General features: G+C 38.8%; 2 protein-coding genes and 1 long non-coding RNA gene across 26 annotated transcripts; 2 read left to right on the top strand and 1 right to left on the bottom strand.

Moving 5' to 3' along the window:
• Positions 1 to 46,997: 46,997 nt before the first annotated feature.
• On the top strand, positions 46,998 to 224,831 carry P3H2 (prolyl 3-hydroxylase 2). Of its 2 annotated transcripts, none has more exons than XM_086319406.1 (15): positions 46,998 to 47,635; positions 178,073 to 178,225; positions 180,421 to 180,610; positions 190,713 to 190,844; positions 192,648 to 192,790; positions 193,643 to 193,732; positions 195,569 to 195,609; positions 197,922 to 198,016; positions 204,536 to 204,663; positions 205,454 to 205,549; positions 206,113 to 206,263; positions 207,144 to 207,261; positions 208,435 to 208,510; positions 215,916 to 216,056; positions 223,762 to 224,831. In XM_086319406.1, exons 1-15 carry the CDS (start codon positions 47,162 to 47,164, stop codon positions 223,852 to 223,854), a joined length of 2,121 nt encoding a protein of 706 aa, XP_086175532.1. In that variant the 5' UTR covers positions 46,998 to 47,161; the 3' UTR covers positions 223,855 to 224,831. The 2 variants fall into 2 exon arrangements, with proteins under 2 accessions (XP_086175532.1, XP_086175538.1); XM_086319412.1 differs by lacking the exon at positions 46,998 to 47,635 and adding an exon at positions 88,985 to 91,070.
• A 1,262-nt stretch (positions 224,832 to 226,093) lies between these two features.
• On the top strand, positions 226,094 to 230,275 carry LOC147379738 (uncharacterized). Its single transcript, XR_015133927.1, has 2 exons — positions 226,094 to 226,177; positions 230,147 to 230,275. It is a non-coding gene; the product is annotated as an uncharacterized LOC147379738 (long non-coding RNA).
• A 72,472-nt stretch (positions 230,276 to 302,747) lies between these two features.
• TP63 (tumor protein p63) lies at positions 302,748 to 574,673 on the bottom strand. 23 transcript variants are annotated; one of them, XM_086319245.1, is made up of 16 exons: positions 476,486 to 482,097; positions 471,160 to 471,365; positions 470,911 to 470,994; positions 466,647 to 466,775; positions 465,892 to 466,024; positions 394,191 to 394,445; positions 335,562 to 335,748; positions 333,058 to 333,173; positions 331,750 to 331,859; positions 330,976 to 331,112; positions 329,030 to 329,112; positions 326,429 to 326,565; positions 313,071 to 313,228; positions 310,573 to 310,717; positions 308,881 to 308,974; positions 302,748 to 305,943 (listed from the first exon to the last, which is right to left on the bottom strand). In XM_086319245.1, exons 4-16 carry the CDS (start codon positions 466,718 to 466,720, stop codon positions 305,647 to 305,649), a joined length of 1,926 nt encoding a protein of 641 aa, XP_086175371.1. In that variant the 5' UTR covers positions 466,721 to 466,775; positions 470,911 to 470,994; positions 471,160 to 471,365; positions 476,486 to 482,097; the 3' UTR covers positions 302,748 to 305,646. The 23 variants fall into 23 exon arrangements, with proteins under 23 accessions (XP_086175371.1, XP_086175428.1, XP_086175417.1 ...); XM_086319302.1 differs by lacking the exons at positions 470,911 to 470,994; positions 471,160 to 471,365; positions 476,486 to 482,097 and adding exons at positions 466,180 to 466,255; positions 574,554 to 574,578; XM_086319291.1 differs by lacking the exons at positions 470,911 to 470,994; positions 471,160 to 471,365; positions 476,486 to 482,097 and adding exons at positions 466,180 to 466,255; positions 574,252 to 574,423.
• Positions 574,674 to 576,716: the final 2,043 nt, after the last annotated feature.

Genomic DNA, 576,716 nt, shown 5'->3' with positions numbered 1-576,716 from the left:
CAAACTTAGCAAACTGCCCTATATATAGTAAGCCATAAGTAAACTCTTTCCAAATAAAATTTTAGTGATGCCAGTGAGGAAAGCAAAATAAAAATGATCACCTTCATTCCACAGAACAGAAGTGATTGAAATATGAGACACAAAGAGGTCTGCCCTAGGTCACCAAGCTAGGCAATATCAAATCTAATAATGATATTTTTTCCCTTCAAAATATCATCTTCTAATCAAAATGGAATAATAGAATCCTTAAACACAATAACAATAAAGAACCAGTGGTTCAAAATTTAAACAGCAGCAATGCATGAACTGTTCTGGATTTCTAATCCCAGAGCAAAAAATTTTTTAATTGATTTATTTATTTTAATTAGAGTCTAATTACTTTGCAATATTGTGGTGGTTTTTGCCATACACTGACATGAATCAGCCATGGGTGTACATATGCCCCCTATCCCGAATCCCCCTCCTACCTCCTTCCCCATCTCATCCCTCTGGGTTGTCCCAGTGCACCAGCTCTTTCATGCATCTAACTTGGACTGGTCATCTATTTCACATATGGTAATATACATGTTTCAATGCAAGATTTCACTTGCTTTTAATTACATCAGAGAAAATGTTATATTCTCCCTGATCTTATGGTAAGGGACAGGGTAGTAAATACTTAGTTTAAAAAACTCAGGACTTGTGGCTTCAAAGAAGTTACAGATTGGTGAAAAGTTTCACAGATTAAGAAATTTTTTAAGTTTTGCAGGTCAGTTATAATGCATTTATTACCATATTCAAGTACATTTTAGTTGGAAATTCCTTTGGGCAGTGGTGCAAAGTAGGTTAATATAATATTTTTCCTTCTTCTCAAATAAAAACAGATAAGCACAGAGGTTATAAGTAACTGAGGAGCAGAGTCTTATGTCTTCAGCCCTCTCCTTGGTTCATTGAACTGAATAATGAGACAAAGAGCTGTTTTATGGCTACTTCTCCTCTTCAATTCAGTATCCTTGGCAGATCCTAGGTCTGTGAGATGGAACATATGTATTCAAAAACATCCAAGGAACGTTCAGAGCAGAACTGGTGGTCTCATCGTATTCCTTTGCAGAACAGACTTCCAACTTTCAAAAAAACTTCACTATGAGATAAACGCCTCCTCATTGCTCTCTCAACTACTGCTGTTTGCTCTCTAAATCCCTCATCTTAAGTTCCTTGTCTCAGTGAACTCATACCCACCCACTGTCCCAAGATCCAACTTAAGCACCATCTTTAGACTTGTTTCTCCATCCTACATCCAGTCAAGCCTGTTGCTTCTTGGCACTTAATCTCTTGCAGCCATCCTTCCTTCCATCCTTACTGTGACTTGGTTCGGGTTGCTATACTTCTACTGGACCTCCCTGCATCCAGTCTTGTCCCAATCCAATCAGTCATACGCAATCCAGCCAGGCTATCCTCCTAAAGCAGAAAGTAAACTGGTTATTTTGATGCTTGAAATGTTTTCAGGTCTTTTTTACTGACCTTTGTCTCCTCATTCCCTCACTCTAATTCCTTTCACCCCTTCTCAAGGATTAAGTGCAAACACCTTAAAATGCCTTAGGAGGCATTCACAATTTGGTCCGTGTCACACAACTCTGATCTCTCCTCACCTTTTTTAGTAGTCTATGTTCCACCCAGACTGAGCAACTTACAGTCACATGAAGGCACTTTGCTGCTTTTCTGCACAGTTGTATGGCCAAAGTAAATGCAATTTCCTCGTTTGGAACATCCTTTTACCCTATTCTCCACTTTATTGTTTCTTCTTGCACATTCAGCCTGAATAGCTCCCACTTGTGCTTCTGACCTCAGTCAACACACTAGTACCTTCAGGAAGCTTCCCAAACCCTGGAAGTTGAGTTAAGGCTTATGTGCTGGGCTGGTTGACCACTGATGTTTACTCCTAATTAACACATATGGTATTGTTTTAAAACTGCATATTTGTTGAATATTTCCCCCATTATAGTTAGCAATTTGCATGCAAAGACAGTGCCTTTTAATTATTTATGCAATTCCATAATAATTAGCATAATTACACATAGTAGACCTTCAGTAAATAAATAAATGTGTGCTAATTTGCTTCAGTCACGTCTGATTCTTTGCGACCCTTTGGTCTGTAGCCCACCAGACTCCTCTGTCCATGGGGATTCTCCAGGCAAGAATACTGGAGTGGGTTGACATGCCCTCCTCAGAGGATCTTCCTGACCCAGCAATTGAATGCTCATCTATTTTGGCTCCTGCATTGCAGGCAGATTCTTTACCACTGAGCCATGGGCTGCTGCTGCTAAGTCGATTCAGTGGTGTCCGACTCTGTGCGACCCCATAGATGGCAGCCCACCAGGATCCTCTATCCCTGGGATTCTCCAGGAAAGAACACTGAAGTAGGTTGCCATTTTCTTCTCCAAGGCATCCATCCATGCATGCTAAGCCACTTCAGTTGTGTCCAACTCTGTGCGACTCCATAGATGGCAGCCCACCAGGCTCTGCTGTTCACAGGATTTGGCAAAACTAATACAATTTGTAAAGTTTAAAAATAAAATAAAATTTAAAAAAAATACAAAAAAAAAAAAAGAATACTGGAGTGGTTTGCCACTTCCTTCTCCATGAGCCATGGGGGGAAGCCTTAAATAAAAAAAAAAAAAATAAACCTAATTAGTGAATAAATGACTGATAGCATGGAGGTCTCTGTAAATTCAACTTGTGATATCAAGGTGGTTTAACATATTAACACTTCCCTAGCCCTTGTCCAATACACACCTGTTTTGTAGTATAGGGGAGTTTGATCACATTATATAACCCTTGCAAGTGTTTATTTTTGCTATTGGGAATAGAGCTAAAGACTACAGTGGATCTTTGATAAGCAAAGTAGCTTAAAAAATCTTGATATTTGTCTCAAGCTTGCCAATTCTCAGGCTTTATTCTGGCTTTAACTTTAGATTTTAATCAACTAGTGGAATCCCTGGCCAAAATGTTCTGGCACTAGTTGAATAACTACAGTTTTATCAAATGAAAAATGAGTCAGAGTCTATAAATTAGCTTCTGGTAAAATCACTGCAGATGGTGACTGCAGCCATGAAATTAAAAGATGCTTACTCCTTGGAAGAAACGTTATGACCAACCTAGATAGCATATTCAAAAGCAGAGACATTACTTTGCCAACAAAGGTCCGTCTAGTCAAGGCTATGGTTTTTCCAGTGGTCATGTATGGATGTGAGAGTTGGACTGTGAAGAAAGCTGAGCACTGAAGAATCGATGCCTTTGAACTGTGGTGTTGGAGAAGACTCTTGAGAGTCCCTTGGACTGCAAGGAGATCCAACCAGTCCATTTTGAAGGACATCAGCCCTGGGATTTCTTTGGAAGGAATGATGCTAAAGCTGAAACTCCAGTACTTTGGCCACCTCATGCGAAGAGTTGACTCACTGGAAAAGACTCTGATGCTGGGAGGGATTGGGAGCAGGAGGAGAAGGGGACAACAGAGGATGAGATGGCTGGATGGCATCACTGACTCGATGGATGTGAGTCTGTGTGAACTCCAGGAGTTGGTGATGGGCAGGGAGGCCTGGCATGCTGCGGTTCATGGGGTCGCAAAGAGTCAGACACGACTGAGCGACTGAACTGAACTGAATGGTTTAGTGGGTTTGCTGCTCAAACTTTATTATGCATAAGAATTCTGGAGAGATCTGGTATTTGTGTTGTTGTTGTTGTTCAGTCACTAAGTTATGTTCGACCCTTGGTGACCCTATGTATGCAGCATACTTGACTTCTCTGTTCTCCACTATCTCCAGGAATTTGCTCAAACTCATGTCCATTGAGTCGGTGATGCCATCTAATCATCTCATCCTCTGTCACCCGCTTCTCTTCGTGCCTTCAATCTTTCCTGGCATCAGAGTCTTTTCTAATGAGTTGTCTTTTAGCATCAGGTAGCCAAAGTATTGAACCTGAAACTTCAGCATCAGTCCTTTCAATAAATATTCAGGGTCGATTTCCTTTAGGATTGACTGTTTTTATCTCCTTGCTCTCTAAGGAGCTCTCAAGATTCTTCTCCAGCACCAAAATCTGAAAGCATCAATTCTGTAGCTCCCACCTTCAAAGCTGCTTTGGACATGTCTCAAGAATTTGCATTTCTTGTAGGTTCCCAGCGGAAGTTAATACTGGGACTCACTGATGCCTGGCACTAGTGGAGCATCAAACAAGTTTTATTCATTGAGAGCTTGCAATATGAAAGACACAATAGGTGGGGAAAGATCCACCAAAAGTGTATCCAATCAATTCCACAAATACTTACTGAGTACCTAATGCGCTACCAAGTGCTGGTTGACACCCTGGAATTCAGACATAAATATGATGCTATTTCTGCTCTCCAAGGGCTCCTAGTATAGTGACAGAAAACTTACATTGTATTCTAAGTGAGATTGCAATACATACTATGGATTTACACATAAGTAGTTCATCTCCACTAGAACACAGACTAATACATGTGCTGGGCAAAAATAGGGAAGAAAGTTTCAAACCAGAGCATGAAGGGCTTTGAATCTCATCTTAAGGAATCTGCATGCTTTTGCTGGCTATAGAAAGACAAAATGTTTTAAAAAGGGAATGATATTAATCTTTTCTTGGAATACTGATAGCAACTTATGATAACAATTTATATGGTTGTGTGGAAGCACCAGCTTCCCTGGTGGCTCAGAAGGCAAAGAATCTGCCTGCAATGTGGGAAACCTGGGTTCGATCCCTGGGCCAAGAAGATCCCCTGGAGAAGGGAATGGCAACCCATTCTGTGCATTTTATTTTTTCAATCTTATTTTACAAATTCCTGTTCTATAAATAATAGGGTAGTAGATAGAGAAACTTAAGGCACTTTGCCATTTGGTAATTAAATGAAGGGCAGAAGATTTCAAAAAGTACAGGTACCCAAACCCACAACAAACTAAAACTATGAACTCGATGTCTAGTGTATCCAGTGGTCAGAGACTTTGTACTGCTGCCTGAATTTCCAAATAATTTTAATAAGTTTAGAAAAAAAATTTTCTGAAATGAGCGGCCAGGGCAGCAGCAGCACCACATGGGCCTGTGCTGGTGCTCTATTATTCTTGCCTGGAGAACCCCATAGACAGAGGAGACTGTCAGGCTACAGTTGATGGGGTCACACAGAGTCTGACACAACTGAGTGACTAACACTTTCACGTTCACAGAGGGACTGAGAATGGAGACAAAGACACTAGTGAGGAGGTGGTTACAATAACTCCAACAAAATTTAATGAGAGGATAAAGTGGGGAGTTGCAGTAAAATTTTAATACAAATATATAGCCCCCTTGAGGCACAGCAATAGAACTCCTGCAGCTTTCTAACTCCTTAAGAATATTAAGGCATCATAAAGGCCTTCTCAGAGAAGGCAAAGGCAACCCACTCCAGTACTCTTGCCTGGAAAATCGCATGGATGGAGGAGCCTGGTAGGCTGCAGTCCATGGGGTCGCTAGGAGTCGAACACAACTGAGCGGCTTCACTTTCGCTTTTCACTTTCATGCATTGGAGAAGGAAATGGCAACCCGCTCCAGTGTTCTTGCCTGGAAAATCCCAGGGACAGTGGAGCCTGATGGGCTGCCCTCTATGGGGTCGCACAGAGTCAGACACGACTGAAGCGACTTAGCAGCAGCAGTAAAGGCCTTCTACATCAATTTGTTGGCTCTTTCTCTTGTTGAAATAAAGAGAAACAACAAGTCTATTTTGCTTATTAATGTATTCCCAGAACATAATAAAGTTCCTGGCACATATCATTGCTAAATAAATATGTATTGATTGATTGCCAAGCTGGAAAAAGTCCTGTACATCATCTCAACTTGTCCCTTCATTATTTGTTCACAAATAGTGATACCAAGCTTCCCTGGTGGCTCAAATGGTAAAGAATCTACCTGCAATGCAGGAAACCAGGATTCAATCCCTGGGTCCAGAAGATCCCCTGGAGAAGGAAATGGCAACCCACTCCAGTATTCTTGCCTGGAGAATCCCATGGACAGAGGAGCCTAGTGGGCCACACAGTCGATGGGGTCTCAAGGAGTCAGACACCAAGGTCAAAAAAGAGGAGTAGGCTAACATCTGGTTACCAGTCAAACTAGGATTAGAACCCACATGTCTTGACTTCCAATCCAGTTTTTCAACATCACATCAAGCCCCAACCAGGCTTCTATTAAAATCAATATTGTGTTAGGGGTAATGAGCTACTTCTATGACCTCACTCTTCTCTGTGTTTGTGCCACAGGCTGTGGCCTGGCAGACAGCAGCTATTTAAGTCATCTCCTTCCAGCCAATGGCTAAGATAATAAAATGTGTTTTTCTTCAACATATATCCCACTTCAAGGAGTTTGTTTTTCTCTATTTTGTATTTCACTGCAAGTTACCACCATTTAATTCCATAAGCCTTTCAAATGAAGAAAGTGCTATAACTGCTGAAAGGAATTAAATCCTCAAACCACATCTTCAGTTAAAAGATGTATCACATGGAAAATGCACCAGAGTCTCCTGACCAAACCTTGTAAAATGTCTCTATTGTGAATGTTCCTGGTCATGTCTCCAATAAAGCCCCAAATAAATGCATTGCATTGGTCTTAGAATGTGTATTCTGGAGAGTACTGGAATTCTGAAAGGGAAATTGGCCAGGTCTCTACTGGAGAAGCAATGGCACCCCACTCCAGTACTCTTGCTTGGAAAATCCCATGGATGGAGGAGTCTGGTGGGCTGCAGTCCATGGGGTCGCTAAGAGTCCGGCACGACTGAGGGACTTCACTTTCACTTTTCACTTTTCTGCATTGGAGAAGGAAATGGCAACCCACTCCAGTGTTCTTGCCTGGAGAATCCCAGGGACGGGGGGGCCTGGTGGGCTGCCGTCTATGGGGTCACACAGAGTCGGACACGACTGAAGTGACTTAGCAGCAGCTACTATTTATACTTCTCCGTCTATGCAATGCCTTCAGGTTATATATTTTTCAGTCACTTAGAGCTTTTGTGTCTAAGGTAAGAAAAAGGCTATATCATAACTCCCAAATCATAAATGTTGATCGTTATTCAAGGGTATATAGCCTCAAATTCACTTTAACTCTCTGAGTTAATTTACTCATGTGTTAAAGGAAACTTGCAAGCCAAGTCATTTTGACTGGATACCAGAGAGCATGAATTTTACATTATAGAGTACGTTTTATGAGTTTAGTCATGTTCCCCCCAAAAGATGTGTTAAAGTCTAATCCTTAGTACTTTAGAATGTAACCTTTTACATGGAAAAAGTCTTTATAGAGGTAATCAAATTAAGGTGAGGCTATTAGGGTGGGCCTTAGTACAATGTGACTAATGCCCTATGAATTTCTGTTGTTTTAAGCCACACAGTTTTTGTTACTTTGTATGGCAGCTGCTGCTGCTGCTAAGTCACTTCAGGCGTGTCCGACTCTGTGTGACCCCATAGACGGCAGCCCACCAGGCTCCCCCGTCCCTGGGATTCTCCAGGCAAGAACACTGGAGTGGGTTGCCATTTCCTTCTCCAATGCAGAAAAGTGAAAAGTGAAAGTGAAGTCGCTCAGTCGTGTTCGACTCTTAGCGACCCCATGGACTGCAGCCCACCAGGCTCCTCCATCCATGGGATTTTCCAGGCAAGAGTATGGAGTGGGGTGCCACTGCCTTCTCCTGTATGGCAGCTAGGAAAGGATATTTGTGCTGGATACTTTTGTATTCTTATTATGATCTTCCATCTTTGTTCTGGAATGATGTTAAATTACTTGGAAACAGTTTGACCTATTTGAATCTTCCTTTTAAGCTTTTCTAAGGTCCCTCTAGTCAAGGCTATGGTTTTTCCTGTGGTCATGTATGGATGTGAGAGTTGGACTGTGAAGAAGGCTGAGTGCCGAAGAATTGATGCTTTTGAACTGTGGTGTTGGAGAAGACTCTTGAGAGTCCCTTGGACTGCAAGGAGATCCAACCAGTCCATTCTGAAGGAGATCAGCCCTGGGATTTCCCTGGAAGGAATGATGCTAAAGCTGAAACTTCAATACTTTAGCCACCTCATGCGAAGAGTTGACTCACTGGAAAAGACTCTGATGCTGGGAGGGATTGGGGGCAGGAGGAGAAGGGGACAACAGAGGATGAGATGGCTGGATGGCATCACTGACTCGATGGATGTGAGTCTGTGTGAACTCCAGGAGTTGGTGATGGGCAGGGAGGCCTGGCATGCTGCGGTTCATGGGGTCGAAAAGAGTCGGACACGACTGAGTGACTGAACTAACTAACTAAGATTGTAAAAAGTAGTATCATGGCATCCGGTCCCATCACCTCATGGCGAACAGATGGGGAAAAAGTGGAAATAATGACCGATTTTATTTTTTTGGACTCCAAAATCACTGCAGATGGTGCACATAGACACAAAATTAAAGGACACTTGGTTCTTTGAGGAGAAGCTATTACAAACCCAAACAGTATTAGAAAGCAGAGCTATCACTTTACCAACAAAGGTACGTATAGTCAAAGCTTTGGTTTTTCCAGTAGTCATGTGCAGATGTGAGAGTCAGAATATAAAGAAGGCTGAGTCCCGAAGAACTGACCCTTTTGAATTGCGGTATACAGTATTCCAGGGAAGCAAGAATAAACCTGACTCATCCTTGATTAAACCAGGGACTGCATCACTCTAACAGTCAATATCATTCCACTAAGGAAAAAATAAGTTACAAAAGTCCTATACTGAAATTACCATTCATATCATTAATATACCAGCCAATTGATAAATTAGAAACTGACTGAATATTTATACCAAATATAATTTTATGAACACATACTAAAATGTCTCTGATATTATTAACTTCTTAATTATTCTCATTGAACAATAAGTAACACAAAAATAAAGCTTAAGAACTAGGAGGTGTTTCTGGGTGTCTAAGAGGGACCACATTTTTAACATGCAAAATTTTATGTGGACTTTTTTTTATATATTTTATCTTCTTCCGTGACACTTATAGAAACTATCAAGGTCAGTTAGGTAGTCTATTACCCAGGGAGAATTTAATTAAGAAGGCAAAAATAATGGTCACCTGTTTGAATATCAGTGTGTATCCAGAAAAAATTAAAAAAAAAAAGAAATGCATAAATCACATGGACTTGTTATGCTTTAAACTTCTGGGTAAAGTCAAATGTTAAAATTGTTATATTCAATTTAATCACTTAACAAAAATAATACTCTTAAGCTTTAAAATAAAAATATAAAAGTTACATACAAGTTTTTTAGCCTTTCTTATCTATGAAGGAAATGTTGAAGAACTCAACTCTTAATTGTTCTAGAATTTATATAAAAGTGAAACATTTTTTAAATCCATTTGAATTCTGGTGGTGACTTGCGCAAGTGTTTGAATTGCACAGACTTCTAAGATCTCCTTAAGTTCTGCATTAAGAGTTTACTAGTGAAGGTAGCACAAATTACCAAAGGCATTGGCTTACACATGGAAGGTCGTGGCAACAGATCCTGTCTCTGGCACCATCTGGCCCTATAATCTCATGTAAGTCAGTTCTCCCCCAAGAATCTCAGGGAAGTTATCTATAAAATGAAAGAGAGAACTGTATTAGTGCAGGACCCTCAGACTAGTGCCAATTCTTAAAATGTTAGTTACTGCTCTGAGTACAGAAATTGAAAGCAAATATTTAAAGACATTCAATCACATTCTGACAGTCTTTTGAAACCTGATAAAACTGATCAGGTTTCTTTTGGAATGGTGATAAAATATAAGGCCCATATTTTGCTTATCATTTTTTCTACCAATTAATTTTGTTTTTCTAAAAGTATCGGTATTTGACAGATGGGTGGTGGAGTGAAAGAACCAAGCATCTGGTCCTTTTCACAGAAACAGAGAATCAAATGATCCCCAAAGTACCTTTTTGTTCTAGTAAACTCTACCACTGTATGATTCTAAGAAGGTAACATTAGGAAAACAGCAACAGTCTAACTTTCACTTCCCTCTAAACTAAGCAACTTATAAAAGCACAAGAAAACATAGGTTTTGCCAAAGTTTACATGGCGTGTGCCAACCAATTGTGATTATGCAAGGGTGCCTGGGCTAGTTATGTAGTAGCTAATTTGGGCTTGTCGGGACAAAAGCAGAAAAGGAATTGTAAGGCTGGCTTTGGTACAAAGCAATGAATAGAACATGTACCATGTTTCCAGTTGTTTCAGGAGAAAACATTTTTTAATTCTAGTTCAGGAAGCAATGCAAAATTTCCAAAGGAATTTAACTAAAACTTGGTAGTGTTTAATATGCAAATAGTGGAAAAATGCTTTTAACTAAATGTGACACCAAGATGCTCACATGCTTTAGCATTTAAAATAAACATATAAATATTTATACATTTATGGTGTCTGCTCTGAAATCTATATAAAATAATCTTATGACTATAAATAGAGTTTTGACTTATAATTGGCATAGGTATTATTTAACAAGAAAAAAAATCACCAAACAGAAATTTGAAGACAAATTCTAGCTCCATTTCTTCCAATTATACTTTACCATTTACCTCTCCAGGACACAGGGAAAATACATGTTCAACAAGAAAATTAAACAGATAAATCTAAAATGCCTCCATTTCTAATGATCTGTCTTCAAAAAGATGTTATTTTCTGCCTCTAAAAGAGAACATTTTATCCTCATTTTTTATTAGGCATTAACAACAAATTGACCTATAAACCATTAGAAAACCAGAAACTACTTAATATAACAATAAAAGTCCAATTTTTATTACTATTTCTTTCTCAACTTTGAAACCTGAAATAAAAATATCCACAATTAGTCCATTTTTTGTTGTTAAGGATGAAAATAATAACCATTGCTCACAGATTGCACGCTCTTTCTAATAGTAGAAATGGGTTATTTCTACTATGCTTTCTCACCTCTCTCCTTTTTGGTATCAATAATTTTGTAGTGACTCAAACATGGAGTAAAATTGGAGCAAAACCATCTAAGCTCAAAAAGAGGATTTGTCCCTATCATGATCTGTTAAGCAAGATACTTAATACCACTGGATAAAAGTTCTGGATCTTGGTATAAGAGGTGTTGGAGTGTGTTTCTTCTAACATTATGATTAGTATTATTACTCTCTGAATGATGACATTCTCTTCAGGAAAGTCTGAACAGGACTAGTATCACAATCCTCAAATGTCAAAATTAAGAAAGCAGTACCATTCCTTCATTTTATGTAGGATTGTCCTAAGACGCAGGAGATGCAGATTTGATCTTTGAGTTGGGAAGATCCCTGGAGGAGGAAATGATAACCCACTTCAGTATTTTTGGAATACTGGGAAATCCCATGGACAGAAGGACCTGGTGGGCACACACCATGGGGTCACAAAGAGTCAGACACAATTGAGCAACAGATCATGCACAGCCATCATATTTTTATATTGAAATGAATTAAGAGGTCTTTCAATACATTTTTAAATTAGTCAATATCTGTGGACTGTCTACATTAGAATTTTTCTGTGAAATATTTAGATTCCTTATGATCTCCCTCCCTAATTTTATAGACTGTTATTCAGTAGAATCAAGAAGTAGGGTCTAGAAATCTGTATTTTTGAGAAGTTACCCATACCACATTTTCTTTTTCCATTTAGTAATCTAAATGTCCACTGAAAGGTGAATGGAAGAAGAGATGTGGCATATACAATGGAATATTACTCAACTACTTGTAAAAAGAATGAAATGTTGCCATTTGCAGTGACATGGATGGACCAAGAGATTATCATTCTAAGTGAAATAAATCAGGAAGAGTGACACAAATATATGATATCACTTATATATGGAACCTAAAAAATGATACAAACAAACTTATTTGCAAAACAGAAATAGACTCACAGACACAGACAACATACTTTTGGTTACAAGGGGAAAGGGAGTGGGAAAAGAATGATTTGGGAATTTGGAATTAACAGATATACACTACTGTACATAAAGTAGAGGGCTTCCCTGGTGGCTCAGTCAGTAAAGAATCTGCCTGTAATGCAGGAGACCTGGGTTTGATGTCTGGGTTGGGAAGATCCCCTGGAGAAAGAAATGGCAACCCACTCCAGTATTCTTGTCTGGAAAATCTCATGGACAGAAGAGCCTGGAGGGCTACAGTCCATGGGGTCGCAAAGAGTCAAACATGACTGAGCATCTGAGCAATAGCATATAAAATAGATAAGCAAGAAGAACCTACTGTAGTTTTCTATAGCATCAGAAACTATTTTCAGGGCTTCCCTTGTGGCTCAGCTGGTAAAGAATCCACCTACAATGCCGGAGACCTGGGTTCAGTCCCTGGGTTTGGAACATCCCCTGAAGAAGGGAACAGCTACCCACTCCAGTATTCTGGCCTGGAGAATTCAATGGACTGTATAGTCCATGGGGTCACAGAGAGTTGGACATGACTGAATGACTTACAGGAAACTTTTCAGTGTCTTGTATAATGTATAATGAAAAATGGGCTTTCCTGGTGGCTCAGTGGTAAACAAATTGCCAGCCAAGAAGGAGACTTGGACTCAATCCCTGAATCCTGGGTCAGGAAGATTCCCTGGAGAAGGGAATGACAACCCACTCCAGTATTCTTGCCAGGAAAATCCCATGGACAGCCTGGAGCCTGGCAGGCTACAGTCCGTGGGATCATAAAAGAGTTGGACATGGCTTAGAAACTAAGCAAATAATGAAAAACAAAATGAAAATATATATTTATAACTGAATCACTTTGCTATACCTCTGAAATACTGTAAATCAACTATACTTCAACTTTAGGAAAAAAAAAAGTTTATCTAAATTATGCTGAGATCACTAGTTTGTGAAACCTCTAATCTAGTTTAACTGTTTATCTGAAGATTGAATTCCCTGTGTGACTCGTTCACCAATGGACACTTGGTATGAAGTCAGGTCTTTCAGTTCAGTTCAGTCACTCAGTCGTGTCCAACTCTTTGCGACCCCATGAATTGCACACGCCAGGCCTCCCTGTCCATCACCATCTCCCGGAGTTCACTCAAACTCACGTCCATCGAGTCCATGATGTCATCCAGCCATCTCATCCTCTGTCATCCCCTTCTCCTCCTGCCCCCAATCCCTCCCAGCATCAGGGTCTTTTCCAATGGGTCAACTCTTTGCATCAGGTGGCTAAAATACTGGAGTTTCAGCTTTAGCATCAGTCCTTCCAAAGAACACCCAGGACTGATCTCCTTTAGAATGGACTGGTTGGATCACCTTGCAGTCCAACAGACTCTCAAGAGTCTTCTCCAACACCACAGTTCAAAAGCATCAATTCTTCAGCGCTCAGCTTTCTTCACAGTCCAACTCTCACATCCATACATGACCACTGGAAAAACCATAGCCTTGACTAGACGGACCTTTGTTGACAAAGTAATGTCTCTGCTTTTGAATATGCTATCTAGGTTGGTCAGGTCTTTACCTCTGTTAAACACCTCCTCTGACAGAGAATGCTTTTCTAAATATCACTGGCCTATTACAGAATAGCTACTCAGCAAATGGGTGATAAATGATTGAATATACCAATAAGGAAAGAAGATTTGCTGGAATGGATTGAAACTATCTCAAACCAGACTACCATCTTTGGGTTTGGACTGTTCTTTGAGTGTTAGGGGATATTTTTTTGTTTGCTTGTTTTGTTCTCTTCATAATTTTCACCCATTATTCCTAACCCATGCTGTAAATACTTTAAAAATAAATGATGTAAAGTTTTTTTTTTTTATGTATGCTTTCATATTCATTATCTTGCTAAAACATCATAAACAAATATCCACATTTTACAGATCATAAAATGGAGACTGCTTCAATGGATTCAAATATACTACCCAAATCATACATAATCAGAGATTAGTAGGTAATCACATCATTAGCACAGCTAAAACTAGAAGACTTCCGTTCTCTCCACTAATATTTCATTAGAACTAATGTAGATGTAGTGTTTACTACACTGAGCGGTTTTCTAAGGTTTTTACTTGCTAATACTCCATGAATCTTCACAATAACCCATGAAGTAGAGGCATATTTTTATTTCTCTTTTTACCTGTAAGGACACAAAGATAGAATGAAGTTTTAAATTAACTTTCCAAATATCACCCAACTAGTAAGTGACCAACCTTACGTTATCAGTGTCTTAGCATACTATATTGTCTCCCAAAATGCATATCTGTGTAAAGATAAGGATGTGTTGAGAAGACAGCCAACTAAACTATAGATGTTAATAAAATAAAGAATTATATTAGCATGTGTTAAAATCTTTTTCTTAGCTGCTTTCAGGTCTCTTAGCACTATTTTGCCATTCTCCATCCCTTGATATTCTGGCCAAGGGCAATTAATGTATTAAGATTCTTTTGTCAAATTTTGACTACATGAGACATTGGACATATAGTCCTAATTAATAAAGATATAACTGCCACTTTGCTTTCTAGAAGTCAGGAATATATTGCATCAGTTATATCTGATGATTAAAAAACTACCCCCAATCACAGTGGCTTAAAACAATGATGATTTATTATTTTTCATGATTCTATAGATTGAATGGGTGCTTATTCTGTCCATCTCATCTGGTCTCATTTATGAGGCTATGTGCAGCTGGCAGGATGGTTGGAGCGTAGACTTAGCAGTGATATTGACAAAGCTTGGCCTCTTTCTCCACATGGTCATTCCTCTTGGATTTCTTCATAGCATAGTAAAGGATTTTAAGACATGAACCCCAGTGCATGAGCCCTTTTCAAAATCTCTCCATTGTTGTAGCTGGTGTTTTCTCACTGATCGAAGAGAGGAACATGGAGCCCAAAATAAATATGGAAGAGTGCAACACAAGAATACACATACCCGGAGGCAATGTTCTTGGGAACCTATTATTGTAATCAGTTCAGTTCAGTTTCTCAGCGTGTCCGACTCTTTGTGACCCCATGGACTGCAGCACGCCAGGCCTCCCTGTCCATCACCAACTCCCAGAGTTTACTCAAACTCATGTCCATTGAATCAGTGATGCCATCCAACCATCTCATCCTCTGTCATCCCCTTCTCTTCCTGCCCTCAATCTTTCCCAGCATCAGGGTCTTTTAAAATGAGTCAGCTCTTCGCATCAGGTGGCCAAAGTACTGGAGTTTCAGTTTCAGCATCCGCCCTTTCAATGAATATTCAGGACTGATTTCCTTTAGGATGGACTGGTTGGATCACCTTGCAGCCCAAGGGACTCTCAAAAGTCTTCTGCAACACCACAGTTTAAAAGCATCAGTTCTTCAGTGCTCAGCCGTCTTTACAGTCCAACTCTCACATCCATACATGACCACTGGAAAAACCACAGCTTTGACTAGGTGGACCTTTGTTGGCAAAGTAATGTCTTTGCTTTTTAATATGCTGTCTAGGTTGGTCATAACTTTTCTTCCAAGGAGCAAATGTCTTAATTTCATGGCTGCAGTCACCACCTGCAGTGATTCTGGAGCCCAAAATATAGTCTGTCACTGTTTCCATTGTTACCCCATCTATTTGCCATGAAGTGATGGGACCAGATGCCATGATCTTAGTTTTCTGAATGTTGAGTTTTAAGCCAGCTTTTTCACTCTCCTCTTTTACTTTCATCAAGAGGCTCATTAGTTCTTCACTTTCCATCATCAGGGTGGTGTCATCTGCATATCTGAGGTTCTTGATATTTCTTCTAGCAATTTTGATTCCAGCTTTATGCTTCATCCAGTCCAGCATTCCCAGTAAAATATCTGTCCCTCTCACATGCAGATCACACTCAACCATACCAAGATCCTCAAATATCATCCAGTCGTATTAGACTCAAAGTGCTGAATCTTGTGAATTGCATTATTTTCGGATATAGATGAAGCTTAACTGTAGTGGAAAAAGCTCCAGTCTAGGGAGTTATTTTTTAAAAAGGAAGTTATCCAACAATAAAATTACAAAACCAAAACAATTATAGACACTCTCTACCAAAATGAGGATAAGCAGGGAGTGACAGAGTAATTCAGGTGTGTGTGTGTGTGTGTGTCCTTAGTCATGTCTGAGACCCTCTGGACTAGAGCCCACCAGGCTCCTCTGTCCATGGGATTCTCCAGACAAGAATACTGGAGTGGGCTGCCATTTCCTCTTCCAGGGGATCTTCCTGACTCAGGGATTCCACCTGTATCTCCTGTGTCTCCTGCATTGCAGGCAAATTCTTTACCTGCTGAGCCATTATTGGCTCTAAGCAATTCTGAAATATAGCTAGCAAACAATCTCTGAACTCCCTACTCTAAGAGCAGGGAATATTTTTGAACTAAATTCCTCAACCTTTAATTCAACATCTCTAGTCCAATTAGAGTTCTTCTTTAATCCAATGTTTTTCAGATTTTTTTAAATTAAAATGTAGTTGATTTACAATGTGTGTTAGTTTCTGGTGTACAACAAAGTGATATATATATATATATATATATATATATATATATATATACACACACACATCACAGAATATACTATATATGTGTTATGTATGTGTATATATATATATATATATATATATATAGAAAGAGAGAGAGAGAGTACATACATATATATGCTTTTTCATATGCAATCCAGTGTTTTTGTCTTTCTCATTTCTGCCTCTAAGATGTCTTTCCTTTTCATAAAAAAATGGCCTGTGTTTGTAGCTGACAATTTTTCTCAACCTACTGCCTTCCCGTAGATATTTAGGAGTCCAAAGGTATATTTTTTTTAACCTTTTGGACTCTCTTAGTCTCCTTTAATCAAAGTTGGTGGTGTTTTTCTTAGCACATCTCTTTTAAACTTTATACATTTCCCTTGAAATTGATTAGATGTCACTGCCTACCCCAATAGTCACATCCACAATTTTTTTTAGAAAAGTCTCTCTATTTTTATATACTTGCAAAGCTACTGTGGGTTAGTACCCTTCATAAACTTAGAATATCTTTGTCTAATTGAGAAGATATTGAAAACCAAAAGTAGAAGTATTTTAAAAAGGAACATTAACGCTGGTAACGCTGTTCTTAAAGTAAATAATGTAAAGACAGGACTGATCATTGAATTTGGTTAATGGGCCTGTTGGTGGCCTTGACAAGTAGTTTCAGTGCAGCAGAGGAATGGGTTCTTGATGAGAGTGTGTTGAGGAGCAGATGAGAGGAGGCTAGGGCAGCAGGTACAGGTTAATTTCCGAGGAGCAAAAAACATGGGATCTATAAAGATCTGTTCTCTTAAGATAAAACATATTACAGCAGGTTTATGTTGATAGGAATATTTTGGCAGAAAGTGTAAAATTTACAATGTATGAGTAACATCCTTGAGAAGTTAAGAAGAAATAGGGTTTGGCATGCAAGAAAATGCCTATTTTAACATGATGAACAGGGATAGTTCATCATTTTAACAGAAAGGATGGCACAAAATACAGATTATACTGCAGTTCAGCTTTAGTTTGCTGAAGGGAGAATGTCACATCTCTATTTTGAGGGATTTTTTGTTTTTCAGGTGAATATGATAAAGTTACATGCATCAGTAAGGAGGTAAGACAGAGAAGGTGTAAACTGTCTAAAGAGAGAATGGCGTATTGACTCACACAGTATAGTTGGATTGCTCAACAGCCCTGAGGTCACATCTGAGGTTTGTGCTGTAAATAAATCTAAAGGGAGCTATAAGTTACAGCCTATGTACCTGCTTTTCTCCAGCTACTTTTGACTACTCAGGTGCCAACACAGAGTAATCAAAAAGTTGGCTTCTACCAAGAAAGACCAAAGCAAAGAGAGGTATAAAGAAGTCCCAGTTCAGTTCAGTTCAGTCACTCAGTCATGTCTGACTCACTGCGACTCCATGGACTACAGCATGCCAGGCTTCCCTGTCCATCACCAACCCCTGGAGCTTGCTCAAACTCATGTCCACCAAATCGGTGACACCATCTAACCATCTCATCCTCTGTCATGCCTTTCTCCTTCTGCCTTCAAACTGTCTCAGCATTATGATCTTTTCAAATGAGTCAGTTCTTCGCATCAGGTGGCCAAAGTATTGGAGCTTCAGTTTCAGCATCAGTCTTTCCAATGAATATTCAGGACTGATTTCCTTTAGAATTGACTGGTTGGATCTTCTTGCAGTCCAAGGGACTCTCAAGAGTCTTCTCCAACACCACAGTTCAAATGCATCAATTCTTCCGTGCTCAGCTTTCTTTATAGTCCAACTCTCACATCCATACATGACTACTGGAAAAACCATAGCTTTGACTAGATGGACTTTTGTTGGCAAAGTAATGTCTCTGCTTTTTAATATGCTGTCTAGGTTGGTCATAGCTTTTCTTCCAAGGAGCAAGTGTCTTTTAATTTCATGGCTACAGTCACCATCTGCAGTGATTTTGGAGCCAAAGAAAAGAAAGTCTGTCACTGTTTCCATTGTTTCCCCATTTATTTGCCATGGAGTAATGGCACCAGATGCCATATTCTTCTTTTTTTGAATGTTGGGTTTTAAGCCATCTTTTCCACTCTCCTCTTTCACTTTCATCAAGAGGTTCTTTAGTTCCTTGTCACTTTCTGCCATAACAGGGATGTCATCTGCATACCTGAGGTTATTGATATTTCTCCCGGCAATCTTGATTGCAGCCTATGCTTCATCCAGCCCAGCATTTCCCATGGTGCACTCTGAATATAATTTAAATAAGCAGGGTGACAATATACAGGGTGACAATATGCTCCTTTCCCAGTTTGGAACCAGTCCATTGTTTCATGTCCGCTTCTACCTATTGCTTCTTGTCTTGCAAACAAATTTCTCAGGAGGTGGGTAAGGTGGTCTGGTATTCCCATCTCTTGAAGAATTTTCCACAGTTTGTTGTGATCCACACAGTCAAAGTCTTTGGCATAGTCAATAAAACAGAAGTAGATGTTTTTCCAAAACTCTTTTGCTTTTTCTACGATCCAGCAGATGCTGGCAAGTTGGTCTCTGTTTCCTCTGCTTTTTCTAAATCCAGCTTGAACATCTGTAAGTTCTCATTCACATATTATTGAAACCTTGCTTGGAAAATTTTGAGCGTGACTTTGCTAGCGTGTGAGATGAGTGCAGTTGTGCAGAAGTTTGAGCATTCTTTGGCATTGCCTTCCTTTGGGATTGTAATGAAAACTGACCTTTTCCAGCCCTGTGGCCACTGCTGAGTTTTCCAAATTTGCTGGCACATTGAGTGCACCACTTTAACAGCATCATCTTTTAGGTCCCAGAGAAATACAATACGTTGCTTGTGAGGTCTGAGAACAATAGACAGTGCTGAAGCCAGTTGAGATGATCAGAATATGAATAAGTAAAATTGCCATCCCATCTCCCATATTTTTCACAATCTTGTTAAGGCAGCTTAATGTGCCCTGATGCACAGTGAGGTCAAGCAAACCGAAACATTGAAGTTTAGAGCAGGGAACGTTTCATTGCAGGGCCAAGCAAGGAAATTCTGGCCTTAAAAACCCCAAGCTCTCTGAAGGGTTTCAGCAAAGCACTGTAACAAAACAAAACCTTTTTATTTTGTATTGTGATATAGCCAATTAACAATGTTATGATACTTTTGGGTGAACAGTGAAGAGACTCAGCCATACAGATACATGTACTCATGGAGGCCTGGGGCTATGTGCTCACAGTCATCAAGTAGTTAACAGTTAACATCTTCCATTTGATGGTGGGGGTTCACATCTGTAAAACAACTCAGGAAGTGTGCATCAGATGCTGTTATGTGGGTACTTGAGGGAGAAACTAAAGCAGAGGACATGCTGGAAGCCCTTTTCCCCACCCCATAATGTCCCATGACATCCTCCTTGGTTACATTCTCATTGCTATAAGCTATTTATAATAAGGTTATTTTAATCTTAAAATGAAACTGAAAGAAAATGACCTACAAAAAAGCAATTTTAAAATTCAAGATTGCTACTACAAAGCAATAGCATTTTTTATTTTTTTTAGTTACACTCAGTAGAGTACTAACTTGAACTAATCCCTGCTGAACACCCTCTTGGCTCCAAGATTTCTTAAGTGAATCTTCTCCTCCAAAGGACCATTGTAACAATTTTTCTATGCGGTCACTGTGTTTCTGATTTTAATTAAAAATAAATTGGAGATCCTGGGAGGTAAATCATTTCCCTAAAGTTTAACAGTTAATGAAAGAACTTTATCAAAGCTTTTTCTACACTGCCTTCCATGCCCTAAGTCCAGCACTGAATCTTGATGAGACTAAGAAGATTGTTTTTGAAATGATCTTTAGATCACCTGTTTCAAATTCCTTCTTTATATGGCATACTTTGAATTCACTAATAAAACTCTGAGGTGTAAGGTGGGTAAGGACTTCAACCTCATCATAAGAAAAAGACTCTGCTTGGATCAGATATAAGAAATAAAACCATAAAAATAGTCTGATGTGGAGCCAAGCAGGTAACTCATCCTCAAAGGAGTTCTTCAGGAAGCCTGAAAAGGTCAGAGTATACACCCACACACTCATGGGAGAGTCATCTGGTGCTGAGTTCTGAGATCCTTTGGGATCAGCTGAATTACACCCATCTTCATCTGGTTGGGCCCTGAACTACTCACTGCTCTATGCCAAACCCTCTATGGATCAGGAACCACATTTGGATCATCATTTCCCTCAAAGGCTAGAAGGCACCAGGAATGTTTTTGAGACATGTCAGAAACATTCCATTCCCTTCACTTTTATTAGTGGAAGGGATTTGAAGAAAGACACTGAACGAGCGAGTCAAGCCAAGCTTCTGAGTAATACGTTATCGTATTCCCAGACCAAGACACAATTAGTTCAGAGAAATGAAATTTCCTTTCAGATGAGGGGGTCTGGAACCCAGAGAGGTAAAGCAATCTTATAAATAACTCACAGGATGATAGGGTTTCACTAAGGGAAAAAAGGCCTCTGACATACAGAACTGTATACTTTTGAAGGTGTGTGGAGAGCAGGGTGGGGGCTAAAGAAAAAACCGTCTCAGCCAGAATGTCACTTCAATAACAACTACCAATATCACTCAAACAAGTGCTCTCAGGGTCATTAATGGTTTATTGCAAATTCTCAGTTTTCCTGTGAAGGAGCCAATCTGTGTTACTATTCCAGCCAAGGGGACCCACCTTTTGGCAGGTTGACTGGAATTTTAAGAGTGCAGTTACAAAGGGCTCCTGTTTACAGTGGAACCATTCAAGAAAGCTGGTTTTGCCTCGAAAAACATATTTATTTTTTCTTTATAATGAGAAATAGTCAACAGAACGCTTTCTCCACTGGGTGAAGAGCAACTTTGTGCTCTACTTTTCTAGTTATTTTGAGCCTCAATATTGGCTTCTCTCTTGGGTGCCATGAGTAGGCTAATCCTTCCAGCTCTGACCCTTAGTTCACCTCTGATGACCCAAGGCTAAATTTGTAGTGACTGACATGGAAGAGACTCCATCTAAACATGGTCCAACATCTAGTAATACTTGATGGATAATATTCTTATATTCTTCCCTCTAGATTAACATCAATTCAACTTATTTTCTATATCACCAGCAGCATTATTTTGCCGAAATGCTCCCTTGGACCCCTGACTTCTTAATACGGCATTCTAGGCTCTTTACCGTGTTTGTCACTCAGTTGTGTCTGACTCTTTGTGACCACACAGACCATAGCCTGCCAGGCTCCTCTGTCCATGTAATTCTCCAGGTAAGAATACTGGAGTGGATAGCCATTCCCTTCTCCAGGGGATCTTCCTGACTCAGGCATTGAACCGGAGTCTCCTGAATCGCAAGCAGATTGTTTACAGTCTGAGCTACCAGGGGAGCCCAGGCTCTTTACTAACTAGCTCCAATTTCTAGGTCCATTTTCTTCCATTTCCCTCTACAATCTATATGACCCAATCACACAATATTAAGTATTGTTACTAAAAGTATCTTAGTGTTGTATCTCTTTGCGTGTTTATTTATGCTCTTTTTTATGAACCCCATTTCTTTCTGTGCCTGCCGTAAAAAATTACTTTTCGTAGGCACCAATCTAAAATATTCTATCCACATTGTAGTTTTTTTTTTTACTTCTGTTCTTTAACAAAAGTTAATATCTTCTTTATATGTCTTTCCATAAATGTTTATACTTACCTTTATAATTATGCGTGTGTGCTTTCTTTGTACCTGTCTTTAGATATTGTTAAGTGTCTTGGAAGCATGGACTGAATCTCATTCTCCTTACATCCTCAGTTCCCTATGTGGTATGACATAGTTGTGCTTCCATAATCTTGTCAAACTAGTTGCCTTATTAATATCATTATTTAATAGTATGGCTACTTTCCTTCCCTTCCAATTTTCCTGGTTTATGAGTAATTGACTCATAGATCTGATGCCATCGGATTCCTCCCTGAGAACAATGACTCTCTGAGGTTTTCTTTACTCACTTGTCTTTTGTCTCACTGAGGAAAACACTGAAAGGTTGTCTCTTCCAACTTTCTGCTATGAACCTACTATACCGTGCTAACTGTGGCTGGTATCATATATAGTCTTTACAATTTTACCTTTGTCAAGTAGTCTGAGATCAAAATACCTCCAGCAACCATCCCCTACTGAATCCTTTTTCTTCTCTGTTGCTGCATGACTGGATTCTTTCTGCTGCTCTCCCTAGTGCCTCATTTCTATCCTGCTTTGTTTATCCTTCTCCAGCAAGAGTACCATGGAACACTGGTTTAAACCCATTCTCTGTCCTAACAGACCCCAGCCTTTCTCCCACTTGTCCATTTTCCTTTAATGTTTCCCACTGCCTTTTTCTGACCATAATCTAGCACTACCACAGTGATTAGCTGATTCATCATCTTTTCAACATCTGTTCTTTGGTGCCTCTGGGCCACACTCCAGGAACAAAACAAGATTCCCTCTGCTGCCTCCACCCATTTCTAGTCATCAACAGCAACCATGGCACCTGGGGTATCCAGCCTACACAGGCTCTTGACACACTCATGTCCTGGCAGTTCAAACCCCTATGACTTCCAGGGGTGTTGGTCTTTTAACACCTGGATAAAAAATGTAAGTGGCGTGTACAAACCATGGTTCAACTCAGATCAGACACTCCCTAGAAATGATAAATACCTCTTAGCAGACAAGTTTCCAGTTACCTGCCACACCCACTGCCCGTAGAAGGATCAGTCTCATATTTTACATGTCCTGGCATCCTCCTCCCCTCTTCCCTCACCACCACTGATGGACAGCTGAACAAACCAACAAAACCACTGGGTGACCAGATATATCTGACTTATGTGGCCTGGCTTCAAAAGATGTTCTGGGTCATTGGTTTACTACACACCTGAATGTTAGAGTCATTTGGGAAATTTTTTTTAAAAATTACCAATGTCCAAGAATCTCTCCTGAAGATAAACATTTAAATATCCCAATGTGGATTGATTTGTGTGTTTTAATTCCCTCCCTTCTCCAAGTGATTATAATAATAGCCAGCATTGAGAATTGAGAACAGAAAACTATTGAAAATACACAGGTTACTGTCTAAATTAACATGAGTTCAGGAAACTCTGGTCCAAAAGGATGAAGTTCCAAGTGACTTTCATGTTTGTTTCAATAACTACCTTCCAAATCCATTTATCCCAACAACTAACTGCTCAACTACTCTGACTCTATCTTAGAACAATAGGTAACTTCTGTAGATTCATCAGAAGACTATTCAGCACCCTTAGAAACTCTTACTTCTTTGTGTCCATCAACCCTAAACTGTATGTCACAAACTTTTCAATCTACCTTAAACTACACCTTCAAATCCTCATCTGTATCCTGAGATTGAAGGCAAAAGAAGAAGGGGGCGGCAGAGGATAAAATGGTTGGATGGAATCACCAACCCACAGACTCTGGGAGACAGTGAAAAACAGGGATTCCTGGCATGCTGCAATCCATGGGGCTGCAAAGAATCAAACGCAACTTAGTGACTGAACAACAACAACAAACTCTACTTTCCTTTATCAAGATGCTACTTTGGTGGTCATTGGGTTATCTTGCTGGTATTTTCAGAGAGTTGAGACTAATCTGGGATAATAACTGTCTCTTTAATCTGAGACACAGAGATTGTTGCGAACAGTAGATAGGTGATAGACCTAAGTAGTCATAATGTATAGCCAAGAATAATGATCATACTGAACTATGTGCAAGATGAATATATCAAGGGAGCTGGATAATAAATGAGGAAAAGGAGCAAACATATTTAGAGAGAAAAAGCAGTGAGAAAAATGGTGTGGCCGCTGAGAGATAGTCTCCCTATTACTTGGCATTCTACTGTCTGAGAGGTCTAAGTTTAGTACTTTATTTCTTCACTTGAACATCTGGGAAGCTACCTATGTTTGGATTTTTATGTATTTACTTATTTTGCTGCCTTATCAGGAATCCACAGTTGTCACCTCTTGATGTATCAAGAAGGAAATGAATCACTCTTTTGCCCTCACAGATGGCAAAGAGTAGCAGTTGTGTTTCTAATGATTTGACCCCATGCATTCAATGAGGGTATAAAATGTATTTTGTATTGCTAGGTCTTAAGGCTCCATCTGACTGGCCGTTAAACTTTTTCTGATTAGTATTAAGCCCATGCAGGACAAGAAACTGAAGGAGAATTTCTCAAAGAGAAAGTCCAAAGAGGAAGGATTATGAAAACAGAAAGGGGATGAAGATGCTTCATGGGCTCCATCCTTTGGAGTAGTCTATAGGTGGTCTGTGGCTTCTACATCAGCAGGACCTGAGGACCATCTACGTGCTCAGAGCTGTTTTCCATAGAAGTAACTCTGTACCTTGGCCAGCTAACGATTTCTTAGGAAGAGCTGCTCTAGTGTAAAGAGAAATATCATCCTTTCTGTACTTCTGATTTAAACATCTAGTCAACACTGTGAGTTCATTAAATGTCTTCCCTGAGCTTCAAGTTTTCATATACCAAGTAAGTGTGCTTAAACCTGCTCAGTTATGGGGTAAGTCTCTCTGAGCTGGACTGAATATATTAATATGTCCCAAGTTGGGAACAGAGGAAAGTTGAACCCGCTTCACTCTGGCCCTCCCTGCAGAGTACTGCCCACTCATCCCTCCTCTGTTTGAACTAGTTTCTGTTCCTTGGAATCAAAATCTATTTTTAAGGCAATAATTTTATTGTTTTAGGGTATGTGGGTATTTCCAGAGCACTTGAACAAAAATTGACCTTAATCTTTAAAATAACTCTGGGATATAAACGTATTCATCTCCAATTTACCAATAATAAACAAATGCCCACTTTATAAGTAAAGCTGAGCTTGAATAACTTGTCCAAAATCAAATAGCAAAGCAAAGGCAGAATGATTCTAATTCATTTCCCATATCTCATATTACTATCCAGGCCTTTAAAGGGAATTACCAGGACTTACTAGGACTGAAGTAGGCAGGATAACAATTCCATAAGAAGACATATTTAAAGTTTCAACATAGCTTACAAAGTAGTTATCCGTGCTACAGAGAGGAATTCATGGAGAATTACAAGTTAATATAACTTTATTTTTTATGGCTGAAAACATTCCCAAGTTTCAGATCTGATGGAACCAAATAGGAACATTTTGGCTTGAAGAGGAAAAACACATAAAAAAGCAAAACTCTTCTTCACTATTATTTTCTCTTAATGATTGCTAATGTTTTTAGCAGCTGCCTTGTACCATTGAAGAAAGTATCCATTTGAAAAATATTGAAAAAATAAATTCTTTTAGAATATCAAAGAAATCAATTTTATTTGTTTGAGTGACTTTCAGTCCCAAATAACCTTATAACATTTTAAGGAATTAATTTAATACTAAAATTTGTTTATGAATCAAAATAAAAAAGATGTAATTGTACTAGATTTAACTCTATTTATTGTAGTCTCATCTTTAGTCATTCCAAGTATAAAGCAATTATAATTATTATTTATAATTTTATCATAACTTTATCATAACTTTCAGTGTTAACACTCAATAGTTTCATCATCTAGCTTCTTTGATCTATTTGAGTATCCATGTTGTTTTTTTGAAGTTTAAAGAATATTGACTAGCTGGAATTATCCAAAAGCAATAGGGATCAATGGCTATCTCCATTTCTTAGACTGATATTCCTTTCAACAAATCATCGCGTAGGATGATTATCAACTTTGTGCTTTCCTTCCTGAACACAACCTTGTATCATTAAACATTCAGTAAGATCCAATGCTTCCTTAGTCTGTTTTTGTTATAAATTCTTAGGGCTTTAATAGGAAAATATTGGCACTGTCATGTGTAAACTGTGCATATTTCTGTGCTTTTTTAGAGCTTTCAGAGACTTGTTTGCTATTCAGGTTTTATTCGTTCATCTACCTCAGCAAAGCTGATGATCTACTGACAATATTAAGCAAATGGATCTATTTATTTTTGAGTGTCTAGCCATCTTATATGTCATGTTCACTTGTGCATCCATCAGACATGCTTGGGAAACAAAAATAAATCAAAATCCCTGGCTTAAAAGAGTAAAGAGCAAAACATATATATAAACACCTATTTATAGGAATGTGGTACGTGAATTTGAAAACAGAAAGAGACAGATGCACCTAAGTTGTTCTGGGAACACCGAAGAAGGCACGTAACACTGACAATAAATCAGGAAAAACTTGTTAGGAAAATGGCAACTGAGTTAAATTCTTCTGCTTTGTCTTTTTTATTTTTTGAGGTACAATTGATATATAACATTATATTAGTTTCAGGCATACAACACCATTCAATATCTGTGTATGTTTTAAAACGATCACCATTCATTAGATCTAGTTAATATCCACCATGATATACAATTTCTTCCTGTTATGAGAACTTTTAAGATCTACTCTCTTAGTAACTTTAAATATGCAAAAGATTATTATTGATTATAGTTACCATGCTGTATTTTGCATCCTTATGACATTCAATTTATAACTGAAAGTTTCAAAGTTAAATAATAGCATTACAAAGTTCTTATGACAAGCCAGACATGTTTTAAAACCTTACATGTATTAACTCATTTAATAATCACAACAATCCTATGAATTAAATACTACTACTATCTCATACGTCATTTACACTTCATTTTAAATGAGGCGGAAATTGCAGAGTGATTCAATGATTAGCCTGTGTCCCTTGTTCAGATGATGCAGGAAATTAGAATGAGATTTTCCCTCTTCATTTTGACTAAGGGGCCAATAATATAAATATTGGTTACCAAAGTATAAAGCAAACCCCTTCTTATCAACACGTTTTTTACCTGAAATGATACTGGAGCCATGAAATCTCTCAGACAGATCAAGAATAAAAAAATTTAAAAGGACTGGAAGAGAAAGTGTGATGAGGGGATTTGCAGAGACTTTTCTTTGGAAACATCCTGTTATGTTCTAAATCTTCACCCCACCCATTTGGGGGGAGGGACACGGTTAACATTTTACCCCAAGCTTTAGGAGGTTATACCTGAAAGAACTTTGAAATGTGTCCTCAAAAACTGGGCAGTACAAAACACTGTGCCTGCCTCTTTCCTGAGAAAACTTTATCAAGCTGCTAACAAGGAATTCTAAAGGACAAAGTAGTTCAGGTTTGGTGGGGAGAGTCCCCAAAGGGCTTCTGCATTGGGATCCATTACTAAGGGCTTTGGGATGCTTGAATATTTCAAAGGTTCAAGTAAAGATCATATGAGAGAATGCCAGTAAAGGGTCTTCTTGGTCCTCTCCAAAAGGGTTGCCTGGAATGGCAAGAAGACCTCAAGGAAGAGACTGAACGTGTAACCTAGATAACCAGGTGCTGAAGAAAGAATTGCGAATACTAGCCACCTGGATTAGAGTTATCCAGAAAAAAGTAAATGAGAGATCTAGCAAAGGACGTCCACAGAACTCATGAAAACTTAACCAGGAAAAGATTTGGCTCTTATCATTCACCCTATGAATGACAGAAACCCCAGTAAGAAAAGTGCTATCCTTGCTCTTCCCTTCTTTTCCTGCTGACATTCTGGTAGAAGGAAATCTGTAAATAGCTGGTGACAAAAAAGGAAGCAGGAAGGGAAGAGAAAGCAGAAGGAACTTACCATGCTCAGCCCAGCCCCTTCCCCACTGAAGGTCTTCAGCCTGAAATAGATCTAGACTTGGCCAGGGATCAACTAGCTGCTTTGTCAAGAAACAGAAATTTTGTTCAGAAATTTGTCCAGTATCTTGGATAGAACATTATAATATCTAAATTCAGACTCTCTTTATGCCCTGGTGGCTCAGTGGTAAAGAATCAGCCTGCCAATTCGAGACACCGTTTTCATCCCTGAGAAGACTGGGAAGTTGGGAATATTCCCTAGAGAAGGAAATGGCTTCCACTCTAGTATTCTTGCCTGCTGCTGCTAGGTTAATTCAATCATGTCCGACTCTGTGTGACCCCATAGACGGCAGCCCACCAGGCTCCGCCATCCCTGGGATTCTCCAGGCAAGAACACTGGAGTGGGTGCCATTTCCTTCTCCAATGCATGAAAGTGAAAAGTGAAAGTGAAGTCGTTCAGTCGTGTCTGACCCTCAGCGACCCCATGGACTGCAGCCTACCAGGCTCCTTCGTCCATGGGATTTTCCAGGCAAGAGTACTGGAGTGGGGTGCCGTTGCCTTGCCTGGGAAATCCCATAAACAGAGGAGCCTGGCAGGCTACAGTCCATGGGGTAGAAAAAGAGTCGGACACGACTTAGTGACTTAAGAACAACAAAGACCAGAACTGAAATCATGAGACCTGTGGATCTGTTATGCAGGGCCTGGGAAGACTTACTTCCATTGATTAAAATGTAAATGACAGTGAAAAAAATACATGCAGCAACATATTTATGTCATGAATTCAATATATGACTTATACTAATAAAAGTTGAAGTCATTGTTTCCTGCTTTTAGTCCCTGAAAAAGAGACAAATCTCCAGATATTCTCTAGGGCAACATGACTTGTAACTAGTAGTAAGTTTCTATGTTTATGTAAGTCTGGCTTTTCTATCTAAAGTTGCTTTTTGTTGGAGAAGAAATTCTGAACACTGGACTAAGGTTAGAACAATTCCAGTAAAGCCTCTTGTCATACATCTTGGTAACTCAGTAAATATCTGTAAAGTGGGATGAAAACTTTTGTCTTGTATAACTTATAAGATTATTTTGAAGAGCAAATGATAATAAAATTTGTTTAGTTTACACAAATGGCAAGTGTGTGTGTATGTGTGTAATAAGGATAGAACTTATAATACTGAAATAAGAATAAGGGGCAAAACAATACGTTCAGTATAAAATTGTATAAAATTTAAAATAACCCTGAAACACACACAAAGATTATATATTGTTCATGGAGCGATGTATATATGTACATATGTGTACATACATTCAGGAAACATTTTGTCTAGAGAATTTTTATTCTTATTTATAAAAATGGCAAATGTTAATAGTTATTAACACCAGATTGTGAAAACTCAGAAATTTATGTCATTTTTTCTGCTTTTTTGCATTTATGAAGTCTTCTTTTTATAAACTCCAGAATCACAGAAATGCACATAAAGAGCACATTAGAAAACATACATGAAAATGCTTGACAAACTCTAAGAAGCTATAGAAACAGAAGGTGACGTTGTAAACATTATAACATTTAATCTTAAGGTTTTAACCATGTCTGAGGCTTTTTGACATTCCATTACAATAAATGACAAATAATACCAAATACTTTGAAATATATGCTTGAGTCAATAATTGCTGAATGAAAAGTATTTTCTTTTAGTTTCAAAGGCTAATATATGGCTTGTGATTTAATCAAGTCAGGAAGTCAGCCATGAAAATATTACTGAAGACATCTAAGGTGCAACTCTATTTTTAAAATTCTGAGATTAAGTAATTGAAAGACTCTAAAAATTTAAAATTAAATGACAATCACTTATTTCTGCTTGCAGTTGTCATATGTTATTCGTGGAGGATTTATAAAATATAAGTGTGAAGTTTTAAAAACATTGAAACAACCCATAATTCTACTTTTTTAGAGTTAATAATTTCCTTCAAATATGTTTTTTAAATAAATATACAGTTGGTACTATTATTTCATGCAAACTTTTGTGTCTTGTTCTTACATCAACTCTTATACCTGTCATCCAATTTGCTTGAATGTATGTTTTTAGTATGGTATTCAGCATATGTTGGCACCACTGTTTATCTCACATTCTCCTATTAATGAACTTAAAGGTTATTTTCAATTTTTTAATATTAGATATAACACTAATGGATATCCTTACTTATAAATATTTTTGCATATTACTGAACTAGTTTTATTTAGAATAAATTCCTAAGTGTATTAAGACATTAGCCAAACTGCTGAAAAATGGTTCCTCTTCCCAAAATTAACACAACTCCTTATCCTTAGAGTCATATATGCTCTGGAATTCAGAAATCTTAGGATTTTAGGAAGATAGTATGATTAGGTTTCATCCTTCTTTGTGTGTATATGTGTGCTCTGTGTTTGCTCAGATGCTCAGTCATGTCCAACTCTTTGCTGCCTCATGGACTATAGCCCATGAGGCTCCTCTGTCCTTGGAATTTTCCAGGCAAAAATACTGGAGGGGGTTGCCATTTCCTACTCCAAGGGATCTTCCCAACCCAGGGATCGTACCCACGTCTCTTGTGTTTCCTGCATTGGCAGGCAGATTCTTTACCACTGGGCCACCTCAGAAGCCCAATATTCTTCTTCAGGTATAGAGAAACTTCAATGCAATACACTAATATTCCTTAAACAAAATGTGTTAATACTCTTGCTAAGTAGAATAAATTAAAATTTTCAGAAACCTTCTATCAGCTCAAGTCTGGTTTTGCCAAATAAACAAGAGATGAAAACCCTTTGAATTTTAGAAGTTCACAGATCCAGAAGAATTTATAATCCTTCCCAGAGTGAATGAGAAGAATAATTCATAGAATTTTCAGTCACTATTATTTAAACATGTCACCAATTTGATGACTGAAAATAGAGTATTTCAAAAAGTTTAACATTTTTTCAAATGCTATTTGTTTTTTCTTTCTTTTGGTTTCTTAGGATGTCTTTTGCTCTTTAACATTTGAAATATTCAGCTTATTATTTATAATAATTCTTTATATTTAAGACAAAAATCCTCTGTGTATAATTTACTTTGAAAAATTTCAGAATAAATCATTTATAATTTTCATATTAAAATGTTATTAAATCTATTAATCTTTTACTTTGTAACTTACTAGTTTTCATGTTTCAGAAATTCCTCCCTCACAGATCAAACATTGACTTTTATTTTTTTCCTATTTCCTTATGACTATAGATTTTATATTTAACTTTGATTCTGCTGGAATTTTATTTGCTATATGTTGAATAAAAGAGAGGAATTTTGTTTTCCTGTTTTTTCCATTAAAAACAGAGCCTTTTCAGAGGATTTTTGGAATTTAATCTTGGATTGTTACTGTGTATGTAAAACATAGACCTTGGGTGCTTTGATTTTTAATCAGTTTTCTGGAAAAAGAATGTTTAATAACAAAATTTAGATACACAGATGTAAAATATTTGCAGATGTAAAGTTCTCACAATTTGATATCCTTTACAAATATTTGCTTATTTTATCAGTTCAAATTATACATTATGTTTTACATGGATGTAATTCAACTCATAATACAAAATCCAACTTCATCCAAAATTTCAAAGTCAATGTTTGTTGACTATTTGTTCCTTCCAACCCTTACCATCAGTTCAGTTCAGTTCAGTCGCTTAGTCCTGTCCGACTCTTTGCGACCCCATGAACCACAGCATGCCAGGCCTCCCTGTCCATCACCAACTCCCAGAGTCCACCCAAATCCATGTCCATTGAGACGGTGATGCCATTCAACCATCTCATCCTCTGTCATCCCCTTCTCCTCCTGCCCCCAGTCCCTCCCAGCATCAGGGTCTTTTCCAATGAGTCAGCTCTTCACATCAGGTGGCCAAAGTATTGGAGTTTCAGTTTCAACATCAGTCCTTCCAATGAATACCCAGGACCCATCTCCTTTAAGATGGACTGGTTGGATCTCCTTGCAGTCCAAGGGACTCTCAAGAGTCTTCTCCAACACAGTTGGAGTTCAAAAGCATCAATTCTTCAGCACTCAGCTTTCTTTATAGTCCAACTCTCACATCCATACATGACCATTGGAAAAACCTAGCCTTGACTAGATGGAACTTTGTTGGCAAAGCAATGTCTCTGCTTTTTAATATGCTGCCTAGATTGGTCATAACTTTTCTTCCAAGGAGTAAGCGTCTTTTTATTTCATGGCTGCAGTCACCATCTGCAGTGATTTTGAAGCCCAAAATAACTGAAGGATGGGGAGAATTCTAAAACAGAGCAAGTAACATGTTGAAACAATATGAGGTGTGAAATATTGGAGTACATTTAAGAAAATGAAAGGTGTCCAGTATAGATAGAGTAGAAATTAGGAAGAAATTTGCAAGAAATAAGACTGAATTTGGCATTGGCTAGATCATGTATTACCTTGCAGAAAAATTAAAGATTTTGCATTTTACCTCAACTACAATGGGAAAACATTGAAGAATATTAAAATGGGGAATGACAAAATTACATTTACATGAATTTAATAGATCATTTTATTGTTGTATGGAGAATAAATTGAAGAACAATTAGAAAGCTGGGATACCAGAAGATAAGGGCTGTTTTCATTTACCAAGTGACAATTTATGGTGATTACTCTAGAGTGGTGGCCTGGATTGGAGACAAAGGGAATGAATTAGAGATGTATTTTAAAATTTTAATGAATAAATATATTTTTTAATTTAAGTGATTAGCTATTGAGTATGAGGAAAAATAAATCTCAAGAATAATTTTTAGAATTTTTGGTTTGAACAACTAGATGGATATTGGTAAATTTAATGATATGAAGACCAGAAAAGAACAAATGAAATTGAGGGGAAAAGCTTGATAAAGGCATACTTTCTCTTACATAGTGTTCCCAGAGAAAATAGGCTGGATTTACCTAGTGGCTTTGTCTTTGTTTTTGAGAGTTTATCTGACTTGCCTTTTGGATGTAAAATTATTTTTTAGAGTCCATCCCTGATGCTTTGTTGAACTTTCATTGTGTCTCAATCAATCTTCAGACAATAGATACGCTGGATTCAGATTCAGAGCTGCTGACTTCAGGGTGCTTTGTTTGTTTTCTTGGGCATCTTGACTTGTAGCCTAGAAGCAAATAATACTCTCTTCCACAGAAATATGAGCATATCACAAATACAATGGAAAATAAAAGCAAAAACAATTTATTTCCAATTTATGAAGTCTTGTGCAAATGAACAATGTTGATGTTTTCAACTTTGGACCCTTGAGAAGTTATGTATGTTTTCTTTGTCCTCAGGAATGTCTTCTTGTCAGATCCTGCCTGGTCTTTTATGAGGTTATGTTGCTTGAAAATGTGATATCTTTGAAATAAGAGTTTTTCAAACCACAGTATCTTTTTTTCTAATGCATTACATGCAAATAAAATCTAAGAACTCTGGCTGAAGTGGGAGCAGAGGTTTCAAAAGGTTTCAGGCACTCTAAGTACCTCTATGCATCCCACAGATTGCAGTCTAACAATCTAAGCAAATTAGCAACTGGATGGATTACTCAGTCATGTCAGACTCTTTGTGGTCCTGTGGACTGTAGCTGACCAGGCTCCTCTGCCCATGGAATTTACCAGGTAAGAATACTGGAATGGGATGCCTACTCCAGGGGATCTCCCTGACCAAGGGATCAAACCAGTCTCTTGTGTCTCCTGCATTGGCAGGTGGATTCTTTACCACTAACGCACCTGAGAAACCCAAGCAAATTAGAAAGAAAGAGTTCAAACCTCAATCCTGACTAGGTCTCTCTACCAAGCAAAGGCTTTATCTTCAAAAGTGTATTTCCAGGCTAGATTAGCCATCAGCGATTATATGCTTGTGTGTTAACTTTCCAATCTAGGCCTGGCAGCCTTCAGTTGAATCTGGGATCTTAAAAGCACTAACTAATCTCAAAAGCTTCTCTCATTCCAGAACATAGTGTGAGTTTTAACTATGCCAGATTGTCTCTGTGAAGACTGATGCTCATGATAACCTCTTCAATTTTCTGCTTTGAATGGTAGGTCAGTGTGTGGTCGTGGCAGGAAAGGAAGGTAGTGGGAGTTTTGGACAAGCTTGCTGGAGGAGTCTGGTGATTTGGCTCACCACCATCAGATAGCTAGTTACCCAGCTTCATTTGCTGACTTAGTTCCAGACTCACTGTGGGATTGAAAATGATGGAAATCCTCAGGTCCTGATCTGCTCAGTATCAGGAACATTTGAAAAATTTTGATTTATACTCATGGAAAAAGAATCAAGATTATGAATAAATATATAATTTGGCTTCATTGATCTGTTCTTAAAATGTCAGATGAGAGACCCTCTTAAGATTAATGCCACTTGTGGAAAAATTAATAAATGAAAAAAAATTTTATCTCTGATTTTTAATGTCTCTAAGTCTTTTCAGAAAGCCTTCAACAATTATGTCATAATCTTCCAAGGAAAGGGTTATAAGTTTTGCTGATTAAAATGGGATGCTGAGGATAAGCTGCTGTTTTCATCTGTTCTTTTCTGCTCTTGTGAAATAATACAGAAGCAGATCTCTAGAGAATTTCCAATTTTGTCTGATAGAATCTGAGGTCTGGCAGTCTTTCAGATGTTCAGTGTGGAAGTCAGTCTTGTTTTCTTGTGGGTATATCAGGAATGATGTGGGGAACAAAAATAGAAGAATAGGACATTCAACAGTAACTCTTTCATATATCCCAACATTTGAGACTCATTTTGGTTAAGTTTAACTCTCAACATGCAACAATACCTTCAGAAAGTTAAGTATATTACTTTAATAAAATTATTTCTCTCCTGGCTAAAGTTTCTAATGAGACATGGAATGAAGTTTGGAAGAAGAGGAGGGATGGATTGCTTTGGAGTATTCAGTCTCTGGATATGGGCGAGTATATTGCCTCTGGTTTGCTAAAAGTAGTCTTAGCAGCTGAGTGAGATTTTGAATTTCCCTTGCTTTGCAATATGACCCAAAACCTTTGAATAGGAAATGCCCAGGAGACCAGATCAGGTGATGAGACAGAATCTATCATTTTAAGTGTAGAGAAGGATTTTGAAAATGATCAAGTATGACAAAAATTAAGATGATGCTATTTTTTAAAAAGTAATATTATTATACATGAAATAATTATTCATGAGTCAAAAGGAAAGTCTCTGACCCATTGGAAGGTTGGCTTCAGTCACTGCAATATTTTTAATGAGAGTATTCTTTCAAAGTACTCTTGACTCCAGAAAACATCCAAGTGTCACTTGAAGTTGGTTCTGGAAAGTAAGTTAAGGAAGACCCTTTTTTTTTGGTAAAGATTCAGTTTTGAGTATAAAATAATATGCAAAATTTCTCTACAAATCCTTCCCAGAACATTGGTATCATAAATGGAATCAGCATATGATACGACATCTGGAGTGTCTATGTTGAAGGCTATCAACACATTTGTTTAATGAATAAAAATATGATCATACTTAGCATGGTAGAATCCAAGGTCTAGCAGTCTTTGAGATGCAGAATGTCAAGTTAGGGTCCCCTATTTTCCTGTAGGTACTTAGTACTGAAGTGGGGGAAAATGGAGATTTTACTTAATCTACATTATTTATTTATTTCTTAAATGTACTTTATTTAATTTACAACATTGAAACAAAGAGGAAAAAGTTATCTAAAAAGTTTTTAAGCATACGCACACACACACACACATATATATATCATATGTATAAATGTCTGTATTTCACAGTGTCTGAAAATTTATGATAAAAAATTTGAAAGTTGTTTGGAGATAATTATGTTAAAGTGATAATTAAGATAAATTTAAGTTAAATTGTAAACACAAACTGTCCCTTCCTCCAAAAGCAAATTGACTCAAGTAAAAATACTACTTACATTCTGACCTCTTCCAAGGGTAAGGTGACAAGAGGATTGGACTCAGTAGGAGACGAGTTAAGATATTGGTTTGGTCAATTATTTATCAAGTTTTTTTTTTTCAATTGAGTCACTTTATATTAAATTTGGGTCTTAATCTTCTCCATTTTTCAACTGAGATGGGAGAATAGGGTAGCTGTACCTCTACTCATTATTTTCTCTAATCCTGGATTATCTTCATGATTCTTTCTTGGGGTTAGAAGCAGGAAGACAGCCAAGAATACATATGCTGGATAGACTGAAGCTGGAGATTCCCCAGGGAGTAGGGACATATGGATCAGTTCTTCAGTGCCTGGAATTGTTACTCTGCTATGGGCTTCCCTAGTGACTCAGAAGGTAAAGAATCTGCCTGCAATGAGGAAGACCAGGATTTGATCTCTGGGTCAGGAAGATCATCTTCCTCGATGATGACAACCCACTCCAGTATTCTTTCTGGAGAATCCCATGGACAGAGGAACCTGGAGGGCTACAGTCCATAGGTCACAAAGAGTTGGACATGACTAAGCAACTAACACTTACTTACTTATGCGTTGCCTCAAAACAGTAACTCCAGTTTCCTGCCCTACTGGCTAAGGCTGGCTGATATTTCAAGGCAAAACCAAAAACCTCTGAGTAAGATGAGACTTTTAATGATCCCAGAGAGAGGTTGGAAATTTGCTTGGGAATCAGAGTTTAGCTTTATCCCAGAGATAAATGTAGGAAGAAAGGAAGCAATTCTTTGGAAAACCACTAAGAATGTGATAATATTACACTTTTACAATGAAAGAATCAGAAATTACTTAGAGCTGGAATGCAACTCAGAAGTCCGGTTCCACAAATTCTTTTAGTGACTGGAGGTAAAGGAGATCCAGGAAGGAATGTCTTGCCTACAGTATCACAGCTGAGCCAGAGTCAGATCCAGGGCATTCAGACTTTCTGTCCAGGGTTATACTATGCACGTGTTTCTTTGGAAACACATTCATTTAATTCACTCCTTCAAATAATATTTTCTAGAACACAGTGTTAAGATCTTGTAAATCTCTTTCTTCCCCAAAGGATAAGAGGATGATGTTCATTAGGGATTTCTAAAACAAATTTCCATTTGGATAATCTACACAAGGTCAGGTCCTGCTAATGAAAGGCAATTTGGAATAGAATCAGTAGGAGTGTACTGGTTAACCAGGGCAGCATGGTTAAAGAAACCACAGGCAGGCACTCAGCCAGGCTGCAGAGGAGGCACAGGTGGCCAGGTAATCGAGAAGCTGGAGTCTATTTTCAGGGGAGCCAAAATGAGTCTTAAAGTCAGAATCTAAAGTATTCCAATACAGTGAGTGACAAGTTCTCCAGCAGAGCCACATTGGTGAGTTTTATGGCAAGTTCTGCCAATGTTTTTGTTCGAATATATTCTTTAAAATCAATGTGATATGCAAAATAATCTATTTTAAAAAAGCTTATATTTTGGTATTTTAGCTTTGCTAATTTTATTTTGACAACTAAGTTTTACTGAACAGTTTGAAAAATTCTGCAGAGGATACCTTTCTTTATTCAATAGAAAAACAAACTTTTTTCTTTTTCCTACCAGGTTATATACTATATGTTGCCTCTTCTCTGAATTTTCCTTTTATTCTATAGTTGGTATTAAATCATATAAATTGTCGATCTTTGTGTCTGCAAATCAAATTCTGGTAAAATATGGGGCACTGATATTTTATATATATATATTCAAAATAAAAAATTATATGTTACATTATTTTATTACCTTCAAAGCAATTTATCTTAGTTTTGCCACAGACAAAGCTGTTAATGAGATACTAAACTTTCTGGGCTAGGATGGGGAAGGATGATACATCTCCTTGAGACTTGGAGAGACCTCATCCTGCAGCCCACTCCAGCATTCTTTCCCGGAAAATCCCATAGACAAAGGAGCCTGGTAGGCTACAGTCCATGGGGTCGCAAAGAGTCAGACACGACTGAGCAACTTCACTTCATCCTGCAGCAGTTTGGGAAGCCTGCTAGTACCTATCAGACACTGGAGAACAGAACAGGGGAGAAGGCTCAGCAGACCTGACAGAGGCTCATCTAGATGTTATCTGGAGAAACAGGGATGCCATCATGCAGAGTAAAAGAGGCTGGATGATTTGTGATGTGGACATTGTTGGAGATGGTCCAAAAAGAGGAAAATGGTGATATGTGTGGGCAAAGCAGACACTGTGACAGAGACAAGCATCCACTCTGGAATTCAGGAGATCTTAGTAGCTGAGAATTTGAGTGAAAGTGGCAGTGTTGTTTCCAACTCTTTGTGAACCATGGACTGTTGCCCAGCAAGTTTCTCTGTCATGGGATTTCCAAGGCAAGAATACCCGAGTGGGTTGTGATTGCCTTCTCAATGGGCTCTTCCTGAGCAGGGATTGATCCAGGGTTTCCTGCATTGGCAGGCAGATTCTTTACCATCTGAGCCACCAGGGAAGGCAACTGAGGTTTTATTGACAAATATTTGACTTTTTAATTTCCCTGTTATCCTACCAGAAGCTAGTTTGGAGGTTACCGGAAAGGCTAAAGAAGTTATCTAGAACAAAACCTCTATCACCAGGTACTTAAAAAAAAAAAAAATCCTCTAGAGACCCTAACAGGAGAAGGAAAAGAGCTTCAGGAAAGTGGGCTCTGGACTCATTCAAGTTGGGACTCCCTAACTTATTTGGTCTGTCAACTTTTCACTTTTTCTACCAAAATTTCTATATTTGCAAAGTTTATATAATCATGTTGTTTAGTTACTCAGTCATGTCTAACTGTTTAGGACCCCGTGGATTGTGCACACCAGGCTTCCCTGTTCTTCACCATCTCCCAGAGCTTGCTCAAACTCATGCCAACCAAATTAGTGATGCCATACACCCATCTCGTCCTCTGTCATCCCCTTCTCCTCCTGCCTCCAACCTTTCACAGCCTCAGGGTCTTTTCTAATGAGTCAGCTCTTCTTATCAGGTGGCCAAAGTATTGGAGCTTCAGATTCAGCATCAGTCCTTCCAATGACTATTCAGGACTGATTTCCTTTAGGATTAACCGGTTTGATCTCCTTGCAGTCCAAAGGACTCTCAAGAGTCTTCTCCAGTACCTCAGGTCAAAAGCATCAATTCTTTGGTGCTCAGCTTTCTTTATAGTCCAACTTTCACATCCATACATGACTACTGGAAAAACCATAGCTTTGACTAGACAGACCTTTGTTGGCAAAATAATGTCTCTGCTTTTTAATATGCTGTCTAGGTTGGTCATAGCTTTTCTTCCAAGGAGCAAGTGTCTTCATTTCATGGTTGCAGTCACCATCTTCAGTGATTTTGGAGACCAAGAAAATAGAATCTGTCATTGTTTCTATTGTTTCTTCATTTATTTGCCATGAAATGATGAAACTGGATGCCATGATCTTAGTTTTTTTAATGTTGAGCTTTAAACCAACTTTTTCACTCTCCTCTTTCACCTGCATCAAGAGGATCTTTAGATCCTCTTTGCTTTCTTCTATAAGGGTAGTGTCATCTGCATATCTGAAGTTATTGATATTTCTCCTGAAAATCTTGATTCCAGCTTGTGCTTCATCCAGCCTGGCATTTCACATAATGTACTCTGCATATAAGTTAAGTAAGCAGGGTGGCAATATACAGCCTTGACAAACTCCTTTCCCAATTTGGAACCAGTCCATTGTTTTATGTCCAGTTCCAACTGTTATGTAATTATATATCCTTAATTTTCCCCTAAATCCCAACTCCAAAGAACAAATAAAATCACAAAATGTCTCCAGCTAATTAAATGTCTTCAATTAGCATTAGCTGAACCTGAACAAAGATGAAAGTTTAATGCTTTGAGGGAATTTAATGTAAATTCCCTACCAAAGAAGTGATAGCTTTATGTCAATATTTCTTCCTGTGTTTTCTACATTTAGCTTTCCATCTAGATCCTGAGGCAAAATGTGGAAACTTCAACAGGATGTTTTTGCTGGAAAGGAATATGTTTCATTTTGAAGTGGTCTTCTCTATCCTTTCCCCATGAAGCTGAGACCAAAGAGATGAGAATATCTGCAACTCTGCTGTAGCCAGGACAGGTTCCGGTGTCAGCTTGGAAACCAGTCACAAGTAGAGTAAATCGGACATGGATGGAAGGTTGGACAATAGATCAGAAACACTTTGGTGGACCAGGCTTAGCAATAACAGAATCAGCAAGCAGCAGAGTGAAAGTCAACCAGTTGGCCCAAAGTAAAGCAGTGAACTTCAGGAGTGGCTATAAGAAGAGACAGAGGGAGCCACAGCAGACAGATAAAGCTCACTTCTAAGGACACTGTCAGCAAGAACTAGGCATTGGTCCAAGCAGCTTAATGGCATTGGTTGGTTTAGTCACTAAGTCGTGTGTGTCTGACTCTTGTGACCCCATGGACTGTATAGCCCATCAGACTCCTCTGCCCATGGGATTCTCCAGGCAAGAATACTGGAGAGGGTTGCTATTTCTTTCTCCAGGGTTAATGGCATTGGTGATGTCCAAAAGCTGGGAATAGGGGGATTGTTTTAAAAAACAGTCTCACAGCAAGCAGGGATCCATTTCAGAGGAAGTAGGGTGATAATTATTCTATTTAAATAAGTAAAGTGTTGGAAGGGATTCCCTATTCTCTTTGTCTTGAGAAAATCTCTAGAAGAATGTTTCAGAAGTTGCCCAGCTTGGCCTGAGCATAGGCAGGTAAGTGATTTGAGGGCTTTAGGTGGCAGAAGGAATAGAAAGGCCATTTACATGTGTTCTCAATCATGTCTGACACTTTGCAACCCCATGGACTGTAGCCCTGAAAGCTCTTATGTCCATGAGATTTTTCATGTAAGAATGGGTCTTGGGTTGGGTTGGAGTGGGTTGCCATTTCCTCCTTCAGGAGATCTTCCAGACTCAGGGATCAAACCTGCATCTCCTGTATCTCCTGCATTGGCAAGTGGATTCTTTACCACAGAGCCACCCGGAAAGTACAGAAAGGCCATTTACTCATATTAAAACTCATGTTCTCCAAACTGCTTTTCAGTAACAAAGGTAATATTGGGGAATTTAAGTTTCCATTTCTGAATCTACTCAAATGGTTTAGAAATTGTAGTTGGAAAAAAAAAAGAGAAGTTATTAGTTATCAACCCAGATATCTTGTAACAGAAGAAGACAAGGATATTAGTTTCTAAACCAGATTTCAAGGGCAGAGTAGACCGGTAGAAGAACTGTGAAACTGTATTTGCCAGGGGAGAAAACCTCCTCTAATTATTGCAGCAGAGCTGAGCCTGAAATATGGGATCTCACATGGAGAATTCAAGAATGGAGAAGGGAAAGGGATCTCAAAGATGGCATGAGAGTGATTTCAGAATAGGTCTTCCCTGCTAGCTCAGACAGTAAAGAATCTGCCTGCAATGCAGGAGACCTGGGTTCAGTCCCTGGGTCAGGAAGATCCCTGAAACAGGGAATGGCTACTCACTCCAGTATTATTGCCTAGAGAATTCCATGGGCAGGTGAGCCTGGTGGGCTACAGTCCACAGGGTCATAAAGTATCAGACATGACTAAGCGACAAACACACACATACAATCTCAGAATGATAGACCACTCATATGCAGAGTCATCTCTCCCAGAATTTCCTATTAGTAAGGTTTTTCTTTGCATCTATGCACAGTTATCTGACATCTCTAATCTAAGAATAGATTAAACCTGTTTATTCTCATCATTATGACTGTGTTGACTTCAGTAATATTCAGCTTCTGTCCAATACATATGGTTTTACACACATATACACACCTTGTCCACACTTATTCTTCAGAAAAATTTTATGAGTCTGTGAGTCTAGCTGAGTGAGGAACATAAAACAAAGTTGGTAACTAAATAAAAAATGTGGTATATATAAATTTAACCAAAGCAGAATTTTTAGAGGAGCTATGAAAATATTTTAGGTAGGCCTAGAAAGAGGTAGTGTAGTGTGGTGGGAGAAACACTAAATAAGCTTTGGTCCTTGCCCTGTAACTTGCAAACTAACCTTTGGTAAGTCATGCTTCTTTTATAAGCCTCAACTTTCTCATTGGTGAAACTACAATATGAATTAATGCCTTACTCAAAGAGACCCTGGCAAGTTAAGTGACTAAATGTTTGTGAAAAGAACTGGCATGATGCCCAGCCCACTGGATTAGGGAAGGCCCACCAATTCTCAATTTCAATCTATATTGTGTTTTTAGCTCAAGATTTATGGGGAATAATAATTATTATTTATTTCACTATTTTTTCTTGTTCAACTAAAATGTGAGTCTCCTGAGAAATGAAGTTGGAATGCCTCCATGACAAGAGTGTGGAAACAGGCTATTCGCAAGTGCTATATTTGATTTGGAATTTTAGATCTCAGTCAGGAATTAAGGTAAGCACAGGGACAGAGCTATTAAGGAAATTGGAAAGAACAGACAATCCTGGAATGTGGCTGCTCCTGTTTGATTTTAAATGTAAGTTAAATATTAATTTTTTCAAAAAAAAAATCCCTCTTCCTGCAGGGAAGCCTGATTTTCTCTTTCTCTCTTATGTTGACAGATTATTGGTGGCTTGCCTTTCACACTAATTTATTTGGAGGAAAAAAAATTTCAGATGATGCTATTTGAATAAGAGGGGAAAAAAAATCTTCCAAACAGTTCCCTTGTGGCCAGAATCAACAGCAGCTGAACAGGCCCAGGTTGTTGCACAGTGAGAATTATCCCTTTCATTTCAAGAGAATCAAAGATGTTTGGGGTAAGCAAGATCTCTGGTTACACATGATCAAAATAACCGAGTATTAGATTTGCTTTTGTGTCTATTGAGTCTACTGCTAAAGTCTGAGCATACTTTTTATTGCTCCACAAAGATTCTGTGTCTATTGAGTCTACTGCTCAATTGCTATTGTCTATTGTCTAGTGTCTATTGCTCCATAAAGATTTTGTGTCTATTGAGTCAAGTGTCTATTGAGTCTACTGCTAAAGTCTGAGCATACTTTTTATTGCTCCATAAAGATTTTGTAGGAAAGTGAAAAATTAGCTTTGGAAAAAAAGAAAGTACCTGATTTGGGGAAAATAAGAAGCATTTGAAGACCTTCCCTTTGCTGAATTCTTCCTGCTGGAGGTTCCCAAATGCAAGGGGTGCGATGATGTCGTTGACTTATAAACAGAAGTCAAAAGGAAATTCAATCTTCTGTCAAGACTTATTCCAAAGATAATAAAAAAAGACAATGATTGAATCCCTCTTAGAACTTTTGGATGGATTCTCTTGTGCTTTGATTGTTCTCTGAGTTTGTAAGGAATGGGGAACAAAAGCAAACTTGCAGGCTCTCAGTTCATACCCACCTTAGCAGCAGTTTCAACATCTATATTTCCAATGGCTCCTTTTCTCAAGTCATTTGTTTTCTTTCTCTTAAAACAAAGCTACTATCAAACAGTGCTCCATGATATTCTGCATACTAGTTTTATGCTTTGGTATATCAAATTAAGCACGCTAGTCTGACACTGCCTATCTATGTGACCTGTGGGCCTAAGTTTCCTCATTTGTAAAGTAAGGGAATTGAATAATACTTGCAGTGCTCAAACCGTGTTCTATCCAAGGGTTTCTCAACTTGTACACTATGAATACTTTACACTGGATAATTCTTTCTTGTGGGAGGCTATCTTGTTCAGCAAAGCATAGTTAACATCACCCCTGGCCTCTACCCATTAGATGCCTGTAGTACAACTGTACTCTCCCCTGGTTGTGAAAACCAACAGTACCTCTAGACATTGTCAAATGGGGTGAAAAAGTCATTAATTAAAAGAGTGGTTCTCAAACTTTGGTGGGTATCAGAACCTCTGGGAAATTTGGTAAAAACATAATGGCCCAGACTTGATTATATTGCAAAGATAGGGCCTCTGTATTTTGTTTTTTAATTAGCTTTTACACATACAGCAAAGTTTGAGTACCACTGTTCATGAGGAATTGTATTGATGAAGTGATTCTCAAAGTATGATTCTTGCACCAAAAGTCTCAGCATCACCAAGCAACTTGTTAGAAATGCACATTCAAGATTTGATGAAACAGGAGCTCTGAGATGGTACCCAGTTGTCTAAGAAGTTGCCTAGGTAAAGAAGAAGTGCATTCTTGGCATACTCAGAAAGACATTAAGGAATGTTAGAGGCCCAGGGAGGACTTTTTTTTCTCAGCACAAATTTGATACCATTAGGCAAAGCATTGGCTGGAATCAAATTCTTCACCTTGAATGAATTTTATTACCATATGTTTACGTACTTCTGTTCTGACTGAGTCTTAAAAGTTAGATCAGATTTCCTTCATGGAGAGGGGAGATCTGAGTGATGGCTCATCTTAGATTCATGAATCCTCTATGGCACCTGGTGCCCTGATCCACAGACTTACACTTTGGGTTATGACTTTGACTCCAGACCAGTGGTCTGGTTTCATATTAGAATCACTGAGAGAACTTTTAAAATATCTTAATGATCAAGCCATACCCCAGGCCAATTAAATCAGAAGCTCTCAGAATCAGACTCAGATATTGGTATTTTTGCCTTCTCAGATGATTCCATGTATATGAAAAATTGAGATGTCTAACACTTTCTATAAAATCGGATAGGGTTTGTACCAAGGAAGATAAGATAATAGTTTTACTGACTTAAAACTCCCTCTGTTTGCCACACAACTAGCCAATAAATCAGAGATCAGGTGTTGAGGCATGGAATAATGACTTTATTCAGAAAGTTAGTAGACTGAGAAGATGGCAGACTAATGTCTGAAAATTACCATCTTATTGTGGTCTAGATGCTAGGTTCTTTTGTAGAACAGAGGTGGGGTAGGGGAGGTGAGGAAGAAAAGCAAAAAGGCCATTAATGTTGCAAATATTTCCTGGAATGGCCAGCCTCAGGGAGAGTATGTTTTAATTTCTTCCTTCCTGTAGCCATCCACAGGTGGACAGGGTCTTGAACAAAGGCATTCTGATTTACCGTTTAAGCAGGGGGCAGGGTTCTCCAAGGCAAGCCATTATGTATGGACAGTATCATTTTAGTGGACAAAAACAATAGGGAAAGAAAGGTTAAAGTAAAAGAAACACATACAACATGGAGTCAGATTTTGTTTTTCCTTATAACAATAAAACATGAAGAAGGTTTGATAGCACACGTCACTTTGGGGATCAATAGAAAGTTTAGTAAGGCTACAACCAATAAGCTTTCAATCTTTGCAGGCTCTGTGTTTCTATAGCGCTTTGAATCTAGTCTAACATGTGCCATCTAGTCTAGCATTCTACCTTATATTATAACCCTTCCCCCAAAATACCTACTTTGAGAGTATTTATACAAAGATGTAAATTTAAATGGCATGTATTAAATGATGTGTACATGTTACAGAATGTAGAGATAATCTATAGTAAAGCATCCTGGTGCTTTGCCTTCAGTCCCATAGCAGGATTTCCTAGCCATTGTGCTTCAAAACCTTCCACAAGTTGGTTAATAACTCTGGACTCCAAAGATTTTATCTGAAAAGAGAGACAATCCTTAGAGCAAACGTCTGGGCATATGACCCAAGTTCAAATCCTGGAATACTGAACATCCGAAGTATTCAGTACATACTCAGCTCCAAAGTGGAGATTCCCCATCAGTGGAATAAGCCTCACACCAGTGACGTTTGGGGGAGGAAAGTAGTAAGAGCAAGATTCTTTGGGGTCCCTTGGAATTACAGAGCCAAGACTGTTTATGGCCAAAGTGGTCAAACCCAACAAAATGAGTGAAGGAATTAGCATGAAACTCTGGCAGCCTTCAGGGCATGGTGGTGATCCCACATAAAAGCCTTCTTTGGGGACTTCATAACAACTATGTGATAAGTGTTCTTTCCTGTTGCCCTTCTCTCTCATTCACCATCCCAGTGCCCAGGGAGACTCCAATGAAACTGCTACAAGTACTAGGAGACCACAGGAATGCTTCCAGGAGGCAGACTGGAGTCAAGGGTCCAGTGCATAAGCTCTCAGGAATCCTTGTAAGAGTGTGAAGCCAAAGAACAGGAATGAAGGGAACACCTTGGCTCAGGAGGTATTTTTAAGGGAAGAGAAACAGAGGAACAGGAAAGCCTCCAGCTAGTCCTTTGGAGTTTGGCAGCCATTCTGACAGCTCTCCCATTCCTAGGCTGATGCTCACTGCTTAAGTCCTAGGGGTACTGGATTTATTAAATTGCCTCTTTGTTCAGCTCTTGCAAAAATAATTTATATCTTAAAACCATTGGACATATTGGGATATTTGTCTGTCCTAGAAGAAGAGGAAACTAGACTCGAGTGCACAAGTTTACAGGGTTGGTAACCTGACGGAGGCAGGATGTAAGTATAACCATTCCAACAATTCTCTGGGTCCTGTAATGCCCTCCTCTACACAGAGAAGTGGGCTGTTCATTGTCCTTTTGTCCCTATTCCCGGCCCTAATGCATGGACGCACATCCATACAAAGTGGGTTGAGAAGCAAGGGTGGGACCTTCCCTAAGAGAATGAGCAGTAAGCTTTGATTCTAAAGGCCCAGGGTTGACTCCTTCCTTTGCCTTTCACAGTTCTGTGAACGTGGACTAAGCACTTTCCTCCTCAAGCCTCCCAAAGGGGCCAAGTGGCCCTCCAGGGCTTTCCTACAGTCTGAGCTGGAGCTTCAGTACTTCACACGAAGGTGGAGGACAAACAGCGAAATCACAAATTACAAACAATGAGAGCTCTAAGGTCACTAATCTGGCTTTTCTTCCTCTCTAAGAAAAGGGAGTCATCATGTCCATTCTGCAACCTCGAAGGTAACCCATACATCAGGCGCGCCTCCCCGGCCCCTCCTTGGCTGGCCCCCAGTGGCGCTGGCTCTCTGGCTGACACCAGGGTGTCTGCCTCTGGCCTCCAGGAGGCTGCGGCCCGAGCCTGCTGGGCGCGCGCTGAGCGCCGGCGAGCGGCTTGCGGAGGCTCGGGCAGCAGGAGGAGCGTGTGAGCTGTGGGCGTCCCTTTAAGAGCGGCCGTCCGAGCCGGCCTCCGCCTCTCAGTCCGCCGAGCGCCGCCGGTCACCTGAGGCTCGCAGGGCAGCCGGCTGGCGGCGGGGCCGGCCATCGCGCTAGAGGAGCCGGGAGACGCGACCCGGACGCCAGGTGCCAGGAGCCGATTGCGAGCGTGGCCGGCTGGCGCCCGTCCGCCACGGAGGATGCGGGAGTGCATCTGGGCGCCGCTGCCGCTGCTGCTACCCTGGCTACTGCTGCCGCCGCCGCTGTGGTGCGGCCCCCCGGACAGCCGGCACCCAGAGCGGGAGCCCGAGCCCGGGCCTTTGCAGCCCTTCGACCTGCTCTACGCCAGCGGCGTGGCCGCCTACTACAGCGGGGACTACGAGCTGGCTGTGCGCGACCTGGAAGCGGCTCTGCGCAGCCACCGGCGCCTGCGGGAGATCCGCGCGCGCTGCGCCCGCCACTGCGCCGCCCGCCGCCCGCTCGCGCCCCCCGGCGCTGGCCCGGGAGCCGAGCTGCCCTTCTTCCGCGCGCTGCTCGAGCGGGCGCGCTGCTACCGCAGCTGCCAGAGCCAGCGCCTAGGGGGCCCCGCGTCCCGCCACCGCGCCAGCGAGGATGTGCGCAGCGACTTCCAGCGCAGAGTGCCCTACAACTACCTGCAGCGGGCCTACATCAAGGTACCCAGAGCGCACACCTCACGCCCTCCCGCGCCTCAGAGATGTCTCGAGCCCTCCCGCGGCTCCAGTCTTCCTGGCCGTCGCGCGGCTCCTTAGCGGGTCAGACTGGGTCTCCTTGAACGGTTCTGTCTGTATGTGAATCTAGATATCTGGTGGCCCGAGCTGAGCTCTGTAACCAAGACTAGATGAATCTGGGCAAGCCATTAGCTCTTAAGGCATCCTCTTCTCTCTCAAAAAGAGGACTGCACTGATAAAATGTACCCATTCAGCACTAATGTCTGAACGATGGCAGAACCGGATCTAGTGTAAGATCTCCTCTCGCTTCGTTTCTTGGTCTAGCTTCAGCTCGTTCCATCTCAGCTCCCTCATCCCTCATACAGGCTAGTGTGCACCTTTTCTTTGACGTTTAACACGGAGTGTTCCCAGAACAGCTGAGTTAAAGGTAGACTTGCTCTGAATCCCATTCCTTTTTCTCCCTGCACCTACCCAAAAAGGGAAGATCAAAGGTTAAAGAGGAGTTATGCGTGTAAGGGGTGGCTCTGGGCGAGGTAGTCTCACTTAAAATACCCAAAGTGCTGACTCTTTGTCCTTTGATAGACCACTTCTATTTCTGGAAGTTAGCATTGCACTGAGTTGTTCACCATCAGATGCCCCTTCCTTCTGGTTTTATTTATGTGTATTCAACTTGCCTGAAGTTAGTGACGGGAGGTAAACAGTGTACTGACATTTCCCCCACAGTCACGATTTTGAAGATCCATGTGGATGCTTCAGCAGAGACAATTTAGCCTGTGTTTCTCCCACTCTCTCTTACCTATGTTTCTCTGAACTTATACTTTCTCCCCCTTTTTGTCTTTCTTTGTCCCTTTGTCAATGTCTCTTCTCCAGCTGTTGAAGTGGCAGCTTTGGGGGTTGGTTAGTCATGCCAGCCACTGGACTGGGCTGCATTTCTGGGATGGTGACAGTACACACAAGGTGCAGATATGATGTCTTTTGCAGCTCATCCCACAAGGTCTTTGCAGATTTGCAGTTGTTGGTGGAGATCAGGAAATTATAACCGTAACTCACTCTTAACTCACAGTGCCCTGGCTAAAGTGTTGGATTTAGTATTTTGGGCAAGCAATAAGGAGAAAGCCGGAATTCTTTTCAGCATATGTCTTCCACTGGCTTGTGCATCCTTAAGGATTTGCTGAGACATGTATTAATTATAAATCTGCTTTCTCTTAAATGATTATCACAGTTTTGGGTAGTCTTAGAGAAATCAGTCAGTAGTAGGCAGATAGGGGCCTGTGAGTACCCAACAGCTGAAGGTACACTCGGCTGGTTCCCAGAGCAGAGTGTGGGTGGTCCAGATTGGTCCCTGTCTTCCCAGGAGTCTCAGATGTGAGGTTGGCAGTCCCTCTGATTGTTCTGTCACACATCTTGGGTACATTTTCCTTTTTCAGGTCTGGGAAAGGAATGTGTATTTATTTTCACTCCTATAAAAATAAATAACCGTGAGGTAATTCTCAGAATGTGAGTGTCTTTGGTTCTGTAATTACCCTTACTTCACTGCTAATGTTAACATTTATCATGCTCCTGCTTCCATCTCCTGTTGAAAGTCAAAGAAGATGAAGCCATAGGTTTAACATGCCTCCGTTTTTTGCAGTACATTGATTACAGGAGTTAGTTGCTCATGGGTAGTTCTGTGGGTAAACTACCTGGTGTGGTTTGATGAACCAGTGAAGTTGAAGTCCCTTAAAAAATATGTGAGTTCATGTGCTAATTTCTGTTTTACCACCAATGTTTCTGAGAGCAGAACACATCTTGCATCTTCCTGTTCATTTCTACTCCAATAGGCACAGTTTCTTGGGTCTACAGAATCGATGATCTCTTAAGGAGGTCTTCTGACCCCTTTGGAAATTCACTTTTGGTGAATTGGAGTCATCAAGACTATGAACATCAAATAAGGTGTTCCCTCCACACAAGAAATCCACACTTGTAGCCTTTGCTTGGCTTCTTGGAAATTTGACTCATAAACACATACACACACAATCTTCTGAGCACAAACCAAAATTCTGAAAATAACAGAGTACCGTTGGGCTCTGACAGGTTTGAATTCTAAAGTGTTCATTCCCTGATGGCAGATGGATTCCCTGAGTATGCCTGCATATGATCACGGTACCTTGTGTTGCTGACTTACTTTGGACATCAGTGATGCGCTCTGTACTTGAAAAGGATAATCCTGGGCCAGATGGAATTCAGTGAGGACTTTGTAACTAAGATTTGAGATCGTGAATCCTGTGATACAGTTAGAGCTAGTAGACTTTCTAGAGATAAGGAAATGTATTTGTTCTCAGCTAGGGGTTTGCAAACTCTGGGAGCTCTCCAGAGACGCTGTTGCTCCCCCAAATTCCAGTTAGTGAGCAACTAATGGAAGCGGATTCTCTATGCTAGAGTATTGGAAGGGAGAGATTGAGAATTGTGAAATCTAGGGCCTGTTGATATCAATTTCTCTCATCATAATGAGGAAAGGAGAATCCAGATAGGAAAGGGGGCTTACCCAGTGTCACGTGTGATTTGCCTTGATGAATTGAGTATAGGACTGGGAGTCAGAGGTCTGGGCTCTGCCAACAACTGATCATGCCTGTGCACACCCACTGCCCCCTGGGATAACCTCGGATCCCACAGAATGCTGAGTCCCCGGGCTATCCATTTGCCAGATTTGGACAGCTCCAGGAATGAGTCAGTCCTTGTGCTGTGGGGTAACAGACATTCGTTGTATTTATCTTCAGGGCTGTTCTGTAGAATCTTCCTTAAGTCTTGGCATGCTGGTAATTCCTCTGAGGTGAGGTGGTAGTTCTACTTAGATCCCAAGCACGCTTTTTTGTTTAAAGGCAGGGCAAGACTCTTTAGACTTTCAAATTCTATTATTTCAGATTGTATCATGTAACTCATAATTCACAGCCTAAAATCTAAGATAAAGCTTTGATCAGAATAGTCTCTGCTTGGAATCCTCCACAGGTTTCCCTTTGCTACTGTATAGAGCCCACAGTGTTTACTGCAGCCTATCTGACCTTTAATTTTACCGGCTCAGTTTCTCCCCCACTCTGCCATCCTTCAGCCAGAGGGAGCAATGGATGCTTAATCTTTTGTGTCTGACACTTTTGCACATCTGGGTTTGTTTATTCTTTTTTGAGAGGCGTAGAGGCTCTGGAATGGGATCAATCTGAGACTGAACTTTAGTTCTTCAATCTCCAGCTCTGTGACTGAAAAATTCACACAAACTTTCTAAGCTTTAGTTTCCCCATCTTGTAGATAATAGAAATAATAGAACCTAACTGGTTGGTTTAGGTTTAAGAGAGGATTTACATAAGGCACCCAGAACAGGGCCTATGTCTATTTCCAGAAACACTGGAAATGTGTCTCTTATTATTAGTTATAATAATAGTATGTTTAATTATAATAGTAGCAGACTTAGTTGTAGTGGTGGTAGAGTAGTTATAATAAGAGTAGTAGATTTTCCCACCTCCTTCTCTGTGTGTTCAAATGGTAACTATATAAGCATGAGCATATGTGCTAAGTTGCTTCTGCTGCTGCTGCTGCTGCTGCTAAGTCACTTCAGTCGTGTCTGACTCTGCGCGACCCCATAGACAGCAGCCCACCAGGCTCCCCCATCCCTGGGATTCTCCAGGCAAGAACACTGGAGTGGGTTGCCATTTCCTTCTCCAGTGCATGCAAGTGAAAAGTGAAAGTGAAGTCGCTCAGTCGTGTCCGACTCTTAGCGACCCCGTAGACTGCAGCCCACCAGGCTCCTCCATCCATGGGATTTTCCAGGCAAGAGTACTGGAGTGGGGTGCCATTGCCTTCTCTGTAAGTTGCTTCAGTTGTGTCCAACTCTTTGTGACTCTATAGACTATAGTCCTGAAGGCTCCTCTGTCCATGGGATTCTCCAAGCAAGAATACTAGAGTGGGTTGCCGTGCCCTCCTCCAGGGGATCTTCCTGACCCAGGAATCCAATCTGCATCTCTTAGATCTCCTGAATTGGCAGGTGGGTTCTTTACCACTAGTAACATGTGGGAAGCACAAATGTACCTATTTCTGTGACATCCTCTTTTCTTCAATCGGCAGCCGCCAACAGTCCATTATTTCTCCCTCCTCTGAATATCTGCAGTAAAGAATATGATCCTCTCATATCATGTTTCATTTTTAACATTATTTTGGAGAAATTCATGTATTTGTTATCACTTATGTGAGCTCCTGGAGATCACAGAATGGTCATAGTCACTTTTGTACCTCCTAACGAAGGAGTTTCCATATCTGGAAGATCAGTAGATAGATAATTATTGTGAATCACCTGGGCATTAAAAATATAATTTAAAATTGGAGATTTAGGTTCATTAGGTCTGAGTTACGGAGAAGGCAATGGCATCCCACTCCAGTACTCTTGCCTGGAAAATCCCATGGACAGAGGAGCCTGGTGGGCTGCAGTCCTTGGAGTTGCTAGAGTCGGACGTGACTGAGTGACTTCCCTTTCACTTTTCATTTTCATGCATTGGAGAAGGAAATGGCAACCCACTCCAATGTTCTTGCCTGGAGAACTCCAGGGACGGGGGAGCCAGGTGTCGCACAGAGTCAGACACGACTGAAGCAACTTAGCAGCAGCAGCAGCAGCAGCAGGTCTGAGTTCAGTCTTAGCATCTATATCCCCACTACCCCAACCAAATACCTAAAACAGGGGGTGGTAGCAGTAAATGCTCAGCTTATGTTTTTGAGTGAATGATAGCTTGGTTGCTTGTGTACAAAATATTGTTGAGAAAGATTGTTGCATGGTGATAGGAAGTCTTCTCGTATTAGTTATCAGATTTCGTGGCTGGTCAGTTGGGGAAGAAAGTTACAGAACTGTAGACTGCTTGACTTTTCACTCTTTTCCATTTGCAAGTTCTGGCTAATGTTGCAAACTTCCTTTCCCTCCCTCTCCATCTTTTCTCTAATTTAATCCTTATTTTCTAAAACTATGCTTCAGAAAATTCTTGACACGCTGTGCCTGCTTTATGTACATTTGTGGAATTTAAATAAACGTAAGAGAGATCCTTTTCTTTTTGCCTTATCTGTGTACTTTACAATCAGGAATACTTTGACAGTATCTGTTTTTCTTTCAGTGTTCCCAGCCATTTAGTAAAAGGGGAAAAAAAAAAAAAAGATATCCAGTGCTGTTTATTTTTATTTTTTTATTTTTACTTAAAACAAGCTTGTCCTTCCATGTTTTGTTTCTAAACTGGAACTGTGTGCCATTTGACATTTGTTTTTCTTCTTAAGATTAGAGGCGGGGGTGGGGGGGAAATGCAATTAAGTTAGGCAATTCTATCTCCCTCCTACAGTCATCTCCCCCAAATTCCTTTTTCTTGACCATAATTTATTTTATTAGTGTTTTCTAAAAAAGAAAAAAAAAGCAAGCTCAAAGATTTTCCTCACTCTTTTTCTGCTTTATCCATTTCTTTCTCCTTCTAGATGAATGCCTTAAGAAAAATGAGTTTGAAACCTAGATCACATGATATGTGCTGGATATATCTTATTTTAGTTCAGAATAAAAGCTTTTCCCAAGTGTCATATTAAAATCTCTTTTTAACCCATCTGTAGACTACATACATTTTGTCCACAAATTATTTCAAATAGGGAGTTGAATTTATGTCTTCTGGAAATAGTTGTTTTGAAATTTCCTAGTGGTTATTTCCTCAAGGGATGTGGCTTTTTTTCTTTCTTCTTATTACAGTTTTTTTTTCCAGGCTTGATTTATCAAAATCCACTAGTCATCATCTTTCTGTCCCACTAGTTAGGAAAGAAACCTGGGAACTTTTTGGTTTAGCCAGCTCTTAGGTCCTCCTTAGCTAAGGAGATGGAATATCAATTGTTTCCTGCTCCGAGGCTGACTTTATGAAGGCCCAGTCAGCTCTTTATCAATCACTCATTGTGACTGGCAAATGGTAGCTTAAAATTCAGTTAAATGAAGGGAGCAATTGCTAACAGGTTTTCTCCTATTTTAGTCTGGTAAAAACTTTTCCCAAATCTCAAACCTATAAAGGGATTTCTTTATAGGTTTGAATAAAAGGAAGTAATAAACGACTTGTCTCTCTTCACAGATTCCATCTCTGAGACTCAAATGTATTCTGTCATGAATATCATTTGCTCAGTGATAAACTCCAAAGGGATAGGTGTGTGAAATTCTTTTGGGAATGTTTGATAAAATGTCAGCTTGCTTTGTGAATGGAATTTAAAAATTTTTGAAAGGTGGATGGATTCATCTAAAATGAAAATTCTTTTGATTTGGTGTAATAATGATTCTTTTGTAGTACTAAGGACTTGAGTAAAGATCTTAGAGAACTAGAAGGGACTCCAAGGGAATATCTTGTTCAACTCTCTATCTCTTCAAGTTAAATAGTTGGTTTGGGACAGTGAAGTAAGGGTGAGAGAGGGAAAAATACATATTTTGCCTAAGAAATGTGGTCTTGTAAGAATGAGGAGTGATAATTATTAAAAGCATTAAAATACTACAACCGGAAGGACCCTCAGAAATCATAAAGTCTGTCCTTGTTACTTGGTAGCTGATGGCCTCAAAGGTTCCGTAATGAATCTAGGAGGATCAGCAAGTGGAGCTGGCTCAGATGTCCACTGCTGTTCTGGGCTTCCCAGGTGACGCTAGTGGTAAAGAACCTGCCTGCCAATGCAGGAGATGTAAGAGACGCTGGTTTGATTCCTGGGTCAGGAAGATCCTCTGGAGAAGGAAATGACAACCCATTCCATGGACAGAGGAGAATGGTGGGCAAAGAATTGGACAAGACTGAAATGACTTAGGATGCATGCACAGTGCTCGGAAGGGGCATGGTTACCTCCAGAGGGGCAGTCTGGTAAGTCAGTGGTGCCACTGAGACCTGCAGTGGACCTGGTGCCTCCAGAGATGGAGCAGACACAAGGCCCAGCTTCCTGGACTGCCCCACCCACCCTGCATTTTCATTTACATGAGAGGTAGGCCACTTAGCCAAGAGTCACAGTCGTCTGGTGGAAAATTTTGCATTTCTCATTAGGAAAAAGATAATTTCTCCTGTCTTTTTTTCCATTCAGCTTTTCTCCTATAATTCTTTTTCTGTTCTTTTATTCATCCTTCCTTTCCTGCTGACTGACTTCCTAGCTATGTAATTTCCATGAGGGCTGGCCTTCATTTGCCAAGTGTCCTAAACACATTTAAAAAAAAAGAGCTGGAGTCAGCCTTCTGTGTGATATGTTTCAGTGCTGTGTGTATGATTCGGGGGGTTTAGTACTGAGGAGAGCTGCCGGCTATGATCAGAAGCCGATTTCACTTAACTACACCCCTCTCTGCTTTACTTTCTTTCTACATCTCTCTCTCTTCTTTCCCATTCCTTGTCCTGTTGATCTCCATAGTGAAATTACATCTGCCAAGGAGCAGGTTGAGGAAATCAATCAAGGGAAGAGAGAAGCAAGTAGCAGTCCAGGTAATGTCAGGGTTCTGGTTCTAATAAAATGAAGCCCAGAGAGCCTCTTATTTAATTTGATACATAGACATAGGCATCTACTTCTATGAAATTCTTTTTATGTCCTTTTCACCCATACGATCTGTGCAAGAGTTGGGTATATGTTGGGAAAGATATTCATTTCCCTCTCCTCTTGGGTCCGCATCTTTCTGCAACTGCTTCCTGCCACATTCATAGAACATATGTGCTCCCACTCTTTCATTTTAGAGAAGAGAAAATAAACTCTGGAAAAGAATCAAGTTGTCCACAGGTATCCAGAAATTTAATGGAAGAACCAGGATTAGAATCTAAGAACCCTGATTCCTACCTCTGTGACATTGCTGATGACCACTATTTATGAGACACACACTGAATACCTGAACTTGCCAAGGTTAATATCATATGCATAGCATGCCACTTACATTATTTCCCAAATGAGATATACCTTGAAAATAAAAGCTACCTATGAATGTTATTCCTTGCACTACTGTTCTGCCCACTTCTGGGAAAAGCTCAGAAACAGGATCCTGGATTAATACTGTTCTCCAATAAACCTAATGAAAAGGAATGAGCAAAGAATCTTCTTTGGAAGGGAAATTAAGATATAAGAGCCAGAAAGAGGGAGATCCAAGATGTCAGATTTTCCAGAAGTTCAGGGCTATCAAAATGATTCTGCTGGAATTCATTATCTACAAATAATAGATTCAGCTTTTCTGCAAGCAATGAGACACTGCTGAAGATTACAGTGTAATTATATTGGAACTCTGGAAAAGGAATGGAGAAAAGCAAAAGACATGATAAAATAAATAAATCTGAAACAAAACAGAGGAACTGTTAACAAACCCTGAATCACAGTAAAGCTAATTGAGCCAGTTTTGATTTATTCTTTCTGCTTGAATGCTAAATTTCTAGTTTTCACTTTGCCAAGATCAATAGGCTTGCATGAAGAAATCAACACATAATTAGGACACCAGACACAGTGGATTACCTTAAAGCCAGATTTGGCTGGTTTCAAAAATGATCTCAAATTATAGTATCAAAAACTAATCCAGAAAGCCATAAAAATTATTTCCCCACTGAAGTAAAAATTATTTCTTAGTAATATTTTTCAGGCTGAATCCAGGATCAACAATCACCATTTGATTGTAGCCCAAGGCATTTAGAAATGCTACTAGGGAAGGAGATTTTCACAGTCATTGTTTCTATAGGATGACCAAGGTCTCAGTCACACAATGAAGTTTGCAGGTTTTTGGATCAGTAGGTATTTAAGTTTGAGTTCCTCAGCCTTGGCTTACTGATATTTGGGATGATTGATTTTTGTCATGATAGGTTGTCCTTTGCATTTTAGGATGGCATCATCCCTGACTTTTACCTACCAGACAGCAGTCGCAACACACTTCATATTGCTTCTAAGCTGTGACAACCAAAAATGTCTCTGTACATTGCAACATGTCTCTCAGAGTCAAAATCGCCCTATTTTGAGAACCACTGACTTAAACCTGTAGCCATATTTAGGATATCTGGATGTTAAGATTAGACAAGTACAAATCAAGTGTTTGACAACATATGCTAGATGGCACTGGGCCCACTGATGAATCATATTTATGAAAAAGTTTGGCTTTAGCTTAATACCTTTTATGAGGGGAATTCCAATCGAAATAGAATCTCTTTCTCCAAGATGCAAATCACTTGGCTTATATTCCTTAGCTGGTCTTCCCTCATGGCTAGGCTAGTTCAAGTTGCAGGAAAGACCAGAGTGACTAACTTCTCTCTACTTATTATTGAAATATGACAGCATAGGTTACTTTAGCAATACAAACTAACACCTTTTAATCGTGAACTCCAAACTCCAGAATTAATGTATTTTTTATTCAACTTGGAAAGTACTCAAACTCATTTAAAAGTAATCCACTGCAACTCTTAGTTTTCTTGGGGTTAGTTTTTTATCACATATGCTCTTAGAAAACAGCTTGACTCAAACCCAAAATGCCACCTTATAGGATACTGGAAAGTGGGAGAAATGAGAGGGGATCAGAAGAAAAAGGAATGATTGTGAGATTGAGAGAGAGAGAGAAGCTCAGAGGGCATCTCAGTCCTTTTGAGCTGGTATAACAGAAGACCATATGCTGGTGATTTATAAACAAGTTATTAATTATCTATTAATTCTTAGAGTTCTGGAAACTGGGAGTACATGGTACCTGCATGTACTAGATAATACATTATCTATTAATTCTTAGAGTTCTGGAAACTGAGAGTACATGGTACCTGCATGTACTAGATAATACATTATCTATTAATTCTTAGAGTTCTGGAAACTGGGAAACATGGTACCTGCAGTTTCAGTGTCTGGTGAGAGTCATACTCTGCTATAACCTCTCACCTTGCAGGGTAATTTCTGGACCTCTTTTATGAAGGCATGAATTCATTTCTTCATGACCTAATCAGCTCCAAATGCTCACCTTGTAATACCTTGGGAACTAGGTTTCAACATAGGAATGTTGGGGAACACAAACATTCATACCATAGAGAGGGAAATGCAGAAATAGATGGAGAAAGATGGAGTGATGATAGCAAAAATTAATAAAGGAAGGCAAGAACAGTAAGTTAAAGTCTGAGAGGGCCCCGTATGTGAAAGGAGTTTACATGAAACAAACATGCATGTTGCATTCTCTGAAATCCATGTCTCTGTAGTAAAACCAATCATTCAGAAGCAGATCTTGGTCGTTCTTCACCCAGAGGCCCCATACTAGGTTGAGGCATTTCTGTCATGATAAGGCCCAGGGTAACAGGGCCACTCAGTTTCTGTGTGGAACAGAACAGGGAGGGATGTCTTTGGGGAGATTTTACATGACCTGTACTCAATGTTTACCAAATGTTAAGGGAAAATGCCATTTTTCCATTTCAGGTTTCTTTGAAATCCTAGATGGAGCTAAATGTTCTCCTTTTCGTAATAAGATCACTGATTAAATGGCTAAATGGTATATCTAAGATCCCCCAGCTGGTAAGTAAAGAGTCAGAATCTGAATCCAAGTTTTTCTGTGACAAAACTCAAGTTCTCATTCACTTCTCACAACTTTGGTTTTGACGTGAAACAGGCCTATATTCATTGGACGGACTGATGCTGATGCTGAAACTCCAATACTTTGGCCACTTGATGAGAATAACTGACTCATTTGAAAAGACTCTGATGCTGGGGAAGATTGAAGGCGGGAGGAGAAGGGGATGACAGAGGATGAGATAGTTGGATGGCATCACCGACTCAATGGACATGAGTTTGAGTAAACTCCGGGAGTTAGTGATGGACAGGGAAACCTGGCGTGCTCCAGTCCATGGGGTCGCAAAGAGTCAAACAAGACTGAGTGACTGAACTGAACTGAACTGAGGCTTGTATTGAAAAGAGTCCTCCCTTTTATTATATGACACTGGAAAAGTTCACATGTGTACATATGAGTTCCTTATTTGGAAAATGGGGATACCTACTTCCCTGGCTTCTTGTGAGAAGTTAATTTAAAAAAGAAAAAAATATTTTGAGTTCATTTAGGTCAGCACTGACACAGAAGTACAACTGATCCTTGAACAGCATGGTTTGAACTATGAGGATACTATGGCATTGCATGATCACCAGTTGTTGATTCTGCAGATTCAGAACCATGGATAAAGAGGACCAACTGTAAATTATATGCAGATTTAAAAAAAAATTATTGGAATGTAGTTGCTTTAAAATGTTGTGTTAGTTTCTACTGTCCAGAAAAGTGAATCAACTATAGGTGTACATATATCCCCTCTATTTTGGATTTCCTTTCCACTTAGGTCACCACAGATCATTGAGTGGAGCTCTGTAAAGTAGGTTTTCATTAGTTTATAAGCAGGTTTAGACCACACAGAGGTTGGAGCCTCTATCCCTCCATATTTTTCAAGGGTCAACTTATTTCCTTGCCTCATAGCTGCTGTGCAGAGAGGAAATTTGTAAGGAAATATGAAAGGTGAAAGAAGACTTAGGCATTATGATAAATTAAAACAATAAGTACAGTACAGTACTTAGAGTAGGTAGAGAAAACTTGATTACACACAAAACACAAATTTGACCTGCTCAGTTAGAGCTCCTAACTTCAAGTTCAATGCCCTAGACATTTGAGTGTAAGCTTACTGGCCTCCTTTCAGCATCAGACTAAAACAAAAGTTCTTCTTATTGATATGTTGAGATTGTTTTTTGCTGCTTTGAGAAAAGCCCTTTTGCTCTCTCCCCATTTCCTTCTCCATCCCCCAGATTTTACAATTTCCACAAGATTGTGGTCCCTTCTTTGTATTTGTCAAAAATGGACTCTGTTCAAACACATTCCAAACCTTTGCTGTTTTCTATTAACAGATAAAATCTCTTCCCACAGACCAACACACCCTGGGAATTTTAAACTGCTTTAAGCCTTTTCACCACCCTGATCTAGAGTACTCCTGGGAGATGGCCTAGGTTTGGGAATCAACAAACATCTCTTCATCATAGACACCAGAAATAAGACTGCTTCTTGTATGACAGGCAAATGGGAGAGTAGCTCAGATAAAATAGAGGGAAGTATGAGTTCAGAAATCAGGTGGTTTAGGCTGTGTCCCCAGGGCTGTCACTAATGCCTTTAGGTCTCTATTTGGACAAGGGCAGAATTGGACCAGATGGCTTATAGAACTCTTCTACCTCTCTCAGCCTGAAAGTGAAAGTTGCTCAGTCATGTCTGACTCTTTGCAACCGCATGGACCATACAGTCCATGGAATTCTCCAGGCCAGATTGCTGGAGTGGGTAGCCTTTCCCTTCTCCAGGGGATCTTCCCAACCCAGGGATCAAACCATTGTTGAATACTTTTATGGACTGCTGCAGTGAGCCAAACAATCTATCTATGGATAAGAAAAATGATGAGATAGTGTAATGGAATACAAAGTGGTAGAATGGAAGTTTGAAAGATCAAAAGACAGGAGATACTTTCAGTGTGCCTGATGCTAGTCCTCATCTTTGGACAATCATTTTAAAATAAAATTTGAAGAAGGACTTGCTAATATTTAATTTGGTGGAATTTTAAGAAGTAAAGACAAACTAGGGCATGAGCAGGAAGGACTAAAAGATATAAATAAAAGACTCAGAACTGTTTTATGAGAAACAGTTGGAATAGGGATGAGTAGACTAAACAAAAAAAGAGGCTTTGAAAAGATCATTATCTGAGACAACTGTTCTGGATCTTTATGGCACTTAGGAATTGAGCAAATTGAGCAAGTAGGACCAAGTAACAAAAGTTATGAAAAACGGGATCTCAGCTCAAATATATAGGGAGGTTGCATTTAAGGTTCATACATTAAAATGATGTTGAAATAAGATTTTTTTTTCAACACACACCATTTAATTGTATTTCTATTTTTAAAATAGTTTACACATTTATAAATGTTACTTTCATTTATGGTTATTGGAAAATATTGACTATATTCCTTGTACAATACATCCTTGAGCCTATAGGATAGATAAGATTTAGTATATTTTCCAATCCAGAGTTAATAAGACTCTATGATCTTATTAATGAAAATTTGTCTTATATCCACAGATGGTGTATCATTAAAGTTTTTTTTCATTGGAAAAACTGTGCAGCTTTCTATCCTGCTTCTTAATTCTGGCTAATGTACTCTTAGACCTGGGTCACCAGCACACTCCCTGTAAATAACTTAGGATAAAGGGAAAGAGGAAAAAAACCAAAAAACAGTGCCATGGCCTCAAAACACACTTGGAAACACACACATGGAATATTTAGCGGTAACTGCATCCATATGTATGATCTGCATCAGTCGTCTGATTTCTGGCTCAAGTATTGCTGTGATAACATCTGAAAAGGATTTAGTTGCACCTCCATAGGACCAAGGACAGTTTTAGGGTAAATGGGCGACAACTGATCAGAGCATCCATGCTTAGAAATTGAAAGTGGGTGCACCTCTCTTAGCAAGTACAATATACTCCGAAAACCCAGTTTCATTCACAGAGCCTTGGAGCTGCTACTCTAATTTGCTTTGTTTGTGTGCTATCCAGAGGCTAAACTGAAAAGCTGGCCATAGTTCACACTGTAGTTCAGTTATCAAACCTTTTGCCAATGTCAAGTCTGTTCAGTTTCACATATGAGTTGCTAGGGGGTCTGCCCAGAATATTACGTTTCAGAATATTTAAAGAATATTAAATGTTCCTAAATAATATTTAAGAAATTCCTTTATCTGGCTCCCTCTCCTCTGAAATTACTTTCTTACTTTTTAATTGGGGGACGGGCGGCAGCAGGGCCTGATACTCTTGGGGAGGAGGGGAGTGAAAGTCCAGGTTGCCTACATTAGGAGCTGACCAATGTCAGGGGTCTGCAAGATTTTTCCCCTGGTATTTGGCTGGAGTTCCGAGGGTATCATCACAGATGTTCCTTTTCCATTGTCGTAAATATTCTGTTCCTTTAACTAAAAGGAACATGCTTTGGGGGATACTTTTTGTGTCTGCTCGCATTGGTATGTCCAAGTTACAGGCTTCTGCAGTCCAATCTAGGATGCATCAGTTCAGTTCAGTTCAGTTGCTCAGTCGTGTCTGACTCTTTGCGACCCATGGACTGCAGCACACCAGGCTTCCCTGTCCATCACCTACTCCTGGAGTTTGCTCAAACTCATGTCCATTGAGTTGGTGATGCCATCCAACCATCTCATCCTCTGTCATCCCCTTCTCCTCCTGCCCTCGACCTTTCCCAGCATCAGAGTCTTTTCAAATGAGTCAGTTCTTTGCATCAGGTGGCCGAAAGTATTGGAGTTTCAGCTTCAGCTTCAGTCCTTCCACTGAATATTCAGGACTGATTTTCATTAGGATTGACTGGTTTGCTCTCCGTGCAGTCCATGGTACTCTCAACAGTCTTCTCCAACACCACAATTCAAAAGCATCAATTCTTTGGTGCTCAGCTTTCTTTATAGTTTAACTCACCTCAAACATGGCTACTGGAAAAACCATAGCTTTGACTAGACGGACCTTTGTTGGCAAAGTAATGTCTCTGCTTTTTAATATGCTGTCTAGGTTGGTTATAGCTTTTCTTCCAAGGGGTACGTAGGAGACAAAAGGAAAAACCAGGAAATTTATCACTATGTTCAAAGGCCAGGTCCTTAGCCTGCACACCTCTTCAGGCCATCTTTCAGAGTCTTCCTGTGTTTTTGGTCTAGAGGTTTTTGGTGTGCTCAAGAGAAAGTCTAGGGAGAAATGAGTTTATTTCACTTTGTTCAGATTTATAAGTCTTCATGAAGATTCTTTTAAGTCATCTTTAAATTATAGTGATGATGATAAATACAATTTAAGTGGGCTTGATTTCAAAAAACTCAAAGTAATCTGTGTTATCAATGCTTTACCACAAGAAAACTACAGAAAAGTCTTTCTAACAAAACTCTAGTCAGATTCACCACCACTTCCACCACAACTGGATTTATGTTAATGAGGTGAAGTTTGGAAAGCACCTAAGGAGGGGAGGGGAGCTAGTTGCAGGGTAATAAACCTTGATTGAATGGTTGGAACTATCATTCCTGCCCACTGATTGCCAGAGAGGAGAGGGGGACGAGAGGTCGAGTCACTTACCAATGGTCAATGAGGTAATCAATCATGAGTATAATGAAACCTCCATAAAACCCCCAAAAAATGGGATCTGGAGGGCTCCTGGGTTGGTGAACAAGGAGAGATGCTGGGGGAGTAGGGCATTTGAAGAGGGTTTAGAAGTTCTGTGCTCCTTCTCCATACATTTCCCTCTGCCTCTTATCCACTTGGTTGTTCCTGAGTTATATCCTTTTATAGTAAACCAGTGATCTAGTGAGTAAAAACAAAAAATATCTCACCACCACTGAATCATTCCTAAGTAGATCGACTACTCTGTGTTATGGTTCATGTCAAGTTGTTAAGAGTCTTTCCTGCTTTGGCTTTAAAGGTGTAAAATATCCCAGCCCTTTGGCTAAGCTATCACCTGCCTGCCTTTTTACTTATTTATAGATCTGTAGAGGAGACCCCTCTGGTATACTAGATTTAACACTTCATAAATAAATAAATATGCAATCAGTTCATTTTCCCAACAGGATATTCAATAAAAATTTATTTATCATGTTACATGTGGGAGACTAGTTTATTTAGGATTTAGAATAAGAAAAGAATGCTCCTAAGAAGCATTCTACGACAGTAGATGAGATGGTTGAATGGCATCACGGACTCAATGAACATGAGTTTGGGCAGGCTCTGGAAGTTGGTAGTGGACAGGGAGGCGTGGAGTGCTGCATGCAGTTCATGGGGTTACAAAGAGTCGGACATGACTGAGCGGCTGAACTGAACTGAGGAAACAGTTCTCTCTCTCTTTTTTTCTCAGTGTTCCAAAATCCATATGACATTCCCATAATGTGGCTCAGTTGGTAAAGAATCTGTCTGCAATGTGGGAGATGTGGGTTCGATCCCTGGGTTGGGAAGATCCCCTGGAGGAGGGCATGGCAACCCACATCAGTATTTTTGCCTGGAGAATCCCATGGACAGAAGAGCCTGGTGGGCTACAGTCTATGGGGTTGCAAACAGCTGGACACGACTGAGCGACTCAGCCCAGCACATGTTCTAGATTACTATGTGTAAGTCTTTGATCTCAACATTCAAACATGGCTAACAACACTGATTTTTTTTTGCGCTTGGTGGGAACTTGACACTTGTGTGTTGAAATTGAACTGTCAACTCTCCTACAGCATGAATTTTTTGTTTAATACTCCTTGTGATTAGGCATTTGAAACTACCATTCTGTGCACTTGGTCATAATTTTTAAAGTTGGCTCTTTCATGGGGGTGCCAACTTTATAAGTCAATTTATGATTATGAACATGAGTTTAGGTGGGTACACTGGAGACAGTGTTAGAATAAGGAGCTAGGAAACTGTGGCTCTAATTATAACTGTAGCACTAACTCTCTATTGTGATGATGAATTTTCCTTTCCTGGACTTCAGTTTCTCCACTTATAAATGAAATGTTTGGAATGTATAATCTTGAAAGTCTCTACTAACTTTAATATATTTTAATGTGTGGCTGAATATTTCCTCTGATAAAACAGGTCATTAAAAGTTAGTAAACTGTGAATTTCAGTGATTAAACTGTTTGCACCTCAGTTACTACTAGTATCTTATCCTCAGTTTTAAAAATTTTGATGTTATACACTAAAATGGTAACCTCAGGCAATATAAAATACTGACTCTTTTGGAGAGGAAAGCCAAATAGGCAAGCTTTTGCAATCAAAGAAATGTCTTTTTTTTTAAAGAAGTATCAGTGTCCTGAAGAATATTTTGATCTCATCACTCAATTCAATAACTATTTCTCTCTTCTCTGTATTCAGTGTTAAAAAAAGCATATTTTCTACACAGTTCTACAGACTTCCTTCTAAAAATTTATAAGCTAATAGTTAAGATTCAGTTTTATTCAACATTTTCATTATTTCCTGTAATGACAAGGACAATGACAATGTCAAGATGAGAATATAAAATGTTAATACCAATTGTTCTTTATGAATAAAGCACTTTGAATATCAAAATTTAGGCAAGACCTCTTATTTGAAATGAACCTGTTTTTTGCTGCATAAAAAAATTGGTGCTCTGTCATCCATTTTGATTTCAACATGTCTTGTTCTAACCCACCCATGTTCTGATTCACAATATGAGTTAAACCAGAACATTGAAGTCTTTTCCATGATGCACAGGCTTTTAGTGATAAATAAACAAGCTACTCTCACTTTTGTCCTTGCATATGTATCAGTTGACCAGATAAGATTCTTCTCTAATGGATTATCCAACTACACAACAAATTATAGTTATAGCAAAACATATAGTAATAATTGTCCTTCCATAGGGTATTATTATATTGTTATGTGCCATTTTGCAGTCATTTGAAAATGAAATTTTGCAGAAGCTCATTCTTCTTTGTTTCTAGTCATAATATGTTTTATAAATTTTAGCCCTTTTTTGGGTATAAACTTCTTGGTAGTATTATTTAGTGTAATTATTTTTGCTACAAAGAGCATAGCTTTGCAACATGTATTTTTAATCAGTAATATTATTTTTAGTTCTGGTATTTATTACTGTTTTTATCTCTACTATCAGGCTTTAGTGAATCACTAAAGAACCATTATTATTTTTTTTTTTTGGTAAAATGGTTCTATATCAAAATATAGCAATGATAATAGAATGGCAAATTTAATAATGATAAACAATCTATAAATGTTATAAAATAAGAAGGATTAAATGCACCTTGATAACTGAATAGTAGCTGATAGGAAACTCCCAGAATGGTGCAGCAAAGAGCTTGTATGACCTTAAGAATGTCATGATTATGAAAACCATAATGGTACCTGTGGCTTATTCATGTTGATGTGTGGCAGAAACCAACATAATACTGTAAAGCAATTATGCTCCAATTTTTTTTTAAAAAAAGAGAGATTTCTGTGAAAATTGTAGTTAAACTTACATTTTCAGTTAGTTAAATATGCCTTAACAAAATCATTTTTAAGTCTGAAACTGTTGGTGGTCCATGTAATAAGCCATGGACAATGGATATATTTTAAGTAATACTGGCCTAGAAAGTAAATAAGATGATGTTTTGTGACCTTCAGCAAGTTACTTAAAGCCTCTGTCTTTAAAACAAGGTTAAGTCCATAGAGATGTGAAGATTTTTGAGAGGATACCCATCAGGCCCCTAAAACAGCACCTGGCTCATAGTGTAAGCATTTAGTACATAATAATTGTTGCTGATGTTATATTATTATCATTACTCTTTTTCTAATGGGTTGCCCATCATCTATTATTCTGTATCACATATTTCTTATATAACCTTAGAGTTGTGACAGTTCTAATTTTCAGACGTCATCCTCTTAATTTTTAATTTAGTAGTGTGAGGTTAACTCTATCCTTCCTGCCCGCATGCTAAGTCACTTCAGTTTTGTCCAACTCTTTGCGACCCTATGAACTGTAGCCAGCCAGTCTCCTCTGTCCATGGGATTCACTGGCAAGAATACTGGAGTGGGTTGCCATGCCTTCTTCCAGAGGAATCTTCCCAACCCAAGAATTAAACCCACGTCTCCTGAATCTGCTGCACTGGCAGGCATATTCTTTATCATTGGAGCCACCTGGGAAGCCCTGACTCTACCCTAATGCTCTTTAAATCCTAAATGGTATACACTCTGATTACAAAACATAGACTGATTCCACAGATCCCTGAAAAGGTCTTTAATTTCTTTGAGGCCATTTCCCTTTCCCTGGAATGGGGGCTACTACTAATATTTACTCTATTTATGCAACAGGTTTACTGTAAGAATCAAGGAAGTAATTTTGAAAATTTTCAAGTGCTGTACAAATGTAGTGTAAAAGCAAGTAATTTATTCATTTAAGACATGAATTCTTTAGTAAATTGTTTTATGTCATAAAATTACTATTACTATAACAGTAAAACTTTCTCTTTTATTTTTTACCACACTAGGCTTCTCATTTTTCCTTGAACTGTGGCAACATCCATACTAGCCATGAAGTTTAATAATGTGACCTAAAAGTATTTTTCCAAATGCTTTTGAGCTTGCATAAATCAAATATGGGCTGTGTAGACTTAAGAGAGCATATGTAGAGGTTTCTTTTTGTTCTTGAAATTTTTAAGATCTCTGACTTCCTTTAATACATTCCAGACCCATGCATGCCTTTATCCCTGGGGGGTGGGGAATAAGGGAGTGGAAGTTGTTGCTTGAAACAACACTTGGAGCAGGAATTGTTTGATAAGGCCAATGGTTAGAATATTTGCAGCTTCTTGTTTTGAATTCCTATGATAACACCAGCTCCCAAAGATGATCTGGTGATTTGTGGGAAAACTAGAGGCAATCAAAATTGGGCCTTCAAATGAGACTTTCTAGATGTGATACAGGGCTTCCCTGGTGGCTTAGGTGGTAAAGAATCTGCCTGCAATGAGGGAGACTCGGGTTCCTTGAGTTGGGAAGATCCCCTGGAGAAGGGCATGGCAATCCATTTCAGTATTCTTGGCTGGAGAATTCCATGAAAGGAGCCTGGTGGGCTACAGTCCATGGTGTCACAAAGAGTCAGACACGACTGAGTGACTGACATCGCACACAGATGTGATTCAGGAGGTAGAAGGAAATGAAGGAATGTGACTGTGTGAGAGGTAGGAGTTGGCTCCATGGTGTAGTAACTGGGATCTCAATAGCTTTTAGTTTTCAATAACTGGAAAAATCATAGGGTTGAAGTTATATCAGTGTTATGCCTTCTTACGGTTTAAAAAAATTTTTTTAATAACTTGTTTGTTTTATCTGTCTCTTTATTGACTGCTTTATTGAATGGCTTTATAAGAAGCCAGTGGCTTCCCTGGTGGCTCAGTCGGTAAAGCGTCTGCCTGCAATGCAGGAGACCTGGGTTTGATTCCTGGGCCGGGAAGATCCCCTGGAGAAGGAAATGGCAATCCACTCCAGCACTCTTGCCTGGAAAATCCCATGGACGGAGGAGCCTGATAGGCTACAGTCCATGGGGTCGCAAAGAGTCAGACACGACTGAGCGACTTCACTTTCTTTCTTTTTCTTTCTTTATAAGAAGCCAACATCATTATTTCTGACATTCAAACACATGGGAAAAAATCAGTGTTGGAAAAATCAGAGCAATTTCTTCAAGTCATGCAGCGTATCAGTGACAGAGTCAGCATATGCAGAACATACCCCTGCATTCAGCTTCCTGAACTGGGCTCTCTTTGTTTTCACATGGTGAAAATGACAATAGAAATGAAGAAAATCAATCACCTATCATCCTCAAAAATTGATGAAGTTCATTCATACACACATCCTCACTTCATCATGCCAACCCTGTGAGAAGGAAAGCTGAGGTTCCCTGGTTTGTCCAGTCAGACACTGAGAGAATGTCCAGGTTTTCCAGCCCCAAGGCCAGTGTTCTTACCAACATGTCACAGCTGTTCTCTTTTCAGATTTGAAGAGTACTTTGTAACCACAGAGCTATCAATTCTAGTAAGTTTCCATTTCAAGGTCCTCATGATGCAGCTCATCTGTTTCTTTATCTTCTCTAATATGTGGTGTTTCCAAGCTAAAAAGATTCTTATTCGGTCATTTGGCCTTGTCTTTGATATATGGTAGCTTCTGGCCTTGTTGGGTGTCTGTGCTCACTGATCTATGACAACATGGGAGGGGCTGGGTGTGAGAATACTGTTTCCAGCCAACAGCTAGCACAGTGGCACAGCTGAATGTGGGATCATCCCAAAGCTTTTCCCATCTGAGGTAGAATACACATCCCCCTCTTCCTTCCTTGAGCCATCTGGGTAATAGTCTCAATTGTCTGTTTCACATAAAAGAAGTTAACAGTTGTATGGTCCTCGATTATGTTTGTCCGGTTCTTGGGGTATGTTTGGATTTCATTTGTAAACATACTACTTGTGCTCTGTGTAAACACTGATACACAATGTGGATTCCATTCTCTGATCAGCTAAAGGTCAACACAATTTTCAGAGTCTAAGATGGTACACTAAAAGAGATGCTTTACAATTATACTTGGTTTTGTTGTTTTCATTTTGATTTTGCCTTTCATGATGCATTTACTTGTCTTTCCCTTGAGTTGTAATAAGTTAGATTTACAACTTGTTTTTGAGTTTTCATCTAAGTTGATGTATCTTCATAGATTTAGCTCTCTCTTTTTCTTACTTACTTTGTGGCCCAAGAGAAATTTCCACTTAAATCCCTGCTCTTAAAGTCTTGGATGGGATTAGTGGTTCTTTCTCACTGGGAATTATAAGCAAAATATTGAACACTGTATCATTCTGAGGAGTTTCTTTATGTTTCATAGACTTTGGACTTAAGGTTCAAGTCAGTTTTAAACCCCTGTGTGTGTGTAGCTTTGTAACTTTGGGCAAGTTACTTAATGTCTTTAAGAATAACTTTTATCATCTGGAAAATGAGCATGATAATAAGCCTCAGTTTTCCTGTCTGTAAGATGAACAGCTCCTAGAAGTATTATGACAATTAAGTGAGCCAATTCATATAAAATGCTTAGATATGCCTAACAAGTTATTGGAGAAGGCAATGGCACCCCACTCCAGTACTCTTGCCTGGAGAATCCCATGGATAGAGGAGCCTGGTAGGCTGCAGTCTATGGGGTCGCTGGGAGTCGGACACGACTGAGCAACTTCACTTTCACTTTTCACTTTCATGCATTGGAAAAGGAAATGGCAACCCACTCCAGTGTTCTTGCCTGGAGAATCCCAGGGACGGGGGAGCCTGGTGGACTGCCATCTATGGGGTCGGACAGAGTCGGACATGACTGAAGTGACTTAGCAGCAGTAGCAACAAGTTATTAGCATAAAACACATGCTAACTTTTCTGGTAGAATTAATAGATCATACTTTGGGAAATACTAAGTCTATCCTTTTAGTAAGTTTTCAAATTTGTAGTATTGATTTAGTTTGGCTTGGCTATGGCAGAATTGTCTTGATTTACCAAATAATTGTAGGTGATCAGTCAGGAAATTTGGATAATTGTCCTGGTCATTCCCTTTCTAGCTGCATGATTTTTTAGTCAGGAAATTTGGATAATTGTCCTGGTCATTCCCTTTCTAGCTGCATGATTTTGGACAAATAATTTTATATCTTTAATCTGAGGTTTCTATTATGATAAAGAAAAGTGGCATACTTGTTCATCTTTGTAGAATTATTAGGGAGATATTTCTTTCTTGTATTAGCTGTATAAGAACTTTGTATATTTCAAAGTACTATGCATATGTGTCTTCTTATTATCCCAGTTTTATCATTTCTGCTTTTGGGCTGGGCAGAGCGGAATGTCAAATGAATCTAGTGCCTTACTGTTGTTGCTATGTTGTACTCAAGCACAACCAAACTGTTATATCAGGTCTGTTGACCTTGAGTCAGCCTTTCCAAGGCCACCATTGTCCCAGTTTTTCTGGCACTGTGCCTGAGTTCCATGGAAATTGTGGGGAAAATGTGAATCAGTGGGCTGTTTTACTTGGCTGCTAAATTTGGTTCACTATTTCATACATTTGGACAGATCTGTATTGAATGGTTCTTGTTGCTACCAGCAACCAGGGTCATAGAATTGAAGGACATCAGACATGCAAGAGAAATGAAAAATAACTTCCCAAAGTAATGCTTTCTGCAAGAATCCCAAAGCTAGGACTGTAGTGCTGAAGAAAGCTAAATAGGAAACGTAGCTCATGGCTTGAGATTTCCTGCTTGTAACTCAAAACGGATGTGGATATAGATGTGAGGATGTGGTCCAAGGTTTTGTTTTCCTGGGTGGAAGAAATAGCATTAGATTGCTGTTTAGTGTTTATTGCAATGTATATAGCCTCACAGGTGCAGGCAATAGAATAGAGATTAATTTGCCAGATCAGCACATTCCCAAATCTGGTTAAACAGTATATCGGGTCATTAGTCATTGCTCCATATCAATGTTTGTGAAATTCTCAGAATTAAGTCACGTTACCTTGGTTTATGCTGCACAGTGCTATTTTTCTTCTTGGAAGCAGAGGTGATAATAGGGAAAGGATATGCATTTCTCATCATATGAAAGGAAACCCAAATAACTTCAATGGAATCTTTCAGTGAACAATATAAACTTATAGTATTTAATCTTCAATTTTCATGGAAGTTTTATTAAAGATTCATGTGGTAAGTTTTGCAAGACTTAAAAACAAGCCACTGACTTTTCAGTTATTTCTAATGTATCCACTGCTAATCTGGCAGCAATGATAATATTTAACTAAAATAAGACAAAGGAAACAAACAGTCCTTGTACAGTCACTTACTTGATCCCCACATCCTGTCACATTTTTACCAGTGCCATCTACTGGTCTCCCTCTTGCCATTCTGGTACCTTTCCTGATGGTTTCAGCTTCTTGTTTGTCAATTTATCACTGCCCTTACTTTCATCAACTACCAACCTTGGTGAATTCAGCCATCACAAGGGCATTGCTTTGAGTGTTTTCCTTTAATCTTCTCAAATATCTTTAGTTGATTTTGCCCTTACCAGCTCTCTAGTATTTCAGAACTTACCTTCTTTATTTCTCTACTTACCTTTCTGTCCAAACCAACCCTATGGACAGCTACTCTAAGTATTTCCTTGGATAGGGGCCTATGGGCATTTGCAATGTAGTAAGATTGCAGTCACTCTTTTTCATAATTTTCCATCTTGTCAAGCTTTATAGGGCTCAGCTGCTATTCACTAGACTTCCCCAGTGGCTCAGCAGTAAAGAATCTGCCTGCAATGCTGGAGATGCTGGAAACAGGGGTTCGATCCCTGGGTCAGGAAGATCCCTTGGCTTCTCCAATGACTGAAATGACAACCCATTCCAGTGTTCTTGCCTAGAGAATCCCATGAACAGAGAAGCCTGGCAGGCTACAGTCCATAGGGTCACAAAGAGTCAGACACAACTGAGCATGCACACATGCACCACTATTTGCTGAATGCTGAAGATACTTCACACGGCCACGCCTTTAAGGTCTACCACTTCCTGTCACTGTGTACGCACAGCTAGGGTTTTAATATTGTCTGCAGGTTTTCTGCTGGTGTTGTTCAATATTTTTTCTTAGAGTTGATGTCCAGAATTATTTATAGTCCCCAAATATGTAATCCTTTATTCTAGGAGTAACTTTGTCTCCCACGTTATAAAGGCAAGCCTTAATAATGGGCAGTATTTAAAGTGATGTGTTGGGGAAAAAAAGGGAGGGCATGTCTTAATGAGACATTAAGAAAATGAAATTAATAGGCATTTGTATTGCTTTTGTTGATAGGAAGGAAAAGGAAAAAGAGAGAGACCAGAACTGACCCAGAGATTTGGAGACTGGGGTTTGTGATTCCAGGAACATAAACAAATATATACGAAAGAAAGTACAATAGGGAGAGAGAATATGAATTTCCCTTGCCACTTCTGTTCCTCTTTGCTCTTGTAAAAAGTCTAATTATTTGTGCTTAATCACCTTTCATAAAATAGAATAATTTATTGCTTCAAATAAATGAGCTTCCAAAATAAAAGGGCACATACCAGAGACAAAAAAAGAGTTCAGGCCCTGGCTTCCAGAAAGAATAATCCTCTTAATAAATCAAGTTTAAGCTCTGTAATGTCAGATAACTAAAGCAGCATTCTGTCTTTGGAAACATGCCCTACGTCCTTTGCCCTTCCTCTTATTTTTAAAAATAGCCATGTTGGTGAGATGCAGCTCTTAATGGGAATATTTTCTAGACTTTTTATGTCTTTCTGAAGCACCAGCTATTTTGCTGAGCCAACTCTTTCCTCAGAGGGTTTTGCTTTTTAGCACGTTGAAGATTGACAGAGTTAGTGCCAAGTGACACATGGCATAGGGTTGTTTTTTAGTAGCAAGTTGTCCTGAATATCTATCTACATGGCCCTTGTGTATTATTTCAGCAGACACACATTTCCTCTTTGATAGAAATATAGTCTGACAATGACCTACTGGGAAATGTGGCTTCACATCCTTGATTACACATAAAGCTCAGATCAGCTTCTTTCTTCATTTTCTATAATGTTCTTTTTAAAATTCCAGCCTCTTTGTCTCCTGCCTTCCCTACTTCATAGAGAATGTCAAAACACAAGAAAAAAATACTGAGTTTCCAGCATCCTTTTCCTCTCATAATGTCAAGATGCCTTTTTACTCTGCCAGGTCTATGGATTCTTAAAAACTTCATCATACTTTTCAGTTATCCAAGTTGTCTATTTGTTCGAGGTTTGTCTTCTGCCCTATTGCCTTAAACTTTTATAGATGGCATTAAAAATTATCTATCATAAACATATGTAATAGTGCCAAATATTCATTTACAGACATCGAGGTATTTCTTTTCTTCACCTAAGTTGTCAGTGGTGCTGCATGCTTGTAACAACCCTCTCTTTCCTTGAACTGGGAAGCAGCCTGGGACAGCTTATGGTATGATTTCATTCATTGTGATTTAGGGAGAAGCATGAAATTGAGAGTTTATATTAATTAAATTTAGTAACCATTAAATCAGGGTAATGAATGTGTTCACTTTGTGTTTCCATGTGGCAAAAAATGTGACTCTTAGAAACTCTTCCATCAATCTGGATGCTTTACCTCAGACCAGAAGGCACTTAGCAAACTTAAGCTTGATGTTATCCCTTGACAAACATTACCTAGAAGGTAAAGTTGTGTCTTCAAGTGAGAGTTAATAAGAAAATCAACACACATAATTTTTGGATTACCTACTTTATGATTTACTTGTGGCTGATAGTCCTTCTCATTTGTACAATAAAAAATTAAATTAGTATTTAATTCATTTATAGAACAAACATCATAAACTAAATATAACAGAATGACTGTTTAAAAGACAGACTCTGTCTTAGAGGTTTTAGTTATAAAACTTTTAGAGGTTTATAGTTCTAGGAGGGGCACACAGACATATAAGTCACAATTAAAATTAGTATGTGAGAAGGACTCATCAGGGATGGAAAATTCTGGGTGGGTCAAGGAAAATTTCTCTGGGAAGTTGACATTGAAGTTATGCCTTTCAAATGAGTGAGACATCCTCCTACAGAGGAAACAAGATCCAAATAAGAGGAGGATCCTGTATAAAGACTTGGAGATGTTTAAATGCCCAATGAGGAATTCTACTGGGCATACAATACAGTCCCTTTTCTAAAGTATTAGTTGGTAAAGATTTTTCAAGTCTATAATATGCTCAGTGAGAACTGCAAAATGAGATCTATACAATTTTTGTTTGTTTACCAGATTAATATTTTGTTTTCAGTAAACATTTAACTCAACATGGTTAGTGTCTATGATCTGGAAGACCCCAGAAAGAAAAGCAAAAGGAAACAAGTGATGTCCTCTAAAGAAATGACCAATTATTTGAGGACATAGCCATGTTTATTTAGGTAAGAAGCATATGTGACCTGATGCATAATGAGAAATGAAAAGGTGCTTTTGGGGCAGGAAGGAGGGAGCAGTTGTGAAGTCTTACCCACCAGGCCCTCCCTGATGATCTACCTACAGAGAGTCATTGACTTCACATTCTTTCCACTTTATGGCACAGACACCAGACCACAAGTCCTTTACCTCATCAACCACTGAGACTGTGCCAGGCCCGGAACGCCTTCCCCACAAAGGCCCCCATTCATCATTTCTTCACCCTGTGACTGAAATGCGATGTGGAAGCAGGCAATCGTAGAGCTAAATACAGGATCGAAAACCAAAATTGCACTAGGGTGGTAGCTTTGTGGTTTCCAAGTCTCTTTTAACAGACCTCACAACTTGGACACCCTTCTAGACCTGCCCAGATTATGATGAGTCCATGGAGCTAGGAAGCCCCAGCATGACAACCAAGCGCTTGTCTCCCAGTTTCTGACATGTTTTCCTTTAAATGTCTCAAAGGCCTCCCTGGCTTATTCCTGTAAAAGGTAATCCATGCACTGACAAGATACAGAAAGAGGAGAGATACAGGATGGGATCTCAGGTAGGCATTTGTGACACCCGAGTCAGTAGAGAGTATCTTTCTGGTTCTGCTGCTGGCTAGGAGGACCAGGGTGGAGAGAGAAGGTCACAAGGAAGGAGAGATTAAGCAGTTCTTGATAATCTGTCTTCAGGACATGGGGTCCCATCCTATACTCCTTTTGTTTCAAAGGGCTACTTGGGCATTTTTAATTAAATTCAACACCTCATTCACTCAGTTGAAAGTTTCCCTGGTCATTATCTGTGGATGGTGGTGCCAGGGATCCTAGGAGATAAAGAACTAAGCTTGCGGTATGATTGTGGAGCCCCCAACATCTGCCTGGGGATACTAGGGGTTATGGGGAAGACTTCTAACAAAATTAGGTCTAGTTTTTCTTTTGCCTCTGGCTCTCATACACTCTGAATGCTCAGGACAGTGTATGTGCAGGGGAGCTGGAGGGTGGATATAGGCGAGTCAAGTATTGCACATTCTGTGGGTGGAAGGAAGTTCATTACTGAATATCCCCAAGTATTACGGTGACTATTTTCTTGGCAGTCATATATATAAAAATGCTACTTAAGATTTTTCATTTTAATAAAAATCTCATTAATCAAAAAATACATGTAGCTTTTTTTAAATTTATTTATTTTAATTGGAGGCTAATTACAATATTGTATTGGTTTTGCCATACATCACCATGAATCCACCATGGATGTACATGTATTCCCCATCCTGAACCCCCCTCCCACTTCCTTCCCCATACCATCCCTCTGAGTCATCCCAGTGCACTAGCCCCAAGCATCCTGTATCCTGCATCAAACCTGGACTGGTAATTCGTTTCTTATATGATATTATACATGTTTCAGTGCCATTCTCCCAAATCATCCCACCCTCTCCCTCTCCCACAGAGTCCAAAATACTGTTCTATACATCTATGTTTCTTTTGCTGTCTCGCATACAGGGTTATCATTACCATGTTTCTAAATTCCGTATATATGCATTAGTATACTATATTGGTGTTTTTCTTTCTGGCTTACTTCACTCTGTATAATAGGCTCCAGTTTCATCCACCTCATTAGAACTGATTCAAATGTATTCTTTTTAATGGCTGAGTAATACTCCATTGTGTATATGTACCACAGCTTTTTTACCACAATGAGGTACCATTTCACACCAGTCAGAATGGCTGCAATCTAAAAGTCTACAAGCAATAAATGCCGGAGAAGGTGTGGAGAAAAGGGAACCCTCTTACACTGTTGGTGGGAATGCAAACTAGTACAGCCACTATGGAGAACAGTGTGAAGATTCCTTAAAAAACTGGAAATAGAACTGCCTTATGACCCAGCAATCCCACTGCTGGGCATACACACCAAGGAAACCAGAATTGAAAGAGATACATGTAGTTTTTTATTTTTATTTTTTTAAAGTGAGAAGATATCCAAGCAGAGATCTTTCTTTAGATCAGTCCTTGGTATTCTTAAAAGTCCATAGCTTTTACTCAAGAGAGAAAAAACAATTTCCCTTTATCTTTCTTTACATCTGGCCTCATATGTTGTGTTAATGTTCACCCTGATATTGCAGTTATCAAGTAAAGATAACTTCTCAAGAAGGGTATGATATTAGTCACACATTTTATCCTTCTATCTCCAAATCTGACTCATTTTGTTGACAGTCCAGCCATAGGACAGACCCACATGTTTTCTTTACCATCAGCAATGTAGAAAGAAACACAGATTTAGTTTCCAGATGAACAAAGAAGTATGAAACTTTTGAGCTTAGTGAATATTCTGTCTTCTCTCCCTTCTACCCAAGACATCTCGGAAGTTTCTAATGTGGTCCAGTACAGTTACGTCACTCATTATTGCCAAGGGATTTTACCCCACAGCATGATTATCGAGATACAATACAAGGTATATTCATATTCTAAGAAAATAACATTTTTGTGATTCCAAAAACGTTTAAAGGAGATATTCGTTTTAAGGACCTAAGAAAGAACTCCTTTAAAAAGGCTTTAACAGGTATGCTTATCAACAACTGAGCCTTTAGATCTATTGAACTGAAGATTATTTCCATGTGTTCCAGATGGAATTTTATGCTTGGTCTCTGTTAAATTTACCTTGACTGAAGTCAAGTTGAAAATCTGGCCTGTAAGTTTTGATAAGAAAATCTTTAACAATGTATGTTGAGTCAGAAGGCAATCACTTCAAGAATTTGTTAAAAACTTGGACCAATGCATTTATTTCTAAAATGTATTTGTTGGTGAAATATGATCAGGCATCTTTCAGATTTGTTGTCTGTGACACTATAGGATAGTCAACCTTCCCTTTAATTTATAGTAATCCAGATAGTTTTTGTCTCTCTCTTCTTTCTTCCACTTGCCTGGCTTTTCCTTCCCACTAATTTTCTATCCAAGAATCATCGTCAGAAACAAAACTAACAAAAACCCACAAGAATTGGGAGCATTATGGAATTTGATAGATATGAATTTGGAATTGCTCATCAATTCTTCATCAAATATTGAGATCCTGCAGTGTACCAAGATATTTAATTTATATTGTAGGAGAAGGAAATGGCAACCCACTCCAGTGTTTTTGCCTGGAGAATCCCAGGGACGGGGGAGCCTGGTGGGCTGCCATCTATGGGGTTGCACAGAGTCGGACACGACTGAAGTGACTTAGCAGCAGCAGCAACAGCAGCAGCAGCAGCAGCAGCAGAGCAGTGTGGATTGACAAGACATTGACCATTCCCTAAAGAGTCTTATGTTACAGCAGGTGATACAGACATTTAAAGAGCAGTGATAGAATTTGAAAATTATTTTCATAGAGAGGTACATGCAGAGTGTTGCAGAATATGCATAGAAAGGAATTTATCCTACCTGGTGGTATTTTTAAGACTGCAACCTCATAAGAAGAGGTGACCTTAACTGGGTCTGGATAGGTGGGTAAGAGTTTGCAGGGTTCAGATTAGAGTCAATAGCATGGATTATCTTATAGAGGATACAGATTTACTTACTATTCAGAAAGAAGTTAAAACTTATATTCCATAACAAATCTAACCTTCCTCATAAACTTCTATCCTGCTGAGTAGTGGACCAGGGACTGGGTTATGGAGAAGAACTTAACTTGCCAGTTAATTTCATTCCCTTATGGTCTTGTCTGTTTTAAGTTATTCAGTCTTTCAGGGAAAATACTCAGTCTTTCAGATTTTCCCTTTCTTCCCCATGCTCCTTTCCAACGTAATATAACTTTTTTTTCTGGGTATTTGAAAGGATTTAATGTGACTCCTTGGTAGTAGAGATTTCTCCAGATCCTCATGGAGTCCTTTGGCTTTGGTCCCTGGACTGGTGTTCATTGAGGTACAGTTGGTCCCACTTGATCTTTTGGGGAGAAGAGTCCAGATTTATGATCTCCTTAGTCCTAATCTTTTATGAAATTTTACACACTGTAACCTTATTGCATGACTTCAGGCTTCTGCACAACCAGCACTGTACCAATTCTGAAGTTTCTCGTATGCAAGCTAAAGCACTAGAGCCCCTTCAGACTATGTGCAGGCTGAGAAAACCAGGAGGGCTGCTGCAGGGTGGGAGGTAGAAGGAAAAGCTGGGCATCTGGGCATCAGCAGTGTTCCTAGGGCATACCCAAGGAAGCCAATGCCTCTTGCTATGGTACTTACGTTCTTTCATAAAAATCTGGTTCTTTCTCTAGAAATTCCTCTCTGAGCTGCTGCTGCTAAATCACTTCAGTTGTGTCTGACTCTGTGCGACCCTGTAGATGGCTGCCCACCAGGCTCCGCGGTACCTGGGATTCTCCAGGCAAGAACACTGGAATGGGTTGCCATTTCCTTCTCCAATGCATGAAAGTGAAGAGTGAAAGTGAAGTCACTCAGTCGTGTCCGACTCTTCATGACCTCATGGACTGCAGCCTACCAGGCTCCTCTGTCCATGGGATTTTCCAGGCAAGCGTACTGGAGTGGGTTGGCATTGCCTTCTATGCCTCTCTGAGCTATCCATCCTCATTTCTCATCCAGGGAGATACTATCCAGTGACACCAATTAGAGGACTCTGTGAAAAATAAGAGGAAACAGTGGGGCCAAGATATATTAGGAAGATTAAACAGATTTAGTTTGAATTTGGGAGATGAGTAGCTGAAGAAGACAGCAGCATTTGTTGCTTGGGTGATGATGCAGCTAGTGATGCCATCAGTCAAATAAATAGTATAATGCATTTGGAAGTAAATTCAGTGAGGCTAATTTTGGTAATTGTCTTAGCAGTAATAGAGAACAGGCTTAAGTCTTTTCAATATGTTTTGCTGTACTCAATAGAATATGCTCATCTCTCTTTGCCTGTCCAGGGAGAACTTACAAATCAAAACCATTGCATGTTATTAATTTTGTAAAATTACTGGGAACATGTCGAAGTGTGGATTTTTCAATTTAAGGTGAGGAGGAAGTTTTCAACAATGTAAAAATACACCACATTTTAATAATCCATGTTAATGAATGGGGTGGAACTTTAACAAACATACTAAATATGCCAATTAAAAAGTCAGTTCTATACATAACCAGTAGTATTTTCTCCCTCTGGATTTTCTAATCTATTTCAAATAAAAGTTTAAAAGTAGTTGTTCGAACAACTGACAGGAAAATACGTAGCTCCAATAAGAGTAACAATTCTGAAGAGTCTTTCATTTACAAGAAGCATGTTTAACCTATTAGATTATGCAGAGCTGCACATGATTAGATAATTTGTGCAGGCATTTGTGTAGCAATTGGGAAGTCAGTCACTTTCCTGTGGTGGCAACACATCTCCATTGAAAGGCTTATAAGGAGGATGTGGCAAAGTACTCCAGTATTCTTGCCTGGAGGATCCCATGGACAGAGGAGCCTGGTAGACTACAGTTTATGGGGTTTCAAAGAGTTGGACACGAATGAAGCGACTTAGCACGCACGCACACACGCACATATCTAAGATCTGTAGTATCTCAAGGGGTTAGCTATATGTAAGTTATGTCTGCATCTACAAAGATAGGTATATCATCATTTTGGCCCTCTTTGTTACACTTCAGTTCAGTTCAGTCACTCAGTCATGTCCGACTCTTTGCGACCCCATGAATCGCAGCATGCCAGGCTTCCCTGTCCATCACCAACTCCTGGAGTTTACCCAAACTCATGTCCATCGAGTCGGTGATGCCTCCAAATATCTCATCCTCTGTCGTCCCCTTCTCCTCCTGCCCCCAATCCCTCCCAGCATCAGAGTCTTTTCCAATGAGTCAGCTCTTCCCATCAAGTGGCCAAAGTATTGGAGTTTCAGCTTCAGCATCAGTCCTTCCAATGAACACCCAGGACTGATCTCCGTTAGGATGGACTGGTTGGATCTCCTTGCAGTCCAAGGGACTCTCAAGAGTCTTCTCCAACACCACAGTTCAAAAGCATAAATTCTTCAGTGCTCAGCTTTCTTCACAGTTCAACTCTCACATCCATACATGACCACTGGAAAAACCATAGCTTTGACTAGACAGACCTTTGTTGACAAAATAATGTCTCTGCTTTTGAATATGCTATCTAGGTTGGTCATAACTTTCCTACCAAGGAGTAAGCGTCTTTTAATTTCATGGCTGCAATCACCATCTACAGTGATTTTGGAGCTCCCCCCAAAAAAGTCTGACACTGTTTCCACTGTTTCCCCATCTATTTCCCATGAAGTGATGGGACCAGATGCCATGATCTTAGTTTTCTGAATTGGTTGCACTTAAAACCGTGAATAAAAACAGCAAACATCACAAATCGCTGCATCCTTAGACAATGCTGTACAGCAGAAGGATCACTGTGTTCTAGCACCTTCTCTTCCTCTTATTTCATGTGACTCTGAAAAAAATCTCAATTCTTTCCTGAACCTCAGTTTTTATTTCCATGAAATGACAGAGTTTCACCAGGAGCAAGCAAAAGAATAATTTATATCCAAGTTCTTTAAGCCCCAAATAGAATTCTTTAAGCCAGGTGTACATGTGCTCTCTAATTCAACATTTGGGATTAACATAATTCTAATTTTTTTCTCCAAAGTCTGTATATCTGATTTTTAAAAAAAATCTAAATAAAAATCTGTGAGATAGATATTAAGTCTCTTCTATGACTGTGGTTCAATCATGAACTCCTTATTACCAAATTCAGACTGAAATTGAAGAAAGTAGGGAAAACCACTAGACCATTCAGGTATGACCTCAATCAAATCCCCTACAATTATACAGTGGAAGTGAGAAATAGATTTAAGAGACTAGATCTAATAGAGTGCCTGATGAAATATGGATGGAGGTCTGTGACACTGTACAGGAGACAAGGATCAAGACTATCCCCAAGAAAAAGAAATGCAAAAAAGTAAAATGACTGTCTAAGGAAGCCTCACAAATAGCTGTGAAAAGAAGAGAAGCGAAAAGCAATGGAGAAATGGAAAGATATACCCATTTAAATGCTGAGTTCCAAAGAACAGCAAGGAGAGATAAGAAAGCCTTCCTCAGTGATCAATGAAAAGAAATAGAGGAAAACAATAAAATGGGAAAGACTAGGGATCTCTTCAAGAATATTAGAGATCCCAAGGGAACATTTCATGCAAAGATGGCTCAATAAAGGACAGAAATGGTATGGACCTAACAGAAGCAGAAGATATTAAGAAGAGGTGGTAAGAATACACAGAAGAACTGTACAAAAAAGATCTTCATGACCCAGATAATCATGATGGTGTGATCAATCACCTAGAGCCAGACATCCTGGAATGTGAAGTCAAGTGGGCCTTAGAAAGCATCACTACGAACAAAGCTAGTAGAGGTGATGGAATTCCAGTTGAGCTATTTCAAATCCTAAAAGATGATGCTGTGAAAGTGCTGCACTCAATATGCCAGCAAATTTGGAAAACTCAGCAGTGGCCACAGGACTGGAAAAGGTGTTTTCATTCCAATCCCAAGGAAAGGCAATGCCAAAGAATGTTCAAACCACTGCACAATTGCACTCATCTCACACGCTAGTAAAGTAATGCTCAAAATTCTCCAAGCCAGGCTTCAGCAATACGTGAACCGTGAACTTCCAGATGTTCAAGTTAGTTTTAGAAAAGTTAAAGGAACCAGAGATCAAATTGCCAACATCTGGTGGATCATCGAAAAAGCAAGAGAGTTCCGGAAAAACATCTATTTCTGCTTTATTGACTATGCCAAAGCTTTTGACTGTGTGGATCACAATAAACTGCGGAAAATTCTTCAAGAGATGGGAATAGCAGACCACCTGACCTGCCTCTTGAGAAACCTATATACAGGTCAGGAAGCAACAGTTAGAACTGGACATGGAACAATGGACTGGTTCCAAATCGGAAAAGGAGTACATCAAGGCTGTATATTATCACCCTGCTTATTTAACTTATATGTAGAGTACATCATGAGAAATGCTGGGCTGGATTAAGCACAAGCTGGAATCAAGATTGCTAGGAGAAATATTAATAACCTCAGATATGCAGATGACACCACCCTTATGGCAGAAAGTGAAGAAGAACTAAAGAGCCTCTTGATGAAAGTGAAGAAGGAAAAGTTGGCTTAAAGCTCAGCATTCAGAAAACTAAGATTATGGCATCTGGTCGCATCACTTCATGGCAAATAGATGGGGAAACAGTGGAAATAGTGGCAGACTTCATTTTTCTGGACTCCAAAATCACTGCAGATAGTGATTGCATCCATGAAATTAAAAGATGCTTACTCCTTTGAAGAAAAGCTATGACTAACCTAGACAGCATATTAAAAGCAGAGACATTACTTTGCCAACAAAGGTCTGTCTCATCAAGGCTATGATTTTTCCAGTAGTCATGTCTGAATGTGAGAGTTGGACTATAAAGAAAGCTGAGTGCCGAATAATTGATGCTTTTGAATTGTGGTGTTGGAGAAGATTCTTGAGAGTCCCTTGGACTGCAAGAAGATCCAACCAGTCCATCCTCAAAGAGATCAGTCCTGGGTGTTCATTGGAAGGACTGATGTTGAAGCTGAAACTCCAATACTTTGGCCACCTGATGCGAAGAGCTGACTCATTTGAAAAGACCCTGATGCTGGGAAAGATTGAGGGCAAGAGGGAAAGCAGACGACAGAGGATGAGATGTTTGGATGGCATCACCGACTCGATGGACATGGGTTTGGGTGGATGGACAGGGAGGCCTGGCGTGCTGTGGTTCATGGGGTCGCAAAGAGTCAGACACGACTGAGCGACTGAACTGAACTGAACTGAGGACTGAGGAGACTATGGCTCAGAAAGTTCAAGGAAATTGCAACCCACTCCTGCCTTCTTGAATGAAAGCCCCAGGGACAGCGGACCCTGGCGGACTACAGTCTATGGGGTTGCAAGAATCAGACATATATTAAGGACTAAACCACAACCACAATCAGGACTGAGGAGACTATGGCTCAAAAAGTTCAGTTAACAATAGATTGGAAATGGGTTATGTATGACCACAAAGCTTGTGCATTTTGTTTCATCAAAGGAAGAATAAAGGGGTGGGGGGAAAAGGCAATTTATAATATTGACATTTTTATGTATAAATTTTTTAACATTTAATGAAGTTTTACAACTGCAAAGCCATTGGTTATAATAACATGTTTACTTTTAGCATTCACAATATTCCTTTATTCAACTGGTGTTTGGCTTTTATAGTCTTCACAGTTGAGTTTCTCACCCTTTCTAAAATGCTTTTAGAACTTGTATGTAAATAACATGACCTAACTATAGGTGTGTCTTCTGGCCAAGCGATGGGGAAAATTAAGACAACTTTCTGATAGATACAAAATAATGCTATTTATGTTTTAGATGATGGAAAGATGTTGTTTTAAATCATGGCAGAGTTTGGTTAAAAAATCCTCAAATTAATTGTTACCCACATTCCCATTGTTGGTAGAGACCTCTTATTTATGAACTCTTTCCATTCTGAACTTCATTAGCTACAAACACATTGAGGAGGTTTTGCTGTAGGATAAAGGAGGTGACTGGTGAGAAATTATTCAGGACTTCTAACTATACATACACACAGCATGCGCAGAATACACAATCAGCTCATTTGAGTTCTGAGCTTTTCATGGGTTAACTCAAACCCTGACTCTGCCTTTTTACTACTGTTTGACACAAAGTAAATCACTGAGGGATCACACCACTCTGCAAATTATCTTCTCGCTAAGTACTCAAGTTGATTTGACAGATAACTTTTGCATAGGTAATATGTTTTCAGAATAATGAGCATGGAACACATTACAAGGCTTTTAATCTATCAACTGTTACTATAATAAAGACATCCAAATTCCCATTTTTAAATTCCAAACACGTCTGTGGTTTTTGTTTATTTATCAAGTTTAAATAAGCTAGTTACTCTGTTGGAACACAAATACAAGCCCAGTGGGAGCCACAAGGCATGATTGTCCTGTATGGACCCAGGGTTGATCTTGAGTGCAGTTGGCAAAGTGGAAAACAATGTTTGCCGTTAATCTGAAATGTTCCTGAAAGGCTGTGTGTGATTTGAGGATGGATTTGGTCTCTATGGGTGCCTCGGGAATTTTTATACACAGTTGATTTTAGAAAGTACTTTTATTTAGAGCTGCTTTTATGCCAGTGATGGGGCAGACCACACCACAATTACACATTTTAGAAGGGAGGATCCTTTGATGACAGATGTAATTTCTACCCCCTCATTTTTCCCCAGTTGAAAGATTAACATTTAAAAACCCTTTGAAAATGGCTTGGTCCTTTTTTCACATGTGAATTTTTTTTTTTTTTTGAGTCTTGAAAAAATTTATACAGGCTATAGTTTTTAGTGAAAAAGAACACATCAGAGAGTTGATTTCTTTTCCTTATCCAAAATAGAAAGGGTGTGGGTTTTCTCCCTTTGATGTGGATACATGAGGCACACCTCTTCCCCAGCACTTTTGATGACTTTAATATTTCCTACTGTTCAGACTTCGACAAGAGCCTCCCACCTTTTCTCCCTGTCTTTCCTTAAAATACATAAGAGGTTTTGCATTTCTTAGGCCAAATGTGATCTTGGATAAATGCTGAAGAAGGAAGACTGCAAATTATTTTCATAATTTGGTTTTCAAGACTTCAGAAAATCAATTTTATCATAAGATAAATAAGAGGAAATCCTAGACACCCTTATCATAAGAGGAAATCCTAGACACCCTTATTAGCTGCTCAGATTTGATGATCTTAGGCAGATGCAGGTAAGTTCCATGATTTTCTGCATTATGGGTTTCTAGTTATACATATATTTTCACCCACTTAAAATTGGCATATTGTGTTCTTTAACCAAAATATGATTGCAATAGAATTTCAATTTTCATCAAATAATGTATTTGTATTAGTTTCTTATGGAAAGTTATTCTCGATTTACCCTTATGATGAATGGTTTGTTGTTGTTGTTAGTCTCTTCTGTCTTCCACTATCTCCTGGGGGAGTTTGCTCCAATTCATGTGCACTGAGTCAGTGATGCTATCTAACCATCTCATCCTCTGTTTGTCCCCTTCTTCTTTTGCCTTCAATCTTTCCCAGCATCAGGGTCTTTTCAAATGAGTTGGCTCTTCGCATCAGGTGGCCAAAGTATTGGAGCTTCAGCTTCAGCATCAGTCCCTCCAATGAATACTCAAGGTTGATTTCCTTTAGGATTGACTGGTTTGATCTCCTTGCTGTCCAAGGGACTCTCAGGAGTCTTCTCTAGCACCACAGTTTGAAAGCGTTAGTTCTTTGGCGCTCAGCCTTCTTTATGGTCCAGCTCTCACATCCATATACGATTACTGGAAAAGTAATAGCTTTGACTATATGGACTTTTGTTGGGAGAGTGTTGTCTCCACTTTTTAATATGCTGTCTAGGTTTGCCATGGCTTTCCTTATGGATGGTAGTAGTGGTAATTAATCCTTCCTGAGCATTTACTCTATGCAAAGCACTCTGCTAAGCACGTCCCCTTCAGAAACTCACTCATTTCCCATAAGTCTAGAGGTAGGCATTCTTTTTTTTTATAGCTGAGGAAACAGACTGCCTTCTGCACATTCATACAATTAGGAAAGACAAATTCAGGACTGGCATCTGAGGGTCCTCTCACAGCAAGGCCTGTGTTTTAGTCATGAATTTGTTTAGCCTCTTAAGCTGAGTGTCTTGAGTCTCATGCCTCAGACTGCCATAGTAATTCAGAACATTTTTAACTCCATGAATTATAATTTTGTTAGACTGAATGGCTAGTTATTTTCACATTCTTCCTACTGGAACACTCCTATCATTGATTGTTTGAATCCCTTCAGTTTTTCTGCATTTCATATTATAACCTTGTTTTTGTTCTAAGATAGTCTTGCGTTAAAGTAAATTGATCATTTTAAGATTTTGAGGAAAATGATACAATGCGACATGATAATATCTAGGGCAGACATAGAAACAGTGCTGACAGCTGTATCACTTTGCTTCTGTCCCAGACTAGAATGATGGGCTTAGAAACAATTTCTTGTTCTTATCAGCCTAAAAAGCAAAATATGGTTAAAGTAGATGATAGTGTACTCTAGGAATCAGACTTGCTTTCCTGAAAAAATGTGAAGGGCCTTTCCCCTTTTCAAATCACTCTTTTTCTTTCCGCTTATTTTCAATTTCAGTTTTGTGAACATATAATATACTAATATACAACTCAATGTAGGAAGTCCTTCTATTATAATCATTTATTTTGGAGTCAATGGTAACATGAAACTATATTTTTATATATTATATACTAAAGTAAGAATAATAAATCAGGTAAGAAAACCTCAAAGACTTTTTTTAAATGTATAATACCATATTCTGATAATTTCTATAATCCAGTGGAAAAGATATGTATGCTTTTCTTATTACACGGGAAACTCAGAAACTGAGGCATGGGAGTACCATCTTTCTGCTGGGTATCACTGTACGCGTTAGATTGTCTACCTGGGTATGAATGCCAGCTGTCCACATAAACATAGTAATCTAAACCTTGCACTTCTTTTGAAGTAAATTATTGTCTGTAAAAGAATGAAACAGAATGCTTCTTTTTTTTTAAGAGGTTCTAGAAGATGTCTGTGAATCCAGCAGGACATTATTCTAATTTTGTTCTCTCATATTTCTTCATCACAGACACTGCCTGGATTAGTGGGTTTTTGAATGATTTTTCCCTCAAGTTTTATTCCCACCCATAGTGGGGGTTATAAAAAACATGCAAATTTAATTCTCTGACAGGTTTGTCATTAAGATAATCTGGAAACAATGGGATAAAGACTGAGACTTTTGAGTGTCATGATAATGACACCCAAGGTCCTTCACATAATCCCAGGAAACCAGGAAATAAGGTGTCATGAATTGTGGGAATATATCTAAAGGAATGCTGCCGGATCATATCCTAACAAAAAACCAATTTAAATTAAAATTTATTTATTGCTCACTTGTGCTTACATGTATTAACTTTATTGTCACAATAATCTTTTATTGTAGGTGCTGTTATGTCCCCACTTTACAAAGTGGATGATTGAGGCACAGAGAAGTTACGTTGCTGTCCAGAGTCACACAGCTAGTGAATGACTGAGCTCAGACTGAGGCATGGTGGGCATCTGGGCTCCAGAGCCCACACCTCCAACCACTGTGCATATGGCCTTCATTCAAACAGTCCTCTTGCCCTCCTGCACCTTCTATTGAAGAGTCCAAGAGAGCTGTTTAACCATCCTTGCACAACTGAATTAAGAATATTCAGGCATATAGGTTGCCTTTATTGCTGCTTCCCTGAAAGTGCAAAATCTTAGTTGCAGGAAGTAAGTGATAATCTTAGAAAGAATAAATAAAAAACAAATGACAAAAAAAAAAAAAAAATGACAAGTCTATGTACAATCAGACCTGAGAGAACTGAACCTGGGTTTCCTTCCCTATGAAATTAGGGGTGAAGACAGTTAATGGTTGACATTGCTCTCTATAGCCCTTCCCAGTCTGTGGACACGTATACCAATTGGTCTTAGTATAGACTCTCCTGTCTCATGGGGCTGTTATTGCTTGCCGGTTTCCTTTGCTAGATTATAAAGTTTCTAGTATATAATTTCCTGCAATCACTTGAGCAGGTAGTGAGGAGTGATGGTTGAATTAGATAGTAGTACAAGTTGAAACAACAGCAGCTCTCATTTATTGGGATACTGTTGTTGTTCAGTGGCTAAGCCATATCTGACTCTAACTAGGATCTTATTAAATGCCAAATGATTGAACAGCAGTAATCATATTAGTTTGAATCAAATTCATTGTAAATGTAAGCAAAACTGCTAAAATGAGGAGTTTCGTAGCCCTGACTACTGAGTTCTTCCATCTCTCAGTTCAGTCACTCAGTCATGTCCGACTCTTTGCAACCCCATGAACTGCAGCATGCCAGGCCTCCCTGTCCATCACCAACTCCCTGAGTCCACCCAAACCCATGTCCATTGAGTCAGTGATGCCATCTAACCATCTCATCCTTTGTCGTCCCCTTCTCCTCCTGCCTTCAATCTTTCCCAGCATTAGGGTCTTTTCAAATAAGTCAGCTCTTCACATCAGGTGGCCAAAGTATTAGAGTTTCAGCTTCAACTTCAGTCCTTCCAATGAACACCCAGGACTGATATCCTTTAGGATGGACTGGTTGGATCTCCTTGCAGTCCAAGGGATTCTCAAGAGTATTCTCCAATGCCACAGTTCAAATGCATCAATTCTTCTGTGCTCAGCTTTCTTTATAGTCCAACTCTCACATCCATACATGACCACTGGAAAAACCATAGCCTTGAATAGATGGACCTTTGTTAGCAAAGTAACGTCTCTGCTTTTTAATATGCTGTCTAGGTTGGTCATAGCTTTTATTCCAAGAAGCAAGTATCTTTTAATTTCATGGCTGCAATCACCATCTACAGTGATTTTGGAGCCCAGAAAAATAAAGTCTGACATTGTTTCCACTGTTTCCCCATCTATTTCCTATAAAGTGATGGGACCAGATGCCATGATCTTAGTTTTCTGAATGTTGAGCTTTAAGCCAACTTTTTCACTCTCCTCCTTCATTTTCATCATGAGGCTCTTTAGTTCTTCTTTGCTTTCTGCCATAAGGGTGGTATCATCTGCATATCTGAGGTTATTGACGTTTCTCCCAGCAATCTTGATTCCAGCTTGTGCTTCTTCCAGCCCAGCGTTTCTCATGATGTACTCTGCATTCAAGTTAAGTAAGTAGGGTGATAATATACAGCCTTGACGTACTCCTTTCCAGATTTGGAACCAGTCTGTTGTTTCATGTCCAGTTCTAACTGTTGCTTCCTGACCTGCATACAGGTTTCTCAAGAGGCAGATCAGGTGGTCTGCTATTCCCATCTCTTGAAGAATTTTCCATAGTTTATTGTGATCCACACAGTCAAAGGCTTTGGCATAGTCAATAAAGCAGAAATAGATGTTTTCCATCTCTCAATGTTTATCAAAAGGTTACCAAATACTGGACTCTATTCTAAGCAATGAAGATGTAATGGTAATTCAAGAAAAAAGCAGACAAGCAAATCTTGATCCCTGGATTTATGAAGTTTACAGTCTAGGGACATTGAAGGATGACCATGTTCCTCTTCCCCTTAAGTATTCTCCCTCCCACCGCCCCTCACCTGTCTCTAAACTCCAGTTTTACTATCTTGTCTCTTGAGGAAGGGGATGTAGAGAGTTCAGAGTAGCTACTGTACCTCTATTTTCTCTTGAGCTATGTTGGATGCAATTGGAAGGGCCCTCTATTGATTCACCTTGGGTCCATTGGATTTTTGAACCATCTGAAAACTGCTACATTTAGCAACATTTTCCTTTTTCCTGGTCTCATATTCTCATCAGTTCCAGTCACTACTCTCTGGGAGGCTCTGATTAAATGTGGTATTTGGATAATGAAGAGACTGTAAATTCTGGTCATGTCATGATAGGAACTTTGATCCTAAGTGAATAATGACTAGTTTTCACAGCCTTGCTCCTTTGTTTCTCTTCCTAAATATGTATCTAAAGGATACTTCCTCTCCTTGTTGTTAAAATTAATTTGGTTAATGTAATAACCAAATTATTACAACTATAACCAAGGCTATATGATGTGCATATAGCCTTTATTATTTCAAAACCCTTTGTTGTTCATTGTAACTTTTGATTCTCACAAAAACTCCGTGAGATGGATATTTATCATCCTTGTTTTACATAATGAGGTAATTAAAGAGGTGAAGAGGATTCCTGAATTTACCACTAGTTAAGGAGCATCCTGGGCTTCCCAGGTGGCTCAGCAGTAAAGAATCCACCAGACAATGCAGGAGACGGGTTCCATTCCTAGGCTGGGAAAAAACAGCAACCCACTCCAGCATTCTTATCTGGGAAAATCCCATGGATGGGGTGGACTACAGTCCATGGGGTTCCAAAAGTCGGACACAACTTAGAAATTAAACAGCAACAGAGAGCATTCTGTGTTTTTGTACTAGACAATATTACCATTCAAGTAGGAAATGGCAACCCACTCCAGTATTCTTGCCTAGGAAATCCCATGGACAGAGGAGCCTGGCAGGCTATATTCCATGGGGTCACAAAGAGTCAAATATGACTGAGTGACTAACTAAGCACAATACTGCCATTACTCAGAATACATAGCAACAGCCACTGTCTTTGCTGGTGTGTGTGTGTGTGTGTATTTGAGTGAGAGAGAGAAAAAGAGATTAGAGAAAAGAGGAAAAGGAGATCTAGTTAGGGGAGAAAAAAAATTCAATTTCAACAGATGTTCCAGATCTGAATCCAGACCTCAGATCTTTTTAATGGCATAAAGGTTTTTGGTTTGTCTGGACAGAGAATGAGAATAAAACCTTGAAAAAGAGCCAATTGCTACAGATGACTAGGCAGAGAAAATGTCCAGTGTTGCTAGGAGACCAGTTCTGCCGTCAGGCTCAGGAATGAGAATACACTGGATGGAGGGCATTGGGCTGGAATTTGTGTTTGACATAAACTATTGAATCACGCATGCCAGTGAGGCTGAGTCAGAACCAACCAGAGCTAAAAGCGGTCAAGAAAGTTTTCCTACTTTCTTTTTTTATTTTTTCTCTTTTTTTAATAAAAAAAATAGTTTTTTTAGGTATAAACCCCTAATTAAAGATTCAGTGGTAAATATGGGATACTTAGACATTTTTAGTACCACGCTGAGCCAGAGAGTTATAAACTGTTTTAAACCATAATTCAGAATGAGAAACACTTTCTCTGAAAATAGTAAGCTAAAAGGGACTTTTAACTTGCTTGTTTTCAGAGTTCCTTTGAGGTAGTTGAAGTTATTGGTCAAATGAATCATCATTACTGAGTTAAGGTCAAGATTCTTTGTACTGTTTGTAAGAGAAGACAGCATGGTGTGTTCTTACCTGGACTCAAAAAACCTTTTTATTCATCTCTGTACTCATGTAAGTAGTCGTTACAGTCATGCATGCCATCTTTTCTCTGTGGGTTTCCTTTTACTCAGATCACTGAGGCCAGGTTTGTGGATTACAGTATCTTCTGAAACGTTTAGCTTTATTTCATTCCAGGACCACAGACAGATGTCACCAACCTGATCAATTACATTCATCCTATGTGGATCACAAGGTAAACTTGGAGATGATATGGGTCACTAAGCAAGTCCTGTCACTCTGCTGGAGCCATAATAATAGCTGCTTCATCTTTGCATGATTAAGTTAGCACTTCAATGTATTTAAGGACTGCTCAGCATTTCATTTCCTAGAGCCAAGAACAGCTTCAGGGGATGTTCTGGCTTTTGCTGGTTTTTGGTAAAACACATTCTCTCACTTGTCAAGATTGCAGGAAGCAGGGAGCTCTTGGCTCTCAAAATCCAGAGTGTACGCCTGCCAAAGCATATAAGTCTCTCAAAATTAAGGATATTTCTCTTTAATTGTTTCAGTTTTAACATATATGTAATCTCACACCCTAAAATAGCTGGAAGCCGCCAATGCTGGCAGTGAAGGTTGAGCCCAGGAAGAAATGAACCCAAAGTTGTCCAAGAAATATGAACTGAATAGATGAAATAAAATCTGCTTAATCCCCTTTGAATATTTTGCAGAGCAACAGTTTATGTTACCATGAGCAGTATAAGACAGAGCTGTGTTTAAATTTCCCTAGAGGATTTTCTTTGAAAGGTTTCTGATACATCTTCAGAAGAAATACTTTCGTTTGGAGAAGTTTAAGGATGAACCATTCCAAAGTAGAGATTCATCATATTGCTGCTCTACTGTAAAATTTTCAGTGATTCCTATGGCGTGTATAGTATCTGAATTAGTCTGGAATTCAAGGCTTTTAGGATCTGAGCCGTCTTATCTTTCAGGCTAATCTTCCACTAATCCTAAGTCTCCCAGGTACCAACCCAAACTCTTTCCTGCTCATCTTTTGCTTGGTACCTCTCTCTCTCATCTTACATGTGTGGATTCTATCGTCTTTTCAAGCCCCTTCTACAGTGCTCTATCTTTCAGGAAGCTTTCTCTGACCTGTGAAGTTTGGGAGAATGTTTTCCCATCTCAGAAATCTCACAAGGCTTTATCTCTGAGTGCATTTATTCTTTTCAACCTTATAGATCAGTTGTTTCATGGTCCAGTTTTCTCTTCATTACTAGGCTCTTAACTCCTGGAGAACAGAGTCCCTTTCTGTTTTACTTCCAGGTTGGTCAAAGTATGCTAATTATATGCTGATAGGTGATGGAGTAGATAAATGGATTATATGCTAATAAGTGATGGAGAGGATGAGTGAGATCTGGAGGAAGTGCTGTTTGTATGCTAATAAGTGATGCAGTGGATGAGTGAGATCTGGAGGAAGTGCTGTTTGTCACGTGACCTCATGCAGGGTGAAGGGAGAGCAGCAGTGTACAAAGTGAGAGGACAAATCCATTCTAACAAAAAGGAGAGGTTTCACAAGGAAGTGATTGTAGGCAGAGCTGTCTTAATTGTCCAAGGGTTTAATTCTTTGCAAATGTTCCTCTCTCTATTGTACTTTCAGATCTTTTCTTTCTTAATTATAGTTTTGTAATTTATCAAAGAACTGTGAAGAACTGACTCATTTGAAAAGACCCTGATGCTGGGAAAGATTGAAGGCAGAAGGAGAAGGGGATGACAGAGGGTGAGATGGTTTGATGGCATCCCCGACTTGATGGACATGAGTTTAAGTAAGCTCTGGGGGTTGGTGGTGGACAGGGAAGCTTGGTGTGCTGCAGTCCATGGGGTCACAAAGAGTCAGACGTGACTGAGCGACTGAACTGACCTGAATTTATCAAAGGGAACTAAGAGGATGCATGAGAAAGTGAAAGAAAAAGGCATGGAACAATAAAAAGTTACAGTAAGTCCCCTGCATATGAACCTTCAAGTTGAAAACTTTCAAAGATGTGACCATGCACTTGCATGTCCAGTCACGTAAGTTATTTCATATGTCTGGTGTATATTGTCACCTGTGTGCATCCTGTACAAGTAGTTATGCTTTTCTGTGCTTTACTATATAGTACTATAGAGAGTACAGATATACAGTATCTTTACTTCAAGCCCAGGATTCTGGAAGCAAGCATAAAAACAGCAGTGATGTGGCTGGTACTACTGTACTTTTCAAGGTACTGTACTATAAGATTTAAAGTGTTTTCTTTATTTTTTCTGTTGATTTTTTATGTATTATTTGTGTGAGAAGGATTGTACATCTATTACAGTACAGTACTATATAGCTGATGGTGTTAGATACCTAGGCTAACTTTGTTGGACATAGGAACAATTGAACTTAACAAATGTGCCCTCCGAATAGAATTTATTCATATGTAGGGGATTCACTGATTGGCTACAGAGGCAATAGGTTGCCCTTTCCTTGTGGACACGCCCTCTCTGTCTTTATCTTTCCCCTTGTGACTGTAATGAGATGGGGTTGGTTCCATAATATTCATACACAATACAGCTTTTGTAAACATGGAAATTATGTTGTGTTTAAAAATCTTAGGAGATTGCTTTCTCTTTACAGAGATGTCTTTACTGTGGGATTATAAATTTAGAATTATAGTTTCTAGATTTACTTTCAGACTCACTGGAATAAACGTGATCTTAAATGGTTCAATGACACTTTACTAATGAATGAGTTGAAACTATACAAGAGTGAGTAATTTAGTTAGAGTTGTATAGCTTTTAAAATAAAGACTCAAGAGTAAAATCCAATCTTAAATCATAGGATAAATATCCTGTTTTTTGTTGGTCTGGGGATATTTTTTAATCTAATGATAAATTGTTGACTGAGTGATCTGAGTCAAAAAAACGAACTGCCCTCAAAGGATTCTTAGTAAGTCCTCTTTATCGTTTTAAAAATTCAGGCAAAGTCCTGATTCACCAAACAGTCTTATTTGTAGCTCATTTGAGGTATGGCCTTAGTTCCAAAGGAGCAAAAGTCTTTGGCTGCACTTGAACTGTCTGTTTCCATTATCTATTGCAAGCATCTCTTCCTTTAGTTCTTGATTATGGGGCATCCATACCCCACTGCACCACTGGGTTTGGAAAAAGCTTACCATCAGCCAAGCCATAGAAATTCTGGCCCTGCTGTTTGCACTTGTCCTGCTTTCTTTGACCACACTGTAATTTCTGGGCGCACAACTGTCATCATCTTTCGATCATGCCCACCAAAGCTGTGATGACAGCCACAGTCCCCAGGCCACGTGACAGGATGCATTCTAGGCTTTAGTGGTCGATGATCTTCTCAACTGTCTACACTCAAGCATACCTGTAGCTGATTTTCTCAGACTATGCCTGAAAGTTGAAAGGAGGCAGATGGTTTGTGGTTCATTGTGAGGAGTAAGGTGTTATCGGGGCTGTTTAAACAGGGGAATGCTTCCCAAGCCATTGCAGCATTTCTTATCTGTAGCTCTGAGGAGGTGGGGTGAGGGGCTAGACTCAGTGACCTTTCAGGTTTCCTGCCAACTCGGCTGTGAGTCTTTAGGAGCAAGCCAGGGGTCAATGGCTGGATTCGCTTTTAATGTTTTTCACTGAAGTATGACATATATAAAATTGCACAGATTGTAAGTCACACACTGTACATCTGTTTAATGCAGACTATTTATCATCGTTTGCAATCTATTCAAAATTCCAAATTAGATATGTCTGTTTCATTATTGCCAAATTCTGACAATCAACATTTTTACAGGATTGATTATATGCTACTGTTTATATCATCTTTTTGTATAGCATTTGATTTTGTTTTTGTTATTTGCAGTGATATAAATGCAGTTTAAGTATAGTATAGGAAGGTAGTATCTATGATATGAAACTGTTAAAATAGCAGTTTAAAAATAATATTTATTCTTAAGTGATTTAAGAATAATGTTTATTTTTCTGGAATAATATATGTTCATTGTAGTTAATTTGAAAAGTATAAGTATAAAATAAAGTATAAGTATAAAATAAAATCCAAGTAATCAATACTTACTCAACTTTATCACCTAAGCCTAACCATTCATAACACTTAAATGTATACCATTTCAGATACACACACACCACATGTTCATGTATATTTAAACAAATTTGAATCATACTAGGCATATTATTATCTAACATTTATCAATTAAAAATACGAAATAAATCTCTTAAAATTTTAAATGGCTATAATGTAGCTATTATATGAATATACTATAATTTATTTAACAAATACTTGCTTAGTTATTTGAACTGTGTTCAGTTTTATACTCCCATACATATTACACGATGCTCATTATTTAATTTAAATTTTCATTTCTCATCATTTTTTTAAAAAATACATTCCTAGGAGTAGATTTGCTGGATCAAATAGTATACATGCCTTAAGACATTTGATATATATTGCCAATTGCCCTTGAGAAAGTTGGTATCACTTAATACTCTAAATATCAGAGGCTGAGTATTTGTTTCCTAAAACCACTGCCAACTTTCTAAATTACACTTAAATAAAGGAAACTATGACAATTTGATGGATAAAAAAAATTCATTTTGTCTTCATATGCATTGTTGATTATCAATATAAATCATCTGTAAAGTACATTTGTTAACCATTGCTTATGTCTTTTGTCCATTACACTTAGGCATCGTTTATTTCTCGTATCACTATACAGGATTTATGTTATGACTAAGGAGATAGTAATTTTACACATATTCTTCTGTTTGTCTTTGTTTCTTGAATTATCACTCAAACTCAGACTTGAGATCAGAACATTTACCAAGAGCTAATTTGAAATAAATCTTAAAGAATAGAAAAATAAATCCCCTTTAAATCAGCCTCAAAAGACTGTTTTACATTTGCAATTTTTTCTTTATGATTTCAACAAGTGTGCCTAGAAAGACCCATGAATAGTACAAGAAGATAGTGACTCTGATCTTTTCTGGAATGGAAAGTAGTGAAATAGTCCAACAGTACTTTTAAAATCCTCATTGGAATAATTTGAGTAGTAATTATCCTATTTTTAACCTTTCTAATAAAAATTGATAGTGGCTATCAACCAATATTTGCTCATTGATTATGCAATGCAGGATTATTTAGTAATAACAGAAGTTAGAATGGATTTATGTATCTTCAGAACTGTGAGCATATTGAGCTGATTTCCTGGGAAAAACTTAGTGAATATTTTATTTCAATGTTTTGTCTAGGCGACAGATTCCTTTTAGGAACTGGTATTGAAAAGCCTTTTTACTGTAGTTTGTAATAGAAGATTTCAAAATTAGTGTAAGCCTTTTAAAGGAAATTTATTTCGGCATTTAGCTGGTCAACATTTGGTTACTGTATAAAACAAATCATGACAGCTAAAGCCAAGGTCTTGGAACATTGCTTAGTTCATCAGTTTCAGTGCAAAGATGTTATCCAGGAATATGTTGAGATTTACTGAGGAAATTAGGTACTTAGATTTGATGTATCTCTTGGAGGCTAGTGGGGAAAAAAATGTTTCAGAACCTAGAATTAGAGCCAAGTTATTTTACTTTCTAAAATTTCTCTAATAAATTATTTTTCTTAATTTTATTTATTCTGCATTTAAATCATTGAAAAAAGATCTTGAGAAGTCTCTGTGTAATATGATTAAGCTTAAAGACTAACCTTTTGACTCAGTTAACAGAAGTGAATGAAGTGATGGCAACACATAACATGATACTTGAAACTGTAGAGAAGTCTGGTATTTGAAGCGGTTTTGAGGTAATGGAAATTACCACTTCAGGCAGACGATTTGTTTTTACTAAAGATAAGTTTTGAGAGGCCAGACTGTGAATATGACTTGTTAGAAATAAGAATGTTTAACGTGGGAGGGATAAATGGCTATATATATATATATATGTAGTCAAGATTTATTTTCCTGTCAGCTCTCGCCTCCTTGCTATGAGTACTCACTCCTTTAATGGGGTGCTCTTGATTACAGCTCTTGATAAGCAGGAGAAGAAAAGGAGAGAGAGCAGGACTAAGCAAAGTTCCCAATACTCTTTCAGAGGATGCATCGATTTTTGTAACTAGAAACACACTGGACATTCCTCAATGTCCTTAATGTTCTTTGTCCCAGTGCCCTTAACATCCTTTGGGTTAATTCCTCAATTAACTTGAGTGCAAGACAAGATTGAATCAAGATTCTTTTTAGAACCCCTTCTACATCTACTGATGTATTATGACTTCAAGAGAATGAGATAGAGATCATGTGATGAGAACAGTTTCATCTTGTCAAAGTCAAGTCCATGGGTCCACCGGCTTCTGTAGGTAGATAGACACTTCTTCTTTCCTTCCTATCTCTTCTTTTTCTTTAAAGTTTTTTTTTTTTTTTTTGATGTGGACCATTTTTAAAGTCTTTATTAAGTTTGTTACAATATTGCTTCTGTTTTATGTTTTGGTTTTTATACGAAGCATGTGGGATCTTAGTTCCCCAACCAGGGACTGACGAACCTGTACCCCCTGCACCAGAAGGCACAGTCTTAACCCCTGGACCAGCAGTGAAGCCCCTCCCTCCAATCTCAATGCTAATGCTAATGATACCAACAACATGAAAGGGAATAAAATCAATCTCTATGCAAAATCACAAAATGCTATCGAGATTTTTGACTAGTACCCTAGACCTAGCCTATTTCCCCTAGCCTTCCAAAGGATTTCATGCGTTCAATTATTCTTTTTTCTCTCTTATATCTTCAGTTTCTCTATAACCATTGGATGACTGCCATCAGCTCACAAACCTACCTTAATTCACCCATCTTAAAACAAAGAAACCACCTTTGACCTCACTTTCCCTCCATTATCACAACTTTAAAAACTTATCTGGACTTTTCTGTCTCTACTTCCTCTCACCTATTTCAGTGCTGATGCTAGATTTCCATCTATGCCATGCACTGTAATGGCATTCATAAACATCCCCAGTGGTCTACACTTTCTTAGAACTGATGGTCAGTTATCCGAATTAACTTTCTTGACCTCTCAGCTATTATTTCACTCACATGACGTTGTATCTCTAGGGAAACTCTCCTTTCCCTAGCCTTCCTTTCCTTCACTCTTGCTAGATTTCCTTCTATTTAACTGTTTTCTATCTCCTTTGCTGGATCTTCTCTTTTACTTTGCCTCTGAATTTTTGAGTGCTTGGACATTTCAGTCTTTGAAAAGAATGGCTATAATTTTAAAACATAGGAAGGACTGGGAAAGGAAGAAATATGACCATGCCATAAATTTTATAGGAAATTTTCTTTGGCTGGATCTTAGGGGAGGAGAAGAGGAGACTTATTTATAGAAAAGTTTAAAATGTCCCATAAAATATGTTTTATCTACTTTGAGACTAGGAAAAGATTTCTAGGGACTCTGAACCCTCAGAGTGTTTTAACCCTGAAATCAATGAAAAGTAAAGTATGCTCACCTGGTGAGGTCACCGAGCTAATTAAGCCCTGCACTAAAGGTAGCAATTTTGTTTTATTGGGAACCAAAGTCTTAGCAATGTTCCAGAAAAGAAACCAAAAGTGTTTCATAGACTTTCTTATTCTTCTTGGTGTACTATCTACAAAGGGTACAACTCTCTGGTCTGCAGCCAAACCACATGGAGGCCATTGTTCCTTAATTCCCTGAATAGTTACTGAGCTTCTACTCCATGGAAAGCACTGATGGGTGAGGCTGTCTTGGACGAATATGCCAGAGAATATAATTTTTGTTGAACTAATTAAATTGTCACCTATGAAAATATTGACCTCATTAATATGAAGCATTTTTTCCCCATGGTTTCTCAGGATACCACTGGGGATGGAATGGTATATGTAGCAGAACTTTAGAGAGTTATAATAGGAGATTATATCTGGTCTCTGGGAAAAAAAAATTGCAACTTCTTTTTAAAAAATAAAAGTCTTAAAATTATACTTATTTTGTTTTTGGATGTAAAAGAATCAACATATAGGGGAACTGAAAATTATTGCCAAAGAAAAAAACTGCATTATATAGATCAGCAAATGTCAGTCTTTCCACTGAGCCAAACAGGTGACCCTTCTTAGTGATAAGCCTTCTTACTCAGAAGTTGCAACTTTGACTATTATAAAACTGGCTCTCTGCTCCTTTTTCATCCTCCAGGAATATTGCACTGGTAGATTGATGAAAGGGTAGTTTTTCAAAGTAGACTAATCTACTATACAGTTTAACTTTATGTGTCTTTGCCAAGTTCTTAGAAATATTTTTTAAAAATAGGAAATTGTCCAGTTTTTATACCAGTTAGGGTTTAAAGTCCAGTTTACCAAATCTGGCATTTTTAATACCCAGTAACTAGGGAAGCCTGGCATGCTGCAGCCCATGGGTCACAGAGAGTCAGACATGACTGAGTGACTGAACTGAACTGAACTGAACTAGGTAATAACTTCCCACCAACATCTATGTGTGTTCAGCAGGGTGAGCTTCCCTTGTGTGGCCAGACCAATGGGGGACTTTTAGTGACCAGTTAGGTTGAGGTATCTGGAGTCTTGACAGCATCAGAGGATGAAACAAGGTTAACTTGCTTACTTTCTTCCATCCTTGTTATTTAATGTTGCTTTTAGTTTTAATTGGCTATTGAAATTTAACAGGTTACTTTCCTTCTCAAGGTCCTTTAGAAATGTTTGCTGATGATAAATCTTTAAAGTTCTGAGAAAGGATGCTTTAAATATTTCTAAAATTATTTATGTTTTTGTAAATACTTAAAAAATAACTTTTTGTTGGACACTTATGGGTGAGAAGGATCGTAAGTATATGCTTAATAGGTAAATGGGTCAGCACCATAGGTGAATTAATATTAAATATCAGAGAGTAACCTCATGAGAGAACCACTAAGTATCAAAAGAAAAGCCCTAGAGAAATGGAGCTGACACCATATGGTGGAAAGGACACTGAAGATTTGTCACTGGGAGTTGTTGTCACTAATTATTTCCTTTTCTTTTGTGTGTGGGAGGGGAAAAATAACTAAAAGGGATATGAGAATCACAGAAGGATTTGTCTCTTTGTTTTTGTGGAAGAAACATGGAAGTTAAGTTTCTAGACTGTGGAAAAAGGCCTCACAGTTATTTATATTTCTCCTTCCTTCTTCTCTTCCTTCCCCTTTCTCCTCATTTACTATTTATTCAATAAATAGTTCTTGAAAGCCATTCATTCTACTAGTTAAAAAGATGGGTCAGATTCACTTTGTGTGTACAAAGACCTAAGAATCTGGTAATTATAGCTAAATGTCAAGATAAACCACTTGTGAACATTCTGGAGAGAATTATTGTTCAGCTAGTGACTTTCAGAGAAAGCTTTGCCCAGAGAATGGCATTTGAACTGTATCTTGAAAGGTAGGAGGGGAAGGCATTCTAGGTGGGAGGATCAATGTGAGAAAAAGCCCGGATGAGTGGCTCTCTGGCATTTTTGTTTTTGTTTTCTATGAGTTCTGAATAGGCAAGGCTGGAGATGTAGGTTGGAGCCAGATTGCCCATGAGTTTGAATGACCCATTCAGAAATCTTTAATGTAGATGGTGAGTCTTTAATGATTTTAAGTAGAGGAATGTCACTCTCAGATTTGTTTCATTAAATTGTACAGACAATAGATTGTGAGAGGACAGACTTATGTATGACTGAATTAAATACCAGTATTAAATACCAGCTCTTGCAGTAGCCCAGAAAGATTTTCTCATATCATGGTGACAAAGGCAGATATGATGACCAAATATTTCTGGGCTGTTATATATAAAATTAAGGAAATGGTAAAATATATCAAACAATATTTCTCCTTGAATGCTATGTCAATGAAGGATTTGGCTAGAAAGAGAGAGGGAAAGAAAGAGAGAAACTTCAGTTAGACTTCCATAAGAGCAGGTACAGGGAAAAAAACAAAAAACAAATAAACCTCTGCAATCTTTATTAATATAACCTCTGGCTTTTGTAAAAGATAAACTCATAAATCTCAAGACTTAAAATAATAAAAGTTTAGTTCTCATAAAATATCCAGCTAGTTGTAGGGGGTGGTAGGGAATACTATACCATCTTCAACTTCAAAATGGCTTCCAAGGTCATCTTGGATAATTGGCATTGGTCAGCCGGTTGGTAGGCAAGGGAAGAGAGAGTGCAGGATTACCAGGATTACATGGAAGGTTTTGGGGAATCAAACCTGGAATGACATATCTCTTGCATACTTTCCCCACTGTCTAATTCAGTCTTGTGGCCACAATTAATGCAAAAGGGCTGGAAAATATGCTCTAGCTTTGTGCTGAAGATGAAAGGAAAGCAGATTTAGTTAGTGAAAAGCCAGACATTGAAATACTAGCAATGTCTGCACTAATCCTGGGAGAGATTGGATTCTTCCGAAGAGATCATGCTTTCCTAGAGACCCTGGACATCTTGCTTTCTGTAGCAAGGAATCTTTAGGCAGGGAGTCCTCCAATCAGGGTGAGCCAGCCTACACCCCAACTCTATGCAAAAGCAGCTTTGACCTTGAAGATGAAATTAGGTGAACAGCCCCTGAAGTCTCCTGTTTGAATCTAATATGCTGCATTGCATTTTGAATTTGTTCTTATCTTCCCTGGTGGCTCAGACGGTAAAGCATCTGCCTACAATGCTGGAGACCTTGGTTCAATCCCTGGGTCGGGAAGATCTCCTGGAGAAGGAAATGGCAACCCACTCCAGTAGTCTTGCCTGGAAAATCCCATGGACAGAGAAACCTGGTTAGGCTATAGTCCATGGGGTCGCAAAGAGTTGAACACGACTGAGCGACTTCATTCACTCACTCACTTCTGTATCCAAAGGCTTTGTGTGTACCTGAAGCTTGCCTGGCATAAAACAGGAAGGCCTACCTGTGCTCCTCCAATAGGTCTTCCTGTTATTTCCTCTGCCAGGAACATGCTCAAGACGCCATGTTCGTTTAGAGATTTACAAAATTATACAGAATGGCTCGAATTTCATCTTTTTAAAATGTGAGCATCTCTGACTTTTAACATATACAAATTTAGACCATTGAATCATCTCAGTAAAACCCAGAGCTTTGCCGTTTTTCTCTGCATCTATTCCTGGTGCCTATCAGTGTGCTTTGCACATCCTGATTCTCAGTAAACTTAGGTTAAAACAATAAAAGCATATGTGAACACACAAAGACTGGACAGGTATATGAGATGTTGTTTGTATTTACATCAAGTTACAAAATGTGCCCCTGCTTGAATCTGTTAGTTCTACTCTCAGTATTCAGATCATTTGGCCATTCAGCATTGCCCTGTTTCCCCACTCACTCCACAGAGAGGATCAGAAACAAAATGACCTAATTTTGACCTGGAATTCTGTTGTTGGGAGTGTTTATGCTAAAATTATTTCAGTTTATTTTTTATTCAGCATTGAGTTAAATTTAACTATTTGGATACATAGCTAATTATAAACAATGTCATGACTAACTCATCACAAAGAAAAGAATGGAAGCTCCTCAATTTCTTTCCTTGCAGAAAATAGTTAAGAAATGAAATGTTTCCTTTAAGACCTCTGCGTCTCTCTTCCCACTTACTTCCCTGTAGATCCCGAGTGACAGCTTTAGTTCCAGAGGCAGCTTGGAGAGTCTCTGCTGGTCACCACAGGCTTCACTTACTCCAAGAATAATATTACCTACGATCAAAACAACCATGACAATGAGGAGGAGGAGACTTGGACACACTCACACATCACTGAACACCAGGGGTGGAAATTTTACCAAAGCACTATCATCTGAATTTCTGACAAAGCACATACCTGGTATTTAATAGAACATAAAACATTCAAACAGAGCCTTTCAAACCAAAAAATGCAAAACAGAAGTCTTGGAAGCAACTGCAGACATGACTTTTAAAAATAACTTTTTTTTCTTTTAACCAAACAATGTCTGGTGGAGTTGTCCTATTTTTTAAAAAAAACGTTAGCACTGCAGTCTGTCCTTAGTGTAATATCCAAATGCATTGACCAGCATGAGAGTTTAGCAAAATATCTTTGTCCCAAGAACATTTTCTTTTGCCTTTGGCATCCTGGGAACTAGAATTCTGAGCTTGGGCTTGAAAATAATGAATTCTGAGTCTCTCCAGGGCAGAATGACTGTTTACCTTTCAATAACTCACAGCTCATGCTATCTGACTAACTAGAAGCAACCTGCCCTTTATCGGTAGCTGCATTCCACACATGGCACATTTTTCATAGATTATGAAGCAATTTGTAAAGGTAGAACTTTTAACTTTGAAGTAAAACATCTCGGAAGCCATTTATCAGAGAATGGTTTGGACCCAGTATACTGGCTTAATAGAAACATAGCTTGACATAACTTCTTTTAATACATGAAGATCTGTGGTAATGGAAGCTTTGAACTAAACACAAATAGAATTGTCCCATAAGATTTGTACATGGCTCCCAGTTACTGCCTACCTCCCAATTACCACCTGCCTCCACACTCGTATCTTTTCTCCCAGTGTTGGTATTATACCACTTTAGTATTCTGTATTCTCTTCTCACAAGTTCATTATATCAGGAACTTGCTCCCTACTGAAATCCCTGGGGATGGTTAGGGCAGAAAGTAGGGTTCGTAGATATAAGAGATATTTGTATTTTGAGGAAAAAGTTACTCACTTTGAAGCAAGATATTATTTTACAAATGATCAATCCAGGGCACAAAGAGCTTAAGAAACTTAAGATACTTGCCCAAGTTAGTAAATAGAAGAGCTAGGATTCCAACATAGGTATGGTAGCTTTGCTTTTAAGATGCAATGCTCACACATGAAAATAATGCCAGAATTATTATAATCAGTAAGTATTCACTGGACACCTATAAAGCCTATGATAAGTATAGTTTTTCAACATTCAGTGATGGAAAGGTGGATAATGGATAATGCATTGCCCATGGGGTTTCAGTTATCAGAGCTGTTCTTGAAAATAAGAAATAATTTTATTCACTTACTTAACTTGAATTTGTTAAATGGGGCTAGTCCTTGCAAAACACACTGAGATTAGAGAGTTAAATAGAACGATATGTGCATCCAACTTTCCAGTAGGAAGGAGTGTGATATACCATGTACATCTCTCTACAGTACAGGACACAGGGTTGAAAAGTGCCAAAAGACAGTAAATGTAAATAGCTATGAAATTCACAAGGAAATATAAGATTGAAGGAAGTAGGAATGTACTACTCTCTTTGAGAGTAGTAGGGATGTACTCTCTTTGAGAACAAAGAGATTGTATTCTGTTGAATTTTGAAGGGTGGATAGCATTTGAACAGTTTTGATGTAGGGTGTGTAAGGAATGAAAGACCAGGAAGGTGGACAGGTATTTTACTTGCTTTTTCTTATGTAATTCTCATAACCACAGGTAGTTATTGTTTTCTCTATTTTACCAAGGGGAAAATCGAAGCCTAGACAGACTAAGGAACTTGCCCAAGGTCAGCAGGAAGTATACTGGGATTGGAATCCAAACTTGCATGGATCCTAACATATGTTTTTTTCATTCCATAATACTCTATTTCTTCTGAAGACAATGAGGAACCCTTAAGATTTCCTAAGAGAGGAATACATAAGTATATTTACTCTTTAGGCATCAGTTTGCTTAATGAGTAGAAAGGAGGCAAGACTGAGAAATACTGGTAGCCTTAAGCAGGATATTGATAAAATAACAGAAATAAGAAACAGCCTGTAGGACATTGTGGAGTTGAAATCTGCAAGGCTTGCAATTGTTTAGCTATAGTAGGAGGCAAGGTAAACACAGATTGAGTGACCTGTCTCTATCTCTGGGTTTTGTGGTTAAACTCCATTCCCATCATCCTGCTGCTAGTCTTTGTAATTCCCGATCTTTCCTTGAGCCTTTGGTCTCACTTCTACCTTATCACCTGAAAGATGATGCTGTGAAAGTGCTTCACTCAATATGCCAGCAAATTTGGACAACTCAGCAGTGGCCACAGGACTGGAAAAGGTCAGTTTTCATTCCAATCCCAAAGAAAGGAAATGCCAAAGAATGTTCAAACCACTGCACAATTGCACTCATCTCACATGCTAGTAAAGTAATGCTCAAAATTCTCCAAGCCAGGCTTCAGCAATATGTGAACTGTGAACTTCCTGATGTTCAAGCTGGTTTTAGAAAAAGCAGAGGAAACAGAGATCAAATTGCCAACATCTGCTGAATCATGGAAAAAGCAAGAGAGTTCCAGAAAAACATCTATTTCTGCCTTATTGACTATGCCAAAGCCTTTGATTGTGTGGATCACAATAAACTGTGGAACATTCTGAAAGAGATGGGAATACCAGAACACCTGATCTGCCTCTTGAGAAATTTGTATGCAGGTCAGGAAGCAACAGTTAGAACTGGACATGGAACACAGACTGATTCCAAATAGGAAAAGGAGTACATCAAGGTTGTATATTGTCACCCTGTTTATTTAACTTATATGCAGAGTACATCATGAGAAACGCTGGACTGGAAAAAACACAAGCTGGAATCAAGATTGCCAGGAGAAATATCAATAGCCGCAGATATGCAGATGACACCACTCTTATGGCAGAAAGCGAAGAGGAACTCAAAAGCCTCTTGATGAAAGTGAAAGTGGAGAGTGAAAAAGTTGGCTTAAAGCGAAACATTCAGAAAACAAAGATCATGGCATCTGGTCCCATCACTTCATGGGAAATAGATGAGGAAACAGTGGAAACAGTGTCAGACTTTATTTTTGGGGGCTCCAAGATCACTGCAGATGGTGACTGCAGCCATGAAATTAAAAGACGTTTACTCCTTGGAAGGAAAGTTATGACCAACCTAGATAGCATATTCAAAAGCACAGACGTTACTTTGCCAACGAAGGTTTGTCTAGTCAAGGCTATGGTTTTCCCTGTGGTCATGTATGGATGTGAGAGTTGGACTGTGAAGAAGGCTGAGTGCAGAAGAATTGATGCTTTTGAACTGTGGTGTTGGAGAAGACTCCTGAGAGTCCCTTGGACTGAAAGGAGATCCAACCAGTCCATTCTGAGGGAGATCAGCCCTGGGATTTCTTTGGAAGGAATGATGCTAAAGCTGAAACTCCAATACTTTGGCCACCTCATGAAAAGAGTTGACTCATTGGAAAAGACTCTGATGCTTGGAGGGAGTGGGGGCAGGAGGAGAAGGGGATGACAGAGGATGAGATGGCTGGATGGCATCACTGACTCGATGGACGTGAGTCTGAGTGAACTCCTGGAGTTGGTGATGGACAGGGAGGCCTGGCGTGTTGCAATTCATGGGGTTGCAAAGAGTCGGACACGACTGAGTGACTGACTGAACTGAACTACCTTATCAACAGAGTTTTTAATAAAAAACATCCATACATCTAGCAGTAAGTAAAATCTACCCATAAACTGTTGACATCAACCTTTTAATGGAATCTGTGTTCTTATGGAACATCAGTTTTCCCTCAGTTGAGATTAGGACATGATGCATTCCCAAACACAGCGTACTTTGTGAATGCTGTCCTGAGGCTGAGGGAAAAATAAACTGGAGAAGGAATTATCAGGCCATTGTGTGGAAAGAAAAAAAGAAAGCAAGGGAGGAAGATGTTTTAGTTTTGTTTTGATTCCGGCTCAATCTCACATATAAATGACTGTAAATGCTCTATGGTCAGAAACAGCAGCACTGGCTGTGCTGAGAACCCCACCATCAGTAATGAATGTTACTAATGGCTCTTGGTGTTCAGTTCAGTTCAGTTCAGTTCAGTCACTCAGTCGTGTCCAACTCTTTGCGACCCCATGAATCACAACACGCCAGGCCTCCCTGTCCATCACAAACTCCCGGAGTTCACTCAGACTCATGTCCATCGAGTCAGAGATGCCATCCAGGCATCTCATCCTCTGTCGTCCCCTTCTCCTCCTGCCCCCAATCCCTCCCAGCATCAGAGTCTTTTCCAATGAGGCAACTCTTTGCATGAGGTGGCCAAAGTACTGGAGTTTCAGCTTCAGCATCATTCCTTCCAAAGAAATCCCAGGGATGATCTCCTTTAGGATGGACTGGTTGGATCTCCCTGCAGTCCAAGGGACTCTCAAGAGTCTTCTCCAACACCACAGTTCAAAAGCATCAATTCTTCGGCACTCAGCCTTCTTCACAGTCCAACTCTCACATCCATGCGTGACCACTGGAAAAACCATAGCTCTTGGTGTTATATAAGGGTAATCAAACTAGAGCAAACTGTGCAGTCATTCCTTCCATCCCACCCTCTTTCTACATTTCTAGCACGTTAATGTGTGGATTTTGGCTTACAATCCACTCTTATTTCTCTGAAGTTTTATAATCGGATTCACCAATTTATGAGATAGACGAGCAAAATATACTTTGATGTGAAATCTTTGCTTTGCCCTTGGAGGTATACTTCATCTTAGGAAGTAGAGATCATTGTCTAAATTAGGCTATTGAGACTAAGATGCAGTATATCATTTAGTTACTTAAAAACAGAGAAATGATGATGTGACCAAAAGCACAAACAATTACTAAAAAAAAAAAAAGTTGGAATTAGAGCAAGTAAGAGGGAAATACTTCCATGAGTCAATGACTGTTTAAAATATACAGGAATTTTTTCTTATTTGGCATTGACGTTCCCTCCAATTCCTACAAAATTAGTATGTGAGCTTGAATAGATTTTGTGTTCACTTGTAACTTTCAGAAACTTGGCAGCTTTGACTGTTGAATGAGTTACAATTTAGATATGAACTTCTTTAAAATCTTAAGCCTAATTTAAAAATAGATACCTAGATTAGGTTTTAGCCATATGCTTTATTAGTAGTGACAGATACTGTATTTTTCTAACTGCTACCACTTTCCCTTAACTTCCACCCATTTTAGGAACTTCTAAAGAAGTGAATTTCAGTAAATTTGGTGCTTCCTTCTAAAAGCTACTTGAATACAAACATTTCCAGCTATTTGTTACAAAACTAGGTATTTCTTAGGCATTTGATTATATTTAAGCAAAATGTTTTCATCAAAATGTTTGAAATGCTCAAATTACATATAAAGCCTATGTAAAAAAAAAAAAAAATCTTGATTTTGGCTAAAACCTTCATATCTCAGCAGTCCAAGATTATTTCTTGAAATTTCTTCATTAAATTGCAGTTGGTAAAAACTTATCTTTTCTCTCACAAATGGAACCATAACTCAGGGTTAAGTATGGTTTCTCATAGTTACGGTTTCTCAGTGTAGTTTAGAATCATGATGGTACTCCTTGGCCTTACAAAAACTCAGCTTATGAGAAGAAACCCTCACTTCCACAGTATGAAAAATAATATGTCAGTTAGACTTATGAACATATGTGTGCTGTGAGGAGAGCATGGTTAGGCTTCTTGCGGGATACAAAAGCAAGTTCAAGAATTTATTTGGCCTGGTCCGTTAGTTGACATCAGTTGTTGTTTTATTTTTTCCCCCACATCCTAAAAAGTTCCCAGAACCAGGAGGTCTGCTTTAGCGGGTGGTATCCAGAGCTTTTGGAGGGTGTGGGTGGCAGATCCAGTGGAGGCAAATTGTCCTGGGAGTCAAATAGAGCAGTGAAATGAGGGTATGATGGTGAAGAGGAAATTGTCATTTTTTTCCCCCAGTTCTGACAGTTCATAGCTTTCTCCTTCCTTTGGTCTTTGCTTCTTTCAAGATGCCATTATAGCTGGAGATGCAGGGAGGGAAGGACCTCAATGATGGAAACTAGTGACCTTTTCAATTTTTCATTCTCCAGTGTTGAATGACAATCATGCACTTTTGACATGGCCTCGTGCAGCTGGACTTGGAGTCCCTTACTCATGGAGACAGTCTCTCTGTGATATATTTCCCAAACACATCCTGAGCACCCACAGTGTTGCTACAGTTTAGTCACTAAGTCATGTCTGACTCTTTGCAACCCTATGAACTGTAGCCCGCCAGGCTCCTCTGTACCTGCAGTGTACACCAGCTTTATATAATGGAAAGTGCAAGATCTGCTCAAAGAACATACAAACACATGTGAAGACAAGTCATTATGTGGCACTGACTGATGGATAATAGAGGCATGCCAACAGGTCTCTGGAAGCACAGGGTAGGAAGTCACTGCAGCCTCACCGACTGCCATGAAGCAGATGCTTGTCTTCTCTGCTCTAGCTTTGTCCAAGGGAGGTCCTGGGTACCAGGAGGCAATCCCAGAAAATGGTTATTAAAGAGGAACTTCCATCACTGGATGTGTCTTGTTGATAGTTAATGATAATGTCCTCCTTCCGCAATCCATTAAACTATCAGCAGAGGAAAAAGGAAGCCACAGTGTGTCACTACAGAGACTCTCCAACAGAAGCCAATTGATGTCACCCTGCATGAAATCTGGCCTTTGTTTGGTTAGTTTCCATTCTGTGTGTGCCTTCTCTGATCTTTTCCCGACGTCCTTTCATTATCTGGAATGGAATGCTGTGACCCTTTGCAACAGAGTTAAAATAACAGCAGTAGCTCAAATGAAGATTGAATTTGCTGACCTTTTTACATCGTCCCTGTAACTTGCTGTCTATCAGCAAAGCAGGAGGCCCCTTCTCCCTCCAGCTTCCAGCATGTGGTTGAACCTGTCAAGACAATACATCACTTTTAAGCTGATATAAACATGTCATCCTTTCCATTCCTGGTCATTCCCCTTCTTGCCCTCACTCGCACTCTGTTACCAAGTTTTTTCCAGCATTCTTGGGATCATTTACTCCTCATTCCATCTTCAGAACTTTGACCCTGGTTGAAACTACAGGAGTCTGTCTCTTGCAGTTCATGTAGATCCCAGCAGATTTTGCCTTAGTTCAGGCATACTTTTACCTCCTGAAGGGTCATCAGGACCTATTATCTTAACTGTGAAATTAAAAAGAATTGACTCATAAGATATTTGATAAGTGCTGCTGAACTGTACACAGGAAAGTATAGCATATCTTCATATTATTGGAAAAGGACTAGGTCTTCAACAAGACAGTTAAAAGATATGGACTAAAATCTCTTATGTACAAGGCCCTGTGCTGGCCCCCCTAGGGTACATGTTAAGAATAAGCACTCTCAAGTTATATTCGGTCAGGGGCTAATGATGTGATCTTGAGAATTTCCATGCTCTCCCTTGTACTCTTTTATTTGGGGGAGGGGTGCTCAGAGGATAGCTTTTCATCCCCCTTTTGATCTGCCCTACCCACTCTGGTATTCTTGCCTGGAGAATCCCAGGGACAGAAGAGCCTGGTGGGCTGCTGTCTATGGGGTCGTACAGAGTCGGACACGACTGAAGCGACTTAGCAGCAGCAGCAACTGTTTCTCTATCTCAATTATCCCCATTTTTCGCAGCCAGATCTCACATTGTTTTCTTATTTCTGACTATTGTAGGTTGAAGGTCAACTGTGCATTAGTGCTGGAAATGATGGAGAAAGAGAAGGGAAGAGGGGAGAGGATCTTGTAATGGTGATCCACCCCCCATTTTCCATATGCTTTGAAAATAGATTTGTCCCTATCCTTTCATCTTTCTTTCCACTCCCATGTTTTTATGGAAAGATGCTCTTGATAGCCAAGGGTTTTTGTTTTTCTGGAATGCAGATGAACTTGAAAGATAAAGTGTTAGTTGCCCAGTCACATCTGACTCTGCGACCTCATGGACTGTGTAGCCCACCAGGCTCCTCTGTCCATGGAATTCTCCAGGCAAGAATACAGGAGTGGATTGCCAGTCTCTTTTCCAGGGGATCTTCTTGACCTAGGTCTTCTGCACTGCAGACAGAGCCACCAGGAAAATCTATAGATGAATTTAGATTATACTTAAAACAAAGACCTCATCCCACACCATCTCTATTTGCCCACCCTTTAGCAAGTTTGATTGACTTTTGTCTCCTACAGGAGGATCTGTGAGGTTTGGAAGCCTCTTTCTTCCTTTTTCACATCCACATCATTAACCTAGGTTGACACCTATGGGAAACCTTCAAAGGACCAAGTGCTTGCTTCAGGTGGGGGAGTGATGCAAGATTCTGTTCCCAGGGGACAAGAGAAGGAACTGCCCTGATGTAGAGAGGTCTCAGGAGAGGGTTGTGAGGGAGCAAAGAGTTCATCCAGGGCCTGACTGGGAACCAGAACTGGTAGGTTTCAACTTATTCCTAACCCTGAAAACCCGTGCTTCTTAAACCTTCATGTATGTACAAGTCACTTAGGCTATTTCATTAAAATGTGATTTATATTCAGTAGCATTTCTGAAAAGTTTCCACGTGATATTTTTGCTTCTGCTCTGGGGATCACACCCGAGATGCAAGACTCTAAGTTACTCATCACTATGTAAAAGGCAGCTGGATAAGAAGATATTTAAAGTCAGACCTTTCAGGTGTCTCAGAATTGATTTATAAGTAGTTCTGAATTCCATCTCTTTCTGCTCTACATCACTGTCTGTTTCCCTCTATCCCTTCTCCCTTGTCTGAAGGTTGGCAGCAGCTTCATGGGTTCTCTCCATTATAAATGAACTCAGGTCACCCTGGAATGAGGTCACATTTTCCAAAGATGTGTTTCTAGCCTGTGGTGAAGGCAGAGAGCCTGTCTGGGATGTTGAGGCCTGGGAAGGGTAGCCCGTGTAAGACAGAGTAGTGTCTGGGCAGAGCATAGATTTAAGGACATTCCCCAGGCAGAGGAAGTGGGGAGGCCTGAGTGGCTGCATGTGCTTTTCTAATCCAGCCTCCTGGACTCATGAAATAAGACCGTGCTGGCGTGTTTAAGGCATCCAGTAGCCTGCAGCTAGGAAAATGTCTCTGCCATTTCTGTTAGTGCCTAGAAACTTAATTATGGTCCAAGACTCTTAAAGAGGCAAGAATTAGCCCTGATTTTCACCCATACCCTCCAGAAATAATGTTTTCTATAGATATGGCCTTTCAGAGTATGATATTATGATTTGTAAGAAATATATATTTGGTCATTCAGATGACCAAAATAGTTGGTGCTTGTCCAGGGATCCTGCCTCACAGCTTCAAAAACGCTTGAAATTTCCCAGGGAAAGGGTGATGAAGATGCCTTGCTTTATGTTAATGGGTTAACTCTTGAAAGCTCTTAGGTCACCTAAGGATGGGAGGTGGCTGCTTGAAGAACCAATCAGGTGATTAGAGCATTGGAACTTTCAGGCCCAGCTTACACTCCTCCAGGATGGGGAGAGGGCCTGGAGACTGAGCTCAGCTGCCAATGGCCAATGACTAATTAATCATGCTTTTGTACCAAAACCTCCCTAAAAGTCCCAAAGGACAAACCCCCAAGATCTTTTGGGTGAACACAGGAAGATGCAGAGAGGGTGGCATAACTGAAGAGGGCAAGCCCTGTGCCTCTTCCCACATACCTTGCCCGGGACCTCTCTTTCATCAGCTACTCTTGAGTTATTTTCTTTTATAATTAACCAGTTATCTAGTGAGTAAAATGGTTTTCCTGAGTTCTGTGAGCTGCTCCAGCAAGTTAATCAAATCTAATGAGGGTATTATAAAAACCTCTGATTTATAGCCCAATCCAAGACACCAATTCTATGGCTCAGGGTCCCATCCTTATGACTTTATTCAACCTTATTACCTTATTAAAAGCCCTATCTCCAAATGTAGCCACACTGGTGTTAGGGCATCAGCATATGAACAGGGAAGGGAGAGAGGAACACAAGCATCCTTACAAAACCACTAAGCATACAAATAACACCTAATTGCAAAGTATGATACATGCCAAGAATACGAAAGATATAGGCTATTTTTAGAGTTGTATTACCTGGAATTACTTTATAAATATTACTTTTATCATTCATCAAAGATATCAGTAAAGCCAGAAGGATAAAATTGAGAATGATATTGTATTCTATATTCTCTTTTTGAAAACCAGAGTCTATTTTATTCATACTTGCTTCAATGCCCACACAATAATCTTTGACTTCCCTCAAGAGAATGTGATAGTTTTGTGAAATATAAATATTACCATTGCCCTTACTCTTGAAATGTAATTAGCAGATGCCTTACATATCTAAGTACTGGGCCTTTTGGTATTTGGTGAAACTAGAGAAAGAGAAAAGTAACACTTTGTATCTGGCAAGACTTTCTATCCTAGAATTTTGCTTACATTTTAACATCTAAAGGTACTTGTTATAAGAACTGAAAAACATTTTGTTACATATGGTTGTTATTCAAGTAAAGGAGAATAATTAAAAACATATTAATGTGAATTTCAATTTTGTAGAACTTAGATTTATAAAAAATTAAATGTAACATCACTGGCAGAAGAATCAACTTGAAACTATCTAGTTTAATCCAAACTAAAACAAACTTGGATAAGTAAGAAGGAGACTACTAAACATGAGGCCATATATTATGCACACCTTGTTATTATTTCTAACTCAAAAATGCCCTATTAAAGCTTGTTTATAGGCACAGAGGTCAGTGTTCTTGTTACCATGTGATACCTGTGTTGAAGGATTGTGTTCAGTTGTAGGCTAATCATTTAAGAATATTATAAAAGGAGAGTTATTCAAAGTAGAGAACAAGATGGTAAGGGGCATGCAACTCTATAATGTGAAGAGGGGGGAATGTTAAGATTAGTTTCCATAGTTCCCGTCCCCCGATAACAGTGAATGGGGTAGGGCGATTATGGCAGTAACCGATTGTGTCTTCATATGACTGATAGCCAGGCAGGTAAAATCCATGTGAGGCCACAAAACTTGGATTCATAGGTGAGAGTTTCAGGATCATAGAAGTTGCATAGAAAGCAACTTGTGTGCAAGATCATAGAACAAGGACTCTCCATAGATGATCAGGCTGCCCTGAGAAAGGGAGTGAGAGAGTTGACTTCTTTGTAGGAATCCAGTCAAAGTTTGATAACTGAATAAAGGTATCAGCATGATAAAGATGTTGTCAAACAGCTGAACTGCCAGACTGGTTCTGAGATTCTATAATCTTCTCCCTGCATTCCCCTAAAGATAAGACACCCTAAAGATAAGACAAAGCTGAATATCCTTTCTGAGATGAGCTCTCAGGTCAGACTAAGTAGCAAGTGATAACTTTACTAGCTCCTCAGAGACCAGGCCAGTCCACTGCAGATTATTCAAAATGCAGGTTCCTCGGACTATGATTTTCTTTTGAACACTATAATTATATAAGCCAGATACTGTCATTGCCTAAATTGCTTCATTTATTTGTTGTTTAGTTGCTTAGTTGTATCTGACTTTTTGCGACATCATGGACTGTAGCATGCCAGGCCTAACTGTCCTTCACTATCTCCCAGAGTTTGCTCAAACTCATGTCCATTGAGTCAGTGCTGCCATCCAACCTTCTCATCCTCTGCCACCCCCTTCTCCTCATGTCTTCAATCTTTCCCAGTATCAGTGTCTTTTCTAATGAGTTGACTCTTTACATCTAGTGTCCAAAGTATTAGAGCTTCAGCATCAGTCTTTCCAATGAATATTCACAGTTGATTTCCTTTAGGATCGACTGCTTTGATCTCCTTGCTGTCCAAAGGACTCTCAAGAACTTCTCTAGCACCACAATTCAAAAGCATCAATTCTTCGGCACTCAGCCTTCTTTATGGTCCAACTCTCACATCCATACATGACTACTGGAAAAACCATAGCTTTGACCATACAGACCTTTGTCAGCAAAATGATGTCTCTGCTTTTTAATACGCTATCTAGGTTTGTCATTGCTTTTCTTCTAAAGAGCAAACATCTTTTAATGTAATTATACTTTTGGAAACTGAAGTGCGGAATGGGTGTCGGGGGCTCTGATTAGGCATTATTTCAGTGACTTCATTGTTTAGCTAATGACCTTTAATTGTAATTCTCTGTAGTGATTAAGAACATAGTATAATAAGAGTCTAGTTATAAGCCTCCACATAGTCAACTAAGGTACCATGGAAATTCGATGGAGAAAGAATAATGTTTTTCAGCAAAGGGTGATGGAAAAATGGATTGCCATATACAAAAAAAAAAAAAAATGAACCTCAATCCTTATCTCACACTACATACAAAAATTAATTCTAATGGATTATAAACTTACATATAAGAATTAAAATATAAAACTTATAAAGAAAGCATAGGAGAAGAATCCTGGTAACTTTGAATTTGGTTATTATTTCTTTAATTGGGAGTAGAATTCACACGCGGAAAGAAAAATAAAGAACTTTGACCCCACTGAAATTTTAAAGTATTGCTCTTCAGAAGACACTGTAATAAAAATGAAAAGACAGACATGGCCCAAGGAAAATTATTTGCGTAATATGTATCTGACAAAGGATATGTATCTAGAATATGTAAAGAACCCTTTCAACTCAATAATAAGATAATCCAATTTAAAAATATTTGACCAGACACTTCAACAAAGATGATATAAAGATGGCAAATAAGTACTTGAAAAGATACTAAAAATCACTAGAGAAACTAAAAACCTGTACCTGAATGTTTTTAGCAGCTTTATTTGTATTGTTAGTAATTGGAAGAAGATGTCTACCAACAAGAATTTGACAAAATAAATTGTGGTATTGCCATCCAATGGGATACTGCTTAACAATAAAAAGGAATAATTGATAATAATTTCACATACTGATATGTGCAATACCATACTTGAATCTCAAACTGCTGAATGAAAGAAACCAGTTAAAAAATTATATGTTGCATAAATCCTTTTACATAAAATTCTATTGGATAGAAAATTAGATAGAAATTTCTATTAGAAAGCATATCAATAGTTGCCTTAGAATGTACAAAGGAAAAAAAGATGGATTACAAACAGACACAAAGAAACTTGTAGGGGCAATGGATATACTCATTATCTTGATTATGATGCGCCTTCATGGTGAATACATATGTTAAAATTTATCAAGCTGTGTTCTTTAATATTGCAATTTGTTGGTCACCAATTATACATCAGTAAAGATTATATATATGCATGTTTATGCACTCACACATATAAACACACACATATGCATACTCACATGCATAAACTTCCTTTACACCTGTGTACACACAACCACGTGTTCTTAGTCAAATTAATAAGTTCTCTGCTTTCAGTTTATATTTGTGTAACATGGTGATATGATATCATCTCCCTCAAGGAGAACAACAATGCTAGGCACAGAGCAAGAACTCAATAAATGCTAAATAAAACTATTTCCCGGTAGTAATACTTCACCTCTTTTTTGAACCTTTCTGATTTATTTTGCCTTTTTTTTTTTTTTTTTTTTTGAGAATGTCAGTTACCAGGAGCAAAACTGTGTTCCCTCAAGAACTATTTTCTACAGGATTTTTTGTTTGTTTTGGTTTGGTATTTTGTGTGTGTGTGTGTGTAAGATCTGACTTTTGTGGAAGCATGAATAGAACAAATCGTGAAGAAGCCTTGTAAGATGGCATTTCCAGGCTTGAGAGGGAAAACCTCGTGCTCAGAAGCGTCCCACCCTCCTCCACAGCTGAAATGCCTTCCTTGGCTGAATTGCCTCCCTCAGCATTTTTGTTTTGAACGCCCTTTCTTGAGGGATCCTAACCCAGCTGCAAGAATTCACTGTGGGCTGAAACCTGGCAGATTAAATCCTCGGGAGAAAAAGTAATTTGAAAGTAATGTTTGTTCTTAAAATGACAAACATGTATTGCAGATATTTATTATTTTAAATGTTGCAATGAAATCGTTGGGGATTTTAAAGATGAGAGACTTTGTAAGGACTGACAATTCAACAAGACTCTTGAATTTGCCAAATGACAGTTTTCCTTTGCTTATTTTAATTTTTCAAAAGAAAGTAGACCAAGCTATATAACTTTTCAAATTCATCTCTTCTTTAGGTAAAATCTTATTATTGTAGCTACTGAATATCCAGGATATATATCCCTTTGGGTGTTTGGTTTTTTAGCAGGACAGAAGACTGAGCAAATTATTTATCCCTTTCACATAAAAGTGCATTTTTTGAGCAAAGAGTGAAATGACATTATTTATTTTGATGCTCTAAAAGTCTGTGTCACCTCTTTTCCCATTCCCATTTTTTATAAAGAAAAAACAAAAATGAAAGCAAAAGCCTTTCTGTGTACTGGTTGCTTATCATCATGACTATGGTGATAGTTTTCTTCATTTGCTTCCTCATTCTCCTGTCATTCAAAGTGACCTGTCATCTGTTGACAACACACTTTCTTCAAATCCTAACCTGGACTTACATCAACTACAATTAACATTGTCCTATTCCATTCCATAACATTCACAATGTATCAAATTATGTGATGGTACTGTTAAAGATGCCATACATGGTGAATTAATAAGAATTGCATTATCTACAGCTATGAGACTGGCTACTTGGGTTTGCAGACCAGGAAATTGTTACAGATCAATATCTTAATTTCAAAAGGCATTTTATCTCAAACAGTGCCTCTTATGATATTCTAATATTCATGACTATCTAGAGAAATGTTTTCTGATTGATATCATGTGGTTTTGTAATGGCTTGGAAGGATTTATATGGTGTCAGATAATGAAGAAGTATTAAACTGGAAAGAGGACTTTGGTAGAAAATACCAGGATCTGCCTGTCAATGAAGGAGATGCAGGAGATACGGGTTTTATCCCTGGGTCAGGAAGATCCCCTGGAGGAGGAATGGAAACCCACTCCAGTATTCTTGCCGGGAAAATCCCATGGACAGAGGAGCCTGATAGGCTACAGCCCATGGGGTTTCAGAGTCACACAACTGAGCACGCATGCACCAGGATACTACACCCCATTCTCATAAATGATAAAATGTGCATGAGACTGAGGTAAGATGACTGAGAAAAGAGAACCAATTTATTATACAGAAGAGTTTCTGTGATGAAGGGCAAATGAAATTTAGCAGACTTGTGTTCTCCCAACATTTCTCAAAAAATCAATACATACATTCACACACTGTCATGAAATTTATGAGGACTCAAAAACTTTGGTAAATTAATAGGAATCAGTAAGACATGTCCACCAGACAAAAACTAACGAGATCTAAGACTTCATCTATTGAAGCATATCTAAATTTGTGTTCATTTCTGGGTGCCTTCTCTTAAAGAAGACATTCAAATAGGATTAGAGCATGTAGTTTAACACATTTAAGACCTAGAGGTTGTTTTTTTTTTCCCCTGCACAATGAAAGTCTGTGTGGGAATATAATTGTTGCCTAAGATATATCACTAGAAAAAGGGATTACATTATGCCTGCTTTTGGCTTTCAAAATACAAAAATAAGAGCCGTGGTGGAAGTTATAGGGAAGTAAATTATGGTTCAATGTTAGTGAGATTATGTTTGATTTAGATATTTTGTAGGACACAAGGGACTTTTTTGGAAAGTAGCAATTCACTCAGGAAAAATTCAACCAGAGCCTGGACAGACACCTTAGGTTAACTGAGATTAGTATTTCTTACAACATGTCCTGAAGATCACTACCCTCACAGGATAATCCACAAAACTCTGGGTCAACTCTGTTTGAGAGAATATACAGGATATTGCTCTCTTGAATATTCACAGTGTGCATCAGCATAGTAGAAGCTCTGCAAGTCCCTCACTAAAGAAATCTCTGTAACTGTGTAACCTAGCATTTCCCAAACTTACTTAAATCCTAAAAACAAGGTTACATTTTGTGGAACAAGTGTGCTTCAGAATACGTATTGGGAAATGTATTATTATAGGAGCAGACCTAATGACTTTAATTCCATGAAAGGATTCTCTCCATATTTGTTAACATATTCACATGTTAACTAACACTTGTATTTATGTGTGTATGTGTGTGCATTTCTTCTGCTTGTGTATCAGAGAGTGAGTTTTTTATAAAAATTTTTAGGCTTTGATTTATTCTTTTTTATTCAAAGATAGTTGCTATGTAATATTATATAAGTAACAGGTATACACTATAATGATTCACAGTTTTTAAATGTTACATTCAATTTATAGTTAAAAAATATTGGCTGTATTCCCTGTGTTGTACAATATACCTTTGTAACTTATTTTATGCATACTAGTTTTCACTTCCGAGTCCCCTACTCTTCTACTGCACCCCCAAGTAGTAACCACTAGTTTGTTCTCTATATCTGTGAGTTTCCTTCTTTTTTGTTATATTCTCTGGTGGTGGTGGTTTAGTGGCTAAATCGTGTCCGACTCTTGCAACCCTATGGACTATAAAGCCTGCCAGGCTCCTCTGTCCATGGGATTCTCCAGGCAAGAATACTGGAGTGGGTTGCCATTACACCATTACATTCTCTAGTTTGTTGTATTTTCTAGATTCCACATATAAATGATATTCTACAGTATTTGTCTTTCTCTGGCTTATTTTACTTGGCATAATGCCCTCAGAGAGGAGTTTTAAGTTATGCTTGTAACTGACAAAATTGAAACATAGTTGTCTCGATGGTTGATAAATTGATAGCATGATGAATAAATGATACTTTTAGGATCCCAACTGCCTTGAGAAAACTACAATTCTCCACTTTCCCTTGGAGAAGTCATGAAAGCCAGTTATAGTAACCACACATCATCAACTACTCATCAAGAGAAAAGTAAGCCTGCAACCCCAGAACTATTTTTTTTTTAATTCTATCCTTCCCTCCCTTGCCTGTTTAGGCAAAAAGCCAATTTCTGGAGCATGGTAAGGAAGGGCAGGAGTAGATGTGAGAGAATACAGGGTTGAACCACAACTTAAACATCTGGTTTTATTTATGTGCAAGCACCATGCACAGAGCTTAATTAATGTGACTGAAAATAACCACATGTCTGCAGAAATATTGGGTAGACCTTATGTATGTGTATTTCTCTTTTCTAAACACTGAGCCTGTGCTCTTTATGGCACTGTCAAGATTTAGTTATGAGCATGAGTTATCAACATGTAGAGCAGTTTCTTTGCCTTTTCTTTTTTCTGACTTTCTGGGTTTTCCCCCCTGTAGTTTTCTTCCTAGAAAACTACTACTTTGGCAAGGGTTGAACACTGAGTCACGGACGTGCCCTTACTCACGTCTTCTGTAATTTGAAGCCAAAATGTGAACCAAATTCTAATACTGCTGTTTAGTTCTTGAAATGCTATTTGGCACATATGCACACACCTGCAAAGCTATTTTTTTTTAAAACTATTATTTTGTTCCTCTGGAAGATTCTAGGACTTGGAGTATATGTGGATAAGAAAGAGCAAGAAGAATCCCTTCCCTGTGTCTTACAGGACTTTTTTAAACTTGTGAATGATGTGATACTGATCAAGAAGAAACAGTGCTTCTAAAACATATTGCAGTTGATCTCCAGCTGTTGTCCCTATAGTGCAATCAGACATTAAGTCTTCAAATAGGATAAGCTGCTTCAGGAGAATATGTGTATGAATATTTTATATAAATATTACATAAAGTACAGTTAGCCAAAGAAATGGAAAATAATAGCTTTCAAATAGGTCAAAGGTATAATATCAAGCTTATGTTTTCTGTACTTTCTCTGTCTCTCACTCTCTCTTTTTAAAGTAGTTATTAACGTCAGAGTCCATCAGTAACCTAAGTCAAAAAGATCTCTTAAAAACTGATGCAAAATCTGGAGCCATTATTTTCAAACCGCTTTTCTTAAAAGTAGTATGTCATTTTTCAAATGAAAATTCTTGAATGGTTTTTATTTTTTAAAAGAAGAAAAATCAACCTACCTGACTTCAGGCTCTACTACAAAGCCACAGTTATCAAGACAGTATGGTACTGGCACAAAGACAGAAATATTGATCAATGGAATAAAATAGAAAGCCCAGAGATAAATCCACGCACATATGGACACCTTATCTTTGACAAAGGAGGCAAGAATATACAATGGATTAAAGACAATCTCTTTAACAAGTGGTGCTGGGAAATCTGGTCAACCACTTGTAAAAGAATGAAACTGGACCACTTTCTAACACCATACACAAAAATAAACTCAAAATGGATTAAAGATCTAAACGTAAGACCAGAAACTATAAAACTCCTAGAGGAGAACATAGGCAAAACACTCTCCGACATACATCACAGCAGGATCCTCTATGACCCACCTCCCAGAATATTGGAAATAAAAGCAAAAATAAACAAATGGGACCTAATTAAACTTAAAAGTTTCTGCACATCAAAGGAAACTATTAGCAAGGTGAAAAGACAGCCTTCAGAATGGGAGAAAATAATAGCAAATGAAGCAACCGACAAACAACTAATCTCAAAAATATGCAAGCAACTCCTACAGCTCAACTCCAGAAAAATAAACGACCCAATCAAAAAATGGGCCAAAGAACTAAATAGACATTTCTCCAAAGAAGACATACAGATGGCTAACAAACACATGAAAAGATGCTCAACATCACTCATTATCAGAGAAATACAAATCAAAACCACTATGAGGTACCATTTCACACCAGTCAGAATGGCTGCGATCCAAAAGTCTACAAATAATAAATGCTGGAGAGGGTGTGGAGAAAAGGGAACCCTCTTACACTGTTGGTGGGAATGCAAACTAGTACAGTCACTATGGAGAACAGTGTGGAGATTCCTTAAAAAACTGGAAATAGAACTGCCTTATGATCCAGCAACCCCACTGCTGGGCATACACACTGAGGAAACCAGAAGGGAAAGAGACACGTGTACCCCAATGTTCATCGCAGCACTGTTTATAATAGCCAGGACATGGAAGCAACCTAGATGTCCACCAGCAGATGAATGGATAAGAAAGCAGTGGTACATATACACAATGGAGTATTACTCAGCCATTAAAAAGAATACATTTGAATCAGTTCTAATGAGGTGAATGAAACTGGAGCCTATTATACAGAGTGAAGTAAGCCAGAAGGAAAAACATAAATACAGTATACTAACGCATATATATGGAATTTAGAAAGATGGTAACAATAACCCGGTGTACGAGACAGCAAAAGAGACACTGATGTATAGAACAGCCTTATGGACTCTGTGGGAGAGGGAGAGGGTGGGAAGATTTGGGAGAATGGCAATGAAACATGTAAAATATCATGTAGGAAACGAGTTGCCAGTCCAGGTTCGATGCACGATGCTGGATGCTTGGGGCTGGTGCACTGGGACGGCCCAGAGGGATGGTATGGGGAGGGAGGAGGGAGGAGGGTTCGGGATGGGGAACACATGTATACCTGTGGCAGATTCATTTTGATATTTGGCAAAACTAATACAATTATGTAAAGTTTAAAAATAAAATAAAATTAGAAAAAAATAAATAAATAAAAGTCTTTAAAAAAAAAATGACGATCTGAACAATGAATGAAGAGAGTTTTAGTGGTAAAACTGTGTCTCTTCTGTGTCTTACAGTCCTTGAGATACCTCCAAGAACTTGGTGTGACCACCACTGTTCTAGAATAAGGGAAATCAGAAGTCTCATATGCATCAGTTCAGTTCAGTTCATTTGTTCAGTCGTGTCTGACTCTTTGCGACCCCATGAACTGCAGCACGCCATCAGGACAGATAAAATAAGCTCTCTGTGATTAAGTATAAGGCAAATCTAGATCGATAGCCAAAAAAATTACCTCTTTTTTTTTAAAGATAATATGGCTTAGCTTATATTTTGTTTTTCTTGGTATTACTGCATCCTGAACCAGGGGAACATAAAGACACATTCTTAGGTCAGATGTCCCAAGCCAGCTCTGTGTCTCAGGATCCATCTCAAGCTTTTTAAAACACAAGTTTGGGGCTCACAGACCTAGAAGGTCTGAATTGGTAGACATTTAATATTTTGCATCCAAAATATTAAAATAAATAAATTTAAAAAACCTACCTAGGTGAGTCTTTTGTGCCCCCCAGCTTTAGGAACTACTGCTGCTCTAGGTTCCTTTTTCTTCCTCCCCACAAAAGGATAGAATCATAGTGTCATTCGGTTTTCAGGCTAAAGCAGTTAGTGGTTTCAATTGCCAGCGTGATACTGATTGTTGTTGTTTAGTCGCTTAATTGTGTCTGACTGTTTTGCGACCCCATGGGCTGTAGCCCACTGGGCTCCTCTGTCCATGGGTTTTCCCAGGCAAGAATACTAGAGTGGGTTGCCATTTCCTTCTCCAGGGGATCTTCCTGACACAGAGATCAAACCTGTGTCTCCTGTAGTGGCAGGAGGATTCTTTACCACTGAGCCATCTGGGAAGTCCATGAGTTCATCTGTCCAGAACTAAGGAATTTTGAATTTGGCTCCATTATACAAGTTGACTGTTAACTGTTTTCTTCATCTTCCACATAGATAAATCCATTTTGTGTGGTCATACAAGTGAAGGAACTATGCTTATCCCTTCCCCTTTGATATTTGGCATAGATTTTATTTTACTTCAAAGTAAGTGTGACATAGGATCAGTCAGGTTCAATAGAACAAGATATATTTTAAGAGATTTACTGCAAGGTAATGGCTTGCACAATTTGGGAGCTGGCAGGTAAGTATGAAATCTACAGGACAGGCCATCAGGAAGAGCAAACGTGAACTCTTGGTCATGAGCTGAAGCTGCTACTTATAGAAGAGAGTTCTTTTTCTTTAGGGAAGAAGAAATTTTATTTTTTAAGGCCTTTCAACTGATTGAATCAGGCCCACTCAGAATATCAAGGATAATCTCCTTCACTTAAGTAAACTGATTATGGACATCAGTCACATCTACAAAACATCTTAACAGCAACATCTAGGTTAATGTTTGATCGGGGATGGTAGCCTATCTAATTTGACACATGAAACTGACCATCACACTTCTGTTGTTAGTTTTCATTCTATCTCTGTGTGTCCCTTTCTTTCTGCTGTAATTGGAACTAGGATTTATGAAAGAATCTGGGGGCAGGGGGATGGGCAAGAATAAAATCTAGTAAATAGGAAGGCAAGTTAATGGAAAAAAGAATATTTTTGTTTATTGTTTTTTTCAGATGCCTTTTCTTTCAATGACAGCCCTATTTTTCCTTGCTTAGGGAAAAACAAGTATAATGATCTTAGTTTTTAGGGAGCTCAGTCTAAGTATAACTTGCATTAATTTTCCTATCATTTAGCAATAAATCTGAGCTCCTTATTCTGGCCTGCAATGCCTTAGATGATCTGGACTTTGCTTTCTTATCCAGCCTGTGAGTTTCCAGACAAAGCATCATTTTCTTTTTTCTTTTTTCTCAAAGAAACCAAAGGACTTCTTCTAAGACCCTTTGCACTCTTCTCTTTGCCTTGAATACCTTTCTCCACATCTTCTCTTTCCTGGTCTCGCTATTGTGGTCTCAGCTCAGATATTACCTCCTCAGAGAGGTCTTCCTGGCCAACTTAGTTTAAGGGGTCCCCTCATCCACTTTACCCCACTATTCAATTTTATTGTATATCTTTCCAGGTATCACTCCTTCTGTATAATTTTGATCCTTCCTTCTAACACTGTATTTTCCTCTTATATACATTTTTATGGTCAGCTGCCTTATAATAAATATTATTTTTGGAAGTTTTATGTGTATACACTCTGTTGATAAATGTGTACTTTTGCGGAATTAATCAAGTGTCCCTGGTGAGGTGTCTCATGCTCCAGTCCTGAGTGGAATATAATATATCAACCTATAGAATCCTCACTGGGACCACAGGGAGGCAGATGTCAGGAGGGTGTACTGTATGTGATGTGTTCTGGGAAGTATTGTGACAGCTGTAAGGGAACTGAGAGCCAAGGGAATGTGCCTTGGCTGAAATTTTCTGTATCATTCCACCATGCTGACTCCTTTGTACTGTAAAATTTCTCCCATTTGGCATCTGGTTCAGCCGAAACTAATATGTAATGTGTTGGGATTATGAAGTGTCGTGAGAAGATGGTGACTATCTAGGGAATAGCTTCTGCTTCTCACTTGTGCTGAACAATGGGCTGATGATTTTCAAACTATCTGGAAAATGAAGTTGGACACCTTTCATTCCCTTTTTGGGCTTTTATTTTGCTTTCATTTTAAAAACATTAGTTTGACCCTGGATATATTTTAACAGATGTGCAATATGCTAAAAGTAAAATAAAAAGTAAACAGCTTTCTTTTCTATTTTAAACTTATTTGCAAAGTATTTATTCTTACCTGGGAAAGACTGTAAAGCAAGATATTTCTGTTGTTTTGATTTTTCCCTGGAATTCATCCAGATAATATTCCAAAACTTCTATTTTAGTAACAAAGACTTGATTTTAAGATAGATTTTCTGGATTTTTTTTTTTTTTTTTACTCTATGTGTGTGTTCAAAAAAAGCATCATCTTATGAGCAGATTATAAATGCACAATTTGAATATCATAGTCAGCACATATTTATGAAATATGTTGTACTTTATTTTCTCTACCACTTATATTGTTCACTGGTAGGAAGAACATGAATTTATATAGATTATCAGGATATCATAGGAGCAGTAATGATAATGGATGAGTGATTATGTCCACAGTAAGAAAACTAAAAACTAAACTAAAAACTAAGTTCATGGCATCTGGTCCCATCACTTCGTGGCAAATAGATGGGGAAACAATGGGAACAGTGAGAGACTTTATTTTAGGATGCTCCAAATCGCTGCAGATGGTGAATGCAGCCGTGAAATTAAAAGATGCTTGCTCCTTGGAAGAAAAGCTATAACAGACCTAGACAGCATATTAAAAAGCAGAGACATTATTTTGCCAACAAAGGTCCATCTAGTCAAAACTATGATTTTTCTAGTAGTAATGTATGGATGTGAGAGTTGGACTATAAAGAAAGCTGAGCGCCAAAGAATTGATGCTTTTGAACTTTGGTGTTGGAGAAGACTCTTGAAAGTCCCTTGAACAGCAAGGAGATCCAACCAGGCAATCCTAAAGGAAATCAGTCTGAAATATTTATTGGAAGGACTGATGCTGAAGCTGAAACTCCAATACTTTGTCCACCTCATGCAAAGAACTGACTCATTGGAAGAGACCCTAATGCTGGGAAAGATTGAAGGAGGAAGGAGAAGGGGATGACAGAGGATGAAATGGTTGGATGGCATCATCAACTCAATGGACATGAATTTGAGCAAGCTCCAGGAGTTGGTGATGAGCGGGGAAGCCTGGTGTGCTGCAGTCCCTGGGGTCACAAAGAGTCGGACATGGCTGAGCAACTGAACTGAATTGAACTGAAGAATTTATGAATTGGAAATGGACTACATAGAATTTTACCAGCTCCTACTCGGGTGGTCATAAAAGGATATACAACAGGATAGAAAGTAGTTACTAAGCAAAATAGAACTCAAAAGAGAAAATTATATTTTTAATAATTATCAGAAAAGAATACTTGTGATTTATGATTGCTCTTCAGCAAATGTGAGTGTTTTAGTTTTAGAAGGAGTAAGTTTCCCCAAATGTCATTTGCTTTTATGAAGTCACAATTGCAAGAATGAAATTTTCTGTTTGTATCTCAATGCACTAAAGACCACCTACATTGCCAGTAGTATTTGAATTATGAAATAACTAGATTGACTGAATTATTTCCTAGAAAATTTCACCAATATAGATAAAGGCAGGAGACTCATATTTATTTACATATGCTAACTATTTAAGAGGTTAACCTTGACCCATAGTCAGTAGCATTGCTAATATTTATAAATTACAAAAGGAATGTCTTCTCCAGCTATAAACCTAAAATGGTGAATGAGAGGAATGTTGCTTATGGAGGTCCAACTAGCAACATGTCATTTATACAAATTTTTGGACTACCTTTGGGCAGGATGAAAAACTGTCATCAAATGACTAACCATCTTGTAGTTAGATGGGCTTCTGAATTGGTTTCGTGTCATCAGTAGCGTGTTTTGTCCTACATTGTACATAAAACACGTTGTAATAGTTGCCAATGAAAATAAGACAGTATATTCATTTAGGTCTAAGAAATGGGAAAATCTAAGAGCTGTGTTCAATATTCAGTGTGAATATAAGGAAGAAATAAGATGGGACTTCTTAGCAATGGCTGGAGAAGTCAAATCAGAACAAATGGGAGGATTTTATAAAGTCATGGTTCAGCATGGTCCAATGTATTATAATTATATATTCTCTTATAATCTATTATAATAACCCAATTAGCTTCTCATCCCTGAAAGACCTCACACAGAGCCCGGACAGTCCAGTGATGTTGTGGATATAAACATACAGGAGGAAATTGATTAGAGTATTTATAAAGCTCCAAATTCATTTTAAAAAATCATGCCTCCCTCAGGCACTACCAATTACTAAGGATTTACTAAATGAAAAATATTGTCCTAGAAACTAGGAAGAGAAAATAAACACAAGTCATATCCTAGTTAAACTTCAGACAAGCAAGTAAGAATCATAGAGGCTCAGTACTTTTACCAGTAGTTTATAAAACTGAGATTCAAATTCTTTTTGGATTCCAAGATTTAGTGTTTTAATTTTTCCCCCTTTTCCATCAAAAATGAACTTGCTGACTTGGCAGTTAAATTCATTAGATTTCCTTATCTTCTCTTCCTGCAGTTGTAAAAAACTATAAAGGAGACTGTGAATACAGTAGACAGAATATTTTACTGAGGGTCTGAAAACCTGAAAGTTAGCTCTGATTCTGCTGTTGACCCTTAAGACCTTGAACAAATCTTTCTTCCTCACCCTATTTGCTCCTGACCTGCAGTGTCCCCTAGAGAAAAATCAAAGAGGATGGCCTCTGTGCTTCCTTGCTGCCCTGACACTGTCACTCTGTGACATCAGCATCCTCCACCCAACCCTGGGAGACATTGCTGAGGATGTGTGGAGCTTTCAGTTGAGAATTGATTATCATTATTCTCATTATCATTTCTAATCATGATCTATACAGTCAATATCACGAACAGTATAAGGGCTTGATAGAGGTATACTATTTTCCCAATAAAGATCTTACAAGCTGCCTTTGTTGTTTCCACCAGTATAAGGTACTAGTTCAAGAATGAAAAGTTGCTGAAAGCTGTGAATTACCTGTAGCAAATCAGGACTGTTTCTACTGATCACCCTGTGGCCTCAGCATCTCCATTTGTCTGTGGAACCCCGCATGGCCTTCTGGATGTTAGAGACACTGGCTCCTTAATTTTGATTTGTTGCTCCAATTCTTAGCAGGTGAGAACTGCCTACATTTCCTTGAAGGCATATAATAAGCCTCAGATGAGATCTTATTAAGTTAACTAGAAATGTGGTAAATGTAAGACTCCATCTTCAGACACACACACATATTTCCATTTCTGTTCTTTTATAATAGTGCTATTGTAAAAGTGATTTTGGAATTCTGTTTCATTCATTTCCAAGCACTTTCTTATATTTACTCTCTCACAAGCCTTCACTAAAAGGCTATATATCTGGCTCTGTTCAGTTACTGGAGATTATTTTACGTAAAAAATACAGTGACCTTTCTGATGATTCCATGTCAAATGAAAATCGCTACCTACCTTCATTTTCAATAGAGTCATCAGCTTCATTTCCTACTTGGGCTTTCTACCAAACTATTTTTTTTTCTTTTTTTCTTAATTTCTGTGAAAAGCAAACATAAGATTTCATCAGTTTCCTCCAGAATGTGGAGCTCTGGGGACAAATTTTCACTGCCTCTTGTTACTAAGAACAGTCAGCATTCTGGAATCACACATACCCTTAAAAGGTAACAATAACTATGCCAATGTAAAATAGGAAACATTCCTTTAAATCCAGGCCAAAAGTTTTAATGTAGGAACTGGGAATTATGTGAAATAGAAAATATGGTATTATAGTTTTGTTTATAAGTTTTTCTGAAGGAAGATGTTATATTAATTTTTAAAATCATTCCTTACAAATACAATAATCTCTTATATTACTATTTAGCTTTAGCATTTGTAACATTCTTTGATATACTTTGTTGTATCCCACAATACTCCTGTGAGATAGATGGACACACATACTCCTACACACACACACACACATTATGACATTTGTAGAGTGTCCTGACAAGAATTCAAAGTAAACAAGTGAAAAAAAAGTTTGCAACCATGTCATCTGTCTCCTGACACTGTACTCTTTCTGCTCTCTTTATTGCAATTTTATAGATACTTGCAACATACTTTATGGACTGGATTGGTTTTTTAAAAATCAGCAAATATCCAGTGAGCCCCAGTCCCCAACACAGTATAGAATCTGAGATTCCTATTCATTGTCTGCTAGGTCAGTTACACATCAGAGGACTCTACTCCAGATAGGTCTTCAACAAAATAAATATCTTTCTTCCTCCCACTCTCTGCACTGCTTCAACCACTGCATTGGGAAATTTGGGGCCAGTTTATGGTATTTAAAAGCAGTTAATTGCCAGATGACATTGAGGCAATTACAGACTTTAACATTAACATATTTCCCTTTGAGGAATGTGTTTTGTGTTATGTGATTCTAAACTGTAAAAAAAAAAAAACAAAAAAAACTAGGTAAGCAAAACAAAGTAATTACTTTCTTTTGTTGAGAAATTTCAAAAAGTTGAACTTCCTGTGATCATGAAGTCTAAAGTATTACTTTCCACTTAACAATTCAAAATTGTCCTTATGGCCAATAAAGGCAGATTGTCTCTCTCTGTCCTTGGGGACATATAAAGCCATATAAAAGCAATTGAGAGAAATTACTTCATTTAAGTTTTAAAATGTTAATAGAAGGTAAACAGTGACCAGACCAGATGCTGAGCTATTGACCCAGGTCTTTGGGACCTTTCAGGTTGCAGAGTAGCTATTACTTCCTTTAAGTATTTGCAAGTCAGGCATGGAAACTTTTAAGCAGGCTTTGACAAAAACACTGTTTTCATTCCGTAATTGCACTGAGTTGAAGCCAGCTGTGAGCTTCTCAGGACCCTTTATTGGACTGAGATTTTAAACATTTTGCTGAGTAGGCAGTAAAGTTTTCTTGTCTTTATTCCCACCCTCTTGGTGAAAATGCACTCTTAATAAGGTTAAAGGAAACAGGATATGAAAATAAAAAATGAAGAACTTGTGTAGAATGCAGATTTTAGTGCTTCCCTAAAGGTTACACGAGTCACCAAATGGAGCTTTTCAAATGTCTCTTACATAGGAGCTATGGAGTAGATGCTCAATAAGTATTTGTTGAATGGATTGCATGTTGGTTAACTCATTTTTTGCATATAGTATGATAGATATAATTTCAATCTATCTGCAAGGCCAGTAGCTTTTCAGACAATAATTCAGTTTGCTGTGAGTTGAGGCCACTTTGTATAAAACCAACAAACTAAAAGATGTGCATGTCTTAAGTTAAAACCTTCACCACACTTCAAACATGCTACTTTGCATGATATCAAAATTATATGCATTAAATTTTTGCAAACTGTCAAACACTATACTGATGTACAGAAGCACTCATATTAAAATGGAATATGTGCTTTCACTTAACTGTCAGTTGCCATTTAACTACAACCGGCAATAGTGTTTGAAGGGCTTGCAGGAGTCTTATTATTAGTGGAAAACTCAGCCATCATACGTCCCATAAAATTTTCCTTCCTTGTAGTGCTCAATTGTTAAAAAAATTAAAGAAAGATATAATGAAGCATATTGAGTCTAAAGTTTATTCTTCAAACTTTTAACCTCTGTCTTGTCCATAAAATATGAATTATTATGGCATATGGTTCTATTCAGGATATGATAATACTGTATGTACTTTAGGAAGGAAACTATAAGGTGTATTTCTGGCTTGCCTTGAGGAAGAAATAAATGGCTTATGCAGTCACTTCCATCTCTGGTTTTGATGATTAGTGCACCTTAGAGGAACAACTTTCTTTAGGCTACAATGCCAGTTGCTATCCTTATTTCATCCCTGGAATTTTAAATGGAAATTGAACTGAAAAATAGTTAGCTTTTATTTTAGATAGCTGTTTTCTTTGACTCTTGCTTGTGTCTTTTACATTTTTTTTTCCCACTCTGGAGTGAGTTTTTCCTGTGTATATCTAGGTTTTAATCTAGAATATGGGAGATGATTGAGATAATACAGAGCTGTGCCTGAAGTTTGGAGGTAAAGTGGATACTCAGGAGGCAGAGAGACCTCAGCAGGTCAAGTGCTGAAAGGGTCTCACCTTGTGTGTCTTCCCTTGTTACTCACTCATGGTCTCCCAGAGGCTTGGGACAATCAGGATTCCATGCCAGTGTCAGTCTTGACTTGCTGTGTCACTGGGTGCAGCAGATGAGGATTTTGTGAAACCATTTGAGCGTGTTTTGCATTTTTATGAGATGGTTAGTCAGGTACGGTTGCAAGAAGAGAAAAGAAAGAGGTTTAGGAAAACAAAACTTATCATATTCACAGCTTGGAGAGAGAGAGAGAGGCATTGCACACCATGAGGTAGTCATGTAGTGGGAACATTGAGGGACCAGTGCAACCAAGCAGCTGGGGGAACTAAGTGAGAGAGAGGACCCAAGTGAGAGAGAGGACCCATAGGCAACTGCTTTTATTGGGGTCGCAAAGAGTCAGACACGGCTGAGCGACTGAACTGAACTGAACTGAACTGAAGGTAGAATACATAAAAGGTACTAGAGGATTTTCTGAGTGTGTTGAATGTCACCAGATCATAGTCAGGAGAGGGAAGGAAAGGGTGCTTGTGGTAGAGGTCAGACTTATCACATTTGTGTACTTAGCTCCCTGGGTAGAAGTTCACAGCCTCTATTTATTCATTGCAGTGGGAATAATCCATCGCCCCCCCCCCTTTTTTAATCATTATTTCATTTAACAAACGTTGAATGTCTGCTGCAATATATGACAGCCCAAGGAAAGAAAAAACAACCAAAAAAGAACTAGTCACAACCTCCGTAGTTAAATTGTTTATGATTTGATTTATGAAAATGTTTTTTCATAGAATCATCAACATTCATACTTCCAATGACTACTGTGTGTCAGTAATTTAAAATAACCTTGAAAAGCATGCTGATTAATAACTATAAGAGGAAAGCAGTGTCGTGCAAATGGAATGCATAGGTTTGAAAGACTGAGGGATTGAGACTGAGGGAAAAGGATTGATAGTAAAAAATAATCCATTCGCTAAAATCTCAAATCATAGTATTTTATTATTTTCTGCAGATTTTTTCCAGAGCAGAATAATATTCCCTCAGAGTCCATATTTTCATCGAGACTTAGGGGGTCTATGAGATCCACTTGTATTATATGCAAAATCCACATGTGTATATATGAGAACAATTATGTAAATTTTTCTAAAGTTTACACTGATGGTGGTGATTTAGTTGCTAAGTCATGTCCCACTCTTGCAATTCCGTGGACTGTAGCCCAACAGGATCCTCTGTCCATGAGATTTCCAAGGCAAGAATACTGGAGGGGGTTGCCATTTCCCTCTCCGGGGGGGCTCTTCCTGACCCAGAGATCAAACCCTGATCTCCTGCATTGCAGATAGGTCTTTACTGACTGAGCTACACTAGATCCTAATTGCTTAGTTAGTATTACAATAATGTTAAGAATCACTAATGCATATTTGACTTATTGTTTCTCCTCTTAGGGAAGACAGTGTGCTTTGTGAAAGGATCCTAAAATTGGAGTGAAAAGGCATAAATTATAGTACTTAATGCTTTCCTTTCTATTTGTGTGACTTCAGACAAATTACTCTACTACAGTATCATTATTTTTAAGTGGGCAGATAATCCTTTCCCTTCTGAGAGTCAAATGAGATGGGTTATGTGACTGACCAGAATAAATAATAATAATAGATATGTGTTATAGAGATGGTTACTATTGTCTTAAGTTACTTGGGCTTCTGCATCTGCTAATCCATGATACATTTTTTTTTTAGTTAAAAATTATATTGTGTTATCAAGTCAACAAATCCTTCCTATCTTGCCATTTTGTCAACCTAGTTTTTCAAAGAATGATTCTCCAGTTTATAGGTTTTCCATGTTTTTGGAGGCCTTTGTTTTTAAATGAATCAACATAACTATCTAATATACCATGGCCACTGCCTGGTCTGTATTATAGTTGGGGCAGGAGCAGGGGACCATGTGCTAGGGCAGAGCTGGGAATATCACTGGCCTGTGTCAGGTTCTGCAAAGGGAAACTGGAAGAACTTACTTTGTTTTCTTTGAATAAAGGTTAATGGTAGGTTAAGTGAATGAGATTGAGGAAGAAGTGGAAAGAATGGAGATGCATGTGTTTTGAGATTAGATTAGGAGTGGAATTCCCTGCCTTGTCTCCTCCATGCAATCCTAAATTCTCATATTCTTTTTGAGACTCAATGTTACTATTTTAAAAATGGAGATAAAAAGAATGATCTCACAAGATTATAGTAAGCATGATGTAATTATAACTATAGATTGCAGCTTGTCAACTATAAAGTGATATACTAGTTTAATTGTTGTTAATCATTAAGGAAATAATCATTTCAGCACATTTCGAAAATGAGAAATTACTGGATCACTCTCTTGGAATTTGTTCTGATGGGATTTAACTAGTGTTTTATTTATTTAAATATATACATATATAGCAGAGAAGGCAATGGCACCCCACTCCAGTACTCTTGGCTGGAAAATCCCATGGACGGAGGAGCCTGGTGGGCTGCAGTCCATGGGGTCACAAACAGTCGGACACGACTGAGTGACTTCACTTTCACTTTTCACTTTCATGCATTGGAGAAGGAAATGGCAACCCACTCCAGTGTTCTTGCCTGGAGAATCCCAGGGACGGGGGAGCCTGGTGGGCTGCTGTCTATGGGGTTGCACAGAGTCGGACACGACTGAAGTTACTTAGCAGCAGCATACATATATAGACACGCTCATATATATATATATATATATATAGTTTGTGTATGCTCATTGTTTAGTATTTGATCGGGGACACATGAGATGAGTGGAATGCATCATTAGTAGAGAGCAAACTTCTCAAAATGAGACTAGCAAACAAAAGTGAGAAAGAATTTGAAAAAGGGAAAGTTATATGACAAAAAGAAACTGCCACTTCATATTAGAGAGGTAAGAAAGAGGTAGTAGGGATAGCTAGGACTTTCAGAAGTAAATTTTATTCTGAATATGGAAAAATGGGAAGCCAAATGATGCAAAAGCAAAACAATAGAGTCAGCGATTGTAATTGAATAAAATTATTAGTAGAAGATACTCATCCAACTGGTAGGTAGGTAGTTTCTAGGGACTCTTCCACTTCAGTGTACCATCTATGACTTAAACTTAGTTAACAATTGGGCATGTAGTCTGCTTATACCTCTTGTTACCAGCCCTAACTCCAAATCTCACTTATAATTAGTCATATATGTTAAGGGGAAAGAGCCCAACAAGACATTCCTACATGAGATCTGGGTTTGCTTCAAATCCCTCAATCCCCTCAAGCTCAAGAGATGGTTCTTGGTCATTTGCTTTTGTTTAAATGAGAATAACTTTTTTTTTTAATTTTATTTTATTTTTTAACTTTACAATATTGTGTTGGTTTTGCCAAAAAAAAAAAAAAAATTCACTGAGCTCTACACTTAAAAAAAAAAGAGAGAGAATAACTTTGAATTATCAATAGTACAACACCTCCACCTTTGGTACTTTTAGTGAAAATTAAGGCAAAGGTCCTGTAAGCAGTATCAGCAAAATAGCAGAAGTAAAAGGGAAACCCATAGGATCCTTGATGGGCGACAGGAAATTAATTTATAGATCATAGCTGATGGACCAAAAGGAAATGTCAAAGAGGATGTCTCCCAAAATGGAATCAAGAGTTCAAAATAGAGAATAAAATTTTAAGGAATTTAAGACCCTGTAATCTTCACTGAATTAAAACTTTTTATATCTCTTTAGTGAGCTTTATAGTCATATAAAATGTGATAATGTTAATAGTCTGTTACATCAATAAATTCACACAGTTCCCAGATACAATGGTATGGGTGGGGTGTCGATTCTATTACTCACTTTCTTTATAATGTACCAGAGAAGTTAAAATGTGCTTTTAACATCGTGCAACAAGTAGCGGAAAAGTTAAAGTTCAAATGTTGGTCTTTTGGTGCCAAGTGCTTTTTTTGGCCAACTCTTTCTAATGGCAAAGGAAGCAAATTAGAAACAAAAGGACCAGGAGAAGGAGGGGGATTAGAGGGGAAAGAGGAGGAGGAGAAGAAAGAGAAGAAGGAGGAGGAGGAGAGAAGAAGAGGAAGAAGGAAAAGGTTGAGGAGGATGAGGAGAGGAAATATTCCGTAAAATATTTCAAATATATTTTTAATATTCATATAGTAAAATTTACTCCTGGTATGCAGTTCTATTAATTTTGATAATTGATAGATAATTTCATAGAGTCAAGTAACCACTGCCACCAAAATGAAGATACAGAGATTCCGTCATCCCCCCAAATTTCTTCATGCTGCCGTTTTACAGTTGGTCCCTCTCTTGTCCCCAGTTCCTGACTACTATGTATCTCTTTGTTCCTCAAGTTTCAACAATTCTGTGCATGTGTGTGCTCAGTTGTGTCTGGCTCTTTGCAACCCTATGGACTGGAGCCTGTCACACTTCTCCTCTGTCGATGGAATTTTCCATGCAAGACTACTGGAGTGAGTTGCCATTCTATCCTCCAGGAGGTCTTCCCAACCCAGGGTTTGAACCCACGTTTCCTGTGACTCTGGCATTGGCAGGCTGATTCTTGACCACTGAGTCAGCTGGAAAGTCCTCTGCAATATCTATAAGTGAAATCAAAGCCTCATTTATAGACATTCTTGAAGTTTTGAGTCTACTTTTTTGTTTTCAAAAATATTTTGAATGATTGGAATTACCTGGAATATTTGTGAATATTTCCCCATATTTGTATTTGTATCAGAAACTCCCATCCTGTAGAAACTGCTGAATTCCCATGTTCATTGTGAAAGGTGATGTCCAATTTCTGAGGTAAATCATTGTTCAAATTATACCACTTAAATGCTGGACCTAATATGTCTAGAGGTAAAATCACCATGGAGAATAGAAATCTGGCTGTCACTATTTTTGAGCATCTCCATCATTACTAAGTCAAACTTTTGATTGATATTCTGAGGAACAGTTATTGATATGTGATTAGGTATATCAGCCTCCTCTTTAATTAGCCCTCTGCACAACATTATTATATACTGCTGCTGCTGCTAAGTCGCTTCAGTTGTATCTGACTCTGTGCGACCCCATAGATGGCAGCCCACCAGGCTCCCCCGTCCCTGGGATTCTCCAGGCAAGAACACTGGAGTGGGTTGCCATTTCCTTCTCCAGTGCATGAAAGTGAAAGTGAAAGTGAAGTCTCGAAGTCGTGTCAGACTCTTGGAGACCCAATGGACTGCAGCCTACCAGGCTCCTCCATCCATGGGATTTTCCAGCCAAGAGTACTGGAGTGGGGTGCCATTGCCTTCTCGTTTCTGCATAATTCGGAGTCTTATGTTGCCATTTGATAGGAAACAACATTAAATCTTTTTAGAACATCATATTCAGTTTGAATACTACTTTAAAAAGTATTTCATAACATGAATATGAAATTGTAGGGAAAACTATGTTAGGAAATTAAATATATATCCAAAAGCAGAAAATATGAGCTTCCCTGGTTGCCAAGGGAACTGTTGTATGCAAATTTCTGTTTATTGAATGTTTTACTATGAAAATAACAAAACTGTTGAAAGGGGGAAATCTTCTTCTTTAGTGATAGGATGTGAATTTTACTCCCTTCTGCTTGGGAAAAGAAACATAAACATGGGATTTCAGGCTAGACAGGCTCCTGTACTCTTTTGTAAACTTCTTAAACCATAGGGTTTAATTCTTGTTTGTAATTCTTTGTTTCTTATGCAATTGAGCTATTTTTTCTCTGAGAAAAACTTTGTAGTTTATTTTTACTGGTAACACACAACACTTCTTATTTTGCTTTCTTCCTTCCCCTTTAGTCACACAATGATTTAATTTTTAACTTTGTGTTTTGAAATAATATATTAGAATTATAGAAAGTTTGCAAAAATAGGACAGACATCTTGCAAAAATGAGATGCCATTTACCCGGTTGTTCTTATTAACTACTAAAACCATGGTATATTCAGTGATCAAAACCAGGAAATTAACATGTGATGCCATACTATGAAGTAAACTACAGAACTTATTCCAGTTTCATCAATATTCACAGTACTGTCACTATTTTGCTCCATGACTCAGTCCAAGATCCCACATTGTATCAGTTGTATGTCTGCTTAGTCTCCACGTGTGTGTGATGGTGTCTCAGTCAATATTTGTCTTTCATGATCTTGGAACCTATAGTGAGTACTGATCAATTATTGAAGTTGAACTTTAAAAGTTTGTTATTGATCTTAACTGAAAATTTAAATGTTTGTTCAGTTGATTTCAGTTGTTCTGTCATATCTGACTATACGACCCCATGGATGCAGCATGCCAGGCTTCCCTGTCCATCACCAACTCCCGGAGCTTGCTCAAACTCATGTCCATTGAGTTGGTGATGTCATCCAACCATACCACCCTCTGTTGTCCCCTTCTCCTCTTGCCTTCACTCTTTCCCAGCATCAGGGTCTTTGCAAATGAGTCAGTTCTTCGCATCAGGTGGCCATTTCAGCTTCAGCATCAGTCTTTCCAATGAATATTCAGGGTTGATTTCCTTTAGGATTGACTGGTTTGATCTCCTTGCAATCCAAGTGACTTTCAAGAGTCTTTTCCAAATTCACAGTTCAAAAGCAACAATTCTTTGGCACTCTGCTTTCTGTATGGTCCACCTTTCACATCCATATGTACTACTGAAAAAACCATAGCTTTGACTAGATGGACTTTTGTAGGCAAAGTAATGTCTCTGCTTTTTAATATGCTGTCTAGGTTTGTCATAGCTTTTCTTCCAAGGAGCAAGTGTCTTTTAACTTCATGGCTGCAGTCACCTTCTGTAGTGATTTTGGAGCCCCAAAATAAAATAAATAAATAAACATTTGTTACCAGCCTGAATTTGTTTCTTTGTTAGTTGTGTGTATGTATTCAGTTGCTCAATTGTTTCCAACTCTTTGTGATCCTATGAATTGTGACCCGCCAGGCTCCTCTGTTGGAGAAGGCAATGGCACCCCACTCCAGTACTCTTGCCTGGAAAAATCCCATGGATGGAGGAGCCTGGTGGGCTGCAGTCCATGGGGTTGCTAAGAGTCGGACACAACTTCACTTTCACTTTCACTTTCATGCATTGGAGAAGGAAATGGCAACACAGTGTTCTTGCCTGGAGAATCCCAGGGATGGGGGAGTCTGGTGGGCTGCCATCTATGGGGTCACACAGAGTAGGACATGACTGAAGCGACTTAGCAGCAGCAGCAGCAGTAGGCTCCTCTGTCCATGGACCTTTTCAGGCAAGAATACTGTAGCAGGTTGGTATTTCTTTCTCCAGGGGATCTTCCTGACTCAGAGATCAAACCCAGATCTCCTGCATCTCCTGAATTGGCAAGCTCCTTCTTTACACTATACTACCTGTAAGCCCCTTTTTGAGTTCAGTTCAATTCACTTCAGTCGCTCAGTCACGTCCGACTCTTTGTGACCCCATGAACCACAGCATGCCAGGCCTCCCTGTCCATCACCAACTGCCGGAGTCTACCCATGTCCATTGAATCAGTGATGCCATCCAACCATCTCATCCTCTGTCATCCCCTTCTCCTCCTGCCCCCAATCTTTCCCAGCATCAGGGTCTTTTCAAATGAGTCAGCTCTTCGCATCAGGGGGCCAAGGTATTGGAGTTTCAGCTTCAATATCAGTTCTTCCAATGAGTATTAAGGACTGATCTCCTTTAGGATGGACTGGCTGGATCTCCTGGCAGTCCAAGGGACTCTCAAGAGTCTTCTCCAACACCACAGTTCAAAAGCATCAATTCTTCGGTGCTCAGCTTTCTTTATAGTCCAACTCTCAAATCCAGACATGACTACTGAGAAAACCATAGGTTTGACTAGACAGACCTTTGTTGGCAAACTCTCTGCTTTTTAATATGCTGTCTAGGTTGGTCATAACTTTCCTTCCAAGAGTAAGCATCTTTTAATTTCATGGCTGTGATCACCATCCACAGTGATTTTGGAGTCCAAAAAAACATAAAATTAGCCACTGTTTCCCCATCTATTTGCCATGAAGTGATGGGACCGGATGCCATGATAATCTTAGTTTTCTGAATGTTGAGCTTTAAGCCAACTTTTTCACTCTCCTCTTTCACTTTCATCAAGAGGCTCTTTAGTTCTTCTTCACTTTCTGCCATAAGGGTGGTGTCATCTGCCTATCTGAGGTTATTGATATTCCTCCTGGCAATCTTGATTCCAGACTGTGCTTCATCCAGCCCAGCGTTTCTCATGATGTACTCTTGATATAAGTTAAATAAGCAGGGTGACAATATACAGCCTTGACGTACTCCTTTTCCTATTTGGAACCAGTCTGTTGTTCCATGTCCAGTTCTAACTGTTGCTTCCTGACCTGCATACCGATTTCTCAAGAGGCAGGTCAGGTGGTCTGGTATTCCCATCTCCTTCAGAATTTTCCACAGTTCATTGTGATCCACACTCAAAGGCTTTGGCATAGTCAATATAGCAGAAATCGATGTTTTTCTGAAATTCTCTTGCTTTTTTGATGATCCACCAGATGTTGGCAATTTGATCTCTGGTTACTCTGCCTTTCCTAACACCAGCTTGAACATCTGGAAGTTAAAGGTTCACGTATTGCTGAAGCCTGGCTTGGAGAATTTTGAGCATTACTTTACTAGCGTGTGAGATGAGTGTAATTGTATGGTAGTTTGAGCATTCTTTGGCATTCCCTTTCTTTGGGATTGGAATGAAAACTGACCTTTTCCAGTCCTGTGGCCAATGCTGAGTTTTCCAAATTTTTTGACATATTGAGTGCAGCACCTTCACAGCATCACCTTTTAGGATTTGAAATAGCTCAACTGGAATTCCATCACCTCCACTAGCTTTGTTCATAGTGATGCTTCCTAAGGCCCACTTGACTTCACATTCCAGGATGTCTGGCTCTAGGTGAATGATCACACCATTGTGATTATCTGGGTCATGAAGTTCTTTTTTGTACAGTTCTCCTGTGTATTCTTGCCACCTCTTCTTAATATCTTCTGCTTCTGTTAGGTCCCTCCCAATTCTGTGCTTTATTGAGCCCATCTTTGCATGAAATATTCCCTTGTTATCTCTAATTTTCTTGAAGAGATCTCTAGTCTTTCCCATTCTCTTGTTTCCCTCTATTTCTTTGCATTGATTGTTGAGGAAGGCTTTCTTTATCTCTCCTTGCTATTCTTTGGAACTCTACATTCAAATGCATATATCGTTCCTTTTTTCCTTTGCTTTTGCTTTTTGAGTTACCTGCTCATATTTATTAGTTTTAGTGATTTTTGGCTTAAATGTTACAACAACTCCAGATATATATATATTAAGATTTTAACATTTGTTTTAAAATATTTCTCCCACAATAATTATTTTATTATATATACATTAGGGTTTATTTTGGTTTTATTTTTCTATTTTATATACATTCACATTGAAACCTTTTTACTTGTGATATGTTTTATCATTTAGATAAGAAATTGTTATCTGAAAATCAGAAATAGCTACAAGTATTTTATTCTAGTTTTATAGTTTGTTTTATGGTATTAATATTTAATTGACTTCAAGTTTACTGTGTATTCTATCACTTCTAAACATAATAAAATCATCCTTACATATGTATAAGAAATATTCACATGTATCTTTATTCTAAATTTTTAAAATATATAATTTGTAATGCATTGTAATGCCTGTAACTCTACTTCATCTGCAGTTTATTATTTAGTTTGATATCAGGCTAAGATCAAAATGATGTTTTCTAAATAACAACCAATTTTTCTAATATCATTAACTGAATTCATGTACTGTTCTCATTAATTGATATTGCCTCATTTTTACTGTAGTAATTTCCTTTATATTCTAAGATCCATTCTTGGACTATTTAATTTGTTCTATTGATTTCTGTCCAGTTGTCTCTCACTACTGGATTGTTTTCATAATTGTGAATCTTTCATAGCAAGTTTAGCCTCATTAGTTTGGATTTTCAAAATATTATCTCTTTGATATTTTCAGTTTTTTAAGTGAACATTAGAATCATTTGGTCAAGCTCTAAACAAATCTTTGTTTTTCTAATTTTTAGATCTTTTGTACCTGTTAATAAAATTTTATAGTTTTCTTCATATAGCTGTAATATATAACTTATAAAGGTAATCATTTTAAAGGCTTGCATATTCAATGTGTAGATGCTATAGTTTTACCTTTATATATTTAAATTGTTTACTAAATATAGGAAAATGAAATATCTTTATATGATCAATTTTTATACAATTATTTCATTGAACTCATTAAATCTAACAGTTTAGCAGTTTCATTTTCCTCAAATAGTGATACGTTTTGTCACTTTCATTTTTATAATTGTTGTCATATCTTGACTTATTGATCAAATTTCCATAACAGAGTTAATAGCACTGTGCTAACAATTCTCTAATATTTATCATTAAATATGATTTTGAGTCCAAAATTAGTTGAATGCAAGACACAGATCAGATACTTTAATTGAAAAAAAAAAAGGAAAGTCATTAACTTCCTGTAGTCTATTGGCATTTCTAGAGGATTATCATTTGTGAGGGACTAACCACAATCTTGGAGAAGGAAATGGCAACCCACTCCAGTATTCTTGCCTGGAGAATCCCATGGACAGGGGAGCCTGGTGGCCTACAGTTCATGGGGTCACAAAGAGTCGGATACGACTGAGCGACTACACTTAACCACAATCTGACATGTGAATATATAGCTCTCACGAAGTGAAGTTGTACACTTGGGGCTATTAAAGAATAATTATGGATAACAGTCTGTAGTTTTGTTTTTTTTTTTTAATTCCTGGATTTCTTTGAGTTCCTAAAATGTTCTTAACAATTATCAGCAGGAAATTAAATTAGAGGTCCACCTCTAATAGGGCTTCCCTAGTAGCTCAGCTGGTAAAGAATCTGCCTGCAATGCAGGAGACCCCAGTTCACTTCCTCAGTTGGTAAGATCCACTGGAGAAGGGATAGGCTACCCACTCCAGTATTCTTGGGCTTCCCTGGTGGCTCAGATGATAAAGAATCTGGCTGCAATGTGGGAAACCTGAGTTCGATCCCTAGACTGGGAAGACCCCCTGGAGAAGGGAACAGCTACCCACTCCAGTATTCTGGCCTGGAGAATTCCATGGACTATACAGTCCATGGAATCACAAAGAGTCAGACACGACTGAATGACTTTCACTTTCTACTTCTAGTATTCTGGAGGAAAGCTTGCCAACCCACTCCAGTATTCTTGCCTGAAGACTCCACATGGACAGAGGAGTCTGGCAGGCTACAGTCCATAGGGTCACAAAGAGTGGGACAGGACTGAATCAACTTAGCCCACTTCATGGTGAATTGAATCAGTCCCAGCTGTTGGCATCACCAGCTTCTTCCATTCTGTTATTGAGAGCTCCATTAAATCAGATAGTATATGTGAGATGCCAGCAAGATGCTAAATTCTCCATAGACACTCAGTAAATATTATCTACCTTCACTCTAGTCCTTGCTGCTGCTGCTGCTAAGTTGCTTCAGTCGTGTCCAACTCTGTGCCACCCCATAGATGGCAGCCCACCAGGCTCCCCTGTCCCTGGGATTCTCCAGGCAAGAACATCAGAGTGGGTAGCCATTTCCTTCTCCAATGCATGAAAGTGAAAAGTGAAAGGGAAGTTGCTCAGTCGTGTCCGACTCTTCATGACCCCATGGACTGCAGCCTACCAGGCTCCTCCATCCATGGGATTTTCCAGGCAAGAGTACTGGAGTGGGGTGCCATTGCCTTCTCCGAGGCCAGCTTTCTAGGAGTTGGCAAAAGCCTAAAAAAAAATAAAAAAGACCTGTTAGTGACATTGTGAGTAGGTGGTAATTTCAGAATTTCTACCTCTATCTTGGCTTCTGGAGATTTCTCCCTTGTCTTCCTCACTCTCCTCTCCCTAGACTTGCTTAGCACAGGTGCTGACACATCATTGTTTTCTTTTCTTATAATCTCAGAGATATGTTTGGATTTTTAAAAAATGGACTTTGTAGTAAACTAAGAGAAAATTATTCAGTTCAGTTCAGTTCAGTCACTCAGTCGTGTCCAACTCTTTGTGACTCCATGAACTGTGGCACGCCAGGCCTCCCTGTCCATCACCAACTCCTACAGTTTACTCAAACTCATGTCCATCGGTGATGCCATCCAACCATCTCATCCTCTGTTGTCCCCTTCTCCTCCTGCCTTCAATCTTCCCCAGCATCAGAGTCTTTTCAAATGAGCCATTTCATCTTTCCCAGAATCAGGTGGCCAAAGTATTGGAGTTTCAGCTTCAACATCAGTCCTTCCAATGAGTATTAAGGACTGATCTCCTTTAGGATGGACTGGTTGGATCTCCTTGCAGTCCAAGGGACTCTCAAGAGTCTTCTCCAACACCACAATTCAAAAGCATCAATTCTTGTCACTCAGCTTTCTTTATAGTCCAACTCTTACATCCATAAATGACTACTGGAAAAACCATTGCCTTGATTAAATAAAAGCAGAAATGATAATATCATAATAGAACACGGGGTCTCCATTCTAAGAATCATAGAGTTTCAATTAATTCTAGGAGCATTCACTGCATACCAAACCCAGTGTAGAGCACTACAAAGATTAAGCCAAGATATCTGTGGTCAAACAAACTCTTAGTCTGATCTGTGGCTAATGATCTGGATAAGAGCGTCTCAGCATGGAAACTTCTTGCAAAGAACATCCTGTTCAAGTGTGCCAACTGAAGAGATGGGGGATTTCTGGACTCCAGGGCTTGGCCAGCAAGCTCTTTAAACATGTATGTCTGTTCCTCCCAATCCTGACTTTAACCCCGGCTTTGTGCTCTGGGAAAGTAGGACTGAAAGGAATCATTTTTGGGTATCCTGCATGAGAATGGCTTTCCTAGTCTCTTACCAAATATGGCAGTTATTCCTTTCAGGAAAGGACTAACATTTATTATTTGTCTCTTATTAGGCATGAGTTTCAAATCATGAAAATTGTGGGGATGATCAGTCACTCTTCTGGAAATCAAGGGAACTTGTTGACATGAGTAGGAGAGTCACATCTAATGAAAAGCCAAGGAATGGAGTATAGAGGCCTCAGGCAGCAATATAGGCAAACAAGGTGGCAGAAACCTGGTCTTAAAGCTGTATTCTGTGATAACAGGGAGGAGGGTGGTTGCTCAGACCTGGGACAGAGGACCTCCTGTGAGTAAAACACATGTACCAGCATCCAGAGGATTTCCCAGACGGTACTGGTAGTAAAGAACCCACCTGCAGATTCAATCCCTGGGTCAGGATGATGCCCTCAGGGAGGAAATAGTAACCCACCCCAGTATTCATGCCTGGGGAATCCCCCGGACCTTGGAGCCTGTCAGGCTCAGAGTCGGACATGACTAAAGCAACTTAGCACACATGGATGCACTGGCATTTGGAGACAGGCAAGACAGCTACATGAAATCCTGAGCAGGGAATGACTGGAAATTAAGTGTATGAGCCCACTACTCATGTAAGAGTCAGTAATATTAACAGTATCTTCTTTATTTAGAGAACTACTTAATTTTATCTTACAGAAAATACAACACATATTTACAATGCAGGTTAACTAATGACCTCCTTCTTTATAATCTGTTGTTTTATTATATGATAAAAATTTCTCACAGTGAATTCTTTTATTTTAGACTTTTCGGGTACCCAGATAGTCAGTCTCTTCCATTAGCTATTTTACATAGGGCTTGAATTAGCTGGCTATGATATGCTTTCCTGACTGCTCTTATGGATAGAACACAGAGGTATAATACCACAAGGCAAATTTATATCATCTGTACCTCATAGCAAGATATTACCTATTTGGGCATTTCTCTCTCCGTAGCTAGGTGGCACATGGAATTAATTAAGCATCATAGTTTAAAACCACATGCCTCAGAGCCAAACTTCCTGGATTGGAAATATGTTCTCTGTTATTTCTAGCTCTGTTAGCTTGGGCAATTTCCTTTAACTTTCAGTGCCTCAGTTTCCCTGCATTTAAATGAGAATGACAGCAGTACCCACTTCATGATGTGGATTAAATGAGTTAATTTAATAACTTATATAATAACCTAAAAGGGCTTGGCTTTTAGAAAGTCTAATGTTTTAAATAAAATTTAGAGGTTCTCTCCTAGCCTAAATTTTTAATGTTATACTTTTATATACCCAGTAAATTTTCATTGAGCTTATAATCAGGGCCATGAATTCCACTGATTGAAAAACCATATTGCGATGTTAGAAGTCATATCTATATGATAGGTTGTTTACAAAACTCGGCTCATTTCAGTTTAATTGTTATAACAATACTATGAGGAGCTATAAGAATTCTCAAGAATATAATTTTTAAGTAAATAAGCTAACAAAAAGGAAGTCAAGGAATAGATGGATGGATGAATGGATGGGTGGCTGGATGGCCAGTGGCTAGACAGGTGGATAAGTATTTGTCGGTATGAATATTACAAATTTGTACAATTTAAGATTTAAATATAGACTTCATTTTTTAAAACTGGCTGAGAAAGGGTTTACATGATCTAGGAATAAAATATTTGCAGAGAAAAGAAAGCTACTTTTTAAAAAAAGGAAATTATGAACGAAAAAAATGTGTTTGTTTTGGACTTAGGTATTTTAACAGTGCTGACAATCTCAAAAAAGGAAGACTTTAAAAACAAAGTGATACAGGCCAATTGAATTTCACTTTTCCAGGCTCAAGAAATGCCAAAAAATAAACAGAGACAGAAGCAAATTATTATTGCCTTAGTAAGCCACAATGATGGCATAAGAAAAGGAACCACGTTTGTACTTTCTAATATGTTTACTTCAGCAGATTAAAACATTTATATAACTGGTGTGAAATTTCTGAAATAGCCCAAATGTTTTTTGTTGTTATATTGATTTTTCAATCCAAATTATTTATTATTTGGAAACATTTCATGTTGGGTTTTCTGTAAGCATGGGTTTCCAAATGTCTGTAGTATTTGGGCATTATTAAGACTAAACATCTGGAAGACTCAAGTAGTATAAGTATAATCAGTTAGGGTCTTGGGGATGCAGTTTTCCCAAGTGACTTTAGGAAAATAATTCCCATTTTCTGGGTCTCAGTTTCTTTTTATAAAATTGTGGGATTTGTACTGAAATATGCCTCAAAGTTTCTTGCAACTCCAGAACTAGCCAGTTTTCACTACAGCATTTTAACTGGGACTCTGTAGACATTGCTTCCTTTTGTTTTACATTTTTGACTGAGTCTACTCCTCCTTGGAAAAATGACTCCTTAGGAAGCCTTCTGAAAGGCCAGTTAGGCTTCAGGCATTTCAGTGGGCTTTAAATACTCAAAATGTGTCTATGGCAGCTGCCCAAGTAGGCCTTGCACAGGAAAAATCACCCCACCCCTGGATGGGCTTCACACTAGAGACCCACACTTAACTGTGACCCTATTTAACTTTGCTGTGTAGCTGGGACTGATCAGACATAGGAGGCTTTCATGAAAGGGGAAAGCTTTGACTTTTAAGATGAGACCTGGAGGTCAGGTCTGTTCAGCCATAAAAACGATGCTAATGAGGGAAAGTTCTTGAAGGACTCATTGTAGCTTCTTTGAAGTTACTGCTGATACTATGTTTGGGGATCCAGTAAGCTGCTTCAATTAAAAAAAAAAAAGAAGGAAAATATGATTGGATTAAGATGGAAAAGAAGCATCTTGGCTCTTGGGAAAATTCTTCTAGTGTTTCCCAAAGGGAATATTTTACTTGATTTTACTTTTTCCTAAATCTCTTTGACTTTTACTTCACTCATACAACCCACTTGTATGGCTGATGTTGTGTCCAGTACCACGGAGACATCTGATACAGGTTTCTTGAATCACTACCTTTGTTTGTACCAGAAACCTCCAGGCTTTCTGGAGGTAGTGGCCCCTACAGCTAATGGAAGAAACTTTGGAATCCCACTTTATTACAGAAGTAGACCAACTGTGAACCTTTCTAATAAAAGTGCTCAGGCTTGTGCTGCTTCCTGCTGCCAGTAATCATGACTACTAACAGAAGTGTGTCTATTGCACAAGTCGTTATAAATTTCATTCTCATCATTATCATTAACATCCACTGAATGCCTATCCAATAACAAGGAAATATGACAAGTTTTTGTTATCAGAATGAAGAGAAGACATACTTAAATAGAAATAATTGCAACAACATCAATTATGTTTGTTTGTATATACATTAATGTGTGGGATTTGGAGTAGAGTCACATAGATTTTCTATTTGTTCCTTACAGCAGCTCCTCAAAGTAGACCATCTAGAAATCATCATTGCTCTTTCATTAATGAGGTTATTGAAACTAAGGAGGGAAATGTGGTGCCTTGGGTAAGGTTCTGTAAATGTAAGACAGACCCACCTCATCTGTCTGCTTACTATTGCAAAGTGTCGACCTAACAATAGCCTTGACCCTAGAACAACACATGTTGGAACCACATGGGTCCACTTATATCCACGTTGGTTTCAGTAGTTGAATCCAAGATGCTAACCTGGGGGTATGGGGGAACTGCTTGGAGGGCTGAATATAAACCTATATGGATTTTTTTACTTCATGGAGGATGGGGCCCGTGCATCGTTCAAGGGTTAGCTGAAGTGGGAATGACCGTGAGCATCCTGCCATCTATGGTAAAGGAATATTCTCATGTAAGACTAAATCAATAAATCACTGAACAAATACCACTGAGTGTTTTGACCATTCCTCAGTTCTGGAAACTAAGCTTAACCTCCCCAAGCATTCTGAATATGAAACTCTGATATTGTACTTCTGGATTAGAAAGAAATACCTTGTATTTTGGCATAAAAATAGATGTCTATTCTAGGGGGAAATGTGGTTAAAAGTAATATTGGTGTCATTAATCTCCATTGCCTCAGAGGAGTCTGTGTTCACAGACACTGGGAGGGCCAGTTCCCCATGGGGGTTTCCTCCTCTGTTTGTTTAACTAACCTTTCCTTAAATGTCAGGTCAAAGAAGTGAGTGTACTGAATCTTCCCAGTTATTGAATGAATGGCAGTTCTCTTGGCTTTTTCAAGGGAGCCCTTGGTCAAACTAAGTTTAAAGTTCCTTTGTGTTCTAAGTCTCCAGTGTATATTTTGGATAGGGATGGGTTGTACAGAATCTAATGATTTCTTCCTGCATTAGTTACAGTGGCATTATGAACTCTGCATCTATTTCCATAATAATCTCACCTATTACCATATAAAGAGCTTGCAGACATCTGTATTAGAGGGAAAGAGAAACATTTACTCTGCTCTAAATTATTGAACAACTTAAAGAGAGGAATGTAACAATCGAAGTATTAACATCTGAAAATATGTCCACAACCACTTACAATTCATTTTCTCCTTATGCTTATGGGCTTCCCAAGTGGCTCAGTGGTAAAGACCGGACCTGCCAAGCAGGAGATACAGATTCAATTCCTGGGTTGGGAAGATACCCCTGCAGAAGGAAATGGCAACCCGCTCCATATTGTTGCTGGGAAAATCCCATGGACAGAGGAGCCTGGAGGGCTACAGCTCATGGGATTGCAAAGAGCTGGACACAACTTAGCAACTACACAACAACAACAAACCTTATGCTTATAGTTTAAACACAAACTATCAGTGTGAAGTTGTGGAGTTAGAATGACCTGAAAATTTAAGTCTTGTTTTTCTCATCTGTAAAATGAGATTATTACCACCCACGTTATAGAGACTTATGGACTGTAGCCCACTCCGTCCATGGAATTTTCCAGGCAAGAATACTGGAGTGGGTTGCTATTTTCTTCTCCAGGGGATCTTCCCAATCCAGGGATCAAACTCAATTCTCCTGCACTGCAGGCAGACTCTTTACCCACTGAGCCACCAGGGAATCCCGACATAGTGATGTTAAGAAGACCAAATATGATAATATATTTTAAGTGTTCAGCACAACAGTATAACGCATGGTAACTATTACTATTGTTATTACTGTTACTATTATCATTGTTACTTTGCAGAAATATGCATCTGTGTACAAGTGAGACTGAACTGGTGAGAAATGTGAATAATTAGCAAAACAGACAGCAGTGGCTAAGAAAATAAATTAAATGTCCTCTTATTAGAAATGATCACAACTGAGTAGAATAACACTTCCTTATAAAGTTTCATATAATTCTTAAACAGTTGATTGTAAAAGCAGACTAATAAGAGGATAATAAGAGAATAACTTCATAAAAAGACTATAAAATTGACCACTGTGTCTTCACTTATCTGACAATTCATGGGATAGATAAGCCAAACACATTCATTTTCACTGACTTGTTCAAATCACTTATACTTGAATTAATATGTATGTGTATATGGGTATATGGGTCTATGGCATCAGAGAGTTTTCTCTGGCATTAACTTTCTGCCCACTTGGATCAATTTTCGCCATTCCAGTATTCTGAAAAGTTTGGCTTTAATCACAAAGACAAGATCAAGTCGAAGATCAACCTTTCAGAAAATAGAGACTGTGGAGAGTTATAGTGTTCATCTGTTTGCTTGTGAATCCACAAACAAAGCTTGACTCCTGTTCCAAGACTAACAGGAGCTGTAGCATCAACAGCACTCAACATCTCATACCACATGTATAATGTATTGTGGCTTAGGGTTGTGGCTTGATAGCAAACATAACTGTGTACTGCTGGCAGTGAATGTGCTAAGGAGAAATCCAGAGGAGAATTTCTTTTTAAATTCATTTGACATTAACCAAGCTGTCTTTGGGACTTGTTTTGGTTATTGTCAGGAATTAGACATATTTACCATGCTGTTAACTGGCTCCATAGAATCAACAAAACTTTCCCATCCCATGTGCGTGCTATTTGCCCTCTGGAAATAATATCTCCTTTTGAAATGTTTTTTTGAGATGATTCCCAAACTTGGTAACTGGAGAACCAACAGTAATTTTTTTTCTTTCTTTCTTTCCTGAGACAGCAGCTGAGGTGGCTTAAATTTGTATTTGTAAGTAGAATTTCACTGCACTGCTTAAGTCATGGCTGTCTGATTTATGAAGGAAAAATAAATGGCATTGCCATATGATATACTGCTTCCGTGAACAAAATTGTTTAGGATATGGGAGACTATTGACTGACAGGACAGCTGGAAAGGACTGAGGACCAAATGCAATGGAACACAGAAGGAAAAGATGGAGCAGGTCCCGTGATAAAGTGCTGCCACCTATCTGGCTTCAGATCTAAGATAGCATACTAGTAGCCACTGGTGAAATATGCTTAAGGGAACCACATTTTTTGCTGAAAAGACTCATTGATTTTGTACACATATTTGAAGGGCTACCTTAAGACCTATTTGAAATGACTGTGGCTAGTGGATTGAAGACCAGCTGGTAGAAATTTTAAGAGAGATACTGGTCAGCATAAGAGAGGACACTGGAATAGCCAGAGCTGTCCAAAGCTGAAATAGGCTGCTTTGGAAGGTTGTGAATTTCCTGTCACTGGGGGTATTCAAGTAGAAGTCATATGATCATTGATAGAACTTTGCAGAGGATTAAGCACCAGAAGAGAGGGTAGAGCTTTGGCCAAATGACTCTTAAGATCTTTTCAATTGCAATGAGATTGAATGGAAAAAAGCAGTGGGAGTATAGTAAATTTATATTAGATTTGTAACTTAGGAACTTGTCATTCTTTCCACAAATCACATTCCAGATTAAAAAATGAGGTAAACAGAATAAAGATTAAAAATTACTATTATTCTCATTAAACACACCAGACAATTAGATTATGATTCATCACATACCAAAATCAGCAAATGAAAAGGAAATCCCACCAGTGATCTCTGTTGTGAGTTTCTTCTCCTGCAGAGATAGAGTGAATGATGATTGAGCAAGAGGACTGGGAGACGGAATAGCAAACTAAAGAGAAATGCATTTACTAGAAACCCACCAGCATGCCTGAACTCCAAGGGGAAATACTCATTCAAGAAGCAGAATGCAAATACTCCTTCTCCTCCCACCACAAACATATACACAAACTCCTCTATCCAGATTTTCCTAACTATTTACTTCCAGTGGACCATTCATCTCCAGTGCTATCCTTGGGGAAGAATCTAAGGCCAGGCAAGAATATAGCAATTATGATTTTTCCAAAGTGGTTCTTCAAAGGTGCTGAACCCTAGCTAGTTCTGGGAACACCCTTAAAAGGTTCAAGTAGTGAGGGCCCCAACTTGCCTTTTGTAGGGAGCCCAGGGTGAGTGCAATGATGCTGAACTAAACCAGATCCTAATATGCCAGTTTGGAAAAGACCAGAAATGCTGAACCCATTCTCAAGTAGATATTTTAGCTTAAGGAAGTTCGAGGTTGGTCAAAAGGGGATGAGAATGGTAGACAAAGAGAATTCATGCCAGATTCCTAGATAAATTGTATTTCTAGTAGAATACAGTCTTATTGCCATGAAAGGAAGAGCCTGGGATGAGAATGAATTGTTCTTCAGGAATGTATGGATGTGAGAGTTGGACTATAAAGAAAGCTGAGTGCTGAAGAATTGACGCTTTTGAACTGTAGTGTTGAAGAAGAGTCTGCAACTCTTCTGCAACACTTGGACTGCAAGAAGATCCAGCCAGGTAATCCTAAAAGAAATCGGTCCTGAATATTCATTGAAAGGACTGGTGCTGAAGCTGAAACTGCAATACTTTGGCCACATGATACAAGAATTGACTCATTGGAAAAGACCCTGATGCTGGGAAAGATTGAAGGTGGGAGGAGAAGGGGGTGACAGAGGATGAGATGGTTGGATGACATCACCAACACAATAGGAATGAGTTTGACCAGGCTCTGGGAGTTGGTGATGGACAGGGAAGTCTGACATGCTGCAGTCCATGGGGTCACAAAGAACTGGACACGACTGAGTGACTGAAATGAACTGAACGGAGTGTAGGGAGGTAGGGTGAGCCAAAGGGTCTTTGGGTAAAGCTTGTATATACTGAAACACTCTTAAGTTTTTCACAGTTAATTCCTAAAATGGATTAAGTTGATTTTGCTATTTATGCCTTTCATTCTTGAAATTTATATCATCTTTTTACTTAAAGGTAGCAAGCTAGAAGTCATCTTAAAGATCATCTGGCCCCATTAATTTTACAGGTGAAGTTGCAGATTCAGAGGTATTGATTGGCTTACTTAAGGTTACTCAACAAGTTGGCAGCAGAACCAGAACTAGAATTCAAGTCTCCTGTGTCCTGGTCTCACACTTTGTTCTGAGTATCTCCTTCCTCTTTCCTCTGCAAAGAACTTTCTGCAGTTGAAGACATTAGCTTGAGAGCATGATGCTGGCTATTGGGAACAGTGATTTAGATCAGAATTATAAAGATGATTTCCATGCTAAGACCAAGGCATTGGAAAAGTCATAAGACACCATGAATGGCATAGAAGACAGTGAACCCCTCATTTTGACCTAAGCCACAGAGGATGTTCTGAGCTCAGGGTTGATGTCTACATTTGTTCATTCATTCAAGTACATTCACAATGAAAATCTCCCCTTCAGCCTAATTTCTCACTCTGCCCATCATCAACCTCAGCTGCAGCCAATTAAGGACTTCTCTGTCAATACATAGCATGCTTTTTCAGTTATAGTTACTTCTCTTAGAACACATGTTTCTATCCATTTTCACCTGTCAAACCCTGTCCATCTGTCAAAGTTGATCCCAAGCCTTCCTTCCTTCATATAGTCTTACTTCTCTTTCCCCAGTGATGTGCTTCCTCACATAACCATACCTTTTGATCCTCTGTCTAATTTTTTATCAGAAAGAATAAAAATTATTTTATTTCCTAAAATAATGCAACTGGAAAACAAAATTATATTAAAAACTAAAATTGGAAAATGTAATTTTGGTGACAAGAAAATTCAAGAAATTCTCCAATTTCATGTAGACCTGAAATAAGTATTCATTAATTCATTCATTTATTGTTTTGGTTTAACAAACCTTTGCTAAGTGCCTACATCTCAATCCAAATCACATCTTCTCCTCAAAGACCAGCACATATTATATTCTTCATGTTCAGTTCAGTTCAGTCACTCAGTCATGTCAGACTCTTTGCAACCCCATGGCCTGCAGCACGCCAGACTTCCCTGTCCATCACCAACTTCTGGAGCTTACTCAAACTCATGTTCATCGAGTCAGTGATGCCATCCAACCATCTCATCCTCTGTCGTCCTCTTCTCCTTCCACCTTCAATCTATCCCAGCATCAGGGTCTTTTCCAATGAGTCAGTTCTTTGCATCAGGTGGCCAAAGTATTGGAGTTTCAGCTTCAGCACAAGTCCTTCCAATGAATATTCAGGACTGATTTCTTTTAGGACTGACTGGTTGGATCTCTTTGCAGTCCAAGGGACTCTCAAGAGTCTTCTCCAACACCACAGTTCAAAAGCATCAATTCTTCAGCACTCAGCTTTCTTTGTAGTCCAAACTCTCATATCCGTACATGACGACTGGAAAAACCATAGCTTTGACTAGACGGGACCTTTGTTGGCAAAGTAATGTCTCTGCTTATTATGCTGTCTAGGTTGGTCATAACTTTTCTCCGTGTATCTCTCCCTAATTCTTCACCTTTCAGTAATCAGTGTTCCTCATATATCAGCTATTTATTGTCTAAATTTTGCCACCAAAATCTTTTCTCCATTGTAGACAGTAAATTCCCAAAGAAGTATTTTTACTGAGGACAAATACAAATAAAAAATAAATATTTTTTTCCTGTTAAAAAAATTGGATCGAATCCAATTTGCTGATACTTAAACCAAACCAAATTCCTGGTCTCAGTGTAATATTTCATATGCAAAAATGAGGAAATGATTATTTAATTGACTCTTAATTTTCTCTTCTCATCAAGGATTTTGAACCCATCACCATTTGGCAGTCAGGATCATTCCATTTACCCTCCAGTTCTGGAAAAAGTATTTGAAAACCCAGCAGGCTGCAAAGGCAGGGTTGTTAAAGTAATCATTTCCCTAAAGGATGTCAGAAGTCCTAAGAGAAAGTATTTACAAGGAAAATCTGTTTTCTGTTGGAATTTGTAGGTTTTATTTGTCTATTTTTCTCTTCTCTTTTCACCCTTTCCCCAACCCCTAGGGCAAGAAGACAGACCTGCTTGTCTTTTCAGCGATGAATTTGTCATTGGGTAGCTGACTGAAGTCTATGCCTATTTGAGTAAATGTCTTTCAGTTAGTTTGCTAACAGATCCTTATCATTACCATTAGCTTGCTTTATTTTTTTTTTTAATTGTTTAAGAATGACTTGCTAGTTCCCATTGAACCAAACTCCTTTCAGAAAAGAGCTGTCAGGATAGTGCTATAATTTTTAATCAGCTTCCATAATTTGAAAAATTGATGATATAATAAATGCCACATATTTTAAGTGTTCTTTCTGCGTTCCGACATCATTCTCTTCTGCACATGACTATCTGATTATTGTCTGTCTACTATTTTACCTCTGATGATGCTATCATCTCTCACTCTCTTGTTATTGATATATATTGAGAGATACACTCACACCTCATATGCCTGCCATGTGTAATTGCTGACTAGTATACAGTGACACACTAAGCAAAACTCTTCACTGTATGATGAGTGGACAAATTCATGAACAGCCTTTCGTCCAGTTACTAAAAGCCCAAGATGTGCCAAGGACGTTAATCCCTAGCAATGTAATAGCCAATCAGAGCTACAGAGAGACACAGCTTTTTGTAAGTTGAGTATACCTTCAAATTAAAAGAGAGACTATTGTTCTATATTTTTACAATGCATTAATTTTTTTAACTTGCAAAATCTCATAATCTTCTTTTGTCTACTAGTAAACAACATCTTCAGAACTCTGCCCCTCAGAGAACCAATGGAGAATGCCCAGGCACATCAATGGATGATTGCAACACTTTGAGGGAAGCACTATGAGGGGAATTCAGGAGTCTGTCCAGGCATGTGAGATTTGGTTATTCGTGCAGACACAGCAGAGGAAATGATGTTTAAGCAAACCATTAAAGATGAGTAAGAAAAAATTAGGACGCAAATTGGGAGAATTTTTTGAAAGAAAGGGACATAGAAACTCAGAGAGAAGAGTGTAAATGGAACTGAGACAAATTCAACAGGGCTGTAGTTGTGAAAGAAACAGACAATAGTGAGAAGTGAATCTCGGCAGGTAGACCAGGGCCATTTAGGCAGGAGCTTGTGAGATACTTACGGAATATGAATTTATCCTTAGACCGGGGCGGGGTGGGGGATCCTCTGAAAATTTTGACCAGGAAGAGATAAGATCAGATTTGCATTTTAGAAACATCATTCTGGCTTCAATGCAGTAAATAGATTAAGGGTAACAGGAGGTTACAAGAAGTTCCCCACACTGTGGGCCTTTGTACGTTTAAATACGATGCCCTTTATGCATACACACACAGACAGATTCTTAGAATTTCATTTGTCTTACTAAAATTCTAGAAATCAAAATGGCCTGGCATATTGATTTCCTGATAAATTCATGATAAACCTTGACTTTTGCTTACTTTCCCACTTGACTTCCATCCTATTTCTTCCTAACACACCTATACCATAACACATAACACACCTATACCATATATTTGTGTTTGAAAATTAGAAAACAAGATAAACAATAGTGATTAATTATTAAGTCCTAAGTTCCCTGACTCCAGTTGAACACAGCTACTATTAGCATTTGATGTATGAAATTTTTTTATGAACTGATAAAAAAAATCCACTGATAACATCAGTGGATTCCTACTATACATAGTTTATATAGTCTGCTTTTTTTCTTTCACATGTATCATGAGCATCTTTGCATGGCTCATTAGTCTCAGTGTAATATTCTATGAGATAATTATGCTATGATTTAGTCTATTCCTATTGTTATAAACTTCACTTTTAATTTAATCAGATCAGAGTTAGTGTGGAGTCTCAGAAATTCTGCTTAACAAAATTGGGATGATATTTCCCAGGCAGCTTTCTCTGTCTAGTTCCCTGGGATTATGCATTTTCAGCATTTTGCAGGAACTTTACCAGCTAGTTAAAATAATAACCAGGGAAGTATCTTCCCTTTGGGAGCTTTTGCATTAGGAAAACTTTGTGCTTATAATAAAGTGAAAGGGATGCTTAGAGGAAGAGTTTTGATCAAATTTATTTTCAGAATAAAACAAACTGAGAGGTTTAAGTACCATAAATTAAAACAGCTGTGCAATTCCAGAATGCCTAGAAAAGAAGATTCATTTGCCTTGAATATTTTGGTCTTATCCTGAGAAATTATAAAGGAAACAGCTATTTTAATTTTCATTTGGAACTCTATTTTTTTTCTTAACTTTGTTTCCCATTCTCTTTTAAAGTCAAAACTGGCCTACCAACATAATTCATGATATTTTTATGGAAAGAACCCTGAATTAAAAGATATAATACCCTAATTTAGTTGCTAGCATTGTGATTGATCAGCTTATCACTTGGGAAGATACAACAGTGAGATGAAGGGCCAGAGTTCTGGTGTAAGACAGCACTGGGTTTAAAATCAGATTCAGCTACTTATGGTTTTTAGTTTTCTCAATTGTAAATAAAGTTATTGATTCCTCCCTCACTGTTATTTTCACTTTTAGAATGTAATATATTACTTTGCTAAGACTGACATAACAAAACACCACAGACTGGGTAGCTTAAACCGCAGACATTCATTTTCTTACAGTTCTGTAGTCTAGAAGTTGTCTGCAGGATTGGCTTCTTTGGAGGCCTCTCTGCTTGGCTTGCAGGTAGTCGCCTTTCCCTGTGTCCTCACATGGCCTTTCTTCTGTGCGCTGGTGCCCCTGATACCTCTCTCCATGTCCTCATCTTCTTATAAAGGTATCAGTCAGATTGGATGAGGGCCTATCCTAAAGTCCTCATTTTAACTTACTGCTGCTGCTGCTGCTGCTAAGTCGCTTCAGTCATGTCCGACTCTGTGAAACCCCATGGACTGCAGCCTACCAGGCTTCTCTGTCCCTGGGATTCTCCAGGCAAGAACACTGGAGTGGGTTGCCATTTCCTTCTCCAATGCATGAAAGTGAAAAGTGAAGGTGAAGCTTCTCAGTCGTGTCTGACTTTTAGCGACCCCGTGGACTGCAGCCTACCAGGCTCCTCCATCCATGGGATTTTCCAGCCAAGAGTACTGGAGTGGGGTGCCATTAACTTAGTTACCTCTTTAAAGGCCTTGTCTCCAAATACAGTCACATTCTTAGGTCCTAGGGTGAGAAGTCACCTAAATTCACATATGAATGTGATAATATGTAAATACAAATATTCACATACAGATATGATGATATATATGACATTTATTTCATGTTTCTGGCATATTATATGCTCAATAATAGTAGCAACTAAATATTTAACCTCTCTGAGATATTTTTGTCATTGTGGAAATCGGGACGTTCACATCTGCTCCGTCTACATATGATAATGACTTGAGATTAGTTATGTTAAATTTTTCATAAAATAAGTGGTAGGGCACTGTTGTTGATCTTAAGTATACACACACACATACTTTCTTCCCTTTAAGGAAGTGAACATTTGCTCTGAGCTTCCTGGCTCAGAGGTTAAAGCATCTGCCTGCAATGTGGGAGACCCGGGTTTGATCCCTGGGTTGGGAAGATCCCCTGGAGAAGGAAATGGCAACCCACTCCAGTACTCTTGCCTGGAGAATCCCATGGATGGAGAAGCCTGGTAGGCTACAGTCCATGGGGTTGCAAAGAGTCAGATACAACTGAGTGACTTCACTCTTTCACTCACTCTTTTCCACTAGAACTGGGAGTAGGAAGAGTAGGATTTAGGGATCCATTTTGCTCATAGGTCTCAGCATCCTCACTTCCTGAACAGGAAAGCATAAGGTTAATCATTGCAATTCATATGCCCTTTTTTATAAGACTTCATCTGATCATGTGGGGATGAAGCAAAGATCGATGAAAATGTAACAGAATCTCTCTGCCTCACTGTCTCTAAGGAAAGGCAAGGGAGGATTCCTTTAGTGCCTTGTGGGAGTGTTTTCAAATGAAAAGAATGAACACTGCTTATTTTATTTTGGAGTAGGACCACATGTTCTTCTGAGTAGAAAGAGCAGAGATGGCAACTCCTAAGTGAAAGGCTGTATTCATTTAAATAATTTGGCTTAGATTCCTTTCTGATTGAAAATTGGACTTGCCATGGAGTCTTTAAAAGGCTTTATGCTTTGAAAACCTTAAATTGGCTTTAGATTAACAGAAAGTTGGTCTTTCAGTAATGGGAAATGCAGCGATTTAGCACTCTATTGGCATGCTTGACCAGTTGTAACTTTCAGAGTGTGATTATGTGACCTGATTCCATAATAATCAGGATCCAAGGCCAAATCAAGACCTATTTGGAGGGGGAGGGGTGACCTGGCACCTGGAGCTCAGTGGATTGATCTTAGCTGCTTATCTCACCACAGACTGTCCTAGTATACCCCAGTAACCTAGGCTCACTCCTTTCCAATGAGATGGAGATGTTTCGGGAAGTGAGTTTCAAAAGATTTCAGTCACTCTATTTGCTCTCAAAGTTTCAAGTGCTCCTCTGAGTATGACAAAATATGTGACTAACTTCAAACCCATACCATGCTGGCCTCAGCCTAATTTTTAAGTATTCTCATGTATTCTAAACCGCACTGTCAACACTTGTACTCCCAATGAACTAATCCTTATACATGGAGAATACTTTTTATTGGTGTCTCCCCAGTGATGAAATGTCCTTCCTGGTGCCTCTATTGAGATTCCATTCACCTTTCAGGGTCTGTTACAAATGCCATATTCGTAATAGTATCTCCATGAAGAATTATAGTATATGTTTTGATTTCTCTTATAGTGCCGCACTCAACCCTGAGTTATAGGTGTTTGTCAGATTTCCTACTCTACCTGCCAGTGTGCATGTGTGCTAAATCACTTCAGCCATGTCCACCACTTTGTGACCCTATGGACTATAGCCCACCAGGCTTCACTGTCCATCTTCTTCCCTTCGCTCAGTCGTGTCCAACTCTTAGTGACCCCATGGACAGTAGCCTACCAGGCTCCGCCGTCCATGGGATTTTCCAGGCAAGAATACTGGAATGGGCTGCCATTTCCTTCTCCAGGGGATCTTCCCAACCCAGGGATTGAACCTGGGTCTCCTGCATTGCAGACAGACGCTTTACCATCTGAGCTACCAGGGAAGCCCAATCACTGTCCGTAGGATTTTCCAAACAAAAATACTGGAGTGGGTTGCCATGCCCTCCTCCAGGAGATCTTACTGATCCATGGATGGAACCTGCTTCTCTTAAGTCTCCTGCCTTGTCAGGTGGATTCTTTACCACTAGTGCCACTTGGGAAGCCCCCTACCCCCAGATTAGCTACTAAAAAAGCAGTAATTATCTCAATTTTCCTCTACCATCTGCACCCACCCAATACCCAGCTTAGGACCTCATTAAATGTTGGTCGGGTTTAACCAAACGACAAAGTAAAGTAGCCTGAACCTCAGTATCCTTAAAAGTGTATGCGTGTTCTCAGCCATTCAGTTGTCTCTGACTCTTTGCAACCCCATGGACTGTAGCCCACAAGGCGCCTCTGTCCATGGAATTTTCCCTGAAAGAATTCTGGAGTAGGTTGCCATGACCTCCTAAGGAGATCTTCCCAAGCCAGGGATCGAACCTGAGTCTGAATCTCTTGTATCTCCTGCACTGGCAAGTTCTTTACTACTAGTGCCACCTGGGAAGCCCTTCCCTAGAAGTACAAAGCTTATATTGTCCCATGCAAATGAAGTGGGAACATTGAACTCCATATGTGGAAGTTCATAATGGCAATTTTTTCTTAGTACAAAGGGAACGTGCAGCTGCTAAACTCTGCCACAAAGTAACATTTTGAGGGGAAAGAAGCCAATGTAAACCCACAGTATGTACAAAATCAAAATCAGAAACCCTGAGTTTTTTTTAACCACTGAGTATAATTTTATAGTTTATTTGATATGATTTTTCTAGGCTGTAGTTCAATTCAAACAAGTTCTTCATTTGAACCCAATCCTACAGTTCTCTACTATACTCATTAGCAGCCACTTGGCAGCTTTAGTTTGGCTTACTCTGGGTGGCATGGAGAAAAACATTCTTTTATGTCTTTTGGAGGGATACTTTTTAGGTGAACTTTTTTATATGTCCTTGTCTAAAATGGTACATTCTTTATCTTCCTGCTGAACATGGAGGATTGACCACTTAGTCTTACATGAAATGAAGTTTACTAGAAACACCATTAACTGTGGAATCAGAAGAGCATGTTGTAAGATCTAACACTTCTATTAGGATTCCTGTGACCCTGAAAACAATTTTTCAGTAGATCTTTTAGTTATCTTAATCATGTAAGTATGATAGAGGAGGAAGTCTTACACCAAATGATGTCTAAGGATCATTTCAGTCTTTGCATTTGTGATTCTGGGCTCACTTACATTTAAGGCCATTCTTTCATCAAAAGTAATGGAGTTTACCCAAAATGTGGGTTGCTATATACATACCAACGAAGTAGAGTCTCAGAAAATTGATTGGTAGTCCGTTGAGTCACTGAAACAGGAAGGTGGCTTTCTGGCTAATATATAATATATATATATATATATATATATATATATATATATATATATTCCATTCATAGAAATGAACAATCACAGTAGCATATTAAAGATTTGAAAAGTCTTCCTCTATTTAAATGTTTACCCTTTAATACAGTTTATAAGGCAATTAACTACAAAAACTTTTTGTTTTAAATGTCTCATGACCATCCAGGAAAGTACACTTTTTAGCAAGATAAAGGTTAACTACAAACTCAATGACATTTTTTCCCTGTGCTTGTGGATTGCTCTGAGTTACTTGTAATAATTGATCATGGCTTCATCCCAAAAAGTCTTTTCTTACTTTCTCTAACCATAGACTCCAAGTGCGCCTCAAGTGAAGGCCTTGCCCAGTCCTCCGCGGATCAGTTCTCCAGTCTAGATTTTTCACTGCTAAAGAGCTGTCTTCTTTTGCATGCCTCCCATTATACCAAACACAACCTAGTTTGAAATGAAATGATTATTTTCTTCAACCCACAGTAAAATTTTGGAATCACCTAAAAGCTGATTTCTACTGCTGTTTCGATCATTTTCCAAAATTGACTGCCTTTGAAATTTTAAGGATGTTCTTAATTTTTACATTTCCTTTGACTAATGCAGTTGACAGAATTGGATTCCTGCAATATTAACATGTTAAATCTTTAATTACCAACCTGATGGCATTTGAAGATGAGGGCTTTAGGAGGTAATTAGGTTTAGATGAGGTCATGAGAGTGGGGCACTCAGGATAGGAGTGCCTTTGTAAGAACAGACACCAGAAAGCTTGCTCAGTACTTGTGGGGACAAAAGGAGAAGGTGACCATCTGCAAACCAAGAAGAGAGTTTCCACCAAAACCTGGCCTTGCTTGCATTCTGATCTCAGAGATCCAGACTCCAGAAATATGAGAACATAAATATCTTTTGTTTAAGCCACCCATTCAATGTATTTCATTACGACAGCTCAAGCCAAGACAATCAACTTGCTTCTTCTTTTTATAAGAAAAATATTACGATGTTTCCCAGGAATTTTATCGTTTCTCCAGTTTCTCTTTACTCCTAGATTATCCTACAAAAACCAGGCTAACTTTTCTACAAGAGGAAGGCTATCAAGTTGGTGATATAGCACCATTCTTATACTCTTCTTCCTGATGAGAAATGAAATGTATTTCTGACTTCTGATTTCCAGGTCTGCATGTAAGGAGCTTGGATGTTGCCGTATCATCCTAGCAACAAGTTAAGGCTAAACAGACAGTAAAATCAACAATTATACTAGGATCCATAAAAGAGGTTGAGACTACAGAGCAAACCAACTGCTTCCAAGATTGGAAAGATAAAGTGATGAATACAGGTTGGCTTGGCTTATGAAGCAGAGACCCGTGAGCAGAAACCTTTCAGGGAATCAGTGCAGAGGTAGGAAAACCTGAACTGTAGTCAACAAATTGCATTTGGCTCAGTGTGGACAATTCTGAGAGTTAAAAACTTCGGGTTGGTGGAGGCAGCCATAGAGGGGCACACTCAATATTGTGAGATTTACCTCTAGGAACTCAACTGGGTTCTAACTAGGTATTAAAGAAAAATCTGCTCATGTTTCCTGCAGGGGACAAGAAACCATTCTGAAGTATACTAGAGAAACTTCGTTCTTCTTAACAAGGCTCATCCTCAGGAAAAACTAACCAGTGCCTAACTTGCTTTAGTGTTATCAGAGACTAAGCGACCTAGGGGAAGGGACCTGCAACTTTAGTGACTTTACTTATTAGTTCTAATTTTTTTTTTCAGGAGGAGTAGAGTCTTTGGGACTTCCTATATATAGTATCATGTCATCTTCAAATAGTGACAGTTTTACTTTTTCCTTTACAACTTGGATGCCATTTATTTCTTTTTATTTTTAATTGCTGTAGCAAGGACTTCCAATATTATCTTGAATAAAAGTGATGAGAGTGGCAATCCTTGTCTTTTTACTGATCTTAGAGGAAAAGTTTTCAGCTTTTTCAGGGTTGAGTATGATGTTAGCTGTGAATTTGTCATAAATAGCCTTTATTATGTTGATATATGTTTCCTCTATGAGGGGTTTGTTGAGAATTCCTGTCATAAATGGATGCTGAATTTTGTCAAAAACTCTTTCTGCATCTGTTGAGGTAATCATATGACTTTTATTCTTCATTTTGTTAATGTGGTGCATCACAATGATTGATTTATGAATGTTAAATCATTCTTATATCGCTGGAATAAATCCCACTTGATTCATAGTAAATAATTCTTGTGTGTGCATGGGTGCATGCTCAGTTGTGCCCAGTTCTTTCCACCCCCATGGATTGTAGCTGACAAAGCTTCTCTTTCCATGGAATTTTCCAGAATACTGGAGCAGGTTGCCATTTCCTACTCCTAAAGATCTTCATGATCCAGGGATTGAACCTGAGTCTCTTGCATTGGCAGGCACATTCTTTACACTGTGCCACTGGGGAAGCCCCATGTAATTCTTTTAATACACTGCTAAATTTTGTTTACTAATATTTTGTTGTGGATTTTTGCATCTATATCCCCCAGGGATAGTAGATGACAATTTTCTTCTTTTGTAATGTCTTTGTCTGGTTTTGGTTTTAGGGTAATGCTGTCCTCATAAAATAAATTTGGAAATATTTCTTCCTCTTCATTTTTTTTTTTTTTTAGACGGGTAAGTATTAATTCCTCTTTAACTGTTTGGTATAATTCACTTGTGAAGTCATCTGGACCTGGACTTTTATTTTGGGCGAGCTTTTAAAACTACTGTTTCTATTGCATTACTAGGAAATCAGTCTATTCAGATTTTTTTATTTATTCACAATTCAGTTTTGGATAGTTGTGTGACTCTACATACAGTGGAAGTTTCTTCTAAGTTATACAGTGTGTGGTGAAATGATTATCTGTAGTATTCTCTTATGATCCTTTGAATTTCTATGGCAATCAATGTAATTTCTCCTCTTTTATTTCTAACTTTATTTCTTTAAACTTTTTCTCTTTTCTTCTTTTCTTCTTGATGAGTCTCACTAAGGATTTGTCAATTATGCTTTATCTTTTCAAAGAAACAAATCTTAGTTTCTCTGATCTTTTTTGTTTTTTAGTCTATTTATTTCTGCTCTGATCTTTATAATATCATTTCTACTAAATTTGGGCTTTGCTTATTCTTCTTTTTTCTAATTCCTTTAAGTATATATTTAGATTGTTTATTTGAGATTTTTCTTCTTGAGAGAGGCCTGTATCACTGCAAACTTTCCTCACTGTACTGCTTTTGCTGCATCTTGTGGATTTTGGACAGTTGTGGTTCCATTTTCATTTGTCTCAAGGTATTTTTTTTTAATTTCCTTTTTGATTTATCCATCAACTTATTTTGTGCTTAGTAGCATGCTGTTAAGTTTCCATGTGTTTATTTTTTTCAATTTTTTCTTGTCATTAATTTCTGATTTTATATATTTTCTATCAAAATATGAAGGACAATTTTACAAAACCAGAGCAAACCCTCCTAAAATTTGTATGGAATCACAGAAGACCCCAAAAAGCCAAGGAAATCTTGAAAAATGTATAAAACATAACACAGCCAAAGCTGGATGTATCACGTGCTCAAATTTGAAACTATGCTACAAAGCTATGGTAATCAAAACAGTATGGTACTGGCACAAAAACAGATATGTAGATCAATAGGACAGAGTAAAGAGCCCAGAAATAGACCCATATAAATATATCTACTGATCTTTGACAAAGGAGTGAAGGCAATACCATGCAGCAAAGGTAGTCTTTTAAAAAAATTATGTCCTTCCCAAAAATTAACTCAAAATTGATTATAGATCTAAATGTATAATGCACAAATATAAAACTTCTAGAAGATAATACAAATGACTTTGGATATGGAAGTAGCTTTTTGGATACAATACCAAAGGCACCATCCATTAAAGAAATAAGTGATAAGCTGGACTTCATTCAAATTTAAAACTTCTATTCTGCAAAAGACAGTGGGAAGATAATTAGAACACAAGCAACAGACAAGGAAAAATATTGGCAAACGGCACATTTGACATAAAAAATTCTTACCCAAAATATGCAAAGAACTCTTAAAGCTCAAAAATAAGAAAACCAACATCCTAATTTAAAAATGAATAAAGACCTTAACAGAACCTTACCAATAAAGATATACAAATAATAAATAAGCATATGAAAAAAAATTTTCTACAGCATATTTCATCAGGGAATTGCAAATCCAAGGAAAAAGGAATTGCTAATATGCTTTTATTAGACCAATATCCAGAACACTGACATCAAATGCTGGCAAGAAGGTGGAGCAATAAGAACTTTCATTCATTGCTGATGGGAATACAAAATGGTGAGGTCACTCCAGAACATGGCTTGGTAGTTTCTTACAAACCTAAACTGCTCTTACTACACTGTCCAGCAATCTCATTCCTTGGTATTTCTCCAAAGGAGTTGAAAATTTGTTTTTGCACAGTAATCTGCACCCAGATGTTTGTAGCAGCTTTATTGGTAATTTGCAAAACCTAGAAGAAGCTATGACATACTTTAGTAGGTTAATAACTAAAGGAACTGTGGTACATCCAGATACTAATGCTAAAAATGCTAAAAAGAAATGAGCTATGAAGTCTTGAAAAGACAGAGAAACCTCAAATGCATATTACTAAATGAAAGAAGCCAATCTGAAAAGACACACTACTGTGATTATAATTATATAACATTCTGGGAAAGGCAAAACTTTGGTGACAATAAAAAGATCAATGGTTGCCAGGGGTTAGGGTGGGGAGGGATGAATAGCTGGAGAACAGAGGATTTTTAGGAAATAAAAATGCTCTATATAATACCCTAATGATATATACTTGTCTCTATTCATTTCTCTAAATCCATAGAATATACACTACCAAGAGTGATTGCTGTGGTCTTCAGGTGATTATGGTGTGTTGATATAGGTTCCTCAGTTGTAACAAATATACCACTATAGTTAGGGATGCTGATAATAGGAGAGGCTATGTTTGTTTGGTGGCATAGGGGATATTGGAAATCTCTGTTTTTTTGTTTTTTCTTCTTCTAAATCTTGCTCTGAACTTAAAAGAGCTCCAAAAAACAAAATCTTAAGAAAAAATTTTTTGTAGTTACCTCAAATATTGTAATTGTTATTTTCCAAATTCTTTTTGAAATGAAGCAGGGGAGATTTTCATGACCACACTCACATACATGCACACATAGATACATCTGAGTCTCTTTTTCCAAGAATAAAAAATCAAAGCACTTTAGTGTTCAAAGAGCACCAAATTCCATCCCTGTTCAACCTTGTTTTCCATTACTCTGCAATCTAGACATTTTGCATGAGCCAGTTCAGTCAAATTACTATTCTATAAGAATATTTGAGCCATCCCTATTTCTTTCAGCTCATCCTATTCTGCATCTGAGATATATACATGTTTCCTATTCTTCAAGACCAAGTCTCAATCCCACTTTCTCAATGATGTCTTTCCTGTACATTATAGGTTACTGTGGTTTCAAATTTCTTTCAATTTCTATAGTACTGTGTTGAGTGTAACTTACTCTCCCCTCTAATCACATAGAGTCTTAATTCTTGAGATTAATAATATGTGTGTCTCTTTGTCCTGTTGAGCTGTATTTAACAAATGATTGAGGACAATATTATAAACAATTTATATCCTCAGAGAACACCTATCATAGTTCTTTCTGTGGAAGAGGTGATCAGCAAACACTTTTTACATGGGCCAGATATGCATGAACCCACCTCTACTTTGAAATTACAGGATTAAAATCCGAAGTATGTGTTTGTGAATGTTTTAAGAAAAGATACAGATTCTAACTATAGTTTTGCTCCTGATTTTCTTTGCAAATGTTTTATCCACCCATTAAATGAAGCAATGGTACTATATGATTTAAAGGGCCTTTCTAGCCCTGGTTATCTATGGTTAATAGAAGTTAGTTCTCAGAAGACCAAAGCAGCTGCTACCAAAGTAACAGAAAATGAATGCTACCTGATATGTTTAATAAGTAAGCAAATTCTCTACAAGCTTTAGCCTCCTCAGAAATTCAAATTGACTGGAACTTCTTTCCAGTATAGTCTATTGACTGAGGTATGGAGGAAATGTCTGGGTTTATAGTTAACCTGTGCGTATGCAGGAATACTTAATTTACAGTATAGCCTAAGGTTATTGCTGTGGCTGAATGTTTCACAAAGTGCAGGAATGATGCCAGAGGGGCTTATGAAACATTGAAAGAACTCGTATCATCAAAACCACCTCTTTAGTAAGACCCTGTGGGCTGTCAGGTTAAGAGTCCCCATTAGTCTGCCTGATGGGTTAAAACCCTGAAAGGACCTTAGACTCTTTTAGAAGTCCCCTCCAAGAGTGGTCTTTGGAGTGACTCTCCGTTTGATTTGCAGCCATGGTGCTTTCTTCCATATGAGCTGAAACGAAGGCTTTGAAATACTTTTTGAAGTAAGTCTCTCCACCCTTAAAAGAGTAAGAAAAAGTTTGTATTTCATAGAGGAACATGGCATTTTTATACCAAAAAGGTGCACGTGTGAAAGTGTTTGCTTTGCTTGTTTGCTTTTCTTACATTTCTCACAGTGGACTGGTTTGGGTAGGAAGTTAAATTTTGTTTCATAAACGCAAAATGGAAGGGAGACCAAAATGAAAAGATGTTAGAAACTGTCACAACATGGGACTTCCCTCGCGGCCCAATGATTAAGAGTTCACTTTCCAATGCAGAGGGTGCTGGTTCAGTCCCTGGCGGGGCAGCTAATAACCCACATGCCTCCCAGCCAAAAAACTGAAGCATAAAATAGAGGCGATATTGTAACAAATTCAACGAAAGACTAAAAATGATCCACCTCAATAAAGAAAGAGAAATTGCAATGACTGAATTTTTCTGTTTACTCACTAAACTCTAAAGCCCCTCCTCAAGTCATCAGTTCTGGCAAGCTATCTCTTAGTGCTATCCTAGTACTGTTACAATTTTTATTGAGGCAAAGTCCAGTATGTTACTTCCTTTCCTTGGCACATACTCTTCCATCTGTGGTCCACTTAGGATACCCGAGTCCTTACAAGAGAAACAGAACATAAACGCAAACTTTGAGTCTCAGTCCTTGGTTGTCCCATTCCTTCTCACCTATGACAAGCATTTTATACCCGTCACTTTTTTATTTCACGAATCCATGCAACTAACATACATAAAAGTTTGGAAAAGCTTTTCTATTCTCAAGAAATAAAAAATCAGTGTCAAATCTATTTTAAGCTTTCACTGCTGATTTTTAAAGGATACCCTTGAAGCAGAGAGCCCGAATTTAGTTTATTTGCATTTGCAATCATTTGTCAGTCATTTGACAGATAAATTAAAAAGATTGCACCTTTGTACAGTTTGGAGTGAAAAAAAATGTGATCTGGCTGCTGATGACTACAGAGACATAACTCTGGTTGTAAGCAATTAGGCTGTTGGCTCGAGCAAAGTGATGGCTAGCTAGAACTTTCTTAATGGGTCACTAGGGATAGGCAGCATTCATCTCCATTTATCATAATGAAAACCAGGCAGAAGTTAAGCATGCGTGAACAGTTAGAACAACAAACTTTGTTTTTATACCATCGAGTTCATTAAGGGCCACTCAGTCTGTGCCAGCACTATTTCCCGGTGAAGCTATAGCTCATTGTTTTATTATAATGTGTTCTTGTAAATAATACTCAACCACTTTTGTACTGGACCTAAGGTGAGGTAGGGGTGCATCTTCCACATTTTTCAAGAATTTCACAAGAAGAATTGATTATACACTTGATAAATGATCATTTTTATTATTTTAATTTTTATCAGTAGTATTGTAAATTGTGTTGCAAACTATAAAATAGTATACAAGGTTAAATTCTTATTAACAATCTCACAAACAAAATGGTGCTCACATGATATGGGAGTCACAAAGGAGAGTGCAGTTCTGAGCTCACAAAGAGAAATATTAGATTTTTATTTATTTATTTATTTTTCAAAATCAGACATGAGTAAGATTCTTTACATGGCAGTAATGACTACTACAATAGACATGTGACATTGGCAAAACTGGAGTTGAACATGAGTGACAGCCACCTTCCAAAGACATTTTCAAAGAGGATTAAAGCTGTGTCTCCAAAAACAGTAGCAGGAAGCAAATGTCAGAGAGGTCTTGGCCCAAACTTACTTTTCGGTAACCATTAGTCATTCTCTGACACCTCAAGGGAGACTTCTGGACAATACCACAGAGGTTGAGACGCTTTCTCAGTAGTGCAGTCTTACCCTGTCCTAATGTTTGAAACCAAAAATAACAGTGGCATACCAGTAAACCACACATCAATTTCATCTGATACATGGTAAGTAGGGCTTGTCCACATTGCATCCCTGAGATAGTCCTCTCTCCTCACCCAGCAGCCAGCCAAGTCTTGGCCGCTGTCTTGTTAGGAACTTAGACAATACACAGACAGCTTGAGAGATTTGGTCCAAATTAAGCACACACATATTTTTTGGCTAATGCTTTGAGTTCCCTGTGTGTGTGTGTGTGTTTTCCTCAAAAAGTCAAGGACTTTTTGTTTTAAATAGTCTCTAATATGAAATAACATGTTTAAAAGTTTTGCTTCTTTACTTTAGTGTTTTCCTTACCCTAAAAGATGGTTTTTATTTAGATAAGAAATCTTCTAGCATGCTTAACTAATAGATTTGTTGTTCCACAGAGCTCGTTTGATGGTGGCGAGTTACTATCTGTGTTTAACATTAAATTGTAAACATAAGATTAAAACTGCACCAGAGTGTTTAGAAAAAACAGAAGTCTATTAATCAGGCTCAGGACAATAAATAAGGGTATAAGCTGTTTGGCAAAAGAAAGTGCTTTAAAAAACGTATGTTTCCTTTCCAACTTACTCCTCAAGAGAAAACGTTACTCTTTAAATGTGTCATTTCTCATCTAATCCTTACCAAACAGCATTTTGAAAGCTACAAATATTTACTCATAACCATGACTACACTTTAGACTAACATTCCATAAACGCAGATAAGTTCCCTTTCTATATTAACATGAACACCTAATTTGTGAATTAATATATGTTCTTTAAAGCTAAAAAATTCTATATGTTCTACCTTGACAAGTAGGAAAGAATTTAATTACTAGAAATTTCCTTTGCTGTGGGGCATTATCTTTTGAGTAAATTATACCTTTTCTGTGTCCAAAAGAACTTGAAGTTACCTTGCTAAATCAATTATGTCTATAATGAGATTTTTGAAATGGGGAAAAAAAACAAAAACAAACTTAAAGAAAATAATGAAAATATACTAGCTTCAGTTTGATATACTAGAACACAGCATAATACAGTTAATGCAAATGAGAATAAAATTTAGTTCTGAGCTTCCTAGTAGTCAAGCCAACAAGGACAACACAGACTGTCACGTAGTCCTCAATGTCTGCTAAAATTAATTTTATGAATTAGGAAAATCAAACAATTATCTAGCATAGCTGAATTATGAAAATAGCTCAATATATGGGGCTTTTTACAAGTTAAATTAGCAACATAAAGGACAGTAACCTCACCAGAAGTTGTGGAATAAGAATGTAAAGTTATTCTTCATATAGCTGTTTTGGACTCTGAAAATCTGACTCCATTATATGGAAATGTTGGGGAATTTCCTAAGTTAGAATTTTCATTGAAAAGCCTGGTCTTTACATTTGGAACACTGTAATTTGTAGGATTTAGTTTAATTCAGTGGTTTGAACAAACTGCTTTCAATTTTTTTTCAAAATTTGGTGGGTCTTTAATGGTCTTCTTTTAATATGTTCTTCAATTATGTAAAATTTACTTATTTACTGATGTGGTTTTTAAAGGAAAATTAACTTTGGGCTAGCAAAAATTTGAGGTAAATTCGGAGACATTAACAAGAGCTGAAACAGCTATGAAAAGATTGGGTGTCACTATTATTAAAAAAAAATCTTCCTGCTTCATAAAAGAAAGATGGAAGTTTTTAGCCCATAAATTTTTAGTGTTTTGCATGATATGTTGTAATCTGGTGACTTCCCTTCCTTCCAGCTAGTGTGATTATACTGCTAATCAAAGCTTAAAAATTCCACTATGGCTTAGAAATGGGATGTCTTCACTGTCTATTTACATGTTTGGTAGTAGGTAAGAAACTTCACATGGGGTTAAAAATTCTCTTAAGTTACTATTGTGGAATTTTAAGCAAAGAGCCAAGATAAAAAGATATTTTAATAGCATTGCATCAAACTGTAATGCATGGTATCGGATGAATTCCCAGTTAGGGTGATAAAAATAGAGAAAGAATTCCCTTCTTTATTGAAAATGTTGCTTGAATACAAGAATTGAAATTACTTATTTCAGGCTTGATGTTTTACCCTGACTGTATAAAAAGGCTTCAGAAGATCCAACATTATCTTAAATACTCTGTTTCAAAAGTATACAGTGTTCTCAACGTGTTTTAATGCGTTTTAGAATCAATCCCTTTCCTTTCTTGCACATGTCTTACAAGCTGTTCTAAACTCATATTCAAAATGCTTGAGCTTCATATTTATGCTAATTCAGAAGCAAAGGAATTTGTGCATCTTCCCTAAAATAAGTTTGAAATTTTTAGAATTGTTTCATTTTGGGCTATGCATCTGCTTTCTGAATTGAGAAACATTGCTATGTCAAGAATGGGCAAAAATGGAAAGGAGGAGAAAGGAATGGAAGAGGGATAGGTGGAAAAGGAGGAGGGAGGTAGCAAACCTGTGCTGTCCTATTTTTATTTTGTTATGTAAAAGCATTACCTCTGCTCTGCATTACTGAAATGTTCTCCTGCCTGCTACCCAAGATCTTTCTCCATGTAGCAGTCTGAATTATCATTTGAAAATATGAATTAGGTATTACTTAAAATTCCTTAATGGTTTCCTCTTGCACTTAGTTTTGTTGTTGTTCAGTCACTCACTTGTGTCCAACTCCTTGTGACACCATGGACTGCAGAGCACCAGGCTCCACATCCTTCACTGTCTCTAGCAATTTGCTCAAACTCATGTCCTTTGAGTTGATGATACCATTTTCAAACTCTTTACCATAGCCTACCAGATATCTGTTCTCTGACTTCTCAAGTCACTCTCCCTAGTCTCCACTCTGCTTTGGAAACATGTCAAGAATTTTTCCATTTCAGGGCTCTTGCCCTTGACTTTCTTTTGCCTAAATCACTCTTCTACCTCTTCTGCTCATGACTGGCTTTTCAGCATTTAAGTATCAGCTCAAAAATCCCATTGTAGAGTCCTTCCTTGACTAATTCATCTAACGGAGTCCTATCCCAACCCAATCAGCTTGTACTGGACTATCTGTTCATTCATTTCCTCATAGCACTTAATGCAATCTACACTTACTTTCATTAATGATTTATTTATTTAAGGCTTGTCCCCTTGGATGAGACCATAAGCACCTGGAAATGGGGGTTTTGTCTATTTTGGCTGTGTAGTTAGTCTCATTGACTTTCACAGTGCCTGGCATTTAGTGCAAATATTTGCTGAATAAGTGAATGAGTGAAATAAAGAACTTGGTATGCCTGGAGTTCTGGGTCTATCTGTGTTTTCTTGAATAAGAGGAAAGGAAATTATAAAATTTCTAGGAATTTTTCTAGAAATTTCCTGGGAAAAGTTGCATAGTGGTGAATAGGAATAGAAAGATAGAGCAGGGCCCAAATCCTGCAGTGTCTTGATAGCCATGGAACATAGTTTCTGAAATTACCTTGGTGGTCACTGGATAGCTATTGAAGGTTTTTAAGTAGTCAATGTATATTTTTGAAATACTACTTTATTATTTGTTGTGAAAAACCATTTTTGAGTCAGTAGAGTCTGATTCCAACACAATGGACATGAGTTTGAGCGAACTCTCAGAGATAGTGAAGAACAGGGAATCCTGGTGTGCTGCAGTCCACGAGGTCACAAGAATCAGACACAACTTAGTGACTGAACAACAGCAAGAGTCTGATTCACTCAGCATTGGAAGAGTAACTTCCGAACATCAGCAGGGTGTTGATTTAATTAGTTTTTTTCCATGCAGCATGGCTGGCAGGAGAAAATGTTTGCCTTAGCTCTGCATAGCCTGAGATGAAATGGCTCAGTGCTTCTCAAAGGCATTTCTTAACAGTATTTCTCATATCACGGTAGAGCAGCAAACTCCCTTAAACTTGTCATGCCATCTTGTTGAATCATCCTCCTTTCTCCAGCTGTTCATTATTTTACAGTTTATATTTCTAATGCATGGAGTTACCCTCACATTAGAGTTACTCTCTCCTGTGGGTATATTTCAATTTGTTCTTAAAGGAAATCCAATTTGAAGCCTTTAAAGGCAGTTAGCTTCTTATTTATTTCAGTGGAATAGTTGGTAGGATCTTCCTTAGCTGAAACCTAATACTTATAAGACCCTATAATAATCTCCATCTAACAGTTCAGCTGTATATGTAGCATACACATGTTCACCTGGACTTTTCGTACTGTGTTAGGTGTGTGTATCTAATTTCTAAAAAGGTGTACACAGATATCAGGCTTCCAGTTAAAATAATGGCTTGTTTTATAGTCTCTGGCAGACAATGCTAGTTTCCTGAACTGGTTCACAATAATTTAAAAGCCAGTTTTATGGATTAAACTTAAGTCATAGAATCTTCTTTATATTTATATTGGAGAACATGGGGTTGTGTTTAATAATGGGCTATAAATAGGGAAAGCACCAAATAAGCAAAAAAAACTAATGTGGTCAAATTTAAGAGAAGGAACCAATTTGTCAGTGTTGGCTGACCATTTTTAAGAGCTACTGAATCACATTCATCAGTGATAATCAGTATTGGAAGCTCTCAGTGTGAATAATAACTTCAGAGATTTTGCTATTAAGCTTCCATCTTTTTAGTCCATTATAGCTTGTGAAGCATACTCATATGTAATATGCCTTTTGATGTGTGTGTAAATTTGCTTCTTAGAACTTGTTTTTATCTTTACTTGGATATATCATAGACATTATCTGTTTATAAAGTAGATGGAAAAAAAGATAAATAAGTCCTGTGGTCCCTATCCTCAGAGAGCTTTACTGGGAGTAACAAGTATAGGCAGCTAAGTGCCATGTACGGCAGAGTCTGATCAGTGTCAGTAGAGGAATAAGGGTAAGATGATAAGCAGTGCTTGACTATAGCTTTAGGGTTGAGAAAAAATCTCTTCGAGAAGCCAGGATTTAAACTTGCCTTTATAGGATATGTTAGATTTCAATAAGAAAAAAACAAAAACAAAAAGATCTCAAGCTCAGGGTACAGTCTGAGCAAAACATGAAGGTAGGAAGGTGAAAAATATATAGAACTTTATCTATGTTCATTCAATGTTAATGGCTGCTGTTATAAAACTAGAGTGTGTCAATGCTAACCTGTTATGTTCATAACTTATAGTCGACTCTTAACTAGAGGCCATTTTCACCGACCACCGGTACCTTATTATATCCTCATAAATTACATTCTTATGGCAGTTTCAGACTATGCATACTCAGCATTAATGAGGATATATTTACATCCTTGAAATTAATAGATCATATATAAATTGTATCCTGTTATTTATTTTTTCAAGGTTTTAGTGATTCCTGAAGCACTATCAATAAATCCTTCCAAAATCCTATGTAGTATCAATAAATTCTTCCAAAAGCCTATGTAGTAGGTGGTGTCATGGGGGTTTCTTAATGTAGAACCAAGACACAGATGTTTAAATGACTTTTTCCAGGTTCATTTGTTCAGTCAGTGTAAATATATACCCAATTTAGAACCTATTCCTCTTCCTCTGTATCTATATATTTGGCATTATGTAGAGTCCATATAATTCATATTTGTCTGTGTTGGTATATGAGGAATTAAGGAAATTTTAATTAACGAAGAAACAAGAAATCCTAAATTAGTGATTTTTGACAGCAAAAATAATTTCTGAAACCCCTAAAGTGAGAACAAGAGTAAAGGTGGCAGGCAAAACTGGTATCAGGGAAGACTGAATGAAGGGAAGAGCAGTAGCTAAGACTATGCAAATTAAAAAGGGAAGGCTTTACTATTATTGGACAAAGATAAGGATGTCAGATCTTAAAATACAACAGTTTGTGTTTTCTATAGTGATGGATAAGATTTTTTATATACCATGAAATAGCTCAGGATTTCTTACAGATACTTGAGGGCCAGACTGTCAAAAGCCAACTCAGTTGAATATTTTATGCCTCCCATGATTCCACATTTACTTGTTCAGTAACAGTGAATTTCATTTCTCAAAACAACACAAGAGAAGACTCTACACATGGACATCACCAGATGGTCAACACCAAAATCAGATTGATTATATTATTTGTAGCCAAAGATGGAGAAGCTCTATACGGTCAGCACAAACAAGACCAGGAGCTGACTGTAGCTCAGATCATGAACTCCTTATTTCCAAATTCAGACTGAAATTGAAGAAAGTGGGGAAAACCACTAGAACATTCAGGTATGACCTAAATCAAATCCCTTATGACTATACAGTGGAAGTGAGAAATAGATTTAAGGGATTAGATCTGATAGACAAAGTGCCTATGAACTATGGATGGAAGTTCGTGATATTGTACAGGAGACAGGAATCAAGACCATCCCCAAGAAAAAGAAATGCAAAAAAGCAAAATGGCTGTCTGAGGAGGCCTTACAAATAGCTGAGAAAAGAAGAGAAGTGAAAAGCAAAGGAGAAAAGGAAAGATATAAGCATCTGAATGCAGAGTTCCAAAGAATAGCAAGGAGAGATAAGAAAGCCTTCCTCAGTGATCAATGCGAAGAAATAAAGGAAAACAGCAGAATGGAAAAGACTAGAGATCTCTTCAAGAAAATTAGAGATACAAAGGGAATATTTCATGCAAAGATGGTCTCAGTAAAGGACAGAAATGGTATGGACCTAACAGCAGCTGAAGATGTTAAGAAGAGGTGGCAAGAATACACAGAAGAACTGTACCAAAAAATCTTCATGACCCAGATAATCACAGTGGTGTGATCACTCACCTAGAGCCAGACATCCTGGAATGTGAAGTCAAGTGGGCCTTAGGAAACATCACCATGAACAAAGCTAGTAGAGGTGATGGAATTCCATTTGAGCTATTTCAAATCCTGAAAGATGATGCTGTGAAAATGCTGCACTCAATATGTCAGCAAATTTGGAAAACTCGGCAGTGGCCATAGGCCTGGAAAAAGTCAGTTTTCATTCCAATCCCAAAGAAAGGCAATGACAAAGAATGCTCAAACTACTGCACAATTGCACTCATCTCACATGCTAGTAAAGTAATGCTCCAAATTCTCCAAGCCAGGCTTCAGCAATACGTGAACCTTTAACTTCCAGATGTTCAAGCTGGTTTTAGAAAAGGCAGAGGAACCAGAGATCAAATTGCCAACATCTGCTGGATCATCGAACAATCAAGAGAGTTCCAGAAAACATCTATTTCTGCTTTATTGACTATTCCAAACCCTTTGACTGTGTGGACTACAACAAACTGTGGAAAATTCTGAAAGAGATGGGAATACCAGACCACCTGACCTGCCTCTTGAGAAACCTGTATGCAGGTCAGAAAGCAATAGTTAGAACTGGACATGTAACAACAGACTGGTTCCAACTAGGAAAAAGAGTACATCAAGGCTGTATATTGTCACCCTGCTTACTTAACTTATATTCAGAGTACATCATGAGAAACACTGGACTGAAAGAAACACAAGCTGGAATAAAGATTGCTAGGAGAAATATCAATAACCTCAGATATGCAGATGACACCACCCTTATGGCAGAAAGTGAAGAAGAACTAAAGAGCCTCTCAATGAAAGTGAAAGAGGAGAGTGAAAAAGTTGGCTTAAAGCTCAACTTTCAGAAAACGAAGATCATGGCATCTGGTCCCATCACTTCATTGCAAATAGATGGGGAAACAGTGGAAACAGTGGCTGACTTTATTTTTTGGGGCTCCAAAATCACTGCAGATGGTGATTGCAGCCATGAAATTAAAAGAGGCTTACTCCTTGGAAGGAAAGTTATGACCAACCTAGATAGCATATTCAAAAGCAGAGACATTACTTTGCCAACAAAGGTCCATCTAGTCAAAGCTATGGTTTTTCCAGTGATCAAGTATGGATGTGAGAGTTGGACTATAAAGAAAGCTAAACACTGAAGAATTGATGCTTTTGAACTGTGGTGTTGGAATGGACTCTTGAGAGCCCCTTTTACTGCAAGAAGATCCAACCAGTCTATCCTAAAGGAGATCAGTGCTGGGTGTTGATGATCAGCAACATCGGTGCTGATGTTGAAGCTAAAACTCCAATAATTTGGCCAACTGATGAGAAGAGCTGACTCTTTTGAAAAGACCCTATGCTGGGAAAGATTGAGGGCAGGAGGAGAAGGGGACAACAGAGGATGAGATGGTTGGATGGCATCACCAACTCAATGGACATGGGTTTGGGTGGCATCTGGGAGTTGGTGATGGATGGGGAGGCCTGATGTACTGAGGTTCATGGGGTCACACAGAGTCAGACATGACTGAGTGACTGAAATGAACTGACACTTCAAAATAGACCTAATGTAATTTATATTTCATTGTGAAAGTGACTAGTGCTAGTGTGACTATTCACTTTTCTGAATTGAGGTCAGACTCTGTCTATAGATATTCTCCATGGAGAAAACAGGGCAAAATGTATTAAATCAAACAAATTTAATTTCATTTTGTTTAAAAAAGTACACCATTGCATGTTACATGGGGAACAGCATATTAAGTGGTTTAAGAGGAGATTTATAGTGTCTTTGTATTTTATTGAAAATCCTTCTTTTTGTACTGATGAGAATCCAAGTGTAAGTTTGGAATCAATTTCTTAATCAAAGAAATATAGTAGTACATTTTCTGTACTATATTTAGTATCTTGTATGGATTGGAAGAATTATTTTAAAATCTGTGTTCTTCATATTCTAAAGCCTTTATAGCAAACTTGGTGTAGTGGAATGTATCCCCAATATCATGTTTCAGAAAGTCACGGTTTATTCCTCTATTGTAAGGATTAAAGCCAAAAGGAACACAAAGAAAATTAGATAAAAAAGACAAAAATATTGAAAATGTGAATCAGACATGGCACAGCATTGGCAGTTTTTAATTTTGATCAATCGAAAAACAAACGGAAGCATGTCGATTCAATTTGCCAGGAAACACAGATGGCTTCGAAATGAGGGAGAAGAGAACAAACTTAGAACAAAGCACGTTTATCCGTTTTCACCATAGCCAAAATACCCATACCCACATATCATTTTAGGAGCGCTTGTTTATTAACCTCCTGCCCTTTAGTGTGGAGGCTGGGTGGAGGGAATGAACCCAGCCCTGGCACTTTCAGTCTGTGACCCTTGGACTGGTACTCAATGTGGTTTAGAAATATTTGCCTTCATTTGGTCCTTTTTTTCTCCCCCTCTTTATAGCTTAACCAGATGGAAAAGGCAGTGGCAGCAGCACACACATTTTTCATGGCCAACCCCGAGCACATGGAAATGCAGCAGAACATCGAGAATTACAGAACGATGGCGGGAGTTGAAGACCTCCAGTTGGTAGACCGGGAGGCCAAACCACACCTGGTAAGCTTTGGGGATCCTGCACTAACCATGAGAAGCTAAGTGCTACCAAGGTTCAATGGATTCAGAGCAAATTCCTATGAGTGGATATCTCACACTGATTCTCAATTTCCAATACAGTTTCATTTTTGTACTTTAAGATGAAACATTGTAGTGCAGGGCTAAAAATATTGAGAGAGAAATTAAAATTAACTTAGAAAAGCAGTATGATATGGTGAAAAGTAAGACATGACATAAATATTTGTAGCCCTTTGTGAGCCTCAGCCTTCCCCTGTACCCCCATGCCTCCCACCTTCAGCACTTTAATTTTACCCACTGGAGTTGAAACCCATGTGAATTGCTCAAAGTCACCCCATGATTTCCCAGCAACCAATTCAGTGGTTTTTCCAGGGTACTCATACATTTCAATTTTTTGTTTTTTTAAAGCTACATAAAGCTGAAGCTGAAGCAGGAAGCTGAAGCTCCAATACTTTTGTCACCTGATGCAAAGAGCCAACTCACTGGGAAAGATCCTGATGCTGGGAAAGATTGAGGTCAGGAAGAGAAGGGGATGACAGAGGATGAGGTGATTGGATGGCATCACTGACTCAGTGGACATGAGTTTGAGCAAACTCTGGGAGATAATGATCAGGGAAGTCTGGTGTGTTGCAGTCCAGGGACTACAAAGGGTCGGACACAACTTAAGGATGGAAAAACAACAACAAAGTTACATAATTATTCCTTCCCAAGAGGCTCAGTGGCAGAGAATCTGCCTGTCAATGCAGGAGATGCAGGAGACATGGGTTCAATTCCTGGGTTGGGAAGATCCCCCAAGGACATTTCTTGTCCCCCAAGAAATGACAACCCTGTCTAGTAGTCTTGCCTGGAAAATTCCATAGACAAGCTTGAAGGGCTACAGTCCATAGGGTCACAAGGAGTCTGACAGAACTGAGCGACCGAGCATCATTTCAGTTCAGTCACTCAGTCATGTCAGACTCTTTGCGACCACATGGACTGCAGCACGCCAAGCTTCCCTATCCACCACCAACTCCTGGAGCCTGCTCAAACTCATGTCCATCGAGTCAGTGATACGATCTAACCATCTCATCCTCTGTTGCCCCCTTCTCCTCTTGCCTTTAGTCTTTCACAGCATTAAGGTCTTTTCCAGTGAGTCAGTTCTTCGCATCAGCTGGCCAAAGTATTGGAGCTTTAGTTTCAGCATCAGTCCTTCCAATGAATATTCAGGACTGATTTTCTTGAGGATTGACTGGGTTGATCTCCCTGCAGTCCAAGAGACTCTGAAGACTCTTCTCCAACACCACATTTCAAAAGCATCAGTTCTTCAGCACTCAGCCTTCTTACATCCATTTATGACTACTGGAAAAATCATAGCTTTGACCATCTGAACCTTTGTTGGAAAAGTAATGTCTCTGCTTTTTAAAATGCTCTATAGATTTGTCATAGCTGCTCTTCCAAGGAGCAAGCATCTTTTAATTTCATGGCTGCAGTCACTATCTGCAATGATATTTGAACCCCAAGAAAACAAAGTCTGTCACCATTTCCATTGTTTCCCCATCCATTTGCCATGAAGTGATGGGACCAGATGCCATGATCTTCGTTTTTTGAATGTTGGGTTTTAAGCCAGCTTTTTCACTCTCCTCTTTCACTTTCATCAAGAGGCTCCTCAGCACCTCTTTGCTTTCTGCCATGCAAAGACAGAGCATGCATGCATACAATTATTCCTTTAAATAAAATCACTATTCTCAAAGTATGACCTTCAAGGGACTGAAGAAAAGGCTAAGAGAGGAAGATTTTAGATGGAAGTCTTTTTTCTTCTTTTTTAAAAAATTGAACCAGGCTTGGAAATGAGCATCTCATCCATCCACATAAGTCTTCCTGCACTTGGTTGCATAGCCCTACCTACATTCAAACAGGTTAGAAATCAAAGTCTTGAGTGATCTCAGGAAGGAAATGAAATTGATTGATGCTGCAGCATAGGCTTACTCAGTCAATCCCTTCTCATTTATGAGTTGAAGCCAGCGACTGAAGTGAACTGAACCGAAGCCAGGGCAGTTACCCTTTATCTCCCAGTGAGACCCTTTATCTTTCACAGTGAAAGAATCCCCTGCCCCACTTCCTAAGTGATCTAGAATCTTCCTGCATCTTGCTATTCAAGTTCTTCTTGGGTGGTCTTAAAAATTTTTTCTGTTTCTTTCTAGGAGAGTTACAGTGCAGGAGTCAAACACTATGAGGCCGATGACTTTGAACTAGCTATCAAGTACTTTGAACAAGCTTTAAGAGAATATTTCAATGAAGACATGGAGTGCAGAGCCCTGTGTGAGGGTCCTCAGAGATTTGAGGAATATGAATACTTAGGGTACAAAGCTGGTCTCTATGAAGCCATTGCAGGTAAAGATTATTTTTTCTTTGATTTTCTGATTGTAGAAAAAACTAGATGCCAAACTGTTCCAACAATGTAGAAGTATGTATTGTAAAAATTAAATAGTGTAAAAAGATTCTCATGTACATATCATATCGTGTCTCCCATGAATTATTTTCCCTAGTTTAAATTTTGGTGACTGTGCTCCCAAGATTTTTCATGTGCATACTTAAATATCTATGTGTTTATTATAATTATTATTTAATTTTTATTAAAATGAGTCAATATTATAGATACTGCTTTTAAGTATATGTCTTGTTTTTGTTTTACTTACGCTTAACAACATATTGTGGATTTCTTCTCATGTAAGTACATGTAGATCTACCTTACTGCATTATATGGGGAAAGCATAATTTATTTGACCAGTCTTTTACTGATGAATATTAAGAAAGTTGCAATTTTTCATTACGTTTACCCATGTAGTAGTGAATACCTTTGTATAGTTTTCTTCAATTACTTAAATGAATAACTTATTACATACAGGGATTTAATATATCACAAAGTGACATTAACTGAGGAGGTTAACTAGTTAACCTAACCTAACGTTATGGTGGGAAGTGAGTTCTCTGCTGCATATGAAAAAATACACAAAGACAAATTGTATTATACTAATACAATATTAGTTTATATTGTATTATATTAGTTTAGTATTAATTTAAATTGTATTATACTAATATAATAAAAAATAGAACTGTTAGAAGAAAATGTAAGAGAATATTAATATAACAAAAGGATAGTTCTCAGACAAAAGATGAGAAGGTTGAAGAAAAAGAATTTAAAAGATTGATAAGTACAAAAGATACTATAAGTCAAGTTGACTTTTAATGGTAAGTCAAAAGTTGCAAAATGTTTATAGGTAAACAGTTACTATCACTAATATTTAAACAGTCTGTGAATTATTATTAGTAACAGTTTATTTTTGCTTATTGGTAGTAATAACAATAAGCAACATTTTTTTTAGCAGTTGCAGTATACATTTTATATAGTTATATCACTTTTATATTTCTTTTAATCCTCTAAACAACTCCCTGTGGGTATTGTTATTCACCCTCTTCTCCCCTTTTAAATGAGCAGTTTAGACCTCAGAAAGATTAAGTAATGGGATTAAGGTGAAGTTGAGAATCAATCCTAGGATTTTCTCACTCTGAAGCCTATACTTTGAAGATCTACACAGCTGAAAAATTGACAAAGTTTATTTAGTCAATAATAAATCTTTAATGCATATTTGTTGAGTATATACTATGTTCCAAGTTATAAAAGCATGAAAAACAATGTTTACCCGCACACACACTCATAGAAATCCAAATTAATAAAGTCAATTTGCTTTCCCCAACTTCCAGTGTTTTCTGTCTTCATTGAAAACATCACTCATCTAGTAGCTCAAACCAAAGCCCTAGATATCTTTAACTCTACATTTCCTTCAATTCCTATTCATTCCCCTCCCACTTGTTACTAAACTTTGATGGAGGCTGCTTCCTAACAGCATTTAAGATTTTCTAATTCTTTCCACTCCTTTTGCTACTTTTCTGGCTCAAATCAGCAGTGTATTTTGACTAATCTGCTGTGATAGCCTCCCTCCTGGTCCTCATGTTCTGATCAGGTTTTATTCTGTAGAGCAGACAGGACAGTTTTCAAAAAATGGGAATTCTGTTTATAGACATACTGACATCTCTAGACACCCCAGTGGCTTCCATTGCACTTGAAATCCAAAACCTTTAACAAAGACTTTCATCACTGCATAATAGCATATATTTTCTTCCTCTCTTTTTCTCTCTTTAATCCACTCCTGCTGTACTTCTTTTAATTCCTAGGGTATGCCATACTCATTTCCACTCATAGAAAATTGAAAATATTTTCTATCACTTGGCTATTGTCCAATCTTCTTAAGTACTTAATCCTCAGTGCCTACTTACAGTAGTGGTGGTATAGTTGCTAAGTCATGTCCGACTCTTGTGACCCCATGGTCTGTCACCCACCAAGCTCCTTTGTCCATGAGATTTCCCGGGAAAGAATACTAGAGTGGGTTGCCTTTTCCTTTTCCATTAGCCTACTTACAGTGACTGGCAAATAGAAGGTGTTCCGTGAATATTTGTTAAATGAATGGGTGGAAGGAAGAAAAGAAGAAAAGGATGAGGGAAAGAAGGGAGGAGACTATATATCCATTAATCATATCTTAGACATTAAAAGGGCTAATAATACTCTGTATCTGTGAAAATATAAGTCAAAATATTGAGGTTTTTTAGTGGGATAATTAGGAAACGTCTATCAAAATTTAGACTAGGAAGTAAACTGGAAATCAATTTGCATTTGTTTGGCCTTTTTTTTTTTACATTTTAGAAATGTATATGCCTACACATTTCAAACTGATTGCCATAATAAATCTAGTTATAATATGTCATGATACAAAGATTATTGTTGTTCAGTCGCTAAGTTGTGACTCTTTGCAACCCAATGGACTATAGCATTCCAGGCTCCTCTGTCTTCCACTATCTTCCAGAGTTTGCACAAACTCATGTCCATTGAGTCAGTGATGCTATCTAACCACTAACCATCTCATGCTCTGCCACCCCCTTATCCTTTTACCTTCGATCTTTCCCAGCATCAGTGTCTTTTCCAATGAGTCAGTTCTTTACATCAGGTGGCCAAAGTTTTGGAGTTTCAGTTTCAGCATCAGTCCTTCCAATGAATATTCAGAACTGATTTCCTTTAGGATGGACTGGTTGGATCGCCTTGCAGTCCATGGAACTCTTAAGACTCTTCTCCAACACCAGAGTTCAAAAGCATCAATTCTGGGCTCAGCTTTCTTTATAGTCCAACTCTCAAATCCATACATGACTACTGGAAAAACCATACCTTTTACTAGACAGAACTTTGTTGGCAAAGTTTCTGCTTTTTAATATGCTGTCTAGGTTGGTCATAGCTTTTCTTGTAAGGAGCAAGGGTATTTTAATTTCATGGCTGCAGTCACCATCTACAGTAATTTTGGAGCCCCCCAAAATAAAGTCTCACACTGTTTTCATTGTATCCCCGTCTATTTGGCATGAAGTGATGAGACTGGATGCCATGATCTTAGTTTTCTGAATGTTGAGTTTTAAGCCAGCTTTTTCACTCTTCTGTCACTTTTATCAAGAGGCTCTTTAGTTCTTCACTTTCTGCCATAAGGGTTGTGTCCTCTGTATATCTGAGATTACTGATATTTCTCCCAGCAACCTTGATTCCAGCTTGTGCTTCATCCAGCCCAGCATCTCACATGATGTACCCTGCATATAGGTTAAATAAGCAGGGTGACAATATACAGCCTTGATGTACTCCTTTCCTGATTTGGAACCAGTCTGTTGTTCCATGTCCAGTTCTAACTGTTGCTTCCTGATCTGCACACAGATTTCTCAGGAGGCAGATCAGGCGGTCTGGTATTCCCATCTTTTTCAGAATTTTCCACAGTTTGTTGTGATCCACACAGTCAAAGGCTTTTGAATTGTCAATAAAGCAGAAGTAGATATTTTTCCTGGAACTGCCTTGCTTTTTTTATGATCCAATGGATGTTGGCAATTTGCTCTCTGGTTCCTCTGCCTTTTCTAAATCCAGCTTGAACATCTGGAAGCCCACAGTTCACGTACTTTTGAAGCCTGGCTTGGAGAATTTTGAGCATTACTTTGCTGGCCTGTGAGTTGAGTGCAATTGTGCGGTAGTTCGAACATTCTTTGACATTGCCTTTCTTTGGGATTAGAATGAAAACTGACCTTTTCCAGCCCTGTGGCCACTGCTGAATTTTCCAAATTTGCTGGCATATTGAATTGCAGCAGTTTAGCAGCACCATCTTCTAGGATTTGAAATACCTTAACTGGAATTCCATCACCTCTACTAGCTTTGTTCATAATGACGCTTCCTAAGGCCCACTTGACTTTGCATTCCAGGATGTCTGGCTCTAAGTGAATGATCACACTATTGTGTATATCTGGGTCCTGAAGATCTTTTTGTATAGTTCTGTGTATTCTTGCCACCTCTTCTTAATATCTTCTGCTTCTATTAGGTCTGTTACTGTGCCCATCTTTGCATGAAGTGTTCCCTTGGTATCTCTAATTTCATGAAGAGATCTCTAGTCTTTCCCATTCTATTGTTTCCCTCTATTTCTTTGCATTGATCACTGAGGAAGGCTTTCTTATCTCTCCTTGCTGTTCTTTGGAACTCTTCATTCAAATGGGTATATATTTCCTTTTCTCCTTTGCTTTAGCTTCTCTTCTTTTCTCAGGCAGTTATAAGGTCTCCTCAGACAACCATTTTGCCTTTTTGCACTTCCTTTTCTTGGGGATGGTCTTGATCACTGCCTCCTGTACATTGTCCTGAACCTCTATCCATAGTTCTTCAGGCACTCTGTCTATCAGATACAATCTCTTGAATCTGTTTGTCACTTCCACTCTATAATCATAAGAGATTTGATTTAGGTCATACGTGAAGAGGAACTAAAAAGCCTCTTGATGAAAGTGAAAGTGGAGAGTGAAAAAGTTGGCTTAAAGCTCAACATTCAGAAAAATAAGATCATGGCATCTGGTCCCATCACTTCATGGGAAATAGATGGGGAAACAGTGGAAGCAGTGTCAGACTTTATTTTTTGGGGCTCCAAAATCACCGCAGATGGTGATTGCAGCCATGAAATTAAAAGACGCTTACTTCTTGGAAGGAAAGTTATAACCAACCTAGATAGCATATTCAAAAGCAGAGACATTACTTTGCCAACAAAGGTCTGTCTAGTCAAGGCTATGGTTTTTCCTGTGGTCATGTATGGATGTGAGAGTTGGAGTGTGAAGAAGGCTGAGCGCCAAAGAATTGATGCTTTTGAACTGTAGTGTTGGAGAAGACTTTTGTGAGTCCGTTGGACTGCAAGGAGATCCAACCAGTCCATTCTGAAGGAGATCAGCCCTGGGATTTCTTTGGAGGGAATGATGCTGAAGCCAAAACTCTAGTACTTTGGCCACCTCATGCAAAGAGTTGACTCATTGGAAAAGACTCTGATGATGGGAGGGATTGGGAGCAGGAGGAGAAGGGGATGACAGAGGATGAGATGGCTGGATGGCATCACTGACTCGATGGACCTGAGTCTGTGTGAACTCCGGGAGTTGGTGATAGACAGGGAGGCCTGGCGTGCTGCGATTCATGGGGTCACGAAGAGTCAGACACGACTGAGCGACTGAACTGAACTGAACTGAATGGTCTAGTGACTTTCCCTGCTTTCTTCAATTTAAGTCAGAATTTTGCAATAAGGAGTTCATGATCTGAGCCACAGTCAGCTCTCAGTCTTGTTTTTGCTGACTGTATAGAGTTTCTCCATCTTTTGCTGCAAAGAATATGGTCAGTCTGATTTCCGTATTGACCATCTGGTGATGTACATGTGTAGAGTCTTCTCTTGTGTTGTTGGAAGAGGGTGTTTGCTATGACCAGTGTATTCTCTTGGCAAAACTCTGTTAGCCTTGACCTGCTTCATTTTGTACTCCAAGGCCAAATTTGCCTGTTACTCCAGGTATCTCTTTACTTCCTACTTTTGCATTATAGTCTCCTATAATGAAAAGGACATCTTTTTTGGTTATTAGTTCTAGAAGGTCTTCGTAGAACCATTCAATTTCAGCTTCTTCAGCATTGCTGGTTGGGGCATAGACTTGGATTACTATGATTTTGAATGGTTTTCTGTGGAAATGAACAGAGATCATCTGTTATTTTTGTGACTGCATCCAAGAACTGCATTTCAGACTCTTTTGTTGACTATGAGGGCTACTCCATTTCTTCTAAGGGAGTCTTGCCCCTAGTAGAAGATATAATGGTCATCTGAGTTAAATTCACCCACTCTCGTCCATTTTAGTTCACTGATTACTTTTAATGGCACCCCACTCCAGTACTCTTGCCTGGAAAATCCCATGGACAGAGGAGCCTGGTGGGCTGCTGTCCATGGGGTCACTAAAAGTCGGACATGACTGAGCGACTTCACTTTCACTTTTCACTTTCATGCATTGGAGGAGGAAATGGCAACCCACTCCAGATTTCTTGCCTGGAGAATCCCAGGGATGAGGGAGCCTGGTGGGCTGCTGTCTATGGGGTCGCACAGAGTCGGACATGACTGAAGTGATTTAGCAGTAGCAGCAGCATTATTTAGTTCACTGATTTCCTTTATTAAAGTTTACTATCTTCTGTTTTTAAGGATAGGTGCCATGTTTTCATGCCCACATTTGTCTCTACACCTGCCTCTACCAATGGCCACGGAACAGTTCTGGCAAATGTCCTATATCTGGTTTAAGAGAATTGACTGACAAATTCTTACAGATTAACATTTTGTCATTTCTGAGGTCACCACAGCTGTTGGTTGCTGGAAAAGAATAGAAGTCTCCTAACTCAGGCTATTAATACTTTACACAGCTACCACCACTACTACTACCACCACTCCACTTCCAATAAAGAACAGCAATAAAAAAAAAATCATAGTCCCTCAAGTTCAATCAAATATTATATGTTACAGAAATATCTTGTCTTCTTGGGAATTTGAAGCATATCCACTTTATTATGAGATAGAAATCTTTAAATGTATTTCCATACAAGAATCTTGAGTCTCAAACATATTAAAACATAATTGCACAATAAAATTTGATATAGAATGGAGGCAAGGAATCTAACTAATAAAAAGGATATCATTACTCCATGTAAATTCCTATCAGATTCAAAACTATTTTCAATTAGGAAAAAATTGGCTTTTAAACTGCAGAATGTATTTAGAAAGCCAGAATTTTTTAATTTTAGATTTAGAAGAATGTTGCAAATTGGAGAAAACTACAAATGACTTCTGAATGAAGTTATTTATTGCTAGCCATGTTCATTGAAAGCCCTAAAGGATATAATTTTATCAGTTTTATTTTGCTGCTTTTTATACCTTGCTTTGAAAAATACTTTCATTCAGATGGTGTTGTGTATATTTCCCACCTTTTCCTTTTGCTTGTCATTTGAAATTAGTAGTGTGTATTACAAGGTAAAGAGGAAAGCAAATGGCCAGCAAAACTAGGAGAAACATTTGAGAGTTGTTTGTTATTTTCTTAAGAAATAAAATATCTAGCTATTTATTTCTAACATACTAATCAAATAAACAGAACCCATTCTTCTCCTCACATCCTCCAAGTGGAATTAAGAACCAAAGGATAATAGTGATACTATTGTCTATCCTATATTGGATTGATTAGCCAGGTTTTAGAGAACTGGCACATTGTCCTACACACCAGAAAACATGTATTTCCTTTCTGTTTTGTTTTGGGTTCCGTCTTCAAGGTCATCCAGATATAAGCCAAACTCTGCCTAATAGAGAGCCTTTTGAAAAGAGGCAGTTGTGAATTAGAATGTACAGTAATAAAGTAGGGAAGTTTTATCATTATTCTCAAGAGAATTCACTCTGCACAAGCATGAATGGACTGTTTTCTTAATGGAAAAGACTGCCTCCTTCTTTATTGTAAAAATCAGAGTCAGGGCAAAGTATAAAAAGGGTTTTCTTTCTAGGACATTAGCTTCTTGTGTTTCCTTAGCTCCTGCTTGGATGAGATAGAACCCAGAGCTGTTAATAAAAGGAGCATGAAAACTGCTATGCTTCAGGATCCCCACCCGTTTGCAAGTGACAAGAATGGGGACAAAGAAAGGGAAACAAAGAAAAAGAAACAAAGTGCTCCTTCAGATTCTTTACTTTTCATCCTTCTCCTATAGTACTACCAGTCTCTATAGTATTAGGGGGCTTTCCAGGTGGCTCAGTAGTAAAGAACCCATCTGCGAAGCAGGAGACGAGGGTTCAATTCTTGGATTGGAACAATCCCTTGGAGGAAGAAATGGCAACCCACTCTAGTATTCTTGTCTGGGAAATCCCATGGGCAGAGGAGCCTGGAGGGCTACAGTCTATGGGGTCGCATAGAGTCAGACACAACTTAAGTTACTAAAACACCAACAATATTAGCAAATATGGAAAACTCAGCAGTGGCCACAGGACTGGAAAAGGTCAGTTTTCATCCCAATCCTAAAGAAAGGCAATGCCAAAGAATGCTCAAACTACCACACAATTGCACTCATCTCACATATTGGTAAAGTAATGCTTAAAATTCTCCAAGCCAGGCTTCAGCAATATGTGAACTGTGAATGTCCAGATGTTCAAGCTGGTTTTGAAAAGGCAGAGTAACCAGAGATCAAATTGCCAACATCTGTTGGATCATCAAAAAAGCAAGAGAGTTCCAGAAAAACATCAATTTCTGCTTTCTTGACTATGCCAAAGCCTTTGGCTGTGTGGATCACAACAAACTGTGGAAAATTCTGAAATAGATGGGAATACCAGACTGCCTGACCTGCCTCCTGAGAAATCTGTATGCAGGTTCAGGAAGCTACAGTTAGACCTGGACATGGAACAACAGACTGGTTCCAAATAGGAAAAGGAGTATGTCAAGGCTGTATATTGTCACCCTGCTTACTTAACTTATAGGCAGAGTACATCATGAGAAAACCTGGACTGGAAGAAACACAAGCTGGAATCAAGATTGCTGGGAGAAATATCAGTAACGTCAGATATGCAGATGACACCACCCTTATGGTAGAAAGTGAAGAAGAACTAAAGAGCCTCTTGATGAAAGTTAAAGAGGAGAGTAAAAAAGTTTGCTTAAAGCTCAACATTCCGAAAAATAAGATCATGGCATCTGGTCCCATCACTTCATGGGAAATAGATGGGGAAACAGTGGAAACAGTGGCTGACTATTTTTCTAGGCTCCAAAATTACTGCAGATGGTGATTGCAGCCATGAAATTAAAAGACACTTACTCCTTGGAAGGAAAGTTATGACCAACCTAGATAGCATATTCAAAAGCAGAGACATTACTTTGCCAACAAAAGTCCATCTAGTCAAGGCTATGGTTTTTCCAGTGGTCATGTATAGATGTGAAAGTTGGACTGTGAAGAAAGCTGAGCACAGAAGAATTATGGTTTTGAACTGTGGGATTGGAGAAGACTCTTGAGAATCCCTTGGACTGCAAGGAAATCCAACCAGTCTATCCTAAAGGAGATTAGTCCTGGGTGTTCACTGGAAGGACTGATGCTGAAGCTGAAACTCCAATACTTTGGCCACCTCATGCAAAGAGTTGACTCATTGGAAAAGACCCTGATGCTTGGAGTGATTGGGAGCAGGAGGAGAAGGGGACAGCAGAGGATGAGTTGGCTAGATGGCATCACCGACTAGATGGACATAAGTTTGGGTGGCATCCGGGAATTGGTGATGGACAGGGAGGCCTGGAGTGCTGCAATTTATGGGGTCGCAAAGGGTCGGACAAGACTGAGCGACTGAACTGAACTGAGCGAGAATAAGTTCCTGGTCAATAGATGTAAAGGAGTGTTGTTTCTATTTCTCCTTTAGTTAAAGTTGCTTGAAAATATTAACCAAGAAAAGGAGCACTGTGGCTTCACTTCTCTGTATGGTCTCCCCATGTACAGAGTAGTTCCTTTCTCTCATCTGGTCCTTAACATAACTGGGGTCTGAACTTCCCATCATGACTCCAGGACACCTCAGACCATCTAAGCCCAAACAGAGACCTGAAGTTGTTAAATAAGGAAGTCACTACTCAGCTGGGTGTGGGTGAGATGAGATAACCTGTGTCAATTTCAGGAGCCATGAAAAGGATCACAGAAAGAAAGAGAGATGTATGGAGGAGGGAGCCAGAAGATTTGGAGTCTGGCAACCCACTCCAGTATTCTTGCCTGGAGAATTCCATGGATGGAGGAACCTCGTGGGCCACAGTCCATCGGGTCGCAAAGAGTCGGACACGACTGAGCGATTTCATTTCACTTTTCATTTCATTTCAGTAATTAGTCTAGTGATCATTGGTTAGGAAGCCTTGACAAGTCACTTGCCTTCTCTTCGCTGTGAAAACAACTTCTGGTCATAAGTGAAAATAATAATAATAATAATGATATTGCTCTCAGAGTGTGTGGTTAGAGCACCAGGTGTGACCATGGCAGTCGCTTTGAAGTCTGGTCGTTGAGCAGGGGAGAGGGACCCACACCCTGGCTCTTGTTTTCCAGATCACTATATGCAGGTGCTGGTTTGTCAGCATGAATGTGTGAGAGAACTTGCCACACGCCCCGGCCGCCTCTCGCCAATCGAGAACTTTCTTCCCCTGCACTATGACTACCTACAGTTTGCCTACTATCGAGGTAAAGCATGGATTATCTGTGAAGACCTTGAGGGAGGGGTGTGGCTTACCATAGCAGACATTGAATTGTTGTGAGTTAGCCCTCTGCCTTCCTCAGTTGTAATCAAGAGATAGGAGTGGGTGCATTTTCTCTGTCACCTCATGTCGCTGCAGCTCAGAACAAGAGCAGAAGGTGAAATTGCAAGTGCACGAATGTTGTGACAATGCCCTGAAAGTTATACTGCATTGATATTTTATATGACTTTTAAATTTAATTTTAAAAATAATATACTCACAGGCTTAAAAGACTAAATATTTAAAAGCTTCTCTATTTCTTTTCCCCACAACCTAATTTCATGTCCTACAATGCACAGTTTCTTATTTACTCTTCCAAAATTTTATACAGAAACATCACACACACACATACACACAAGCCCAGTCTCTGACTTATGTTTTCCTCTTATAAATAGAAGATAATGCATTATTTATACTTGTCCTTACATTCCCTGGTGGCTCAGATAGTAAAGCGTCTACCCGCAATGTGGGAGACCTGGGTTCGATCCCTGGGTTGGGAAGCTCCCCTGGAGAAGGAAATGGCAACCCACTCCAGTACTCTTGCCTAGAAAATTCCATGGATGGAGGAGCCTGGTGGGCTACAGTCCATGGGGTCACAAAGAGTCGGACACGACTGAGCGACTTCACAACAACTCAACAACTACATTGTTTTCTTCACTTAACAATACATATCAGATATTTTTTGGTAGACTGGACTTATGAAATTCCCTTTTGCTTGATTAAAAATGGTCAAGTTTTGGCAGTTTTATTTGGTTCAATCTAGTTGTTTCAATACATAAAGAATTTCATTATTAATTTTTCATATTTATATCTGGTTATCATCATAGTATAATTTATTTCATGTGTCACCTTACTGATGAGCATTATTTTGTTTGTAATATTTTACTCTTACAATCAGTGATCAAATAAATGTTGTATGTATGTCATTTACATTTGCACATAAACATGTATAGAATAAATTTCCAAAAGTACAGTTGCTGCATCAAACTGTTTATTCGTTTGTAACTTTGACAGATGTTGCTGATTTTTCCTCCACATGGAGTACCTTTTTCATTGCTCAGCAACAAAATATATTATCAAATTTTTAGATAGTCCCAAATCTTATATTAGGTGAAAACTGATATCTCCGTAAAGTTTTAATTTCCATTTATCCTATTGAGAAATAGAGAGAAAGTGAATACCTTATGTATAAAAGTGATTACTAGAATTTGGATTGCTGAAGTTGGTCTTAGATATCATGTTTTCAAATTCAGTACAGAAATCAAAATTAACTCCAAAATTTCTGCTCATGATTAAATAATATAAATTGCCAACAAACATTTTTAGGTATAGGCGTTTGATAATTTGTTGAAGACATCAAGCAGCATAGCAGACCAAAATTAGTACTTTTGGAATATCTGAAATCCCATCCTTCCTCTTATCTGAAGCTGTTTTTGCAACTTCACAGTATCTTCCCTCTTTTAAGTTTTATTGTATCTTGGAGTACAGTTGATTACAATGTTGTGTTAGTTTCAGGTGTACAGCAAAGTGTCTCAATTATGCGTATACACATATCTGTTCTTTTTCAGAGTGTTTTCCCATATAGGTTATTACAGAATGTTGGGTAGAATTCCCTGTGCTGTGCAATAGGTAGCACCTTCCCTGTTTTGATCATTTAATGCTGACTTTCATAGACATGTTGACATGTCTCTTAAAAATTTTGTATAAAAGTCTAGGCTGACTCTAATGCCCCAACTCCTGGGTTTTTCAGTCGGCGAATATATAAAAGCCCTGGAGTGTGCCAAGGCCTATCTTCTACTGCATCCGGATGACGAGGATGTCCTCGACAATGTGGATTACTATGAGAGTCTACTGGGTGACAGCGCTGACCCAGCATCTATCGAGGCCAGAGAGGTGAGACCCATGTCTGAGAAGAAACTCTTTATCCTGCTGGGTGCTCTGGGAAGAGCTGGCAAAAATATAACACTTCTCTTAAAGATAGCTAACAACGGAGTAAAGGTTCTAGGATTCTATTCTTTCTAACTTTAAATATTAGTCATAAAAGCCTATATTTCACACACATGCTAGCTTGTCAAAATCTGTGGAAATAGAGATACTTTATGAAGCTTTGGTATTTTTTAACTCATTTTTTTACTGTCTGAAGAAAAATATTTCCACTTGAACATTCAGTCGCTCAGTCATATCTGACTCTTTGTGACCCCATGGACTGCCCCAGGCCTCCAGGACGCCAGGCCTCCCTGTCCATCACCAACTTCCGGAGTTTATTCAAACTCATGTCCATTGAGTCAGTGATGCCATCCAACCATCTCATCCTCTGTCATCCCCTTCTCCTCCCACCTTCAATCTTTCCCAGTACCAGGGTCTTTTCAAATGAGTCAGTTCTTCGCAGCAGGTGGCCAAACTATTGAAGTTTCAGCTTCAACATCACTCCTTCCAATGAACATTCTGGGCTGATTTCCTTTAGGATGGACTGGTTGGATTTCCTTGCAGTCCAAGGGACTCTCAAGAGTCTTCTCCAACACCACAGTTCAAAAGCATCAATTCCTCAGCGCTCAGCTTTCTTTATAGTCCAACTCTCACACCCATACATGACTACTGGAAAAACCAAAGACTTGACTAGAGGGACCTTTGTTGACAAAGTAATGTCTCTGTTTTGAACATTAATCATACCTGAAGTGTTATTTAAACTTACATTTAACCTTTAACTGTTATTTGAATATACGTTTTCTTTCCTTTTTTCTATAGGATTTGGCGATGTTTGTGAAGCGACATAAACTGGAATCAGAACTAATAAAATCAGCTGCAGAGGGTCTGGGATTTTCATACACTGAACCAGTAAGAGCAAAGAGGAGAGAGGAACAGTTATTTAAAAGAACTATTCAGAGTACTTCTTACTTATAATTTTACTCCCCAGATGCATTTGTTGATGATTCTAACCCCCAACTTGGTGATAAAAAAAACTGGGAGCAGGGGGTGTTTACTCTGTATATGTGATGAACTTTTAAGAAACTTTAATTAGATTTCCATGTCACTGAGCACTTAAGTCAAAGCAAATATATTTGCATGGGAAAGAAGTGTTTTATACATGATATGTTTGCCTCAGGATTGTTTTATTTCCTAACTTCTGTACATTTTGTATTTTCTCTTAAACATTGTAAAAATTAAAAAGACTTTGAAAGAACAAAATCAAACACAATTGTACTACCCATCATACTGGTCTTTCTCCAGTTGCCCATGTTGCATTTTAAATATTAGTCATAGGAATATATTCCTTTTGTAGAACTAATGCCACAGTATAGACAGATTTCTGTTCTGGTCTTCAAATAGCATAAGCAATTTCTATATCATTACACCTTTCAAAATTATTTTTAGTTACACCTATTGTTGGTGTTGGGCTTTCCTAGTGGCTCTGTGGTAAAGAATCTACCTACGAAGGCAGGAGACACAAGTTTGATCCCTGGGTCAGGAAGATCATCCCTGGAGAAGGGAATGGCAGCCCACTCCAATATTCTTGCCTGGAAATTCCATGGACAGAAAAGCCTGACAGGCTACGTCCATGAAGTTGCAAAGAGTCAGACACAACTTAGCAACTAAACAACAACAATTGATGTAAAATAAAGAAATTAATTATTTTCCTTTTGCTAAACAGTTGGTTTGCCTTTTTTCTTGTCAAAGTGAGTGCATTAAGTATTTTTGTTCTATTGAACTATGTATCTATAGAATAAATTCCCAGAAGTGGGATAACTCTGCCAACAAAAGATATGAGAAGGTTTAAAGTTTTGAGATTGTTTTTCTAAGAGAGTTTTCTGCTACCTTTATTATTCTTAGAAATACATAAAGTTTTATAGTATAGTTTACCCTGAACATCTCAGCAATGAGAAATAACATCTTAAAATTGTTCACATTCCTAATATATTATGTACAAAATAGTGCATCACTAGTTTTAATTTATGTTCCTTTGATGATCAGCAAAAATCAATTTTCACAAATTATTGATTATTTTCCCTTTTGTTTGAACTACCTGGACATGTATTTTTTTCAGTTATCTGTTGGTTATTATACAAGTAATTTATATATTTACATGTTAATACTTACTATTTAAAAAGCACTATTTGTAATATATCCTATATATAATACATTTTTTTATCTCTTTTTGTTTATATTTTTATTGGCACATTTTTAGAATTAAGATGATTTTAATGTACATTTCTAATATGTTTATCTCCAGTCTTACTTGCTATTTGTGAAAATTATGTTATCCCAAATGACCCTAGGAAAAAAATCACCTACTTTATGATCCTATACAGATGATTAACCAAACTAAATTTTTTTGTTTCTTTTATTTATAAAAGGGGTAGGAGTTATACTTAATGATTTTATAAGTGTCTTCCTGCCACCAAATTCTAAATAATTTTCTTTGACAAAAAGGTGGATTCCTAGGCTAATTCCATGCTATTTATTTTTTAAATCCATTTGTCTTTGCCAAAATTGCATCAACCTTAGCCTTTCCTTTCATTAAACTTTTAAAATAAATAAGTATATTATAGCTTTATATAATATGCAAGTTTTCTAATATTTTAGGTCTTTTGAGTGTTTTACTTTATCTTATTTCTGTACATGGAATTTTAGTGACAAAACTACCAAGTTTTTTTTTTTTTTAATTTAAAACAGAATTATTGGATTCGTTATGGAGGAAGACAAGATGAGAATAGGTAAGTTCTCCATATAGAATGTTTATTTTTAAAGAGACGGAACACTTAGAATTATATTTATCGTAAAGAACTTTGGCTCTAGGGAATAGGCAACAGGACATAATTGAGAGAGCTTTGAACTGGGAATTAGGAATTCTGCATTCTGGCCTCAGCTCTTCCTCTTATTTCTGAGGGACCTTAAATAATTTATCTTCCTCTCTGAGTCTCTGGGCTTTTCTGGTGCCTCAGTGGTAAATAATCTGCTTGCTAATACAAGAGACTCAGGTTAGATCCCTGGGTCGGGAAGCTTCCCTGGAGAAGGGAATGGCTACCTACTCCAGTATTCTTGCCTGAGAAATCCCATGGACAGGGGAGTCTGATGGGCTACAGTCCATGCAGTTGCAAAAGAGTTAGATATGACTTGCGACTAAACAAACAAAAAACAAAATTGGGTCTCCTGTTTTTTCTTGTGTGAATGGATTGAATCAGGTAATCTCTGATAGCTAAACATTCTATGACTCTAAATCAGAGAAAGTTGGATGCTATTTTTGATTTATTAATAGGAAAGAAAGCAACAAAATTAACTTTTTAATGAAGAATTTTCTCACTGCATTTATTTGAAAACATCACACTTAAAAAGTTTTCCTGCAAGCTAAAATATTAAGTGTCATGCACTCAATCAGAAATGAATAAATGCATTTTTAAAAAATGATAGATGTCAAAAATTTACATATTCCAAGAAGTTCAAGGACTCATAGAACGTTGGACTGATAGCTACATGTTTGATTTTGTCAACTGAAAGAAAAAATGCAATCTGAAACCTGAAAGTTATGTTTTATTTAGCAAATTTTCTGAAGACTGCAAGCCCAGGATACAGACTTTAAGATTGTTCTGAGGGACTACTCCAAAGAGCTAAGGGAGGAACCAGGATGTATAGGAGTTTTGTTACAAAAACCAGGTAGTCAGAACATCAAAAAACTACTGTTAAAGAAAAACATCTCAAGTTAATTTAGCATTTTCCTTTGTATGGAAAGATGGACATGCCTGAGCTCATTGAAATCATTCCTTTGATATGCACTCAGCTATCTTAAGACTTCCCTGGTGACTCAGATGGTAAAGAATCTGCCTGCTAGTGCAGGAAACACAAGAGAAGCAGGTTCAACCCCTACGTCAGGAAGATCCCCTAGAATAGGAAATGGCAACCCACTCCAATATTCTTGCCTGGAAAATGGACAAAGGAGCCTGGTGGGCTATTTAGTCCATGGAGTCACAGAGAGTCAAGAGTCAGCATACACATTCTTAATCCACAAGATCATGAGGTCCAGACTATTATCAAAATCAAAAAACTGAGGCCCTGACAGGGCAAAGGACTCGGACTCAGTGTCTCAGCACAAAGGACTGACTGGCAGATCCAGATCTTCTTATTCAAAATCTTATGGTCTTCCTCTAAGATTCAAGAGCTCAACCCTTGTTATTCAGTCGCCAAGCCGTGTCCAACTCTCTATGACCACGTGAACTACAACACGCCAGGCTCAACCCCCGGGTAGCCTCAAATTTTTTCAAGATATCCAAGAATGCGATATATGTATTTAGATTTGCTCAGTTTGTATATATTGAAAGGGCAACATGCTATCATGAGTGTGTTTACAAAGTTTGACACAGAATTGTGTCTTCTTTCTTGGAAAATTCAAGACCCACTACACTCAAACATGATTTATGTCAGTTTGATCATTGTTCATTGATCATCATTGTTCATGATCATTTCAGTTTGATCACATGCTATCATGAGTGTGTTTACAAAGTTTGACACAGAATTGAGTCTTCTTTCTTGGAAAATTCAAGACCCACTACACTCAAACATGATTTATGTCAGTTTGATCATTGTTCTATGTTCAAGACAAAGAACACACACAGTGCTCCTAGCATTATAAACATGTACATGATCATTTTTTTCCTGCTGTGTTGGTTTTCAAAATCTAATGTCAAGGAGTTATATTATGGATATAAGGAATATAAAGGTTGCGAAAAAGATTTAGAGAAGTAAAATAGAGCACATTCTTTGGGGAAATAGAGAAGAGCTTCATGGAAGCAATGACATCTAATTTGATCTTGAAAGATGGGGACTTATGTATGATCTAAATGTACAATATGAAGTTATAGACTACTTGGGTAAGATATCCTTTGCCTTTTAACAATTTTATTCAATAGGATATTGCTATTTCAACTTTTTTTAATTTTAAATTTATTTTTTAATTACAAGATAAGTGCTTTACAGAATTGTGTTGATTTCTGCCAAATATCAACAACATTTTTTTTTTTTTTTTAATGGGCAGGGTCCCTTCAGGAGTGAATGTGGAGGCGGCAGAAGTTCATGGATTGTCAATGGGGAAAAAGTCATTGCCCAAGATAGACCGAGACCTAAGAGAGGGTAAGTATTGTTGACTAGGCCGGTTCTTACCCAGAATAGGGCAGAATACATTTTCACTGAAAAATGAAGAATAGGACTAAACTGCTCCAGTTCATAAAATTCTGAAAGCAAATTGTAGCAAGAATGTCTCAGGTGTGTATATTATTACCTTTGATTTTCACCAAAAGGGCTTCCAAACTCACTCACAGGAGTCCTGTGAGTTAGGCAGGGACTGTATGATTGTACAGTCCTTAGTTGAGTACCCCAGGCTTGCAGAGGTTACCTGTCTTGCCTCTCTCACATGGCAGGTGAGTGCTAAACTCACAGAATAGACTGTGTATTGGAAGGAACTTGAAGAGACACGTCACAGAGATATTGGATTAGTTAACCTAAAATCCTCAAGGCATATATCTGATCAGGGCTTTGATAAATCAGTAGAATTTAGATTGGATTGACAGAAGTGTGGAGGGAGCCATTCAAGTGGATACAACAAATGCCACAAAGGCATTGAGAAGGAAAGAACAGGATATTAGATGTCTACCTGCATAATTTCAAAATGAATGGAGACATAGGTGGAGTGTTGCCAAAAGTAGTTTTTTTAAATAGAGCTAAACATTTTTGTTATCATAAATTATTGGCAAGTGTATTACAAACCACAGTAGCAATCCTTTACAATTTTTACTACCTCTATATGTTTCCCAATTTTCCCAGAAAATTTACATACAATTCATTTTAATACTGGTGGCATCTCCTGTGAGACAAGTGTCCCCCACTTCACAGGCAAGAAAACTGAGGGTCACAGAGACTTACTCACCCATTCAAAGCCCCAGAGCTCGTATTAGCATGAGGAGGATTTTGAATCCAAATCTCACTTTCTTCTCTTCATCTGATGATGGAACATAGAAATGTCTAGATATCCAAAATGTATCCCCCATTGATTAAATCACTGCAAGATAAGAAGTTTTCAAAAACCTGCATGGAGAAGAAGTACAGTCCTCCTTTCCCTAACAAATGAGCTGTCAGCACATTTCCTCTAGCTGACTTGAAAACATCTGGCTCTGTGCACCTCTCACATTTCCCAGCCCTTTTCCTTCCTCAGCTTCCAAGTCACTTTGAGGCAGTAAACAGGATAATATGCTCATCTAATCTGACCTGGACCTCAGTTTGTGGCCACCAAGCCCAGGCTGTTTTACAAGTGCCAGGGAGCTTCATGGTCAGCCAGAGTTCATGCTGCTTATTAAGCCGAGAAATCACCCAGGAAGTGCATGCCAGTAAGCTGGGCACTTGGCTGTAAAAGTCAGGGAAACTTTAGGACAGTCGCCAAATTTCATAGCATTTTCTCCCCCCCCTGTGCCTGGCTACCAGGGGATCTGATGTCCAGAAACTGACTAGGAAAGCTAGTGGGAAGAGTAGAACAGAAGACTACACAGGATGGAGCAAGGTCATGAATGACTGGGTTATCAAATTCTATCATTTCTGCAGTTGAATGAGCTAATCTTAGGATCTTAGAATGTTCTCTGGGAAGCTACTTGAAAGCCTTCTGTGCAGTCACTGGAGATCAAAATAAGGTCTAAATTAAGTACACTGGTAGACAGAGGTTAAGTTCCCAACCAGAAAACACTTTCAACATCAGTCTGGCTGAAAGCGTGTGTCAGGGAAGCACAAAAGAATACATGCTTCCAGAGTAGAATATATTTCACCTTTTCTCATCTTCCACAAAAATATTGTCATCTACTCCCGTTATCTAACAGTATTTAATAGTATTCATATTGGATGACTGCCAGGCATTTAGATGGGAGTGACTCAGGGCTACTGCATCCCAGAGTGACTCCAGTCGGTGGAATATGCATGTCATCTTATTAAAAACATCTGTCACTTATCCATTCTTTTTTCAACCACCAGTTTTCCAAAAACCCCGCTTGATAATAATCCCTGAGTCAGTGGGGGTATAGTAGAAATAACTTTGACCTTGGAATCAGGAAGCTTATCTTAGTCTGATGTTCTCCAGAGTAACTGGTAACTGGAGACTCATTCTGTCTGAGCTTTGTGATCCTCACATGTAACAGAAAAATAGCAACTCTTTGGAGAGGATGAACATGAAAGTCTTTTGTAAACTGTGAGGGACTGTGCTCATATAGGAGCTTGGTAGCACACTCCTGTTGTTACTTGTATGACCTTGTTGTATTATGATAAAAGAGATCTTCTTGCTATGTCACGGGCAGTGAACACAAAGGAGCATTTTCTTAGATGATTCTTCTTTATTGCAATGAGAGAGCCAGAGCCAGGCACATACTTTATGAATGAGAGAAGAATTAAGTTGTTCAACTAACTTTCCTTGGGCTGTGGTTAAGAGTTGGCTGAACCCATCAAATCAGATCCCAGGAACCACAACTTATTGGACTACATTTTTATTTTTATTTTAATGTTTTTCTCTGTCTAGTGTGCTACTAGTCATTCATAGGCTGGTAGAATTTTTTCTACCATGTGCATTTTTGAATGGCAGGATTTATTTTTCCTTTTATATTTTTTTTCTTTCGAGCAGTAGGTAGGTTTTTGATTGTCTTTTGTCAAATGTATATGTGGGAAACCTCTGTAGGAAACTCTGTGCTTAGTGGTGATTGTGATAGCTACATGAAAGGCAGATTTCTAGTGTAGATTCTGCCTGAGCCTGTTGGAGCTTAGGTATTTTAGACTCCATGTTACACTTTGTCCCTTAACTTGATCTTTGTTATGTTACTTATGGCATGGTTGGGGAAATTTTGCAATATCTCAGTAGCCCTCTTTTATTTTTTATTTTTAACTGACTTTTAAAAATTTATGTATTGGTGTACAGTTGGTGCTAAATGTTCTGTTAGTTTCTGCTGTGCAATGAAGTGAATCAGCTATATGTGTGTATACATATACATCTCCCCTTCCTCTTGGGCCTCCCGCATGCCCCTCATCTCACTCGTCTAGGTCATCACAGAGCACCGAGCTGAGTTCCATGTGCTAAACAGCAACTTCCCACTTGCTATCTGTTTTACATATAGTAGTGTGTGTAATGTCAATTCCAGTCCTCCAGTTCATCCCTCCACTCCCCCACCATATCCACGCATCTATTCTCTACATCTGCCTCTCTATTCCCGCCCTGAAAAGAGCTTGAACTATAAGCCTACTTTTAAAAATACCCCAGTATGTCATGTGCTTATTTAGAGAGAGATCTCATTCAGAGCTTAACACAATATACCAGGCATATTTTACCAATTCAGTCATCATCATCATCATCATCACAGAAAATACTTATACAGAACATGGTAGGCATTTTTCTTAATGTCTTAGTTTTAGGTAACTTTTGAAGTCATGCTCTAAAATAAGCTAAATAAATTTAAAGTAATATACTCTCAATATTGAAAATGAGAAAAACAGCAAAGTACAAACCAACCTGTTCCACTAAACCCTTGGTCTGTCTTCCATTTCTATTTGAATTTTATACTAGGAAATTATTTCCAGTGAATCTACAAGTAGCTTGTCTTTTTTGTTAAAGGAACCTCTTTCTCTATATCTCTGAATGGAAATGGAATATATAGTTTGCTTTTTAATATTTGAGGAACTGCCTATAAACCTTAACTATATGGATTACAGCAACCTTTCTCAAGTGAACTGTGTTTTTTGTTAGGAAGTCCATTCCAATCTGTGAAAAAAAAAAAAATGCACAAAGTTATGTGTGTGCATGTTAAGTCACTTCAGTTGTGTCCGACTCTTTGGAACCCCATGGAGTATAGCCCTCCAGGCTCCTCTGTCCATGGGATTCTCCAGGCAAGAATCCTGGAGTGGGTTGCCATGCTCTTCTCCAAGCATTAAGGTAGCAGCTTTTAACAGCATACCTTTACTATCTCGGTCTCTGACAGCAGGACTCTGGGGTTAGCCTAGCTGGGTCCATTCTTCAGAATCTGTCACAAGGTTTCATCAAGTGTTGATCAGGACTGACATCTCTTCTAAAGCTGAAGAACTATCTTCTTCCAAGTTCAATAGCAGAATCCGGTTCCTAAAGACTATTGGACTGTGGTTCTCAGTTTCTGGCAGACTGTTGGCCGAAGGATGCCCTCAATTCCTTGCCATGTGAGTCTGTCCAATACAGCAACTTATTTCATCAGAGTGTATTCTGAGAAGGTGACAGGTTAAGTCAACCAGAAGATAGGAGTTGCAATTTTATGTAACCAATCAAAGAAGTGACATCCCATCACATTTGCCATATTCTTAGTTAGAAGCAAACTCCAGGCCCCACCTACACTTGAGAGAAGCAAAGTACACAAACCTATGAGTACCAGTAGGCAGTGATAATTAGGGGCCAACCTAGAGTCTCTTTGCCATAGAAAGGAAGCGGGGACAGGAAGGAAGGGAAGGAGCAAGGGAGGTAGGGAGGAAAGAGGAAGACACAAAGGAGGAGAGGAAGAAAGGGTGGACATTACACTTATTTTACGGTGAGAACTGCTGCATATTATATTGATGCTTAGCATGTTTATAATGGCTGTTCACATATTTAAAGTTCTAAGATATCCTCTTAAATGTTGTTTAACCCACTACTTCCCAAACATATATGATCAAGAAACTCTTTTTTTCATTAAAAACTTCTCTGTAGTATAAAGTTTGAGAAATATTGAATTTGAAAAATTGACTTTGTATGTATATTTTCTATTTATCCAAAAGATTGTTACTAAAACTGGGAGCTTGTGGGTATATTGATATTTTCCTGGCTCCCAAGAAATTCTATATTTATAAATTTTGCTGGCCAGTTAGAAAAATGAAGAGGGGCAACTGGTGGATCATCTGAATAACCACTTCTAGCCAAGGATGCCATGAGATTTCATACCTCAGTGGGTATGGATGCAGTTACTGTCACATTGGCATCTGTTAATAACACTTCAGTGGTCAAAGACTAATAAGAAATGAAGTAGGACAAACTTATGAATAATGTATTAGGACCAGATGAAGGCCAAAATTCCTCATGGTCCAGTAAGATTCCATAGTAGTTTCAACAGAGAAAACTTGTAGTAGGATGAGTCATTACACACCAAAAGCACTCTGAGGAATGCCAGCTCAGAAGAACCTGGGCCAGACTGCTCAGTAGAATATTCATGTGGAACATCGCCTTTTAGTTTCCACAAAATAACATTAGCCATTTTATTAACACTGTTGATTTGAATTTAGCTGGTTTTATGGTCCTGCTTGTATCGAATCTTGTATATTGGTTTGGATATGATAGTTATATGAGGCTGTAAAAATAAATACTGTACTCATATTTTTATGACTGCAAATCTGAAAGTAAAATCACAGTGCAAATAATTTGTCAGCAGAGATAACCATACATTACTGAAGACTGAGAAACACTGACTCATTATTTTAATATTCCATTAATCATGGGCTGTAGTGACTCTTTTATCCCAACTGGACTAGTAACATTCAGTGCTGTTCCCTAGTTTGACCAATCTAATTTAAAGTCAGAGGGTAGACATCATTTCAATTGTCTCTTTCTTGTTTGAAACAACTGTGGGACCCCCACCCACCCCCCGTGTCCTCCATGGTAAGCTGCTGCTGTTGATAGACATCAGGTCTTTTAGGAGTATTATAAAGAAGAGAAAAACAAGTTCTGCTTTTCTGTTCGGTTTTCTGGTTCAAGATGGTTGTTCTTGGCTACAGTGGAAGCTTTCTTCACCATCAGAGGCTTTGTCCTTCAGTCTTATTCTCTGTAAGGAAAGGACCGTGTCAGATCTAGATTTTGTAATTACACCACATAAAATGTAGCCCCAAAGCACCACATTTTGAAGAGTCTTTGTGGGGCTAATTTTATAAACTCTGTGTGTGTGTGTGTGTGTGTGCATAAAAATAAGTATTCCAAAAGCCAGACCATCTGTAATCAATACGTGGTGGAAATAAGACTGAGAAGGAGTCAGGTGACTTGAGTGTGACTCTCCTGATGTGCATTTACTCCCTGACTTACCTGGTGAAGGCACTGCTCTAGATACTTGTGAAACTGACAGCACAAATATGTCATCAAGGAAATGCTTTTCTTTTTTCTCAAGTGTTTGGTTGTCCTGCTGTCTTTTTTAAAGGTCTTCACCTACCTTGAGGTCTTGTCATCTGATAATTGCACGAGATGTTGTAGCTGAAATAGGAACCGAGAAGCTATGAAGAAGGGAAGGGCCATCTACTGAGAGAATTCTGGAAAAGTCTATGATTTTCTGAGCAGAATCCCATGAGATGCCCAGTCTGTTTTGCAGAATCTTCCCTGGAATCAAGTGAAAAAATAGAAACTCCTATACAAATATAATAATATGTATTAATTATGACATCGTGGAGAAACCTGCTAGCCAGACATCTCCCTTTTTCTTGAATCTATATTGAGCTTCTAGAGCTTCCCAGTGTGTGGTTCTGCCTTTGCATTCCTCAGTATTAGTGAGGAAGCCGACTCTCCTGAACTGCACATTGAAAGCTGCTGGGTGTTCCAGCCTTCCCAGCTTAGGGACAGAGATAACAAGGACAGCCATGTGTTTGTCTCTGCAGGTGGCCCTCTGCTGTATGAGAACATCACGTTTGTCTACAACTCAGAGCAGCTGAACGGGACTCAGCGTGTCCTCCTGGATAACGTCCTGTCGGAGGAGCAATGCCGGGAGCTGCACAGCGTGGCCAGTGTGAGGACCGGAAGCCTGATGCTGAGCTGGCCTGGCCTCAGCCTATGAGTGCTTTGATCCTGGGCTTACTTGAAGCCAGGGAACCAGGCCTGAAATACCACTTTCCAAGGACATTGATTGTGGAGGCACTTTCAGAGCCTTTGGGTTGGGTCATTGTAGTTTTGTCCAGATCTGGACGTGGCTGTTGGGTCTGGAAGAGCTAGAGGCTTAATTCCTAGGACTTCAGTATCCAGCATGTGTCCCGCTATGATATGAAGTCATTGGGGAAATGTCTTTATATTTGACAGAAATTAATCAATATATTGGGTTTCCCAAGTGGCATTAGTGGTAAAGAACCTGCATTTCAATGCAAGAGATGTAAGAGAGGATGTTTTGATCCCTGGGTCAGGACAATCCCCTGGAGGAGGGCATGGCAACCCACTTCAGTATTCTTGCCTGGAGAATCCCATGGACAGAGAAGCCTGGCAGGCTATAGTCCATAGGGTCGCACAGAGCCAGACACAAATGAAACGACTTAGCACAGCACAGCACAGTCAATATATTAATTATTTATATTCTAGCTATTTCTACAGCATATGGTGGTGGCATCTGATAATACAAATGTGGGGTGAAAGTTAAGTAAATTTCCCTCTTTTGATCGGAAGAATTACTGATACCAGAATCCTGGAATAAAATGGGGATGGTTCTGACTATTGACTTGGGTTCTCAGTTTTCTGGCAATCAAGGCAGAAAGGGGGTTGTGATGAATCCATAATCATCATTAATAGAGCATCCTGTATTTCGCTTCCAGGGGATCATGCTCGTTGGTGATGGATACAGAGGAAAAACTTCACCCCATACACCCAATGAAAAGTTCGAAGGTGCAACTGTCCTGAAAGCACTCAAAGTAAAGACTTAAACTCTTTTGGATTTAAATTCCCAAGTGTTAATGCAAGATCTTCTAGAAATGCCAGATTCAGGGAAGGGAAGGGTTTAGGATATAGACCTATCAGGTTGTTGAAGGGAGCAAGTATGAAATGACACCTTCATTGTTTCTAATCATTCATTTATCAATCCATTCAGTTATCAACTTACCAAACTCTGTAATTTCCTAAGTTTGCATCTGACAAATAATATACAATACCCTTGTCCTCAAGGAGCTCAAGGTACAATGGTGAAAACATACTCAAGTTATCATTCTGTACTGCTAGAAATGTTTTTAGAAAGGAGTGATGGAAGTGTTCTGAGAGAAAAGAGGGTGATTAGCTTTTAACTTCCGCTCTGTGATTAGGCTTCTTTCAAGGGCTCATTTTCCTAACCCAAACCCACAAGTCTGTCGTAGTATTCCCACAAGCCAACAGAGAGCTGAGCATCCTATATTGGCTTAATGATTTCCTCAATAATTGGCGTCTGATGTCCTCAAGCCCTCCAATCAACCCAGTGGTTTCTAACATTCTTCCTTTTCTTCAGTTTGGTTATGAAGGCCGAGTCCCCCTGAAGAGTGCCCGTCTGTTTTATGACATCAGCGAGAAGGCTCGAAAGATTGTAGAATCCTATTTCATGCTGAACTCAACCCTGTATTTTTCCTATACGCACATGGTCTGCCGCACAGCCCTGTCTGGTGAGATCTCAGAGTCTGAACTTGTTCCCGTTTACTCTCTGTGAAATGAGAAAGAAAACAATGTGGAACAAAGCTCTAGGAATGTGTCAGACTTGATACAGAAGAGTTCTACATTTTTAAAACAAAAAAAGCTTACTCATTCTGATTTTTCCCTTCCCTCTTTTTCTACTTTGCTCTTCCCTAAACTATTAGAAGGCCATCACTCTGCCTGTGTTCCTTTCCAAATCCATTGCTTCTGCTTGTTTCAATCACATTAAAAAAAAAAAAAAAAAACTTTTCTGCTCTAGGTTTCCCTTTTCAGGGTTTCAGAACCTGGAAATTACAGTCCCCATTATGTCCACAAGCATTGAGGGGAAGTGCTTGGAAGATAAAGGAAACATTAAAAGAAATGTTCTTTAAAAAGACAGAGACCTCCTCACTCCCTGGCATCGCTATTTCTTCTCCACGTCTTCTCTTCAACACCCTCCTAAGGAGGAAGGGGCAAAGACTGTCACAGAAGTAGACTTTCCACTTGTGAATTCTCAGCTGCATAAACTCTGTTCTTTTTAACATTGGCATGTTATCCTCAACCTTTTACTGCTGCACACAAAGCACAGCACGTGAAATGCATGGAATTTCCGCATGTATATTTATAGAGAGCTTTCATAGCTGAAGAAGACAGGTGCGACTTGCCTACATTTTTTTACAACGATTTCATATCAAATACAGGATCAGAATCACTTGACTGCGCTTGCCCAGTGCTCTTTAGTCTGCTCTGCCTTCTGACTCCTCAAATTTGCAAGGGACATCATCCATAGGAGAAGACAGATAGATTGTCAGCTTTGCTCTTGGAGGTTATGGCACTCCATCTTTCATGCATCCCTGTTCCCTTTTCTGGCAGGTCAACAGGATAGAAGAAATGACCTCAGTCATCCCATCCATGCTGACAACTGCCTGTTGGATCCAGAGGCCAATGAATGCTGGAAGGAGCCTCCTGCTTACACATTCCGGGACTATAGGTACCACCAGCCCCTGCTTCAAAATAAAACTTTTGCCCAATAATTATCAAAACTCCATGGAAATTAGAAAGCTGATCTGTTTTGCTGTCATCACACTCATCTCGATGAAGCAGAGATGCTCAGATAATTTTCTTAAGCAGCTGCCACACCAGAAGTGCCTTCAGCATGTCGTATTTTTATGTTAAAAATCCCTGCTCATTTTGTTGCATCCTATTTCACAGAACACCCGTTTTGTTTTCATACCAAAAAGTGAAGTTTATGTTTTTTTTTTTCTCACTTGGCTTTCAGTTAAATATATCCTTGTGGTATATGCATCTCATTTTGAGAACAGAGGAGATGCATTTCAACATGCAGAGGGATCTCATCACGTCATTTACCTATGTCTGCGTCTTGTAAATAAGAAACTGGAAACTCAGGAGAAAAAAATGTATTCTTTTATTGAATGATATTGTACTGTGTAAAGGAAAGCATCAGGAGTTGTAGTCACCATGCATATAATGTGTTCATAACTACACTGTGCTCTATACAAAAACGTTTATTGAGCGCCCCCTACCTGCAAGGCTAGGCTACACCCCTTGGAACTCTGCAGCTGCTTAAGGAAAAATTGCGTCCTTCAGAGTTACTAGCATAAAAGAAAAGAAGAGAGTTTTAGATTCTGTGGGCAACATCGAAGAGCTAGATTAAACCTAGTTAGGTTTTACTTTGGAAAGTGATAAAGGTTTGAAATAAGGTTTGAGGTTTGAGATAAGGTTTGAAATATAACTAAAATTTTAACGTAAGAATGAATAAATACTTCCTATATGGCCCTGGGCTTCCCTTGTGGCTCAGCTGATAAACAATCTACCTGCAAAACGGGAGACTTGGGTTGGATCGCTGGGTTGGAAAGATCCCCTGGAGAAGGGAAAGGCTATTACCCACTCCAGAATTCTGGCCTGGAGAATTCCATGGAGTGGGGTCGCAAAGAGTTGGACACGACTGAGCGACTTCCACTTTCACTTTATATGACCCTACATCTGATCTTACTTTTGAAGTTTAGGAAGGTCAATCATTTTCATCTCTAGTTCAGAGGAAACTTACTAATCAGGCCGGTTGGTTCATGTCCAGTGTCCAGTATTCTGCAGTGATGTCGTGCAGGCATATGAGAGGACAAATGGTTTCCCTTTCTTCTTACAGTGCTCTCCTATATATGAATGATGACTTTGAAGGAGGAGAATTCATATTCACTGAAATGGACGCCAAGACTGTGACTGTAAGCAAGTCTATTCTTGCAAATTTATCTAGCATTTTTCAGTCTCACTTTTGCCATTTTCCAAGGGCTGCTGGATTTCAAATATTCCTGATCTTGAGAATTCAAGAGGTGAACAGAGATCCAGTAAATTTATACATCATAAAATGTTAGAAATGGAATCATCAATAAAAATCTTCTTGTTCATTTTACATATGGGTGATTTAAAGAATACTTTTTAAGGACCATATAGTTAGTGTTAGAACCAGAATGTAGCTCTTCAGATTCTTTTTCAAGTAATTTGATGGAGACATAAAAACACCTGATTTTAAATCACCCACTACTAGGATAAGTCACGTGTCTCTACAGATTGACTTTCATGTACCCTGGTGTCCTGTGTGCTTAGAGCGAGCACTGGTCATCATACCCGTCATTATACAAATTACTATATGCGTGTATATATATATATGTATGTATATATATATGTATCAGTTCAGTTCAGTCGCTCAGTCGTGTCCGACTCTTTGCGACCCCATAAATCACAGCACGCCAGGCCTCCCTGTCCATCGCCAACTCCCGGAGTTTACCCAAACTCATGTCCATCGAGTCAGTGATGCCATCCAGCCATCTCATCCTCTGTTGTCCCCTTCTCCTCCTGCCCTCAATCCCTCCCAGCATCAGGGTCTTTTCCAATGAGTCAACTCTTCGCATGAGGTGGCCAAAGTACTGGAGTTTCAGCTTCAGCATCAGTCCTTCCAAGGAACACCCAGAACTGATCTCCTTAAGGATGGACTGGTTGGATCTCCTTGCAGTCCAAGGGACTCTCAAGAGTCTTCTCCAACACCACAGTTCAAAAGCATCAATTCTTTGGTGTTCAGCTTTCTTCATAGTCCAACTCTCACATCCATACATGACCACTGGAAAAACCATAGCCTTGACTAGATGGACCTTTGTTGGCAAAGTAATGTCTCTGCTTTTTAATATGCTATCTAGGTTGGTCATCAGAGAAGGCAATGGCAACCCACTCCAGTACTCTTGCCTAGCAAATCTCATGGATGGAGGAGTCTGGTAGGCTGCAGTCCATGGGGTAGCTAGGAATTGGACACGACTGAGCAACTTCACTTTCACTTTCACTAGGTTGGTCATAACTTTCCTTCTAAGGAGTAAGCCTCTTTTAATTTCATGGCTGCAATCACCATCTGCAGTGATTTTGGAGCCCCCAAAAATAAAGTCTGACATTGTTTTCACTGTTTCCCCAACTATTTCCCATAAAGTGATGGGACTGGATGCCATGATCTTAATTTCTGAATGTTGAGCTTTAAGCCAACCTTTTCATTCTCCTCTTTCACTTTCATCAAGAGGCTCTTTAGTTCTTCTTCAGTTTCTGCCATAAGGGTGGTGTCATCTGCATATCTGAGGTTATTGATATTTCTCCTGGCGATCTTGATTCCAGCTTGTGCTTCTTCCAGCCCAGCATTTCTCATGATGTACTCTGCATATAAGTTAAATAAGTAGGGTGACAATATACAGCCTTGACGTACTCCTTTTCCTATTTGTAGCCAGTCTGTTGTTCCATGTCCAGTTCTAACTGTTGCTTCCTGACCTGCATATAGGTTTCTCAAGAGGCAGGTCAGGTGGTCTGGTATTCCCATCTCTTTCAGAATTTTCCACAGTTTATTGTGATCCACACAGTCAAAGGCTTATATATATGTGTATGTATGTGTGTGTGTGTGTATATATATATATATATATATATATATATATATTCACATAATTATTGTGGTAAGTAAACCTATACTTGAAACTTGATATATATACATTCACACAGACACATATGTGTTACATGTTCACTCTTTTGATGAGATTCTAAACACATCATAATAGACTAAAAATCAAAAGTTAAAGTCAGCCATGATGTTCCTAAATAAACTAATGCCTTTGGAAAACCAGCCTACTGAGCACTTATAAACCATATAGCCAGAATCTTTGGTTTTTAAGTCAAACAGCATGTAGAAAACATGCATGGTGAAAAAATAGAATTTCTGATTGAGAAGATAATTGAATTGTAAATAGATTATGACACATTTCTTTCCTCTCTGCAAAGCTAAAATTACTGAAACATGTATGTGATAAACTTCAAGGATTTTCCATTATATAGGCTATTTCCACAATCTTATGTGAGTTTTATGTATTTTCCTTCATATTTGTACTCTTTTCTCAGTATCATTCATGTCATACCAACTGGGGTTTAAGCAGATGATATAAAAAAAATGCATTATCAAATTTAAAGGGAAAACTTATGGGAATTCTGGCTAAAATTGTCCATAAATATTGATATAATTAAGAAAAATATTCCATGTAGTTTAATATACTGTAATTCAAAAGGTCATGGTGCCTCAAACTTTTTTTTTAATTTTGGTAAAAAGCTTAAATTTTAACATGTCAGCATTTTGATATTTCATGATCTGGGAAATTAAATCAAGACTGGTGATCTGGACTCAGTTTAAATCCTGATACACGACTATCACCTTTTGAAAATCCTCTGTGCAGAACGTATTTGATTTCTGAGCTCTGTTAACAGGTTCAGAAATGCTTACATCTCACCCAATTGGAAAGGGAATCAAACAGGTGGTTGGAAGATTTCTTTGCTTCTACTCCATCTAGTGGCCAAATTTGGAAATGCCCAATGTTTGAAAGTAAACCAGCCGGGAGTACCATGCATAAATCGTTAATTTCATGAATCACTAACATATGTGAATTCACCAGTTTCTGAATGCAAGCTCATTGTAATTTTGCGTTTTAAAGATGTGAAATCAGACACTACTCCTCTTTTAGATATTTATATTTTTAAGATAAAGTTGTAACTATACCAAAAGTACTAATTTAAACAATGTTTTGATGAAAAAGTTCCAAGTTGAGAGATATATTTGCCGAAATAAGTTCTACTTTAGATGAATGCATATGCTGGAGTTTAGGGGCGTTTTGTAGCTAATTAAAATTCTGAGGTAACGAGTGCCAATAACAAAGAGAAATGGGTAGTTTTCCTTTTTACCTCTCCCCTCTTTGATTCTGGAGGGAAAATTGATTTATTTCTGGAGCAGGGAAATAACCCAACTTTTGGCTCCATTAAGAAAATTGTTCTAAATTCTTTACTTTCAAAAAATCTGCAATTTCCTTGGCAGTTCAGTGGTTAGGACTCCCTGTCTGGAACTGGGATTTGATACAGAGGAGCCTGGTGGGCTGCAGTCCATGGGGTCGCTAAGAGTCGGACACGACTGAGCGACTTCACTTTCACTTTTCACTTTCATGCTTTGGAGAAGGAAATGGCAACCCACTCCAGTGTTTTTGCCTTGAGAATCCCAGGGACTGGGGAGCCTGGCGGGCTGCGGTCTACGGGGTCGCACAGAGTCGGACATGACTGAAGCAACTTAGCAGCAGCAGCAGCAGCAGGGAATTAAGGGGCTTCCCAGGGAGCTAGTGGGAAAGCTACTGGGAGGTGGTAAAGCTCCCTGAGAAATGGGTAAAGCTCAGTTCAACAGTACATGAACCGAGAAGTTCCAGATGTTCAAGCTGTATTTAGAAACGGCAGAGGAACCAGAGATCAACTTGCTAAATCCGTTGGATCATAGAAAAAGCAAGAGAGTTCCAGAAAAATATCTACTTCTGCTTTATTGACTACTCCAAAACCTTTGACTGTGTGGATCACGAAAAACTGGAAAATTCTGAAAGAGATGGGAATACCAGACCACCTGACCTGCCTCTTGAGAAATCTGTATGCAGGTCAGGAAACAATAGTTAGAACCAGACATGGAACAATGGACTGGTTCCGAATTGGGAAAGAAGTACGTCAAGGCTGTATATTGTAACCCTGGTTATTTAACTTAAATACAGGGTACATCATGCGAAATGCCAGGCTGGATGAAGCATGAGTTGGAATCAAGATTGCTGGGAGAAATATCAATAACCTCAAATATGCAGATGACACCACCCTTATAGCAGAGAGCGAAGCGGAACTAAAGAGCCTCTTGATGAAAGTAAAAGAGGAGAGGGAAAAAGCTGGCTTAAAACCCAACATTCAAAAAACGAAGATCATGTCATCCGGTCCCATCACTTCATGGGACATAGATGGGGAAACAGTGGAAATGTGACAGACTTTATTTTCTTGGGCTGTAGAATCACTGAAGATGGTGACTGCAGCCATGAAATAAAAAGACACTTGCTCCTTGAAAGAAAAGCTATGACCAACCTAGACAGCATATTAAAAAGCAGAGACATTTCTCTGCCAACAAAGGTCCATCTAGTCAAAGCTATGGTTTTTCCAGTAGTCACGTATGGATGTGAGAGTAGGACCATAAAGAAAGTTGAGCACCAAAGAAGTGATGCCTTCAAACGGTGGTGTTGGAGAAGACACTTGAGAGTCCCTTAGACAGTGAGGAAATCAAGCCAGTCATTCCTAAAGGAAATCAGTCGTGAATATTCATTGGAAGGACTGATGCTGAAGCCTAAGCTCCAATACCTTGGCCATCTGATGTGAAGAGACAACTCTTTAGGAAAGCCCCTGATACTGGGAAAGATTGAAGGCAGGAGGAGAAGGGGACGACAGAGGATGAGATGGTTGGATGGCATCATCAACTCGATGGACATGAGTTTGACCAAGCTCCAGGAGTTGGTGATGAAAAGGGAAGCCTGGCATGCTGGAGTCCATGGGGTTGCAAAGAATTGAACACAACAGAGCAGGAGAACTGAACTAAGTGGTAAAGAACCCGCCTGCCAATTCAGAAGATGTAAGAGACACGGGTTTGACCCCTGGATAGGGAAGATCCCTTGGAGGAGGGCATGACAATCCACTCCAGTATTGTTGCCTGGAGAATCACATGAACATAGGAGCCTGGCAGGCTACAGTCCATAGGGTTGCAAATAAGCACAACTGAAGTGACTTAGCAGCATGCACATACAAGTAACTAAGATCCTGCAAGCTGTGTGGTGTAGCCAAAAAACATTAGAAGAAAAATCTGGAAGTTGTGTAAATACTGGATGGTGGCTTAAGATTTACATTTATTCAAGACAAATACAGCACAGAGCCTTCTCTGACTTTAATCATCAGTTAGATATAAAGCAAAAGGAACTTTCTTTTATCATACTTGGAAAAAACATGGATTATTTTCAACAGCAGTATATTTGTGAAACACAATTATTTAGGAATTTTAGTTTCTCTGTGCAAGTTTGAAAAAGATAAAATCTAATGAGTTCCATTTGCTTCATGAAAAACTAAACTCAGTGAGGCTGTGTTCCAAAAGTGTGTTTATAATCATTTAGCTAAACTTCAGAATACACTTTCTCATAGAAGCCACATTATCAGTGGAGCTTGTTTATTTCTTCACATACCTGATTTATGACAGGTCATTCTCTCCATGTGATGAGGTTAGTCCTTTGTCACCCCACGCACCTATAACCAATGCCAATGGCTTCAAGCAATTGATAGCTTCTTCTCCTAAGCTTTCCCGGAGTCCTTCATGTGTAAACACACTTTCAATTCTTCCATCAGAGACAAAGCATTAAGTTGTCCCCATGCCCTCTCTTTAGAACTGTAAGATGCTGATGCCAAGACTCTATAATCACACAGAAGCAATAGCAACCACATGTGGATAAGTGAGTCCTGACCAGAACCAGGGGATGAGCAGCTCAGAAAACTTAAAAGTAGATCCTAAAGTCATGTATATAGGAAGGCTTTCCTGTCCTGCCTCATTTGCTTCAAGTATCAGTGATTTTGCTGTTTCTATGTAGGAATTCCTCCTCCAGAAACACAAAATCAGATTGATACTAAAGGCACCAGTAACTAGGAAACTCTAAATTTACATCAGAAAGTTACTTTGACTTTGATAAAGCTGATTAAGAAAAACGACTCTCTCTAGCAAAGACAAATCACTCCTCAATTATTGAGAATAGAGGAGTAACCAGAAAAGTGACTATGTTTTCCTGCTCTTCCCTTTCACACACACACACACACACACACACACACACACACCTGGGTCTCAGGATTTTTCACTTCTCCACTTACTTTTGACCTTCCACTTGTTGGCACACAGTCTGGGAGTACTTAAGTTAGTTAACATTCAAGAATTTCAGGAAATTTTCCAACTATTATTCCTGAAGCTGCCGGTGAGAAAACTTAGCCATTGAATTTTATGGTGAAGGGAACCAAAGGTTCTTCTATGGGCATCTATCAACTCAAGTCAATTCAGAAAATAGCTAATTAGAATGGGTCCATCTTATCAAATAGTCCAACAATTGGTACCACTTTCCTGCTTTTATTTCTAAGCTGTACTATGGAATAAGTCTGGTTTCTATGTTTCTCAAGAAAGAAAAATGAACTCTGCTTAGATCAGACACTTTAAACATGAAAGCAAGACCCCTAAAAATCCCATTACTTCAGCTTATTTAGTTTAGGGAGCCTGTTTGCTTGATCTAAGCAGTGCTTCTTTCCCTTATACCTTGTTCTCCCTAATCAACTCCACCTGAGCCATGCACAAGCTTGGAAGGACTGTGCCAATCATTTCCGAGCCCTAGAGGCTATGGAATGGGTCACCCAAAGGAGTGATGTGTTCTCATCACTAGGGGTATAAAAGTATTGGCTGAGGACTCCAGGGCAGGAATATTGTAACAGGAATTAAAATAGCAACTAAGATTAGACTTGAATTTTTAAAACTTTTTATTTTGAAAAATCCACAAACATGAATGCACCATTAAGGAATTAGAAAGGGTGCATCACTACCTAGGCTTTCCAGCTGACACAGTGGTAAAGAATCTGCCTGCCAATGCAGGAGACACAAGGAGACGCAGGTTCCATCCCTGGGTCCAGAAGATCCCCTGGAGGAAGAATGGCAACATGTTCCAGTATTCTTATCTGGAAAAGTCTATGGACAGAGGAGCCTAGTGGGCTACAGTCCCTGGGGTTGCAAAGAGTCACACCCAACTGAGCATACACACCACTACCTAGATCAATTGTAATAATTACAAGCACCCCAGATTTCCCCATGATTTGTTTTTGTCATTCCACAAATATTAAATGTATATTTACTTAGGCTGTGCTGGTACTAAAATTAGAGAGATGAATTAAAAGAGAAAGCCTTTGCTGTCAAGGCGTTTGCCAGCCACCAACACAGCACGTATTGAACAGTTACCACGTGCCATGGACTGTGATGACCATTTTACCTGATAACTTTATTTCCTGAATTAGGTATTATTTTGACCTTATCTTTGTCTTATAGATCAGGAAGTTGGAAACAGTCTATGTCTTCTTCAGCCCCAGGATTCCATCGTTCTTTGACAAAACTTGACTCAAGTAATTGAGTAGAAGGATAGAGAAGGGGGGTTGTAGGAATGTTCACAGTATTCAAATTGAGAGTCATATTTTCACTTTCTTTCTCAGGCCTCTATAAAACCAAAGTGTGGGCGCATGATCAGCTTCTCGTCTGGAGGAGAGAACCCACATGGGGTGAAGGCAGTCACCAAGGGCCAGAGGTGTGCTGTGGCTCTGTGGTTTACCTTGGACCCACTTTATAGAGAATTGGTGAGTTTCTGACCCCTCGCCCTCAGAAAGTCAATGAGACACCCTATAGAACTGCTTCACGAACTAATTGATCTGAAAATTCTTATGAGCTGATTCATAGCCCTTCAGCAATCTTAGAGATCATGGGGGAAAAAACTTTTACAGAATCCTTTCTGTCTGCTTTCCAGTACTGGCCCTGTTTTCCAAGCAAGAACACATTTTCTTAATCAGATCCATGACTTAGCAATTACACATCTGATTTTTGCACTGTAAGTTTTAGGAAAAGGGGCTAAGAATGCAGCTCTTGATCAGATGGGTTTTTATAAGTGAATGTTTGCAGAAATAGACATCTCAGTGATATTCAGCACTCTCCTAAATTAGTCCGGAGCTTATTAACAAATTGTAGCATCCGGAAAGAGCAATCATTTTCCACTGGTCACCAAGAAGACTGATTTGTTGTCTCAACAAACCCTTAAAAAGTTCACTGAATCATTCATGAAACACTTATCAAAGACAATGAGGGGACATGAACATTTATTATTTACTACTATTGAGTTAAATATTAAAATATTTTTATTGTCTTAGAAGTGACTGAGGACAATTAGGCTGGATAAGAGACTATGATCTCACCCTTCTGGATGTTCGGAGCAGAGGTTATAGTGTTTGTAAATCTGCCCAGGTGACACTTGTGGTAAAGAACCCACCTGCCAATGCAGGAGACATAAGAGACCTGGATTTGATCCCTGGGTTGGGAGGATCCCCTGGTGGAGGGCATAGCAACCCACTCCAGTATTCTTGCCTGGAAAGTCTCATGGACAGAAGAGCCTAGTGGGCTATAGGCCATAAGGTCGCAAAGAGTTGGACATGACTGAAATGACTTAGCAGGCACAGCACATGAAGCTATAGAGGAATGAATTAAATCCTATAGATACAGCCCCTGGGAGGAATATCTAGGCTCAACATAAGGAATAACTTTCAAACCAACTCCACCATTTGGTAGAATTCTCTTCTTTGGAGGCACAGAGTTACTTGTCACTGGATGACTCTAATCATAGCCTCAGCAACTTCTTGGCATGGAAAGCTGAGCCTGAACCTGAATCTTCATGGCAGGGGCTAAACCAAGTGACTGCAAAGTCTCCTCCAGCCTTGAGTCTTAATGAAGCTATGAAATTCTAGTCTTTAAACCGGCATGCGAACCAGTTTTCCTCTTTAGATCCCTAAATTGGATCCAATTGCATCAGAAACAGTTTAAAATGAATTTCTCTTTCTTATATATTACTTTTGCCATCCAAACCTAACTCAGTTTTTAGGCCTCATTTCTAAACATTCTGTCACATGTTTCACAAATGTTTATAAAAGATCTACTGTGTGCTTGGAAAACTACACTAGGTGGGCATTAGGGGTACATGATTGAACAAGGCAGAGCTTTGACCACAAGGAGCTTGGAGAGGCCACAGGAAACTGATGGGGAGAAAACAGCATCTGCATTTGTAGGGAGATATCAAAGGAGACTTACTTACACAGAAAGTGTTGGTCGCTCAGTTGTGCCCAGCTCTTTGCAACCCCATGGATGGCAGCCCACCAGGCCTCTGTCCATGGGATTTTCCAGGCAAGGATGCTGCTGCTGCTGCTGCTGCTAAGTCGCTTCAGTCGTGTCCGACTCTGTGCGACCCCATAGACGGCAGCCCACCAGGCTCCCCCGTCCCTGGGATTCTCCAGGCAAGAACACTGGAGTGGGTTGGGATACTGGAGTGCTATTTTCCTTTCCTTCTCCAGGATTGTTAGCATCGGGCAACCATAAAAGAGCAGAGGATGGCAGCTGGGCACAAAAGAGAGAAAGAACAATCCTGACAGAGGGAGCGGGGCAGGGAGAAATCTGAAAACATCACAAGGGACTGAGTAGTCGCCTTTACATTTAATTCCTCTCTCCTCTTGCCTCCCCACGGCCAGAATCCCAGTGTTCCCCACATCACCCCTTCTTGACTAAAGAATCTAGGTACATGAGTACACAGTGGAGATAACAACATTGTTGGAGAATTGTCTCTTGTTTTTTTTTTTTAATATAAATTTATTTAAATTGAAGGCTAATTACATTACAATATTGTATTGGTAGTGTTAAACATTTAATCAGTTTTATTATTCAGTATCTCAGCCTTTCCTTCAAGATATTTGTTTCTATCAAAATAAGCTCTCTCTCTCTCTCTCTCTCTCTCTCTCTCTCACTCACACACACACACACACACACACACAAATAACACAAAGTTCTCTTTTTTCCTTCCTAACATGGAAAGTACTAGGGAAAATCCTCCAGTCTCTAGGCTGTGGCGACATCTAGTGGTCACAGAAGAAAATGACCAAAGCTTCTGTGACAGCTACCAGGAAAATCTTGCCTATGACATGATTCCCAGACTTTGCTCCACAATGTAGTCAACTGGGGATCTTTACAAACTATTGACATTTAGTTTATTGACACTATTGACATTAATGGCCCCAACATTTAAAAATCCTAGATTTACTAATTTAGGTGTAGGAAGTTTTAAAAGTTCCCCAGATGATTTCAATGTGTAACAAAGTTTGAAAGTCCCTGAGTTGTTGAGTCACTCAGTCGTGTCTGATACTTTGCAGCCCCGTGGACTGCAGCATGCCAGACTTCCCTGTCCATTACCATCTCCTGGAGTTTGCTCAAACTCATGTCCATCAAGTTGGTGATGCCATCCAACCATCTCATCCTCTTGTCCCCTTCTCCTCCTACTTCAATCTTTCCCAGCATCAGGGTCTTTTCAAATGAGTTGTCTCTTCACATCAGGTGGTCAAAGTACTGGAGCTTCAGCTTCAGCATCAGTCCTTCCAATGAATATTCAGGGGTGATCTCCTTTAGAATTGATTGGTTTGATCTCCTTGCAGTCCAGGGGGCTCTCAAGAGACTTTTCCAGTACCACAGTGTGAAGGCATCAATTCTCTGGCACTCAGCCTTTTTCATTGTCCGGCTCTCACAGCCTTACATGACTACTGGAAAAACCATAACTTTGACCATATGGACCTTTGTCAGCAAAGTAATATCTCTGCTTTGTCATATACTGTCTAGGTTTGTCATTGCTTTTCCCCCAAGGAGCAAGAACCTTTTCATTTCACGGCAGCAGTCACCATCTGCAGTGATTTTGGAGCCCAAGAAAACAAAGTCTGTCTGTTTCTATTGTTTCCCCATCTATTTGCCATGAAGTGATGGGACCGGATGTCATCCTCTTCGTTTATTTGAATGTTGGGTTTTAAGCCAGCTTTTTCACTGTCCTCTTTCACCTTCTCAAGAGGCTCTTTAATTCCTCTTCACTTTCTGCCATAAGGGTGGTGTCACCTGCATCTCTGAAGTTATTGATATTTCTCCCCAAAATCTTGATTCCAGCTTGTGCTTCATCCAGCCTGGCTTTTTGCATGATGTGTTCTGCATATAAGTTAAATAAGCAGGATGACAATATACAGCCTTGATGTACTCCTTTCCCAATTTTGAACCAGGAGTTAAGCACCTCCTTTCAGGTTAAATCCCTGAGCAAAGAAAGCCTGCCTTTCAAGATGTCATCAGAGCTGGCAGATGTACATGCTCATTAGAGTTTACTTTAAAGGCATTACATTCTCAAGGAGTATTAAGCATCATAAATTCTTAAGGATGCCCAACATTAGAAGCTTTGATTCCTTGTTAGACAGTTCCATCTCTCTTTTAAACTTCTTTTCTTTCAAGAGAGACAAAATTGCAACAGTCTCTTGTGCGGTCAGATCAGAGCATTTTGTATCTACATCAATTTGCTAATCAACGAGGTGTTTTCCCTGCATTAATAAAGCAGTACTCATGTAGGGGCTTCACTAGTGGCTCAGAAGTTAAGTATCTGCCTACAATGCAGGAGACACAGGAGATGCAGTTTCAATCCCTGGGTTGGGAAGACCCCATGGAGGAGGAAATGGCAACCCACTCCAGTATTCTTGCCTGGGAAATCCCATGGACAGAGAAGCCTGGCAGTCTATAGTCCATGGGGTCACAAAGAGTTGGACACGACTGAGCATGCACACACACACTCACGTGTTTTATTTGGACATTATGACAACTGTTTAGTTTTCTGTTATTTAGTATATCTGGTCCTTGTCAACATTACGCTCAATTATAAACTCTTAAATAAAGGAGATTTTATTATCAAGTCATAAAATAATCAAGTTCTTTGTATAACTTACTATGCTGGGAACTGTGCTGGGGACTACCTATAGGAGATACAAATAGGCATAACTTTTATTTTCAGGGAACTTGAAGTCAAAGTGAAGAGGCAATACAGGGACCTGAGTAATTAAAACACAAGGCAAAATTCAGCAAGAATTATTAGAGCCAAAAATGCATGGTGTTCATGGGACAGAAAGAGGGAACCAGCAAAGGTTTCATGGAGGAGATGGCATTTAATAGGAGCCTTAAAGGATGAACATGATTTCTTAAGGGAGAGACATTTTTGGCATGTTAGACATCTACCCATGTATTTATTCATCAACTGTTATACTGTGCTGTGCTGTGTTCAGTCACTCAGACATGTCTTACTCTTTGCGACCCTGTGGACTATAGCCCGCCAGGCTCTTGTGTCCATGGGGTTCTCCAGGCAAAAATACTGGAATGGGTTGACATGTCCTCCTCCAGGGGGTCTTCCCAAACCAGGGATAGGACCTGTGTCTCCTGTGTCTCCTGCATCGCAGGCCAATTCTTTACCACTGAGCCATCCTGCTAAATGTTAGTTGCTTTTCTGGGCACAGAAAATAGAACAGTGCCCCCCAAATGACAAGATTCCCTGTTTTCCTGGAGCTTAACTTCTAGTGGAAAAAGACAGCACATAAATAAAGAATAAACAGTTGAAGGATTTTCAGGTAGTGAGAAGGTATGTATGGGAAAGAAAATAAGACAGCTGATTTTAAAGTAAAAAGGAGGGGGTAGCAAAGTGTGAGAGGCCTCTCCAGCCAAAGAAAGGAAGAAGCCAACAGTGATAAAGGTCTTGGGAGGAGTGTTCCAGGGGAGAAGAGGTTGCAAAGGCCCAAAGATAAGAAGGAGCACAGAATGGTCAAGAAGCAAAGAAAGCCAAGGTGACCAGAACATGGTATGTGAGGTAGAGAATGGGCTGAAGGGAGAACACAGAACAGGCAGCAGTTAGACTTGATGAGTTGTTCAGGAAATATGAATTCTCTTCCAATGTATTCTGTAAAAAGGCATAGAAAAAAATCCGAACAAAATTTTTGACCTGCCCGATGGGAAAGAAGCCATGTCCCTTCCCCTTTCCCCTGCCTCCCCCGATCCTGAGAATTACAGGATAGGAAAGACTGCCGTAGCTAACATATCATAGACCAGCGTCATAGAAAAGAAGGTGAAAAGATGTGGGGGACTGGAGATGTCATTTGGAAGTAGGCCAGCTGGGTCAATGGTGGGGGAGCAGTAAGAGAAACACAGGACGTGATGGAAGCAGTGCTTAAATCCTAGGGACACTCAACCTAGACTAGGATGAGGAAGGCCTTCGCAAAGCGCGGTATCCAGAGATCTCAAGGTAAGTCAGGAAGGTGGAGTGTAAGGCAAGGTGAAAGGAGAAGACAAGGTGAACTGAAGAAGAAAGAGAAATCCAAGTCCTTACAAGCACATCAAGAAAGGTGGACCCAGAGCATCCAGCAATGGGAACCCATGCAAGGGCTGTGAGCAGTGAGCTGGAAAGGCAAGTGGCCATGATTCCAGTGCAGAGGGTCCAATAGGAGCATGTGGGAGGGGATGTGACACAGATCAGTTTGAAAGCTACCACAGCAATTAAGTTAAGAGACAGCAGGGTCCTCAAGCAGGAGCGATTTTTCCTGCCGCTGTGCAATTGGCAACATTTAGAGTTTTTTTTTTGGTTGTCACAACCTGGACTTGGTTGCCACTGGCTACCTGCAGTAGGCAGAGCCAGAGATGCTGCTAAATACCCTCAATGCACAGGACACCTCTCCACCCCCCACCAACAAAGAGTTATTATTTGCTCTAAAATGTCAGCAGGGCCACGCTTGAGAAACACTGGCCTTAACTAAGGTAACAGTTCAGTTCAGTTCAGTCGCTCAGTTGTGTCCAACTCTATGACCCCATGGACTGCAGCACACCAGGCCTCCCTGTCCATCACCAGCTCCCAGAGTCTATTCAAACTCATGTCCATCAAGTCAGTGATGCCATCCAACCATCTCATCCTCTGTCGTCCCCTTCTCCTCCTGCCCTCAATCCCTCCCAGCATCAGGTTCTTTTCCAATGAGTCAGCTCTTCACATCAGGTGGCCAAAGTACTGGAGTTTTCAGCTTCAATATCAGTCCTTCCAATGAACACCCAGGACCGACCTCCTTTAGGATGGACTGGTTGGATCTCCTTGCAGTCCAAGGGACTCTCAGGAGTCTTCTCCAACACCACAGTTCAAAAGCATCAATTCTTTGGCGCTCAGCTTTCTTCACACTCCAACTCTCACATCCATACATGACTACTGGAAAAACCATAGCCTTGACTAGACGGACATTTGTTGGCAAAGAAATGTCTCTGCTTTTGAATATGCTATCTAGGTTGGTCATAACTTTCCTTCCAAGGAGTAAGTGTCTTTTAATTTCATGGCTGCAGTCACCATCTGCAGTGATTCTGGAGCCCAAAATATAAAGTCTGACAATGTTTCCACTGTTTCCCCATCTATTTCCCATGAAGTGATGGGACCAGATGCCATGATCTTCGTTTTCTGAATGTTGAGCTTTAAGCCAACTTTTTACTCTCCTCTTTCACTTTCATCAAGAGGCTTTTGAGTTTCTCTTCACTTTCTGCCATAAGGGTGGTGTCATCTGCGTATCTGAGGTTATTGATATTTCTCCCAGCAATCTTGATTCCAGCTTGTGCTTCTTCCAGCCCAGTGTTTCTCATGATGTACTCTGCATATACGTTAAATAAGCAGGGTGACAATATACAGCCTTGACGTACTCCTTTTCCTATTTGGAACCAGTCTGTTGTTCTATGTCCAGTTCTAACTGTTGTTTCCTGACCTGCATACAGGTTTCTCAAGAGGCAGGTCAGGTGGTCTGGTATTCCCATCTCTTTCAGATATTTCCACAGTTTATTGTGATCCACATAGTCAAAGGCTTTGGCATAGTCAATAAAGCAGAAATAGATGTTTTTTCTGGAACTCTCTTGCTTTTTCAATGATCCAGCGGATGCTGGCAATTTGATCTCTGGTCCCTCTAAGGCAACAGTACGTGCACTGAAAAGAAAGGGTCAGAAACAAGGGGCAGAACAGAGAGGACTCGGTGGTATATCAGATCCAAGAAACTATCATCAGGCTTTGGGGTGAATGTGGAAGTCGTGATGGTCTTAACTGAGAGAGGAATTCTGTGAAGAGGACAGAGTAGCTCTGCAGGGGAGAAGCTGTAGAATTCAGCTTGACAACTGAGCTGGAGAACTGAGTTGGAGATGTCTGTGGGACCACAAGTTAGAAATGGAAGTTGCAGTTGACTATATAAGATTTCTTGACAAGAGAGTAGTCTTGGAAGGTAATTGCTGAGTATACAGGGAAGTCAGGAGAAGGCACCTGGATAGGGATAGAATGAGGCTACATCTTTAGCTGGATTTAGCATCCATTCATGTACAGATGATACCTGGAAATGTTGGGGGAGCATCTGGCACTGGCATCGCTTGTAACAGCAATGTTTATATTGTCTTTTTTTACAGGAGCGAATACAGGCGGATGAAGTGATCGCAATCCTGGATCAGGAACAGCAAGGGAAGCACGAACTGAATATCAATCCCAAAGATGAGCTATAAAAATGAGAAAAAGAGTCTCTATCAAATATTTATTTAAATTGTTAATCTTATGAGAACTTTTTTATTTTTGTACAGAGCCACGGTATAAATTAACAGGTTAATATGAATCAGCAAATCTCCCTTCTGTGCCTAAGGATGCTTTCTTTGCCTCAGTCTGTCTGTCTGTCTTGGTTTTCTCAGCAGATTGTCTTTCAAAGCCCAGTCACCCCTTCCCCACTGTGCGTGCGCATGTGCGCGCGCGCACACACACACACACACACACATACACACACACACACACACACACACAGACTTCATTTGCTGCAGATCCTAAAATTCAAGCAGAAAGAATAAGTCCATTCCTGGCGAAACAACAACTCCTATGCATGCCCAGATCTAAAGTTAGAATGTGATCGGACTCAGAAGGCCTTTCTGGCTCTGTGACTTTCAGCCACTGTCTTTCCCAGAGCTGATGGCTGTGACTCTGAAGGGTCCATGGTGAGGTCAGAACTGCTTCAAGTCACTGCCCTGAGGGCCCCCCAGGCTCTGCAAAGGGACAGCTCTGATGAAGACTGTGAGACGGAGGGGTCAGCCTTCCCAGGCCTGGGTGGAGTTTTTGACTCTGGTGTTTTTAGCATAGAGCACCCTTACACTGGAAGCTTTGATTCACCCTCCACTATGCGCTAGTCCAGAAAGGACTGCCCTAGGAGTGTTGTCTTTAAAAAGCGTTTTTCAAGGGTTGAAGTAGAATGGTTCTTCATCCCAGCGATTCTGGAAGAAAATCTTTAATCCCACCTGAATGTGGGCACCATGGCTACACTGCCCGAGAGAAGGATGTTTTGTTCTTCAGGGAGAAAAAATGGATTTCTGGTTGATTCCACTCTTCATCTGAGTGTATTTTGAGCCCCTCCTACCCCTTCCCCCACCTATGGTGCTCTCCAGCTCATGGATTTTAGTGTTTGTATCTGATTTGTTTAATAAAGGGAGGCTTGTTTTAATATCCAGCATTTGTTTTTCTTCTCCCAAATGTTTGGTTTATCTCCAGGTAATCCAAACAGGAGCTTTGGGGACCACCCAGGGATAATATTGGATCATGGTTCATTTTGTTGGCAGGGGCTTGGGGCTGCAAGGAAGGTATGAGCATTCCTTCTGAAGAAACAGGGATGGTTAGCAAAAAGATGTTAATCCAGAGAATATCTGGGGTCCTTGATGCTGGTTCTAAGGAAAATACTACCAAGACAGTGTTTTGCGGGGGTGGGGAATGGGGTTATTCTAGCCGAGAGAGTCTGCTCCACTAAGCCAGGGGAGATCACCTGACTCTTTGATGGGCAGTGGTAGAGGCTGTAGCCCTTAAGAAAACCAACAGATAAAAACATTTTCTAGGGACTTATCTGGTGGTTCAGGGGCTAAGAATGCTCCCAATGCAGCAGACCCAAGTTCCATCCCTGGTCAGGGAACTAGATCCCACATGTTGCAACTAAGATCCTGTACTAAGAGTTCTTCAAGAAAGTCTGCAACATACTGCAGTGAAAATCAAAGATCCCACCCGCTGTAATGAAGACCTGGCACAGCCAAATAAATACTTTTTAAAAATAGCAACAATATATTCAATCATTATTAAAAAATTGATAAAAATCACAGTAACTTTCTGCCATTTATGATCTTGGGTAGTGGTAAGAACATTCATCCTTTGAGACTGAAAAATTGAGTCATAATGATTTGTGTGCCATCTGTTTTTCACCCAACCCTCTGGTTGGGGGAGTGGAAAGAGCATTAGATTATAATCCCATCCCGATCAAATATGCTCTGCTGTGTGACCCGGAGCTAGTCTCATTCCCTTTCTGGGCTTCAGTCTCCTCTGAAAATGACATCATTGCCAGTAATTGTTCCCAGAAACCGTCCCTCTTGATCTAAATACAAAACAAAGCCAAAGGAAACAAACCTAAAACTCTGATTTTAGAAACATTCACAAATACCAAATTTACTTCTACTAACATTTGGAGAATTGTGTATGGGTTCATTGTGTGTGTATGTGATTTTAAAACCCGGAACCTAATTTTAGGTCTGAAATTCCCTAAGCTTTGGAACAGGAGGTTGCTATTTGTCTGCTGCTTTACTGAGAAATGTTTGCTGACGCTCAGATTTGCTAATAGGAGGTTCTGGCCAAGGATCTAATTTCTGTTTTCTGGCAACAAGGCATCAACAAAGAAAACCATCTTTGGCTCAATGCGGTCCTTGCTTCCTGGGTGCTCCCGGTGCTCTGGGAGAGGCCAGGACTCCAGGACCGAGTCTGCCTTTCAGTCCCGCAGGCAGTGAGCAGAGGCCTCAGGAGATGGGCGTCATGGTAAATCCCCATCTTGTACCACCCCTGACAACACAGAGCTGTTATTCCTGTTGTGCAGGCTACCAGGGTTGGGTTCTCTACTTGGGACGTCACGTAGACACTCAGGCATTTGTGTTCTAATCTGCCTCACATCAAACCACGCATAATTTCATTCAAATATTAGCGAGTGTCATCAGATGATTTTTTAGAGGACTGAGCTTAGAAATCACTTTCTATGTGATGTCTGGCCCCTTGTGTAGAAGGATGGGAAAGCTCATTAGAATTTCTTAAGTTTTCAGAGCTAAAGGAGGCTGTAGAAATTGCAATTCAATTCTGTCTTTCTGTCTGGGAGGAAACTGAGGCTCAGAAGTTGAGAAAATGATTGTGTGGTTGCAGAATTCAAGCAGGAAGAGCTGGGGCTTCTGAATTGACTTGTACGAGAATCCTGGCCCAGGGCAGCATCCTCTAGAAGATGGGTAACTTTTTCTCTTTGGCCAAAGGTGGTACTTGGTCATCAGTCCATGGATGGACCTGTAGTTCAGTTAGGACCTGCAGGACTGTGTTCAGAAGTGATGTCTTTCTCGAATTCCCTTAAAAGTGCTATATGTGCTTGAGACAGCCCAGGCTAAAAGCCCAGTTTTTATGACTCCAAGTCTAGGACTCTTCATCTCTGTCTCACTGGGAACTATCTCACCCTAAGGACTCTCCTGTGTGTAAAACGCCCAAGATATTACAAAGCTTCTGTTTTCTCCCGTATTGTTGGATTGAATGCTCAAGACACAGGACGGGTTCTTACACTAGAAACCCCAGGAAGTGTTCGGAGTCCAGATTATGAGGCCCGTTTGGCAGATGAGGAAACGGAGAGCAGTGAAGTGAAGTCAGAGCCTATGCCCACTGGGCTTAGAGGGTGCAGGTCTGAGGCAGAAGCAGCCTTTTGAACAGGAAGGAAAACAAGTGCCAGCGTGTTTGCTTCCAGGCATGCCTACTCTGAAATTGTACATTCATGTAAAGAACAGAGTTAGATTTTTATCAAACCTAAACTTTTCCTCCTTTCTTATTTTCCCGTTGATGTGTGAAGGCATATTTCCCCCTTCTCTCCTTGGAGAAGGATTGAATGTGGTTGCAAAATTCAGTGAAACAATACTGGGTGCCGGGCCCTGCTTTCATGATGCTCACCAAAGGGAAGAAGGTTCTAGTCAGGTGCCATTTTCCACCCACTCCAAGGCAGAAAGGATCTGGCATTTCTGTTTCCTCTTGAGAAAACCCTGACTCAGAACAGACCCATTTTCTTAGAAGTGTGGGGTCCTTTCCTCAGAGCCCTGAATGTGAATTGCTTGACAGGGAAATTTTAGTTTTAGCATGGTTTTCATCACTGCTTTGTGCATAGAATTCTTTGGCACTTTTTCAGCTGAGGAGAAGCCATGGAATGAGTCAGTGCCATTTAATAGTGTATATCTATGAATTTTAATTGAAGTACAAATGCTGAATTATTTCGCATAAGACAGCCATGGGGAAAATCTCCCTCACTGACGTCAAGAAAGGAGGTAATGAGGGCCACCTCACTAGATCCTGATGCCAAGGATCAGGTGTGCTGAGGTGACTGACAATGGTAGGGCTGAGAAGTGGGGAAGAGTTGAGCTGGTCCCACATCCAAAGCTCTTCTCAGAAACAGGAACCATTTGGCAAAACGCCGCCAAACCGAAGTTAAAATGGCCTATGGGATGATCCTGGTTGCATCCTGCCAAGAAGTCTGTGATGTGAAGTGACCTCCTCCACACAGTCCCTCTTCCCACCCACAAATCTACTCCCAGATAATTCGATGTTTACGACATGAGACATAAGGGCCCCTACCATTCCAGACCCGCATGATTTCTTCAGACACACCGAGACACATAACACCCACCACTGTTTGGGCTCGCTGCTGGGTTGGAACTGCAGACTCATGGTGTCAGAGCTTCCTCCTTCCCACCTCCCACCAGGTAATCATGGTGTTTCCTCTCCCCACTGCTGATCTCAGAGGCCAGACGACCTCAAGTCTGGGACAATCTGATCTTAGATCCTGGCTTGCTCTACAATAGATGGCATCTGCCATGTGAAAAGCTGGCTGAGTCACTCACCTCTGCATTGAAAGAGCTTATAAAGGGCTCACAAGACAGATAGCCAAACAAAAGTTTCCTGTTCTCTCTTCTCCTGACATGCATTGCTAGGGAGGAAAATCTGAATGCTCTGTTAATTCAATATACAACCCACTTTTTCTGGTCTATGATACCCCTTGGGGGAAGGTAAACAAAATGAGCTTCACCCTTTCTTTCCTTGTTAGGCTATTAGAGATTGAGGCTACAGATGGGTTTGACAACCTTTCTACCTTAACAGCCTTTCTATAAGCCATCTTCTGCTTTGGAAATGCCAATCAGCTCCGTTCATCTGAGTGCCCTCTTGAAATTGGGAATTGAGGGTCATCCCATCTTTCTGGGAACACTTGCCCTTGGCCCATCATGTCAGATTCAGGTAATTTCCCTCATGACAGAGGTACCTAAAAAGGCCCTAGAAATCCTACCTAGACCCCCCTAAATTATCCTTGTTCCTCCCAAGCTGATGCTGTTACCTCTGAATTGCTATCTGATGGTGGGTGGGGAGAACAATGAGGACCAGACAAGAAGGGTTACCTGTAAAGTCTCATCTTTTTCCACTTATAAATCATATGTCCCATTGTTTCAAAGGGTTGTAATCATGGTTGGCATTTACAAAGCTTTTTTTATGGTCTTGAAGCACTTGGCAGTCAAATGAAAGTACATAATTATCCCGAGAGACACATCAGTGCAATCTTCATTTTGTAAACAGGGAAAAGGAACAGGCACAGGAAAGGAGGTATAGGAAACCTCTGGCCATTGAGGAAATCATTCCTGAGATACCTTGTGAGCGGCTCCTCAGTAGTGGGTTTAGAGAAGTGTTCAAAAATGAGTATGATTTTATCCCCTCCTTTAAGAATTTCAAAGTAAAGTGGAAAAAATAGATGTAAAGGAATGAAAAATATAAAATGAGACAAGTGTGGTGACAGGAGGGCTATAATAGAGGCAGGTACAAAAAAGGCCACATGAGTTCAGAGAAGGGAGTGGCTGGAGGGAGGGAGAGCTTAACAGAGAAGATGGCAGTTACCTTGGGTCTTGAGTGCCTGTCTGTCACCAATAAGCAGAAATGAGCCACGATGGCCTCAGCTGAAAAAGCGGTTTAATTTGAGCCTGTTGGTTTCTTGGGTTCTAAAATACTAACCTTTCAGAAGAGTTGGAGAGTTTATTTTATATGTTTAAAGATTTTTTTTTTTTGACATGGACTATTTTTAAGGTCTTTATTGAATTTCTTACAATATTGTTTATGTTTTTTGGCTGCAAGGCATGTGGGATCTTAACTCCCCACTCAGGGATCAAACCCATACCTCTTGCATTGGAAGGTGAAATTTCAACCCCTGGACCACCAGGGAAGTCCCTGGAGAGTTTATTTTAAAGTTGGTGTTTTGAAAGTGGGGAGGGATGAAATCTTTACTACTAATTGCCCTGGGAATGCAAGTTAATGAATGCTGTGAAAATCCAAATAAATACCAATTTAAAAGGGGCTTTATTTTATTCCCTTGTCAGGAGGTTTATTTAAGTGGGTGGAGCAAAGCCACTAAGGATCAGGCTTCTTGATGAAAAGTAGAGCTGAGGGGAACCTCACCTTTCAGGTCAAGATCCATGAAGTTGCCCAGTGGCACTTCCCTCTGTCCATGAGTCCAAGAAATCTCTCATTCCATATGCCCTGGGGCCAGCCACTCTCTCAAATGCTTACACATTCATCTCACAAATGGGAAAAATGATGATATTCCAGCCCATCTGAGGATATTCAGATGTGTTGTCTGCAAAAACCTAAAGCATCTGGTAAAATCAGTCAAGCTTATTGTAAAACCAGAAAAATATGGGATGTTTTAGTAAGGACATTTCTTTTACCGTCATGCAGGAAAGAGAGTTTCAGCAGCTTTGGGACTCCTTGGAAGCAAACTGTCTCCAGCAGACATTGAAGGGGACCTTCTACCTCATTTAAAACCAGAGTCCAATAAAACATCATGCAATAAATTGTCCAATCACACTTATCGTGTCTGTTCTCTGTACCTGTTTTTGGTTTGTTAAACCTTGTAAATGCTTTTGAAGGTCTTAAGCAATCATACTTAATCATGCATAATTTTAGAATAAATTATAGAATACTTGAGGCTTAGAAGCCAACTTCAAGACTTCTGGTCACGAGAATATTCTGAGCTCTCATAATATTCCACCATTTAGCAACATTTACTGAACAGATACACTAAGATTTTTGTGGTATTTGAAGTTCAGAGTTTCAGGACATGTTTTCTTCATGAGATAATATGAATCAGAATTATATTTATTTGGAGTCATTATTGGTAAAAAAAAAAAAAAAAAAAGTGCTATTCAGATGTTTTTCTTCTTCTCAGCATCCCAGATACGGGCTTCCCTGGTGGCTCAGTGGTAAAGAACCCACCTGCCAAGCAAGAGACCTGGATTTTATCCCTGGGTCAGGGAAATCTCCTGGAGGAAGAAAGGGAAACCCACTCTAGTATTCTTGCCTGGAAAATCCCATGGACAGAGGAACCTGGAGGGCTATAGTCATTTGGATCTCAAAAGAGTTGGACACTACTTAGTGACTAAACAACAATAATCCCAGAGAAAGTTATAACAATATTTTTCGCAGAACTGGGTTCTGAGAAGTCTTAATTTGCAGTTTGTTCTACCTTTAGTTACTTCTAATCAAGAACAGGCATGAAGGCATCACGGGACCCCCATGGACTCCACAGTGCCGAGACTCCTGGAGGGTGTTCCATTTCCCTTCATTGTTTAGCATTGTGGTCACTAAGTGCTTCACAGTCTCCCAGGAGACAGGACCATTATTGACACAAAGGGAAAAAGAAACCCATAATAGACGAACAAATTGACGTCAGTTCACAATAGATGTTAGTTTCCCAAATAAAAAATAAGTGTATGTACTCTCTAAGGATGTTTTGCAGTTCTGATCACTTTTTTTCTGAAAAGTTAGGAGGCAGGAGGAATTACTATAAGTTGATCTGCTTCCAGGTCTCCCCACCCCTCCAAACTCCAGTGGAAATCCAGAAGGAGGATCCTGTCTTCAGTAAGATGGTTGATACCACTGCACAGGGAGGGTGCCAAGTCTGATTCCAGCTCTGTTCCAACATGCTCTGGTTTCCTCATGGGGAGCACTCTGAGTCTTCTCTGAACCTTCAAGCCGCAGGGCTGAGGGTATAGATTTTTCTTCCAGACGTTTGGCTTCTGAATAATGTTTTTTGTCTCTAAGGGTCATAAAAGTATATCTGATGTTGCTCCCTGTACCATGAACTTCTCTTTGAAGCACCAGTGAGCCACTTCAAAGGCTCAGCACCACACGGACAGGAAGATGCTGTTCCTGGGGTCTCTGCTCTGCCAAAGTGCGCCCACCAGCCTGGGACACTTTGCCTGCCAAGACTCTTAAAGACCAGGTGTCAGATACATCAAATGTGACAAATTGGCATGCTGAAAACTTCAACCATCTTGCCTTCAAAACCAGCTTGGAATATCCATCATACTTTGAACTCTATGGGGAAAAGAAATGCATCAGCTACATGCAGGCTGATTTACAAATTATGCAGAAAGCTAACTGAATGGTCCTCAAAGCTCAGCACAGAGTGCTCATAGTCACCATTCAGTCCATAGTGAACTGTCCAAAGCTGGTTAGACTGGGAAGGTCAAGCCTTTGGTAGAAACACAAGGAAGAATCATGATTAAAATAAGGATTTGTACTGATATTACAGCAAATGAAGATTGCTGCACATAACAGATTGTAGGTTGAAAGGGGCCTTAGAGAGCATCCATTCATACATCCCTTATTTTAGAGTTAGGAAAACTGAGGCCCAGAAAAAAAGTTATTCACCCAACTTTATTATGAAAGTTACCACTAGAATCTGACCTTAAGTCCCAGGTAGCCCAACCCCTCATTCAGAGCCCCATACTGAGACACAGTGTGCCACAAAAAGGAAGGCTCAGATTTTATACCTCCCAGACTTGGAAACCCTTGTTAACTTTACCAGGTCTCTCATAATGGTCACATTTCTTATCCTCTCATTTTCCATGTTTTCATCTATAAAGGGCTAGTAATACCTATCTGATGAGTTGTCATGAAATTTAACTGAGGTAATAGCAGGAAAATGACACTTGTTAAAAAGCAAGCATATCAGAACACCTGTATCAGAACACCTCAACAGAAGACGAATGGATAGGACTATGATTTCTCTAGCAATACTTTTCCAGCTATCATAACATTTTTTAATGCGTTCTCCCATGAGGCATTTTGGAATTGCCAAAGTTAATTTTCATACAATTAGATTTAAGATTCATTTCTGGCCAAAAATAACACACTTATTGCTGGGGCAGAGACACAGGAGAAGAGAAACTTGTTATACAAAATCAAGAGGGTGTTTCAATTCCAAATTGGCTGTCAATCATCAATCTAGAAAGGATATTCTTGCCTTTCCTGTAGCCCCTTTGTCTGACCTTTCTGACTTCCTAGCCTCCCCTGCACTGAGACGTTTTGATGATTTTGCCCCATCCTCTCTGTCCCAGCATGTTGAAAGTCATAATTTTTACGTATTCCTTTTACTAAACATTCTCTCGTTTGTTTTTCCACTGTGCAGAAAATACAGAATCATTGCTTAGCAGCAGAGGGCACTGTCAGCATACTTTGCTTTAAGGGGTTAAAAAAAAAAAGAGAGAGAGATGCTTCTGAACATTCATTCATTCATTTTGACGAGTCTTGATTTAACATCTGTTGTATGTTCAGTATTATAAGGAACACTAAGGAAATAGGGGAACTGATAGTTCTGGTTGGGAAGGCTATACAGTGAAAGGTGATATGCAAGGTACCTGGACAAACACAAAGAATGGGTGTTCAGGGGAGGTGGGTTTGAAGAGAGCAGAGTTCAAAGAAGGCTTCAACAGCCTGGGAAGAATTTTTGAGGGGATTGGTCTAGAGTTGTACCTTAAATGATAAGTTGGACATAGAATGGCAAAGATGGGAGAAGAAGAAGGTAAAATAGACAGCAAAAGTGAAGAGTCTTGCATTGCCATGAACATCGACACCATAACCATGGTAACTACTACTCTGAGGAGTATTACCTCTGCCTCTTAAAGTAGTCATCACAGTGCTGCAATGAACATTGGAGTATGACCCTATATGCAAGACAGCAAAAGAGACACAGATGTAAAGAACAGACTTTTGGACTATGTGGGAGAAGGTAAAGGTGGGACGATATGAAAGAATAGCATTACCATATGTAAAATAGATGACCAGTGAAAGTTTGATGCATGAGGAAGGGCACTCAAAGCTGGTGCTCTGGGACAACCCAGCGGGATGGAGTGGGAGGGAGGTGGGTAGGGGTTTCAGGATGGCGGGACACCTGTATAGCCATGGCTGATTCATGTCGATGTATGGCAAAAACCATCACAATGTTGTAAAGTAATTAGCCTCCAATTAAAATAAATAAATTAATTAAAAACAACAACAAAAAACAGTCATCACAGTCACGTGCTTGGAGGATTTCACAACCATGACCTTGTTTGGCCTTTAATGAAATCCTGCCACTTCAGCTCTATAGGTATTATTCTAATTTGACTAATAAAAACATTGAGACCCTTAGAGTAAAGGTGACTTGTTTAAGGTCACGGTCTCTCTTGGGGCTAGGATCCCCAAACGAATTTTTCTCCCAGCAAATACAGTAGGAAACCATGGCTCTCGTGACACAGACTCTCAGAGTAAAGAGATTTTGGGATGCAGAGTAACAGGATAAGCTTCAGCTGTCATTCTGGCTTCGGGTTACTGAGGGCTTGACTGAAAGCTGGACTGCGGTATTGGGTCTTGATCCTGTAAACCTCAGAAAGGCTTCTGAGGTTTGGGGAAACTAGAGATGGGTGGTTCTTGACTGCAGCTGCATTGCAAAGCTTGCCTGTGAGGGAATAGAAGAAAAGGAGAGAAACTGAGATAAAAATAAAGGAAATATGACAGGATTTGAGGCCGTGGGTAGCAATAAGTGGGAGTACTCTGCTCCTGGTAGGAGGTAATTTTAATATTGCTTTTAATTGATGGCACATAGAAATAATAATACAAAGCAGATTGACTTTTACATTTTCTAAAATTTATTTTATTAAATATGTTAATAAAATATTTTTATTAAAATAGTTGACTTACAATGTTGTGTTAATTTCTGCTATACAGCAAAGTGATTCAGTTATATATATGTGTGTGTGTGTGTGTGTGTACATGCATGCTAAATCACTTCAGTCGTGTTCAACTCTGTTCAGCCCTATGGACTGTGGCCTGCCAGGCTCCTCTGTACGTAGGATTCTCTAGGCAAGAATACTGGAGTGGTTTGCCATGCCCTTCTCCAGTGGATGTTCCCATATATGTACACACACACACACACACACAAAGAATACATATATATATATGCATTCTTTTTCATATTCTTTTCCATGATGATTTATTACAGGATATTAAAGATAGTTCTCTTTGCTATGCAGTAAGACATTGTTGTTTATTCATTCAATATATAATAGTTTGCATCTGCTAACCTCAAACTCTCAATCCATCCCAGAGCCCCCCACTCCCCTCAGCAAGCACAAGTCTGTTCTCTATGCCTGTGTGTCTGTTTCTGTTTCATGGATAAGTTCATTTACGTCTTATTTTAGATTTCACATATAAGTGATATCACATGATATTTGACTTTGACTTACCTCACTTAGTATGACAATCTCTAATTGCATCCATGTCGCTGCAAATGGCATTGCTTTGTTCTTTCTTATGGCTTAGTAGTACTCCACTGGGAGAAGGCAATGGCACCCACTCCAGTACTCTTGCCTGGAAAATCCCATGGATGGAGGAGCCTGGTGGGCTGCAGTCCATGGGGTCACCAGGAGTCGGACATGACTGAGTGACTTCACTTTCACTTTTCATTTCCATGCATTGGAGAAGGAAATGGCAACCTGCTCCAGTGTTCTTGCCTGGAGAATCCTAGGGACAGGGGAGCCTGGTGGGCTGCCGTCTATGGGGTCGCACAGAGTCGGACACGACTGAAGCAACTTAGCAGCAGCAGCAGCAGTACTCCATTGTATATATGTATCACATCTTTTTTATCCATTCATCTGTTGATGAATTTAGGTTGCTTCCTTTTCTTGGCTATTGTAATAGTGCTGCAAAGCAGATTGACTTTAAATTGACCAGTTTTAAATTCCCTACAGACAACACACCCCCTTGTTGCCTGCAACCCAGGGATCTAAACCCGCTACTCTTGCCCCCACTCCCTACACCCTCTGGCCCCCCACTGCCGAGGAACAGCATAAGCGCAGCCTGAGTCGGGTTGGCGCTAGTGGGACTCAGAGTAAAGAACTAAGGAAACCTATTTTGAAGAAAAGAAGAGCAGGGACTTGGTGGCTGACAGAATCACCAGGAAAGAAAATAAAATCAGGATTCTGAGATTTTGAGCCTAGGAAAATAATGAGGTCAATAATGCAAATAGGGAAATGAGGGGGAAAAAAATAAGCTGGTTTCAAAGGGAATGTGACCTTACCGGACAGGAGGATTCCCAAGTAGCAACTCAGCGGGAATGTTTGGGTACAAACATATTTGCTATTCTGTTTCTTGATTTTCTTAATCCCACTTTTCATCTGAAATTTATAAATGATGGGGGTTGCATATAGCTCTTTTACAAGGAGACTGAAATGAGGGATAGAACTGCCAAGTTATTAGTGTTATCATTCTTCACTTAAGACTCGTCCACTGACATCAAAACCAGTGTCACTATTCTTACGGTGACAGAACGGTGCACACTGGAGTCCTGTGTACTTCCTCCTCTCCTTGAGTCTACCCCACACTACCAGCTCATGCTGCTCAGATATCTACATTCACCTTCTCTTCCCAGAACACCCTCATCGTCCCCAAACTTCTCTAGCTTCACCAGGAAACTCTTACAGGAGGGTAGCTAATGGTCCCTGGTTCTCTGGGACCGAGGAATATTCAAACCAGGACAGTCCCTGGCAAACCCGGACTGGGAGGTAAAGTCAAAAGCTGACCTTACCTTCGAATCAACCTTTGTCCTGCATCCTTCCTCCTCTAGGAAGCCTTCCGTGATTTACTAAGCTCTGGGCTAAAAGTTCCAACTCCCTCCTGGGTAGTCCACCCCACCCTTCATTCCCCTCTGCCACCCTTCCCACTCTCCTTCCCACTCTCCTGAGTTGAGGTGCATCTCCTCTGCTCTCCACAGCAGATGTCTTTGTGGTACCTCCACTCTCCCATCCTCGGTCGAGCAATCACCGTTTCTCTGCAGAATTATTGCAGAAGCCTCCAAACTTCTGTATTTCTTTCCATCCTTGTTTCCTTTAAGTGTATTCTCCACACAGAAGCCAGAGTCATCCTTCCGAAATGAAAGTAAGCCCATGTCACCCTTCTGCTCAGAATCTTTTATGGGTTTTCCATCTCACTGGCTTGGCCAGTTACTCTCTACTCTTATGTCTATACACTCCCTACATACCTAGTCAGCTCCAGTGGCACTACCTCATGACTATTCTAGAACACACCCAGCTTGCTCCTGCCTCAGGGTCTTTGCAAATACTGTTGTTTATGTCTGAACCATTCTTCCCTCAGGGGTGCACATGGTGTACCACTCAGGCCAAGGAGTTGAGGTCAAAGCACACTTTCTTAGGGGAGTCTTCCATGACCTCTTTCTACACTTGAATTCCTGCAGCTGCCATTTCCACTCCCCTTCGCAGCTTTATTGTTTCATAACACTTACCACCATCTAACATTTTACCTAATACATTTTGTCTACTGCCTATCTCCTTCCACTTAGAATATAGTTTCTAGGATGGGAATTTTATTCATTACTGTAGTTCCAGGGCTTAAAAGAGGACATGGCAGAGGGTAGAAGTCTAGAAACAGTAATTGAATGCATGCATACATGATTACCGGAGAAGGCAATGGCACCCCACTCCAGTACTCTTGCCTGGAAAATCCCGTGGACGGAGGACCCTGGTGGGCCACAGTCCATGGGGTCACTAAGAGTCGGACACGACTGAGCGACTTCACTTTCACTTTTCACTTTCATGCATTGGAGAAGGAAATGGCAACCCACTGCAGTATTCTTGCCTGGAGAATCCCAGGGACAGGGGAGCCTGGTGGGCTGCCCTCTACGGGGTCGCACAGAGTCGGACACGACTGAAGCGACTTAGCAGCAGCAGCAGCAGCATACATGATTACAGGCAGGAATGGACACACAATTAAAGGACAGTTAACTAAGAGTCACAAGTTTCAATTAAGCCACATAGGATTTGGGTGAGTTTGAGAAAACTAATTTCTCCCTCTAGTTCTTATTTTCTCTAACTGCAAAATGAAGGCCTCAGACTCAGAACTCTTTAAGGATGCTCTAAGAAACGGTTTTCTCAAAGTCCACCAGTCAATGGTGTGTAAGAACCAGAATCCAACTTTGCCATTAAACAGGGCCCAGAAGGAATAAAATATTAACAAGGGAAAGAAAACCATGGTGGAAATTGCAATTTGGGGGAGGGAGGAGGGGAATATGTACCAGAGACCTGAGAATTCCATGTGAAGGAGGCAGACCGTTGAGCCAAGATGACAGAGACAATTCATTATTGGGCTAAGATTGAATCTCAGCCCAGGGATAAATTATCTTCGCAGTCTGGAAAATGACACCAAAGGTGGGTCAATCCCCATCTGATTACAAAGCCCTGTACCGATAAAGTGTGTGATTAGAACACTACTTGGAAATCTTTCTGCACACCCACCTAATGGCCCCCAGAGTGGGTGGATTCTCAAATTAGTCATATGAGAACAGACAGTTTAACAGAAGGAAGCTGTTCTAGACTCTTCTATTTGGGAAAGTACCTTCCCTTCAGAAAAGGGAAGTCATCCGAGATGCCCCCAGCTTTCTATTGCCCACCTGTCTCAGGTGGGAGAAACCTATTATCTACCATCTGAGAGCGGGTCCTTGGAGAGAGGGTGGAAGACAATGGATTAATCAAGTGAAAGGAGACATTTCAAGAGCTACAGGTGCCACACCCTGAGTGCAAGGGACCCGACCGGTTATTCAGCTTCTCCTGTACAGCTACTGTGAGGATGTACATTGAGCTCAGTAAGGTCAGTGAGTTACTCGGCGGTAACCAAATCCATGGTGTTGCAGGGATTATCACAGCCATCTCCCTCCATAGTTGTGGTTGAAGAGGATTCAGCTGCTGTCACCTTGTTTGGTAACACAGCACTAGCAAATGTTGCAAGTGTAATTGTTGCTGTTGAAATATCCTCTTGGCAGTTCCTGGTGTGTATGTGTGTGTTTACCATCTTTTCAAAGTGGCTCTGGGAACTTAGATTCCACCTCAAGGAAGTAACCATGGATTGAATTTAGATCCAACTAATAGATATCAGACCCCTAGTTCTTGCCAGATGTTGCATCAAGTGCTTTGTCATGCTGTAAACCTTGCAAAATCGTGCCATCCATATTTACAGATAAAGAAACTGAGGCTCAAGGGAATTAAGTAACTTCCTCTAGACCTAGTGAGAGCAAGTTGCTAAGCAAGCCAGGATTTAAGGATTTTAGGATCTTACCCCCCAAGATACATAAAACCTTGGGAAGAATGCCACTGCATAAAACCAGATAGTTTATGTCTGCTTGGGTTGAAGCAGGAGCCAGAACTGTGGAGCCCTGTCCATTCTTCCCTCTTTGTCAGCCTCTATGCTCTCCCCATAGTCCAGTGGAACATATTCCAAAAAACTTGCCGGATGAAGTGAACTCTAAGCCACTTCCAACTCTAAAATGCTTTAAATCTATGATTTTGAAATGTTTCTACTCATATCAGACACGTACTATCAACTCCTTCCTCTGAAAAAGTATGCAAACTAACCAGACCTCGGATACAGAAATTTGAACATCATTGTTTATGAAATCATAGAATGTTAAAGGCAGAGGAGACCCAATAAATCAAAAAATCCAAAAACCCCATGTATTTAATAAAATAATAATAAATTCAGTTTTTATTGACTGATAGAAGCCCAGGAAGAAGAAATTATTTGCTTGGGGAAGTCAGTTGGTCAGCTGTCTTTCTTCCGGAGAGGTGATATTTACAATATACAGCAATCGGTACATTCTAACCAATCAGAACACATGAAGCTCTGGGGTGGGATCCCAGGAAGGCCGTCCGTACAAGCCTTTACGAGTATCAGTTACTGGATTATGAAGATGTCCCAGGGATTCTAGAGGAGGAATTGAGGTATCTTGTGTCCTAGGTGTTAGGCTGATTCAGGGACTGGGCTGCTGGAATTATTTAATAACTGGTAGAGCCATCCTGGTACATAAGAGTGCAATATCGTTTCTCAGAATACCCAAAGTTGCAGAGGTTCCTTGTAATTGCTGAAACTCTTTTAAGGCAGCTGGGGCTTTGCTCCACTGATGATTCTGCTTCCTTTTCAGGAGGGGAAAAAAGAGGCAGGGAGGGGCAGAATTTCTATGAGCCAAGTGTCACATTCAAGAATTCCACCCAGAGCCACACAGGTGCAGATACCTGAAGGGCATTGCCGGGCAGATAGCGCTGTCTCTGGTAATTGGGTTGACATCACCAAATAGCCTCAGAGGACTTGAATCCTTTCCACGACTCCACCTCCTCTCATTTGGTGGTGAAAACCTCAGGTTGGGAGCTGAGTGATCATCCTGAAGTAGATGCAAGGAAACCTGGAGGTCAATTTTAAGGGAAAAACTTCGTTCCCTAGGTTCTGGTCCAGATATTCAATGGAAAGAAAAGGACCAGGCTCAAAGTTGCCTTCATGTGTGCTGGGTGCCTGCTTTGGTCACTTCGGTCATGACTGACTCTTTGCAACCCTATGGACTGTAATCCACCAGGCTCCTCTGTCCATAGGATTCTCCAGGCAAGAATACTGGGGTGGGTTACTACTTCCTTCTCCAGGGGATGTTCCTGACCCAGGGATCAAACCCACATCTCTTATGTCTCCTGCATTAGCAAGCAGGTTTTTACCACTGTCACCTCCTGGGAAGCCCCAAAGTGGCCGTCAAGTGCGTATAAAGAGGGAGCCAAGGATGGCCTTAGAGCTCTATACTCAGGAGGTTACAAGAGCCCTTAGTGTTCACTTGGCCCAGCCTCCCGTCTACGACTTGAATCTTCAAAATGAAGAATCCCTGACCCCAACCAGACTGAAAGGTCCTTGGTTCCTAAATGAGCATTGGTTCCCCCCTACCCCTACTTCCAGATATTTCTACGTAGTTTCCTCAGGCTGCAGTACCCTTTCTCTTTCCCTATTGTCTGGGCCCCTTTTTGCCACCTGCCTTCCAAGTCTTATTTCAGTCTTACTTCAGCCTCTTATTTCAGATAAGAGGCTCCATGAGATGTCTTCTGAAACATCTCTCAGCCGCTGGAACTTCACACAGGCAGCATTCACGCTCGGGTGTTTGCATCCTCCCTAGGCTGTGAGCCACAGCAAGGAAGCTCTGTTACGCCTGTCCAGGACGACCTTCACAGGAAAGGCATTCAAATGTAAATGACTGAATCAATGAATCTCCTGCTATCTCTTAACTGCTGATGAAGTATTTACACTCACCATTTCATATTATCATTTTGCCAAACTTATGAGGAAGATAAAACTTTTTATGCTTATAAGAAATAATATTTTCATGCCCATTTTATGGATGACAGCAACAAGCTCAAAAAGAAACAAACAAACAAAAAAATCCCTGACATATATTTAAGACATGTATGGGCCATTCAATGTGCTGCTACTGCTGCTAAGTCGCTTCAGTCGTGTCCGACTCTGTGTGGCCCCATAGACGGCAGCCCACTAGGCTCCTCTGTCCCTGGGATTCTCCAGGCAAGAATACTGCAGTGGGTTGCCATTTCCTTTTCCAATGCATGAAAGTGAAAAGGGAAAGTGAAGTTGCTCAGTTGTGCCCAACTCTTAGTGACCCCATGGACTGCAGCCCACTAGGCTCCTCCGTCCATGGGATTTTCCAGGCAAGAGTACTGGAATGGGGTGCCATTGCCTTCTCCGATTCAATGTGCTAGGTCTTTTCAAATCTTTTTATCATATTTATTCTTATAACAAACCTTTGAAAAGTTACATTACTCACTCTTGAAAATTTTATTTGCTTTTAAATTGAGACGCCCTTTTCAGGGTATGAGTTTTGACCAAATGCATCCTGTCGTGACAATCACGACACAGAACCATTGTATCAACCTCGAGCTCTTCTTTGTAGTCATTCTCTCCTTACCCCCAGGTCCCTGACATCCCTGGTTTGTTCTCCACCCTTACAGTCTTTGCAATCATATTTTAGTAGGTAAAAAACCCAAAACTCAGAATTTAAATAAGTCACACAAGATAAGGGGCTAATAGATGATTAGGCTTTGCCATTGAATCCAGACTTCTGATTCTCTGTAAAGGTGGGAACTGAGAGCATGGAGCCAAGGGAAATGCTTGGCCCCACTCCCCTGCCTCCTTCCCTCCTTCCACAGAGATGGCCCATCCTTAGTGCGGGTTCTGTGAGAGGCAGGGCAAACACAGCCTCATTACTGGGGCCAGATCTGATAAACCTCCGCCTCTGATCATTCACAAGGTGCTAAGGGAAGACTGTGTTCCTATCCAGTGGAAGAATCTGAAAACCATATTCTCTACAGCCTATTTAGCAGATGATGGTGTAAGAGATTGATCTTTTTCCAGTTGCCTCGCTTATCTCTAAGACAGAAGGTTCTGAGAGGAAGTCACTACTAAACATTTAGTCTTTCAATTTAACAGTCCCCCACCCCCTATCCAAGGCCCAGGGGTCTTTTTCCAGAAGTGGGTAAGACCACAGGTGAGCCTGGTTGGCACAAGGTGGGCCCTGCTTCTAATTGGTTTGATATCATTCACTGTTGTGGTTGTTCATCTGGGAAGCCAGCCATGGTCTCTGCAGGAGCAGCCGCACAGGGCCAGCCTGGGGGCAGCAAGCACAGATCTTACCGGGGCTCCCAAAGCAAACAAGTTTAGAAGCAGCTTCAAAAGTAGAGAGCAGGCTGCCGCTGGGTGAGGGCCATTTCCCTGGGAGGTGTTGGCTTCCCGGGCCATGAGGGATAGAGAAATCATTTTATCTTCATCCTGCTTTTAATCAGGTTGGCAGGATATTGGTGCCACTTCTGTCTAAACGTAATCTCTTTTCAAAATAATAATAAAAAAGATACTTGTTTGGGGGGAGCTGAAGGAAGATGTGAATGTATGATCTGCCCTGACAGATAATAGGAAATCGCTCCAGGCCTCCTGTATACCTCCCAGGCCCCATCATTCCTTCTCCCCATCCTTCTTAGGCCCCACTTCTCTGCCTGTATTTCTTTAGGATATAATTCTTTTCTTATTTTAGGAAGTTATTTGAAATTTGTGAGTGCTGATCTTCCCCTTCAGGCTGCAGTCCTGACTACAAAATGCCATCACGCCCTACCACCTACTGAAGTTGGATCTACTGGTGAGGGCCTTTTATATGAGTGGCCCTGACAGTTTAGGTGAGAAGCTCCAGAGAACCCAGCCTTGGCTCTCTGCATCCTCTGCTGAGGGGCTGCAGCCATGATAATGGACCAAATCCAAGGCTTTCACCGGGGCTGGTAGATGGTGAAAGTAATTCACTGACTGCAAACTCCACTTTCTGGCCTGGTTACTAACTAGCTGGGTGATCTTGAAAGAGCTGTGTACTTCCTATATGAACATTATCTTCTTCATCTGTGCAACGGAATAAATAATGCCTAACTAACAAGGTTGTAGAGAGAATAATGCACATCAAGTGGTGCACAGAACACACCCCACAGGAGTAATTATAATCAACCTCATCATCGTCATCACCATTACTCAACAGAGTTTAGTTTAAACAACAGTGTTTGGGTATTTCTGTAAATTATATACCTTAGATGTTCTCTGCCTTTTGCTGCCCATCCACCTTATGATAAGAGGAAGGCTCCAGCTAATGCCTAGTCTTTATTCTTAAAAGGAAATTCTGCTCTGAGAGTCTCTTGTTTTCCACTCCAAATCTGGTGTTACAGCTAGTTGTAGATGGAAGGAGCCTTTCTTTCCTTGAACCCAGAGACCAGAGCCCAGGACCAAGTCAATGCTTCCAGCTCTGGCTCTTTTCTTCCACATCCTGCCCTGGTCATTCTGCCCCTAGAATCAAAGTTTTTCTCCAAAATAGAAGGCAACTTCTAATCAAAATAAAGACATGGTAAAACAAACAAACAAGAAATCTTAAGATCACAGATCAGCAATGCAAAACTGAAAGCCCAGAATCCTTTTCTCTTCCTGCCCCAGCAGCTTTTCTAGTCAGGAGGTATATGTACTGAAGCTGTGTACCATTCTTTGACCAAGGGTGGGCATCTCCCCATCTCCTTCAGTCTTTGTCTATTTTAGATGGATTTCCCTTGTCATGATGTCTGGCTTTAGAGGAGAAGATGTGAGCCACACAGAATACGTATGTTTAACTCATAAGACGTGAGATCACTTGAATGCAGAAAAATGCCTTTTAGACTACAGCTAATTACTAGTGTGGGGTTGGTTGATATTATGGTTCATTCACTGGTGATTTCCTGGATCAAAATGATGCCTGATTCCCTCATCTCATTATCTTTTTAGCTATATCACCCCTTCCTTCCTTTGACTTCAGAACTTAAAAAAAAAAATGGACAGAATGAAAAATAATAATGGTAAACAATGAAATCATAAGACAATTTCTTTAATTATTTTTAATTTATCAGTGTATAGCCAATTATCAATGTTGTGATAGTTTCAGGTAGACAGCAAAAGAACTCAGCCATACAGATACATGTATCCACTTTTCTTCAAACTCCCCTCCTGTCCAGGCTGCCACATAAGGTTGATCAGAGTTCCCTGTGCTACACAGTAGGACCTTGTTGGTTATCCATTTTAAGTATAGCAGTGTATACCTGGCAGCACATCTGAAGTTAAAGGCTAATTTAGCTCATGTCTTTGCCCATTAAATGTACATGAACTTGTTATCAAAGTAATACTTGGAATTTAAAGACCAACTTTTAGTTCAGGGCTTTAAAATTGTAGTGACAGTTTTGAATTGAATTCCCTTACTTTCTTTGGGGGAAAAAGTAGAGATCTGGAGAAACTTTAAGATGTAGCCAAGACTGAATAGTAAATGGTCAGACTACCTAATAGTTCCATTCCTAAATTACCCTTTCACATAACTTACAGTCTTTGTTCTTCATCTATTAAATGAAAATCATAATCTTCCCTTTCATAGTGTCAGCAACCATGTTGAAAAAGTACACACACACATGCATACATATAAAGGAGAAAAATATATATTTATATATATAAGATATATATATATATATATTTATATTGATAAAAAAAAAGATGATGGTGTGAAAGTGCTACATCAATATGCCAGCAAATTTGGAAAGCTCAGCAGTGGCCACAGGACTGGAAAAGGTCAGTTTTCATCCCAATCCCAAAGAAAGGCATGCCAAAGAATGCTCAAACTACCACACAATTGCACTCATCTCACACGTTAGCAAAATAATACTCAAAATTCTCCAAGCCAGGCTTCAGCAATACATGAACCGTGAACTCCCAGATGTTCAAGCTGGTTTTAGAAAAGGCAGAAGAACAAGAGATCAAATTGCCAACATCTGCTGGATCATGGAAAAAGCAAGAGAGTTCCAGAAAAACATCTATTTCTGCTTTCTTGACTATGCCAAAGCCTTTGACTGTGTGGATTACAATAAACTGTGGAAAATTCTGAAAGAGATGGGAATACCAGACCACCTGACCTGCCTTTTGAGAAATATGTATGCAGGTCAGGAAGCAACAGTTAGACTTGGACATAGAACAACAGACTGGTTCCAAATAGGAAAAGGAGTACGTCAAAGGTATATACTGTCACCGTGCTTATTTAACTTATATGCAGAGTACATCAGGAGAAACGCTGGGCTGGATGATGCACAAGCTGTAATCAAGATTTCTGGAAGAAACATCAATAACCTCAGATATGCAGATGACACCATCCTTATGGCAGAAAGTGAAGAGGAACTAAAGAGCCTCTTGATGAAAGTGAAAGAGGAGAGTGGAAAAGTTGACTTAAAGCTCAACATTCAGAAAACTAAGATCATGGCATCTGGTCCCATCACTTCATGGGAAATAGATGGGGAAACAGTGCCAGACTTTATTTTTGGGGCTCCAGAATCACTGCAGATGGTGATTGCAGCCATGAAATTAAAAGACGCTTACTCCTTGGAAGAAAAGTTATGACCAACCTAGACAGCATATTAAAAAGCAGAGATACTACTTTGCCAACAAAGTTCTGGCTAGTCAAGGCTATGGTTTTTCCAGTAGTCATGTATGGATGTGAGAGTTGGACTGTAAAGAAACCTGAATGATGAAGAATTGGTGCTTTTGAACTGTGGTGTTGGAGAAGACTCTTGAGAGTCCCTTTGACTGTAAGGAGATCCAACCAGTCCATCCTAAAGAAGATCAGTCCTAGGTGTTCATTGGAAGGACTGATGTTGAAGCTGAAAACTCCAATACTTTGGCCACCTGATGTGAAGAGCTGACTCATTTGAAAAGATGCTGTTGCTGGGGAAGATTGAGGGCAGGAGGAGGAGACCACAGAGGATGAGATGGTTGGATGGCATCATTGACTCAATGGACATGAGTTTGGGTGAACTCCGGGAGTTGGTGATGGACAGGGAGGCCTGGTGTGCTGCAGTCCATGGGGCCACAAAGAATCAGACACAACTGAGCGACTGAACAGAACTGAACTGAATGGAGGAATATATTATAAATATATACACACATATTTTATTTATATATTTTATACATATATACACATGTATATATATAAAGAAAAATACCTAAAACAAACAAGTGGCATTATTAAAAAAAAAAAAACTTGTTTTGTGTTTTCAATATTTTCCAATTTTTAACCCAGAACAATTTATTAATTTATCTTAAAAGGTATATTTCTTAAATTACATACTTCATAAGCCTGTATATGGCAATATGGGCTTGCCAGGTGGCTTAGTGGTAAAGAATTCACCTGCCAAAAAGGAGATTCAGGAGATGTAATTTGACCCCCGAGTCAGAATATCCCCAGAGTAAGGCATGGAAACCCATTCCAATATTCTTTCCTGGAAAATCCCATGGACAGAGGAGACTGGTGGACTGCAGTCCATGGGGTTGTAAAGAGTTAGACATGACTGAACACACACACACACACAAACACATACAGAAGTATACAAGTCTTTTAAGCAGTCCTAAGGAATAATAGTTGGTAATGGACGGGAGGCCTGCTGTGCTGTGATTCATATGATTGCAAAGAGTTGGACACGACTGAGCGACTGAAGTGAACTGAACTGAACTGAAGGAATAATACATCTGAATGTTATTGCTATTCAGTTATTATCAGTGTCTTAACATTCTATACATTCTTGGGGCTTATAACACCTTTTTTTCCTGCCCCAAATGAAGCCCCAAACGAAGGCCCTAGGTTCAAGGGTACTCAGTGAAGCATGATGTCTTGTAGCCATTTAAAGACAAAGTCCCTTAAGCCTGTGCTTTCTGGCTTCACTGCAGGATGTAGTCAGGAGCTCAGTCCTAGAGTCATATCACCATTTCATGCATTTGAGGTCCAGGCCAGGCAGAATGAAAAGAGCTGACGGGCGAGGGAACCTGGGGTGTGGAGTAGAGCACTGAGTCATTGTGTTCTCACTAGATGTTAACTGGGAGGCTTCAGCCACCCAAAAGCCTTAGGCAAAGTCTCTTGGCCACTGTTTCCCCACCCATGGGCCCCCATGCTGACCAGCCATCCCCTCTGGCACCTTATAAGGGCAGGCTAATTAGAAAAATCATCTTGCAAGAATGTTGCAGAGAGACCTTTCACACGGAGTAGAACCACAGTGCCCAGAGGCACTGTGACTCAGTGGTGGAGCTCATTCCTAACACCCAGTCTGATCACTCTCCAGTCCAAAAAGGGATGACCTACATGGCAAAGGCCAGGCAAATTCCCACGGAGCCAGCTACAAGGATAGTGCATGGGGGTGGCAGGTCCTCAAAGTACTTGAAAAAGTCCTAGTTACACCTACAGTGTCAGGAAGAAACGGGAAGAGTCCAATCGACTCATGTGTTTATTTTATTAGTGTATATTGTTTGCCCCTAATGTAGCAAGGGTTGTGCTATTTGCCATGGGGCAAAATCATGATGAATCAGAGAGCCCTGGCCTCAGATCTGGTTAGAGGGAAACAGACCATAAAATGTTAAAGGTCTTATAATTTTGATAAATGAAATAATAATAATAAAAAAAACACATGGTTTTACAAAGTCCAGAGAAGCTTTAGGCTAAGAGAGAAAGTGAAAGTTTCACATGGGAGTTAATCTGAGTTGTGTCTTAAAGAATGGCAAGGAGTTTGCCACACAGAGAAAAGTATGCTAGTTAGAAGGACAAATGGACTCAAGTAAGTAAATAGGAACCATTAAGGCAAAGCAAATGATCAGGCTCTGGAATTTAATTTCATTTTCTAAATGTTCCATAGCTCCCTAATGACATGGACATAGCCATGTCATTCTCTGAAGTTATGGAAGTTGCACCCAAGTACCTAAACTCCACAAGAAATTTGGTATTCCCAAAGCAATTCAGCAAATGAGAGAGGGAAAAGAGTGAAAAAGTAGGAACTGAGTAATTTGAAACTCAAAAAATAGCCCTTGTCATTTCATTCAAGACTCCAGGACACTTTGTCTTAGAAGCAGTCAGAGGCTGGCTCTGGGTGATCTTACATTACACTTGCTAACGTCACCATTTGATACTATGATGGCTGGGAACCACCCACTGTCTATCTGTGTGTATATGTATTTTTTAATGTTGTTATTCCTCACGTCTTATCTTTTATTTTGTTTTCTTATTTCCCAGCATAGTATATGGTCTTGTGCACATGAGGAGATGCAAACTTTCCTGTTTGGTATCTTTGGGAGACAGTTATGTGCCTGCCCCTGCCTTGTCTGTATCATCTCCATACCGTTTATGTTCCTCACTTTTCTCCCTATCCTTTGAATACCATCATAAGCAAGTTGCGGTATCTTCTCATTCCCCTTTCTTCTTTGTTATTTTTTTTTATGTTAAAGAGATAAGAAATAAGGTGCAGGAACACTGTTGCAGTGGCAAAAAGGCATTAGATTTTAGGGAGACCAGAATGCCCTTCCTTCTCCCGGAGGCAGATATGAGCAAAGCTGGAGTCATCATTGCCACCCATGATTCAGCATATGGTGGGGATGTTGAGATCATATTCCTAAATCATTGCTATTTTTCTTGTAGATAAAGTAGAATCTCCTCAAAACTTCATAAGTCTCAGGGTAGACATTGAGAGATCAGCTATGTCTTTCTAGAATAATCTCCAGTATCTTGGTGTCCTTCTCCAAGATAACACATTTTAATGCATAGTTCGTGGAGACAACCTTCAGCTTCTGTTCTTAGGTTAGTACTGGTCCATATGCATTTACTCGCCGTTTTAAATTAACATAGGCTTTGCTTCTAATTCCTTTCTCTAGTCCTCAAAGACAACTCACACATTCAGCTTTCTGAAACACCATTCTGATAGTTTCACCCTTCTGTTTTAAAATTAGCATTAGCTCTCTACTGCCTTAAAGGCAAAATCCAATCTACATAGCCATGCACTTAAAGTTCCTAAAGTCTCATCAAATTCTCCACCTTTATGTCCTAGCATCCCAAACATACATCCTACCAACCTGGCCACAATACAGGGCTAACAAAGTGCTTGAGGATCTAGTACACACACCTGCCTGCCTCACCGGAGACTGTGACTCACCTGTTCTTTTCTGCTAGAGTTGCATTTCTTTTGAATCTCAAAAAAAGAAAATAAAATGAAACAAAATAGAACCATAATTTATAGCTCACCTTCTTTGACTCTCCTGAATCCAGTGTAACCACTCTCTGTTTGCATAGTCAATATGTGTGCTCATGAGTCTGACTCTTTGTGACCCTATGGACTGTAGCCTGCCAGGCTTCTCTCTCTGTCCATGAGATTTTTCAAGCAAGAACACTGAAGTTGCCATCTCTTTCTCCAGGAGATCTTCCTGACCCAGAGATCAAACCCGCATCTTTTCTGTCTCCTGCATTGCAGGCAGATTCTTTGCCCACTGAACCATTGGGGAAGCCCTATTTGCACAGGACTAACTAACTTTATATCTGTATTTTTCATTAGGGTACTTGGAGCTTCTCTCTCTCTCAATACTGTTAAATTCTTCCCCTGTTATAATATAAGTAACTTGGAGGCAGGGGCTTTTGTCTGTTTGGTTCAATGCTATATTACAAGCCCCAGAATGATGTCTGGCAGGAGATGGATCTCCATAATTGTTCAGAGAGCATCTACACTGTTAGATGCTGAGCTAGAATTATCTACGTGCATCCCTTATCTTCCTCTATTGACTGTGTGTTCCTTGAAGACATGGAGACCACAGTTTATTCATCTCTGATGTACTTAGCATAGGGCCTAGCACATAATAAGACCTTGGTAAATATTTGTTCAGTAAATCACATCATGAATGAAAGAATATGTTTATAGACGATTAACTCCACCCAATATTCTTTTAATTCTTAACTACTTTCTTTTTGCCTCTATGATTCAGATTCCTGTGACTAAGTTCTATGTTGCCCTTGAATGGAAAAGCCAATAGCAGATATGTGCCCTACCTTAATTACTGCAAATACACTAACCAGTACTTTCCTTGTATTCTAAGTATCCACTTCATTTTTACTCTGAAATTCAGATAAGTGTTAGTGGTGAAGGGGGTGGTTGACTAGAAGAAAAGAATTAAATTAAATTGAGTGATCAAAGGAATACAAAAAAAGAGAAAAATCCCACATCCAGTGCCTCCGCAAACTATATTTTCTAACTCTTTTGTTTGCATAGTAGATAAGTATTTCACTTATAATTTATACCATTTCAATACCCTGAAAATCCACTGGCAAATTTGCTTTTCACTATAGAGAATTAGCTTTAAAACTGGATATTGCTGTTTGGTCCATTTTTACATTGAATTTAGACTAGCTATTATATTTATAGCAATTCTAAGTGTTTTGAATCATCAGTGATATCATAAAGATAGAATCCAGATTTATTCACCTTTGTGTCCCCATTAATCCAGTTCCAGCACAGAGTGGAGTTTAAATGTTCTTTCTTAATTTTCATATTGCTAATCACTCAGTTGATCAGTTGAATGAATATACATTTCTTAATCTATTGTTTTATGTCATACATTTTGCAATTCCTGTATCAAAAGGTAGGTACTATTTAAGAACAAAGATGTAAAATCTTCAAGAAAATATTAACAAATCAAATCCTGCAACGTTTAATGAAAAGCATACAACATGACAAAATGGGATTTATTCTAGGTAGACAGGTTCAACATTCAAAGCATTAATTAGTGTAATCCATTACCTCAATGGGCTAAAGGAGAAAAAATTATATGATTATATCAACAGATATAGTAAAAGCATTTGACAAAATCCAATGTCCATTCTTGATGAAAATTCTCAGCAAATTAAGGAGAGAAAGGGACTTCTTCAGCTTCATCAAGAACATCTACAAGACACATGGAAATAACATACATAATGAAAATAGACGTTTTCCTGCTAAGATTGGAACAAGACAAGGATGTCTGCTTGTACATATTTACATTTAACATATATACATATATATGTAAAACTTCTAGATCTGTATTTTATATTTATACATCGGAGAAGGCAATGGCACCCCACTCCAGTACTCTTGCCTGGAAAATCCCATGGATGGAGGAACCTGGTAGGCTGCAGTCCATGGGGTCGCTAAGAGTCAATTTTATATTTATACATATATATTTTATATATGCATATATAAAATGTATATATATATGTGTGTGTGTGTGTATGTGTATATATACATATATATATATGGAAAATACCAAGCTCTCATGAAAGGAAAGAAATGAATAATATAAAGAAATGGAGAGATATTCTATATACACGACCAGGGAGACACAAATTTGTCAGGATGTAAGTTCTTTCCAAATTGATCTATAGATTCAATGCAATACCAATTAAAATCCCAACAAGTTATATTGTGGATATTGACAAATCAATTCTAAAGTTTATATAGAAAGACAGAAGACCCAGAATAACTAACACAATATTGAAGATGAACAAAGTTGGAAGAGAAACACTACTTGACTTCAAGATTTACTGCAAAGCTACAGACAGTGTGATATGAAACAGAATAACAAGTCCGGAAATGGACGCACACGAATACAGTCAATACATCTATGAGGAAAGAGAAAAGGCAATACAATGTGAAAGTCTTTCTAACAAGTGGTGCTGGAACAGCTGTATAACCACATACAACTATTACAATAATCTAAACACAGATTTCACACCTTTCACAAAAATTAATTTGGCTGAGATCATAGACCTAAATGTAAGATGCAAACTATAAAACTCCTGAGATAACACAGGAGAGAGTCTAGGTTACCTTGGTTTTGGCAATAACTTTACAAATTTTTTATGTATTTAACTCATTTTATTTTTGACTGTGCTACATCTTGTTGCTGCACACGGGCTTTCTCTAGTTGCAACAATGGGGGCTACTCTCTGGTTTTGGTGTGTGGGCTTCTCATTGAGGTGACTTCTCTTGTTGCAGGCTTTAGGGCATGTGAGCTTCAGTAATTGAGGCCTGAGGGCTCAGCAGTTGCAGCTTATGGGCTCCAGAGCACAGGCTCAGTAGTTATGGCATACAGGCTTAGTTGGTCCACAGCATATAGAATCTTCCTGGATCAAGGATCAAATCTGTGTCTCCTGCATTAGCAGGTAAGTTCTTAACCATTGAACCAGCAGGCAAGCCCAGTTTTGGCAACAACTTTTTAGATAAACACCATAAAAAGTACATTCATGAAAGAAAAATTTGACGAAGTGGACTTCATCAAAATTAAAAACTGTTCAGCAGAAGACACTTTTCATTAATATTAATTTATAAACCACAGAACTGGAGAAAATATTTGAAAAAGACATATCTGATAAATGCCTAACACTCAAAATAAACAAAGAACTTTTCAAACTAAACAGTAGGAAAACTAACATCTTCAACTAAAAAAAAATGTGAAGTGATATTCAATATGGGCTAGAGTTCATGGGGTTGCTAAAAGTCGAACAGGACTGAACAACTCAGCACATAGGCTCATCCTTTCATTCTAACATATGTACCACATTAAGGTAAGACATATGAACAGTCACCTCACAGATGGTGTATAAACATATGAAAAGATGCTAAACATTATATGTCATTAGGGAATTATTAATATAACTTAAAACAACAAGTTACCACTACATACGTATAAGAAAGGCTAAATTATGAAACATTGATGATACTAATGCTGATAAGGCTATAGAACAACAGGAACTCTCATTCATTGCTGTGGGGAATGCAGAATAATACAGCCACTTTGGAAGATAATTTGGCAATCTTAAAAAATTAAATTTACTTTAACCATATGAACCAGCAGTCACACTCACTTCAGTTCAGTTCAGTTCAGTCACTCCGTCGTGTCCAACTCTCTGCGACCCCATGAATCACAGCACGCCAGGCCTCCCTGTCCATCACCAACTCCCAGAGTTCACCCAGACTCACGTCCATTGACTCAGTGATGCCATCCAGCCATCTCATCCTCTGCCATCCCTTTCTCCTCCTGCCCCCAATCCCTCCCAGCATCAGAGTCTTTTCCAATGAGTCAGCTCTTTGTATGAGGTGGCCAAAGTACTGGAGTTTCAGCTTTAGCATCAGTCCTTCCAAAGAAATCCCAGGGCCGATCTCCTTCAGAATGGACTGGTTGGATCTCCTTGCAGTCCAAGGGACTCTCAGGAGTCTTCTCCAACACCACAGTTCAAAAGCATCAATTCTTCTGCACTCAGCCTTCTTCACAGTCCAACTCTCACATCCATACAGGAAAAACCATAGCCTTGCCTAGACGAACCTTTGTTGGCAAAGTAATGTCTCTGCTTTTGAATATGCTATCTAGGTTGGTCATAACTTTCCTTCCAAGGAGTAAGCGTCTTTTAATTTCATGGCTTCAGTCACCATTTGCAGTGATTTTGGAGCCCCCAAAAATAAAGTCTGACACTGTTTCCCCTGTTTCCCTATCTATTTCCCATGAAGTGATGGGACCGGATACCATGATCTTCGTTTTCTGAATGTTGAGCTTTAAGCCAACTTTTTCCACTCTCCACTTTCACTTTCATCAACACTAACTTACATTTACTCAAATAAGTTGAAAACTGACATTCACACAAATCCTTGCACACAAATGTTTATGGTAGTTTCATGAATAATTGCTAAAAGTTCGAGGCAGCTAAGATCTCTTTCAGTAGGTGAATGAGTAAATAAACCATGGTATGTTCAGACAATGGAATATTATTCAGTACTGAAAGAAAATAAGCTATCAGGCCATGAAAAGACCTGGTAGAACTTTAAGCACACTTGCCGAGGGGAAAGAAGCCAATATGAAAAGGCTGTATTATTCTAGCTATGTGACATTCTGGAAAAGATAAAATTATGAAGATAGTTAAAAGATCAGTGGTCACCACGGATTTGTAGGTAGGAATAATGGATGAATAAATGGAGCCCAGGGGCTTTTTAAACAATGAAACTATATTCTGTTTGATGCTGTACTGGTGGCTACATATCATTATAAACTGCAAAATCCCATAGAATTTACAACACAATGAGTAAATTCTAGTATAAACTCTAATGTAACTATTTAATTAATAATAATGCAATATAGGCTCATCAATTGGAATAGGAAATGGCAACCTACTCCAGCATGCTTACCTGGAAAATTCCATGGACAGAGGAGCCTGGTAGGCTACAGTCCTTGGGGTCACTAAAAGTCGAACAGGACTGAACGGCTCAGCACATAGGCTCATCCATTCTAACATATATACTATATTAAAGTAAGATGTTTATAACAGAGGATGAAGTAAGATGTTTATAACAGGGATGAGGAGTGAAGAGGTACATGAGGATTCTTTGTCTAAACCTAAAACTGTTCAAAAAAATAAAACCTAGTAATTTTTTAAAAGAGCTAGCAAAGTGAGGAGCAGTAAGTTTACTTGGAAAAATGCAACAAGAAATGTAAAAGAAAAATGAAATGTTTTTAGTTTACCTTATAAAAATTTCTCCTTTGGAAATATTCATATATAAACAAAAATCACTCCCAACCACCAAAAATTATTATATATGGTATTTTTGTTGGATAAGGGGGTTGCATTTTTCTGACTGAAATGATTGTCTTATGCAGATATTAAAGCTAATTATCAATATCATCATTTTATATCATGGAATCCATGAAGCAATGATAAGTCATTGGATGCGGCTTCTGGGTAAAACATAAAATAAATGGCAGCAAGAAAAATATGTTGAAAATTTCCCTGTATGCTGGGAATATTTTTACATCAAAAGTCACTCAGAAAGATGGTTTTAATTCTACAGATGAGATGATCCAGCATTGTAATGTCCATTGAATTAAATATCACTCAGTTAATATTGTGTGGGCAATTCAAAATGTAAAAGGGGATCAGAGCTGCATAAGTCATGATCTTGAGAGCTCAGATTATAGTCATAAAAGCCTAAAATTTGTTAGCCCTTGAGAGTTTAATGAGACTAATATTATTTTAGTGAAGAGGAATCTAGAAGGAATCCTGAAGAAGACAATAATTAAATTGAATCTTATTCAAGGCCAAGTGCAAGATTTATTTTTCAGAGGTAAGGAGCAGAATTCAAGGTGAGGAGATGATGAATAGGGATTTGGAGATGAATGAGAGGAGAATGTGATTTGAAATGGATGAAACACATTTATCAGAGACAAACTTTAAGAACAGTGCTCTGATGGCAGAACAGAATGAATAGGATGGAAGGATTCTAGAACCAGGGAGAACTGATGATATGCTTCTGCAGCAATTTGGGGGAGAAATAGTATATACATGAATGAAGTTTTCTTTAGGGCAGAATGAAGAGGAGACAATAGATCTGAGAAATAAGATGGATCTGACATTATAAAAATTTGGCAACTGCTTAAAGATGAATTTACAACCTGGAAAATAGAGGAGTAATAGAATAGGAGGTGAAAGAAGTTTGAATAATAGATTAGGCACCATGGAGGTTGTTTTATATTATTATTTTATTTTTCAGTGTTGATGTGAATTTTAGGAGATGTCTATGAGGGATCCAAATTGCGAGGTGGAAGTAAAAGAACTAAAGGTATATGTTTAGAAGTTATTAATACTTGTGTAAATCACAAGGGCTGGTTGACATCACAATCCTAATAAATGCATGTTAATCACAACTATGAAACTGGATAATTTAAAAAACACATGGAAGGAGAAGAAAAAGGATTAAAGACAAAACTTTGTGCTAAAAATTACTTTTAGGGAACAAACAAAATTAATGTCAGAAAAGAAAAGATTAATAGGGAAGATGGAAAATTATGAGTGTGTTTGGAAAGCAAGAGGGGAATTAGAAACCCATACCTTTAGTGCAGTAGAAGTTGTTCTTCTGAATCTGCATGAAAGTGGACTTGAAATGACTCAAAGGTCATTGACTTTGACTGTATGCAACCCCATATCTGGATCCTAAAACATCGATATTATAGTCACCCATATTCAAATAGTTGAAATGATTATCCCAGAGATTTGTCTTGAGGATTTTAGCCAGAATCATAATGTTTCAGAATCATTACCTGGCATCGGAGTCTCATGTTTGCATAGTTTAAAAATTATTTATGAGCATGTTTGCATACATTTTCCCATGTGAACCCCAAAACAAGCTTTCCAGAGAACTCTTTTAGTCCTTATTTCCCCAGAGAAATGAGAATTGTGAATTTGGGGAACTTAAGGCAATGGCACCCCACTCCAGTACTCTGGCCTGGAAAATCCCATGGATGGAGGAGCCTGGTAGGCTGCAGTCCATGGGGTCGCTAAGCGTCGGACATGACTGAGCGACTTCCCTTTCACTTTTCACTTTCATGCATTGGAGAAGGAAATGGCAACCCACTCCAGTGTTCTTGCCTGGAGAATCCCAGGGACGGGGGAGTCTGGTGAGCTTCCCGTCTATGGGGTCGCACAGCGTCAGACAGGACTGAAGTGACTTAGCAGCAGCAGCAGCAGTAAATTACTAATAGCAAGGTTGAGAACAAACCACAGATCTGACATTATCCAAGGCTCTCATACCACGTCATATAAGTCTTGCCTTGCACAAAAGAGGGGCCTAGAGTTCCAAACATAAGGGGGCATTGTTTCAGGTCCTGACACACTGGACCTCTTTAGGAGATAAGAGGATAATATTCTAAATGAAAAGAAAATCTCCTTAGGCATACTGGGTTTCTAAAGAATAATAATAATGACTTTACTTATAAAAATGTTATTTTTTTTCTATTTTTTTTTTAATTTTTAAACTTTACATAATTGTATTAGTTTTGCCAAATATCGAAATGAATTCGCCACAGGTACACATGTGTTCCCCATCCTGAACCCTCCTCCCTCCTCACTCCCCATACCATCCCTCTGGGTCGTCCCAGTGCACTAGCCCCAAGCATCCAGTATCGTGCATCGAACCTGGACTGGCAACTCGTTTCTTACATGATATTTTACATGTTTCAATGTCATTCTCCCAAATCTTCCCACCCTCTCCCTCTCCCACAGAGTCCCTAAGACTGTTCTATACATCAATGTCTCTTTTGCTGTCTCGTACACCGGGTTATTGTTACCATCTTTCTAAATTCCATATATATGCGTTAGTATACTGTATTTATGTTTTTCCTTCTGGCTTACTTCACTCTGTATAATAGGCTCCAGTTTCATCCACCTCATTAGAACTGATTCAAATGTATTCTTTTTAATGGCTGAGTAATACTCCATTGTGTATATGTACCACTGCTTTCTTATCCATTCATCTGCTGATGGACATCTAGGTTGCTTCCATGTCCTGGCTATTATAAACAGTGCTGCAATGAACATTGGGGTACACGTGTCTCTTTCCCTTCTGGTTTCCTCAGTGTTTATGCCCAGCAGTGGGATTGCTGGGTCATAAGGCAGTTCTATTTCCAGTTTTTTAAGGAATCTCCACACTGTTCTCCATAGTGGCTGTACTAGTTTGCATTCCCACCAACAGTGTAAGAGGGTTCCCTTTTCTCCACACCCTCTCCAGCATTTATTATTTGTAGACTTTTGGATCGCAGCCATTCTGACTGGTGTGAAATGGTACCTCATAGTGGTTTTGATTTGCATTTCTCTGATAATGAGTGATGTTGAGCATCTTTTCATGTGTTTGTTAGCCGTCTGTATGTCTTCTTTGGAGAAATGTCTATTTAGTTCTTTGGCCCATTTTTTGATTGGGTCGTTTATTTTTCTGGAGTTGATCTGTAGGAGTTGCTTGTATATTTTTGAGATTAGTTGTTTGTCTGTTGCTTCATTTGCTATTATTTTCTCCCATTCTGAAGGCTGTCTTTTCACCTTGCTAATAGTTTCCTTTGATGTGCAGAAGCTTTTAAGGTTAATTAGGTCCCATTTGTTTATTTTTGATTTTATTTCCAATATTCTGGGAGGTGGGTCATAGAGGATCCTGCTGTGATGTATGTCAGAGAGTGTTTTGCCTATGTTCTCCTCTAGAAGTTTTATAGTTTCTGGTCTTATGTTTAGATCTTTAATCCATATTGAGTTTATTTTTGTGTATGGTGTTAGAAAGTGGTCTAGATTCATTCTTTTACAGGTGGTTGACCAGATTTCCACCTGTAAAAGAAGTCTTTTCAATGTGACATTAAAAATTCCCAACAACTTACTAAATCAGAATTCCTAGCTCCATTTAACAGATGAGAAAAGTAAGACTCAGAATGAATACGTGAACTACTAATAGTAATTTAGTTAAAGCTGCACTCAAAGGCTTCCCTGGTGGGTCAGTGGTAAAGAACCTGCCTGCCAAGCAGGAGACCTGGGTTCAATCCCTGGATCAGGACGATCCCTTGGAGAAGGAAATGGCAACCAGTCCAGTATTCTTGCCTGGGAAATCCCATGGGAAGAGGAGCCTGGGAAGGCAAAAGGGTCAGACACAACTTAGCAACTAAAGAACAACAACAAAGTTTACACTCAAATACAGTGCTTCACATTTCTGGTATGAAAGTATATTTTAAGAGAGTATAAGAAAGGAAGCTGCCATTTTGTGATGTTGCAATGACAGTTAATGACAGTAGCGGTAGAGTGGTATTGGAGACAATTCCAAGCTGCCAGAATGATGAGGGAAGTGAATTGTAAGATTGATGCTCTGGTGCAGGTATATATGGAGGAACTTGGCCAATGCTATGGAACCAAATGTCTTTGAAAGAATCAGAAGGCTGAAAGTGATAAGTACATTCCCCTGTTAGGTCATTTTGGCTCAACACACTTCTTCAGTCACATGGTGCTTCTTCTTAATTTCAAAATAATGTTGGGGATTATGTGTTGATTTCTGTCAGAAACAAAACATTGCCTCCTTTAAGCCTAAATGAATCTTTTATGAGGTAAAGGACCTTATCTAGACTGATGCCTGAATAATTTAAAGGTTTTCTAAAGTAATTGTACCCAGAGGCATGTACATTGAATAAATTAAGTGAGATAAGCTGTGCTCATCCCTGGGTTGGTAACACATCTCTTCTTTCCACCATCTTCTTGTGCTGTCATCATTCTAAACGAGTGATTCAGCTTCACCCAAAGGGAAACAGAACTCAGTGGTTGGTAAGATGCATGACATGTGGTTTGTGACTAAGCATTCCCAGAAATGAAGGGTTGATCTTTTGCCTGTGGCCATGTATAGCATGGCAGCTGTTTTCCTGAGACTTCCCTGACTTGGTTGCCAATTTCCTTAATCCATGCCTGTCAGTACCTAAAGCTACATTGAAGGACAGTAAGAAAATGGACTGCTTGGCAGCTGTGCTCTTGCCCATCATCAAACATTGCTGATTTACGGTGAGAGTGGGAATCCCAGGGAATCCGATGAATGGACTTTATAGCAGTGATTTATCAATACTCATTAATTTCTAATGAGATTGAACTCTTCCAGAAAGTAAACATGCAAAGATTGGTCTAATCCACCATTCCTGAACTTGGCTGCCCTTTGAAATTCCCTGGGAAGTTTTAAAAAATTACAAATGCCTGATTATCAGAAATTTTAAGAGATTCCTCAGGTTCTATTATGAAACAGAGTTTGACAACTAATCCAACAAATACTGTTTTATTGTGAAAATTGGTTGTCAAAGTTTTCTCACTTCTATCCTCCATTTCATTGCCAACCCACTGTGTGCACTGGTCCACATGGATTATTCTCTTCATTTTATTGATGGCATCAAGATCAAAGAGCTGGTTAGCAGCAAATATCCTAATTTTAATCTGACACCTACTTAACAGTTAAAGTTCTCTTAGGCAGAGGTATTTATGCTTAAAAATACATTATCATATGAAAACTAATCCTTGTAGAGGAATACATGGATTCTGAATACTTTCACTGTCAAACATTCTTTATTTAAAAAAAAAAAACTACAGGGCTGCAGAGAATTGTTTCTAATGTGTATCTGCATTAAACCCACTTAGAAATCCTATTAAAATGCAGTCTAAACCCAAATCTAAGAGAATCTGAAATGGTCAGACAGAGATTGTATGAATTCTACATTTTAAAACTCTAAGGTGATGTGTGGCTTCCCCGATGGCTCAGCAGTAAAGAATTTGCCTGCAACGTGCAGATGTAAGAGACTCACGTTCAATCCCTGAGTCAGGAAGATCCCATGGAGAAGGAAATGGCAACTCACTCCAGTATTCTTGCCTAGGAAACCCCATGGACAGAGGAAACTGGCTGGCTAAAATCCTTGGGGTCACAGAAGAGTCAAATATGACTTAACAAATAAACAACAATAACAAGGTGATCCATATGTCCACTGCAGTTAGAGAACCATTGAAAAGGGTAAATTCCAAACAGTGCCTCCCATTATCCCACTATCAATCTCCTAATCTCTTGTACTGGGATTTAGAATAAGATTTAACAATATGCTAACCTTTCTACCAATTCTGTTGCAAAGCAAGAATCTAGAGTATTGCTCAAAATCTGGTAGTTGAGACATTAGAAACATTCCTCTTTGAATTTCAGTATGTCTGTGAGTCAGATAGGCGCATCTGGTAAAGACCAGAATGGCAGCAAAGTCAACGTAAGACTTTATGTTTATGTACAGGTATTGGTTGTATATGGGGCTTTCCAGGTGGCACTAGTAGTAAAGAACCTGCTTGCTAATGCAGGAGACATAAGAGACATGGGTTTGATCCCTGGTTTGAGAAGATCCGCTGGAGGAGGGCATGGCAACTCACTCCCATATTCTTGCCTGGAGAATCCCCATGGACAGAAGAGCCTGGCAGGCTACAGTCCATAGGGTTGCAAAGAGTCGGACATGACTGAAGTAATTTAGCTTGCTCACTCACACTGGTTATATATAGTAAAGATATCCCCTATGCTTCTTATACAAAAGCATTCTTGGCATTTTCTGCTTATTACAGAACAATATCATAGAAGACTAAATGATGTAGTAAAAGGAGGACTTGAATTTATATTTTCAGAGAAACTGAGCTACTGTTCCATTATTAATTGTCCATGTTACTTTGGGTAAGTCACTTAGCTTCTCTGATCTCAGTATTTTCATGTCTAAAATGACATTCAAGCATGACATGCCAACATAACAAGGTTATTATAAATTTCAAATGATATACTCAGTATAAAAAAGCATTGTAATGAATTAATTCTCTGTACATATAATCATTTTATAGTAGACCCAGTAGAGGCTCCTTTGGTGGCCTTAGAGAAGTAAAGAGTTGCTTCTGAGTGGGCCTTCTCAGGTGGGGCTAGTGGTAAAGAACCCACCTGCCAATGCAGGAGACTTAAGAGACATGGTTTGATCCCTGGGTATAGTAGATCTCCTAGAGAAGGGTACGGCAACCCATTCCAGTATTCTTGCCTGGAGAATCCCACGGACAGAGGAGCCTGGAGAGCTACAGTTCATAGGATTTAAAAGAGTCAGATACAACTCAAGCAACTAAGCACTCTGAGTGGGCCACTTTATTTTTTTTAAAGAGATACATGTGTAAATCTTGACAGAAAATTCTTTTGATAATATATATCACGGGACAAAATGGTACAATGAAATAAATCTGAGGAAAATAGCATTTATATTTTTATCTTGAGACCAAAAATATGTCTTTTATTATAGTTAGTCACAATTTGTTTACCAATGTATAATGAAATATTATATGGTCGCTTAAAAGTCATGTTTTCAAAAAAATGTTTATAGGCATGTTAATGGTGATAAATGGGAAAAAGACAGCATGTAAATTGTGTATATAGTATTATGCCAATATTATAAAATATATGAAATACAAACTGATTCTTCTGAGTACTTACTATAAACAATGGTGAAATTTTTTTCAGTCTAGGCTCATTAATATAACTTTTGGATGAAAAATATTACATAGTCATATCACAATTTGGTTTGACCTATCTCTCCTTAATGACTATTTTGATTGCTAGTGTTTATTGTTCATTTAGGGTGGAGGTTGTTGGTTGTTTTTTTGTTCAGTTACTAAGTCGTGTTTGATTCATTGTGACCCCATGGATTGTAGCATGCCAGGCTCCTCTATCCAACACTGTCTCCTGGAGTTTGTTCAAATTCATGTCCATCATTGAGGGTGAGATCTCAAAAAAAAAAAAAAAAACCTCACTCTTCAGGAGGTCTTCTTTGGGTCCACTAAATCTATGTTTCACATTAAACAACAAGTAATGCTGCAAAATGAGAGTGTGTGTGAAAAAAATTATGATACACTTCTTGGTATTCTAGAATTATGTTATTTTTAGTTAATAGACAATGCATATCTGCAAACAGCCTGAGCTGATGGAAAGAAAAGCATTAGCTGAAAATGTAAGCCACTCTACTGATATCATGCCTAGAATATAGTCAAAAGGAGTGGAATGATCCTAAGAACACACAGAGAGAAAAGAACCCTAATCTTTAACAGGAAAAGTCTAACTGGTAAAACCTAGAGCGTAACTTCTGGTTAGCACTTGTTATGTCAATGCTCTACAGAACTGAAACTTTGATCAAGCTCCTCCAAAATGGAAGTTTCATAGAAGATTATCCTCCTTGAAACTCTTTGAGGAGCTTAGCTTTTGTTTGCTTGTTTGTTTGTATGTTTGTTTCTGTTTGACTTCCAATGGAGCTGTGAATCTCCTTAGGCCAGTCTTGTCACTCATAAGGAACTCCTTTCTTTGTCAGTTTAAAGACAGGTTGCAGAATAGTTGAGTGCCTTTCCTTTCTCTCTGTGGAAAAAGGAGGTAACAACGAAGCTCCAAAATAGATTTGTAGGCAAACTGTGTGCTCTAAAAGAAAGTTGTTGTTGATTAGTTGCTCATCCATTCAAGTTGTGTCCAAATCTTTTGTAACCCCATAGACTGTAATCCACCAGGCTCCTCTCTGCATGGGATTTTCCAGGAAAGAAAATGGAGTGGGTTGCCATTTCCTTCTCCAGGGGATCTTCCTGACTCAGGGATCGAATCCAAGTCTCCTGCACTGCAGGCAGATTCTTTACCACATAGCCACCAGGAAAGCCCAAGGGTATAATTAAGGAATCTTAATTACCATCATTTTCAAGTTCAATATATGGTTCTATGGAAAAAAAAATTATTCAGTGAACTTTCTTACACATAAATATTTACCTGAATATTTGATAAGATTCTCTAGTAGATTCCAGGAACTGAAAATTCTAGGTCACAGGATATGATCATTTTAAAGCTCCTTGAACATGTTGTGGAGTTGATTTCCTGAATTTACACCAATTTCAGTTCAGTTCAGTTCAGTTCAGCTCAGTCGTGTCCGACTCTGCCACCCCATGAACCACAGCATGGAGTCTACTGCTGGAGTAGACTGCTGGAGTCTACCCAATTTATATTCCCATTGAAGTGAATAAAGTGCTCATTTAACCTTACCTGCAACAGAAGTTAATTGTCAATCCACAAGCAGGAATCAAAACAAAAAAGTTTTCTTGTTTTCTTCAAATCCTCTTTCATAACTAGTGCAGTTTTGTCAGTTTCTCTTTTTACCATTAAGTATGAAACTACTTTATATTTCTGTTGGAAATTGCCCTTCATCAAGTTAAAGAAAGTGTCTTCGATTTTTAATTTGAGGAGAATTTTTGTCATGAATGGTATTGTCAATGCTATCTCTGTATCTATTTAATGACAATCTTTTCTCATTCATTTTATATTATTAATTTAATTGATTCAATGTCTAATTTTTATCTTGCATTTCTGAGCAAAACTCCCTTTGATGTGGTTTTTATATATTGCTTGGCTCAAGTTGCTAATATTTTTAATAGTATTTTTGCATCTATATTTCTGAAGAAGACTGGTCTTTCAGATTCTTCTCTCTCTTTCTCTCTCTCTCTCTTGTTTTTTTTTTTTTTCTTTGTAATGTTTTAGTCTGGCTTTGGTATTAGTGTAAAGCTGATTTCTTAAAATGAGTAGGCAAGTATTTCCTCCTATTTTATGGAAACGTTTGTGTAGGACTTTTAAAAACAGTAAAGCCATAAAAACTAGGGTCTTATATGGATGAAACTTTCAAATTAAAGTTTCAATTTCTCTAATAGATATCATGCTATTCATATTTTCTATTTCTTTTCTGTTGGTTTCAATAATCTGTGTCCTTCTAGAAAGTTGTACATGTCATCAATTGAAAGACCAAGGGAATATACGAACCAATGAATATATATGTATAAATAGTTCTATTTGTAACCATCTATAAGTTAGGCTAAACGAGTTCATATTAATGTCTCCAAATAAAATTCATTAAAATATTGATAATTCTAGTCTCTGTAACCTGCTTATTTGTAAACTCTCAGGCCAACAGTGAGAAATCCAGCTTCTACCATCCAGCATCCAGTATATGTATAACAGTATAGTAATTGATAACTCTAACTTTCATTAAAAACAACTTTATTAACTAGAGTATAATGCTGATGTGGAATTCCTTTTGCTTTTTGTTTTACATAATCACATTTAAAGTGATTATTAATATAGTTGGATTGATCTTTTTTCTTTTTCCCCTCTTTTTTTGACTTAGTTTAATTAAAACTTTTTCTGGTTAATTATTTTATATAATCACATTTATCTCTTCTCAGCAACTCTATTATACTAAATTATTTAATGATTGCTCTAGTGTTTACAGTATCCATTTCAAGTTAATCAAAGTCCACCATCTAAACAACACTATCAGTTCAGTTCAGTTTAGTCGCTCAGTCATGTCTGACTCTTTGTGACCCCATGAATCCCAGCACGCCAGGCCTTCCTGTCCATCACCAACTCCCGGAGTTCACTCAGACTCACCTCCATCGAGTCGGTGATGCCATCCAGCCATCTCCTCCTCTGTCATCCCCTTCTCCTCCTTCCCTCAATCCCTCCCAGCATCAGAGTCTTTTCCAACACCACTTACCTATAATGCAGATACTTTATGAGAGAAGATTCTTAGTTCCTCTCTTCTATTTCTGATGGCGTTGTTGTCACTTGTTTTACTTATCTATGTGCTATAATTAGCCAGTACATTATTATATGTTCAGCAAATAGTTATCTTTTAGATCAATTAAGAAAAAGAAAAATATTTTGCTTTGCTTTTATTTGTTCTTTATATAATATTTTTTCTTTTACAAATGTTTGAGAAATTTTACTTCTCAAGCCATTTGCACCTGGAAAAAATTTTTGTGAGATGTTTTAAAATTACAAAATTATATTGAGATTTTTCTCATTTTTGTGTCTGTTTTAGTAAATCATAATCTCATGAGTTTGCTCATTTCATTTAATTTGCAAATTTGTTGGTCAAAAATATTTCTTAACATTTTCTTATTACCTAATATCTGTATCAATAATGATGCCCTATTTTCACCATAATTGGTCAGTTGAAAGTTTTCTTGATCAATCTGCTATAATGTTTAACATTTCATTAATATTTTCAGCTTTTTAATATTTTCTATTGTATTTTTGGGGTTTATTTGTTAATTTGTACTCTTCTTTCTGTTCTCTTTGTGTTTACTTTAATGTTATCTTTACAAATTTACCTAGTATTATGTTCAGTTATGTTATTTTCATATTATTCATTTGAAAACATATAATAATATACAGTCTTCTTTTCTAGTACATGCCTATAAAATTAAAAGTTTTTCTCTTGCCTCAGTTTTAGCTGCATATACTAGTTTTTGTACACTGTATTCTTCTGTATGCCATTCAAAATATTTTGTAGTTTACACTGTAATTTATTCATTGACCCTCTGGTTATTTTAGAAGTATCAATATATTGGTTAATATGCAAACATTTGAGATTTTTACATTATTTTTGTAAGCATACTATGCTGTATTTTTCCAATAAACGTACTCTGTATTATTTAATACTTTGAAAATTAAGATCAAGTTTGCTAACTATATAGTTCAAATTATCTCTATGTGACTAACTTTTGTCTGCTTTTCCTATCAGTTATTTAGAGAAAATTCTAAATTTCTCAACTATTGACTGTAATTGTGCCACATTTTACTCTATGTATTGAGACTGTGTTATTAAGTACAAATAGAGTTATAATTGTTAGAATTTTCATTTATTATTTCTAATAAATATATACTCTTTTTGATTTGAAGTCTACTTGCATGAAATTAATAGAATAACATCAGGTAATATTTGGTTAATATTTGATAATATTTTTGGTTGGTATTTGATAATATCTTTTTCCACTCCTTTATTTTTAACTTCTCTACATGTTTATGTTTATGGTGTGACTCACAGATTAAATGTGCATTTTTTATTTTCATCAAATCTGAAATATGTAGTCTGTTTACAGAAATTTATCACTGATATTTTTAAGTTTAAACCTACTACCTTTCTATTATTTTCGATTTGCCCTATCTGTTCCTCTTTTTTCTGTTTTGTTGTCTTCTTTTCATTTAATAATTTTTTTCAATTATTATTCCATTATTCCGCTTATTAGCTTAATAGTTGCAAGTCGTTTTTCTTTTCTTTTAGGGATTACAACATGAATCCTTGAATCATTAGTGTCTTCTATAAACTAACAATTTGTCCATCTCTCAGAAAATGTGAAGAATTAAGGACAATTACATTCCATTTTCTCCATTCAGTCCTTTTTGCTGTTACTGTTGAGTGTTTTAATTATACATATATTTTAGAAAGAGAAGTCGCTCAGTTGTGTCCGACTCTTTGCGATTCCATGGGCTGTAGCCTACCAGGCTCCTCTGATTATGGGATTTTCCAGGCAAGAATATTGGAGTGGGTTGCCATTTCCTTCTGCAGGGGATCTTCCCGACCCAGGGATTGAACCCAGGTCTCCAGCACTGCAGGCAGACGCTTTATTCTCTGAGCCACCAGCGAAGCACATACATATATTTTAGACCCCACATTATATTACCAGTATTGCTTACATCATGAATATTCATTTCTTTTTTCCTACTTTCCAGTGATTTACCTTTTCCCATTTACATTTCTACAGGATAATTTCCTTCTTGCACTTCTGTTTAGGGTCATTTTCCTTCTACTCAAAGGATGTGTGTGCTCAGTCTCTTCAGTCATGTACAACTCTTTGCAACCCTATAGACAACAGCCTTCCAAGCTCCTCTGACCATGGGATTCTCTAGGCAAGAATACTGGAGTGGGTTGCCAAACCCTCCTCCAGAAGATCTTCCCTTCTCAGGGATCCAACCTGTGTCTCTTGCCTGTCTTCTGCATTGGCAAGTGGGCTCTTTACCACTAGCGCCACCTGGGGAGCTATGTCTGCTGCCAATGAATTCTCTCACTATTTATTTGACAATATCTCTATTTAATGCTTACTTTTGAAAGATATTTTCACTTGTCATATAATTTTATTTTTTTAATTTTTTTAAATTTTATTTTATTTTTAAACTTTACATAATTGTATTAGTTTTGCCAAATATCAAAATGAATCCATCACAGGTATACATGTGTTAGATTGTGAGTTTAATTCTTCATTGTTTTTCAGTATCATTTTCTTTTCTTATGGTTTTCATAATTTCCTTTTATTTTTAGCCTATAGTACTGGCTTTATCTGTTTCTGGAATTGAAAACTTCTTGTAGCTATAAAAATTAAGAGTAACAACAATAATAATTACAAAACCACCCTTTTTTTTCACTTTTTAGTTCTATTTTATTTTTAAACTTTACAATATTGTATTAGTTTTGCCAAATATCGAAATGAATCCACCACAGGCATACATGTGTTCCCCATCCTGAACCCTCCTCCCTTCTCCCTCCCCATACCATCCCTCTGGGTCGTCCCAGTGCACCAGCCCCAAGCATCCAGTATCGTGCATCGAACCTGGACTGGCGACTCGTTTCATACATGATATTATACATGTTTCAATGCCATTCTCCCAAATCTTCCCACCCTCTCCCTCTCCCACAGAGTCCATAAGACTGTTCTATAAAATCACCCTTAAAGAGCAATTAAGATTTCCTCTTCAAAATTTAAAGCCTTTGAAGTAGCTGAGATACTTACTTGGAGTCATTTCATGGGCAGAATAAAGTCAAGACTGCATGAGAAACAATCAGAAAAAGTTATTCCTTCAGTAGCAATTACATTAAAATTTGTTTTATTCTCAAGGCTCAACCAGATAGTTTTGTGGTGAGATTCAAAACGCTACAAGATTTTGATTGTCTTGTGGCCAGGCTTATTTCAGAACAGATATACTTAACTCCAGCTTTTTGCCTGGTCTACCTCAGCTGGGTTCCAAATATCTTTTGAATAATGGATCTTAACCTGTCAAAATGTAAATGCAGAATGTATTGCAATGACACTAAGGACTGGCCACATTAAAAACAGAAACTATTTATTGGTAAAGTGGAGAAGAGGTAATAGAATCTAGGCCTTCTGTAAAACAAGTTTCATACCGTATGGGCACATTAAAACACTGCACCACATCACTCAAGATACAGTGTGTAAGTGCTCATCTGATCCTGACATTTTTGGGGTACCATTATATAAACATTTTAAGAAGTGGCTTACTGTGGAAATTTTAGAACCCTCAGTGAAGTTTCCATTTGCTCTACCATAATACCTAGCTTAAATAAATCTTCACTTTTATAAATTAAAATTTATAAAATTATAAATTACATAAAGCTTCCCCCAGTGTAGACATGGGATGTGTGGGATTACAGGGTAATGGTTGTTCCATAAAGTGTTGAGTTCCAGGGGCAAATAATGATAGAAACTAAATGTTACAATTTATTCGATTTTGATGATTACAGGCATTACAGGGCAGGGTGGGTAAGCAAGGCAAATGAAGCAAACTCTTTTCTTCCTCCATTTAACCAGATGCAGCATTTTGGCATTTTTGTGATACACAAGTTGGCTTAACTCATGGACTTACACTGAAAGCTGGTAACAGTGAATCTTTGTAATTTAGGCTCTTCTTCCATAGCCATTCTGAGGACCTTAATCCCTGAACTACACCATGAGCTCTGAAATGATGTTCATTACAGTGTTCTTGAAGCTTTCACATCTTAACATGAGATCTGACACCTCTTGTTAAGGTAGGGAACTGTTAAAAGTTGTCCTCCTTTTGGCTAACCCAGTTTACCAGCGATCTTAACAGTTAAGTTACTATATAAAAATAAAACTGTGCTCCCAAGCATTTATCGGAACTGTTGGGCTAGGAACACCTTCCAAAGCACTCAGTCCCGGAGAGAAAAGAAAGATCCTAACCAGCTGCTTACATGAATAATAACTCCAGTACAGGATATGTAATGTCCTTCATAGCAGAACTCAGGCGACCTTGGTCATCCCAACAAGCTCTTCAGCGCTTAGATACAAGACAAAATTAAATTGACCCCAGATCAAGTATTGCAACCACAATTCAGAATAACCCAATTATCTAGCACACTGGTTTCCTGCTGTGATGCCAAAGCTAAAAATCTCAATCCAAAGAGTGATTGTTCATCACCTTTTACAAGTAAGAGAAAAATATCAAGAAGGAGGCAAGGAAAGTCCACCCTCCTCAATCCATGAAATTAATACTATCTTCACAGCTTTAATTGACAATATCGAGGGTCCTCAATTTCCTGATTTGAGGAGTCCATTTTCAAGGTGACTGTCAAGGTCCAGAAGAGCTATCATTTTTCTTTGCAATGGCCCATGAACTCCAGTCCTTCAATAGGAATCTCTTTTCCCTGTATTGCTTTCTGAAAACACTTCTAGTATCTCTTAAAAAGGGTCAGTGCATGGGTCCCTGGAGCTGTCTACCCTTGAGGGAAGCACTAGTCATATTGGCACTTCAAGTCCATGCATGTCTTCTCTACATTGTTCATGGTGTCAGCATCTGTGGTGGTGCTTTGGGATGTTGCACAATTTCATAGCAGCACTTTTAACAACAGCCACGACATGGAAGCAACCTAGATGTCCATCACCAGATGAATGCATAAAGAAGTTGTGGTGGATATGTACAGTGGAATATTCAGTTCAGTTCAGTCACTCAGTCATGTCCGACTCTTTGTGACCCTATGAATTGCAGCATGCCAGGCCTCCCTGTCCATCACAAACTCCTGGAGTTCACCCAAACTCATGTCCATCGAGTCAGTGATGCCATCCAGCCATCTCATTCTCTGTCGTCCCCTTCTTCTCCTGCCCCCAGTCCCTCCCAGCATCAGGGTCTTTTCCAATGAGTCAACTCTTCACAGGAGGTAGCCAAAGTATTGCAGTTTCAGCCTCAGCATCAGTCCTTCCAATGAACACCCAGGACTGGTCTCCTTTAGGATGGACTGGTTGGATCTCCATGGTGTCTAAGGGACTCTCAAGAGTCTTCTCCAACACCACAGTTCAAAAGCATCAATTCTAAGGTGCTCAGCTTTTTTCACAGACCAATACTCACATCCATACATGGCCACTGGAAAACCACAGCCTTGACTAGACGAACCTTTGTTGGCAAAGTAATGTATGTCTCAGCTTTTGAATATGCTATCTAGGTTGGTCATAACTTTCCTTCCAAGGAGTAAGTGTCTTTTAATTTCATGGCTGCAATCACCATCTGCAGTGATTCTGGAGCCCCCAAAAATAAAGTCTGACACTGTTTCCACTGTTTCCCCATCTATTTCCCATGAAGTGGTGGGACCAGATGCCATGATCTTTGTTTTCTGAATGTTGAGCTTTAAGCCAACTTTTTCACTCTCCTCTTTCACTTTCATCAAGAGGCTTATTAGTTCCTCTTTACTTTCTGCCATAAGGGTAGTGTCATCTGCATATCTGAGCTTATTGATATTTCTCCCAGTAATCTTGATTTCAGCTTGTGCTTCATCCAGCCCAGCATTTCTCATGATGTACTCTGCATATAAGTTAAGCAAGCAAGGTGACAATATACAGCCTTGACATACTCTTTTTCCTATTTGGAATCATGTCCAGTTCCAAATGTTGCTTCCTGACCTGCATACAGGTTTCTCAAGAGGCAAGTCAGGTTGGCTGGTATTCCCATCTCCTTCAGAATTTTCCACAGTTTATTGTGATCCACACAGTCAAATGCTTTGGCATAGTCAATAAAGCAGAAATAGATGTTTTTCTGGAACTCTCTTGCTTTTTTGATGATCCAGCGGATGTTGGCAATTTGATCTTTGGTTCCTCTACCTTTTCTAAAACTAGCTTGAACATCTGGAAGTTCACAGTTCACGTATTGATGAAGTCTGGCTTGGAGAATTTTGAGCATCTACTTACTAGTGTGTGAGATGAGTGCAATTGTGCGGTAGTTTGAGCATTCTTTGGCATTGTAATATTACTCAGCCATAAAAGAGAACGAGTTTGAGTTAACTGAAGTGAGGTGGGTGAAACTAGAAGCTGTTATATAGAGTGAAGTAAATTAGAAAGAGAAAAACAAATGCAGTATATTAATGCATATATGTGGAATCTAGAAAAATGCTACCGATGAACTTATTTGCAGGGCAGGAATAGAGACACAGATAGAGAATGGACTTGTGGACACAGTGGGAGAAGGAGTGTGAGATGAAGTTAGAGGGTAGGATTGACATATGTACACTACCATGTGCAAAATCGCTGGCTAGTGGGGAGCAGCTGCATAGCACAGGGAGCTCAGCGTGGTGCTCTGTGACTACCCGGAAGGTGCGATTGGAATGGTGGGAGGGAGGTTCCAAAGAGAGGGGATATGTGTACATTTATGGCTGATTCACAATGTTGTATAGCAGAAAACTAACACAAAATTGTAAAGCAACTTAAAAAAAATGAACAATAAACTGAAATAAAATTTCCTTTGAAGGGTTCTCTTATCAGTTTCACTTCCTTGAACGTGTCTGTTTTCCTGTATGCTTTTTAAATTTTCTTTTTGCTTATTTTTTTGGTATTTTTCCCCTGATGTGTCTAAGGGTGGCTTTACATAGAGTTTTTTGAATTGATGGATTAATTTCTATGTCACTTTTGGAAAAGAATTTTTTTCTGTATGTTTTTCACCTGTTGGGCTATTTTTCATTCGTTTATTTGTTTTCCTCTTCACCGTTTTGGCTGATTCTTGACTTAACTGGTTATTTGGATTGAATGTTTGGCATTATATATAAAAGTTATTGCATGTCTGTATTTTTTTTCTTCCTCTGAATGGTATTTTATTTTCTTTTAGATCACAGAGAAAAAGGCTTATCTTCTCAATTCTATAAGGGATTGAGATCATTTGAGACTCATTTTCAACCTTTGTGAGAACTGACCTAGCTTCAGTTTCCACTTACTTCTTATCCAGTTGATGTACTTTAGCTCTCTTTTTTCATCAGCTGCCAGGAATTTTAATATTCAGCTCCAATAACTCTATTGACCTTGCTTTATATTTTTATTTTTTGTTCCTATAACAAATATTTCTTCTGTTTGTAACTTAATTGTCTTATTGTATCTATGTCTGTTATTGTAAAGATTCTCATATACTTTTTAGAATCCATCCACTCATGATTTATTACCACCTGTCTACACTACTTGAGGCAAATTGGGCTCCAAGTAAGCCTATAGGCATAAATTCTGCACTTACTGACTTCAAGGGGCTTGCAACCTAATAACAGGAACATAACAGACAACCAGGTGATGAGAAAAGTAGAGAGTAGAAATATCATGCAATAATGCACAAGCCATGTACTGTAAGAATGCAAACAAAGACAAACAAAGAATAGTACAGTTTTCTTAAAATGCTGAGGGAGAGGGTGAGGGTGGCATTTGAGTGGGCACTTGAAGACGGACTAGGACTAGCAGGACAAGGTCATTACTTCAGGCTAAGCAATGAATAAAACTTTAAGAAGAGAAAAATAGGGTAAAGGATGGGATGAATAACATGAAGGATACTGTGATGGGAGTGAGCCAGGAGTGGGTAAGGCTGATTCAAAAACTCAACTCTGAGGTTCTTAAGCCAGAGATTCTGTTGCTAGAATGAGGACTAATTGTTATTCTTTGGTGATCTTAAGATTTCTGCTGGTTCTTTAATTACCTCCCAAGAGTTGTGTTTATTAAGTAAAAAACAAAAAACAGTTGCTGCCTCCAGGGCTAAGAGTTACCAAGGAAAGAGAAGCACACCTGCCTTTTTGGTCACCAATACTAATATTTTATTTTCTCGGGTCTTGAATGGTAAGCTAAAGCCTTGGGTTGGAACGGAATGTAGGCTGCTCTAGGGTGATGATTCAGGCTGACTGTTAGACTTGCAAAACTGAATGTGGGTGGTTTTGTTGTGTAATGCTTTGTTTTAATCTTTCTGCCTTTAATGAAGTGCTTTGACTGTCTTTTTATGTGTATGCCTATAAGAAGTAGGACACGCTGGAGTTTCTTAATAGAACCTCATCAAATGTATAGTCATGATTGAAAAATTGTTTGCCTAAGGTTAAAAAAGTCTTTAAAAAGAGAAAAATAAAAGAGAAAAAAAGAAAGAATGAATGAAAGGGAAATACTAATTATTAAATCCAGGCAAAGCAGTTGGTATTATATTATTTTGGAAATATAATGTCCATAAAATAAAATAATTTGATCAAATTTGGTTCCCATTTCTCATGAATTTCAGCTTACAGGATTAGTGTTCGCATGTAGTGTTGGAGAGAAAATTTAACGTAAAGGATCAAAAATCGGTTATACAATAATTAAATTACAGATTGAATATTTTGCTTGCCATTTTGAAAAACAAGAGGAACTGAACATTTCTCATGCAGAATACCATCATATCAATTGTTTCTGAATATTTCAGTGAACATTCTTTCAATAAACATTTATTAAGCATCTACTATTTGCCAAGTTCTCTACTAGCCTGCAGAGACAGTGATGAGCAACATGCGGGCACAATTCCTGATCTTTCAGAGATTAGAATCTATTGGGGATCATCAGACAGTTGTCAAATAACCACATGTGAAAGAATAATTCCAAACTTGAGAAAAAGGCTCTGAAAAAAAAAATTCTGTCAGAGCCAGTCATAAAAGGATTGTAAATGAACACCTGTGCTCTACTGTGGGCCTCAGGAGTAAATGGCATATGGGGGACTAGTACCATGAGCTGCTTGATGCTGCGGACAGAACAAGAGTCAGTCAGATTCTTATTTGTAAGACAATTAGGGCTTTTCCATCATGTCCTGCATGGCAGAGTTTTCTAAATTCCTGAAGTAAGGTTTGTTTTTTTCCTACCTGGACTAGCCCCTTGCTTTCCTTCAGTCCATCTCCAAAGTGCTATCAGAGAAAAATTTCTAAAGCTCAGCTTCTAAAGTACCTCAGTTTTCCCAGCAGCTTCTGGCATTTCTCCTTTACAGGGCTGCAATTCTCTGCTTCATATTCTTGTAAAATTCAAAGTTCTGGCAGACAGGGCCCTCTCTGATCTTCCCATCCCTCAGTCAGCCTTGCCAAATTTGTCTTTCATCACTCTTCTCCACACCCCTAGCAACCCAAGGTCCAGCCTCAGTTAATATTTTGTAGCCGAATCATTCACTTTCCTGAAACAGGTATGTGCAATTTCCTTTTTCTGGGAAGTGTTCCCTCCCTTTTCTGTCTGGCAAGTCCCCACTAATTCTGCAATATTCAGGTCAAATGTGACTTCCTCACTAAAATTTTCTCCTACCCCCTAAGGCAGAGTTAGTTACCTCTTTCTTGGTGCTTCCTCAACACTTTGTACTTGTTATGTCTCTCATCACACTGTACTCTACTGATCTTTGCATTATTTCTCAAATTCAATTGTGAACTTCCTGAGGGTGATGACTGAGTCTAATGCACTTCTGTAATCATACTTTGGTTCCTTCTAGGTGGGTCCCTATTATCTATTGTGTTTTGCATACATTAACATGATTATGAAAGGAGATAAAAGGTCTGGGGTCCTTGCTATTATCGCTCTTTTGTTTTAACCAAATGATGGTCCTTGGTGTGTTTCTAAAGCTGCTGGTATGAATGAAATCAACAGCTCGGGTGGTTTTTAAAAAAACAAAACATTGAGGATCAAATTAGAGGGTTGTTTGATACTTAAGACTAAAGTGGTTCCTAGCCTTGATGGCAACTATGTAATAATAAAAGGCTGTCCTTTACCAAAGACCCTGTATTTCTTTCTGTTGGGAAGAAACTAGTTTTGTTAGAACAAACACATTTCACAGTTATTTACAGTTATTGTCACAAATATGCAAGAATATGGTATCTAGAGTAAAGGTTACAACATTGGAAGCTGTGCATCACTACATGTTTGGGAAAGATTAAATGCTCTTTATTACAAACAACATCAAATTCCTATTTTAAGAAAATTATCATTGATCTACACCATGATTATTATTATTTTTACGATACCTAGTTTATGTAGTTCCACTGTATGTCTAGTACATGTAGACAGTTGGGTGAAGTTTAGGGAAGACAAGACAGAATAAGGTACAATTGATTTCTTCTTTATCTGAACATCAAGAACACATTATCTTTTCCTTGTGTACACTTTATTCTCATCTACTTTGAATTTTTTCATTTGTCTATCTTCTATGTTTTGTCAAGCAGAATCTTCTGGGTCTGCTTATCATTGGATCTAATTTTAGGGCAAGGAGTTGTCTTTGGTGGTGGTTTCACATACAGTAAGATTAATGGAGATGGAAAAGAATCTAAAATGTCTCCCAAGTTGATGAATTATGTGGAAAAGAAGAAGTTTCTGCTAGTTACTAAAATAATTATGATAAGGTATTATTTTATACCCATGATCATTATTTTTCCTGGCAATTTATCTATATGCACACATACCTGTCTAATCAAAACAGAGTCTTTCTAGTTTATTGCCTTAAGATAGAGAAGTTTCAAGGTAGAATTAGAAAATGATTTGCTAATGTTTTCCTGGATTTGGGTTATACATACTTAAAGGTAACTTAAGAATTTAAGGAAGAGACAAAATATTGGAAAGCATATGTGACTTGGCTTCCTCCAGATTAAAGAAGTTTTCCCTCACTCAGAGAGGAAGGGTATGTTCTCATCCAGGGCCTTTGTTCTTATTATGGCCTCTTCCCAGAACACCGCTTCTCATATCTTTTCATGGTTCACTCCAACTCATTCAACTTTCTCTTCAGTTGTTCTTCCTTGAGAGGTGTCCCTTGACCATCATATCTAATGATGAGAAGATCTGCATTGTTGGACAGGAGAGAGATGGGGGAATCATGCTTCCTGCTGTAGGAACAGAGCCCTGAGAAAGTAGCAAGACGTCAGAGTGGATTCTGTGTGAATCTAGGCTGGTGGAGTCCTGAACAGCTTCAGAGAAATTACCATGGTTCTAAAACAAGCAAGGAGAGAGCTCAGGCCTGGCATGGAGGTTGGCATAAGAGAAAGCAACCTTTCAGAAATCATACTCCATCTAAGGACCAAATTCAGACATGGGATTCTCCGTGGCTATCTGAGTGGACAGATGACTGAATATACTTGAGGCCCCCCAAACACAAGCTAAATATCAGACAAAGAAATGGAAAAGCCTGAGTGGACTGAGACTGCTTCCACAATGCAAAAGGGGAGCTTGAAGTAGAAATTAAGATTTCATAAAGATAGATCAATTTCTTACACATGTCAGGAGAAACATAAAAAGTACAAATGTAGGTGCGCTGGGGGTAGACAGATGTGTTAACCCAGTAGGACTGAACAAGGATGAGTCTGATGGAAAGTCAAGTATATTAGGCAGAGTGCCTGGAGTACAAAGACATGTAAGAAGTGATCCTCACCTTGAATGAGTTCACAGGTGGCCTGTGGAGATAAATGTGTTCTTCAAAAGGTCAGTAATAATCCAAGATATATTCAAAATAGAAGGAGAAGTACAGCTACTGAAGTAGTTCAGAAGGAGTGGAAGTTTAGTTGTGAGGGAAGACCCACACAAAACTGAGACTAAAACTTGACCTTGACAGAAGCATAACACTTAGGCAAATAAATAAACAGTGATGAGGCAGTAAAGCTGTGCAAACTGTTTTTGGGAGACAATGCAGAAAAATTGTAGCAATGCAGGTGATTTCCTTGTGTAAGAACATGGTTAGCTAAGGCATGTTGGAGAGGTCTGTGTGGTTTAGGAAGAGAAGGAGTAGAGCACTCAGCTCAGGACCAAACTTCCATCTGTAGTCAGTGAGGAGCCACCGGAGGTATGTGAATGGAAGAACTTCCTGTGAAACAGGAAATATTAAAAAAAAATAATTTCTTACACTGTGTGACTTTGCTTCCAGCAAGCCAGGCAAGCTTGGTACATAGATCAACCTAAAAAAGTTATTTTGATGTGAAAGACTATACTCCAAAAAGGCAGAAAAGCTAAAGATACAAACTCAAAACCAGCAAAAGATGAGGAACTAAATATTAAAGATAATCTGATGGTGCATCGGCATCTGTATCTTTGTATTAGAGATTAATTATGGAGATTTTATCTGTAAATTTTGTAAATCATTACTACTAGCGGCTAAAAGACAATATAGGGACATGAATAAATGGATAGCTCGTGTTTGCTGTTAGAGATTAATTTGCTCATTGAGCTTGGAGATTGTGTGTTCCTAGAATGAGATTGCATAGACGCTCTTGTGCTCTTTGGGAGACAGGGAAAGAGATATAAATCATATCTGTCACCATCTATGTCAGTGTTTGTGACTCTGTGATTTCCTCAGTTCAGTTCAGTTCAGTTCAGTTGCTCAGTCGTTTCTGACTCTTCGAGACCCCATGAATTGCAGTACGCCAGGCCTCCCTGTCCATCACCAACTCCCGGAGTTTACCCAGACTCACGTCCATCGAGTCAGTGATGCCATCCAGCCATCTCATCCTCTGTCGTCCCCTTCTCCTCCTACCCCCAATCCCTCCCAGCATCAGAGTCTTTTCCAATGAGTCAACTCTTCGCATGAGGTGGCCAAAGTACTGGAGTTTCAGCTTTAGCATTATTCCTTCCAAAGAAATCCCAGGGCTGATCTCCTTCAGAATGAACTGGTTGGATCTCCTTGCAGTCCAAGGGACTCTCAAGAGTCTTCTCCAACACCACAGTTCAAAGGCATCAATTCTTCGGCGCTCAGCCTTCTTCACAGTCCAACTCTCACATCCATACATGACCACAGGAAAAACCATAGCCTTGACTAGATGAACCTTTGTTGGCAAAGTAATGTCTCTGCTTTTGAATATGCTATCTAGGTTGGTCATAACTTTCCTTCCAAGGAGTAAGCGTCTTTTAATTTCATGGCTGCAGTCATCATCTGCAGTGATTCTGGAGCCCCAAAAAATAAAGTCTGACACTATTTCCACTGTTTCCCCATCTATTTCCCATGAAGTGATGGGACCGGATGCCATGATCTTTGTTTTCTGAATGTTGAACTTTAAGCCAACTTTTTACTCTCCACTTTCACTTTCATCAAGAGGCTTTTGAGTTCCTCTTCACTTTCTGCCATAAGGGTGGTATCATCTGCATATCTGAGGTTATTGATATTTCTCCCGGCAATCTTGATTCCAACTTGTGTTTCTTCCAGTCCAGCATTTCTCATGATGTACTCTGCATGTAAGTTAAATAAGCAGGGTGACAATATACAGCCTTGACGTACTCCTTTTCCTATTTGGAACCAGTCTGTTTTTCCATGTCCAGTTCTAACTGTTGCTTCTTGACCTGCATATAAATTTCTCAAGAGGCAGATCAGGTGGTCTGGTATTCCCATCTCTTTCAGAATTTTCCACAGTTTATTGTGATCCACACAGTCAAAGGCTTTGGCATAGTCAATAAAGCAGAAACAGATGTTTTTCTGAAACTTTCTTGCTTTTTCATGATCCAGCAGATGTTGGCAATTTGATCTCTGGTTCCTCTGCCTTTTCTAAAACAAGCTTGAACATCTGGAAGTTCACGGTTCACATATTGCTGAAGCCTGGCTTGGAGAATTTTGAGCATGACTTTACTAGCATGTAAGATGAGTGCAATTGTGCGGTAGTTTGATCCTTATTTGGCATTGCATTTCTTTGGGATTGGGATGAAAACTGACCTTTTCCAGTCCTGTGGCCACTGCTGAGTATTCCAAATTTGCTGGCATATTGAGTGCAGCACTTTCACAGCATCATCTTTCAGGATTTGAAATAGCTCAACTGGAATTCCATCACCTCCACTAGCTTTGTTCATAGGGATGCTTTCTAAGGCCCACTTGACTTCACATTCCAGGATGTCTGGCTCTAGGTCAGTGATCACACCATGGTGATTATCTATCACAGTCTAATTAAAGTCGCCCTCTTTGCCAAGGGTTACTTGGCTCTACAGGATCTAGCCACTGTTTCTGACTTGATTTCTTAGTATTCTTGGCCTGCTTCATTCTACTGTAGCCACAATGGATTTTTCTTATTTCTTCAGTATGCCAAGTACATTCCCCTCCAGGACTTGTGTTCTTGCTATGACCTCTTCCCAGAACTCTTCTTTCCATGTCTCATCTCTTTAACACATTCAGGTCTCTATTCAATTATCCTTCCCAGACGGTAGTCCTTGAGCATCACATGTAAAGATACTCTCCATCTCCCACCCCACAACTCTTCTTTATTTTGTGCCTTGCTTCCATTTTCTTTGCTGCCTTGATCAGTAACTGATATTGCATCAGTTACTTATCTGTGTACGTATTATCTGTTTGTCTTATCAGAATGTACGTTCATAAGGTCATGATCTTTGTCTAACAACTTTGTAATTCTTGGCCTGTAAGTGGCTGTGATACCTCATAGGTACTTGAGAAATATTTATTGTGTAAATGAATAAATAAAGAAAGAGCAGTTTATTATTGCTATTGTCATCTTGGTTAATAACCAATATTTCTTGAGATTTTTATCTGTGTGCCATGACTAGCTTGTTAAAGGTTGTACTTGGTTAGTTCATTTATTCTTCACAACCCCTTCCCTGAGTCACACAGATGTGAAGTAACTTTCATAAAATTTCTCGGCTAGTAAGTAAGCAAATCAAGATTTAAATCTGAGACTGCTAAGTGCCAATGGTCTTGCTATAAGTGAAAGTGAAAACTGTTAGTTGCTCAGTAGTGTCTGACTCTTTGAAACCCCATGGACTGTAGCCCACCAGGCTCCTCTGTCCATGGGATTTTCCAGGCAGGAATACTGAGGGAACCATACGTTATATGTGGTAATCACCATGGTACCATAAAATGCATTAGCACAATGCCTACAAATTAGTAAATTAATGTGACTCTCTTGAACACAGATCTCCCAGTTAAAGGAAGATTTTGGGGGATATGTAGCTAGTAGGATGGGCTTCCTCGGTGACTCAGTGGTAAAGAAGCTTCCTGTCAATGAAGGAGATGCAGGAGACATGAGTTCATCCCTGGGTGGGGAATATCCCCTGGAGGAGGAAATAGCAATGCACTCCAATATTCTTGCCTAAAATTGCCATGGACATAGGAGCCCAGTGTGCTACAGTCTGTGGGGTTGCAAAGAATTAGATATGACTGAGTGACTGATCTGGAGAAGGCAATGACAGCCCACTCCAGTACTCTTGTCTGGAAAATCCCATGGACGGAGGAGCCTGGTAGGCTGCAGTCCATGGGGTCGCTAAGTCGGACACGACTGAGAGACTTGACTTTCACTTTTCACTTTCATGCATTGGAGAAGGAAATGGCAACCCACTCCAGTGTTCTTGCCTGGAGAATTCCAGGGATGGAGGAGCCTGGTGGGCTGCCATCTATGGGGTCACAGAGAATCGGACATGACTGAAGTGACTTAGCAGAGTGACTGATCACATATGCAGTTGGTAGGATATCATTGCATTAAGGGATACCTTTAGGATGATGTTTTCTTCTTTTTTTCTTCATTTGCAGATTAAAACTTTTTTTTCTCCTTAAATGTATGTCCTAACCTTTGGTATATTTCAGTCCCAGCAGCTTGAAATTGTGGCTCTACTGGAGAACTGTTTCTGAGTTACAGGAGCTCTTTATTGGAAATTACAGATAATTGGAGGCTTAGGAGTTTATATACTCCTTGAAGAGCCCTTTACCAGTGATAATAGGTACTGCTGCTGCTGCTGCTAAGTCACTTCAGTCGTGTCCGACTCTGTGGGACCCCATAGATGGCAGTCCACCAGGCTCCACCATCCCTGGGATTCTCCAGGCAAGAACACTGGAGTGAGTTGCCATTTCCTTCTCCAATGCAGGAAAGTGAAAAGTGAAAGTGAAGTCGCTTAGTTGTGTCCGACTCTTAGTGACCCCATGGACCGCAGCCTGCCAGGCTCCTCCATCCATGGGATTTTGCAGGCAAGAGTACTAGAGTGGGGTGCCATTGCCTTCTCTGGATGATAGGTACAGGATTATGAAACTCAAGCTATCTGGCCTCAGGTTGGGTCATCTTTGAGGTAACTTGACATTCAAGAGTTCACCTTCAAGTTCAAGCTTAAGCTGTTCAGTCCAGTACTTTGCCTGACATGATACCCTTGCCTGGTTGGCAGTTTCTTCATTCCTGTCCTGTTTCTTTGACTCTCTATTTTCTGTTGGAGCATTTTGTCAATAAATCATTTGTTCATTATGAATTTTTGTTTCTGGGTCTAATGGTGGAGAGTTTAACCTGAGATAATGAATCATCCAGCTCCTTTTAGTGTAAAAGCCACTACTTTAGCCACACCTCAATTGCCTTTTGATGGGCAGCCATGCCTTCCTCTCCATTCATATTCTTCTCAGATTTGTACATGTGAAATTCCTACTTACCGGAGCCAAGGGCTAGGGAAGACTTACTGCAAAGAAATATCATTTTTAAATAAAATCACCTTGGGCGTGGATAGATCTTTGCTTTATAGAGCTCAAGCATGGATTTGACCTAACTCATTTCCTCCCCACATTCCTGGCTGGTAGACAAGGGCAGGGAGGAAAGAGGAGCTGAGTCATTAAGGCTTAATTCACTTGTCTATTTCTTGGCCCCTAGAGCTTGCTTTAATTGAAGAAGATTCCAGTGGGATTAACTTTTTTGCAAAAAAGCATTCTGGGTCTCTTTTCAAGGCAGACCTTTGGCTGCACTGAAGCAGCATGAATACTTCAATACCTTTGAAGAAGGCAGGTATTTTCTAGCTCTGATGTGACTGTCTCTCTAATCAGGCCCACAGAAGTTACCTTCCCATGTGTCATCTCTGTCTCTGCATAAAAATCTTCTAGGAACAGCAGGCTATGGCATGGTGGCATAAGCTAACTTTGTCAGATAACTGGGTTAGGCCCTTTCCCTGAGGCCCAGGTGGAGTTCCCAACAATAGGGAGGTTCAGGGAAGAACAGATTTGCCTCTTCACTACCTAAGACCTGAGCAGTGAGGGCAGATTGCCCTCACTTAATACCCTAGGAGGTAATTTTCACTCTCAGGATCTTGCTTAGCTCAAGTCAAACTGAAGCCTGCTTTGCACAGGAAAATCAGAAAAGTAATTAGAAATGTTTTTATCATGGAGCGATGGAGTGGGCTTCCAAGGTGGCTCAGTGGTAAAGAAACTGCCTGCCAATGCAGGAGACACAAGTGCCATGGTTTTGATCCTTGGGTAGGGAAGATCGCCTGAAGGAGGAAATGGCAACCCACTCCAGTGTTGTTGCCTGGTAAATCCCATGGACCAAGGAGCCTGGTGGGCTATAGTCCATGAGATTGCAAAGAGTTGGGCACAACTGAGCAACCAAGCATGAGCATGATGGAAAAAGTGTTGCTTTGGCCATGGAGAAGCATCTGGGAAATCACTCCAGATGATCACTGGCTGGTCATGTGACCTTAAGAGACTGACTTAAATTACCTGGGCAACAGTATCCTCATCTACAGAATGAGGAAGACCCAGTCAGCTCACTATTGTTGGTGCTGTATGATTTTGTCATTCTCTCAGTAGTATCGAGTGTTTCTATGGACATCAAATGATTCCTGTATCAATCAGCTTCTGCACAGAAGACTGGGCAATGCCTTCTCCCTAGGGCACTGACCCCCAAGGCAGTAGAGCATTCGTACTCCTCAACCCATATCCTGGAAAGTATTAAAACTGCAAGTTATTCCCAGGGAGACTGAGAAATTGTCTGAATGTCCTGAAGGGTGGCTAACCCCACTAGCAGTTTTCTAAAGTTTAAGCTGTAAAGCACCAAGAGGATAGATTTTTTGAAAAAATTATGTCATTTCAGGCAAAAAAGCCCCAAAGAAGATGCAGTGGCCTCTTTTTCCTTGTCATATACAAATGACTCTGTAGGTTCCCCTTCAGTTCCCCAGGCTAATGAAGCCACCTGTCAACTGGCTTCCTGTATTGTCATTCCCTAAAGACTTTACTTATGATGTTTATCACACAATATAGTAAAAATACTGTTTCTTTCCTGTCATTGCCTTAGATCTCTCATCAAAAGCATTTCTCCCTGTGCTAGATTCCCCCAAGTAGTACATATCAAAATATCAGTCAGAAAAGTGTCATACACACTTGTTTTTTCCTCTGTATCTTTCACTACTTTCTTTCCAAGTTCTAGAATATGTGCACCTAAAGGGTAAAGGCCAGGTCTTACTCACATCTATCCTGCTTCTAAAGGTATCTCATACAGCCTGAAAGACATTTAAGTGATAATGACTTCCAAGTTCAATAGCATTAGTACATGTCTTATTCCATCAAACTACCGCACAATTGCACTCATCTCAAACACTAGTAATGCTCAAAATTCTCCAAGCCAGGCTTCAGCAATACCTGAACTGTGAACTTCCAGATGTTCAAGCTGGTTTTAGAAAATGCAGAGGAATCAGAGATCAAATTGCCAACATCCACTGGATCATGGAAAAAGCAAGAGAGTTCCAGAAAAACATCTATTTCTGCTTTCTTGACTATGCCAAAGCCTTTGACTGTGTGGATCACAATAAACTGTGGGAAATTCTGAAAGAGATGGGAGTACCAGACCACCTGACCTGCCTCTTGAGAAACCTATATGCAGGTCAGGAAGCAACAGTTAGAACTGGACATGGAACAACAGACTGGTTCCAAATAGGAAAAGGAGTACGTCAAGGCTGTATATTGTCACCCTGCTTATTTAACGTATATGCAGAGTACATCATGAGAAACACTGGGCTGGAAGAAGCACAAGCTGGAATCAAGATTGCCGGGAGAAATATCAATAACCTCAGATATGCAGATGATACCACCCTTATGGCAGAAAGTGAAGAGAAACTCAAAAGCCTCTTGATGAAAGTGAAAGAGGAGAGTAAAAAGTTGGCTTAAAGCTCAACATTCAGAAAACGAAGACCATGGCATCTGGTCCCATCACTTCACGGGAAATAGATGGGGAAACAGTGGAAACAGTGGAAACATTATCAGACTTTATATTTTGGGCTCCAGAATCACTGCAGATGGTGACTGCAGCCATGAAATTAAAAGACACTTACTCCTTGGAAGGAAAGTTATGACCAACCTAGATAGCATATTCAAAAGCAGAGACATTTCTTTGCCAACAAAGGTCCGTCTAGTCAAGGCTATGGTTTTTCCAGTAGTCATGTATGGATGTGAGAGTTGGAGTGTGAAGAAAGCTGAGCACCGAAGAATTGATGCTTTTGAACTGTGGTGTTGGAGAAGACTTCTGAGAGTCCCTTGGACTGCAAGGAGATCCAACCAGTCCATCCTAAAGGAGATGAGTCCTGGGTGTTCTTTGGAAGGAATGATGCTAAAGCTGAAACTCCAGTACTTTGGCCATCTCATGCGAAGAGTTGACTCATTGGAAAAGACTCTGATGCTGGGGGATTGGGGGCAGGAGGAGAAGGGGACGACAGAGGATGAGATAGCTGGATGGCATCACTGACTCGATGGACGTGAGTTTCAGTGAACTCCAGGAGTTGGGGATGGACAGGGAGGCCTGGCATGCTGCAATTCATGGGGTCACAAAGAGTCGGACACGACTGAGTGACTGAACTGAACTGAACTATTTCATCATTTTAGAAGGGCCAGCAAGATACAGAGAAAAGAACAGAGACTTTAGAATTAAAGAACAGTGTTTCAGTCCTTGTTTCTCCTTATTCTCTGCATAGTCTTGGTCAAGTTGTTTCAAGTATCCAAAGCTCTGTCTTTTCCATCTATTAACATGGCAATACCTTATCACTGACCTTACCTGACTTTATAAATGTAGAGAAACTGGATGTGAAAATAGACCCTAATAAGTGGTAGCAGAAGATATGACCATGCTTGTGATTATGATGTGTCTCTATAAAATACGCATATCTGTACTATAGAAAATGACATAAAAATGGATTGGATCTCAATTTGTGATACAGATTGTTTCTAGCCCATGGTTTTTTGGGAAGTGACAGAGAAATACATATAAGATTTACGATGGGAAATAAAGGAGACTTTAACTTTGTTGAAATGTTTGATACACATACACACATATGTATATACATATAGCATTGTAATAAATATGAAAAAATGCTAACAATCATAGTTTCTTGGAGTTTAAATAGCATGCATGTGTATCACATTATTTTTTAAACCTGGCTATACAGATATTCCTTGACTTACAACATAGTTATCTCTTGATAAACCCATCATAAGTTGAAAACTGCATAAGCTGAAAGTTCATTTAATGTGCTTAACCAGTCTAACATCATAGCTTAGCTTCGCTTACCTTAACCATGCTCAGAAAACTTGTATGAGCCTAAGTGGGGTAAAATCATCTAACACATACCCTACTTTATAATAAAGTGTGTGTGTGTGCTCATTTGTGTCCAATTCTTTGCAATCCCATAGACTGTAGTCCACCAGTCTCCTCTGTCCATGGAATTTTCCAGGCAAAATACTGGAGTGGATTGCCGTTTCTTAATTCAGGGGATCTTCCAGACCCAGGGAAGGAACCTGCATCTCTGTGTCTCCTGTATTGGTTGGCTGACTCTTTACCACTGCACCGCCTGGGAAGTCACAGTGAAGTGCTGAATATCTTGCAATTTGCTGAACGTTGAATTGGAAGCGAAACAAAGGATGACTGTGTAGGAGCATAATTGTTGTATGTATATAATCTCATGGCTGATTGAGAGCTGTGATTCATTGCTCTTGCCCAGAATCAGGAGATAGTATTGAACCACATGTCACTAGCCTGGGGAAAAGGTCACAATTCAAATTTTGAAGTGTGGTTTCTACTGAATGTATATCATTTTCACACCATCATAAAGTCAAACCATTAAGTCAAACCATCTTAGAGACTATATTTTTTAAAGTACAAGTTCATGTATACTAAAAATCCTCTGTACACATTATAGAGCTTAAAGCATTCTTTGTTGACACAAAATACCTTTTTTCTTTAATAGGAAGTGTGTCTCTAACAAGACGAGTGAGAGATAAGTGTCTCTCAATGGTCAATCAAGGAGAAGCTGGAGTAGATATTAGTGGAGCTTTAGAGTCCAGGAGGAGATCCAGGTGAAGATGGAAAGAGCAGTTTAAACTCCTAATCCAGGGGTTGTTTCCCAGCTAGAAATTGAGTCCCTCCATTGTCACAGCTCTTTCTCTCCTATAACAGAGAGAAGCTGAACCGCAGATGACACCCATATAGTGCTATTGAAAAGGAAATCTTTAAGAAAAAATCATATATGCATATGAGGATACATTTTAAATATGCCATCTAATATCTTATCATTTTACTTCTTTGAATTGAAAGCCATTCAGAGAAAGCAAAACATACTACCTTATTTTCTTGCTTGCACAAGTTTATAACTTAAAAAATAATCTATCAAGTTTTATTAAACACTTTCTATGCTTTAAACACTTGATTTAGGAGTTGGGATAGAAAGTTAAATATTAAACGGCCACAGTGCAGGATGAAATTTCTAGAGATACAGGATCATCAAACAACAACAACAAAAACCCAATTCACACTGTGGTAGCATCACTAAAAGAAGAGGGCGTATTCAAACTATTTAACAACCCACAGAACAGGCACAGACCACTCAGAAGGTACATACTGGCCAGAATTGACGCCTATCTGAAAAACTAATACTTAGGGTTCTAAGGCAAGAATGATCATTCTTGTGTCAAGAAGTACCTGGATTTTTCAAAAGGTACTTTTGACAGATTGGTAGTATACATGGAACATAGTCTACTTTGTTTCCTTTTTTCTTTTCCATTTTTTTTTTTCTCCCAGAATGTAAGAGAAGTTTTATGTTTTACATCACAATTAAAATGCTGTTTTATAATTTAGAAACAACTGAAAGAAAAAAGAAAAAAAAAAAAAATCCCCAAACCAAAAACTCAAACTGAGCAGCAGAAGATCTCCATGCTGTATCATGGAAGCAGAAATACAACTAACTTCTATGGAGTCATTTCCATGATGGGTAATCAAGGAAACTTGGGAGGCATGAGTTTGATTTAATATTTGATAGTTGTTGCTGCCGCTGCTGCTAAGTCTGACTCTGTGCGACCCCATAGATGGCAGTCCACCAGGCTCCCCTGTCCCTGGGATTCTCCAGGCAAGAACACTGAAATGGGTTGCCATTTCCTTCTCCAATGCATGAAAGTGAAAAGTGAAAGTGAAGTCACTCAGTTGTGTCTGACTCTTAGTGACCCCATGGACTACAGCCCACCAGGCTCCTCCGTCCATCGGATTTTCCAGGCAAGGGTACTAGAGTGGGATGCCATTGCCTTCTCCAACTTGATAGCTAGCCCTAAAGATTTAAGTTGAGATGGAAAAGGGAGAGGTGAAGAGATTCTGTTGGAAAGAATAGCATAGAAAAGCACAGAAGCATGAAGATTTCAAGGACTGTTAATTCTACAAAGTTATTGTGTGACTACTATATTGGGATTCATCAGTGAACCACACAAAGAACCCTGCCTAGTGAAGATTACATTTCAGCAGAGATAGTTGAATATTCAAACTTGGTTGGATAACATTAAAAATTAAACCAGTGACAGACTGTACATGAGCTTCATTCTGTTGGCAATGGCCAGCAATTGAAGTATTATCCCTTCGACTGGGTGCATTGAATGTAATCTCAGGGTGAGAAATTCTGAAATTGCCTAGCACAAGGCCACAGGCTTCAGCTTCCTGGATGTGTAGGAGTTAAGCCCAAGAGGAATGACCTACTGAAAAATTATTTGCTAATTTGGAGATGTGGAAAAGAGTTTTGAACTAGAATGTAAAGACTTGGTGTGACCCTTGATTCTACCGCTAACTAGCTTTGTGAACTTGGGCATGTGCATAACTTCTCAGAACTTGGGCATGTGCTCAGCTTTCTCAGCTGTAGACTCTAGCTGATGATACTCACTCTGCCTATTTCACAGGATTATGGAACTCAAAAGATCATTTATAGGAAATTTCTTAGAGAACTTTGTGTATTAGTATGTATGAAAAATGGAAAGATTTAATATTTACTTATGCAATCAGTCTAAATCATAAGGCCTTTTATCAGATTTTCTTTAGCTTTGTTTCTCTTGGTAGTATTTCTCTGTGTAGATGAATAATCTAGAACACTTCTATAGCCACATTTTCCCCTTGTGTTGACCTTGTGTTCTCTATTTCCTGAGAAATTAGAAGAGAGTGTCTCAGCGGTGAAAGGTGTGGTGTAAGGGGTTATTGTCATGGAAAATACCTATAGCTGTTGCACAAATCTTTGCTTTTAACCCAGTAATTCCCATTAGCACCTCCTACGGACTTTCCCTAAACAGCATTGATTTTTATGTCCTGTTAATCTTAGTTAACATCAGGATGTAGCCAAGTCTTCCTTGCCTTTCGCAAACAGTGGGCTACCGCATGGACATCTCTAGGCGTCTGCAATACTAATGGCAGAGGAGAACCTAGAGCTTTCGCTAGAGACGGGAGTGACTGAGACTGCCACGTCTAGTCCAAGGGCCCCTGTGAGCTCACAGCAGAGGAATGATCGGAACTCAGGTTGTGGGCTCTCCTGTCTGTGTGGCCCCCACTCGCTGTAGTATATCTTCTTCCATTTCTATCTCTGTTATCTCTTTATCAACCCAGACTGGGCTTTCCTGAGGCCTCTGAACGTGAAATGTGGAGGATATTTCCACATGAATGTGAAGGCAGAGAAAGTCCTTCTGCCAAACTTAGAAATTCAGACTAGGAGCTTTAACCTAGTAGGTGCTCACGTCTCACCTATGAATGAGCTATAGATGTTTTCTCAAAGAAAATATAAAATAAAATGTATAGTTAGAAATCATTCACCACACGAAGGCTTTTAAAAAATACTTGGCAGGCATTACGTCATCTCAGTGTCACAACAGGGTAATGAAGGGCCACAACTCCCCCGTTTTAGCATGAGGCAAACCAAGCAGAAAAATTAGTTTTCCAAGGTCACCAGCTGATGAATGGTAAAGTCAAGATGAGAATACTGGGGTCAGAGATCCGCTGGAGAAGGGATAGGTGACCCACTCCAGTATTCTTGGTCTTCCCTGGTGGCTCATCTAGTAAAGAATCCATCTGCAATGCAGGAGGCCTGGGTTTGATCCCTGGGTTGGGAAGATCTCCTGGAGAGGGGAATGGCTACCCACTGTAGTCTTGTGGCCTGGAGAATTCCATGGACTGTATTGTATGGTCCATGGGGTCGCAAAAAGTTGGACACGACTCAGTAATTTCACTTTCACTGTAGAGCTTGATTCTCTTTCATCAATCCATTCAGCACATATTTCCCACACACACTCTTCAATGCAGAACACTAATTTCCCGATAGTGTGGGAGACGCTATTCAAAATCAACAGGCCCAGGCATTTTCGGGAGTCAGGAGATTGTCCAGCTGGGAAGAAACTTGTACTTGTAGCTCTAGGAGGTGCTAGGCTCAAAGCAATTATTGTCTTTTTTGAGTCAAGGAGAACCTAGGCTTCTGCAAAGGAATTTTTGATAGGGAATGGAACAAACTACATTTTATTTTCCTTAGAAAAGACAATCTGTGTGAGGAGAGATATTCATTCTTAATCCAAGAACCACAATGTGGTTTTGTGTTTAAAAACAAGTTAAAAAAAATAATAAACCAAACAATCCAACCAAGTGGCAGAAGCAAGACCTGATTTTCATAGCACTGAGAACACAAAAGTCATAACTGGTTCTAATACCCCTTTTCTACAAATTTCAGACAGTGATTTAGGCCAGGAGAGTTTATGGCCAAACAAAAGCATACTGCTGCTGCTGCTGCTGCTAAGTCGCTTCAGTCGTGTCTGACTCTGTGTGACCCCATAGACGGCAGCCCACCAGGCTCCGCCGTCCCTGGGATTCTCCAGGCAAGAACACTGGAGTGGGTTACCATTTCCTTCTCCAGTGCATGAAAGTGAAAAGTGAAAGTGAAGTCGCTCAGTCGTGTCCGACTCTTAGCGACACCATGGACTGCAGCCTACCAGGCTCCTCCATCCATGGGATTTTCCAGGCAAGAGTACTGGAGTGGGGTGTCATTGCCTTCTAGGGGTGGGGAAATAGTAAAGCAAGTAGAACACTAGAGAAAGATTTACTTTCCAGTAGCACCCAAAATATTAATTGCCACATTTCTTTCAGAAAGTAATGAAATAATAGATGAAATCTAGAAAAATTGTACGGATGAACCTATTTTCAAAGCAGAAATAGAGACACAGACATAGAGAAGAAATGTATGGACACCAAATGGGGAAAGCGAGGGTGGAATGAATTGGGTGATTTGGATTGACATACATACATTACAATGCATAAAGTGGATGGCTAATGAGAACCTACTGTATAGAACAGGGGACTCTACCTGATGCTCTGTGGTGACCTAGATGGGGAGGAAATCCAAGAAAGCGGGGATACACATGTACATGTAGCTGATTCACTTTGCTCTACAGCAGAAACTAACACAACATTGTAAGGCAACTATGAAAGTGAAAGTTGGTTAGTCATGTCTGACTCTTTGCATCCCCATGGACTATACAGTCCATGGACTTCTCCGGGCCAGAATACTTCAGTGGGTAGCCTTTCCCTTCTCCAGGGGATCTTCCCAATCCAGGGATCAGACTCAGGTCTCCCACAGTGCAGGTGGATTCTTTACCAGCTGAACCACAAGGGAAGCCTGTAAAGCAAATTATACTCCAATAAAATTTAAAAAAAAGAATAAGGGCTTTGCTGTGGTATGGAAAAGAGACCTCTACAAAGTAGACAGATGTTGGGCTGCATGCCACTGAAAGTGGGACAGGAAGGTTGGGACCTACTGGTTCTTCCTTGCTATTGGCTAGTTGGATGCAGCCCTGCTGTGAGATCCTGGATAGTCCTATTTCCTGCCTGGACTTCAGTTTCCTGCTCCATAAAATGAGAAACTTAGCTTGATCATTCTTAGTCCCTTTTGGTCTCCACTTCTAAGAACATAGTGCTGTGTCTTTCTCAACCATGAATTCCCCACAGTGCCTAGCACAGACAAGAAAGTATGAAGGGAAGCTGAGCAGCCCTGTAAATGGGAAGCACAAAGGAAACCTTCAAAGCACCAAGCCTACGTGCCACCTCTGCGCAGACTTTTGCTGAGCTCAGCCGGGTTCATCAGATTCTCACACCTTAACAAAATTTACCACTTCTGTTTTCTCACTGTGAATCCACTGACCCATTCAACATGAAGAGGAGAGCCTGGTATTACACAAGAGCACCACGGAAATAATTGGAGTGGGGTTCATAAGAAAATAATCTTTCAGCCAAGAGACAGGGGAACTTTTTTCCTCAGGGAAGGAAAGGATGCATTACAATCATGGGAGAGAGGCAGATATTCACCACTCCTGCTTCCCTCATCAAGAGAGGTCAAAGTGTTACAGAGGCTGTGATGATGAGGAAAGACTGTGGTATTGTACTCCAGGACAAGAAGTAATGAGACTGAGGAGATGAAAGATGGAGCGGAGAGGCAGCCAAGCTACGTTCTGTTCTCATGAATAGGATATTATAAGAGGGAAGAAGAAGGGCAGTATCTGAGAAGACAGAACACCCATTGATTGCCAGATCCTGATTGAATGCCAGCCAGCCATGGGATAGTATGATGCCTTCTGCTGAGCCTGGGTGAGACTACCATTAGATGTGACTTCTTGTCCTGTATGTGACTCTTGAAGGTATCAGGAGTCTAAGGGTGGGGGTCAATAAGAATGAAGTAGCAGGCCACCACCTTCAAAGAATGACTTAGAACTCCTGACTATATGCAAACCACCCTGGTGCCCTTTCCATCATAGAGGAAATTACCACTTACCTAGGACATCAAGTTTGAGTGGAGAATGGAATATGATGTGGGGATCTCCAGTAGAAAAAAAGAGAAGGGAACAGGCAGGGAAATGGGAATATTCAAAAAAAAAAAAAAAAGAAGTAAAAGGCCAGTGAAAATGACAATGAAATGCCCATATCTTAAAAGTAGTAAAAGAAAAAAAAAAATGTGCACACACTTCCATACACCCACACAGCTCCTAGTGGCCCAATAATCATTTTGAACACTATGCGTTAGAAATATTTTTCCTAAGGCTTGGCCTCTCCTGCCTGAGTGAGATTCACAAAAGCGAATTTCCTAAAACATTCTTTTATAACCTGTTGGATATTTATGAGTACCAAGATTTGTTAGAATATACCAAATATAATACAGTTTGATGCCACTGTAATTCTAGAACTCTTGAGAGCAAACATGCTGAACATATCTAAAATGCATTTGGCAGGAGGCCCTGTGGAATGACACAGCAGAATTTCTTTTCATTTCAATGCCCAGAATCTGACAATGGGTTGATCTTCATGTTCTTTCTGCCTTTACTCTCAATTTAAATTTCAGTGTTTCTGCACCCTAGATATTGTGAGGGCTTACAAGTGCTTCTTCTATTTTTTACTCATTAATGGAGCAGAGTAGTATTAGGAAGGTATTGGTAGGTTGATGAAAAATTGGATACAACTAATGCAACCTTAGCTAAAAAATGGTAGGGCAGAATGACCAACTTGTGGAAGATAGTGCCTAGAGTTTAGGAATATAAAACCATTATTCAAAATCATCATAACTTCTTTTACAGATAAAATTGTGGTGCTCCCCAAATTATGGAACAAATGTGAGATGAATTAAAGTGCCATAAAATTCTTCATTTACTATATGTTGTTCTCTAAGTCAAGTTCTTTTTTGCTAGAAATTTCTTCCCATCTAAATTTGACTCTGTATCTAACATCTGGGCTTCCCAAGTGGCTCAGTGGTAAAGAATCTGCCTGCAATGCAGGAGGCGCAAGAAACATGGGTTTGATCCCTGGTCCAGGAAGATCTTATGGAAAAGGAAATGGCAACCCACTGCAGTATTCTTGCCTGGGAAAAAAACCCATAGACAGAGGAGCCTGTAGCCTGCAGTCCATGGGGTAGTAAAAAGTCAGAGATACGATTTAGCGACTGATTAAAAACAGCAATGGCATTCTAACTTTTACTTAAATTACTAAATGCTGTACCTCCAAGGTCTTAGACTTAGAATTTTGATCAGAATTACAAAAGAGAAATTTACCTGCCAGTACTTGCCACCCACTTGGCACATAGATTCAGGATTAGTGTGAGGAGTTACAAATCTCATAAATTTTAAGCACACACCCAATAATGACCCTAAAAGCACAACTTTAATTAGCTACTTTTATCTGAAAAAAAATATTATATATATATATATACATATATACATAATTTTTTGAGCTTTCAGATTGTAATTTGTCTTAAAGCTAAAACCTCACATCTGTATTGTTCAGTCAGTATGTCTGACTTTTTTGCAACCCCATCGACTGTAGCTCATCAGGCTCCTCTGCCCATGGGATTTCCCAGGCAAGAATACTGGAGTGGGTAGCCATTGCCTTCTCCAAGGGATCTTTCTAATTCAGGGATTGAAATTGTATCTCCTGCATTGGCAGGAAGATTCTTTACTGCCAAGCCACCAGGGAAGCAATCATATCAGTATTAACAGAGTTGTTTTATGCCATCTTTCAGCTCTCTCCTAAAGGAAGTTACTAAAACACAAACAAGTTAGAGGCTCACACTCCTCATTTTAAGATGCTGATACTGAGGTGCAGAAAATTAAGTACTGGGCCCACAGTCATCAGATTTCAGTCCAGTGGTCTTTTCACTCTGCTTCTTCGTATTTTCCTGAAAATGCACCCATCTGCATAATCATTTTTTGGAATGAGCCTGAAGCACTGGAAAAAAAAAAGTGTCGAGTTCAGAAAAATAATAAACTAATAATAAACACTAAGGCCTTCCTAGTTACAAAGAAGCTGTTAGGAAATGTATACTCAGGGCTGAAAGTATCGTGCATTCAATTTACCTAGTAAGAGAACTGTGGAATGTGAAAAGAGAATTGTTGAAAGGAGACTGAATACTGTCTCCTGCTAGTCTGTGGGTGTCTGTCTCAAGATTCCTGAGTCAGGAAGGCTCCAGTGTATATCCTGCCACACACGTACAACTCTTCATTTCATACTTTTATTCTGTTGCCAGCAGTGTCTTGCATATCCACTAGAATCCCTGGGTTACTTTCTAGAAACTTTCAATGGTATACTAAAACACAGAAATAAAGTCCCTGGAACTCAGAAGTTCTATGCAAATTTTAGATAATTCAAGCATGTTTGATCAACAGTAAGTCTTTGGTGTTCTGTGTTGTTAAGTTATTCTAATAATAGTGTAACAGGGGAAAAGTCAATATCCGTTGTTATCTGCATCTAGTTTCTTTTTAAAATATTTTATTAATTTTATATAATACAGAAGAGTACAGAAGGGAAAATATCATCAGAAATTCTAATAAGAATTCAAATATAGTAAATCTAAAATTTTGTTCTTTGTTTTTATGATGTTTGAGGTTATATATACACTAGTCAAGGCTATGGTTTTTCCAGTAGTCATGTATGGATGTGGGAGTTGGACTATGAAGAAAGCTGAGCACCGAAGAATTGATGCTTTTGAACTGTGATGTTGGAGAAGACTCTTGAGAGTCCCTTGGACTGCAAGGAGATACAACCAGCCAGATCAGTCCTGGGTGTTCTTTGGAAGGAATGATGCTAAAGCTGAAACTCCAATACTTTGGCCACCTCATGTGAAGAGCTGACTCACTGGAAAAGACTCTGATGCTGGAAGGGTTTGGGGGCAGGAGGAGAAGGGGACGACAGAGGATGAGATGGCTGGATGGCATCACTGACTCGATGGACGTGAGTTTGAGTGAACTCCAGGAGTTGATGATGGACAGGGAGGCCTGGCATGCTGCAATTCATGGGGTTGCAAAGAGTCGGACACGACTGAGCGACTGAACTGAACTGAACTGATACACAAAATGAGAAATATCCTCTGAATGCAATTAACTCTCATGAACTATTATTCACCTGGGACTGATTTCAAATACATCTCTGATGTGTGCATGCTCAGTTGTGTCTGACTCTGTGAAACTATCGACCGTAGCCCTCCAGGCTTCCCTGTCCATGGGGTTCTCCAGGAAAGAATACGGGAATGGGTAGCCATTTCCTCCTCCAGGAGGATCTTTCTGACCTAGGGATTAAACATACCTCTCCTGTATTAACAGGAGAATTCTTTACCACTGATACACTTGGAAAACTCCACATTTTGATGCATCCTATCATTACTTATCAGAGATTGTTCATCTTGTTTTTACATCATCATTTACAATACTTAAAAAAAATTATAACATTTGATGGCTTATTATTTTGTTGAAGAGAGGATTCCCAATTCTTTGCTCCAAAATATTTTTATTTTCATATTCATAAATACCAATTAGAATGATCAGTCCAACGAGCTAAATTTCTACAGTATCTAGAGTCTTCCAATTTACCTTTGATACATATCTACCTTTAGTATTTGTTCACTTGTGATGCAAATTGGGTAAATTTTGGTTACATAATCATTAGAGCTAAATACTGTCACATGTCCTTATAGGAAAATAGAATGGTTAGGGTCTTGTTCCCCAAATTTACATAATGAAATTCACCTGTTTAACAATTAACTAAGAGTACTATATATTTTTTCCATCCTTAGAACCATATTGCTCAACCATTGTGTCTTTTGTATGAGAAACTTTATCTATGACCTCATTACACAAAGACTCAGTCTGAGATTTAACTTAGACAATTCATTTCACTATCATCATTAGAGTCCAAAGTGGCATTGTCTCTTTCTAGTCATCTTCTGATTAAATAATTTTGAAACATCGTACTTTCAATTTTAAGCTCTTTGACATTATGGGGAGAAAAATTTTTTAAGTTTTGAATTCTTATTAAAAAAACTAAAAGAAGATTACAAAGATAAATGTCTCATATTATTCTATGTTCTTGAAAGATGATGCAACAGTTTTGAGTGATACAGTAAGAAAACTGGTGTGTGCATGCTCAGTCACTCAATTGTGTCCAACTCTATGACCCCATGGACTGCCAGGCTCCTCTGTCCGTGAAATTTTCTAAGCAAGAATACTGAAGTGGGTTGCCATTTCTTACTCCAAGGAATCTTCCCAACCCAGGGATCAAACCCTTGTCTCTTGCATCTCCTGAACTGGCAAACATTCTTTACCACTGTACCACCTGGGAAGCCCAAGAAAACTGGATAATTACATAAATTTAAGTTTTCTAGTAGGCACATACAAAATAAAGAGAGGTAAAATTAATTTTAGTGGTACACTTTATAACCTGTAGCATCTTTTAACACATATCTATATCAAAATGATCAGTGAACTATTTTATATTCTTTACTATTTATTCTAAGTCTCTGAAACCTAATATGCCATCTGCATTTATAGCACTTCTCAGTTTTGGATAGCCACATTTTAAGTATTCAGTAGTTTTATGTGTCTATTAGATACCATATTAGACAGCATCATGTCGGACAATTCCACCATTTTTCCTTTTTAAAAACTGTAATCATTGCATTTTTGATCATTAAATTGATAAGTTAGGATAAAGTAATTTCTGGAATGCTAAAAAGGGACAGTGTATCAAATATGGAAAAAATAACTAATATTCCAACTGCACTTGAAACTTATGAAAGGGTATAACAAGCCCTTCAATAATTACACTAAACACAGTTTATTCTTTTTGAAAAAGTAGTTTCAGAATTCTTAAGAGTTCAAAGTTAAAAGAACAAACAGACTGATGAGAAAATTAGCCAAACACCTTAATAGACATCTCACAACAGAGAAATGAAAAATAAATGTATGAAAAGATGCTCCACTTAGGTCATTAAGGAAGTATGAATTAAAACACTGAGATACCACTATATACCTTTTAGAATGGCCAAAATCCAGGACACTAATAACACCAAATGTTGGTGACGATTGGAACAACAGGAACTGTCATTCATTGCTGATAGAAGGGACAGCACTTAGGAATACAATTGGACAGTTTCTCATAAAATTAGGCATATTCTTATCATTCAATTCAGCAATCACACTCTTTGGTATTTTCCCAAAAGAGTTGAAAACTTATGTCCGTGTGAAAACTTGCACTCAGGTGTCCTTAGCAGCTTCATACATATTTGTCAACATTTGGAAGCAACCAAGATGTCTTTCAATAGGAAGTGAACAAATAAACTAGTATGTCCAGACTATATAATATTATTCAGTGCTAAAATGAAATGAGCTATTAAGTCATAAAGACATGGAGGAAATTTAAATGTATGTATATTACTAAGTGAAAGAAGTCCACCAGGAAAAGGCTATATACTGTATGATTCTAGCTACATGACATTTTTAAAAAGGCAAAATTATGGAGACAATTTTTAAAAAACTGCTGGACAGTAAAAGTTGCTATTTTGAGTTTTGGGGAGGGAGAGATGAATAGGTGAAACACAGAGGACTTTTAGGGCAGTGAAACTACATATTATTATATCATAATTGTGGGCACATCATCATAGACTACTACACAAAAGTGAACTCTAATGTAAACTACAGACTTTAGGTGATAATGATGTACCAACGTCGTTTCCTCAGTTGTAACAGGTGTAGCACTCTGGTGAGGGAGATTGATAAATCATCAATCTGTGGAGTCCAAGGGGATCTCTGTACTTTGCACTCAATTTTGCTATGAACCTAAAACTTCTTTTTAAAAAGGCTTAAATTTTTTCTATGCATTTCAGAAGACCTCTAAAAGAGAATAAAGTCATGAATACCAATCCATATAAATGGTTAGAACTGCTCAAAGCAAGAAATAAATGACAACGGAGTCCAAAGTGCCTTAATAGTATATTAAGGATTAACCATTTTCACTGCTATTTCTTTTTCTGGCAGCCATTATCTTAACCCTTTCATTTTAGGGGATCTAACATTTAAATTTCAAGAAATAAGAATTGGAGTCTTTCAGTACCCCTAATTTAAGCTGAAACAGCCTTACCTATAGGAATGCATCTATTCATAATGTGATTACATCTATAAATAGAAAAACATTGTGCTTAGTAGCTCAGACATCTTTGCGACCCCATGGACTGTAGCCCACCAGGCTCTTCTGTCCATGGGGATTCTCCAGGCAAGAATACTGGAGTGGGTTGCCATGCCCTCCTCCAAGGGATCTTCCCAACCCAGGGATTGAGCACAGGTCTCCCACTTTGCAGGTGGATTCTTTACCACCTGAGCCACCACAGAAACAATATATATAAATATTGTATATTATATATGTTATTCTGTAAAGTTGTTTATAAACCTAAGATGTTAAACTTTTTTCATGACATCTAATATTAGTCAAAAAATAGACAATCTTATTTAAAATAAAACCATTAAACCATTTTAATAGGAGATATTTTATTGGTGGAATTGATGTATATAACTAAAAGGTGATATTTAACAATTTAAAGGGGAACATGCCCAGACCAGAGCCCACCAACTGCAATGCTGTTCCCACATATAGTCAGGGCCATCTGCATCCAAGCCTGCAGTCCTGTGGAAGTCCTTGCTGAGCACCATGGAAAAGTCACTAAATTAGACAATAGGAATATCTGAAGTCTAGTCCTGTTCCAAAGCAAACTCATTCTGACCTCAATCAAATAACATATTACATCTGTGAGTGTCTTATGTGCCAAAGCAGGTATATAAGTGTAGTAGAGTAATGTGAATCACTCAGTTGTGTCAGACTCTGTAACCTCATGGACTATAGCCCACCAGGCTTCTCTGTCCGTGGAATTCTCTAGGCAAGAATGCTGCAGCGGGTTGACATTCCCTTCTCCAATGGATCTTCCTGACTCAGGGATTGAATCCAGGTCTCCTGCATTGCAGGCAGACTCTTTACCACATGAGCCACCTCCTGGTTTTTAGACTGGTTAAAATAAGGGGTGAGGGGCGGTGGCTGGGAGGAGCTACCCTGCATCTGAGGCCAAGGGCAGCAGCCAGGAGAAGCTACCCTGTGTCTGAGGCCAGGGGTGGCGGCCAGGAGGAGGAACCCTACCTCCAAGGAGTGGTGGCTGCGCGGGCACAGGAGGGCCTAGAGGAGCTATTCCATATTCAAGGTCAGGAGGGGTGGCGGTGAGGAGATACCCCTTGTCCAAGGTAAGGAGCAGCGGCTGTACTTTGCTGGAACAGCCATGACGAGATACCCCACGTACAAGGTAAGAGAAACCCAAGTAAGACGGTAGGTGCTGCAAGAGGGCATCAGAGGGCAGACACACTGAAACCATAATCACAGAAACTAGTCAGTCTAATCACACTAAGACCACAGCCTTGTCTAACTCAATGAAACTAAGCCATGCCCGTGAGGCCACCCAAGACAGGCGGGTCATTGTGGAGAGGTCTGACAGATTGTGGTCCGCTGGAGAAGGGAATGGCAAACCACTTCAGTATTCTTGCTTTGAGAACCCCATGAACAGTATGAAAATGCAAAATGATAGGACACTGAAAGAGAAACTCCCCAGGTCGGTAGGTGCCCAATATGCTACTGGAGATCAGTGGAGAAATAACTCCAGAAAGAATGAAGGGATGGAGCCAAAGCAAAAAGAATACCCAGCTGTGGATGTGACTGGTAAATAGAAGCAAGGTCCGATGCTGTAAAGAGTAATATTGCATAGGAACCTGGAATGTCAAGTCCATGAATCAAGGCAAATTGGAAGTGGTCAAACAAGAGATGGCAAGAGTGAACGTTGACATTCTAGGAATCAGCGAACTAAAACAGACTGGAAAGGGTGAATTTAACTCAGACGACCATTATATCTGCTACTGCGGGCAGGAATCCCACAGAAGAAATGGAGTAGCCATCATGGTCAACAAAAGAGTCTGAAATGCAGTACTTGGATGCAATCTCAAAAATGACAGAATGATCTCTGTTCGTTTCCAAGGCGAACCATTCAATATCACAGTAATCCAAGTCTATGCCCCAACCAGTAATGCTGAAGAAGTTGAAGTTGAACGGTTCAGTGAAGACCTACAAGACCTTTTAGAACTAACACCCAAAAAAGATGTCCTTTTCATTATAGGGGACTGGAATGCAAAAGTAGGAAGTCAAGAAACACCTGGAGTAACAGGCAAATTTGGCCTTGGAATACAGAATGAAGCAGGGCAAAGGCTAATAGAGTTTTGCAGGAAAATGCACTGGTTATAGCAAACACCCTCTTCCAACAACACAAGAGAAGACTCTACACATGGACATCACCAGATGGTCAACACCGAAATCAGATTGATTATATTCTTTGCAGCCAAAGATGGAGAAGCTCTATATAGTCAGCAAAAACAAGACCAGGAGCTGACTGTGGCTCAGATCATGAACTCCTTATTGCCAAATTCAGACTTAAATTGAAGAAAGTAGGGAAAACCACTAGACCATTCAGGTATGACCTAAATCAAATCCCTTATGATTATACAGTGGAAGTGAGAAATAGATTTAAGGGATTAGATCTAATAGATAGAGTGCCTAATGAACTATGGACTGAGGTTCGTGACATTGTACAGGAGACAGGGATCAAGACCATCCCCATGGAAAAGAAATGCAAAAAAGCAAAATGGCTGTCTGGAGAGGCCTTACAAATAGCTGTGAAAAGAAGAGAAGCGAAAAGCAAAGGAGAAAAGGAAAGATATAAGCATCTGAATGCAGAGTTCCAAAGAATAGCAAGGAGAGATAAGAAAGCCTTCCTCAGCGATCAATGCAAAGTTATAGAGGAAAACAATAGAATGGGAAAGACTAGAGACCTCTTCAAGAAAATTAGAGATACCAAGGGAACATTTCGTGCAAAGATGGGCTCTATAAAGGACAGAAATGGTATGGACCTAACAGAAACTAAAGATATTAAGAAGAGGTGGCAAGAATACACAGAACTGTACAAAAAAGATCTCCACAACCAAGATAATAACGATGGTGTGATCACTCACCTAGAGCCAGACATCCTGGAATATGAAGTCAAGTGGGTCTTAGAAAGCATCACTACAAACAAAGCTAGTGGAGGTGATGAAATTCCAGTTGAGCTCTTTCAAATCCTGAAAGATGATGCTGTGAAAGTGCTGCACTCAATATGCCAGCAAATTTGGAAAACTCAGCAGTGGCCACAGGACTGGAAAAGGTCCGTTTTCATTCCAATCCCAAAGAAAGGCAATACCAAAGAATGCTCAAACTGCCGCACAATTGCACTCATCTCACACACTAGTAAAGTAATGCTCCAAATTCTCCAATCCAGGCTTCAGCAATACATGAACCATCATGAACTTCCAGATGTTCAAGTGGGTTTTTAGAAAAGGCAGAGGAACCAGAGATCAAATTGCCAACATCCGCTGGATCATGGAAAAAGCAAGAGAGTTCCAGAAAAACATCTATTTCTGCTTTATTGACTATGCCAAAGCCTTTGACTGTGTGGATCACCATAAACTGTGGAAAATTCTGAAAGAGATGGGAATACCAGATCACCTACCTGCCTTTTGAGAAATTTGTATGCGGGTCAGGAAGCAATAGTTAGAACTGGACGTGGAACAACAGACTGGTTCCAAATAGGAAAAGGAGTACATCAAGGCTGTATATTGTCACCCTGCTTATTTAACTTATATGCAGAGTACATCATGAGAAACCCTGGGCTGGAAGAAGCACAAGCTGGAATCAGGATTGCTGGGAGAAATATCAATAACCTCTGATATGCAGATTCAACACCCTTATGGCAGAAAGTGAAGAGGAACTAAAAAGCCTCTTGATGAAAGTGAAAGAGGAGAGTGAAAAGTTGGCTTAAAGCGCAACATTCAGAAAACGAAGATCATGGCATCTGGTCCCATCACTTCATGGCAAATAGATGGGGAAACAGTGGAAACAGTGTCAGACTTTAATTTTTTGGGCTCCAAGATCACTGCAGACGGTGATTGCAGCCATGAAATTAAAAGACAGTTACTGCTTGGAAGGAAAGTTATGACTAACCTAGATAGCATCTTTTAAAGAGGAGACATTACTTTGCCAACAAAGGTCCGTCTAGTTAAGGCTATGGTTTTTCCCGTGGTCATGTATGGATGTGAGAGTTGGACTGTGAAGAAAGCTGAGCACTGAAGAATTGATGCTTTTGAACTGTGGTGTTGGAGAAGACTCTTGAGAGTCCCTTGGACTGCAAGGAGATCCAACCAGTCCATTCTGAAGGAGATCAGCCCTAGGATTTCTTTGGAAGGAATGATGCTATAGCTGAAACTCCAGTACTTTGGCCACCTCATGCAAAGAGTTGACTCATTGGAAAAGACTCTGATGCTGGGAGGGATTCGGGGCAAGAGGAGAAGGGGGTGACAGAGGATGAGATGGCTGGATGGCATCACCGACTCGATGGACGTGAGTCTGAGTGAACTCCGGGAGATGGTGATGGACAGGGAGGCCTGGCATGCTGCGATTCATGGGGTCGCAAAGAGTCGGACACAACTGCGCTACTGAACTGAACTGAAAATAAGAAAATAATGATTTTTTTGTTAAGTGTCAATATTTGAATCTCTCTAATGTTTCTTGGGAATCCTTGGCATCTTTTCTTCTACATCAATAAAAATAAGGCCAAAGGCCAGACAGGCAGGCAGACAGACAGACAGATGCATACATCAACTCCATTTCTCAATGCAAATTTTATTTATTTTTTAATTTTATTGCATGTCCTGGCAAACATAATTGGCTTGTGGATTTGCCTCTGGCTCATCCAAAGCCCATTGCCCCAAATTCCATAAGACAAGCAACTGAAACTTAAAAAAAAAAAAAAAAAAAAAAGCATCACATCTATAAGGAAGAAAAAAAAAAAAAACTTTCAAAAACGTTAATAAAGCATATAAAACATTTGGCATTGACTTAGTTTTCACAATTATAAAAATAATAAAAAAAATGCAACCCTTAAACATTCAATACCCCACATACTGTATTTTAGGGGAATATCAAGAAAACAAAAGGTAAATGGATTTAATGAAGAAAGTTCTATCTTCCATTTCCATTTCTAATCAACTTCAAACAAAAATGTATCCATTCTTCAGCCATCTGTACTGTAATGAGACCACATTAGAACTCCATTAAGCCCATGCCCCCTTGTCTGTCCTTAATATTCTTTCTCCCCTTATGCTAGTTACTCATACACTCAAAAAACGTTAAGTTGCGACCAGGATATGAGAGGCCAGTAGTTGTGCCTCGCTTTGGCTCATGCCAAACCCATGATGTACAGTACAGGAATTTGAGTCCTTAGTGCTACCCGAATAGTGCTGAGATAGCTCAGATGTCCTCTGTTTATTCAAACGCTCAGGACAGTCCAGGAAGCCATTTGTCCTTCTAGCATTGCAAAGGCACGGCTTTCATTCTCCCATCAACAGGCTTTCAAACCTGCATGCTTGTTCCACATATTAGCAGTGCTTATTATCATTTATGCACAATAAAACTTTGAAATCAAGGACTCACTCTCTTTAACATACAAAATTAAAAAAAAATAATAAAAAAAACAACTTTCCCTTCCCCCCGTCTTACAGTAATGGCATTTTTTTTTTTTAATTTGACATTGTAGTTTCACTAAATGGTGTTTCATGAAAATACAAAAACAATAACAATAATAAAAAAAATCTCAACGATGGTTCTGGAAAACCCACTATCCCAAGGAGAGAAAGATAATAAAACAAAGTATGCAATTTCACACACAAAATATATATACACTTTTCAGGTGAAACTCATATATTTTTGAGCCACATTAGCCCTTTTGCACTTTAAAATAAAACTTGATGCTTATGTGCAATGATAGCCCTTTACCAAAAGGCACAGTAGGCTTTTAGAGCTCATTAGCAATATATACAAAATACTCAGTTTTGTGGTTTAAAAAAAAAGTATCTGCTACAAAGTATGTTTCTAAAAGATGTATAGGAATATCTCCATTTACACTTTTATTTTTGAATCTGAAGAGAAGTCTCTGCTTATGTGGTTCAAGCAACATCTCCAATGGAAAGCTTACCCTCTAATCTGTTGGGATATTTTTAAGCACGTGCACAGTCCAGAAGAGAGATGGACGGGAAGTTGGGTTCTCACAGTTACTTTCAATCTAAGTAAAATTAATATTATTCAAAAAGATAAGTGATGTAGTGATACAACTGATGCTACAGGAAAACGCATCTCATAATTTTACATTTTCCAAATCAATACCCCTATTTTAAACCCTGAAGACAGAAAGATCAACAAGCCTTTATAAGCAGAATTTTATAGAATGTGAGGGTCACTAGAGGAAACATTTACCAAATAATACTATTTATGTTTCAAAAAGTCTTCCAAGTGCTTCAATTCATGGTTTACTGAGATCTCTTACTGTTTAGTGGAGACGCAATATCTCTGTAAGATTCCTGTTTTTCCTGGATATTCTTAATACATATTAAAGATTTATTGCGAGAACTAGATAGGTGCATTCATCCCAATCAAATCAACCTTAATTTGCTAACCTTAAACAAGTGTAGCAAATATGTAATTGAGTTAATCAATCTAGTTGTGAAATTTAGTTTTCAAGCTTTTGTACTGGCAGCTAATGCTTTGCCAATAAATACTGAGAGTTAAGGTGTGTCTGGCATTAAATATGAGGAGATTGTCGATATACCAGGACACATGGTGTCAGGTGCTACTGAACTGGCTGCAATGACTTTTTAAGGATTTTGGCCGTTATTCACATTCCCCAATCCCAACCAAAAGCAAGGGAGGATATTTCTTTTCTTCTGGTGAGTGAGTGTAAACACGGACTTTTTCTTGTAATTTAGCTATATCACCCCGAAGGCAACCACCATCAGTAGTGGAGATATCAGTAAGTAACATAAAATACACCAACGTAGAGAATCGTGTACATAGGTATCCAGTCTCACCCACATAATAACAAATAGATCAAACCAAAGGTGGGGTGTAACATGTGTTTAGCATCAAAAGAACTGAAGGCACCTACATGTCATTGTCACTCACATATACTATCAAGATCTAGATACCTACTACCATTCATGGCTGACTTTGAGAGAAGGCCTATAGATAAGCCATCCAAAACAAGTAAATTAGAAAAAAAAAAAAGGTGATAAGTGCAACTCCATTTTTTCCTTTAAATTACATTTTAAGCAATACTCAATGCCCCCACCCAAAAATACATACTGTATATTTATATATTTATATGTATAGTCTTAGACTATAAGGGTGAAAATGCTTTATAAAAGTCAATGAGAGCTCTCTGCCACTTAAGGAGACACCCACTGCTTTTTTGCTCACTTCTGCATAGCCATGACAATTTCGGTCCTGCAAACAAGGGAGCTGAAGGCTTAAAGCCAGAAACAGAATCAGGCGCCAGGTCAGACATAGGTAAAACGCAGCCTCTTATTTCTCCTTCCCTTAAGAAACCAGACTGAAAAGAGGAAAGAGATGAGCTAGGGAGAATGCTTGGCTGGCCAAGCAGTAGTGCCTTGTTGTTGGGGTGGGGGGAAGATGGGAAAATGGGAAGAGCCTGCACCACAACTCTCAGCTCACTCCCCCTCTTCTTTGATACGTTGTTGCTTGTTGCGACGAGCATCCATGTCAAAGTTGAAATCATTCCACTCATCTCGGGGTGGGAAGGAGATGGTCTGGCGAAGGGTGAAGCGCACAGCGTCAATGACACGCTCACCCCGGGTCTCACTGGAGCCTACGCTGACTGTGGAGGCACCACTTGGGGTCCGCAGGAGGTGGGGAGGGGAGGAGAAGTCGTGGAGCTGCCGGTGGTCCAGGATGCCTTTCCAGATGGCATGTCGGAATTGCTCAGGGATTTTTAGACTTGCCAAATCCTGTGCAATAGGGAAGTGAATCCAGGAGAATTAGGACAAAGAGAAAAACTGACATTTAGTCCATACCATTTGGCTCCCCAATGCTTGGCTTTAATTGACCTGCATTTATTGAACTCTAAATTCAACAATAAAATCAGCTCTTTATGAATCTTCAAGATATATGTAACTAAGCACAAAGATACAGCCTTGAGGTGTCATTTCTTCTTGTAGAGTATTTTATTTATGCTCTATTAGTCTCATTTCCTCATTGGTAAAATAGAGGTAATATTTAGATCACAGAACAAAAATCCCCAAACAAAAACATCAGGTAAAGGAATCTGGCAACTCTCAAATCTACCTGGCTCTAATTACTAGAAGAAAGATATTAATAGAATGCTACTACTTCTCATATAAGGAGATAGGAAAAAAAAAATTACTAACAGATACTAAATACTTTCGACATGCCAGGCATTCAATTAATCTTTTTTTATTCACCATCCTATTTAATGCTAAGATTTGTGGTCGGTATTATTATGCCTATTTTATAGACAGAAAAGCTGAAGGTCAGAGACGTCGATAAATCTAAAATTATACAATTAAGTGAATGGGAACTCAGGACAGCCTCTGAACCTGTAACTGTCCTAATGGTCAAAAGGTCTTTTGGTGTTTGGATCAATCAGGGTATCAAAACACAGAGTATGTGTCCATGTTCTATGGATAGGGGCAGAAGGCATTACAAAGATGATTGATCTTAACTAACTGTGGTAGCATCTCTGTTTATCTGCATTAGTACTTCATTAGCCTGTTTTAGTGATGGTTGGCATTTTTTATGGAGCAGCATGGTAGGTAGAAAGAACACTGTGCTTGGCATCAGAAGACCTTGGCAGAAGCTCTTATTCTGTCACTGACTAGCTCTTGACCTCCCTCAAGTCATTTATTTCCTACTGGCCTCAGTTTCCTCATTGACAAAATGGGATACAATTCCTTTTTAGGTCAACACATAATGTGGACTCCTATGCAAATGTGGATGTGAAAGTATATTGCACATTATAAAGCATACTATGTAAATCTCAGTCATCTGTATTATTACTATGTTATATCATGATTAACCCATTCTTGTATCTTAGAGGGAATACATATAAAAACACTGAAATTTAACCATATTCTTTCCAGGGAAGTATGTGAAGTAACTAAGACTGGTGTTGAGAGACAAGCTGAAAAGCAAGTGTCTATTTCCAGTGATGAACAGGAAGAAGCTGAAGTGAGGATGCAGAAATTAGATAGCCTCCCAATATTTCTTAATTTGGAAATGAGCAGTATGGGCACTCTAATTTCCTATTCTAGCAGGAGAATACATTATAAAGAAGTTAATCCACAAATAGATAAGTGAGCATACCTCTGTATGCTTCTGAAACTCCAAATAAATCCAAAACTCTTTGTAAACTAGGCTCCATTGAACTGCATTACTCTCTGGATAGATCTGAACTTATCCTGATGGGTGGGATAGCTGTGGCCCAGAGCCTGGCTCAGGACTTAGCTAACACCAGCAGAGATGGACTTGTGGAGAGCATCGGCAGATCCTAACAACCAAAGAGGCATCCTGACCCAGTCCCCATTGGGGAGAAGTGAGTAAGTGGAAGACAAAGCTTTAAAAATATAAGGAAGGGACAAAGTTCCTGTTCAATCATGTAAGGTTCTCAAACACAGCGCAACACAATGACTTGTGTCAAACTGCCTTCAATGGATGGACATCATTGTGAAGTTCTCAGAAACCTGTTGGAACATACTCCTAAAGCTTTCTATGTGGCTTTTACTTGTAATTTCTTCCATTAGGGAGCAGCAGCCAGGGGTGATTGAGGGGTAAAGAAGGGTGGGCATAGGGGCAGTGAAGCATATGCTCATTACCATAAGGGCAGGGGTGTTCTTACACTGTGTGGGCTGTCTCTGGCATCGGTGCTCAAGGAGGGGGGCAAAAAGAGGTCTCAACTACAGAAGCAGCAGCAGAGGCAGAGAATATCTTCTTCCACCAGCCCAAAGGGCCCTCTGGAAGCTAGAAGGGAGGAGAGTGAACCCCAAACAGAGCAGCATATAGCGTAGCCTGGGAGAAAAACCAGATTGCTGTAAACCAGAATGAAATGAGCTCCCTCCCATGTGAGCAGTAGTTCAAGAGGTACTGTAGAAGCAAGAATAAGTTCCCTCCCATCCAGGTTGCTCTAAAGGCTATCAAAGCCAGAAGGCAGTGATTTTGAACCCAATTTGATTAACTGAGACCCAGAGAAGCAAAGTGATTACACCATGTTCTTATCACCACTAAAAAGCACAGCTGGGACTTGAACCCATAACCAGTGATCTTTCCCAGTGGTCAGGTATGCCTGGACCCTATTCTGGTACATTTGATCATGAATAAACATATGGTTCTTATTGAGAGACACTGCTCAATCCCTTATCATGTCCTATTTTAAGGAAAGGCAGAAAAGTTCATTTAATAGGGTGAAAGGCCAGACGCTTATACTTCAGGGTTCTATTCCTGGTTCTGACATCAACTAATCCAGACAAATGACTGTATTGTTGCCTCACCATGTTTTAAAGTGAGAATAACATCACTAGCTTCCTGCTATCCTCCCTGGGATCTTATACCAATTAATGAGAACTTCCAGAAAGTCCTCTGAACTCTTCAGAGATCATATATTCCTTGAAGGTGGGAATCAGATCTTTTTCCTACTCTGCACATAGTATGCATGTAATAGAAGATTGCTGACTGATCAGACAAGCTGAGGATGGCTGAGTCCTGAGCTTCTCAAATGTAGAGGTAGAGGTCTGGGGATCTTTCTAATATGGTTATGGGTTTCATCAAAATTGAGGATTGAGAAACAGAGGGGATTCAATTACAAGGTGGATGTCACCAGAGGGAGGAAATTAAGAAATAAAACTCAAGAGAAAAGTCTAACAGTTACTTACATCCATGGAGTAATGCTCAATCTGATAGATGGTGGTCAGCCCCTGGGTCGTGAAATAGTCCAGACATGATGAACAGCCCAACCTCGCTAAGAAACTGCAGAGGGAGGAGGGAAGAGGAAGGAGGAAACAGAAAAAGAAAGTTCACCCCAACTGCATTGGCAAGATAAAGGAAAACCCAACATTTTCCCCTGGGATGCCCTACAGAAGAGACTAGGGGTATATAAAATATATGTGGGGCCTTGGATTGGAGGTTTGGGGGTGATTAGAAGGCAATGGCACCCCACTCCAGTACTCTTGCCTGGAAAATCCCATGGATGGAGGAGCCTGGTGGGCTACAGTCCATGGGGTCGCTAAGAGTCGGACACGACTGAGCGACTTCACTTTCACTTTTCACTTTCATGCACTGGAGAAGGAAATGGCAACCCACTCCAGTGTTCTTGCCTGGAGAATCCCAGGGACGGGGGAGCCTGGTGGGGTGCCGCCTCTGGGGTCGCACAGAGTCGGATACGACTGAAGCAACTTAGCAGCAGCAGCAGCAGCAGTGACATAAACTTTAATTTAGATCTACAGAGATTAAAGTCAACTGTTCAAGGATTCCTGCAGAGCAGAGATTTTTCAAATGGTGGATGAGTGGAGTTCCAGGGATTGCATATCAGTGCCTTAGGAGCCATTGCAGGGGGTGAAAGGAAGGAGTCCAGTGCTCAGGTTTCCAGTCCTCTTGCCTCCTGGCTCTTTACTTAAAAAATAGCGTCTCCGCTTTGATTGTTTGTATCTGAGGTTTCTGAGAATGGTTTATGTGGCTAAGGAAAAACTGTGGGCCACTATACTGTGAAGTCATCAATGCTTTCTAATTTATGTCCTCTTCAGAATACAGATCCCCTTCTTTTCTTTCCTGGTCTCAGATCAATGGTACCACAATCATCACAGAGCCAAATACTGGATGAGATGAGACATGCACTTGGCCATCTTTCTGACTGACACTGCTAATGCTGCTGCATCAATCATGTGGGAACCAACACCTAGTATTCCAGCAGTCAAGTGAAAAAGGCCTTCTGCACATGAAGCACGAGCAGATGATAGGCAACAGGCATGAGATTTGGACACCTACACTTGCCTCTGCTGGAAACAAATTTCTAGGCTTCATGGCTTTCTTTCTTCTAGCTATCTGAACTCCCTTTCCTGGAATGTCCCTGTTTCTCATACGACAAAGCAGAAGAGGCCACTGGCTTCTTGAGAGTCCCTGTCATTTTTGCTAACATTCAAACTTTTTGATGGACATCCAGCTTCAAAATAATGATCCCATGGCGGTTGAGAGCTATGAGGCCTAGAGAGCAGGAAAGGGAGCAAGATAGCAAGTTGACTGCCCTTTTGGGAACCCCAGCCCTGAGCACCAATTTAAAGGTCACAACTGACTGTAAAAATATGATGGAGGAGTAAGGGAATAAATGAAGATGGAGAAAACAGGCATGGACACATATGCCTATAAACTCACATTTTCACTTTTTCCCATGTTGATTATTATGGTTGCTTTGATTAAATACTACTGATGACTCCATAGATTAGAGATAACTGAACTTGAACCACAGGGTTGCTTGCTTGCTTTCCAACTATGCTATTAACTTTGACAGTGTCCACCCTCCACCACCCAGAGATGCTTAGGACAGGCCCCCAGGGGACATGCTGTGGACTCACCTGACAAGGCTGCAATCTGTGGGGTACGGAGGTGGGGGGGTGCAGTGGGAGGTGGATGGCATGGAGAGTGGGGGAGGGAGGGCCTGGGTGGGGCTGAGTCCATTCATGTCTCCAGCCATTGGCATGTGGGTGCCCATCATAGGAACTGAACAGAAGCAGGAGGAACAGAGAGGGTTACTGCCCTTATCACATACCACCATCCCAGTGGTCCATCTCACCTGGTTTAACGTTACCAAGGGCCTACTCTACCAACCTTCTTTTCCAGTCTTATCTCTTACTACACCCCTCTAAGCACCCTGCATCTCACTGAACAGAAGAGTAACCAAACTCTAAACTAATGACATACTTCTTGACCATGGTACATTCTCTTAGAACAATCTCTTCCCATTCTGTTTTCTACTTCTACTGCTCTGTCTCCTTCTAATACTTGCTGCTCCTGATGTTAATACAGTTCTCTTTGTATTTGCCTTCCTGAGTTATATTTCTGCCTCCTTCACTAGGCTAATCTCTTTAAGCATGGAGATTAGACCTGATGTATGTCTGCTTCCCCAGAGACCCAAGCACAGTGCCTGGCATAGAGCAGATGCCCAGGAAACTTAAGTTATGCGAACAAATGAACACATCCGTGAATGAGAAAGGGCCCTTTGGGAAACTGGTTTGGGAATGAGAGAATTCACTGCAGTATTCGTAGGGAACCAAATGTCTCAGAAGGAAGGAGGCAATGAAAGACCCTAGCTCTTTTTTTCTGGTCCATTTCAGGATTACGTTTGGGAATGACACCAACTTGGACTGGTTTCTTACTAAAGAACAAACTGTAAACACTCACTTATAGAGAAGAAAAGCTCAATACCAATAATAATTATGAAACAGATTTTGTTTTTAGGTATAAACTAATATAAAGCAAAATAACATGTCCACAAAAAGATGAAGGTAATTTGCTTCTATTTTAGTGAATTGTAGTTTACCAAAGGGGAAAGGCCTCTACCACCAGCTAGTCAGCTAGAGAGCACAGGCAAGAACGTCTCATCAGTTCCCCTCTGACTTTCCTGATGCCACCAGAGGAAAATTATTAAGCATAAATAAGGAAAAAAGGATGCGAACTGTTATACAAATGTGAAGGATCATTACCACTATCGCTATTTTGTCATCTCAAAACAAAGTTGAGGACTCTAAGATCTTATCAGAGAGAAAACAAAACAAAACAAAAATAATAATAAATGGTTCCTTCTCCTTTTATTGCCAAAGTAGTAGATCTATTGAGGGGTCAGGTTTATTCTTAGGATGTATTTGTCACTAGTGAGAGAGTGGTCTGGCTCTAATGTCTGCATTGCCATACCAAGGAACCAGACCTCATGTACCTCTGATGTCAATACAGTCTGAACAGGTGCTATCAGAACCAGGGAGAGTCACAGTCTGAGCCTCCCTGCCTGCATGGGAGCAGAGTTTGGAGGAGAATGGGTACATGTATATGTGTAGCTGAGTCCCTTTGCTGTATACCTTGAAACTGTTACAACGCTGTTAATCAGCTATACTCCAATACAAAATAAAAAGTTTAAAAAAAAGAAAACCCAGTCTCTACAAGGCAACAGTGAAATGCAAATTTGAAGGATTGATAAAAACATGAGGATTTCTAGGATAAGACTGAGGCACTGCTTTATGAGGGTGATTACAAGACACATGGGATGTATTTAGGCTTTGTAACCTTTTTGTATTTTTACCATCTCACTGTGTGTTTGCTATCTTTTCTTTTTCTTTCAAGTTTGGACATCCACTCTGCTAGATTAAGTTCTAGTGGACAAGCTAATTATATTTATAGCAAAGCTATGTATTGATCATCATCCATTTCCAGGCTCAATTCATACATTTTCTCTTATAGTTATACTTAGTTGATATGAGGAATCTGTGTGTGAGTAAATAACAGGAAGGCTCCTTTCCTTATGTTGATTCTTTAATAACTGTGTATGGGATGAAGGGGACAAGTTAAGAAGACCAAAAGTGTGGAGTTACAGACTGATAAACTGCTAAGTGTGCAGAGTGATAATTTTATGAATGTAAAACTTAGCATTAGATCAGAGAGGTGACTTGTCCAGAGTTACACAGCTAATACTGCAATGGAGTCCAGACTACAATCTGTTTTTCTAGATTTTAAGTCCACCACACTAAGCTGCTTCCAACAAGTCGGCCATTTTTCCTACCGATAATCTCAAAGATTGCAGAAGGTGGGTCCACATCCAGGTTGGCAGGAAGCAGACTGTTCTTTCCACAGATATCCTTATCCCTACTAAAGGAATAGCCTTCTCCATCTCTACCAATGTGCTTTGCAATGAGTCACAAATCTTAAAAGTGAGACAACTTTGCCCAAGAGAAATATAAGCCACTCAGCTTCTCTCTGTGCCTCCCATACAGCTTCAGAGCAAGCCTTCCCTGACCCCAGAGCAGTCTTCCCCTACACTGGCCCTGCTGGTCCTCCAGCTGCAGCTCAAGGGAGATATTCTTACTGTTGGCTCCCATGCCATCAGGAATGGTGGTGGGAGTGAGGGCGTTGCGCTGCTGAGGGTTGATAAGCTGGCTCACGGAAGGCAGCTTGTTCATGCTGTTCATTTTGTTCAGAGGTGGGGAGCTGTTACCGTAGGAAGACTGAGACTGCATCGAGGTCCTGGGAACACAAACATGGAAGTATGGTAAGCAGGATGCTGAGGAGTGGGGACCGGTCATTTCCAACAGGTCTCAGACTAAAACATGGCCCCAACTATATAGGTGTAAAAATATTCCTCCAGAGCAATGACGGGAACTTATTTGTGTTTCCATTTGAGAACCTCTCCTGCCTTGGCAGGGATCACAAAGCTATCATCATATCGTGTTTCCTATGTGACTACAGGACAGAAATGAGTATCTTCCTAAAGCATCTCCTTTGTGAGAGGGGAAATCATTACATCTTCTTTTCCCCCTTTTGTTTTCTCCATCCCTCTCAATGTGAAAATCAAAAAGGGAAAAGAACTGAGTGAAGACCCAAAGGCTTATGAAAGACATGGAGATGGCGAGCTCAAATTGTGGCTGAGGTGTTTCACCTATAGCTGGAGCTTGGCAATTTGGGATATGAAGAAAGTAACCATAAAATCAATCAAACAGGGCATTTGGCAGCCATCAAGCAGAGGCCTCAACACGGAAACATGCTTTCTCAGCTTAGCTGTTCTGGGCCATGAGGGAGCCCATGAGAATACCAACAGCCTCTCTACACAGAGGGAATCTGAGAGTCCCAACAACTGTTCTGTTAAGCTTCCACAAGTCTCTGGGGGCATGCGTGTGTGTGTGTGTGTGTGTGTGCGCACAGGTACTCAGTTGTGTTCGACTCTTTATGACCCCATAAACTGTAGCCTGCCAGGTTCCTCTGTCCACAGAATTTTTCAGGCAAGAACACTGGAGTGGGTTGCCATTTCCTACTCCAGGGGATCTTCCCTACTGAGAGATCAAATCTGTGTCTCTTACAAAGGGAAGAAGAAACACAGTTTTCCATTCAGCATGACTTTGATTTGCAAACTAACTAGAACTGGTTTGTCCTACTATGTATTATGGCTTCCCTGGTGGCACAGTGGTGAAGAATCTGCCTGCAATGCAGGAGATGCAGAAGACAGGGTTTCAGTCTCTGGGTCAGGAAGATGCCCTGGAGGCAGGCATGGCAACCCACTCTAGTATTCTTGCTGGGAAAATCCCATGGACAGAGGAGCATGGTGGGCTATGGTTTATGGTGTGACAAAGAGTCAGACAGGACTGGAGCGACTGAGAATGTACACAGCACTATGTATTATATTATATATGATATTCCCTATTCAGCTGTTGTTCCTGACTTTGAATATAGAACTAGTGATTTCTACCAGAATTAGTGGATATGGAGTCAGAAATTCAAGACTTGAGTCTTCCTTCAGCATATATTAGAAAGCTATAGGTCTCTGTGCAAGCCAGTAAACATCCCTCACCAGAAAACTAAAATGTATGTAAACTAAATATATATATACTTATTGCATGAGTTAGATGCTGGACATGGGGAAACTCATAAGCAATTATCTCATCTTTGAGAAGCTCATAGAATACAGGATATATGGTGATTATAATCCAACCAACCTTGTAGAGCTATGGTGATAACTGAACAAGATAAGATGAGGAAGAATTGTACACAATATCAGATACTATCAGACACTTACAGTGAGTAATCTGTGCCCATAAAATGAAGATTGGGTTGAGCATGTAAAAGGGGAAAACCTCCCCTATGACACTTCTCAAATAAGATGTATTATTTTGTTCCTATTTGTCTCCTCCCTGTTGGAGCCATACAAACTTGTATAGTCAAGTTTTGTTTGTGTGTATATCAGATTTAGAAGGCTCTGTACATGAATCCAAGCTCCAAACAAGCATGGTATAATAATGTCTGAAAAAATAACAAGTGGCTCTAACACCTGAGTGCTACAGTAGTGCTAGGCTTGGACTTCAAAGCTGCCACTCTGCATCCTCCATAATTACACAAAACATAGAAGCCTCCATTCCATATCACTGCACAGCCTTGGCTAGAGGAATTCAAATAATAGGCTATATTTGCATAAATGAACACAACAATTAACGTGCAATTGACAATTCAGCTGTATTTTACAACTGCTGCCTTAAAGCGGGAGGGTACTGATTTCTCACTTTAGCCCTCCTCAAGAAGACAAGTTTAGATCCTTGTTGTATAAACAGCAGTTTATATAAGAAACTCTCCCAATTGTAAGATTCTTCAGGTTACCAAGCTCTCCTTTATCCATTTTCTGAATGAGTCACAGATGGACATGGGATGGCAGGGTAGCAATGGGCAGAAATGATAATGCCTGTTGTACAGGTGGGTAAATATAATACTCTAAGGAAAAATGGACCCAAGTCACACATGGCTGTAAATGATGAGCTGAGAGAGCTCTTCTCTTAGTCCAAAGCATTTCCTTTCATTCTGTGGCACCTTCCCAGAAGTAAGACAGTGCAATAGGTTACATAATCAAGAAGTAGGTGAAGTAGTGATAGAAACATGGGAGGCTGAGATAAAGCATAGAACAAAGGATATAGTAAAGGGAGTCCTAGCTATCCCCAGGTCCACTCCACCCCCGTGTAGAAGCCTTGCATGAGTCAACACGTTTGAGTATACCTAGGAACATCTGTTAAGTCCATATTGAAGTGCAAGAAAGCTCAGAGCAGGATGACCAAGAGAAACTTCACTAGGTGCTTCTTCCTGTATCTTTACCCACCACAAAGTAACAAAGATGCCTGGTTGCCCAGACTCCAGAGGCAGACTGGCCCTCTGTGACCTAAAGAAATGTCTACTTATCCCTCTTACCCTCCCCAATCAGTCACATGTACAGCAAGAACTAATGGAAATGTTCCTTGAAGCATTAATGTCTACCACTAGGAAAGTGAAAGTGTATTTAAAAATCTGAATTTTCCGTGGACCCTTAATTATAGTGAATGCCTTCTTCCACATCCTATTACAATTCCCTTCTCCTGTTCCCTTTGTGGTCTTTATTTTTCTATAATTTTATTAGTTCATTTTAAGCCACCTAAACTATTTTTAAGGAAGGTAGGTCACAAATCATAGATGAACAAAGAAGGAACATGAATTTTGGAGCCAATCAAAATATGTGGGTTAATATTTTAGATCTGACACAAATCAGTTAAGGGATTTTGGGTTTTATACAAGTCTTTCCAGTCTCATTTTCTTAATCTGTAGAACAGGTATTACACTCACTCCAGAAGACTTGCTATGGAGATTAGATCAGATGATGTAAGAGTCCTGGATACTGTCCTGTAAATTGTAGGTGCTCAAGAGACATTGCTGCCTTTTGCTCTTCCCCTCCAGCTCCAAATGTTTAATACTTTAGTGTGTAGTCAAGGAGATAAGAGGTGTCAGTTTAAGAATTAATAGGAAGAAGTGGCAAGGACTCTTAGCTGGACAAATCCAGAAATTAGAGTGAAGAGATGAATAAGAATAAGAGAGTCTGAAAAGTTCAGAAACTTTGAATGCATCTCCTTTAGTGCTGAAGTGAGTGTTAAAGCTACAAGGAGAAAGGTTGTTGTCATCTGTTTATTATAAGCTTGTATGTCTGATGTAGAAAATATTCTGAACATCTCTATGTGCTCTGGAAAAGGGAGCAAAGCTGAAAAAAATCATAACCAATTTAAAGGACTTTAAGAACAACTTTTTTTTTCCTTTACAAATATAATGTCACAATGTTTGAGCAGACAATCCTAAATACTGCTGGGGCATATGAAGAGATGGAAAAAGTGTTCAGAGACAACATAACCTGTGCTGTTATGGTTTCTGTCCCCACTCAAAAAAGAAAATGTGCACACACACAATATACACACACTAAATGGAAAAAGTCAGAATATAGATATCCCCAGAAAAATAACAAGGTGTAAGCCTCAGGTAATTTTCTCTAGAGGCACTTTACATTTTTTCAGGAATCCAACATACAAAAATTAGGAAAGGTATGTTCCACGTATTTCTAGTTTTGAGTAGAAGTCCTGGTAAAATCAAGTTCTAGTTCTTAACGCAGATAATGTAGGTTTCTGTGTACATTTCTAGGAATAAAATCCCATATCTCAGAACCACAAGAGAGCTTCAGGATCATCCAGGATTGAAATCAGGTTTCCAGATTCCGAGTCTAGTGAGTATCTATGTGGCAGAGAGTTAAGATTCTTGAGAAGACACAAATTCAAAGTCTTCACCGCTTTGCTGGAGATGCCTAGAATTCCACCACAGGATTCCTTCTGTGTCCTTCAATCTTCCATTGCTAAAGAAAAGATAACTCTCTAGTGGAATCTGGCAATGTATCAGGGTGAAGCTATCTTACCAAACCATTGCTGGAGTGCAGTCTCAGATCCTGGAAACACCACAGGTATGAGAGGGGTCAAAAAAAAAAAGGGGGGGGGGGTGGGCGGAAAGACATGGAACATGAGAAAAGGAATGGTTCCTCTTTTCTGCCCAGTACCATCCCGCATGTAACTTTTCTCGCTATCTGGGGAATTTTGCTTCTAAAGACAAAAGACAGTGTTTCTTCCCCAGCTAGATCAACTGTAATTATAAAATATGTTCCATCAGCTCACATATATGCATGTATATAAACATCATTACAAACACATTAAAAACTTCCATTAAAATAGAGTGAATTTCCGAACAAAAAGTCTGAAAGAAAGTGCAAATGTTAAAAAACTAAACACATTTACTCACCCTTTAAGGAATTTGTGAATTCCTTAAAAGGAAAGTGAAACTTGTCCCAATGTAACAAGATAATCTGATTTCACTATTCTACTTTTATCTCAAACATAAGTTTTTTCTTAAGTGCTTTTCTAAGTGACTATACTATTTTTATTTAGAAAAATAGTTTTTGAAGTTTTAAAAAAGAGTTACTCAAAGATCAGAAACTGTAATTTTTTTTTAAAGCATTGGACAACAAGTTCCACTACAGATTTCTGGATATGTTCTACGGCCTTTGTCACAGAAGCCAAAATATTTAATAAATTGGAATTTGATTTAAATTTCTTCTAAAGAACTTGGCAGCTGAAGATATAACTTGAGACTTGTTCAGCGATGTAAACAAATGATATTATAAGGGTCTAGCTCTTTATGATGAAATTTAACATGCACAGGGCTAAACATATTTTCAAGTTAGTGTTGGAATTGAAATTTGTTTTTCAGATTGATGACCTTGATACAGAGTATCTTAAATAAAAACAGCAACTACTGGCAATAGTGTAGACAGAACCAAAATGACCTATTCTGCTTGCTCTTTTGACTTACACATGGAACTTCAAGCACTTAAATGAAAATATTCTAGCACTTCAGAGATTTTTAAAAAAGCAAAAGAGACAGAAAAGAAAAACTGCAAGATAAACCAAGATGCAAAAGTTTATTGAAAATTAAAATCACACATCCATAAAGCAACAGCCTCAATAACAAGAAATCATTGCTGTGGTGACACAGAATAAAGAGCTGGTGACCTGGTGTGGGGAGAAGATTTTTTAAGTCTTTATATTATTATTTTTAAATATGATTTTAAAATGGAAATAAATAGATCCTCTAAACTCACTGAACCAAAAAAAGAAAAGTCATCAACTCTAATATTTGGGCCAGGAGGGTTGACTTTAACATGTGTTTACTTGGACATCACTTAGACAAAACTTAAGTGTCCTTGACAAGACACTTTGAACAATGTTAGTGATATGGGTGACTTTAGGGTCAGACTGAGGGACAGGAACTCCAGAGATGTTAATCATAGATTTGGTGTTAGGATTTTGAATTCCACTTTGGGCACTGAAGAATGATATATGACTGTCTGGAAGAATATCACCAGGGTAGTTTTACCCTCTTCTTAAAATGACAAAAGAGGTTTACTTTCCTTGGGGTCCAAACCCCAATTTGGAGGGGTAGATCTCCAGGGTTCCCAGGAGCAAGGAAGACAGTCTATCACATCAGATGCTGACATGGGTTGTTAGTTCAGGGTCTTACACAGCATTAATGAACTTTCTACTACATATGAGGGGAAGATACTGATGATTTAAGTTCTCAAAAAGAAGAAAAGAATCATCCCCTACAGTGGCTACTCGTGGTAGTTATCACCTCTCTGCCCAGCAGTACATTTGATACCTTAGCTTGTTACTATTTGCAGTATCATTGCATGACCAGCATTAAAAGGGCCTGACTGAGTCTCTCAGCCACCCACAGACAATAACAACTTTTTTTTTCCTTTTCTTAAAAAGACATCTAAGTTTGAGACCTGCTCAAAAGCTTCTTTATGAGTTTCAGAAACAACAGAAGGTAACAGAAAAGGGTTCCAATAAACATCGTAATGCCCCTCGTCCCAGCCTGAGCTCCTCCCTCCCGAGAAACAACACAAAAGCTCACAGACAAACACAGGGGTTCCTGACAGACCCATACTAGATCTAAGGATACAGAATCTGCAGAAAACGTGCTTTCTTGTACAGTTTTGAGTCCCTTCAGAGATTTTCTCACTAATGGCTGTGTGCCTTTGAGCAGTTGGGTCTCTGAGCCAAAGTGTCTTCAAGTCCTGGTTACGAGGGCTGGATACACACACATGCACGCACGTGTGTGAGCACACACACACTCTCACACACTCTCACACACACACAGAAACACAATAAACACACATACTCAAAATACAGAGATGGGGCTCTATGGGTACACTGATCGATTTGGGGGACTGGAATGTCTAAAGAAGGCGTCAGATTGTCTCGGGGTTTCTCTCCGCGGCTCCACAAGCTCATTCCTGAAGCAGGCTGAAAGGAGACTGCAGAGAGGAACCAGAGAAAAGAAAAGATGAAGGCTTAGGATTTCACATATTCAAATCCATTGAATGCAGAAACACATCCTTCTACCTTCATGATCATAGTACAGTCAGAACAGAATGCCTGCAAGGCTATTTTTATCCCTTTCTCTTTACCTTTCAAATCACTCAGAGATGACATTTCAAGATTTTGAAGAAGAAGAAGAAAGGAGAAAAGGTAGTGGTAGTTATCCAGAACTCTGAGAATCACTTGTGGAAATTTTTCTTAAAAAAGGCATTTTTTTCCAGATCCTTTCTGAGACCAGGCTGGAACCCAAGCATATATATAGTTTTAAGAAGTTCCATAAGTGATTCAGTTGAGGACTACTGAGACAAGGTAGGTCATGATGCTTAGTACATCATTTGGCATACTGGACACAATTAATTGCAAAAGGAATGCAGAGACAAGAAGTAACTTCAATCTTTTGTAAAATGTCATCTACCCAATTATAATGCCTCATTACTGTTCCTGTCTAGTCTAAGTGTGAAGTATGAAGAAATATGATCTTATCAGTCTGGGGGCTACATCATCCTGCCTTTGTAAAGAACTATTAATGAGCATTTTGTACGTACCCAGATTGCAATGGATAAGTATCTTAATCCTTTCAGTCACAAACTTGGCCTAGAAATGCACATATCAAACTCATGAAAGCAACTTTTGCATAATGAAGAAATCAATTACGCTCAAGGATGCCAGGAACAAATCCTTTTATTTTGCTAAAGGTTGTGCAACATCACAAGCTGTTAGGGAATTGCTGCCCTGATGGCTTTTGAGTCACATTTGGTTATTCCTTGCAAAGGAACAAAGCCATTTTCCCTTGGTCAGGACTGAGATTTAGTAAATCGTCTCACCAGCAAGAATTGGGATCATCTTAAAGAAGATGCCAGAATACAACTTCTTAATAGTAGGGAAGTAATTTATTACCAACTAAAGAACAATGGCTATGACTTTTTCTGTGGATACTACATCTTGGGGCTTCTCTTGGACAAAGGGTTGAATGAGACAACATGCAGAAATCATCTTTCACTTATGATAAAAGTGTCTGGACCAGAGGGGCACACACTGAGACCTAAAACTGAGATAAGTTCTGCAGTGAGACATAAGAACTTAGAAAAGTGAGTTAATCTATCTGAATTTAATTAATTTGAGGATATTTTTCATCATTAGCAGCTCAGAGCTAGCAACTCTCTCTCCTGACAACTTCCCAACATCTCCGTGAAGTTCAAAACTAACTGGGTAAACTATAAATGCTCGTGCACTGCCATGACCTGTGAGGTTGAACCACATATTAACCTTTTCAAAAAAATCTATGAAACTAGCAATTTCAACCAAATAATCTGGAAATACGGAAGACGGAAGATTTCTAAGTCAAACTTAGAAATACGGTATTAATCATCTCTCTCAGTGAGAAAGATTTCTGTCTTCTGCTTTCTCCCACAGTGATAATTCTGAAAATATTACTTGCTTCTCTCACAGATACATGAATTTGAAGCAAAATGATAAACATTCTTGAAGAAAACCATAGCTAGATAAGCCTAAAGAAATAGGACTTTACAATGAAACCACAAAGGTAAATAGTAACCACTTGATACAGAGTTGGAAAAGTGGGAGTAAGTGCTTACTTTTGTTTTACTAGGCTTCTCTAGAGGCTCAGCTGGTAAAAAATCCACCTGCAAAGCAGGAGACCTGGGTTTGATCCCTGGGTTGGGAAGATCCCCTGGAGAAGGGAAAGGCTATCCAGTCCAGTATTCTGGCCTGGAGAATTCCATAGACTGTATGGTCCATGGGGTTGCAAAGAGTTGGACAGGACTGAGCAACTTTTACTTTCTTTCTATCTAATACTTTTCTTCATCACTGAAGAATACATATGATAGGTGATGAAGAACTGGTTGCTAAGTATGTAGAAAATGTAGGTCACAAAGAGTTGGACATGACTAAGCAACTTTCACTTGGTTTTATTTTTATAACTTTCTTAACTAATGAAGCAGACCAAATCATTGTAAAGAGCTATATCCTTCAGATCTGATTCTGATCTTGGCTTTGCTCTTAACTAGCTATGAACTCACAGGGGTGAGTTCACTGGGCCTCAGTTTTCTCAGCTATGGTACAAAGAGGCTAGAACTAAGGTCTTGAAGCTCCTGTTCTGCTCTGATATTCTATGATCTATCTGACCAGTGACCTGCGATCAGAAAGTGATCTGATCCGTACAGGAGAAGGAAACATTAAGAGCTCCTCAGAATGTCCATATTTGCATTAAAATTAAAGTAAAAATCCATCCTGTAGAAACTCAAAAATAATTCTCCAGTGCTAGGCTAAGTAAAATTTTAACAAAGTAGTTCTGGCTTCAGATCAGGATGAAAGCCAAGGAGGAGACTAAATTAAGAAGGAAAAAATAATGAAAAAGAGATAGTATCACTCTAAAGTACACAAGTCAAAAGAATTGCTAAGAAGGTTTCAAGTGGCTTCTGAAAAACTGTATTAAGAGTTAATGCCCCTTGAAAGTATGACCGTAAGGAATCTAGTGGCATGAATGGGTCCAACTTGTCCTCTTACTAGATTTTGGCTTCTATGAACATAACTCTTTATGTTTATTCCAATCAACTAAAATAAAATTTCTTTATACATTGTATAAAACCTACTTATAACAATTAGAGCCACAAAAATTCAATGAAGATTTATCCTCCAGAAAGCCTATGATCATGAAGGTAATTGTGAAGGAATTTTTGAAAAAGGAAAACCATGCACAAATGAAAAGCAAACAGAGAGAAACATATACTGGGACACTAACAGAAGCAATTAAAACTGAAAATATTTCATTACTACCTTGTACTAAATGTATTATTCCCTTCCCACTGATTTTCCCTCCACTATAAAGAAAAGTATAAAATTGATTCCTCACCAGCATAATATTGGTACTAAATTTTTGCAAAGAATTCACAGGCTATCATAGGCATTTTCTAAGCTGATGTATTATTTTCAAATGATTGCCAGGGAATTAGATTTCTATTTTTGCTTGTCTAATTATTCATGCTTTTTCTTGGAGATCTGCATAAAAATAAAAGAGCTGGAAAAAAAAAAAACTCAGCTGAAGAATACAGCAACTGGAGAATTTATATAGATATATATCAAACAATGGAGGGAAATCCAGGTATATATAATGTAACAAAGACATAATTAGGCCAAATGTCTATATTTTCCAAAGATTTCATTTTGCAGTCTGTTATATTTCCATGCACAAGTTATCACAGCTAAAGTTAGCTCTTATACACTGTGGAAACCAGCAGTCAAAAACATGCAATGGTACATACAAATGGACACCACAGGGAACTACAGGCTACTAATTGTTCACTATTCATCTGTGAACACACGTGCAAAAAGTGAAAACACGTCTCTAAAATCCTTTGAGCTTCTTAAAATAACAATTTTATGATATAGGTTCTTCTTTGATGAAATAGATGGCTTGATGAAATATGAATTATAATAAAATAATTTCCCTTTAGAGCCATGTCAGCCAGTTAGGCTAGAGAAGTTATAAGCTCTGAATAACTCATCATCTAGAGACACAGAACTATGTATCCTCATGGATCCCATGTAAATGAACAAATGCTCATGCCCTCAACTGACTGAAGTAGATTGTCTTGGCTCGTAAAATCTCTAAAACTATGACACAAAACTATTCTTTCTATTGTATGATGTAGACAAACTGTTTAAAATGTCCTATAAACTTACATGATGCTGAAAAGAAACTTCCAGAGGCTATTTAAGATTCAAATAGTGTTCTGGTAAGTCACCACCATATTGTAGACTATGGGAGGGCAGGAAACACATCTGTCTCGTCTCTGCTTCTAATGCTTTCACATAGCAGATCCTCAGTAAAAAGCTTGTTACATGTGTCATGTCAACTGTTCTGGTCTTGGCTGATGAGGAACCATACTGTGTATCTAGATGGGCATGTCTAACTTCTTCAGCCAGAAGCAAGAGAAGAGAGGCCTCTGATAAAGGCTGCTATTGTTTTGTTCTGAAATGTCATCCTAAAAGACTTCTTAAAATCTTTTAGTACTTCTCTACTTTAGGATATACAGATCAGCTTCCAAATACTGTTATTAAAAACTATGAATGTCAAGAAGTCATGAAGGATCCATTCTGTTATCTAGAAAGAGGACTGGAAAACTATAGTAAATAGGCCAAATCTGGTCCATAAACTAAGAATGCTTTTTACATTTTTACAAGGTGGAAAAAATTCAAAAGAAAAATGTTTCATGACAAATGAAAATTATATGAACTTCAAATTCCAGTGTCCATAAAATAAAACTTTATTGTAACAACTACTTTCATTTGTCTATATACTGTCTCTGGTTGCTTCTGTGTTTTTGAACAGGGGAGCTGCAAGAAACCATGTATATGGACCAGAAAGCCTAAGATATTCGCTACCGGTGCTTTACAGAAAAAAAGAAAAAAAAAAGTGTTTGCCAAACTGTGTGGTGGAAGGTCAGAATCTACAAACCACGCTATGTAAAATCAACAGAACTTTTCGCTGTAAGTGAAAAAAAGACAGGAAATCATGGAGCAACTAGTTCGGCATTGAGTAACTCTTCTGACATTATTTTAGCTAAGTCAAACATTTCCAGGCGGACTGAAAATGATCTGGGAGTCTGTCTTAACAGCATGATGTAAGTATCTTGGAGAAGGCATCTATTCCCTGTGGGTCTGTAAAGGATATTACAGGTCTGTTTCTTTGATCCTTGTATGAGTTTATAAGAACTAAATCAGTTTTGCACCTAAATATGTTAATATATATTTCTATCTGATATCCTAAATATTATATAAGGACTGACAATGTGAATTCTGTAACCTTGAATTCTAATTCTCCTCTGAAGTACTCTGTATCCCCAAGGAAGCTCCTGATTCAACTTTCTAGTCAGCCTGACTATAAAACCTTATAATTATGATTTGCAAAACTTCTGTGCTAGAAGTGAATGGTAAGATCCCTTTCAGTCAAAAAAAAGTCTTAAATGGTCAAAGAGCCTGAAGTCCTTTAAAGAGAGAGTATGCTTGTTTTTAGTTCCTCTGCTGCCCGCTCCATATCCCATAGTCAGTAGGTACGGGCTCAGAGAACACCTCCTAAGTATCAGAGATGCAGTCCAACCTCCTCAACTGCATTTATTTTATTTAAAAAAGAAAAACAATACCTTTTTATTACACTTTTCATAGGTATTTCTCTACAGTAGTTAATAATAAATGAGAAAAGATCCATTATTTATTGTTCATTTGTGTTCCTAATGTAAAAGACAATCTGTCATAGGCAAAATAGTTTTGGCTTCATTTCTTTTTGCCTGAAGTATAAAATGTCTACATTTTACGTTGATCTATGGAGAAAATCCCATGGACAGAGGAGCCTAGTGGGCTAGAGTCCTTGGGGTCGCTAAGAGTCAGGCACGACTGAGCGACTTCACTTTCACTTTTCACTTTCATGCACTGGAGAAGGAAATGGCAACCCACTCCAGTGTTCTCGCCTGGAGAATCCCAGGGACAGAGGAGTCTAGTGGTCTGCCGTCTATGGGGTCGCACAGAGTCAGACACGACTGAAGTAACTTAGCAGCAGCAGCAGCAGCAACAGAGACTCTGGCGATACTTTCGGTATAGACACAATAGATTTTCAGCTCACAAGTGATTATTCTTAACCACAGAAGGGTAAGTATAAATCAGAGTTCTGATTCACCAATTTCCCTTCCTTTCATAAGAGCTAGTGTGTTCTGGTTAGGTATAAAAAACACCATCATCAAAGATCCAAGAATCAAGGTAAAATGAATATATAAATAGTTTGTATGTATATTCTAAAATGGTTGCAAAATCTGGCCTCACTGATATAAACATGTACTGCTGGAAGACCTAGAATGAGGATGTTAAAACATTGCCAATGCCGCTCTATTTTGCCCTAATGATTACATCCAGATTTTCCCTAATGACCAGGCACTAGGACTCTGAATCCTCAACACAGCACTCAAAGAAGTCACTTATAGTGAAACCTATGTGCTGTCTCTGGTCTATAATGATTTTCCCAAAAGTGGATTGTGTGCATCCCAGGTGAGGGACAAGATAAGATATTGGAATGAGGAAAAACTATGTGACTTTAAATAGACACATTATTACTAGCATAGAGGATGTATTCAAAATTCTACTATTGATAGATGTGTATGGGCCAGGGGCATAGAGAAGAAAACTAATTCTATTAGTGTGAGTCTTTTTTCAGAATTCACTTGAAATGGTTTCAATTCAACTTCAGGATATAGGTGTAACTTGTCAAAGGGAGGGTTATAAGAAACATAGGAGATTGTTGAAGCAGAAAATGGAGTCCTCAAACCAGCTCATGTGAACCTACCAATTTCTGCTGTCTCACAACCTCACCTTTTACATCAGCCAACAACCATCCTGTGGCCGATCTGAATACAGAGTCATCTTAATCACATCTGCTAAAATGACATAGGGATACACTCACTGTTTCTGAAGTAAATGCTGGTGCTGCTGTTGCTGCTGCTGCCTGTAGGTTTCAATCGTGTGCTGAGGAAGGTACTGCATGAGTTCCAGGGATTCTTTGATCTTCAGCAGCATTTCGTAAGTCTCACGGCCCCTTACCTACATAAAAGAGCAGAAGGCAAGAGACAAAAAATGAAGAACTGTAGAACTATCAGAAGTACAGTCAGTCCTCTTTATTTGTGGATTCTGCTTGGACTAATTCACCTACTTGCTAACATCTATTTATAACACAAAAATCAATACTTCACAGACAGGGGCATAATGATGAAAAGTTTACTGTCCCAGTGTGCACGTTCCCAACTGAGGGTGAAGAAGGTGATGTTCCAACTTCTTGTTTCAACTCTTCTGCTGGAAATAAGTGTCCTTCTCTTAGCCTATTTAGGGCCAAATTTTTTACTTTTCTGTACTTTTTGGAGGTACATTTTTTGGTTTAAAATAGTTCCCAAAGGCAGCTTCAATGCTCTCTAGTGCTCCTAAATGCAAATACGTTGTAATGTGCCTTATGGAGAAAATTCATGTTAGGTAAGCTTAGCCCAGCCCTGAGCTCTTGTGGTATGGACTATGCATTCAATGTTAATGAACCAATGTGCATGCGTGCAGGCATGCTCAGTTGTGTCCAACTCTTTGCAACCCCACAAACTGTGGCCCGCTTGGCTCCTCTGTCTATGGGATATTCCCAGCAAGAACACTGGCATGGGTTGCCATTTCCTTCTTCAGCAATGAATCAACAGCATATATTAAATAAGAAACACACATGAAACAAAGTAATGCATTGATCAGTTGCTAAAAATGTGACCAGAAGCTCGCAGGAATCTAATCCTGTATTTCTCATAGGAACAATGTTTCAGTATTTGATCGTGCAGTATCCATTGTGACTTTATAAAGCATAACTACCACAGATAAGTAGAATTAACTGTAATTAAATCTGGAAAGACACAAGTTTTCAGCAGGGGTAAAATGTGCTTCCCTCTTTAAGAGAGTCTCTTAAAAACTTTAAGAAGTCTGAGCAGAACCAGGACTAGGGAAAGGCGAGTGGAGAACAAAGAGCACTTGCCTGATGTGAGAGTGAGTGCCTGTTACGCTGTGCACCTTGGCAGGTCGCCTGTCCCCTCCCTGTCAGAATTCAGAAACGGAGAGATTTTCTCTACCTTTTATTGGGTTAATTCCTACTTATCCCAGCTCTGGCATCATATTCTTTGAGAAGCTTTTGCTGACCTCAACCTTTTAGGCCAAGTCTTCCATTCTTCCTGTGAGCTCCCACAGTGTCACCCTTAACTTTACTGAAGTGCTGATTCCATTATTACACCTCTGTCTCCTCACTAGAAGACAAGGTCTTGTAAGGTAAGAACTGTACCTTAATGATCTCTAATGTCAGAGTCTAGCATTTCTGCCATTCAGCAAACACGAACTAAATTCACGGTAAATGAAGAGGTTTTTTTTTTTTTTTTTTTCCTTCACACATTTCAGTCTGGCTAATTATTCACTAAAAATAAGATGTAACCATTGATAGGATATTTCCTCCATTAGTACAAACTGAAATTTCATTAAAGAAACAGCTCTTCAACGTGGTTTCTATCTCATCAGCTGAAGACACATCAGAGCTTTCCAAATATCCAGTACAGCAGGAAAATGTTTAACTTAAGGGTTCACATACCAGTTTCCATATGTGGCCTGAGAAACAAGACATTGAGAATCTCAGCTCACTCACTGTCTGACTGTTCTGCCAGCAAGCAGTCTAATTCCCCGACCTGACTGAACTTTAGGGCCTCAAGAAGGAAGGGCTAGTGAGCATGGCACACCCAAACCTGTGGCTTAACTTCAATCCCAGCCAAATCTCCTGGCCCAGCTTGTCTGTATCTCAAGTCAGTGTAGATGACATCAAGAGCCAGATGACAACCACATCAAGTGGTTACCAAAGCTTTGCTGCCACTCTAGATGGCAAAGACCTAAGGTGAGAAGAGCTAAATGAACTGCAACTGTAATCTAAAAAAGGGCACCTTGGTGACCTGGAGAGGGCTTATATTCCTTGTGGGAATGAACAATACTCCTACACAATATTTGGGCCAAATCTCTGGCCATTCCCATATAGTTGAGGATTCTGCCTAGCTTTGCTTTTTTTTTTTTTTTTTAAATAGCATTCCCTAAAAGAAATCACAGGCAACACTCTATAATAGTTTATCAACTTTGTTAATGCCTTCTGACAAAATTTTAGTCCTAAATTGGTATGACCAGGCTGTCTAGGATCATCTTATCATTCTTCAGTAATGAAGGATAAATTAATTTTAAAGACTTGCATAAAAAGAACTCTATTAGTAGAAGTGTAGTTCTGACTGGGTGAGTAGTAAGAGGAAGAGCCCACATTATTAATCTGTTCCAGAACTTTAGAGAGGATGAATAATTTCCTAATTTCGCAAAAAACAAGTAGGTTTTCTGTTTTATCTCACTTGCCTCTATCACCCTCTTCACATTCTCATTCACGGATAACCAAAAGATGACCACAGAGTAACAGCTTATTCAGAGAAGGTGACAATGAAGCAATCACGAATACCCAAGGGAGACTCACTGGTAAGTATAACAGTTCATCATCTGGGGATCTTCGTTTCTTGATGGATGTCATCTGGATGCCATGTGTGTTCTGACGGAAAGCTGGTGGAGGAAAAGTGCAAGTTTCATCCTGGGAACATTTCTGAAGCAATAATACATTGATTAAACAAACAGTAGCACCATTGACACTGATGAGATTAGAATTTCCAGTTCTAAGCAGCCATTCAATGAGTGATGATTACTTTTATATTAGATGTAAACTTAACAATAATGAGAGTGATGTGGGGAGGTGAGGCAAAACAAGGAGAGAAAAACGGGAGGTGGGTGCAGGGAGGCTGGGAAATGGCCTCTGGCTTAAGCAGTGCTGCAGGAATCCCTGTGTTTTACTGGAGTGTGTCTGTGAACAGCTGCTCAGCACAGGAAGATAAATTGGAACTGTGTTTTATTTTTCAGATCATTTATCTTCCAAGGAGGTAAATGCAGGCTGTAGGAGTTGTCTTGTCTGTGCATTCAACCTTGTGAGTTCCCCCCTCCCATGTTAATACAAATATCACATAGCCTCTGACAAGCAGTCTCTGGGACCTCAGTTTTCTCTTTGGGAAAATCAGGGAATTAATTTTATATATCCCTAAAGGTTTCCAAAATTTAGAAACTATACCCAGGAACCAGAATATAGAGATAATTCTCCTACTAGAGTTCAGATAATCGTTCTTACTGAAAGTTATTGATTGGTAGGTAACTGAGGTGCTCAGGGAAGCATATGGAGCTAGGCCAACAGACAGACTCAAGAGGAGAATTAGGGTGGAGATATAATTATTAATAGTACATATACTATTGATAATGTATATATAAACTAAGTACTATATATACGATTGTTTGAGGAATAATCAGGGAGAAAAATAACTGGAAAAGCAAATCACACTAAACAGCCCAAAGATGATAAAGGTTAGTTGTTATAACAAATTGTTCTGCAAAATTCAATACCATTTTTATTTCTTCTGCATACTAATCAGTAATAAGATGAAAACATTTTTCACAATATAATTCACAGTGTGATATATTTTAAAATACTTGCTATAGTGATAGCAGGCGTATGCAAGCCATCTTCTAGAATTAAATCTCACGCTTTAGTAGCTTGGGTGGATCAATGGTTTTCAAACTCTGTGACCTGAAGAATGAGACCTCTGGGGGTGAGTACCTGACATGCAAGGGTGGTGTGAGTGAAGCATGAAACCACAGCCCACTCCTGACTCCCACCCCTTCAACTAGAACAGTTCTGCTTTCAGCTATTTTGAGCTCCTTGAAATACTTCATTTTTAAAAAGCTTTTATTGCTTAAAAAAACAAGTCTGAAACCAACTGATCTAAATCATCAGCCTCACTATAAATGATGTAACTAAAGCCCTGAGTGGGTCCTACATCTCAAGATTCAATGAAACCCACAGCTGCATATTCCCCAGACTGTGCTTTATGAAGTTCACTCTTAAGTCTCACTATTCCCCTAGACTCAGGAGGTAGGCAGGTGGCATTTTCAACCCTCACCTTCAATAACAGAATGATAAATGGATATAAATAGGCTAAGGTACTGGTTCTCAAACTTCAGCTGGCAACAGAGGCACCTACAGGGCTTACAGAACATGGATCCCTGGGCCTCACATCCAGTACTTCTGATTCAGCAAGCCTGCAAACTAAGAGTTTGGATTTCTACCCAGCTTCCAGATGATGCTGATGCTACTGGTCTGGCAGTCATGTCTGGAGGATTGCTGGTTAATCTTCCATGATGATCTGCTTTTGAAAAGCTATAGCGCACACCCAGAATCCATTTCATCAAGAGCTGCAGCTTAAGGTCATAAACGTGTCTCTAAAGCCCTTAGGTCTTATTCTGCAGCTTCTCAAACATCACCCATCAGGCACTGCATCTGGAGGAGACTTAGCCCTACCCCATTGGGCCACTACAGCTACTTACGGCGCTTCGTACCATCACCATTCTTTGTGCTGTCCGAGACCTGCTGCTTTCTGATGCTGTCTTCATCCGCCTTCCTGTCTCTCCCTGGGCAAGCACAGATCCGGGCCTCAAAGCAGCGGCGGCCCAGGACTTGCCCACTAGGAATTAAAGAGAAGAAAGGGTTAAATGAAAGGAATTTGAAAAGCCCCCTGCTGGCCATCACCAGTGCACCAGCTCCACCACCAACTCAAGGCTGCTTTGAGGATGGGCCCCCAAAGCATTTGGCAGAACACAAAAGTGCTTACAGGCCATGAGCAATATTAGTAAATAGCATCCATTTGTTCTGCAAAGAACCTCCAAGCCATTAGCTGAACAGCTGTATTTAGCTACATATTTTGAAGGAAACTTGAGTTAAGCCAGTGGATGTCTCCAGATAAAATCCCTTTAGGCAGTTCAGACTTATTCAAAGAAACTGTTAAATGCCTCGCGGCCCACATGAAAACAAACACTGTCTAATCAGAAACTATTCCAGTCAAATGTCAAGAATTCAGGTATGAAGTGACTTGAACACCTTCCCAACTCTTTTTTTTATTTTCTACCTTTACCCACCCTGTTCTGTCTCCACTTTCTTAGATCTTTTATGTAAGTGTTTGCAGCAAGGATTTATAGCACAAAGGACAAAATCTAGGGTAGCTCTCTGTTGTACATGCAAAGGTAATGATAAAACAAACACAGTTTCACTTTGCCCTCTGCCCAGAGTTTCTACAGAATGACAGTTCTGCAAATGGCACTTACTCTCTGGTTTCCAGAGTAACAATGATTAAAATTGGACGTCGGTTCATCCCTCCAACACAACTGCTGTTACACATGAAATTGTACAAGACTGTCGTGAATTCGGTGCCAACCTGAACACGGGGAGGAAGAGAGTCGGTGTGAACAATGACTTGAACTAACGTTCTTTCTTCTTAGTTCTTCCTTCTTAGTCCTCACTTACTTAAACAACTCCATTTCTGATCAAGTGATATCCTTTCTTCTAAAAAACTATAAAACCCATGGTAGATTCTTCTTTGCCTTGGCTCTTAGGAAGCTTAAAGCTAGTATTTGCAATAGTGGACCCTCTGCACAGTATGAAAGGGTTTTTAAAAATAACCATGGCTGACCCTATTCACTTGCAAGCTGATCCATATCACTTAATTCAAACAGGGTTCATCACATATATGAAAAGTTAGACATGAAAAAATTAATAACCTCAGCAGTAATGCTCCAGGGACATTTCTATGATATGGATAACACAGTACAACATACATGTGAATGTATACTTCCATAACGAACACTCTGGAATTCAGAATTAAATAATCTAGTCCAGAAAATGAATTTATGGGTGAAGCAATCTGAAGCCTAGAGACACAGAGTTATAAGCTAGAAGTCCACAGAAAGAGTCAGCAAATCAAGGGTCTCTGGTCTTATCACTCCAGTGTTCTCTCTGCTGCATCATGCTGCTTTTCTAATCTGCCATCCTGTACATTCGAACTTCAACTATGAGATCCCTCTTAGGGTCTCCCATTTTCGGGATAGTGTAAAAATGGTGGTGGTGGTTTAGTCGCTAAGTCGTGTCCTACTCTTGCAACCCCATGGACTGTAGCCCACTAGGCTCCTCTGTCCATGGGATTTTCCAGGCAAGAATATTGGAGTGGATTGCCGTTTCCTTCTCCAGGAGATCTTCCCAACCCAGGAATCAAACCTGGGTCTCCTGCATTGCAGGCAGATTCTTTACCGACTGAGCTATGAGGGAAAAATACTTGCATCCAATACTCACGTACATCTACTACCAGCTGAATTTCCGATTAAGATCTCTGGATAATAATGCCATGTATAAACTCAACTGTAGATTCAGTTATTTTCTGCCTTTAAGATGAGAACATGGGCAACAGAGCCATGTTACCAGTAACAAATTTGGTACAAATTTAGCAGTTTTGAAGGGGGATAGAGAAGTGCCTCGTGAAGAGAAGGGAGACAATAAATACAAAAAAAGTTATCTATTTTATAACTAAGATAGAATTATATGCTTGAAACACCTCCTATGCCCAGTCCTTATCTGCTTACCTGAGGTGGCTCATAAGGTACCAGCACACTTTGTCTTCCTGTGATGGGGTCTTCTACGTACTGGGCATGACTGTTACCTTCTACTCGAATCAAATGACTGGGAGGGGCAATCTGTCCTACAGAATGGAAAAAGAAAAAAAATTAGCTCATCAACCTCAAAACAAAGAAAACAAAATGAAACTATGGACAGAACACTGGTGGTCAAAGAAATAGTTTGAATAATAGAGGAAATATACATCCTTGAAAAGAAGACTAGATCCTGTTGCCAGAGATCTAACACATGAAGGTATCACAACCTTTATAGCCACAAAAAGGTCAGGAATGGTCATCTATATATAAGGGAACAGTCCCATGTTTCTGGGCTCAAGGTAAACAAGTTGTAGAGGACTCTATAACTACATCTCTAAGCTGATCCATACAGAGCATTTTTCCAGCCTCTCTGAAAAATGGAAGAAAAAGGAACAAGTTAATTTAAAAAATATACCTGCCTGACAGAAAACACTGCCCCCAAATTGACCATTTAAAACACTATGAGAAGCTAAGAATGGCAAGGATAGAACTTTCACTTTGCCTATTCTATTTTTCATGATTAAGTCACAATTTTACTTTGGTCATAAAGATGGAAAACTAACTTTATTTGTTGTACTGCAATTGTCCCAGGTTAGAGGGTAAAAAAGGGAAGCAAGTTTTGAAAGGAACATAAACAAAGTTTCACAAAATGTGATACCTGGTAGAACTCAAAAATAAAGACGCTGCTCTAAGAGTTAATGCTGTAAAGATGTTTTTTAACCTTTGGTCTCATATTTTCATTCTACAGTAACTGATACTCAAAGTAAAAGGCTTCATATATCAAGATGCTCTCTGTTGCCTGAAATATCATATATTATGGCAAAAATTTTAAATGACTATTGTGCTAAAAAATAAGAAAAAAGCAAACAAAAACAAAAAATGGTTATGTCATCTTGACAGATCAAGAGAAGTTATGGAAACCGATAACAAAGCCTAGCTATAGAGAATAACTTCTACAGCATATTGTTAAGTGAAAGGTAAGATGCAGAGGTATGGATAATAAGGTCATATACCAAGGACTAGGAATTAATATGTAAAAATTAGCTGTGTTAAGGTGGAGAGATTTTCACTTTATTTCCTTTTTTAAATTTCTATCTATTCTCTTTCTCCATTACTTTTTCTTTACCACCTATTATATTATCTACATACATATACTCTGGGTATATGTATACATATACATACATATGTATATACATATACATGCATATCTCTGGGTAACCTACCAATCTTTCTATTTTTCACATAATTTCTATAAAAGGTATTCTAACTCCCAATCCTCCTGTCTCCTCATTGCTCTTTGATGAATCTTTATGCTTTCTCTTGTCCTTCCTTTCAACTATTTTGTGTTCTTGACTTAGCCTCCCTTCATAAACTTTAGAGTAGTAAATGTAAGAGGACCCTTGGAAATAGTGACCGCTTCTCTAAAACTATTACTGAATCTGAGGCTCAGAACCTGGGATCTAACTTATCTATGGATACAGCACTTAAAGGTGGCCCCAAGATAACCTGCTCTTTGACTGTCAGTCCTTCACTTTACTGCTTCCCCTCCTAAGCTCCTGTTCTTGATCGTCCATTTACTCCTCTTGTTTGTTATTTGTCTTCATTTATTTCTCTTATTCCCCACTTTCCTCTTTTTTTTTTTTTTTACTATTTCTCACTTTGTATGCTCTTTTCTCTCACCCTTCTAGACCCTAATCAGTCCAGCCTTGACAATAACCCCAGGAGAGGCACTGAAGCCCTTAGCAGGGGACCAACAGATCAGAGGCCACACTGTTCTTCTTAAAACCCTCTCATTTAAAAAAAAAAAAAAAAGGAAGTGTTAGGTAGTTAGAAAAGGAAAAAAGGAGTCCAAAATGGTGGTGGCTAAAAGACAAAGGGAAAAGCCCACAATAACAGAACAAAAGAAAATCTGCAGACTGGAGTGGGAGTGAGAACCTCAGGTGAAACATAGCTAGCCCTAATTTGCATAGGAAGAGGAGACAAAAAGTACAAAAAGAGAGACCCAAGATGGATTGAGGCCTCTCTTTTGGGGTCGGCCCACCCTCATGCCTCCAGGGTATACTATCCTCTGTTTGCTGAATAAAACTCTGAGCTGTAAATGAGCTGTAACATTGGTCTGCCATTTCAAATCTTTGTTGCCAAAAGACAGAACCCAGGAAATTACTCACTCTCCCGACAGAAGGAAGGAAGAAGCAGGGAGAAGAGAGGCAAGTCCAGGTCATCCAGCGATTACCAATATTAAAATAAGCAGTTTAATTATTGTGAAAGCCTGAAATTTATTCAACATTATTCTCAGACAGTCTTATCACTCAAAAAGGTAGACTAAGCTGCCATCAGATTGCAGAGGTTGGAAACAGATAGGTGGATCCCAGACAAAACTCTCCACAGGAGCTCTATTTCAAGCTTAAACAGCCACAGATCCCCATTCTCCTTACCCTCATTGAATTCACGACTCAGCTCATGGTTGGGGCACCTTTTTACCACTTCAGTGACATGCTCGGCCTTCTTGTAGACAGGCATGGCCCGGATGACAGCACCCTGAGGTGGTGGGGTCATAACCTTGATCTGGATGGGGCATGTCTTTGCAATCTGGCAGTACAGCTTCTTCAGTTCAGTGGAATACTGCTTAGAGATGGGTCCATGGTGGAAGAAAGAAAGGAAACAACAGGAGATTTTGTTATATTCAAAATCAGAACAAGGAAATATATATACATTTTTGGTAAACATGTTCCTTTAGAGCTGCCTGTTTGAAACTCAGCAGGACCCTATGGGACTCCTGGATATGGAAGCCTGTGTCCCCCACTCCTTGTTTGTAAGGAGCAGACTCTAGCCTCTGTCCTTCCCAGAGTCCCAAAGGACAGATTCAACATTCTGGTGATAAGGGAAGGGAGAGGATGCAAAGACAAGGGAAGAACAGGCAAGAAACAACAGTGCAGCCTTAGGGCAGGGTCCTGGTCCCCCCTCAAGGGACAGAACACAATCTTTAAGCTCTTATTAGAACCAAAACCCCCAATGGAATGGATTTAGCATTCCTCACTCCAGAGAACACCTGAGGCCATATTAAAGGAGCCAGAGAAAGGCATCATGAGATTACCTGAAATCAGATTAAAGGAGTGCTGGCCCTGCACACACTCTAATCTTATCATCAACCTCACTCTGGAACCACTGCTATAAAGCTCCTTACCAAATACTCCCAGGTTGGGTCACTGTTTTTGAGGGCAGGATCACACTGTGTACCCTTATGACTAGTAAAGAAATAAAGCTATCCTTTTCTACTTCACCCCAAATTCTGCCTCTGAGATTTGATCTGGTACCAGTGCACAGAGACCAAGTTTTCAGCATCATGTTCACCATTGGTTGAAACCATTTATCAAAACACAGTTGTGTTATTATTTACAGTTATCATCTCTTCAGGATGAAGAAACTGATTCTCAGAAATATCTCAATGATTAACACTCTGAACAGGTTTATAGACTACTGAAAACTAAACGGAAAAACAGTATTCTCATGTGTTGAGTGATATTAAGCAGACTATAATTAATCCTACCCTTATGCTACTCTAGAGAGACTCATAGAAATTAGGGGTAAGGAAAAAAATGTTTTCAGACAGAATATCTGGTAGATAGTGAAGAGATTTCATTTAAGGTCAACCAACTAGAAAATTGCAAAAGTTCCCTCAAACAACTGCACTTATCTTGTAAGGTCATAGCCTAAAAGAATGAGGGATCTGAAAGGGGTCATTTGGTCCTACGTTCTCATGAAAGGACTGCCCTATTACAACACAGTAAGACATGGCAGCAATAAAGATGATCTTTTCATTCACAAGGGACTGAAACTTTCCTACTATACTTCCTTCTGAATGGAAAGGAAGTTCAGTGGTTGGTTGGTTGGTTGGTTGGTTGTAGAATTAGAAAATAGGGTAGAGAAAGCATGAGACCTTGAAAATAAAAGTTCGTCCTTGTTTCCTTTTAGAAAGTCTCCATTCTAATCCTTATATTATCTTAAACCTTAAGCGATCACCCTGTGGGTCAAAGTCTCATCACTGCATTCCTCCTCATTCTGAGGTTGAGTGAAACCACTTGGGCAATGGAACTGCTGGCCAAGAGCAGGGCACCTAGTAACATTTACCCAAACAAAGGTAAACAGACACACACACACAGGTTACAAATCTCATTTGGCAACAATATTTTTCCAGGGAAAAGACAGTGGGGAGCAGGAGCCACAGTGGCAAAGGGATTCATTACTGCTATGCTCCAACCCAACTCTGAATAGAAGCAAATGTCCCACGGAAAAGCACATTTAAAAATAACTGCTTTATTTCTTCCTTTTGAAATATAATATTTATTTAAATAATCTTTTTCTCCCAAGCATTTCAGTATATGAAATTTTCAGTTACGAATTTCCCAATACTAGATGTGTATTGCATAATCATTTCTCCATGCCCACAGGTCAAGGATTAAGCACAGCAAAAGGGTTTTACATAGCTTGAAGAAATAGGAAGCATGCCAAAAATCAACCACAAAAATAAAATTCTACTTGGGAAACACAATGAAATCTAGATGGATATTTTTGCTCAAGTGTTTTTTACCCAATGACTTTACAAACTAAGACACTGTCTTATAACATATTATGAATTCTCTTTTATTGACAACTCTCAGTAAATAAGCTTATCTGTTCGTGTTTAAGTTAGGAGATATATAATCTAAACATGAGTTTCATAAAATGTACCTTAGGAAAGATGACTCCAAAATAAGTTTGCCAGCTAACACCTGAAGGCAAATAAGGCACCCATCCAGATATGTAAAGATTATAAAAAAAGAAGGATAAGTGCTCAGAGTAGGACAGTTAAGAGGAACATTCCATTTTAATAACTGATATACTATAAATCCCACCTGACAGACTAAAATGTAAAAGTACTAAGAATAATCTTAGGCATCATCAAGTGTTAAAACTTCACTCATTCTCAGAGATGGGAGTAGGGAATCTAATTTCTGAGTTTCAGTAATCTATATGCAATAATAACTTCACCATTATTTATTTATTTTTTTGAGATCTGGTATAAAAAACTTAATCTTCACAGAAACCTAAGAGGAAGGTATTACAGATCTACAGTCTCTTATCTGAAACCACTGAGGCCAGATGTTTTAGAATCCAGAACTGTTTAGATTTTTAGAAATGGAGTAGAGTTCATATGAAAGTGAAAATGTTAGTTGCTCAGTCCTGTCCAACTCTTTGCAACCCCATGGACTATAGCCTGCCAGGATCCTCTTTCTATGGAATTCTTCAGTCAAGAATACTGGAGTGGATTGCCATTCCCTTTTCCTGGGATCTTCCTGACCCAGGGATTGAACCTGTGTCTCATGCATTGCAGGCAGATTACCATCTGAGCTACCAGCATGTGTTATAAATACCTCCAGCAGGATTTAATGGGCTTCCTTTGTAGCTCATGGGGTCTCAAACTGAGTGACTAACACTTTCAATTTTTTCTTTCACTATAATCAAACCTTAATATTTCTTCAGAATTCATGAATATTCACAATAAGTGGAAAATGAACATAAACCCTTAATGTTCAGGCCAAGTTTCGCCACCATGTAAATTTGCCACAAATTTATGAAATTACAACAAAACCAAAGCAACTTCTGTTTTTCAGAGTTCTCTGAATTTCGGAATTGCAGAAAACAGATAATGGATCATATTATTATCTACAATTTACAGATAAGAAAAAGGCAGCGGGAGGACTTGCCTGAGGTCACAGGGAAGAGCTGGTCAACAACCAGTATATAAGAATCATCCTGAGACCTGGAACAGTTCCTCATCTCTCATTCTCTTGGCTCAACAGTGCATATATTTATGCTTTTATTTTTTCATAATTCTCAACCATATGGCTATTTTCTGAATCAACCTAAGAGGTATACAATCTTCTCTAACATTAAAATGGAGCTTGATAGTGATCTACTTATCAGCAATAATTCCTCTTTATTTCTTAGTAGAATGGGCTTCCCAGGTGGTGCTAACGGTAAAGAACTCGCCTGCCAATATAGAAGACAAAAGAGACATGGGTTCAACCTCTGGGTTGGGAAGATCCCCTGGACAAGGGCATGGCAACCCACTCCAGTCTTCTTGCCTGAAGAATTCCATGGGCAGAGGAGTCTGGAAGGCTACAGACCATGGGATCACAAAGAGTCAAGACAACTGAAGCGACTTGACACACAAACATATAATAATGTTTGCTCCTTTTAGTGCAGGAGAAGCACCAAGTGATAGAAGTGAAATAACCCTGGCCCAGGAGGAAGGTGATCTGTAGTTTAGGACCAGCTGTCTGTCAGTACTTCTATTGTGACTGGGAGGAATTCATGAGTGAGGTCCTGTTGTTTCACATGGTTTAAGGTCCTCTATATTCTGGCTTAATCTTTCATTCCCTCTCCTCATCCTCCAAACACACACTTTCCACCTCCCTTTTCTACCCATGCAAACACACCATACACTCATCACCCACAATTCAAGCATATTTCCCCTGTTTTCCACATTGCGCTGGGACAATTTCGATATCACTCCTCAGGTAGAGATGCATCTAGGTTATAAACCATATTTTTCAATTTTTGTGATGAGTTTTACTACTGACTATATCTAAATGTCTGACTAGGATACATTCCAATTGTTGCTTCCGGTTAAACTTCCCAGACCTGTTGTTCAGTATCAGAGGGGCTGAAGCTAGTCTCATGCGGTTGCTTCTTGACAAAGCCAAGCTTCTTCTACTCAGTGTCCTTCACGGCTTGCAAATTGGTTTTGTAATGGTTTTTAATATTTTTCCAATACTAAATTCAGTCTCTCTGGCCTATAGTGTTTTCATAACTCCTTAGATTTGTCCACTTCCCCCACCAAACAGCTACTTTCATATTTACTGATTTTCCACACTTCTGCAAGATTACCAAAAATGGGAATCTGACTTACACAAAAATTTTAAATACCCTGGTGATTCAAGTCAGCAGAGACTGCAAATTGGAATATATCTGGCTTCTTTTAATATCTCTCTTCCTCTCTGGGACTTCTAAAATCTGCCCCTAAAATGCTCCCAAACATTGACTTGAGATTCTGTACATCTAAAGACCAATTTCTTCTTTTGGGTATGTATGTTTTGTTTTGCTTTAATCAGCTTTGAAGTCTAATATACTATGTGAAAAAGTGAAAGTTGCTCAGTCAAGACCCTTTGCCACCCCATAGACTGTAGCCCATCAGGCTCCTCTGTCCATGAAATTCTCCAGGCAAGAATATTGGAGTGGGTAGCCATTCCCTTCTCCAGGGAATCTTCCCAACCTAGGGATGGAACCTGGGTCTTTCATTGCAGGCAGATTCATTACCGTCTGAGCCACCAGGGAAGTCCTCTAAAATATTAGAAAATACATTCATTTTTAAGTGTACATGTTGATGACTTTTGACAAATGTACACTTCAGTATAACCACTATCATGAGTAAGATACATACACTCTCTCTTACCCCTGCCTAACCTTCCTTCAACCCCCAGCTCTCATTAAAATTATCTGATTCCCCTTTTCAGTCATTCCTCTCCCCAATAACTTCTCAGGCATTCATCCACCTGCTTTCTCTCATTATACTTTTGCCTTTCTAGAATTTTATAGAAATAGAATAATACTGTACAATCATGTGCTTGGATTAGCATAATGCTTCTAAGATTCATTTATGTTTTTGTGGGTATTAGCATTCCATTTTATTATTTAGTGGAATTCCATTTTCTATCAAGTCACCAATTATTTCCAGTTTTTTATTAGGATAAATAAAATTACAGTTGTTTTCCACATCTGTGGCTTCCATATCCATGGATTCAATCAAGAAAGGACTGAAAATATGGGGGGGGCGGATTTTCCAATAAGTTCCCAAAACCAAAACTTGGATTTGCCATGCAAGCAACTATTTACATAGCATTCACATTGTAGGTGGAGAAGGCAATGGCACCCCACTCCAGTACTCTTGCCTGGAAAATCCCATGGATGGAGGAGCCTGGTAGGCTGCAGTCCATGAGGTCGCTAAGAGTCGGGCATGACTGAGCAACTTCACTTTCACTTTTCACTTTCATGTATTGGAGAAGGAAATGGCAACCCACTCCAGTGTTCTTGCCTGGAGAATCTCAGGGACGGCGGAGCCTGGTGGGCTGCCGTCTATGAGGTCACACAGAGTCAGACACAACTGAAGCGACTTAGCAGCAGCAGCAGCAGCACATTGTAGGAAGCATTATAAGTAATCTAGGGATGATTTAAAGTACAAAAGATGCATGTAGGTGAAATGCAAATACTAGATGATCATTAAGAGACTTGAGCATCTGTGAGTTTTGCTTCTGTGGATTTTGGTATTCATCTGGAATCCTAGGACCAGTCTCCCATGGATATGGAGCGACCAACTGCATTATGAGCATTTACATACACATCTTGGACTTCCCTGGTGGCTCAGACGGTAAAGCATCTGCCTACAATGAGGGAGACCTGGGTTCAATCCCTGGGTCAGGGAAGATCTCCTGGAGAAGGCAATGACAACCCACTCCAGTATTCTTGCCTGGAAAATCCCATGGACGGAGGACCCTGGTAGGCTACAGTCCACGGGGTGGCAAAGAGTCGGACATGACTGAGAGACTTCACTTTCGCTTTCATATACACATCTTAAGACATGTTTACATTATTTTGATTAAGTACTATAAGTGTGAGTGCTGGTTAAGTGTATGCTTAACTTCATAAGAAACTGCCAAACTCTTTTAAAAGGAGGCTGTGCTATTTTACATTATCACCAGCAGTATAGAAGGGTTTCATATCCTTGACAGCACTTCAGTTCAGTTCACTCACTTAATCATGTCCAACTCTTTGCAACCCCATGGACTATATACACAAGGGTCCCCAGTCCATCACCAAATCCTGGAGCTTGCTCAAACTCAAGTCCAGCAAGTTGGTGATGCCATCCAACAATCTCATCCTCTTTCATCCCCTTCTCCTCCTGCCTTCAATCTTTCCCAGCATCAGGGTCTTTTCTAGGGAGTTGGATCTTCGCATCAGGTGACCAAAGTATTGGAGCTTCAGCTTCAGCATCAGTCCTTCCAATGAATATTCAGGACTCATTTCCTTTAGGATGGACTGGTTGGATCTCCTTGCAGTCCAAGGGACTCTCAAAAGTCTTCTCCAACACCACAGTCCAAAAGTATCAATTCTTTGGCACTCAGTTCTCTTTATGGTCCAACTCTCACATCCATACATGACTACTGGAAAAACCATAGCTTTGACTAGATGGACCTTTGTTGGCAAAGTAATGTCTATGCTTTCTAATATGCTAAGTTGGTCATAGCTTTTCTTCCAAGGAGCAAGTGTCTTTTAATTTCATGGCAGCAGTCACCATCTGCAGTGATTTTGGAGCCCAAGAAAGTAAAATCTGTCACTGTTTCCACTGTTTCCCCATCTAATTGCCATGAAGTGATGGGACAGGATGCCATCATTTTTGTTTTTTTGAATGCGGAGTCTTAAACCAGCTTTTTCACTCTCCTCTTTCACTTTCATCAAGAGGCTCTTTAGTTTCTCTTCGCTTTCTGGCATAAGGGCAGTATCATCTGAATATCTGAGGTTATTTATATTAAGGAATATCCAGCCCGACATTTTGCATGATGTAATCTGCACATAAGTTAAATAAGCAGGGTGACAATATACAGCCTTGATGCACTTCTGTCCCAATCTTGAACCAGTTTGTTGTTCCATCCTCTGGTTCTAACTGTTGTTTCTTGATCTGCATACAGATTTCTCAGGAGGCAGGTAAGGTGGTCTGGTATTCCCATCTCTTTCAGAATTTTCCACAGTTTGTTGTGATCCACACAGTCAAAGGCTTTAGAGTAGTCAATGAAGCAGAAGTAGATGTTTTCCTGGAATTTTCTTGCTTTTTCTATGATCCAACGGATATTGGCAATTTGATATCTGGTTCTTCTGCCTTTTCTGAATCCAGCTTGAACATCTGGAATTTCTCAGTTCACATCTTACTGAAGCCTAGCTTGGGGAATTTTGAGCATTACTTTGCTAGCATGTGAGATGAGTGCAATTGTGCAGTAGTTTGAGCATTCTTTGGCACTGCCTTTTTTGGGACTGGAATGAAAACTGACCTTTGCCAGCTCTTGGTATTGTCAATTTCAATGCCATCCTCGCAGGTATGTACTGGTTTTCATTATGACTTAAATTAACATCCCCCTGATGTTTAACGATCCTGAGTATCTATTCATATACATATATAGATTTCATTTATATTTATATTGTACATAAAAAGTTTAAAATATATATTTATATTCATTTTGTATTTTACAGACAGATTTGCAATTTGTTTCTGAAGCCTCTGCTTAAATTGTTTATACTTTAAAATTTTTCATTTTTAAATTGAGTTGTGTGTGTTCCTTTTTGACTACAAGAGTTCTTTATATATTCTGGATATAGGTCCTTATATCTTGTAAGTTTTTAAAATATATTTTCTCCAGGCTATCTCTTGCCTTTTGTACCTTACTCTCTGTGCTTTTCCAAAACAGCTAATTTTAGGAAATTATCAATATTTCGCCTTTAATACTCATGCATTTTGTGTCCTAAAAAAATCTGGTCTAATCCAAAGTGAGAAGACTTTTCCATGTTTTCCTACAGATTCATAATTGTAATAACTCTTGCATTTAGTTCTATATCTACTTTCAGCCTCTTCTTTCTCTCCCTCCTCTTCCTCTTTCTTTCCTTTTTAATGGATACTCAACTGTTCTAGCACCATTTGTTGAAAAGATTATATTTTCCTTCAAAATTGCATTAGTAACATTTTTTAAAATTAACTAACTGAATGGGTTCAAATCTTTATTTGGACACTGCCTTCTTCTCTATTGATCTAGTATCCATAGTATTCAATAGTATTACTATAACACTGTCTGGATTACTCTATCAGTTCAGTTCAGTCACTCAGTCGTGTCCAACTCTTTGTGACCCCATGGACTATAGAACACCAGGTTTCCCTGTCCATCACCAATTCCTGGAATTTACTCAAACTCATGTCCATTGAGTTGGTGATGTCATCCAACCATCTCATCCTCTGTCATCCCCTTCTCCTCCCATCTTCAATCATTCCCAGCATCAAGGTCTTTTCAAGTGAGTTGGTTCTTCACATCAGGTAGCCAAAATATTGGAGTTTCAGCTTCAGCCTCAGTCCTTCCAGGACTGACTTCCTTTAGGATGGACTGGTTGGCTCTCTCTGCTGTCCAAGGGACTCTCAAGAGTCTTCTCTAACACCACAGTTTAAAACCATCAATTCTTTGGCACTCAGCTTTCTATAATCCAACTCTCACATCCACACATGACTACTGGAAAAACCAAAGCTTTGACTAGACAGAACTTTGTTGGAAAAGTAATGTCTCTGCTTTTTAATATGCTGTCTAGGATTACCCTATAGCAAATCTTAAAATCAGGCAATCTAAGTCTCCCAATTTTGTTCTTCTTTTTCAAAATTGCTTAGTTATTCTAGATACTTTGAATTTCCATGTAATATTTACCAGAAATATGTCAATTGCCTCAAAAGTGTCTGGTGGAATTTTAGATGAAATTGTGTTCAATATATAGGTCATCTTGAAGAGAACTGATATCTTAAAAACACTGTGCCTTCTAATCCATGAATGTGGTACATATCTCCATTTAATTAGAACATCTTTAACTCTTCTCAGGAATAGTCTTCAGTAGGCAAATTTTTCACAGGTTTGTTTGATTGCTTCCTCAGTATTTTTTAAATTGTTATAAATAATAGTTTTAAATTGTAAATAATATTTTTTAAATGTTCATTTCTAGCTGTATGTTGTAAATATTATTTACAACAATTTTTAAACTGTAAATCATATTTTAAGTATTTAATTTCTAACTGTATTTTCCATTTCTAAATAAAATGACTGTGTTAGTTCTACTAGTTTTTTGTAGATATAATTTTCTACATAGATGATCATGTCAACTGCAATAAAACCAGTTTCTTCTTTTCTAATATGCACAAATTTTAATTTTTTTTCTTGTCTAACTTCATGAATTAAACTATGGTTCAATTTGCTATTATTTTCTTTCTCTTCTTTAAATTTGAAACTTTGCTTTAAGATCAGTGCTTTTAGACTTTCATAGTTTCCTAATATAAGCTTTTAATTCTATGAAGTTCACTTTAAGCACTCTTTTAGATATATTGACAACCTTTGATGTATCTAATTTTTAACACTGAGGAATATATGAGACATTTCTTGCGGGAGGGTTGGGTTCTATTATTCTTCATATCCAATATATTATAAGGGACTACATTTACATTCTTGAGAAAAACAATTCTTTCTCTGGGCTTTTGGTTCATTTCATGGATTCCATTTCTATTGATGGTTTGAACTTATGTACCCTTTGTACATTTTCTTACCATTCTAAACAGATTTTTTTTCATTGCTGTTCCAAGATTATATGTATATTTATTATTTGTATCTCTAGCTAGGTTTTCCTACTTGCTAAGTCACTTCAGTCGTGTCCGACTCTGTGCGACCCCACAGACGGCAGCCCACCAGGCTCCCCCGTCCCTGAGATTCTCCAGGCAAGAACACTGGAGTGGGCTGCCATTTCCTTCTCCAATGCATGAAAGTGAAAAAATAAAGTGAAGTCGCTCAGTCGTATCTGACTCTTAACGACCCCATGCATTGCAGCCTACCAGGCTCCTCCATCCATGGGATTTTCCAGGCAAGAGTACTGGAGTGGGGTGCCGTTGCCTTCTCCAAGGTTTTCCTACTTATAGGTATCAAATCAAGAACCCAGTTGAGTTTATTCCTGAAAAAAATAATCCACTATAGCTTAAGAATTTCTTTGGTGATCCAAGTCCACTGCATTGAATTTTCAGCAGCTTTTGGGTAGATATTAAGCATTCCAAACTTTATGTTTGAAGATACAAAATTTCCCTCTCTGAAATGCAGTCCCTATTAGAAGCAGTTATGGGGATTAAAAACTTACACAACTTCTCTCTTTTTTATGCTCTTAGTTATAAAAACAGGTACACATAAAAATTATTGAAAGAAGAGAATATATGACATATTCACCCTACCCAGACACACATACCACATTTTATATTTCTTCATACACATACACACACACATACAAACTGGGGGATACCATAAAAAGTTTGGTATCTTTTTTTTATTTAACATATCATGTTGCTGTTCAATCACCAAGTTGTGTCCAACTCTTAGTGACCCTATGGACTGCAGCATACCAGGCCTCCCTGTCCCTCACCATCTCCTGGAGCTTGCCCGAGTTCATGTCCATTACAGTGGTGGTGCCATCCAGCCATCTCATCCTCTGTCAACCTCTTCTCCTCCTGTCTTCAATCTTTCCCAGCAACAGGACTGGGAAAGGTCAATCCTCATCCTAATTCCCAAGAAATGCAGTACTAAAGAATGGTTCAAACCACTGGAAAATTGCAATCATCACCTATGCTAGTAAGGTTATGCTCAAAATTCTACACGCCAGGCTTCAGCATTATGTTAACCGAGAACTTCCAGATGTCCAAGCTGGGTTTAGAAAAGGCAGAGGAACCAGAGATCAAATTGCCAACCTTTGCTGGATCAAAGAGAAAGCAAAGGAATTTAAGAAAAACATTTACCTCTGTTTTATTGACTACACTAAAGCCTTTGACCATGTGGATCATAACAAACTGTGGAAAACTCTTAAAGAGATAAGAATATCAGACCATCTTACCTGTCTCCTGAGAAACCTGTATGCAGGTCAAGAAGCAACAATTAGACCATATCAAGAGTATGTTCTAATTTTAAAATATAATTTTATGAGGATATGTTTATAGTATAAAAAAGGACATACTATGATTTATTTAAGCATGCCTTTCTTAGTGTAAATTTTACTCCACTGTAAAAATATCACTGAATAGTGATTTTAGCATATAAATCTTTAGTACATAAATTAGTTTTAATTGAATCTCTCAAAACTGGATAATTGAGTCAATGTTTATTTTAGTGTTGTAGAAGTCTGAAGTCAATTTGAATTTTCTTTCTTTAAATTAAGCCAACTGCTATTCTCCCTAGTTATTATAGGATTTTTTTTTCTTCTTTATTTTGTTGTTAAGTAAAAATGTTAAGTAAAAAAGTCTGTGTGTCCTTTTTTACTTCTTGAAATAATTTGGAAATTGGTAAGCTTTTAACTTACATGCTTGAACTCAACTCAGTAATTTTTTTTTTTGCTTGTATTTTTGTTCTTTTTGCTCTTATTAGTTTCTAGGAACATGAGAGTCTGCTTTGGCTATCCTTCTCTATCCACCATACATTTTACATACTTGAACACTAACTGTTGACATCTTGTTTACATTCTAGGAAAGCGTCTCAAATTTGTTTTCTCTACCATTAGTATGATTTTGTAGAGTTAACTTTGATTTATTCCACTACAAAAAATTGAAAGTCTTCTACTGCATTTCAAATAACCTTTCTTATCTTATCTATCTCCCTTTTTACCTTATCCAGTCATCTTTTTATCAAAGCCTGCTGTTCCAGATTTATTATTTTCTTCTCCAACTTTATGGTGCTTATGTTTTATTACTTTGTACTGAAGCAACCTTTAATTTTTTTTTCAGTTGTTTATTTGGTTCATTAAAATCAGTTCCTTTATGCTTATTTATTAATATAGGCCCCTAATTAGGTTCTGTTGCCTTCCATGAATATATTATAGCAAGCTATCAGAACTAGTATTGACATCTTTCAACATTTCTCAATTCAGTTCTATACCTTTTAAATAATAAATTTGCTACAGGGGTCTGTCAGTAACTTGAGTGTCTAATTCAGTTAGGCATTTTTCTGGAATTCATAAAAGTTTAGTGGAAAATAAAACACTGACTACATTAGAATCTGCTAAGCAGTTGCCACTGCAAACTAAAAATGAGATCTATTTATCTCCCTATTTGCACATCATTCAATAATTATCAAACAAACATTTACCTGAGCATGCCGGGCACTCTATTCTGTACTAAGAACAGAGAGAAATGAGATTTTAAAAACCCTCAAATGCAGGAACTTAAATATCCTCAACTGTGTAGGACAGTCCTTAATGTTTTAAAGTAAGTTGAAAGAAAAAATTACTCAGTCTTTTCCCTCAAGTTGCTAACAGTTTAGAAGCAAAGTGAAACACAAGCAATGCTACAGGTTTGCAAAGTGTCATGGGATTACAGAGGATAGAGCAATTAACTACAAATTAATAAAATTTATATTTATTGAGCAAGTACTATAATCAAGACTCTGTTTTAGGTGTGGAAACTCAGAAGTGAACAAAAACTAAAGTAAAGCTCTAAAGGTACTAACATTCTAGTATAAACAAGTGAATACTCTGTCAGATGGTGAGTAATAAGTGCAATCAAGAAAAGAAAATCAAGGTAAATTTAAAGGAGATAGAGTCAAGAGCCAGGAGTTAGAGACTGCTATGTAAGGAGGATATTATTTTATCTAGGGTTGTCAGAGAAGGATACTTTAGTAAGCTGATACTTAAAGAAAGATCTAAAGGAAGCATGGGAGTGAGCCATGTATGTTCTAGGGAGATTATGTTCCAATTGCTGGAGTCAGCAAGTGCTAAGCTCCGGGGGTGAGTAGGTCTGTCTTGAAGGCCAGTGTCACTGGAGAGCAAAGGCTACAGCAACAGTGGATGTGATCAGAAATTAGAGAGGTTGAGGCCCAGATCATCCAAGGTTTTGGGCCAGAGTAAAGACTGCAGTTTTCCCTGATGTGAGACAGGAAGCCGCCATGAAGGTTTGAGATGGTGACATGATCTGATTTGTACTTTAATAAGATTCTGACTGTTAAGTGAAGAAGAAACTCTGTTGACCAAAGATGGAAGCAGAGAGACCAGCATGGAAGGCACTGCAAATAATTCAAGAAAAGTATGAGAGTAGCTTAGACCAGCAGGGAGTTGGTGAGAAGCATTTGGTTTCCAGGTATATTTTAAGCAGATTCACTGGTGGATTGGTTGGAATGAGAGAGAAGGAGAAAAGTAAATGTATTCCAATAAAGTAGAGAAGAAAGATTTCATAGAGGTAGTGATAATCAAACTAGGTCTTAAAAAGATAGCTTACTAACCCACTGGATGGTGCACCCAAAGACAGGAGGATGGAAGGGCCAAGAGGCAGAGAGCAGGGTCACCATAAGAGAGGAAATCATCAGTACAAGCAAAAGAGATGTGAAAGAGATGTGAATAGGGTTGAAAAAGAGATAGGCTAGGGGAAGGAGGAGGAGAGGCTGAGTGAGGGAAGCACCTACTAGGTTCAGAGGAGCCTTGGATTTCTCAAGAAACAGGCGGACTCTACCAGCAGGCAAAGCACAGTCACTGAGGACTGCAAAGCAGGGGAAAGACCTGATCAGTTTCTATGTAGTAAGTAAAACAAAGTTGGCAGGAAGAAGAGACTGGGGCAAGGTAGGAAGAAGGGATACCCATCAGGACCCATTCAGGGAGGAAATGAGGAGGGACTAAGCCAGAGCAGTACAAATGAAGGACAACGCGGAGAGATGGCAGAAATGTTTTGAAATTACTAAAATTCCATACTCTAGTTTTCATCATGAAAGATATGCACAGGAATACCAAAATAGGCCAAAAGCAATTATTCATTAGAAAAAGATGCTTGCAAAAATAATATGTCATTTTCTTATCTCTTGTCTAAAATCAAAGCAGAATGAATGAGAGCTCATTAACTCTCCCAATATTCAGGAAGGCTCCTCATATTTAGGAAGAAAATGAGACATTGCTTAGTCATTGGACTTGTCAACAGATCGAGAAAAGAAAAAATAATTTGTTTTAATTTTGGACAAGGAAAATAAAATACCATGAGGTAACACTGGAATTGACAGGCCAGTTTTGTTGTGGAAGAGGACAGGGCTTAATTCTTAAAGCCAAGTGCTTTGGAAAAGGAATTTGATCCAAAACCAATAATGAGAAGCAACATTTACTGGATGAGGGGTAAAAAGACAAGATTCAAATTCTGCCTCTTCTATATATTCCCCGAGTCTTTATGTAATAACTTCACCTCTCACAAACATAAAATAGAAAAAAAGTTATAACAAGTAATATACATCTCTTAAGAGTGGAAGATAAATTCATGGCTATGAAAAGCCTTCATCAACTGAAAAGACCTACATAAAAGGCATGTGTTATGATTATTACTGAAGCCTATTTCTAAGATGCATGAAGAGCTTAATGTAGCTTAAGTAATTTTGGGAACATCATGAAAACACTTTTTAACCTGGTCAGGAAATGATTGTTACCAGATAATAAAAGTCTACTAAAGTTTGAAGATTAACCATTTTCAATGAATCACACAGTTCATATTTTTCTGCTAGTAATCTCTAGGTTCTAAACTGGATTCAAGTTACTAAATTCATTTGCTTGAAAACTAGATTTTTAAAATCTGTTTCCACATATTTGTAAAATATACATGTATGTATCCATAAGCACATATAATTTTACATGTCGTTAATATTTACTTGGGCTTCCCTGATGGCTCAGATGGTAAAGAATGTGCCTGCAATTCAGGAGACCCAGGTGTGATCCCTGGGTCAGAAAGATACCCTGGAGAAAGAAATGGCAACCGACTCCAGTGTTCTTGCCTCACGAATCCCATGGTCAGAGGAGCCTGGCAGGCTCTATGGCATCACAAAGAGTCGGACATGACTGAGCATCGTGTAGTATTTAATTACACTAAACTGCTCAAGATTTAGTATCAGTAGTCAGGTATTTCTATTTCTCATGTTTTCTAGATGTATTTATATTTTTACATACAGGTATATTTCCTTCATCTTAATCACTGGAAAGAAGGAAAGGACTGGAATAAAATGGAGGGAGATCTTTGCTTCATTGTATTTATTTAAAGACAAGATTTGAAGCAATATGGAAATATTTTTAACATTTTAGAATTTGTTGGGTGTCTAATTAACTGTTTTTTATATGCTTGAATTATTTCCTAATTAAAATTTTCCTTTTACAGCACCAGACTGTAAAATCACTACAGACTTATGATTTTGGAAGACACAGAATATAGTAATAAGATATTAGAGCCCAGAAGAAACATTATAGCACATTTTGTCTAAACTTCCTTTTCCTCTTGATTTTTAGATATAAAATTTATACTTAGAGAGGTAAAATCAGTTCAGTAATTCAACAAATATTTATTAAGCACCTGCTTCACACCAGACTCTGTCCTAGGTCCCAGGGACTTAAGACAAGTATTCCTTACCCTAAAGGAGTTGGTTTAAAGGCAGCATTAAATTATTTATAAAACTGTGATATATGTTCTATAAAAAAGGCAGAATCACATACGGTAAAACATGGGGCTCTACTTAGTCTAGAAAGTCAAGAGGGCTCCCTGGAACAATGATTTCTAATGGTTGCACAACTAAATCTAGGCAATGTAGGAATAAACTCAGATTTCCTTAGAAATAGAAAAGCTTAGATTAGGAAAAGCTTAGAGATCATTTGCTTTAGCCACTTCAGTTGCAGAGGAGGAGCCCAAGAAGAACTGATGCCAGTGAGGAAATGAGGCTTGCTGAAAACTAAGCAGCAAAAAGGACCATCCTGGCATTCAGACTAACGTTCCTCCCCATGTACCATGCAGTTGGTCATCATTGTATGGGGCCATTTGGTAGCACAGCAAATTTACATAAACACAATATGATTAGAAAAACAAGTAGAAAGCACAGAGGTCATATAAAAAATAAAATATGATCACCAATTTACATGATTACAATATTTTGTAGTGTTTTGTTGACCCAATATCACATCCTTTCTAGTTTAGTAAAATATGCTTCTCTAGAAATTGAGATATTTTCCCTTAATTTGTAACTATATTGTCAGAATGGAATCTTGAACAAGAGAATGACATGAAATGCCCACCAGGTTTTTTGAGATCTGATCCTAGATTTGAGAAGTCAGCAGTAGACTGTAGTAATCTTTGAATGCAGGTAAGACTGAAGTATACTTGTGGCTCTTTACATTATGCAAATTTTAAAGTGAAATTATTTGATGAAATATTTTGATGAGAAGAAAAAAGAGAAGAAAGCATATGTGAAAGAATTTTCTTTCAAAGATGGAAGTATCTGATTTCCAAAGAAATCGTGAACTTCTAACACTCACTCACTGAGGGATTTCAGGCAACTCATAGGATCTCCTTGAATCCTGGGCCAAGCATCCATAGGGAGAAAATGAGGAATCCTGGGCCAAGCATCCATAGGGAGAAAATGAGGAAGCTCTGTTAGAGGATCTATAATGTGTCTATATATTTCTTCTATTTTGAATATTCTATGATCTGGTACAAATCTGTTACAGACACCGGTTATCAGGATCACACTGGTTAAAGTAACTCTTTAAAAGTAGTATAGAAAACACAGGATTGATAATCTTTCTGATTTCTGATGAGAAATATATAAAGAGTAGGAGTCAATGTACGTACTTACATGTATGTATGCACATTCGAGGCTGTATTTATTTCTTGGAAGTACTAGCCTACAAGCAAGTATGAAGGGCCAAATTTTGGGGTGGGCCTCAACCAAATTTCTTCTTAAACAGTCTTGAAAATCCATAGGAACAAATTACTTCTATAGTGGTATGGAACAGAGGTGCCTCCAAACAAAGACATAAATTCAGCTCTTTCTAGCTATAAAATATCCCTAACAAAACACACAAGCAACCTCTCCTAAGTTTTGTTTTGGAAGGAAGGGGAAGAGGTTTGCTGTATTAAGGAATGAGCTGGTCAAAGCCAAATATCATGTTTAAATAAAATAACTCCAGGGGATTTTGGAAAACAAGAGTAAATTCAGCTCCTTTACTAATAATATGTTGCAAAGAGAAGAGGGGAGGAAAGCATTCCAGTAACTACGACCCATCATCACCACCTGCCTCAGTCGAAATACTATATTACACACTGTTCGCTGCCAGGCTGGTAATTCAGTATTATATCGCATAGAGATGCCAGCTAACATCAACACACACCTGCGTAATTTTTTAACCGCTCTCTTTCCTAAAGGTGCAACGAAGACCCTTCCCCCACACTCCATCAAACAAAACAAGAAAACAACTTTACTCTTTCAACCTGTTCTGGAAGAAATGCCATACTATATGAAAATCCCAATTGCAAGGCTGCCTTGACTTGTCACTGTCCAAGAATATGGATAGAATAAACAAATCAATAATTATATAATCTACCTTCCTACTCAATCTACCATCAAGGGAAGCAATTAAGTAGGGTAACATCAATGCCACCCTGCTGCTGCAATGTCAGCTTCCAGATAAATCCACATCTGGCATGTTCTCATGGGCTCCCCTTGTGGCTCAGCTGGTAAAGAATCCACCTGCAATGTGGGAAACCTGGGTTCGATCCCTGGGTTAGGAAGATCCCCTGGAGAAGGGAAAGGATACCTACTCTAGTATACTGGCCTAGAGAATTCCATGAACTATATAGTCCACAGGGTAGAAAAGAGTCAGACATGACTGAGTAACTTTCACTTCATTCTAAAAGGACATGTTTGAAACTTTTTCTAATGTAATACTATGCAAAATATGACCTACTGGCCATTCAGTTCAGTCACTCAGTCACGTCTGACTCTTTGTAACCCCATGGACTGCAGCACACAAGACTTTCCTGTCCATCACCAACTCCTGGAACTTGCTCAAACTCATGTCCATTGAGTTGGTGATGCCATCCTACCATCTCTTTTGTCATTCCCTTCTCCGCCTGCCTTCAATCTTTCCCAGCATCAGATGGGTCTTTTCCAATGAGTCAGTTTTTTTTGCATCAGGTGGCCAAAGTATTGGAGTATTCAGCTTCAGTGTCAGTCCTTCCAAAGAATATTCAGGACTGATCTCCTTTAGGATTGACTGGATGGATCTCTTTGCAGTCCAAAGGACTCTCAAGAGCATTCTACAAAACCACAGTTCAAAAACATTAGTACTTCAGTGCTCAGCTTTCATTATACTCCAACTCTCATATCCATATATGATTACTAGAAAAACCATAGCTTTGACTAGATGGACCTTTGTTGGCAAAGTAATATCTATGCTTTTTAATATGCTGTCTAGGTTGGTCATAGCTTTTCTTACAAAGAACAGCGTCTTTTAATTTCATGGAGCCAGTCACCACCTGCAGTGATTTTGGAGCCCCCCAAAATAAAGCCTGTCACTGTTTCCATTGTTTCCCTATCTATTTGCCACAAAGCGATGGGAATGGATGCCATGATCTTAGTTTTGTGAATGAACTCCTTATTCTCTGAATGAACTCCTTATTTTTTGAATGAACTGCTTATTTCATTTTTCTTATTTCTTCCTTTTTCTGAATGAACTGCTTATTTCATTTTTTTTATTTCTTCATTTTTCTGAATAAACGCCTTATTTCAGGTCATAAACTCCTTATTGCAAAATTCAGACTTACGCTGAAGAAAGTAGGGGAAACCACTAGACCATTCAGGTGTGACCTAAATCAAATCCCTAACGTTTATACAGTGGAGGTGACAAATAGATCCAAGGGATTAGATCTGATAGACAGAGCACCTGAAGAACTATGGACAGAGATTGTACAGGAGGCACTGATCAAGACCATCCCCAAGAAAAAGAAATGCAAAAAGGCAAAATGGTTGTCTCAGTAGGCCTTACAAACAGCTGAGAAAAGAAGAGAAACTAAAGGCAAAGGAGAAAAGGAAAGATAAACTGCCCATTAGCCCATGGAATTAATCTTAGCATATCAAGTGACAGTCACACAGTTGTGTCCAACTCTTTGTGACTATACAGTCTATGGAATTCTCCAGGCCAGAATACTGGAGTGGGTAGCCTTTCCCTTCTCCAGGGGATCTTTCCAACCCAGGGATCGAACCCAGGTCTCCCAGATTGCAGGCAGATGCTTTAACCTCTGAGCCACCATATATCAGAGTCTTCACGGCTTCCCTCGTAAGCCAGTCAGTAAAGAGTTTGCCTGCAATGCAGGAGACCCAAGTTCGATTCTTGGGTTGGGAGCATCCCCTGGAGAAGGAAATGGCAACCTACTCCAATATTCTTGCCTGGAGAATCCCATGGAGAGAGGAGCCTGGCAGGCTACAGTCCAGGGGTTACAAGAGTCAGACAGGACTTAGTGACTAAACCACCACCACCACTGTCTTCATCTTCATCTATAAGAGAAAAATAACAACAGTATAAACATCATAAGTTTTTATGAACACTAATTGAATTTTGAAATATGAGGGTCAAAAAAATTTTTTTGATTAAGAAGCTTTGGAAAATTAATGATAAATAACCAAATCACTAAAATGCAAAAACAATCTTAGCTGGAAAGCGTGAGACACAACTTCATATAAGCTGCTTGAAACATACTTAATAACCAGAAATGCAAAAAGGCAAAATGGCTATCTGAGGATACCTTACAAATAGCTGTGAAAAGAAGAAAAGCGAAAAGCAAAGGAGAAAAGGAAAGATATACCCATTTGAATGCAGAGTTCCAAAGAATAGCAAAGAGAGACAAGAAAGCCTTCCTCAGTGATCAATGCAAAGAAATAGAGGAAAACAACAGAATGGGAAAGACTAGAGATCTCTTCAAGAAAATTATAGATACCAAGGGAATATTTTATGCAAAGATGGGCTCAATAAAGGACAGAAATGGTATGGACCTGACAAAAGCAGAAGATACTAAGAAGAGGTGGCAAGAATACACAGAAAAACTATACAAAAAAGATCTTCATGACCCAGTTAATCATGATGGTGTGATCACTCATCTAAAGCCAGACATCCTGGAATGTGAAGTCACGTGGGCCTTAAGAAGCATCACTAAGAACAAAGCTAGTGGAGGTGACAGAATTCCAGTTGAGCTATTTCAAATCCTAAAAGATGATGCTGTGAAAGTGTTGCACTCAATATGTCAGCAAATTTGGAAAACTCAGCAGTGGCCATAGGACTGGAAAAGGTCAGTTTTCATTCCAGTCCTAAAGAAAGGCAATGTCAAAGAATGCTCAAACTACTGCACAATTGCACTCATCTCACACACTAGTAAAGTAATGCTCAAAATTCTGCAAGCCAGGCTTTAGCAATACATGAACCATGAACTTCAGATGTTCAAGCTGGATTTAGAAAAGGCAGACGAACCAGAGATCAAATTGCCAACATCCGCTGGATCATCGAAAAAGCAAGAGAGCTCCAGAAAAACATCTATTTCTGCTTTATTGACTATGCCAAATCCTTTGACTGTGTGGATCACCATAAACTGTGGAAAATTCTAAAAGACATGGGAATACCAGACCACCTGACCTGCCTCTTGACAAATTTGTATGCAGGTCAGGAAGCAGCAGTTAGAACTGGACATAGAACATCAGACTGGTTCCAAATAGGGAAAGGAGTACATCAAGGTTGTATATTGTCACCCGGCTTATTTAACTTATATGCAGAGTACATCATGAGAAATGCTGGGCTGGAGGAAGCACAAGCTGGAATCAAGACTGCCGGGAGAAATATCAATAACCTCAGATATTCAGATGACACCACCCTTATGGCAGAAAGTGAAGAAGAACTAAAAAGCCTCTTGATGAAAGTGAAAGAGGAGAGTGAAAAAACTGGCTTAAAGCTCAACATTCAGAATACTAAGATCATGGCATCTGGTCCCATCACTTGATGGGAAATAGATGGAGAAACAGTGGAAATAGTGTCAGACTTTATTTTTTCGGGCTCCAAAATCACTGCAGATGGTGATTGCAGCCATGAAATTAAAAGACGCTTACTCCTTGGAAGGAAAGTTATGACCAACCTGGCAGCATATTAAAAAGCAGAGACATTACTTTGCCGACAAAGGTCCATCTAGTCAAGGCTATGGTTTTTCCAGTGGTCATGTATGGATGTGAAAGCTGGACTACAAGGAAAGCTAAGCGCCGAAGAATTGATGCTTTTGAACTGTGGTGTTGGAGAAGGCTCTTGAGAGTCCCTTGGACTGCAAGGAGATCCAATCAGTCCATCCTAAAGGAGATCGGTCCTGGGTGTTCATTGGAAGGTCTGATGTTGAAGCTGAAACTCCAATAGTTTGGCCACCTGATGTGAAGAACTGACTCACTGGAAAAGACCCTGATGCTGGGAAAGATTGAGGGCAGGAGGAGAAGGGGACAACAGAGGGTGAGATGGTTGGATGGCATCACCGACTCAATGGACTTGAGTTTGGGTGGGCTCTGGGAATTGGTGTTGGACAGGGAGGCCTGGAGTGCTGCAGCTCATGGGGCCTCAAAGAGTCAGACACAACTGAGCGATTGAACTGAACTATATCCTATATAATTGTATGAGTTAATTATATGCTATATTCCCAATCTGTTCTTCATAAATAAACTCACTTGTGAAACTTTATAAACTTCACATCTAGGAAGAGAGACTTTAAAAAGAAAGTTTAATAATTAAAAATGGTCAATTCAAACATTTTAGTGAAATAAATATACTCTAAACAAATATCAGGCTGATGATCTATGATGGCTATCATGGATGGTATACTAGAACACCAAAAACGAAAAAAGGTAGTGAATGCAGGTATATGGTTTATGGGTGGGTTGGGGGTGATTCCTTGAAAAAGCAAATTTAACAGGTTAGGTATAAAACTGAAATATCATTCAAGAGCCAACTAATTACTCTCCTGTGACTAGATCCCAACTTTATCATCCCATTTCTGCACCCGTATAAAGAGGCAGTAAATACTGCCCAGAGAACTGTGGTTATGAAGTCAAGAGGGCAGGGCTTTCATCTTTCACCTGCATAATGATTTCGTGCACCATCTTAGGCAAATCATTTCCCCTCTCGGGTTCCAACTTCTTCATTAGCAACTAAGGCGTTCCACTTCAGACTACATCTACTTCAAAGGAAGGGAAATCTGAAAAGTAAGCTTGCACACAGGAGCCAGGCCACCACATCCTATAGGATCTCTCCTATCCAGGTAGGAGGACATCCCCCAATAGGCCCCAGAGCTGTCTGGCAGGGTATTCACTTCTCCTCCCTGTCTCCCTTCCTGCCACAGTCGTCTCACTGCCAGACATGTACGAATTGTACTCTTAACAGTTTAAGAAAAAAAAAAAAAAATCCTTCCTCCAAGCACTTCTCTTGATGGCCCCAGCCAAAAGGCCGCCTGTTGCCACCTGTCAGTTGTGGGGATTAATTACCTGCGCTGAGGCTGGGAGCGGCACATTCCTCCCCGGCCGCGCCCACAGATGTTGACATCAAGCAGGTGGGCTGTCTGCTACCCGCTTACCGTGAAGACCAGCCGGAAGCCCACAGGGCCTGGCAGGTGGGGGTGAGGGGGGGGACACTCAGACTGAACCACACAACAGCGGCGTCTTGGCAGAGAGGAATGTGCCCTGGGGCCTCTCTGGGAGACCACAGGCAGCTCTGTGGCCAGCCCTGGGCACCAGCCTGGCCCAGAGGCAGTTGCAGCCTCCCTGCCCGAGGGCAGCATGTTAGCACAGACCTTGGAAAGGGGTGGGGGTGGATCCTACCAGCCTCATCCTAGCTGCCTGAAAGGATGAATTTGGAAAGCCAGTTGAAAAAGATTTGACAGTCCTGACTGGTAATTTTGCAACTTGATCTCCCCAGGAGAGTAAACTCACCTTTCACTTAGTGCTCTGGTCAGTGCCACCTCCTGCCAACCCTGCCTAACTACTAATGCCACTCACAGAGACCTTCACAAAGCAGACATGGGAAAGTGTTTGTCAGAGTGACTGGTATACAGCAAGGGCTCAATAAATGCGAGCTGACCTTCAGTGTTTCTTGAAGCACAGCAAACATGAGAAGACTCCTGTAGTAAAAACACTCTCCTTTTTCACCTGTGTAGAAACTGGGGCTGAAATACTTAAAAGTGACAATTCAATAAATGACATAACTGAGGATGACCTTCAGGTATTTCGTCCTCATCTCAGTGCCGATTAAACACCTGCAGACAAACTTCATGCCTTCATGTCCTATTCTGCGTCCCTCAATAAAAGAAACCTGAGAAGTCAGTCAGAAACAGAAAGACAAATACCTGCATATTAACACATATATATGGACTCTATAAAGATGGTATCAATGATCCTACATGCAGGACAGCGAACGAGACACAGACATAAAAAAGAGACTTTCGGACTCAGTGGCAGGAGAGGGTGGGATGATTTGAGAGAACAGCACTGAAACATACACATTACTGTATGTAAAACAGAAAACCAGCGTGAGTTTGATATAAGATGCAGAGCACCCAAATCAGGAGGGATGAGGTGGGGAGGGAGGTGGGAAAGGGGGTTCAGGATGAAGGGGAGACATGTATACCTATGGCCGATTCATAATAATGTTCGACAAAAACCATCACAATATTATAAAGCAATTATCCTCCAATGGAAATACAAAAAACCTCTAATAGCCAAAGCAATCTTGAGAAAGAAGAATGGAACTGGAGGAATCAACCTGCCTGACTTCAGGCTCTACTACAAAGCCACAGTCATCAAGACAGTATGGTACTGGCACAAAGACAGAAATATAGATCAATGGAACAAAATAGAAAGCCCAGAGATAAATCCACGCACATATGGATACCTTACCTTTGACCAAGGAGGCAAGAATATACAACGGAGAGAAGACAATCTCTTTAACAAGTGGTTCTGGGAAAACTGGTCAACCACTTGTAAAAGAATGAAACTAGAACACTTTCTAATACAATACACAAAAATAAACTCAAAATGGATTAAAGATCTAAACGTAAGACCAGAAACTATAAACATAGGCAAAACACTGTCCGACATAAACCACAGCAGGATCCTCTATGACCCACCTCCCAAAATATTGGAAATAAAAGCAAAAGTAAACAAATGGGACCTAATTAAAATTAAAAGCTTCTGCACAACAAAGGAAACTATAAGCAAGGTGAAAAGACAGCCTTCAGAATGGGAGAAAATAATAGCAAACGAAGCAATGGACAAAGAATTAATCTCAAAAATACACAAGCAACTCCTGCAGCTCAATTCCAGAAAAATAAATGACCCAATCAAAAAGTGGGCCAAAGAACTAAATATACATTTCTCCAAAGAAGACATACAGATGGCTAACAAACATGAAAAGATGCTCAACATCACTCATTATCAGAGAAATGCAAATCAAAACCACAATGAGGTACCATTTCACGCCAGTCAGAATGGCTGCGATCCAAAAGTCTACAAGCAATAAATGCTGGAGAGGGTGTGGAGAAAAGGGAACCCTCTTACACTGTTGGTGGGAATGCAAACTAGTACAGCCACTATGGAGAACAGTGTGGAGATTCCTTAAAAAACTGGAAATAGAACTGCCTTATGATCCAGCAATCCCACTGCTGGGCATACACACCGAGGAAACAAGAATTGAAAGAGACACATGTACCCCAATGTTCATCACAGCACTGTTTATAATAGCCAGGACATGGAAGCAACCTAGATGTCCATCAGCAGATGAATGGATAAGAAAGCAGTGGTACATATACACAGTGGAGTATTACTCAGCCATTAAAAAGAATACATTTGAATCAGTTCTAATGAGGTGGATGAAACTGGAGCCTATTATACAGAGTGAAATAAGCCAGAAAGAAAAACACTAATACAGTATATTGACACATATATATGGAATTTAGAAAGATGGTAACGATAACCCTATATGCGAGACAGCAAAAGAGACACAGATGTATAGAACAGTCTTTTGGATTCTGTGGGAGAGGGAGAGGGTGGGATGATATGGGAGAATGGCATTGAAACATGTACATTATCACATGTGAAATGAATCGCCAGTCCAGGTTCGATGCATGATACAGGGTGCTCGGGGCTGGTGCACTGGGATGACCCAGAGGGATGGGATGGGGAGGGAGGTGGGAGGGGGGGTTCAGGATGGGGAACTCATGTACAACCACGGCAGATTCATGTCAGTGTATGGCAAAACCAATACAATATTGTAAAGTAAAATAAATAAATAAAACTGAGATTAAACAAATAAATAAAATAAATTAAAAAAATAAACAAATCTGGATGCTCCCCAGTAATACAAGAAGATATAATTATCTGTGGAGTGAAAAATTTTCTAGCAGCAACCATGGTGGATAGAGAATTCCTACCCCTCACTCCACTGGAGAAACCTAGTTTCATTCTGTAACAGACAGTTGAGAGAACAGACTCAGAAGAAAGGTCACACCAGAAGTCAGCAATGGGACAGGTTAGAATCTGTGACTCCTAACTTCCTTCAAACCCCATGATTTTTTTCACTGTGAACCATTTCTATATCTCTTCTAAGAATCTGTGATGCAGGCTCATCAGAGGGCCTCCTCAGCGCATGCACACACACACACACACACACACACAGAGTAGGTGAGAAATGATATAGCCAACCACCAGCTTCCCTTCAATGCCACAGTGGCATTCCTGCCTGACCATGCCACACTCCAGGGCACAGCTCTGGGTTTCAGCAGGCACTTACCCTTAAGGGACAGAAAGTGTCTTCTGTCCCCCTCAGGGTGACTCATTGTTCCTAACAGCCAGCAAAGCCCTGGACTTCTACATCTGTAATGCCTCTCCCCTCAGGAAACCCAACCTGATGCCCTGCTCCTCTCTCAGCTCCAACCTCAGCATATCAATAAGGCAGCCTTGGGTCACTAAGGCATCAGTCCTGTGCAGACCTCATGCAGGCCACAGCCCACCAGGAATGTGTCCTGCTCCCTGGACACTGTCTCACACTGTGGATCCGAAACTAGCAGGAGTCCCTCCCCAGTGGCTGTCCTTCTTCTACCCCTGGATGCTAGAGTTGAAGGTTACTGTCTACATTTCCACACACATGTTCTGGTTCTCTTTTAAAATGACTCCCAGTACACGGTTACTAATCCTCTGGTCATGCTGAAGGTTGTGTCTTTCTAGTGAGCAGAAACACATTTAGAACCTGTTGACTGCTGGAAACACTTAAAGCCCTAACCCTACTGAATGGCTCGGGCACCGTTTGCAAGATGACACCAATCATATCTGTTTTCTTTTGTTAGATTCATTACTCATTTTGGACTTTCACTAGCAAATAAACCCTAAAAGTGAACCCTCTATGCCATTCTTTTTAATGTGTTTCATTAAACGCACATTAATGTGAATCATTTTAATCTGTGAGATACTCTTTTTACTGAAAGGCTAGAGGGACCAGTCTTAGGAGAAGAGATGGGAGAATATGTCCAGACCAGTGGCGGGTAACCACATCTACTGATTTCTATAAATGACACCATCACTCATTCATTTGTGGAGTCTGTCAGAGTTTATAGAACATTTTCATACATGCTATTCATTTAATTCTAATTTTATGAGAAAATCATCTTTATCCCCTTTCTGTTGATGAAGAATCAGAGGCTCAAGTAGGTAAACTAGTTTGCTCACAACAGCAACAAAAAAAAAGATAGAAGACAGGGTCAAGCCTCTAGTCTAGGTTTTAATGTCAAACCCAGGGCAGTTACTGTACATGTACACACATCAGATGGTGTACTGAATAATGCCTCCCTGCATTTACAGAGCCTGTGCTCTGTTCAAGTCACCATATTACATGCAAGGATGGGGGCAAGTCCCTATCTTCCAGAAATTTACCACTTGGGAAAAAACAATATACATATAAATACAGCTGGCACAAGCAGAATATAAAATTAAGACATACAAAGAAAGAAAAATACCGAAGATTTCTGACTTTAAAAATCACAAGTTACTGAGAGGACCTGAATTTTTTTTTTCACCTAACAAGGACGTAGGCTGATGAACATTGCACTAAATACCCTCTAAACTCTCTGGGGGCATATCTCCCCCATTTCTCTTTCTCTCTCTCACACACGCATAGAGTTAAACTATTTTTAGAATATCAAGAGTTCAACAGTTTTTTCTATTGAGAGGAAAAAAGAAACAAGTCAATAAATTCCTAAAACAAATGAACAGCTTCCAATCTCAAGTTTCAATTAGTAGACTGAATTATTACTAGACATTCACTATTTTGAGGATTACTTCAGAGAAAATAAAAATTTAAGAATCTGTACCTTTCAATGAACCACACCATTCACCATCTTGAATGCTCAAATATGCTGATACAGCTGCAGGAAGAGGACCATATTCGACATCTTTTAAAAAATAAGCTAATACGTATTGACAATAACTTAGCAGATATTATTACTCTCAGCTGCCAGATAAATGAATCAAGACTCAGAAAGATTAAATAAGTTGCCCATCTTTCAGAACTTCCAAATGGCAGGGCCAGGTCCAATTCCATGCCCCTTGATGGCTACCTGTGGCTCCTAACTTGCACAGTGAAAGCACAGGGTGCTAGGGAAGCAACAGTCTCACCCCCTGCAAAGCCCTGTTGTGGCACCCACGTGATGCAGCCCTCCAAGCCTCAAGCTCCTCATCTCTAAGATGGAAGATAATGCTACCGCTCATCATAAGTTTGTCAGGAGGGCTAAAAGGGGGAAAGCCTGCAGTATCTACAGCCCAGTTCTGAGTCCCAGATAAATGCTTGATAAAAAGGAGCTCTCAACATATCACTGTGTTAAGTTTGCTTTACTGCGAGACCACTGACCAGCATAATTATTTAAGTGACACAAAGGATTTTCAAAAGAAACTTCTAAAGATTAATCTTTGACTCAAGTCCTAGCTAACATACGGGAAGAGCTAACATATGGGAAGATACGTTTTGGGGTGAATCAGGAAACAAAAAAAGAAAGATGGAAAGAAAAAATCGGAAGGCTGGTTTTAGCACAATAACTGACATCAATAAAACTGATTCTTCTTTTTATTTCTGAGGTTCCTACAGTATTTAAACTGTAATCCTACTGTTTTGTGATTAGCAAAGGGTTTTAAATCACTCCATGAAAGAGGTCCAACACTAATTGTTGAAAATCATTGTTACTCTGCTATTTTATATCCTTCATTCCTTTCACCTCAGAGAACTGGATGCCCAGGTGTAAATACAATAGGATTTAAAAATGAGGGAAATGAGTAGCAAATCGATTTCAAAATATAAACAGAGGCCATGTTTGCTGAGCTCCTTCGATTTACTATGTTTTCATTACACTTTTTTAAGTATGCTACGATGCATTTGAGAAAAGTTTAGAAGACTTTAGGGTTCCTTCAACTACAGCTCTCCTTAAGTTTCCAAGTGAACAACAATGAAATGAATTTCATTCAAGGTTACACCATCTTAGAGGCAAACTGCTGAGTTTCTTTATTTCACATAAATACAGAAAGTCAGCATGCTGAAATACTGAGATCCCAGGAGTATTGTTAAGATACTGCCAGAAAGGAAAGGTGTAACTTAATAAATTAGATCAGATTTGCTGTTCAACACCTTTAATCCAAGCCTTAGAACTCTGGCTCTCCTCCACCTTTTTAAATAAATCCATAAGAACTAAAATAATTTTGCAATGTCTATTTCCATACTGGGTAATTAGGGACTGTGAAGGCCATGGATACGTATGTGTCTTGTTTGCTAGGGGTGGGGATAGGAAGTGGTAAGTAGGAAAGAGATTTAAACAAACTTTTACCTCTACTTACAACACCTCTTAACAGCTTATCATAATGTTACTTCTATTTCTTTTAGAGTTCATTTGTTGAAGATGGAAACATGCTTCGTCTTGCTCCCTTTTTCTGCATTCTTCATACACTTAATATTCTAATTAGCCCCAAAAGGGAAAAGAGTGCAACCTGTCTTAGTTACACCTTGGATTTATAGAGTGTATCTATTAAAATATTTTAGAAATAACAAGAAAAATAATTAAACAACCCTGTTAAGAGAAGCTCCCATCACCAACAAATCTAAAACATTACCAGGAAGGAAATAGATATGACACTCTTAGAAGGAGAAAAGACGGAGGAATGGAAGACAGGGAAGGAGGGGACCATGGAGGGAGGAGAGGAGGAGAGAGAGAGGAAAGGAGGGAAGAAAGAGGCCCAAGAAGTTGTGGAGGACAGTGTGATAGCTTAGCTTATATTTAAACTCATGGGACTTCTCTGGTAGTCCAGTGGATACAACTGCACTTCCAATGCAGGGGACATGAGTTCAATCCCTGGTCAGGGAACTATGATCCTGCATGCCATGCAGTATGGCCAAAAACTTAAAATAAAAACTCATGTATAAACATTTATCACCTCATTAATGCTGAATTCAGTACAGTAAGAGGGATGAAAATCTCATTTCTGCTTAAAGAGTTGTTGTTTGAGCTGGGAATAGGATTGCCAGATACAATTCAGCACACACAGTTAAACTTAACTTCAAAACCAATAAATCATTTTTTAACATAAGTATATCACAAATATGGCATGGAGTATACTTAAGGTAAAAAAAATGTGTTTATCTGAAACTCATATTTAACTGGACTTCTTAGATTTTTTTTTTTTTTGGTTAAATCTGGCAACCCTAACTGGGAGTAATCTATAGAAGTTTTCTTAAATTTTTATTATTAAAACTTCATATTACTGAACCCCATACCTATCTTCCACAGTTATTAAAATTTTGCCAATCTTGCTTCAGCATCCAGGAGATTATGACAGGCAGGAAAGAGGGAAGAAAAAGAGGAATATCCTGGACAGAGGGAACAGCAGGAGATCAGGTATGGGGGTTGAAAAACAAAACAAAAATCATCTTCTTCTGATGCCCGACTGTGGGTCACAGCATAGATTTGGAATCCTAGCCTACATGAAGAACACAATCCTCACAGACATAGAAGGCTTGCTCTCCTGTGTACCAATTTAGTGTGTATTCTCAAGAAAAGTTACATAACTCTATCTGAGAAGTGAGGATAATATTTCCTATCTTGACAGGTTTGTTATAAGGATTAAATGTGATGATATATATGTGCATGTGTGCTGAAAAACAAAAAAAAAAATTATAAACAGAAAGGGATTATTGTTATTAGTGGGAGACTGGGCCAGAAAGGAACACTTTGATCAGAGCACGTCATGCTTAGAGGTCAGTGTGAAGTTGCTGACAATAGGCCATCTACCATCCTTGATTTGTGTGTTGGAAAGAACCCTTTGTCTGACCCTGAAGAGGAGGAGCTAGGGGGGAGCAGAGTTGGGGCCAAGTGTGCTAGATGAACCAGAGGTCTGTGTGCTTCCTACAGTATGGACCACTGAGAACAGGGCTGAGACGTGTTGCCAAAACAGTTATCAGCAAGATGTCGCTGACTCTAAGACTCTGGGGGAGTGAGATGAGAGATAGCGGCTGCTGCTGCTGCTGCTAAGTCGCTTCAGTCGTGTCCGACTCTGTGCGACCCCACAGACGGCAGCCCATCAGGCTCCCCCGTCCCTGGGATTCTCCAGGCAAGAACACTGGAGTGGGTTGCCATTTCCTTCTCCAATGCATGAAAGTGAAAAGTCAAAGTCGCTCAGTCGTGTCTGACTCTTAGCGACCTCATGGACTGCAGACTACCAGGCTTCTCCGTTTGTGGGATTTTCCAGGCAAGAGTACTGGAGTGGGATGCCACTGCCATTGTGGCATTCATTGGTTAATTGATAGAATTATTTCTGCATGTCCAACCTAATACTTCCCAGTGCTAAAAGGTATTTTCTAAACAAATCCATCTCCCTAAATGAAGTTGCCCTTAATAAATGCTGATGACTCTTGCAAACCTCTAACACTCTGGGCAATTCAGTTTCATATTATATGCCAACTGAAATCAGAAAATCTACTCTTCAGAGAGTAATTCCTGACATTTTAGTTGTACATGTATATCTGATTTATCTCCTCAGATGAACCAAATTTAAAAAAAGAATCTCTTCTTCCAAAATTGACGTTTTCCTGAATGTAGAATGTGAATAGTATCAAGGGTGAAACCTCTTGAAAACAGCAAGTACTCATGGAAATAAACCACTATCCAATCAAAGAAATGTACATTGTGAGTACTTCCTTTGAAGATATATCTGCTGACAGTAACATCTGATTATTAAGCCAAATCTTCCCTAACTCACTTTTACAAATATCTTAGAATGGTTTGAACCCAGATTTGCTCAGCTTGCAAGCAAACAGCTGCTAACAGAATGGGGACTAAGCAAGCAGTAAGAATGTACTGCAGTGCTTTCATTATGCTCACTCTATCTGAGATATCAGGCAGTTGGTATATGCACACACAGTCAGTATTTCCACTCATTTTATCCTTCTGGCCACCTGATTCATCTCCACTGGGACTCAGCTCCAGCCCCTACCCCAAAAAATGCTCAATGATTCCCAACCAGAGGACTAAGGGCAGAGAGCTGGCAAAGATCATCTGTTTTAAAGGCTTTCATAACCTACAATTTATTCCTCCCTCTTTTAACCTGTTTGCATCAGGAGTTGAAGTTTATCAAATTTAACCATCTATCTGTATTCTCTAAAACTATATGTCACTGTGACATATAGTTTAGCTTCCTAAGCTTTTCAGAATCTGAGAAAGTAAAGCTCAATGGAATTTAACCTGAAAATCCTATAACTCTACATGTGGGATCCCAATCTGGGTACGAGACTGGGCTCCACCAAGGTCACAGCAAATGAGGGACATATCAGATTAAGAACTCCAGGTTTCTTTCTCACAGGACCCTTTTCATGGGACCAGACCACACATCTCTAGCCCAATCAAGATTAAAATATTTTAATCTTGCTGCATGATTCAGCTCTCAAAGTTGAAAACTGTGTAAACTTTAACAAGTTTAGCAAAAAGAAAAAGGGACAAAATTTTAAGAAATCAACATCTAATTATTATATTTGAACAAAATATCAAAATAAACATGATTTTTTAAAAAAAAGAATGTTCCATTCTAAGCAGATATTTAGGAATTATATTCCAATGGGGCAGGGACAGAGAAGGAAGAAAGGGTGCGCTTGCTCTGTTTAGTGTACCAAACACTCTCATCAAACTAGTTGGATTATGATCTTAATCACTAACATCAATGAAAGCAACCTACAAGTTCAGGAACCTACTCCCCAATTGCTAGGAAGGATTTGTTCTGCAGCAGCAGCAGCAGCAGCAGAACAGTCAGAGAGAGACACACATAGAACTTACAGGGAATGAGTGGTCTTTTACTTCGTTGCTTTTCAGGAGAAATCTCTAATGGAAAATTCCTGATTTAGACCAAGAGGAGCAGGAGCAATCCCATAAATTTGAAAGGCACAAAACCTACTGCCTTCACCTCCTAGTATCAAGTGGGTAAGCATAAGAACCTATGTTTTCGAAATAGAATGTGGATAAATTCTCATCAAGTCTCTCCTCTCCAAAACTTAAAAAAAAAAAAAAAAAAAAGTCAGACTATCAAAGCACTGTCAGTGCCAGTAAAACACATCATTAAGGTGAGTAATTTTCCTGTTTACTTCAAACACTTTTTTTCCCAAACTCAAACCTGGGCAGGTCTGATCAGGTAAGGCTTTGGAACCAGTAAAAGCGTCCCCAATTTCTACATAAACGCTGCAGGCCATGGGCAAGAACAAGTCTCAACTGAGCACTCCACAGTAGTCAAGCTTCCCGGCGCCTCCGGTCTTGTCTCCCTCATTCCTTACAAGTATCGTCATGTCTCTTAACCTTCAAAATCTGTTTTATCTGCAATACACATACACACATGCACACACACATACCACTTGTTTTCTTCCTTCTACCTGCAATTAATATATCTGTACATTCTGAACAAAACTTCTTCAGGATGATTCTTTATTTCCCATGCATCTTTCAAAATAAAATATTTTCCACTTGAATTTATGGATTTTTCATGTGAAGACAAATGGTAGAGTGCAAAAGAATCATTCTTTTCTAATGGCTAAAACGGATCTGGTTTCAAAACCCAGTGGAGCAGAGACCTAACTTTTTGATTTTTTTTTTTTTCTTTAGGGAAACAGTTACTATTTTAAACAAATGCCTTCAAGATCTACCTTCTATGCAAATATATCTACAACTCAGTTTGTGTTTTCCTTCTTAAAAGAAAAAAAAATTAAGAGAAAAATTGCTATTTTTAAGGTTAGATTAATCTTTCAAATTGGTTTGAAATCTTTCAAATCCTATCTAAGGAAACAGGAAGGTAGAGTTACAGTTTAGTCCTAGTTCTATTTTGTGTATGTGGACAGATCAGTAGATCTTGAGTTGACTTCCCAGTCTATAAAACAGAGCATTAAAAAATATCCCGAGACCACAGCGATATTATGAGTTCTACTGCTTGCGGAGCACTCTGCATTCTTTGGGTGAGAGGTGTTGGGCTACTTATGAAGACACTGCACTTACATAATCCTAAACATGGTCGCCAATTGGGAAGGTAGTTTTCAAGCCAAAGGCACAATGTTTTCTTTATACTTAGATATGAACTTATTTGCATATCAGTCTGAAGTTCTCATTTGCTTCTGTTCATTCACCCTGCTTTCTTCTTGATACCATCACTGTCACTACTTCTGCTTTCTCCCACATATTTTAATTGTTTTAGGTACCACAGGGAGTGGAGAGAAAATGAAATAATGATCTAGGGTTAAAACTGAGTGGAAGTTCGTATTATTCCCCTACCCCAGGGGCAGGGAGATGGATGCAAAGTAAAGGAACCAGGAGTAGAAGGCTTTAGCAAAACTAATTTCATTTACTGTTTATCAATAGGGAATCAGGAAAGATCCAGTCTGTCTTGCTCTCTTTATCTCATTAGAAGTGTTTAAATTGGGGTAGGCAAAATGACAGCTATAAAATAGTAACAGCCATGAGATAATGAAAACCAAGATAATAACAGGAAGGACCCTTCATTCAAGGGTCATTCACTTCTGGATTGATAGCATTGCTTTGCTATTTTTGGCTAGATGATATCAGGCCTAGAAAGATACATACCTCTGCATCTGTAAAATGTGAATATTATTCACCTACCTTGCAGAATTCTTATATGAATCAGTTATTATAATATTAAGTGCCTTGTGGAGCTCGTGACCTGATGCTCAATAAATGGTACCTAGCAATTCATTTCCACTATCTGCATTTTGGAACTGGTCATCAGTTCCTAACTCCTGACACCATAACATCATATTCATAGGAACAAGCATAACTGACTATATGATCAGGGGTAAAATTTTAAGTCAAACATTATGTTTCATTAAAAAAGGAGAGAAGAAGCAAACGGGTTTTTATTTTACCCTCCCTTGCTAGGTCATTACTGTAACTTTGGTTTTAGCTGGTAAGTAGTCTCCAGTTCCAGTTACTGTGTCTGAGTTGTACCAGAGCTACTGCACCTGAGCCATCTACTCAGGACAGTTGGGCTTGAGCAAACTCCTTGAAGTCAGGAAATTAGCTCTAATAGCTGTCCATCTGCCAGTCCCTGGGGTTGATTATGAGAACAGTATAAGGACTTCTCTGGCAGTCCAATGGTTAAGACTACTTGCAGTTAATGCAGGAGTGGATGCAGGGGGGAGGGGGTCTGATCCCTGGTTGAAGAACTAAGAACTACATGCCAGGTAGTGTGGCATTTATTTTATTTTATTTTTTTAAGGAAGATAGCGCCATCTTTCCTGTCTCTAGGAGGACAGGAGAGTCTCACTTTGGTGAGACTCCTTTAAAAAAAAAAGGATAGTGTAGCCCATCATGCCCTATACAGAGAATACAAAGCTAACTTCCATGTTTTTCATTCACCAATCACTTAGTAAAACCTACTGAGAAAAAGAAATTAGAACAATCACATGGTTTGAAGATTCATTTTTCCTAATGAGAACGTGATAGCTTTAATGCACACCTAGCTCCAAGCCAAAAAATAAAATGCAAGCCCTATGGATTGTAAATTAAAAATTACTACCTATCAGCCAAATGCCCGCTTCTTTAATTATAGTGTTCCTGTAACAGAGGAATAAAATGAGGAGGCGGGAGGAGGCTCAAACAGTGCAAATGTGGAATGGGCTTGCACTGCTCTTGTAACATGAGCACTTGACCAGAAAGCAGAGTCCTAACTCCACGACCTAGTATCTGGAGATAGACTCCTCACCTTCCCTGTGAGCTTCCGTATCCTCCTCCTACACTGGAAGATGAGGGTAATGCACTAAACATGGAGTGCTGTTGAGACGCTCACACCGTGGAAGTTAAAATAATCTGTACATTGCAGATGCATACACAAAACCAAGACTTACAAAGATCATTTAAGAAACATCTTCAAAGAGAATGGCAAAATTTTCTGCCTACTTAAACTACCCTCTGCAATAGATTGATACTTAAGCCAATCAACTGGGTGGAAAACTAATAATAAAGCTAACTAACCCATGTGGAAATATTTCATAGGCGCAGAGAGAACTCAGGAGCCAAGAGACCTCAACCAGATAAATAACTACTATCTACGTCAAAATTACAAGGATTTTTGTTGCTGTCGTCAGAGTGAGAGCCTGTTCTCACCTCACTAGACTCTGAACTCCTATCAGTTTTCACTTCAGGGGAAGCTGGCAGCATTGCTATCGGAAAGAGAAACCACACAGACAACAGAAGGCCAGGCTGTTCCTCTGAGTTAGCACGTCAGGACTATCTCATCCAGAAAAAGCTGGCATAGGAACTTTGGTTTTTCTTCCCCTGCCCCATTTCCCTAGTAATATAGGAGAACAATTTTACACAGTGGTTTAAACCTTACAGAGTCCTATATTATTCTGCATCTCAATTGCTCCAGATCTTGTAAGTGATGTTCACTCCACTTTTACACATTCATTCCTTGTTCCAGTAATGTTTATAGAACATGCTCTCTTATTCCTTTGATGCCCAGAAAAATACCTTATTTTTTCTTAATGCCCATATTAATTTGGTTCTTTTACTATAACTATAAATACACCTACAATTATGATTATAGATCCTCAGTTGTCTTCTCAGCCAAAACACTGAATTCTAGATGAAGAATTCATATTTATCTTTCACTCAAGTAGTTAAGTATAACAAAAGTAGAAAAATCTTGCATGCTTTGGAAAGGGAAATGACACATACACAAAACAGGCAAATGAAAAATATATTTGAGATTAATACATATATCACTAAAGTGTGTGATAAAACATTAGGAAAGAAAAGATGCTGATGAGTTCAACTCCTGTCACTAAACTAGAAGTTCTGCACTCCAATAAAATGAAGGTTCATATTGACCTTCCAGGTGGTTTTCAGAATTTTTTTTAATTTGATAAAATGAATTTTACTCTTAACCTTTGCCATGAAAATGGGAGTCACAATAAATCAAATTGAAAAGTAGATTAAAAAAATGTTATTTTGTTTTTCAAACCCATGAATTATCTACCCTTTGTATCAGGAACTATGATAGACTGATAAAAGTGGAGCTCTTAACTACAATTTGTAAATGTTTAGCTTTATTTACCTATAAGAGTCTCTGTCTAAACTTGAACTCCAGATATGCTGAACTGTTTTCAAGTCAACAATAGTTTCATGCTTTCTTACTTACTCCTCCCCCTTCCTATTCTAATCCCAGTAAATGGCCACTGGCCATTCTTTCCAAAGAACAAGAAAATGAAGACTGACCGTGTAGCTAATACGTTATCAGTATCAGTACTTCCCAAATTGTATAAAGAAAGATTATTATATAGCAGTGTGATGTGCCTGTTTAATGAAGTACAAATATACCCCCAAAAAACAGTTTATTCTGGCTAAAAAAAAAGTTAAGGCTACATTTTGATTTGCTAACGAAAGGACTAAAAGGGCTAATATTTGAAGAAAACTGTCAGAAAAGTATAGAGATCACTGACATTCAATTAAGAAGGATAAGGAACTAATTTTCAAAGAAGTTGTTTCAAACACTATCTAGATATAATTTTAATACATGCACTCCTCTCTAAGTCTTCCACTCCCTTCCTTAATATCTGGGTCAAATAATTAAGTGAAGGAGAAGGGGAAGCAGACTCTTTAAAAACAGACAGATTCTAACTTGTTTGCTTGCATCTAGCTTTCGGATCCAAATGCTTAAAACTCTTAATCATATTATACTTAAGTACCAGTTAGAGTACTCTCTGGAGTATACTTTTCAGAAAGAGTATATTCTAGGCACTAATGCAGGAAGAAACATTAAATTTATTTCCTGATCCCTCTTTTCAGATGCTTCGATTTCTAGGCAGGTGATTTACAAAGTCTTCCCTTTTGGTCCAGTTCCTACAGCTAGGTTTAGAAAAATAGTATCTGTCAAGAAAATGTTGGATTTTTATTTGGGCATCAGTAAAAGGAAAGCAGTTTTTTTAAAACAGTAAATATCCTTTGTAACAAATTTATCTCTAACACTCAGCAAAAAGGAATCGAGAGATTTTATAATTCAACTCACTGAACTGAACTGAAGGACAACCATAGGTTAAAGCACAAGTACATTTTTCCAGTTATTGATTTTGTAAAAGAGCATTGCTTTTTTTTTCATAACATGCTCCTTTTTCTTCTTCATTATACCCCAAACTAAAGTGAACGATGCTTCCATTTTCTGTGAGCTACAGACATATTTGTGAACGTTAGATATATTATTCTCAGGGGACAGATTGGTAAAGAACCCCCTTGCCAATGCAGGAGACGCAAGGGATGTGGGTTCAATTGATCTCTGGGTCAGGAAGATCCTGGGAGAAGGAAATGGCAACCCACTCCAGTATTGTTGCCAGGAAAATCCCATTGACAGTGGAGTCTGGTGGGCTACAGTCCATGGAGTCTCATAGAGGTGGACATGATGGAGCAATTGAGCACATGTGCATGCACACACACACACATACACACACACACACACACACGCACACACAGAGTGTTATATATTTTTACCCAGTAAACAGCCAAAAATGTTCATTCTTATATTTAGGATAAGAAATAGGAAGAAAGATTAAATATTTCACTATTTTTTTTTTCATAGATAAGGAAACTGATACCCAAAGCAGCAAAAAGACCTGGCCAAAGCCATCAAGCCAATCATTGGCTCCCTGGCCAGAGCATATCCTTCTTCAGCTGATAAAACTTCCTCTCAGACTCTTTCCATGCGAGACAGAAACAGAAGGGGCAGAAGGTGTTTCTTGATTTGGTCAACTACAGACATGTGTGTCCTCTTATACACAACTCTTTGACTCTTTGTGCTCAGTCATGTGCTTAGTTTGCAAACCCATGGACTGTAGCCTGCCAGGCTCCTCTGTCCATGGTATCTTACAGGCAAAAATACTGGAGTGGGCTGCCATATTCCTCTCCCAGGGGATCTTTCGGACCCAGGGATTGAAGTCATGTCTCTTGCACTTTCTGCATTGGCAGGCAGATTCTTTACTATTGGGCCATCTGGGAAGCCCCCACACAAATCAATAGGTTAAACAGCCAAGATGAGTACTAAGAGAAAAAAATAAAAGCATAACACCCAAAACTCCCCCAAATATTTGAGATATACTTGCTTTGACATGTTTATTGCTGCTGCTGCTGCTAAGTCGCTTCAGTCGTGTCCGACTCTGCGCAACCCCATAGACGGCAGCCCACCAGGCTCCCCCGTCCCTGGGATTCTCCAGGCAAGAACACTGGATTGGGTTGCCATTTCCTTCTCCAATGCATGAAAGTGAAAAGTCAAAGTGAAGTCACTCAGTAGTGTCCGACTCCCAGCGACCCCGTGGACTGCAGCCCACCAGGCTCCTCCGTCCATGGGATTCTCCAGGTAAGAGTACTGGAGTGGGGTGCCATTACTACCACAGTCTTAATAAGAAATAGCTCTAAAAACCATTGCGGAGGAAATTCTACAATTTTAGGAGTCAAAACAACCCCAATTATGGAAAGTGGGCTTCTGTCTCTGAAATACACACTGAAATTCCACTCCCAAGTCCACACTCACCTTCGTTTTCCCTTGCCTTATTTCATCTGAATTACTGTGATAACCTCCTAATCAGCCTGCCTGCCTTTAGTCTTCCCACCTCCACCCACTGTCATTATCTTCTTGAACTGGCATATGACGTCACCTCCACACTCAAGTCCTTCTGTGTTTCCTCAATGCCTGTAACATTGGAGACAAACTCCTTAGGATTCAGTGGCCTCTCCATCTGGTTCTCTAAACTTCCCTCCAGCTACATTTTCTGCTCCTGTCTAATTCCTCCAAACATGGCAAGGTCCAGGTATGCCAGACCCTTTCCTACTTCGAGACTTACACAACAAAGTTTTGTCTCCATGCCTTCGCTTACCTGAATCCTTTACCTGGAATGTCCTCTCTCTTTTTCCCCATTGAAAGACCCTGCTCATCTTTGGAGAGTCAACTTTAAATGTGAAGTCCCCTGTGAAGTTGAATAAATCAGTTTGTTTTCTCTGCTGCATCACACTTTGTTCAGACAAGGATATCATCTGACAAATATTTGTTGAGACCCATTATATTATATAACCCATTATATGCGCCAGCACTAAGATACAGAGATGAAAAGACAAAGGCACTACCTCTGAATTCACACAGTAATGGAGAGACAGACATGCTCTGCACTATGATTCTGAATACACGTACAAAAGTGTAATGAACATAAGAAAAGAAACTCCTTAGCATTTGTAGGGGGCAGGGAAGACACGTGGCAAGGGAAAGACTTCACCTACAATTAAGGCTTTCAGTGAGTTTTAAAGGCTGAGTAGTAGTCAGCCTGGCAGACAAGAAGGGTGGTGGATAGGGGGACATTCCAGACAGATTATAGCACCTGTCACACTGAATTACAGCAAGGTTTATCAGTTTGCCGTGATAGACTGTGAGCTTTCTGAAGAAGGGCTAACTTACCAATGAACAGGATTAGCCTACAGCATCAACTCTAAAAGTAACTAGCATGATTTAGGAAGGGACTCCTCAGTGACCAGCACTGGACTGAGGACTCCCACGCTGCACTCTCAATAACCTGCAAGGGAGATTATTCACACCTTAAAGAAGAGGAAATAGAGTCTCAGATGGGTCTGTTCCCTTGCTAACTCATAAACAGTAGAGTTTTGTCTGTTTTCTCAAAAGTGTACCTTCTGTGCTCAAGAAATGCACTTGGAAACTAAAGATGCGTTTCAGTGAATTGTAACAACTGAAACTTAAAGATAGGGGTCATCAACTTAGCCTCACCAAGGGCACCATGGTACACGTGTGCGCAGGCATTTGATACAAAATTTACAAAGCACCCAATGGAGAAATTTCATGACAGCCATGATAAATGTACACTTGCTCATCCCAGTTTGGGAGGGTGGTAATTCTGAAGGTTTAGAGAAGCTAAAATTTTAAATATTTCAAGAAAGAAATTTTAACAAAACATAAATTAAGCTTTTGAATGTGAAACAACACCTTCTCTAAGAAACTAATCAAATATAATCAACCCAGATTCATGTTGAGTGACAAAATGCTTCTGATTTTTCCAAGACAAAGAACAACGCATGTCTTTACCACACACAATATTTACAAAAACCTCAGAAAGTCTGCAAATATTTCGATTCATAAGGAAGAAAACTGTCATTACACTAAATTCCCTTTTAGAAGTTCAAAGTTTTTATTAATATTAAAAAGAAGCACTAAAAATAATTTGGAAAATTCCCTTCCTATTTTTCTTTCCATTTCCTTTTCTTACCTTTTTTGCTCTTTTCACCACTGTAGCTCATGCCTTTGACAGAATGAAAAAAGAAGAAGGGACAAAAGAAGGGAAAACAGGAGGGGCTGCAGAAGTAGTGGGGAAGAACAGCTCTTCTGTGGGCTCTGAATATTTTTTAGAAATGACAGCACGCACCCCCAACCTTCTTCCCAGTAGGTGTGTCAAGAACCAGGTTGCTGCCGTAAAACCTGACTGCTTCTTGAAGAACAGAGATTTAAGTAGGTACATATGTAATGGCTACTAAAGCAACAAAACAAGCAGGCTTCTCATGACCCCACAGGTACTTTTGTAATGTAATTCTATATATGTAATTACAAGTGAAGTTGCTCAGTTGTGTCCGACTCTTTGCGACCCCATGGGCTGTAGCTTATCAGGCTCCTCTGTCCATGGGATTTTCCAGGCAAGACTGCTGGAGTGGATTGCCATTTCCTTCTCCAGGGGATCTTCCTGACTCAAGGATCAAACCTGGGTCTCCTGCATTGCAGGCAGACGCTTTACCATCTAAGCCACTATACATATATATGATCTGTATATGATAAACACAAAGGACAGAGAGGGATAGAGACAATTAAAAATCCTGCTGTTTAATTGACAGTGATAGTATTAAAGTTTATTCCACCCCCCATCACTGATTTCTTCTCCCTGTTATTTTCTCTTTGATTAAGTTTTGGACACTATCTCTGAGTACTTGTGAGCAAATATCCAGGTTCCTCACTCATGATTCTTTGCATAAAATCTCTACCATGAACATTCAAAAAACCGGAAACCATCATTTCTTTGTGCTTCTGGGATTAATAGGTGGATTTATGAATTATTCATGATACTCCTAATATTTTTACATCTGCTTCATTTTTGACAACTAGTTTTATAACCCTTGGGTCTATGTTAGCACTGCCCCCATAGCACAAGGGTACCTATTTTAACCACCAGGCTATCAACACATATATTTGTTATATGAAGGAATAACATTTTTAGAGGAATCCTCTAAAAGTTAATAAATCCTTTTAGAATTAGGCGTGTTTGAACAGGCAATAAAACACAAACAAGTCTTGGCCCTCTCGTATGCGGAACGGGTTGGTTACAGATGCTTCCTGCAAGCTACATCTTGCCTATTACAAGAACATTCATCTCCCAAGCACATCTTTTCACCTACTTTGCCTGAAGCAACACAAAGCACACCCAAAAAAAAAAAAATCACAGGATTTGTAAAAATATTATTGCTAATACTTAAAGAAACTCATACACTAATGTGACATCCTCACACAGGACAAGAACCAAACATGATTTCCAAAACACCACTTTCTGATGACGACTCAGTCTGCTTTTGCCCTGTGCAAGCTAATGACAGGAGGGGAGACTAACCCGGGTCTTCAGTTTTCTTACCGACAACACTGAGGCTGGGCCAGCACTGACTCACAAAGCCAGAGACATTAGCTCATGGCCGTGATTCAGTCATGAGAATTCTGACAGACAGGGGCCTCTCCCCACACAGGTGCTTCAAGGGGGAAATGAGTCCCTGGAAGCAATGACTTATGACCTAGGCACGGATGTTACTGTGTCAGGCCCTGAGAGAAGTGGGCAGTGCTGTTTGTGTGACAGCAGCCACCCTAATAGAAGACAATTGTTAGATGAGCCTTACAGAAAGGTCCTTATCTCTTGCAAGCAGCCCTCCCAATCAGTCCAGGAAAAGTGTGTGGGTTCTAGTCTACAGATTCCTTGGGTTCCTCCTCCACAGGGAGAGAGGAAAGGCAGAAGGCTCAAGTGTTTGGGAGCTAATAGGCTTTCAGCATTTATTACTGGGGGTGAGAGAGAACATCTAGGAAGTTTTGAAATAGGCTGTATAAGAATCACCTCATTCACCCAGTACCTTTAGCTTAGAGCTCAGAGTGAAAAGACACGAAATTTAATTTTGCAAAACAGGAAGCTGCAAGCCTTTCCTCCTGCCTCAATCCCAATGCAGCAGGAACAGTTTGCAGGAGGACAGATTTCTGAGTTTACAAACCACTTTCACCTCATTATCTCACTGGATGTTCACAACCAAATTTGGAGCGTAGGTGTCATTCCCCTCATTTTATGGATAAAAACAAGGGCTTCCCAGGTAAAGAATCTACCTGCCAATGCAGGAGATGCGAGTTTGATTCCTGGGTGGGAATGATACCCTAAAGGAGGAAATGGCAACCCACTCCAGTATTCTTGCCTGGGATAATCCCATGGACAGAGGGCCTAGGCAGGCCACAGTCCATGAGGTCACAAAGAGTCGGACAGGACTGCAGAAATTGAGCGTGATGGATAAGAACACTGAGGCACCAGGGAGGTTAAGCGATTTACAGAGGGTGCAGCTAGAACATGGCAGCCTTTACTAACTATTTAGCTCTCCTCTAGTAAGACAGTCCATCACTTCAGCCCCTTCCTTGGCTCTCCATTCCTCCTTCGTGTCTTCTTATGTAGCCTCTGGAAGCAGTGACTTCCAAAGCTGCCTCTTGCCCTCTCATTTTTGTCCTTCCCACATCAGTTCACCATATCGCTGAGTGAACGAGCCCCCCATCTAGTATCTGCACTACTGTGGCATTTTCCAGATTGCTTCCTTTCTCTGGGCCCCCTCCAACTAACTCCCATACAATGCCGGATTAATGGGTTTTATCTACAGTTCCGAGCGTGATAATTCCTGTGCTCCAAAAGTATTCAGCGTCAGCCCCACTGCCTGTGGGATACAGTCCAAATACCTTCACCCACATAGGCTGGCCCCAGCCTACCTCTCGAGCTGCTGCCTCCTATCCGCGACCACAGCTTCAGGCAGAATAGCAGAGCCCTGTCTTCAGGCGAGCAAAGCAGGCTGGCCTCTGTGTTCTTAGCTCAGCTGCTCCACTGCCTCTCCGGAAAGTCTGCTCTCTTCCCCACTGAACCATCTGCCTGGTCATTTGCTATCTTCTTCTTTCTTTCCAGCAACAAAGGCCTTCTCTTCTGGATGCATAGGCTTTTTTTTTTTTTTTTTTAATTCAAAGGGAACTTCAGAGACCGCTTGATTCATTCTCTCACCTAAAACTCAAGTCAGGCTCTCATTTCTATCTTGAATCACTCCAGGGGCTGTGCGCTCACTACCACTGGAGGTGGTGCATTCCAGTCCAGCAGAACCCTCTGAGCTGGAATCTGCCACCCGGTGACTCTCTCCCATCTGTGGTAATTGTGCCCTCTGGGGCCATCCCAACAAATCTAGGATGTCCTGGTTTCAGAAAAGTTAGGCAAAAAAAAAAAAAAAAGGAGCTCTGCTTACTGCTCAACACAATCACCATTTAGAGCATGAGTCCATGTTCTTTGTGGGCTGAAACTATAAAAATAACTAAAGTGCACTCTACTACTCTCCCAGAGCAAATCAATTATCTCAAAATCATGCCTCTTACATGGTTAAGGTATTTGTACATCAGAAATATACATGGCAGTGTGCCTGAGTGTCACTCAAACCCACAGGATAAATATTACTCATCTTCCTGGAACTCTAATTTTGAAGATGCTTTTTAAATGAGGGAGATAAATATATTTAAATGTATATTTGTATTACAATGCAAAATTAAAATGTTTTACAAAAAAATGAACAAATTCTGTTTTTTCTATGGAACCCTTCAGATTATAGTCTCAAGAAGCCCCAGGCAGATAGCATTTTCCCCTGCTCCTAACTGGGGTAAATGCTTTAAGGGCTGTGCTAACACACCTCCACCACATGGTGGAAGGTGTCAGACGCTAGAGGTACTCCACAGATTGGATTCCCTAGTGCAGTTCCTGACGTACCCAAATTCTAATCCTAAATTCAAGACCTAATCTAATAAAAATCACCATTTACCAGGCACTGTTATGCACTCTACATTCGTTACGTCTAAACCTACCAATAACCTTGCTGCCTCAAGATGCATTTATCCCCATTTCAGGGTTGAAGAAACCGCCCTGGAGACAGTGTCTTGCCTAAGGCCACAAAGATAGAGAGAGGTGGAATTCAACCTCAGGTCTATCTGACCACAAAGCCTGAATTCTTTCCACTCACCACTCTGCCTCCTTAGACACTTTGGCTTGTTACTTTGTTACTTTGGCTTGTTACTAGTAAAAGAACCACAGCCCCTGCTTTCATAAAAAGGCAAAGCTTTGCTGGATGGCTGAGCCCTAACATGGGTCACAATATCTGTAACTTTCAGGCTTGCAAGGTAACTAAAACAGACACACTGTAAGTATCTCAAATATTTTACATTTATATATTATAAAATATTTATATCATATCTCACTGTAATTTAGCGATTGGAAGAATATTTTCATTTTAAAACAGGAATTTATGGAAAAAGATAATTCCCTCTTCTGCTTAAATGTTTCAAACATTATTAATAGTTTTGGTTTCTGGAGTCTCAATCCCAAAGTCAAACAAATTAAGAAAATAATACATTAGGAGCTAATCTATGCCCCACGACCATATGCCCAAGCGACAACTTCAAAATGAATTTTCAATCCAGTTAAAAAAAGAAAAATCTGTTAGTTTGGGACTGCTTGTGAGCAAGTCTCTCAGAAGGATATAACCTTTCTCACTGTTCACATATCAGTGTAGGCAGTATCCAGGCATAAAATATCCATGCTAATTTCTCCCTTTCTAATTAACTTGTCTTAAAGCATTCTCCATATGCTGAGCATCAGTGACCCTTAACTGAGACCACTGACAAAAGATACTCAAGTAGCTCTGGTCATTTGTTTATATATACAGAAACCCACTAGGCTCCTCAAAGGCAAACAATATGAATGTCAGAATCAATCCTAAACTCTGTGAATCTAGGCTGTGTTCTGAGTTAGCGGGAAGGAAAACATAGATTCAAAGTAACTGTAATAAAAGAATCCTTCTAAAAGGTAGAAAGAACATATAATATTTAAAAATGCTTCAACACAAAGATACGGTTTCAATTACATTATGGCACCAACTAGAGTTAAAACCCACATCTATCAAAATAAAACCATCATTACTATCATGGGAAAACAGCCTTAAAGTTTTATTGCTTAATTTTATTTTACTAAAACACAAGCAGATAATTACAGAGATTTTCTTTCCTGGAAATTTCAAAGCATTTTAGAAAAGCATATAGAATTATATTTACTTACCATATATTTATTGACTAAGACCATCTAGTACATTTTGTACATTTTGAAGTAAATGTGAAAAGGATTAAGAGTTGCTAGGTAAAAGAAAGTAAGTCCCCTTTCCTCCCCTTTTCTAAAATAGATTAGTTAGCTCTTAAAAAAATACTAAAGGAAATAATAAATATTTTCTTATATGTCAAAGCAAAAACATCCAGCAGGCTATCAAGTGCAGAAATGAATGAAGCGAAGATTTTAAACTAAATTTGAACAATTCATTTGAAATGGTTTGGTTCTTTTCCTCAAAGTAGAAGTCCATGTCATGAAAACACACTCTCAGGGCTACAAAACTGTCTTAGAAAACATCAAACACACAAATTCAAAGTGTACACATTTTCCTTTAAATAATGATCCACTCACTATTTTCTAACAAATCATTTCACTTCCTCCCTGTATTGTTCTTCTTTTTGAGTATCCTCTCCCTATTCCCATTCCTAATCCTAAATTATCTAGAGAGGATAATTATACTTGAGTGAAGGTTGAGAGAAGACTTTATGAAAACTTAATAAAAAGACTAATCCTAGCATAACTCTTACACTTTTCAACAGCTATGTCTGAAATGTTTATGCAAAGAAAGGCACTATAGCTGAAAACTGTGGCATTTTCAAGGCAAGAAATCAATTCTGAAATATGAATACATTATAGAAACTTACACAAATAACTATATATTATATTTCATTGCTTCATGAGTAGGAAACTAGACAGGAAGAACTCTATATTTCCTTCTAGTTCTGCTGCTGAATGAGACATCTTCTTTTCCCTAAATCTTAAGTATCTCATCACTTGTCATTCCAACTTCTACAGCAAAAAGTTTATGGATGAGTTACTATTTGTTAAATTATATGATGATCCCCAGAATATTAAATATAAACATTTGCAAGCTATGCCTTTGTTACAATTATATACAAAAGTGTAAACTGTAGTCTTTGAAGATAAACATAAAATCTAATCCATTACCAGTGAATATTATGAGAGAACAATATAAGCCTAAGGAATGAGTTATCCATGGTAACTCTTAGAGGTTGATAATCTTCCTTTGAAAGACTAATTAAAATAGCTATTTGCCAAGCATCTTCCAAAACTCAGAGCAGTTAGACTAAAGCATTTTAAAAGTGTGCACCTATTTTTACACGCAAAACTTCAATGCATTCTAGGCATGAGAATAAGCAAAGGAAAAAGAGGTTATGTATCTATGTGGATGAGTTTTTTTTAAAAAAGGAATTATTAATTGTCATAACAGGATATATTTCCTGTGCATTCACTCTAACTGTAGAAGTACAGAAAAAGTTATTCCAGATTTTGATTATGAAAATACTATTTATTTTATGAATTGGTCAATCTGCTTTATTAAATGACCAACTAAACACCATTTTCCAAAGGCCTTCCCCACTAAGTGAGGGTAGGTGATAAACTTGAATAGATAATGCTTAAAGTGGTTGCTTAAAAAAACACCAAATCCTGGGTCTAATACACAAATTGTATCCTCAAAGACCTCCACTATCAATCACCAAGGCAAAGGAACCAAACTCTCTATTAGCATCCCACCATTCTCATGACCAGCTGCTTTGGGGAACAGTTATTCCTCTCAAAACCACTCCACTCTGGACAGTGCAGTGGCAGGCAGGGATAGTAAAAATACACCAAAACTCTATTTTCAAATTCAAAAGAATCCAGATTTTCTTTTCCATTCTTTTTCTTTTTGTTATAAGCAAAATCCATAACAATATATTTAATATTTTAAATAATTCATAAATATTAAAATGGATTCAATGTCTTAAAATAAATAATGGTCTTATACTATAGAAATATCTTGAATATAATTATTAACAAGGGGAATACATTTTGTAATTATTAAATCTAATTCTCCTAATTTTGAGAAATGTAGGATTCTCAAATCATGTATCAAATGCACCAAAATTTTGCTCTGTCACATGATAATTTAAATGTTTGTTCCACAGCATATCAGTTTTAGATAAGTCAAGTTTATAAAAGTAATTGTTAGGATTTTATAAGTAAACAATATACATATATCAAGGCATACAAGATATTTAAGCAAATTTTATAGAACTATGAGAATCATTTTGCTATTTTAAACAATTATCATAGCTTATAGGATTTTGCTTTTATGACATACAGTTAATCATATCTATGACTTACTTGATGACAATTCTTTTGTCAGAAACGTAATCCATAATTATAACGTTACTCTTATGGGAAAATGAAATTTGCTTTTCCAAGAATACAGAGTCGTAAAACAAAAAGCGGCAATTTATACCATTTAATGTTGCTGCGGCTGCTGCTGCTGCTAAGTCGCTTCAGTCATGTCCAACTCTGTGCGACCCCATAGATGGCAGCCCACCAGGCTCCCCTGTCCCTGGGATTCTCCAGGCAAGAACACTGGAGTGGGTTGCCATTTCCTTCTCCAATGCATGAAAGTGAAAAGTGAAAGGGAAGTCGCTCAGTCATGTCGGACTCTAGCGACCCCGTGGACTGCAGCCTACCAGGCTCCTCCGCCCATGGGATTTTCCAGGCAAAAGTACTGGAGTGGGGTGCCACTGCCTTCTCCACCATTTAATGTTAGGACTCTCAATTCATAAATACGAAAATCTCAAATTAACACACAAAGTAGAAGGAACAAGGAAGTAAAGGGGGAGAGAGAAGGAAGGAATATCTTCGAAGCCAAATTACAATTTTTGCAAATTACTCCTTTGTTACTCAGCAAGAATGAAATATTTGTATTTAAATAAATATGTGTATCTATTTTTGCATTTTTAAGAAAAAAAGTAAAGTTTTTTTCTAAGGATCTAGTCAAAATGTTGCTGCTGTTGTTCAGTCGCTAAGTCGTATCCAACTCTTTGTGACCTGATGGACTGCAGTTAAAATGCTCATAATTTAAAACTGTTACTGGAGCTTCCCTAGTGGCTCAGTAGTAAAGAATCTGTCTGCCAGTGCATGACACACAGGTTCAGTCTCTGGGTCAGGAAGACTCCACATGCCATGGAGCAACTAAGGCTGTGAGCCACAAATACTGAGCCCATGTGCTGCAAGTACTGAAACCCACATGCTAGAGCCAGTGCTCTGCAACAAGAGAAGCCTCTGCAATGAGAAGACCGGACACCACGACTAGAATCTGGCCCCCACTAGAGAGTAGTCCCCGCCTCCCACAAAGAGAGAAAAGCCCATGCAGCAACGAAGACCCACTTCAGCCAAAAATATATAAATTAATAACATACACAAATACTTTAAAAAAATAAACTCTGTTACTAGTTTGCTGAAATATTACCAATAAAGTACTGAGACTCTTAAGAAAAACAGCATCTGATTAACAATTATAAGATCTAATAGGCTTTAAGAAGAAGTTATTTTACATTAGGAAAAAAATAACACCTATGCAAACATATATATTCATCCTACATTTATTTCTAGGGACTTGTACACCTATAATGCTTCATTTCAGGTCTGCTTATAAATGGAAAACCTCAAAAAACTGCCTGAATTACAAGCATGGATATATACTATTCACACAGATAAATCTAAAGACAAAAATGCAGATAATAACGTATTATGTTTTCTGAGCTTCATTTCTCAGGTTCCCAAAGCACTTAGTAAACTTTAATTAAGCCTCCCAGCAATCCTACCAAGTAAATGTTACAATACCCATTAATAGATGAGCAGAGGCAGAGTCGCTCGCCCCATGATCACACAGCTTATCAGTGGCCACTGCTGTCCTGAGTTCTGTGTTCTACTCAATGAACCACACTCTTCAGGAGGCTGTCAAATGACATCTCAAATTCAAATGAGGATTCTTACGTTAAGCAATTACGATTCTTTCTATGTAATAAAACTTGGAAACTACTCCAAAGTAAAACAAAAAGTCGTTTTAAATGGTGTCTTCATATTATTCATTCTATTTTCCACAATATTTAGTCCAGATGATACTGGTAAAACAGCATAAAGAGTAAAACCAAAATTGCAAACTCAGTGAGTAACCCACAAAAAAACACCTGTTTGAGGTACTTGACAATGTGGAATTACCTCCGCATAAAACAATTAGAAGTTACATTCCAAATCTTCAGACCCTTCTAATACAATGACAAGGTGACAAATTACACTGTTTTGTTATTTACACTAAGAAATCATGAGTCTTCATTATTAGATTCAAACTCAAATTAGAAGCCTGATTCTATTTGTAAAGTGAGATTCCCTCTCTAATTTACCTCACAATAAATTAGGTTCTACGGTCTCTGGCTACTCCCAGTTTCCTTTAAATTTCAGCTGAGGGGAGCCTGATGACGGGGTCGTAATCTTTATTAAAAACCAGAGAGAGATGGCAGTTAAGATCAGTCCCTTGAGGCCCCTGTGTGCCTAATTACAGGACCCCTTGTTCCAAAAAGCACTGCATGTCTACAAAACATCTGTAGGGCTTCAAAGAGTCTAAGATTCCTCTTTCTGTTCTGCAATAAACTTCTTTAATCTCAAAAAATTAGAAGCTGTTGGGGAGAAAGTTATGTCATTTCACATCTCCTTGCTCCAGTGACCTTACAGACATACGAATTGCTGTTGATATAAAACCATGAGAGTTTATTCCACATGCAGTTCCTTTTACTCATGAAAAGACAGCTGACAGCTAAATACCTTTCATGAGAAAAATACATCTGCCCTTCTCCACCAGAGAGGGTGGAGACTGTTACAAGACTTGATCACACTATGGAAATGGTTAATATCGGGGAATGCAAACAGAAGAAGGTGTAAAGCTCACATATGGGAAGACACCGAGCACAATACATGGCACTCATCCTTCAGGGCTGACTTGAGGATATTTCTGTCCATTTGAATGATATATTGCATTTTTCTTGAGCCTTTAAAAAATACTATGACATCATTATCTGACTATACCTCAATTTCCTGGTAATTTTTGTCCTGGCACACTCTCTATGTGTTAATTACAAAGCAGTCATCAGTTAGTGAACCGAGAAAACTGATTTGAAGCCCTTTCAATCTCACTGCACTTCTCTGAATGCAGCTTTGGCCAATTTTAGAGAGTTAAGTTATAGAGTCCCATAAACTCTCTAAGGATTAAAACAAAGCAAATATAAGTCTTTCTTTACACCAAGGATCCAATGCTGCATAGTTATATTTTTATAAAACAAAATTTGATAGGAATGTGAAGGTAGCAACGTCACTTACTGTAAGAAAACAAATTGAGAAAAGATCCACTTTGACAATGTGCTGCTTAGTTTATTTCAAGGCAGTGATTAACCTATAAGACTTTTGTAAAGAATAGAGAATTATTATTTCTGAACAGAATGCATTCACTAGTAACTTTTCCCTTTGATGCTTGCTCTAGTTTCCACTTTTTTAATTTAAACTTTAAGTAATTATCTCTTGTCACTGCTACATACATTGCAAAGATGGTCTTCAGTCTGACTATTGTTTTGTTTGGTCTGTGGTTTTCACAACTTTTTTTTTTTTTAATGAATGCTATCTTTTAAAGATATGGAGATATCACATAAGAATCAAGGTTTCTACATGCTCTTGAAAAATTCATCTTTTGACTTCAGGTTTACCTTCCCCCATGACACCATGTTGGAGTTGCAAAGCAAATGCCCTTGTGGACAAGGTATGCAAGCTCACCTTGACACTATGCCCATCCTCACCATTTGACTTGTTTAGGCTACCCTCTAGTCCCCCAAATATCTGAGTTTTCTACTTCCAAGGTAGCTTATTAGTCGAAGTAATTTTTTTAAGAAAAATGAGCCTTATGATCTGATCCCTGTTCTTGATGGAAATTTCCATGGTAATTTATTTCTATCACAATCTTCCTCATAATAATTCACCCTTCCAGGAAATCAATGCTATAGTGAAAAAACAAAAGATCAAGTGGCTGGTTACCAAACTTACTACTATGAATGATAACATAAATGAAGGAGGAGGAGGAGGAAGAAAAGGTAGGTGGGGAGGAAGGAAGAACGGAGGAGCAGGAAGAAGAGCAGGACAAGGAATAAAAATGAAAAGAAAAGGGGGGGAGTTACTGCTCTTCTTTTTGTAGTGGAAAAACAAAGGCAAGTTTTATTTCAATTTGGTGTTTCTTTTTAATCATCGGTCAGTTCTTATAATATTAGACTTAATAAATAAATATCAAAATTTTCCCTTTATAGAGAATCTCTACAGTGCAGTCAGGAAATCACTCAAGCATAACATGGCAAGGCCCTAAACATCAGATTAGGTGAAACTGGTTTATCATGAATACATTAACCTAGAGTTAATTTAAATAAGTCAGGGCAAACTTGCTGACTAAGTTATTCTGCTCTGGACCTGGAGACAACTCCTCTACACAAGAGCTTACAATGGAAATTCACTTTAACGTGCAAAACCTAGAGTTAAGTAAGTAACATGAACCATCCCCAAGAATCTCTAAACCCTTTATTTAGGATATTCTTCCTTAATACTCTGTGACCTAAGAAATAGCTTAGATAACAGGCAACAATACTCAATGTCATTATTTTCTTTATCATGGGAGGGGCATAAAATGACACTCCTTTATGTATCTCTGGAGATTTATAGGACAGCCTTGGCAAGAAGTGAAAATAACTTGTGATTAACAAATGTACCACTGGCAGGAGACAAGTCTATTGACTTCTGTTTCTCAGCAATGAAATCTAACAGCTACTCGGTTAAGATCAGCCCCAGTTAAGGCTCAAGCGTTGATGAGAGAAGTGTTTCCTTTCGACAAGGAAGCTGATAAATCATATTCATCATGGAAAAGTTTGTCTGTACATCATGTCCTTTGATGGGCTATTCTTAAAAGAGTCCCAAGATTCCAGAAGGCCATGCAATGGGCTGGCTTGCATTAGATTTCTGCAGAGCTGGCAGCCTTCTTCTGGAAGTCTTACATTACAGGTAACCCGATGACAGGCAGGATGGGCCACAGGCATGCATCTCAGCTCGCCTGTGGAGGAGCCAAGGGGAGCAAGCTTGTGAGACCAATAGGCTGGGATCAATGAAACTCTCTTGGGGAACTGGATGTTCCCCTTTCAAATGTCACCTCCCTAATCTCTCCACTTGCTCAAGTTATATTCTTCAAAGCTCTGAACACAACATGAGGCTGGCATGATTAGGAAAGTCAAAGAAGAGGACATTCTAAATCATGGGTGGAAGAAAAGGCATTGAATTCATGAACAGTGAACAATCAAGCTCAGAATGAAGGGATGCTGTTCAGAACATAGTCATTTCCTTTGGCCATGGCGGAGAAAATCAAGTTTCTTTTTTCATATTTATTAAGGGTCTGCTGTATGCTGAATATGACTCTGAGCGCTAGGTCAAGGTGCCTGTTCTATGAGACCTTCATATCTATGGAAGGAAAAAGTCACCAGAGCAAAAGGGATGTATGTCCAAAGGCCAGAGCCATTATCTCAGACTGAGGACAACAGAAAAAGACTAATCTGAGGATTTTCCCAGTATTTGCATGCAGATAATACTGTGTGTCATGGGTTGTGGGAAAAACAGCTCTCAAGATGAATACAGGTCAAGACAGATTGATATTCACACAAAAAAGTCTTGTCCTTGGAGTCCAGCAAAAGAAAGCACTTTACTCCCAGAAGTGGTGTACTTAGCAGTCCTCTCAAAGCTCTAGTAGGTGCCATAGAAAACTCCTCTTTTCCTTACTCTCAACTCCAAAAGCATTCCAGCTCAGTACCTGAGGTTCATTTGAATGACCAGGGAGTATTTTGTCAAGTGAATATGACATAATTTATAGCATAGCCAATTCCCCACTGCTGAGCATGTAGGTTGCCTCCAATACTTTTGGCACAAAAAACCCAGATATTCTTTACTAAAAACAAAGAATTAAAAAAAAAAAAAAAGATATCCCCATAAATGAGAAATAAACACTGGAATTCACCAGGTTCTTAAAACTGGAAAAGGTCTTTCTCAGTGAAGGCAAGGAGAGCCTGCATCTGCTTGGACAGACTTAGGAAGGCTGCATGGCCAGCCTGCAGCATGGCAGCCAGCACATGGGAGAGCCTGATACCACCCTATGCCATTTAGTCATATATTTGCTTGGTGGATAATATCACAGTCCTATGGGGCTGCAGTATGCATGTTAACAGCCCAAAAGCACTAGGAAAAAGAAAAAAAATAGAAGATACTTTCCTTTGAATTCTCTCAAATTACTACTTATGGCACAACTGAACACTCAATAAAACTAATCAACTCATGAAGCAAAGAGATTCAAGTTCAGACTCAGTAAATGCATTTGTGTCTATGACTAGCCAGTGCCTTTACACATGCCACATAATCCTCACGATAAAGAAAGTATAAGGAAGGTATGAGCATTCCCATTTGCAGGTGGTACAGTCAGGTTTAAAGAAACTGAACTCTTCGAGCAGGTCCTAAATGCTGCTAGTAAATTTCAGGGTTGAATTCTGCACATAAGTTTCTTTCTATTTTCAAATTACCATACTGACAACTGGCCTATGACTGATGAGTCTTAGCTATAATGCTAGACCAACACTTTATTATATTAAATGGTAGGCCTCTATCAGAAAGTAGTAATTACATTGTAGAAATAAGAAAGTTTGAAATTAAGTCCTAAATTTCATGTTGGTTTGGGTGTGACTACATGTGAGTGTGTCTGTGTGTGTGGAAGACAGAATATGGAAAATGTCATTGTTCTTCACTTTATTTCACTGGAAAAATTTTAAAATAGAAACCACATTTTCATGGAATTGGAAACACACTCATATCCATTATTGGAAACAGAAAAAGCAAAAGAAATATGCACATATACTTTAAAGATATTAATTATATTTTGGCAGTGAGTCTGAGTAAAGCCAGAAATTATAAGAGAAAACAATGCAAAAGGATGACAAGTGAAAAAAATGGTACAAACAAGATTTTTATTAAAGAATTACCAGAGGACGATGTGGAAGTGTGACCCTTCCTAATGACAGCTGCTTCTGCTGTTTCCAGCTTGTGGGCAGTTTTTAAAATTTGGTGTTTTATTTTGAAAGACTGCTTTAAAATGTACAGATGCCTAAGAAATAGATGTATATAATGTAGCATAAAAAAATGTCCTTTGTTAGGTGGTTTCACTCCATATTACGCAGGGCCTGCTAGTGCTTGTACATCCCTGATTCTGTCAGTAAAGAGAAAGGCAGTCTAAATAGGATGGTAAGTAAGTAAGTAAGTAAGTGGTCACTCAGTCATGCCTGACTCTGCGACCCCATGGACTGCAGCCTACCAGGCTCCTGTGTCCATGAGATTTTCCAGGCAAGGATACTAGAGTGGGTTGCCATTTCCTTCTCCAGGGGAATCTTCCTGACCCAAGGATCAAACCTGGGTCTCCTGCACTGCAGGCAGATTCTTTACCAACTGAGCGACCAGGGAATCCCAAATAGGATGGTAGAAATACTTGAACTGGGAGAGAGGCAAGCCTGAGTTCCTATATCTCCTGGGCTGGTAATGAACCAAGTAACCTATACTTCTTGAAGTTTCCTCACTTCTAAAACTGGGGAAAACAGCCTTGGTTCTGAGGTTCCACCTGAGACAAATGTATGAGAGAACACTTTAAAATGTGCATCAGTGTGAGAATATACGATGTGGCTCAAAGAGTTAGATGCTCCTAATGTATAAGATACTGGTGTCCATGGCTAAGAATTACATGTTTTTAGGTGATCTCAGCAGTTACTCAAACAAGAGTTTAAATGCGCTGGATTTAGAAGAAATGTAGCTGGGCCTAAAAGAAATCTAACTGTGAACAAGAAAGAACGCTAATACAAATGTAAGTGCCAAGTGCTGTATTAGTAGGATGGAACAGACATCTAATCAATTTTATTCTGTAATACCTATAACATAGACTGCAGACAACTGAACAGAAATCCTAGAAAGGCAAACCAGCTTAACCAAGGTCACTGATTAGTGGCAGGCAAAAACTTGATTAGAAGCTAAGTTCTTTTGGAACTTCCCTGGTGGTCCAACGGCTAAGACTCTGTGCTCCCAATGCAGGGGACTTTAAGTTTAAACCCTGGTCAGGGAACTAGATCCCACCAGTCCCATGCCTAGTTATTTGTTTGACTAGGCACAAGCAAATAAATGATTTTTTTTTTTTTTTTAAGAAAAAGATCCTTCTAAAACCTTTCTATGTTGATGATTAATACTACTTCACCTAAGGAAAGGGAGTACTTTTCACCATATTCACCCTCTTCAGAGGCACAGACTGAATTCTAGAAAGATGAAGTGACTTGGCTAAGGTCATGAGGATGATCATGGTAAGAATCCAGGTTTTCTGCTCCCAAGAGATGCTCTTTCACCACAGTGCCTACCCCTTTTGTAGGGTTCTGATACCACTGCTGCCACATGTAATGAACTTTTACCATGTACTCTACAAAACATTTTCTTTGCTGTTTAACCTACCACTTATGTAAACATGCCTAACCTTTTTTATTGAGACACTGTAATTTTCTGAGAGAGGGAGTTTGGTGGAAGATGGTTCAGAACTGTGCTAAAACTGAAAGAAAAAAAAAAAGCCTTAAGATTTCTGTATGAGGAGGCGGGAGGGAAAAATGAAGAAGATAGATTAATTTAACATTGTAGTTGCATCATGCTCCATCCCCACTCCATGCCCCATCCCCATGCTCCACCCAGCCTAAGCTACTTCAGAAGGGCAGTGATTCTCCATTCAGTGGCACCAAATATGCCCATCATCGCTCAGATGCACTCACTCCTACTATAGTGGAGCTCTGCATGAGCATGTTAGATGAGCAGTAGTAAGCTTTGAAGATCAGTGATTGTAACATCTACTTGGTGAGCCCTATTTGGAAACATATCAGGGCTCCATTTATAAAATGGCTGTTCTAATGGCAAAATATTACTTAGATCAATCAACCAATATATCCTTAAGGCCTATGGACTTAAGTTTATTCACCTGGAGTGTCCACCTCCATGAATATTAATATAAAAGAGACTAAACACTATGACAATTGATTTAAAAAAAATCACACACTGAGGAGAGATCCAGTTTTAAGCGAATACTTCTGTTATGGTTGAAATAGGAACTATGACAGAACAACTTCTCAGACCATGAAAGAAAAGCACTATGATAAATTCTTAGACGTTTGGAACATCCTGATGTGAAATGGTAGAAAAAGAAAGAAAGCACATAATCTGGGGGGCAGGGGGTGGGGAGTAGATGAGGTAGTGGTGACAGAATCAGAAATAGGACCAGCTATACAAAAGCCTCTGTAACTTTAGGGATGTCACTGAAACCCCATTTTCTTTCAGTTTTCCCTAGTAAAGTGGGAGTTGCGAAACATACCCTACTGAGTTCACAAAGAAGTGAGGTCAAGATGGGGGAATGTATGTGAAATTATGTTGGAATTTAGTGTTATTAATGCAGATTGGTTTATAAACTCTGTACTACTGGAGTAAAGCCTCAATACTGTGGCATACAAAGAAGAAACGCTTTCCAAAGAAAACTATTTGCCAAACAGGAAATAATCTGTTAAAACAATTTGAAAGCTACTTCTCCATGAGAGGATGACATGTGAAAGATTTTTATAATCCAGGCAAAAGTTAACTTCTTTGACAAATGTGTGCCACTTTGGTCTTGGGCATTCTTTGATCAACCATTTAAAACCAGTCTTATAGGTCTCCTCCCTTATAGTTGACCTTTATTCATGTTATAATAAATTATTCAAATCAACTCTAAAATAGAATAAACATTCTTACAGCTTTATAATTTTTAAAATGATCAATGTTTCCTTTTTTTTTTTTTTGAGAAAAGTTATGTTTTCCCAACATTTTTAATGAGAATCTCTTTGAACCTATTTCAGGCTTCTGATGTGTAGTTTTTGAGGCCTTTTTTTGGGGGGGTGGTTACATGCTTCTAAATGTAATAAATAAATGTGTATCAATAAAGTATGAGTCATGTTAAGAGAACCTACATGTATGAACAAATTTAGGCTTTCCTTAATAAATACGAACTAGTCTACATTCTGCAGACTGCAAACACATATATCCTAGGATTACATTTCCCATTCGTGTAATGCTTTACTATTTTGAAAAAAGTTCACACAAAAGGTGAGGCAGGCAAGAACATATCAGCTAGAATTACCAGAACACAGGCCTTTGGTTTCCAGATCAGGTCTGTTCCTACTAAATGGTACTTTTTCTTTTTCTGGTTCAGTGTGGAATATTCCAAACCAAAATATCCTTAGAGGACAGGGAGAACATTTCCACCATTCAATATGGAGTTCTAAGCTTTGATTGAGGAGAGCCTCAGGGGTGACAGACAAATCCCACATACCTGGGGGTCAGGTTCAAGGGCACAGGGGCACCCGTACTCTTACCGTCCACGTCGCGGACTTGGCCGTGCTTGACTGCTGGAAGGACACATCGAAGCTGTGTGGGCCCGGGTAGTCGGTGTTGGAGGGGATGGCGGGTGATGGTGAGAGGGCGTCGAAGGTGGAGCTGGGCTGTGCGTAAGGCGAGGGCGCCGTGACGCTGTTCTGCGCGTGGTCTGTGTTGTAGGGGCTAGTGGACGAGGAGCCGTTCTGGATCTGCTGGTCCATGCTGTTCAGGAGCCCCAGGTTCGTGTATTGTGGCTGCAGGACACCCAGAAACCCGCATGTTAGCCATTTAAGCTGCATATTGTTGCTTCTCAAAAGACATCTTTTGGTGCATGCCTTCCACAGAGATCAGCCTCAGATTTGCCACACTTTACACTCAAAGGAAAATGACTAATTAGTGATGCATAGTTCAAAACACCAAGAGAAGCGCGAGGCGTGTGGGTATGTTTTGTGAAGACCTGCACAGATCACACAGCTTCATGGGTAGCCTTTGGAAACTGAGTCTCCCCAAGAGCATCTGAAAATAGATAATGTGCTTATTCGCAAACTGGGCAAAAAACATCACAGTTCAGTAGCTGCTTATGAATTTCTTAAAACAAATGAATGCCACCTGCTATTCTTTTCTTCTTCTGTCTTGGTAGTCAGAATGAAAAAGACCACTAGATACACTAGCTCTAGAGAAGATTTAAAGGTCAACTTGTCTACTGAGCAAAATGGTTGTCCTCTAGATTTTCTTTAAGTTTTATTCTAAATTCTGTCTCAGGGTACCAACTTGCCCCCCAAAACTGGGTTCATGAAAACTGGAGGGGAAGGAGTAGCAATGTTAGGAAGAAGCAACTATGTATTTTATTTTTTTCTAAAAATACTTAAGTAAATCTCTTTATTCACAAATATGCAAAATTGTGATTTTTAAGCTTTGTCATATGTATTGGCAATTTAAAAACCTCATCATATTTACCTTAAGTTATATGGTGTGTATATTTACTCACTCAAAACAATAACTTTTAGGAATTAGCGTAGATTATTTGAAAGGAGAGACCACATGTGCAATTTATTTATTTTTAACTTTTTATTTTGTATTGAGGTATAGGCGATTAACAGTGGGTTATAGTTTCAGGTTAACAGTGAAGGGACTCAGCCACACATATTCAGGTATCCATTCTCCCCCAAACTCCCCTCCTATCCAGGCTAGAAAGGCAGCTATATATTTTAAAAGGTAACATGATACCATCCAAACAGCCTAATTTTCCATCTGTTCTTTCATTTTCTTTGTAGTAGTTTATTTTCTAAAGCAGAACATGTGTAAGAGAAATATCTAGTTATGGTTAAAATTCTATATTTTGTATAATTCAGAAGTACATTAGTTCATATAGTTTCTCTGCCAGAAATTGTATTTCTTCTAGGAAAATCAGCACTGAGTAGATAATTCAATAAGATGTTTATTGAAGTAATGATTTAACTTCTCATTTCATTGACAAAAATAATCTTTACTGTATTACTATCAGAAAGGGGAAGTGAATTGCTCAAACATTGGCTAATAAGCCAAGAGTAGTTATTTTGAAACCAAATCTGATTCCCAGTCTACACCATCACACCTGTCAGACTGATCAGATAATTCAAGTCATTCCCGAGTTAAACTGAACACTTTTCCAGAAGCGGCCACCAGCTCGTGTGCTGTTTTCCCTTTGTGAAACCTTCTGACACAGGGAATCCTCATTGTTTCTTCAATTTAGTGATAGGAAAACAAATGAGAAGCAAAGAGAAGGCAGTCCTGTTGGTACACATTTTATAAAGAAAATGAGGAGTCTGGCTCTTCAAGTGAAATATAACCAAGAGTCCCAGAAAAAGTCAAATTAAAGAGAACACAAACTTGTAAAGAAATTGATGCTTGAAAACAATTCATCTTAAGTGTAAGGAAGTTGTTTTACTAAACTTTAAGTATTTCACATGGGGAGGAGAAGGACTCTGCCATTCCATTCAGTCCAGAGAGCATCTGTCTAAATGTTAACAGTCGCATGCCCATTCCATTACATTTATACATTCACATTCCACTGCCGAATGCCATGTCCCCATTTGCTCTTCAGATAACTATTAATCTCTTTACACTTATCCCCCTGCTGACAAGAGCAGCTGTTAGTCTCGCCTCTGCTCTCCCCGGACTTCCACAGCTCCCAGTCCTCCTCGCCTCCTTCTTCACCTTTCCCCCTTGACAGGTGAGGCAGACTGCAGGTGAGACAGCTGTGAGAGAAAAAAACTAAAACGTGAGGCCCTGATGAAGGTGTTCACAACCCTGGCTGAATTAAAGCTCTTAGGTGTCTAAGCCTGGGGGAATGGTCTAGGAAGGGGACTGAAAAGAAATTATTATTTGTGTTCAAGTTAAGGGTCAGTATACAAAGCACTCCTGAGCGTCCTGTAGGAATCAGATAATGCTCCCAGAGGCACGTGCTTCCCTCAAGCAGTACAATTAGGGAGGCAGTCGGCCCTGACAAAAGGGACAAAGAAATTCGCTGAGCACTTTCTCACAGGCAGTAAAAAAGCCTGTTAGGTCAATCCTGTCCTTCTCCTCCTAGCTACACAGAATGGAACTTCAGCTAATTGTGGGCTTGGAGAAGAACAAAGAAACATGGCCCTTTGAATTTTTTTTTCCAATAAATATAAAGAGAAAAGTTTGGGACCCAGCTTTAAAAGCCAGTGAGTAAACACTCAGTGTTACTTGAAGGACTTAAGAGAGATGGAAACTCCATTTACCTCAGAGGTACAAAGAAGACCTTTCTGGGACAGCAGTGAGACTGAACATATTGGGTGGCACTAAAGAAGCAGAAAATGTATTTCAAGTCATTAATAGGTGATGGCTGTGCTTTTACATGCCGTAATTTTTAATCCCATACAGTTCGGGTGAAATATTTTACTTCACAACAATAGGATTTGCTTCCAATCCTGACTCGTCAGTTTATATAGTGTAGAGCTAGATTTCTCAGGTTTGAGCAAAGAGCTGCTAACTATTCAAGATAAAAATGGGAAAACATATTTCAGTTTAAGCTTTCCTCAAATTTTACTTTAAAGAAACAAAAGCTAAATATACTCAGTTGTCTTTTTTTGTATAAACCAATATCATCTTTGTATTAACTAGTCTGAAACACAGACAACAAACCCACCAAAGTAAGAACAGTATGATTAGAAATTTTCTTGGGGGAAAAAAAAGGAAATTTTCTTAGAGACTTCTCATAGCTTTATTAAAAATTTATGTCATAAAGTTGCCATAGGAAATAGTACTTTGGAAGTTAATTTAAAAAGCATTTAGTTAACGAAAACAAAGGGCTCTTATTTGCTTATTTCTTTGATTTGAAGAGAGTGGACATGTTGGTAAAGTACAATTAGAGGCAGAGGGCAGACTGATATAGCCACGAACAAGTGTTAGGTAGGCAGAACCAGCAGAAATTCACACAGCCCATTGCAAAATGAATACTCAGGGCCTATTGTTCATAAATTATAAAGAGTTTCAAAATCATGACAGCAGAGTATTAAACAAAGCACAGGGCCCTTTCATGACTACACATTTTGGAGTCTATGAAGCTACTCTGCCAGGTCAATGTGAATAATATTTATTTCATATTTTCCACCAAGTGAAGCTGGCAGGGTAAAGGAAGCAGTACCTGGACCCTTTGTTTATTGTCTGTAATTTCATAAACACAGACGGGAGAGATTTGTGTTATGCTGGGATGCTACTGAGATGCCAATTTATGATGCCAGGTAAAGTAGTCTCAAACACTCATATGAATAACAAAATGTGCCCTGAAAGAACTCTGTGGGCTCCCCTCGTCCCATGTGTTTCTTATGTAACAAAGTTAGTACATTTGGAATGTACTACGAAGTAGATTGTCCCTTTCTAACCACAAGGTATATTGATGTGGGAATAACCTTAACATACTTAATAGACACTCAGTGAATGAATGAACAATGTTATGTATCTACTGTATCATGTCTGGAAGAAGAGACAAACTTCTTTCCACAAAATTTCTGTCACTCAGTTGTGTCTGATCCCACAGACTGTAGCCCTCCAGACTCCCTTGTCCATGGGATTTTCTGGGCAAGAATACTGGAGTGGGTTACCATTTCCTCTTCCAGGGGATCTTTCCTATCCAGGGATCGAACCCACATCTCTTGAGTCTCCATCACTGGCAGGTGAATTCCTTATCTCTGAGTCACCAGGGAAGCCCATGTCTGAAACAGGATATGATCTTCTTTCCAAAAAATATAAAAGATGAAAATGAACATAATTTGGTATCTATTATAAACCTGGTAAAGTAAAACAGTGGATATTTTTTAAAAACTCAAAGAGATGCTTTAATTCCTATAAAAATAACTTTGAAAGTGAAGATACTGTGTGGACCGTAGAAAATTACCAGCATCTGTAGCTTCAGTGTATTCAGTTTCATCACAAATTAGTTGATCTGCCCTCAGAGAGGATAAAACACACTCTGGTGACAGAAAGCTCAATATTCTGGTTAATCACAGAACACCGTGGAGGTGTTCTAGAACATGAAGCTGGTATGGCAAGTGTAGGGACACCCAGAGGCTGAATCTCAAACTGCCTGCTCTCACCAGTAGGAAAGAGCAAGTAAAGCTGCCATTACCAAATACGGAAAGAGTATTTCCTCATTTTTTTTTTTTAATCTCTTCCATCAGTTATTTTGGATTCTCATAGTCATCTACAGACTCTGATTTATTTCTTCAGTTTGGATGATTAGAATTAAAATAACAATAAAGATGAGATATTTCTCCTGACTTTTCATCATTTTAAAAGTGTTCTATAAAGGCAATCCCTTTAGTTTCACTTCATTTTTCTTTCCTGGATTACATTGTTTGATGAGCTTACATTCTAAATATATTATGAGCCTGAAATTTCTTCTCATCAGCTCAGTAATAATGTATATCAGTATATATCACTGTAAACAAAATTTAATATTGAATGCTTGGGTTTATACTTACTTAAAGTTGACTTTATAATTACTCTACTATAAAATAATTAAATATCAAAAAGAAGTCTAATCAAGTCACATGACTGGTGCATCATATTCCATTTCTAAAAATCTCTCTCCTTCAATTTATCTGTGTAAGAGAAATTTTATAAGTTCTCTGTCCTGCTTTTTATAGATATTACTATCTGTAATAGCTACTTTATGGCAAGATGACAACAACAGTCCATACTAAATGACAAGAGATTAATAAAAAAAAATGGGAATAAGTGCCATGTCAGGCATAGGAGAGGTAACTTTGGCAACATATAGTCAACTTATTTGCTTCAATTCAAATGGACCTTTGTCACAGGAAACAATAAGTTGACTAAATTTCATTTGAAAGAAATTATAATTCCTGACTGTTAGAGATGACCAGGGAACTGAACATTCTTCTGCACTCCTTTTACTCCTAAATGGATTCTAGTAGTGCAGAACAACTCTGAACTGAGACATGGGGTCAAAGTCACAACTGCCACTAATGTGTCATTTATCCCTGGGCAAGGTGGTGGCTCAGACAGTGAAGAATCTGTCTGCAATAAGGGAGACCTGGGTTCGATCCCCGCGTCAGGAAGATTCCCTGGAGAAAGGAATGGCTACCCACTATAGTATTCTTGCCTGGAAAATTCCATGGACAGAGAAGCCTGGCAGGCTACAATCCGTGGGGTCACAAAGAGTCAGATACTACTGAGTAATTAACACTTTTATAAGGTGCTTAAACCAACCTGGACAGTAGTTTCCTATAAAGTAAAATCTATATAAAATTGAGGAGATTGAATCTGATGATGAGACATACTGGTGAACCATTCTAACATTCTTCTAGGGCTGACTATTCTCATCTACAATACTATTTAAATATAATGCCAAAAGATTGCTTTCGAAAAAGGAGATGACTGGTTTTTGTGTTTTTCTTCTTTCTTTATATAGATTTGCCAGAGCAAGCCTACAAATCCAAATTGTTTCAGGCAGCATATATAGCTTCTTCAGCTAATATAACCTTTCACCTCAGGCTTCATGGAGGTGCTTTTTGAACATTCTAAAAACCCTCCTGGGAAAAGAAAACAGTTTTCTTTATGACCCTGGCTTTGCAAAGCATTCATTCGATTATGCTGTAGCAGACAGTACTACATTTTTATCCCCAAATATTGGCAAGATAGTGACTTTTCAACAAGCACTGCCTGAGGGAGAAATACTTGTCATTTTTTTGTTTTCTACCACCTGCCTCACCTCAAAGAATGATGGTTTGTTTCATGCTAGAATTAAACACAATTGATTGAAAGTGCTCCAATTGTCAAGAAGATATTTGTATTTTAATGTCAAATTAAGGCACCGTCTTTCCACCTTAAGAATGTACTGAGCGTCACATTTTTCTCAAAACTAGGTTTTGTTAAGTAGAAAATATATTTTATTTCTTTCGTCTTCCAAATGATCCTAGAAATAAGTGTTTAGAGGTAAAATATACTCATACCTTATAACAAACAAAATGTAAAAATAAAGGTTTTAAACATATAAACCTAGAAAGACAGACTGCAAAGAGTTTATCAGAATGTTTTATTTTCTAATACAAAGTGTCAAGATTCCTTTGAGGTCCATAACTCAGATTCCATAACTTAAGAGAGAGCTCCCTAAAAGCTCCAGCCAAGACTGACAAGGGCAGGTGAGACAAAAAAATATAAAGTTGGCTAATCCAGTAGACAACAGTGTCAACAAATATTAGCCATAGTACTTGAAAAGCCAGGAAGTGTGAAATATAGTGAAGCTAAAATTCAATCTAAATACAGCTAAATTACACTGTGTAGAGCTCAGTTAAGGAAAAATAAACTTTAAATTCTATGATTTCATTAAGTACTCCCTTTTAGTAATAATGACAAATAAATAAAACTATTATCATGAGCATCCTCAATTCTAAAAGAAACTGACATCACCATTACATGCCAAAGAAGCATTGGGCTTAGCAGAAAGGTATAACTTTAATATTCAATAATTCTCGATCCAGATAATATAGCAAAGTATACAGAGTTTTAGTTTCTTTAAAGTGAACCAGGCATTATTAATTAAAGTCAGATCAAAAATGCGTTTGAGGAAATTTTCAATCTATAACAATCCATGTCAATATTTTTTTAAGTAGACATGGTAATGCTAAGAAAAGAAAGTACGTAGTAATGGAGATCTTTAGTGAAGGTTATACCATCTACAGGGAAAACATACCATGGTAACTTTAGAAGCTCGTCAATAATGTTTTGCTGGTTTTTAAAGTGAGTTTATGGAGAAGGCAATGGCACCCCTCTCCAGTACTCTTGCCTGGAAAATCCCATGGACGGAGGAGCCTGGTAGGCTTCAGTCCATGAGGTCGCTAAGAGTTGGACACGACTGAGTGACTTCACTTTGACTCTTCACTTTCATGCATTGGAGAAGAAAATAGCAACCCACTCCAGTATTCTTGCCTAGAGAATCCCAGGGATGGGGGAGCCTGGTGGGCTGCTGTCTTTGGAGTCACACAGAGTCAGACACGATTGAAGCAACTTAGCAAAGTGAGTTAAAAATATTTAAAAATAACTTTGGCAATGTGTCTAAACTATTTCAGAAACTATGACTTAAAAACAGGTGATTAAATGTGATTAACGTTTTATCACAGGTGATAGTTTTGCTCACCATGATATGAAACTGATTTCGATAAAATAATGGTACCCATCAAGGTTAAAATGATCTGAACCCTGTATGGTATCCTGACTTTAATCCTCTGTGAAAAGAATCTTAGGTATTATATTACTATTGACTACTACTACTACTAGTACTAAATTCTTTCTGAGTCTTACTCTGTTCCTTATAGTGTTTAAGTGCTTTGCATATATTTACTCATTTAATTATCAGGAGCTAGTGGAATTATTATCTCATGTTTCATGCATATTTTATAGATGAGGAAACTGAAGCTCCACAAGAGTAAGTGCTCACGGTAGTAAGTGACAGAACTCAGATTTGAAACCAGAACATCTGGCTTGAGATTTACCCACTGTTTTAAGTATCCTTCACTTGGAGTCACTCGGATTTCTGCTTGAAATCTTTATCTAAGAGTTACATTCAACGAAAGCATACTTATTTCATATCTAAAGAAAATGCTTTCCATTCATTAAAAACAGGATATAAAGCCTTAACTATTCGTTTGGAGACCCAGCACCTTGGTACTATGTCTGGAAATTCCCTGAAGATCTGACCATGTCACTCTCATGCTTGAACATCTTGAAAAGGTTTCTAATCTAGAGCCCAAGGCCTCCAATCTCTAAGTGCCTTACACCACACTATCTGAGACCCTCCTTTTTGGTCACTAAAGAATGGCATTCCTTCAGTTTTTCAAAAGCAAACTCCTTCAGTCTTCAAGCCTTTTGTACCTGCAGGCTGCTTCACAACTGGTCTTTCAGCTTCAACGTCATGTCCAAGTTGAAGCCTCTCTGGAGTGCTCAGGTAAGTATTCTTTGTTTCACATTGTCATGGCACAGTAACTTTCCCCTTTACATCATATAATTATAATTGAAATTAATTACTACATAATACTTTTAATGCTGGTTTACTCTGCTAGAGAATAACTTATAAGAGGTAATACCTGGTTTGTTGAGTGCGGAGTCTCATCTGCAACCATGGCTGAGACATAGTAGATGCACAAGAAATATTTAAGAAATGCAAAAATTTTCAAAATGAAAATCACCTTCAGAAAGTATATTCTATTCTAACCCAATTGTAACCCAATTAAGGATTGCTTTCTTGTGTTAAAGTAAATGGCTCCAAATCAGTCACCTCTTTACATACCATTGCCCTTAAATGTTACAGTGAATCTCCAAATAATCTCAATGACCTTAAATTTGTGTTTTGATTTGTTCTGCTAGGTGGGAATTGTGCTTTTAACTTTAGCTTTTATGGGAACTAGTAGCAGAATAGCCAGTCCTGTCACTCACAAGGCCATGAGTAATACTTGGTAGCTCACACCTATCTGGGAAGTTTATTAATGACTTCTACTTCCTTGAAACAAACGCATACACATTTTTGTGCCAAGGTGGTAATTCTTACCTGATGGTCTAGATATTATTTCTCAAGCATCTAGGTCAGCAGTAAGAATCTAAATCTTTGTGGTCATATAATGATTTACTTCCTATGGATAGAGAAACCACCCAGACACAAGCTTCAAGTAAGATGTTAGTTTCTGGTAGAGAGGCCACAGAATTGGTCCTTCCATCTCTAATTTCCATGACTTTCTGCCCAGTTAGCTAGAATTCAGTTTAGAATAATGCCATAATTAAAGGCTTACAAATGTGTTGGGTGTTTTGAGGAACTGAGATAGTAGTTTATCAGACTTATAAACCATTTCTTGCAAATGGTCTAAATTCATGACTTCATTTTCTAGACTTTTAACACCCCCCATCACACACACACACACACACACACACACACACACACACACACCAGGTTGAAACATTAGCCTCTAGCTTCAATTGGAAAACTAAAGCATTAAATAAGGACCATACCCCTCCATTTTACTATTTTATATATGTTCAATCAGAAACACTGTTTCCAAGTTCTAATTTGCTTTTGCTTGTCAAGTTCTTTGCTGATTGCTACATTTTCATTATATTTGAGATAATTAAAGTTTTCAGTGATTTACTATGCTTTGTAATTAGATATGGTGACTTACATAAGGTGGAAGTGTTTCTTTTAGATTCACTTTTAACTGCAAAATAAAACCAAGGTTTCCAGCTATGCCAAAGTCATGCCTTACTTTGAAAAGACACGAATCTATTAATTTCATTCTATTTACTCCCCTATGAAAGTAACAATCAATCAATCAGTTTAATAATTACAACAGTTCATTAATGTCTTATTTGAACAACAACAACAAAAAACTGAGGCACCACATTTAAGAACAAAATGACTTAAAGTTTTCTCAAGCATCCTTTAGTAATGACACCATAGAAAACAAAATGTGAACGTGTTTGCGAATCATCAAGTTTATTCATCCAGAGCAAACCACCCACATCCTTGGTGATGATCGAGAGACATCAGGGGACAAAATGAATGAAGAGAACAGTGTGGAAGCAAGTAAACACATTTACAAAGTGACTGCAAAGCAAGATAAAGATCTAATATGTTCTGTTTTGTAGAAAACTCAAACACATTCTCTGTCCTCCAGGTAATCAATTAAGTGAAAGCAGTACATCTTACACTGTTTACTTCTGTTAGAGAGCAAGCCATTCCTTACTAAGGAAACTTCTCTTTCTTTCAAAACCTTTGCCACTTGAAGTATAAGGAAATAAATAGCTGGACTCATTAAAAAAAAAAAAAAAAAAAGACTTGCAAGATGTTAGAGAAAGCCATATGATTCAGAACCTTCAGGTGGAGGCCAGGCTTGTACAATGTGTGCGGTTAGTTGCCTTGCTCTCTGCACAGTTATAAACAGCCATTTCTGTAAGTATTTATAATACTCCATATTTTTATCTGAAGAGAACCCTCCGAGCAGTGGCAACAGATACATGCCTCCAATGCATTCAGAAACATTATTTGGTGACCGCAGGGAGGATGTAGAGATAAATACCACACACCCTTTACCCTCTAAGAGTTTCCAGTCTATAGACTTGGGGAAGCAATCAGGGTGGAACAGAGAAGCACAAAGAGTTCAGAGGAAGTCTAGGTGATTCTGGGAGGGCAGCCAATGAAACCTGAGATATTTTTAAGGATGAAGCAGTACCCCCAGCAAGGTTTTAAAACCTGGAAAGGATCTGACCTGAAGATAAATATATGGAAGGTGGAGTTGGAATATAGAAAGAAGGCAGCAAAAGTAACTTCTCTGAATTCCAGTATTCTGATTTTCAGGCTTCCAAGCGCTTTGGGATTATCCACTGAAATAATTTTCCAAGCCTAAGGCTTATTACAGGCTTTGTACTTTATCCAGTGCGACCATTTCTCTCTGTGTAGATCTTGTGGAGTCCTCAACTTTAGCCTGGTGACAGAGTCTCACATGGTCTATTTAAAAGTAATCAAGCCATTCCCAAAACATCTGATGTTGCCTTTTGAGAGGGTAATGGTTTTCCTTTTAATTCTAACTCCATCAATAAAGTGACACTAATCCAGACTGATTTGAGTAAACAGGGCATATTCCCCATTGTCTCTGTGATCTGAGAAAGAATGAACTTGAGAAAGATCACTGCCTGGATTGGAAATGGCCCCTTTGGGTGTTTTGCGCAAGCTTAAAAGGAAAAAGAAAATGCCTGTACAGAGTTCTTTCCAAGGCAAGCTTGCTTTGGGGGTGGTAATGCTCATAGGGGTATTATACTAAACTGCACCTATTAGTGGCTTTAGCAGCAATAAGAAAGTAGAACTATTTCTTTTGTAGTGTTTCCAGAAATGCTGATGAGAGTGTTTCATAAATTTCCGCCTCTGGCAAAACAGCACAGCTTGACTCAAAATTCCCTCTTTCAGCTTTTATAAGAAAAAAAAAAAATTTTTTTTTTGGTCCCATATAAGAAACACGGACAAGATGCAATTCATATCACCATTTTTGCATAAGATATCAGTTTACACTTTACACATATCCACTGACATTCCAAAAATGTTTTATTGTTGCCAGTTATTCCATTACCTAGAAGCACCATGTGCTTTATCCTAACACCAGTAACTGAATTTTAAATTGACAGGTAAATATTATCTGGGAAAGGTATCTCAAAATTTACAGAACAGCTCAGTTTTCCTTTGTCTTTGAAAAGAGACTGAAACTGCATAAAGTTAGTCATTATTTCAAACGTGAAATAAATTTGGAATTAAGAACTAGGTTTTTGGGGCGAGGCAGAAAATGGAAAGGAATGCTTTGAGTATAGGATAGGGGTGCTACATATCAGACCAAATTTAAAAAAAATCAAATATGGGGAAATTTAAAGTACTGTTTCTGAAAAGATTTTTATGGACACTTCAGATAACTACTGTTTTCTGCAAAGGAGGTTGTATAGCAACATGGTCGTATGTGGAACTTCACTGTTTCCCCTAATGTTTGCAGAGGTAAAGGCAGAACAAACCACATTTCAACATCAAATATTTTCAAAATTCACTTTACATCAGTAGAGGATTAGGTCTGTAAGGACAAGAAAGGAATGAGATACAAGCTTGGCCATCCCCCCATTTATCATAGAGCCTCAGTCACCCTCTTAGCGACTCTCTTTGCCCTTTAATCAAGTCACTGAGTTTTCTCCCCAAGTACCTGCCCTTGCCTACCCCACCATCGTCTCTTTAACTGCCTAGGTTTTCATCTTGAGTGAGATGGAAATGATGCAGGAGATTGTGGAAGGAGATGATATGAACAGAAAGAAAGACATTTGCCCCAATATTTCTGTTCAGATCTTAAGTAAAAATGTATATCCTTGTCCAAAGTGAAATTTGAAAATTTTATTTCAAATTTTTTAAGTTTGTAATACCAAGAGCTTGATTTTATTATTGTAATTGTTTTTGATTAAATTAGGGTGTTGTTTGTTTCTTAAAAGATATATTCATATTTGCTTCTGCTCTATTATTTCCCAATTGGGATTCTCACCTTGAACAAAAGTCATACTTGGGATATTGTGTCACATTTAGCTCCATGATCTCTATTTGCTTTTAGAGCAATGACCAGAGAGGAGATTTTTCTCATTCTAAAATGACTACTTAATAAATAAAGTTGACCCTAATTAACATAGAAAATCAGTCTAGAGTTTGTTCCTAGTTTTGATTAATTTAAGAATGCAATTACCAACTCCCTATAAGGGTTAGAAACCTTATCTATCTCTACAGAGGTCTAAGGAATGGGAACAGGAAACAACTTCACCCAAATCAAGCAATCATTTGGACTAATTTTTCTTCCTCCTTGCAGGACGATACCTGTCACTCCTAGAGCATGTAGACAAAGTTTGGATCTCAAATGTAGGAAACGAGTTGCCAGTCCAGGTTCGATGCACGATGCTGGATGCTTGGGGCTGGTGCACTGGGACGGCCCAGGGGGATGGTATGGGGAGGGAGGAGGGAGGAGGGTTCGGGATGGGGAACACATGTATACCTGTGGCGGATTCATTTTGATATTTGGCAAAACTAATACAATTATGTAAAGTTTAAAAATAAAATAAAATTAGAAAAAAAAAAAAATTCTGAACATGGCCCATGCTTTCCGAATATGCATGGGTTCTAGCTCTTAGTGAGATAAAAGCCCTTGTCATCCTTTTTTTTTTTTTTTTTTGCTATTTCTTATACAAGTGTTCCATTTTGACATACAGATTAAACACAGGTCAGTTTAAATCAACATTCTCTTTTCAAGTCAATATAGCATGCTCTTTCATTTGGTCCTATGCAGTTGTTCTTTGTACTTTTATTAATCTTCTACCTTCTACCTAGAATGACCTTCCCTCTTCCCGCTGTGGCTAAATTCTAGTTCCAAACTATGTGAAATATTACCCTTATCAAGAACAGATTGACCCACTTCACTGTCTTTGAGAAACCTTGGTGTCTCTTACAACATTTCTGTTTTAAACCAGAGTCACTTATGAATGAATACTTTATGTACAAACTAGGATTGTGACTTCTCATAAGCCAGGGGCTATAACTGCTCTCCTTTTGGTGCCCTAGCACAAGCACCAGGACTATACTTAACTAGTTCTCAGTAAGTTGGGTTGTAAGAAAATGCTTCTTTTCCTAAGGGAGACAATTTAATTGATCTGTGGCTGGGATATCAAAGCTACTGTATTTAGTTTATAGACAAATATATACCACTTTTTTTTGGGGGGGGCAGGGGGTAGGGAGGGGGGAATAATAGAATAAATGGTGTGTGTGTGAAAGTCGCTCAGTCATGTCCAACTCTTTGTGACCCCATGGAGTATATGTCCATGGAATTCTCTAGGCCAGAATATTGGAGTGGATAGCCTTTCCCTTCTCCAGGGGGTCTTCCCAACCCAGGAATCAAACCCAGGTCTCCTGCATTGGAGGTGGATTCTTTACCAGCTGAGCCACAAGGGAAACCCAACAAAACAAACAGTGGGTCTTATTTTATAGGATGACCATATACTTTATCCTCCAAGAGGAACACTTTTGGAAAGTAAAAGGGGTGCTATTGATAAGTACATTTTAATAGCAGGAGTAAATAGGGACATACCAAGACCACTAGTTCCCAACTTATCTATGGCAGGAACCATAGCTATGAAAGAGAGCTATGTGTAGAGAAACACAAGTTGCATGAGACTTTAGAAACAATCCATTTCTACTCTTCCGAATGTTCCAGAGAGGCAGTGGATATCCTTGAAAATCAAGCACCCTATGTGCAATTCAGAGAAATGCATTTTTATACTTCTAGGCAGCCTTCAACAAAGCCCTATATCCCCCCAAGAGCACTCTAACACAGCCCTAATTACACCATTCCTCTGTTTAAAATTCTTCCACGGCTTATCATAGCCACTATATTAAATGTGTTAGGACACTCCATGAGCCACTCTATCTTATATTTCTATCTTTATTTTCTAATTATTTCATACTTTCAGTTCCATCAAAACTATCTGACATTTGAGGACCCCAGTATGCACCTGCTTCTATGTCTCTGCTGATGCTTGTTTCTGCACCTGAAATCATCCTTCCCTCTTTTATTTCTAAAACTTTAGAAAGTTCTCTACTCATCCTTCCAAGTGAATCCTCATCACACACACATATACATAGACTTGCAAGGTCCTCTTGCTTCAGGGTACTCTCTTTCTCTTTGATACTTTATATTATCTTGCTCACACTTCGCATATGACACTCAAGGTCTCTCCTATATTAATTATAACTGTATATTTTCATTCTCCCTATAAACTGTTACTTATTGGTATAGGAACTGTTTCATATTCATTTTTACATCCTATGTACCATCTTATATGTAACTGATGCTCAGTAAATATTTATTTACACAGAATAAGTCAGTAGTCCCTTTTATAACTTCAGTTTCTCCTCCTCAATACCACTCCTCATGAATATTGACACATTTCAACTTTATTAAAAAGCGTAAGTGAAAATTATAAAATGTTGATAGAGATAACAGCTCAATAAGCCACAGGTCCCTATTTTCTTGTGCCTCCAAACTGTGTCCTGAAGAGAAGATCTGGAATAAGAATTATAGCTTAACTCTTAGATCAACTGTTTCACCTTGACCTTTCAATCCATTCTCTTCCAGAACCAAAATCTGCTACCCTACTGGATGTCCTTCACAGGCAACTCCTTCCCTAAATTGGCCCTGGACAATAAGACTGTACCAGCCATCTGATTTTTTGCTCATCATATATTCAAAAGACAATTCTGAGTTCATTGAGATTTGGAAAAACTTCCATTTTCAAAACAGTAAGACTTTTATGGAAACAACCAGGTTATTTTTCACTGATGTGTCTTTTGGGTCTCTTCCTTACTTACTAATATAAAACAAGTAATGTTTAAAGTAGTAATGTTTAAAACTCAATATGCGAAAAGTTTAATTTCTCACTATTACTTTAAAGGGAACATTTTTACCCATCTGCCTCTAACTCACCAGCACAGATCCTTACCAACACAATTATGTGCCCCTCAAAGAAAGGTTGGGTACATTTGTGGTAACAGAATTCTCAACTGTCTGACCTGTATCCTTCCTTGATAAATTCTCATGACCTCAAATACATACTCCCTTAACATGAAGAATATAGAATCTAAATTCTGTATGTGCTTATTGTCTAAAAAAATTTCAGCAAACTTTGTATTCAGAAAATATGTATTGTATGATGAAAGAGCAACCAATATTTTTTTGATTGTTTTAGTTAAACATCCATTCATTGATATTTCCTACTGTCTCTCCACACCCCCAGTTGAGGATCATTGCTCTTCTAGAAAACAAAACAAACCAAACATGATTTTACCTTATCAAGGTAAAGGATAAGTGATTTATAGGAAAATATGATCTACCATCTGTGATCTCTTTCTCCCAGTCCCTTCTGGGCTTGAGGGAAACCAATTGTAAAACAAGTAGTGCAATCTAAGACCACAGCATGGAGTGAGGAACGGCAACCAGCCTGACACCTGAATTAAGTCTGCAGCTTCTGTTTCTTACCGCTGTGATTTTACCTACGGTGCTAAAAATCGCAGAGGTACAACATTGGAAATTTTAAAAGAATTCATGTATTCACTTCAAAGATAAAAACCACTCCCACAGGGGAAAATCTGATTCAGTCTTTGGAAGTGGTATTGGGACAGGAAAGACTATTTTCCTTGCCAATATGCACCCAGAGGTCCATTAATTGGCAATGACCTGAACTTATTCAGGTCATTGGAGGCTCATACTGCTGCTTCAGCACTTTTCTTCCTACTCTCAACTAGATTTGCATACCAGTTCTTTCTGGAAACTTTTTGGAGCAGTTGCCATGACTCAGAATAGCCCTTTTTTAGAGTATACTCTCTCCTTTTTGGTATCAAAGAGAAAAAGGTTAAGTAAAAGGGACTCATTTTTACAGCTATAGCTCTCTCAGAAAGAGAAGTCATTAACCTCGATTTGTAAAATGAGGTGATTCAATATATGAGCCTTGAAGTCTTGAATGTTGTAACCCATTCACCAGTCCTTTTTCATCTTCATACACAAGCCCAGATAGGGATTTTTAAATAAAATACCGTCCTTCTAAGGAGGAGTTTGAAAGTTTTCAAAGTCTCTCTCGGTGTCTCTCTGTCTCTCACACACATACACACACTGGACCCAGGTTTTTTGGTAAGAAAATGGAACTCCAACTTAATCTGTGAAGAATTTCCTTTCTTTGGCGCCTCTCTCTCTAAGCTTTAGACCAGTTCTGGAGGCTGTGTCATTCCACCCTGGCGCACTGGAAAGGTACTTGCTCGAGGCCTCTTCATTGTAACCCAAGGGTGGAACCTTAAGCCAAGCCTGTTATATCCAACTTGCTTTCCCCTCCCTTCCGGACCCTTTCCTGTTCAATAACAGCTTCCCCAAATTCCTCTCTGCTTGAGGGCAAAGAACTGGAAAGTTAGGGGAAAGAGGAGGAACAGCTTGCTTATATTGTTTTTGAGTTACCAATCCAAGGAAGTTGCTGGCAAGTTAAATGGAAACATTATTTGAAGTCAGAGAAAGGGTTGCGATTTTCAAATAATTTTCACTCTCACGGGACGTGGCATGCCTTTGTAGTCTTAATCTAACAATTTAAAAACAATTCTTATATGATAATCATAAATGGCTGATTCTGTATTGACGGTTATTCATGAGTGTTATCAGAAGGTGAATACTAAGACGTTATAAATTTGGAAAGAAATTTCTACATTCTCAGGGCCATGTGGTCCCAGGCATTTCGTATACCTCCTTGTAGAACTGCATTTCTACAAAGGGCTAGTTATTCAACCCTATGCAGAAAAGAAAGCTGTTCTTAAGCAATAGAACGGAAATGAAGCCATGGAGATAACATATTATACACACTAGCGGAAGGATATAAAAATCATGACAAAATACAGGAAAAGACACAGGACAGTAGAGAAATGCCGCCATATTTTTTTCATCGGTAACTTCTGTGTATGTTAGCATTTCAAAAGAAAACAGACAGTTGCTGTCTCTTCAGCATCTGACCACACATCCCCTAAAGTTTTGAAAAATGCAGACTCGTGTAAAGGTATTTTCTTTCACCGTGAGGACGCCATACTATCACATACAGCATGACTCCTTTACCTCCATAAAAGGCAGTCATTCGTACAAATAGCTTCTCATCACAGTATTTATGCAGTTTCTTTTTTCTTTTTTGAGGAATAATCAGTTCTTTCTACTTTACATCAGCTTTATACTTTTCTTAGAGATACTTCAAAGTCAACTTTTGTTTCTAACCTTTTTATTTACACACACAGGAATCCTAACCTGATTATAAATGCGCGCCAAATTTTTCACGAACACAAAGTCAGATATGATATGACTGACAGATCTTTTCCTTTTTTTTTTTCATGATCAAAACAGGACAACATTGGATCAAATAGAAACAAGATAATCATAAATGTTACGTCCATTTTTTGTAATTGCTTAGTAACATTTTAAGCTGACTTTCAATATTAAAGCAAAACAAGAAACTCAAGTTTCTCCACCGAGGACAAGCAAGCCTACTTGAATGTTTTAAAGGAAAATAGGCACTTCCTTTTCCTTCTTTAGATAACTCGATATTTCCCCTGCTATATTTACACAGTTCAGGTGTCTAGACAATAGCACGGTCAATATGAGAGCACTGGCCCAGCTTTGTCGCCGGTGTGGAGGCTTCCCTTGTGCATTCTGCCCAGAGTACTGTGCATTTTGTTCTGATTTTTAAGGAGCTCTATTTGAATACTCCAGTCTACTTTTCGAAGCATTCACCTGCAAGCATTTTCATCCGAAACACTGAACTCACTCTCTTCACACTGCACTCCCCCCTCCCCAGTCTGATTAGTGTCAACACAGCTGCCCTATTCTGAGGAATGTAAACTAATATTGTTGTTAGACCTCCCTCAACCTTAGGAAACTTCCTCAAAGCCTTAGAGTCTCTTCAGGATTTTTTTTATTCAGAGATTTAAATCCCTGAAACAAATGTGTTGAAGACAGATCAGGGCGGCAAACATTAATTCCTTAAATAAAATCCTATGTGCTATAATATACATTTACATGTATGCATACATAAATATTTAATAATGCATCACTCCATAATAACTCATTATACAGTGAAAGTTGAAGTCAAATCACCAGACAATAGGGACCTGAGTGAAGTCCCTTCAGGATTTAGGTGGATCTCTGGATTGACAGACTTCAAAACGGAGATGGCTTAAAAAAAAAAAAAAAAATCTCATCTAATTACTTAAAAAAAAACAAAAAAAAAAAAACACTTAATTTGCTTTTAGGATGAAGTCTGGAGACAAAACTGAGAACTTAACTAAGTTGAGACACAGTCAACAAATTTGTCCTACTGGTAAGTGAAAACCCAACAGAGGAGTCATTTCAGTGAGTCTGGCAGAATATGATCTGCTCTCTTAGATTGTTCTCATACAGAGTGATTTTCTAAACTCCTGAATATTGAGCTTCTTCAAATACATAACATCTCCCCAGAAATTTTTCTTCTCCCTTTTCTCCTACTGTTTCATCTTTTACTTTAAAAACACTCTTACAGTCACCACAGAAAACATTAACCAAGAAAAAGAGATTCCTATACACAGTTTGCAAAAACATTACATTGGGTGACCAAGAACCACAAATATGTAAGCTTTTATTTTAAAAAGAGAAATAAAAATAGCATCTCTAAATGGAGTGCTAAAATCTAAAAGCCTTACCTCACTAAATTGAGTCTGGGCATTGTTTTCCAGGTACAACATGTTAGCTGTAAGATTGATCAATGCCGCTGTCCTCTCTTCTGGCTCCAGGATTTTGCCAACCCCCCCACCCCCTCTGAGACCCTTACAGTAGAAATCTACTAGGAAGATAACAGAACTCAAGTCCTTCTGTCTCTTTCTCTCTCTGTACATAATTTTAGGTTCCCTCATATATACCCAACTATAGGCATGAGGGGGCGGGACTCTTCTCTTTACCTGTCCAATCCATCAACTTCCACCTGGACTCCTCCACTCCAATGGAGTGAGGCCTCTCCCATCTCATTAAGTAGTTAGAATTCCTTATCACCAATCTTTAAAAGAAAAGGAAAGAAAGAGAGAGAGAGAGAAAAAGGACACAGGAGAGAGACAGGTAAAACTTTCCCTTGTCTCTTTCATAAGAAAACACACTCTTTCCTGAAAACAAAATCTCCCCAAACAAACCACAGATCGTACCACCACCAGGACTTAAAGAAGGCACTTCAGAAAGTTATTTTACACTTTGCAACAAAAAGTAAAGCTTCAGGAAAAGCTTTCAGAAGTTGGTTTTTTGTTTTGGGTTTTAAAACCTAGATGTGGATTTTCAAAAATGATTACACAGTTAGAAATTTGGGGAAACTACCCAAATCAATGCATATATATACTTAATATAAAAATTTAAAAATCCACTGCCTGATAGGTAAAGGATTTCCCACTTCTCCCTAGAGAAATACCAGTGGTTTCAAGCAAATCTATGCCAACATAAGCCACTTGATTGTTCAAAGCATGTTTCAATAACAATTTAAATCATTGGCCCTGTTAACTTGTAAAAACAAACAAACATCCATATTATGTACAGGAAATAGAAAAGCTGGGAAAAGTGCCCATTTTTTTTAAAAAGCCCTTAAAAAAATGCTTTTTTTCTATCATTATTTCTTGAAATATAGAATCAGCACAATAGCTTATCTATTTGAATATTTATTTTCTCTACCATACCTAGTTTTTATTAATGCTCAAAGATAGTAATTTTATAAACAGATAATTAATTACTATTAACTAGAATAAATCTTCAGGTCTGAAAGACAAGTCAGATTTTGCCTTAAAAATATATTTACTTAAATACACAACATTCATGTAGAATTAGGTTTTGCTTGCTATGGATTCAGAGAAGATGAAATGCATCCTGATGGCTACTGTGGGATCCACTAACATATGCTCATTGCTGTGGAGTATAATTTAGTTAGACTTATATCTAAACATCACTTCTCACCTCACACTCGGGAATCCAAATTACCTCTGTCCTGCCTAAAAGTTACAACTGGACAAGATATCTATAAGTGAATACTAAGATTACTTCCAAAATTTAGAAGGAGATTAGAAGAAAACTAGAAACCAGAATAGATTAGCATATAAACCTTTAAAATACCCTTTAACATTTAAAATGTGCAAATGCATTCATGACCTTGGAGTTGCCTCCCCTTTACTTCACTTTTTGCCTCCATAAAATGCATGCACATAAAGGATAATATGATCATGAGGTGATATTTATCTTACCCCTAAGTTATTGGTAAGATGCTGCATTTTTGCAAAAATTTTTCAGTAATACCATTTTATTTCAACTGTGCAAGGATATGACAACACTAATTCTACAAATTTATATCAGACAAAATGTTGATTTCTTCACTGAAATACTGGGAAGGTTATCTCTTACTATCTGTAATTAACCAAAGAAGCACAGGCTACAAGACAAAAACAAAAACCAAAAGAAAAAAAAAAAAATTACTTGCAAAATGCAATTCATTATTTACACTATGTATTTAAATTGTACACCCACTGACAGCTTCCAGGTAAGTAATAGAAAGCAGGTAGTTGTTTTCTGAAAACTGTGCTCTATTCCAGTGGTTCAAACACTTGGATGATCCTGAGAATCATCCAGGGTACTTTTTAAAAACAGAGTTCTTGACCTGATCCCAGATCTTTATAGCCTAGTAGGAAGTTCTGAATGAGGCAAGTTTGGAAATTAATCTGGAGTAAATGCATTAGCACAACTTCCCAGAAAGTCATTATTGGATTCTTTTCTACATGAATAGGGTAGTGTAAGCATTTGAACCCCTAAATCTAGGGTTCACAATATCAGATGCTGATGATATTCAACCAAATGTAAACAAATTTCATCTTGCGCAAAGTCAAAAGCTTCCCGGCAGTATTTGATGGATGAAAAAGATCAAATTCCTTCTCTCTACCACCTTAGCCTTCAGCGTATGCCGGTGAGACTATGATCTCTATCTAAGGTATCTACCAAATCTAAAACATGTATATTTTACATAAAAGATACAATAAATCTGCTAAGGCTACGTGTCTGTTCTGGGTACTTGAGGGGAAGGAGCACTGGACTAGGGGTTAAAGGAGTAAGTATGAGATACAAGAACCATTTCCAACTCTGTGCCCTGGGGGCAGGTTACTTAACCACTCTGGATTCACGTTCCTCATTTGTGAAATGAGAGGCAGAACTAAATGATTTATAAAAACCATTATAAAGATAAGAGTCTTTGTCCAGAATTTGTGGAAGTGATTTAAAGGATTATTCACATTTCTCATATTTTACTGGGGTATTTGTACCTCAGTTTGCTCATCTTCAAACTGTACAATGAAGCAGTTGAGTCGCACAGATACTAAGATGCTTAAATGACATAAAGAAAAAGTCACAATGCATTGAGGGGAAAATTCATGGGTTTTTCTTTAGGGTATAATAGCTCCTGGGCTTCCTTGGTGGCTCAGATGGTAAATAATCTGCCTGCAATGCAGAAGATGCGTGTTCGATCCCTGGGTCAGGAATATCCCCCAGAGAAGGCCATGGCTACCCACTCTAGTATTCTTGCCTGGAGAATTCCATGGACTGAGGAGCCTGGTGAGCTATAGACCATGGGGTTGCAGAGTCAGACATGACTGACTAATTAACACACTTCATGGTAGTTACCAATGCATTTAAATTTGAATTTAGCACACACGTTTCCATAAAAGAGTGAATGAAAGTACCTCTGATAATATTCAATTTCAGAATTAGTGTAAATACTTGATGTAAACATCATGCATTTATTTAAGCAGAAGGTTACAGAGAAGCAACCATTTTCTGTATTCACCATGCAGCAAAGTTTACCTTTGACATCAAAGGTTTACTAACGTGCATTAATTTTCCTAATAACCTAGTGATGTAGTTAAGTATTATTATCACCATTGTGTGGATACTATAAATAAACTCAAAGATTTTAAGTAGGTTTCCTAAGTCTTCAGGAGTCAGAACAACTTTATTTAACTTTACTTACAGGTCATAATTTCTCATTCTCAGCAGTTCCCTTGAATTCCTCACAGATTCATGGCCTCAGACTCAGGGCTCAGCACTATCTCTTGAATGAAAATGTCACTGCTGTAAATCTAGTACACTGGAAGCAGAAGTCATTCAAGAAGTACGATTAACACATATGCTTTCTTGAAAGAAGTGTGTTACATATTTGTTGAATATCCTTCTTTACAGATACTCATGTAAGAACTCTTTATATGTAAAAATATTAACCTTATAATAATTGCAGCGAATAATTTTCTGCTATGTGCGTGGTTGTGTATGTGTTTCTGGTGTTTCAAACTCATATATGGATTTATGGTTTGTTCTTTGGTGTAGAAGATTTCTATTTTCCATAACTAAATTCATCATTTTTCTGTTATGATTTGTTACTTCTCAAAGAGAGTTTGAAAGTTCTTTGCCAGTCCAACATTATAAAATCCTTTGGCCATATTATAGTTTCATATTATTATGGGGCTTTTAATTTTTCATATTCAAATCATTAAATGCTCTAGAATTTTTACTGAATTTGTATTATGAGAAATAAGTGAAGATTCACTCCTCCCCCAACTTATTTCATTATTTTATTGAATAATTTTTGTCTCTAATTTGACATGCAATCTTTATAACATATCAAATGTCAATGGCTCCATTTACACCTCTAAGTGATAAAGTTAAGCAAGTACATAAATGCTTGGTACACATAAAAATGGCAGAAAGTGAAGAGGAACTAAAAAGTCGCTTGGTGAAAGTGAAAGAGGAGAGTGAAAAGTTGGCTTAAAGCTCAACATTCCGAAAACTAAGATCATGGTATCTGGTCCCATCACTTCATGGCAAATAGATGGGGAAACAGTGGAAACAATGTCAGACTTTATTTTTTTGGGCTCCAAAATCACTGCAGATGGTGATTGCAGCCATGAAATTAAAAGACGCTTAATCCTTGGAAGGAAAGTTATGACGAACCTAGATAGCATATTCAAAAGCAGAGACATTACTTTGCCAACAAAGGTCCGTCTAGTCAAGGCTATAGTTTTTCCAGTGGTCATGTATGGATATGAGAGTTGGACTATCATGAAAGCTGAGCACCGAAGAATTGATGCTTTCGAACTGTGGTGTTGGAGAAGACTCTTACGAGTCCCTTGGACTGCAAGGAGATCCAACCAGTCCATCCTAAATGAGATCAGTCCTGGGTGTTCATTGGAAGGACTGATGCTGAGGCTGAAACTCCAATACTTTGGCCACCTCATGGGAAGAGTTGACTCATTGGAAAAGACTCTGATGTTGGGAGAGATTAGGGGCAGGAGGAGAAGGGGACGACAGAGGATGAGATGGCTGGATGGCATCACCAACTCTATGGAAATGAGTTTGAGTGAACTCCGGGAGTTGGTGATGGACAGGGAGGCCTGGTGTGCTGCAATTCATGGGGTTGCCAAGAGTCAGACACGACTGAGCGACTGAACTGAACTGAACTGAACACATAAAATACTAGTTGACTTTAACCCACATTATGTAAGGTTGGGTAGGGAACAACATGGCCTCTATAAAGTTCTAGAAAGTAAAAAGTGGAAGCAATTTAGTCTCTCAGATCTATGTCTGCCCCCTATGGCTTGAGGTTAAGTAGAGAAAACAAGGAAATATTTAGGTTTCATGCAGTCATAAAAATAGAGATAAAAGTTTTAGTGGGTTCCCCTCATGAAGACTTTAGGTCCTAATTGAATTGAGAAAACATAAAAGTTAGAAGAGGCTTCATTGTATCTGGTAGGATTAGGTAGTCAATTATTAAAAAAAGAGACTGGTGACTTGCTTTTATATTAGCAGTTGAAATTCCAAGAAAGAACATGTGCTTGACTAGAAATGTATCAACCCTCTATGCTTTAACAAAAAATTTAACCATACTTATCAATGTCTCTACATTCTCTCCTCCCTACAAAGGGCCCTCACCATCATTTTTATCTTTCCTAAAGAACAACTATGATTGTGTTATTCCTCAGGATGCATCATTGCCAGTGGAGTAAGCTCTTTTCATAGGCACTCAAAATCCTTCTTCACAGGTTGATTTCAAGCTGCCCTCTCAGCTTCATATTCCTATATTCCACTCTGCTTGCTACATGCTGGCCCCAGCTGAACATTTTGCCCCTGTGCTCAACTTGCTCCCTCAGTTTGGAATGCCTTCGTCCCATTTACCTGTAAATGAAAACACTTTCAAATTCCTTAAATGAAACTGAGTTCTCCAGTGTCCTAGTTGAAGTTTAATCTTTTCTTATTTTATGTGAATGTATAGTTTACAATGCAAAAAATTTTATACTTGTCAACTCCTCTATGAAGCTATGAACTTTTGAGGTCAGAGTACATTTCAGTTCATCATATCACATTTAGTGTCTAAAAGCTTGATGAATATAAGTTCAACTGAATGATTTAACTCTAGAAAAAAACTAGAAAGTTGAAAAGGGATTATTTACCCAAAGTATTTATTATGACACAAATGCCTTTCCTATAGGAATCAATGCATAGCACCTAATTACAATAGGAGAGAGAGAAAAATGATGCTTTCAACTCAAGGACTGTTCGTCAAAACTTCAATACTTATTTGTCAAGAAGGAAAATTGTCAGCATGATAAACCTACAACAGTCAAAAAATATTGGGATTTTATAAAGCATGAATGAAAGCTAAGAAATGTTGGGACTTTCCAAGCTGCTCCAGAACAAAATCAATGAGATCATTTTAATACCAGCCACCATAAAGTCAAAGGATGATCAGCAGGACACACTAACTTTCATGGCTCTAATCTTTCCCAAGTTAAGTGATTTCCTTCCTTTCCTGCTCCAGACAGGTAAGAATGAGCTTTGGAGAAGCTACTGAAAGCACTAAATCAGTTTACCAAATCAGTTTTCTCTGAAGGCTAAAGCTAAATTCCAAACCAAGCTAAAAGGTCACCTCCATTTTAGAGTCACTAGTGAGACTCTGAAAGATAAGCAAGACTTATAGGCACAGAGGAGGAAATAAAGTCTGTCCTATATCTTAAAGATATATTTCTTTATTTTTATAAACCTTCAAGAAGGTAAAATGGTAGACAACATTTAGTTTCTCTCTCTTTGTATATTTTGTGGGTCAGGTATTTTTCAGAGTGCTTTATATATATCAAAATTCAATTAGTGTTCATAAAAACTTATGATGTTTATACTGTTGTTATTTTTCTCTTATAGATGAAGATGAAGACAGTGGTGGTGGTGGTTTAGTCACTAAGTCCTGTCTGACTCTTGTAACCCCTGGACTGTAGCCTGCCAGGCTCCTCTCTCCATGGGATTCTCCAGGCAAGAATATTGGAGTAGGTTGCCATTTCCTTCTCCAGGGGATGCTCCCAACCCAAGAATCAAACTTGGGTCTCCTGCATTGCAGGCAAACTCTTTACTGACTGGCTTACGAGGGAAGCCGTGAAGACTCTGATATATGGTGGCTCAGAGGTTAAAGCATCTGCCTGCAACCTGGGAGACCTGGGTTCGATCCTTGGGTTGGGAAGATCCCCTGGAGAAGGAAATGGCAACCCATTCCAGTATTCTTGCCTGGAGAATCCCATGGACAGAGGAGCCTGGTGGGCTACCGTCCATGGGGTTGCAAAGAGTCGGACACGACTGAGCAACTTCACTTTCACTTTCACTAAATGGTGAAATCAAGATCTGAAGGGATTCAAAACAGTCCAGGGAAATAGGTATCCATATGCAAAAGAATATGGCTTCCCTTGTAGCTCAGTTGGTAAAGAATCTGCCTGCAATTCAGGAGACCAGGGTTTGGTTCCTGAGTTGGGAAGATCCTCTAGAGAAGGAAATGGCAACCCACTCCAGTTTTCTTGACTGGAGAATCCCATGAACAGAGGATCCTGGCAAGGTACAGTCCATGGGGTCACAAGAATCAGACACAACTTAGCAACTAAACCACCATGTGCAAAATGATAAGATCATCTTCATATAATCTTTAATTTGCATTTTAAAATTTTAGATTATAAAAATAGGGTGATATTTTGAGCCCAAAACTGAAAAACAAAAATAAAAAATAAATGTTATCATAAGCATAACACTCATAGAGGATTACTGTTAAAAGTTTCCTTTGTCTTTTTCCTATGTTTATGTACATATTCTGTCTGCAAAATTAGATTACATTCTACATATATATATATATATATATATATATATACACATAAGTTATCTTCATATTATAAGCTTTTTCCCATGTTGCTGCTGCTGCTGCTAAATCGCTTCAGTCGTATCTGACTCTGTGCAACCCCATAGACGGCAGCCCACCAGGCTCCCCTGTCCCTGGGATTCTCCAGGCAAGAACACTGGAGTGGGTTGCCATTTCCTTCTCCAATGCATGAAAGTGAAAAGTGAAAGTGAAGTCCCTCAGTTGTGTCCAACTCTTAGCGACCCCATGGACTGCAGCCTACCAGGCTCCTCCGCCCATGGGATTTTCCAGGCAAGAGTACTGGAGTGGATTGCCATTGCCTTCTCCTGATATGTATGCTGCTGCTGCTGCTGCTGCATCGCTTCAGTCATGTCCGACTCTGTGTGACCCCATAGACAGCAGTCCACTAGGCTCCCCCGTCCCTGAGATTCTCCAGGCAAGAACACTGGAGTGGGTTTCCATTTCCTTCTCCAATGCATGAAAGTGAAAAGTGAAAGTGATATGTATAGAACAAGTTATTTTCCAAAGGGCTGAATCAAATTTTATTTGTATGCAGTTAAGAACCACAGTATTAGAGTCATCTTTTCCAAATTTATAAATGAAAAAAATATTTTCTTATTTTAATATGAATCCCTCTGGTTGTGAGAAAAATTAAATGTATTTCAATATGTTTATTAGCCCTATGCATTTCTTCTCTACATGATCTATTAATGTCCTTTGCTTTCCCCTCTAATCTCTACTTCATTGAAGTAGTAATGCTTTCTTTATTAATAAAGATATTAGCCCTTTGACATATTTGTCATATATTTTTCAAGCTTCTTTGCTTTTTAGCATTACATGTATTGAAATAGAAACTTTGATTACTTTATTACATAAAAATGAATTATTAGCCATTTATCCCAGAACCTAGAGATAACCACTGCCAAAATTTTGGTATTTTCTTTTCCATGTAACTCTGTGTGCTTTACAAACTAAACATTTGATTGTATATATTAAAGATATATTTTATTAAAAATGGATGTGTGTGCATGCTAAATCACTTCAGTCATGTCCAATTCTTTGTGACCCTATGGACTGTAGCCCGCCAGGCTCCTCTGTCCATGGAAGGCTCCAGTCAAGAATACTGGAGTGTGTTGTCATGCCTTCCTCCAGGGGATCTTCCCAACCTAGGGATCAAACCCTCGTCTCTTATGTCTCTTGCATTGGCAGGCAGGTTCTTAACCACTAGTTCCACCTGGGGAGCTCCTAAAACTGTATATATGTGTCTATATAAATATATGCATATAATTATTTTAAAAATTCACCTGTTAATATGATTACATACTCAGGTCATAACTCAGGTATTTTAATTAAACCCTATATTTTTTAATTGCCATATAGTCTTATTGAATTAATTTAGCCATCTCCCATTAATGGGGTATTTAATCTGTTTCTATTTTTCATTAACATTATTTCCCAGGCAGTACAGTAGTAAAGAATCTGCCTGCCAATACAGGAGGCACAAGAGATGGGGGTTCATTCCCGGGGTCTGGAAGTTCCCCTAGAGGAGGAAATAGCAACCCATTCCAATCTTCTTGCCTAGAAAATTCCATGGACAGAGGAGCCGGCTAGGCTACAGTCCATGGGGTTACACAGAGTTGGACATGACTGAGAGCACATACACAAACATAATTTTAAAGCAAACACCTATTATGCTATTAATTAAAATATATTATTAGAAGTTATTATTCTAATTATTAGAAGTTATTATTCTGCATTATTTGGTTAAGAGATATTTAAATATTTTAAAGGCCAGTAGATACTACTAAATTGATTTCCAGATACTATACCAATTTCTGTTTAGATCATCAACATAGAAAAGAGCTTACCCTGCCACAACAACTAAGTAGCTACAAATATTTAAAATATTTCAGAGTAAAAAAGCACAAACAAAATTAACTTCCTCCTAATATTATTATACATTATTTATTAAAATGAACATAACTAATCTCCAACCATTAATTGGTCTCCTTTGGAAAATGCAACTATTTGAATCATACCAACTTGTGTTTGAATACTGCTGTGTTTACTTATTTTCTTTGAATCTTTATCTATAAAATCAAAATACCATCCTATATTATAACATTTAACTTCCTAACTAACCCTAGAGCAGTGATTAGCTTATCATAGGTTCTAAATGGGTTTCAGTACCCTTTAATCCTTTTGGACTTGACTTCCCTGGTGGCTCAGATGGTAAAGAATCTGCCTGCAATGCAGGAAACCAGTTTGATCCCTGGGTTGGGAAGATCCTCTGGAGAAGGGAATGGCAACCCACTGCAGTAGTTTTGCCTGGAGAATTATGAACAGAGGAGCCTGGTAGGCTACAGTCCATGGGGTCTCAAGACGTCTGCCAGGACTGAGCAACTAATACTTTCTACTTTCCTTTCTTTTATGCTTTTACTTATTCATATCTGTAGTTCTGGACATATTACTAAATACCTGCTAAAAGTTCTTGCTTTTTAAGCACTAGATTTTCTAGTATTTCAAGGGATACTCTGATTAAAATTATATTTCATTCCTTTCTTTTCTTTTCATTTCATTCCTTTCTTTTCATTCCCTCCAAATGGCTGTTGTTGAAATAAGTGAAGACAATACAGTCAATGCCAACTTGGAAGAATGGAAAGAACGCTGGAATCAACAGCAGCAAACCTGTGGTCCACACCTCCACTCCAATTTTGAGTTTGTTTGTTATTTTAATTAACTGGTGAATAATCAACAAATACTCACTCAAGCTAATTGCATAATACATCACCATTCCTTTTTTTCATACTGGAATATATTTCAATATGATACCAGCTTTTAAGTAATTTACCCTACCTGATAAACCATAGGGAAACCAAACCATCATATCTTTTAGGATCCTGCATAAAAGGATATTGTCCCAAGAGTCAGAGACTTTGGATTAAGTTCTGGCTCTGCCAGTAAATTGATTATATTACTTGAAGCAGGACATTCTTCTATACATCATGGAGTTTTTCAATCTGTTAATTAGACATAGATTCATTATATATTTGTATCCTATACTACTGTGATTCTAGTCTCCTTGGTGTTCATGTTTTCTGTTTAACCACAGTCTGAATTTCACTACTGATGGAGACAGACAAGTTTGCCATCAACTTTATATCTTATATCTTTTGCTTGTGTTATTTCCTTTCTAAAGAGATGGTGAAAGCAGTTGACTTCATAGACTAGTTGATTTCAACCAATCTTTCAGTCTTACTATCAAGCTGGAGATTTTAGGCTTCACTTTTAGTTCCTCATTTTTTTTCTCTCCTTAGCAGGAATATAGGCTGGGCAGGGGATATCTCATTCTTCCTGGAGGCTGTATTTTGAGGCAACTCAGCGTTCTTTCTTACATAAATCCTCTCCAGCCTTTTCAGGGGAAAAAAAAAAACCCAGGTAAAATAAAAAGGGGGTGTGTTAACTTTGGAGTCCTGGATGAATCCCAGGAAAATAATCATATTTTGTCTCTTTTAATTCAGACTCTCAGAGAAAGTGAGTTCTAATGTCTTTTTCTGGTTTCAATTCACTGATCTGCACTCATCTTTAGTTATAGGAAATGTCTCCCCTGGTTAAACACAGTGCAGTACCAGGCAACAAAATGAAGTCATTGGCTTGTTACTTTGGGAAGACTTCATGATTCCATCTGTGAATCTCACCCCATCCCATACACACACCTGAGGTGCACAGTACCTCTGCATCAGGGACCATGGGAATTGAATTGAGCCATCCTTGGAGCTCTGTTTTCACTCATCCTCTCTGCTGCACTATTCATGCTTGCACTACATCTAGATCCTATGTATGAGAAAGTGGTATACATAAATATGGTGTGTGTATACATATATATGCATTTTTTAAAGTTCTACTTTATGGCTTAAAGCTCAACATTCAGAAAACAAAGATCATGGCATCCGGTCCCATCACTTCATGGGAAATAGATGGGGAAACAGTGGAAACAGTGTCAGACTTTATTTTTTGGGGCCCCAAAATCACTGCAAATGGTGACTGTAGCCATGAAATTAAAAGACACTTACTCCTTGGAAGGAAAGTTATGACCAACCTAGACAGCATATTCCAAAGCAGAGACATTACTTTGCCAACAAAGGTCCATCTAGTCAAGGCTATGGTTTTTCCTGTGGTCATGTATGGATGTAAGAGTTGGACTGTGAAGAAGGCTGAGTGCCAAAGAATTTATGCTTTTGAACTGTGGTGTTGGAGAAGACTCTTGAGAGTCCCTTGGACTGCAAGGAGATCCAACCCGTCCATCCTAAAGGAGATCAGCCCTGGGATTTCTTTGGAGGGAATGATGCTGAAGCTGAAACTCGAGTACTTTGGCCACCTCATGCAAAGAGTTGACTCATTGGAAAAGACTCTGATGCTGGGAGGGATTGGGGGCAGGAGGAGAAGGGGACGACAGAGGATGAGATGGCTGGATGGCATCACTGACTCGATGGACGTGAGTTTGAGTGAACTCCGGGAGTTGGTGATGGACAGGGAGGCCTGGCGTGCTGCGATTCATGGGGTCGCGAAGAGTAGGACATGACTGAGCGACTGAACTGAACTGAACTGAACTAATGCACAATGTGATCTTGGAGTAGTTATCCAGCCTCTCTGTTTCTCTACGTCCTACAAGTACCACAAAGGGTGGGCCAATTCCTATGAGATTATGAGATTTCTAAAGTCCTGTCTCAGCCCAAATGTCTCAGATTCTCCATACACTTTTTTAGTTGAATTAAAGATTCTTTAAATTCTAAAGTGCTTTACAATGTTCAAGAGTTTCACACACATGATTTCATATATTTCCATAATAATCCCTTTTTTTCCCCTCACTCCTAACTGGCCCTCTCTTCTTACCCACTGGTAGCCTTTAGTTTGTTCTCTGTTGTTTGTGAGTCTGCTTCTTTTTTGTTTTATTCACTAGTTTATTGTAATTTGTAGATTCTACATGCAGTGTTTGTCTTTCTCTGACTTATCTTACTATAATGCCTCCAAGTCCACCACGTTGTTGCAAATGGCAAGATCTTTATATTTTTGACTGAGTAATATTCCACTGTGTGTGTGTGTGTGTGTATCCCATCTTCCTTATCCATTCATCTGTCAATGTAATCCCTATCAAAATACCAATGGTATTTTTCCCAGAACTAGGGAAAAAAATTTTAAATTCATATGGCAACACAAAAGACCCCAAATATCCAAAACAATCCTGAGAAAAAAGAAAAGAACTAGAGGAATAATGTTTGTCCTGACTTCACACTAAACTACAAAGCTGTAGTAATGAAAACTGTATGGTACTGGCATAAAAATAGATGCATAGATCAACAGAACAGGATAGAGACCAGAAATAAAGCCACACTCTTATGGTTTTCATATACTTTTAAGGGACACTAACTATATTGCTACCATGTAACTATTGTGATCATTTTGGGTGGCAGAAAAATGCCACATAAAACAAGGAACACTACATTTGAAATATAAGTCAACATTATCAGGAAAAAAGAAAGAGAGGCCCTAACTAGACCCAGCATAACTGATGTCCTTACTACCTCCAGCAGAAAGGTCAAAGTAATTTAGGACTGACAAACTGTGGTATTCTTTTCTTTTTTTTTCCAGAACTGGGAAAGCGGCATGTACTGCTTGCTGTCTCAGACACAGCTGTCACCAGGCTACTGTAATCTTCAGTCTGTGACTACAGGCCATGGGAGTAAAAGTATCACTCACTCTAACTATGGAGTACAGGAAGCCTTGGTCCAAAAAATAAAAAAAAAATGAGGACATAAAAGTAAGTGGCTTCCTGGTGTAATTTTTGTTCCAGGATCTCTGAGTACAGACAAAAGTAAAGCTTACGTGGAATTAGAAGCCTCAGAAGTAAGGTTTGGAGGTAAACCCTGGGAACTGTTTATTGAATAGGAAAACCGAATCCAATATCAATAGTATATACATGACAATGTGGTGGTATGGACCAGTTCTAGGTTTAAAGTAGTCTACAGGACTATCTTTATTTTAAAAATGTCTTATGAATGGACAAAGAAGAATGCAGAAGTTTGGGGGCTTTATAATAAGAGCCTTTAGGATGTGAATTATACATTGAAGTTTAAAAGCAAATAGATCTTATATTTCCCAATGCTGTGGTTTTGTATATTCTGGCTCTTCCATTCTCTTAGACAAGTAAATTCAAGTGTATTCTTCAATGCCCATATTAGGTGTTTCTTCTATTTTACTCAACACGTGAGTATCTGCCATAGACTCAGCACGGTGCTTGAAGCACTCTTGGATCATTTCTTGTCTTTTCTAAGCAGCCAGTTACTTTTGCCTCTTAATTTTCCCCCAAGTTTATGGATACCTATATGACTATAGATCTCATCTCATTTCTTTTTAATGCTGCTTTCACGAGTCCCACACTAAAATATGAGGACAAAGGTGATGCCTATTTAGTTTTGCACTTCCTTTACCTAAGTATGCAGAATAGGCACTCAAATTCTGTTTATCAGATGACTATTCTGGTTTGATCCATTAGACGCATCTGCAAAGCAGGCCTGTTCTTATTACTCCCACTCCTTAGATAAGGCAAGCAGGTTACAGAGGGGTTAAACGCTGTATTCAAATTCACATATAAACTATGCTTAAGGCTTCATATGGTCCTGTGTCATACAAGTTGCTTGTCACAGAAGAGATTACCCTGTCACACACATGCCTTAACAATGGGGATGAATTCAACCTCAGAGAAAATCAATTTGTTTGCATGCTAGGCAGGAAAAATGAATGGCCATGTTGCTACAAATGACTCCCAAAGATATTCTTTCTCCTTGAGCAGCTTTTCTCCCTTCATGTTGATCTCCTATGCTTCTTACTGTTACAGACACAATGAACGGACTTAATTCCAGCTTCTCAAGCCTGATTCACAGCTCGATTAAAAAGTGGTGCAACTGAGTAGGTGTGTTTCTGTGACCTGAGTGGTTAAGCCAGATCTTCTGGTCTCGGAGGCCACCGGTTTGATTTTGTAAGAATATATTATCTGCATCGATCATTAACCGGACAATTCTGCAACTGTTGTCTCAAAGAGATTAAAAAAAAAAAAAAAAGACTCAAGAGGAGAGCTGCATCCAAAAACTCTAGGTAATTTCCAACAATGACTAACAATAACTTTAGGATTCAGCTACATGTTGCTTAAAAGTAAAGGGAAATTCAGTATTATGGCTTCCTAATAATAAAGAAATTATTTCTTCAAATGAAACCCAGTGCACATGTTATGTTCAAATTACAGGGAAAAAGCAAGTTCCGAAGTCGGATTTCATCATATATAATCTGAACACACATACACACACACACACATACACATACACACACACACACAGACACACACACACACAAGCTTTATGGAGAAGATGGGAGCAGGTGCCCCCAAACTGAGTCATTACTTATAACTCATTTGCTCCATGAATGAAATGGGTATACACTATTCCTATCTTAATCAACATCTTATGCTCTCTTTTTAAATTATTCCTTTTTCTGCATGAGGTTTTATAATTCAGATGTATTCTCTGCAAGGTAAGGAGTTTAAGAAATAGTATCAAATGGCTTGAGTCAATGACAGTATAAGTGGTGTGTCCTAAATCTGTAAGATTATGACCCAACCAGGATATTGATACTTCAGACTGAGCAACTCTTTAAAAGATAATATACAGCTTCTTTCCTCCCAATGCATTCCTCAAATGGTCCATATTCTTACAATTTTTATTCAGCAATCATCATATATTTTAGCCATGGTCAGTAAGTTAGAAAACTACTTCAGTCAGTGAGTTCAGTACCTTCATGTCTGACTCTTTGCAACCCCATGGACTGCCACACGATAGGCTTCCCTGTCCATCACCAGCTCCCGGAACTTGCTCAAACTCATGTCCATCAATTTGGTGATGCCATCCAACCATCTCATCCTCTGTCATTCCCTTGTTCTCCTGCCTAATTTTCACCTATGTAAACCAAAACTCATGCATAGTCTTCAACCATCAGATCACCTCCCTCTTTGATCACTACTGTTAGTCTAGAGAGGAAGAGGTCAAACATGAATGTTGGTACACCTTATGGGAAAATGGTTAGATTTCAGTTTTACTTCTCCCTTCCTAAGTAGGTGATCTAGTTGATTTGATATTTCCTTACGGTGAAATAACAGATCTATTTGGGGTACACTAATGCTATTAAGGGATTGTAAGGGATACCTGAGATCATCATTTGGAAGGGATATCTGAGATCATCATTTGGCAAACATATTACTTCTTTCACACACACACACACCCACACACCTGCACATATGCACTTATCACTTCTATCATTAACTGAATCCTTTATTGTACAGGGTCTTACAATAAGACTCAAAGAAAAATAAGACTATCTGTCCTCAGACTTCCTGATCCAGTGAAAGAGACACATGCAAAATAAATAAATATATATATTTACAATATCAGGATGAAATGTATGTAAACTAGTAGCTAAAATAAATAGCAAGTATAAGTTACAAGTAGCAGTTCTATGTAAACACAGGAGGTGTGACTAATTTTCCATGAGATGAGTCCATGTTGAGTGTTTAAGGTTGAGAAGGATTTGGGAGGAAGAGAAAGAAGACATTCCTGAATGAAAACAATAGCATGGGTCAAAAGACAAAAACATGAAATTATGGATTCAAAGGAATAAAAAGAGTTAGGTGAGGGGGGTGGATGTGGGAGATGGAAGGTGGAGTAAGAGAGATAGGTTGGAATAAGATTGTGGTAGATTCAAGTTATTTCTATCTTGCTTATACTTAAGGGAACTAAGCCTTTAGGGTTTATGATTAAAAATGTCCCTGAAATTATAGTTTAATAAATTTGGCTTTTAAATTAAAAAAAAGAATGATTACACAGGTATATATATATATATATATATCATAATATTATATATATATCATATATATTTCATATATATCATTCACATACATAGATGCCTTTTTTAACACAAATATAGTTCAATAAATTTTGCTTTAAAATCAACAACAGCAATAAAAAACATACAAACAAACAAACAAACAAACAAAATAAACCACCCTGAAGGTAAAGGTCTGAGCTGTGCTGTGTGCTCAGTCACTCAGTTGCCTCTGACTTTTTGTGACTTCTTTGGACTGTAGCCCACCAGACTTCTCTGTCCATGGGGTTCTACAGGCAAGAGTACTGGAGTGTGTTGCAATTTCCACCTCCAGGAACTCTTCCAGACCCAAGGATCGGACCCGAGCTCTTGTCTCCTGCATTGCAGGCAGATTCTTTACTGCTAAGTCATTGGTCTGGATAGATCCTCTCTTATTTCCTATGACTCCTACCTCTTTAACTCCTTGGATTAAAAATGGAACATCTTCATGTGAATTGAAAGGATATCAAAAAGTCTCTAGTAATTGAGGGACTGTCTTCGGCCACTGCTATCACCAAAGAGCAACATCAGCTAAGCTTCCCTCTCTCACCCCCTCCAGAGAAAGGCGCCTGCCAAGTTCACCTAACTGTCACAACAGCATTTGCCCTCTGACCTTCAGCAAACAATGCACAGAATGCTGTTGGAGACTACTGGATGCCGCCCTCTTACTTCTTTAAAGACTGACCTGCAAGGCTAATTAGAGAGTTCAGTCTTCTGCTTATCTGAGGCTTAACACTTACATTTAGAACTGTAAAGCAAACCCAGCCCTTTGACAGAGCTACAGGCTTGGAGGACTCTAATCCAGCTGGGGCTAGCCTAGAAGGGATATTTGAGTTTGTTCTCAAGGTGGTTTAGAGACTCAAACATAAGGACCCCTTTGTTGATCACTATTCTTCTTTAAGACTATGGGCCTCTGTGGTTAGCAAGCAATTAAGAATTTGCTCATAATTCCATTTCCCATTTTTCCCTAGGACTATTAGTAGACATAATTTCTCTTCTTGTGTCACAGCAAGAAGACCAAGGAAAGAATAAAGAGCCCTGTCAGTTTCTCTGGAGGGAAATGTAGTATTCTAAAGAAGATAAGGGATAAAAGAGAATGCTTGACTTGTACTGATGGCCATAGGGGCAGTCATTCTAAGTGATGGTAAAAACAGAACAAAAAGCATATTACATCATTGAAAAGCTATAGAGATCATATAGCCAAAACTTTTCATTTTAGAGACAGACAACATAAAACCCAAAGATGGAAAATAAGCACCCCAACAGTTTGCGATCATTTTGTGATTAGGAAGTGGTTCTCCTCATTCTTATGGTACTGCATCCTTATCTGAAGGAAGTGCATTACCCATTGCATTTAACTAAGAGAAATACATGTTTATATATGTTGCCATGGCTTGCATGTATAAGGGTACCAGAATTACATCTCATGGACCCCATTTAGCAGCTTTAAGTTCTACTTTGAAATCTGTTAAGTTTTGATCACTATAATGGATTTTCTAATAAACACATTTATGATATTAGTAAATTTTGATCTCTGTTAAGCTCTGATTCTCTGGTGAAAAGTTTTCCAGTTTTCAGTTTGAGCCTTCTAAAATGTAAAAGAGATATGAATTAAGTGAGGAAGGGAAAGTTAGATATCTGTGAAAACTGATGCTTTAGATACTCAAAGAAATATAAGGGATACCCATGTGTATTGAAAGTTACCTCAGGAAAGTTTGGAAGAAAAGGGCACATTCAAGAAAACAGGAGGACAAAACTAAGTGGAAACAAGGAGAGGGGAAAAGTGACATTAGAATCCAAGTAGCTGTGTAGAAGGCAGTTTTCACTTTACACTGCAAGGACAGAGCTTAGAATCTAGCAAAAAGAGCAGCATCCTCTGGGTTTGGGTTGGAAAACAGCAACAAAATAAAAGGAAGTAAGACAGACTTGGGAAGAATAGTTTGGAGTTATAAAAAGCTAAGCTACCTATTAAGCTAAAGAAAGTGAATGCAGCTCATGTCAAATGACTTATTTATACAGTTTTTCAGTCTATTTCTTTTCTGTAGAAAGACTTGCACCCAAAATAGCCCTTTGAGGACATGGGTCTTGAGGATATATTTGATGATGGTATCTACTAACATTTGTACAATCTTTCATACGAATAGATTGATGTGCTATGTAGTCCTTCCTTGGAATCTTCAGGAGATTGATTCCAGAACCCCTCATGGGTGCCAAAACCCCAGATGCTCGAGTCCCTTGTGTATAATGGTAAGCTATTTGCATATAACCTATATGCGTGGATGAGTGCCAAGTCACTTCAATTGTGTCCTACTCTGTGCAAACCTCTTGGACTGGAGCCCACCAGGCTACTCTGTTCATGGGATTCTCCAGGCAAGAATACTGGAGTGGGTGCCATGCCCTCCTCCAGGGGATCTTCCAGACACATTCAGGTATTGAACCTGAATCACTGACATCTGCCTACACTGGCAGGTGGGTTCTTTACCACTACTGCCACATAGGAAGCCCTACAACCTACATTCCTCCTTCCATATACCTTAAATCATCTGTAGATTACTTGTAGTAGCTAATACAATATAAATATTATGTAAATAGTTGTTAGCATGGCAAATCCAAGTTTTGCTTTTTGGAACTTTATAGATTTTTTTTTAATGAATATTTTTGACTCCTGATTAGTTGAATCCTTGGTTGGTTGAACCCAAAGATGCAGATAAGGAAAATCAATTGTATCCAATGTTATATTGAAAAGCATTTGCGCTTGCCTGGGAGATCAGCTACTCAAAGTCAAAAGGCCTGCCTTAAAGTCCTGGTCCTGCTACTTGCTACATCTGATCTGTGGTCTTAGTGAACACCTGAAACTCCATTTTCATATTTATTAATGAGGATACTGCCACCTACATCACCTCGTACAAGGTAACAGTGAGGGTTGTCAAATGAGACAGTATGTTTTAAAAAGTAGGAGGGAAAGAGAAAAGAGATAAGAATGATGAATAGTAGACTGAGATTGCCAAGTAAGTGATACATGCAATCATCTGTGGGTTCTCTGATCACACTCCCATCAGCTCACAATAGAATCTGGCCACAGTGAAAGATGTCTGCAGAGGCACTGCTGAGTATACATAGCTTTTTTTTTTTTCTTTTTGCTAAGTATTAAATTTGTTTTAAAGGGAATGCTATTTGTTAAAAGAAAGCAAATGTGTCTTTAGATAATACATTAATATTTAGCCATGAATTGAAGAGAGTTTTTCCCTTTCCACATCCTGTGACATTTTTCTGATCTTCAGGGGACACAGACAGGATGAATGGATATCTTCCTTTCCTCCTAAAATTAGGCCAGTTACTTTGTTAATGTTTAGTTTCTCATTCATGCCCAACTCTTTTGAGACCCCATGGACTACAGCCCAGTAGGCTCCTTTGTCCCTGGGATTCTGTAGGTAAGAATACTGGAGTGGGTGGTCATTTCCTCCTCCAGGGGATCTTCCTGATCCAGGGATAGAACCTACATCTACTGTGCCTCCTGTATTGGCAGACAGATTCTTTACCACTGAGCCACCTGGGAAGCACCCCCTACAACCCTGCTGCCGCTGCTGCTACTAAATCACTTCAGTCGTGTCCGACTCTGTGCGACCCCATAGACTGCAGCCCACCAGGCTCCCCCCGTCCCTGGGATTCTCCAGGCAAGAACACTGGAGTGGGTTGCCATTTCCTTCTCCAATGCGTGAAAGTGAAAAGTGAAAGTGAAGTCACTCAGTCATGTCCGACTCTTAGCGACCCCATGGACTGCAGCTTATCAGGCTCCTCCATCCATTTTTCCAGACAAGAGTACAATCCTGAGATTTCTATAATTAAAGAAAAACAATACCAATAAAAATCTCCTTTCCACACAACATAGTCAACTAGCAAACAAAACAGAAAAAAAAAAATAAGATGGAGAAGATGATTCAACAATATGTTCAATGTCACTTAGTATATATGCGTGATAGTTTAATCTCTAGAAATTTATTCTTGTCTCTAATAAGGAATGAAGTTACCTAACCTACAAACACATGTGACAGCCAGTATTATTCTCCAACTCTTCTAAGGACTGACTTCTGATTTTTGAGTCATGATCTGCTAAAAGGAAACAATTTTGGCTTAGCAGCTCACCTTCTTTGTCTGAATTAACAAGATGTGTACAAAATTAATGAAGGCATACTCAAAGAGATCTCTGAGTTCATTACCTTATTAAACACAGCTTCCCATCACAATGGTTTCTTGCAGATATAATGGCCTGTAGCTGTCTAAAAGATTTACTGCCTAAGGACTATGACCTAAAATAAGATTTACAAGGGAAATATTTCAGGAGTAAAATAAATGCAAGAATGAGACTCAAAAGGGAGAATAGTCTGACGTGATTGGAAGGGATTAAAAAAATACAGCAAATGTCCTAGTCGGTACAGTAAAAGTTTCTTTTCTCCAAGCATTGTAGGGGAAAGTGCATACAGAACACTGCACTAAGATCAAGATAACATTTAGAGCGATTGCTTCATATCCTGGTGAGTTAACTTCTCAGAGAAAGAAGAAGAAAAATAAAAAAGCACCACTGGTCTTTCTTTGAAAATCGTTTCACTGATTTATTGATTGTGGAGATGCCCACTGAGTAAAAGGAAAGCCCCCAATCTCTCTTTACACTGAGGGGCCTTGATGTTTGAGGATACAGCTGCCTTCAGATGCTCAGATAAAAGACACTGAGTGCAAAGTAGTAGTATTATCTACTTATTATACCCACTTATCTGCTTATTCCTTCCTTGAAGTCCTACTTCTGTCTGCAATATCAATCACTTCTCTGGCAGCTTGTCTCACTACAAAGGGAGGATTTGATCCCCTGCTTAGCCCTCCAGAAGCAGCAGACTTGTGCAAGAAGAATTCATAATACCACTAAGGCTGCAGGACGGGATTACCTGGGAACTGGGGGTGGCTTGCTTAAAGCACAGTTCCTGAAAATGCGGCAGAAATTCAATCTACCTTTCCATCAGACTCTGCAGTCCAGGCACTAAACTTGACACTGAGTGAATACCAAACACATTAAGAGGAAATCTCAATACTTTCTCCAAGTATAGATGAGTTGCAGTTAGGCAAAACTGACAATATGAGAGCAACTATTTAATATCACCCCCCGACACACACCGATAGTTTGATAGTCTTGAGTTGGTACATATTGATTCATGAAATACGGAGTTAGGTTCGAGATAATTTTATACAAGTAAAAACTTAAAAGAAAGAACCATATGATAGTGGAAACAGTCAGTAAACCTGGACTCTAGGCTGGCTTCTTCACCAGCTGGCTGTGGGATATAGGGCTTGTCACTTCACTTCTCTGAGGTTTAGTTTCTTTATTATTTTTACTGGTAAAAATGCATTAACTAATACATGATTTCAAAAGCCAGTTCCAGCACTGACATTCTAAGTGGGGAAGTATCATGTTAGGTTGTGAGGAAAAACAAGCTGGATTTTCATTAAATTCAAAATAGGTGTTCCGCTTGGAAAGCGATACATAAAACTTTGGGCCAGGTACAAGAAGCAAATTAGCAGTGTGTGTCTGTATGAACTCCTAGATTCATTAGAAAGGTTTGTTTATTTAACTGCCTTCATTAGCTGCTTTTAGTACATCAAAGGAGGGTTTCCAAACCCTTACAATTAGCCATGTAAACAAAGGCATAATGTATCACTTCACTAGACTCAACAAACAAGGTTTTTGATACACTATCAAATCCTACTCAGGATAATATCCCAACTAAAACCATTAGGTTGGGCATACAAACACTAAAGGAGGGTCTTGCCCATAGAAAAGTTTCAACACATTTTAAGGGAATCAATGGACGTGCTGAACGGTTGATGAGAACTGACCTGTTGATCAACATTAATAAACCTTCCCCAGACGTTTTCTGATTTAGTTGAATGAGAGCCAAGATCTCACTCTCTGATAACCCGCAATCAACCAAACAAACCTTTATTCATTCTTAAGTAGTACTGATACAATTCAGTATGCCCAAATAGTCAACTTAGGAGGTCTAAAAAAGAGTTTGCAATATTATTAAAAAGAAGGCAATCATGAGTAATAGAGGGATGGTTTCTTCAAGACCAATCACGTGGTCAGTGTTGAAAATGTCTTTCATGGTCATATTACATATTATATACAACACATAATTTTATAAATGTTACCTGTAGATGGACCTGTCACCTATAGACACACACAGGGTTAAAACAATGTTAAAGAAAATTTGTCTTTGAGATCCTTTCCTTTTTAACTTGACGCTCCAGAAAAACAGCCACAGTTTCAGTTGTTTAACAGTATAAAATATCATGGATGCCTTTTATTTAGTCATACATACTAACCTGTCCACTAATTAAGTTAAATTCCTTTTAATAACATTTAATTACACCCAAATCCAAAGAGTTAATGTACTTAGAAGGGCATGAGGTACACATCTCATGTAGTTGTGAAGATCGAGTGATAATGGATGTGAAATAACTTTTTTAAATTACAGAAGGTTATTCAAGCATAAGATATTTTATTTGTTTGCTTTTGATGAATATATATAATTTTCTAAATCCTTGCTGCAATTAGCTTCGATTCATTCATACTAAAACCTCATAGAACATAATTTATACAGTGGAAGTGATTGATTAATTCAAGAGAAAACTTGCAAAATTAAATGTTTTGTCCTGCCTAACAATCTTTAGAAAGTACCTGGATTTGCCTCTTCAAATTTGCATAAAGTCAGAGAAAAATGATCTTAAAAAAAAAAAAAAAAAAACAACTTTCTAGACACAAAACTTATAGATAATTGCCCCAAATGCCCAAACTTCTGCTGCTTAAATCTATTGCAGATCACTTAAGAGGTGTCAAAGAAACATTTTAAATTAATATTTACACATTCCAGATGAACAACAACAACAAACACAGAAAACATAAAGGGGATAGCAAATGTCCAAAAAGGATGGACAAATATTGTCAGAGGGCTTGTACTTCATTTTTAAAAGTTGCATCAAGACAATGACAAAGTAGGACTGATTTGATTTTAAATTAACAGAATAAGAGCCACTTAGTATAATGCCCTCATCAGGTTCTTTGGGGACACTCATAAGACTCAGACTGCACCATTCCCTAAAGGAGCTAGCAATTTATAGAGGCGGCCCACTGTATCTCCAAGCCATTCAAAAACATTTGCTGAATGCAAAACGGGGCCAGGCTTTGTAATGTTTCTTACAAAAAAAGATAGTAACGGTTACTGATTTCCTGGAACTTTGAGCCTGGTAAATAACCGGTTGTAATTTATGTATCAGTTGTGACTCATTTTTGGAATGTGTCAATTTTTCAAGGTGACAAATGTCTAGCCTTAAAAATATGAACGAAAAATGTATTCAGCACTGCTAAATTTAGTGCATAAAATAAGTGATCAAATTGGAATAATATGATTCTAATTCATTTCTTTAAAAAAGCATTAAAATAAGGGTGTATTTTTTTTATGCTCCTGGTAAGCTTCAGTTGAAGAGGAGGAGAAGGTCCAGGAATGGAAATATGCAAGGTAGTCATTTGAAGGGCAAGTATATTTGAATGTCTAGAAGGGTATGATCTTTTAAAAAGCTTTATTTACTTATTTATTTGTTTTTTTTTTTTGATGCAGCCAGAAGGGGGTACATCAACTATATACTGCTGCTGCTGCTGCTAAGTCGCTTCAGTCGTGTCTGACTCTGTGCGACCCCATAGATGGCAGCCCACCAGACTCCCCCATCCCTGGGATTCTCCAGGCAAGAACACTGGAGTGGGTTGCCATTTCCTTTATATATTTATTGTATTTTTACTCGGTGTATGTATGTGCTCAGTGACACAATCATGTCTGATGCCAAGAAAAATTAGGGTTAGGGTTAGGGTTAGCCACACAAGGACTGGATTGCCATTTCCTTCTCCAGGGGATCTTCCCGACCCAGGGATCAAACCCAGGTCTCCTGCATTGCAGGCAGATTTGTTTACTTATTGAGCCACCAGGGAAAGCTTAGGGAGGGTCAGTTACTCATATTACCACACAGGGACTGTAGCCCATCAGGCTCCTCTGTGCATGGGATTTCTTAGGCAAGAATACTGGAGTAGGTTGCCATTTCCTTCTCTAGGGTATCCTTCCAATCCAGGGATTGAACCCACATTGGCAGGTGGATTCTTTACTACTGTGCCACCTGAGAAGCCTCCTTTTTTTTCTTTTTCTTTTTACCCAGTCATCATATTATTTTATCTATTGGATTAATTCTAAACAAATGATTATGGTTCAGATGAATCCCAACTAAATGGGAGAAAATCAAGAAAGGAGCAAACATAGTAAATGGACACACTGGACACACAATCTCTAATCCAAACAGATGGAAGTGACAGAATTGCAACAAGAAAAAAAAAAAAAACTACACATATATAAAAATATACATAATATCATTTTATGTCCAATATTTTCAAAGGGACTGACTCTATAGATAACACACTAATAGATATATAAAATAAAATTACATTTTTCTTTTCTCCTAGAATAAATTTCTATTCTGCTATTCAACTTGATCATTACATAGAATCAAAGTTTCAGAGAATGATATAGATAGATAGGGCCTTCCTAGGTAGCGACCATGATAAAGAACCCACTTGCCAATGTAAGAGACTTAGAGATGAGGGTTCGATCCCTGGGTACGGAAGATTCCCTGGAGAGGGGCATGCAACCCATTCCCATGGACAGAACAGCCTGGTAGGCTATGGTTCAGAGGGTCACAAGGAGTTGGATATCACTGAAGCAACTTAGCAAGCACACACAGATACACACATACATACACAGTTAGGTTCATCAGGATTTTGGAGCAATTTGATGACCAATTTGATGAAATCCAGAGATTGTAAAGAGAGTTTAAAATAATAATTTGCAAGTACTTATAATCATTATGATTCAATATTTTGAAAAAAGAATTACACAACAATAACGCCTTAAAAAAAAAGGATCTTGAGGCTGGTAAAACTCTATAACTTCTATACAAAACTACCCCTTAAATTGTGCTTATTTAAAACAACCCTTTGTGTTCCATGACTAACAAAAAGTAAATATTATAAAAAGCCAAGATTTATTGAGCAATGTTACTGTGATAATCTCTTTAGATTTACTATCTCATTGTTTTCACAGTAGTCATATTAATCTCATATGGTAAAAGAGAACAAACAATAACAACAAAAACCCCAAAGCTTGGTGGTGGTTTAGTCACTAAGTTGAGTACAACTGTTGTGACCCCACAGACTGCAGCCCACCAGGCTCCTCTGTCCATGGGTTTTCCCAGGCAAGAATATTGGAGTGGATTGCCATTTCCTTCTCTAGGGGATCTTCCCGACCCAGGGATAGAACCCAGGTCTCCTGAATTGCAGACAGATTTGTTTACTTATTGAGCCACCAGGGAAAGCTTAGGGAGGGTTAGTTACTCATATTACCAGGATATTTGAATCAAGAGCCCAAAGTATTTAGCCCTTGAAATAAAACTCTAATAATAAAATACTACTTGACTTGTTTTATGTGTTAGCCTGAGATTTCAGTTTTGTGGGTTATTCTAAGAAACCCTCAATATCTCAATCTAGACAACAAGATATCTAGGTTTGAATATCAGTTATCTAGATTATTTATAAGTAAGCAATTGAAACTAGAGAGGGTTAGTGATATGTGTCAGATTACTCAGCTAAATTGTATAGAATTTGTGACCAGAATTTAAATTTCTAAACTTCTAAGGTAGCATTCTCCTCTCTGTACAACAGGCTTTTTTGGTATAGACTATACATTCGATATGGATATTTGAACCAAGAGTCTCTTTCTTCATAAAATAATGTCTTATTTCTATTGCCTATCAGACAATTTAGCACCCTATACTCCACATGTTAAAAACTGAGACTTATGGTTTTCCAACCATGAATTACTTTTTAGATGAACTTCTTGATAGATGAATAAGGATAATTTTATTATATTGTTACATGAGGGGAATTAGAAATGAAAACTACACTTCAAATTTGCCAAACCTCAAATGATTTGGAGAATTCCTTAAAAGACAAAATCAGCAAAGAAAATGCTTATTTTATCCTTCACCATTCAGACTTTCATCAGATACATGAAAAAAATCAACCTCTAGGATACTGTGAATAGCCTCCCACTTTCACTACAGAAATTGAGAGATTGGCATATTTTTACTTTTTTCCCCCCCCATGAATCCAAATTGCAAACTATCCCTATTATAGTTAGGAAATGTACACAATCAGAATAAGAAAATATTATTTGAATCCTTACTACTAGAGATTTTTTTGTAGGACTAGATAGACAGCTAGATCGAAAAGAAAAAACCACACAAAGAAATTAAATCACCAATACCTTGGTTATTGCCTAAGATGCTATTAATATTATACAAAGAAGAAAAGTTTTAAAGTACATACTCAATAATTATCAAATTTCCTCTCACAGATTAAGACTTTTTATAAGTTTATATGAAAACAAGATTTGTGTTCATCCATAGTTTGTTAAAAGATGCTTGCTTCTTGGAAGAAAAGTTATGACCAACCTAGATAGCATATTAAAAACCAAAGACATTACTTTGCCAACAAAGTTCCACCTAGTCAAAGCTATGGTTTTTCCAGTGGTCATGTATGGACGTGAGAATTGGACTATAAAGAAAGCTGAGCACTGAAGAATTGATGCTTTTGAACTGTGGTGTTGGAAAAGACTCTTGAGAGTCCCCTGGACTGCAAGGAGATCCAACCAGTCCATCTTAAAGGAAATCAGTCCTGAATATTCACTGGAAGGACTGATGCTGAAGCTGAAACTCCAATACTTTGGCCACCTGATGTGAAGAACTGACTCATTTGGAAAGCCCCTGATGCTGGGAAAGATTTAAGGCAGGTGGACAAGGGGATGATAGAGGATGAGATGGTTGGATGGCAACACTGACTCAATGGACATGAGTTTGAGTAAACTCCAAGAGTTGGTGATAGACAGGGAGGCCTGGCATGCTGCAGTTCATGGGGTCGCAGAGTTGGACCCGACTGAGTGATTGAACTGAACTGAATTGATAGTTTATAACTGCTGCTTTGCATTTTATTGTCTGTTAAAATAAAAATGCCAGCAGAGTTAATATTTCCATAAAGTCTCCCCTAGGCTGCAGGATGAAGAATCACAAGATGTGCATGTGACAAACAGGAAAGATTGCATCAAAAGAGCTTAATTCTTGTCACCCCAAAGAATAAATGCAATCAAGAAAAAAGTCTTCTCTTTAAAAAGTGTAAGGCAACTGTTGTCCTAAATGCTTTTGCTGTTTTCAGGTGACAAAGGTAGTGGGTTTGTGCACTTTTAAAACCAAAGGAGAGATTTTGTGGGCAACATTTACCACTTTTTTTTTAATGTGATTTATGGTTTTAGAGAGGTTCATTTGCAGAGGAAATCTGAATGAGGAGATGGTCTGGTCTGCAGAAAGACATTCCAATGAACTGGTTAGGCAGGTAGTTGTTTGGAAGGAACACTGCCTCGGGACTTGTGAGGAAGATAGAAGTAACACTTAGAGGGAGTGAGAGATGAACAGGAGTGGGTTACTTCTCCTTTCACCAGCTCCAGAGAGTATTCACATTTATGACTAATCTTATGAGTGCAATCCCTCACAGCCCACCTTGCCTCCACAAAAAGCAACGATTAGGAAGTATTCATTTTCTCAGATATAAAAGTGTTGCTTTTGTGTTTGATTTTTGCCAAATCCCCTCAACCTCCTTGCCCTTAGAGAGCAAAAATAAAAGAAAGATTTTTCACAAAGCCTTTAGATTCCATATACAGCAAACCACAATGTAGAACAGGTTTTGTTCTAAGTTTCAAACAGAACATATTGGCTCACAGGTCCTTTCAGGAATTGTTCTGGAATATGTGCTTGCCTGTGCTATGTTCCCACATTAAGACACAACAGGAGTCCTAGCAAAGCTGAATTCAGAAGCAAGGAATTGGTGATTTATCTATTACAGTGGATAAGAGAATTGAGTACACAGTTGTCCAGTTCCGTGTTTTCACACATAAGAAAACTAAAACCAGAGAGGGGAAGTTATTTTCCCATCAACAGAAAGCCAGTTAGTGACAGCAGCGTGAGGACAAGAAGCCAAGACTCCTGACTCCCACACCAGTGTTTTATCACTAAAACTCATGACTGCTATAAGTCTGAGTACCTTTCAACATAATAAGAATACTAAATTTATAAAGCCTCATACTTAAAATCCTAAATTTCCTTCCTACACCAAAGGATCTCCAAAGAGCTTAATTTTACATGTGATGTGTTAATTCCTAAATCTCAAGAAAAAGGGACAACATACTGGAATACATTTGTTTCCCAGTATCAATTATTCACAAAAATAGATTGCTTCTCTTCTTCTATATCCTCCTTAGTTTTCCTTCGATCTGATCAATGAATTACAACTGAGCTGTCTCTTTTTCTAAACAGGCAAATTTGCTGAAAGACAAATAAAATACCTTTTGGCTGCTGGGAGGGATTGGGGCAGGAGGAGAAGGGGACGACAGAGGATGAGATGGCTGGATGGCATCACTGACTCGTTGGATGTGAGTTTAAGTGAACTCCGGGAGTTGGTGATGGACAGGGAGGCCTGGCGTGCTGCAATTCATGGGGTCGCACAGAGTTGTACACGATTGAGCGACTGAACTGAACTGAACTGACTGACCTAATTCAATAGCAGAGATGGTTTGTGCAGATCCCCTACCTCTAGGGAAGTTAACATCACTAAATCCATAATGCTCCATTAAAGTTCAGATTATAGAAAAATCATCTTGGTACTCCACCCAACCACTGAAAGACAGGGCTACTTTTAAAAACTATATTTTATAAGGCCATCTAGCTCTCATTTGAAAGGAAGCAAGTAGTCTTGTCCTTCAGAACAAACTATGACCAATTCTAAGACAAATCATATAGGTTTGGTTTCTAAATTAGTTTCTGATTCACCACTCTTTGCTATGGAGGTACAAAATTGAGATGGCAAAATACATGCTCTCTTTCTACCTCCTTAAGAGGGTGTGGTGAGAAATGGCTTGAATAATACCCATTAAGAGCTCTCAGCTTCTTGGGAGGACGATAAGTAAACACAATGAAATAAGAACTGTTTTTTTAATCTATAGGTGAATTACATGTCTTTCCTAAACAAAGAATGACTTGGATAGACAAAAAAGACCAAAAGCAAACTCACATCACTGCAGACAATATACTTCTGATGGCCACCCAACTCAACTCACCTTTATCCACAAAGGAAGTGAGAGGCTCATACTACAAAGCTGTCTCTCCCTCTGTCTCTCTCTCGCATGTGTTCGCAAGCACACACACACACATACTTTTTACTTTTTACCTTTTACCAGATGAAGAGTCTCATAAACTTTCTAATTAGAAATAATCAATTCAGCTATGATTTTATCAGCTTTGTTTTATATCTCTATTTCAACATTTTGTCGTCATGGTTCTTGTTTTCTAACTAGTGGATGTATAGCTTTACCTGTCATTAGGTCATAAAGTGGCCCTTCCTGGTGGCTTGGATGGTAAAAGAATCTGTCTGCAATGTGGAAGACCTGGGTTCGATGGAGGAAGATCCCCTGGAGGAAGGCCTGGCAACCCACACCAGTATTCTTGCATGGACAATCTCCATGGACAGAGGAGCCTAGCAGGCTAAGTCCATGGGGTTGCAAAGATTCAGACACTAATGAGTGACTAAGCACAGCACAGCACAGGTTATAGAGTGAAAGGACTCTCATTTTAATCTCTATTCCTACTCCAAGAGCTGGTTCTGGTATATTCTCAATAAATGTTGGGGAAGAAAAAGTAGACAGTGAGCAGGTCCTTATCTGACAAGAACAGTCATCCAGAGAGATTTAATCATAATCCCAACACACTCACTTCTCTTGACAATAAGCACATGGCATGGTGGATAGAGTTTTGCCAAGAGAATGCACTGGTCATAGCAAACACCCTCTTCCAACAACACAAGAGAAGACACTACACATGGACATCACCAGATAGTCAACACCGAAATCAGATTGATTATACTCTTTGCAGCCAAAGATGGAGAAGCTCCATACAGTCAGCAAAAACAAGACCAGGAGCTGACTGTGGCTCAGATCATGAACTCCTTATTGCCAAACTCAGACTGAAATTGAAGAAAGTAGGGAAAACCACTAGACCATACAGGTATGACCTAAGTCAAATCCCTTATGATTGTACAGTGGAAGTGAGAAATAGATTTAAGGGACTAGATCGGATAGAGTGCCTGATGAACTATGGATGGAGGTGCGTGACACTGTACAGGAGACAGGGATCAAGACCATCCCTATAGAAAAGAAATGCAAAAAAGCAAAATGGCTGTCTGAGGAAGCCTTACAAATAGCTGTGAAAAGAAGAGAAGTGAAAAGCAAAGAAGAAAAGGAAAGATATAAGCATCTGAATACAGAGTTCCATAGAATAGCAAGGAGAAATAAGAAAATCTTCCTCAGTGATCAATGCAAAGAAATAGAGGAAAACAACAGAATGGGAAAGATTAGCGATCTCGTCAAGAAAATTAGAGCTACCAAGGGAATATTTCATGCAAAGATGGGCTCGATAAAGGACAGAAATGGTATGGACCTAACAGAAGCAGAAGACATTAAGAAGAGGTGGCAAGAATACACAGAAGAACTGTACAAAAAAAGATCATCATGACTCAGATAATCACAATGGTGTGATCACTCACCTAGAGCCAGACATCCTGGAATGTGAAGTCAAGTGAGCCTTAGAAAGCATCACTATAAACAAAGCTAGTGGAGGTGATAGAATTCCAGTTGACCTATTTCAAATCCTGAAAGATGATGTGGCACTCAGTATGCCAGTAAATTTGGAAAACTCAGCAGTGGTCACAGGACTGGAAAAGGTCAGTTTTCATTAGAGTCCCAAAGAAAGGCAACGCCAAAGAATGTTCAAACTACCACACAATTGCACCCATCTCACATGCTAGTAAAGCAATGCTCAAAATTCTCCAAGCCAGGCTTCAGTAATACATGAACCATGAACTTGCAGATGTTCAAGCTGATTTTAGAAAAGGTAAAGGAACCAGAGATCAAATTGCCAACATCCGCTGGATCATCAAAAAAGCAAGAGAGTTTCAGAAAAACATCTATTTCTGCTTTATTAACTATGCCAAAGCCTTTGACTGTGTGGATCACAAGAAACTGTGGAAAATTCTGAAAGAGATGGGAATACCAGACCACCTGACCTGCCTCTTGAGAAACCTCTATGCAGGTCAGGAAGCAACAGTTAGAACTGGACATGGAACAACAGACTGGTTCCAAATAGGAGAAGGAGTATGTCAAGGCTGTATATTGTCACCCTGCTTATTTAACGTATATGCAGAGTACATCATGAGAAACGCTGGGCCGGAAGAAGCACAAGCTGGAATCAAGATTGCCGGGAGAAATCTCAATAACCTCAGATATGCAGATGACACCACCCTTATGGCAGAAAGTGAAGAAGAACTAAAGAGCCTCTTGATGAAAGTGAAAGAGGAGAGTGAAAAAGTTGGCTTAAAGCTCAGCATTCAGAAAACTAAGATCATGGCATCTGGTCCCATTACTTCATGGGAAATAGATGGGGAAACAGTGGAAACAGTGTCAGACTTTATTTTTTTGGGCCCCAAAATCACTGCAGATGGTGATTGCAGCCATGAAATTAAAAAATGCTTACTCCTTGGAAGGAAAGTTATGACCAACCTAGATGCATATTAAAAAGCAGAGATATTACTTTGCCAACAAGGTCTATCTAGTCAAGGCTATTGTTTTTCCAGTGGTCATGTATGGATGTGAGAGTTGGATTGTGAAGAAAGCTGAGCGCCAAAGAATTGATGTTTTTGAACTGTGGTGTTGGAGAAGACTCCTGAGAGTCCCTTGGACTGCAAGGAGATCCAACCAGTCCATCCAAAAGGAGACCTGTCCTGGGTATTCATTGGAAGGACTGATTCTGAATCTGAAACTCCAATCCTTTGGCCACCTCATGCGAAGAGTTGATTCATTGGAAAATACCCTGATGCTGGGAGGGATTGGGGATAGGAGGAGAAGGGGACGACAGAGGATGAGATGGCTGGATGGCATCACCAACTCGATGCACATGAGTTTGGGTGAACTCTGGGAGTTGGTGATGGACAGGGAGGCCTGGCATGCTACGATTTATGGGGTCGCAAAGAGTACGACACGACTGAGTGACTGAACTGAACTGATGTGTGCCAACACCTCCATGCCTCCAGTCTCTGATCCTCTAGTCACCCACACTCTGTACCCTATCATCACTTCAGCAAGGCCACCAGGTTAGAACATACTACAGTTTTCCTTAAAGTGACCTCAACTCAACTGTTTATCTGTTCCCATATTCCTTTTGCTTGCTGGGCTTCAGCTAAATCAAACTATCCCTCTTCCCATGATGAAATTCACCAAATTTGTGTCTATACTTACATCAAGGAGTCTCAAACTGATAGTGGATACATATGTTCTGCGGGTCCAGGGAATTAAAAAAAACAATAATTTGCATTATGCTAGTGAGGCAAGTGTTGTTCTAAGCATCACAGTATCCCATTCTCGTACACTGAATGTTTCACAGAATTAAGCCTTTAATTTAACTAACTTAAATGGTTTCTCTTCACCAAGAATACTTTCTTTCCCTTCTTTTTCATATAGCCAATATATCTCCTGAGCTCTCAAGTAGAAATGATCATTAGAATTCCTGCTGAAATTCATATTCTGGTGCTTACCATTTCTATCTTGATAAGGTTTGTTTGTGTCTCCTGTCCCATAATAAACTGGGAGGTTTGGGAGATAAGAATGTGCTCTTTGTCTATTCATTAATCCCCCAGATTTTCTCAAGTATGACATCCACCAAATGTTAACTAGATGGCAGGAACACCAGCTACGTAATGCCTAAGAGTTATCCTTCATACAGAGTGTGATATAAACATTGCCCCTGCAGTTACAGAGCCAGCAGTCAGTGCTGATGACTAAACTCTGGTCTGGTGTTCAATGTCTTTTCTATTTATCCCTCAATAGGTATGATCATTTAGATCATTTATAATCTAGTTCATTAATTTCATATCTGTCTCCCCCACCAACTCTATGTTATAGGTAGTAATAGACTCAGCAATTTTTTTCCAAGCTCTTTTATTAAACCTGTACCCAGAGCAAAATGTCTTGAACTTAGTAAATAATTGGTAAATTATTGATGAATTGATAAGAACATAAGCTTAAAAATTTTTGTCTTTTTGCCAAGGTAAAGATTCTTATGAACTGTCTTTACAATTGAAAAAACAAACAGGTGTGCAATCTTGTTTAATAACATGTTACTAATAAAGATGTGTAGCCAACCAGTTAAATATATTTAATTACTTCTTCTAAAGTATTACATTCTACCTTTTATTTTTCAAGTGATATAACCCAGAAGAGCTTTCTACATGTTTACAGATGAATCACAGCTAGATATATCTATTTTAAAGTAGAGACTGGCTTATGTGTTTTTTTCTCTATCATTATGACTGTGTCCCCTTGGGCAAGTCACTCTACCTACACTTGGAGCCCAAATTCCCTCATCCATAAAAATATGTTTTTGCTGAAACACTGAATTCTACCAGTGTTTCTCAAACAGCAGAATCAACTGGAGGGTTTATTGAAAGATTATTGCCCTCCCTCTCCTAGTTTCTGATTTAATAGATCTAGAGTAGAACCCAGGAATTTGCATTTCTTAATAAGCTCTTAAGTAAGGTTGATGCTGCTGAACTGAGACCACACTTAAAGAACCGCTAAATTAAAATGTCTGAGAGTCCTAGGAGCTCTGACTTCATTATCATGCTGCAGTTCAAACCCAGGTATATCTAAGTGCACAGTTTTAGCTAGTAGACTGGCAAAAGGAATATTTTATTTTCTTAGGATTACTGAATGGCAGCCAAATAACTAAAATAATATTAATATTTAATAATTAAAGTGAAATGTTTTCTTTGAATTCTTCAGTTTTTAAAAGAAATATGTTTCATCACTTGATTTTAACTTAAAGAAAACTTTATCCAGTTTCAAGTGGAAAAGGATGGTCTAGACAGATTTTACAGAATGCCAGCCTATCTTCAAATATTACCTTCTTTTTATGGAAATACAAGAATACAAATCTAAGCAAATTTATTTCTTTTTCCTGTATCAGTAATTGCTCTACTTAAAATGAATAATTTCTGGTTGCAAGATTATCACATTCAAGAGTGTAATAGCAAAAACTACCACCCATGAAAACCGATAGCATGCAAGGTATTTTGCCGACTGCTTTATAAGACTGAAAGACTGTCTTCTCTCAATTCTCTAAATAGCTTTTCTATGGTATGTTACCAACAGCATCATCTTCATTTCACAGCTGGGGAAACTGAGGCTCAGAAACATACCAGATTTAACCAAAATCACCATAGTGAATGACAGAATTGGATTCAAATGCAGGCAGTCATATACCTGCAGAGCTATAACTCTTAATATATGTCTAATAGTAGAAGGAGAGGCAGGTTTAGAAAAACAGAAAACTGGGTTAGCCCTGACTCTTCCACAAACTCTAATGGAAACGTTGGTGGAGCCAATAGTAATCAACTTGGATCTTCGCTTTTCTGTCTAGTAGAAGAAGGCTGGACTAGGACTAGATCTTGTCTACACTTCCTAAATTCAATAAACTAGATTATTTCAAGTTTTATAGATTAAAACTAAATGAAATAAACTGGTGATCAAAAGCAGGACAAGTGACTAATAGGATGGGTGTTACTTCAAACAAATCAGATTCTCCTTAAGCCAGCATGCTAGGATTTCAACCTGATTGGTTTTTAAGAGGATGCAAGGTCAGAATCAGTTCCAGTGTTTCTGCTGAAATCCCTTTTTGTTTATCTGCCCTCTTCAACTTTGTCATCTTGAATGCATACACACTGAGCACAGTGTCTTAAGTAACATTGCTGAGGTTACACCAAAGACAGGTGTTAGGGGAACTATTTCCCCCTGGGCTATCATTTCCAGCTCTCTCTCCTGCAAAACCAAGGGAGGGGAGAGCAGGAAAAAGGTTTCTTTTCAGATTAAACACAGCAACTACAAACACTTTCCCCTAGGCAATAAATTCTCTGCCAGTGCATGCTGCAGTTTACCCAAACACCAAAGCAAAAAGCAAACAGCCCCTTTTGTAATGGAGGAGTTGTCACCTGTCAAGTGATGTTTGTGAGTTTCTAGAGAAGAGAGAAAAAGAAAACCCTTTCCCTTATTTTATTAAGCAGACTGTTTGTTCAAGGTTTGAAATGCATACTTGGGTTTAAGGTAAAGTCTCTGGCTTGGCACTCTTGAACAAAGTAATGCCTTCCGATTGGTTACACGGTACAAAGAACAGAACAGAAAAACAGTCTGCTCTTTAGGGGACACATGAATTTAGTCTAAACTGAGTGATTATTGAGCCACCTCATAAGCAACATGAGTACCTGCAAACCCATTTTCCAAAAATTAGAGTGCTTTTGCTATACAGAATATATGTTCTTGTTTGTTTCATTAGTGTTCATAGAACTAATACATAAAAGCTCTGTTGTTCAGTTGATCAGTCATGTCAGAATCTTTGCAGCCCCATGGACTGCAGCATGCCAGGCTTTCTTGTCCTTCACCATCCTGGAGTTTGCTCAGACTCATGTCCTTCGAGTCGGTGATGCCATCCTACCATCTCATCCCTTGTCATCCCCTTCTCCTCCTGCCTTCAATCTTTCCCAGCATCAGGGTCTCTTCCAATGAGTTTGCATCAGGTGGCCAAAGTACTGGAGCTTCAGCTTCAGCATCAGTCCTTCCAGTGAATATTCAGGACTGATTTCCTTTAGAATTGACTGATTTGATCTCCTTGTTGCCAAGGGACTCTCAAAAGTCTTCTCTAGCACCACAGTTCAAAGGCATCAATTCTTTGGCACTCAGCCTTTTTTATTTTCCAGCTCTCACATCTGTACATGACTACTGGAAAAACCACAGCTTTGACTAAACGGACCTTTGTTGGCAAAGTAATGTCTCTGCTTTTTAATATGTTGTCTAGGTTGGTCATACCTTTTCTTCCAAACAGCAAGCATCTTTTAATTTCATAAGTGCAGTCACCATCCACAGTGATTTTGGAGCCCAAGAAAATAAAGTCTGCCACTGTTTCCATCGTTTTCCCATCTATTTGCCAAGAAGTCATGGGACCAGATGCCATGATCTTCGTTTTTTGAATGTTGAGTTTTAAGCCGCCTTTTTCATTCTACTCTTTCATTTGTATCAAAAGGCTCTTTAATTCCTCTTCACTTTCTGCCATAAGGGTGGTATCATCCGCATATCTGAGATTATTGATAGTTTTCCCTGCAACCTTGATTCCAGCTTATGCTTCATCAAGCCCAGCATTTTGCATGATATACTCTGCATGTAAGTTAAATAAGCAGGATGACAATATCCCATCCTGACATGCTCCTTCCTAATTTGGAACCAGTCCATTGTTCCATGTCCGATTCTAACTATTGTTTCTTGACCTGCATACAGATTTCTCAGGAGGCAGGTAAGGTGATCTGGTATTCCCATCTCTTTAAGAATGTTCCACAGTTTATTCTGATCCACACAGTCAAAGGCTTTAGCATAGTCAATGAAGCAAATGCTTTTCTGGAATTCTCTAGCTTTTTCTATGATCCAACAGATGCTGGCAATTTGATCTCTGGTTCATCTGCCTTTTCTAATTCCAGTTTGAACATCTGGAAGTTCTTGGTTCACATATTGTTGAAGCCTAGCTTGAAGAATTTTGATCATTACCTTGCTAGCATGTGAAATGCAGAGAAGGCAATGACAACCCACTCCAGTACTCTTGCCTGGAAAATCCCATGGACGGAGGAGCCTGGTAGGCTGCAGTCCATGGGGTCGCGAAGAGTCAGACATGACTGAGCAACTTCACTTTCACTTTTCACTTTCATGCATTGGAGAAGAAAATGGCAACCCACTCCAGTGTTCTTGCCTGGAGAATCTCAGGGACGGTGGAGCCTGGTGGGCTGCTGTCTATGGGGTCATGCAGAGTCAGACATGACTGACGCGACTTGGCAGCAGCAACATGTGAAATGAGTGCAAATATGCAGTAGTTTGAACATTCTTTGGCATTACCCTTCTTTGGGATTGGAATGAAAACTGATGATTGATGATTTTTTTAATGGCGACTTCACTTTTCACTTTCATGCATTGGAGAAGGAAATGGCAACCCACTCCAGTGTTCTTGCCTGGAGAATCCCAGGGATAAGAGAGCCTGGTGGGCTGCCGTCTATGGGGTTGCACAGAGTCAGACATGACTGAAGCAACTTAGCAGCAGCAGCAATGAGTAAGAGGGTTAGGGATACTAAAAGCAAGGTTTCGACGTGCTGGATGGCAGAGGAGAAAATAGGCCCATAGCAATGTTCTGCGTTAATCCTAAAGTAAAGTTTATAAATATACTCTGTATATCCCTCTTTTATCACCTCTTTCCTCACACGTTTCTCATTCCAATTAGGCCTACTCTTCCCACTTATAGATGCACCATTCTCTAATATGTCTTACTCATCTCCAGGCAACACTACTATCCATTGGTACTTAAAAATGTATAAAGAGGGATTATTTCATCTTGATTTGCAAACAACTGGGGCTTCCCTGGTGGCTCAGTGGTAAAGAGTCTTTTTACCAATGCAGAAACTGTGGGTTCAATTCCTGGGTCAGAAAGATCGCTGGAGAAGGAAATTGTATTCTACTTCAGTATTCTTGCCTGGGAAATCCCACAGACATAGGAGCCTGGTAGACTATAGTCCATGGTCTCATAAAGAGTCAGACACAACTCAGAGACTAAGTAACAACAACAGAAATTCCTTTAGGTGCTTAGACATATTTGCAACTTTTTAAAGAAGAGATTGTATAACCAAAATTGATTTCCACTTTATGGACAGTTTTGCACATTTGGTGTGAGTTGGGAAAAAAATTTATTAAAAGAAATTTGATAATATGTATCCATAACTGATATGCATATACTTTACTCAAAAATTATACTTCTAAGCAGCAAGAACAAAAAGTGTTTTGAATGCAAATGTTCTTAATAAAAATCTGTGAGTAGAAAAACAGGTAAACAAATTATTACATATCTATATAATAATTTAAAATACAGTGATTAATGTTGTTTTGAAGATTAGTGGATAAGAGATAAATGTTCACCATAGAATGCAAAGAAAAAGAAGCAGATTACAAAATTTATATATGGCATGATCCAAATATGTTTTGCAAAATCTATTTCTTCTAATAAAACAACTGGAAAAAACACCTAAAACTTTCACAATTATTATCTTTAGGTAGGGATTCTATATACTTCTGATACTAACTTGTAAAATTCTTTTTAATTAATTAAAAATGTATTACTTGGTTCCAAATAGGAAAAGGAGTTCGTCAAGTCTGTATATTGTCACCCGGCTTATTTAACTTATATGCAGAGTACATCATGAGAAACACTGGACTGGAAGAAACACAAGCTGGAATCAAGATTGATGGGAGAAATATCAATAACCTTAGATATGCAGATGATACCACCCTTATGGCAGAAAGTGAAGAGGAACTAAAAAGCCTCTTGATGAAAGTGCAAGTGGAGAGTTAAAAAGTTGGCTTAAAGCTCAATATTCAGAAAACGAAGATCATGGCATCTGGTCCCATCACTTCATGGGAAATAGATGGGGAACAGTGGAAACAGTGTCAGACTTTATTTTTCTGGGCTCCAAAATCACTGCAGATGGTGACTGCAGCCATGAAATTAAAAGACGCTTACTCCTTGGAAGGAAAGTTATGACCAACCTAGATAACATACTCAAAAGCAGAGACATTACTTTGCCAACAAAGGTTCGTCTAGTCAAGGCTATGGTTTTTCCTGTGGTCATGTATGGATGTGAGAGTTGGACTGTGAAGAAGGCTGAGCACCAAAGAATTGATGCTTTTGAACTGTGGTATTGGAGAAGACTCTTGGGAGTCCTTTGGACTGCAAGAAGATCCAACCAGTCCATTCTGAAGGAGATCAGCCCTGGGATTTCTTTGGAAGGAATGATGCTGAAGCTGAAACTCCAATACTTTGGCCACCTCATGCGAAGAGTTCACTCATTGGAAAAGACTCTGATGCTGGGAGGGATTGGGGGCAGGAGGAGAAGGGGACGACAGAGGATGAGATGGCTGGATGGCATCACTGACTCGATGCACATGAGTTTGGGTAAACTCCGGAAGTTGGTGATGGACAGGGAGGCCTGGCGTGCTGCGATTCATGGGGTCGCAAAGAGTCGGACACGACTGAGTGACTGATCTGATCTGATCTGATCTGATTACTTTAATAATCAGGGCAATCTTTAAATTTGTCCTTTAGTATAAAATGTAATGCATATGTATCTGTCTTACAGAATTGTGAAAATCAGCATAGATGGACAAGTAACAACAAAAATAATCATTTTTAATTGATAATATATTTATACTTCAATCAATTATAGTTAATTAATCATTCTGACTCATTGAAAAAGACTCTGACACTGAGAAAGACTGAAGGCAAAAGAAGAAGGGGTGGCAGAGGATGAGATAGTTAGACAGCATCACCAACTCAATGGACGTGAATATGAGCAAACTCCAGGAAATAGTGGAGGACAGAGGAACCTGCTGCACTGCAGTCCATGGGGTCACAGAGAATTGGGCACTACTTAGTGACTGAACAGCAACAACATATTTATAAGCCAGGAACTATGAATAAAAACAAATCAGATAATGAAAAAACTCATAATTCTTAAAGTTGCTGATCAATATTATATTCATCCATAGAAAAGAGGAACGAGAGGCTTATAGAGATTTTCAAGTTCACACAGCTAAAATTAGTAAAGACAGAATTCCAACTCTAGTATGTCTGATTACAAATCTTATGCTGTCTCCAGGGAATCTTCCCAACCCAGGGATTGAATCCAGGTCTCCTGCATTACAGGTAAATTCTTTACCACCTGAGTCACCAGGAAAGCCCAAGAAAATTGGATTGGGTAGCCAATCCCTTCTCCAGGGGAATCTTCCTAACCTAGGGATGCAACCGGGCTCCCTTGCATTGCAGCTGAGCTACCAGGGAAGCCCCAGTGAATACTGGACTGGGTTGCCATGCCCTCCTCCAGGGGCTCTTCTGAACCCAGGGATCAAACCCTTGTCTCTTACGTCTCCAGCATTGGCAGGCAGGTTCTTTACCACTAGCGCCACCTGGGAAACCCGTGTATAAATCTAAAGTAAGTAATAAATTATAAAGCCCTATATTAAATATCAGGTAGTCAGTCATCAAAGTGAAAAATAAAAGCCATTGTTTAAATCTGTCTGCACTTAACTCTACTGGTTTTTGAAAAGACCAGAAAAGGGGGGAAAGTGAGTGGGAATGGGAAGAGGCAGGAACCTTGGAAAGGGCCAAGGGAATGTATAGGAGGAACAATAGGAGGATGGTGGTGAGGGTGGCTCTGGAAGTCTGAAGGAGATCAAGAAGGAGGAGAATGGAAGGGAAAGAGCTTGATGTGAGCTCTTGACATTAGTGTCAGACTTAGAGTTGGTGTGCATTGTGTATCTCTGGTACGGGCCTTTCTACTTTTTGAGCCAGGAGAAGATGTGTAAGAAGGAAGATTTAGAGTGCTTGTGTGACTCATGTAGCAATGTACCCAGCCCCTGGCAGCTTGACTGGAGTGACTTACTTAAAAATGTTTTGTTCACACAGTATGTTCTTAACATGTATAACAAATGAATTTATTAAGTGAAGACAAAAATATTGGCCTATCAAAGACCATTTTGACACAATTCTATAATGTTGGAAAATAACTGCAGATATTGTTCAAATTGAGTTATATGAGTCAATGTGTGTCTGTGTGTGTTTCTGTGTGTGTGTGTGTGTGTGTGTGTGTGTAAAGGCAGGGAGGGAGGAAATGATGAGGGAGACATGGAGGGAATGTTTACAAACTTTTGATCAATAAAAATTCATCAAATTAAAGTTCTGATGTGGTTTATGATTCTGCTTAGAAAATGCAAGTATTTCTTTTTCTTTGAAAAAAAAATCATTCTGATAAACAAGAGTGCATGGAATTCTTTATTTTTTTCTGATACTATCCAATCAGAACTATAATTTTGGTACAAAGGAAGAACAATTTCAATGATAAATATCCTGTTCAATAAAACAGGCTATTCTCTTCAGTTCTTTAAAATGTGTTTGACAGTTGAAAGTAAAAATTATATCACTGTCTGAGGTAGCACTCAAGATATATAGATGTAATATATATGAAAACTATAACATCATGGGAAATGTTATGAAATCAATGTTATGGTAAATTTTCCGCATTCCATTTGAAGTGGTAAAATATAAATTCTCAATAGACAGTGAAAAATTATGAATAGTTCAATCTCTAGAGCAATAACTAAAAACTATTCAAAGAAATAGAGCCAGAACCAAAATAGAACAATTAAAATCAAATACTAAAAACAGGTCAAATAATCTAAATGGTAGCAGAAAAAGAAAAACAGAACAAAGGACAAATAAATAAACATTAGAAGAGGTAAAAGATCTCAATTCAGTAATATAAATGTTCAATAGAAACAACTTAAAAAGAAGAGAAAAATAAACCCAAAGAAGCAGAAGAAAATAAAATAAGACCAAAAATAACAAAGTTAAAAGCAGAAAGACAACAGAGAATAACTAAAAAGACTAAAAGCTGAGCTGATTCTTTGAAAGATTGATGCAACTGATAAGTCTCTAGAAAGACAGAGAAACAGAGAACACAAATTACCAATATTAGAAATGAAACAAGAGGATATTACAGATCCCACAGATGTTGAAAGGGTAAGGGACTACACCAAACAATTCTGCATACATAAATTCAAAAACTTTGAATTTAACCAGTTCCCCCGTGGTTTATGAAAACTTAGCCAAGATCAAATAGATCATTCGATAGTCCTATAACTACTAAAGACACTAAATTTGTAATGAAAGAACTCCCCAAAAATTAAACATTCAGGCCCAGATGGTTTCAATAGAAAATTCACCAAACAATAAGAAATAACATCAGCTCTACATAATCTTTCTCAGAATATAAAGGATGCCTCTCACAAAGCACAGATAGAAAAATCACACTGAAGTTCATGAGCAATAGGATTGCCAAGATGAAAATGATCACACATCATAACTAGTAATACCATCTTTCACTGTGGGCTTATCTTCATGGGCTTTAAACTGTAGTTTCTATCTAGCACAGTCCAAAAATTTTAAGTATAAAGAATTCTATCTGGTTGTACCATTTTGTATATTACAAACAATGATGCAATGAAACTTTCATTTATGTGTGTGTATGTATGTGTTCTTATATATACCTATGTAAATGTTTTTAATAATTTCATAGAAAAATAGTCTAAAAAGGGTATTTACAGACCAAGGGATAAGTACATTGAAAATTAAATAAAAGAGAATAAGAACATTGCCATCCAAATTTATACTTCTACTAGAAGTAAAAAGACTGTTTCCCAACAATCTTACCAGCACTGGATATTAATCATTTAAATTGTTGCTGACCAAATGGATGAATAAACTCATTGTTTCAACTCACAATTTTTTTTATTACTAGAAAAGTTGAACATTTTATGTCTATTAAACACCTCTGAACTACTTACACTCTTTGCCAAAGGGGGAGATTCATCTTTTTCTTTTTTTTTTGGTCTGAGCCAAGCAGCTTTTAGGATCTTAGTTCCCTGACCAGGGATTGAACCCATCCCTCATCCAGCGGAAGAGTGGAATCCTACCCACTGGCTGTCAGGGCTTTGCAAAAACGTGGCCGAAAGGAGTTACCCCACACCCGAGGTCAGGGTCGGCGGCCCAGAGGAGCAACCCCACGTCCAAGGAGCGGCGGCTGTGTGGGCGCAGGAGGGCTGAGAGGAGTTACTCCACGTTCAAGGTCGGGAGGGGTGGCCATGAAGAGACCCCTTGTCCAAGGTAAGGGCAGCGGCTGTGCTTTGCTGGAGCAGCCGTGAAGAGATACCTCACGACCAGGGTAAGAGAAACCCAAGTAAGACGGTAGGTGTTGTGAGGGGGCATCAGAGGGCAGACACACTGAAACCATAATCAAGGAAACTAGCCAATCTGATCACACGGATCACAGCCTTGTCTAACTCAGTGAAACTAAGTCATGCCATGTGGGGCCACCCAAGATGGGAGGGTCACGGTGGAGAGGTCTGACAGGATGTGGCCCACTGGAGAAGGGAATGGCAAACCACTTCAGTATTATTGCCTTGAGAACCCCATGAACAGTATGAAAAGGCAAAATGATAGGGTACTGAAAGAGGAACTCCCCAGGTCAGTAGGTGCCCAATATGCTCCTGGAGATCAGTGGAGAAATAACTCTAGAAAGAATGAAGGGATGGAGCCAAAGCAAAAACAATACCCAGTTGTGGATGTGACTGGTGATAGAAGCAAGGTCCAATGCTGTAAAGAGCAATATTGCATAGGAACCTGGAATGTCAGGTCCATGAATCAAGGCAAATTAGAAGTGGTCAAACAAGAGATGGCAAGAGTGAACGTCGACATTCTAGGAATCAGCGAAATGAAATGGACTGGAATGGGTGAATTTAACTCAGAGGACCATTATATCTACTACTGCAGGCAGGAATCCCTCAGAAGAAATGGAGTAGCCATCATGGTCAACAAAAGAGACCATAATGCAGTACTTGGATGCAATCTCAAAAACAACAGAATGATCTCTGTTCATTTCCAAGGCGAACCATTCAATATCACAGTAATCCAAGTCTATGCCCCAATCAGTAACGCTGAAGAAGCTGAAGTTGAATGGTTCTATGAAGACCTACAAGACCTTTTAGAACTAACACCCAAAAAGATGTCCTTTTCATTATAGGGGACTGAAATGCAAAAGTAGGAATTCAAGAAACAACTGAGGTAACAGGCAAATTTGGCCTTGGAATACGGAATGGAGCAGGGCAAAGGCTAATAGAGTTTTGCCAAGATTACGCACTGGTCACAGAAAACACTGTCTTTCAACAACACAAGAGAAGCCTCTACACATGGACATCACCAGATGGTCAACAGCAAAATCAGATTGATTATATTCTTTGCAGCCAAAGATGGAGAAGCTCTATACAGTCAGCAAAAACAAGACCAGGAGCTGACTGTGGCTCAGATTATGAACTCCTTATTGCCAAATTCAGACTTAAACTGAAGAAAGTAGAGAAAACCACTAGACCATTCAGGTATGACCTACATCAAATCCCTTATGATTATACAGTGGAAGTGAGAAATAGATTTAAGGGCCTAGATCTGATAGAGTGCCTGATGAACTATGAATGGAGGTTTGTGACATTGTACAGGAGACAGGATCAAGACTATCCCCATGGAAAAGAAAACCAAAAAAGCAAAATGGCTCTCTGGGGAGGCCTTACAAATAGCTGTGAAAAGAAGAGAAGTGAAAAGCAAAGGAGAAAAGGAACGATATAAGCATCTGAATGCAGAGTTCCAAAGAATAGCAAGGAGAGATAAGAAAGCCTTCCTCAGTGATCAATGCAAAGAAATAGCGGAAAACTACAGAATGGGAAAGACTAGAGATCTCTTCAAGAAAATAAGAGCTACCAAGGGAACATTTCATGCACAGATGGGCTCTATAAAGGACAGAAATGGTATGGACCTAAAAGAAGCGGAAGATATTAAGAAGAGGTGGCAAGAATAAACAGAAAAACTGTACAAAAAAGAGCTTCACGACCCAGATAATCATGATGGTGTGATCATTCACCTAGAGCCAGACATCCTGAAATGTGAAGTCAAGTGGGCCTTAGAAAGCATCACTACGAACAAAGCTAGTGGAGGTGATGGAATTCCAGTTGAGCTATTTCAAATCCTGAAAGATGATGCTGTGAAAGTGCTTCACTCAATTTGCCAGCAAATTTGGAAAACTCAGCAGTGGCCACAGGACTGAAACAGGTCAGTTTTCATTCCAGTCCCAAAGAAAGGCAATGCCAAAGAATGCTCAAACTACCGCACAATTGCACTCATCTCACACACTAGTAAAGTAATGCTCAAAATTCTCCAAGCCAGGCTTCAGCAATACATGAACCGTGAACTTCCAGATGTTTAAGCTGGTTTTAAAAAAGGCAGAGGAACCAGAGATCAAATTGCCAACATCTGCTGGATCATCGAAAAAGCAAGAGAGTTCCAGAAAAACATCTGTTTCTGCTTTATTGACTATGCCAAAGCCTTTGACTGTGTGGATCACAATAAACTTGAAAATTCTGAAAGAGATGGGAATACCAGACCACCTGACCTGCCTCTTGAGAAACCTCTATGCAGGTCAGGAAGCAACAGTTAGAACTGGACATGGAACAACAGACTGCTTCCAAATAGGAAAAGGAGTACCTCAAGGCTGTATATTGTCACCCTGGTTATTTAACTTGTATGCAGAGTACATCATGAGAAACGCTGGGCTGCAAGAAGCACAAGCTGGAATCAAGATTGCCAGGAGGAATATCAATAACCTCAGATATGCAGATGACACCACCCTTATGGCAGAAAGTGAAGAGGAACTCAAAAGCCTCTTGATGAAAGTGAAAGAGGAGAGTGAAAAATTTGGCTTAAAGCTCAACATTCAGAAAATGAAGATCATGGTATCTGGTCCCATTACTTCATGGGAAATAGATGGGGAAACAGTTGAAACAGTGTCAGACTTTATTTTTTTGGGCTCCAAAATCACTGCAGATGGTGACTGCAGCCATGAAATTAAAAGACGCTTACTCCTTGGAAGGAAAGTTATGACCAACCTAGATAGCGTATTCAAAAGCAGAGATATTACTTTGCCAACAAAGGTCCATCTAGTCAAGGCTATGGTTTTTCCAGTGGTCATGTATGGATGTGAGCGTTGGACTGTGAAGAAAGCTAAGCACCAAAGAATTGATGCTTTTGAACTGTGGTGTTGGAGAAGACTCTTGAGAGTCCCTTGGACTGCAAGGAGATCCAGCCAGTCCATTCTGAAGGAGATCAGTCCTGGGTGTTCTTTGGAAGGACTGATGCTGAACTTGAGACTCCAGTACTTTGGCCACCTCATGCGAAGAGTTGACTCATTGGAAAAGACTCTAATGCTGGGAGGGATTGGGGACAGGAGGTGAAGGTGATGACAGAGGATGAGATGGCTGGATGGCATCACCGACTCGATAGACATGAGTTTGAGTGAACTCAGTGAGTTGGTGATAGACAGGGAGGCCTGGCGTGCTGCAATTCATGGGATCGCAATGAGTTGGACACGACTGAGCAACTGAACTGAACTGAAATATATATATATATATATATGAGTACTTTTCAAAAGTTATTTTGTACATACTTGCCTTTCTGCTTTATTCTGGTCTTCTCAAGGCTAGAGACTATGATTTTTTCAGCTGTATTACAAAGAACATAGCATATATAGGAAAGTAAATTCTAAAGAAATATTTATGGCTAGAGCTAATATATATATAATCTATGTGAAATATGATATAATATTGGTTATAGAAGATACAGGGTAGTATGCTATGTGCTGGGGCCTATATTTTGTTAGTTGTTCAGGCGTGTCTGAGTCTTTGCAACCCCATGGACTGTAGCCCACTATGCTCCTCTGTCCATGGGGATTCTTTAGGCAAGAATGCTGGAGTGGGTTGCCATGCCCTTCTCCAGGTTGCTGTGGCCTATGTCTTTCCAAATACAAAAGCACTATCTGCTTTGTGGTATGTAGGGTTGAAGACTCTTCATTTATAACTGGATGCTATAATAACAATTTACAAAAATGGATAGTCCTATGTATGCTATGGTCTTTTTAATACAGATGAATAAAGCATGCATGTGTGCATGATAAGCCACTTCAGTTGTGTCCAACCTTTTGTGATCCTATGGACTGGGGCCTGCCAGGCTCCTCTGTCTAAGGGATTCTCCAGGCAAGAATACTGGAATGGGCTGCCGTACCTTCTTCCAGGAGGTCTTCCCAACCCAGGGATTGAACCCACATCTCTTTACTTCCACTGTATTTTGGCAGGCCTGTTCTTTACCACTAGTGTCACCTGGGAAGCCCTGGAAGAAATCATGGTCTTAGATAATAATTTCTAAAAATCCCTAGGGAAAAACCCAATTCAACTAAACAGGGTTTTCTTCAAAGTACAAAGACTAAAGAAATGCAAAAGTAAATGTCATATAGTTTCCCATCCATCATTCCAGGAAAACCTTTAAGTGTCGATATCATTATCCACCTCTTAAGGACATGACAGGCATGCTTAGACAGTTGATAAATAAGGCAAAGCTGAGATATAAAGTAATACAATAGACAATAGGATGAAGAACTAATAAGGATATTGGAAGCATAGTCTAAATTATAACACTTTTTTGAGAAATCTCATTCAATTAATTTGTTAATCCAATGTATTTCATTCTTCAGTGACATTAAAATCATCCTAATGAAGAAGGCACATATTCTCTGCAATTCAAGTTCTCTTTGTTCATAATAAGAGCAAAATATTATGACTCCACTTCATGACTAGTTTCTAAGGTGAAGGTAGTTTTAAAAATCAATAAAAATGTGATGACATTCTCAATTTCAAGAGTTTTGTCCTTGATAATCTGACAAGTAATTTCATGTTCACAGATTCATATTTCTTGCATAGTGAGAAAATATTTGGCATGGATCCCAAATGTTTTGTATTATATGCAAGAGAAAAGCAATTTATGTGCAGAGTTTTGTAACTATTTAGCTATTAACTTATATACAAAAAAGTGAAAATATGCTATCAAGTAATGGACTAAAAGAGCTTCACACCAGTTGCAACAGCTCTCAGTTTAGAAGGACAAGGAATCTCAGAGGATCTTAGTTCTTACTTTCTAAACCAGAACACCAGTTACTATTACATCCTGAGCTAGTCCACCATTTTGTCATTCATTTAGCTAAGGACTACCATTATTATCTAGTCTTATCCACGTGGCCTCCTCATATGGATGCCTATGAGGATGTCGGAATGGTCCTAAGTCAAGGGAAAACCCAGGATTCATGCAGAACTATACTTTAATAGCAATGCCTCAGTTCTTTGGAGATAAAACAGAAAGACCACAGAGAGGCAAATGTATGTAATAAGTTCAATTTCACTCTGCTTGCACATTCCTTTCAATACAGTTGTTTCCAAATGATTTATTTTGTTTCCCATACTGGCAAAACTCCATTTCATTGTATTTTCCAGTTTTTCCTAAATCACTTCAATTCTCTGCTCCCTGCAAATGTTTCTATTCTGCTCTTATATCCTGATTTCTTGTTACCTTCAATCTGACACCGTTAATTTCAAGCTCTAAGCTGCTGGTGAGTGATAGCAGCACTCTGTTTCACTATTCCTGGTTAGCAGTGGTGTCCTCTGCCTGCCTCCCCAGAAGAAAGAAAGGTATGGAGACTCTCTACTGTATGGCTATCTCTTGGCTGAAGAGTGGAGGCTTTCCCACACAGGTAAACCTCAATCTCATAGAAACAGAGGTACTCAAGAAGAAACAGAGGCCAAATTCTACTCAAATGTATTACCACAGAAAAAGAATAAGAAAAGATTGCATCCAATAATGTGGGCAAAATACTGACACTGCTGATGACTATGCATATCATCCTAGAAAAGGGTTTTAACCACTTTTTCTTTTTATTTATTAAATTTAATTAATTTTTAATTATTAATTCTATCAAAACAATGATAATAATTTCTAACTCATGAAGTTCCAGAAAGGATTAAATAAAATATTAGATGTGTTAACCATCATCTGATATTGAAGCCAAGAAAATTTGTAATTCTGACACCTAAGGGGAACATTTAAATCACTTTCAAATGGAATACTCTCAGTTTCAATGAGCACCAGGATAAATGAGCATCAAAAAAATCAATTAAAAAGAATCAACATCAGGCATATAGATTCATAGCCAATGCTCAGGAAAAAAAGTTTGAATATAAATGAATAATCCTCTCAAACTTTTCTTAAATAATAATAACCTAAAAAACAAGGCAGTCCCTTCTTAGCTAAATAAGACACTGGCTACAAGAGCAATTATATCTATGACTTTCCTTGCCTTTCTCTCTTTCCTCCTTACCCTCTTAGAAGATCACTGTATAACTTAGCTGATTCTTCCTTAGATACTCAACTAGGTTTTCTCCAAAGTTTCCTTTAGCTCTTTTGTAAAAGCACCAAAAGTAAAAGTGTTATTTGCTCAATTATGTCTGACTCTTTGTGACCCCATAGACTGCAGCCTGCCAGAACCGTCTGTCCATGGAATTCTCCAGGCAAGAATACCGGAGTAGGTAGCCATTCCCTTTCCAGGGGATCTCCCCAACCCCGGGATCAAACAAGGGTCTCCTGCATTGCAGGAGGATTCTTTATCGTCTGAGCCATCAGGGAAGCCCCCAAAGCACCAAAATAAACTTTAAATGACTGAATCTTTATAACTCAAATAGCAAATCTGAGTACTTTCAAACAGAAGTGGGGAAACAACGGAGGTAAAGGAGTACAACACTTTTTATACTGATCTACTATAATCAAAATGGAAGGAATACAAGAGAAGAACAGGACAGAAAGTTTTGCTGATGTGAATGCTGAAGCAGAGAATGGTTCCCTGATTGGTGGTATTCTAGAACTTTGCTACCCAATACACTACCAACTAGCTGCACGAAACAATTTAAATTTAAATTAACTAAAGTTACAATTAAGTTCCTCGTTTGCACTAGCCATATTTCACACGCCCAAAGGATTCACATGGCTAATGGCTACTGTGTTGAACAATAGAAATATAGGACATAATAGTCATTGAAAAAAAAAATCTTTTGGACAGGGCGATCTTAAAGAGAACATTTTACCTTTTTTAGATAACTTCCCAAGTCTCATTTCTTATGACTTTAAAAATTCCCGAGGGCCTACTATGGGCAAAACATGGCAAAAAAAAAAAAATACTGTGCATGACAAAATATGACACTTGTCCCCTTTAGAGATAGAGAAAGAAATAATATATAATATTAATATTATACAATAAGTCTTATGATTAAAATTATACCTAGATTGCTTCTGTAGAATAATCTCTAATTCAGACTGGTAGAGAACAGTGGTATGGAATCTTTTCCTAAAGAAGGTAAGGCCAGCTTGATGCTGAGGGATGGAGAGGAAATGGCTAGATACGAGGTGGAAAAAATGAGATGTTCTCAAGGAGAAAATGTCTAATAGCAAAGGAGAAACAGCATGGCACATTAAAAACCCATGTGCTTCCGTATGTGAGAAGATAATAATAACAGGAACTGTAAATGAAAATACTTCGTTCTGCATTTTAAATTAAATAACTTTGACTTGCTTTTATGAGAAACAGAAAATTCTTGCCTGGAGAGAATGTAAGAAGACACAGAGCACCAACCTAGGGAAACCTATCAGCGTAAAAGGTGATATTATTCAATGAATTGGGACTATCCTAATTTCTAAATCACTGTCAAATCAGAATTTATATATTTATAAATATTTATGCTTAATTATCATACATTCCCAAGCTTTGAATTACTTAACCTTCGATTTACCTATCAGTCTCTTTTCACTAGATCAAGGATAATTGAGAACTGAATCCATATTAAGATGGAATGGGCCAATGAAGAAGTGTATTTTTCATTTATCAATTTGGCGACAAAATATCAGTGTATTTGTAAAATTACAACTTTCTATTTTTGGCCATTTCCTCTCTTTTTCCCCCAACCTCCTCTTTTTCCAATATTAAGAAGTACAATCTATATAAAAAAGTACACAGTGAGAATTCCAGTAAAATCTTACATTGAATCAGAAAGGCAAGGGTATACCAAAACATCTTCCATCTGTACCATTCCTTCAAATGAAGTTACCTGGTAATCGTCCCCAACTCCAAAAAGGAAAGGCGTGGTACATTATAAGGCGCTCTGTTTAATCACATCAGCAGACACTCTATGACACCCCACCCTCTTTCTCTCTTTTACTTTCTATTTTTCTACAGATTTTTGTTTGCTTTTATACAGGAAAAGTAGCCTGTATAAAAGCCTGTAGCACTTGTGGGATGAATGAATGATTAAAAAAAAGAAAAGAAAACACACCAGTTAGCATGATGGATTGCACAAATACAAGAAAGTCCACCTAAGTACCTCAGTAAAATGTTTTACTATCCTTAACCTGTATACTCCTTAGCTGCCTGGGAGGTGTGTACATGTAAGTTCTTACCATTTCATAACTGAGGTCTAAGGTCATGAGTGACCCAGTGGTGAAGTTAAAAAAAAAAAAAGAGAGAGCCTATTTTAGATATTAGCTTCTCTCCTCTTACTCTATTACCAGGTACTTGAATCTGTGTATTTGTGTAGAATTTACTTCATCCTCCTTCATTTAAAAAGGATAATTCTATAAGAAAGGCAGTTTGCCATAGAAGAAAGTGCTTTGGATACAATTCAGGACTTGACTTTGGTTCTGTCTCCACCAGCTGTGAAACACTAGGAGGAGCAATTCAGATAAAGAATGCAAGGAATTACTTCCAATCCTCTTCTCCACACCAAAGGAAACATATACATTATGCAGAATTGAGGCATACTCAGAATCCACAGCTCTTAACTATTTCTCTGCTGACCACAATGACTCTCTTTCCAATGGCTTTGACCATTCAGAGTCACCTGCTTTTTTATGTGCCATGGAAGAGGTATAAGAGAAGTGGATAGCATGGCCCACAGATTTAAAGGGGAAGCCCATGCCACTCACCCACATGGGGTCACCCAGGTCCGAGTCCTGCATGCGAATACAGTCCATGCTAATCTCAATCTTGTTTGTTGCACCATTTTCTGATGGTTCATCCACAAAGTTCAAGTCAATGGGCTGAACTGAACAGATGGGTCTGCCATAAAGGAAAACAAAAGTGTGTTAGGTGTGGAGAGGGACTAACACACACTCATTCAGTTGGTAACAATGAGCTCTTTTTGCTTTAAAATTGGCAAAGCTCATTGGTTGGAGTCAGAAACCCTCAGCATGAAATCTGGCTCAAATACTTACCAGATGTGAAACCTCTGGCATTCCAAATCTAAGCTCCATTTGTAAAGTAAAAATCACTGCCCTCATCAAAGAATCACTAGGTGGAACACAGAATAGAAGAAACGAGTCAGAGATGTATACTAATCGTATGGGTCCCCAATACTCTGATATCGTTTCATCTTTCCCTTAATTTAGTTAGGTGTCCCAGCCTAATCTTAAGGAGATAATAATCCTTTTCCCAGCAAGGTATAATGAACAATAAAATTTAGTGTTTCACTTTCTCAGAGATTATTTACAGTAAAAGTATATGAGAGTCTTTAACCCAAAGGAATGAATTTGAGTATCAGAGAGTCATTGGGGAAGTTATTTTGGGTTAGGTAGGAGATTCATTCTAAAAACATGCCTTCATAAGCAGTACTTCGACTATCCACCACTACCTATTTATAACAGTTCACGTAATACAGCTTTTTTGCTTATTTGATACTTACTGTTCCAGAAAATCCCAGATGTGCTGGAAAACCTCTGGACTGAGGAATTCACTTGTCTGTGTGCTCTGGGACATAGTGGATCGGTAATAACTTTCTTTCCAAGAGAAATGGGCTGGGGTTTCTACAAACCTTAAAAGGATAAAAATGAAACTAGGGTTACAGTTTCTGTATTAATGAGACAGAATATTAAAATTAAAACATAGTCAATCAAAAAGTGGAGTGAGTAAAGTTTCAAAAACATGCCGGTATACACAGCAAATTTTACGAGTTAAGCAACTGGTATCTCTTTAAGCAGTGGCAAGGATCCCATTTTGCCATTAAAATCAGGCAATCAAGACTTCTATCAAAGGTCTATTTTTCTTAACTAGAAAAATTACACTCTGCACCTCCACTATCCAAAATCTACATCCTGCAGATTTCAAAAAGAAAATAAACATTCCCTCACTAAGTCTGACAGTGAGTCTAACCTATTATTAAGCCCATTTCACAAATGTCTCAATTGATTATCTGCCCATTCAGCCTCCAGCAAGTAAAAAGAAAAATCAGAAAATAAAAATGAGTTTAGAAATCTTAAATTTTACCCTCAGCATAATTACCCGTCTCATAACTCCATCTTAGAATCAGGCCCAGGGACAATAAATTCAAACTTTTGAATTCAATTTTTTTTTTTTTATCACCAGTTACTCATCTTAATGTATGCGTGGGTGGTTTTTAATTGGAGTGTAGAATTTTATGTCAGACCAAGGGATAAGCAAACATCTGAATATACTACAAATGAATGGTATTTCTATTTGCTTCATTTTCTTATAGGGTCCTCAAGTTTGCTTTTACTTAAAAAAAAAAAAAGAAAACTTGATCCTTATACATGTGAAGGAAAACATCAGCTTTCTCAGGTGATATAGTCTCCAAATCTGCATTCTATCTGCATATCTCACCTTAAATGTATGTGATTCATTGTGATTATCAGTAGACTAATTTTACTCCAGGATGAATTTAGCTAAGCTCTTAATCATTACTGTTAGTATAATAAAGAGTTAAAGAAATAGGATAGTCAATCATTTTAAATTTGCAAATGAATGCTTTAAGTCTAGTTATATAGTAGAAGATAATAACATTAGTTGATGGTTTTCAAGTTTACAGAGAGGCACATTCATTTACTAAAGTCAGATATACAGAGAACATCTATTATTTGTCAGGAAATTAATGGGCACTGGAAATAAAAGTAAATAAGACTGTTTCACCCACTAAAAGGTCCTGGTAAAGAAGTTAAAACAGGGGGAAAATCTCTAATAAATGTGATACAATGTGCATAACACTGTAAAAGTACAATGATGATATATACATCTCATCTGATAGATCAAGGAAAAAGCCTTAAATGATGAGAAGAAATTAGTCAGGCCAGATAAGGACTAAAGTTACAGAGTGAGCAGTGTGTGACGCTATTAGCCTAGTGTAAAAATTTGGGGCCAAGAATGCCAGGAGATAAAGGTGGAAAGCAACATGTTGTGACATGTTGTTTTAAAAGCTTAAATTCTTCTGGTGAATGTTGAAGAATTTTGTAAGATAGTTTTAAGCAAACTTTATATTTTGAAATAATTATAGTCACATACAGTTATAATAAAAAATAAAGAGCATATCCACGTACCAGTTACCCAATTTCCCCAATGAGGAGTAACATCTTACAAAACTGTCATATAATATCACAACTAGAATATTGACATTGATATGATCTTATTCAGAAATTCTAATATGATTGTACTTTCCTTTGTATCTATGTGTGTGTATTCATTTCTATACAATTTTTTTTTATCACATACGTAGGTTACTGTAGCCATCTCTACAGTATTAAAGGATTTGAAGCATGAGTTTGCCCCAGAATATGTCTTACATTGATAAATCTAAAAGTTGTATGGAGGAAGGATTTATAGCTTATCGGTTTATGGACAAAGTTATTTATGAGGTTGTTGTATAAGTCCAGATAAGACAGCAGGACGATAGAAGTGGGGGTGGAGAAGATGGGGACAATTTTAATAATTAGTGAAAAGATCAAATCACATATTGTTTATATTACTGATGGAAGAATAAGGAATAGTAGAGGCAAAGATGACTTCAAGTTTCCAACCTTATTGAACTCAGTGGTTGATGATTCCATCAACTAAACCAATGAATACAGTTGGAATATCTGGCTTGGAAAGAAAGGAGAGATGATGAGTTCCATCTTAGCATGTTAAGTTTGAGGTACCAATGGGATATATTAAAAGTGTAGCACTCAGTTGAATAAACCTTATGGGAGAGAAACAGGCCAGAAGTTTAGAAACAGAAATCCTCATCATAGGGTGAAAATAATCCATGAGAACAGATGCAGTAACATAGGCAGAGCAGGTACAAAGAGTAAGAAAGTTAACCTGATGGAGGTGGAAATAAGAGTGGACTATGAAAGTTTACAACGTTTTTCATGGGCCCATCCAGGAAATCTGTCTATAATTAGAAGAGCATCTGAAAATCCAATATCTTTACATCAACAGAGTACATTCATTTTCTTTATTTCTTTTGGGGAAAGGATCCAGACTTGGTTTATATACTCCCAACTAGTGAGTAGAAAGGAAGTGAAAGTTAATAAATCTAATACTGACTTAGAGTTAAGATTTCACCCACAGGTGACACTTTTGAATATGTTTATGTTCCTTCAAATAAGACAGAAGGAGAAGGAAGTGGAGAAAATAAAAACAATTCCTAAGCAGTGAAAAAAAATGGAGGTAAACAAATGTATGAATTATTTCAAACTCCAAAATGTACATGGACCCACAAGCACATCCCTAATATTCAAACACTTTAACACCATTATTGGTAACCTGACAGCCAGGTGAGTACTAGAAGGTAAACTCAGCAGCACGAAGTAGATTCTCAGTGATGTTCAGTGTGTGACATTTAATATGAAAATTAGTACAAGTTTTTTCTTAAAGATGGCAGAAATGTAGCTATAGTTTCTAAGAGACTGACAGTTAACATAACCTAGATCTTAAATAACAGACAGTATGGGGCTGACTCAAAAAGAAGAAAGGAGCTTAGATGGAAGTTAGACACTGTCACTCCCCTCTGAAACAGAGAGAAAATATATCATTGACTCCATAGTCACTTAGGATTTCTACTTCTTTTACTATTTCTACATGGAAGTTCTGGTTTCTCTCATGCTTAACTCTGATATTCTTTTGTTTCATATTTTCCCTTTAGTTTCTCTTTGATTTCTAAGAAGATCTTCCCTGTATCTCTGATGTTACAGCTAACCAGCTCCATCCTCTTGAAAATGCCCCTCAGTTATGTGAGCTTCAGTTTTCTTGAATGTTACATAAAGATCATCATCTCTACTCTGCTTCCTTTCAAAAGCCTGCCCAGACCTCAGTGCTCTCCAGCCCACAGCGGATTTCCTGGTTGCTTATTTGGAATAAAATTTTTCTTTAAATATTCTTGGCCTCTTGGTGCATCTCGCAAATGCTAGCTTTTTACTTGTGTAACGAATGACAAAGAATTTTAAATAATTGAAGGCTAAGCCTAGATCTCCATCTTTGCAGTTTGATAGTTCCTCGAGGGTAGAGTGGAATGAACACGGGTATTGGAGTGAGACAGACTTGGGTTCAAATCTCAGTTTTACTGCTGACATTCTATGAAGCCATGGCCATGCTACTTCATATTTTTGTACCATACATTTTTCAGCTATGCTTCCTTCACAGAGTGGTTGAAGGCCTTACTTGAAAGGTTTACCTATAGAAAATGTGTTATATGTTTTTGTTTACACAAGCAATGATTGCATTTACATAATTAATACACTGATTCTATTAGATCAAATACTATATAATTTGTATCCAGGCAATACTTACTAAACTAAGCTACCTAAATAGTGTATTTGAAAGGTTTGTTAAAGTTGCAAAAGTGTCACATAGACGTATTGATAATTGCATTAAACTGGAATCATCCCTCATTTCAATTCAGTTCAAATCTCGCATTCTGTATCTGTATCCTTGGACCAAAACAACGCCCCTATCACCTCTCACTTTCTTCTAGGTCACCTTTGTCTCAGGCTTGCAATATTAAATTGGGCAGCTTCCTCCCTCAGGGCCTCAAGCATCAAGAGGGCTTTATTTAAAATGATGAGGGTGGGGTGTGGTATAGACTGGTGGTTATCAAACTATTTCATGAAACCCTAGGTGCCTCAGTGTACTCACATATGTAAATAAATGGCCATATCACTTGATGTCCAGAAACATACCTGTCCTTAATACAATGAAGTTTGACTTTTGTCTGTTTTCCATGTATTAGGGCTCTGAGCAAGGTTTCATTTGAAAAAAGGATTCTGTTTAAAAAAAAAAAAAATCAATTGTCTAGGTTTAAGGATCTCCAGGGTCTCTCTTCTGCAAACCCAATATTGATTTCCATTTGTGAATAAACATGCAAAACATTTTTGAGAGAAAGGAAGGGAAGTGATCAGCTGGTATCAGAAGAATGAAGTAAGTCTTACCTATCTTCTAATGGTTTGCCTTTGGGTGAAATCTCTGTATTAATTCAGGGCTTGCCTGGTGGCTCAGTGATAAAGAATCTGCTTGCCAATAAATTCAGGAGACATGGGTTCAATCCCTGGGTGTTGATTGGCCTCAGGAGCAGTCCAAATCACAAAATTTCTTTTGTATTTTTAGTTCAGAAACATTCCCCTGCTTTCAGTTTACTCTGAAATAATAATATCATTATTAATTGTCATGCTTAATTTTAAGGATGCTGAAGAGCACCTTGATGTCTTTTAGTAAACTGCCTCTTTATTGAACCCAACAGTGCCCAAGAGCCCTGGAGGAGTAAATTTATTCAAATACTTGAGGTAAACTCACTTCCTGGAAGTCACCTGCATAATCTAAAGCAGGCCCATTAAGAACTTTTTTCTGGAAGGAAATATTTTCTTTTCAACTTCATGTTGAAAAATGACCAGTCTGTTCCTTCTCTTAAAGCCAAACCCATCTTCCAGCTTCACTTTTGACAAACAAAGCTTAAATGGATAAGGGGAAAGAGTGGGAGAGGTAATTTAGGAGTTTGGGATTAACATACATACACTACTACCTATAAAATAGATAACCACCAAGGACCTACTCTATAGCATGCCCAACCCCCAAATTTTCTCATTAGAGTCAGTGTATCTAATGTCAATTCACCAGTTTTTAACTCTGAGGTGATCTTCCCTCTCTTAAGTACTGAATCTTCTAAGACTCGTATTTTGTGCCCTTCTTTCGATCATAGGCATTTTCTGCCTTAATGGTAAGGTTTCTCTGATTTATAGAGAGAAATCTTTTCTTACACTCCCAGTTCCCACTGAACTTTCTTCTTACCTTCATTTCACTTGTCAGAATTCTCTTCTAACCTGCATATGACCATCAGTCTTTCCCAGACAGCATTTTTATCAGGTCACTTTTCCCTGACTCAGAATTTGCAGCCACTCATCTTTGTGCCCTAGACAAAATCTAATCAGCTCTGGCCCATCGTTCTCTTTATTCTTTTGAGAAGACCCTCTTTTCTAAAATATTCAGCGAGCTGCATTCTACATCTTGCTTGTTTTCAGCCAAGAATCTTTTCAGATCATGATCTCTTATATTCCACTATCTTCCCACAAGCTTTATTGTTTACATTTACCAACATTCAGTAGAAAACTCAGCTCAGAAGGACTACTGCAATAGACTGAATGTTTGTGTCTATCCCAAAATCCATATGTTGAAACTTATTGGAGGTGAGGTCTTGGGAGGTAATTAGGTAATGATGGTAAAGTCCTCATGAATGGGATTAGTTCCCTCAAAAAGAGGCTCCACAGAGTTCTCTTGCCCCTTTCACTACGTGGTGAAGTTAGCAATCTATGAACAAGGACGTGAGACCTCATCAGACATCGAGCCTGCTGGTGCCTTGATCTTGGACTTACCAGATCCCAGAACTGTGAGAAATAAATTTCTGTTGTTGATAAGCCATTTGGTGGTATTTTGTTATAGCTGCTGGATGGGTTAAGCCAGTGACAATATTTTTTTGTGTGTTTGAGTTCATTTCCTCAATTTGGCACACTTCAAGTACTCTTTCCTTAGTTAATTCTTTTATAATTTACTCATGTTGAAATGGCATTGGCCCAACTAACAAGTAAGGAATTGGAAGTCAAGAACCACGTTATTAATTTCCTGGTTCTTTACAACACAGAGTTGTAGAACAACAATGACAACAAAAAAATTGGAAAGGGCTTTATTTCTCAGCATCTATACTTTCTATAAATGAGGACTCACAGGGGTTTTATTGATAGTCCCATATGAGTATAAAGGTCTAGAAGGACTGTGGGGAAATTGAATCAGAGGAATTTTCTTAACATTGAGGAACGCACTAGATTGAATTTAGACCAATAAATTCAATAAAATCATTCTATAAACTTCTATATATTTTTTTTCAATCACTTATCTGCAACTGTATTATATATTTATTGGTCTATTGACATTTCTCCATCAGAATGCAAAGTTACTGGGAGCAACCATTGCTTTGTTTGCTTCTACATCCCCAGAACCTATTACAGCATCTGGAAATGCAGGCTTCCACTGCTTTCTGAAAATATCTCATTCCTATGAAACCTTTCATAAGGTTTCATAAGCAAAGAATTTCCTTTCCTTTCTGAAAGTTCTTGTTATGCCACTTCGCCACTACTAAAGAACTATGTTAGTATTGGTTTTCATGAAAGAAATCTAAAAACTTTTTTTTTGCTTTTAAGAAAAAAGCCATAGGGACTTTCCTGGTGGTCCAGTGGCTAAAACTCCATGCTCCCAATGCCAGGGGCCCATGTTCAATCCCGGGTCAGGGAACTAGACCCTGTATGCTGCAACAAAGACCCAGAGTAGACAAATAAACTAACAAACAAAAATATTTTTAAGAAAATAAAAAAGTCATTGCCATATGATATAGGTATTTTTGTACCCCTCGCCTACCACTTCCTCCAAATTTCTAATATTTCAATGTTGGTTATTGCCTTAGCTCTACTTAAGAGATGTGAGAAAATTATAGTTATGAATGAGTAAGAAACTTCCACATTATAGTCTCCCAAGACAGAAAATTGCATGACTATGTCTTTGTACCCCTACAAGTACCAGAATTCCTGACATAATAATATAGCATTTGTAAACATTTGATGAATGAATGAATGGCCTTGGTTCATGCAAACTAGCATAGTTAGTATACAAATACAGATCAGATTGACTCTGAAGTCTTCACTCTTTATGACAAATCACAAAGATTTCTAAAGGAGGGAAGTGGATGTTTTGTAGCAATACAAGAGACAGAAAAAAATTCAAAACCAAGAATGGAAACAAAGAGACGGGTATATCCTCAGAAGCCCCTGAGGACTTTGCTGTAATGATACAACCCAATGAATAAGGTTTTCAGTGGTAACTCTGAGTCATCAAGCATTTTCATGGCACACACTTTCTTGGTTTGGTGGTGGTCTGACTCTTATGACCCCATGAACTGTAGCCTGCCAGGCTCCTCTGTCCATGGGATTCTCCTGGCAAGAATACTGGAGTGGGTTGCCATTTCCTTCTCCAGGGCACCTTCCCAACCCAGGAATCAAACCCAGGTCTCCTGAATTGCAAGCAGATTCTTTATCAACTGAGCTACGAGGGAAGCCCTACTCTTGGTTTAGAAGGACAGCAGAGTGTGTATGCCTTATTTTCAGAAATATCTACATTATGATATAAAAAGGAAAAAATGCTATTTAAACAGTTTATCTAAAAAACTTACCTACGTGGAATGACATATTTTCTAAGGGATCCTTGTTACATAAGTTTTTTTTTTTTTTTGCTAAATCATTATGGCCCTTTGTGGTTCCTGTCTGATCAGGATCACATCTTTTGTTAGATTCTAGTTTTTATTTAGTTTCCATTGAGTGGTTGGTTGATTGTTCGAGATAAGAACATTATTTATTTCAGTTTTTAGCTTTTGTGGCTTCACAGTATAGCAGAGTATCTGGTACAAGGGTTGGGTGGGGGCCAAGTCAATACTTATTGAAGTATTTGGAAAGTTGGAGTAAAAATAGCAGTGCCGATATCTAGAGCAGAAATAACAGTTAATATTTGATTGCGTCTATGGAGAAGGCAATGGCACCCCACTCCAGTACTCTTGCCTGGAAAATCCCATGGATGGAGGAGCCTGGAAGGCCGCAGTCCATGGGGTCGCTGAGGGTTGGACACAACTGAGCAACTTCACTTTCACTTTTCACTTTCATGCATTGGAGAAGAAAATGGCAACCCACTCCAGTGTTCTTGCCTGGAGAATCCCAGGGAGGGGGAGCCTGTGGGCTGCCGTCCATTGGGTCGCACAGAGCAGCAGCATGGGCAAGGTACTCTGCAACATACTTGGCATATATTAATCTTCATAATATCATGTAAATACCAATATTACCCCATTTTCCAGATAAGAAAACCGAAACCTAGTCATGCTTTTCCTCAAGATCACATGGTAACTGGGAAGATGGCAACTAAACAGGTCTTAAGGATTTGACTTCAGAGGCTCTATTCTGTTATTTACAAAGTCAGTCATTTTTGGAAAGTTATTCAGCCTCTCTGAGCCTCAATTTCTATATCTGTCACAGTGAAAAGAGAAGAGTACCTATCTCTTATAGAGAGGGAAAGCCTCGGATCCTGATTTTAGGAGGTTATTCCACTTCCCCAGCAAGGAGCAGTAAGTGTCAAACTTCACTGCTCTACAGGTCTGTATTTGGAAAATACAGAGTCCCTGTCCATACCTCCAAGAAATTCTAGTTCAGATAATCTGGAGTGAGGTCCAGGAACCTACACTTTAACAAAACTGCACATGAAAACACACAGCTTTGCAAATCTCCTGAAATCTATTCTGTTGCAGTAGTTATCAAAAATAGAGCACCTTGAGAAATCTGCATTTTCTCCAAATCTGTATCCTTAAATAGGTATTATCACAGTCTTATTCACTAGGATTTTTTTTTTTTATCACTCAAGTAAAACAGTATGGTATAATAATTATAATTACTGTTATAGAACACATATCACATGTTAGGCATTGTTCTAAATGTTTTACAGATAGCAATGCTTATAATCTACCCAATTACCCATAATAAAGTGGACTATCATTATCCTCATTTTTAGAGATGAGGGAACTGAGGCACACAGACAACTAGTAAGTTCCCCAAAGATGCACACTTGATAAGAGAGGGCAGCAGGCTCTGCAGGCTGTGCTATTTACCATTACACTGTGAGGACTCTACCAGGACAGAGGTCAGAGCTCCAGCTTACAGGTGATTTTGGGCAAGTTTCTGACCCTCTATGGGATTTACAGTCCTCCTCTGTGAAGTGAGGAGGCTGACACTGATGATCTCTAAGGTCCTCTGGATCCAAAATTACATTATTCATTCTACAGGAGGCTTTTGACCTTGTTATCTGACGGACCAAGGCCTTAGAAATTCTGACTGTAAAACACTCCCACTTCTAGAACTGTGCCATTATTATCTTTACTTTACCTGCCAATTCAAAAAAACTTCCTTCTGAGTAATCTGTCCTTTGCCATTCCTTCTTGCTGAGGAAACCAAATATTTTTCAGCCCAGAGCCTGTAGATCTGTCTTTACAGTTTCCTTCGAAACCCTAAAGCCTTTGCTTAATCAGGCTAGCAGAGTGCTTCCACCTGAGTCCCTTCAAACCTCATTACCCTCCCCAATAGGCCTCTAGCCTCTTGCTCTTTTTTTCCTCTCCTCTTGAGCAACGGCCCTCTTCTGGCCTAATTCATCCTCAGTAACATCTCTTCAAATTGTCCACCTTACCTTTCCACTTGTGTGCTGTTGGCCTATTCGAGGCTGAATCTTTCATCTTCTTTTAGTCTTGTATTTCTCAAACTTGGTTACACAATAGAAGACATGAGATGCTCAAAATATAGATGGATGGGCACTCCTGCAAACCAATTAAATCCAAATTCGGCAGAGTAGAATCTGGCCAGGAGTACTATTTAAAAATTCAAGAGTCCCACAAGAGCTGCTAACGGGAGGCATTGGTTAAGAACCATTGGCGTCTAGCTCCAGGGATTCTACAGTGGGGAAAATAAGCAAATCAGAATCACCTGGGCTGCTGGCTGACCCAGACTCCTAGAGAGGGAAGTCTGGACATGCAAAGCAAACAAGGGGACAGCCTACAGGAGATCTAGAGAAACTCCTTCAAGAAGCAAAGTTCTAGCTGAACCTCTAAAGCAAGATGGTTCACTCCGCTTTCCTGTCATCCATCTTCACAGAATAACCCAAAGCTCCTATTGCATCTTGCTCCAAGTTAGTATTTCTAATCATAAAGAACAATGCAGAGGAAAAAGCACTCAAGGGTAATATGCATATTCTTTTGTTGCTGTAGACTAACTGGCTGGGTAAGTTTGGGGGAAACCCCTTCTTCTTACAAGTCTTGATTTTCCCCCATATGTAAAGAGGAAGGTTATTGGATTACTAGATAATCACCCAGCTTCCTTCCTATTTTATTATTCTACTGTTTTAAGGCTCCAACCCTATTGTTCCTTGACTATTATACAACCAGGCCCAGTTTTGCTACATTCAGCTGACTTCGATACAGAGCTATTTCTGACCTTGGGGAAGACTGCCCATTGCAAGTCAACGACAGGGCTGCAAAGACTTTGTGCCTCAAATTCCCTCACTATGGAAAGAACCACTGCTGCCCCAACTGCAGTTCAGGCCTCCCCTCCAGAAAAGTTTTCCTTCTTGTGCTCTCTGATAGCATCCCCATCTGATAACAATCTCCTCCTTTGCTTCTGGGCCTCCCAATTCCTATAGGCAGCCTGCCTTCATGAATGTGACTTGGAGAGACCGCCTTGTCTATGGACAGGCCCTTTCTCTCCCCCTGCAGCTGCCCAGGCCTGCTTAGAAGGTGGTTACAGAGTGGTGGCAGTTTTGCCAGGTGAGCCTTGGATATTTGCTTGCTTTGTCTTAGTGTGAGAGGGCCAAGTCTATGAGGAGGTGCTGCAATGGTGAATATGAAGCAGAGAAGTGGTAGTTGGAGTCTCTCCCTTTCCTCTCCCTGCCTTCTTCCAGTCTTTAATGACGAGGTATACTATATAAAGGAGTTGAAGGGAGAATGGCCTCTGAGGCTGTCTACAGTGATATCCTTTCTGGGTACTGTGTATAAATATGTGTATTTTACAAATAATTGCAATAAACTTAAGCTAATAATGGTAATAAAAATCATACAGGTAATATTTGACTGGATTTAAAAAAAATAAAATCAGGAATGTTGATGGATTTTGACCTGGTTTTTAGTAGCCTAGATTTTCCTTCTTTGCCCTAATTCAGAAGTTCTTACTTCTGAATTTGGGAATGGAAGAAGGAAAAAAAGGAAGAACTAACTAATTTAGCATGGGTAGTTTGATCAATCTGCAAAATAAAGTGCTCTGAGTCAGAGGAGACAGTGTTAAAAATGAAAACTTTATAATTTGAGCTTGCTGGGGTAGGGGGATTTGGGATAGCAAAAAAGATGAATAAAGTGTAATATGTGAAAATGTGGGAAGAATAAAGAAGAAAGGAACTTGCCATTCAAGGTTATGGATTGTGTCTTCTTTAATATCCTTCTAGAGACAAAGAATAAATGAGAATTTTAAGAAATGAAATGAATAAAAATTCTTTTAAGTTCTACTTGATGACCCTGTGCTTCTTAAATGACATCCCACTTAGAGATCAAATCCAGGCTGGTCATAGACACAAATAAAAGAAATGAAAATTATATTAAAGGCATTTATCTAAATTTCAGGAAAGATTTCAAAAACAGTAAGAAAAGAAGAGGCCATAATTCCATAGAAAAAGACTCTCAAAGGAAATTTTACTTAAGAAAAATGGAACGGTTTCATCTACAAAAGAGGTCTATAAACTACTATCTACAAATCTACCATTTCCTGTTTCTGTAAATGAAGGTTTTGGAGCAGAGCCCTGTTTAGGTGCAATATACAGACAATGTCACACCACTCTGCCAGAGCTGAGAAGTTATGACAGAGGCTGTGGGGCCTGCAAGGCTGCCAATATTTACTATTTGACCTTTTACAGGAAAATTTTGCTGACCCAGACCTACAAAATAAAATTTTAACTGCATAATCCTCAATATTTCAAGTTATAAAGGGGAGATGGGGTAAGTGCGTATCAGATAGAATGTTTATAAAAATGATATGAGGACATAACAGGATTTCAGATAAATTAGACTTGAAAGAGCACCCATGAAGCGTGAAGTACGGGCATGTAACCAAAGGAGGACAGGTGAGCCTGATGGGGGCTGTACACACAGATTAGGAAACTGAGGACTCAGAATAAGCCAACTGCCCTCCTCCAGCCCAAAAAAGCTACAGATATGTTTTAAATTAGGTGATAAGCACAAATTAAAAAAAAAATTATTACCAGGAGGAGTACAGTTTCTCTAGGTACAAGTCCTCTCTAGGTACAAGTCCCCTCGCTGCCACCAAACCAATTCAGAAAACTTTTATTTATTTATTTTTTCAATAACCAGTTTTTGAAATATAATTAAATTACAATTTTGTGTTAGTTTCTAGTGTACAACAAAGTGATTCAGCCATATACATATATATATATATGTATTATTTTTCTGATTCTTTTCCACTATGGGTTATTATAAGACATTTAATTAGTTTTCTGTGCTATACAGTAAGTCCCTATTTATTTTATACATATTAGTGTGTATAAGTTAGTCATCAAAACACTATTTTCTGGACTGGTTTTTCCCTTTTGCACCTACAGGTTTTGCCTTTGCCACTATTTTTTTCTTGCCCATCCTCTTCAATTCTAGCAATTGAGAAATCTTCCTTTTCTCATTCAGTCACATCTATGGCTGAGAAACTGGAGAAAGCAATGGCACCCCACTCCAGTACTCTTGCCTGGAAAATCCCATGGACAGAGGAGTCTTGTAGGCTGCAGTCCATGGGGTCCCAAAAAGTCGGACACGACTGAATGACTTCACTTTCACTTTTCACTTTCATGCATTGGAGAAGGAAATGGCAACCCACTCCAGTGTTCTTGCCTGGAGAATCCCAGGGATGGGGGAGTCTGGTGGGCTGCCATCTATGGGGTCGCACAGAGTCGGACACGACTGAAGCGACTTAGCAGCAGCAGCATGGCTGAAAGACATCCAAGTTCTTCACAAGGAACATTTAAATAAGAGATATTTGTTTATCTAAATCCTTCCCATATTTCTGTTTATGTTAAATATGCCTCTTTCATAGCTGTCTGCAACAGGTGCTTTTTCCCCCTTTCTGATAAGAAATTCAAGGTAAATTTCAAAAGTATTTCCACATTCAGTCTCACATTCATAGATTCTCTGTCCCCATGGAAAGCCAAATCACTCTTCGTTGGCTGATTTCAAAATGGTATGTTTCTTTAACCATGTGATTATTTTCTCTAGTAGATTTCTAAATAATACAGCAAGGATCTTTTACACAGCCTGTTTAATGTCATTTATGCGGTATTCTCAGGTTTTTTTTTCCCTGTAAACATTTTGTTCCAAATAAACATAAGATCACTCTTATTCCAGGAGTTTGCGTTTTCTTCAACCATGGCTTTCTGGTCGCTGCAAAGTTGTCTCTGGTTATTTCTTCCAGACACTTGGAAATCAATGTTTTTGAAGTCCATTTCTAGATCTGCTTATGACAGCTCCTTGTAGTTTATTCTCTTATAAATTAGCACTTTCTTTTATTCTAACATGCATAACCTACCATCTAATTATCCCCTTGTGTTTTTAATCTGCATTTAACAATTTTTGATTTTAGCTTCCTGGAGCCTGAGGGGAAAAGCAGACATAAAGAGTGTTCTCCTTTTCTACATTAATACATTTTTTAATTTGTTCCCTTGCATATATTCATTTCTTTCTACTAATTCTATGTCTTCCCTTTCCAAACTTAAGGTGGAGACTGACTTTTGGAAAGAGAAAACTTTCTCTTTGGAAAGGAAAGGACACTCAATCGTGTCCCACTTTTTGCAATCCCATGGACTGTAACCTGCCCAGCTTCTCTGTCCATGGAATTCTCCAGGCAAAGAGTACTGGGGTGGGTTGCCATTTCCTTCTCCAGATGATCTTCCATATTCAGGGACTTAACACAGGTCTCCTGCATTGCAGGCAGATTCTTTACCAACTGAGCCACAGATTGGAGGCTGGATCTAATTTTAAGTTAACAGGAAAACAAAACAGAAAAAATTACTCTAAAGAAAGGGACTTATCCAGCGCAGAATATTTATCCTCAGACCTAATTCCCAAATTTTATGGAAACAATAAAGACTTTAGGAATTGGACAATCATGATTACTTTTGATTAATGAGATCAACCTCATTTAAACAGTATATTTGTCAGCCTGGCTTCAGATATTCTCTGTGACCTACAGGCTTGTGAGGTCATGTTGTTAGTGTACTGAGCTTGCTGCTAAGCTGCTAAGTCGCTTCAGTCGTGTCTGACCCTGTGCGACCCCATAGATGGCAGCCCACCAGGCTCCCCCATCCCTGGGATTCTCCAGGCAAGAACACTGGAGTGGGTTGCCATTTCCTTCTCCAATGCATGAAAATGAAAAGTGAAAGTGAAGTCGCTCAGTCGTGTCCGACTCTTAGCGACCCCATGGACTGTAGCCCACCAGGCTCCTCCATCCATGGGATTCTCCAGGCTTAGGAAAATTTAAATTCAGCTTATTTGTGTTTAAAAAGCTATAGCTACAGTTATATGAAAGCAGTGTATCTGTTTCCATTTCTTATTTCATCCAAATCCTTTTAGAAGCAGTAAACTGTTATCTCTACTTATGAACTCCACATCTTTGTTTTCAAAAACTTTATTCATTTATTTATTTTTGAAAGTTATTACCTTGGTCACAAGTATTACAATGACACTCTGTCTCAAATGAATACATGATTTGATCCATGTGAAAGATAATACTTAATGCATCTTTGTTATGAGATTATCTATAATTGGCCCACACAATAGTAGGTATTTGTGTATTAGGAAGGTTATTGAATAGTAGTAATAATTATTGAATTTCACAGATGCTGAAATATGGAAGTAGCTTTAATGCAGAAAACATTATGTGTGTATGTCCACATTTCTTGATTTGGTGCATGTGTACAGTTATATTTCAGAGGTTATTATGATCTATGGTTTAAAATAGAGATAATGATACTTGGAGATTCTTACAACTCTTTCTGGGAGGAAACAAGTGGAATGGTAGGTAGATGGAGAGAATAAAAATTGCAAAAAAAAAAAAAAATAGATTTGTGTCACAATGGGAAAAGAATGTTAATATGATCACTGTTATTTTTGGGGGGTCATTTTCAAAGGTTCACCTGCAAAATTCAAGTTATCATAACATTACTCAGTCTAGTCACAATAAGAGTCATAGATTTCTTGCATCTCCAGTGTTTAATGATATTAAAGCGAAAAAGTTCCTTTTCTTTTTTATTTATTTTTTAATTGAAAGATAATTGCTTTACAGAATTTTGTTGTTTTCTGTCAAACCTCAACATAAATCAGCCATAGGTATTAAAATTCAAAATAATTGAGGAAGGACATAAAATGTTCAAATGATCACATTGTTTCCACAATGTGTCCAAAGTCCAGTGACTGAGAATTTGAGAAAACTTTTAGGATGTAAACTCATTACAACAAAATGTTCATGGCAGCACTATTTACAATAGACAAGACACGGAAGCAACCTAAATGTCCACTGACAGATGAATGGATAAAGATGTGGTTATACATACAGTGGAATATTACTCAGCCATTAAAAGGATGAAATAATGCCATTTGCAGCAACATGGATGAACCTAGAGATTAATATACTGTGAAGTCAGTCAGACAGACATATTATATTGCTTATATGTGGAATTAAAAAAATAATACAAATGAACTTATACACAAAACAGAACTAGACCTACAGATATAGAAAACAAACTTATGGTTACCAACAGGGAAAAGGATAGGAGGATAAAATAGGAGTTTGGGATTAACATACACATACTACTATATATAAAATAGTTAACCAACAAGAACCGTCTGTACAGTTCAGGGAACTATGCTCAATGATTTGTAATAACCTATATCTTGTAATAACCTATATTTTGTAATACATATAATAATGTATACCTGAATCACTTTGCTATACATCTGAAACTAACACAACATTGTAAATCAATTATACTTCAATAATAAAAGTGGCAAAATCTATATTCATGAAAGGGAGCATTATACATAAAAAGGAGCTATCCAATACAATTAAAGACACAGAACCTAAAGTTCCATAGGTCCATAACAGGAGCCTGGAACACTAGTAGGAACAGGAATTTGGGAATTCTGGTTTTGCCACAATACAGATGGTTGACCTTGAACAAGTTATGTATGCTTCCTAAACTTCAGTTTTCTTATTTGGAGAACAGAGATACAAACACATGATGTGTTAGGTTGCTACAAGAGTAAAGTGTTTAGTACAGTACTTGGAAGGCACTCAATAAAAGGGAGGTAATGGTTATCCCTGTTGTAAACTGTGGTCTAAAGTTAAACCCTCATCCCCCCTGGGAGTGATGAATCACAGGGGTTATACTGAGGGGTGTGATTCAGTTCCCAGGAGCCTCAGTATTCATAGAGGCACTGAGTTATTTCTCAGACAACTTTATGGTCTCTTGATTTTTTTTAACAAAAGAAAAACAAACAAATCAAATTGTTGCATAGAAACTTATACAGTAATAAATCTTTACTATTCTGCATTAGGGTTCATTGTGGTTTAGGTGCAGAACCCAAATTCTTCACATGGCTAACTGTTCTAATTTTTAGCACCAGATTTATATACCATAGTGGCTGGACTGCAAACCACCAGAGAGATGGTGTCAGACTCAGTACTTATGACCTTATTAAGGGTATAAAGTCATTTACCATAAATGGCAGTAGGAAACTGTAACAACTGTCTGCTGACTTACCTAGTAGGTCTTTGTTGATCAAGACATATTCTCCAGAAGAATTAAAGTAACACATTTGTAGGTAGGTCAAATGTATCTTCCCTGAGAACTTCGTCTTTTAGCTGACCAGAACATACCTTACCTGATTTTTTTTTTAGAGTAAAAGCTAACTACAGTGAAAAATAAATGCCATAATTTCAAAACAAATGACATAGTCAAAGTTTACTTCTCATTATACAATGGCACCCCACTCCAGTACTCTTGTCTGGAAAATCCCATGGATGGAGGAGCCTGGTGGGCTACAGTCCATGGGGTCGCTAAGAGTCGGACACGACTGAGCGGCTTCACTTTCACTTTTCACTTTCATGCATTGGAGAAGGAAATGGCAACCCACTCCAGTGTTCTTGCCTGGAGAATCCCAGGGATGGGGGAGCCTGGTGGGCTGCCGTCTCTGGGGTCGCACAGAGTCGGACACGACTGAAGTGACTTAGCAGCAGCAGCAGCAGCATACCATCATAGGAGGATATTTCCTTTGGGGTAACTCTTTCCTACACCTGGGTGCAGCTTTCCTACAACTTCTAGATAGAGATTTTGAATTCTTCCATCTCATCTATGGCTCAAAAATTTTCCTCTGAGCCTAATCTATCCAGCCTGGAAGTGAAGAGAGGAGGAGAGAGGAGATAATGGGAGGGGAGGGAGAGGAGGGGAAGGGAAGGTTAGAGAGCAAGCAAAAGAAGATCCCATTTCCTGGTGGTTCAGTTGGTAAAGAATCTGCAATGCAGGAGACTCCGGTTCAATCTTAACCCCCTGGAGAAGGGAATGGCAACTCACTCCAGTATTTTTGCCTGGAGAATTCCATGGACAAAGGAGCCTGGAGGGCTACAGTCCATGGGGCTGCAAAGAGGTGCCCAAGACTGAGTGATTTACGCATTTAACTTTCACTGTAACCTTAGGATGTCTGAAAGTAGCATGCAACACTCCTGCTCATAGTGTATTGGTTAGAACAAAGTCACAAGGTCATATCTAACTTTAAGGAACTGGAACATATATTATGCCTAAATGGAAAATAATAACAGTTTGTTGGACACGGATAAAAAAACTTTTTCTTGGATTTTTTTTTTCAGTTTTGGTTTTTAGATAGTACTCTTAAAAAATGTCTTTTACATAAATAAAGAGGTGTGTGAATATAAGTGTGTGTGTGTGTGTGTGTGCGCGCGTGTGTGTGTGTGTAAAATTGACTCATTAATTCTGAGAAGCATGCTGAAGGAAATCTTGGGCATTTATTTATCCCTTTCTCTCATATTCTCTCCCAAGAAACCAGTGCTCTCTCATTTTTTAAATTACTTTGGAAAGGTTTAAGGATGATCCTCAACCAATGGGAATCTACCAAAGACTGTGATGTACATCAAGGAGAGAGAAAGACTTAAAAGAGAAGTCTCCAAGACACAAGTCACTTAAATAGCACTAAATTGTACAGAATTTCTAGGCAGTTGACCATAAACGTGTGCCTTATTAAACCACTACCAAAGCAATATTTTTTTCTATACTTATCCTTTGATTGTTGCTATATCTACATTGTTCTCTGGTATATTCTACAGCTTAAACAATGAGCCTAAGCTATTTTAAGGGACCAGAGCTGAGTTCCTAATTTTTTTGCATGTATCTCTGAAAGCTTTCAGGACAAGCAGAGCACTAGGGTTAGGAGAAAACACTGGGGATATGACCACCCTTCACAAGGGCATGGCAGGGAAAAGATGAGCCCAGAACTTGAAGAGTGAACACTTAAAAGTTTAACAGTGCCTCTTCTACATCCCAACTTATGAAGGATCTATGTTATACATCTCTCTCAGATACACGTGCATAATTCCACTTACATGGTGTCTTTAATGTGCCTATAGGTAACAATGATATATCATTATCATGTGAACTGGAGAGTTGTTTACCCAGATTGCTTTTGGATTTCAGATGTGTCAAGCAAAAATGGGAACTATTAAAAGTATACTTTGTAGAGAATGAAGACTAGGCTTTACCCACTCTTTCCACAGTGGACAAAACGTTTCACTTGATCAAATGTTTCTTAACTAGTGATCTGTAATGTCTTTCAAAAGGCTTAGAGATTAACTTGTACCTATTATATTATTATTGACTTGTTTATTAATATACTAAGCAATTGTATATGCTATGAAAGCATTACTCACAATTATGAAAAGGGGTAAAAATATTTTGAGGTAATATGTACATAATATAATTAGCTTAGTTCAGTTCAGTCACTCAATCATGTCCAACTCTTTGTGACCCCATGGACTGCAAAATGCCAGGCTTCCCTATCCATCACCAAACTCCTGGAGCTTGCTCAAATTCACATCCAGTGAGTCGGTGATGCCATCCAACCATCTCGTCCTCTGTCGTCCCCTTCTCTTCCTGCCTTCAATCTTTCCCAGCATCAGGGTCTTTTCAAATGAGCCAGTTATTTGGAGTTTCAGTTTCAGCATCAGTCCTTCCAATGAATATCCAGGACTGATTTCCTTTAGGATTGACTGGTTGGATCTCCTTGCAGTCCAAGGGACTCTCAAGAGTCTTCTCCAACACCACAGTTCAAAAGCATCGATTCTTCGGCACTCAGCTTTCTTTATAGTCCAACTCTCACATTCATTCATGACTACCGGAAAAACCACAGCTTTGACTAGACGGACCTTTGTCAGCAAAGTAATATCTCTGCTTTTTAATATGCTGTCTATGTTGGTCACAGTTTTTCTTCCAAGGAGCAAGCGTCTTTTAGTTTCATGGTTGCAGTCACCATCTGCAGTGATTTTGGAGACCCCCCAAAATAAAGTCTCTCACTGTTTCCATTGTTTCCCCATCTATTTGCCATGAAGTGATGGGACCACTACATGCGATGAGCTTCATTTTTTGAATGTTGAGTTTTAAGCCAACTTTTTCACTCTCCTCTTTCACTTTCATCAAGAGGCTCTTTAGTTCTTCTTTGCTTTCTGCCATAAGGGTCGTGTCATCTGCATATCTGAGGTTATTGATATTTCTCCCAGCAGTCTTGATTCCAGCTTGTGCTTCATCAAGCCTGGCATTTCACATGATGTACTCTGAATATAAGTTAAGTAAGCAGGGTGACAATATACAACCTTGACATACTCCTTTCCCAATTTGGAACCAGTCTGTTGTTATATGAGGTATTTAATAATTGTCTCAGCCAATTAGCTCTATACAGGAAATTGTAAATTATCTGTTCAACCTTGTTATTTATAAGATAGTATTTTTTGAAATATATTTATTTGTTTTATTGCAGTATTCAAAGTCTGATCCTTTCAAAAAAGGAAATAAATCAGGAATATGTGAAGTTTGACTCCTGAATCTGCCACTGGATCAGTTCATTGATGGCACAGCACAGTTAAGACATTCCCTAATGGTTTCATATGAAAGGGACTCACCTCAGGAGATGAGTGATTTATCTAGGCACTCAAGGGGAAAAAGAAAGGAATCAAAAGCTAGTCTTCTGTTCTGCTCAAAACCAGATGTTCATGCACAGATTGTTTACCCAAGCTCTGATCACCAGGCTCTGCCTCACTCGTTAGAACAAGTTAGAAGTCTGTTCATTCAGCAAATACTTACTGAGTGCCTATTACTTACCAGGCAGTGAATTAGGAGAAAATAAATCAAAGAGAAGAGAGAGCCCACAGAAACAGCCTGGGCTGGAGAAAGAGTGGCCATAAAACCCATATTAAGAGCTAGGTTTGTGCATCTCAATATATATCAGACCCTTAAGTCAAATAATCAATAATTCCAATACTGAATACTATCAATACTATTTCCTTATGCTGTGGTGGTTTGGGGAATTCTCAGACAAGCCTAGCTCTTTCTTAGAGCTATAAGATGCAGCAATAATGCAGCCACTCAACACCCCTGAGTTTATTCATAGACCTGTTTCACTTCACATCTCAGATATCTTCAATGATCAAGTCTGAAGTCCAAACTTAAAGGAATGACTTTGAAGACACTTAATGATCTGACCCTAATCTCAACTCATAATAAAATATGATTCATCAGATCAGATCAGATCAGTCCCTCAGTCGTGTCCGACTCTTTGCGACCCCATGAATTGCAGCACACCAGGCCTCCCTGTCCATCACCAACTCCCGGAGTTCACTCAGACTCACGTCCATCGAATCAGTGATGCCATCCAGCCATCTCATCCTCTGTCGTCCCCTTCTCCTCTTGCCCCCAATCCCTCCCAGCATCAGAATCTTTTCCAATGAGTCAACTCTTTGCATGAGGTGGCCAAAGTACTGGAGTTTCAGCTTTAGCATCATTCCTTCCAAAGAAATCCCAGGGCTGATCTCCTTCAGAATGGACTGGTTGGATCTCCTTGCAGTCCAAGGGACTCTCAAGAGCCTTCTCCAACACCACAGTTCAAAAGCATCAATTCTTCGGTGCTCAGCCTTCTTCACAGTCCAACTCTCACATCCATACATGACCACAGGAAAAACCACAGCCTTGACTAGATGAATCTTTGTTGGCAAAGTAATGTCTCTGCTTTTCAAGAAGCTATCTAGGTTGGTCATAACTTTCCTTCCAAGGAGTAAGCGTCTTTTAATTTCATGGCTGCAGTCACCATCTGCAGTGATTTTGGAGCCCAGAAAAATAAAGTCTGACACTGTTTCCACTGTTTCCCCATATATTTCCCAGGAAGTGATGGGACCAGATGCCATGATCTTCGTTTTTTGAATGTTGAGCTTTAAGCCAACTTTTTCACTCTCCACTTTCACTTTCATCAAGAGGCTTTTAATTCCTCTTCACTTTCTGCCATAAGGGTGGTATCATCTGCTATCTGAAGTTATTGATATTTCTCCCGGCAATCTTGATTCCAGCTTTTGTTTCTTCCAGTCCAGCATTTCTTATGATGTACTCTACATATAAGTTAAATAAGCAGGGTGACAATATACAGCCTTGACGTACTCCTTTTCCTATTTGGAACCAGTCTGTTGTTCCATGTCCAGTTCTAACTGTTGCTTCCTGATCTGCATACAGATTTCTCAAGAGGCAGATCAGGTGGTCTGGTATTCCCATCTCTTTCAGAATTTTCCAGTTTATTGTGATCCACACAGTCAAAGCAAAAATATGATTCATATCCTAGTCTTAATTTTTGAAATAGTATTTGCATTTATGGTGTCTTTATTTGCTTACTCTTTCTTTCAATCAAGGATCTTCCCTGTAGCTCAAATGGTAAAGAATCTGCTTGCAATGCAGGAGATCTGGGTTTGATCAATGGGTCAGGAAGATCCTCTGGAGAAGGGAATGGTAACCCACTCCAGTATTCTTGCCTGGAGAATCCCATGGACAGAGGAGCCTGGTGAGCTACAACTCACAAAGAGTTGGACACAGCTGAATGACTAACACTACTACTACTTCTTTGAATCAAAAATACCATTCCAAATGTGTTTACTAATCAACAACCCAGCTAGTCTTTATATATCACCTCAAATGTAATGCTTCCTAAATGTTTCTTATTTCTCCCTGATCAAAATGAATCTGTCTTCCTCCATACTTCCATGGGAAACTGCTAGTTCTTGCTGAACTTCATCTTGTGCAACAATTGCTTCCATGTCTATCTGCCTCTGTTCCTTGCAGTTGGAGACAAGGGCAATGTATTACTCTATCTCAATAACCAATGCTGTGCCTATTGTACTGTTCATCTAAGTATGTGCTCAGTGAATGCAATTAATTTGAATTGCTGTTTTTCTTGTCTAAGTTGGGTACTGAAACTCCCCAAAGGAAGATAGACTTGAGTTCTGCCTACCAGCTACTATTAATTTCTTACAGGGGCCTCCAGACCCTCTCTTCTTTGACCATTATCAGCCATCAACAACCATTATCAGTAACCTTCCATTAAAGAAGCTCCATAAGTCTGCCTGTCTCTCTCATATTCTTTATTCTAGCCCCAAGGGTCACAGATTCAAATGCCTATACATGCAAGCCACATAACATAAATGCAAGAATCCAACTGGTATAAGAAAGATGAAGATGGATTTGATTGGAGATAAAATGCCCATATGAAGACAATTACATTATTATTTTTTAATTGCTAGATAAATAATACTGTTTGTATTATAATTCAATAACATAATGCTACCATTTAACACAGGGGAATAAGCCATTCTAGTAATCCACTGAACTCCATTCTCTGTACCATTTTTTACTCATTTTTTTTTCTCCATTGGAAATGCCTCCATTTTCATCTGCCCTTCAAAGTCTTGAGCCAGTGTTACCTCTCACTTGAAACATTTCTAATCCATCAAAGAAAAAGTTGCAATTTCCCCCATATATCCATTTCATCTTTTTTTAAAACCTCTAGTATACCACTCATCAGAGCTTCCCTCACACTAACCCTACCAGTATATATTAACCTTTTCTATTTATGTTGTCATCCTCTACTTCAGTCAGCACAGTGCTTTGCATACATCAACTCTCAGTGTGTGTGTGTGTGTGTGTGTGTGTTAGTCACTCAGTCATGTCTGACTCTTTGTGATTCCATGGGCTGTGGCCCACCAGGCTCCTCTGTTCATGGAATTCTCCCGGCAAGAATACTGGTGTATGTGGGTTGCCATTCCCTTCTCCAGTGGATCTTCCTGATTCAGGGATTGAACCTGGGTCTCCTGTGCTGCAGGTAGGTTCTTTACTGTCTGAGCCACCAGTGAAGCCCAACTCTCAATATACATTGTTGAATTAAGTCACATCCCTTTTATCCCTCCCCTGAGCAGTAGAAACAGGGTTCTTGGCCCTAAATCACATAAGGCAGGTTTCTGACAATCACTATACCTAAACTGTGAATGGGAAAATCTATTTCAAATAATTAGGTAACGGTCCCTGATGCAACAGGATGACTAATGGCCATATGAATGTCAGAAGTCTTATCTCTGACAACACAAGGCCCATACCATGTTGCCTACAAGATATTTCAAATTCTCCAAGAGAACAGAGAGGCACTATCTTTGATGAATACACTCTTGATATTGAACTTAGTTCTTGGAGGGGGAGGAAGCAGTTTGGTGAATGTGCTGTTAAAACTCTAGGAACTTGGCAGCAGCCAGCAGCCAGGAATTCCCCCTGCTCTGCATTTTAACACTGCTGTGATTTGTAGACATCAGTATTTAATGAAGCACACAGCTGTGCAAGAAGAGTAGGAGGTGGAGTTTGGCAATAAAGGGCCAGAAGGAAATCTGGCAGTCCCTGTCATCTGGAATTTCCCTGTCAAGCCACCCCTCCTTCCATCAACCTCCAGTCCCTCTCTGAAATGACCATGTTAACTACACAAATAACCAAGCAGAGAAATGGCAGTGTAAGATCTGCCCTTTCATTCCTGTTTAGCAAGTATATTTTTGTTAAGTCCAGGAATTAGAGTTGGGCAAACCAGCAAGACAAAATAAGAAATGATCGAAATCTTCAGCTATAACTGTCACGGAAACATGGGGAGAAGCTAAAAAAGAAACTGCTTTGGGTAATATTATAAATTATTTCTTTTAATTAAATTAGCCCTGCCCTTTTCTATTTTAGCTATAAACAGAAGTTTCCAGCACAGTAATTTGAACTTTGAGAAACCTTGTGGTGTCCTGTAGAGCTGAGTTTTATAGTTAGGTTCAAATTCTTGTTCAAGACTTCATCAGTTGGGAGGCGTGGGCAAGGTATCTGGCCTTGCTGAGTTCTATTTTCCTCCTCTACAAAATGGGGATAATAGTATATAACAGTGGGGTTGTTAGGAGACTGATCTGAGAAAGTATATTTATAAAGACAAGTTAGTGTGTTTTCTCTTTTACTTTTCTCCTTCATCACTTACCCCCAACACATACACACATTCCATGACTTAACAGTACAATGTAATTCTAGTGAAAAGTAGATACTTTTTAAAACATAATAGATTTAAGTAAGTACTTGGATATCTGGGTATCACACAATACATTCTTGCTGCTATTACTAAGTTAATGACATGAAAAGTGTCTCTATTTCAAGAATTCAAAGCAGTTATTGACATATATTTATTTTCAAAATATTTCTGCAAAGTATAAGCAAGGACACAGGCACCCATCACGTGAATAAAGAAAATGAGAATAAAGGTTAAGCTGTATGGCCAAATTCTTTAAAGGAGAACTCTAATCCCTTAGAGTTATGTAATCCCTTACTGTAGCTTTCCCTTTATGAAATTGTTCAAAGTATCCTCTGTTGGGTTATAAATCAAAGACAAGGCCAACGATCCACAGAAATATTTACTAAAGACACTGTAAATAAAAAAGCAGCTATAATGTTTAAATAAAGCAACAACAGCAATAAAAACCATGTTCTCACCACTATGTTTTCCATTAAGAGTTAATAATATAAGGCTATATTAAGTAAAGACTATTTTTAAATAAAGACAAAATTTTAACATTATACTTCAGTTTTATATTTTGTCTCTATAATGGAAAAAGAAAAAATTAAGACAAAAGAACGATAAAAGGTTAGAAAGAAATAATCTTGATGTTTGCTAAAGTCTTCTGAAGCAAAGCTATAACTATTTCATGAATTTAGCTCTTTGGAATAAAATGTCTATTTAGATTGATAGTAGGAAAATGTCATAATAATTTGTTATAAAAGCAAATTTAACTCCTACCAAAAAGGGGAAAGTAGTAGTTTATTTAATATTGTATCTTCCTGTTTTCCATAAAAGTCAAATATTAATTATTGTCTTAATCAGGAGAAGGCAATGGCACCCCACTCCAGTACTGTTGTCCAGAAAATCCCATGGATGGAGGAGCCTGGTAGGCTGCAGTCCATGGGGTCGCTAAGAGTCAGACATGACTGAGCAACTTCACTATCACTTTCCACTTTCATGCACTGGAGAAGGAAATGGCAACCCACTCCAGTGTTCTTGCCTGGAGAATCCCATGGATGGAGAAGCCTGGTAGGCTGCAGTCCACGGGGTCACACAGAGTTGGACATGACTGAAGCGACTTAGCAGCAGCAGCAGCATTGTCTTAATCACATGAAAAATCTATGTTTCAGGTGAATTTTAAATCTAAATTATGTTCAAGATAATGTACTGTGTTATAATGGATTAAAATGACATGAAGAAAAAAAAAAAAGGGCAGAACACTAAATAACTACATGAGAACATGTAACTACATCAGAGAATGTAATAAGACATACTGCAATAACTTACATATTGCATATGTGAGATGACTTCTTTTTCTAGGAACACAGGAAAAAAATAGTTGGCACTCTACAATTTCTTGAACAATGGAAAGATTCACAATCACTTTTATGTCCATATCTTTAAGCCATAAAGCAATTTGTGGGTAAAAATTCTATGAGTAGTAATAGCATTTTTAAATACTCTAAGTGAATATTATCCCTTGCATATTATGCTCAGTTCAGTTCAGTCGTTTAGCTGTGTCCGACTCTTTGCAACACCATGAATTGCAGCATGCCAGGCCTCCCTGTCCATCACCATCTCCCGGAGTTCACTCAAACTCACATCCATCGAGTTGGTGATGCCATCCAGCCATCTCATCCTCTGTCGTCCCCTTCTCCTCCTGCCCCCAATCCCTCCCAGCATCAGAGTCTTTTCCAATTAGTCAACTCTTTGCACCAGGTGGCCAAAGTACTGGAGTTTCAGCTTTAGTATCATTCCCTCCAAAGAATACCCAGGACTGATCTCCTTCAGAATGGACTGGTTGGATCTCCTTGCAGTCCAAGGGACTCTCAAGAGTCTTCTCCAACACCACAGTTCAAAAGCATCAACTCTTCGGCGCTCAGCCTTCTTCACAGTCCAACTCTCACATCCATACATGACCACAGGAAAAACCATAGCCTTGACTAGACGGACCTTTGTTGGCAAAGTAATGTCTCTGCTTTTCAATATGCTATCTAGGTTGGTCATAACTGTCCTTCCAAGGAGTAAGCGTCTTTAATTTCATGGCTGCAATCACCATCTGCAGCGATTTTGGAGCCCCCAAAAATAAAGTCTGACACTGTTTCCACTGTTTCCCCATCTATTTCCCATGAAGTGATGGGACCGGATGCCATGATCTTCATTTTCTGATTATTGAGCTTTAAACCAACCTTTTCACGCTCCTCTTTCACTTATATCAAGAGGCTTTTGAGTTCCTCTTCACTTTCTGCCATAAGGGTGGTGTCATCTGCATACCTAAGGTTATTGATATTTCTCCCAGCAATCTGATTTCAGCTTGTGCTTCTTCCAGTCCAGCGTTCCTCATGATGTACTCTGCATATAAGTTAAATAAGCAGAGTGACAATATATAACCTTGACGTACTCCTTTTCCTATTTGGAACCAGTCTGTTGTTCCATGTCCAGTTCTAACTGTTGCTTCCTGACCTGCATGGAGGTTTCTCAAGAGGCAGGTCAGGTGGTCTGGTATTCCCATCTCTTTCAGAATTTTCCAGTTTATTGTGATCCACACAGTCAAAGGCTTTGGCATAGTCAATAAAGCAGAAATAGATCTTTTTCTGAAACTCTCTTGCTTTTTCAATGATCCAGCAGATGTTGGCAATATGATCTCTGGTTCCTCTGCCTTTTCTAAAACCAGCTTGAACATCTGGAAGTTCACGGTTCACATATTGCTGAAGCCTGGCTTGGAGAATTTTGAGCATTACTTTACTAGCGTGTGAGATGAGTGCAATTGTGCAGCAGTTTGAGCATTCTTTGACATTGTGTTTCTTTAGGATTGGAATGAAAACTGACCGTTTTCAGTCCTATGGCCACTGCTGAGTTTTCCAAATTTGCTGGCATATTGAGTGCAGCACTTTCACAGCATGATCTTTCAGGATTTGAAATAGCTCAACTGGAATTCCATCAGCTCCACTAGCTTTGTTCGTAGTGATGCTTTCTAAGGCCCACCTGACTTCACATTCCAGGATGTCTGGTTCTAGGTGAGTGATCACACCATCATGATTATCTTGGTTGTGCTACTATCTAGCAATTTAAGCAATGTTCATTTTAGCCTGGTAAAATAGTAGACAATGAAAAAAATCAATGACTAGATCTCAAGTGTCAGTTGGACTTCAGGTTTTATGGCCCTAGCCAGCCTAAATATTCTTGTATACATGGCCTTTAATAATTTGTTCATTTATGGTCAGAAAACATGCTTTAAAGATCTCCTTTTTGCCAGACATTACTAGCTACTTTCACATACCATATCTCAGTAAGTATATGCCATTTGTATTTAGTCAGGCCAGAGAAAAAATTAATCAACCAAACTGAATGTTGTTATATGTCATGAGTCAGAGTTTAGATTTCTGTATAAAATGTACAAGTGGCAGAAACAAATATCAGATTCTAGCTAGTGAACAAAAGAGGAAATATAAAGGTAAATTGTGATTTCTTCTACACTTTTGTTCACAGAATAACAAATTGGTTTTCCTTAACCGAATATATTTCTCATGACTGCTATAACTGCTGAGAGATTATTTGTAGGTTCCAAATACGAAGTTCTAAGACAATATATATAGATATTTAAATTTAACCTTAGTAAATCATTTTTAAGTTCTACATAGTGTAAATCATCAATGCTCCTTCCAAAAAGTATTTATTAATCTCCTGATCAAAATCATGGAATCAGTTTAGTGGGCTGTGCTGTGCTAAGTCGCTCCAGTCATATCTGACTCACTGTGAGCCTATGGACTGTAGCCCACCAGGCTGCTCTGTATATGGGATGCTCCAGGGAAAGATACTGGAGTGGACTGCCATGCCCTCTTTCAGGGGATCTTCCTGACCCAGGGATGGAACATGCATCTCTGTGTTCTGCATTAGCAGGTGGGTTCCTTACCACTTGCACCACCTGGGAAGCCCCATTCAGCAGGCTGCAGCTAGCTTAAGGAAAGGTGAGTGAGTGAGTGAAAGTTGCTTAGTTGTGTCTGACTCTTTGTGACCCCATGGACTATACAGTCCATGGAATTCTCTAGGCAAGAGTACTGGAGTAGGTAGCCTTTCCCTCCTCCAAGGGATCTTCCCAACCCAGGGATCAAACCCAAGTCTCCCACATTGCAGGCGGATTCTTTACCAGCTGAGCCACAAAGGAAGCCTTAAGGAAAGGTAGCGGGGCATGTAATAGATGACTCTGGAATAAATCACAATGGAACAAATGGAATAAATCACAATGGAACAAATGGAATATATCAGATCCCGCTGCATGTAGTATGGGTAAGTATGTGTCTATGTAAGTATACGTGTGTTCACAGTGCACATATGCTACCTAAACCACATATTTGTATTATTTCTAGTGATCAAAAATATTGGAAAGCTACTCTAATAAACTGGCGTCCCCAGTGGCTCAGTGGTGAAGAATCTGCCTACAGTTCAGGAGATGTGGGTTTGATCCCTGATTTGGGAAGATTTCCTGGGGAAGGAAATGGCAACCCACTCCAGTAATCTTCCTGAGAAAATCCCATGGACAGCGGAGCCTGGTGGGCTACAGTCTGTCAGGTCACAAAGAGTTTGACAGGAGTGAGCATGCATGCACTCTAAAGAATAGTTATGATCCACTTTTACTTAGCAATGAATTTCTACTTATATAAGTACAATATAACTTTTGAAAGTTTTAGATATAGGCTTTAAATCTGCTTTACTGATTTTTTCAATTTAATTTTAATTGAAAGATAATTGTCATAAAACATTAATTATTTTCAGGTATAAAACAATAATTTGATATTAATATATACTGAAAAATGATCAACACAGTAGGTCTAGTCATCATCCCATGACTACATACTTACAGAATTTTTTTGTTTGTTTTGTTTGTTTTAAGATTTACTCTCTTATCAACTTTCAAATATACAGTACAGTATTATTAACTATAGTTGCCATGCTATACATTCCAAACCCATGACCTATTTATTTATTTTATAAGTATTTATTTTGTAACAGGAAGTTTGTACATTTTGACTCATTTCACTCCTTTTGTCCACCCCACCCACCACTTCTAGTAACCACAGATCTGTTCTATGTATCTGAGAGCCTGTTTTATGTTTGTTTGCTTGCGTGCTTTAGATTGTACAGCATTTGTCTTTCTTTGCCTGACTTATTTCTCTTAGCATACTGTGCTCAAAGTCCATCCGTGTTGTCACTAACAACAAGAGTCCACACTTTTTTATGGTTGAGTAATATTCCACTGTGTATGTGTGTGTGTGTGTTCTTTTTCCATCCACTAGTGGACACTTAGATTGTTTCTGTATCTTGACTATTTTAAATAATACTGCAACGACCATGGGAATGATGTATCTTTTTAAGTTAGTGTCTTCATTTTCTTTGAACAATATACATAATAGGAACTGTGGAATCATAGGTAGCTCTATTTTTAATTTTTTGAGGAATGTCCATACTGTTTTCCATATGGCTGCACCAGTTTATCTTCCCACCAACAGTGCAGAAGTCTTCCCTTGTCTCCACAGGCTCACTAATACTTGTTGCCTCTTATCTTTTTGATAATGGCCATTCTACAGGTGCGATATAATATCGCATGGTTTTGATTTGCATTTCAGAATTTTAATTTATAGCATTAGTAGTTATAGTATTAGGATATTATATTCATATAATATATATGATATATATATATATATATCATGATATGTATTCAGTTCAGTTCAGTTCAGTCGCTCAGTCGTGTCCGACTCTTTGCGACCCCATGAATCGCAGCACACCAGGCCTCCCTGTCCATCATCACCATCTCCCCGAGTTCACTCAAATTCACATCCATCAAGTTGGTGATGCCATCCAGCCATCTCATCCTCTGTCGTCCCCTTCTCCTCTTGCCCCTAATCCCTCCCAGCATCAGAGTCTTTTCCAATGAGTCAACTCTTTGCACCAGGTGGCCAAAGTACTGGAGTTTCAGCTTTAGCATCATTCCTTCCAAAGAACACCCAGGACTGATCTCCTTTAGAATGGACTGGTTGGATCTCCTTGCAGTCCAAGGGACTCTCAAGAGTCTTCTCCAACACCACAGTTCAAAGGCATCAATTCTTTGGCGCTCAGCCTTCTTCACAGTCCAACTCTCACATCCATACATGACCACTGGAAAAACCATAGCCTTGACTAGACAGACCTTTGCTGGCAAAGTAATGTCTCTGCTTTTCAATATGCTATCTAGGTTGGTCATAACTTTCCTTCCAAGGAGTAAGCATCTTTTAATTTCGTATATTATGAAATATATATATGGATATATAATATACTGGGTATATATTATGAAATATTATATTCATATTTATGCCTTTTAAAGATTAATCATTTTCTAGGGTAATAACCTAAATTTCAAATTAGTAGCATTCTGCCTAATAAGGTTTTACTATGAAATATAAAAAAGAGCAAAAGTTTGCATATGCTCTAACCATGAATGCATCCTTTCCCTCTGATATAACAAATCTACATCTGAGGCTATTTCCAAAGAAAAGTTTCCAAAATAAGGAAAATATATGAAAGTAGATAAATGATGACTACAGAATTGTTAATAATAGCAAAAAGTATATCTACAAAATGGAAATAGAGTTACAGATGTAGAAAGCAAACTTATGGTTACCAGGGGAAAACATGGGAGGGGATAAAATAGAAGACTGGCATTGACATATATACCCTACTGTCTATAAAATGGGCTCTCCTGGTAGCTCAGTCAGTCAGTTCAGTCACTCAGTTGTGTCTGACTCTTTACAACCCCATGGAGTGCAACATGCCAGGCCTCCCTGTCCATTGCCAACTGCCGAAGTTTACTCAAACTCATGTGCATCAAGTCGGTGATGCCATCCAACCATCTCATCCTCTGTCATCCACTTCTCCTCCTGCCTTCAATCTTTCCCAGCATCAGGGTCTTTTCAAATGAGTTCTTTGCATCAGGTGGCCAAAGTATTGGAGTTTCAGCATCAGTCCTTCCAATAAATATTCAGGACTGATTTCCTTTAGGATGGACTGATTTCCTTTAGGATGGACTGGTTGGATCTCCTTGAAGTCCAAGGGACTCTCAAGGGTCTTCTCCAACACCACAGTTCAAAAGCATCAATTCTTTGGCGCTCAGCTTTCTCTACAGTCCAACTCTTACATCCGTATGTGACTACTGGAAAAATCATAGCTTTGACTAGACTGACCTTTGTCCTGCAGCGTAGTAGACCCAGGTTCAATCTGTGGGTCAGGAAGATCCCCTAGAGAAGGGAATGACAACCCATTCCAGAATTCTTGCCTGGCAAATCACAAGGACAGAGGAACCTGGTGGGCTATAGTCCACAGGGTTGCAAAGAATCAGACACAACTGAGCAACTAAGCATAGCATATATAACTTACCTAAAATCAATATAAAAGATTATTTTTTAGTATATATTGGTAAATCTACACAGCACATTGATATGCAGTCCTTAAAATGATTACTCTGAGGCAAATTCAGAAAAATGCATATGTGGTACATTTATGTAATACATTTTTATATGTGCTGTGATTACAGTGATTAAAATATTATACAAGCAGCAATCTGGATATCAGAAGGGACGAAGAAACTAGAAATGATTAATTTGAGGGAGTGATAAAACACAGAGATATTTTTTAAAATTCTGTTTTTAGCTGTTATTATAAACCTGTGCTATTAAATACTATCATAGTATATTTCTAAAATGCATCAGTGTTGACAACTATCAGCAGGTAAAATGCTTCATCCACATTATATATTGCTAAAATATAATGAAAGTGAGCTAGCAAGAGTTCTTTCAAGGAACCATAAGGAAACAAAATGAATTGAGACATTGCATGTGGTTGGAGGATCTTTTTGCATGTAGAAGAAATTATGCAGCTTGTGGAGGGTTTATTCCTCCTGGGTTTGGATGGCCTATGCAAGGTTTCTATCTTAGCAGCAGGGGTCTGCTACTGCTTTAGCAATGTTTCAAGTCCTCTCTCAGGCCCTCCCTTATCTATTAATCAAAGCTGGTGATGACCTATATTCCAAGTGGTCTTAGAGAGCTTTACTTTTCACCTGGCTGATATGTAGGATCTAGGTAATCCTCTATCTGATATATAGGTACTGGATAGATGAGAAGCACACCAGGATCAGATGTATGGCCAGATGTCACAGAAGCTAAAGTCCCACAAGCAGAAGATAGGAGGAGTCTCCAGGGCAAAAACCAGAGTTAAGGACTATGGTCACAGCAGCAAACATCCGTTTTCTTGCCAAGATAATGTCTGTGATTCTCATCTTGTATGCAAAGGGGGAAGGTGGAGATGATACTAGGGGGTTAATTGTGACATAGTGCAAGATGATATAGCTTCTCAGGAGGCTCAGTGGTAAAGAATCTGCCTGCTAAAGCACGAGACTCAAGAGATGTGGGTTCGATCCCTGGATCAAGAAGATCCCTTGGAGTAGGAAATGGCAATCCACTCCAGTATTCTTTCCTGGAAAATTCCATGGACAGAGAGCCTGATGAGATACAGTCCAAGGGGTCGCATAGAGCTGGACACAACTGAGCCACTGTGTACACACACACACAGAGCATACACAATGACACAATGTGATATAGAGAGAATCTCTATTTAAAAAGCACATTTCAGAGCAAGGTGAGAGCAGTCCATTCCATGTAGACATAGGGTCTGAATGTGAAATATGGAATTAATGACTTATTCCTTAGTTCTGCAAGTCAGCCAAGCTTGCCTTCATTTCAGATCTCCTAGGCCCTGAAGTGTCATAGCTACTGTGAAAGGGCTGTTGGCATGGTTAATCCACAGCTAACTGATATGCTCTCCCTAATATGAACAAACTCAAGTGGCAAGTGGATCTCATTTTAGGTCTAAACCAGTGTTCCTTTACACTTTTTTTTTTAATTTAAATTTATTTATTTTAATTGGAGGCTAATTACTTTACAATATTGTATTGGTTTTGCCATACATCAACATGAATCCGCCACAGGTGTACACGTGTTCCCAATCCTGAATCCCCCCTCCCACCTCCCTCCCCATACTGTCCCTCTGGGTCATCCCAGTGCACCAGCCCCAAGCATCCTGTATCCTGCCTCAAACCTGGACTGGCGATTCGTTTCTTATATGATATTATACATGTTTCAATGCCATTCTCTCAAATGATCCCACCCTCTCCCTCTCCCACAGAGTCCAAAAAACTGTTCTATACATTTGTGTTTCTTTTGCTGTCTCGCATACAGGGTTATTGTTACCATCTTTCTAAATTCCATATATATGCGTTAGTATATGCAGGTCAGGAAGCAACAGTTAGAACTGGACATGAAACACCAGACTGGTTCCAAATAGGAGAAGGAGTACGTCAAGGCTGTATATTGTCACCCTGCTTATTTAACTTATATGCAGAGTACATCATGAGAAACGCCGGACTGGAAGCACAAGCTGGAATCAAGATTGCTGGGAGAAATATAAATAACGTCAGATACGCAGATGACACCACCCTTATGGCAGAAAGTGAAGAGGAACTAAAAAGCCTCTTGATAAAAGTGAAAGAGGAGCGTGAAAAGGTTGGCTTAAAGCTCAACAATCAGAAAACTAAGATCATGGCATCCGGTCCCATCACTTCATGGGAAATAGATGGGGAAACAGTGTTTATTTTCTATTTTTTATTTCAGACTTTATTTTTTTGGGTTCCAAAATCACTGCAGATGGTGACTGCAGCCATGAAATTAAAAGACACTTACTCCTTGGAAGGAAAGTTATGACCAACCTAGATAGCATATTCAAAAGCAGAGACATTACTTTGCCAACAAAGGTCCGTCTAGTCAAGGCTATGGTTTTTCCTGTGGTCATGTATGGATGTGAGAGTTGGACTGTGAAGAAGGCTGAGCACCAAAGAATTGATGCTTTTGAACTGTGGTGTTGGAGAAGACTCTTGAGAGTCCCTTGGACTGCAAGGAGATCCAACCAGTCCATTCTGAAGGAGATCAGCCCTGGGATTTCTTTGGAAGGAATGATGCTGAAGCTGAAACTCCAGTACTTTGGCCACCTGATATGAAGAGTTGACTCATTGGAAAAGACTCTGATGCTGGGAGGGATTGGGGGCAGGAGGAGAAGGGGATGACAGAGGATGAGATGGCTGGATGGCATCACTGACTCGACAGATGTGAGTCTGAGTGAACTCCGGGAATTGGTGATGGACAGGGACACCTGGCGTGCAGCGATTCATGGGATCGCAAAGAGTCGGACATGACTGAGTGACTGAACTGAACTGAACTGATACTGTATTGGTGTTTTTCTTTCTGGCTTACTTCACTCTGTATAATCAGCTCCAGTTTCATCCACCTCATTAGAACTGATTCAAATGTATTCTTTTTAATGGCTGAGTAATACTCCATTGTGTATATGTACCATAGCTTTATTATCCATTCATCTGCTGATGGACATCTAGGTTGCTTCCATGTCCTGGCTATTATAAACAGTGCTGCGATGAACATTGGGGTACATGTGTCTCTTTCAATTCTGGTTTCCTCGGTATGTATGCCCAGCAATGGGATTGTTTTTTGACATATAAAAATTCTTTCACACACCTGGAATATCCAATATACCCCCCCCCCAGGAGGATTTTCCTTTACCCAGAGTCTTGAAAGCAATAGGTTCTTTTTTCATTTTCCAAGTATGATACCCTATCTTATATTAAATCTGATTTTATGAACTCTACATGCTCTCCAGGCCTACTAGAGGTTCTGATTCAAGTTGAGAGTGGGAGGCACGATCTCTCCAGGTCAGAAAAGCAATTCTGTGTTAAAGTGAAACTTCAGTTACGGAAATTATATGTGTTAGGTGACACGAACTGTGAGCTAAGAATGAAAAACAAAACCAGAATGCTGGAGTAAAAATGTGTATCAGATCAGATCATATCAGATTAGTCACTCAGTCGTGTCCGACTCTTTGCGACCCCATGAATCGCAGCACGCCAAGCCTCCCTGTCCATCACCAACTCCCGGAGTTCACTCAGACTAACGTCCATTGAGTCAGTGATGCCATTCAGCCATCTCATCCTCTGTCGTCCCCTTCTCCTCCTGCCCCAATCCCTCCCAGCATCAGAGTCTTTTCCAATGAGTCAACTCTTCGCATCAGGTGGCCAAAGTACTGGAGTTTCAGCTTCAGCATCATTCCTTCCAAAGAAATCCCAGGGCTGATCTCCTTCAGAATGGACTGGTTGGATCTCCTTGCAGTCCAAGGGACTCCCAAGAGTCTTCTCCAACACCACAGTTCAAAAGCATCAATTCTTTGGTGCTCAGCCTTCTTCACAGTCCAACTCTCACATCCATACATGACCACAGGAAAAACCATAGCCTTGACTAGACGGACCTTTGTTGGCAAAGTAATGTCTCTGCTTTTGAATATGCTATCTAGGTTGGTCATAACTTTCCTTCCAAGGAGTAAGTGTCTTTTAATTTCATGGCTGCAGTCACCATCTGTAGTGATTTTGGAGCCCAGAAAAATAAAGTCTGACACTGTTTCCACTGTTTACCCATCTATTTCCCATGAAGTGATGGGACCTGATGCCATGATCTTCGTTTTCTGAATGTTCTAGACCGTTCAGGTATGACCTAAATCAAATCCCTTATGATTATACAGTGGAAGTGAGAAATAGATTTAAGGGACTAGATCTGATAGAGTGCCTGATGAACTATGGAATGAGGTTCGTGACATTGTACAGGAGACAGGGATCAAGACCATCCCCATGGAAAAGAAATGCAAAAACCCAAAATGGCTGTCTGGGGAGGCCTTACAAATAGCTGTGAAAAGAAGAGAAGTGAAAAGCAAAGGAGAAAAGGAAAGATATAAGCATCTGAATGCAGAGTTCCAAAGAATAGCAAGAAGAGATAAGAAAGCCTTCTTCAGCGATCAATGCAAAGAAATAGAGGAAAACAACAGAATGGGAAAAACTAGGGATCTCTTCAAGAAAATCAGAGATACCAAGGGAACATTTCATGCAAAGATGGGCTCGATAAAGGACGGAAATGGTATGGACCTAACAGAAGCAGAAGATATTAAGAAGAGATGGCAAGAATACACATAAGAACTGTACAAAAAAGATCTTCACAACCCAGATAATCACAATGGTGTGATCACTGACCTAGAGCCAGACATCCTGGAATGTGAAGTCAAGTGGGCCCTAGAAAGCGTCACTATAAACAAAGCTAGTGGAGGTGATGGAATGCCAGTTGAGCTATTCCAAATCCTGAAAGATGATGCTGTGAAAGTGCTTCACTCAATTTGCCAGCAAATTTGGAAAACTCAGCAGTGGTCACAGGACTGGAAAAGGTCAGTTTTCATTCCAATCCCAAAGAAAGGCAGTGCCAAAGAATGCTCAAACTACCGCACAATTGCACTCATCTCACACGCTAGTAAAGTAATGCTCAAAATTCTCCAAGCCAGGCTTCAGCAATATGTGAACTGTGAACTTCCTGATGTTCAAGCTGGTTTTAGAAAAGGCAGAGGAACCAGAGATCAAATTGCCAACATCCGCTGGATCATGGAAAAAGCAAAAGAGAGTTCCAGAAAAACATCTATTTCTACTTTATTGACTATTCCAAAGCCTTTGACTGTGTGGATCACAATAAACTGTGGAAAATTCTGAAAAAGATGGGAATACCAGACCACCTGCTCTACCTCTTGAGAAATTTGTATGCAGGTCAGGAAGCAACAGTTAGAACTGGACATGGAACAACAGACTGGTTCCAAATAGGAAAAGGAGTACGTCAAGGCTGTATATTGTCACCCTGTTTATTTAACTTATATGCAGAGTACATCATGAGAAACGCTGGACTGGAAGAAACACAAGCTGGAATCAAGACTGCCAGGAGAAATCTCAATAACCTCAGATATGCAGATGATACCACCCTTATGGCAGAAAGTGAAGAGGAACGAAAAAGCCTCTTGATGAAAGTGAAAGTGGAGAGAAAATATATATATATTTTATATAAACATATTAAATGTATATAAATATATGTGCGTGTATGTGTATGCTTAGTTGTGACTGACTGTGACCCTATGGACTGTAGCCCACCAGGCTCTTCTGTCCATGGTATTATCCAGGCAAGAATACTGTAGTGGGTTGCCATTTCCTCTTTCAGGGGATCTTCCCAACCCAGGGATTGAAACCCCATCACCTGTATCTCCTGCATTAGCAGGAGGATTCTTTACCACTAAGCCACTGGGAAAGCCCATAAATATATGTATGTCTTATAAATAAGTATATATTTATTATTTCTTATTATAAAAATAAGTATATATTTATTATAATAAATATATGACAGAAAAACATACACATATATACACATAAATAAATATATATGACAAAAATTTCTATGAGATCAAGACAGTCATTTCCTCTATAGGAAAGTATACAAATGTTAAAATGATTCCATTTGTTTCACTGAAATATGCCACCTAAGTCACCAAATAGTCACCTAAGTGTTTAATCTTTAAATTGATATGGGGAGGTTGTGCAGAAGGGATACGTCTGAGAATTGAGAATTATTCATAATTTTGGCTTAAGCTGTGAAATGTACATATAAGCTAAATATATATATACATATAAGCTTATATATATATATATGCCACTGCACAGGCTCCACCCTAGACTCAGTAAATCAGAATCTGTAGGTGTTAGGTCAGGACATTAGCAGTTTTCACAACTCCCCAGGCAATTCTAATGTGTAGCCAAGGATGGGAACTTTCTAGGTTGACAGGCTACAGAATGTTAGAGGGCAAAGGGCCTTCGAGATAATCTTATCCAGTGCTTTTCCATCTGTGCTTCTTTCTCCACTCCCATCAATAATAGTAGTTCAGCTTGTATTTGTTTGTTGTCTTTGCTTCCTAGTAAATTTTCATTTGAAAAAAAATTCAGAATTAAAAAGGAAGGAAGATTAAAAAAAAAAAAAAAACAGACCAACTAGCCATGGCTTTTCTTCAAAAATCAAATTGAGACCCCCACTCCAACCAGAGGAATACTTCTTTGTCTTAGGTTGCAGTGGTCTAAGTGAGAGCAAATCCAGTTTATTCCCTGGTCATAGGGTTTTTTCTGCTTCCAAGGAGTGCTTTTCTGTTACTCCTCTGCTTCAGTAGAAATAGTCAGAAATTCTTAAACCAATTACCTAGAAATGATGATACTACTCTTGTGGTATTGATATTCTTATTACAAGGTGAAGCTCCAATACTTTGGCCACCTGATGTGAAAAAGACAACTTATTGGGAAAGATAGAAGGCAGGAAGAGAAGGGGACAACAGAGGATGAGATGGTAGGATGGCATCACCAACTAAATGGACAAGAGTTTGAGCAAGCCCCAGGAAATGGTGAAAGACAGGGAAGCCTGGCGTACTGCAGTCTGTGGGGTCGCAGAGAGTCGGACACTACTGAGCGACTGAACAACAACAATTACAAATTAGGATATCACCATATAGAATCATTTTATGGATGATTCATTTTTGATATAATATTGATTATTTGGAGATATTTTTCATACATACTGAGACATATAACATATTTTTTTGATTCCTGGCCTCCTCTTTTCTGATCTTAAAGCCTTAAAAACAACAGTCACTCAAATTTTCTAAAGTAATAAAATTCTACTATTGGAGAATATTTTTTGAGAAACTGAGATAGCTAAATACCTCTATTTTCTTCAGCTTAAACTTGTTCACCAAACTTATTACTGTATGTTAGACACTGTGCATTATTAGCCTTTAGTACCAATTAACCCTTACACCATCCCCGTGAGATTGGTGCTATTATTATCATCCCTATTTTACATATGAGGAAACTGAAGCTTGGAGTGGTTAGACAACTGACCTGAAGAACACACCCAGAAAGTGACAGAGCTGAGAATGAATGCATTCTTTATACCAAAGTCCATGCCCTTGAGCCTTTCCTATATATCTTCCCAGACAGCTTGCGAGTAGAAAAATCTGGACTGTCAATCATGAAATAACATTTGTAATGACCACATTTTATATATAAAAACCTGATGCCAATGTGGACAGTTCTTGAGAAAAGTCATACAGCTGGATAAATGTAAATCTAAAAATCATGATATTTTATAAATATTTGGGACGGTAGAGTTCCGTAAGTTTTATATTTTTCCTCCCAAAGGAAAATGTCACTCCAAGGAATTTTTCTAGCTGCATGGATTTATCGAAACTTATACAGCTTCCATGGGGGAGGGATTTGAACCTATTTTATTCATTTTACTTTCAAAAATGGTTTTTAAAAACATGTTTAATGTTTCAAAAACGTTTTTTTAAAAACATGTTTTAATGTTTCAAAAATGGTTTTTAAAAAAATTTAAGTATTTTCCAAGTGCCAACTTTGTAATAAATTCCAAGGAAACAAAATTCAATGATAGTGCCAGAAATGCAAAGGTTATGTACAATACAACGGGACACACAATACTCATTCAATTGAGAAATATTTACTGAATGATTCCATACTAGGTCCTGAGGAACTAGAGCTCTGGACCAAAGAGATCTGTCCCTCCTTACAATTATGGTCTGGTGAGGAGACAGACATCAGTCAGACCTAGCAACACTCATAGAACTCTGACAAGTACAAGAAGAAAGGAATAGAAGACAAAAAACATGCATTAGAGGGACCTGAACCTGATCAAGATATCTCTCTAAGGGACAATTAAAACTGGCATCTGAAACATGGGGAGGTGTTATCTATATGTTGGGCTATCTAGAAAGCTAAAGAGACCATTTTTTAAGTGGTGGGTGATTTCACAGGGGAAATCATGGGAACTGAGGTTTTCAAAGTTAATTCAATATTGCCACATAGAGAACCGGAAGATGAACATTCTGGGGAAAAAACAGCATGAGTCAAAATGACCTCATCACTTAACCTTTTAAGTGAGAGCAAGATAGAAACTCACACATATGCATCCACGGATGACACACTCTGGCACCCTGACCACCTTCTTTTGTCCCCACTGTAGCTCTTCTTTTTTCCAGCCTACTGGACAGGACTAGCTTAAGCTGTAAGTAAAATCTGGTTGGTAAGTAGAAAGAGGACACGTGGCTTGGCTGTCCAAATATGAACCCAGAGAAATGTTCTCCAGGACAGGTAACAACAGAGTGACTTTAATTCACACTGAAGTGTAAGTGATAGCTAGTAGGTTCCTATCAGTGAGTAAACTTTTGTTAGAGATCTTGAGGTTATCTCATTAATTGCAGTCCCTCCATTAGAGGTCAGAATGAAGTTACAAATAGCGTGTAAATTGTTCTGCCAAAAACTGACTTACCTAACTCAGGATAAGTCACGAACACTTTCTGAACCTCTGCTTATTTTTCTTTTGAGAAAGAAGTGCTAATAGCAGAACTCTTAATTTTACTATGAATCATTGATGACTGTGTGACAAAACATAGAATTCCTGGCTCTTCTCTGCTTAGGATCTAAGGAGCTGGATTTTGAAAACTACTGTTATTTAAAGTTTTAAAAACCCTGCTCTCTCCCATTTCTTTGAATCTCATCACATGCTAACACTACTGAGACAGGGAGCAACGTGCCTATTCTTTTCCTTTTCATACAGACAGAACTTTGAATTGGGCCTCATGAAATAGCCATGGTGAAAAGGGCTTATGGACAAGAGATAGGCTTTGGAGTCAGGCCTGGTTCTAATTCTGGCAGCACCACTCACTAGAGAGTTGGAGAAAAAGTTACTGAACTTCACCGATTCTAGTGTGTCTTATCTGCAAAGCGAAAATGACAATAATACCCACTTTGTAGATCTCAAGGGGCTGAAATGTGAAAATACATATGGAGCACATAAATGGTGCCTGGAACACATTGCCTGAGTCAGTGCTCAACACCTGTTGTTAATGATATGATCTGTTAATTTCCAACTATTCTTTATACATATATTATTTCTAATAATATCAGCAAAACTTCAAGATAGAAATAATTCAGTGCACTTTACAAAGGAGGAAAAAGGAACATGAAAGAAATTTATTGTTTCCCAAGATCACAGTTCCAATGAAAGAGCAAAGATTCAAATGAAAGTCTGTGCTTTTTGCTCTACTCAATCCTGATTCTGTGCTGAGTTAAAAACAGAGTAACAGTCATAGCAACCCCAACTACTCTGCCTCATCTGTCTCCTTTTGCTCTTTTCATGTGGCATCTGTCCTGCTCCTTATACCCTTGGCATGGCTTGGGCTGGTTGCCTTGGGATCCAGGCAAGGGAGAAAGCTTTGTGGAATGTATTGTTGGAGTCCTACTTATCTTCTGAATGAGTAAAGAATTTAAGGCCCTAGGGAAGAGGCGGTTTACCAATGAAATCTCTCCTCAATAAGTCAAGAAACAATGGAGAGATAATCTATGACAGCCAGTAAAAAAGCTCCCTAATGCTCTGAAGTCCCAGAGAGGCCCCTGGAGGGTTTCAAATCTGAATCATTTTGAATGAGAAGGAAGTTGGTTTCAAGTGAACTTTTGGGAAAGTTGAAATTCATTGTCAATAAATCTTCCCTATAGTTTCTGTCTGATGTTTAACATTCAGTTAAAACCTTTAATTCTTCAAGGGAAATTACTAAAACAACAAGCAGCCCTTTGGAAGCTTAGTAACCAAACCGCTAATGCAGCTTCAGATCCAAGGAACCCCCAAAGATAGTTTCAACAGGACTAATCCTCAAGCATAGGTCCCCCAGGATAATTTGAGGAGAGTTCTTTGGCCAAAGCTATACTATGAGGGATGCTCCATAAAATAATACATCACAGTTAGGAATTTCAAGCCTCCCAAGAGGTTACCCACTTACTCAGCTAATTAAGGGTAAATCCTGCATGTGGTGTTGATCTGTATGGGAAAAGAAGAAAAAGAAAACAAAGAAACCCTAGCATCAAATCAAGAGAGGTTGTTCTGCCAGGCAGTATTAACCTTGCTTTGCAAAAAAGGAAAATGAGTATAGAGACTATGAGCAACCCAACCAATTTTATTATCTAGTAAATGACAGAAAAGGGATTGAGGCTTCCTATGGGCAAGCTCAAGTCTAGCCATTGTTCCATTGGGCCTTGTGAACTTGTGAATTCTTTTTAATTTTAAAATATTTTTATTCTCCATAGATGTAAACAGTATCCAAATAATCACTGTTTTGTATTACTCCACATTACCTGCTCAGCTTAAAATTTATACATATCCTTCAGATCAGATCAGATCAGTCACTCAGTCCTGTCCGACTCTTTGCGACCCCATGAATCGCAGCACGCCAGGCCTCCCTGTCCATCAGCAACTGCTGGAGTTCACTCAGACTCACGTCCATCGAGTCAGTGATGCCATCCAGCCATCTCATCCTCTGTCGTCCCCTTCTCCTCCTGCCCCCAATCCCTCCCAGCATCAGAGTCTTTTCCAATGAGTCAACTCCTTGCATGAGGTGGCCAAAGTACTGGAGTTTCAGCTTTAGCATCATTCCTTCCAAAGAAATCCCAGGGCTGATCTCCTTCAGAATGGACTGGTTGGATTTCCTTGCAGTCCAAGGGACTCCCAAGAGTCTTCTCCAACACCACAGTTCAAAAGCATCAATTCTTTGGTGCTCAGCCTTCTTCACAGTCCAACTCTCACATCCATACATGACCACAGGAAAAACCATAGCCTTGACTAGACAAACCTTTGTTGGCAAAGTAATGTCTCTGCTTTTGAATATGCTATCTAGGTTGGTCATAACTTTCCTTCCAAGGAGTAAGCGTCATTTAATTTCATGGCTGCAGTCACCATCTGCAGTGATTTTGGAGCCCCCAAAAATAAAGTCTGACACTGTTTCCACTGTTCCCCATCTATTTCCCATGAAGTGATGGGACCGGATGCCAAGATCTTCGTTTTCTGAATGTTGAGCTTTAAGCCAACTTTTTCACTCTCCTCTTTCATTTTCATCAAGAGGCTTTTGAGTTCCTCTTCACTTTCTGCCATAAGGGTGGTGTCATCTGCATATCTGAGGTTATTGATATTTCTCCTGGTAATCTTGATTCCAGCTTGTGTTTCTTCCAGTCCAGCGTTTCTCATGATGTACTCTGCATACAAATTAAATAAGCAGCAGGACAATATACAGCCTTGACGTACTCCTTTTCCTATTTGGAACCAGTCTGTTGTTCCATGTCCAGTTCTAACTGTTGCTTCCTGACCTGCATACAGATTTCTCAAGAGGCAGATCAGGTGGTCTGGTATTCCCATCTCTTTCAGAATTTCCCACAGTTTATTGTGATCCACACAGTCAATAAAGCATAGTCAATAAAGCAGAAATAGATGTTTTTCTGGAACTCTCTTGCTTTTTCCATGATCCAGCGGATGTTGGCAATTTGATCTCTGGTTCCTCTGCCTTTTCTAAAACCAGCTTGAACATCAGGAAGTTGACAGTTCACATATTGCTGAAGCCTGGCTTGGAGAATTTTGAGCATTACTTTACTAGCGTGTGAGATGAGTGCAATTGTGCGGTAGTTTGAGCATTCTTTGGCACTGCCTTTCTTTGGGATTGGAATGAAAACTGACCTTTTCCAGTCCTGTGGCCACTGCTGAGTTTTCCAAATTTGCTGGCATATTGGGTGCAGCACTTTCACAGCATCATCTTTCAGGATTTGGAATAGCTCAACTGGAATTCTATCACCTCCACTAGCTTTGTTTGTAGTGATACATATCCTTATATTTCTATAAATCCTATACACCCTTATTTCTGTCTTCCTGAAAGATGATTTTCCATAATCAGTTAGACTTCCCCTGATCTTCTATTCCTGTTGGGTCTGCCTCACTTAAAATTCTGTTTTATCCTTTAAATGACTCACTGGTCATTTATCATGATTTTTAGAAATGCCAAGAGAGGAATTCTCATAGCCTTCACATCTTCACAGAAATGGACAAATTTATATTTCCCTTTTTACACACATAACCCTTTAGGAGCAATTACTAGAGTCATCTCTCTGTAATACTAAAGCTTTACTGAAGTACTGGAGAAGGCAATGGCACCCCACTCCAGTACTCTTGCCTGGAAAATCCCGTGGATGGAGGAGCCAGGTAGGCTGCAGTCCATGGGGTCGCTAAGAGTCGGACACGACTGAACAACTTCACTTTCACTTTTTCACTTTCATGCATTGGAGAAGGAAATGGCAACCCACTCCAGCGTTCTTGCCTGGAGAGTCCCAGGAACGGGGGAGCCTGGTGGGCTGCCGTCTATGGGGTCGCACAGAGTCGGACACGACTGAAGTGACTTAGCAGCAGCAGTAGCAGTTACTGAAGTACAGTTCAATACTAATACTACTGCCAGTAATAAATAATGTTTACTGGGACCTATTTTGTTCTAGATTCTAAAGACTTTGTATACATTTGCCCATTTAGTCTTCACATTAAGTGTATTAAGAGAGGTACAATTTATTTTATCTTTTTTACAACTGAAGAAACTGAGTCTAGAGTGATAACTTACTCTAAGCAGCTAATAAGCTAATGGAGGGAGGGAGCAAGTTGTTTTAAAGTTGACTAACCTTTAGAGTCTTATTTAATCCACTTTATCATAAACCATGGAAAGATAATAACCCCATACTTCATCTCCCCTTACTCGTAAACATAATTGCAATCATTGTAAAGTCTATTCTTCTTTTTAGAAAACTTGGGAACCACTTTTACCTACCCTTTATGAAGTCAGAAATCACAGATTCTGGTTTGGATGGACCTTGGTAATCTACCTAACCACAATTTATAACATCACTTCTGTGCTATATTAATTGTCAAAGAAATTTGCAATGTGCTAATATGACCCAGGCCTTCATATTTTCCTAGAATGGAATAATATGATTATTACCATTACCATGGTCTTCACTGAGCTCAGTCATATATGACTCTTTGTAACTTCAGGGACTATATAGTCCACCAGGTTCCTCTGTCCATGGAATTTTTGAGGCAAGAATATTGGAGTAGGTTGCCATTTCCTTCTCCAGGGGATCTTCCTGACCTAAGGATGAATCCTGCATCTCTTGCATCTCCTGCATTCGCAGGCAGAGTTTTTACCACCTTGCAGGTGCCATCATAACCATAATCATTCCTAAAATTACATCTGGAAGATTTAGGGGGTATAAAATAACTCACTATCTGAACTTCAAGAAGTGAAAAAGTCAGTGCTACTAGATGGTCCTGTTTCAAGTTCTCTGTGTGTCAACTCTTTTCATTAGAGCACATCAGGTGAAAGATGACAACGGATGGTTTCCCTGACCACATCAAAGGGGCATAAGACATGAATATTGTACTGGAGTTTCTATATTTGGAACTAGAAAATCGGAATGTTATTTATTGGTCTTCATATGGGGCTTGGAGAAGGCAATGGCACCCCACTCCAGTACTCTTGCCTGGAAAACCCCATGGACAGAGGAGCCTGGTAGGCGGCAGTCCATGGGGTCGCACAGAGTCGGACACGACTGATTTCACTTGCATGCATTGGAGAAGGAAATGGCAACCCACTCCAGTGTTCTTGCCTGAAGAATCCCAGGGACGGGGAAGCCTGGTGGGCTGCTGTCTATGGGGTCGCACAGAGTCAGACATGACTGAAGTGACTTAGCAGCAGCATATGGGGCTTGCATTTCTTATCTGTAATTTTGGGAATAATAATAATGCTTAATTAACGGCACTGTAGTGAGAACCAAATGAAACAGTGCAAGAGAGCACCAAGCACTGTGCCTCACCCAGAGTTCAGTTTAGTCGCACAGTCGTGTCCGACTCTTTGCAACCCCATGAACTGCAGCACACCAGACCTCCCTGTCCATCACCAACTCCCGGAGTTTACCATTCATCAGATGAATCTCTGATGCCATCCAACCATCTCATCTTCTGTCGTCCCCTTCTCCTCCTGCCCTCAATCTTTCCCAGCATCAGGGTCCTTACAAATGAGTCAGCTCTTCGAATCAGGTGGCCAAAGTATTGGAGTTTCAGCTTCAACATCAGTCCTTGCAATGAATATTCAGGAGTGATTTCCTTTAGGATGGAATGGTCGGATCTCCTTGCAGTCCAAAGGACTCTCAAGAGTCTTCCAACTCTTTCAACACCACAGTTCAAAAGCATCAATTCTTCGGTGCTCAGCTTTCTTTATAGTCCAACTCTCACATCCATACATGACCACTGGAAAAACCATAGCCTTGATTAGATGGGCCTTTGTTGACAAAGTAATATCTCTGCTTTTCAATATGCTATCTAGGTTGGTCATAACTTTCCTTCCAAGGAGTAAGTGTCTTTTAATTTCATGGCTGCAGTCACCATCAATGCAATGCACCATCACCTGCAGTGATTCTGGAGCCCAGAAAAATAAAGTCAGTCACTGTTTCCACTGTTTCTCCATCTATTTCCCATGAAGTGATGGGACTGGATGCCGTGATCTTCATTTTCTGAATGTTGAGCTTTAAGCCAACTTTTTCACTCTCCTCTTTCACTTTCATCAAGAGGCTCTTTAGTTCTTCTTCATTTTCTGCCATAAGGGTGGTGTCATCTGCATATCTGAGGTTATTGATATTTCTCCCGGCAATCTTGATTTCAGCTTGTGCTTTCTCCAGCCCAGCGTAAGGTGTTCAATAAATGTTTTTTGAAACAAAATCTGTGAATGATGGCATCACTTTTTCATAGAGACTATATTACTTAAAATGGAGACATGTCAGAAAATCATCCTGCTACTGTTTGCTCAGCATAGTGCTGCTCCTACAGCCACTAACAACCTCAATTAGAAAAATCAAAAGAATCATCTTTAGGAGCCTCTAGGCAGGCATTTAACCTCAAGTTACTGCACAACCTGTTGATCCACCTTTTATCAGGTCTCACTCCAGACACTTCAAATGTCCGCGTAGATTAAGCCACTAAGTCTTCTGAAAGGTACAAGGGGATTTATCTACTCAGCACTGCAATCAGACAAGTGCTCCCTAGTCACCAAACCGCGTCAGCACACATAACTCTTCTGTATCTAAAATCAGATACTGTCTAAACTGGGATGCCTTAAAATACATTCCTTTAGTAGCTAGAATCCCAGTTGGTAAACATTTGTGTAAGGTATCATAGCTCAAGCCTTAATTAACTCACTTAACATTAAAAGTTTAAATATGAAGATTAATTTCTCTTTTTCTTTTAGGTAAAGGAAGGAATTTAAAATTCTCTCTATAATAACAGAGGTGACTTTCAACAAAATCAATGCTATTATGTATAAGCTATGTCAAAATACCTAGATTTATATTTTTGAAAACTCTTGAATTTTTCATATATATATATATAATACTACTTTTTAATCTCAAAGATCAAATCCGTATTGATTAGTTATAGCCGTGTCCTACTTTCCCAACATTTAGTCATTCTGAATTTTTTATATCATTGCCTTGGAAAAAAGCAACAGACAACTGGATAACTAATTATTGGTGTTTGCATTAAAAAAAAAAAGTGTTTTAGAATCATTTAAATGCCATGTCCAGCTTTCTTTCCCACCTCAACACAAAATAGGAAGGATATGTCCAAACTTTCAAAAATATTTTATATTTGTTGAAGTGAATGTCAAGTCCCTAAGGAAACAATTTTGAAAAAACAAATGCATAGAAAAGGGATAAGATTTGTGGTTGCCAGCAGTGGGGGTGAGGAACTGGGTGAAGCTGGTCAAAAGAAACAAACATCCAGTTATAAGCTAAATAAATTCTAGGGATATAATGTATAACATGATGACTATAGCTTACAATACTGTTTTGTATATTTGAAAGTTGCTCAGGGAGTAGATCTCAAAATTCCTCATCATAAGGAAAAGTTTTTTCTAATTATGGGAGGTGATGAATGTTAACTTATTGTAGTAATCATTTAACAATATACACACACATCAAATCATTATATTGTACAACTAGAACTTGCACAATCTTGTTGTTTAGTTGCTAAGTCATGTCTGACTCTTGTGACCCCATGGGCTGTAGACCCCCACACTCCTCTGTCCATGGGATTTTCCAGGCAAGAATACTGGAGTAGGTTGCAATTTCCTTCTCCAGGGGATCTTCCCTACCCAGGGAAACTTGCCTTTTCTGTGTCTCCTGCACTGGTGGAGGATTCTTCACTGCTGAGCTACCAGGCCCCTTTACAATTACATGCCAATTATATCTTAATAAAGCTGGGGAAAAAGTAATGCTAGTATGTAGACAAGAACTCAATAAGTTTGTTAAATAGTCACCTCAGAATCAAATTACAAGCTGTATTTTTCAATCAAATAAAAGAAAGGGAAAAATAACACCCTATGGTAAGATGCTTCTAAAGATGACAATCCAGAAAAGTAAAAAAATTGAATTATGGCAGAAATAAAGGGTAAGAAATCTGTGTTCCAGTCCTAGTATTAAGAAATTTGGCTTGTGCAGATCACTTTCTATCCCTGGTCTTGATTTTCACACTCAAACATGAGTGTCTTGGGCAAGATTATCTACTTAAATGATTCTAGCTCTGCAGTTATATACTTCTACTAGCCATTCAATTTTAAATTGCTTGTTTATATAGTAATGGCAATAGAAACCCAAATGATGACATCAGCAGAACAGGGGACCATCTAGTGCTGTAGACCCAGGAAAACAGTGATGGAATCTCAGACTCCTTGAGAGGGAGGCTGCTTTCATTTTACAGATGGGAGCCCTGAACGTTAAACAGAAAATGGGATGGTTTAAGGCAATGCTTCTTAACCAGAGGTGATTTTTGTAACCCAGGAAATATTTGGAAATGTATGGAAATATTTTTGGTTGTTACAGTTTGGGGAATAGTTATACTATTGGCATCTAATAGAACGAGGCCAAGGATGCTGCTGAACATCCTTCAATGCACAGAAGAGCTCCCCACAACAAAGAACTGGTGGGAGTTTAGTCACTAAGTCGTGTCTGACTCTTGTGACTTCATGGACTGTAGCCTGCCAGGTTCCTCTGTCCATGGGATTTCCCAGGCAATAATACTGGAGTGGGTTGTCAGTTCCTTCTCCAGGGGATCTTCTTAACCCTGAGATCAAACCCGGGTCTCCTGCATTGCGAATAGTCTTCTGCATTACAGGCGGATTCTTCCAGCTCCAAATGGCAAGAACACGAAGTTTGAGGGACCCTGAGTTGCCACAGACAGCTGTTACCTTTTTATATGTCAGAGGTTATATTAACAAATATACTGTGAATGATTTAAATCACTTTGTATTTTACTTGTTATGATAGAGCAGAGACTAAAAATTCATGATAGTGTCAACAGCAGTCAGTTTTGTATTATATAACACACTGAGTTCAAGAGTCTTATCAAACAAACGACATCAGGACAAACTTCAAACATGTGTAAGTGTGTTCCAATTCTAGTTGAAAGTAAAAAAGATCATACAGAAGAATTAATTATGCTTCTAAAAATCATTCTGTAATTGCTAGAAACTACATGAATAGAGGGAGTCTATAAAAATGGAAAATAAATTTGCTATTACTTTCTCCCATTCTGAGGGTTGTCTTTCCACCTTGTTTATAATTTCCTTTGCTGTGCAAAAGCTTTTAAGTTTAATTAGATCCCACTATTTATTTTTGTTTTTATTTCCATTACTCTAGAAGGTGGGTCATAGAGGATCTTGCTGTGATTTATGTCATAGAGTGTATTATCTATGTTTTCCTCTAAGAGTTTTGTACTTTCTGGTCTTACAGTTAGGTCTTTAATCCATTTTGAGTTTATCTTTGTATGATGCTTGAAAATGCTCTAATTTCATTCTTTTACATGCAGCTGTCCAGTTTTCCCAGCACCATTTATTGAAGAGGCTGTCTTTGTCCCATTGTATATTCTTGCCTTCTGTGTCAAAAAATAAGGTACCCATAGGTGCATGGGTTTATTTCTGGGCTTTCTATCTTGTTCCATTGGTCTATATGTCTGTTTTTGTGCCAGCACCATACTGTCTTGATGACTGACTGTAGCTTTGTTGTATAGTCTGAAGTCAGGAGGAAGGTTGATTCCCCCAAAGCTTTCTTAAGATTTCTTTGGCTATTTGGGGTCTTTTGTGTTTCCATATGACTTGTGTTTGTTTTTTTTTTTTGGTTCTACCACTGTGAAAAATGCCATTGGTAATTTGATACAGATCACATTGAATCTCTAGACTGCATTTGGTAGTATAGTCAGTTTCACAATATTGATTCTTCCAACCCAGGAACATGGAATCTCTCTCCATCTGTTTATGTCATTTTTTATTTCTTTCATCAGTATGATAGTTTTCTGTATACAGTTCTTTTGTCTCTTTAGGTAAGTTTATTCCTAGATATTTTATTCTTTTTGTTGTAGTAGTTACTGGGATTGATTCCTCAATTTCTCTTTCTGATTTTTCATATAGGAATGCAAGTGATTTTTGTGTGTTCATTTTGTATCCTATGACTTTGCTAAATTCACTGATTAGGTCTAGTAATTTTCTGATAGTATCTTTAGGGTTTTCTATGCACAGTATCAAATGAAATAACTGACAAAGGATTAATTTCCAAACAAGCAGCTCATACAAGTCAATACCAGAAAAACAAACAACCAATCAAAAAGCAGGAAAAAGACCTAGACAGACATTTCCCCCAAGACACACAGATGGTTAACAAACACAAGATCAGATGCTCAACATCGCTCATTATTAGAGAAAGGAAAATCAAAACTATAATGAAATATCACCTCACACCTCAGAATGGCCATCATCAAAAAGTCTACAAATGATAAATGCTGGAGAGAGTGTGGAGAAAAGGGACCCTCTTGCACTGTTGGTGGGAATGTAAATTGATACAGTCACTATGAAAGACTGTATGGAGAGTCTTTCAAAAACTAGGAATAAAACTACCATATGACCCAGCAATCTCACTCCTAGGCATAAACCTCAAGGAAACCAAAACTGAGAAAGACAAATGTACTCCAGTGTTTACTGCAGCATTATTTACAATAGTTAGAACATGGAAGCAACCTAGACATCCATAGACAGATTAATGGATAAAGAAGCTGTGGTACATTTGTACAATGGAATATTACTCCACCATAAAAAGGAACACGTCTGAGTCAGTTCTAACAAGGTAGATGGACCTAGAGCCTATTATGTAGAGTGAAGTAAGTCAGAAAGAGAAAAACAAATATTGTATACTAACACATATATATGGAATCTGGAAAGATGATACTGATGACAGTATTTGCAGGGCAGCAATAGAGACACTGACATAGAGAGACATATGGACGTGGGGGTTGGGAAGGAAAGAGAGGGTGGGATGTACGGAGAAAGTAACATGGAAGCTTATATAACCATATGAAATTAGAGAGCCAATGGGGATTTGCTGTATGACTCAGGGAACTCAAACCTGGGTTCTATAACAACCTAGAGGGGTGGGAGGGAGATTTAAGAAGGAGGGGACATATGTATACCTATGGCTGATTCATGTTGATGTCTGGCAAAAACCAACACAATTCTGTAAAGAAATTATCCTTCAATTAAAATAAATAAATTTAATTTTTTTAAAAAATGGGTAATACAATGAGTTGATCTGGACACAGGCTAAGAAGAATAATAGAACAGTTAAGGATGCCAGTAATAGTCCTAAGGCCTCATTCCTCATCCCACACCCCTTATTCCAGCCAGGACTGGGCTTCTTCTTAAGGAGCTTAGTTGTTGTGTTGTGAGGGTATCACCCAAGACTAGTTCAAAGAAAAGTGTCTGTAGGAAGTTATACAAGGTGCAGCTACCAGTGAATCATGGAACAACAGTAATTTTCACAGATCCAAGGAGACGTCATTGACAGCTGGAAAGAACACAGAGTGTTAGAGCTAGAAATAAAGGAGAAATTACTTCTTCAAATGATCCTATTGTTTGGGTAAGGAAACAGTGGTCCTGAACTGGGGGGTGGAGAGAGTGACTGGTCCAATGACAAACCACAATTTATGGCAGAGCCAGAATCCTGCTCTCAAGGATAACCTGACCCTCATTGGTGGGATGGCAGATTAAGGTAATACGTACTTTACCTAATCTACATGATCTTTATTGGGTTCTGTATATGAGGTTAGTTGATATTACCCACATAGTAGAAAGTGTTTTATTTCATTTGACTGAAAGTTTCTCCATGAAATTGGAAGTCTAAAAAGAAAAACAACTTTCCCAAGGTCATAGAAATATCAAGTGGCAGAGCCTGAATTTAAAACCCATGCCCTCTCATTCCAGGTGCAAGATATTTAACTGGTCGGGTGACTCACTGTGGCAGGGGGAGTGGCCACAAAGTAAAGAAAAGAAGGAAGGGCTATTACATTGGAGATGAAAAACTCAAGGGCTTTCCCTGATAAAAATATAGACACAATACATTACAGTTTAGAAGAGAAACCAGCCCTACCTGTTTTCAATATCCACCATCTTCTTCTTCAGTTCCTCATCCCATAAAGTAGCTGATAATATCTCAAATGGACCATTCAGTATAAATATCACTTTAACAAAGAGATGAACTACTGGAAAGAATTTTCCAAAAATTCAAGACAGAAACTTCTCCTAGGCATGGTCTTGAGATATTAAAAGAAAATCTTAATTGCCACAAACAGTGGGTAACCGAGGACATACTTATCCTTTCTGGGGTTATGATCCTTTCAAAATTTGATGAAAGCTATCAATACTCTCAGAAAAAGGCACATATTTTCCCACAGTTCCGACACACTTTCATATACAAGCAATGCATGGAAAGCTCAGAAACCAATCAATGAACCTTAACTTCTTTAGGCGAGAAATTTTAAGAATGAGCTCTGCCATTAGGTATACGTATGGCCTTAAACAAGTTAAGTGTAGTTCAGTGTCTCAGTTTGTCCACCTATAAGAAACTGGATTTGCACAGTGGTCATTCCATGTTATTGATGGATGCAGCAGAGTACAGTGGAAGGTACTCTAGGAGTCATTGCAGATATTTGCTTCAAGGAGGTTTATTTTGCCTCTCTGGGGCTTAGTCTCCATCAATTGTAGAGTGAGAGATTAATATATGATGACCTGGAAGGTACCTTTCACCTCTAATATTTTGAGATTCTTAATCTGGGAAACGTTATATGGAGCAGAAAAGAGCTTCATCTCCCTAATAAGTATTTTGAGCTATATTCACCTGCTGTAAACAGAAAATCTGCCAACCTTTCAAGACACCACTATATAAGCAAGATATCACACTTGTCCCTGACTAAATCATAGGATGTGACAGGTAAGTGGGGATGCTGTAGCCGTGGATATCAGTTTCTTGATCAGCTCCCTTTCCAAACTTGGAGTCATAAACTCCTACTGATTGAGCCCTATCTGCAGTCATATCTTCATTTGTTAAAGAGCACAGTGATAAGGACTCAATTGGTTGTAGGGAGTGAATGGATCAGGAAATAACTTCTGAACAAAAGGAAACAAAACAGTTGTTTCTTGGACATAAGGATGTTATAACCAATACTTCCAGTGTCAGAAATGAATGTAAACACCATCCTCTTAGGCAACCAAGTGTTTGTAATCAAGGAATTTTCCCCAGGCACAAAAGGATTAAAATAAATATTTCTTGTCTTAGGAAAGATCACACCCTGTACTCACATTTACTGATAACATTTCTAAATATTGGAAGACCTAGAGATCTGGAGACTTGAGTTAAATTATATACATTTTCTAGTCCTCAAGTTACTCATCTCTGTAGAATGGCAGGGGGCGAGGGGGTAGGCGACATGGGGAGGGTATACAATGCCTCTAAGACATTTTACAAGTGTATTTCTCCCGAAATGAAAATATTTCCTTAAACTCAATACCCCTAACCTCCAGTTTCTTGTAAGAACCAGACACTGGATCATATTTTTAGACATTTGATATATTGTTTTGCTTTGCCTCTAATAAAACTGCAGAGCTATAATAAATGAAGAAGTTAGAACTTTCAGACCACACAGCATTGAGAATTTCTTTGAAATGAAAAGAAAATAAAGAAACACATTTTAATACTGATAGATGTATGAATAGTTTCAAAGAGATCTGATTGTCTGCTTCGCAGTTTACATGTTCACTGTATTTGCCAGGCATTTTTTGGATGCCTGCTACATTCCAGAGCATTGTAAATAAGACACCATTTCTGCTTTTAACATTCTCCTGGTAGGAGAAAAAATACTGAGATAAAGGAAACACGATATTCACAGTCCCTCTACATAGAGTTTTAGAATTTGAAGGCATCTTAAAGACCATCTAGTACAACCATCCATCTGAAGCTTGATATGTCTTTATAGTGGGCCTGCCACCATCTCGTCCCCTGGGCAGTGCAGATCACTGACAGTCTCACTACGTCTTGTAGTAACCCATTTCATTTTCATGCTTAATTCCAAATTCCTTTGAAATTATACAAACAGAGCAAAAACCAGGTTCCTAATTTACAAAGGAAGTAAATATTATATCAGTGAAGAATGACCAATAAAGAGGTCATCAAAATTCTGCAACAGGCTGCCATCCAGGGTAAAAGACAAAGAGATTTCTGACACAGAGATGAGCCCCTTCAAACCTGGCAAATGCTTTCCTAATTCTTGTCTTTGTTTTCCCATCTCTAAAATGAAGGGGTTGGATTGGTAAAAGGAAAGCCTTGCATTTATATGACCACTAGTTTGTGTGCATATGTACTAGGTCGCTTCAGTTGTGTGATTCTTTGCAGACCCCATGGACTGTAGCCTGCCAAGCTCCTCTGTCCCTGGAATTCTCCAGGTAAGAATGGGTTGCCATTTCATCTTCCAGGGAATCTTCCTGACCCAGGGATCAAACCCACGTTATCTCCTGCATTCCAAAGTAGTTTCTTTAACACTTGCGCCACCTGGAAAGCCTTAGTTTCAGTTCAGTTCAGTTCAGTCGCTCAGTCGTGTCCGACTCTTTGCAACCCCATGAATTGCAGCACGCCAGGCCTCTCTGTCCATCACCAACTCCCGGAGTTCACTCAGACTCACGTCCATCGAGTCGGTGATGCCATCCAGCCATCTTATCCTCTGTTGTCCCCTTCTCCTCCTGCCCCCAATCCCTCCCAGCATCAGAGTTTTTTCCAATGAGTCAACTCTTCACATCAGGTGGCCAAAGTACTGGAGTTTCAGCTTTAGCATCATTCCTTCCAAAGAACACCCCGGGCTGATCTCCTTCAGAATGGACTGGTTGGATCTCCTTGCAGTCCAAGGGACTCTCAAGAGTCTTCTCCAACATCACAGTTCAAAAGCATCAATTCTTCGGTGCTCAGCCTTCTTCACAGTCCAACTCTCACATCCATACATGACCACTGGAAAAACCATAGCCTTGACTAGATGGACCTTTGTTGGCAAAGTAATGTCTCTGCTTTTCAATATGCTATCTAGCCTTAGTTTAGGAAGTGTCAAAACAGTTCTGTTTCATCACAACTTATTCTAACCCAATGAGCCAGTAAGGGATCACAGACTTTGAGTGATCCTGCGTCTCCAAACTCTATTAAATCTTACAGAAGACTCTTTCCTGACCAATAAACAATGAGATTTACTTTGACCAACTGTGTACAGACCTATATACTACTTCTCCCTTACCCAGAAGGTAAATTTCCACTCTTTCAGTAGCCCAATCACTAGGAAATTTCTCTATTACTTAACAATCTTGAATTCCTTGATTTCTTGAATCTTTAATACCGTTAGTGAAATTTTCAGTAGTGATTTGCTCCCTTACCTGCAAAGTTAGTGAACTTTGTAATGTTTTTTAGTTCTTGAGTGTTATTTATTTGTTTTTAATAAAGTGGATTCTAAAATCCTATTTAGGTCTAGAAGTCCGTGAATCTGTTTCTGAAGGAGCCACAATCAATGCCACATGTTAATCACTCTTTGAAAGCCAGCACGTGAATATCTACGGTCCCAAATAATTGAAGACATTCTGCTATACCTCATCTCAGTTTCTTTGCTTGGCATTACCACCTTGCCTCTGAGAGAGTTCCCTTCCCAGACACTCTTGCTTAGATCATTTCTCACTCACTCATTCTTTTCCATTCCTAGCCTGTGTTGGGAGAAGCTGCAAATACTAGCTTCCAAACATTATGTGTTTCATAAAGGAAATAGATTAAAGGGACAGACTTAGAAAGCATCACCTGGGATGGATCTGGACCTGGACCTTCAAGTACCCAATCTCCCCTGACTTAATTTCCTCTCCTGGAAGGACTAGTCATAGCTTGCACCCTCTCGCCCTGTCCTTCTAACCACAAAATCAAACAATTCAGAGACTTCAGAGTCAAACTCATTTTACAGGGGAAAAACTGTGACTCAGAAAGGTGAAGTGCAACATACTAGGCTGCAGCACTATCTGCTACAAGGTTAAGGCTAGAATATGGATTTTCCAAATCCCAAAGCAGGGTTCCTCTCATGGATCTTTTCTCCTTCTCCCTGTTCATTTGATTTTTTTTTTTTTTTTTTAGTTCACATTTTCTTGAGGTGGTTGTTTTTTTGAAGAAGAAATATATGACCTCTCATTCATCCTTCAACTCTGTAAACATAAGACCACTGGGAAGAGACAAATGCATTAGATGGACACTACTATGACAATTCTAATTCCATAGAAACACCAGTTGAGAGAGCAAGAGCTTTCTTAACTTCTTTACTCTGTCCTATTCTTCCACTGAACACAAGCTTACTGAAGGTGAACTATGAACCAGTGCTAGAAATAAGCCTCATGTTGGTTATTATATAACAATTTCATGCTATTTTGGAGTAAATAGGAAACCATGCACAACAAGAGAAGTTCAAAAGAAGGTGCTGTAGTTACTCAGAGGAAAAATACCTAAAAGAACTGGGCTCTATAAAGCTTCATTTTGATTGGGCCTTGGAGTATAGAAGAAGGAGGGTATGAAGAACAGAGGCAGGAGAAGTGAAAAGAGAAGAGCACTGAAGACAAAGAAACTGCTGAAATTATTCAAAACAAAATGATCCATGGGACTTCCCTGGTGGTCTAGGGTTAAGACTCTGTGCTTCCACTGTATGGGCCACTGGTTCAACTCCTGGTCAAGAAACTAAGATCCCACATGCTACACAGTGTAGTGGAAAAAAAAAAAAAAAAAGAGTAATCCAGAGGAAGAAACACATGCAGGGGACAAAATCAGGGAAAAACATGGAAGAAAAGACCAAAAAAAAAAAGACATCTTTAGTCCATTTTGTGCTTGGTTTTTACGAATGAACCCATCCAAGTCCCTAAACATCCTCTTCGCTCCCTTTCCTCCTTGACTTCCCCCGCCACCCCACCAGCAATCTCCTGACCTTTCTGAGGTCTCTTCTGGGGTACGACAATCTATTTACTGGTTCCTATCTTTGGCTATACTGAAAATAATCTTATAGATTTTTAGGAAAGTCTTATTTTCTCCACAATCTGTTCAGCTCTCCTCATTTCTAGTTTTCCTAGGACCCATCATACTTAACGATGTTCTTTATTCACTTCTGTTTTTCTCTGTATTTATTTATTGGATTGTCTTCATTATGTACATAATGCATTAGTACACTCTCACCATAAAAGTTAAAATGATACAGAAGATGATAGAGCAAGACATGAGAGAAAGTGAAAGTTGCTCAGTCATATCCAACTCTTTGCGACCCCATGAACTATACAGTCCATGGAATTCTCCAGGTCAGAATGCTGGAGTGGGTAGCCCTTCCCTTCTCCAGGGGATCTTCCCAACCCAGGGATTGAACCCAGGTCTCCTGCATTGCAGGTGGATTCTTGATCACCTGAGCCACAAGGGAAGCCAGAGAATACTGGAGTGGGTAACCTATCCCTTCTCCAGGAGATCTTCCCAACCCAGGAATTGAACCAAGATCTCCTGCATTGCAGGTGGATTCTTTACCAACTGAGCTATTAGGGAAGATATGAGAGCCTTGCCTTAACCCATACTACCATTCATCTCCTCACAGTCAGCATTATTAACCAACACTTTTTGATTTTTACTTCTACTCTACATTTCTTTATACTTCCCTTTCCTGAGAGTAAATGCCCTAAGGATGCACAGGCTTCCCTAGTAGCTCAGATGGTAAAGAATTCACCTGCAATGTGGGAGACCTGGGTTCAATCCCTGGGTTGGGTAGATCCCCTGGAGAAGGGAATGGCTACCCACTCCAGTATTCTGGCCTGGAGAATTCCAAGGACTGTACAGTCGCAAAGAGTCGGACATGACTGAGCGACTTTCACTTTCATGGATGCCCAGATTAAGTCTAAACTTCTTAGCCTTACCCACAAGATGGCATATTTCCCTCTCATTGTAATCTATTCCATTTCCTGCCATCAGCCTTGGAAACACTAAATGCCCCACAATATTCAAAATATGGCCTTATTCTCACTTTTATGCTTACTTACATGCAGTCCCTGCATTATTAGATACATTTTTTCCATAATTTTGACTTCCTAAAATGGAGCTGGTCACTCTGTCCATATTAATACCTTCAAAACTCCCTGTCTAGCCGTCTACCACCACATTTATAATATGTAAGATGATTGTTTGATGAACTCTCTCTTTTCTACAGGATGTTAGGTTTTTGAAGACAGAATACATCTTTCACAGCTTTGTATTCCTGGCACCCAGGAAAGTACCGGGCAAATCTAAGGTACCAAATAAATGTTGAATTCCTAAATGGGAGATAGAGAATGAAAGAATTTCTTTTGGGCAATATGGCCATATAGTCTAGAGACATTGTCACAGTTCTAGAGGAAGACTACATTGTTCTGTGGGCTCTTCTCACCCACTCACATCCCATGTGGCGGTCAGAATGATGTTTCACCAACTGCTATCTTGCAGTTGTTGAAATTGCACATGTCTAGGATATAATCACATCTTGTTAGTCCCTAAAACTTTGAACCTATTTTTCATTCTAGGTGACATGTCTGAATTCTGCAGATTTCCTTCTGGTGAGAACATTGAGTGCTTTAACACTTTGAGAGCAGGTGCTGAACTGTTGTTATTCCAGGTCATGCAAAACAGAGATTCTACAAATTCAGAAGTAGTGAGATGGGGGTATGACTAGCGGGCTACTGTGATGACTTCATGTTCAAGTATAAAGAGGAGACCGTGTTCCAATGAAAGAACAGAAGATGAAGTCATCATTTTTGGCTGTGTTTGGGAACTAAAGTTGTCTGACTATATAGTGGGATATTCAATATCCTAAATATGATAGGGAATGAAACTGATTCATCAGATGCTAAGGAAGAAATGTAGCCCCTCATGTTTCAGAAGTGGCATTTCTCATGCTTCCTACTGTGCCTGCTGCCCTGGCATCTTATATTTCAGTGACTGAGCTTTCAAAGAAAGATTTGTCTTTAAAGAAAGCCATGTGGTATAAACTGTTATCAACACACAAAAGGTAAAACTTTACAAGAGAGCAAAGGGTAACGCATGTAGCTTCATTCTAGTTCTGTTACTCAGTAGTCATCAGACCTTGGACAACTTATATAATTGTTCTGTGCCCATTTTCTCATCGGTGAAATGGGTATAATAGTAATATATACCTCATGAAGTCATTAAGTTTAAATGAATAGATAACTGTGTGTGTGCATGTTAAGTCACTTCAGTTGCATCTGACTCTTTGTGACAGAATGGACTGTAGCTTGCCAGGTTCCTCTGTCCAAGGGATTCTCCAGGCAAGAATACTGGAGTGGGTTGTCATGCCCTCCTCCAGGGGATCTTCTCAACCCAGGGATCGACTTGTGTCTCTTATGTCTCCTGTATTGCAGGCAGATTTTTTTTACCACTGAGCCACCAGGGAAGCTTAAATAGATACATATAAAGCACTTAATACATGGCACATAGTTATCTATTATAAGCTAGATGTTTACATTACTCTTTTGAGCTTCCCTCATAGCTCAGTTGGTAAAGAATCTGCCTGTAATGCAGGAGACCCTGGTTCGATTCCTGGGTCAGGAAGATCTGCTGGAGAAGGGATAGGCTACCCACTCCAGTATTCTTGGGCTTCCCTTGTGGCTCAGCTGTTAAAGAATCCACCTGCAATGTGGGAGACCTGGATTTGATCCTTGTGTTGGGAAGATCCCATGGAGAAGGGAAAGGCTACCCACTCCAGTATTCTGGCCTGGAGAATTCCATGGACTGTGTAGTCCATGGGGTCACAAACAGTCGGACACAAATGAGCAGCTTTCACTATATTATTCCTTTAGATAATGTATTTATAATCATTAAAAGTTAGATCTGTGGATTATGATCAATGTAGGTTTGCATTATAACCATTTAATAGCTACATGGACTTGGCAAATTAATTAACTGCTGATTCTGAATTTTATCATCTGTACAATGGAAATGATAAAAGCATCTAAAGGACAAGATTTTTGTGAAACTTAAATGAAATAGCATATGGAATTGTCTGGCATGATTCCTAGTATATCTGAGTGCTCATTAATAACATTTATAATATGCTCTATGTATCATTCAGTAACTGAGACTCCACGGATAAAAAAAAAATTCATCATCTCAAAGAATCCCAGCCTAGGATGGGAAGTGAGAGGATGGTTTTGGTGCAGGATATAATTGGTTTCATTTCCTCTGATATGGCCCATCCAAATCAGTGGTGGGAGAGAGGGAGAAGAAGGACACAGCTGTACATGGAATCCTTCCATTTAAACCTATTTGCAGGTCAAGATCAATTCAGGCAAACAGAAGGTGATATGGATACAGGCTGTGCAGAGTAGTGGAAATATTTATAGATTGAGACTGTGGGGAATGTTTCTTATATCTAAGTTATTGTAACCTGGGTCAAATAGCACTGGCCATCTGGACTTCAGTAGAATTAAAGTTAGATAATATTTCTGATTGATACATTTTTGAGCTCCTTATGTTTTTATATAATTTTGAATAATGAACTCTGAGCATAGTAATTTTTCTGTACAGCATAACAATCAAATATTCTAATTTGATAATTCTCCCTTGAAAATCTTTCCAGATGAAAATCTACTAATTCTACTTCCCAGCATTAGTAGAGTAAACAAAACCTAACCAGTGTTTCAAGCTGTTATCATTGATGGGTTTTTCAACCTGACATTATTATTACCAATCATTTCTGATTTCAATCCCAGCTACAGAGTGCAGTTCCGTGCTGGTTCAGATTTACCCACACATTAATGGAGTCTCATTTTAGACTCATTTTATGTCACTGCTTGCATTCTCCTTCAAGTCCTTCTCTGATGTTCCAAGAATCTGCTTCGTCTAGTATAAGCACAGGCTGGCTAAGCAGAGTATTAAGGTGGTTTTCTTCTTGTTTTAGTTGATAAGCCATGCCACACTGTTTTGTGACCCCATGGACTATGGCCTGCCAGGATTCTCTGTCTATGGAATTTCCCAGGGAAGAATATTGGAGTGGTTGCCACTTCCTTCCCCAAAGGATCTTCCTTGACAGAGATCAAACCCTTGTCTCCCATCTCTCTTGCATTGCAGGCAGATTCTTTATCACTGAGCCACCACCAGGGAAATGTTGATGCTCCCTAAATAATCTTCAATTAATGGAGACTGTGAATAAATAAACACTCTAGACTTCTGTTCTGTTAATAGAAAATTCTTGAGGTATTCTGTATGTTTCTCTGGAGATCATGGGGGTAACAAGCTCCCAGTGCCCACAGGGTAACTTCACTAAGTCACTTTCTATTGATGCTTCGGTGCTCTGCTTTTTCCTTCTTGCTTTCTGGGATCATTATCCAAATAAATTACCAGTCTTCAAATCTTATCTCAGTCTCCTCTTTTGACAGAATTTGAATGAAAGTACTTGAGATCATCATTCCAAACAACAATGGCAGCTGCAATTTTGGAGACATGCAGATTTAGCTGGTACGATCCAGGATCCAATGGGTCCCAGTTATTTTTAACTAACTTTTTAATTAAAGGATAATTCTTTACAGAATTTTGTTGTTTTCTGTCAAACCTCAACATGAATCAGCCATGTTGACTGCAGTATACATATACCCCCTCCCTTTTGAACCTCCCTCTCATCTCCCTCCCCATTCCACCCCTCTAGGTTGATACAGAGCCCCTGTTTGAGTTTCCTGAGACATATAGGGAATTCCTGTTGGCTATCTATTTTACATATGGTAATGTAAGCGTCCATGCTACTCTCCTCATACATCTCACCCTCTCCTCCCCTCTCCCCATGTCCATAAGTCTATTCTTTATGTCTGTTTCCCCATTGCCCTGAAAATATATTCTTTAGTACCATTTTTCTAGATTGCATATATATGTGTTAGGGCTGTGAAAAGAAGAGAAGTGAAAAGCAAAGGAGAAAAGGAAAGATATAAGCATCTGAATGCAGAGTTCCAAAGCATAGCAAGAAGAGATAAGAAAGCCTTCCTCAGTGATCAATGCAAAGAAATAGAGGAAAACAACAGAATGGGAAAGACTAGAGATCTCTTCAAGAAAATTAGAGATACGAAGGGAACATTTCATGCAAAGATGGGCTCGATAAAGGACAGAAATTGTATGCACCTAACAGAAGCAGAAGATATTAAGAAGAGGTGACAGGAATACACAGAAGAACTATACAAAAAAGATCTTCATGACCAAGATAATCACAATGGTGTGATCACTCACCTAGAGCCAGACATCCTGGAATGTGAAGTCAAGTGGGCCTTAGAAAGCATCACTACAAATAAAGCTAGTGGAGGTGATGGAATTGCAGTTGAGCTATTTCTAATCCTGAAAGATGATGCTGTGAAAGTGCTGTACTCAATATGCCAGCAAATTTGGAAAACTCGGCAGTGGCCACAGGACTGGAAAAGGTCAGTTTTCATTCCAATCCCAAAGAAAGGCAATGCCAAAGAATGCTCAAACTATTGCACAATTGCACTCATCTCACATGCTAGTAAAGTAATGCTCAAAATTCTCCAAGCCAGGCTTCAGCAATATGTTAACAGTGAAGTTCCAGATGTTCAAGCTGGTTTTAGAAAAGGCAGAGGAACCAGAGATCAAATTGCCAACATCCGCTGGATCATGGAAAAAGCAAGAGAGTTCCAGAAAAACATCTATTTCTGCTTTATTGACTATGCCAAAAAACATCTATTTCTGCTTTATTGACTATGTCTTTGACTATGTGGATAACAATAAACTGTGGAAAATTCTGAAAGAGATGGGAATAACAGACCACCTGACCTGCCTCTTGAGAAACCTATATGCAGGTCAGGAAGCAACAGCTAGAACTGGACATGCAACAACAGACTGGTTCCAAATAGGAAAAGGAGTACATCAAGGCTGTATATTGTCACCCTGCATATATTTAACGTATATGCAGAGTACATCATGAGAAACGCTGGGCTGGAGAAAGCACAAGCTGGAATCAAGATTGCTGGGAGAAATATCAATAACCTCAGATATGCAGATGATACCACTCTTATGGCAGGAAGTGAAGAGGAACTAAAAAGCCTCTTGATGAAACTAAAAGTGGATAGTGAAAAAGTTGGCTTAAAGCTCGACATTCAGAAAACGAAGATCATGGGCATCTGGTCCCATCACTTCATGGGAAATAGATGGGGAAACAGTGGAAACAGTGTCAGACTTTATTTTTGGGGGCTCCAAAATCACTGCAGATGGTGACTGCAGCCATGAAATTAAAAGACACTTACTCCTTGGAAGAAAGGTTATGACCAACCTAGGTTGCATATTCAAAAGCAGAGACATTACTTTGCCAACAAAGGTCCGTCTAGTCAAGGCTATGGTTTTTCCAGTGGTCATGTATGGATGTGAGAGTTGGACTGTGAAGAAGGCTGAGCGCCGAAGAATTGATGCTTTTGAACTGTGGTGTTGAGAAAACTCTTGAGAGTCCCTTGGACTGCAAGGAGATCCAACCAGTCCATTCTGAAGGAGATCAGCCCGGGGTGTTCTTTGGAAGGAATGATGCTAAAGCTGAAACTCCAGTACTTTGGCCACTTCATGTGAAGAGTTGACTCATTGGAAAAGACTCTGATGCTGGGAGGGATTGGGGGCAGGAGGAGAAGGGGATGACAGAGGATGAGATGGCTGGATGGCATCACCGACTCAATGGACGTGAGTCTGAGTGAACTCCGGGAGTTGGTGATGGACAGGGAGGCCTGGTGTGCTGTAATTCATGGGGTCACAAAGAGTCAGACATGACTGAGCGACTGAACTGAACTGATACGATATTTATCTTTCTTTCTCTCTCGTCCCAATTTGAAGTCATGGAACATGCTTTCTCATTTTCTTGGGAACAGAAGCTCTTATTCTTTTATGGCATTTTCCTTGTCTTCAGAATTTATCAGCAAATACAGAGCTAAAGAAGCTTGGTTTTCTCACCATTATGAAAATAAATTCTCACTCATAAAATCAATTATATATCATTGGCTTTATTCAAAGTTTTGCCTATAATTTCTTTATCACTAAAGTAATAAACATAAGCATCTCAGTGTGCATCTTATTACTCATAACAACAATAAAATCATTTCCATTCTCTCAGTTTCTCTCATATGTAGGATCTATGTTAATTGCTTTATGCATTATATTTCTAATTCTTTTAACAATTCACATGAAAAATGAATTTTAGTAATAAAACTGAATTTAAACTAAGTTACTTGCAAGAATGAAAGAGCTGTAGGTAATAAAATTATAGTGATTTTTCTCTTTTTACTCAGGAATGTCAGACTCTATTACATATGATTAAATTTTTTTCATCTGTGTTTCACTACAGAGGTCTTGTCTGTCTTTAGTTAAATTTATTTCGAAGTATTTTGTGGTTTTATTTTTATTCTACTGTAAAATTTTAATTTGTTTGTTTGAGTTTACTGCCCTGTCTGGCACCTCCAGAAAAATGTTGGATATAACTGGCAAGAGCAAACTTTCCTGTTGCCACTTAAGAAGAAACAATTCTAAGTTTCATTAAGTGGAATGTTAGCTGAAAGTTTTTTGTATTTGCCCTTTATCAAACTGAGGTTACTAATATTTCTCCCGGCATTCTTGACTCCAGCTTGTCCTTCATCCAGCCCAGCATTTCACATGGTATACTCTGCATATAAGTTAAGTAGGGTGACAATATACAACCTTAATGTACTCCTTTCCATATTTGGAACCAGTCTGTTCCATGTCCAGTTCTAACTGTTGCTTCTTGACTTGCATACAGATTCTTCTGGAGGCAGGTAAAGAAAGTGAAGTCGCTCAGTCATGTGAGACTCTCTGTGACCCCGTGGACACCAGGCTCTTCCGTCCATGGGATTTTCTAGGCAAGAGTACTGGAGTGGGTTGCCATTTCCTTCTCCAGGGAATCTTCCTGACCGAGGGATCAAACTAAGGTGGCCTGGTATTCCCATCTCTTTAAGAATTTTCCACACTTTGTTGTGATCCACAAGTTTAAACATTCTTTGGCATTGCCTTTCTTTGGGATTGGGATGAAAACTGACCTTTTCCATTGCCTGTGGAAATGCTGGGCTCAATGAAGCACAAGCTGGAATCAAGATTGCTGGGAGAAATATCAGTAAGCTCAGATACGCAGATGACATCACCCTTATGGCAGAAAACAAAGAACTAAAGAGCCTCTTGATGAAAGTGAAAGAGAAGAGTGAAAAACCTGGCTTAAAATTCAACATTAAGAAAACTATGGGGAGGGAGGAGGGAGGAGGGTTCGGGATGGGGAACACATGTATACCTGTGGCGGATTCATTTTGATATTTGGCAAAACTAATACAATTATGTAAAGTTTAAAAATAAAATAAAATTAGAGAAAAAAAATAATAAAATAAAATGGCCTTTTGAAAGAATAAAAAAAAATAAATAAATAAAAAAAAAAAAAAAAAAAAAGAAAACTAAGATCATGACAACTGGTTCCATCACTTCATGGCAAATAGATGGGGAAACAGTGGAAACAGTGTCACACTTTATCTTTTTGGGCTCCAAAGTCACTGCAGATGGGGATGACAGAGGATGAGACAGTTGGAAGGAAACCTACGACCAATCTAGACACCATATTAAAGCAGAGACATTACTTTGCCAACAAAGGTTCATCTAGTTAAAGCCATGGTTTTTCTAGTAGTCACGTATGGATGTGAAAGTTGGACTATAAAGAAAGCTGAATGCCAAAGAACTGATTCTTTTGAACTGTGGTGTTGGAGAAGACTCTTGAAAGTCCCTTGAACTGCAAAGAGATCCAACCAGTCAATTGTAAAGGAAATTAGTCCTGAATATTCATTGGAAGGACTGATGCTAAAGCTGAAACTCCAATACTTTGGCCACCTGATGCGAAGAACTGACTCATTGGAAAAGACCCTGATGCTGGGAAAGATTGAAAGCAGGAAGAGAAGGGGATGACAGAGGATGAGATGGTTGGATGGCATCACTGACTTGATGGACATGAGTTTGATCAAGCTCTGGGAGTTGGTGATGGACAGGGAAGCCTGGCATGCTGCAGTCCATGGGGTCACAAAGAGTTGGACATGACTGAGCAACTGAACTGAGTTTATGAGACTGGGAAAGATCTCTTCCTTTCTAGTTCTTTGAGTTATGGCCATAAGACATCGTTATATTCTGTCAAATAGTTTTTCTGCATCTATTCAGATGATAACATTACTTTTTTTCTTTTATTCTAATAAGATGGTGAATTAAACAGATTGATTTTTCAAATTTGGATAAACCTTGAATTTCTAGTAAAATAACTTAGTCATTTTATGTTGTTGTTTATATACTGAGAGATTTGATATGTTAATATTTTGTTCGGATGTTGCATCTATGTTCCTGACAGAGATTGGTGTGGTATTTTCTTTTTTTGGAATGTTTGTACCACATTGCTGGCTTCTTACAATGATTTGGGAAGAGTTCTTTCCTTCTCTATATTCTGAAAGAATTTATATAAGATTGGTATCATGTGTTGCTTAACTGTTGATTGCGTCACTACTACACTATGTGGACTAGAGTTTTCTGTGTGTGTAGGTATGTAGTATATCCCTCTGTAGTGTGCATGTGTGTGTGTGTGTGTGTATATATATATATATATATCCCAATTATTTGCCATTTCTGGAGCCCTTTATTATTTCCTATACATCAGAGTTTCTGTCTGGGTATAACTTCCTTTGGTTCAAAAATTTTCTTCAACTTTTATTTATTTATTTAATTTTTGATAGTTCAGGCTTGCTAACAACAAATAATCTACTTTTTTGCTTTGCTGAAAATATCTTCATGTCACCTTTGTTTTTCCAAGATATTTTCATTGGATATAGAACCCTGTTTTAGCTTAGTTTTGTTTGACTTTTAGTTACTTTTGCTAATTCTTAGGCTGTCTAAAAGTTTTCCCATTGTTTTCTGGCTTCCATTTTTTCTAGTGAGAAATCACCCATCATTTGTACTGTTTGTTCACGAAATACATTTTTTTCATTTTCTTTGTTGTGTTTCAAGTTTTTAATTCTAGCTTTCATACATGTATTTATGATATGCCTAGATATGATTTTCTTTGTATTTTTTTTCTATTTTGCATTTCTGGGTTTCTTAAGGATTTGAAAGTCAGTGTTTTTCATGAAATTTGAGCTGTTACTTATTTGAATTTTTTTTTCACTCATTCTCATTTTATTTTTTTTTTAGGATTTTAATTAAACATTTGTAATATCCCTTGATATTTTTCCATACACTCTTGAGGTGCTCTTAACATTTCTTCAAGACTTTTCTTTCTTCCTATTAGATCATCCCTATTTGGTTCAAGCTCATTTAAACTTTCTTATCCCATATTCAGTTTTCTGTAAAGCTCAGATGGTAGATTTTTTAAAGTTTGGTTATTATATTGAATACATTTTAATTGTAGATTTTCTATTTTCTTTTCTATTTTCTACTGCTCTGCTTAGATTCTTCATCTGTCTATTAATAAGACTATATTTTGCTTTTAGCTCTTGAGATTATTCAGCATCTCTCTTAAAGTTTGTTTGCTAAATAAAAACTCAAAGCTATCTCAAAGTCTGTTTATATTGAGTTCATTCTTCTTGTTTTATAATTGTGTTATTTTATACTAAAAAAATCTGGGTGATAGGATTTAGATATACAGGATTTTGTTATTTTTCCCTTAAGATTATGGATTTTTGTTCAAACAAACAGCTTAATTACTGACTATTTATCTTAAACTTGTATTAAGTTTATGCTTCTATTTATTTTATGCTTTGTTAGGACATATCTGTATAAGGCCTAAAAGTGTTTCTCAAGCTTCTCTAACTTGGTTAGATTTTACATCTAAGTTGTTTATCTTCTGTGGATATTATCAAAGCTTCAGTTCAGTTCAGTCAGTCAGTCTTGTCTGACCCTTTGTGACCCCCACAGACTGCAGCATGCCAGGCCTCCCAGTCCATCGCCAACTCCCAGAGTTTACTCAAACTCATATCCATTGAGTCGGTGATGCCATCCAACCATCTCACCCTCTGCTGTCCCCTTCTCCTCCAGCCTTCAATCTTTCCCAGCATCAGGGGCTTTTCCAGTGAGTTAGTTCTTCTCAACAGGTGGCCAAAGTATTGGAGTTTCAGCTTCAGCATCAGTCTTTCCAATGAATATTCAGGACTAATTTCCTTTACAATTGACTGATTGGATCTCCCTACATCCAAGGGACTCTCAAGAATCTTCTCCAACACTACAGTTTAAAAGCATCAATTCTTTGGTGCTCAGCTTTCTTTACAGTCCAGCTCTCACATCCATACATGACTACTGGAAAAACCATAGGTTTGACAAGACAGACCTTTGTTGGAAAAATAATGTCTCTGTTTTTAATATGCTGTCTAGACTGGTAATAGGCTTTTTTCCCCAAGGATCAAGCATCTTTTATTTTCATGGCTGCAGTCACCATCTACAGTGATTTTGGAGCCCCCCAAAAATAGTCTCTCATAGTTTCCATTGTTTCCCCATCTATTTGCCATGGAGTGATGGGGCTGGATGCTATGATCTTAGTTTTCTAAATGTTGAACTTTAAGCCAGCTTTTTCACTCTTCTCTTTCACTTTCATCAAGAGAATCTTTAGTTCTTCTTCGTTTTCTGCCATAAGGGTGGTGTCATCTGCGTATCTGAGCTTATTGATATTTCTCCCAGCAATCTTGATTCCAGCTTGTGCTTCCTCCAGCCCAGCATTTCTCATGATGTACTCTGCATATAAATTAAATAAGCAGGGTAACAGTATACAGCCTTGACATACTCCTTATCTTATTTGGAACCAGTCTGTTGTTCCATGTCCAGTTCTAACTGTTGCTTCCTGACCTGCATATAGATTTCTCAAGAGGCAGGTCAGGTGGTCTGATATTCCCATACCTTGAAGAATTTTCCATAGTTTGTGGTGATCCACACAGTCAAAGGCTTTGGCAAAGTCAATAAGGCAGAAATAGATGTTTTTCTGGAACTCTCTTGCTTTTTCAATGATCCAGTGGATGTTGGCAATTTGATCTCTGGTTCTTCTGCCTTTTCTAAATCCAGCTTGAACATCTGGAAGTTAATGGTTCATGTACTGCTGAAGCCTGACTTGGAGAATTTTGAGCATTACTTTACCAGTGTGTGGGATGAGTGCAATTGTGTGGTAGTTTGTACATTCTTTGGCATTTCCTTTCTTTGTGATAATCAAAGCTCAGTTTTAGAAATGTCAGTCTAGAGTAGACTTACTTATACAGGAATCAGCAAACTATGGCTTATGGGTCAAACGTGGCTCAAAACCTAGTTATTTTGTAAATAAAGATATATTGAAACACAGTAACACCCATTCATTTCTATGTTATCTATAGAAGCTTTTATACCACAGCAGCATTAAGTAGTTGCAGTAGAGACCATATTGAGCAGAGACACTAAGATATTTGCTCTCCTGCTCTTTACAGAAAAACGTTATTGATGTCTGCTCTTGGACAAGATCCATACTCTTATAGCATGGTCTTTCTGATGTCTCAGCTGAATGCTCAGGATATGAACAAGGCTTTCCTACTCTGGCTGGATTTGGAGCATCAATGTCTTCCAAGAATGTGCAACCTTCAGTTTCTCTGTTTTGTCCTCATTTCTTTGGTGCTTGCTTCCTTGTAAGCTAACCATTGTCTCTTCCTGAGCTTAGTAAGCTCAGCTCTTGGCCAGAGACTTGACAGAAGCATCCATTAAATTTCTGATATCTCCACTCAGCTCAATTCCCTCCTCCCTGGTGCCTTTTCTACATATTCCAGTGGATGCAGAAACTCTATTCTGATTTCTGCTCTGATTTCAGTGGGAACTCTGTGATCTGCTGATGCTTCAGCCCCTTCTGTGACACTTGAGGAAAATTGTTGCCAGGCAGAGAGCCAGGACAGTCATGGAACATACTTCATAAGTTTTCCTTCTTTTAAGAATTGCAGGCTTGCAGTATTTGTTGTCCAATATCTGAAACAGTTTTCTCATGTGTTCTGTCCAATGTCAAAGTGTTATATATTGTCACAAACATAAGTTCCTCTACTGCTGTCACTTTAACATATATAGATAGATAGATAGATAGATATTTATATATTTGCGAATGCATATGACTGAGAAAACATGAAACATTTTTGCCTCTTAATAGATGTTGAGCCAGTTAGGGGCTTCCCTGGTAGCTCAGCTATTAAAGAATCTGCCTGCAATGCAGGAGACCCTGGTTCAATTTCTGGGTCAGAAAGATCCCCTGGAAAAAGGACAGGCTACCCACTCCAGTATTCTTGGGCTTCCCTGGTGGTTCAGACAGTAAAGAATCTGCCTGCAATGTGGGAGAACTGGGAGCTGCTGCTGCTGCTGCTGCTAAGTCGCTTCAGCCGTGTCCGACTCTGTGTGACCCCATAGACGGCAACCCACCAGGCTTCCCCGTCCCTGGGATTCTCTAGGCAAGAACACTGGAGTGGGTTGCCATTTCCTTCTCCAATGCATGAAAGTGAAAAGTGAAAGGGAAGTCGCTCAGTCGTGTCCAACTCTTCGCGACCCCATGGACTGCAGCCTACCAGGCTCCTCCGTCCATGGGATTTTCTAGGCACGAGTACTGGAGTGGGGTGCCATCGCCTTCTCCAGAACTGGGAGCTAGTTAGAGGATTATACTCAAATTAGGTTAGTAGAGAACTGCCTGTGTAGAATAAGCTTGATTTTAGGATAATGCGTCACTCTATTCTTCTTAGAAGCTGCAAAGAATTTCTTCAGCTTCCCTGCATATCCTTGACATCCTACAGGGTAAATCAAATAGTAGATTAACCACTATTGCATCATCTATTATTATTTTACTCTGTTTACATATTCCAAATCATTTTTTAATATTCATCTCTCTCTCTTCCTCTAGTTTCCTCCTTTTCTTCCTTCACTACAATATTCATAGGTTGACTTTGAACAGTTACAATTTTATTGTTTTGGGTAGAATATGAAGCATCATATTTATCAGAGAAATTTATCTCACGATACTCTGTCTCTCCACTGCATACAAAGAATGACCTCTTGTAATCTATCTTTTTACACTAGTTGGTCTTATTTTTGTGTAACACTCTTAGGGAGTTTGGAGTTATAAGAAAGCATTTACTTCTTCATTCAACCAAACTGAACTTTCTCCATTAAAGGGTCACATTTTTGATAGTGAAAAATCAGGTCACTAGGGGTTGTATCTATAATTATTAGAATATCCAAGCAGTTGAAAGAATGGTATTTAATGAAATGATACTCATTAGTTTATAATTGGATGCATGCTTGCTGAGAATATATTCAAGAAATATGTTACAGCTATAAATAACTTCCAAAGATAAGACAGGCTTAATAAATCTTGGAATAAGTGGTTTCTGCTGTCACTTTCTTTGCTAAGGAAAATTATATTTATATTAAGTTGTATTTCAGATATTCACCATAGTTATTAGTAGTCATAATTATATGAACATATACTTAGAGTGTTCATACTTTTAAATGTTTCCTTATGGTTACTTTTCACACAAAGGACCTACATTCAAATAACCCTTTCATATACTGGAGGCTATAATTAAGTCAAAGTTGTACATAAAATTAAAAATAAAAAAGAGAAGCCTTTAAAATAGAAGTACTAATTAGACCTTAAGTGAACTTTCCTAACTGTCTTAGCTGTAGGAATCAACTGACTTTTATCTATAAAAAGGGTAGGTAACTGGTATATTAGTTAAGTTATATTCTGCTGCAAGTAATAGACACCCAATTAACAGTGGCTTTAAAATAATATATTTTTTACATAGCAAGATGCTGAAGTGTGATTCTAGGATCAATTAATTCAGTGGGTCAATAACATCATCAAGAACTAAAGTTTTTCCCTTCTTCCTGCTCTGCATTGGTTTATGCCCTCAAATATGCTCCCTCATAGTTTGAAGTAAGATATAGAGACAGCAGGTATCACATTTACTTCATCCTCATGTTGCTTCAACTCCAATCTGTTTGGAATGTTTTCAAAGAACATACAGAACTGGAACCTGATCTGGTGGTGATGGGTGGTTTAGTCACTAAGTCGTGTTTGACTCTTGCAACCTCATGGACTCTAGGTCCTCTGTCCATGGGATTTCCCAGGCAGGAACACTGGAGTGCGTTGTCATTTCCTTTTCCAGGGGATCTTCCTGACCCAGGGACCGAACCCTCATCTCCCGCACTGAAGAGGGATTCTTTACTGCTGAACCACCAGAGAAGCTAGAACCTGATCTAGAACCAGTTTAAAAGGTGTAAACATAAGATTATAATATCAAAGTAGGCTTGATTATGTGGTTAGCAGTAGTTGATCAATATTTGTGATATTCCTCTATTCTTAATGCATACTGATATATGTTTATCAACTGAATCTCTGGGAACAAAATATCCCTGATTTGTCAGTCAGTCAGTTCAGTCACTCAGTCGTGTCCGACTCTTTGCGACCCCATGAACCGCAGCACGCCAGGCCTCCCTGTCCATCACCAACTCCCGGAGTTCACCCAAACTCATGTCCATCGAGTTGGTGATGCCATCCAGCCATCTCATCCTCTGTCGTCCCCTTCTCCTCCTGCCCCCAATCCCTCCCAGCATCAGAGTCTTTTCCAATGAGTCAACTCTTCGCATGAGATGGCCAAAGTACTGGAGTTTCAGCTTTAGCATCAGTCTTTCCAAAGAATACCCAGGACTGATCTTCTTTAGAATGGACTGGTTGGATCTCCTTGCAGTCCAAGGGACTCTCAAGGGTTTTTCTCCAACACCACAGTTCAAAAGCATCAATTCTTCGGCACTCAGCTTTCTTCACAGTCCAACTCTCACATCCATACATGACCACTGGGAAAACCATAGCCTTGACTAGATGGACCTTTGTTGGCAAAGTTTTGTCTCTGCTTTTGAATATGCTATCTAGATTGGTCATAACTTTCTTTCCAAGGAGTAAGTGTCTTTTAATTTCATGGCTGCAATCCCCATCTGCAGTGATTTTGGAGCCCCCCAAAATAAAGTCTGACACTGTTTCCACTGCTTCTCCATCTATTTCCCATGAAGTGATGGGACTAGATTCCTTGATCTTCATTTTCTGAATGTTGAGCTTTAGCCAACTTTTTCACTCTCCTCTTTCACTTTCATCAAGAGGCTTTTTAGTTCCTCTTCACTTTCTGCCATAAGGGTGGTGCCCTGATTTGTAGCATGTGCCAATTTCCGTAGTGTAAATACTCCCACTGTGGCCAGTTTTAAGCTATAAAAGTCATGCCATTGAATGAAGAACTGAGAAGAGATGGGTGGTAGCACATGCTTAAAAAAGAGTAGTTTTACTACACAGATGCAATTAATATAAAACTAAAGAACATGGATTATAGGTTAATAGTAAAATAATTAAAAAGTAATGAGTTTTGATTATTAATTGCCTTCAGTTAATTGGCTTTATTTCTAAACAATGGCTGTATTTAATAAGCGATTTACAAAATTCCTGAAAATTTAATATACCCAGCTCTTCTGAACAAATATGAGCCAGCTCCAGCACACCACTGTGTCCCCATAAGTCATCTCATTTCTACCTTTATTAAAATTATAGCCCTATACCACATACATACACAAAAGGGTAAAGATTTTATTAAACATTATACAAAGAGAAATATTACATTCATATGAAAGTAGATTAAATTTTATTATATTTATTATCCAACGCAGAAAATTGAGCAATAACCCAAGAACACTAAAATATTTCATAAACTAAAACAGAATGAAAAAGCACAAATAAGAAAAGTCCTGTTGTGTTTTTTAACAGACATTAGATCAAAAGAAAAAGAAACTGACATCTTGAATAAACTTCAGACTCAGAAATCTTAAATTGGCAGTCAATGTTCCTCAAGCTGGCTCTGTTTCCTGTGTGTTCTGGTCAAGACCTACCACACTGCAGGTGTAGGTTTTTCTGAGAAAATAAGGAAGTGATAATAGGTAAACTGGAAGGTCTCATCTAGTTTTAAAGTTTTCCATTGTGATTTAAAAAAAAAAAAACTTTCTGCACGTCTTTGAGTATAGCTTTTCTGAACTTCCTATTTTTAGCTTACAAAAAGGATGTGAGTAATGAAATAGGCCCTCAATAAGTGATTTGGTGGGGACTAACCTGATGGTTCAGTGGCTAAGACTCTGAGCTCCCAAAGCAAGGGGCCCAGGTTTGATCCCTGGTCAGAGAACTAAATCCCACAGGCTTCAACTAAGAGCTTGCATGTCCCAGGCCTCAACTAAAAGATTCCATGGCCGCAATGAAGATCCTGTGTGCCGCAACTAAGACCTGGCACAAATAAGTAAATAAGCCAAATAAGCAAATAAATATTGAAAAAAAACACTATTTGTTTAATTTATGTTAGGTACTTTCACTAGGTATTGTATTACTGTTATTGTTGCTGACATGTATATTATTGCCTTATGTGTTTATTTTTCCTCCCAAAACTCTTAGGTTTGTGAAAGGCAGATATTAAGAGAGAGAGAGGCAGGGAACGTGAAGGTCTACAGTCTTAGAGGGGCATCATACCTGAGTTTAAAGTAAGGTGAAGATTACTATTTGTATAGCCTTGGACAAGAATATCCAAGTAATGTCTCTGAGTCTCCGTGTTGTCAGGTCTTTAGAATGTTTTGAGAATTAAGTGAACTAAATCACTTAATAGGCTTTCAAGAAATGGTACCTAAAATATATGTACTTTTTCTGTATCCAAAGCACCTAACACTATGCTTGGCCCATATTAAAAACTTACTGTTTGCTGAATACATAAGTGAATGAAAGAATGAATAAAATGAAACAAACTATGAATGAGATAATTAGTTCATCTTGCCTAGAACTGGTCCAGACATTCTTTTAGATCTGCAGTCACTCATCTTTGTGAATGTGAAGAACAGGGCAGAAGTTTTGAGATCCTTTGATATTTCTGTAAATCCATTTTCTGAATTTTAATTTTCTCCATTGATAAAACCAAACTTAAAAGACCCGAAACCTAGGGTGCTTTCAAATTCTGAAGCCCATCCAGATTCTATTCTATACTTATAATCATAATCACTACTGAAAGAACTCAAATAGCACTTTAAAAGTCATTTTGGTACCTACTGATATTTATAAACATTAGTCAAGAACCTAAATGTCCATCGACAGAGGAATGAATAAAGACATGGTGTATATATATATATATATATATGACTGAATATTGCTATATATATATATGACTGAATAGTGCTCAGTCATAAAAGAAGAGCAAAATAATGTTATTTGCAGCAATATGGATGGAGCTAGACACAGTCATATTGAGTGAAATAAGTCAGATGGAAAAAGACAAATGTCATATCATTTATATGTGGTATCTTAAAAAAGGGTATAAATGAACTTATTTACAAAATAGAAATAGAGTCACAAATGTAATAAATAAACTTACGGTTACCAGAAGGGAAGGAGGGAAGGATAAATTGGGAGACCAGGATTGACATATATACACTACTATATATAAAATAGATAACTAATAAGGACCTAGTGTATAGCACAGGGAACTCTACTCAGTTCTCTATAATCACCTATATGGGAAAGAATCAGAAAAAAAGTGAATATATGTACATATATAACTGATTCACTTTGCTGTATAGCAGAAAATATATGAACTATACTCCAACAAAAATTAAAACAAAATAAACAGATAAAAATTTTGAAAAAAAAGAGTACCATCTTCCAGGTTTCCACAGAATGCATGTTCAATCTATAGAAATCAGTGGGGTCAGAGAGATTTAGTCATTTTATGAGTAATAGACATCTAACAATGTGGTCAAAAGTATAAACTGACATCCCAGAAAAATGTCCATTTTACAATAGCTCAATCTGCAATTTCAGAGGCCTTACAAAAACCACATATTAGGTTAAAATCATGCAATGAACTCAGATATGCTCATTTTACACAGGAAAAAAATGAACTCCAGAATTCATTTTTAGTGAATGGTAGTCAAATTTAGATTCCAACTTTACCTTCTCAAGGCTATGGTTTTTCCAGTGGTCATGTACGGATGTGAAAGTTGGACTGTGAAGAAAGCTGAGCACCAAAGAATTGATGCTTTTGAAATGTGGTGTTGGAGAAGACTCTGGAGAGTCCTTTGGACTGCAAGGAGATCCAACCAGTCCATCCTAAAGGAGATCTGTCCTGGGTGTTCTTTCAGAGGACTGATACTAAAGCTGAAACTCCAATACTTCGGCTACCTCATATGAAGAGTTGACTCATTGGAAAAGACTCTGATGCTGGGAGGGATTGGGGGCTGGAGGAGAAGGGGACCTCAGAGGATGAGATGGCTGGATGGCATCACCGACTCCATGGACTTGAGTCTGGGTGAACTCCGGGAGTTGGTGATGGACAGGGAGGCCTGGCGTGCTGCAATTCATGGGGTCACAGAGTCAGACATGACTGAGCGGCTGAACTGAACTGCACTGAACTGAGGCCAATTAAGAGTAAGAAAAATATTTTACTTTACCTTTATTTATTCTTTCCCCAATCCTCCTTTTTTCTTCATGTAGAAAAAATATTTTCATTTAAACATCTTACCTATATTATTTTTTCTCTATGTTGAAGGTGAAAGTTAAGGTCACTCAGTCATGTCCAACTCTTTGTGACCCCATGGACTGTAGTCCATGGAATTCACCAGGCCAGAATACTGGAGTGGGTAGCCTAGCCTTTCTCCAGCTGATCTCCCTGATTCAGGAATCAAATCAGGGTCTCCTCCATTGCAGGCAGATTCTTCACCAACTGAGCTATGAGGGAAGCCCCTTCTATGTTAAGAATTTCTGTTAACATTTCTTGTGGGCAGGTCTGATGGCAATGAATTCCCTTGGTTTTTATATATCTGGTTATGTCTGAAAAAAGCCTTTTTCTTTCACTTTTGAAGGATACTAGATGTAGAATTCTAGGTTTGCAGTTTTTGCCAACACTTTCAGTATTTCACTCTACTTCTTGCCTGAATGATTCCTGAGAGGTATATTGCAATTGTTATTCCTGTTTCTCTATAGGAAAGAAGATTCTCTCCATGTTCCCTGCCCCTTCAGTGTCTGTAAAGTAAAAATAATAATAATAATAATAAATTAATTTAAAAAAATAAAAACTTAAAAAAAAAAGATTTTCTCTTTGTCTTTGGTTTCCTACAATTTAAATATGATATTCTTAAGGGGTGGTGGTGATGGTGTGTGTGTTTGGTCTTTGGCATTTATCCTGCTTCTTGTTCTTTCAGATTCTGAGATTTGCCATTCTTTGTTCCATTGATTTGAGAAAGTTCTCAGCCATTATTGCTTTAAATATTTTTTTTCCTTTTGGTTCTCTTTTCCTGTATTCTAATTATAAATATGTTACATGTTCTGACATTATTTCACATTTCTTGGATGACCTGTTTTTTGGATTTTTTTTTTTTTTCATTTGTTTCCTCCTTGAATTTCAGTTTGAGAAGATTCTTTTGACATCTTCTAGTTCACTGCTTCTTTCCCTGGCTGTGGGCTATTGGTGAGTATACTGATGAACCCATCCTTGTCCTACTGGTTTTTTGATTGTTTGTTTACTTTTAAGACTATTTTTTAGAGTGGTTTCAGGTATAGGGCAAAACTGAGCAGAAGGTATAGAAGTTTTCCACCTATTCCTAGATATGCACAGTCTCTCTCATTGTCAACCAGAGTAATACGTACGTGACATGGTGAACTTAACTTGGAACATTATCACTCAAGCCCATAGTTTATATTGAAGTCCACTGTTGGTTGTGTACATTCTATGAGTTGGTGCAAATATATAATGATAAGTATCCACCATTATAGTACCATACAGAATACTCTCGTTTCTCTAAAAATCTTCTGTGCTTTGCCTCTTCTACCCTCCCTTCTCAAAAATCCTAGTCACCACTGATTCTCATCATATTTTCACAATTTTGCGTTTGCCAGAACATTATATAGTCGAAATCATACATTATGTCACCTATAGATTTGCTAATTTCACTCGGTATATACATTTAAAATTCCTCCATGCCTTTCCGTATCTTGATAGCTCATTTCTCTTTAGCATTTAATAATATTCCATGCCTGAATATACCACTGTTTATCAACTCACCTACTGAAGAACATCTTGGTTGTTTTCAGTTTTTGACAATTATGAGTAAGACTAACGTAAAACTGCATGGGCGGCTGTGACCGGCACACTTAAGCACGGCTGAGAGGAGCTACCCAATGTCTGAGATCAGGGGCAGAAGCCGGGAGGACCCCATGCCTGAAGGGTGGCAGCCAAGAGGAGTTACCCCACGTCCGAGGTCAGGGGCCGGGGCCAAGAGTGCCATGTTGCAATGGCTCAGGAACGTCCCAGAAGAGCTACCCAAGTCCAAAGTCAGGGGCGGCAGCCGAGAGAAGCTATCCCACACCCCCACGTCCGAGGCCAGGGGCGGCGGCTGGGAGGAGCAACCCCAAGTCCAAGGAGCAGTGACTGCATGGACAGAGGAGGGCCTAGAGGAGCTATCCCATGTTGAAGGTCAGGAAGGGCAGTGGTGAGGAGATACCCCTCGTCCAAGGTAAGGAGCAGTGGCTGCACTTTGCTGGAGCAACCCTGAAGACATACCCCATGCCCAAGGTAAGAGAAACCCAAGTAAGATGGTAGGTGTTGCAAGAGGGCATCAGAGGGCAGACACACTGAAACCATACTCACAGGAAACTAGTCAATCTAATCACACTAGGACCACAGCCTTGTCTAACTCAGTGAAACTAAGCCATGCCCATGGGGCCACCCAAGACAGGCGGGTCATGGTGGAGAGATCTGACAGAATGTGGTCCACTGGAGAAGGGAATGGCAAACCACTTCAGTATTCTTGCCTTGAGAACCCCATGAACAGTAGGAAAAGGCAAAATGATAGGACACTGAAAGAGGAACTCCCCAGGTCAGTAGGTGCCCAAGATGCTACTGGATATCAGTGGAGAAATAACTCCAGAAAGAATGAAGGGATGGAGCCAAAGCAAAAAGAATACCCAGCTGTGGATGTAACTGGTGATAGAAGCAAGGTCCAATGTTGTAAAGAGCAATACTGCATAGGAACCTGGAATGTCAGGTCCATGAATCAAGGCAAAGTGGAAGTGGTCAAACAAGAGATGGCAAGAGTAAATGTCGACATTCTAGGAATCAGCGAACTCAAATGGACTGGAATGGGTGAATTTAACTTAGATGATCATTATATCTACTACTGCGGGCAGGAATCCCTCAGAAGAAATGGAGTAGCCATCATGGTCAACAAAAGAGTCCATAATGCAGTACTTGGATGCAATCTCAAAAATGATAGAATGATCTCTGTTCGTTTCCAAGGCAAACCATTCAATATCACAGTAATCCAAGCCTATGCCCCAACCAATAATGCTGAAGAAGCTGAAGTTGAACGGTTCTATGAAGACCTACAAGACCTTTTAGAACTAACATCCAAAAAAGATGTCCTTTTCATTATAGGGGACTAGAATGCAAAAGTAGGAAGTCAAGAAACACCTGGAGTAACAGGCAAATTTGGCCTTGGAATACGGAATGAAGCAGGGCAAAGACTAATAGAGTTTTGCCAAGAAAATGCACTGGTCATAGCAAACACCCTTTTCCAACAACACAAGAGAAGCCTCTACACATGGATATCACCAGATGGTCAACACCAAAATCAGATTGATTATATTCTTTGTAGCCAAAGATGGAGAAGCTCTATACAGTCAACAAAAACAACACTGGGAGCTGACTGTGGCTCAGATATTGTACTCCTTATTACCAAATTCATACTTAAATTGAAGAAAGAAGGGAAAACCACTAGACCATTCAGACCACTAGACCACTATGACCTAAATCAAATCCCTTATGATTATACAGTGGAAGTGAGAAATAGATTTAAGGGCCTAGATCTGATAGATAGAGTGCCTGATGAACTACGGAATGAGGTTCGTGACATTGTACAGGAGACAGGGATCAAGACCATCCCCATGGAAAAGAAATGCAAAAAAGCAAAATGGCTGTCTGCGGAGGCCTTACAAATAGCTGTGAAAAGAAGAGAAGCGAAAAGCAAAGGAGAAAAGGAAAGATATAAGCATCTGAATGCAGAGTTCCAAAGAATAGCAAGAAGAGATACGAAAGCCTTCTTCAGCGATCAATGCAAAGAAATAGAGGAAAACAACAGAATGGGAAAGACTAGGGATCTCTTCAAGAAAATTAGAGATATGAAGGGAACATTTCATGCAAAGATGGGCTCGATAAAGGACAGAAATGGTATGGACCTAACAGAAGCAGAAGATATTAAGAAGAGATGGCAAGAATACACAGAAGAACTGTACAAGAAAGATCTTCATGACCCAGATAATCACAATGGTGTGATTACTCACCTAGAGCCAGACATCCTGGACTGTGAAGTCAAGTGGGCCTTAGAAAGCATCACTATGAACAAAGCTAGTGGAGGTGATGGAATTCCAGTTGAGCTGTTTCAAATCCTGAAAGATGATGTTGTCAAAGTGCTGCACTCAATATGCCAGCAAATTTGGAAAACTCAGCAGTGGTCACAGGACTGGAAAAGGTCAGTTTTCATTACAATCCCAAAGAAAGGCAATGCCAAAGAATGCTCAAACTATTGCACAATTGCACTCATCTCACATGCTAGTAAAGAAATGCTCAAAATTTTCCAAGCCAGGCTTCCGCAATATGTGAACCGTGAACTTCCAGATGTTCAAGCTGGTTTTAGAAAAGGCAGAGGAACCAGAGATCAAATTGCCAACATCCGCTGGATCATGGAAAAAGCAAGAGAGTTCCAGAAAAATATCTATTTCTGCTTTATTGACTATGCCAAAGCCTTTGACTGTGTGGAACAAAATAAACTGTGGAAAATTCTGAAAGAGATGGGAATACCAGACCACCTGACCTGCCTCTTGAGGAATCTGTATGCAGGTCAGGAAGCAACAGTTAGAACTGGACATGGAACAACAGACTGGTTCCAAAAAGGAAAAGGAGTACGTCAAGGCTGTATATTGTCACCCTGCTTATTTAACTTATATGCAGAGTACATCATGAGAAACGCTGGGCTGGAAGAAGCACAAGCTGGAATCAAGATTGCCAGGAGAAATATCAATAACCTCAGATATGCATATGACACCACCCTTATGGCAGAAAGTGAAGAGGAACTAAAAAGCCTCTTGATGAAAGTCAAAGTGGACAGTGAAAAAGTTGGCTTAAAGCTCAACATTCAGAAAACGAAGATCATGGCATCTGGTCCCATCGCTTCATGGGAAATAGATGGGGAAACAGTGGAAACAGTGTCAGACTTTATTTTTGGGGGCTCCACAATCACTGCAGATGGTGATTGCAGCCATGAAATTAAAAGTCGCCTACTCCTTGGAAGGAAAGTTATGACCAACCTAGATAGCATATTCAAAAGCAGAGACATTACTTTGCCAGCAAAGGTCCATCTAGTCAAGGCTATGGTTTTTCCTGTGGTCATGTATGGATGTGAGAGTTGGACTGTGAAGAAAACTGAGCGCTGAAGAATTGATGCTTTTGAACTGTGGTGTTGGAGAAGACTCCTGAGAGTCCCTTGGACTGCAAGGAGCTCCAACCAGTCCATTTTAAAGGAGATCAGTCCTGGGATTTTTTTGGAAGGACTGATGCTAAAGTTGAAACTCCAGTACTTTGACTCCCTCATGCAAAGAGTTGACTCATTGGAAAAGACTCTGATGCTGGGAGGGATTGGGGGCTGGAGGAGAAGGGGACGACAGAGGATGAGGTGGCTGGATAGCATCACTGACTTGATGGACGTGAGTCTGAGTGAACTCCGGGAGTCGGTGATGGACAGGGAGGCCTGGTGTGCTGCGATTCATGGGGTCGCAAAGAGTCGGACACGACTGAGCGACTGAACTGAACAAACTGAATGTAAAACTGTTATAAACACGCCTATGCAGATTTTTGTGTGCATATACATTTTCAACCATGTGGGAAAAATACAGATGAGCACAACTGCTGGATCATGTTTTAAGAGAATGTTTAGTTTTGTAAGAAACTGCCAAACTATCTTCCAGAGTGGTTGTGTCATTTTGGTATTTCCATCAGCAATGAAGGGAAGTTCATGCCGCCTCCTATTTTTGCCAGTGTTTGGTGTTGTGTTTTGCTTTTGAGCTATTCTGATAGATGTGCAGTGGTATCTCACTGTTTTAATTTTCAATTCCACAATAACATATGTTGACCATCTTCATATATGTCTAATTGCCATCCGTATGTCTTTCTTTGTGAGGTATCTGTTCAGGATTTTTACCTACTTTTTAATCAGGTTATTCACTTTAATACTGAGCTTTAAGAGTCACTGGTATATTTTAGATAACATACCTTTATCAGACGTGTCTTCTGCAAATATTTTCTCCCAGTATGTGACATGTCTTCTCATCTTTTGGGGCATTGTCTTTCACAGAGTTGAAGTTTTAATTTTAATGAAGTCCAGCTTAGCAATTATTTAATGAATCATGCCTTTGGTCTTCTACATAATAATTCATTCCCATACCAAGGTCATGTAGATTTTCTCCTGTTGTTTTCTAGAGGTTTCCCAGTTTTAAGTTTTACATTTAGGTCTATGATGCATTTTGAGTTAATTTTTATAAAAGGTGTGGATGTTTGTTTATCTTAGCACCATTTGTTGAAAGATTATCTTTACTCCATTGCATTACCTTTGTGTGCATGCATGCTAAGTTGCTTCAATCATGTCCCACTCTTTGCAACCCTATGGACTGTAGCCCGCCAGTCCATGGGATTATAGAGAACACTTTATTTCACAATGGCTTCTCTTCCCTTTCCCTTCAATGGGGGCTTTTACTCAGATCCTCATAGTGAGGTTCCAGGTAGAAGCCCAGAAAAGTCTGGGTTCAAGTAGAAGCCTAGGAAAGTATGGGTCTCTTCTAAGACTGCAGAACAGTCTGGTAAGCTAGTGGACACTGCCTCAACTAAAGTGATCACTTAATTAATTAAACGATCCCACCACTTTATGAAATTTCCTGCAGCTAAGCAGATCTCTACTATGTCTCTCTCTGACATGAACCTATGTCTTCAGGTTTTATGGTGGCTGCTTGTTCTGCAACCCCATTTTTCTAATGGGTACAATAAAATATTTTGATTTTTCAGTCCAGCTTTGTCTTGTAAGAGAAGTTACATCCTCTGAGCTCCCTGTGTATTGGAGGTAAATTAAACCAGTAGTCTCTCTAATTTTTAAAGATTTTGTAGAAGCAGATATCTTAACTTCCATTTAATTGTGTTCCAATAGACTAAAGATGGGTTTCCCTGGTGGCAGGAAGTAAAGAATCTACTTGCAGTGTGGGAGACCCAGGTTCGATCTCTGGGTCAGGAAGATCCCCTGGAGAAGAGAATGGCAACCCACTCCAGAATTCTTATCTGTGGAATCCCATGGCCAGAGGAACCTGGTGGGCTACAGTCCATGGACTCGCAAAGAGTCAGACATGACTGAGCAGCTAACACTTTGACTTTGAGACTAAAGATGGCTTTAAAAATTATGACAATATTACTTTCACTTCCACAAATTCTGTAAGTCTATACAAATGTTAACTATGAAATTTATTGCTAACTAATTATGATTTCTTGCTTGAAATCAGTATAAAATTCATTGCAGGGGGCTACATTTCAAGAGCTATCGCATGATCTTTCTATTCAGGTGTTCTCAGTGGAATGTAAAAGCAAAAATTTGGCTTCTCTCCACTAATTCAATTAAGATCCCTTCTAGCTCATCAAGCTGAACAAAAAATTATGTTGAGGGCATGAGACAATGGAAAATAAGAGGACATGACATGAAAGAGTGGGTGTGGGAAATTTTATGTTAAAAAAGCAGAGTCATTACTTTGCCAACAAAGGTCCATGTAGTCAAGGCTATGGTTTTTCCAGTAGCCATGTACGGATGTGAGAGTTGGACCATAAAGAAAGCTAAGCATGGAAGAAATGATGCTTTTAAACTGTGGTGTTGGAGAAGACTCTTGAGAGTCCCTTGGACTGCAAGGAGATCCAACCAGTCCATCCTAAAGGGGATCAGTCCTGGGTGTTCATCGGAAAGACTGATGTTGAAGCTGAAACTCCAATACTTTGGCCACCTGATGTGAAGATCTGCCTCATTGGAAAAGACCCTGATGCTGGGAATGATTGAGGGCAAGAGGAGAAAGGGACGAGAGAGGATGAGATGGTTGGATTGCATCATCGACTCAATGGACATGGGTTTGGGTGGACTCTGGGAGTTGGTGATGGACAGGGAGGCCTGGTGTGCTGTGGTTCATGGGGTCGCAAACAGTTGGACACGACTGAGAGACTGAACTGAACTGAGTGTGAGTTGAAATCTCAGTACATGAAATTTCTAAATAAGTAGGTCATTAATGCAAATATGAAAGGACTTTGTGATTTTTAAATTTTCCAACTTATTCTATTGCCCATTTTTTAGGATGTTTTTAGATAAATATTTTTTGAAAAAAAGCCATTGCAACATTGGCATATCTGAGAATTCTAGTCTCTTGGAAGGTAAGCATTGGTAATATATCTCTCCCACAAAGATTCAACTGAAAAATACTTCTTAAAATTACTTGTCAACTCAATGGAAATGAGTTTGAGCAATCTCTAGGAGATAGTGAAGGACAGAGAGTCCTGGAGTGCTCCAGTTTATGAGGTGACAAAGAGTTGGACATGACTTAGTGACTGAACAATAGCAAAATTATTTTATTCAAAAATAAAACACACACACACACACACATATATAAATATGCTGTGTATATATGTGCTCAGTTGCTTCAGTTGTGTCCAACTCTCTGCGACCCTATGGACTGTAGCATGCAGGCTCCTCTGTCCATGGGATTCTCTGGGCAAGAATACTGGAGTGGGTTGCCATGCCCTCTTTCAGGGGATCTTCCCAACCCAGGGATTGAACCCAGTCTCCTAAGTCTCCTGCATTGCTGGCAGATTCTTTACCTGCTGAGCCATCAGGAAGCTTAATAGCTTTTTACCCTTTAGTAAATATTCTAAATAGTAACCTCGGATACTTTCATGTTCTAATATCAAAGGCAGTAAACAAAATAATCATACTTTATTTCTAAAATAAGTAATTTTCCTGACCTATAGCATGTGAAAGAAAATATAACATCTTGTTTCATATACATTTTCATTTTAATAATCTATATTTTCACTTTGTCATGAATGAACTTTTGTCATTTGTTTCTTTGAAATGCTAATAAATTGAAAAATCAAAACCTTCACATTAACATTTTTTTACTTAAGTAAATATTTCTTATGTTCACTGGGATACTTCGACTGGTTTTGTACTTCAAGACACATTGCTGGCAAATGGAGCTCGTGCTTTCCCAGGTTTAGCTAATAAGCACAAAGTTGTCTCAAGTAAATGGGAGATTATATATATACCATTTTCTACATATAACAAGTGGACTTCCCAGGTAGCACCATGATATAGAATCCACCAGCCAATTCAGGAGACTCAAGAGATGCAGTTTCAACCACTAGGTCAGGAAGATACCTTGGATTGGGAAGTGGCAACCCACTTCAGTACTCTTGCCTGGAAAATTCCATGGACAAAGGAGCCTGGGGGGTTACAGTCCACAGGGTAGCAAAGAGTCATACATGACTAAGCAGGCACACACACAACTGAACACAAACACACACTCACATTAATAAGAAACATGCATAAATAGAGGATCTAATCATCATTTGATTATTTAATCTCTTTAGCCCTAGGGGAAGGTGGGCTTAAATTCAACCATTTCTTCCCTAAGCACAAAGAACCACATGAAAGACTTGAGATGCTTCTCTCTAACATACTCTTTTGGAGTTAAAATAACAAAGACTCAGAATGTGTTTATATTTAATTCCTTAAAAATATAAGGAACTTATATTATAAAATATAATATATTATAGTTGTCTATAGTTGTCTATAAAAATTATAGACAACTAGGCAAGCATCTTATAAATGAAACATTGTTTGGGGCAAAAGGTTTAAGAAAATTACAAGAATTTTTGCTTAATAATTACAGCTCATAAAAGCTATCATAGCATATATCCAAAAAGGTCTAGTGAAAGTAGATTCAACAGAGACTTTTGGAATTAGGCTATTTAAAATTTTTTTTAATATACATTTATTTTATAACAGCCTTCCCAGGTGGCTCAGTGGTAAAGAATTCACCTGCCAATGCAGGAGATGTGGGTTTGATCCCTGGGTCAGAAAGATCCCCTGGAGAAGGAAATAGCAACCTACTCTAGCATTCTTGCCTGGGAAAATCCCAAGGACAGAGGAGCCTGGTGGGCTACAGTCTATGAGGTCTCAAAGAGTTGGACATGATTTAGCAACTGAGCAGGCATGCAATTAATAATAAGAATGCCCCCACTGCCACCACAACCAGCAGGTTCCATGATGTGAAAAGAAATCTATGCTTGTTATGATTCAATTGGCCTACATTTAGCAGATAATTACTGAAAAGAATTTTAGGAGAATTCTATAAGGTAGTTATAATAGTGACATATAATAGGACAACTCAGAAACTGAGAAATAACATGAAATGCCTTTTGTGAGTAAAGCAAAAATAAACTTGATCTCATTGGCAAAGTCACAAAAAAGACAGAAATGATCTCAGGACAAAAACAGAGTGAAATCTAATCATTTATAGTAACATATCTCAAGGAAAAATGTGTAACCAAGGTAGGGTAGAGTTTGTTGCTCATTGTCAGGGCTGAGGAGCAAGAAGAGAGGGTATGTTCTATTGGATCTTCAGCTCCATCCTGGCACGTGTATATTCTGGCCCAAGAACACAAGTATCTATATGGTTCTTTCAGTGTGTTTATCTTTATGGAGTTAACTGTATGGAGATGGATATATCAAGCTATCAAATTATTCACTGACCTCCATTTTTCTGCTATGGCATATTCATCGAGCAACATCCTGAATCTATTTGCTATTTTTTACAATATGTCTACAAGAGAAAAATATGCTCATCAGCCAACGGTATTCAAGATGGCCATATTTCCCACTGTAAGAGATGATACCTTGGCTTTCTCATTTTCATCATCAATCCTAGTGTTAACCAAGAAATGATCTTGTGCTAAAACATCAGCTCTCTAAGCTTTCAAGTTTGAGAGCTAGCTTTGAGTTGACATATATTCACTTAGGTAATGACCTACTGTGGAAACCAGATGCCCTTCTATGGATGACAGCCAGGTCCCAAATAAGGTCCTTTTCTATAAACTTCAACACTTCTATTAGTCATCTTTGGATCATTGATCTAAAATAGTAGTATCGTTGATACTACCACTTTTTATCACCTTAGTATAAAGCATCATCAATTCTCATTCAGAACAACAGCCACAGACCTGGTCTCTACAATCTCTTTCCCACATAGCACACAGCCAAAGTAATCCTTTAAAATATAAGACAATAACATTCTTATGAGAGAAAGTCAACCCTTGTACACTCTGCAGCCCTGCTCCCTAACAATTGATCTCATCTCTTATCTCCCCATTTTGCCCACTCTGTTCCAGCCACTCCAGTATCCTTGGAAATCTGGGGGAATTCTCTCTCCCTCAGATTTCTTCCTTATTTTCTTCAGATCTCTCTACTCAAAGGTCACTTTGTCTGAGAGGACTTATTATATGGCATCCTATTTAATGTAACACTCCCTCCAACCTGTCATTATCACTACATACCCCTTATCCTGCCTCAGTTTTATGCAGAGACTCAGCACTACCCAACATATCATGTGCTTATTTGTGAACTAAAGATATCAGTTCCATGACAGTAAGGATGAGTTTTTGTTCATTAGTGCCTGGAATAGGACTTGATGCATAGATGGTACCCAGTACATTTTTAAAATCAAAAGTTGCAAGAGAAATGTGTAATAATAAAGGCTACTTGTTTAGCTTCTAGGAATCTGATCTTGTCTTTGCCCTCAGATTGTTTATCTATAAAATGCAACTAATAATAGCTTTGTGGTTCAAATACTACATTTGAAAGGGTTTTGCATAATTAAACCCCAAATAATTAGAAGAGATTTGGATAAACAAGGTATCCAGGCTTATCACACTGACCAGCTCTGTAACTTTGAGTCAGAATCTTTTTAAGTCTCATAGTACTGATGAAAGAAAAAGAAACTTCTTTTTTCCATCAGATTTTTTCACTCATTTTAAAGAAACTGTATCTTAGTATCAGGAAAAGCATCCCTGAGTAAGGATTATTAACTGCTTCTCCATAATTCATTCAATCAACAAGTTATTCACTAAGCATCCACATGTGCCAGACTCTTTTCTAGGTTTTTGGGGTAAATCAGGTGACAAAGTCATCAACTATCCTGCCCTCATAAATATCCTTACCTTTCACTATGGAGAGACAGGTATGAAACAACAAACATAAGTAAATGAAGTAGCATTTTGGAAGGTGATGTGTTTTATAAGAACAAAATAGTACAGTGAGGAACTGGGGCTTAGAAATGTGGAAGCGAAGAGGTTGAGGTTGCAATTAATTAAGAGACCATGACATGTGAGCATACATTATCACTGAAAGAATTCTCTTCCTCCTTGGCCTTTATCTTTTTTTTGATCAAAAACTTGATATTATAAATATATTTTGCTTAAAATTATAGAAACTATGTAGTTCCACTAGATTAGTTATTATAATAATAAATATTTGAAGAAATATTGTTGTAAAAACCTTTGAAATTGGTTATTTAATTATTTCATGCAGAAATCTGTAAGCTTCTTATGAAATGGAGTTAATCTCATAGGGTTTCTTAGTACTGCTTTCTTTAAATGAAACACTATTTCCATTGCAAATGAAATAAATAGTAATATCTTTAAAACCCATACCTATTCTTTAGTTCAGTTGTTCTGAAACTTGTGGTTTTTAGTGCAAACTTTTCTATTCTTAAAAACTACTAAAGCAAGGGGTGGAGAAAAGACAAAAAGACAGAGGTGTTTTTTAATACAAGAAAAAGTCCCATTATTTGGTTTTTGCCTTGCTATGGTGGGGCTGCATGCACAATGACCAGGCAACTCTACCTTGGAGGATCAGGAAAATGGCAAAAGGGATGTTAGGTTTCCTAAGAACAACCACATAGAGACTAAAATGACTGTCTAGGCAAACACAATCAATTGATCCTCTCTGTCTGCTTTCTGGATTGTAGTATGTGACTAGAAGAACCACCAAGGAAGACCTGTTGAGCTGGGCCCTCTAAGAGGGAGGTCATTGAAATTAGCTTGTGGGTCCTATTTAATGACTTTGGCCAACCATTTATCACAGAGCTGAGGCATACAAAGAAGTAAGTAATTTTTTCAACAGTTACTCACAGTGTCACCAGAGGTTTCCCTGGTGGCTCAGATGGTAAAGAATCTGCCTTGAATACAGGAGACCCGGGTTCGATTCCTAGGTCAGGAAGATTTCCTGGAGAATGGAATGGCTACCCACTCCAGTATTATTCTTACCTAGAGTATTCCACGGACAGAGGAACCTGGAGGGCTACAGTCCATGGATTCGCAAAGTCAGACACAACTGAGAGACTAACACTTTCACATTTACAATGTTAGAAAATTTTAATGCTCCAGTAAAGACTTGATTTGGGGGATGTCCCTAACTGAGAAAAATTCCAGAATGACAGTGCACTCATTTTTAGCCAGAAGTCTTGAACTGAAGAACCATATCATCTTGGTTGCTATCTGGTTACAGTGACCCTCCTCCTTGAGTACTAAAAACTATCCACCTGCAAGCTGGCATAGAACACACTGGCATCTATTTGTCAAGACTTCTGGAGTTCTTGGAAGTGACAAAATGTGACACAAACACTATTATTTATAGTCTGTCCCTGTTCAATGAAAAGGATCCTTGGGCTGAAGCTGCCAAGAGTAGTATTAGTTACCCAACCTGACAATTTCATTTCAGGGTTCTTGTTGTTGGTTGAGACCGAACAGAGTTCTTTAGGTAGTAAAAATCATGACGCTCCCTTAGGACTGGGTCTTTTAGATCCCAACTGCCTCTGGTTTCCAGTAGTGTTTGCACTACACATGTTCTCAGATGGTTTAGCATGACGAACAAATACATTTTATCCACAAGGGTTGGATAGACTATGGATGTGGCCAGCTAGCACCTCCAGTCTCAAACCCAATTCATTTGCCTTTCTCACTTTCTTCAGCTTTTCCCCCTAAGATTTATTTCTGTTGCTATCTGGATATGAATTCCAATATGTCAGGTTCCTGCCTGCTTTCTGTCTCCTATTTGGTCCTTTATTTGATCTGAAACAATGTATCAAGTGATGGAAAGATGGATAAGGAGAGAGGGGGAGAGAACACAAACATGAAAGTGTAGAACAAAAACATTCCAACTGAAATAAACAATTGTCAAATACCTATTAAGTCCACTACTCAGTATTAGACATGGTATTGACTATCTATTCAGAAATAAGTAAGAACTTAGCTATTTAAGAAAGTAAATATAAATACCTTTAGAGAAGCATACAGTTCTATGGCATATCAGAAAAGAAAAATAAAACATTATTTGTGATGATAAAAAAAGCTTTATTCACTCATTCATTTATTATGCATTTGTAAAGTACCTACCATATACACTAAATGAATAACAAAGTAAACAAGACTATCTCTCCCCTTGAAAGTTTTATAAGTTGGTTCTCAAAGTTCAGTGTGCATCAGAATCTCCTGAAAAATATGTTAAAATACAGGTTGCTGGGCCACAATTCCAGGTTTTTTGGATTTGGTAGGGCTCACACATGGAGAAGGCAATGGCAACCCACTCCAGTACTCTTGCCTGGAAAATCCCATGGACAGAGGAGCCTGGTAGGGTGCAGTCCATGGGGTCGCTAAGAGTTGGACACGACTGAGCGACTTCACTTTCACTTTTCACTTTCAGGCATAGGAGAAGGAAATGGCAGCCCACCCCAGTGTTCTTGCCTGGAGAATCCCAGGGACAGGGGAGCCTGGTGGGCTGCCGTCTATGGGGTTGCACAGAGTGCGTCTATGGGGTTGCACAGAGTCGGACACAACTGAAGTTGACTTAGCAGCAGCAGCAGCAGGGCTCACACAAGGCCTGAGAATCAGCATTTATATCACATCCTCAGGTGCTACCATTGCTCTGTTTTCAGGATTATGGATGGAGAACTACTTGGCTAGACCAATGCTTGTCAAATTTAGTGTTCATGACTTTATCCCACTTGAGTTCTCATTAAGATGCAAATTTTCATTTAATAGGACTGATGTAGGAGCCCAAATTCTGTAATGTTCCAGGTACCTCACTTTGAGTAGTGAGGGTCTAATAAGTGAACAGACACTTGTAAGGAAATATGTACAAAAGACACTATGAACTGAACAGTAATTGAGACAAACTTTGAAGAAGAGAGAGGTTTTTTGCAGGGGAACCTGTAAGAGTGAACATACAGTACAGGTTCAGTGAAGGCTGGGAGTGTGAGAACGGTGAAGAGACAATAGATTTTGAGCAGAAATAGAAGTGTGAGGTGCTATGATTTGGGACTGTAATAACTTCAGGTAACAAGGAAGTCCAAGACCCGATTATGTGGGTCAGTAACTAGAGCGGAACAGAAATGAGAGCTCCTTAAGTTGAGGAAGCCAAGGAAATGTGAGCCTATGTTATAGGAAAGACATCAAAAGGATATTGAAGTTTCCAGAGTTGGCATAAGTAAAGAAGAAAATGGAGCCAAGCTACAGAGGAGACGCTCCTAAAGTCAGTGTATTGTCATGGGGTTCAGTAAATCACATTGATGAAGAGGTTTCTAAACACATGAAATTGCTGAGTGATAGTGGGTAAACACTGATCTGAAAACAGTGGTGCTGAATATGAAATATATTAGGTCCATCTCTTGACCTTCTCAATAAAAAGGCTTTGCTTCTACTGAAGAACAACGGGCAATGTGGGTATTTTCAGGGAAAGAATGGCTTTCAGTTAAGACAAGCTACCTGGGGGAGTAAAAGGAAAGAAATGTCAAGGTCAAAATATCACACTGGCAAAAGATATCACATTAGTAGAGTGGAAACAGGAAAATAGCAGAATTAATTTTGGGTAGAGTTGAGAGTACGTGGAAGAGGATTACATTTAAATCAGTAAATTTCAAAACAGGAATTAGGGAATGAGGGGTTTGTGAGTTATTAACAGCAATGGGGGAGCAAAAGTGGAGATTCAAAATAAACAACAAAAGGAATTAAAAGAGAGTTTTTGAGGTTAAGCGATCTTGAGTTTCCAAACTGCGCAATTCCAGGCTTTCAAAGTTGAATCCCTGTTTGTGAGGTCCTAGTTAGGATGGTTGAAACTCATTTATATCCAGAGGCAGAATAGATTGTTTCCAACATTTTTCCAGGGTTATTTTAATGGTAAAAATAATCTTTGGAACACTTCCTCCATTTATGTATTTATTGGTTGTGCTAGGAGGCTTGTGGGATCTTAGTTCACCCACCAGGGATTAAACCCTGAGCCCACAGCAGTCAAAATGCAGAGTCCTAACCACTGGACTACCAGGGAATTCCCATACTTTCTGTCTTTAGATTCAAACCATTTTTCTAGAATTTAAATAGTTTTTAGTGTTTCTAAACATTAAAAAAAAAAATTAGGACAAAAATCATCCCTACACAGATGCCATGCTCAGTCACTTCAGTCGTGTCTGATTCTTTGAGACCCCATGAACTGTAGCCTGCCAGGCTCCCCTGTCCATGGAATTTTCCAGGCAAGAATACTAAAGAGGGTTGTCATTGCCTTCTCCAGGGGTCTTCCCAATCCAGGGATCAAACCCGGGTATCCTGCATTGCAGGCAGATTCTTTACCATCTGAGCCAGTAAGAGTCTACTGAGAATTAAGGTATGACTATAGAAAAATAATGCTGCGGTAATCAGGAGCCTACCTATCTCCACCAGTGTCTAGCCATTGTAACCTGGGCAGATTACAGAGCCTCTCTGTGCCTCCATGTCTTCATCTGTAAAGATAGAAGCTATCACCTATACTTACTATGTGCCAGTTGTTGTCTTTAAGTCCTTTGTGAAATTCACTCATTTAATTCTCAAAGCCACTCAGTCAGATAGGTAGACTATCATCATGCATGAGAGAACAAACACAGAGATTGCTAGGAGATCTAACTATTGGCAGAGAATTTGATTGGCAGGATTGGCATCCTGGTCACTAAATCCAGCCTCTTAAACATTATGCTGCTGTCTCTTGGGTAGCAATAGATAATACTAGTAAGTACCTCTTAAGGTAATTTGAGAATTAAATGAGTAAAATTAAATATGTAAAGTGAATAGAACAGTTTCTGCTACATAATAAGAATTCCATAAATACTCGGTATTTAGTGGTTTCTGTCATCCTCATTTTCTAAAAATACAGGATTAAAAGTTGAAATCTTAGAAAATTTGTAATTTTTATAATTATCCTAGTTAATGAAAAAGTGTTAAAGTACACGTCATCTATTAAATTAGCAAATTTTTAAAATAATATCTAAACAGGAACTCCAGAAAAATGTATAGACATACCCTTGTAAAGAGCAATATTTTCCAAAAACTTGAAAAAGTATATACACTTTTATATGCCCATCCTCTTACTTCTTAGGTGGCAGCATATTCTGGGTGAAACAGCAAAGTGTTTAGATTAGATAGTCCTGGTTTAAATTCTGACTCAGATAAAAATGAAAATACAAAGACTTCCTTCCACATACTAGTTAAGTCATCTTGGTTAAGTTAATTATTTTTTTGAGCATCAGTCTCTCGTCTACAAACTGGGTCTCTTGCATTGCAGGCAGATTCTTTACCATCTGAGCCACCAGGGAAGCCAGTTGGATTTTAATTCCACTCCTACTTTCTAGCTCTGAGGCCTTGGCAAACTTAATTTCTCAGTACTTAGTTCTTCATTTGTAATACTGTCTAAGTCATCAGGGAAGCCCAACATTGGTAGATTATACAGTAATTTGTATAGATTGAGCATGTGTTAGTTTGCTTTCTTTAAATATTTGTTTCATTAAATGATCCCAAGAAAATAAGTTTAAAAGGTGGCTATATACTATTTTTAATTTATAATAGCCAACCTAAATGTCCAATAAAGGAAATAAATGTACTATAATAATTTGCCTTAATATGATATAATTCTTATGCATTACTTATATATTTGATAAATACAAAATGTATGGAATGTTCAGTTCAGTTCAGTCACTCAGTCATGTATGATTCTTTGTGACCCCATGGACTGCAGCATGCCAGGCTTCCCTGTCCATCACCAGCTCCCAGAGTTGCTCAAACTCATGTCCATCGAGTCGGTGATGCCATCCAACCATCTCATCCTCTGTCATCCACTTCTCCTCCTGCCTTCAGTCTTTCCCAGCATCAGGGTCTTTTACAGTGAGTCAGTTCTTCATATCAGGTGGCCAAAGTTTTGTAGTTTCAGCTTCAATATCAGTTCTTCCAATGAATATTTGGGACTGATTTCCTTTAGGATGGACTGGTTTGATCTCCTTGCAGTCCAAGGGACACTCAAGAGTCTTTTCCAACACCATGGTTCAAAAGCATCAGTTTTTTAGCACTCAACTTTCTTTATGGTCCAACTCTCACATCCATACATGACAACTGGAAAAACCATAATTTTGACTAGACGGACCTTTGTCAGCAAAGTAATGTCTCTGCTTTTTAATATGCTGTCTAGGTTGGTCATAAGTTTTCTTCCAAGGAGCAAGTGTCTTTTAATTTCATGGCAGCAGTCACCATCTGCGGTGATTCTGGAGGCCAAGAAAATAAAATCTCTCACTGTTTTGTTTGTTTCCCCATCTATTTGCTATGAAGTGATGGGACCAGATGCCATGATCTTTGTTTTTTGAATGTTGAGTTTTAAGCCCACTTAAAACTTTTTCACTCTCCTCTTTCACTTCCACCAGGAGGCTCTTTTGTTCTTCTTTGCTTTTTTCCATAAAGGTGGTGTCATCTATATATCTGAGGTTATTGATATTTCTCCCTGCAATCTTGATTCCAGCTTGGCCTTCATCCAGCCTGACATTTCACTTGATGTACTCTGCATATAAGTTAACTAAGCAGGGTGACAATATACAGCCTTGAAGTATTTCTTTCCCAATTTTGAACTAGTCCGTTGTTCCATGTCCAGTTCTAACTGTTGCTTCTTGACAGGCATACAGATTTCTCAGGAGGCAGGTAAGGTGGTCTGATATTCCCATCTCTTGAAGAATTTTCCATAGTTTGTTGTGATCTACACAGTCAAAGGCTGTAGCATATTCAATAAAACAGAATTAGATGGTTTTCTGGAATTCTCTTGCTTTTTCTAAAATCCAACAGATGTTGGCAATTTGATCTCTGGTTCCTCTGCCTTTTCTTTTTTTTTTTTTTTTTTTTTGAAACTAAATAGACATTTCTGCAAAGAAGACATACCGATGGCTAACAAACACATGAAAAGATGCTCAACATCACTCATTATTAGAGAAATGCAAATCAAAACCACAATGAGGTACCGTTTCACGCCAGTCAGAATGGCTGCGATCCAAAAGTCTACAAGCAATAAATGCTGGAGAGGATGTGGAGAAAAGGGAACCCTCTTACACTGTTGGTGGGAATGCAAACTAGTACAGCCACTATGGAGACAGTGTGGAGATTCCTTAAAAAACTGGAAATAGAACTGCCATATGACCCAGCAATCCCACTGCTGGGCATACACACCGAGGAAACCAGAATTGAAAGAGACATGTGTACTCCTCTGCCTTTTCTAAATCCAGCTTGAACATCTGAAAGTTTTCAGTTCATGTGCTATTGAAGCTAAGCTTGGAGAATTTTGAGCATTACTTTGCTAATGTGTGAGATGAGTACAATTGTGTGATAGTTTGAACATTCTTTGCCATTGGAATGAAAACTGACATTTTCCAGTCCTGTGGTCACTGTTGAGTTTTCCCAAATTTGTTGGCATATTGAGTGCAGCACTTTCACACCATCATCTTTTAGGATCTGAAATAACTCAGCTGGAATTTCATCATCTCCACTAGCTTTGTTCATAGTGATGCTTCCTAAGGCCCACTTGACTTCGCATTCCAGGATGTTTGGCTCTACATGAGTGATCACACGATCATGGTTATCTGGGTCATGAAGATCTTTTTTGTATAGTCTTCTTGTATTCTTGCCACCTCTTCTTAATATCTTTCAGTCCATACTGTTCCTGTCCTTTATCGAGCCCATCTTTGCATAAAAGTTTCCCTTGGTATCTCTAATTTTCTTGAAGAGATCTCTAGCCTTTCCCATTCTTTATTTTCCTCTGTTTTTTCCATCTATCACTTATGAAGCCTTTCTTATCTCTCCTTGCTATTCTTTGGAGCTCTGCATTCAGATGGATATATCTTTCATCTTTTGCCTTTCACTTCTCTTCTATTCTTGGCTATTTGTAAATGTCCATATTTGTATATGGAAAGTTCTTATGTAATTTATATAATAAAATATTGAAATTATTTTATGATTATATGTTAAGTATAAAAATTATGGAGCTAGAAGGTGATATGGAAAACAACTGTTTTATTAGATTTGTTTTGCTGGCTTCTAATATTGTTGAGAACATGGCATTTGTCTGATAATTTTTGATATCATTAATATCAAATCACAAGTACTTTTATCTGAGTGTTTCATTTGAGAATACCTAAGGTGCTCTGACATTTATCTTCAAAGATCTTCCTTTATCCTGGTCTTAATTCAGATAAAGCTAAAAGATCTATAGTAAAAACTGATACTTAAAAACTTTGAATTTTTAAATTTCTTATTATGTATTAATTTAGTAAATATTTACTGAACATTAATGAATATTTTTTTTCATTTCAAATAAGCTTAGACATTTTAAGACTTTATAATTTCCCTTTTTCTATTCCTCCTTGTCACGCCAACCAACAGTATTTATCAATTTATTTAAATATTTGCTAATTTATAAAACTCCTTCAAAATTTGCTTGGCAAACCAGATAAAAAAACACTTTTCATAAAATCCATATGTTACATATTTTGTCAGTTTTATTGGGTGTTTTTCTTTTTGATAGTGGCTATCATAATTTCTCTCACAAACTGCCCTAAATTTACTTTTGCAGAGCAAAGTTTAACTATTTTTTTAAAGTGTTTTGTGGTATTTAAGCTTTCTCAGGTATGTTCTGTCTTCTCAAGAAGTGAAGGTATATAGAACATCTATTAAAAAAAGGAAAAGTAGGGAGGGGAAATGATTCAAGATTTTGATGTAAAAATTATATATACATTTTATGTGGAAAGATAAGGTGGGTCCTCAAATGACAGAAGAGCAAGCAGTGCTTTCAGAGACAAGACTTTCACTCGGTGAAGACATGATTTAACCTAAGGGTCTATCAAATGTGTTAGTGCAAATGTAGCACCTAGGATGGCCTACCTTCACACCAGTGCTAACATGAAGCGAAGTCATCCACCGAGAGCTCTTCACTAAGCTGAAAATATTCATTTAAGCCATATCAATCTCTACAGTATACTACAAAATAGATTATGCAGGTGCAAAGACTTATCATTTTAGATAGTATCAACTGGGATCCTGAAAAAATTCATTAGTTTGAAAATCCTATAAGAAAATTTTTCACTCATTGCCTGAGATAAGAGGGTTTAAAAGAAAAATAAAATGGAAACATACATCTTATTAGCACTTTTTATTTAGGGGAGGTTGTGATGAAAAATTTGGAAGAAAGTGAGCTTTCTCATGGAAAGTTTCAATGAATAAAATTACATGGTTAAGAAGTGACACTACTAAGTTCAATCATAAAAATGGAAGTTCCCTGAGTCAGAAAGGAAAAAGAAAAGCTAATGCTGAATTTCAAATAAAAATAATTAAGACTTGATTTTTTTAAGGAAGCTCTAAAAATTGACCACCTTGACGAAACGTCAAATGTATTTGGAGGATAAATTAAATTCAATCAATAATCTTAAGACATAACATACTTAACTTAAGAAACAAAAGTGTTGATCGCAGCATTATCCCCACCATGAATTTGTATGTATTCTATCCAAATCTATACTGCCTCAATCTATACCATTATACTTAAAACAAAAGAAAACAAACAGCCAAACAATCCAACAACAACAACAACAACAAAACCCTTACATTAAAAATCTACTCTAGGTAACCATGCAGCTGATTAAATTGTCACAACAATTTTCAGTTTTGTACTTCTCAACTAAAAATGCTTTATCAGTCTTATTATTATGATGCTGGCATTGCCCTCAATTATAAAAGAACTGCTTGAGTTAATGGAAAGTGAGAATGGGTGTTTGCTATTCAACTTGATATATTAAGTTTGCTCATTTGAAACAACAGAAAAAGGTATAAGAGATTAGAAAGTGGCAAGGAGATTTTTGAGTCCTTATAATTTGACTTCTAAGCTTAATGATTTCATTCTGAACTTCAAAGAGGCTAATTTATAATAAAAAGAGAGACAGATATAAGTGGAGAGTGGAAGGCAAACAATAAGAATTGAGTGACAATCCTCTCCCTCTAAATTATTCCCCAAATATTATGGCTTAAGGTAAAACAGAAATGTTAATAACTGTCATTTCCCAAACCGTGAAAACCAAAAAGTACACATCACCCCATGTCCATGTCTCATCCTATTTTAAATGGAACAAAGTGACTTTCAGAGGTTGGGAAGTGCATAATTACATAGACTGGAGTCTTTGGACTTTGATCATAATTATAGTGCTTTATCCATCCATCACTTGTTGCTTGAGGACTATTTCTTGGTGAATTCTTTAAAGGAGATAGAAACCCTGTCAGGACAAATTTGAGCTGCAAACAGCTAATCAAAAACTTGGCTCTCTTGACTTGAAACAGATTGAAAATTGCCACTTTAATCTCACAATCCATTTGGCTTTTAAATAGAGTGAGAACATGAAGTCTCTTTTTGGAAAGGCATGCATCTCCCATTGTTCATATCACTGGGTACCTTTTTATGAGCTTCAACTGGGATATTCAGTCCAAGTTCTCCTCCCTGCATAGAGTGGTTCTCAAAACTGGGTGTGTATACAAGCAAATCTTCTGGGGTGCTCGATAAAAATGCTGCATTTTGCATGCCTTCCCCTCATGCTCAGTTTCTCAGAGGGTGCCATCAGTGTAACTGGAAACCTAAAATTAACTGGGAACCTTATAGCACAGAAGGCCTACAACTATTTCCCCCCGAGTGGTCTGAGAAGTACATGAATCAAAATTATTTTTGTTTACAGTGAAATTCCAAGGCTCCAGATAGACTTACCAAGTTATAGTTTCAGGTTTTTGAGTCTCGGCTCTCTGAATTCCTAACAGCATCAGAAGTGAATGTACATATTACTGAGTTTTCCTGACTGTGAATTTGTGTGTCAGTTTCAGTTACTTCCTGAAAGTCAAATGTATTTCCCTAAAAACCTTTTTGAGGAACCTTAACAGAGGCCTCCCTAGTAGCTCAGTTGGTAAAAGAATCTGCCTGCAATGCAGGAGACCCAGGTTTGATCCTTGAGTCAGGAAGATCCCCTGGAGAAGGAAATGGCAACCCACTCCGGTACTCTTGCCTGGAGAATTCCATGGACTGAGGAGCCTGGCAGGCTACAGTCCATGGGACAGCAAAGAGTCAGACAGGACTGTGTGACTAACTTTCACTTTTCACTTTTTTTCAACAGATGCTACTAACCAAAGTCACTTTTCCAACTTGCAGCCTTCATGGTGGGTGCTTTGTATTTGCAATTCTCAGGCTGCACATCCAGGGCCTTCTACCCTCTCTTGTACCTCACTGTAGTATTTCGATGCATGAAGTTCTTCCTTAAAGCCCTGAGGTCTAGGACTGTATCCTACTAATACCGTTTATCTTTCCCACTCAGCACCAAGAAAAATAGATAAGCTCATGAAATATTTTAGTTAAACAAACAAATCAAAACAAAACAAAACAAAAAAAGGTTTAGGTTCCATATCTACAATTTGATGATAAAAATTCATTACCTAGTGAATTAGTTTCCTATTGCAGCTGTAACAAAATGTCACAAACTTGTGGCTTAAACCAACCCAGATGTATTATCTCACAGTTCTGCAGGTTGGAAGCCTGAGACAGATTTCACTGGGTTGAAATCAAGATGTTGGCAGGCCTGTGTTCCTCCTGGTGGCTGTTAAAGAAAATCTGTTTCCTTGCTTCTTCCAATTTCTAGAGACAGCCACCATTCCTTGGCTCCTGATCCCCTTCCATCTACAAAATCCATTGAATCTTCGCTCACCTCATATCACTTTGACTTTCGACCTCCCACTTTCACTTTTAAGGAGTCTTGTGATTATATACCACTTGGATAGTCCAAGATAATCTACCTATTATAAGATCAGCCGATTAGCAGCCTTAATTCCATATGCAACCTAATATCTCTTTGCTGTGTAATATAACATATAATCATGTGTAATATAACATAGTTCCATAAAAAACTAAAAATAGAGCTACCATATGACCTGCAGTCCACTCCTAGGCATATATCTGGAGAAAAACATGATCTGAAAAGATACTTGCATTCCAATGTTCACTGCAGCACTGTTTAAAATAGCCAAGACATGGAATCAACCTAAATGTCCATCAACAGAGGAATGAATAAAGAAGAATCTAAATCTTCTAAAAAGAAATAATCCAGATAAACTTATAAAACAGAAATAGACACAAAGAATTCAAGAACAAGCTTATCCTTCCAGGGGGAAGGATGGGAGGAAAGGATAGACAGGGAGTTTGGGATGGACATGTATGCACTGCTATATTTAAAATGGGAGGCCAACAAGGACTTACTGTATAGCACATGGAACTCTGCTCAACATTACATGGCAGTCTGGATGACAGGGGAGTTTGGGGGAGAATGGATACATACATATGTACTGCTGAGTCCCTTTGCTATTCACCTGGAAGTATCACAACATTGTTAATCGGCTGTACCTCAATACAAAATAAAAAAAGAAGACACGACTGTTGCTAGAGACCATTATTTTGCTTGCCTCATCTGTCCTGCTGAATCAGCTACATAACGTGTTGAATAACACTTTGTTACTCATAAAGTTCTATATGGATCTAATAAAATAGTATGTTCTGTGGTAGAAAGCATTGAATGGGGGAGAGACTTGGATTCTAGGCTTGGTTCTGCTACTGTTTTTGTATGTGATTTTAGGCAAGTCCCTTAACCTCTCTAGGTTTTAAATTTCTCAATTCTAAAGCAGAAGAATGGAGATAAATCAACATCATGGGGCAGGACTCATAATCATCTTTGTGCTTAAAGATCATATAGAGCGAAATAAAAGCTAGGTATGCCTGCATGAGGACACAGTTGTTGCTGGGAAGGAAATTCTAGTTCACCAGTGTGCTGTACACACACTAGTTGTTGTTTAGTCACTAAATCATGTCCAAATCTTTTGTGACACCATGGACTGTAACCTGCAAGTCTCCTCCATCCATGGGATTCTCGGGGCAAGAGTACTGGAATGAGTTGCCATTTCCTTCTCCATGGGATCTTCCTGACCCAGAAATCGAACCTGCATCTCCTGCACAGCAAGTGGATTTTTTTTTTTTACCGTTGAGCCACCAGGGAAGCCCCTATATACACAACAGTAGAACCTAGAAGTACACTAAGTGGATGCATTTAAGAGTTTAGTGGGTTATTATTTAATTCTCAGCATTTTAGCTATGAACAGTAGACTAGGTAACTTACCAGGAAACTTTGATTTGGATGGCTAAAGTGGGTTCCATGAAAGTCACATGATCAGTTAGTGGTGGCGTTAAGACTATTACCCAGATCTTTTGGTAAGTCCTATGTGCCCTCAGCTGACACACTTCCCTGCCTCTCTGCCATTTAAATGCACTCACAGTTCAGGAGCTGTGTACAGAATTATAGAACATTTTACTCTTGGCTAACAACCATGGGTCACAAAGGTCTTTTGACATTTATTCTAGTGAAAATTGTAAGGGTTGGAGGCAGATTTTTCTTGACTACAATTGGTGACTACATTAGTCCCTGTTGATAAACTGCATCTTTATTTTACTTCATGAATCAATTCTCCCTGCCCTCTGCCTTTCTTCATTTCAAGTACTGATGTAAAAGCTATACAGATTGCAGCATGTTGGCTCATTCCTTTCAGTCAGACACAGAAACTGAGTGATTAGGGAACTGGCTAAAATTAATGGATTAGCTGTATTAAAAATGGTTTGCTCATTGAAATGGATGGATACATCCTAAAATGGCATCAAAATTATATTATTAAATGATTTATTAATTTTCAAAGTCTCCATGTGTACATAAAGAACACTATGGGCACATTTTTCATTTTTCTACTGGATGTGATCCTGAAAGGAAAAAGCATTTGAAAAAAGTAAATTAAGAGAGTTTAATAAAGGGACTATTGATGAAGGGAGAAGAGATATGGTATGACTTTTTGGAGTTAGCAGTGACTAAAAATTGTTACACCCCTAAGTTTGAAGGAAAAGGAGAGTAGAGAGAAGTTACTCAAACTCAAGATACCCAGACCTGTGGTAAGAGCCCCTGTAGACCTGCAACCTTTAGTGGAAAACCCCACGGAGAAACAGGGAAGCATAAACCCCCAATTCATCCTCTTCCTGTCCTTTGATCTCCTGCTAGAGGTACCCACTGATAGAACCCAAGAGAAAACAGAAGAGAAAGGAACTGCTTCATAAGGAAGTCTTCATAAGTCAGCTTCCTGGGATTCAGAACAAAAGGATATAGGACGGATGTGGAGAAGCAAATTGAAGACACTCTACACAAACACTGCATCTGTCTTTATGAGATGGTATTTGACAAATAAAATGATCCTCCACTGTAAATTCATTATCATCCACAGCCCTCCTTGTCCTTTGGGATATATTTAAAAAACACAGTTTAAAAAATTGACCTTTAAGCCAGTAAAGCATAAAATTCACAATCAATATGTAATTTACACAGGAAATACTTCTTACTCATCCATAGAGTACTTTAACAGTTTAAACGTCTTTGAGTAGAGGGTGTCGGGGAAAAAAAAAAAAAAAAAAACAAAGAAACAAACTCAAAATCATTTTACCAGTGGTTCAAATTGTAATGTTTTACTTTCTCTTATTTTAGTCCTCAGCTATCATAATGTTTCAAAATTTAATCTTGATTCCTTTTTATCATTTTAACTGGTTAATCTTCAAAATGACATTTGGAGGAATTCAATCTGTCTTTTAGAATTACTTGGTTAAAGAGATCTATGTTAAAAATGAGGTGGCAATTCCAAAACTAATTATGAAAAAAGGCCCAAATTATAACCCAAATGATAAATTAACAAAATTTAACTCCTAAAATGCTAAAATTTAAATTCATTTTGAATATTTACAAATAAAAAATAAACAGAACTCATTGATTATGGTTTTAATTTATAAGGAAATGGTATTTTACCGTTTGGCTCTTGTTTATTAATTTCCACAATTTCATCTATTTTTTTTAACAAAGGTAGCAATAAAGTCACAAAACTGGTGATTTGTCTACCTTTTCCTCTTGTATATAGCTTAGATAGTTTCAGTATCTTTCCATATCTTTGATTTTCAGAAAAGTTTTTGTAAAAACTACAGTAAATTAGCATCCACATCAGAGCACAACCAAATGCATAATATGTTAATATGTTCAGGTGCAAAGGGCAAAAAAAGCAAAAAAAAAAAAACTTAGAAATCTAAATTTTAACCGAGAGAATGATTACCATCATATTTTGAAATGTATATTAAAACTGGCTTTTGGGGAAATGGCATTAACATTCAGTAATAAATGATAATAGCAGCTCTCATTTATTGTATTCTTTGATAAAAGGAAATTCATGCATTAAGGTAGCTTACAGCTAAAAATAACAAGAAATCCTGTTCTTTCCTTTTATGAAAATTCTCTTTTATAACTTCTTTCTAAAGACAAGGTCAGGAAAAAGACAAATTTAACTATGTAGATGACTATGATTATGGAATGATTAAATTTGGTCTTACTTAAAATAGATTTTGTAAACTGAGAACTACAAGGATTGTCTGCTTAGAAAAACCAGCTCAAACCCATTCACTCCTGAGGAATCAAACAGAATATTGTTTGATTCTTTCTTATAGTGATATTCCAGTTATTCATTCATTTATTCCCTAAACAGTCTAGACAGAAAAATATAATAATTCAGAACTTGAAATATCTGACAGTGGTTAAAAATATGAGGAAAATGTTCATTATTAAATATGTAAGTATTGTAGAGTTAAACATTACAGCCATACCTTGTTCATTTTTGTATTTCCAGTGCCTTGATCAGAGTAAGTAGATGGTTGGCAAGGAACATTTTTCTTTAGTTTATTTTCCAATTAAGTTTTAATGACAAATGAGAAGTAGATAATCTTACCTAAAACAATTTATTTGGCAAATAAATGTTCACTGATCACTCAGCACCACCATCTCACAGCTGCCCAACATGAACCCCCTTTCCCCAAAAGTGACTCTTGCCATTAAGTTCAGAGATTCAGCAGAATTTAAAACATTTTTAAAGTACTATTATTATTTTAAATTTTACAGTCTGTCAAAAATTGAGATGATATTTGCTCCATCAACGGGCAGGTTGGTAGGACACTCTGAAAAGCAATTTCCTTGTGTATTCATATTTACAGGCTTCCCTCATCAATCATTAGAAATACACCTGGACAGAGGTCTTCGTGACTGACATGCAGGTTGCTAGTCAATAGAAGAAAGTTTCTTCTAGAGCTGAGGTAGATCCAAGCACCTACTTTAAAAAAGATGTCCTCAGGGGACACATTATACAGCTAATGTTTCACCAGAATTATCCTCTTAGAAATATTCTTCCAAAGATTTTATTGAAGTATAAAATGTTGAGGCTGGAAAAATTTTGAGAACTAGAAAATCTTTAATATTTCTCTCTTTATCCACTCACTCCACAATGCCAACAAAATCTTATATAAGAACATGAATTCTAGAGCCATTCATTTTTGCTACTATTGTTTGCAATGCACAGCAAGGCAGGAATCAAATCACCATACACATTTCTCACTTCAACCTGGAGAACAACGAACTTGCTTTCTCTCTCTTTCCTTTTTCTTCTTTTCTTCTCTTACTCTCTCCACCATTCCATTCACGCTTCTCCCTTTCTTTCCTTCTTCTGCCTTCTCACACAGTCCACCAGAAATATCACAGGGAAAGAAGTTGCGTTCATAGGGTTGGCCAAAAAGTTCATTTGGATTTTTGTGTAAGATGTTATGGAAAAACCTGAACGAAATTTTTGGCCAACACAATACATAGTCTACATTATTGTTTACATGGTAATAACTCATATTAATGAAGAAAGATCACATGGCCTCTTTAATTGCCTGGGCAATTGGACAGTGAGTCCTGGCCAGAGAACCTACTCTGCTGCTGAACTGATTCTCTCCTAGGCACTCGTGGTGAATGACAAGTTAACCCTTTTGGAACCACACCGTTTTCAACAGCCAGAGGACCTCCCTCATTAGTCTCAGAAAATAAAGTATGACATTCCAACATCAAATCTCATGCTGTTAAATTAACAACATCACACTGCTACATACGACTGGAATATTTCCCATAACTTTATGACTGGAAAAACACTGTTCAGATTTCATTTACCAGTTTAAAAATAGCAGCCTCTAATTTGAAACACGTACACACACACACACACTGTGCACACTCACTAATATTCCCTCTTAGTGCTAGGCAAACATTACTTCCTATAAGCAGAAATACAATTCAGGATAATTATAAGTTTTAAAAGTCGGATTTGTCAAAAGATGATGTTTGTTTTGAAACAAATCAAGAAGAAAATATGCTATAGAGCCAAAATGACAAGCCACAATCTGTTTAGTATAACAATGGCTATTTATCTATTTTTTATTGCATAAATCAAAATTATTCTGTGTTTATTTTGACTTGAAGATCACTCACAGTCTATTATGTCCCTGTCCAATGAAATGTCTTCTACTTGGGTGGGTGAGTGCTGAGCCTGGCAAATAACAGATTTTAAACATCTTAAAATGGTGTGAAAATTTTCTGAGACATCATGGGAAGACTGTCTTCAGACTTTGTTACTTTGTACATTCAGATAGGAACTAAAAAGGAAACCTAGAAGAGATGCCCACAGACCACTTTAAGTCCACAGAAAGTGCAAAATAATATCACTGTGCTCATAAACAAAGAGAGGCTGCTCTTTGAATACAGCAGAAACACTCATCATACACAAGGCATTCCAATTAAATTTTGATAGAAGTTTATCTCACGTTTAAACTCACCGCTGGATGTAAGGGTCGGGACAGTACTGTAGGGTGGCACACCGTGAAGTTTCAAAATTCATTTCCTTCACCTCTCTTTGATATCAATAAATGGAGAAAAGTATATAACATATACACATATACCTGTGTATGCATAGATATCGAGCCAGGAGGCTCAAAGCAATAGGGTCAAATGCTATCAGACATAGACCGTGTAGACACTTTCCCCCTTCACACATATTTGAAAAGAGGCGGAGCGTTTCTCGATTTGAACCAATGAGATTCATCAAGTGATTAAAACACCAGAAACAGTCGAATCTTACCAGCTGGGCATCCTCTCTAAAGTTGTTCTTCCTTTTCTACTACGGCTTTAGAGTCCTTCATGTATAGTGGCCACACTCGTTGGCAATTTGGAGTCATCTCTGAACTTCTGGTCTCTCTGGTGATTGGATGCTGGCATGAATGGCATCAGAGTTTAATTTCAGCAGCCAGGACTTTCACAACAGAGCAGAGCTAATGAATGTCCACCCTGCTCCAACTAATTAATGCTTTCTCGTATCTGCATACTGATTTAATTTGAGGACTTCTGTGACTGCTTCTGGAACTAAGTATTTCACAGAGCTGCTTAGGGAGCTTTTTTTTTTTTTTTTTATCTTCTTCATCTCCACCTCTCTGTCCTCCCCCCCCCGCCCCCACCCCCCCTTCATTCTCCCTTTCAGCCAACCGCCTGTTGTGGTCACAATCTCAAATAGCAAAGACGGGGAAATTCCTTGATTATATTTAACCTAGAACTCACTCTTCGTCTCAACTAAAAGAGATACCCATTCACATCCCTTTAGTATTGCCTTCCCTAAATTAAAAAAAAAAAAAAAAAAAAAACCTTTATTGAATTTTTAAAATATCCTACCTCAAACACACACACATAATTTTCTTAAAGCATATTAATGGAAAATAATGTAGTATTTTTGACTATTTTGAAGCTTACAAAATTATTTCAAATTGCCTGTTACTGCAAACATTTGAGTTCTTTCTGTCTCTCTCAGTCTTTCCCACTTTTTTATTTATGTCTATTGTTTTGGCTGGTTTTTAGCTCGAGCTACTTTGGAGTAAAACCATTAACTTGTTCATATATCCAAAACAATATATCAAAAGTCTACATACAGAATAATTCACTTCCTTTCTGAATACAGGCTGTAAATCAATCATGGTTTTGTGGATTTGGAAATTGAATGAAATATGATTCAGAAGCTAAATTAAAATAGACTCCAACAGAAAAAACAAACAAACAAACAACAAGTGTGTCCAAGTGTCACTAACAAGGTAAGTTCACATCCTCCATTCACCCCTAATCACAGGTCACCTGTAAACTGGTAATATCAGAAGTTGTCAAAGTTGTGAGATAATCTAAAGTCCTTTTCAGAGCAGTTTGACATTTCCTTTTGAGAAAATTTGGTTCAAAATGTGTTTCATAAAAATATTTTATTTGTTGCTGCAGCCAGGATAGAAGGGAGAAGCTATTTAAAACTTGACATTCTCTTCCTTACTTAGCCTGAGAGTGTCTAACATCTGTGAATTGTGAAATTCACAAATATGCCGGTCTGAGCCCCAGCCAATTTAAACAGCTTGTTCTACAAAATGGGAAACTTGAGGGAAGATCATTTTACTAATTAATTATAGATTTGTTAATTGGAGTTAAAGTGTTTGGCTTTACTCCCTGCTATTAGCAAATACAGATGACCAGAATATACAGAGTTCTTAAATTTAAAATATTCAATATCCTTTGAGCATGGCCAAGTCCCACCACACTGTGTCTGGCTTTTCCCATTTATAAAATGGGAGGTGAAATAGTGATCTCAAGTGTAGTGCTTCTCAAATGTTAAAGCACTTGCGAGTCACCTGGAAATCTTGTCAATGCAGATTCTAGTTCCGTAGGTTTCAGATGGGGCCTGAGACTCTTCATTTCATACAAGCTCCCAGGTGATGGCTGCTGCTGGCTTTAGCATCACACTTTGAGTATAAAGACCCAGTGCTGTTTTCAGGCCTGCTTTTTATATACTTCTAGGAAATAACCATAACCCTTGCAAATATTTTAATTACTATCAGAGGCTCTCGGTTTCCAAATATTAATAAATTATTAATTTTAAGCATTCTTAACATGCTTTGCATTTCAAATTTTTACAGCTTAATTTATTTTAAAAAAAGACCATTTAAAATGTATGCCCTGACATCAATGATATTTTTTTAAAAATCCTAAATTTATTAAGTTAAGAGGGACAGATATTAAATAGTAATATATATATGTACATACATATATATATTACCCCACTCCAGGTGGCACAGTGGTAAAGAATCCTCCTGCCAATGTAGGAGATACAAGGTTCAGTCCCTGGGTTGGGAAGATCCCCTGGAGAAGGAAATGGCAACCCATTCCAGTATCCTTGCTTGGAAAACTCCATGGACAGAGGAGCCTGGTGGGCCACAGTCTA

Source organism: Bos grunniens, chromosome 1 (assembly GCF_055505025.1).
Source record: "Bos grunniens cultivar Pamir isolate PY7600 chromosome 1, Bosgru_T2T1.0, whole genome shotgun sequence".
Taxonomy (NCBI): Eukaryota; Metazoa; Chordata; class Mammalia; order Artiodactyla; family Bovidae; genus Bos; species Bos grunniens.
Note: the sequence above shows the minus strand (reverse complement) of the source record. Positions and strands in the feature narration are given on the sequence as shown.

Excerpts from the sequence above, each read along its gene's own strand:
- P3H2 (XM_086319406.1), top strand. The coding sequence starts at position 47,162 with ATGCGGGAGTGCATCTGGGCGCCGCTGCCGCTGCTGCTACCCTGGCTA. Across the intron at positions 192,791-193,642 it reads CATCTATCGAGGCCAGAGAG|GATTTGGCGATGTTTGTGAA; the intron begins GTGAGACCCATG and ends TTTTTTCTATAG. Across the intron at positions 216,057-223,761 it reads ACCCACTTTATAGAGAATTG|GAGCGAATACAGGCGGATGA; the intron begins GTGAGTTTCTGA and ends CTTTTTTTACAG.
- TP63 (XM_086319190.1), bottom strand. The coding sequence starts at position 574,313 with ATGAATTTTGAAACTTCACGGTGTGCCACCCTACAGTACTGTCCCGAC. Across the intron at positions 333,174-335,561 it reads GAGTCGTGAATTCAATGAGG|GACAGATTGCCCCTCCCAGT; the intron begins GTAAGGAGAATG and ends TCCATTCTGTAG. Across the intron at positions 329,113-330,975 it reads TGGTGATGGTACGAAGCGCC|CTTTCCGTCAGAACACACAT; the intron begins GTAAGTAGCTGT and ends TTCCTCCACCAG.